Raw genomic sequence first — 495735 nt, 5'->3', positions numbered from 1 at the left:
GGGGGACTCAGAAGCCCTGGATTTGGCTCTCTGGGGCTTGGGCAGAACCAAGGGCCTCAAGGAGGAGGTATTTTCCAAAGAGAGCCCCCTCGGACGGGTTTGGCCCCGCAGCATGGAGGTCCTCGTGGCTTTGGGGGTCACAAACAGCCCTTCTCACCCCAACAGCAGGGACCCCCCTTTAGCTCACAGCACATGCAGTTTGGTATGCAGGTACGCCAGAGAGTAAGTCAGTTTACCAGAAATCTGCATGGCCTTAATGGCATGTTGAATACTGCATGTTAATTTAAAGCATGGCATGAAAAATGTAGTATAGGAAAAAATAAAATTATTTTGCATTTATTTTGTATTTTCCACAATCCTGGAATTCAGTAATAAAAGGTTTGGGGATGGACACATTTTATAAATGTTTTTAAAAGTAGTCATATGCTCATTAGGGCTGCACTTATTTGTACATTTGTCTGTAAAGCAGTAATATTAAAAAATATTATTATGATTTAAAATAACTTGTCTATTTAAAAAGAATTTCAAGACAATTTATTGTCAAGTGTGTGTGTGTGTGTGTGTGTGTAAACCGTAATACTTTTTTCAGGATTCTTTTATGAATGTAAAGATTTAAAGAAAGGTATTTTGTTAAACTGGTAAAATAAAATGTATAATGTTACAAAAGATTTGTCGCCTTTGAAAAATGTTGTCTTTGCTGAATAAAAGTATTAAAGGGATCGTATATCATCATATAATGCTTTTATTTTAAGATCATTATTTTTTGTATTTGGTGTAACAGAATATGCTGACATGCTTTAATCCTCAAAAAACACATTATTTTTCAAATACTGTACATTATTGTAGGTCCTCTATGCCCCGCCTCTTTCAAACAAATCATTTTCTACAAAGTCCCTCCTTCAGACAAGGAAAATCTGCTCTGATTGGCCAAATGACCCAGTGCATTGTGATTGGCTGAACACTGCAAACACTCGTCAGAAATGTGACGCCCCTTTCCATAATCACAAGCTTCATCTTTCAAAATAAATGTAAAGACAGTTAATAATGTCCTTAGTTTTACCATAAAAAGGGAACAGAGTGGTGTGACAGAAACAATGATGAAGTAGCTGATTCAGAAGCGGCAGATTATTGTAGCAAAGTCAGAATTACCACCTCTCCTAGGTTCACGAAACAGTCGTCCATAAAATGTGGTGTTATTCTGTTGTGAGTAATCTTAAAGATTCCTAAATCTACTTTCAGAAGACCAAATAAAGTGCTTTTGTTTTCGCCTAGATACACGCAGCATCTCTCTGAGATGACTGCTTCAACACTAACTGCGGTTACTGAAACCATGTCTTCTTTCTTTACGAAATTATGCAAATATTTCCACAGTGAAGTGGACATGTGGGGCGTGTTTGAACGAGATGTTTTAGGAAGTGTGGCAGAGGCTTAACTTTGATACAGAATATCTCTCTGGATTTGAGACTTTAGTCTTGGCAACTTTACAGATCTTCTTTATGCACCAAGAGCTTGTAACACTCAAAGATAAAGGAAAACTTGAAATTGCATCATATGACCCTTTTAATTTCTTTTAAAAAAATAAATAAATAAAAATCATACTGACCACAAACTCTGTGAACAGTCCTGTATATGGCAAAGAGCCATACCTAAGGTGTTTTAGCTTGGTTGGACAGCTGTTTTTGTAAGACGTAGGTGTAGTGGTCTCCTGTGCAAGGAGAAGCTGCAGTCTTCATTTGAAGCAGCAGATAAGACTGCCCTCTTGTGTTAGCACAGTTTGTCAGTTCATGGTTATTTGAGATTACTGGGTTAGTTGTTAAAGATCAGGTCTAGCTTTCTTTAATGAAAATATTTATTCTTAATCGTCATGAAACAAATTGGTGTTATTTTCCTTGGCTTGAGATTATAAATGATTTTAGTTGTACACTCTGATAATAGTGAAAAATGATCTGTCTGTAAGACTACTGAAATATATACAGCGCTGACTTCAAAGGTACCCACATTCTCAATCATGACTGGCCTACATTTCAGTATACATGTCCTAAAGCTTGATCTAATTCATTCGTATGATCAAGGCTACATCTTTGCTCTGTATTATTTTCTGTATATTTGATTTTAGGTTTTTTCTTTGTGTTTTGTGGTATTCAGGGTTTATTGCAGCTGCCCCTGCACCATGATCTGCCACTATCACATCAATCCTTGCACCAGCAACACAGACAGGACTTGCCCCTCCAGGGTCCACCTCACACCCAGCCTCCACCCCAACACCAACACCACCCAAGGGACCAACATCCCATGGTGCACCTCTCTCAGCCCCACTTTCCCCGGATGATTCAAAGGGACCAAAGACAGATGCAGTCCCAAACACAGGGCAACCAGCAACGAAACAACCATGCCAGACCTAAAATGGTTAGCCTTTCAAATGTGTATTTGTTGCAGTAAGCAAGATGTCAAGAGAAATATTTAATATAAATAAACATTAGTTAATTAATAGTCGGTAGAGCATTGTGCTATCAAGAGCAAGGTTGGGGGTTCGATTCCCTGGGAACACATGATGGGTAAAAATTGATAGCCTGAATGCACTGTAAGTCGCTTTGGATAAAAGCGTCTGCTAAATGCATAAATTTTAAATTTTTAAATTTTAAATTTAGATTTTAAATTTAATTCATGTCTGTCAGCTCAAAATCTTTTTGAGCAAAAGTGTTGTCAGTTGATCCGATTTTCAGTCTTTGCTGTACTTTTATGAATTGTCAACCCATATATATGACCACCACCTCCTCTTCTTCAGATGCCTCGTCCTCCACTGCAGCAGTTTCCTACTCAACGCAACAGCAATCTCCGTGAGCTGCCCATCGCCACAAGCAACAATAATCGCCCGCCAGTGCCTGGTGGGCAAGCAAAGTCTGTTAGCAGGGCAGCACAGAATGTTAGGCAAGGGCAGGCTGTGCCTGAGATGAAGAAAGAGTGTCCAGCTGCACAGTCAAGCACCACTTCAGAGGTAATACTGCGTAGCATGAATGATCATGTGGGAGGGGTTAACATTCAGCATGTTTTCCACCCATAGACCTTTGCATTAGCCACTATTTAAAATGCTACATTTGTTCTGTTTGAACTGCCTTATTCCACTGCAATACACTCATTGATTAGTTTACATGTAGCATAGTCATATTGTTGTTTTGGCTGATTGGCTCACCTTTTTACTATTTTTGTGCTGATACTTTCTGTAAAAGCTTAGTCTTTTTTAAGAAAATAGATTATAAAGATAATTTTTCATTTCTGACCTGAGTTTGGGCATGAAAATAACCACATAAGTTGTCATGACATTTTTTAAATGCTTACCTTAAATTTTAGTCAATTAAAAGCAATAATTTGTCTTTTCAGTCACTTTAGTCTGACTGAAATCATACCAATTAATTTTTTTTTTTTTTAATACCAGAACTTTTTTTTTTTGTCTGAAATCACACCAGTTCAGACAAATAAATACAGATACAGTATTTTCCGCACTATAAGGCGCACTTAAAAGCCTTTAATTTTCACAAAAAACGACAGTGCGCCTTATAATCCGGAGCGCCTTATATATGGATCAAGGCGCTCTGTCAAAATGTTGACATTCCCTTTAGCACAGCTCCATCTAGTGGATGCATAACACAAACCCAGTCAAACGTTTGACTGCACTATCTTCTATTCTATGCGCTTTATCATCCGGTGCGCCCTATATATGAAAACAGTTCTAGTATAGGCCATTCATTGAAGGTGCGCCTTATAATCCGGTGTGCTTTATAGTGCGGAAAATACGGTAATCCAAATGTAGCTTGACATTCTAGCATGTATACATTTTAATTGGACTACAGTTGAACTGTTGTGTGTTTGTGTGTATGCGCACACCAAAGGAAGTGATGTGCAGACTGTATTTAATCCTTCAGATTTGTTGTGTATAAATGGGCATAGAGATGAACACTCAAGCTTGATTATACTAAAACTAAACTAACTTAAACATACAGTACTTTATTTTTACACCTTTTTTTCATCCAGCCAAAAAATTAAAGCTGACGACTATTTTTATTTATTTTTTATCCTAAATTTTTATCCATCATTGTTTAAGGACCCAGATGAAGATGAGGAGACACGTCAGTACCGACTGAAGATCGAGGAACAGAAGCGTCTGCGAGAAGAGATCCTCAAGCGTAAAGAGCAGCGCAGACAGATGCAGGCTGGGATACGCAAAAAAGAGCTGATGGAACGGATAAGTAGCCAGAACCCAAACCAGACTCCACAAACTCAGAACCCCACACCGTTCCCTGCAGCCCAGACCCCACAGCCGGTCCCTTCACTGATCTCTAACGGCACCCCCCAGAACCCTTCGTCAGGTCTTAGTTCCCCTTGTCCAAATGTGAAGGCCCGACTGCAGAACACTAATCCTCAGGCACAGACTTCAGGCTGGTCTGGGCCGCAGAAGCAACAGAACGCTGCTCCTGAAGCCAGCACGCAGGGCCAATGGCAACCGCCGCAGAAGAGGACCATGACCCCTCAAAACATTCAAAGACCAGGTGCTGCTCAGACCAGCCCATCAGAAGGGCCAGTGGGTCAGCCTCAACCTGGAGGAAAGAGAACAGTGATGCAAAGAACAAACAACATAGAACCACCACAGGTCCCACAGAAAGTGCGACTAGTTAAACTTCAGGGAGAGGTGAGTGAATTTGTTACCGGTTTAAACTCTAGATGTGATCTTTAAAGTTCACATGCCACTTTTTTTTCAGATTCTTTCTCTTTTTGTCTTTGTCCTTTTGGAGTTTTAGTTTTTTTTTTTTCTTCCAAAGTAGTTGTCACCAGAGCTCTTTATAGAATAAAATCAAAGACCTCTGAACTCGACAAGCAGGATTTCCAATTACTCTAAAAGTCAAGGTGTCTACTTTATTTGACCACTTAAGATTTTTAAATCATAATGCTTTTTTCTCTTTTTGAGAGAATCAATACAGAACGTGGTCCCTGTGCTGTGATTCGTGACACCACACTTAATTAACAGAACTCTTTTACCTTTTAAGCCAATAAATGGCACTGTTCTGGGCATCATTACAGCAAGTTGCTTGGCATTTGCACCTTTACTTTGAGTGACAACAACAGATCCAGAAATTGTAAATGTTTGTGTCTTCTTTAAGTCAAGGTGCTATTTTCACATGACAATTTGAGGGCTCCAGCAGTCATTTAGCATTAAGACTAGAGTTTGAAGTGGTCATTTACAAATCTGGCAGGACATTTTCAGAGTCTCAATCAAGAAAAGAAGGACCCAAAGATGATTTATGGGCTCTAAGATAATATTTGCTGCACTGAATAAGGAGAAAACATTCTTTTCCAGTCTCCTTCCTGAAACGAAGCTAAATATTTCCTTTGAGTGCAGAATCTCTGTGGATAAAGATAACTGTGTGTCAACATAGTTAATAGAAAGCTACATGCAGCTATCTGAAGTGCTGTGGATCTGACTGACAAAGAGGAAGAATGGGGAGGGGTGTCAGACCGAGAGAATCTGATCCTCTAGGTGCTTCTCTTCTCCTGCTGTCAACCTCAGCCGCCTGACAATGTTATCTCTCTCTCTCTTGTTCTCCCTTCTAACTTGTGTTCGCTCAGTGTTACTCTCTTCATCTATCTCGTCTGGTCTCTCGCTTTATTCATCCATCAGCTCATCATTGATGTGTGTTAGAATAGTTGTCAGTCTGGGGACACCTGCAATTAATCTTCCTCGTCTGTGTTGATATCGGTGTAATAATACCTGCGAGAGTCTGGGAGAAAGGGAGATGGCGGTTTAGGCGGATTTGTGTTTTTCCCCAGCTTAGCCATACAGATAAGAGCAAATTAAATTTTCATCAGTAAGAATAGAAAGCCTGTGCCGTACAAAAGCAGCTTGGAGGATGGAGGTGACGGGGTGAGTGGGGGAGGGGGAGGTGCTTGTCAAATGTCGTCACCCCGCCCTTTGTATTGCAGCGGTGCATCTGATGTAATCAGAAGGTGTGGATTTTGTATCGAGTAAGATTAATCCATTACCTCTCTCACATGGAGATGCAATTGAGATAATGCACATGGTTTTGAAAGACAGATGGGAAGAAAAGGATGAGTGTAGCAGGTTTGGCAATTATGTCTTTGTTGTAGACTGAAGGAATGTGTTTATAGGGAGCATACAGTATTTAATGCTTTACCAGCCTGAATATTAGTGTTGCTGTCAGATAAGGAATATATATATATATGATGAATATATGCAAATGTTTGTTTCTGTTTGTAGTGGACAATATTACATTTGTTCCGTGAGTTGGCATTCAATTTTCAATTTTGAGATTCAGATATTCTTCTTTTCTTTTTTTTTTTTTACAATTGGCATCGGCGCGTAACGTTTATCATTCGCGCTTAAATATGAATCGCCCATGAGTGAACGTCATTAACGACATGATTCAGTTCATCTGGAAGAGAAGACAAAAATGCTGAAGACCGATCGTTATGTGCATCTCGTCAGTAAAGCCGGTTCTCTAATCAGTGGTAAATTCCCTCAGGTGAGTGATTTCACATAGAGCAGCTGTTACTACACAGAGCCATTGTTAACTGAGAAGCTGCGCAAATCCACGTTCATTTTTCAGAGTTTATTTGCGCATCTTCTCAGAGGACAAGATGAAGGCAGTGTGCCAAATATGCGATTCGATACTGGCCTACCACAACAGCACATACAAGTTCTGTAAGTAGTACACCTATAGTATAATGTTAGTGTAAAAAAACTAAAACAAGCTGCTTTTATCTGTCATGTTAAAGGGATACTCCACCCCAAAATGAAATTTTTGTCATTACTCATTTACCCCCCATGTTGTTCTAAACCCGTAAAAGCTTAGTTCATCTTCGGAACACAATTTAAGATGTTTTGGATGAAAACCGGGAGGCTTGTGACTGTCCCATTGACTGCCAAGTAAATTACACTGTCAAGGTCCAGGAAAGTATGAAAAACTACATCAGAATAGTTCATTTGCCATCAGTGGTTCAACCGTAATGTTATGAAGTGAAGATAATACTTTTTGTACGTGAATAAAACAAAAATAACAACTTTATTCAACAACTCCTTTGTCAACAGTCTTCTCTGTGTCTCTCCACATCACTCAAACTGCCTATGCTCTTCTGTCTGTCAGCCGCACCACAAGGATGTGCTGTTTCTATGTGCATTAGGCCTTTCAAAATGGCTGAAAACTAAATTCAAATTTTTAACTTGTATATTATCAAAATTAGAATTATATTCGAATTTAAAATGCATAATTTCAGTTAGGGTGAAGAGAAGCTTTTGTCTTCTCCCCTTATGCCACAAGAGGGTGCATCGAGAAAAATATTACTAATGCATGTTTAATAAAAGCATTAGAATACATGACTGTTAAGTGAATAATATTTAAAACATGTTTATAAACCAGTTAAGTTGCTTAAACAACTATAAATAAAACCGTGTCATGTATGCATGCATAGTTTAAAACAAAGCGCAGAAAGCCAATCACACAGAGTACATTTTACATTTAAAAACATGAGAGGCAGTGGGATGGGGAAAAACCCACCATAAAGTATCAAGATGTTTTTAAAAAGTTGAACTTACATTAATTTTACATGGCTTTCTAAACATGGGGCGCTCTTGTGCAAGACACGAGTCCAACGGTGTCCCTCTAGAAAATGAGAAATATGCGTAATGTGTGAACGGCTTGGTTTCAGTTGTGACGTAAACAACGTCTTGTCCACATTGTTGTTCTCTTTTTCCATAATATTTTGAAAGAACATTGCAGCAGCGCTGCATCTAATGGCTTCAACTAGATAGGCTAGCCAGAAAATTATATAATGCACTGAAACTTACATTGTCATTGCATCTCGTGCGCCACTGATAAAAGCCAAAATATACTTGGGCCGACTGCATCCACACACCATCCGCATTTTGTCATTTTCGTCATCAAGAGGGCTCGCGGATAGCTTTGCACCTCTCCCACGTGCAGGCAATTTTTGAGACCACGCGGACGGTGCCCGTACAACAGCGCGCGGACGAGGAGAATGAGACAGAAGTGCGTTTCGAGCTCGTCAGTCTTTTGAAAGCTGTGCGGACGCAAGACGGAACGGAGCACGGAATGTGAAGTATACCCGGGTCTGGCCTTAAAGCAGCCTCCTTAACGCAAACCTGAAATTCGAATGCAACGTTTTTGCATTCGAATGTGTTTTTTTTTATTTCAAATTCAACGAATATTCAAAATTCAAAAAAAATTTGGACGGCTCTAACGTGCATTTATGCTTTGATTTGAAAGAAAACAGCACATCCTTGTTTTGTTTTTTTTTTTTGTTTTTTACAATGTAGTTGAATAATACAAAAAATAACAAAGAAGAATCCACCCACCCCTCAAATTTGGAGGAAAAGCCAGAGGCAGTTTATCTTAAACAGGTCCACTTCCATGCCATCTGTGTTTAGAGATGCACTCATCACTGTTGTGAAAGATGTTTCACGTCACACAATTCAACACGTTTGTCTCTAATTGTGTCTCTGTTTGCTTATTCATTTAAGCTGTGCTAGTTTAAACTGATCACAGTATGTTTGGTGAGCTGTAAGTCTGCCATTGTATTAATAACTTTTGATATAAGCAGTTTTGCATTTGAATATTTGTGATCCAATCAGACGTCATGGTGGACTGTAATGTTTGTTGTTTTTATGTGCCGCTGGAGATTTTCTTTGTGTGGGTTGTAAGATGTGTCTGCTCTGTATTCAGCAGGCAGATGCTGGTCCCATCACTGGTCCCCCACAGCAGCAGCAGCAACAACCAATCGGTCGGCCTGCCCCCCAACAGAGACTTGGTCCCATCAGGAAAGTTTCCATGGCAACTGGTGGTATACAAAATCAACAACAGGCTGGTCGTGGCACAGCAAACCAAACGAACCGGGTATGACATTGAATCTGGATTACTCTCATAAGCCTTTAATTGGACAGGTGCACAATGCCATTTTGCACAGCTGACACTTAGCCCTGATACTAATGATGATTTCAAGTCATGTCGAAAGGAATGTATTTACGACTTTCTTTAAGCCATGGCTTTGGGAACGTGTGAATTAAAGCATTACGGTGGAAGCAAATTGCTGTTAGTCATAAATTGTAACTGTAAAATGTTTTATGCATTTTGTGTACTGTGGAGGAAAATTATGAAACTTGCCAGAAAGCAATGCATTTAACTTGTTTACGAGGAATCAGATCAAATTCACCCCAAGAATGATAAAATACACCGCCGCTGAAATGTTTGGCGTCCGTAAGTTTTTTTTTTGGACATTCTTTATTTAGCAAGGATGCATTAAATTGATCTTATGTGACATTTATAATGTTACAAAAGATTTCTACTTCCAATAAGTGCTGTTCCTTTGAACTTTCTATTCATCAAAGAATCCTGAAGCAGCACAATTGTTTTCAACATTTAATAATAAGAAGAAATGTTTCTTGAGCATCAAATCAACATATTAGTATGATTTCTGACAGATCTTGTACAGTGCTTCCCACAGGTTTGAAATATACTGGAAAATCCTCCTATTACGCACTAAATGTGACAAAATAACAAATGTGTGATTTTATTTTTATTTATTGAAATTCATTTTAAGATTGTAGGCTACTCTTACATCAAATTACATTACATATTACGTATTGCATTACATATTATGCACTGCAATAGGCAACATAGACATATAATGTCTCTCTCAGTCAATAGGACACAGATTTAACTGATACTATCTATATCTATATCTAAAATCTATATATTGAATAATGTCAAATAATCTTTTGACGTTTCTTCCTGTGGGGAAGCATCCCAGCCAGAAACTACAACAGGTTACCTATGAATGAAATGGAAATTAAATTAAATACAATTTATTGTGTAACCAAAATACCAATAATTCCCAGAAAATAAAAGAATGTAATGTGTAACTTTTAATTATAAACAACCTTAAATACAGCGTGACTTTTATTTTGAAATATCTATTGTATTGCAGGGTTGATCCTTCAGATAAGAGATAAATTATACATTCTTACAAGGTTTAAAACATATTATATTAAGATCATAAAGTAGACATTGTCACGCTTCATCAACTTAAATTCATAAGCAATCGCAAGGTATAAATGTGCTCTATTCATTGATTGAGAATCATTTTGAAGCGGTGCGCAACAGCACCCGCTGTTATTTATTTATTTTTTTAATGACATCATAGCCTTTTGAAATGTAATAATCAATAGGCTGTATGGCAATTTGTTATTCCATCCTCAAAATATAAGATGCCTTAAAATGATCATTAAGATGTTTGTTTTACCATTTCATGTATTGAAGATGTTTTTATTACATTCAATTTTTATTCTCACAAATAAAATGCTCCTAAATACATTTTACAGTTTGCACACATCTATGTTTAGTTACAAATGCGACTGAAGCGCCTGCACTGTCGAGCCCAGTCTTTGTCTGCGATATATCCACCGTGTCACTGCGGCGCACAAGGGTATGTCAGCAGGAGTAAACCGTTCTCATACACTTCCCATCTAGAAGATTCACCGATTCGCACCAGTGCATCGACCTCAAAGTTAACGAAGAGAAGCATAGATTTAAAAGGTGTGAATCGTTTACAAGTTGGCATTTGCATGATTTCTAACATATTTGCATCGGTAAAAAACTATTTGTTTATACAAAAATTACTAGTGGATGCACTATACTTTTATTATTTAGAAAGTGACCAATAATCTGTGACCAATACCACTGCTGCTGCGTGAATCTGTCGAATCACAACACTACAGAGACCCGAGGCCTGTTTCATAAAAGACGCTAAGAAAAGCGGTAGGGGTGACACGGTTCAACTTTTTCTTCGTTTTGGTACAGTTCGGTATTTGCAATGTTTATGGAAAAACTATACTTTCTAATAAAAAAAAGAAGATTCTATCTAACTACAAGCAACAGCACAAATAAATACAATAGAGTAAAGAAACAAAAAACAAACAATGATTCTCAGTTTTTTTTTTTTTTTTTTTTTTGGTAGGTCTAGCATAGGTTTTTAGGTACAGAAATTGAATAAAGTAATCAAATGTAAAACAGCATTGCATATTGGACTGTATAAATTAGAGATTATTCTTTATTAAAGTTACAAAAGTTTTTTAATCAAGAGCAGTGATTAAATCTTTGTTGTTCCTGTTCGATTAATATAAAGACTGTCACTTTAAGAGAATGCACTGATACAGTAGGCCTACGTTCAGCCGGCTAGGTCTGCTGTTGGATACTTACCAAAACAGGCATTTTGACAACTTTTGTCTGAATTTGTCCATTTAAACACAATACTTAGAGAGAGCTTAATATTTGTGGGCGTTCTGAGGCACGGGTTTGCGCACTTCGGATGAACGCACACACAATTCTTCTCACTGCGCGTGCGCGCTCTTAAATGTTTAAACTGGCAAAGCTTAAATGGGTTTAGTTTAAACACATATTAACGTGTATTGTTCAGATGTCATCTGTGAGCGTGCGCTATCAGCACCCGGATGATGACGGAATAATTGACTGCTAATATTCCAGAATACGGGATTCGCGTTGAACAAAAGTGAATGATTTGTCCAGAGTTGTTTTTTTTTTTTTTTCTCATCGCTGTTGATGTATTGTCTGGGAAGCCAGAATGCGCATCCATCAACAGAAACACATATTAGCTGAACCCTGTTTGTTTTAGGCCTACATGTTATTTATAGCAAACCATATTTCAGGTGCTTTGTCAGATTTAAGTTGAACCGTGGTCCCAGTGCGTGCGGAACTGAGTGTGGAGAACCGAACGGTTCGGTTTTTTTCAGCGAACCATGCCACCCCTAAAAAGCATGGATTAAAGTCCGAAACCTTACTTGAAATAACCCAGGGATCTCCAACCCTGCTCCTGGAGAGCTACCGTCCTGCAGACTTCAGTTCCAACACACCTGTCTGTATCAAGTCAAGTAGCCCTGAACACCTTGATTCAGGTGTGTTTGATTAGGGTTGGAGCTGAAATCTGTAGGATGGTAGCTCTCCAGGAGCAGGGTTGAAGACCACTGAAATAACTTGTTTACGAGGGGCGCTCTTGTGCGAGACACGCAATCAGGCAATGCTTGATCAAATAAATGTAATTGGTGAGCATAAGTCATTCAAAAAAATAAAATAAAATAAAAACAACCCCAAATGTTTGAATGGTTGTGTACATAACACATTTTACATTTTGCTGTTCATTGTTGTATTAGTTCTCAAAAGTGTCATATCTTTGTCAGGAAGTGGAAAAGAGAGAGAAGGTTGAACTTACCCATGAAACTGCTCATTTCTGACCTAAATCACTTGAATTCCCTTATCGGTTGTATTTATTTTATTCTTTTTTTGTTGTTGTTGAGTGGAGCTGTTGCTGTTCCTCCTGGCCTCGTGTAGTGTTCTCCAGAATATACAATTCACATCTGCACTCTCTATTAGACGTACCATTTCCTCTTTTTCCCTGTCATAAAGAGCTGCTCTCTCTCTCTCTCTCACGCTTCAGCTCTAGTAAAGACGGCAGATTTGGTTTCCTGCTGTGGCTCAGCTGTGTCACTGCTTCTCCCAGGGGACTGCTAGCTGTTTTGGAGGAGAGCAGGAGCAGTAATGATATGGAACAGACTGCCAGGTGTGATGATATTGACGGGCTGAAGCAGGAGAGATGAAGATCCCTTGGCCTTTTCAGCACGCTGCTGTCTCTGTACAGTAGTCCATTCTCAAGGGATAAATACAGTGCTAACATGTGTCAGTCAGTCACAGCAGAGTGCCTTCCCACACATCCCCGCGCACGGTCTCGGTCGTACTGCCTTGCTGCATCTGCCTGAGCTCTCATGTTGAGTCGGATATTCTAAACACTGACTGCTGTTTACCGAGATAACTGTGGTCTTGTAAATCACTGACATTGTACCCAGTGTCTCGCTTGAAGCAAGAGTGAATTGTATACTCAGTATGTGGTGAGGAAGCATCTAGCTCATAGCATTGGGAAGCCATAAGGGATTTTTCAGCGTGGCTGCTGCACTTAGTTGTGTCCAGAGCTTTTGATGCTTCTCTTGTATGTAAATAGATGCATTGTACTGGGATATTTTATTATTGTTCCAAATGTAAATGCAAGTTAAGCATTTTTATACATTTTAAATATACATTCAGCAACACAATACATACATGAAAATATTTACATTTAATATATATATATATATATATATATATATATATATATATATTACAAAAAAAAAAAATATATATATTTTTTTAAATAAATGGATGCATCCTTTCTGAATAAAGATATTAAAGCAATTGAAAGTGACCATGAAGTAGAAAGTGAAGACTTTTATAATGTTAGAGAAGATCTCCATTTCAAATAAATGCTGTTATTTTGAACTCTTCATCAAAGTATCTACAAAAAAAAAAATCACAATTCCACTAAAATTAAAATAGCATAACTGTATATATGATTGTTAATGTATATATTTTTTCATTTCTAAAATATTTAATGTTTATAAGACTATACTTTGCAGGGGCTGATGACAAATTTGACATCTTTCTCTCTTTTGACCAATGTAATCAATATTTTTCTTTTTTCTTTTTTTTTTGTGGATTGTCTATATAATTATTATTTACATTATTTTTGATCAAATAAGTGCCGTCTTGGTGAGCATAAAATACTTTGTCTTATAAAATGAAAGCATTATGTGTCTTTGGTTTGTGCCCAGCACAGAGCTTTGCTCTCGAGGCCCAAGAGCTCAGCTTCAGTCTCAACAGACCAGATCATTGTCATCCCCAGGTTTTGTCACATGGCCTCTAGCAGACTCCGGGCGTGACTTAATGATGACCTTTTCCAGAGCTCTCTTCCCTCTAGCCGCTTCACAGGCTTTATCAGAAAAGTGCTGAAGAGATTGGTGGAATGTCTCCTATTTCAGACAAAAAGCACTTCATCTTCATGTTGAAAATACACTTTTTAACTATATGATCTAATATTCTCTAGCTTGGATTATTTAATAACTGGTAATTAAATCACGGCTACAGGAAATTTGTTAATATGGTTTACCTTGATTTGTTCATATGGTTAAACCATAGAAGTCTTAACAATGCATCTGATAATAGAAACATTAAATGAGTTTAAATTATAATGTTTTTAAGAGCAGTAACTAAATTGTGATATTTCCTGTGAACCACTGTATAAAAATGTGAGTTAAATAAGATCCTTAGTTCCAGAGTCATATTATTATTATTATTATTTTATATATATATATATATATATATATATATATATATATATATATATATATATATATATATATATATATATATATATATATATATATATATAATAGCGTGTAGAGTGTACTGTTAATTGTTCTTTCCATCATTTTTTAATATTCCCCTCCCTGATGTGCACAGGTGGTGGTTCGGGGTCGAGCCCGTGGCCGTGGCCGGGGTGGGGGGCGTGTGATGCAGCAGAACCCAAGAGCTCAGGACTGTCAGCGAAGCACTGTCTGCATCGAAGGGTTCTCTACCACCACAACCAACAAACAGATCATGAACCTTCTCAACTCCATTGGCCCTCTTGAGGTAAGGCTTCCTTACCTTTTTTCCACTACTCAATTCACATTTCTGGCTTTTATTTTTTATTAGGGATCAAGCATCAAAGGGGGTGTATGTGTGAATTACAAGTATAACTTACTATGTATACATCATATATATATATATATATATATATGTGTGTGTTTATTTACAGTAAAGCCTACATTAAGGGTCAACTTAAAGCTGTTAAGCCATTTTAAAAACCATAATATCATTAAACAAAAAAGTCAAACTATTCACTTAAACCGTTTAATGCATAGGTAGTTCCAGTCAGTTTGATCACTGTTGAAATGAATGTACTACCTTCATTGTAGCACAATCCCAAACACACCATACTCACAGAGAAACATTCTGGAGCACAGACACTTGTCAACGCTGCCCTGCATCTTCTATTACTAAAATAGATTAATAACATTAATAACATAGCATTTCAGTAATTCATGTCGCTGGTTTTGAAGTTATTAAACCTATGCAGCTTGATTATTAGTAGAGAGATGCTGCACAGGTAATTCAAATGAACAGTCTTCAGAATTCTAGATACGACAACCTATAAAATATATAGAATGGAAATGATCTCTTGTCAGAATCTGCACTGCGGTCATCAATGACAGCATTACCTTGTCCATAAAGACAGATGACCATTGTGTAGGTGGTGAAAATACACATGTTGTGCAATAAAATCATTCAATGATCTTTTAGCTGTAAATTATCCCTCACGTAAACGCCATTAAAAAATCAGACGGAGTTTGCAAAATACTTTACATGGGAGAAGAATTGTTTCCTGAGAAGACTATGACCCCAAGATAAAAACTGTTTTTTGGGTAAAGTGCTCTTCTTAAAATATTCCAATAGCGCCATCTAGCTGTGCATTCTGGGTTGTGCTCCTGTATGGTCTTGGCCATCTCTTACTGAAACATGAGGATGAGCATTTAGATTTAAAAAAAACTTTCGGCTCCTAGATAATCTGCTGATTCTTTGATAGATGTTTACAATGTTGCCAGAGCAGCGGAAGGCCATTGCCAAGTTTGTGAACCCACAGCATGCAGTGAGTTTTCAGCACAGCTTTCACAGGTAAGCTTTTGAATTCCTCTTAAACAGGATTATGCTGTTTGTTTCTGCTTAATGCATGCATGCACAAAATGTAGTTGACCTTTTATGGATAATTAGATTATTATTATTTTTTAAGAATGAGGCCTATTCATACCGAGGCCAAATTTTCATGGTAAATATATGCTGCAAATTAGACTTTGAATCGAAACCTATTTCAACTTAATAGCTCCAAAAAAAAAAAAATTAAGTTTTGTAGTACAGTGATCAAATATCAAATCTATGAAGTCTCCTCATATATGGGTTTATTAAGGTGTTGGTGTTAATGGCTGAAGCAGATCAGAGTTATGCGAAATAGTTTGTGCAGCCAAAGGGGCAAATGAAATGTGCCGAAATGCAGCATCAGCAAGTGTTACTTGTCAAAACAAAGAACAAGAGCTCACCTGTGACTCTACTGATCGTCATTTTTTGATGGAGATGCCTCAGATTAGCTTGCTTTAAGTGCGAGTGTCTCATTTCCATCACATGTTCCCTTGATTACATAGGCACATGATAGATTTGTCTCACATCGATGTTTCCGTTATTGATGACTGAGGAACAAGTCAGTTCAACAGAGAAGACGAAGAGAAGTGAACAAGAAGAGAACGTCTATTTCTGAAAGACAGACGCACAATCGGGAGGCTGAAGCTGTGGGATCTGTGTGGAGAGGAATCACAAATATGCTGGAAATGGCACAGCACTGAACTCATGTCGTGACTGACTTTGTTTCTGTACTTTCATTTATATATGGAGTAATCCCTAATGGTCCAAGCCAGCAGGTGAAAAGAGAGACAGAGATATGAAAACCAAGACATTTTTATGCCAGTTGATAACAGTTGCTCCCATCCTCAAGCTCTCAACATAATTAGAACAAATATTTTGAATGGCCGGTTTTAGTCAAATAGGAATCATTTAAAAATATATTTTGTATGTATATATTTATATTTTTGTGTAATTTCCACAGTCGTTGACGGGTGGTTTGGCCTGATTGAACAGTAATGTGTATGCTGCAGTTGTTCATGTGACCTGTAGAGGGCAGCAGATGTCTTCTGTATAGAGCTCTGTCTCTTGTGGAATATCAGAGAATAAAGCACTGCTTGCTAGAAATGTTGAAGTGCTGGTATAGAAACTCAGGGGCATGTTTGGGTTGAGCTTTTTTTATTTTTTTTTTTTTATTTTGGAAGTCACTGTGATATAGCAGGTGTCTTTTTTTGTGCAGTTTTCTATGACTCTTCATGATCTCAAGTTTCTTCATCGTCCCTTTCACCATTGTAATTGTATTGCAGTTGAGGTTTGTTCTGCGGAGCTGGAGTGGTGGTTCGTGACGTGTGTCTTTGTGACCTAAAGACAGCTGAAAAACGATTTGACAATAAATGGCTTTTCTACTTTGATTTTAAGTCTTGGTGCTGGAATTGAGTATTTAGATTATTTTAATTGTTGTTAGAAATAGCTTCTCAGCTAGTATTAAAGGCAATCAGAAAGTCTCCCCCTTCAGTAATGCTACTTTTTAATGCGTTTCGTTTTCTTTCCTCAGAGTTCAGCAAGTATGGTGCGTGGAAGAGGATTGCTGAATCTTGGATTTTATTGCTGAAGCTCTGTTTGCTTGTCTAGAGCACTAGATGCGTTTATGAATTGTGAAGAGGTCACAGCTGTCCTGTTTACAACAACAGCTTGGTCATATGTTTGTGAAGAAAGACATATTTTGGACTATTAGTAATTATATTCTTATAGCTTTGGCTCCGTTAATTGTTTTGAAGCTGGTCAGATGGGAATGCAGATCAGGATTGGTCAAAATCAGCTGTCAAGTGGCCTATATTTTCCCATTTACTTTATAAGTTGTTACCCAAGCTTTAGATTTTTGGATTTTTATTTTTTTTTAAATCCCATACATTTTCATTCTCCAGTCAATATATTACACTATAATATAATTAAAAATGATTGCATGGCTTCAATCATGAGTATTTCACTCCTCAAACTGTTGTTACATCAGCATTATTATTTATACTAATAATAATAATAGTCCGTCAGTACTGTGCAAGCATAGTGCTTGGTTATGTCTAATTGTACAGCTTAATATAAACTGTCACTTCATGGCCCCAGAAATGATCTTAGATCTAGTGCATTACAGTTTTCATATTTGTGACTAATGTTAATCCAACTAATTTACATTATAGGCACAAACAAAGTGTTGTTGTAGCATTTAAAATATCTCTGTTCTAGATAATATAACAAAATCTAATCAACAATTATGTCTGTGGATATTAGCACATCCAGGGCTGCAGTTTCAAAGGATTTGGGAGCAACTGTTATCCGTGGTCACTTTCTTGTATATAATGAACAAAAAAAAAAAAAAAAAAGTGTATGAAGCTGTCAAGTTTGTTGTTTTCTCATCTTGAAATCTTTCCGTGTTTGAAAATACCGAACTAGTACGTGACTGGTGAATTTCTTTTCTCAGTTTGTTTATATATATATATATATATATATATATATATACATATAAAAAATATTCCTTGGTCATTTTACAACCGTTTTGTTATTGGAGAACTTATTATTTGAGGATATTTTAAAGATGAAAAATAAAAGATGGTCACATATATACCATGTAACTGCGGGTATGTGAAGCCAGCCGTCTTGATCACTATTAACTGTTGTCTTGTTGTTTTGTGTTTGAAGATTCCCTCTTGCATGTCTTTTATTATTCTGAACACAACATACTCGTTTCTCGATTTCCTCCAAGCTCCTGAATGTTTCTCTGTTGCCAACCATAGAATTAAGGTGCAACAATTTCTCTCAAATCAGTTGAACTGAAACTTCAGAGGTTTTTTGTGTGTTATGATTTGAATGCTCACTGATTACGTCTGTCAAGTTCACTTGTAAAGCTGCTGCCCTTCAGCACCTCGTGGTTTAAGATGCACTTGTATTTTCCTGCTTTACCGTCATCTTTTATAATATAGTAGTTGGGAATGGTTTATCACATTGCCTTATTTGTCTGTTTGTGTTAATTTACACTATGAGCTTCTAGGAATCACAGAAATACATATAATGGGTAAGATTATGAATAATGTCATAAAATACATATGAATGCACTTTAAACTATAAGCTTTTTTTATTTTGTTTCGTTAACTTTGTTTTTTACACATTCTGTTTAAAATTGGTATAGGACACCGGGTTTTTTTTTTAAAGTTGCAGATGCACACTTTTATTTGTTTATTGATTTGAATGTATTTCTGTAAATAGTTAATCCTATGGATTTAAAAGGTTTCATCTAGTCTGAGAGACTTTTAAAAACAATATTTCCAAGTAAACATCTTTTAAGACTATATTTATAAACGGTCTTATAAGAGAGAAACACAGATTCATATTGAATCTTTTAGTAACTTCACTGTAAGTGTAGAATAACTTTGGGGAAACTGTTTATTTCTGAGCTGTAATCACACGTGATAGGTTTTCAGAGATTGAATAATTGGTCTCTTTTTGGGCAGATGTTTTTGACGTGCTGTGAGGTATTATGTTCTAGAATCAAGAGTAGGTTAAAGGTTTTCTTTTTGTTGGATCTTGTTTTGTTTCTTTATTTCTGTCAATTGCAAGTGGCTGGTACACTCAAAATTAGTTATTAGATTACCTTTATTTCTTATGATAGTGGTCCAGAGGAGTCCAGAGATGTGGCAAATCTTGACACTTGTAAATTCTGATGCTTGTTCTGTGTAATCATTGTGTCTCTCTTTACTCTCCATTTTAAGCATCATACATAATACACTGCTCTCTGTTGGCAGCAGTATGATTATTTGTATCTTGTAATTAAACATTTTTTTCTTTTTTTCCAGGACAGAGCTTCCAGGAGCACAGAAAGGAGGGTTTTTCATAAATTAAATAATCTGTACCCTTTTTCATTCTAAGATAGCACTGGTTTTCAAAAGAACTATTTAGAAATGTACAGAAGCTCTAGAAACTTTAGTGTGTGTGTGTGTGTGTGTGTTTTAGTAGCAGATTTCTTGAGGTAATATTGACAGTTTTCTACAGTAGTGTTGGAGTCATTCTGTGGCATGATTGAGAGCTTGTGATCATAGCGTATGTAGATTAAAACAACTGTAACCTGATGAGATTGTGTTTTGAGAATAGTCATACATATTCACACTAGCAAACAACAATTGCTGGTATCATTAATAACTAGGACAGGATGGTGCCATAAAATATATGACATGTATTAAAAATATACTAAAGAATGTCAAATTGATTTTGAATTTAGTCTTGCTCAGCGCTCTGTTGTTCATTTGAACTCGGCTAGACCATCAGGTTTATGGTTTCTAAGCAAACCTTAGCTGCTTAGTTTTTGTGCCTTTTTTGTTATTTGTGCCCGGTGTATCCATTCCTAAAATAATTCCAGTGACACTCCATGAATGGGCCAGTGCTTTTGAAAACCACTGCATATTCAAATCAGAAGACAACTGAAATCTGAAACTGATGTGAAAAACCCTCCTTTTGGTTTCAGTTCTAAATTCTGTTGTGTCTGTCTACAGTAGAGCTGCCTCCAGATGATGCTAACCTGTCTTCGTTTTTCAACAGGTGCTCTTCAGTTTAAGTGGTGCCAGAGACCTCTTCTCTCGGGTTTTTCTCTCACTCTGTCTTTTCTTTGGATTTATTTTAATTCTCTCTCTCTCTCTCTCTCTCTCTGTCTCTGTCTCTCTCTCTCTCTCTCTATCTCTCTCTCTCTCTCTATGTCTCTCTCTGTCTCTATGTCTCTCTCTGTCTCTATGTCTCTCTCTCTCTCTCTCTCTGTCTCTCTCTCTCTCTCTCTCTCTCTCTCTCTCTGTCTCTGTCTCTCTCTCTCTCTCTCTCTATCTCTCTCTCTCTCTCTATGTCTCTCTCTGTCTCTCTCTCTCTCTCTCTCTCTCTCTCTCTCTCTCTCTCTCTCTCTGTCTCTGTCTCTGTCTCTCTATGTCTCTCTCTCTCTCTCTCTCTCTCTCTCTCTGTCTCTGTCTCTGTCTCTGTCTCTCTCTGTCTCTGTCTCTGTCTCTCTCTGTCTCTGTCTCTCTCTCTCTGTCTCTCTCTCTGTCTCTCTCTCTCTCTCTCTCTCTCTGCTCTTTAAGGCTGGATGGGAAAGCGGTTGTTGATCTCAGTGTGGTGTTTGTGTGAACATAATCCTTCTGTATTAAAGCAGGGGGACCTTGCTTCTGGATTTCCTTTCTGTATTAGCCCACGTCCGTGAAGTTTTGCGTCTCTGGGACCACACCCTTCTGAGTTCCAAAGTTCAAAAACTTGCACAAAGCCCAAGAATGATCTGTACACTCTTACCAGCTTATACACTCACGTTGTGTTGTTGGACGAAAAGAAAACATTACTTGGAAATCATTATTGTATGGGGGGGGGGGTGATTTATGCTGTTTTGATCACCGTTTTGTTGTCCCTCATTCTTGTATTAATTAAACTGTTTTGAAGTGTCTGAAATGTGTACACCAGACTGTCCTACTTGTTGAATTAGGAAGAATTTAAATGGTGTTTGTTTAGTAACCTTTCATGGAGCTTGTCAAATGAAAACCGATAATATGCCTTGACTGTACTTGTTATGAATAATAACCTTAAATAAATCCTTTTCCTGGATTTTATCTTCTGTGTTGCCTGTCTTGTTGTTTACTGATAAATGAATGACTTTTGACACTCACCTTGCATCTGCTTTCTGAGAGACTGATGTTTATCAGTTGTAAGTTGCTTTCTGTTTGAGTTGGCAAAAATATCTCCACATCTTACAGCTTTTTAAGAAAGGAATCGGTACCACTTTACAATAACTTCTCATTTGTTAACATTAGTTGTTAACGTGGTTATAGCACGGGCTAGCAATGAGCAATGTATTTTTACAGCATTTGGCAACCTTTGTTAATATTACTTAAAATTTTCATGTTAGATAACAGGGCATTGAATAATGTTATCAGATACAGCTTTTGATATTAAAGGTGCTCTAAGCGATGCCGGGAGTCGTGACTTCTTGTTGACGTTCAAATTGTTGTCAAACAAAACGGAGGCTAGCTAAACCCTCCCTCCTCCTCATCCGTGCACTAACCCCCCAAATCTTTCTTCTCGGCTATTGGCTGGAACAGTTTTTTATGTTTTGTGGTGCGGGTGAGCCCAGTTTGTTCTTCTTGTTGTTTGTGGAGCCTGTGGTGTCTAGAGAGACCCCGTTTTTTTTACAGTGTGTTCAGGGGACAAGCAGCTAGCGGATAGTGAGGAGATGTTTGCTGGATGTGGCAAAAAATGTTTTGGCCTAAAAAATGTGTGACATCACTTAGAGCACCTTTAATGTTTTAATAAATTGTGAGATTAACATTAAGATAAATAAATGCACTAGAATGGTTTATGGTTGACACGCAGTAAATACTAAAGAATGAAACCTTATTGTAAAGTGTTAGTAATCAATCATTATGCCCCAAATAAGCCCTGTGGTCCACACCAAACAAGCTGTAGTCTGTCCTGCAGCCTGAGTGTTGTCATTTTAAGTGCAAAACTCGTGGAAATTTTAGTTTTGGAAAAGTGATTGTCACTTGGGTAAATATTTATGCAATGGAGATGAATGATTGGAATTTAACGATAGGCAGGCTTTAGTTCGTTCGTACTTCACAAAAGTTGCCAGTCCATATTTGTTTGCAAATGCCAGCAAGCGTTTGTTGAAACAGTTGCTCTCTCTGCAGACACCGCAGAAGGCCCCTCTGAAGGATTAGTTGGTTTTATTTACCTACTCCGAGGAATGCTTTCGCCCGGTCACTTTTGTGTCTGTGTAAATGCTCAAGGTCAAGCTGAGAGTGAGCCTCCCCAACAGCTCTAAAAAGCAGCAAAACCTGCAGCACAATGAAGTCTTCTCAAGAAATGGTAGTGGAATTTCTAATCGTGTTGCAACAGAGTTCAAAAGCTCACTCACTAGTTAACACCCTTCAAAGTGTCCGTGCACACACATGCACACATTCATCATAAAAGACAAAAAGTGGATATGGTTGTATATGTGGTTAGTGAAGACACTGACCTAGCCCATATTTATATTTATTGATCCTTCATGCTGATGACTTTGAGGTTGCTGTCTGAATTTACACCGAACAGTCACAGGCTTTAGTATTGTTCTCAATAGCCATTTTATCCACTGAGCTCACATTGACTGTTCCTCTCATTGATAACATTGTTTGTAAGAGAGTACACATGAATGATATCACGGTCTGGGAGGTGCTTGTGGACGTTTTACACATTTTTTAATTGGTAAAGTTGACATTTGGCCATTCAGCTTTACAAAACAGCACTGTTTCACTCTGCCAGGGATGCATGTGACCAGCTTCTGTCAAAGGTGAATGCTATAGTTGCTTATTCATTTCAGACACAGAAGGGAATGTCTACTGTCTGGACTTGTGAATGGGTTTGGGGCTTAGTTTTAGATGGCTGCATAAGGTCCAGCTGTCTTTCGCTTGCTTGCATGTAGAAGCCACATGATACATCTCAGATTTACCAAAGGAAACGGAGATCCTAAGATCTGGGGTATTTTAACCGCAAGTTATGAAAGCGCCGCTGCACTGTTTTGTGCAATGGTGTACCCACATAGCAAACGGACTTGGCCCACATGTGGCCTCAAGGTGGCGCTGCTGGCCTCCTGTCGGCAATGTCATGTACCCTTTCAGCCAGAGCTGGGCCATGTGTGGCAATGACGGCACGGCGGGGATCTGCCAAACAACATGAGGGCCGATTGTTGATGGGAGGAGTGTGGCCCAGATCAGTCCAGTGATATGTGGCCCAAATCAGACTAAGATCTGGCAGCATATTATGTGATCCATGATAAACAAGATAATTACAATATTGCATGATAATGGTTAAATGATCACATACATTTTAATGAAGTGTAGTATTGTTAAAATGTAGTCTTTGAAATTGCAAGTCAAAACAGAATGAAACATTATCATTTAAAAATTAAGCAAATCAGTCAAGTGCATTAAACTGCACTTAATTATAATTTTTATTACATTTTATATTAGTATTCTTGGTACAAATAATCTTAGAATCCTTACATGAAAAGAAAGAGAGAGTATATAACCGTTATCATTAGACGGGAAGTGGAGCGCTTCTTCACTTCCTGCACCACCTGTTTCACTTCTGCCATTAACTATAAAATCCCAATTACACGAAGACTGGAAAAGTGTGCTGATGGGTTTAGTCGCACAAATGGGGTGGTGGGAACTTCCTTCAGTGTCATCCATGTGAATTTTGTCAAAAATGTGTAGCCTATTTGATTGCGTCACATCTTTGACGTGATTCTCGTCTTGGTGGTGAGCAACTTCAGCACCAATAAACCTCTGCATCAACCGTGTAATAAGCAGAACCGTTTACGTTTGGAAATGTGTTGGTGCGTTTAAAGCACGCAAATCTGTCCTTTTAATCTGGGTGAGAGAATTTGAGATGCTATTTGCAAAGAACTATCCCTCTTCATATTTAGCATGGGAACACAACTTTTCGTAAGCATACAAAATCTAGATCAAAGACTTTTTCGCGTCTTAACGACAGCCGTTGTCAACAGTACGATTTAACTTCATTTCGCATTTCCACACGTTTGTTTGAATGGACGTCTTGTTTCTCCCACCCGAGTTTTATGCAAGCTGAATAGCCCGATTTACGTGGGTTGGAAATGGAAACATATTATGCACCTCTGATCAACAAGATCAGAAAGCCTACCGCTTTTTATTGTAACAATAAAACACAAAACCGTATTTAATTCTATGCATTTCCTAGGCTTTATGAACATTACTGGCCCGGTTCATTTATTAATAGCAGCCCCTGATAGCCGAGTATTTCAACAACAGCAATAACAATGAAATATTTATGAGTGTTAATATCTATAATAATGATATTAAAATTGATTATGGAAATGGTGAAGATGTTAATGTCTGCGTTATCAAATGATATTCAAAAAATAAAAAACATACCAACGAGCAGTTTGAATATTTTCTTTATCTCATTCATTTATAATAAACATATAAATAATAAATTCTATACATTTCCTGACACCTTGCCTTGATGAAAGGTAGGTTAACTGGTATGGCCACTCAATCATATGCTATCCAAACTATGCATCAGCTGCATTTTATTTACACAAAACTATTTAACTATTACAAAATATGAAAAGAAAAATACATTTTAGTCAAAGTACAGTAGTTACTTATTAATTTGTTCAACGAAACCCTTTGTTCTTTACTGGGGGGCTATTATCGTTACTGAATTTTCAGAATGTGCATTTCGTATTTTCTTAAAGAAACACAAGAAACAATGAAAGCAGAGAACAGTGAACAAAGGACGTATATGTCTGTCCCACTCTGACAAGCAAAGCAATGACAAAATAATAGAGAAATCAAAAAGAGAAAACAGCACAACACTGCAAAGACTCTGCACCTATTTAAATTAAAATATATTCTCGTATCTTACACTCTTTAAAATAACGAAAAGTGATTAGGTAACGATCGGTCAAAATCCTAATGTACAATTCTGTGTATAAAAATATAATTTCTGGAGCCCCACGGTGTTTGCTTTCCCCTAAAATATAACAGTCATTTGCACATATGCACAGAATGTTACAACCTGTCATGAAAGTTTTCTTACTTTTTTTTCTTCATTTGTATTTTTTTTCCTGTTTACATGAGATCTACAAAAATAGATTTTGCACCGCTGGATGAGCTCACACTGTATTCGGATCCGTCTGTGTGCCTCCAGCCTGAGTTCACGCGAGAATAAATTATGCAAAAAAAACTTTTAAGGCTCCATTTATTCTTTGAAACTGACATCTTTTTAAAGTCATTGTAATAAATATCCCAGCTCCGCTCGTGGCCTTTGTGTCTCTCTCTCTCACACACACACTCGCTCTCTCTCTTTCTCTCTTGCTTGTACTAATATTGTCTTATATCCTACATTAGTGTGATTTCTCTTGCTTTATTTCCATAGGAGGGTTTTCAGCTTGAGTTTACTGACATCCCCAAAGGATGAAGCATGCGGCTGTCCAAAAGCCACGTCCCCATGTGATACAGGAGCTTGGAGTACCAGTGGACTCCTTCCTGTTGTAAAGTCGCATTGGACTGACTGATGAAGTTTTGGGGGAATAGGACCGATGACGCGTCATAATAGAGCCTGACTGGCCCGAAGGCCAAATGCGCGAGACTGTGGTCCTCTATTACGGCGTAACAGGACGCCAGTATTCTGTCGACCACAATGGTTCCATGAGCAGTCACTGGTGCGAACGAGCCCTGGTGCTCCTCGGTGTATATCCGCTCCACGATGACAGATTGAAGCTGACCGCTATCATCAACAACCATCACCTTTTGTCCGGCTCTGACACTGCTGGCAAACGCGGCGGTCATGGAGTGCAGAACATCCGTGGAGTTGTCGAGGACAAAAAGGAGGTGAGCAGCGGTGAGGGTGATCTTTTCAACGGGTTCTTTCGTTTCTATCACGTAAAACAGGCGTCGCGTCGCGGAGTCTCGGTCTGTGAACATGATGAAGTCGCTGTACACGAGCTTCCCATCGCCGTCCGCCGCCAGCACCTTGTCACCTGGCTTCAGGTCCTTCACGGCCTTCTGTCCTCCGTCTCTGAGCGAGACCAGAGCCGAGCCTGGGAAACAGCCTCCAGATTTCGCCGCAACCGAATTTTCTGTCGAGATAAATAGCAACGAGTGAATCATTTTGTCCGGCATACCAAGTTACATCAAATATATCTAAATATTACGCTAATTTATCACATTTTAAATTGTAACTGATGAGGTCATGGAGCACAAAAAGCTCGAAAAACATGCACGTAAGTTAAATCAACCCCAAAGTCGGCTCACACACACAAAAAAGCCCGAAGAAACAAAAAAAAAACGTGGCTACGGTAATTATTAGTCTGTAAATCGAAAGCTTTCCCCCCAAAAATAATGTCTTTGTGTGAGATGAAGGAGGAAAGAGTCTGGACTGCTCTTATTAAAGACCAATAAAGCCCGCACATTGTCATTCTAATGCAGCTTGTGTATAGAGCACTCTTGGAAAAGGACACTTCTGCCTTTCCTTGCGCCTCTTTCATATTTGCTCAGGTGCAGAAACTTCTATGTGACAATTCACATTTATAGAATGAGAAAACCCCAAGCAGGCTCGAACAGTATTTACTCAGCCCAGACACTTTTCCAAGCCTCTAATAGTGTAGATTTGAATGTAAATTAGAAATGCTAGCGGTAGTCAATCAATGCCCTCTTCTTCTTTCCTTTCATTTTTTTTTGCTCAAGCTTAATTACAATAATTCGGGTCTTGTGGGATCTCTTCACATTCCGATCTCTCGGGTCGGTAAACAGAGCTATAGAATGGACTTTTCGTCTAATCCTCTCATAAGATTCTAGGGCATGAAATAAGATGGTGACAACTGAGAAACAGATTTGGGCGAGCCGAGCGAGTTCGACCCAGCTCTGTTCAAAGCCCGTCATGTATTTGTAAATGTGTTAAGAATTCAAATGATACGATTTGGTGAAAGCTTTATGACGGTTCACCAATATGTTCCAGCTAAATTACCTTCAATCAATGGTAAACTAAAAAAAATCCTGACAAGAATTTCATCGTATTTGCGCAAGTGATGCATTCGTCATTTTCATCGAAGCCTATTTTTACAAGCGCGCGTGTAAAAACATCCTCAATTTGTTTTTATATATCTCTAGTAAAATGTGTGTACAGTGTGTGTTCTAGTGAATGAGCTTGTGATGACTCGATAAGCGCTGCCTTCAAAGAGACTTAGACTGGCTGGCAAGACTTTCTGTGTTTGTCTTAAGGTGTTAAGGTTTAATAGAGTAATAGCCTTAAAACAATTGGAAGGCTTGGCCATTATTCATAAAATCGCCTTTGCCAGATGTTATTTTTATGATTACACTAAGAATTTAGTACACTTCCAGCAAAAGACTAAGAACTTTTTTTTTATACAATATCTGTATTTAAAAGCAGTTTATAATTTTAACCCTGCTTGCATGAAATCGAATGTGAAGCATTGTGCCCATCACTTGTTTATTTTGCCGTTCCAATCAAGCTGCCATGGTCTTACCTGCTTTGACAGAGCAATGGATGTGGGCTTTGGACTCGTAATAGACCCAGTCAAATCCAGCTTCCACAGCCAACCGAGAGAGTGTCCCATACTTGCTCTTGTCTCGATCAGAGGTGGTGATATCAACAGCTCTTCCCTCATAGTGGAGTGATTCTTCAAAATGGTGACCGTCCTCATCCCAACCCTCTGTCACACGGAGCTTAACCCCTGGCCACTGGTTCATTACAGAGATGGCCAGTGAATTCAGCTTGTCTTTGCATCTCTAATAGAATTGAGAGAGAACAGGAAGAAATGTAACTAACTGTTTTTTAATACTTACATTCATTGATCCAAACTGCCATAAGCATGTTAAAAAAATAAAATGACTGCCTAAATAATGCTCCGAATCTCCAAAAATAATAGTATAGCTTTAGACAAAAAAGCTGTTTACATCCCCTAGAATAAACCAACAGGACTAATTTGTTTAAAGACATAAATTGGAAAAAGTAGTATCTTTTTGAGCAATCTTCTTGAGGATCAGAACTCTGAAGATATCTTTTACTGACCATAATTCTGTAATACCCCAATAGATGCGTCCAAACAAATAAATCGGCTGACAAATAAGCGTATGAGAAACCTGTATTTACACTGGAAATAATTCAGCCTCTCATGCAAGGATATTCTGCCCAAAGAACCCAAAGAATGAAAAATTGATTGCATTTGCTCCACTGATCTAAGACATATAGATCCAACCAGAGAAAGGTGTGACTGCATCAAGGCTTCTTCTCTTTCAAAGGCCAAAATACATACAATGGTAACTTGAAATTAGAAGGCAAAATAATAATAATAATAATATATAAAAAACACTAAAAAGGGATGTTTCAGTTAGTGATTTGTAGTGTTTTTGTATTAACTTTAAGGTTTAGAACAGTGGCTCTCTCTTAAGGTGCAGGTATCTATGGACTGTTAGGCCATGTTTGGGTGGTGCACCCATTAACCTTTCCTGGGACCCTGTGTTGAGATGCTTGGCCTTCTCCAGGACAACTCTTCCCAACACTTAACCAATATGTCAAATAAAACACCACAAAAGACTCTTTCACTGCATCCAACCGGAGAAGCAACAACTCATCATTCTTGCAGCACAGGTTTGCTCAAGGGACGTGATGTGATTGCTTAACTGACGGTCTTTCAGAGGTTACATAAAATCTATTTAAAATATGCTTGCAAATTGTGACACTAAGCCAAAATCATTCCTTCAATAATTCACACATGCCTCTTAGCTTTGACTAGCTCGCTCTCTCCCTCTTTCTACAACCCCCTATTGTTCTATACATTTCTATACCAGACTACTATTGCCTCACTTTCGACTGAAGTGCTTGATCCTCTCATTTTCATGTCTGCAGTAAAGCCAACATGCAGCTTATTACACTAGATTATATTCCATTCCACATTTAAAAATAGTCAATTATAAAATATTAAATGTTTCAATTAACTCCATTATGTCTCTAGTGTTTAATACACAAACTGTATGTATACCATGTATAATATCTGTGGATCTGTCAAACCACCAAAATCTTACTGCACTTCACAGATGCGTCCTCTTATATGTGGCTACATGAAATATTTTCATACTGACTGAGATACTGATACATCTGTGGAATATCTGTGGCCTGAATCAAGAATGACAGAATAGTTATTTACCCTAATAGAAATAAAATAGATTTTCTAAAATAGTGGTTCTAGAAATTTGCTGCCTATTAATCTCAGTGGCACTTGACTGAGAGAGAAAAATATAAACAAGGCACAGGAAGACACAACCTAGCACATTCTGAGCAAAACTGCTGGGGATCCAAGAGCCGTGAAGCCTAAACTCTTTATTAATTCATTGGGTCGTGTGCCACGAATCAAGCCAAATTCTGTTCAGCCACCATGAAGCGCAGCGGGAACCCCTGTGCGCCGCTTTGTGCTCCACACGAGGTTTGTTCAACAAGCCGCCTAGTCACAGTCAGCTACTAATCTCCTCCCAAAATCAACTGTTTTAGAGCAAACACTTATCAGCTACCTGTCAGAGCAAACAGCCTCCTGGATTCTCTCGCAGTTGCGCTTAATTTCGCGAGCTAGCCCAACTCATTACACACCGTGCAATGCAACCAACAAACCATCTCTTACACTCGGGTGCGCTTCTCCAAAACATTTGTTAACAGGACACCTTGTTAACTAACTTTGAAAGACTGAGACGTTCATTTGAAGTTAGAATATTGCAAGGGTAACCTTCCAATTTTAACGGCAGCGTGTGTGCCCGCGGGTCATCGCACACTTGTAATCACATTCACCTTAAGTAGAGTTTGATTTACATCTGAGAAAACCACACCAGACAGGGGTTTCATCTTTTTTAGGGACCAGAAAAGGGGAAACTTTATAATGCACCTGCGCGGTACTTTGAAATTCGCAATGCTTCAGCAAATCTCGTCCATGCAATAACCTAGTCATGACTTAGACTTTGAGCCGAACAGCTATTCAACAAAGACACGTCCAAAATAGCTCCTAATAAAAATGTTATAGCCTACTCCGGGTAATCACTTTGTAAATTACACGGAAGCAATCCTGAATATGCTTGGTATAGCAAATACATTTTCGATGCATTTACTAAGCAGCAATGTTATTGTTCCTCTGCATTGGCAAAAGGTCAGAAGTTCAAATGATCTCTGCTAATGCGACGAGAGTGGAAAGCCATGTTGGGGACAGACAGCCTATTCCCAAAGCTGTCTGACTTTTTCCAGAGGTCTAGCTTTGCTTCTAAAAAAAAGAAAGAAAAGAAAAATAGAAAAAAGGGGGAAAAGATAAAAAGTTGAGTCGTGTGACACGACATAAAAGTTAAATAGCTAGCTACAACAAATTTATATAATTTTTGAGCAATTCACAATTCTACCATTCACCATTAAAATAAATAAATGTAATTCTAACGAATCCAATAATGTTCTTTCGAGCAGAGAAAACTGTTTTCCGCATCTAAGTCATTATTAACATAGCTATTTACCCATTTACCAAAATAATAGCGCATACTTCAATTAAAATAATGTTGCACTATTCAACTCCTGGAGTGTACCACATAAAACTTATTTCAGACTGTGTGTCGCTTGCTGTTGCTTAGCCTATATATCGGTCAGTTGTAGGCTACAACAAATATAGATTATACAGCATCGCATTTGGTGCTAACTGCCAGCAGATGAACAAACTCCTGAATAGTATCGAAAAAGAGGGCTGAAGACACACAGGGCATTGTATCTGATTGTGCCACTAAGTGGTACCGTCCTGGCCCACTAATAAACACAGACAAATCGAAGAGCATCCTTCGAGAAATGTCAATATTTTCATGCCCAGATAAGCAGCGTCTGAGAGCGGGCGGACTGCGGTCCGACTCAGCGATCTCATGAACATGTAGGCTATGCTTAATTCGGTCCATATTTGGCTCCCATAAGACTAAAATATTCTGACCATGACTGTCCCGTCGGATCAGGTGCCGTACCTATCTAGCAGAATATCCACGTTTTACAAAACAGATAAAGCGCGTCCGATGTATCTCATCGCGGGCAAAAGTGTGTACCTACATAGAAACAGAGAAGCGCATAAATATTTCACGCAACCTTCCACAATGAGGGTGAGCAAGGAGGCAACCAGCCGGTCTGGGCTCTCTTGATGGCATTTCTCTCGCACAGCTTCATTAGAGCGAGCCATGCCGTCAGACTAATTCACAATCCCTCTGACTGCAGGCACCGGTGAGATTTCTGAAGGGAAAGGAATTACCTGTGTCATGAGTCTGTCCGCGCCCGTGTTCTCCTCATCCTTAAAGATAATGTCGGGATTGTAATTTGGAGTAAGTTCTTTAAATCTCTCCGAATTGCGCGTGATCTTGCCCTCGTATCTGCCGCTGGCCCCTAAGGTCTTCTCCGCGACATTGGGTATAAACTGCTTGTAGGCGAGAGGTGTCAGCTTCTTGGGATGTCTTCTCCTGCCGTAGCCTCTGCCAGGACCACAGGCCAGTCCGGACACCACCAAGGACAGACTGAGAAGAGACCCCAGCAGCACTCTCGTCTTAAGCCGCATTTTGCCGCGCGGTGAATCTCGCTGCGGTGTTCTCGAGCGCCCTGCGCGGTCTGTCTAGCAGGATTTCTCGTTGTCGCTGCGCGGATCTCCGGCGATGTCCTTGCCGTCTCCTCAGTTCACGCGTGTCGCTCGTCGCCGAGTCCTACCGTGACAGGTGCGGAAATGTGCGTCTGATAACGCATCGGAGGTTTGCGGTGTGGATATGAAAGGTAAGACTGAGCTCGAAATCTCAACATTAGTTGAAGACACAGCCACTTATGCGAGAAGCCTCTATACTCCTATGTATTATAGCTGCGATCTGAGGTAGGGAGGGACCTGATTGGCTCGACGGGACGAACCCTTCTGATGTTATCCCACTAAACAGACGCGCAAAAACCTTTCAGAAAGGTGGGCTTCAGGGGAGGGACGCGGTGCGATGTGAACGCATCAGTTTTGCCCGCTGCTGTCTGTGAGGCTGAACCACATGTGTGCTCAGTTTGTTACTGGGATGCAAATACCCCATCCGCATATGTGACCTGCTAATAAACCGTTTTTGTTTAAATTAGTTTGTCTGTATGTTCTTATGCTCCTGCTTAAGGCTGAATAAATCACGCGACTTTCAAAGTTTCATTTATCACAGTCAGTGCAGACTATTGTGCACATCAATCCAGATGAACCAGAAACAAACCGATTACAAATACAGTCCAAAACATGGCAAAAATACAGACATACATTTTAATGTAATATAAACTTTTTCGTTTTCTTTTAATCTCTTGAATCACATTCTTATTAATCAGGTTAATCACTTATTGTGCCATCAGCCTCTCTACCTGAAAAAAAGCTGAACGTTACAAAAGCCAGATTGGCTAGTTTGTATTTTAATAAATGGAAAAAGTGTCAGATCTTGCAAAATATTCATTATATCCATACACAGTCAGCTACATCAGCATCATTCTGCAAAGGGTTTAAAGTGAAAGGTTCAATTTCTGAACAATTTACAGAATTTTATTTTCTTTGAAATATTGTCCACATGTCTATTTCCAAACTGAAAAGCCAGGAATGTTTTGATCCATTTAGAATAAAATGAAATATTCCTCCATCTCTATCAGCTGCAATTTCACTGGGATAGAGATTGAGAGAGTTGGAGACTGAGATTAATTTGGATCTTCTACCCAACACAGCTTATTTGAGATATTGGAAAGGGCTCTTCCTGTGCACACAAATGCTAAGCTGTCTGTTTGGGAGAAAGATCAACCTGCAAAAACCCTGTCACCCCTTAAAGTCCACTTCAGTGACAGATTAAGCCATGGTAACCACTGTGTTCCCTGGCCTATAGCAGCGGGTAAGGTATGTGTTTCATTGTCTTATTATCTCTCGTTTTCACACTTCTGCTCTATGAAAGATGGTGGCTGCTTGCCTTTAGAAATGCACTGAGATACAGGTGATTTGTTGTTCAATTGGGTTGGAGTGTGCCTTTTTTGACTGCAGAAAATTTAAAAATACCATTAAATAATGCTGATATGTCAGGAGTAAAGCAGGAAGTTTAACAAGCATCACAAAGGTAAAGTGTGTCTGTTTTCTCTCTCCCAAAAACAAATATTTTTGTAATATATATATATATATATATATATAGATTTACCTTAAAAGGGAATCGGTTCTTGGTAAATTAATACATTTACACATCGTATTAATCATCAGGGTAAAGGCAAATTGAACCTTCTCTCAGAACGTACAGAGCAAATTAATCTCTTCTAAAACAACTTCATAAGCTCCAAATATGTCACTGAAAGAGAGGCAGCTCTTAGGAAAACTTTGATGAACTGTTTTGATCCACTTCAAATGTTGACTACTGTAAAAGAAGTGAACTGTGCAGACAGGTTTTCTACTCTATATGCTGCCACACTGATGAACACCACATGAACTGTAACTTAACTGATATTACGTGGTTTTGGAATTTGGCAATAATCTGTATGAGTGCAAAGGTACTTCTGCAACAGACATTTTATCTTCTGTGTATTAGAAAATCAGTGGTAATGACTTCAAGAAAACAGTGGAGACACAGACAGCCGCATGTTGTAGTGGAGCATGATTTTCTTGCTCCTCTTCAATCACATCTCTGCAATGGCATTCATCAGCAATTAAGAGATCACTGATATGTTTTCCTTTCCTGTATTGTTTATTCAAACATAATGATTACATAAACATCATATTTCAGGTCATTCAGGTATGTAACTGTGCATGTAGCATGAATAAGCCCTACAAAAAAACAAACACAATGTTGTATAATTCTGGGACTCATACAAGATCATGTGCCGCTCCAACTGACTTATCCTTTGAGAATGACCCTAAGCAGTCAGTGTACAGCAAAACGGTCTTAAGGTCAAGCATTCTGTGGAGGAACACTTAGCCTCGATTTCGTTGTTGTGGACTGCAGGGAGTGGAACGTGAGGAATTTCACAATCGTGTACCTGAGGTTCCAGCTCAGCTCAGTCTTGGAGTGTGGAAAGAGTTTTTTTATTTGCCTCGCTCAGCCGCTCCCTCTACTTAAACACAGATTCAGTCCTCTCAAGGCCAAGGCAAGACAGCCAAGCCCCAGGTCAACCCAACACAGCGGGAGAGAGAGGAGAGTCTTAGAGATGCGCAAATACGTGCTGTTTTCAATTCGAACAGAGATTTAGGTGGCAAAGGGGGCTGGTGAACATTAAGAGTAATTCATAAACCCTAGAATGCTGAAAAAATGCACGTTATCAATAGCGTTTTCATATTGACTTAACACATTCCACTCAGTGCCATAAAAATGCCATTGTGGAGGCTGAGAAAACTGATTTAGTTGTCATCAGCCAATATATAATACTAATACTATAATGACTGGTAGCATGGTTCCATATTTATTTGTAATATTTAACACTCTAAAACCCCCTGGAAAAGAGATAAAGACAGCAGAAATGTAAAATGGTAATGGACAGCAGAAAAAATTATTGCAGTTAAATGAGAAAGTTGAGGAAACAAATAAGTGAGCACATGAGAGTAAACCATCTGCTGTAGAATGCTTTGTTCAATTGCCATTTGACCTGAGGACACAGATAGTATCTATTTAATGAACTTGGGGTGCTTGTGGCCTGTGCCATATTACCTGGAGCAACAGTAATTTCTCTGGATATATAGTCAACGTTTAACACGGCTGACCACAGTAACCACTAGAAAAAAGTGTAAGCGTCGTACAAGTCCCCTGGGCATCATTAGAAGTGCTGTCTTTCTACCGAAGCGTTTAGAGACATTCCACGAGAACAGTGAACAGTGATTTCAAAACATTCCCGCACTCAGTAGTCTGCTGGACAGGTTCTAGGATGTTGCTCACGGAACAACATCACAGCCAATACTTTTCATATTGATTGTAAAATTAATTTTTAACTACATGTGTCTGCACGCTTCAGCTTCTGAGGTGATAGATAAGGATAAGTGGTGTAACGTCATCAGAGAACAGGAGTGGAGCAAAATGATCCCAAAGACTACTGCTGCTGAAGAGAGAGAGAGAGCGAGAGGGAGAGAGAGAGAGGGAGCGAGAGAGAGGGAGAGAGAGAGAGAGAGAGAGAGACAGAGAGAGAAAGAGAATGCAGCAGTTCCTCAGCAGACTTGGATAATGACCTCATTCCGGTCGCAAGAGTTTTGCGATCGAGGGCAGCATGATTGTAAAGGAAAGAAGCAAAACCTGCAATGAAGAGGAGAGGAAAAGGTGTGAAAATAAACCAAAGGCTTTGAGGTGAGAGTTATATGTAAAGACCAAATGATGCTGTGATTGACTCAAGACCCACCTCTTCGAGAGTCATCTAGAGATCTGACCCAGATGGTTTGTCTCTAGCACTAAATCAGCATTACAGTTGATCAGAGGATTAGCAATATATTGAAATCCTTGTAGAAGTGGCATTTTCTAGTGCGCTTTCTTGAGCACCTGTTGTGGTTATTGTCATTGATGAGCTGGTTCTCTGAAACACTTGATTCTGTTGTTAATTTGTTTATTATTATTATTATTTTGTATAATAACCACTAAACTGTATAATTGACTTTTGCCCCAAGCAACCAGTGTGCTACAGAACTGTGCTAGTTTCATGTTTTTATTTAGTTAGTTAGCATTTTGTACCTTCAAATCTTCAAATCACAGCCCTGATCACCCTGTTTGGGGTTTTATTTTGTGATAAAGATGGGTTGACTGTACATTATCCCTTACTTATATGCTATGTAGAAATTTTGAAAAGAAAAAAGCAAGCCCTAAATCCTAAAAACAGCCTAAAACAAATGGTAGAGAAAGTCCAGAGCTGCATCTGTGGGCTTATTTAACATCCTCACCTTGTTTTACAGGCTCTAAAGCTCTGATTACTTGTGGTAGCTTCAAAAGCAAAATCAGCTTTCTAAATCTATTTACGGATCTTAATAAACTCCAGACAAACTTGCTTCAAGAGATGTTTACGGTTCAGACATGTTTCTGTGGGCTTTATATTAGGTATTTGAAACTGGCAGTTTTATTAATCAGTTAAACATTACTGTTCGAGATTAGCATGTCAGCTTTCTCGAGTTAAAAGTCTGTTTAAATAATAGTTTCCTGTAGATGAGTATCATATTAGAAGCATCTGAAAGGTGTGGTTCAGATCTGTGGAATCTGTCCAGAACTCGCAGAGGGGGATTACTGTATAGACAGATAGATAAACCTGCACCAGCCTTTCCAGGTGTGTCCTTTGGCTAGAACAAAAACAAAATCCACTTTAGACTTCAATTCTGTTGTTAACCAACAGCAATATAGAATTCAGCGCTTGTTAATTAAACCATCTAATGCTCAGTCTCTGTGGCTCTTTTCATATCCACCTCTGTTTAGTATAAAGCAGGAGCTCAGAAGACAGACGCATGACACATGCTTGCAAAGCTTGCAGCAGGTTGAGACGTGGTACAACTTTAAAAGATTCCTTTTCTCTCTCTCTCTCTATTTTCTATTTAATTGATTTGGTCGTTCCCTCATATAGACCTTTTAGAAACTACAGCCTTAGAAGATGAAGTTTACAGATGAAGTTCACCCACATCATCGAAACAGTTTTAAGTTTTAGACATTACTCCATTAAACTCTGACACACATTTGGAGAGTTTTGAGGATTTAACTTCATGCAAATGAAGACACCTGTCTGTACTGAAATATTCTTGTCTTGGCTTTAACCCTATCTTGTGTTCGCTGATTTCACACCCAAATCAATCTCAGCTGTAATCATAGGATTATGTTAGCACAAACCTAATACAAACAAGCTGAAACCATAACATGTAACCATCAACCAACTGTTTTTGTTGTTTCAGCCAAGAAGCATTTTCTGTAAAATGTGATTACTTACCCACATTTTAGAGAAGACAATAAAAATGACTACTGTGCGTACTTTATACAGCTTGTAAGAACAAGCACTAAGTTCATGGAAGTGTTTGTAGACTTTTCTCAGTGATGCAACTTCAGGAAATACATCAAGTATTGAAAATTTGAAGCAGCTAAATCACAAGGATGCTTCCAGTGTTCAGTCACACTTCCACTGAATGACGTCCTAATGCGTAACAATATGGCTCATGTCGGCAGGTGGTTCGATCGGTATGTCTGCACAGGTGGGAAGCACCTCAACCTTTATCTTTATGACTGTAACTGTCTGACTGGAAGGAGGGGCGATTTAAAGCACTCCTCTGAGCTGTAAAAGTGAAGTAGAGCATCACAAAGACAAAGATCACAAAGAAGACAGACAGGTGTGCGTGTATATGAAAGGCAGAGGTGCAGGAAAGGTGTAGAACATACATATGTAATATATAATATAACTTTGTTGACTTGACTGCACAGACATTATTGGAGGAGAACTGAACTGAGCTGGATGATGACGTCAATGAATTGACTAACTGATAAACTCATTGTTTTCTATTGTGCTCTTGCATTATTTTCCATTTAACACTGTGGAGTTGCTTTGACACAATCTGTATTGTATAAAGCACTATATAAATAAAGGTGACTTGACATGTACACATATGATGCTCTAATTTCAAACACATCACATTACATGTTTATAATTAATCACATTAAATTAATTATTTGTTTTTTTGGTGCTCACTAAGGTTTTCCAACTTGATCACCATGAAGTCAAGCTCAGCCACGTGAGACCTGCCACATCCGCGTCCCGCGTCGCTCCAGCATAAATGACAGTAGGGTGCACAAAACCTCACCAGCTTGCCACATTAGAACTGAAGACCCGGCGCAGACTAACACTCTCCACTCACAAATGTGTTGAATTTGTCTCTACTCCAGTGCTGTTGAAATATATATGTCTATAGTGGAGAGTTTCTCTGCATTTGTATTTCACGCTGCCTTCAGCATTTGTAATTACAATAAACAAGAATATGACACTCTCTGATGAGTCAAAACAGTTCTTCTCACTGTATTGTAATTTTTATTGTTTTGTTCCACATGCAGAAGGCAGGCTGAAGTGGCGGACACTGTCTCTACACCCTCATAGATCAAAGAATGAAATAAGTGTAAGGCATTAAACATCTGTGGTTCAATCTTTCACATCAATGGTCTACTGTTTGTAAGAATGGAGAAAAATCTCAAATGATCTGGAATATAATATAGTTAGCAAGCAAATTACATGTATTTTTAATTAATTTGTTGTTTATTTTAGGATCCATTTGCAATTGTAACAACAAGACTTTATGAAGACGTACTATTAAGCTAAATCCTCACATTACCACAAAGTTACATCATTACATTTCATCTGATACAGTGTCGTCATACACATTACAAGCCATATTTTACTTGAAAGTACTATAATATCTCAGTAAAGCTGTGATCATTTCCTTGGGTTTGAACATTGATGTATATCAAACATGCATCTTCCAAAGTTTACACAATAGACCTCAATAGTAAATATTTGTAAGCCATGTTGCTTTGGATTTTACTGCCTTTCTAAGAAAATCTGGATTTTTATAGTCCTATTAAAGCTCAATTTAAAGCTTTCAATTTCTTATTGGATGCTTCAAAATATACCTTTGTCAGATTCATTATATGAATATAAAATATATATATATATATTTACATGTAAGTGTATATATATATATATATGTATGTATATATATGCTGTCAATTTATCGCATCCAAAATAAGTTTTTTTTTTACATAATATATATGTGTATACTGTGTTTATTATACGTACATGTAAATACAAACACATGCATGTGTATATATTTCAGAAAAATACATTGTTTATATATTAAATATATTTATTTATTTACAATATTAATTATATGGATATAAATATATATGTAAATATTTTCAAAATATAAACTCTATGTGTCTTTATTTATATATACATAATAAATATACACAGAGCACATATATTATGCACACAAAAACTTTTATTTTGGTTGCGATTAATGTACTGCAAAACTGTTTTATGTTTTAAACTCTAAGTACAATGTAGATTATAAAGCATATATTTAAAAAACAAACAATACAATTCATTTTTTATTTATTTTACTAGCAATAGCAAACCTTGTGTGTTGTTAAAGTAACATAAAATGACAATTTGCTGAAAGAGACATCCCTGGAAAAATGTGGTTTTAGGAAATTAAACGTGAGAAAAAAAAACAAGTGAAGAACAATAAGATTAAGTCTATTTTTTATGGTCTTTTTTCGTTGGATTATCTCAGGACATCCCTGTGCTTTCCAGCCTGTGGAGCAATTCAAGCCCAATAATCCTACACTGCTTCCATCCAGCACTTCTGATGCTTCCATGCATGCTTTCTTCTGTCATACCAGGAACTTCTAGTAATAATTCCATCAGTCGATCTGCTTCTAGAGGGTCATTCCCATCTTTTGGTGTCAGCCTGAAATAACGTGTGCTGTGATGCAGGACAGGACACTGACAAGCAGCATCAGACAGACAACCCAATTAGAATCAAGCGTTTCCTGTCTCTAGGCAACCCTGGCACTGAGCATGACCCGAACCGTCCAATTACAATTCATCTCCCTGTCCCACTGACACTTTGATGTTCAAGAAATATATAATGACTTCCTCCGAAACACATTTACCTCAAAAAAGCCTCCACATCTCAACAGCATTACTTAGCATGTTTTGAAAGGAAATAACCATCACGAGTAACACTGCTTGGATTATGATGAATAGAAAGTTCCTAACCAGCTTTCTGATCCCAAAACTATTTTAAGAGTCTTATTAAGAAACAAAATCCTTCCCAAGCAATAGGCAATGATATTTGGTGCTAAATCTTGGCATTCAATCCATTCAGGGGAATTAAGCTAAATGTTTTATGTCATATCACATCACATCACACATCTATATCTATATCTATATCTATATCTATATCTATATCTATAAGCTTCAATTGCTTTAAATCTTGAGTCCTCAATATGAAGACATAGTAAAAGACTTCACATGAGAGCCTGATGTATCTGATGAATGAAGGCAGCGGTGGGGGTGGGGCGAGGATTTGGATGAGGAGATGACTGAGCAGTTTAAAGTCTTCTTAACCAAAACCGTAAATGAGTCTGACCTTGTATGAATTGGCTCTGAGCCCCATGCTCTGTGCGACAGATTGAGAGGTGAGGGGACCAATACAATGTGAGCTCTAACATTCTTTTCTTTGTGTTCAAACTACTACAAATAGCCAATAGGGGGCGATATAGAGGTGTTCCCCAACTGTAGATAGAGACTCTGCCTGTACTGTTGTTGACACCACATTAACATCAGCAGTGATGAGAGGGAAAAGGGACTGCTAAAACAGATACAGATGCTGGATTTTAAAACAAGAAGAACAGAAAAACTTCTGAACAGAAGGTAGACCCCCAAATTGTATTACATAACAAAACTCTGTATAAAGGTACAACAAACATAAAGGAACACCCTCAGCTTATATTAACTTCAGGTAAGAGTGACAGATGGATTGTCACTTCACTTAGACAGATAGAAGATTTAAGTTCAAGGAACATTAGTATGATCAAATACATAGAAAACACACACACAAACTCCAAATAATTCTAATAATAAATCTATTTAAAACACATAAATGTTTATTTATTAATTTTTAAAGTAAAGGCTGGTTGAATAAATAATTGCAATGGGTATTTCACACAATAAAATCATTCAAAAACTGGACAACTTTCTTTCTTCCATAAAACACAAAAGATGGCATTTTGAAAAATAAATTCAGTGTTTGACTAAATATTAGAAGTCAGTGGTGTCCAGTGTTGTTCTGGTCAAACACATTCTTCAAAATATCTTCTTTTGTTTTCCACAGAAGAAATAAAGTCATACAGGTTTAAAATGACATAAGGGTGAATAAATGATGACAGAATTTTCTTTATTCCTAGAGTAAATGTATGAGATGCAAACCTATCCCTCTACAATTATGACTGCACACAGAACATCCTCACAAAGAGACAATACATCAGTCTGCCCAGTGACTGAAATGAAGAAGAAGCTAGTGGTGCAGACAAGTAGAATTTTTCAGACTTCATTGTTAGTGTGTGCATATGTACGTGAGAGATGGACGTATGTATTTGTGTGACAAAGATAAATGAGGTTTAGAAAGAAATGCAATGGCTCAGCTGCACCCAACCCTCCAACACTGATCACTAGATTGATCTGAGTGGCAAGAACAAATGTACGTCAATCAACAGCTAAAGTTGCCTAATGCAGCAAACAGGAAGACACTTTATTAAACAAACCGAGATTCAGAACCAGTAACGAACCTTTTGAGCTGTTTATTAGTAATGACCACATTATACACACGCAGGCAGCTGTGAGGACATACTACTTCCTGCAGTCGTAGCTCAGCAGGCTATTGTCTAACTACTTCCTCAACAAGCATTCACTCTGACAAGCATAATGCAGCATAGATTGGCAGTTCATATCAATAACTCTTGTTAGGAGCATAATAACACTGATGAGCATAGATTGGTTGGTCTGTTTGGTTCTGATTAAAAGCAGAATCAAGATACCTAGAAATACACACACACACACACACACACACACACACATCGGCTCTGCTGGTGTGAAGCACTCTCCTTAGGATGGTGATAGACCTACTCGCCTTCATGTAGCAAGGACACGTTAGCAAGGGCAGCAGGTAAATAAACCAGCCTGCTCTAAATATAGAGACTACACTCCTGCCCTTCATCCACATGAGAGATAGAAAGAGAAAGTGAGGCGAGAGGATGATAGATTTGAGGAGATGCAGACTCTTTCTTATAGAGAATAAGAAAGACTGAGAAGAAAACAGAAGTCAGGGGACAATGGCAATGACCTCTGGAAGCCGGGAACGTAGCCGGTAGAGAGAAAGTTCCACACATTTAAGGGACAGTTCACCCAAAAATGAAGATTCTTTCATTTATGTTGTTCCACATCTGTATGAACACAAAAGGAGATACTGGAAGCGTTTCAGTTGTTAAAGTCTTTATTATTAAAGTCAGTGAGCTCCAAAACTTTCAAGCTCCAATAAGGACATAAGGGTATTGTGATACAACTGCATCCAGCCTTACAGTATATTGCAAACCACACAATCAGTTTTGTCAGATCAAAACATTGATCAATGCACACATACATATATCCAGAATTAGAGCACAGACATGAAAGGTCAACTAACATCAAACCTCAATGGTTCTCGCACATAACAGAACCAAATCTCATGACGTTTGAGGTTTGCATCGTCTCATTTACTGTCAACTGTGTTTCAATTCGATTTGAGAGTTAATCAATGCTTAAATTTGAATCTGTTTTTCATAAATAGTGATCACTGCAGCCATTTTTTGAACAGCTGAAACATTCTTCAAAATAACTTATTTTATGTTCCTCAGAATAAATGATAAAATCATACATGGATGGAATGATGTGAGGATCATTTGAGAACTATCCCCATAAGTGCATTCTTGCTGAAAATATGACATACACACATAATAGAGTAGGTGAAAGGACATGAAAATGTCTGTGACCCAAGGCTTCCTCTGCACCACACCATCTGTCCCTCTCTTGCTCTGTGTTCATGTGAAATATAAAGTCCTCTGCAAGCCTTAAAAGGATGAGACAGTTATGTCAGCTCAGTATTCAAATTCAAGAAGAATAAAAGACAGAAGGAAAGAGATTCACTTTGTTAGTTGAAACATGTCGTGTCTGTGTTTGTGTGTCTACTGTGCACCAGCTCTCTTCTGGGACAAAATGTTCTGTCAATCTAGCCAGCCAGACTTTCTAATTATAGGCTACAGACATAAGAAGGTGGAAATCTTATTAAAAATAAAGATTAAAATTCCCTCTGCATATTAAAATCTCTGTCTAACATGACCAGCACTTATTTGCAAGCTCACAGAACATTACATTGCAAAGAAGCTCATAACAGCGTTTGTGAATCAGGAAACAAGGGCCACTGTTCACTGTTCAATATAATAACAGTTAATAGTTTTTGCACATGAAAGTTAAGACTCGTATTTAAACTGTCATATCATCCTCATAACACATCACAAAGATGAATCCAAGCGTTTCAACATGCACACAGGATGAGCAGTGAGCGAAAAATCTCTTGGTCTAAAAGAACTAGTTTCTTATGACCATACCAGTTCTGGATAAGGCGAATTCCACATTGTCCGAAAAGCCCATTAGCACCCAGTAAAAAATGTTATCCTGTTTTGGTGACTTTTTCTCTGTCCCTCTCGCTTTCTGTCTGGTTAGGTGTTTTTTGTACCTAAATAAGAGAAGAGCGGTTTGTGTGAGTCTGAGGTGTGTTATGCATGACTGACAGTGTGTTTGAGTCAATGAGAGGGCAGGGGCTCAGAGATGCCGGGGCAGCACAGGGGCAGAGCTAACAGCTCAGAGACAAGACTGACGCAGGTGTTGGCATCCTTAGAAATACCACACTTCATTTTGCATTCCCTGACTCCAACCTGTCTTCTCACACATCACACACTCACTCCAGGGCTGCGGCAGTGGCACGCACACACACACTCTGTCTGAGCCATATAAACTCAATCAGTCTTTCGACACAGTGCTATAGAAATGCTCCTGATAAGTGTAGTTTAAAGCTGAGTTTGCAGTGGAGTCTGTGTGACAGACAACCCTTGAGACAGTTTGCTGCTGGAGCTCAGAGCTTTTTACAATGTCAGCTGGGGTGAAGACATATCCCTCTTCCATGGTTCCTCAGAGAAACAAGAGGGCCAGAGGAGCTGATCTATATGCTGATTTAACAGAAGTCTCTCATGCTCACCAAGACTGTGCTTATTTGATATATTATTACAATTTAAATGAACTTTTTTAAATAAATGTCATTTACGTCCATGATGCAAAGATGCATTCTAATATTTTGATTTAGTGCTCAAGGAACATTTATTATTATTATCAATGTTGATAACAGTTGTATTCTTAAATTTTTTTTTTTTTTTGGGAAAACCATGATACACTTTTTTTCAGAATTCTTTTATGGATAGAAAATGTAAAAGAGCAGCATTTATTTATTTATTCTTTAGTAACATTATAAATGTCTTTACTGTCCCTTTTGATTAATGTACTGTGCCTGGCTAAATAAAAGTATTCATTTAAAGTGACTTTTAAAATTTTATTTCTATTGGTCTGACAAATAAAATAGACAAAATATACATTTAAGCCAATAAATTAATGATTATGGGTACTCACATTACTTCTACAAAGAAACATATTACATATTCATTATCTATCTTTAATATTTATCACATTTGGAATCAATCACTCTTTAGTAATCAGTTAAAGAAATTTTGGTGCAAAGATTTTTATTTTGCTCAATGATAAAAACCATGTTACTGGAAACTCATACCTGCAATTACCTTATACTTCCATAGCTGGTTTCTTTTTGAAAATCGTTTTCCAAATTACGCTTCATCCACACCATCTCTTTTAATAGCAGTTCAGAGTGTGTGAGATCTTTGCTCCTCCTCTGCGCTCTCCTGCTTTATTCTCTATTTGATGTGATTTCAGCAGCCGTCTCTAATACGAAGGTACCTGACAGAATTACAGGACTGTTGCAGAGAGTAGCTAGATTCACTTTCTTGTGGCTCACTAAACACTGTTTGTTGGGCAAATGTGGAGCTGTGAAGTTTAGTGGAGATTATCCAGTCTACAGTTTTGATGCAAGGCTTTGAACACAGGAAACACAAGCTAGCTTGCTCTACAATTAATTGAACTCATTCTGGTGAGAGCAAACAGTTTTATCCAAAGACCAATGTTATAGGTTCTTTCACATATCATGAATATAAATCTTTTTTATTCACTGAAAGCCTAGGAACATAGTACTACATAAATAAATCAATATACATCCAAACATTGACGATTATATACAAACTTGTAAGCCAGTGAGACGTAAATATAGATGATTATGTTTTGATGTTGGTATGCCAATAACTATATCTTTATGAATTTTTTAAATATCCTTTAGATCACACAGCTCATTCAATGTGATTAAATCGGGACAAACAGTCTAGTGATTTAGCCATTGATGTTCATCTATCATATGACATAGTACAATTTTTATGGGCTTCTTAATGTGATGCTAATTTTGTATTACGTTTCCAGTTTGACAGCGAAAGTATCTTAATTATCAGCTGAGCAGAGGGTTAAATAATGAGCGGAGAGGCTGGTGTCTAGTATTGAGGGGACTCCGTTAGTTCTGGGTGACAGACTTGTGAGGAGCAATTACACCCATCCAAGATCCGTCTGACAGTTTTATGCTTTAACATCCATTTTTTTAATATCCTCTATCATTTGCCCAGCTTTAAAAATGACTTGTATAGGAAGAGCGGTTGAAAGAAGAAGAAAAGGCAGCGAGAGAGACAGCGGTTGAGCCATAAATGACGTCAACCTTTGGTCTTTTGGATCCACTCGAGACAAGGGATAATTATTACACATCTGAAAACAAGATTAATTCGAGTCTTTATGTCCACAGAACACTAAATCTTCGGGATGAAGGTGGGCAGAAACGCATAGTCATTGTATCTCACTTTCATACTCATTATGTGATCATGCCAAATGATTATAATAATTCACTCAACAAATTCATTTTGGGAACATGTCCTGCCAGGACTGCACTAACATTGCAGCACTAAAAATCTTGCATGGCAGTATGCTGTTCAGTGCTACATATTTACCTGTTATAAATGCACTTGTAAACCTTTTTGGTTCCTGCATACCCTTGTGCAGACCCTGTCCTACAGACTCTTTCCATTGCTGTCTACACCAATTACATTACAGAAATTGATGAGAGAAAAAAGGGTGGCCAAACTCTTAATTAATTTTGCTGCAAGTGCACTGCTGTCTATTTACCTTGGATCCAGTTTCCCAGCAGTAAAAAAACATGGTGTACTAAATCAAGAAAACATATGCGTTTAGCCTGAATGCAACTTGATGCACACTGACATTTAACATGCTGCTTCTTTGAAAGGTTATCATGTGTGTTTATTTGACAAGTCTTTGGACAGGTTTATCACAGCCACAGGCCTCAGCTCATCTCAGTTTGGAAAGGCCAAAAGAATTTGCATCCTCCAGATATACTCGCCATCTTGGCAGGACATATTCGGAAAATGTGGGGAAACATTAAGATTTTTTTTTTCAGATGATTTACACCTTCCATTCAAAGCTATTGCCTTTATGAGCTTTATCTGAACTCAAATCATTTGGCAATTTATCACATTTGGGATCAGATATAATTGTGTCTGTGATATGAATAATGTTTTAGGTTATGGTCAGAATTATGTCTTCAGTTTCACTCGAGATTTATACATTTATAAATAGTAAAGGCCTCCAGATCATGCAAATGTCATGTCAGGGATTTTGCACTCACTTACACTGTGAATTATTTGTAAAATCAGTACTACAAGCACTATTTCAATTTCTTTTCAAGGATGGGAAATCCCTTTTGACATAACTGTAAGGCAGATTCCCAAATTCAAGTCCCTAGGCATCAACAAGCCCAGGAAGCGCCAGCAGATATAGAAAATGAGTTTTTTTCCCTCAACACAATCATGTTTTTAAAAATCAAAAGTTAGAGAACAATTAGCCAACCAAAAGGCATATAAATGAGGGACCTGTTCGCATCACTCTGACTGAATCATAAACAGATTCAGATCGCTAACCTGAATGACCAATTCATTGAAAGTCAGTTGAATCATTCAGTCAAAAACACTGTTTCATTTAAATGAGACTTATGAATCATTTACTCATCCTATTAGTTTTAAAAAGGTAGATTCTTCAGTAAGGAAACTAGTCTTTATGAATTAAGCATTGAATCAATTACTGATTTGTTCAAAACACTCAATATTCATGATAAAAACAAACAAAAAAACACCACTATTGTGTGTTGCTTGATGTTGCTGTGACTTCGTTTGGAACTCACCTTTCATTTGCAAAGTAAAAAAAGACAAAGCAACTGACTTTTTAATCTCTTAAAACTGTTTTGTATGAGAACAATAACATTCTCATACAGAAAGGTAATGTATGGCATGTATTGCTCTATATGTTATATTGCCATATATGTTACCAATGAGGCCATATAGAATTTTCACATATGTACTTTCTCTGGCTAGATGACTGTGGCAGGGGGGGCGTGGTTTAGCGAAGTCTGCAGCGGGAGAGAGAATCAGGAGACGAGCGGTAAGTGAGTGGTTTGGGCAGAAATTATCATCACCTGTTTCTTGTTCTAGTAATTGGCGTGGAGAGAGTTTCAAATGGCAGGAGAATCGGAAGCAAGCGAGAGAGAGACAGACTGCTGACCCAGGCCGGAAACGAAAACGGAAACCGGAAAGAGTAACCCGGAACTAGCGCTGTCAGAATAAGAGTCACCATGTGGTGGAGTATCCGGTTGTCCCAATTATAATTCAATTCCAGGGACAAAAGCATAGTGTGGAGGTGGCGGTTAGTCCCCACCTCCGGCATCCGATAATCTTGGGAACGAATTGGCCCGCGTTTTCGGTTTTATTGGGGTCGTTATGTGCGGATGCCTCTTGGGGAAATAAGGTGCGGAAGGAGACTGCGCGGGTACAGATGGGGGAAACTGAGCCAGGACCGCTGGGTTCTGCTTCAGGGGAACCGAACGAAATCGGGAGACTGATTCTCTCGGAGCGTGATGACTTTCCTCTGGAGCAGTCTCAGGATGAGACCCTAAAACATGCATTTCAACAGGTCCGCGCCATCGATGGCCAGTCTCTCCAACCTGCCCTCCCGCTCTCCTATCCGTATTTTGCCATTTTAAGAGACCGGTTGTATCGAGTGACCCAAGACGCTCGGACAAAATTGAATACAACCCAATTGTTAATTCCAAAGGGCCGCAGGGAAATGCTTTTCCATGCGGCTCATTCTAATCCTATGGCGGGCCATTTGGGACAGGCAGCAACACTAAATCGCCTCATGGCCCATTTCTTTTGGCCGGGCATTCATGACAACGTGCGCAGGTGGTGCGTGTCTTGTCCGGAATGTCAGTTGGTAAACCCACCGGCCGCCCCAAAAGTGCCTTTGCGCCCTCTTCCCTTAATGCAGGTCCCCTTCGAGACAATTGGTATGGACCTCATCGGGCCATTAGAGCGATCGGCACGAGGACATCGCTTTGCATTAGTCATAGTTGATTATGCAACACGATATCCGGAAGCGGTGGCCCTCCGCAACATTTCCGCTAAAAGTGTTGCGGATGCCCTGTTTCGTCTTATCTCCCGGGTGGGGGTTCCAAAAGAAATCCTCACCAATCAAGGCACGGTGTTTATGTCACGTACGCTACGCGAACTGTACGGATTGTTGGGCATTAAGTCGATTCGAACTAGCATCTATCACCCACAAACCGACGGCCTGGTGGAACAATTTAATCGCACACTTAAATCCATGATCCGTAAGTTCGTTCACGAAGACGCCAAAAATTAGGATAGGTGGCTAGAGCCCTTGTTATTCACTGTGCGAGAGATCCCGCAAGCCTCCACGGGGTTTTCCCCCTTCGAGCTTCTCTATGGACGCCAGCCCCGGGGTGCTCGACGTACTGAGAGAAACTTGGGAGGAGGGACCATCTCAGGGCAAAAACGAAATTCAGCATGTGCTGGACTTGAGAACAAAACTCCACACATTGGGGCGGCTATCAAGAGAGAGTTTGTTACAAGCCTAGGACCGCCAGAGCCAGCTGTATAACAGGGGAACTAGGTTACACAAATTTGCACCGGGAGAGAAAGTACTTGTATTACTCCCAACGCCGAGCTCCAAATTAATGGCTAAGTGGCAGGGACCGTTTGAGGTCGCACGACAGGTCGGAGATCTCGATTATGAGGTAATACGGTCTGATAGGAACGGGTCCCGTCAGATCCACCACCTCAATCTTCTTAAAAAATGGAATGAGGCGGAATCAGTGATGTTGGCAACGGTGATTGGCAGAGAGGATGATCTCGGGCCAGAGGCGAATATCAAACCACCATCCCTCGCCCTGGCTCCAGGGGGAGATCACCTCTCGCCGTCCCAACTCACTGATTTAACGAAATTGCAGGCAGAGTTTGCCGACGTCTTCTCACCCCTACCGGGCCGTACTAACCTGATTCAGCACCATATCAAGACCGAGCCGGGCGTGGTAGTTCGCAGCCGGCCGTATCGTTTACCTGAGCACAAGAAAAAAGTAGTTCAGGCTGAATTAGGCGCTATGCTTGACATGGGGGTAATAGAAGAATCTAATAGTAACTGGGCAAGCCCGATAGTTTTAGTTCCGAAAACGGACGGCTCAGTCCGTTTCTGTGTAGATTACCGCAAGGTGAATGCTGTGTCGAAATTCGACGCGTATCCAATGCTGCGGGTTGACGAGTTGCTTGATCGGCTGGGTGCGGCTCGCTTTTATTCGACACTGGACTTAACAAAGGGCTATTGGCAGATCCCCTTGTCTCCATTGTCCAGAGAAAAGACCGCTTTCACAACGCCGTTCGGATTACACCAATTTGTTACCCTTCCGTTTGGCTTGTTCGGGGCCCCAGCTACCTTTCAGCGCCTCATGGACAGGATTCTGCGGCCCCATGCTGCGTATGCGGCTGCCTACCTAGATGATATCATTATATTTAGTAATGATTGGCAGCGGCATATGCAGCATCTGAGGGCTGTCCTGAGGTCGCTGAGGGGAGCAGGGCTCATGGCCAACCCAAAGAAGTGTGCGATTGGGCGGGTGGAAGTAAGGTATCTGGGCTTCCACTTGGGGCATGGGCAGGTGCGTCCCCAAATTGATAAGACAGCCGCTATTGCGACATGCCCATGTCCCAAGACCAAAAAGGAGGTAAGGCAGTTCTTGGGGCTGGCGGGATATTATAGATGGTTTATTCCTAAGTATTCGGACCTCACCAGCCCTTTGACTGACCTTACTAAAAAGGAGGTGCCAGATATGGTCCAGTGGACGGATGGATGTGGATGGCTCCCGGGCCTGAGTCGGGCGGTGGGGGTATGTGGCAGGGGGGGCGTGGTTTAGCGAAGTCTGCAGCGGGAGAGAGAATCAGGAGACGAGCGGTAAGTGAGTGGTTTGGGCAGAAATTATCATCACCTGTTTCTTGTTCTAGTAATTGGCGTGGAGAGAGTTTAAAACGCCAGGAGAATCGGAAGCAAGCGAGAGAGAGACGGACTGCTGACCCAGGCCGGAAACGAAAACGGAAACCGGAAAGAGTAACCCGAAACTAGCGCTGTCAGAATAAGAGTCACCGTTTGGGTGTTTTTACTTTTGAGTTCTTTTTATTTTATAATAAAACTGTCAGCAGTCCCGCCGACCCCTTTGTCCTCTTCCTTCCAACCAACGAACTTTGCTACAATGACAATATAAGTTTGTAACATTTATATATGCACATACATTTGTTTGTTGCCTTCATGCAAAAATGCTGCCTGCAAAGTCTGCCTGATACGGCAGCGAGGCAGCAAGTCACCTGTCTAAGTTTTCGGATGCAGCCTTGATGTGTTAGAAACAGGAAAATTGGGCAAACGTAATGATTGAAGTTCCCGGTCTGCAGTGGTCATTATCTATCAAAATATGTCCAAGGAAGGAACAGTGGTGAACCAGCGACAGTGTCATGGGGAGCCAAGGCTCATTGATGCACGTGGAGAGAGAAGGCTGGTTCAATCCAATTTGTCAAAGAAAGATTCTGATGGAAAGGTGTCCAAATACACAGTGCATCTCATTTGATTTGATGAATCTCATTTTCTTTTACATCACATGGATGGCTGGGTGTGTGTGCGAGGCTTAACTTGGGAACACATGGCACTAAAATGCACTATGGGAAGAAGGCAAGCCAGCAGAGGCAGTGATTTGGGCATTGTTCTGCTGGGAGACCTTTGGTCCTTTTGTAAGTTGATGTGTATTCGGTCAATATATATACCAATGGACAATCTATGCATTTTGATGGAATGTGTTTAATATTTTAATACTAATTTATTGTTGGTTGGACTGAGATTACTTGATTGTGCACATCTGGGAATAATTGTCTATTTATACCTCTCCTTAGCTTACAAGAAATTATACTTTGACAAAGGCGTTGTGACGAAATGTTGGTAAATAAAGAATCACCTGCAAGTGAGTGTGTGGTCTTATGCTTCTTAATGCAACTTTGATGTCTTCTGACTGGCACCTCGTATGGTGTGCATATGCATGCTCATTTTACTAAGAAACCTTGGGTCCTGCTATCCAACTGGATGTTGCTTTGACATGTACCACCTACCTAAGCATTGTTGCAGACCATGTACACCCTTTGATAGAAACAGTACTTCCTGGTTGCTGTGGCCTCTTTCAGCAGGATAATGCGCCCTGCCACAAAGCAAAAATAGTTTAGGAATGGTTTGAGGAGCACAACAATGACTTTAAGTCTTGTTTTGGCCTCCAAATTCCCCAGATCCCAATCAAATCGAACATCTGTAGGATGTGCTGAACAAACAGGTTCGATCCATGGAAGTCCCCACCTCGCAACTTACAGGACTTAAAAGATCTCTTGCTAACATCTTGGTGCCAGATACCACAGCACACCTTCAGGAGTCCATGCCTTGACCACTCAGGGCTGTTTTGGCAGAAAAAGGGGGACCAACACAATATTAGGAGGGTGGTCATAATGTTATGCCTGATCGGTGTATGTCTTAATATATGAAACTGTTCTAATTTCTAACACGTTTCATTTATCTTTTTACTTCATATGACATTTTATAACAAATACATCACAATATATTACAATAGATTTAATATATGAACATATGGGTTGTTTGCAGCAACTGTAAGCAGTTAATATAACTGATGTGGTGGTGATGGTTCATACTCAAATGGCAAATACAGGGAAACAGAATATGTCCTGTGATTATGATCTTATTGGTGTTGGAGGGCAGAAAGAGGACAGGGATTGGCTCACAAACTTGTCTGGTATGGTATGGGCTGTGATCATGCTATTGATGACAGCACAATGGCTGCCTGTGACCATGAATTAAATAAGATCTGTGATGATATTTGTTCAGTTCTCACATGGACTGCTTTGTGGACAAAAGATAATACTGAGGCAAAGTAATGCGAAAGGAAAAGAAAGAGATCAGAGATAGGCAGAGAAAGAAAGGGAGAAAAAGAAGAACAAGAAGTGGATGACGTAAAGGTACAAGAAGGTGAAGGGAGAAAAGAATGATATGGACAAATCTGTTAGGACTTGTTGGTATTGTGAAGGCCGATCGAATGGTCAGGACTATTGTCTCTGTACTACATGTCCAAGCATAGCATGGCACAGTCACCTGTGTTATTTGGAGTTTGCATGAGCTCTTTGTCAGGGTGCGTAACTCTTTAAAATGGTCTTAGGGGTGAAGCCCTATCTTGAGCAGAGAAGAGCAGAGGCCTGCTTCTATCTCTAAATCTGTGCCTCTCAATCCCAATCACAGGCACATTGTTCTCACCATGTTGTGGAAAAGGCTTTTGAAAGGGCACGGTGATGAATCACCCACGCCAGTCTTTCAGCGAAGGAAACCGAGTGAACAAGTGCACGAGAGAGAAAAAGACGGAGCAAGAGAGAGATAGAGCGATGGGGCCTCACAATGTAAGGGCAGCAAAGAGGAAGGAGAAAAAAACATCAACCGCACAGCATTCAATTCATTTCTGTACCTCTTTCATGTCTGGCTCTTTTCATTGGTGCAACAGTGTTTTAAAGTTATTCACTCCTTTTTTCTCAGGATCAGGTTGAGCAAACAGCAAGAGGCAGAGGCTGAAAGAGGAGGTGCTTTTACCTGAGCGGAGGTGCTGATGGCCATGAGATCCCTGTTATGTTGGAGACACTTAGAAAAACAAACGTTAAAGAATCCCAATTCCTTAACTAATGAGCTAGCATTCTCTGTCAGAGTTTAGCCTGACACAAACATAAAGCACCACATCAGTTTCTCTTTTTATTTAGGGAAAACATGATTTTTGGAGGCCAGTGAGGCATATTTGAGAAAATAGATGTTTAAGTGTATCTTAGATCATGTGATCATCTCAAATCAATTTTATATATATATATATATATATATAATAAAAAATGACAAAAAGCATCCCATCAGTAAAACCACCATCCCCACTTACCATCCCCTTTAGATTAATAATGTGTTTTATGTAAAACTTATCAAAAAGTTTAAATATTAAAATTCTTTACTTATGATCATTCACAAACTATACAAACTATAAAACGACTGGCCAATCAGAATTCGGTACTGTAACAAGCTGCTCACAAGCATAAGCAAGTTTCCATAATTTTTTTGTGCAAAATGGTTCAAGCGCAACTTATGAAGTTCTTTAAAAAGAAGACAACAGAAAAGGTATGATTTTTTCCTTGATCATAATTTAAAGACATTTCCCGACATTGTCATTGCGCTGTATGTTACTGTGACGGATTGAGAGATGATAGTAGAGCTGACATTTTCGAGTCACCGACTTTGCAAAAACCAAACAAAAACACGTCTTAAGAGTCCAAAAGCATTCACTGCGCGATGAAGCCTGTTAGAACGCCCTCATCCCTTATGCGTTGTTGGGGACGTTTTCGTCCACTAGGGGGTAAAGTTGAGTCTTATTTTGGCCACAACTTTCTCTGTGTTTGAGCTAATGGAATGATTTTTGGTGACAAATCTTATTTTGACCCATATTTTGGGAAAATGCTTTGAAATTTTTCAAAAACTCAACGGTACACTGTGGGCAAATTCACTACCCTTTCGGTATGTTCATGGATGAAAACATCCACTAAATTAAAATGCTGTAAAAATTTACAAGATAAATAATTTTTTTTTATTTTTTTGCATAAATCTATTAATCAACCTCAGTCCTGATCAAAACTACCAAATGTTTAAAAAAATTCCAAGATTTTAACTCTTTAATTACCAAGTTTATAAATGATGTCACTGATTTGGGAAAAAAAACCACACAAAAATTACATATTTTCAATATAAAAGTAATTGTGGACTGGATATTTTTTTTTTACCTTTTATCACAGTCTTGGGCATGTCAAAGATTAGTAACAAGATTGGCTTTGATGCACTGTTAGTTTTTGTGCAGCATTAGATTTTAATTTTTTCTCCCTCATTTGTTGTTGGTGGCTGTTTTTGCCCCATTGACTTCCATTATAACGACATTTTTTGATTGCAAAGCCAGGACACCATATAATCATGCATTTTTGATTGTTTGTGGTTTTCCCTTTTGGGAAGAGGTAAAATTTTTTATTTTTACAGTGGATCTCTAGGTGGGACCATTAACCCTTTAGATAGGCCTGTGCAAAAAAAGGCTTAGTTTCTGGCTTGTATATGGAGTTATATGGAGTATAACAGCAAATTATAGTGTTAGTGTGTGTGTGAGATTCTTGATTGTTGGTGGTTTTCCCTGTTGGGAAGAGGTAAAATTTGTTATTTTTTTTACAGTTGATCACTAGGTGGGACCATTAACACTTTAGATAGGCCTGTGCAAAAAAAGGCTTAGTTTCTGGCTTGTATATGGAGTTATATGGAGTATAATAGCAAATTACAGTGTGTGTGTGTGTGTGTGAGAGAGAGAGAGACAAAGAGAGGGTGTGAGAGAGACCTTTGTGCACTTACCTTGATGTATAGTATCTGAAAAAATCCAAATATGCACCTCATGCTCTCAGAACTACATGGAGTAAACAATAATAAAAGAAGTGTGTTTATGCACCTGCTGCCTTTTGATGGTGAAAAGTACAGATGGCCTTTATGTGAAATGCTCGTTTTTTTCTTGATGGTAAAACCAGTTTAAAACCTTAAAATCCTGTAAAAAAAATCTACTTTGCATCAAATTTATGAACATAATGTATTATGAACCAAAATGCAATAGCAATAGCAAGCTGCAGCTCGCTGGAGGGGTCAAGCTGCATAATCATTTCTAAAACTTTGGTACAAGTCAAGCCCTTTCTTGTGTTGCTTGCTGCTCTTCTCACCATTAAATGACCAGCACGATGGCATGCAAGTGTTTAAATCCACGTACTTTGCTTTTGTTTAGTCTATTCGCTTGTTAAGTCTGACGTCACGTAGCAGCGCTTCCGTGTCCAAACGCTCTATCAGTTATCACGAGAAAACAACAAAAGGTGCTAATATAAACTCACAATGTGATAGAATACTAGCGAAAAAGTTATAATATTAACCTTTAACTCCATACCGAAGTCCCAGATAGCCAGACAATGAAAATATAAATATCAAAAAAATATATAAAAATTATTTGTGTTTGGGAAGCTGTGAGCATGGAGACTGTAGTGTATATCGTAAGTTTGAAAGCGTTTAGCTTAAATTATTAATATGAATAAACAGTGCTCATAAACGGCTGCTGAGGTCGTATTCTCAAGTGAAGCGAGTTGAGGCCTGGACCCGGAAACAGTGCTTCTTACGTCATCACTAAACAACCGAATACTTTCACCACCATTAAAAGGCAGCCATATACAAGCCAGAAACTAAGCCGATTTTTGCACAGGCCTATCTAAAGGGTTAATGGTCCCACCTAGTGATCAACTGTAAAAATAAAAAATTTTACCTCTTCCCAAAAGGGAAAACCACAAACAATCAAGAATGTCGTTATAATGGAAGTCAATGGGGCAAAAACAGCCACCAACAACAAATTAGGGAGAAAAAATTTAAATCTAATGCTGCACAAAAACTAAAAATGCATCAAAGCCAATGTTGCTACTAATTTTTGACATGCCCAAGACTCTTATAAAAAGTAAAAAAAAAAAAAAATCCAGCCACAATTACTTTTATATTGAAAATAAACCCCGAAAGGGTAATGAATTTGAACAATCCACAAGGGTTATAATTCAAAGCAAAGGAAAAAATACCCATGTATGAGTTTTTTAAGTTTTTATATTCATTACACAAGCAATGTACTTTTCTGAATATCAGCACGTGTGCAAGCATAAATGTGCTATTAATTAAATCAGATTTTGAATGAATCGAGTGAGCCATTAGTGATTCAACAGTCCATTCAGAAAGAATCACTTGTTTCTTTTCTAACTGAATCAGCCGTTTTGAATGAATCGTTTGTGAAAGTGAAAAATAAAAAAGTGAAAGTCGTGACTTGCCAAGTATGGTGACCCATACTCGGAATTGGTGCTCTGCATTTAACCCATCCAAGTGCACACACACAGCAGTGAACACACACACACACACAGCAGTAAACACACACCCGGAGCAATGGGCAGCTATTTGCTCCAGCGGCCGGGAAGCAATTTGGGGTTCAGTGCCTTGCTCAAGTCAAAATGTTTGATTTGAATGATTCAATAAATAATGTATTAAAACATGGAGTTGTTCCCACCTACTGGCAGGTTTATTGTCATCATTATTTATCCATGAGAGTCCTAAACCAGGCAAGATGCCAGCACTACCAGCACAAAAACACATTTAGCAAAATATTGACCAAAACTCCTCCATTTCAGGCACCCAAAGGAAAAAAAGCTTATAAATAATTGTTCATTTAATAAGGATAATGTTTCATTAAATAAAAACCTTTTTTGAAAAATCTAACCCAAATTTTGTAATCATATGTAAAATTAGCAAAAGGAACACCCCACCCCCCGAAAAGGAAACTGACCATACCATCCCCCCAATTTTTTTTTTACAATTCGACCACTGTGTCTGTGTGTGTGTGTGTGTGTGTGTGTATATAAATATATATAAAATAAACAATTAGAGGGTCTTCCCATTTGTTTTTTTATTTTATATAAATTATTATTATTTTTTTTCAATTCAGTTAATTCAAGATGAAAAATGTAGCACAGATTCCATAAAAATGTTAAGCAAGCATTATGTGACACTAAATAAATTAAAACAGAAAACAGCTTTCACAATATCACTGTGTTTATTGTATTTTTGATCAAATTAAATGCAGCTGGCTGAACATAAGAGATTTTCTTTCCAAACACAAATCGTACCAATCCATCTTTTTGAAAGGTACTGTAACTGATAATAATAATAATAATAATAATAATAACAATATAATAATAAAATCAACATTCTAAAACAAACATAAGATACAATCTCTCATTACTGTATTATGTTGATAAATCTTCCGTCTTTAAATCTTTGAGATAATCATGAATTGAACTGACAGTTGGTCTGGGCTGGACTGCACTGATGTATAGGAAGTAGGGTTAACCATAACTTGCTGCTCAATTATGGAGAAGTACGAATGAGGGAGGAGCCAGGCTCAAAGCACATGCTTCCAGCACACCTCCTCAGACCCCAGACTAAACAACATGTGGTGATAGACAAGTCTTAAAATGTGCTAGGCCTTCCCATTCTCGGCCTGCTGCCCCAAAAATATCCTGCTTATTAGCAGACTAATTTCATTGTACGCTGGACTTTTAAGCACAATATGTTAAAACCATTCGCTACATCTCTACAAAGATAAATTGTCTTTAATAAGACACAGAGTGAAGCATAGTGAACGTCTCCTTGCCAAGTGCTCCAGGTCATACCTTTTTTAACCATCTGAGTAATTATGCACTTTATTCTTGGGCCATAAAACGTAAAACTTTTGCGCAAGGTGAGTTGGGCTGTGTTGATAAATGGGCTTTGGAGTGAACAGAATGCTTAGCTGGGCTAGTTAAAGCATGCACACAGCACATTAACAGGAAATGGGTCCAGGGCCCTGACTGCAACAGCTGTGGCCAAGGGTTCGCCTAGCGCTTTGTGATCAGATACATATACATATTTCATATCTATTCAGGTCTAATCTCCCAACCCTGAGATGGATTCTGTTTGGAAAGCTAGTGCAAACATTGCAAAACAAAAAAGAATGCTGATAATGGTCACGACTTCCGAAACTTTGCGAAACCAATGAGCTTTCTTTTTTTTTTTAATGGCTTGTTTGAATTGACCTGTTAGTTGTTTTTTGTGTGAGAGAGATATTGCACGCATAAAGGCCAACAAGGACGATGACAGCCGTAGGTTAAAAAGTGAGACGCACCCTTGGCTGAGTGGGTTAGAGGGACTGACACCTGGGCAAACACTGCAGAAAGACTCATCTGTCATCAACTCTGAGAGCAAGTTAGAAACTCGGCCGCTTTTGTCAAGCCACAACAAAAGGGAACATATGAATTAACACTTTGCATTCAGCGGTCTCTGAGGTTGAGGTCTTTTAAAGCCAATATTATGGGTCAATACACTTCATATATTGCTTGAGTCTGCATCCTTGTCTTGACTATGTGTTGGACGTCATTTGCCTTTTTGCTGTTGTTGTGCTCTCTGATCTCCTCGCTCCCACACGACTCTTCATTCAACGTTTTCGAGACATACACAGCAATTATCTGCTAGCCTTGATGCCATGCCTTCATTTCAAACCCCAGCCGTTCTGAATCTGAGATTGAGTAAGGAACAGTAGGAGACAACTTAAAAGTCTGAAAACGATGACATGTTTGTATTCTTTGTGCCTAGTCTTTTGTGACGCATACTTGGGGTCTGAGGAATACTCTTGTGTGGCTGAGAATCCTAAGCCATTGAGGCCTAGATTCCACGGTGAGTGTCACAATTACAAAAATCGGAGTATTAGCGACACACTAACACCCTTTAGCCTTATTCAGTCTGAATAATACTTACACTGAGTCCACTGATAAAAGCTTCATTATATGGAGCCTTATTAAATTATATATTCCTCTTAATTGGGATGTTATTCAATTCTAGGGACATCTGCCGAACACGCACAGGGCTACAAAAATGTAAAAAAAAGTACAATAGTAATAATGCATATATCACACAAGCATCTGCAAAAAAATTGCTTTTGTGTCAAGTGTGATCACACCCTTCTTAAATTATCAAAAGAGCTTCTGCATGTGATATGAGCACCAATATGTTAGCTGCTGACTGTGACATTGAGTTGAACATAAATCAGTTAAGCACATCAGAGAATGAGCTTCAGAGACATTTCCATGGCAACACATGCATTGAAATTGCAGAGACTGATTGTTTTCTGTCAAAGAACAGCTACACGGACAGAAAACCTTGAGAGACCACGTAGACTAGCACTGTGTGAAGGCTTTCACTTTTCAGCAGCACAGCACTCGGACTGCTGTGCACGTAGAAAAGAAACTCTAAGCTGTTTAAGTCAGCCAGTAATCCAGCTATTAGTGCAATGTGACATGACCACTGGGGACAATGAGGGCATGCTCATTCATTCATTGTCCCGTCAGCCTGATATCATCTCCGTGTTATCTAAATCTGCTACCAGCAGAGCAGTGGGATTCTTACCGTCGTTATTAATATGTTTGGACTAATCAGTGTCTTTATTACACCCTAAAGCTGCAGTAAAAGGATTTTACTTATTTGTGAAATCCCCACAAATCCTCAGAATGGCTGCCATAGATTTAGGGGTTTCTGTGAATTTTCCTCCAGTCTTAACATCTACAGTCGTGGCCTAAAGTTTTGAGAATTACATAAATATTAGTTTTCAAAAAGTTTGCTGCTAAACTGCTTTTAAATCTTTGTTTCAGTTGTTTCTGGGATGTAATGAAATATAATTACAAGCACTTCATACGTTTCAAAGGCTTTTATCGACAATTACATGACATTTATGCAAAGAGTCAGTATTTGCAGTGTTGGCCCTTCTTTTTCAGGACCTCTGCAATTCGACTGGGCATGCTCTCAATCAACTTCTGGGCCAAATCCTGACTGATAGCAACCCATTCTTTCATAATCACTTCTTGGAGTTTGTCAGAATTAGTGGTTTTTTGTTTGTCCACTCGCCTCTTGAGGATTGACCACAAGTTCTCAATGGGATTAAGATCTGGGGAGTTTCCAGGCCATGGACCGAAAATTTCAACATTCTGGTCCCCAAGCCACTTAGTTATCACTTTTGCCTTATGGCACGGTGCTCCATCGTGCTGGAAAATGCATTGTTCTTCACCAAACTGTTGTTGGATTGTTGGAAGAAGTTGCGGTTGGAGAGTGTTTGTGACGAGTGGAGCGGGGCCGAGGGATGTGGGAACACGAGCAAGGCCGGTGGAGTGATTGGGAAATCAGCGACACCTGCGACCCACCGCCGGTCTCGAGTCCCACAGAGGAGATGGAAGGATATAAAACTGGAGCGACGACAGTGAAGGACGAGAGAGGACCAGGCCTGGGCTTTATTCTATGTTTTGGTTTTATTTTGTGCGCATCAGTCGTCCGTGAGGGGCTGATGCGCTGTTTTGTGTTTATTTTGAATTATTAAAGTTTCATTTTGATTGTCCGCCGGTTCCCGCCTCCTTCTTCCCGAAGATTATGGAGTTTTTATTATTACAGTGGTGCCGAAGCCCGGGAGAAGGAGGAACGCGCTGCTGAAGATCCCTCGTCGCTGTGGTGAATCTGCGGTCCCATCGAGCAGGCGAGGAGTGTGCCCCCATGGACGCTCGAGGCGGTGGGCTGGAGTGAGTTGCTAGGGACGGGCGAGCTCGCTACCGGCCGCCCGCGATGTGGAGGGGCGGCTGCCGTCCGTGAGGGAGCGGAGGAGTCGGCGCTGTTCGCCAGAGAGCCGGAGCCTGCTGCCGTCCGCCTGAACGGGGAGGAGCAGGGAACGGGGGACTCCTGCCGGCTGCCCAAAACCGGAGGAGCCGTCGCCGTCGCCGTCCACCGGGCGGCGGAGGAGTGTCGTGCCGTCCGCCGAGGGCCGTCCAGTGCCACCGCCAGGCACCGCAGAGGAGATCACCCAGTTGGTGGAGGGCCGAGCAGCAGTGCGTCTGGGAACCGGAATTTTTTTTTCCTCTCTCCTCTCTCTCATCTCTGTCGCTCCTCCTTCCACCTCCTTTTCTCTCGCCTCATCTGTCATACGCCCAGGTTCCCGTAGGTCCCCGTGAGCCGTCCCCCCCGGAGGGAGGGAGGGGGGGAGTATAGCGCAGTCTCGAGGGTACCCCCCGGCCTGCGAGGGGCGATGGGGGTATGTGACGAGTGGGGCGGGGCCGAGGGATATGGGAACACGAGCGAGGCCAGTGGAGTGATTGGGAAATCCGCTACACCTGCGACCCACCGCCGGTCTCAAGTACCACAGAGGAGATGGAAGGATATAAAACTGGAGCGACGACAGTGAAGGACGAGAGAGGACCAGGGGGCTGTTCCATAAACCAAGATTAGAGTATAAGCCAGGCTTATTTCGGTTAGTCAGGCTTATTTTTGGTGATTCGGTTTCATAAATCAAACTTACAAAAGTTCAAACTCAGTTACCCCGGCAACTTATGCTGGCAAATTAACCTGGTCCGGGGCAGGCTAACTGTCAGGCTAAGTCTGAGTTCAGGCTTAACGAGCATACCATTTATACTCACCTTCTGGTATTTCGATGTCATTTTATTTTACTTAACCACTATTAATAAATGTTTTTTTTTTAAATAAATAAATAAGCAAATGTACTTTACTAATAAATGTAAGAAATTATAAGGTATAAATACACTAAAAAATGTTCAAAACTTGTGTGTTTAATTGGTGAGTTTGGTTAATGAGTTTGGTAATTAATAAAAAGTATATACAACCCGAATTCCGGAAAAGTTGGGACGTTTTTTAAATTTTAATAAAATGAAAACTAAAGGAATTTCAAATCACATGAGCCAATATTTTATTCACAATAGAACATAGATAACGTAGCAAATGTTTAAACTGAGAAATTTTACACTTTTATCCACTTAATTAGCTCATTTAAAATTTAATGCCTGCTACAGGTCTCAAAAAAGTTGGCACGGGGGCAACAAATGGCTAAAAAAGCAAGCAGTTTTGAAAAGATTCAGCTGGGAGAACATCTAGTGATTAATTAAGTTAATTGATATCAGGTCTGTAACATGATTAGCTATAAAAGCTTTGTCTTAGAGAAGCAGAGTCTCTCAGAAGTAAAGATGGGCAGAGGCTCTCCAATCTGTGAAAGACTGCGTAAAAAAATTGTGGAAAACTTTAAAAACAATGTTCCTCAACGTCAAATTGCAAAGGCTTTGCAAATCTCATCATCTACAGTGCATAACATCATCAAAAGATTCAGAGAAACTGGAGAAATCTCTGTGCGTAAGGGACAAGGCCGGAGACCTTTATTGGATGCCCGTGGTCTTCGGGCTCTCAGACGACACTGCATCACTCATCGGCATGATTGTGTCAATGACATTACTAAATGGGCCCAGGAATACTTTCAGAAACCACTGTCGGTAAACACAATCCGCCGTGCCATCAGCAGATGCCAACTAAAGCTCTATCATGCAAAAAGGAAGCCATATGTGAACATGGTCCAGAAGCGCCGTCGTGTCCTGTGGGCCAAGGCTCATTTAAAATGGACTATTTCAAAGAAGAATAGTGTTTTATGGTCAGACGAGTCCAAATTTGACATTCTTGTTGGAAATCACGGACGCCGTGTCCTCCGGGCTAAAGAGGAGGGAGACCTTCCAGCATGTTATCAGCGTTCAGTTCAAAAGCCAGCATCTCTGATGGTATGGGGGTGCATAAGTGCATACGGTATGGGCAGCTTGCATGTTTTGGAAGGCTCTGTGAATGCTGAAAGGTATATAAAGGTTTTAGAGCAACATATGCTTCCCTCCAAACAACGTCTATTTCAGGCAAGGCCTTGTTTATTTCAGCAGGACAATGCAAAACCACATACTGCAGCTATAACAACAGCATGGCTTCGTCGTAGAAGAGTCCGGGTGCTAACCTGGCCTGCCTGCAGTCCAGATCTTTCACCTATAGAGAACATTTGGCGCATCATTAAACGTAAAATAAGTCAAAGACGACCACGAACTCTTCAGCAGCTGGAAATCTATATAAGGCAAGAATGGGACCAAATTCCAACAGCAAAACTCCAGCAACTCATAGCCTCAATGCCCAGACGTCTTCAAACTGTTTTGAAAAGAAAAGGAGATGCTACACCATGGTAAACATGCCCCGTCCCAACTATTTTGAGACCTGTAGCAGAAATCAAAATTGAAATGAGCTCATTTTGTGCATAAAATTGTAAACTTTCTCAGTTTAAACATTTGCTATGTTATCTATGTTCTATTGTGAATAAAATATTGACTCATGTGATTTGAAAGTCTTTTAGTTTTCATTTTATTAAAATTTAAAAAACGTCCCAACTTTTCCGGAATTCGGGTTGTAAATAGGGAGCTGAAATCGTTTCCAAACTTAACCATGGCGTGTCCTTTCATAGATGCGGTGGTGGATTAGGGAGCTATAGTCTTGCGGAGGGCATTTCAGAGAGAGAACTTTCAGAGACAGGTCAGACCCATTGGCTTTTAATGACAGCTACCTGTATGAGCGATATAGGTTCTCAAGAGATGGGATTGCATATATTTGTAGATTACTAAGCCCATACATTGAAAATAATACACGCCGCAACAGAGCGCTCACAGTCCCACAGACGGTGTGCATTGCACTTCGCTTTTTTGCCAGTGGACCATTTTTGTACACAGTTGGAGATGCAGAGAATATCAGCAAAGCATCAGTTTGCCGCTCTGTACTAACTGTGTACCTTTCTTTAAAAAGACTACTCAATGTGTTCATCACATTCCCTGGCCACGAAGCTATTCGTACCATTAAACATGCCTTTTATGGAATAGCTGGTAAGTTCAAATAACCATAAAACATGGAAATATTTCTTGACTATTGATTTTACATGGGACATATTTAAAACAAACATAATTTTCCTAGGTTTCCCAAATGTTATCGGTGCATTGGACTGCACCCATGTGCGTATTAAGTGTCCGTCTGGTCCACATGAAACGGACTTTGTGAATAGGAAATCAGTACAAAGCATCAATGTACAGGTACGGTCCCACTGAGATGATATTGAAGGCTATGCTCTAGCACTAAAGTGTTCTGTACTAAGCTGGGCACCAGTGTTTAGTTCATTGCAATTAAAATGTAGTGACCTACAGGTTTAATTTATTTTAGATGATTAGTGATGCAGATTGCATAATCACAAATGTAGAGGCCAAATGGCCAGGTTCTGTGCATAACTCCAGAATCTTTAGAGCCTCATCTCTCTACCAGCAACTAGCAGGAGGTATGCTAGTAATCACTTAAATCACAAAAAGTCTTAAAAAAGAAAAAAAAAACTACATATATATATATATATATTCATTCATTCTGTCTATGCAGGGTAATTCTCAGGAGTTTTGCTGGGAGACAAGGGATACCCATGCCTGCCTTACCTCTTGACTCCCTATCAGGAGCCCCAGACAGAGGCACAGCACGGCTACAACATTGCCCATGCACGCACAAGAGGTCGTATAGAGATGGCATTTGGGCTGATAAAGTCAAGGTTTCAGTGTCTGAAGCACCTCAGAGTGACTCCACCTAGGGCATGTGACATTGTAGTTGCTTGTGTAGTGCTCCATAACATTGCTTGTCTGAGGAGAGAGAGGCAACCAAGGATTGTTGAAGAGGAAGACTGGGGCAATTAAGCAGTATTGGAAGAAAACGAAACAGGCAGACTTACGAGACACATATGCAAATAATTATTTTGCTTAATATGGTCTAAACCATGTGTAGCTTTTAAAATTTTCCACTGGCCCCTCAACTTTCTCCTTAGTTGAACAAACACACAGAAGTCAAAGTATTTAATGTGATTTGTCTTTATTCAGAGTGAATCTGCCTGTTAGGGGTGAAAACACAAATAAATTTTTTGGAAAGTGATCAAAAAGGATAACGTTTTTTTTTTCTTTTCTTTTTAAAAAAAATGGTAGTTCTACTTGCATTTTTCTGTAGCTGTTGAATTTCCAGCTCCAACTTTCTCATCTTTAGTTTTTTATACTGGATGTCGATATCAATCGCTTCCATTTGTTTAAGGAGGTAGCGTTTATACACTCCTTTTATGTTTTCTGGGTTCTGTAGCAACATAGATTTAAGTTATTTCATTGAATACTCTTGTCACATTGTTTTCATTTCTTAATACTCACTTTGTCACATGTGGTCCCAGACTGAGAGGGCTCTAGAACAGTGTCAGCATCCTGAAAACACATTATGATCATTTTATCACACAAGTACACTTTTTAATATTCAATACAGTATCACATGGAACCTGTGACTATCTCAGGCCTCCTTGAACATACAGACACAGTCTCCTCATCCTCCTCAACTGATGGGCCTTCTCCCTGTGACCACTGATTTAACTCAGTTAAACTCATTAGCTTACATGACTGATTTAAAAGGTCTCATACTCACAGGCAACATGATGTCTGGTGGATCCATAAAGCATAAAGAATCTTGATAGAAAAATGTTTTTTTTTTTTTTAACAAAATGCACCACTACAGTAGCGCAAGTACCTCTACGTGACATTACTGCTATGGTGTACTTAGGCTTACAATGCCTAAATCAGAGGAAATCAGTTAGTCAGGAAGGAATAATGATAATAAAACACACACACCTTTTATATACACTCACTCCTTATACTACGTGATATCATTTTAGATGATGTCCCCCCCTCTATTCCCTCATGGACGGGCCTCCCTTTATTAATTTCCAAAGCCAGCTCCTCTGCAGGAGTGAAGCTGGCTGGTGGTGGCCCTCCCCCAGTGCCAGCAACCTCAGTCTTCTTTTTGGTCGCTGCAATTAAAAAAAATACATTAAAAAACCTGAATAGTTGTAACTTCAAGCTGGCATTGATTACATATATACATACCATTGGATTTACTTACCATTCTGAACTATATTTTTAAATTTTATTTTCACCTGCTGCCAGGTTCTTTTTCCTTCACTTAAGTTGCTGCTGCGTGAAAGCAATTAACGTTACGGTTATTCACACACAAACTTTGCAATGTATTGTGACACACATTCAATGTTGATAAAGTATTTTAAATAGCTTACACCGCTACTTACACATTGAGACGATCAGCAATTTCCTGCAAACCTTTCTCTCTTGCTTTATTTATTGCCGCTGTATTGCCTTTTTTGGTGATGACATCTTTAAATTCTTCATATGTTTCCAATAGCAAACGCTGTTCCGTTGCCGTGAACATCGCTGCTCTATATTTTCCTTTTGTTGCCATGGTAGCCCACAGTAAATCGATTGACCAATGCTCGACTTTTCAGGACTTTAAAACAATGGAGTGCACGCTCAATTATCTAGACTATTTAAACCTGACTCAAATTAGTAAGATCACATGATCCTCAACTTACTGTTATGGAACCAATTTAAGCGCGGATGTTTAGCTCGGCTCATTCAAGTCAGGTTTTGGACTTTAATCCCCGCTTTTCTAAGCGGCTTTTATGGAACAGCCCCCAGGCCTGGGCTTTATTCTATGTTTTGGTTTTATTTTGTGCGCATCAGTCGTCCGTGAGGGGCTGATGCACAGTTTTGTGTTTATTTTGAATTATTAAAGTTTCATTTTGATTGTCCGCCGGTTCCCGCCTCCTTCTTCCCGAAGATTATGGAGTTTTTATTATTACAGTGTTTTGGTACCATTCTTTATTCATGGCTTTGTTTTTGGGCAGAATTGTGAGTGAGCCCACTCCTTTGGATGAGAAGCAACCCCACACATGAATGGTGTCAGGATGCTTAATGTTGGCATGACACAGGACTGATGGTAGCGCTCACCTTTTCTTCTCCGGACAAGCCTTTTTCCAGATGCCCCAAACAATCGGAAAGGGGCTTCATCGGAGAATATGACTTTGCCCCAGTCCTCAGCAGTCCATTCACTATACTTTCTGCAGATGATCAATCTGTCCCTGATGTTTTTTTTGGAGAGAAGTGGCTTCTTTGCTGCCCTTCTTGACACCAGGCCATCTTCCAAAAGTCTTCGCCTCACTGTGCATGCAGATGCGCTCACACCTGCCTGCTGTCATTCCTGAGCAAGCTCTGCACTAGTGGCACTCCGATCCCGCAGCTGAATCCTCTTTAGGAGACGATCCTGGCGCTTGCTGGACTTTCTTGGACACCCTGAAGCCTTCTTTACAAGAATTGAACCTCTTTCCTTGAAGTTCTTGATGATCCTATAAATTGTTTTAGGTGCAATCTTAGTAGCCACAATATCCTTGCCTGTGAAGCCATTTTTATGCAACACAATGATGGCTGCACGCGTTTCTTTGCAGGTCACCATGGTTAACGATGGAAGAACAATGATTTCAAGCATCACCCTCCTTTTAACATGTCAAGTCTGCCATTCTAACCCAATCAGCCTGACATAATCATCTCCAGTCTTGTGCTCGTCTCATTCTCACTTGAGTTAACAAGACGATTACTGAAATGATCTCAGCAGGTCCTTTAATGACAGCAATGAAATGCAGTAGAAAGGTTTTTTTGGGATTAAGTTAATTTTCATGGCAAAGAAGGACTATGCAATTCATCTGATCACTCTTCATAACATTCTGGAGTATATGCAAATTAATATTATAAAAACTTAAGCAGCAACTTTTCCAATTTCCAATATTTATGTTATTCTCAAAACTTTTGGCCACGACTGTATATTCACCAATTATTTAGTTTCTTGAACCTGAGTCACTAGATAACACCTGTAGAAAGAGGCGAGTGATTGCCGCTTGTTTTTTTTCTTTAACAACAACAGGTTTATAGTTGCAAATACATGTTTATCATCTCACAAATATCGTGCATGATATTTCGGTGAACCATGTAATACTGACTCAAGTGTCTGACACCAACAGGATGTTGCATTTAACAAACCAAATTGTGCTAAAATAGGCATAATAAAACATGACGTGACATGCCAATCACTTAAGTACGTAAACAGTACTAAAAAGTTACTTAATGATGCTGAACTATGTAAACATTTACAGTATATGCTTTGTTAAAATATATTACAAACAGAGTTATCATATGCTGTTTATTCTGTTGTAGCTATTAATAAGAAGAACATCTTTACAATTGAACCGATAACTTTTCATTCAAACTATCCATCTTTCAGAGGCAATTTTGTTAAAGACAACACTGAAATTGTAAAACAGTAATTGAAAGAGAAATATAGAGTATGGCTATATGCTGTGTGAGACTAACTCACTGATATATATAAGCTTTTAAATAAGTAGAAATGCAGAGTAAGGAAATAGTGAATAGCAGCAGCAGGCTAGAGCTTCACACTGAATCAAAACAAAGTGTCCACTTATCGAAAATCTTTATTAAAAAAACAAAACATTAACATATAGGAAAATAATTCGTATACCTTTAAATGACAAAAAAATAAAAAATTATCGGTGCATAAAATGATTTTTCTGTTGAGTCATTTTTGTGCAGCTTTGATATGCAGTACAAGCACAAACAGGAGCAAGCTTTTAAAAAGTTAGCATGAGGATTAACACCCCTCCTATGGTAAATCTCTGTACTGCATGGTGATAAATCACTCCACTTAATTTCATCACATTTTCCATTAATCCACAGCATTTTTGGCAGTCAAAATATTTTGTCTTAATGGTTTCCATACAGATTAAAAGCTTTGCTATTGCACTTGTGAAAGTTTGAAATGTAAGTGATTTAAGGAATTTCAGGAATCATCCGATAATGATGTACATTTTATTCTAAATGTATAATTATTAGTGTTGATCACCATCTACCAGCCTGATTTGTAATGAAATTAATTTCTTCATGTTTCTGAAGTCTGAAATCTGAAATCATTAAAGTTTACGAAATGTGGGTTACAAGCTATTGACCCCAATAGCCAAATTAGCATCAGTTTAACTAAGAGCAGCATAGCTCACCCATTCTAAGCAGAAGTCATGTGATCAGAAATGATGATCATTGTAACTCTGATTGGGTTTGGGATTTCTGTCACAATCCCTGCGTTGTAATGTTCATACTATCTATCCTAAATAGTAAGTGAGATTAAAATAAGTGTCCCAAAGCATAGTATGTTAAAAAGAGTATGCCAGAAGTCCCCAGATGGTCTACTATTTGAGGTCGATTTTACAAGTGTGGATCCATGCACACTCTAATGGCTAATATTACCCACAACCCACTGTGCTTTGACAAACGATTTGGTTTAGAGTTACAAACACGAATAAAAATCATTAAAAAACTACAAACATGGTGGATGTGCACGACCGACGGTTATGTAAACTTTTATAAACATCCGTTTAGTCGTTAACTTTTAAATACATCATTATGCAGAAAATATGAGCAGAGTTCTCCGCATGAAGACTTGCAGCTCGCAGGCCAATGTGTTACTTATTTTCCTTCCAATATGGTAGGAAGTTAAATTTAATGAAATATGGAGGATATGAACTGTGACAAGATAATTGGCAGGCCAATTAGTTTACAGTGACAGGGTGTGACAGAGCGTCCGTTATAGACACAGTTGTATGACGTGATAGCTTGCTGTTCCACTACACACTCAAATGTTTATACTTTTTCTTTTCCAAAAAAAGTACATAATTTAAGGGCATAGTATAAGTAGGCATATTTGTGACACAGCAAATCTCAGAAACCTCCTGCAGGTCCACCCATAAAGGGATAGTTCACACAAAAATGAAAATTACACCATGATTTATTCACCCGCAAGTCATCCTAGGTGTATATGACATTCTTCTTTCAGACAAATAAAACTGTAGTTATATTATATTATAAGGTCCAGGCTAATCCATGCTTTATAATGGGTGTGGATGGTAGCTAAAAATTTTAAGTCCAAAAAATGTCACCCATCTATTATAAAAGAAGTCTATATGGCTCCGGAGAGTTAATAAAGGCCTTCTGAAATCCCCAAACGCGTTTGTGTAAGAAAAACATCCATATTTACAACTTCATAAACTTTAATCTCTATCTTCTGTTAACTGTCGTAGGCGCGTTCATGAGAGAGTGGTGTCCAGCAGATTATTTTAAGGTGTGTAATAAGGTCATTTTCATTTTTGGGAGAACTATCCCTTTAAGCCCTAGGGGAAAACATATCAGTATAACTACATTTCACTTGCCATAGGGGCATGCTGTATTTTTTTTTACTAATTCATGGTTTATCACCAATAACTTCCCAGCAATATTCAAAATCAAAACAGACAAGTTAATGGTAAATACTAGTATTCAGTTTGTGTCTCTGTTTGCTGTAAAAATAATCAAAGACTGGAATCACACATACACCTTTGTGTTACCATAACTATCCCTCTTCTTCTCAACTACAGTGTGAGAATGCATGTGCACTGCAATTTAAAGATGACAGTAGGAATGGGAATCTTTTCTAATGGTTAGATGGGCATAACAGATTGGGAGTACTCCCTTGTCTCCAGCTCAAGAAACCAGTCATAAAAGGATTGGACTCCTCAGACAGCACTGGCAAATAATAATTAACTCCCCTTTGGTCTCACAGACACAAGCAATAATTGACAAGGCAGATCTAAAGACCTCAAAAGACACTTTACCATGTTCTTATGATGGATTAACATCTGAAAAGCACCCCAATAGGACCTTATTGCATATTCTCATCATTTTTTCAGGAGGTGAAGTGGCTGAGTAGACAACAAAAAGGCATTTAGTCCTGCATTGCCATATATCCTATTATAGTAAATCACAGTTAGCAGAATGTCAGAATTTTTCTTACTGGGAAAATTAACTCTGATGAATCTGAAAAACATAATAAAGAGGAAGTGTGTCTGTGTGAGTGTGTGTGTGCGTGCACCAGCATTATATGGTGGAACAAGTCATGATTCTCTTTACAGAAAGATGGGCACAGATGCCCTTGTTACAGGACAGAAGGGTCGGAGACAAGAGATGGCAGGTAATGGTTTTATTTACACAAGCAGATGATGAACAAGATAAATGGCTGAGAGGATACCGGGAAGTGATACTGTCCTTGGAGTTGAGCTGAATGGTGATCCGAAAGGCAATGGTGGAGATGGTGATGAAGACAAGAGAGACACACACACTCACGGTAGAGACAGGAGGGAACTTGGAGACATTGGAGACAGGTAAGTACAAGTACAGGAGTGCACTGTGACTGGGTGGTGTTGGAGCCTGGCGTGTCTGTGACAGTACCCCCCTCCATGGCCCGCTCCAGAGGGCCAAGGACCCCGACGTCGTGGTGGTCTACCTCTTCCTTGAGGGGCAGGACTTTTGGGATGAGTGGCGTGGAAGGTTTCCAGTAGGTTAGGGTCAAGTACGTTGTTGCGTGGGACCCATGAACGCTCCTCAGGGCCATACCCTTCCCAATCCACCAGGTATTCAAGTTGCCCGCCACGACACTGGGAATCCAGGATTTTGCGAACCTCGTAAGCAGCGCCGTCGTCCTGGATGAGTGGAGGGGGGGTCTCGGATGCAGTTATTTCAGGCTTTGTGGGGAGAGGAACCGAAGGATGGTGAGGTTTCAGGAGGGATACGTGGAATGTGGGGTGAATGAGGTACTCAGGTGGGAGTTGAAGTTTATATGTGACGGTGTTGATCTGCTCCGTGATGGTGAATGGGCCAATGAACCTGGGACTCAGTTTACGGCATGGTAGACGCAGGCGAATATCCCTAGTTGACAGCTAGACCTTCTGTTCTGGTTGATAGGTTGGGGCTTCTGAACGGTGGAGGTCTGCTGGGAATAGCGGTGGTTGGTAGCCGAGTACGCACTGGAAAGGTGTGAGTCCGGTGGATGGCTAGCGCAGGGAGTTTTGAGCATACTCGGCCCATCTCAGGTACTGGTTCAAGGAGTCCTGGTGGCCGTGGCAGAAGGTACGGAAGAAGCGACCGATCTCTTGGATCTTCCTCTCCGTCTGCCCGTTAGACTGCGGATGGTACCCCGAAGATAGGCTGACGGCCACACCTAGGAGCGAGAAGAAGGCCTACCAGACCCTTGAGATTAACTGCGGTCCTCTGTCCGACACGATGTCTTCAGGGATGCCAAAGTACCGGAATATGTGGTTGAACATGAGCTCCGCAGTTTCCATGGTGGTAGGTAGCCCCTTTAAAGGAATCAGACGACAGGATTTAGAGAATCTATCAACTACCACAAGAATACAAGTACAACCCTTTGAGGAAGGAAGGTATGTGATGAAATCCACAAAGGTGTGACCATTGATGTATTGTAAGTCTGGAGGGCGACCCGGCGGAGCATTAGTGGGAGTCTCGGAGGAGGGAATGGTTTCTGGGGACCAGGAGATCGGACTGACAATGAGCTTTTCGGGTAGTCTTGCCTCGGGTTCTTCAGGGCTTTCTTCGGGTGCGTAGCAACAGGACAGGGCGTCTGCCTTGACGTTCCTGGGTCCGGGACGATAGGAGATCGTGAAGTTGAAACGGGTAAAGAACAGCGGCCACCGGGCTTGTCGAGGGTTGAGTCTCTTGGCCATCCGAAGATACTCCAAGTTTATATGGTCGGTAAGTAACAGAAATGGATGTCTTGCTCCCTCCAACCAATGCCTCCACTCCTCGAGCGCTAGCTTGATGGCCAAAAGTTTGCGATTGCCGATGTCATAGTTGGCCTCCGACGAGTTGAGCTTGCAGGAGAAGAAGGCACATGGGTGGAGTCTGCTGGGATTCCCCTGCTGCTGGGAGAGTACTGCTCCAACTCCGGTGGTGGATGCATCGACTTCCATGGTGAAGGGCTTGTCGAGGTCAGGATGAACCAGGAGCGGAGCGGTAGTAAAAGCTTCTTTCAAGTTGTTGAAGGCTTCAGTGGCTGCAGGGGTCCAGGACAGAGACTTGAGCTTATTCCGGAGGAGGCTGGTAAGAGGACTGGCAATGGAACTGTAATTTTGGATGAAACGGCGATAGAAATTGGAGAAACCGAGGAAATGTTGGAGTTCTTTAATGGTTGAGGGAGTTGGCCAGTTCCTGATGGCATCCACCTTCCCCTCGTCCATCCAGATGCCCCTGTTGTCGATGATGTATCCAAGGAACTGCACTGAGGGCTGATGGAAGGAGACTTTTTCCGCTTTCAGGTAGAGTTGGTATTCCCTCAGGCGTTTCAGGACGATGTTCGGTCAAGCTCCGGGAGTAGATTAGGATGTCATCGATGTACACCAGGACAAACTTGTGGAGGAACTCCCGGAGCACCTCATGGATGAAATCCTGGAATATGGAGGGGGCATTGACTAGGCCATATGGCATCACCAGATATTCATAGTGCCCTGTAGGTGTGATGAAAGCTGTCTTCCAATCGTCCCCCTCACGTATCCGGATGAGGTTGTACGCGCTGCGAGGGTCCAACTTGGTGAAAACAGTGGCACCACGAAGATGTTCCAACACTGCTGGGACGAGAGGAAGGGGATATCTGAATTTGACGGTGATGTTGGCCGCAAGTCTCCGTCCTTTTTCTCCACGAAGAAGCTGGAAGCAGCAGGGGATGTTGATTGACGGATGTAACCTTGGGCCAGAGCCTCCTCGATATATTCCTCCATGGCCTTCTCCTCCGGGATGGAAAGTGGATAGATCCTTCCTTTTGGGACTGACTCACCCGGAAGCAGATCAATGGCGCAGTCCCATGGCCGGTGTGGAGGCTGCTCATAGGCTCTCTTAGGGCAGAAGACATCGCTAAATGGGGCGTAACATGAGGGAATATCCACTGACCGTTTGTCCATCAGGCTCTCAATGGAAGTGGTGCAGACAGAAAGCTGTTCAGGAGGCGGATAGGATGGAACAGGAAATCCGGATAGGCATTCCAGGAAACAGTTGTTGCCCCACTTCAGGACTTCGCCAGATTTCCAGGAGATGACTGGATTGTGCTGCTCCAACCACGGGCGCCCAAGGATCACGTCAGCAGTGGACTCCTCCAGAACCAGCAGATGAATCTTCTCTTTGTGGAGTATACCGATTTGCAATGTAAGTGGGCTGACCAGACGGCAGACGTGTCTTCTGTTTAGCGGTCGTCCAGTTAGGGAGTGGATTTGATAGGCAGACGGCGTCGCCGTGGTTGTAAGGTTAAGCTGACGGTAGAGGGCGCCGGAGATGAAGTTGCCGGCTGACCCAGAATTGAGGAGTGCATTAACTGGAATGGAAATATCAGAAGCAGTAAGTGTTACAATGGTGGTTAGTGGCTTCATTTGATTTGCGGAAGGGATGATGGCACTCACCATGGGACGAGGAGGACCAATGGGGCATGTGGAGAGAATATGCCCCGGAGATCCACAGTACAAACACAGATTCTGGATCAGCCGCCTCTGCCGTTCAGTCATTGACAGTCCAGCTGTGTCCAATTGCATGGGTTTGGAGGCTGGTCCTGTAGTGCTGACGGATTCTGGTTGGCAGAGGGCGTAGTTGTGTGGAAGCTGGCCCTGGTGCTCTTCGAGACACGACTGCATACGAGTGGCGAAGCGTATGGAGAGTTGGATGAAGCGTTCAAGCCCGATGGTATACTTGTATGCAGCGAGATGCCACTGCACTTGTGGATCCAAACCCTGACGGTAGGTGGTGATGAGGGCTTGTTCGTTCCACCCACTTACGGCAGCGAGAGTCCTGAACTTCAGAGCATAATCATTAACAGACAGCTTGCCTTGTTTTAAATGATATAGTTTCGCACCAATCGACGAATCCCACACGGGTTTTCCAAAGACTTCTCCGAAGTGGTCTACAAAACTGGGGTAAGACTGAATGACATGGTTATTTTGAGTCCACATAGTATCCAGCCATTGAAGAGCTTTACCTTGCAGTTGGGAGATGAGAAACGCCACTTTGGATCTTTCGGTGGGGTATTAGTGCGGCTGCATCTCCAGGACCAGCGAGCATTGGAGAAGGAATCCACTGCATTCCTCTGCCGAGCCAGCTGGTTTGGCCATGGAACTGGCATGTACCGCCGGCGAAGAAGTGGTGAAGTTGTTACCGGAAGTGTACGCTGGTAGTGGAGGTCATGAAGTGGCGGTGAGAGTTCACCGTAAGGTGTCGACGAGGTACTGGAAGGGGTCTTGTTGGCTCATGCTTGTGTAAGACGGTCTTGGTCCGGTCTTCTGTTACAGGACAGAAGGGTCGGAGACAAGAGATGGCAGGTAATGGTTTTATTTACACAAGCAGATGTAAGATGAATGGCTGAGAGGATACCTGGAAGTGATACTGTCCTTGGAGTTGAGCTGAATGGTGATCCGAAAGGTGATGGTGGAGATGGTGATGAAGACAAGGGAGACACACACACTCACGGTAGAGACAGGAGGGAACTTGGAGACGTTGGAGACAGGTAAGTACAATACTAGGAGTCCTTGAAGTCAGCAGGTAGGAGAGTCCTATGTGCAAACGAGACCGGACAGTGGTGAAGCGTGAGTGAGTGCCTTTTGAGTGTTGGCTGATGGGCGTGTAGATGAGCGGCAGGTGTACGTAATCAGGTGAGGGAGTGCGCTGTGACTGGGTGGTGTTGGAGCCTGGCGTGTCTGTGACAGCCCTTGCTCTCCTTACATGGTTTGTACATTTGATCATCTCCTCAGCAGAGATGTGTCACTGCACTGTTCTCAATCTGATCTGACAGAGTGCTGCTGTTTTCAGTGATACAACATCTTAGCAAAGTGCTCCAAAGACGAAGCTATGTTTTATTTATTTTATCTTTATAACCCATAAAAATAGACAGAGATGAAACTTCATCCTATTCAAACATGCTCGCGGTCTGACAGAGCTAAGTTTTCACACATTCACCAAGCTTGGCTAATATTATGGATTTGCATCTGTCATTATTCAACAATATATTCAAATTGTTTTGTAGCCAATTTGTTTCATGAAAATTACATCTAATGATTGATTATTGCCTAACACATAATTAAATGTCTCTTAGAGCACAAATACAGTAATGGTTCTTTACTAATTTAATCTCAGTCCTTTAATCACTGTCTGAGCTGTAAAAATCTCTGATCTGTTCCCAGCATATACTGGATCTTAAAAAGATAAATTTATAATAATAATATATACTTTTATTTTACCTTCTATAGATAAATTAATTATTTTTATCAGGATTTTTTGAATTGCCTCTAAAATACACCAATGCAGGTCAATTCTGTGCATCAGTGGTTCAAAGGACTCTAAGCATTTGATAGACGTTACACAAATGAAGTGAATGCTATCATAAATGTGCACTGATTCTGTATGAGGCTAATCGCCACCTCCTTTCCTACAGAGCAGAAATTTACGCTATACAGCTGCTCTGGGCCACTGACCATTATCAATATTTTATCAGGCCCAAACCCTGACACATAATTTTTTCATGTGACACTTAAGCTGCTGTGGAGATGGAGGTTTCTAGGCATGTCAGAAAAACTGCAATATTTTGTACACCGGGGTAAAAGATTGTTAGGGATACAAAATGTCCTTTTTCTTGTATGTGTGCAAATATATTTTAAATATGACATTCATATTGTAGATATTCAAAACAATGCACGCTACATCACCTACATCTGTGACGATCGCGATCCAGTAAGACACAGGGAGAGAGAGATCCAATAGCAGGTATGTTCTTTATTGGGGTAATCCAAATCGTAGTCGAAACAAGCCAGGTCAAAACAAGAAAACAATCCAACAGAAAACAAACAGGGAAGGAACAGGAAGGGAACAGGAACGGGGACTCGGAATATGAGGAATCGCGGAGGACGAGAAGACAGGATCACGAAAGTAAAGGACTCCACAACAGGAAAGGACTGGTAAATATAGGGAGGCTAATGACAATAAGTGAAGGCACCTGGTGCAATTAGCAGGAGTGCAATTACTGTGATGAAGAGACAAGGCTAGTGGGAATTGTAGTGCCTACAGTGAAGTGCCTAAGGGGAAGTGAGCCCACTAGTGGACACCCAGGGAAACCGAGACTAGACAGCGTGACATTACCCCCTCCTCCACGGAGCAGCTGCCAGATGCTCCACTCGAACCCAGGAAGAGACCAAAGACACAAAGAGACCAGGAGGGAGGTGGAGCGGCGGAGGACCAGGGGGAGGGACGGAGGGCCAGGTAAAATGGGGAAACAGAGACAAGAGGACCAGGTAAAAAGGGGAAACAGAGACAAGAGAACCAGGTAAAATGGGGAAACAGAGACAAGAGAACCAGGTAAAATGGGGAAACAGAGACAAGAGAACCAGGTAAAATGGGGAAACAGAGACAAATACAAGGAGTCCAGGAGGGAGGTGGACCGGTGGAGGATCAGGGGGAGGGACAGAGGGCCAGGTCCATAGGTGGAAAACAGACAGAAGAACAACAACAAAACAACCACAAAACACAAGTCCAGGAAGGACCTAACGTGGAGCCCAACAGGGCGGAGCAGAAGACCACCACATCCGTGTGGTCAAGACAGAAGCCCACCAGGGCGGCGCAGAAGACCACCACACCCGTGTGGTCGAGACAGAAGCCCACCAGGGCGGCGCAGAAGACCACCACATCCGTGTGGTCGAGACAGAAGCCCACCAAGGCGGCGCAGACGACCACCACCTCCGTGTGGTCGAGACAGAAGCCCACCAGGGCGGAGCAGAAGACCACCACATCCGTGTGGTCGAAACAGAAACCCCCCAGGGCGGCGCAGAAGACCCACCACATCCGTGTGGTCGAGACAGAAGCCCACCAGGGCGGAGCAGAAGACCACCACATCCGTGGCAAGTCTAAAACAGAGAAGATGAACAAGTTAAGGGTAGCCTCCGTGGCCATGACAGGATCAGTCGGGCACTCTAGTAGTTCAGTAGAGACATGGAGCGGCTCTGTTAGTTAGACAAAGACGTGGAGAGACTCTGGTAATCCCATGGTGTTTAGACTGGATTCCAGAAGATCAATGCTGACTTGACTCTGCTCATGAAGATCATTGGTGGCCTGACTCTGCTCATTAAGAACATTGGTGACTTGCATTTGTTCATGACGATCATTGGTGACTTGCATTTGTTCATGAAGATCAATGGTGACTTGCCTTTGTTCATGAAGACCATTGGTGACTTGCATTTGTTCTTGAAGATCATTGGTGACTTGCCTTTGTCCATGAATTTCACCGGTGACTTGGCTTTGTCCATGAAAGGGAACCTGACTCGACTCTGGAGGGTCAGCGGGAACCTGACTCGACTCTGGAGGGTCAGCGGGAACCTGACTCGACTCTGGAGGGTCAGCGGGAACCTGACTCGACTCTGGTGGGTCAGCGGGAACCTGACTCGACTCTGGTGGGTCAACGGGAACCTGACTCGACTCTGGAGGGTCAACGAGAACCTGACTCAAATCTGGAAGGTCAACTGAGGCTGTCATTCTGTGCAGAGGCGCTGGACAAGCATTCATCTTCTGCCATGACTCTGGACCGGCGCCATCTTGGGCCGTGGCTCTGGACCGGTGGCCATGTTGGGCATTGGCGCTGGGCTAGCGGCCATCTTGTGCTGTGGCGCTGGGCTGGTGGCCATCCTGGGCAGTGGCGCTGGGCTAGCGTCCATCTTGTGCTGTGGCGCTGGGTTGGCGTCCATCTTGCATCATGGCGCTAGGCTGGTGACCACCTTGTGCTGAGGTGCTGGGCTGGTGGCCATCTTGTGCCATGGTGCTGGATTTGCGGCCATCATGGGCAGTGGCGTTGGACTGACGACCACCTTGTGCTGTGACGCTGGGCTGGCAACCACCTTGTGCTGTGGTGCTGGGCTGGCGTCCATCTTGCCTCGTGGCACTGGGCTGGTGGCCATCTTGTGCAGTGGCGCTGGACTTGCGGCCATCATGGGCAGTGGCGCTGGGCTAGCTGCCATCCTGGGCAGCGGCGCTGGGCCGGCGGCCATTCTGCGCAGCGGCGCTGGGCTGGCGGCCATCTTGTGCAGTGGCGCTGGGCTGGCGGCCATCTTGTGCAGTGGCGCTGGATCGGCAGACGTGCGCTTCCTCTCCCCTCTCCGTCCGCCATGGTGAGACGGCGGCTCCGATCCGTTCCACACGAGCCCAGGGTCGAAGGGGGGCCATGGCGGAGAGCGATGCCGGACCTCCTCTCGACCACTAACTCCTCTGCGACCTCCCCTGGTCCCACGGAAAACAACCAAGCGGGTTCCCTCAAAACCACTCCTATCCCGCTCGGTGGCTGGGGAGGAAACATCAAAGAACATACTGCTGGATCTAAACTGGATGGAGTCCTTCTGTGACGATCGCGATCCAGTAAGACACAGGGAGAGAGAGATCCAATAGCAGGTATGTTCTTTATTGGGGTAATCCAAATTGTAGTCGAAACAAGCCAGGTCAAAACCAGAAAACAATCCAACAGAAAACAAACAGGGAAGGAACAGGAAGGGAACAGGAACGGGAACTCGGAATACGAGGAATCTCGGAGGACGAGAAGACAGGATCACGAAAGGAAAGGACTCCATACAGACAACAGGAAAGGACTGGTAAATATAGGGAGGCTAATGACAATTAAGTGAAGGCACCTGGTGCAATTAGCAGGAGTGCAATTACTGTGATGAAGAGACAAGGCTAGTGGGAATTGTAGTGCCTACGGTGAAGTGCCTAAGGGCAAGTGAGCCCACTAGTGGACACCCAGGGAAACAGAGACTAGACAGCGTGACAACATCAAATGCGTGATTCAAGAACGTAATAGTTCAAGGAGGGAATTACGGCCAAGGCATAGAATAATAAAACATGTCATAACCTAGCGAATTGAGCTTTATTGCTTTATTGCTAAACAATGGTAAAATAAATCCAGCCAGTCTCTGATTGAAAGAGAAGCCAATTCTAAGATATGCAATAAAGATGAAGGTGATGATCATTTATCAGCTTACTTCTTGCTCTTTTACTTCACATCACATTTTCTAATAAACAGAACTCATAACAATTACCATTGGGTAATATGGAGGGCAACATCAAGAAAGAGAGAAAAGAGAGAAGAATGTTCTGTTTGCCCAACAGTGGTATTTGAACGACAAGGATGAGAAAGGATTTGTGGTAAAAAGGAGGTGTGGTGGGGAGGGATAGGTGAAAAAAAAAAAAAGCACAAAAACTTTTCAATAACTGTGCCGAGTGTTGAGGCCTTGAGGTCTGTTGCCCTGGGTGCGTGTGAAATGCTTCCAGTGAACAAAGTAAGCCATGGGCACATCCCAAAGGCCTTTGTGACCAAAGCATGGTGAAGAGGCTCTTCAGAGTGCCAGCAAACACAGTCTACAGCCTCTCACTACAATTCTGCAGATCCTCCCATTGTGTCCCAACACACATTACACACTCAAGAGGGAAAGAGGAGAAACAAGGCAAAATTGATGAAAAGTTTTGAGTGGCGCACACCCACACTCTAAAGCCCAAGAGCTGGCCCAGATGCATACACGCACACATACCTCACTTCCAGCTAATAATTGCTATTGAAACACTTGTTTGCTGTTGTTACCTGCACATCCTGCCACATCAAGAAGGATGGTTTTGCAGTGGTATTACTTCAGCGACCTGGAGGGGGAGGCGTCCTATTCCTTATCGCCATGCATCATGTAAGACAAAAAAAACAAAACAAGTCTATTTCCTCCTGTCTGAAACAGTTAAAAAGAGGTTCAGAATCAGGTTAAGTAATGTGTGTGGGAAATGTCAAAACAGTCAATGCAAGATAAACTGTACAGAGCAAACTAATGCTGGTTAGTAAAATTACAGTTTTCACAGAATAGTCCAGCCATAGAATTGTGCTTATGTGTGTAAACATTCATTACAGCTTAAACAGAACTGCAGTTTTAGAAAAAAGACTAGAAAATATTTGGCTTTTACTCTGAATTCTGATTTCATTTATATATATATATATATATATATATATATATATATATATATATATATATATATATATATATATATATATATATATATATATATATATATATATGTATATATACTGATATCTGTTCTTAAACTATGATATTGTCTTTAATATGCTTCATCATGTGTCAGTGATGCAGACATATGATTTGTCAAGAAATTACTGGCCTTCAACTAAATCTCTTCCATCCACCCTTCACCATTATGACACATATGTTAGTGTTCTCTTGGAAATTCAGGAAAATTCATTGAGATTGAGAAGGGGAAGATCAAGGTGAAAGGAACGTAATGTTTTTTTTACATTACCAGATGTCCTCCTGTAGTTACACTGGGAAAAGCTACGCATTATTTGATGACAGCACAGTTCAACCCTGAAAGAAAAAATTCCATTAAAATTTTAAGCAACAAAACTGTTTTCAACATTGATGATAAGAAATGATTCTTGAGCACCGAATTAGGATATTAGAATGATTTCTGAAGGATCATGTGAGACTGAAGACTGATGGTAAAGCTACAATTTCAATAGCAATTTTTCCAAAGGAATAAATTACATTAAAATATATTAAAATATTAATAAAATTTTAAATGGTAATAATATTTCACAATATCACTGTTAATAAATGCATCCTCTGTGAACATAAAAAAAAATCGTTGTGTACAGTCACCTCTCCAGAAAAGCTTTCCACATCAAATTTTCACTTATTATGACTACGGTGCAACAATATGTATATTAAAAGAATGTCGAAAGAAAAATGGGTCAGCTTCAAAATTTTTCTTGAACAGCTAAAAAGCTAATTTGCTCAGACCTTGGTAGAACTTGGTAGGAAAGCCTATATTTATTTTTGGAATTAATATTTCATGCATTATATAAAATGAAGGAAGGTCAGCAAGCCAGTCAGCAGTTAAGAACTTTAAAAATATGCACTGTGTATGAGCGCAGCAGAGGGAGGCAGACATGTGGCCCTGAGTGCATTTTACTGTATTTCATCAGGAAAAGATATATTCTCTAAAAATAGGAAGGATTGAAAACTGGACGGAGAGGGAGAGTTAAGGGGACTCAAGGTAACACAGGTAAATCAGGCCTGCTGATCTGTGCAGCTTAGATGTGCAAATTTAGAGACAGTCACCATCATGGAACAAGAGATGGAAGATGCTGAGAAACTTGTTCAGATAATGTAAAGATACAACAAATGTGTCACAAAACAGCTTCTCCTTGAGATACTAATACATTTCAATGCCATTTTAGTGGAAAATGTATTAGTATCAAGATAGTGAGATGTGGTGTTACATCTGACTTATGCAAATATAAATATCTTTATATTCTTTACAAAATGTTTAAAGATTTTTATAAAAACCTTTTGGTCAGTTGTTTTGAATCAACAGTTTTGAACAGCAGCCATTATAACAACCACTTTTCTCTACAAAATTTGACTTTTTTTTTTACAACTTTTTTTCATTATAGCAGAAGAATAACTTGAAGGATACATTTGAGATATTACTAAACTTAGGGAGGAAAAATGCTGTGGATCATTCTGACATTACAGATGTTCCAGTTGTGTTGAGTATCTTGACATGATTTCCACACATAGTTCTGTGACCGCATGACATTTTTACTCCGTTATCTGAAGCATGTCTCACTACCTCTCTATGTTGGGTCTTGTCTCTGGTAGGCTGGAGAAGCTTGTAAAAATATTCTCAACCTGCAAAAGAAAAACAACATGGGTTAAGGGGATTGTCCTCAGTAAATGGTGAGGACAAATGATTTTTTTTCTCTCTTGAGTGAAAGACAACTTCATGAAGACATGACAGCTCTATTTGCCATTGGCAAAAATGTCAGTGTAAAGATACAATACAATAATTAAGACACCAGGACGTATTGTCATTTACATTATTACATACATTTTATGTGTGCATATTTGAGAACTTTTTTTAGTCCAATAAACAATATTTTATCTAGTCACTAGTTTCATAAGAAACTGAATAAAACATCACATGAATCATTATTTATTAGCAGGAAAACAAGTAACATGATCCAAAACTTCCAGCAAAATTGTACGACCCTCATGATCACACCTTAATGTTTTTCAGCTTGTGGTGGAAGGGAATTCTTGTCTGGTGATGTTCAACAAAGTCTCTGACAATCTTTGTAGCATTGTGGGTAATGTGAGACAAAAGTTACTCAATGGCATAGTATCACAATACAAGAACTACTCTATGTCAAAATGCAAAGTCATGGGGATTCATGCGTAAACCCATCTTCAGAATATTATGGGAAATCTCCTCCTAATAAGCCTAGAAGATGATAATCTCCCAAATAAAATAGGTGCAATGCTTGTTTATAATACTTAACATGCAGCACCAGACCAGCTGTGTCCTCATACTGAAAGACACACATTGTTCGCCTCCTGTGAACTGACGGAAAAGAACCAGCTTTGAAATGTAATTTATGTATCATCTGTGTCATCCTGATAGTCATATATTCACATAATGGAGCAGCTCTGAAGCAGCTTTATGGACAAACTGTGTTAAACACAGTTTAAACCGCGCATATCATGTGAAGAAATGGTACCAGTGTTTTTTTGAGACTGTTTTTTTTTTTGATTAAGAAGCATTAAGACAGGATGTGGTTGAGTGTTTTATTATTATTATTATTAAAGCTGCATAATTCTAAAAAACAAAACAAAACAAAAAACAATATGGAGCATAGTCACGACATATCATGTGCACCTTCTAGAATGTTATTCTCAAAGGAAAGGAAATATGCTAATCTTGACATTTTGCAACTTGTGACCTAATCAGCGAATTTAAATAAGCATCTGACATTATAGGAATACACAGGATGTCATCCTGAGATAGTTCAGCCCGAAAATAACAATTCTGTCATCATGTTATCTCCTGCAAGATTTCTTTGTCTTCCGTGGAATATAAAAGAAGGTCTTTTAAAAAATGCATCAGTTCCATACACTAAAGGTCCAATGTTTCCTTCAGAATATCTTCTTTTGTGTCCTACTGAAAAAAGTAGTTCGGTCTGTTAGTCTAGAAAGACTAGATGCATTGATCGTGGAATGAGTGTCTGTAAGTCTGAAAATGGCTTTGGATATGAAGCAGCCTCAACAGGTGTTGCAATTCACTTTCAAAAGCTATATGATTATGACTTTTAATTATATGATGCAGCTCTTGTTTAACTTTTCATTCATTTTTCTCCTCTCCTAAATATTAAGAGATTGCCTCTGAAATTAAATGGCCCTCTATGGGTTTTGAAACACTGATACTGCATTTACAGGCAATTGCACCTTCACTTGTAAAAAAAATTACAGACTCCATGACCACATGAAACACAATTTAAAACTGACTTCAAAGGAGCAATGGAACAGCAGCAAAAGCAAGCTCTGACAGTAAAAACAATCATTTAATCACATCATTATAAATATTAAGCAAAATTCAGATTTCTCTCATCATCTTTAAAGTGGCTTTTTATGATGTTTACTCCGTGTAATAAAGGGTTAGGATGACTGAGGTGTCATGTGGGTGGAGCCCTCAGCTTCCCCTCGATTAACATCTAAACATGATGCGTCCGTTTATCTCTAAACTATCTGCAGACACTGATCGCTCACAACGCCTGCAGCTGATTGATCTTACAGGTTCATCTCCAAGCTGTTAATTAAATCTTTAATTTAATTAACTCATCTCTGAGTTTGTGCCAATCACTTTCTATACAGATACCCAGGTGTTCAAAACATATAAGGCTCATCACAATCACAAATGGCATATGTATGGAAATTAATTTCTGTCTAATATGTAACAGAGATTCTGAAAGTGACGGCAGTATAATCTGAGGTCACAATAAAATACAGGTTTACCGGAGAGTCATGAATATGGCTCACAATCTCACATCATCATAGACGGTGTTGTTTAGAAGCACTACATTATATTGCTGCATTATGTCAGATGACAAGTTTTCCGCCATATTTACTTGTTAGTTTAGGTTTGTTCACAAAGAAGAAAACACACAAAAATATGGAAAGGTCTTAGCAATTCAAAACCTGTCAACTGAACATAATTCTGTTCATGTTAATTTGAGGTTCATGTTGTAATGTTCAGACAGTAGAGGCTGCACTTTATCCTCAAACATAACGAGAACTTAAACATATCCGACAAAGCATCCAATACCATCAACTCTGGTATTCATACCTGCGATACGCGTAGAATTACACACACAAAATTTTTAAGTAGAACCATAATGTGCTCTTGGGAAAGGAAAAAAAAAGGGATGAGCTTAATCTATCCTGTGTAAACCAGGGAAATTCCTATTGTTGGCAGACAGGCCTCAGTCCTCAGGCATTTAAAGTGCATGTCTTGGCTGCACATGACTGCCTCAAGAACACAGACAAAATACACAAGTTCAAAAAAGATAAAAAGACCAAAACAATCAGAAGGGTTGAAATGGGAAACCCTAATAGTGACCCTTATGAAACAAAAATATATTGCAGTGTATTGGAAAATATCATGTAATATAAGGCATTAATTCTTATATATGAGATTTAATATTTATTTTTTCCAATATATTGCAATATATTGAAAGCGGCAATCATTTGTATATTTTGTAATATATTATATAATATATGTTTCCTCAATGGTGGATTGTGCATTTATGTCAACAAAGCTTGGTGTACGAACACTGTCATTGCTGGGAGACACTGCTCAGCTAACCTAGAGTTTCTCATGGTTAAATGTAGACCTTTTTATCTGCCATGGGAGTTCACTTCCACCATTATAACCGCAGTCTATATTCCACCGGATGCTAATGCCAAGCTTGCTTTGAATGAACTTCATGCAGCCATTAGTAAACAACAGACTGCTCACCCGGAGGCTGCTTTTATTGTCGCGGGTGATTTTAATCACTGCAAATTAAAAACAGTGCTCCCCAAATTCCATCAGCATGTTTCCTGCCACACCTGAGGAGACAAAACTTTGGATCATGTTTACACAAACATTAATGGAGCTAACATCGCGACCACCCTCCCCCACCTTGGACAGCCTGATCACCTTTCTTTGTTTCTCACCCCTAAGTATTCACCCCTCATCAACCGTGTGAAGCCATCAGTGAGGACCATCAAAGTGTGGTCAACTGGAGCAGACTCTTTACTTCAAGACAGGTTTCAACACACTGACTGGAGTATGTTTGCTTCTCAGGCTGCCTGTGGCTCTCACACGGACATTGATATCTACACCTCCTCTGTACTGGATCACATCAACTCCACCATTGACAGTGTTACAACAGAAAAACAGAAAACAACATACCCTAATCAGAAGCCATGGATGAACAAGGAGGTGCGACTTCTGCTGAAAGCCCGCAACACTGCCTTCAGGTCAGATGACGCTCAGACCTACAGTAAATTCAGGGCTAACCTGAAAAGGGGCATCAAAAAGGCCAAGTACTGCTACAAGCTGAAGGTAGAGGAACACTTTTCCAACTCTGACCCCCGACGCATGTGGCAAGGCATCCAGATCATCAGAGACTACAAGTCAAGCAACTCCACTCCAGCGGTCATGGACGTCTCCTTCCTTAACAAGCTAAATGACTTTTATGCTCGCTTCAACAGCGACAGCAAGGAGACGGCCACCAAAATTACACACTCAGCAGACCACCAACCTCTCAAACTCACCTCCACAGATGTCCACACTACACTGAGCCGGATCAACGCACTCAAGGCTGCTGGCCCTGATGGCATTCCTGGACATGTGCTTAGGGCATGTGCAGAGCAGCTTGCAGGGGTCTTCACAGACATTTTCAACCTGTCCCTCACCCAAGCAAATGTGCCAACATGTTTTAAGTCCACACCCATTGTGCCAGTACCGAAACACTCCTCCCCAATGTGCCTGAATGACTATCGCCCGTAGCACTCACACCCATCATTATGAAGTGCTTCGAACGACTGGTCCTAGCACACCTCAAAGACTGCCTCCCACCCACACTGGACCCACACCAATTTGCCTACCACAGAAATAGGAGCACAGAGGATGCAGTATGCACAGTGCTGCACTCTTCAATCACACACCTGGACCATAACAACACGTATGTTAGGATGTTGTTTGTTGACTTCAGTTCAGCATTTAACACCGTCATTCCCTCCAAGCTGACCACAAAACTTGGAGACCTGGACATTAACACCTCCCTCTGCAACTGGATTATGGACTTTCTGACCAACAGGCCTCAGCATGTTCGGTCAGGCCACACCCACTCCACCACCATCACACTTAACACTGGCGTACCACAGGGCTGTGTGCTGAGCCCATTCCTCTACTCCCTCTACACCCACGACTGCAAGCCTGTGCATGGATCCAACTCCATCATTAAGTTTGCAGACGACACCACGGTGATTGGCCTCATCACAGACAATGATGAGACTGCCTACAGGGAAGAGGTACAGCACCTGGCCACTTGGTGTGCTGACAATAACCTGCTCCTTAACACCAATAAGACTAAGGAGCTCATTGTGGACTTCAGGAAGAAGAGAGGAAGCACGCATGACCCCATCCACATTAACGGGATGGCTGTTGAACGTGTCTCCAGCTTCAAGTTCCTGGGAACCACCATCTCGGAGGAACTGTCCTGGGCCACAAATACCTCCAGCCTGGTCAAGAAGGCTCATCAGCGCCTCTTATTCCTCAGGACACTGAAGAAGAACCAGCTGTCTTCATCCATCCTGGTGAACTTTTACCAGTGTGCGATTGAGAGCATCCTGACCAGTTACATCACAGTCTAGTATGGGAACTGCTCAGTGGCTGACCGCAAAGCACTGCAGAGGGTGGTGAAAACTGCCCAACGCATCACAGGGACACCACTTCCTGCTCTTGAGGACATCCAGAGGAAACATGGTCTACGACGACCTCGCAGCATTCTCAAGGACTCCTCTCACCCTGACCTTGGACTGTTTAACCTCCTGCCCTCCGGGAGACGCTTCAGGAGCCTCCGGACAAGGACCACAAGATTCAGGAACAGCTTTTTCCCTAAAGCTGTCTCTTTGCTGAACTCTGCCCTCTGACACCCCTCAACACCCCCCCACACCACACACAGAGACTCCTCCCCCTCTTCAACACTACATCTGACTGATTTATTTATTTATTTACAACAAGCAAATAACAGTAACTTGTTATACTTGCACAACTGTCTGTTCATCCAGGAACACTGAATAATCCATTTGCACACTGAAATATTTTCTATGCACTTTACTGTCCATTGCAGTAGTGTAAATTGTTCATATGTTCATAGTTCTGCCTATAGTGAACACACACTTTTACATAATCCACCTGTATAGTATGTTCATAGTACACCTATCTGTATATCATGCTAATAATATTTGAAATCTGTAAATTATGTCCATAATACTTATCTGTATAGTTATTGTACATATTATAGACCTTGTATATTCTGTACTTACTGCTTATTGCACTTCGGGTTAGATGCTAACTGCATTTCGTTGCCTTGTACCTTACATGTGCAGTGACAATAAAGTTGAATCTAATCTAATCTAATATATTATTCAATGTATTCAAATATATAATATATTAGAAAATAAAAAGGAAAAATAATATATTACAATATATCACAATATATTTTAAGAAATATATTGGTAAATATATTTTCCTTTCGTAAGGGGAGGCTGAACTAAAGTATATCCTATTGAGAAGAATTTGTTATTTACAAAAAACCAAGAGTTCTTCTGTAACATGTAAAGACATACAGAGAGAGAAAGCGACTTTCACTGCGTAACAGTGTGAGCAAGAGGACTTTAACATCTCAAAGGCTAGCTATGTTGTATGCTACAGACAGACAAGGCAAGTCCAGGCCCATGACTGTAAGCATTTAATAAATCTTCCCCTGAGGAAGGAAAGGCCTCCAGAGATTGATGAACTGCTGACAGTTTTATGGCAAAATTACTATTGTTGCACTGGGGGCACTCATCATTAGTAAAATCAATGATAAGGTATGATATTTTCCTTTCCAACCACACTTTTCTAGCTACCAACAAGCCACCCTCCTCTTTTCCTGCCTTTAATTTGTCACTAGTCATCAGCATCTCTCTGCAAGTTGTGAGGCCTGTCAAAGTGCTGCTGTGAGTTTGTACACCACTTACATTGCTTTGTACACCACATTGCCATTGCTTTGATCTTCTGTGACAAATGCTATGGCAAAACAATTTGGACTAATGTTTCATTATGCAGACTATCTTATGCATGAGGACAGGCAAATTAATTTAAAACGGTCTCTTCAATTTCCGTGCATGCGCTAAGCAGTTAGTCCAGAATTGAATGTGGCCTCCTCCAGTGTCAGCATAGCCTGTGTTTGGCTGATAGTCAAAACAGTTGAATAGGTTAAGACAACAGCTCGTACTTGCATTGACCTGTACAATCTACCTAGTGGGATCACTTCACTTATAACACCAGCACTAGATTCACTGAGCAGATCTATTGGCATTAATATAACCTTCTGCAGGTGTCTGTAAATAGGATTTGAGAATCTACTGCAGGTTGTGCAGGAGAATTATAATATTACTAAGCGGCGTAACTATGAATATGACCAGGGAAACTTTTGAGTCAAGTTTTGTTCAACTGGTCAAGGCTGGAAAAATTATAAAGCTCATTATAAAGCAATAAAATGTAATGAAAATAAACTCTCGTATGAATTAAAATTTTTAGTCTAATTCAAGATTTATTTTCAGTACTTTTTATCTTACCTAACCAGTTTATTCAATCATACACAACATGTTCAACTAAGATAAAATAAAGTTATGCAATATATAATATATCTAAAATAATAACATACAATAATAATATTATTCATACAATATTTTCATGAATAACATATGTAGTATTATCTAATAAATAAAAAACAAAAAACAAAAAAAACATGTGAATTAGCCTCAATTTACAAGAAATGTGAAATATTTCAACATGCCAAACATTGAATGATGCCTAGTTACTTTCCATTATTTCAGTCCAGTCTGCATTTTTTACATGAAAACTTCCCTCTCTCCATAACCACTTGAGAAAACTTTCACAATGGTATATACATTGTAATTGCTACAGTGTTTACTGAGTTTCCCTCCTCCCGGAGTAGGATAAGACACAATAGTTGTGTTGCATTGACAGCTCCTCCGGTTCTCACTGAATAGAGTGAGAGTCCTGTGGACAGCAAGCGGACATAATCTGCACAGAACATGCATCTGCAGAGATGGGCTTAGAGTGGCCACAGATGCTTTAAACTGGAATCCTTTGAAATTACAATGATGTGCTTTATATCCTGAGCAAGAGCACAGTGGAAAAGACTTTGCCGTTTCCCTGATACGCACACTCAAACACACACACACATAATATACTCTATTCTCAGCTGACAACGGTCCGCCCTTAATGGGGATTCTGCTTCTGATGAGAAGCTGGTCAAAGAAAGGTCTAGACCTACCGCTAGAGAGAGACAACTAAAGAGACCGTTCGGGACAGAGGAACACCACAAAGCATCCCTCATTAGCAGTGTCCAAACACTCCAAGACAGAAACAGCTGTCTCTCAGAGAGCAGAGAGAGAGAGGGGTGTCAAGAAAAAGGTCAAACAGACAAAAGTTTAGTGTGCTTCCTTTCACACAAGTATCAGAGCAGTAGTCTTTAATCAAACCGAGGAATGCAACATAACATAATGATGTAAATATTTAAACTACATGATGCATTTAAGCAAAAAGGTATATTCTGAATATAGTCATGGCTAAATGGCAACAAGTGACATTACTTTTAAAAACAGTTAAATTAAAAAAAATGGTATTAATATGCAATATTTTTAATACACAAAATTCATTAAAGCATTATTTCATTTAATATATTCATTTATATCCTTTTGCTACAAAATAATAGAATGTTGCTTTACAACGAAACTGTGGATACTGTGCAGTGAAGTAGTGAACAGGTGTTTTTAAAGAAATAATTTTAGCACACCTGGAAAGCTGTATTGACTAATCTAAAGCCTAAACTGCCTATATACACAATGAGACCCCAAGCATCACATATAAAACTTGTGATTGAAGCATTCATTCAGTTTCAAGTTAAAGGAAAATGGTCTTTCTTTCTTCTCTCAACAAGTTATTAGTCAACTAAAACCATTTCACAGCAAAAGTAAAAGGTTTCCTATGCTCAATTTACAACTAGTGTCCATGAGACCTTTTCACTTTCATATTGAGTGCAAAAGACTTTATAGAACGGTATTGTGCCAAGAGGAGAGACATTTTGCCCTTTCTTGTTGGAGGCTATAGTCTGAGATGAAACACGAAGGCTAGAGGCAGGTCAATTGCAGTGCACAAGCTGATGGACAGAACCAATTTCAGCTTCCAAGACCTCCAGACTGATTATATAGCTGAAGAAGTGGTGTGAGGTTGTCTAGACACGGGCGACCAATGAAATACCAGTGATAGAAAGTCAGCCTATGAAGGAAATTCTATCCAATTATTTCTCAAAGTAGTAAAAAGTCAATGAGAAAAGTTTTCTTCATGCCTCAGGGGTAAGACATTTCTATACCTTCCCAAAATAGCTATTTCACAGTTCATAACTCTGCAGAGTAAATTGGTATTGGATGCTACAAAAACATTTTCTCATTAACACATTAAACTTACACACACACACACACACACACACACACATTTATCTGAGCATAATTAAACACTAATAATCACAGACCCTCAGCTGAAAATATCCAGCCCAATGCTATACTTGAATAAACCACTGTGGTTTACTCCTCTTTATTAGGAGTGATAATGATGACAACAATAGTTATTTATTTTAACAGCTTAAATGACAGCACACAAACACTTAGCTTGAAAAACTACATTGCTAATGTACATATGTTTACTGCAGCCACAGCATTTGTCTGTTGTTTGCCAAAAAAAAGCATTCACCTGCAGGAAAGATGAAGGCTTACTGGCTTGAACTGCTCAATCATCCATGTGCATTTAAAAACTGAAAACATTAAACAAAGCAGTTTAAGCATTTACAGCCAAATAATGTTATTATACAATCAGAACAACTAGGAAAACTAGGAGCAGCTTCACGTTTACTTATCGAATCTCATTTAAACTTGTATAAACTCGCTGCTTATCACAGATTAGTGTGGCAGATGAGAATAGCGTTTGATCTTCGTATACAAGTCATGTAAGTTTACGGAAAGTCCTATTTTGGATTTCTTTGCACATGTAAGACTATCAAAAGAGGACTCTTTACATGACCTCAGCTTGAGGTCGCTCTATGTTTTTCAGCTACAGCAGTTAGTAACTCCATCCTGGGCTATCTTTTTTCCCAGAGAGGTGTGTCTATTTACTAAACGGCCCAAACGCAACCCTTCCCCTTGCTGGGCTGCTACAAAGCTGAAGTGAAATGCTGAAAGATGAAAGCATGACTGAGGCTGTCACTCACCCCATCCAAGCTACAAGCATTGGCGCATTCTCATCGTCTGTCACTCAAACAGGTGTGCAAAAGAGAGACAAAAGGATACAGAGTGAGAAAGGAATAAACAGGTCAGAGAGTAGACAAAGCTGGGCTGGCGTGGGCCTATTTAATGGTTTTGAGTGTGTGTCTATGCGAGATGTACAGAATGGTCTTTGATATGTACCCTCTTACTCAATGTATGTGTCAAGGTGATGAGCAGGAACTTGTTGGGTCCTTGATGGCTTGTTTATTAATCACGAGGCTTGTGGGCTAAGTCTCTCATCACCCTAACAGGTATAATTAAGCATTAAAGGGCACGCAAAGCTTGATGTGTCTGAGTCTAGCTTTTAGGTTTCATCCTTACCTCATCCACTCTTTTTGATGTAAAACGACATGAAAAGAGTTTTGCAATTGAGGACATTTTGCGTGAAAGCGGAGAGATTAACTTTACATTATTCGCTACAAAATTGCTGTGCTGAGTTGTCTTTATAGACATAATATATTGGCAATATGAGGAAAAATCCCTGTTTCCGCCATGTTTTAAATCGAAACGCTCCTTCCAACATCTGCAACAAATGTCTCATTATAATTAAGAGTTTTCATTTGTAAATACGACTCTGCTCTTCATTTATTTGCATAAACTCGTAATTACGATGTTTCCGAACTAGCTTGAGGACTGCGACTCCCGAGCGAATGACTCTTGAGCCGGTTCATTTTACTGAATCAAAAACATACAGCGCAACAAGCGTAGTCCAATTCCCGAAAGTATGATTCAAATGAGTCGGTTGATAGAGAATCAAACACACAGACCGCAGCGCACGCAGCTCACAACTGTGCACGCCAAGTGCACGCTCGCTCACACCGCAGCAGATTGGTTGTCAGTACAGTAGTTGAGGTCTTAATATGGTTAGGGTCACAAACTGTTCAGAATCAGTTACTGAAAACCGCGTTCTCACCGCGAACTTACACCCAACCCGTCCATCAAGACTCTAAATCTCAAAATCGTATTTTAGGCAAACGCCTGCTGTGTGAACTGACCCTAAATGTTGGTGATCATGTCCACAAAGATTTCCACATTCCTGGTAGGCTAAAAGCTGCTGTTGGTTCATTGTATAAATGAATAAAATATGTTACCACATTTTTGTTTGTTAAGCAATGTTGGTTAATAAATTTGATTTAATTCAAAGTTGATTAGTAAAAACTTCCATGGGCCTACTTATCTATTACTGTAACGTTAAGTGTCTTATTTTGGCAATGGAATCGCATTTGTTTGTTTTTTTATCCCCAAAAATGTATTCTTTGAAAGTATTACAAAATCATTAAATAGAATCATAATTATTATTATTTAAAATTATTTTGTTGTGTTTTCAGTGTATGACAGTAATTATCTATATAAATGTCTGCCTGAACTGAGGACAGTTGTAGGCTAATATCAAAGTATATGGTATTGCACAAAATATCATACAAGTGGAAGCATCATTAGGTCTTTCTGTTCATATTTCCAAATTGTGCTGAGTGATTCATTGTAATTCCCCAACAGGAGAAAAAGCTCACAAAGCTGGTTCACCCTACTGAAGGGTTATGTGAACTGGATCTCCTCCTCCACTTCATCCATCCTTTATTGATATACAGAGCTGGATGAGAGATGCAGAGAGTGGAACATCAGAGAAAAATGTAAACACGCCACTCTCGTCTGCCCTTGATCTTCCATTTCCCTTCCCTGACACGTGGATGGGCCCAATGGTTCATCAATGAAACGTGAGACAAAACTGTCAGCCAATCGAAGCTGTCAAGGCCCAAGGCATTTCTCTTCCACCTGCCAATATTGTTCGTAATGCACCTTTTAACATTTGGAGAACAGAAAGGTATGTAAAGGTATACTGTAAGAACAAGACAATGCAGAATAGAGATTACATAAATGGAAAAACATCTTATAAAAAGGCTAACAGGCTTTGGTCATGGTCTCAATAGGCTGTCAAGGTTGTTTTGGTAATATTTACTACTATTGGCCTACATAATGGCTGTTGCTCTAAAACAATAAAACATCTGGAATTATGCCAGTTTTAAGAAAAAGGTGAACAGGTCATTATAGAGTTAATGCCTTAGAGCTCTAGATGCCCAGGTGTGAGGAGAATAACTTGTTAGCTATGAACTGTGATATAAGACATATGGAAATTTTTAACATTTTATTTTTTCTTCCATATTCATGCTCTCGAAGATATACAGCTGAGGGGGTGTAAAGTGATGAGAGACGCACCTGTTTACCTCGGCACGGATGGCAGGGTCAGGCTGGCAGCCAACAGGCTGTCACCTCCTAAGACTATCAACCAGTCATTACAAAAAAATTGGCATTGTAACATGCCACAGACGGAATCTCATTGAGGTTCATAACCCCTTGACCCTTTTTTAACATTTGAGTGTGGCTTGTGAAGTAGGATTTTTCCTAATCAGAGATGCATGCGCCATATAAGACTACAGACAATCTTAGTGCAGTTCACAATACTTTTCCTAAACATACTAATTAATACATAATGTAATGTTGTTGGGATATTTTTAGCTGAAAATGTGATGATTTGTTAGTTTTTCTATTTCCACTGACTTAATCTGTATTGCAGCAGATGGTGATGAGTATGCCAAACAGATTCCAAAATTTGTACTGTTAATATGACATTGTGTTTCGGGCTGACACATTACTTTTATCTCTAGTGTAAATCTAGTGTAAAGATATTCAAGGCATATCATTTTGTTTTCTCAACATTAACGATCTGCAGCAGAGCATATCAAACTTTCATTTTTTTCCCGTCACAGCCTATGTCAAATAGATGCTTCAAATGTTGTGGTATGGATGAAGGATGTTTCAACATCCCATATCGAAATGCTATTATCAAGCGTCGGTCACATGTCACTACATTCATAAGCACAGAATTTCTTTAAAAGACTGACTTCCACTGGACCTATTCAGGAAAATTTTTGAAGCATCCAAAGCCTAGAAAAATCAACATTTAGACAGAACATTCAGAATCTAAATAAACTTTAAAATCGTGTAGTGGAAATATGATATAAAGTACATAACATACCTTGGACAGCATTCTAAGCATATTGACTGAGGGTACAGATAAACAAACATACAGTAGAAGTGTATTTCAGTATGAGAAATAAAAGGCAAAGTGGTTCTATGCACTGAATATTTGGTAGGTTAAAAAATAAGTAAATATGCACTGATAGTTTATCTGTCATCACTGTCTGAAATTACAACACAAGACTAAAGTAGTGCTCTCCTTTGGCACAACCTCAACATGCTTTGAAGTATCAAAGGTGTGCTGAATGACTTGCCTGCTGAACAGTGAAGCAACATGTGTCATTTAGGCTTTTTTCTTTTTCAAGAACTGTGCTTATCTATCCAATCATTTGGATATGGAGTGTGAGAGAACATTAAACAAAACAAACAAATGGAAAGAACTGATTGAAGTCAAACGTCATAGCAACATATGAAACTAGCTGAAATTTTGATGGTCATCATTGAAATAATACTGGCCAGGAGGATTGAGCTTCTTGAGGCACTTATTAATTAGCAATGAACGAATAACAAAACATATATGTGTGTGTGGACTTTAATATAGACTGTGTGTGTGTGTGCGTGTGTGTGTGTGTGTGTGCGTGTGTGTACTTTAATTGTAGACCATGTAGATCAGATTATCAAACCTCAAACTACATTGAACAGAACTTTGCAGAGTTGCTGTCAACACTCAGATTGACTCTATCAGGCAAACTATTTTAATAATAAATAAATCCAAAACAAACTCAAACTCGGGGCACACCGTAGGGAGTTGGAAGGGTGTTGCCTTACGGTAGACGTGGAAAGTCCCCAATTATGTGATAATTCTAGTGAGTGGTTTGGGACATATTTATATTTCTTGCTCAGAGAACTTTTGCATTTACGACATTTCACCACAAACACATTCCATCAACCCAAGGCACCGTCAGCTTCCATCATTCAGTCATTCATTCACTCAATCACTCGAAATAAGCCATGATTAATGTGGGACTTGTAAGGAAGTCTTTGGGCTTTAAACTTCTGCTTTAAATGAGGTGAGTTAATTACCCTCTCAGGTTGTTTGTGTATATGTGAGAGTGGGTTAAACGTTAATGACTACGATAATAAATCCACACTCAGTGAAAACACTAATTTTCTATGCAAATTTCCTCTTTATGCTTTTAACAGTTAGGAGGTTGAAGTAAGCCATCAAACCACCTGAGGCTATCCAGATTACTTTCAGTTCTTTATAAGCTTCTTTTTTCCATTCCATTGTATTCTCAATAGAACATGCCGCACAGGTGAGGAATCACAGAAAACTAACTACAGTATACTATATGGTGGGCATTAGCACAGCTCTTCCCACACATCTACCCACCATGTGCACAAGGCCTCATGCTTTAGGAGCTATAATTTTAATTGTTGGCCCTATGTATGAAATCAGCAGGTGACAGAGAGGAGAATGAGACAAGCTCGTCTCTGGAGGTAAAGGAGACTCTCAGGCACAGCAGGGTCGGCACAGCTCTGTGTGTTAATCTCTCCTGGGCTACAATTTATGGCCATTATTGCAGTCTATTTTCAGCCCCTGTGATGGATTCTGCTCAATTATTGGCCATTATGAGGACGAGATGGCTTTGCAAGTGTGTTGCAGATTGCTGGGCACCACTGCGACATTCAAGAGAAATCCACTTGGCACACAGAGCAAGTCCTTACAGAATATGAGAGTAAGTGCAAAGCATCCAGACTTATTATTATATGGTGTATAAGTGGATGAGGTATGTTGATGGGCAGGAAGTAACGTGACCAAAGAGACAAATAGTAAAAGCATCTCTTGCAATGCTATTGATCCACAAGCCATCACCGAAATTATGTCACAGTAGTTTGTGTGCAACATGAATGCAGGGATGTTCCTCCAGCACAGGCTGGGTCCAGAATTCATCCTCTGCAGTCTGAGCTTGGCCAGGCTAACTGACAATGAAGATTTCCAACAAGCCATACTCAGAGCCAGCCAAGACCTGTAGTACTGTGGTAGGACCCTTCAGACAGGTTAATCAAACCGCCTGATCGATTACTCTCACCCGCCAGGAGATTTATGGGAAATCCTTTGTGAGGTCCAAAAGCATGAGGTAATGTAGCACTTAGCAAATGAAATAAAAAGACGCAAAAGCACACAGTGATTTGCATTTCATTTTTAGTGGATATATTCAAATCATTTCAGTCTCCGTCTTTACAGACAAAGACTGGTTTACATAGTCAGCAATGACAAATAAAACACAATAGCAATAACCTTTTGATTAGCCCCCATCTCGGTTGATGTATGTTGTATTACATAAGAGAGGCATTTCAACTTTTATTAAAAGGAAGCACAGGAAATAATTTGGGAGTGGCTAGGTCATCTCCACCATTTTAATAATTCATATAATCTCCACCACTGAAATTATTAACATATGCTCCTTTATTCAGTACAGGGTAATGTTTTATAACTCTTGCCCTCAACATATGAATACCAACCTCAGCGTAAACTGGAGCTTAATACTAATCATATCTTTATCAGTTGCATTGAAATTTGCACATGAAATTTGTTGTGAAATTTGAAGTTTTCAAAAAGAAGAAATCCTGACACTTCAAACTGTCAGCTAGGGGTCAAGTAAAAAAAAAAAATCTTTTAAAAATTAATAAATTATTCAAGTAAATAATAAATTAATTAAGTCATACAAGTAGGGACTTTGAACAGGCTTTTGTGCTGTGTGTCCATTCTGAATCTGTCGTTCAAAAAGAGCCAATAATGCTTCTAAAGTATACATGATCAACAATCCTTGGGCAGTTTCTTTACAGATGTTTCAAATTATTCAGTAATACATATTCCACTATTCATCTCAAACATTTAAACAAGCTCCCTTTTCCCACTTTCACCTGAAGCATGTTGTTTTTCAGATTATGTTTGCCCCTTCCTTTTGAGCAGAGATTTATCGATGGATTACTCCTCTCTTTTAAGCTGTCTGTGCCTTGCAAAGTTTGCACAGAAGTTCAGCATAGGTTTCCTATTCAACGCACCAACAGACCCCACAGCCCTTGTTTCTTAGGTCATCGACACGTTGCATGGTAAGGTGAGTCCCCTATTTTTTTTAGAACAGGTAAAAAGGTTCACAGAGAAGAAAGTTAAAGAAAAAGCTCTTTAAACTGGTATTTATAGAGATGAAGAAAACAAACAGAGTCCCTGTTGAAAATGAAAGCACGTACTAAGATCCATTTCAATGACAGTTGGAAGAAAGCAGCTTTTATGGAAAGACTTGACTGTACTTCTTTTTGAAAACTGATTATTTACTTAAAAACACAAATGACGGGTCTCAAGTTTTGACGATTGAGGAAGACAGGTTTTGATTGAACACTCAGAGGATAAATTCCTCACAAATAACTTGCTCCACGCCTTTGTCTGTTGCATTTAAGGCCATAGGCTGTGATCTTGCACTAATCTCAAGAATGCATGGGTCTATAGAAAAAAAGCATGATGTTTTCCTCTGTCACACTGAGAAAGAAGTCCAATATTCTTTTTGAAGACACCCACTTTTATTGATGTGATGGTGACCCAGAAACAGGTGCTAAACACAGCCAGTTGTTCCCACCAATTTATTGGACTTGAATGATCAAATGAAGGGCCGTTACATTATGATCACTGATGTGATGTGATGTTGTTTTTTTAACTTTTTTAACATCATAGAAATGACCTCTTTGAGACTCCTGAGCTCATGGTTCAGGTATGAACAAAGAAGCTATGAGGAATTCAGCATTTGATGACAGCTCGATGATGAGATCCTCCAGCTCATTGTAGACAGTACATGCGTTTAAACATTGACCTTATTCATATAAAGTTCATATCCAGGGCTGTAATGGAATTAAAAAGCTACAAAATTAAATATAATAATAATAATAAAACTTTAAATCATATGGAAAAAGAAATCTACAGGGCTTATAAAAGCATGAGTACTTTTTGGAATAATAATAATAATAAAAAACAATAATAAGGACAGAAGACATGTAATACCAGTTCTTCAACACTCTTAAAAATAAAGGTTCTTAATTGGCATCTGTATTTCCATGCACTTTTCCATTCTACAAAATGTTCTTTATAAAGGAAAAGGGTTCTTTAGATTAAAAAAATGTTCTTCACACTAAGAAAAAAATTCTGCATTTCTGCAAAAACCTTCTTTGGAATCTTTATTTTTAAAAGTGAAAAAAAAAATACTTAAATAGCATTCAAGATAAACTATAACTTTTATACATAGGTTGGTATACATCGGCCATGCACATGATTTCCCCCCTCAAACCAGTTAAGTGCACACTTTATCCCACAGCTGATTTCATAGTCACCTCAATCGTGTAGTCACATGTCAAGAAAATTTCAGAGTTAAGAAAAATTATGGATGAATCTGATCATAGAAAAAATCACGTTGCCAAAATAAAATTGAAGGTTTTTCCAGCATGGATAAAATAAGGAGTGTTAATGTTGAAATTACACATATAAAAATATATTATTATTATTACTATTATTATTTTGACAAAATGAAGAGAAAGGGAGGACGGTTGGAGTTTAATGTTCTGTTTTCACCATTTGTTTACCATTTTAGCACTTTGAATGGGTTAAATGCAGAGCATGAATTCTGAGTATGGGTCACCATACTTGGCTGTATGTCACGTCACAGCAGGAAAACTAAATGTGTTCGTGGGAACGTCACACTGCGTCGAATGGCATAGCAACCATGTAAACAAAACTGTTGACTGTTTGCTGCTTTTCCTTTCTTAACTGCATTGTTAAGCTAGTTTGAGAGAATGACTTGTAAGTTTATCAAAATGCGTCGCTGCTTACGTTATGCCTCACAATTTAGTAAGAGAGCGTTCCCTCTAGTCGCTGTGCTCTTGCTAGCTGTTTCGGAAACTGTTCTGATTCCACCACAGTCAGCTGTTGGATGACATGGTAAACTGTTGTTCACATTCGCAAGTTCTCGTAAGCATAGCTACGTAGCCTATATCTTTGCTCGGAAGCTATTTGTAGGCTAATCTCTGTGTTCATATCTCTGTGAGACACAGGTGTAAGATAAATTGACGTTATAAAGTAGACTACATAATAGTTATTTAAAATGCTACAATTGTGACACATTTATGAGACTGGTGACTAAAATTTTTTTTCTGCTTTACGAATTTAGTCCTGCTCATTTAATCCTGTAATCATTATCATTCTAACAATATAATCTACCATTGTTATGGTACTCATAAATCACTGGCATAAGACGCAACGTTCAGTTTAACAACATGCAATCTTCTCATAAAAAAGGAACCTGCTGTAAGACCAGACAGTCTCAAATTCCCAGACTCTCCGTATCAATATGACAGACCTCAGCGCAGCTCTTCAACACACAGTTTTAAGTTTAAAGGTTTGTTTGCACTGGATTAAAATAGTCTCAGAATTTTAGTAATGCTTCATTGCCATTTGTTTATAGTTAAACCAAGAAAAAAGAAAGCCATATACCTCTATAATAAGATTAGCATTGCCATTCATCTCAGTGGCCGATGGTCGACTGTCGCCTGTCGCAGGATCCCACAGAAGTGTGTGAGCTGAAGGAGAATGTCTGTCTTGACTGAGTTCTGACTGAGATATAATAAATATCACTCCATTTCACGCTTTTAATAACTCTTGAAAAATAATCAGTCACTGGTATAAAAAAAAAAGTAAAATAGTGAATTTTTTTGTTATTTGTTCAGTAGATTCCTTGACAACAAAATCTATTTAGTCAGAATACACAATTACGCTGGGATGGCCATCAGTATGAAACATGCTTTTTGCCCTCATACAGTAGTCTGAATTGGTTTACAGTGTATTAACTGAGCTTGACAGCTCCATATTCTGTAAAGCAGAGCGCGGGAGACTGACTCTAGCAGCTGGATCACTACAAGACCATATGACATGAAGCATTCCTGTTCGAAACATTCCAGACACTTCCTGTCCTGCTGCCTGTGGGGCTGCATTATTTTGTTAGTAGGAGGCATAAAAATCACAACACAAGGCAGAGAGGCATATATCCTGAGCAGACACAAGGAGAAGAGGAGAGAGTATGTTGATCGTGGCCCGCCACCTCTGACTCTTGGTGGGCTGCGATCATGGTGCTTCATGCTTAGGTTTTGCTGCAAGCTCACCTTGGCTAATGTTCAGTTGTTGGTGGTGATGCAGCCCAAAAGATGGGTCTGGTGGTAGCTCCCTCAAGAAGACTAACAGCAGAAGAGTGGGCAGAGGTCAAAACCAGGTCCATTCAGGAGGGAGACTCAACCCAGCCCTGTGTGATGTGCAGGGAGGAGTTTCGTCTGCAACCACAGGTAACTTCAGCTTCATTTTTGAGCCAAATGAATTTTGAATGCAAATTAGTTAAAGATTTTTTACATTTGACAGTTAAGTGCAATGAGTATTGTTGGTACAAAATCTACATTGGTCCAAAGTTGTTGCCTTTTGTTGATTTTTGGCGAAATATGCCATTTAGCCTGTGTGATTTATTGTGCAATCCAACCAAAAATTTACAAAGTATTAATTTGTCAGCACAATACAAGCAAAGATTTTTGGTATTTAATGAGATTTTATACATATATATATATATATATATATATATATATATATATATATATATATATAATGGACTACAGAAAACAACCTCTTCACCAAATGTGCTCTCAAAGCAAAGCTAAGATGCAGTTTCTACAAGCTACAGAAAAAATGGATGCAGGATTTATAGCACCAGTATTCTTATTCTTTGGAACTTACTCATTTACTCACCCTCATGTTGTTCCAAACCTGTATGAATATCTTTCATTTGCAGAACACAAAAATATTAAAATAAAATATAAAAATATTTTGAAGAATATTTGAAGAACCACTGGACATCTTTGACTTTCATGTTATGTAAAAAAAAAAACAACTCTGAGACATTTTTCATATTATCTTCTGCGTTCTGTAGAAGAAAGACGGTCATACAGGATTGGAACGACATGAGGATGAGAAAATGATGACAGAATGTTTATTTCTGGGTGAACAATCCCTGTAAGGAAGACAATTATGGTAATGTTCTAAAAAGACTCGAAGGCAACAAAATAGTATATTTCTCTGTTTTATGCAGAAATGTAATGCATTACAAAAGTAAGAAATAAATAAGCAGTCTTGATTGTTCCTGAGAGAAATTAACCTTCAATGTGTCTCCTCACAGTTCAATATTTTGTATCCTGAAACGAATCCTGAAAAAATTAAGATGTATTAAAAGATCAGCTTATAGATCAGCTTATATAAGTTATGAAGTATTGAAGTAAACTAATGTGGTTGTGTGAGGAAAAATATCCATATTTAAAACTTTATAAACCATAATTTCTAGCTTCCACTAGCTGTTGTATGCTCATTCACTAGAGCAGGGATCAGCAACCTTTTCGGCATGACGTACCATTTTTTATTTTTATGGTTAACCACTGTGCCAAGTATGCACAGCCCCCCCCCACCCCGATATAATTCTGTATTTAAACGGTACATACACAATTTTTTATTATACGATAAAAAAAAGTTTTTTTAACGTTTAATCAACGTTAATGCACTGCTTTAATTGATGAACGTGCACACACAGACACACACACACAACACACCACTCGCACACAGAGATCTGAGATCGTGCTGTGCAAAAAGTAGCATTCAGAAGCTCATAAACCTATGAGTGTTGTCACGCTACTTTTATTAATCGATACTGAATCGCTACATTATATTTCTCAACAACAAAGGGGCAAAATCGCTTCATTGTCTGCAGAGAGAGACAATTTACCCCCCCCCCCCCCCACTTTCTTTCTCTCAAAATGGCCATATTTCAGAAAATTTTTCATCACTGGATATAGCTTTAGGTCATTTAACATTTCTATGGTAAAACGTATTATTAAAAGTTGACTAATGTTAATTGATTTGCAGCTTCATCTTACCTCACTCTCTTTAACGTTAAACTGACGCTTCGCGCTCTGCTTCTGTGAACAGTAAACCCCGCCTACTTTGATCTGATTGGCCATCTCAGTGATTTTGACATTGACGAGTGCTGTTAGACCGAGGCTTTGATCTGAAGCACCTAGTATGTGCAGTGTTTGCACATGCATCCATGCAAGTTAATTCTCACACTTTAATAGTATTTGTAGCTCCTAACAGGCTGTGTGACTATGAGAAGTTATTACATCAAACTGTACGTCATTATACAGTTTTCCTTATTGCTTGCGTGCCAGCGATTATCCCTCTGCGTGCCACTGTTGGCACGCGTGCCGTAGGTTGCCAACCCCTGCACTAGAGAGTGGCGTTTCAGTGGATGACGTAGCGTAAATAAACTATCTTGTGAATAAACTCAGTGAACTATCCCTTGAAGTAACTGTTGTATTTGTTAACAAGTTAGCTAGCTGCTTCACCTGCTCCTGTGTTTGTTGAAGTGGTGTGAAAAGTTTGTGCATGAATACAGTCTAATGGAGACTGAATGCATGTAGATTATCAGACATCCTTTGGTGGCGGCTAGAATAAGCTCTAAGGGCAGAAGACAGACAGTATGTATACATGCACTCTCAGTTGCGGTTTCTGGTGTCTTTTTACACATCTTTTTATACATACAGTACAGACCAAAAGTTTAGACACACCTTCTCATTCAAAGAGTTTTCTTTATTTTCATGACTATGAAAATTGTAGATTCACACTGAAGGCATCAAAACTATGAATTAACACATGTGGAATTATATACATAACAAAAAACTGAAAATATGTCATATTGTAGGTTCTTCAAAGTAGCCACCTTTTGCTTTGATTCCTGCTTTGCACACTCTTGGCGTTCTCTTGATGAGCTTCAAGAGGTAGTCACCTGAAATGGTCTTCCAACAGTCTTGAAGGAGTTCCCCGAGAGATGCTTAGCACTTGTTGGCCCTTTTGCCTTCTGTCTGCGGTCCAGCTCACCCCTAAACCATCTCGATTGGGTTCAGGTCCGGTGACTGTGGAGGCCAGGTCATCTGGCGCAGCACCCCATCACTCTCCTTCTTGGTCAAATAGCCCTTGATGCCTTCAGTGTGACTCTACAATTTTCATAGTCATGAAAATAAAGAAAACTCTTTGAATGAGAAGGTGTGTCCAAACTTTTGGTCTGTACTGTAAATACACTGGCCACCTTGATCAATTCATTACCATGCATTATTTAGAGTAATATGCTGGAACTCACACATGCTATTAATATTTCATTTGGCGTACTATGTTTATAGAATCACTAATGAAAATAGTCAAGACAGCATTTTTAATGATCTTCTTTAACCCCTTAACTGTTTACCTTACTATATTACAATCAAATCTAATCTAATCTTGACAAACTATATATCGTTGGAAAGGTCTTCCTCGTTGCCTTTTTCTCTATCACATTTTAGAAATCATCAGAAATTATATATCGACTGAAAACTTAAAATCTCAAAATTCATCCTTTAAAACCCATTTTAAATGCATGTTTTCAGTCATGAATTATAAACATTTAGGTTTGTATCATGCACATTCAAGTCTATCTTCAAAAACGTGAGTGACAGTTAAGGGGTTAATGATGTTTTTGTGATCTTTGGTTAGGTTCTACTCTCCTGTTCTCATGTATTTCACAAAGTAAGTCAATACAGATCCTTCCAACATCTTAAATGGGCATGGAGACTTTGATAACAACTTGTGATGAAAAGAGTTGTGATTTAGTACCTTTGTTCCACTAATTTCAGATGTGTCTGAAGTCTTTTGAGAAGTTCTCAGGCAGGAAGAGCTGCATGATTTGCAGGAAAGAGCAGTATGAGACAATGGTGCTCGTCTCTATATTGGTAAAAGACAAGTGTGCTGTCCGGTAAAGATGTGAAGTTCATGCAGATGGACAATTTATATCCATCTTAATATTTCCACCAATTTGCTTTTTATTATTCAGCAAAATGAAGAGATAGTCTGAGAGAATAAAGCCCCAAGTAAAAAAAATTATAGAAAAAAATAATTGATTTTGTACAAGATTTGTGCATTTAGAAATGAAGGCTTCAACAGTTTATTTATATAAATGTTGTTTTCCACAGCAGCTTTCATGCACCCTTTGACCCTTCAGAGTGCAGGATACTGACAGCAGGTGAAAGTGGTTAGAAGCTGTTGGTCAGGGACCTCACTGACACAGATGTCTGTCCCTGCAGCCCCCTCATTATCCCACACAGAAGTCCCCGTGCATTAGCCCAGGGAAAGCAAAGGTTGCCATCTAGTGAGGCAGCAACTGTCAAGTCTTGGTTACGGTTCTGGAAGTGACAGCAGTATTTCACACTCCAAGCCATATTCTGAAACTGTGTTGAAAAGTAGAGTGTTCTTATTTAAAAGCATACAGAAGTATGCATTGACCCGAGACCACATTGTATATTTTTGAGCATTGCCAAATCTCTATTAATATTTCATCTTTTTTAATTTGTCTGCTACACAGTAAGGTTCATTTGTGATTGCTGATTAACTAGTATCCTAATGCTCTTTTACAAGGCAAGTCAGTTTACAGTGGCAGAAATGGGAATTTATCTACCTTTACATTACATTTATTAATTTACCAAACGCATTATCCAAAGCTCACTTATTATTTTTAAAAGAAAGCTTAAAGTGTATCTTTTTAGTTTAGCTTTTAATTAATAAATTACGATTTTGGAGAATTCTATGTATTATGTTATCTTTTATTGTTACTTGGGTTTCATTTCCATTTTTATGCACTTTATGTGTACTAATTTGATCTTTTTTTTAATCAATAAAAAAAGTGGGGGTTGTCTGATGTTAAATTGATTATGATATTTTTACTTGTTTTCATGTGAAGTATTTGGTGCTTATTTTTTATTGTTGTTAAAGCAACAGTTCTTTCAATGTATACATTAGATCTTTTCCCCTGGGATTTACAATCTTGGTTATGCTAGTGCCATCATATAACTTTGGCATGATATTACATTTAAATTGGCATGTGAATGAGTTCGTAGTGTATTTCTGGTGCATGCATGTGTTTCCCTGGACCTTTGGCACACCATGAAGCAGTTAACCAGCTAAACAATGTGGAACAAAGAGAGAAAGAATGTAGTATGCTTATTGCTTTGCTCTTAGATGATAGGTTTTCAATCAACCAGTCACTCTCTTTTTTTCCCCTCAGGTACCTCAGTAAGTCAACATATTAGAGTTAAATTGGTGACATTAAGATTGATTGTACCTGCCCTCACAGGAGGTGCGTGCGTACCTGTGCATGCTTAATCTTGCATGTCATTTTCTGGGATTGTCCAGAAAGTTTCCTTTATACATCCATTCATATTGCTATTGATCTGGCTGTTAACAGATTTTCATTGTCACTGTAAGACTTAGAATTGATCTATGTTATGACGGAACATCAGTTTGCCTTGTAATGTCTGACCGAAACCCATTTTCATGCCATTTGTTTCATTAATCAGTTTCAGGAGATGAACGACAGCTTGGTGCAGTCATGCAGCGCAGACGTGGATGCATTACTGAACGATATCGATCGCTTTGTGGCCACGAGCCATGACATCCTGTGCCACTTTGACAACAAGTACCTGAGTGTTTCTGAAATGGAGGATAAAGAATGGCTGGAAGCTCAAGAGAAGGTTTGCGATAATGCCGCTGCTCCTTGACCTGCACATGCAGACGGAGACTGAAATACCAGTGTACTTTTATAAAAGAGCAGCTCATCAATGCCTCTAATCCCTCTCTGCAGTCTCTCCTCGGTCCTGCCCTTCGCCAGACGTGCCACCACCTGTCCCACAGCGCTTGAGCCGCACTGGCGGCACAGATGTTCCAATTCAACAGTATCAAACCTTCCAAGAGATGATCGTTTACCTTGCTAATGAATGAGTGGAAATAATCCACCGTGTTTACTAAAAAACACAGGCTGCGTGGATAATGCAGGCCTAGCCTTTCATTACATGCAAGCTGAAGAGAAGATTTGGCATTTGAGTGGGCCTCAGTGTTATTGTGTTGAGGCAACCAATGGCAGTGATCCACTAAATAAGGAAATGCTCATTTTTTATTTTCTGGATGAGAGGTCTGGCAGATAACTTGAGACACTCAAACCTAGAGTTAGCAGAGTTCAAGTCAGAACCAACTCGTTCCCACCCAGACAAACAGAACGAACAATTATGACATGTTCTTGTGCAAAGCGATTGGTCTTTGCTGAATAAAGGTCAGTTAATGATTATGACTGCACACCTACCTTCTGTTAGACTCAACTGAACTACGAGTTGCACACGGCAGTCATAAATCTGCTAATCATTTTCCCAATAATGTAGCAGCAAAACACTCTCGGACAGAATAAAAGCTGTGTGTCTCAATTATTTGAACTGATAATAATTGAGCACCAAATCAGCATATTAGAAAGATTTCTGAAAGATCACGTGACACTGAAAAATATAATAATACAGCCTTATTGTAAAACTTAATTATTCCATCTTTGCACCAATCAGGATACAGTCAGTTTTGTTCCATTTCAATCTAGAACATCAGAATTGATAACAGTGATAGTCAGTTTAATCAAAAGATGCACAACAGCAATTTAGACCTCACTTATCTAAATAGCAAATGATTGCATAGCACTGATTGCTGGTATCAGTGGGCATACTAGTAAGTCAATGTGCATTTTGAATGGTTATAGGCTCTTAAAAGTCAAGAATGTCCCTGACAGCACATTTTATGGGTAGTGCACAGTTAACGTTTGATCCTAATAGGCCATGGGTAAAATTTGCAAATGGATACTGTATGATATATATACTATGTAGCTGACATTTTAGCACCTCACTGAAAGAAGCTGGATGGGGATGGATTGAATTTAAGCATTATCATTGTAATCCTCACTAGCAGGCAGTATTACTGTTTGTCCATACTCATTTACTTGTTTACTACGGCCAATTCCTAGTACTGGAATGACTTCTTTAAATTACACAAATACCTGAAAACCGACATTACTGATGATTGTTTTTCTTGCTTCCACCAGGCTGTCCAGCTGTTCAGGATTTGCCCATTTGCCTGAACCACTTGGGCTCAAACAACAGCTCGTCTAAGGAAGACTAAAAAAAATCCTATTATTGTCCTGTTCCCATCTCTTCCATGAACCCCATCTGGAGGCCTTTGAGCTTTTCTGCCCGGAGGTGAAACCACATGCCCTTTCTGCAAAAAATGCTTGTTTCAAATTAAAGTGTATTTATTAGATAGACTTTATGTTCTATTTATTTCCTTAATGAGACAAATTAAACTTCTCCCACATCACAGTGAAAGGCTTAAGTTGTAATTCTAAATCACCAAAGAGTCCAAAAACAACAACAAAACAAATACTCAAAAGTCACAAACTGTATTGTAAACTGAAGTGGAATACATTTACATTTATTCATTTAGCTGACGCTTTTTATCCAAAGCGACTTACAATTGCTATATATGTCAGAGGTCGCACGCCTCTGGAGCAACTAGGGGTTAAGTGTCTTGCTCAGGGACACACTGGCGGTTCACAGTGGATTCGAACCCGGGTCTCCCACACCACAGGCATGCGTCTTATCCACTGCGCTAACACAACCCCATACAAATACAAAGTAACCTAAAGATTCTGCATCACAAACATATGCAATTTAACTCTACAAATACGAGAATACATTCTGAAAAAACATTCACACAAGTAAAAGAAGCTACAGGCAAAAATGGAAACAGAATTAAGCTTTCCCTCGGAGCTGAAGATGACAATTCAAAGGAGGCTGACAGACTTTTAGCCTATGATGAACAAACAAGCGGTTTGGTGTGTAGACAGGACAGTCAACCGATGAACTGAAATGATCCAGCATCCTTGATGTACTACATTTTTTGTAACATTGTTGTATAGGAGATGTGAGGAGGATTGGAAAGAGAGATGAACAACAATCAGATCGAGCAGATGATAGAATATGGAATGAATAGGCTTCTTTTTTTCTCACAATTAATTCTAGTATATCACTGCAAATGCCTCTATTTTGAGAAACCCAACACAACAACGGACACTCCGGCCCTTCTGCTGCATAAAGTAACAGCAACATATGTCAAAAAACTATTACATTAAAGCCAAAGAGTAGAATTTAGTATTATATAGTTAATAATGACATACAATGTTCTGGCATTACAAAATTTGTGCAGACAAAAGTGACATTAAAGATTAATACACACACACACACACACAAAATAATTACTTCAATGACACAATTATTGACATAACTGACACTCATTCCTTTCTTACAAAATATACTTTGTGCAAATCAACAGGAATAAAAGATATTTTACATGTAACTTTTTTAAATCCATGAAAATAAAAACACCAAACGATCCATCAAACTGAACCACAGAACCCACTGAGGTGTCAAGTTTACAATGACTTTTTCACAGGTTTAGATTCAGTGTCCCTCATGTCAATCCTTGAAACAAAATCCAATCTGAACCCAAACAATAATATTCCATATCAGTGCCCTAACAGGTTTTTTTTTTTTTTGCCTTTGGCCAGTTCGAGTTAAAAGATACACCCTGTTGTTTTGGTATGCCATGTTATTGACAATCACAAGAGGCATTCACAGTGAATTAGTCAATAAAAAGGTCCACATGCTAACAATCTGTCTCTCACTCTTTCACTCATTTGCACAGCTTACACATGCACAACTTGTCTCCTCAATACTAGATAAAAGGAGACAGAAAGCCTGTTTAAGGCATCAGAGGTGATTTTTTTTTGTTTGTTTGTTTGTTTTTTACAATAAACAAATTGTGAGCGACTCATTGTCTGGTCTTTTTGACAAATAGCATAGTATGAACAAGGCTCAAGAGCAGTTTCATATCTACATTCTACAAAAATAAAGAGGAAATATACTGTATATACACATTTAAATACATCATTTACATTATTATGAGATGAACAGTGAAGACTGAACACAGGATGTCTGTTCAGCTGTATATAAAACCTCAGGAATGGCCGAAACCAATTTCTTCATGTTCTTTTAGCCTGTTGGGTTTGTGGTCAGAATGGGAATGTCTGGAAACTATACTGAACATATTGTACATTAACGGTGTAATCAATAACTTCTAAACAATAATAATTAAAAAAAGCTTCTCTGACTATATTTCATAGCTACAAAGAAGACCCTTCAATGAGTCGTGCTGCGCTCTACATGCGTAATGACAACTGACTCCGCTCGGACTTCACATTCATTTCCTCTTTAATAGGTGTGAATCAGACTGATGTGGCTCTGCAGTCCTGTTTTCACAGCCTTTATATACAAGAGTTTAGCCTCTGATCTGTGTAGACCAGTATTTCAGTAGACTGAACAGGCTGAGCTGGCTTAAAATCCAGCATGAGATTGAGTGGAAAAACATACAAAACATCTATGTTCACGGATAATCTGCCATTTGCAAAAAGCAAAAAAGCAGCTGCAGAGGAAGGTGATGCTGAAATAAGGCAAATATATAGAGCCCCACAAGCTCTGCAGCAATAACCAAGTTCGAAGGATGTATGTCATTGGCTGTATGCTCTCAGTTTGCGTAGTACATGTAGCATAGCATCAAATATTGTGGAGGAAGTAGCAGCAGATTTAAATAGAGGAAAAGGAAGTTTATCCCAAGATTGTGCCTCACCTTCTCCCAAATATTTGGTGCATTTTATTATTAAGACAAAAGGGCAGCATTTCCTTGCTGTCATTTAAATTTGATCACCTTCCTTATTCAAGACAACGATACAATCCATTAAATATGTTAAATTATCGAAGTGATATTAGCAAGATTGACTGGCTGGTCGCAACATTCCTTAACGCAACCAATTCAAGTAAACACAATAACATATTAAGCTGGTTGTTGGTAGTGACTCGAACCCAAAATGTCCACCTATGAACCTTGCCTACTGATGGAAACAACAAGAGCAGTTGTAGTGCAGGAAGAAATTTGTCAGGTAGGCTCCTCCACTCCTGATACCATTCCAGTACTACCAAGAATATGCCAAAACTGTGAGGAAGGCACATGTTTGGAGAGATTCCTTGTTAATTCCCATTACCTAACTCTGCCAAATCCAACAAACCTGAACTGTCACAGTAAAGCATGAGGAAATTAAAAATCATAATGCTTCCGCATTTATAATAGATAAACTTATAAATAATAATCGATCTACATCTTAAAGTGAATGTAAACATATGCAATGGCAGAAGAATAACAAGTTTTCAGATTACAAAACTTACTTTACACATCATAATTCAAGCAATAATTTTGACAGCTATGGACCAATGCTGACCAATTGGCCATCACATTTTGCTTGAACTAATTTTGTAAGGTGCCCCGAGAACCAGTTAATTTGGCATTAAAACATCTGTAACTTAACTTGAGTTTAAATGTTCAGTAAGACTCACTGCAATGCTTTTATTCTGCTATTCTTAATCAAATATAGTTTCTTATATTTGTACTCATATCACATGTAATAAAGGTCTCTTGACAATATCTATAAAATGTTTATATGTCAGTTGTGTTTTGTTTTTAGGGGCAATTGTTTTTATGGGCCTCATAACTTAACCAAATGTTATTAAACAATAATTAAGGATAATAATTAGATTCCCTAACTGAGACTAAAGCGTGTTTCATTACACGTCACATTATCAGCTTGGCAAACAGCTTTATATTTCCCTTGATAGAACTAGGGAAAAATAATAGATAATAATAATAATAATCCCTCAATGAAAGGTGCGGTCAGTAGGCCTTTTAGGCGTGCAGGTCAGCAAGAAAATAACATTTTCTCACTAAAGAGAATTGAAATGTAAGCATTAACAAGCTGAACAGCAAACACTGCAAGCCCAAATGAACTCATTGTGAATCTCAGACTGTTTAGAGCCGGAAGCATTCTGCAGGGAGTTTCAGTGGCATACACAACTGTACAGTAAATGAGAGATGGACATAAACTGCATGTCAGGTGACTGATTGCAAACCTTTTTTTTTTTTGGATGCTCTCTGATGTTTTATCACTATACTCTTAAAATGATAAAGCCAACTGAATACACATACATGAGTTTGTGTGAGAATGGCTCGATTTTGTTCTCACAGAGTTTTCTGATGACCGTTGACTGCATGTTTCCCTGACTCTGCATCTGTCGTACTGTTGGACAGATTTAGTTTATCCAGACCTGAAACCAAAGAGATAAGTATTTGAAACATTTGGATGCTTTGACTCTCGTAAACAAATAATATGGCATTTCAAAACTAAAACTACAACCATCTTTAGTATTCACTCTAGTATGGACTGCCCTGAATATACAGACACAAAGACATGAGCATAAAAAGAGATACAGTACAGAACGCAATTGTGGAAAATGTAGACCAGAAAGAAATTTGGAGATTAAACTACAATATAAGAAGTGCTAGCAGAATGGAGTTACCGAGGGCTTTGAGGAGTTCCTCTCGCACAGCAGATGTGAATTTTCGTACCAGACACAATGTGGTTACCACAGCAAATAGAAGATTGTACGAAAGTACGATGTAAAAATTTCCAAGCCAATTAAATCGTCCAAAGTCCCCAAGGAGATCAAACCTTGTGATTCCTGCAGAAAGCAAGACACACTCTGTTTTTCATAGAAGTAATATATAGAAAATACTTTCATGTTCATGTTTCAGATCACACACTCCACAGATTTGAAACATTTGTCTGAAGACAGAAATATTAAATAAATAATCATTTTCCAACACTGACAACAAATTAAGCACTTTTAAATCACAATAAGATCAGAGTTCAACTAGCTTCATATTTCAAAAAGGAACAATCTGCCTCCTTTTCCACCTTTAACTGCATTAAGGTTTCTCCTATTTGGCATGATTATTATTATTTTTGATTTTTCTATTTCTCCTGCTTTTGGGTGCTCCTTTAAATAACATTATAACCAGTGTTTGGAATAACGGCGTTTAAAAGAACGGCGTTAGGTAACGACGTTATTTGTTCAGTAACGGGGTAATCTAACTAATTACTTTTCCCGTCGTTACAACGCCGTTAACGTTACTAAACGTTAAATGCGGTGCGTTACTATGCATTGATTTAATATGCAATCCGAACACACCCCTGGCTCACACAGCGAGTGAGCAGGTGGGTTAATAACGAGATAAGCGATTATGATTGGCTAAGGCAGAGTCATGTGTTTCATGGTAGCCAATCAGAGCCAGTGTTTTTACACACACGCGCCAGCGGCGCCAAACACACACAGTCACACACACGCAACAGCTACACAGAGATTCGCAGCAGCAGCAGAAATGGCGAGTCAGGAGCAATCCGATGAAAAGTTGGCATTTTCAAGGTGGAGATATAAGCACTACTTCAAATTCATTGTAGTCAAAGGCAAGAACGTGCATGTAATGTGTGACACACGAATCTACAAAGCTAGTGGCCAAAAACACTTTTCTTACAAAGACTGCAGGATAAAACTCTTGCTGTCTGTTGACGTGCAATACATCTCGAAAGTTATGTACGAACACCTGTCTGTTCTACTTATTTCAACTGACTTGTGAAAACGGCAAAAAAAAAAAATTATTTGACATATAGCAACTTTTTTTTTTTTTTACAGTAACGCAAATAGTTACTTTCCCTGGTAACGAGTTACTTTTATTATAGAGTAATTCAGTTACTAACTCAGTTACTTTTTGGAACAAGTAGTGAGTAACTATAACTAATTACTTTTTTAAAGTAACGTTCCCAACACTGATTATAACTCACGCTTTTTTCTGGACTTCCTCTAAATAAAACATTGGGTACAACAGGCTGGCTCCTGAAGATAACTTAAAACAACTTCAGTGTCTCCCATTCAAAACCTCAAGCATCATCAAAAAAGGCTTGTTGAAAGTGGTAAAAAAGGGTCAAGTTTTCACCCGTGGGCAAATATATGCATCCTAAGTTTTCAGAGTGACCGGCCAGCTTAAAAAAACTAAACAAAAAAACGTTTGTCTGTTCAACATCCACTATTTAATGCAAATAAATAAATAAATAAACACACTGTTGAATTGCAAACCTAAAACGTGAAATGGAATCATTAGTTAGACCCATTAATTTCTTTTCTCTATTTTTCACCTAAATAAATCCCTTGTAGTTTTATCCACTAGTCCTAAAAGGAGAAAAAACTGCAGTAGGATATATTGCACAAATCAGATTTAATTAAAAGAGTTTTTCTGGACTTCATGACCAATTTCTGTACTCTGTAAAGGGAACTGTAAAAAGATACATTTTAAACAGAGTAGAATTTAAAACAGAATACATCTAGTTATTTGAATATGCACGGGGAAATGTATATGCTATGTCAAAAGGTTTCTCTTGTGCATGCCCGATTTTTCTTTGGTGCAGTCAAATTCCCACCATTGTCTTAAGTAAATGAATTGCATAGAATCTAATAACATCTGACTGTAGTCCTTTAGATAGAAAAAGGTCTATAACCACTAGTGACTGACAGCAATGTTAAATTAAAACAATGGCATAAAACATGTTCAAATCTCGTAATGTGCAAATCCTTTTTGGCTTCATGAAATAAAGATACCCAAGTAACCTACTTCTCAGAATTGAAGTAAAAAAATATCAAGAATTTAATATTGTTAAAAATGAGAGTTTTAGGGTGAGAGTTGTTAACTATCTGTGTAAAAGTCAGTGCTGTCACACAAGCCAGTTTGCCTTTCCCACATTTTCAACAGGCTCCTGCAGTCTGCTTGTGTTTGTGTTCACACACACACACACACACACACACACACACACGTTTGGGGTGTTTGAGTCTATTTGATAGCAAATGTGTTTTAATTTGTTTAATTTAAGACTCTGTATGACCAAAGTTGTTGAAATTCTTTGATCAAATAAAACCTACTTCATGCAACCTCTCTTTTCTTCTGTTCAGTGTAGCACAGCAGAAAAACTGATATTTTTCTGAAGCTCCCAGTGAGTCACTGTACTCACACACACATATACACAAAGCTATTTGAACAGCTGTGTCTGTAGCTTGCCATGTTGTTTATTGCAGCTATTGTGACGGCTGCTCGTCTGTCCTTTTTCTCGATCCGTTCTTGTGCTGGAATGTAACTTCCTTAACAGTAAAATGAGTTTGCCTGTATGTGTATACACAACAGTGGAGCTGGAAAATGTATAAAAATTGTGGTGTACAAACACATACTTAATGCAATGTTTATATTAACCCAAGAAATACACACACACTTATAAAGGATAGTGTACACATGGACCTTACCAAGTGTTCGGGACATGACAGGCAAGGCCGAGCTCAGCACTAGAATGGATACACAGCAACCGATGATCTACAAGAAAGTAAAAAACAACACTAAGAAACATTTCCACCTATCCAAATTAAATATATGATAAAATATTTGCAAAATTATCTTGCAAAAGAATAACAGATTTATAAAAGTAAAATAAAACAATGCATATCCTTGAACTCCTTTATATTAAGTACAAAATGTTGCGATGCCATAATACGTATTTTTTAATTGGGAGGTTAGAACTTCTTTTTTTTTTAAGATGCTTAACAACACATTTAGATATACAAACTTTTTGAAGAATGACAAGAATTCATTTTCTCAAGATTGGGAACAATTTGACTCGCCACCAAAATCAGGAGATTTGGAACAATGGACAATTTGTGAATGTTTTATACTTAAAGTCTTAATTAGTGTGAACAAGCCTTAAAAGTGAAGCAGTGTTGCAGATCCTACCGTTGTCATAGTAGTGTCGTCCTTTCTGGGAGTGAGCTCCTGAAAGATGCGAAGGCTATAGAAGCCAACCACAGATGAGACCAACAGATAACTGTTCAACAGTTAAGACTAACACAATTGTTTCAGTCGAACCATTCACTAACATTTCCCTCTAGAACACACTCGCAGCAATCATAAGCAAACAACTTTGAGTCCCTTCACTAAACACACACAATCTGTGATCAAACACTAGACTGGAGCTCAGGCAGCATTAGAGTATCACACACAGCAAAGGATACAACATCAGAATGATTTCAATAACCGCCTGGGCAACTCCAAATGTGGATAAGGAGGCATTGCCAAGATCTCTCTCCTGCAGAAACAAATGGTGAAAGTTAGTCAATGGTTATTTTCATAAACTGATTTTTCCCCCCTAAGAAAATTTGGTTTCAAAATAAAGGCAAAGGCACCGGTTGAGGTTCTGGACTGTGGCAATACTCTTACATAGAGTAAGTGCATACAGTGGACGTGTTTTAGCGACGTGCCCAATGCAAAGGCTCCAGTTACAACTGAAGCTGTCTAATCTAAATAAGACTTCAGTGTTGACACCTCAGGGCTTCAGGCAGTGAGAGCAGAAAAAGCGGCACAAATATTTGGAGCTGTTCTGAGTGAATGCTATTATGAAGAAATAAAACATATAAAGCTCAGATTAGTGAAGTTTCCCTTCTCACCAATGAGGACAGACAGAGTGAAATTGGCAAAGTAATGAATGGAAGCAGATGAAAGAAATCTTTTTAAATTCACCGCCGCTCACACACGCAAAATATGTGAGCAGGTGTTCAAACAAAAAAGAAAAAGCAAAAAAAAAAGCAATGGTGCTCTTACAGCAAGAGGCTGCTCAGAATCAATAGCTGCCAAAAATTAAGAGAAAAATGTGGAAAAAAATAAATGAAAACAAATATGCTAGCAAACAACGTTTTTCAATCTCAGGCCTTTCATATCTTTTGAAGTCATTGATGTGATCTGAACGTTTGGATTGGAATTTTTTACAATAAAAGCCAACATTTATTTGACAATTTATCAATGTAAAACAACCTTAGTCTGGCCTTGACAAGTAAAAAATATATATATATATACAAAATAAAAATCAATCATCACTCTCATTCTAACGATGTGTAGTTGACAGCAGACCAATTCAAAATCAACAGAGCATATAAAAATATTTATGATGATCTTTTTAACTGGATTAGATCAAATCTGAACCAGATTTTATAATGTCAGTCTTGCTTCTTGTCATTGATGACAGGCCTGAAGAAACCAGAGAAGCTCAACTTAAACACCTGCTCCAAAAATAAGTTAGCTAGAAGCTGACTTTGTAGTGCAGTGGGAAAATCTGGTAATGTGATCAAACATATACGTACAACACACTGATCATATATGTGCAGTTTCACTCCACATCCATCCTTTACTGTCATTTAACTTATCATAAACTGACTGATACTATTGAACTGGACAGGCATCTCAAATCTCCTTTTTTTTTGCTCAGAGCTGTGTCAGGTGTTTGCTGGCGCTGAGTTTAAGGATATCGATGTGTGTACCTTCCTTCAGGTGTGTCCTAACTACACTACATGTTTTGATGTGCCTCAGCTACCTCTGATGAAGGATAATAACAAAAAAAAGGACCAAAAAAACTAATCATGGATTAGACAGGCTTTTTTTCATTCTCTCTCTTTTCTTTTTTTAGAAAGATATTTACTTGTCATCTGTTGACTCTTGTCAAAGGTTCAGAAGTCAAAAAGAGAAACACAATCTCTCTCGCTTTCCCTCTCATCTTGTTTCTCATTCCATCACTCCTTCAGCTCCATATGACACGTGAGATACGGGTTCAGATGAGGAACGGACATTAATGAGGCTGTTTTTAGCATCGACAATAATTCTGAATCTATGGTGAATGACAGCAAGAAGACTTTTATTGCAGTCATTAGCAACATTGCATCAGACAACTTCAGTTTGATCTGCAATCAGTGCCATTGCATTAGATCTCCTTACTTAACAGCCACATTTACGATGCCTTGCCGTATTTGACGGTCTCACAGTTAACCTATTTACCTGAACTCAATCCACCCCACCTCGATACACCCCCCCCCCCCAACACCACATCCCAACCCGACGTAAAAACCATCAAACAGGCGTTCAGACACCCCTGCTGGGTTGTGGTGGTTACATGAGATCTTAAGCATGGCACCAGTCCAGCTCATCAAACGCATAAACCATTAACCAGCCTGTCAAGAGAGCCCTTCGTCTCTGAACAATGTGACAAGTGTAATTTGGGGGATTTTCAGTCATGCGTCATGCCAAGGCAAACATCGGCACTAATAAAATAATTAGAATGGGGACTGGGCACTCTTGTAGAGCAGCTCAACATGTTAAATGTCCTTTGTTTTGGCAAGACAATGAAAAAAACGTATGAAACGGGGACAGCAGGTAGGAGTGGTGAATTAAAGTGAGATAAGACCATCATTGTATGGACGAAAAGAAAGAATGAGAAAAAAAACAATGTTCACATTTAAGAAAACAGGAAATGATGTAACCGTTCCCATGGACCTGTTAAACTATTTACCTGTCTAAGCTCAAATCAGTGGTAAACTGACTTGGATCCATGTTCAACCAGCCGCAGCTTCTAATTTCCTTGTCAAAGAGAAAATTGACATGGTCTTCGCAAAGGTTAATTGATGATTTCATTACAAAGCTTTGACTGAAAGGACCTCGGCCAAGTATTCAAAACACCCAGTTAAGACGAATGAGGGCTGTGTCCAGAGTTCCACACACGTACAGTGCGTGAGTGCCTTTGAATTGACAGCAATTGAAATTAAGCAGAGCGAATGGGAGCACAACTCTGATAAAGAGCATCAAACAGCAGCGACATGATACACATCTCGACCTGCCTTTTCTTCTACAGCACACACCTGAGCATATCTGGAATTCAGTGTGTCCCGACGCAAAGCATGATTTTTGCAAGACTGAAGTGGTAGACAAGTGAAGGACAAGCTGACTATTTGTTTACCTTTTCAAGTTTGTTGACTTGCATTTTTCTTACCGTTGAACCCTTTGGCAAAGCGGTCTCATCAACAAGCAAGTACACAATGTTCAGGGCAACCAGGAGAACAGAAATCGCCTGCAACCAGCACGGATGAAAGCAAACATAAGCATTATAAACAATAGAAAGAAACATCAAACCAACTTATGAAATAAACTGCATCAAGTCACATGCTTTGTGGTTCATTATGATAACCCTGCATACCGTTCCAGCAAGCAGGATCAGCATCACTATGGGGTAAAGGAGGTTCTTTTCCCAGGCTGAGGCCTTCTTTCTCCTTTCTAGGAGAGAGGGTGAAAGAAGCGATTCTAGTACTGACGATACACATGTTTACAGTGAACTAACTTTGAGCAAATGACACCCAATCCCTTTAATTAGTCCATTAACATCTGTGTCTGATTTCACACCAAGAAAAAGAGTAACTAGTAAAATGAAAAATCTGTTTAATACAGGCTGATTTTCAAAAGATTATCTTCTATCTAGCAAAGCTATAAAATAACAACAAACTTTACATTACACAAGTTTCATGAACAAGCAATGAATAAGTTAAAATTTATTATTACATAAAATAAAAATTAGCTTAAAATATTTAAATGTAGTAGTCTATGTATAAATTAACATTTCCCTAAATTAATAAATGCTGTAAAAGTATTGTCCATTGTCAGTTTATGAAGTGCATTAATTAATGTTAACAAATTAAACTTATTGTGAAGTCTCACACATATACATGTGTTTAAAAGTTTAGGGTCAGTAAAATTTGGATAGAAACTGATGCAATGAAGCATTATATTGATCAAAATTGATATGGAAAAAAAGTGAGATTTGTAAAAAAATAAAAAATAAATAAAGCTTCTGTGCAGTTTCCACAAACATATTAAGCAGCACAACTATTATTAACATTGATAATAGTAAGAAATGTTTCTTGAGCAGCAAATATTAGAAGCATATCTCTGATAGATCATGTGACACTGAAGACTGGAGCAATGGTTGCTGAAAATTCAGCTTTGCATCACAGGAAAAAATTGCATTTTAAAATATATGAAAATAGAAAATTATTTCACAACTTTACTGTATTTGTGATGAAATAAATGCAGCCTTGATGAGCAAAAAGGGTTTCTTTCAAAACCATCTACAAAATCCTAAACGTGAACAATAATGTCTAAGTACTAACTGCATCTTTTGTGATAATTTAGTGTTTTCATTTCATTAGCAGTTATTTCTGGGTAAATTTGAGTAAATCCACATCTATGTAAGCATAGTTCTGAGGGTTCAGTATATAGTTCAGGACAGTGACAAATATTGGGGCTTCTCTTACTACACTCATCTCAATCCCAGTGTCTGTCACTTCTGTGCTGCTCTGTCCTCTACCCTCTCCTTCCCAATATCTCTCGCTCTGATTCTGCTCTGGCTCTGAGCTTGGCAGGGTTCCCCACATATGCACCCTGCTGCCTCTAAATTAATGACCGCACTTGGAGAGACAGCCACAATAAAGTTTGCAGCACATGCCAATATCCTAAGTGCCTTTGTGGCCTCCTCTCCTTCCAACTACTTGTCTTTCTGGAATCATTTATAACACCCCAAAACACAGGCTGACGTCGAAAATGATACAGCCATACCCTATTTGGCTTCACTCCAAATGATTGTTCACACTCAAATCTGCACACACTTTGCAACTCAACAATATTATGAGGAGTGGATGCTGCAGCCTATACATATTTGAAACTGACACTTCAGAATCAGAGTTTAAATTAGTTTCATTGAACTTTGTTAAAAACATCTCTTACCGAGTTTGTTCCTCTGATTGCGAATGTTGTCCAGCTCTTTGTAGAGATGGAGCTGAGAGTTTCCATGGAAATAAGAGTTTGTACCTGAGAGACGGACAAAGACAGGAGGAGCTTTAGAGAAAGACAGAGAGAGATACTATCATTCTGTTTACTTTGGATTATTAAGAGCTTCTGTAAAAAGATAAAACCAATAGGAAACATCAGGGATGTGAACATAAATCAGTGGTTTGAACGTTGTTATCTTTACTGTTACTCAAGTACCTACTTAATATAATCATATCGTTTATCAGAAAATCTGTCAAGAAAGAAAATGCATTCATTTACTGAAAGTAAAAATTGTGGAGGTAGCAGTTAAATATCAGAATGCATACGAAGTGAGCTGAATGCCCGCCACAGTTCAGCCATATTGTACATTGGAACATTTCTATTAAACCTTCTATTTTCAAGACTTACTATTTCTAACCATTTTCAACATCTGCAACAATTGAGAAAATCTCACGAGCACCACACATCTGCAATCTCAAATGTGGTTAACAGCGCTGGTAAACAATGCTTTGAAAAATATACTATTGCATTAGTCCTTTAAAATGTTTATTAATTATTAATAATAATTAAAAAAAGATGTAATTAAGGATTAATTACATTAAATCATTAACATGTTTGTTTATTTTGGTATGTTTTGCCTCTAAAGCTTTTTCCTCATTGTCAAAAATACCTCATAATGAACATAATAGGTGGACTGTTATAATGGTCACTTGTCATTTATTTAAGATTATGACTTATAATTGTTCCTCATACTCTGAGAGCAAAAATATTAACAACTGACAGGTGCATGTCTGATATACTGGTACAAGACCTAAAAGCTTATGAAACTTGACAGTATCAGGATGGAGACTCAAGACAGAGATAATAGAGAGGCTTCTGGAGCTATTAGCGAGTAATATTTTAAAAAGCAAAATAATGCTTGTTGCATTTTTGAAATTCAAATGTTATAGTTTAAAAAAAATCATCACTAGTCACTTGAAAAACTAATTTAATTGAAAAGTCTGTGTGCGCGATGTAAATTTTGTCAACAGTGCAGTAGGCATTTAGAGTGTGGATCAGTAAAGTATTCGGCTGTTTGTGTCAGAACTGAAGTATACTTTGAGAACGCATTACCCCCAACACTAGTAGCTGTATACTCGAACTGCAGAGTCTAGGCTAGACGAGTGCATGCTGCAACTGGTTCTGACGGAAGATGGGACTGAGGTTTCTTCTGAACACTGAGTGTGTGTGTGTGTGTGTGTGTCAGGAGGTGAGAGTGAGAGGGCAAAACCAGAGAGGGGTTCTCCAGGAAAACCACAGACTTCTGTCTCATTTAGCTCTTATTTATCAATTTCATTCATTTTTTTTTCTCACTGTTTCAGTGGCTTGTTTGCTCCTCAAAGCAGAGGAAAAGTTTGCACAGCCTCGGGGGACACAGACTGGTAGATCAGCAGCAATTAGTTCAGTGTTACACCAATACTGGCATGCAATAAAAACACAATCTCTCATCTTTTCACTGACGTGAGGCTGAGCAGTCGATCACTTTGATCAAAACGTGATTGCTGTTATGATGAATGTACACGCCCTGTCTGGTAGAGGTTAAGGTTCAAAAAGAAATCTTTTAAAAAAAGAAAAAAAAAGAAAAAAAAAACACAGCAGGTGTGTTCCTGATCGTGTACTTGTCTATACCGGTGATCTTTAGGGAAAATCTGTACCCTCCAACCAAAACTGTGAGCACAATGAGATAGGAAGTGTCACTATTAGCTGATCAGGACTGGATTGTTCTGCCAAGCATAATTCAAGGCTGCTCTGAGGGGCTAACAAGAAGTGAGTTAAAAGTGAGAGAAAGAACAACAGTTAAGACTTCTGAATGGATCTGGATCATTTTGTCAAAAGTGTGATTTCCTGTGATTATTAAGACCAGTGTTTTCACACTTTAAAGTTGGCATGAAATGAAAATTCACCATCTAATTCCTAAATGCATGTTGTACTCATCCATCTATGTTTCATTAAAAAAAGTACCTTTTATAGTGATGTGATAGTGATGTGAGGTGTAGCCAAGTATGGTGACCCATACTCGGAATTTGTGGTCTGCATTTCACCCATCCAAAGTGCACACACTCACAGCAGTGAAAACACAGACCATTTAACAAAACTGTCATATGCTGGACTGAGATCAATTAGTCTGCTTAAACCCTGCCCCTCCACAATCACCTGCAAGCTTGTATTAATGTTTGAACGCAAATTGATCTCATAATTCAATCAACAACCGAGTTTAACCTTTCAGAAGCTTGAAAGATACTGATATTAAAGAAAAAGTATTAATAACTACTAATTAGGTACTGCATTTTATCATGTCTACATATTTGCAAACATAGTTTGTTTTGTTTATACAGTGCATTCATAAAATTATCAATAAATAACTACCCTTATTCCTTTAAAAACCTAATTCTTGATGACAAACATATGACATAATCTGAAGACGTAAGCAATGGTGGGGAGAAACACTAATAAATCAGCATCAGTCAATAATTTGAGAACTGTTGCTGTCCCCATTTCAGGAAGATTAGACAATTATTGCATACAGCCCTTCAATTAAGGTGATAAAGGTGATGCTCTGTAGCAGGGATGCTGGTAGAAGGAGAGGAGATGATGTCATTGTTTTCTAAAGAAACTTCAGCCGGTTCTGCATTACGTCAGTGGTAATTATGCAAAGCAGAGATCCATCCAGTACTGAGGAGAGTTTTTGCAAGGTCACCCTGCCACTGCGCATCTGGGCAACAGAGAAAAGCATAGCAAGAGCCAAGACAGAGGACAAACAAATGCCTGCACCCAGACTGGTATGAAAGCACACACTCAGACAAATGCACCTAAACACACAGTTGCAAGACTCCCTCGCAGTGCATAAAAAAGCGCACATTCACATATCGTCCCCTTGGAATTATTAGGTTCTATCTGACATTTTTGACAAAATTTAGTTATTCCCATATTGTTATTCTTTGACAACTTATTTACATTATGTGATAAAAAAAAATTATGTTGTATACATTATGGGATTTTTATTTAAAAAACAATAAGGTTCTATCTACACAGTCGAATGGAATGCAAAAACTTTGAAGCTCAATATCTCAAAACTACTCTGAATGCAGATAGAACTTTATAATTCCAAGGGGACGATATAGCAAAATACATACAACTACATTTATGCATTCAGATACTTCTTCTTTCAAAAAAGAACAATTCATTTAAACTCTATTAATGGCCTCAACGTCAGGACAGTAAAGCTGACATGAGATGCAGTAGAGATGGAGATCACTGCATCAATGTAATAACTAACACACTTATTAGCCCATATCAAAGGTCTTCAATAGAGCGTGTGCAGGCATGTAGGATCTAAATGAAGTTACATTCAGATGGATAATTGTTATTAGATAGAACACAGATTAGAGAAAAAAGCTTCCTCTTGAACTCTTTTCCCCCCAACTTCACCTCAGGTTTGCATTTATGGGGTGAAGGAAGAAAAGAACGAAAATTCCTTAAATTCCTGATAAGGTAAATTCGTTCTCTACTTAACGCCTGAGCGAGACCTTCCTATAATGCAGAGTTCTTGAGCTTTGCCAAAATCACATTCCACGTCCCTAGTGGCCTTTTGTCACCCCATCATAGTGACTGCCAATGTGCTACACATCAAACGGCAATCATAAAGAAGCGAAAATCGTTAAAACAGATTACAATTATTTTATCAGGTGTTCAAAGCAAATCCGCCTTTGTGGCCAACACTACAGAACTAAACAACCAAATGAGAGGCTATTGAAAATCATCCATGGGATTTGAGCAACTGGGTACTATCAGTTTAGATCTAGCTTACCTCCGTGAATTCAATGGAAAAGCACATGCTCTGTGTGGACTGGCATCTGTACACTCTGTTGTGTGCTTGAGTTGAAGTAAAAGTCTAGTTTGGCTTTAAACATGAACACTTCCTGCATTGTGTGGATGTTTGTGTATGGGAATAAATGTCAGCTAAAAGAAGACGAATGTGTATGAGAATTGAAAACTTTGAAGTATATTTTTAATGACGTTTCACCAGTTACTTATCTGATTTAATCAAAATCCTGTATATGAAACACTGGAGCACATGGGTATGATTTTTCAGGTAAAGGAGGGAGTTAAAGAAAGTGAGAAAAACATGATAAGGTTTGCTAGAGGTTCCAGATGCAAATAATCCGCTGTCATTCAGGTAATACAGAAAATAATACAAACAGGCAATAAACCTTCCATTTGCCCATCATGCAAAAAAACAAAAACACTCACCATTGAGTCTACGCTCCAAGGCCTCTTCCTGCAGCTGTATACAATAAATCTGCTCATCCAGATCCTCTAAAATCTATACAGACAGGGAAAGAGAGGGAGAGGGTGTGAGGGAGAATGATAGGGTGGATCTTTCCCAAATGCATACACACACATAGACTGTGTAATAGTACTTACTGTTGGTTTAACTAGCAACTGTCCCATCACTGTGAACATGCGTGACAGTCCTACTGGAGTACACACTGACGAGATGAGACAAGAAGCTGTTTTAAACACACACATGCTCATTTATGCTTTTCTAAAACAAGAGTATGAGTGCAACCATTGAACTAGTTTAATAATGTATTTAACTTCTGTTATGCAGCAGTGGCTGAAACAAGGAAAAAGGCATTTTGAGGGAAAGCAGGGGTAGGTGATATTATTTGTTTATATTTTTAGCATTTTAATGTGTATGCCACTTTGACACACATCTATTTGATCTGGAAAATATATTTTAAGCCATTTAAATTAGAGGTATCATTTCAACAAAACAGCTACCGCTGCCGATGAGATTCATGAAAGTATTCCCAAGTAAAATGTAGTTATGTTTTCCACAGTGTTTTACACTAAAATATACATACATTTTCAAAAAGGCTGATGCTCAACCAGCTGTAGAGGAGGTTCTACTCAAATCAGCAAATTGTAGTAACACTTGCTCTCCAAATACACACATGAGTTTATTTCTTTGAAAACCGTCCAACTTCAAGGTCTTCATAAGACAGTGCTTAATTTGCTTTACAATTTTCATACTCTTCACTGCACTGGAAGTGACAGTGCCCACTAAGGGCTAAATACAAAAAATAAATTGTGCACTGAGTTCACCGACAGCACGGTTTCATATGAACTTACTAAGCAGCAACAGGCCTCCCATCAGAGAGATACAGGAATAGAGGTATGGCAGATAAAACTCCCATAAATCTAGAACAAGAGAACGTGACAGGCACAGTAAACCACAGATCAATACAAAACTGATTATATCACATGCATGCATCCACAACTGCAGGAGGAGGGTTAAGAGACATACCGTAGAGCGATTCCATGCTGGCGGCATCATTGTCAATGAGAGCAGATGCCACCCATACAATGCCCAGGATGAGGAGACCCAGCAGAAAGAGCATGACAAATGTCTCCAGCACTCGAGACTTTATGCCCTGAAACCAAAAAAAACACCCTCTTTAAAGTTTTCAAGCTGACTATAACCAAGAGTGATTCACAAACACACACACACACACACACACACACACACACACACACACACACACACACACACACACACACACACACACACAGATTAGCAGGTGTAAATGAGGCTCTAATTGGAAATTTAGCTTTGGAAGCCCCAGGACTTTCCTATAACACTGACTCAATGTCAAGCCCCCTTCCCAACACAAAACGCACACACAACAATAGGTCACCAGCTGCACAAAGAAACTAATGACCTTCCTCTCTCTCAGTCACTGACACACACACACACACACACACACACACACACTTATATGAACAGTTATTACCATGTCCGGTCAGAGTTTGCGGCTAAAATGAAAAAGGTGGCTGCTACTGTCTGAGATTAGCTCCAGAGGCTCATCTGGAAACTATTAGGAGTTTTTTTTCTCGGTCAGTAAGTGGCTTATGTGTGGCATTTAAACTCCACTTCTGATTTACTCATTCCCCCCAAACCTACACATTGATGACGGTGGTGACTGCAAGTGTTTGTAAACTGCGATGAGTCTGATCTTTCACTCTTTCAGAAAACACACAAATACACACAGTTCCTGGGGTCAGTAAGGTTTTTTGGGGGAAGAAATTTATACTTTTTTTATTCAGCAATGATGCATTAAATGTATGTATGTATGTAAATGTCTAGCAACATGACTTGTTTTCAACATTAAAATAATTAGAAATGTTTCTTGAACAGCGAATTAAGAGTATTAGAACACTGACACTGAAGACTGGAGTAAAGATGCTGAAAATTCAGATTTGCCATCACAGGAATAAATTAGATTTTAAATTACATTTAAATAATTTTTTTTTTGTACTAATAATTAATATTTCCATGTATTTTTGAGCATATAAAAGCAGTCTTGGTGAACATTAGAGACTTTGTTCAAAAAATCTTTCCTAAACATTTGAATGGTAGCTTACACATCCGTCATTCACAATGACAGTGAATACAAGTGACAAACTGAGATGAAGGCATGTACCACATTTTGCACATCTGACCATTATGATTATTTCCCTTCACCTTAAACCCAACTGTCCGTTCCACACATTTTCAAGTGTCTACATTCACTGATTCATATACACATGTCTGTCTCAATCCTCAAGGCACTTTGTATATGTGCAGAATTTAATAGTCCTTCATGATATTAAGAATCTAGAGCACCTCCAAGTGACTGCCTCATATCAGACTTCCCTCAGTGGACTTTGAACCTTTGATATTGGGACTGTGATTGAGTGTCGTTTAAAGAATCAGCGTTCATAAACAACACTGTTGCAGTCTGCAAAAAAAAGAGCATTTTTCTAAAGTAACTACTACAGACCTCTCAATGTATTTGGAAGCAAGAGTAGAGTTTAAAAGTGAAGTGTTACTATTCCTGTCTTTAAGACAGTGAGAGAGATGTGGCAGAAAAGCCAGTGAAGCCTTGAGCTCTTCTTTTCTTGCCCATCTAAATGTGAGCACTGCTTAATATAGTAACTCTAAAATATTCAGCATCTAGTCCTTTCCTCACACACACACACACACACACACACACACTATCTCTCTCCCTCTCAAATACACACACACTGCAGTATAGTCTAATCAGCTGCTAATCGACAGCTGCTAATATCAGGTTGACTTCCAAGAAATGGATGTATGTGTGAGAGAGAGACAAGGGGTGTGATATAAAAAGATGGAAATGCAAGTGTTTGCATTAATGGATGTTTTGAGGGCTCTCCCTGACCTTACACACCCTCAGTCAGCATCAGGGTCACAAACTGCTCTCTCTCTCTCTCTCAACAGAAATGTTCACAAACATGCAGCGTATTTCCTTTGTCCACTATGGTTTCCCCTAGGCATGGGCCGATTACCGGTTTCAAGGTATACCGCGATTTGAAAATGTCCCGGTTTCAAAACCACTAATATTTTGCATTATACCGTTCCTGCGTTATGCGCTGTTTTCCATGTCTCCTCAAAGACTGAAAGAGTAGGTATCCCTCAGGCTGAGTGCAGTGTAGAGAGTAACACTGACCCCTCCTCCTCCTGCTGGTGTGAGCCAGCGGTCAGTCACATGTGTGTAGGATGGCAGAACTTAAGGCCCGGGCACACTTCACATTCAGCGCCGCGTCCACACATACTCTGTTAACGCCTGTTAACACAGGCCAGAGATGCTGAAGACGGACGCACAGAGAAAAATAGTGTAGCAGGCAGATCACTCACTGTTCATGATGCACAAACTATTGGAAGAAAATCCTCAATGTTGATTTGGGGGTTTATATGAATGTGTTTCTGACAGGAGCTGGCTATCTTCTGAAATGGTTTTTTGTTAAAAACTGTTTATTGAAATTGTATTCTGGGAACAGTAGTATAAAACAAAAAGTGACTGTGCAAATTTAGAACCCGTCCCACCCCCTGGTAGACTTTAAAATAAAGAAGAAAAGAAATAGGAATAAATAAATAAAATAAACAATAATAATAAAAATAAATTAAGTAATATTAATACATAAATAAAAAAATAATTTTTACAAAGATTTTAGAAAAGACTGAAAGCCATAAATGTACAGTTGTTACATTAGACCCATGTATACGAGAAGTTAAGAGTTCCATCAAGATAATGTCCAAAAATACACTGTCTTCTGAAAAGTTTACGTGGTATAATTTCACAAAGCTTGTCAGAACATGCTATTTTTGCTACAAATTGGGATATTATTAAATCAAATTATGTGTATGGCTATTATTATACAACTAAATAATATGAATTATATAACAAATTAAATAGCTGTAATTAGAGATTAAAGATGTCAGTCTATATTTTTTCTTTTCTTTTTAGGAAATAAATCAAAGAAAAACAATAAACTAATTCTACTGTTTCTAATATTCTGTATGTTGCTCAAAACAAAATACAGACGGTTTCATCGGGCGCACGCGCCTGGACCTAAGTTATCTTCCGGTCTGTGTTGTGTATCTCAGTCTGACTGCGGTGCCTTCTACAAACGCAGTTAAAGTCAAGGTGATGAGTAGACTGAAGTTGGGCTCATGTGGTTGTGCTGTGGGATGTGTTTCCCATACATTTATTTATTTTTGGAGACTCGCCACGATTTTAAAACTGATCGATTTTCAAAAAGGCTTCGTTGAATAAACATGAGTAACGTTACGTACTGCACGTTTAATAATAATTCCTTACATTTATATGTTTAAATATCAAAACAAGGCACGGGTGTTTTCATCACTATTTCTGAAGGAAGACTTGCATGTTATATGCCTGATAACGCAGCGTTTGTGAGCGTAGCTCTGCTTTGTTTACAGCTGTTACTGGGGAAACCTCTATTTCTCGTGCTTTATGCATCTCCTGCTTTGAAATAATTAATTTGCATTTTCATTAAGTCCACCTGATTTACGCAGCAAACATATTTTGTTTGTTATCAAAAAAAAAATCTACTCTAGAGGGACTTGGCTGTTGTTATTGATTCTATTGGGAAGTCTACCGGAAGTTAAGTTAGGGCCACAAAAGCGTGCATGCGCAGTAACGTTTGTTTATTCTGTTGCCGTTTAAACCGTCTATATTGTGTCCAGCAGGGATTTTTTTTTTATCATTTTTTATTATTATTATTTTTTTACCCAGTCATTAAAATAACACATTTCAAAGCTGTAACAACAAAACCGTGATACCGTGATATTTTTGCTCAAGGTTATCATACCTTCTAAATCTCATACCGGACCATGCCTAGTTTCCCCTCCACAAACTACTAACTCTCATCAGAAACAGTAGTCATTACCTTCTCTTCTGACACTGCTTTCTGCTACACTGACAGCAGTGTCAGAGACACAAAACAGAGCACAGAACACACAAGGGACATGAATCACTGTGTATCAACACACACACACACACACACACACACACACACCATTGATGTGCCATTCTGACTAGCACGTTAGAAGCCCGTCAAAATGACGAGGAAACAGGATATATGACTTAAGGAAGGCACTTCAGTACTTTTGAAGTTTGTGTGTGTGTTTCATTTTCTTTTTATCCTTCTTCCTACAGTGTCACCATCTTTTTCTTGTTAGCATGAGGTGTCTAACAAATAAGACCTTTGAGAATGGCTTCTGAACTAATCTGGGCTTTGTCAAGAACACAAACAGCAAGATGTCAAAAGCCAAGAAAATGTTTAAAAGAGTGATAAAAATAAGAAATGATTCCGAAATAAACTGAAGCAGCAAACAGGCAATCATTTTTCAGTGTGTTGTTAAAAGTACTAAAACACACCCACTGCGAGTCAAATGAATACATCCCTCTCTTCCCAGATCAGTATGGCACAGTGCTGATGCAAGAAACACCTCAATACATACAAATATTCACACTTTCTAAGGCTTGACTATGGCTGCTATTACTCAATCCAGTGTTTGGCCTTTTCCCATCAAAACAGAGAAACTCATATGTTGTCATAGAAACAGGTATAGAATGGGGCGCAGGCAAAGTAAATACGCAGTGTCACGGCCTCAGCAAGCAGAGCCTGGGAGCCAGAATCACATCTCAAAAATAAATATCAGCCCTATTGTGGACAGACTACAAAGGAAGAGACTGCCAAACACACACACACACACACACACACACACACACACAGAGAGAGAGAAAGATGTGATCATTTTTCCTAATGTTCCTAACGAATCCATTAGGTGATGTCCATTTGCACAGTGATAATAACAACAGATTTTACTAGTGCTAACACAATGTGCATCCTAGAGAATTAGGAGGCCATTAGGACCTCTTCATTCAATTTCTTTTATGTTATACTGAATGGGAAATCGGGTTCTTTCTTACTGAAATCATAATCCTGACACCTGTTGGACAAAATCAGAACCAAAGATCCAGTCTACACATATATCTGTTCATCCAGAGCACAAGCTTTGAGTGTGCATTCAAAGGTTCAGATTGATTAAGATCTTAAATGTTTTTGGAAGAAATAATGAAATAATGAGAAATATTTGTATTTCAAATGAAATTTATTCATATGATGTCCAAGCTATTTTTTTTCCACATGATTACATGATCCTCCAGAAATCATTCTGCGATGCTGATTTGTTATTTGATATGCTTTATTATCAATGTTGAAAACCGTTGAAGCATCCAGTTCAGCAGCTGATGATATTTTCCTTTTTTGAAAAGCATTCATTTCAAACAGAAATCTTTTACAACATTATAAAATGTCTTTACTGACACTTTTAATCAATTTAAGAGAATTTAATTTCATTAGAATGATTTCTGAAGGATCATGTGACATCGAAGACTGAACTAATGATGCTGAAAATCCAGCTTTGCATCACAGAAATGTTACATTTATAATCTATTCAAATATTATATGAAAATAAATTGAATATTATAAAATATATTCAAACAGAAAACAGCTATTTTAAATTGTAGAAATATTTACCAATAATATGTCTGACTATTATTTTTGATCAAATAAATGTAGACTTGGTGAACATTAAAGAGAGAAAGCAATTCTGTCACACACTTTCCTTCCCGACAGATATTTTTGGTTTTGGCTATTACATTTGATGAAGTACTTATACAAACACTGCCCCATAAAATGCACCAGTTACAGCTCTCACAAGCTTTTAACAAACTACCCAGTTTCATTTCCTCCAGTTACTGAATGTAATTTGCCATACATACGTCCCCGTTTAACCATCTAACATGGAGACTGGCACAAGCAGGCCATTTGACTTTATACTTAAAAAGAAAAACATGAAATCTTGTTTTTATGGGCTTCTGCGGTTGACGACTTAACCCTTCCCTGTATCAGCAGGGGGCTTTCATACAAGCGGCAGTTTCTGATCATTTCCTGTCTTTTGCTACACATGCGCACACACATACGCTACACCGGTCATTCTGGGATGTGTAGGCCAACATAAAGCAGTGCTTCCCTCTCTCCTGTGTTTCTGGTTGATCAATGGCTAGAAACAGTCATGGTGCAAACGAGACAAAACGAAGCAGTACGCCTCGCTCCCGTACAAATGAGTGCAGCCCTCATAAACTACAGTAGCAACTAATCTTTATGTACCTTTGCCAGAAGGGATATAAACCAGGAGCGACTTCAAACTGTGATGAGAGTAAGACAGACGGCAATTTGATGCATTCCCTCCCACCCTTTCGTTTTCATCCACACGCTCTATTGTGACAGTGTGTGTTTGCTGGTTTATGGTCTCTTAATGACATAAGGCTGAATGAGCTGTAGAATTAAGACTGCTCTGCTTTTGAACTTTTATCTTTTTAGGGCGGGGGAGTGGCTGAAATCAAAAGGGTCACACATAAAACTGTGTGTGTGTGTTTGGCCAGGCGAGGGTGAGTAAGTGCCCAAACCTAGGTGTGCTGGGAGCACTGGTTTGTACATATGTCTTTAGCATCTTATGTGTCCTTGACCTTCATATAATCACAAAGCCTCAAGCTTGCAGAAAACACACAAACGCACATAAACACATACCTTTTTCGAACCGGCGAAGCCCTCGGACTCCAGAAAGAAGTAAGCAAAAGGCATCAGCACAAAGAGACAGAGATTTGAGAAAAGGGACACCAGGTTCCACAGGCCTGAAGAAAGACAAATCAGTTCATTCAACTCTCATTTCGTTGCAACTTTAAGCTCAGCTATCTAACCTGATCAATTGGATAACAATCCCCTATCCCTTGTTCATTAAACATTTTGTCTAATCGGATTTGATTATTTTTCCTCCAAAACAAGTGAATTAGAGTTCAAGAATCAAACTTCTAGTCTTCAAAACCCCAAATATTTTCATATAAAACAACCTAAAAAACTGGGTCCCACTTTATATTAAGTGGCCTTTACTACGATGTACTTACATTTCAATTAATAATTTGGTAAAATGCACTCATTGTGTATATACAGGTTTTTAAATTGTAGTTATTTTTGAAAAATATCTGCATGTAATTACATCTGTAAATAATTTCTGTAATTACATTAGCCCACCCTTAAACCTACCCATACCACCAAACCTGTCCCTCATCTATAGCAGCAAAATTGTTTTGCAATACAATATGAACACAATGAGTACACTGTACTTATTTTTTGATGTAAGTAAATAGAAACCCGATCTGCACCAAAAACAGACACATGACACCACCTTGTGGACACGACTGAAGCTAAAGAGAAAAATACTTTGAGCTGTACCGAAATTATTATAAATGGTAGGAGTCAGGAGTATGGCCTCAGCCAACTAAATTAAATACGGTTTACATTGTTCAACGCACAAATCATTTAATAAACACTTTCTATGAAACACACAATTTAAACTTTAATTTCGATTAAAAGTATCCAAAGGTAAGGACAAATAACATAATGTGTTTTCAGAAGAACAAAGTAAGCCATTAGCAGAACACAAGCAGTTTTTATTTTTGTCATGCAACTAATGCATGACAGACAGTAGGCTACAACCTACTTGTTATGTTACACATATTATATTAAATTAAAAAGGGTGTGATACTGACCATGAATGAGTGATCCATTGAGCCATTGTATGTAGTAGTTTTCTGGTAGGGAGAGCAGAATCTCATAACTGATTATAGAAAATGGTAAGAGAAGGACAGCTCCTCCAGACACTGCCAGTGTGAATGTACACAGGTACATACTGAGAAAAGGCGGAAACAAAGTAAAAAGTTAGTGAAAAGCATGGTAATAATTCTTCTACATTATTATGAATGATTGGTAATCCGTTTTTTTTTTACATTTAAGGTAAAGATGTAATAATATGGAGTTACATTAAGAAAAAACAAGTGACTACAACTATGTTATAAGAAATTGTTAAACTAAAGATTCTTTGATATTAAGTTGTATATACCTGGATCCTTTAAATGCACTATAAAAAAAACAGTACTTGTTATCATGCCAGATATGGTCAGTATCAAACAACTCACGATATTCTGTTGACAATGGCATCCTCATCTTCCTGATCATCTGTTGGCATAAGAGACATAAACCAGACATAGATTTAAAGTCATTTAGTTTTTGATAGAGATGATGATCTTAGTGCTGCGATGCTCTGACAACCTTTATCAGAGGTGTCAGTCAGCTGGGTTTTTTATCTTAACTGTGAGTTTGCAACACAAACAGCCTCAGCTACAGAGGTCACAGAAGCATGACAGATGTTTTAATAAGTCTAAAGCATGATCTGTCTTCATTTAACTAAAAGCTACTTGAAAACAATACTGGTAAATTATAAATCACAAACGTGTGAATAAACCTTTACAATCAACCGGCCAGATGGAGGCTGTCAAGAGTCAATGCAGGTTAGAGAGAGAGAGGGGGAGAGGAATGACTTAAGAAGTGGCAAAAAAAGAAAGAAAGAAAAAAGAAAGAGATTGATAGAAAGTGCAGAACAGCACTTTAAACTAATTACACAAATGGCATTATTCAGACCCTTGAAAAAGCCTCTAAATGAGGCCTGAGGCCCTAGAGCTTTACAGTCATGCTTCACAATAGCAGCTCAGCTCAGATACAGATACAGGGACAGGAGTCTTAAGAACAACCAAGATTCACCTGCGATCCACAGGGGTTAGCTCACATTACTTATGCTACTTTTAAATGATAGGACATGACCTGATCAGGAACTAAAATCGTCCTCATAACACCATGTGTTATGGAGTTATGATAATGCTCAAAAGATTACTATAAGATCTCATGGAGTTCCAAAACGTGTAAACCCTCTAAAAGTGTGCAAGCAACCAAACAACCTGCCCTTCTGTCATCTAGGAATTTAATCGACACTAAATCTGAGGAGCTCACAGGTATTGTGATGTTATAAATATTACATATTAATATAGATAAATATTAACATACAAATATAATTATAAATAGTACATTTTATAAGCACAACAGCATTTAAATAGTACAACAATTTGATCAGAAACAGAACTGTATATTATTCATGCTTACCGCTTTTTCTCTTGTAGCGTGAGATGATGCAGTACGACACGATGTACAGCACTGCAAACAGGAAGAAGCAGACCTACAAACACACGGAATGAGATGGAGTTTCCAAACACTTCTGTTCTGCAAGCATTTTTTGTTTTGTTTTAAACTTTTCATTCATACCCTTTTTTAACTACAAACCGCATCGTATATCAGCTGAAACTGAGAGTAGTCAAGAAATTTAACTCAAGTAAGATTCTGAGTACTGTGTGTCTAGAAACTCACTGATACCAAACACAAGTCTTACTTGTATCAAAAATATTTATAAGCAGTAATAGTCCAGCTGAATGACAAAGTAAAGTACCTTTGTTTTAATCATCAATAATCTGCTAATCATTCATCTGTAGTGATGTCATATGGTATGAATCAGCAGAGATTGTCCACGAGACCGGAGTGTATTTTAAGAATACAGACTGATGGATGTGTGTACGTAAACATGCCATTCATGCTTGAACTTTTACTTATATTACACCTTGCTTGTATCTTTACAGAACTACAGAGCGCTAACAGATACATTAGATTAAACATTAGATACATGCAACTGTGCTTCACCATCTATCATAGCTCAGGTTGCTTTTGAATAACAAATAACTTCTATTAAAGCATAAATAATATGCTTAACACCCCTTTGCCGAGTGAAACACAGACGTTTTGTGTGCTCCACTAGAAGACAGCACTCAAAATCCACACCTCCAGACAAACCCACAGTATTTCCATTATCCAATCCAAAACCTAATAATACAGGAACATTCAGCCTACCCGCTATTCAATGTACTGCATTCCTATTTGTTATTAATCTTAAAGCTTGTCAATGTTAATCACTACTCAGCAGTCTCACAAGCTAAAGAGCCCAATCTAAAACATGATCAAATTTAGTGATGCCTGCTTGGGAAAGTCCACAAATAAAATAACCCATAACATAATAGCAACAGCAGTAATATCTTACAGTTTTCAGATTTTTACTTAAATCTGGCATAAAGCCACATTTAAAAAAAAAAAACATACTCAATTTTTTTTACAATGAAATGTATCAATAAACATGACATGATTCTTTCAAAATATATAATGTATATATATAATACATAAGTTTTAGCAACAGCTAGAAAATGTCCAGGTATCATTTTCCTCTGTGAAAGCTAAAGTCATAAACACATATGCTGGAATTAAATGACATATGGTCCAAAGCATTACTTAGTTGTTGATAATTTTCAAACCAGTCTAACTGATGCTTGCAAGACTATTACAGCTAACTCTGACAAAGCCTAGATGGCCCCGAGGCATTAGCCATTCTTATACTTCAGTTCTGCATTACCCATTAAGCAGCAACAGAGATCTAACCACAAGACATCACCATGTTGAAAATCCTTGTTTAATGAACACAGGACAGTGACTGACTAAATTAATTTGTTATAAATATAAAATGTAACATACTGAAAATACATAAGCTGTAGACAAAATAGCTTTAGAAAATAAAGATTGTTTGTTGTATTTCAGGCAGTTTAGAAACTGCCTGCCCATTAACATCTCAGCATTACTAAAGAGCCAGAAAAGCTTACATTGTATCCAGCTGATAACAGCTCACTTCTACACACAAAAAGAATTTAGACTCTGAAATAAACTGCACATTTCTACATTCTCTCTAAAGTTAGTGGTAAAATGTCTACTGAAAGGGCAGGATTTATTCTTAAAATGACTGTGGTCTAAAAAAGACAATTAACTTAAAGAGAGTCAAAGCTGCATCAGTGAGACAGTAATTGTATTTTGTTAACACTTTTAACTGCTGCACTAGACTACAGAACCACATGTGGATTAAGAACAACGTTGAACACGAAATCATTCAGTTAAACACTGATATACATTTAGAAGGCAGAGACAGCAGCTGGGATAAACTTAAACAACATTCAATATTTTTTGGCTGTTCTTACAATAAAGGGCTGCAAAATGTGTTCAGTCAGACATGCCAGTTAACAATGACAGATTAATTTGTGATAACAAGAGAACAGGTTTACCTACGCAGGAGTGAGAGACACGTTACATCCTGACACCCGAGATATAAACTGCAAACCTGCAATGCTCATGTTTACACAAACAACTGTAAACAAACAGTATATATATATAACCGTAGTGAATCTAATGCGCCACAATCTAATCAGAAAGGGATTAATTAGCTCAATATTGTAGCTAACGACAAGCTAACAAGCTAGCTAGCTAACTAGCCTAATGTACCTCTCTCATACACACTAATGTTATGAACGGAGAAATCATGATAATTTTCAATTATAGTAAACCCATTCATCTTTTATAGTCTAAGAAATATACGTAAATCAGGCTAGATGCGAGCTGAAACGAGGAGCGCGCAAACACACAGTAATCAGTCTCTCTGTAACGTTACTCACGATGTACTCGCGCACTTGGCTGTGGAAATTCTGCTCTCTAATCGTCACATCGTCTTCTTCCATTCTTCATATTGCAGAAACACATTCATTAGCAACGCATTTTTGTGGCGATTCCATTCACTTGTAAGAGAAAGCGCCTCTGTGAGATAAACAGATCCCCGGTGCAGAGCTCGAGTAACTGACAGCGCTCGCGTCTCAGCGCCAAATAAACAACCAACACACACAGTCAAAACACATTGCGTCATCATTCAGCGACATGCGTCATGATTCAAACTATTTTCAGCATTGTTTTGGACATGTCTGACGTTTCCTGACGTAGCTTAAACGTTAGACTGAGAGTGCATATAACAGCATATTTTGCCAAACATATATGTTTATATATTATATATGTTTATATAATATATATATATATATATATATATATATATATATATATATATATTAAGGCTGAGCGATTAAATATTTTACATCTAATTAATCGCGCATCATATTTGGAGAAGTTACTCCCAAAAGATAAAAGTCATTGATGTGTAAAGCATCAAACAGAGATTACAAAAAGTAGGTTCAGCAAGAAATATTTAGTTTGATCAAATGTATTACATATACTATTTTGGACCATGTGAGTAAATGATAACAGAATTGTCATTTTTGGTTGGGTGAACTATAACTTTAATAATTTATTTTCTTAATTTTATTATTACTACTATGAAAATATAAAATTATTTCTTTAATGAAATTATACTCTAAATAATAAACTAAAACCGCCAGTAGGTGGTGGTAAATGTCTTAATGATTAAGTCATCGAGTCATTTATTGATTCATTTGATTCGTTCAAATTGCTGATTCATTCAGAAGTGAAGTAAACGGTTCTTTGTAAATGGTTCATTGAATCATTAGGCTTGTTTGACTTGAAGTGACTCTTCTGGTTGTGACTCTTCTGGTTGGCAAAACTGAGCAAAACTGAGACAACATTGTGTCTAAAATAACACAATATTAACTGAACTGTTGTATAAGATGAGTATCAGATTTGCAGTCGTGTGATATTGCACTTAGCCTACTTCTCTGGTGATATTTCTTAACTATGTGATGTAAATATGAGACACAATCTCAAAAGCGGGCATTTTGCCCCATACCTTGAATTTTAGGGATGTTCTCTAGGCTCCATCATGCTGTAAATTGTTGCCCTGCCTCATATTAGTCATCAATCGACTGTATGAAAGGGCAGATAATCCACATAGATCTGGGGCGGGAAAAGTGCGTTAAATGCGTAAATAATTACATTTTTCTTCATAATTAATTAATCAAATTAAAGCGTTAAATTACCAGCCCTAATATATATATATATATATATATATATATATATATATATATATATATATATATATATATATATACATACATACATACATATTGTTTGGTCAAGCAAACTTACACAATGAACATATTAGCACTAATTAAGACTATATAGTACTAGTACTACTTCCACTACCAATAAATCCATCCATAAATTTTCATATATTTTATAATAATTGTTATTATTATTATTATTATTATAAATATGTATTTACACTATTGTTTGCTAAGCATCAGAGAGTATATCAGGCTATGTGCAGATGTTTCAGGATTAAGCTACTTCTCCAAGTAGTTTAAAATGTACACATTACACATACACACTTAATATAAACTTAACAAATTGCAACAAATACGCTCCGACTCAGAAGATGGCGATAAAGCCACACCGTTTTGTTTTCTCTACTGTCATGACGTCTAACGAAGAAACAACATCAATGGCGGCCTCCAGCTTCTGCATGTGTTGTCTTTTCTGGTAACTCTTTCATGCGATATTCAGACTGTAAACACGCAACCATTTATAATAAATACATATTATATGCACAGCCAGATATATTTCATATAGAAATGAAGGCAAAGGCGCAGCGCAAGGGCAAAAGGAAAGCTGGAAAGCAAACAAACAAGGATAAACTTCAGAAATTCAGGGATTCAGTTACTGACTTTGTGAAGAGCAAAGGCGGCTTCGGTGAAAATGAAAGCGACAAACGAGGAATATTCGTAAAGAGGAAAAGTAGAAAAGAGCTACGCAAAGAGAAACGTAAGTCAAAGAAAGCCAAAAAGAAAATTCACCGCACGGGTCAGTCACTGCAGAACCCCAGCGAGGATCCTGCTCCAAATACTCCTGCTGAGAAGGAGGAGAAGACACAGAAACCAGCCCTGAAGACGACTGGAGGTCTTAAAAACAACGCTCAGAGACAACAGGAGACTAATACAGACAATGTTAATAATATTAAAGATGGGGAAGAAGAGACAACAAAGAAGAAAGTCCACTTCTCTGAAGATCTGCCTAAACAGAGAAAGAAGTCTAGTCTGAACCAGAGCAGAAAGAGGGCTCTATTAGAGGCGAACATCGAAGAGGACAAAGAAATAAAGAGACTAGAGAAACGCCTTGGGCTGAATAAAAGAAAGAATAAAAAGAGTATACCTCAGTCATTCACCGACGATGGACTCGATTACATTTTAGGGATTCTGGAGCCTGGAGCATCTGCAACGGGCCTGTATGAGAGTGATGAAGAGATGGACATTGACAAAGCAAAGGATAACTTTGATGAGTTGGATGAGGATAGCGATGGGAAAGTGACAGAGGATGAGAACAAGGATGACAATGAGGATGAAGATGACACTGATGAAGAGGCAGGAGATGGAGAGGATGACACACAGATGGAAGAAGAGGAGGAGGAGGAGGATGTAGAAGATGACGCCCAGACAGAAGATGAGGTGGAAGGAGACGAAGATACAGATGCGTCAGAGGAAACTCATGATGAGGAGGAGAAAGACTCTCAACAAAAAACACCTGAAAGCCCGAAGCCCGTATGTCATTCTAAATCTAGATAATATTTATTATTATTTAGGTCTAAATCTCCCTCGCCCTAATGCTTAATTCAAGTCTCGTTTATTTCTACAGTACAGTTTGTTTCAAAACAGTAGAAAGCTGGAAATTGTGTTAACGTTGCAAATAGAATGTGTAACTAAATGTGTAAACATTTCAACAGAAGACAATAATGTCATTATTCGGCTCAATATCCATGTTAGTGTTACTATAAAGCAGCTCTGCGTTAGACAATAGTGTTATATTCATTGTCATGTAGTCAGTATTGGTAAATACTCAGTAATTTTTTTATTTATTTTTTACTTTCCACATTGCATGCTCATCAGAAGCATGTTTTGAAGCTAATATTTGTGGTTTCTTCTTTTTATAGAATCCTGCCACAGCAGGCAAGTATGTTCCACCCCACTTACGAGAAGCCATGGACAGCAAACGCAAAGCAGAGCTGGAGAAACTGAAGCGCACTGTGAAAGGTCTGATAAACAGGTAAGGTGCACCGGAAGGTATACACTACGTAAATGCACAGTTGGAAGAAGCTTTCTTTTTAAAGATCAGTTTGATAACCCTGTCTTGTGTTTGGCAGGTTGAGTCAGCCCAACATGGCATCCATTAGCAGTCAGTTAGAAGAGCTGTACATGAGCTCCAGCAGGAAGGACATGAACGATACACTCACTGACATTTTGCTGGCTGCCTGCGTCACACCTGCCATCATGCCTGAAAGGTGACCCTTTCAATAATGACTTCATTCCCAGCCTTTGATAACCACTTTACTATTTCATTTGATTATGTTTACATGAGAAAGCCTGGCTCGCTTAAATTAAATATTTTATTTATATTGAATATAATATTTATATGACTTTAAAACAACACGCTAATAAATCGTTGTAAATAATTTTAATTATCACTGACTGACTCCCTTTTGCAGGCTTCTTATGGAGCACATCCTTCTTGTCAGTGTCCTTCACCATAGTGTTGGCCTGGAGGTATCTATTTTACTTCACCTTACACTTGTCCACAATCACTCACTGTGGTATAATGTTATGTGGTCTATGTCATAGTGTGTAGATTTGTACAACGCTGGCTAATTTCTTCCTTTCTCACTTGTTTTCCCTGAGGTTGGAGCTCATTTTCTGGAGACTGTGGTCCGTCAGTTTGATAAAACCTACAGTCAGCTTGATGCTACAGACAAAGAATGTGACAACTTGGTTTCCATAATTGCCCACCTCTACAACTTCCACGTGGTCCATGCTCTCCTGTTGTTTGACATTCTGAAGAAGCTGGTGACACGTTTCAGCGCAAAGGATGTAGAACTGGTTCTGCTGGTACTGAAGAACGTCGGATTTGCTCTGAGAAAGGAGGACCCTCTAGCTCTCAAGGAGCTGATCTCTGAGGCTCAGCGGAAAGCCAATGCTGAAGGAGAGCGTTTTCAAGACCAAACAAGGGTGAGATACCTGTCTTCTAGTGCTTAGGAGTTATCATATTATATTTGCTTTTAATCATTTACTAGACTCAGTAATCCAAAGTGAATTACAAATAAAGGAAAGCTGAGGTGAATCACAGATGAGGTCTTATGCTGCAGTTGGTTTCAAGTGAAAACATTTGTTGTATTGGCCTGCTTGTCAGATTCGGTTTATGTTGGAGACTATGCTGGCACTGAAGAACAATGACATGAGGAAGATTCCAGGTTATGACCCTGAACCTGCGGAGAAGTTAAGGAAACTGCAGAGGACTTTGGTGAGAATACGACTGATGTTAATTTGCATTACTTATGTAATTTACACTGTTACCTTTATAAGGTGGACTTGCAATGCAAAAATGCTTAGAGCGGGTAACTAGTTTATATCCACCTGTATTATCAACCATCAGTTCGATCAAGCCTTAAAGGCAGGATAGGTAATACATGTATAAACAACTTTCTTCCAAATTTGTTTAAACTTTCTATATATATATCAATGCATAATTAAAATGTAAGTACTCTGATAAAAAGAGTATAAAAATCGAGTGACTCTAGACCGTTTAATATCTTAAACTCAAGCTCAATCCGCTTAAACTCATTATTTCCATTTTGGGACGAAACATAGGATTGGCTTAGGCGACTGTCACTCTCTCGCAACCATGGCAACCACCCTTTTGCCACACATGACCTGCCCACTTGCGCGCGCATGTTTGATTTGAGGAATTCAACAGGCACGGATCCTAGGAATACCAAAACAATGGCAGAGAAACAGCAAGCAAAATTCACAGTACCAGCCTATGCAGTTAGTGAAGGCAAACCAGGCAAAAAAAAGGAAGACAGTAACAGTACAAGAAAAGGCAATGAACAAAAAGTCTTTGGATGAACAAAGAAATAAAACGCGAGTTTATATCGGCGTGGCTTTTCAGCGATGGCGAGAACTGAGGGAACTCAAGGGGCTGAAAAGTGACTCCTTGATGGCTTTATTTCTGCTGGACAGGTAAATCTTTCTTTTTGTATTTTGATCATACATATTTTTTTGTTTATTTTTTTCATGAAGCATGTGTCATTAGCACACGTAGCTGCGTAATATAGCTAACATAACATTACTTAGCGAGCCGTAGTAGAGACGATAAATAATCTATAGGAGCCCAGAAGGGAGGGGGTGGAGTGAATGGAAATAATGAGGTGTCTTTAAAACAGTCGTGAGAGGTCTACAGACACTCGATTTTTATACTTTCTTTTTCAGAGTACTTACATTTTAATTATGTATTTATATATAAATAAAGTTTAAACAAATTTGGAAAAAAAGTTTTTTATACATGTTTTTACCTATCCTGCCTTTAATTGTAAAATATAAATGTTGTATTTTTGGTGCTAAATGTACTTCTCGCTGTGTCCACCAGGTGTCAGACTAACTTGACAGTTCGGTGTGTTCACATTGATCTGACTTTTGTACAGTAATTTTACAGAAATCGTGGAATGTGTTTGTAGTCCGTTACCTTGTTTCTTATGTACCAAACTATTTGTACTATTTTTCAGCTAATAATATTTTCTCAAACTCAATCATGTTTTAGCTAAGGACGTAGTACTATAACTGCTGCAATGTCATTTACTAATGACAGTGTCAATGCATTGGGTGAAAAAAATCATGTGCTGCACTCTTTGCTGATTTATCGAAAGCATTTGATTCTGTGAATCATGATCTTTTATTGCATAGGCTTAAATGTGTAGGTTTTAGTAATATAGTGTTGAAGTGGTTCTCTTATTATTTGACTGGAAGGACTCCATGTGTGTACATAGATAATAACACTTCTGCTCCCCTAATAGTGAAGACAGGTGTTCCTCAAGGATCAATTTTGGGGCCAATTTTATTTTCTATTTATATATATGAACTTGGTAAAGGAGTAGAGCCAGCAAATGTACACTTTTATGCAGATGATACCATTATCTACACTGTGGCTCCATCTTTAAAAGTGGCAATGGATTCTTTACAGAATGATTTTAATTATTTTCAGACTTCGCTTGATAACTTAAAATTATTGCTGAATGCTAAAAACCTAAATACAGGATTTTTATATGGTCTAGAGCAGTGGTTCTCAACCACATTCCTAGAGGACCCACATCACTACACGTTTTGCATGTATCCTTAATCAAACACCCCTGACTCAGGTCACCTGCTTATTAGTAGAGACTCACAGACTTGAAATGAGTGTGTCAGACAAAGGAGACATGTAAAATGTGCAGTGTTGGTCCCCCAGGAATGTAGTTGAGAAACACTGGTCCAGAGTATCATTTAAGGATTTTTATTACAACTCTAAATGGTGCACAGCTTGTACCAAAGGGTTGTATCTTATAGATATCTTGGTATCTGGCTCCATAATAAGCTGACATATAGCTCTAATATTGATAGCCTTTTAATGAAATTGAGACCAATGTTAGGTTTTTATTTTCATTTAACAAAAAGTTTTCCTTTGTTGCTTAAACGTTTAGTAGAAAGTAGTTTTTTATCAGTATTGGACTATGGTGATATAATTTATATACATGCACCTTTGAATGTTTGGAGCATGCTGCTTTACGATTTGTTTCTGGTACAAGTGTCCGTACACATCACTGTAATTTATATGAAATGACAAAATAGACTTCACTGTGCTCAAGGAGGAAATACCATATGTTAATTTTTATTTTAAAATCTTTGGTGGGTAGACTACCACAGTATATATTTAGCTTGTTGACATTCTGTACAAATATTTATAATACTAGATAAACGGATACATTTTTACTAAGTATGCTCTGTATGTATGGTGCAAGCTTCAAGGTACTCTTTATATTGAATTTATACCATCTCTCGCTTTGTTTAAAAAAAAATTAAATTATTATTTTTTATAGAACAGTGTACATGTTTTAATAACTGATTAGGCTTTGGTTTTTTAGAGAACTAATGTTTTGTGTTTGTTGATCGCGTGGTGATAATGTATTGCTTTGTAATTTTTGTCCTTGCTGCCTGTCTTGACCAGGACTCCCTGGTAGAAGAAATATTGTATCTCAGTGGGACCTTCCTGGTTAAATAAGTAAATAAATAAAATAAATAAACATAACATTCCTAACAGATTCACAGCAGTGCTGGCGGAAGTGACATGAAGTTGAGAGTCTCACTGGATAATCTTCTGGAAGCTGAGTGTGTTGGCCGTTGGTGGATTGTAGGATCTTCCTGGAGTGGAGCACCAATGATTGATGATCATGGAAACAAGACAACCACCCCATCCACCAAAGGGGAACAAGTACGTGAAAAAAAAAAATATGTCTGTGTGTACATATGTGTGTGTGTTTTTGCTTATTTATACATTTATTCATCTGTAATTTAAATGCTCAGCTGCATAATTATTTTCAACTGTATGAGAGTTAAGGTCTATGCAAAAATTGTCATCTGAAATGTTTTATTTCTCTTTATGAATTTGCAGTACAGTGCAAAGATGTTGGAGCTTGCACGCAAACAAAGAATGAACACTGACATCAGGAGGAACATTTTCTGCGTGCTTATGTCATGTGAAGACTATTTGGATGCCTTCGAGAAACTTTTAAGGTTTGTCAGCATAGTTTCGGTTTCTTATTCTCATTGATTTCAATGACAATGGCCATGTTTCCATTTTTTAGATACTTAGCAATTAACACATTTAATTGCAAATTAGGTTTTGATCACAGTGTCATGTAATCCCAGAATCAATCTAGCACTTATTTACTCACTACTTGTGAGAAGGAATTGTATAAAATGATTAAAAAAGCAACAAGATCTGCCTTATTAGCAGGACACAGTTTCTTTTAGAAACAATAATATTGCTGATCTTCTGAAATGATAACCTTGTGTGATGATGGCAATATTTAGTTAAGGTAATCACACAAAGTTTTCTTTCAGCTTTTTGCTAACAGGCTGATTTCCTCCTGTGTATTTCAAACATGATGTTCTGTGTTCGTAATATGTGTCATAAACCATTATTTACCCAACTCAGTGGATTCATGTCTTTCACAGGTTAGGATTGAAAGACCAGCAAGAGCGGGAAATTGTTCACGTTCTGATGGACTGCTGTCTGCAAGAGAAAATGTTCAATAGATTCTATGCAGTTCTGGCAGAGAAATTTTGCTCGCATGACCGGCGCTTCCAGGTAGAGTGGAAGAGCAGTGATTCCTAGTGTGTGCTTGTGTCACTGCTTTCACTGCATTAGGAACCGCTGTCTTCTTTGTATGTCTAACGTGTTTATACAAAACTGTTGCTCAAGCTAAGAACATTCAGATGTTTTTCAGTATTTTGATTTAATAGTCGTGCAATATGATATAAGATAAGCTGTAAGATTTTTAATATTCAAATCAATGAATACTGATAATAGTCAGTCCGTTTACATCTAGTTCTGCAAGCGTATATTAACTAGTAGCTTGTTAACTAAATGTTTTACAATTAAACATTCATCCGTTTTGTAAAAGTAAACCCTCTCTGCTTTTCTTCTGTGCTTTAGATGACCTTTCAGTTTAGCCTGTGGGACAAGTTCAAAGTCCTGGCAAACCTTTCCAGCAGGTCCTTCAGTAACCTGGTCCACCTGGTCACTCATCTTTTACACAGGAAGTGTCTCTCCATTTCCATTCTTAAGGTAATGTTTGGTGAAGTTCACCCCTCACCAAGAAGCCATTGTAGAATGCATGAGTGGTTTGTATGTAATGTTGTAGTACATATATATGTAATATTCTTCATCCTCTTTATGAATCACTTACAATTGCCTTTGATTGACTAAGAATGGCAGCTTAATTTTCTGCCTGTTTTTCTCTTTTCATAAGGCTATTGAGTTTGGGGAGCTGGATAAACCCAAAGTCAAATTTCTGAAGCAGATTCTCTCAAAACTCCTTAAAGAAACTGAGCCAGAAGATCTTGTGGATATATTTGGCAGGTGCGTATTCTTTGTACTACAAAAATGAATATGAACTATTTATTTTAATATTCATAATGAATTTATTGAAGGCATAAATGTTTATTTTGTAATCATGTGATGCAAAATCACTATTTAGAAATGCGTGTTGTTTCAGAGGCGATGTTCACACTGGCAGTATAAAGTAAATTAAAAAAGAAAGAGAAATGGAGTTAAATATTTAAATATTAAATATTTATTTGTCGGTGTAAGTTTTTAAAAAGACCAGATGTGCGGGACATCCTGAGACCAGATGTGCTGACATCCATCTAAAATTGCTTGTGTGTGGTCTAGTGTGTCAATATCTGCCTGTGTGTCTACCATTGTGTGCCAGGATCTCTGGAATTCCCAAGCTGGGAATGCTTCGGGAAGGCTTGAAGCTTTTCATCAGTCACTTTCTACTCCGGAACATCCAGACACAAGAAACTGAGCAAAACAAGGTACTCCGGGATAGAGCTGAGGTCGCCACTAAAGCCATGGAGGCCCGGGATGCCAAAATTAAGCTATAGAGCTTTTGCACACAGAAATGTGTCCATAATGCGTCAGACTAAAAAAATTAGTATTACTATGGGGGCAATATGCAGACCTTACGACACATGTAGATCAATGACATCTTTCTGCATTTTTGTATTCATTCTGGAATTCTGTAAAAAAAATAAAAGGTAAAATATGTGAAGTGTATAAATACATTTTAGTGTGATTTGAAGAATTACATACTACAAAATCTCAATGGTAATTTTTGTCTGCTCAGTTTTTTATGGTAAGATGTCAACAGATCTTAGATTTGGAGTTTGAATATTTGACATTTTGTACTTTTTATTGACCTACTCATAATCTCATAACACTGTGTTATGCATACATATTTGGTCTTATTGTAATGTTTATTATAATACAGACTCTATTTTCTATAATAGAAAATCACAATGGAATGCTTCATTGTAATTCTTCGTTTATAAAAAAAAATAAAAAATCCAATGTCCCAAGTTGATAAAGAGAATAACATTATTTATTCTTCTGCTGCTCATTAATTTCCAATCCACATATGTTCAGTATCTGTTCTGGAAACAAATTTAGCCTCTGACATTTAGACTTGAATAGCTTACTGCATGTGAAAAAATACTGTATTAACTTAATTCAGAAAAGAGCACAGACATGCATTGCTTTATTCATCATGAAATGTAGGTTCATTGCTGTTGTCTGAAGCATCTGCACATGCAGCAGTACTCCGGACAGCATAACATAGCAGAGGGCTACCGTTACACTTGTTACCGGTGTTCTTTGTTAACTCATTAGCGACATAGGCATTAATGACATCTATCCACAGCATGGAGTGATCAGAGGATGAGCTACCATCATATGGGGTCAGACAGCTTAAACTACACTCTTGCAGCTCTACAACAAAAGATCTAACTGTTTAATTATATTTGATTAATTAAACCTTATCACATCCTGTGGTGTCAGCTCAAACAGGCCATCACATTACAGCCAGTAATAAATACACAACAGTCTGGCTGTTTTTTTTTTTCTCACAGTTCGAAAGCTGGAAAAAGTAGGGTTACCTACAGATGGCCCACTTTCCCACCCTTTGACAAAGACAACATTGTCACTATATGTGAGGAGAAGTGTATAATGGGGGCCCAGCCCACTAAAATACACACAGGTGATTGTAAATAGTGTGTGCTATTGTCTGTCTGTGTGAGGCCAGAGGAAGGTTGATACTGACCCTAGTATGAACTAGAAATAGGAAACTAAGTTGCCTTTGAACTGATAAGACCACAGTTAAAATACTGTTTGGGAGGATATTACATGTTTTTGTGCTAAGGACTAAATATGAGAAATGTGAAAGTGTTCATGCTTTTTAAAAAAAAAATCACCATTATTGGCTTGTTCTTTTATGTGCAGAAGGTCATATGAAATGCTTGCACTGGCTCCTACTGACAAATCACATGACACATATTTAGAATACATTTATATCATGTAGTTTATTATGCATTTATTATATGTTTTGTCTCACCATTCCGGTCTCAAGGAAGTGTCCTACTCTGCTCACTTGTGTGTGGATTTCTTTCCCGATGGTTAGAGGGTGGTAGTAGCACTGATAAGGATGGGTTCTTTGTACTTATGCAGCTGGGTAAACGTAAAGGTAGAGTAAATCAGACATTAGTTAAATCAGTAACTAATGTTTCCTAAATTGACTACTACCTGTTCGACGCCAGATTAATAATGTATTTTAATAAATCATTGTTTACTAAAAAAAAGTGGCTTAGTCAATGAAAAACAAAGAACAATTCGGATCACATTCAGTGTCCGAGTAGATAGCTGTCATGGCCCTGGACTGATAGGAGTGGATAGTGATTATATTTAAATGTCCTCTAATTGATTTGAAGAAGCTCCTTGGCAAAGACCAGATGGATCTCTGGGTTTATTACCCAATAAAAGCATGTCGTTATTAATAAAGGAGGAAAGGCACTTATGCGAAATAGACCTCAATTAGATTGCAGAAAAGACCATCAAAATAGTCTTGCTGAGGAGTAATCTAGTATCCTTTTTCTTTATCATTTTCTTTTCATGTCCTTCCTAAGTACAAGTTCTGTGTCTCTAGTTAAGCTAACACTGCAGGCTCGTTTTCATCATTACTCTGTGAACATGACAGAAACAGACCCCTGGCTAGATATAACATGAACTGTCTAAAACAGTGTGAAAAGGTCAATCTAATTTCACTTCACTTAAAGTCTAACATACATATAAAAACACCTCAAATAGCTTCTGTGATGTGCTCTGATGATGGATGGGCTCCGTCTCAAAGGTGCATTATGGGCTGCCCATTGCTGCAGTGATGAGAAATGTTTCTCCATATTCGAGTTTGCTTCCTCGCACATTAGCACGGATATGAGAGCGTTATAAACAGAGATTCCCATGACCCAAGACCGCTTCACATCCAGGGTTTTTCCTTCTCGTTTGTAATGGAATATTCGAGTTCAAAGTTGTTACAAATTGGAAAAGACCCCACTCAAATTAGAAAATAATTAATTTTATTCACAGAGCGCAACTGATAGATCTAAACAATTTACATGCATTTTAAAAGCGATTTCCTTATAAATACATTGTATAAAAATAAACAGATCACATGGTTCTGGTTGATGTTTTTTTCCCATCCCACTTGAGTTCAGAAATTAACTTTCAGTGATTTATTACCGACAGTGATGGGCCTACTCATCTATTTTGCTTGATGCAATTTTACCACATGCTCTGCAACCATAACATCAGGCTTCACCTCACGGAGACGTATACAAACAGCTCATGTGGGCGTCCTTCTCAGCATTTCCACACTGACTGCAAGATGATAACACATGCTAATCACATAGGTAGGCTACTTCTTATGTAAGTGTCTTTTTGGAAACGAAGTCTCATGGTTGTGGACTGATATCACTGGCATTGGTTCGTTCATCATCAGAGGAACAATCAGATGAATTCAGCATGTAATTATCTCCTTCTTCGTCGTCGCTGTCCCTAAAGTCCCGTATTCTGTTAGTTTTCACTGAATCTACCTTCTGGCAGTCCTTCTCCAGTCCGTGCTTTTTGTCCTGGTCTCCTTTACCCTTTTGCTTGTCGGCCTCCTGAGCGGCTTGTTCTTTAGCCTTTTTACTGCGCTTCCATTTCATGCGCCTGTTCTGAAACCAGATTTTCACCTGGAAATATAAACATGACATGTCTCATTCATAAATAATTCAGAGCAATCGAATATAATTTGACTTTATTAATTGTAATATTTAAATGTATTGAATGTTTACTATTAGCCTATTATTTATTAAAATAGGCCTATTAATATTCAACAAATTAATTTAGACATTTTTAAATGGTAAAAAGTCGCTGGTTTACCTGTGTCTCTGTTAGCATTAATGATGTGGCCACTTCGAAGCGTTTTGGTCTCGATAGATATTTGTTCAGCTTAAACTGGTGCTCAAGTTCAAGGAGCTGCTGGCTTGTGAACGCGGTTCTTGGTCTTCTGCACTTCCCGAGTAAGTTTGACTGCGCCTGGCCTGCAGAATTTAAAACAGAGAGGGTATATTGTGTAGGCTACGACACAGCAAAAAATTTAATTGGTGTTTTAGAAAACGCTGAAACAAATTTACAACATTTTTGAAATATAAAACTTAAGATTCCAGTTAGATTCCAAAATAGGCTAGCCTAAATAAAGACCTTTATTAGGCTAAATAAAATATTTGAACTTCTACAAAGATTATTTTATACTCCATTTCCTTAGAAAATTACAAACTTATAAGCAGAAAAAAAAGTTATTTGCTGAAAAAATATGGTAGCCTACTACACAGAAGAGTAAAAACTTATGTTTGAGAGTGTAGATGTAGATGCAAATGTAGATGCTGTTTTTCACATATTTAAATTATTAACAGCCTACAGTCATGTTACAGAATGCATTACAGTTAATACATACGCACATAGATTTTAACACACCGTGTAAATGGCACGGCGAGAAATTATAAAAGCTCTCATTCTTAAAACCCTCAAAAGCAATTCCCAATCACACACAGCATCTGTGTCACAGCATTGTCAGGACATCTGCTAACATTTCCACCCTATCTGATTTGTTTGGGAGAGGATTGAGAAAATCTGCAGACGAGCAGCGGAACAGAGAGACAGTGTCTGCAGTGTACACAGTTGGCAAGCTGTGGGTTTCACACTTGTCCGCCACTTTCCCTCTGTCCATTATCTGTCCATTTTAGCCCCTCTTTGAAAGAGAGATTTCGTTCAGTCTCCGTCAAAGAACAGCTTTACTGACCCTGCACGCGCTTGTTATATCTGGCTGCTGTGATGCGTAGCTCTGAACAAAACTGATTTGATTTTATTATTTTTTTATTATTATTAATAATAAAACAGTAGTAGGGCACGTGTTGAAAATAAACAGTGTTATTCCGCAATCTCAAAATGAATACAGAATAACCAGTAAGCTAATATAAAAACAACAAGTTTATTATATACAGAACAACATAGTCACAAAAATTAGAATAAAATAAATTTGAATTTGACAATTAATAATAATAATAATAATAATGTTATTATTTAGCCACATGCAATTCAGATGTAACTCACCATTAAAATCTGCCATTTTAGGCAGCATCATCCCCGCCGTGGAGACCCTCAGCCAGTGGTCGAGCTGGAAGGAGCTGGCGGTGAGTTTGAGGGGGTCACTGGGGTGGTGATGGTGCGAGCCGTGCGGGTATGAGTAGGACAGAGCCGGGTGCTGACCCAGTGCTGCTGCTGAATAAGTGTACATCGGATGACCGTAGAGAGCCTGAGGGGGGATCCCGGTGCTGCTCTGAGGGTGTAGTCCTAACATGCCTGAATGTAGAGAGTTTAAGAAACCCGGTTTGGGAATCAAGCCGCAAGACGATATCCTGGGGGGCGACGGAGTCTCGGTTCGAAGTGCTTCGGAGTTCGAGTTCAACTCCTGGACACTCTCGGAGGAGGATGAGACTGAAGAGGTGGGCAGGGAGGTGACCAGCGCCAGCGGCGAGGTCTGCACTTTTGGTGGATCGACAGCCAAAAGCGCGTCGATGCGAAAGTTTTTAGATTTCTCCATCTGACCCACCTCACGAACAGATTAACGCGTCGTTCACAACTTCAAAATGCTGTCACGACTGTCACCGTTGCTCTCCTTAAAGTTATGACTTTGGCCAAGGTGTGCAAGCCAGAAGTCCGCTTGTCAACCGCTGCCCGAGAGGGAGTGGATTGGTCATTCACGTCATCCTTGTGGACATCCGATTGGACAGTGATTTCAGTGCTATGAGCCCAGTCCTCCAAAACAATTTTATCGTCCGTGGAAGGTGTTGGAGAAACAGAAACAGAAAAAAAAGTTACAACAGCAAACGCACTTTACTAATAGCCTTAATAAAGTCCAGATTTAAAGATTTTTAATAGATATTCTGCATTAGAATTATAAAGAAAGTGTCCTCACTATTAAAGTGCAATGATTAAAAAGGCGGAAATAGTTTTGGAACAGACTGAAAAATTGCATCGCTTAACAAGAGCATTATTGGACGCAGTGTTTCAGTCTGTTCTATAATAAGACGAGTTATCATCATGATAGCCTACACCATGATATCATTTTTCGAGCGTTTTTGACATGTTGATTCAAAAATAAATAAATAAAAAAATAGGACTGATTGAACGATGATGACTGATTTGTCTAAAACCGGTAAGTGCACTCGAATGTAGCCTACAAAAATTAGCAAAACTACACCCTATATGTTTATACAGTATCTAGGCTATGTAAAGACAATGACTCTTTGTTTGAAAAAGAAAAAGCCAACGCAAAGACTATGGCATTTTTTTATTTGATGATTATATATGAATAATCTAAGTGGCATAAACGCATTTGAAATTAAAAATAGGCCTATACTTTGAATTCTGAACATTTAAGGGGACAAATTCGGAAAGGCTGTTCTCGCTAGGAAGAGCTTAATTGCTCCACCATTTTTAATTGCAGTGAATATTTCTGTACGTCCTATTTTTGTTAAGTGCTTCAGCAAAAATGTAATTAGTAAAACAATGATGAAACTTAAAAAAAAATTAAGGAAAATATTACAAAATTATTAAACAAGTGTTTTGAGCAACAAATAGGCCTACCGTGTCGATGCCATAGCCTATATAATAACCTTTTGTCTAATTGGTTCAATAAAGATCTGAAGAACCTTTCTGTTTGACAAAAAGTTATTTGTGGCGAAAGAAGGTTCTTCAGATTATAAAAAGGTAAGAAAGAGATGGTTCTTTAAAGAACCTTTTAGGCTACTAAATCTTTCTTTGTGGATCTAAAATGGTTCTTCTATGGCCTCACTCTGAAGAACCTTCTGAAGCACCTTTATTTTTAAGAGTTTAGGCTATTTAAATAAATAAATCGTATACATTTCCAATAGCATGTAAAACAAATGTAACAACTTGTCCTCCTTTTTAGCGGGTGAAAATATCCTTATGTAGGCTAGGTTACTCCTGCCTGAATACTTTAGCCTAGGCTACTGTACATTTGTTTAGCTAAGAAATATGACATCGGAATTTTACTCTGGAGGATAAAATTCACAGACTTATTTTAATTTGGGAGGATTCTTTTAAGGCGTTTGAAACGCATAGAAAACTATTGCTAGGTAAAACATTTTTTTTTTTTTTTGCGTCGGTCTTTATCCATCTTTTAGGCGGAAAGAAAAAAAATATTACACGATTAACGATGAAATTAGTCTGTGGGCTTTTATAAGCGTTTGACATGTTTTAGCAACTTTGCGTATGTTAAATTATTTTAACATTAGGGTATAGTAAAAATTATGCAAAATAAAATAATGGGCTATAAATTAAATACTAGGCGTAGGCTATTAGGCTACAAAAACCCAGTGCAACGGGATTATAAAATATCTGTCGCATTTATCAAAACAGCACCATATTTGTGATTATAACAGTCCATTATAACGAACAATGTTCGTCGAACATATGGAGACTATTTATTCGGCGTAATCATGGGCAAAAAAATAAGACATTTGTTAATTTGAGAAAATAATTGTAAAGGAAAAAATAGAGGCTATACCCTATTGACATGTTTTCACGTGTCTTCGGTAAATGTTGGATCTCGCGCTCTTTAAATCGAAATTATTGTTTCTTCAAGCAGCTGGGCACATGGAGGGATGGGGATGTGGAGGACCCGTGTCTACGGGGTCTGGTCCTCTTTTAAATAAGCCTCTTTAAGCTAATGGAGGAAGAGGTCAGGGGGAGAATTATTGACACGTTGTTGCCCTTAACCTGTCTACCAATAAAGCGGATTGGTTTTCCTCAATTCATCAGCTAACCACTCTCCAGAGACTGCTCGCATGCGCTTATTTGCTCTGGGGAAATCAACAAGTCACGGGCCGAAAGAAGAAGAATAACAGGGTGCAATAATGATGCAGTGACCAATTTTGTAATAGAAATCACTAAGCCTCAAGCGTAATTGCTAACAACATAACAATTAGGCTAGCTATCACTGCACTAGGTCTATTGCTGAGTGTGGCCCAGAAAGTATTTGGACGACACTGGCACACGAAAATGTTTTTATGTGATTTACAATTTACAGCGCAACAATAAACGCATAAAGTGTTATGTTTAGATCTTGCTACCTGGAATCCCTCTAGTTTGAAGTCTGCAGCATTCCTCTCAATCCAATTCACTTGTGTCTGTCTTTAAACACATGCATTACGGCCGCTTTGTCCCCTTCCCAGTTTTAATTTCATTAAGGGATCGCATGCATATTTCTATTAAAGCAGCAGTGAAACATGCAGCCATGGACCTGCATCAGATAGATTTATGGCTCTTTTTCATCACATCAGGAGAGAGTAAAATTATTATTGCACCCTGAGATAGAAGGGCCTGGGACTCTCCTCAAAGCTGTTCATTCGCTCAGTAATTACTTTCACAATTAAGTGGAACACATATCATCACAATGACATATTGAAATAGTTTATATATTAATTATCCATGGTAAATGTGTTCATTATGAAAAGCCAATTTAACGGGACCTCCACTGTCTGTTTTATTGCAATAAATATTTTCGATCATAATGGCACAAATGGACAGTGTGTTGAAATGTATATTACACTGCTTTAAAACACATTTGGGAAACATAATATTTTTTATAAATTTAATTTGTGGGGTAGGCTACAATGAATAGTTCCAGCATCAAAAGTCATCAGGAATCCGATTGCAGTGCTTATAGCGCCATAATTTCTTTCCCCCAAGGACTCTGAACATGAACATATTTTCTTTTAAACGTTCTGCATATTTTACCAATTCCTTCTCGGCTATAAGCGCTTTTCATCTGTTTGCTTTGATAAGCCTTATTATCTCTTAAAATGATTCACTTGTCCAAACAAACCAGTGAACTAGCCTGAAAGCAGGTGTCACTTAATCGAGCGCACTGGTAGACTCCACTAATGTGATGAATAACCTACACACATCTCGGCCAGTGGTGTAATTTAAAATATGCTTTAAACGAGATGACCCACAAGTCCCCTCGCTCCGTGACACGAGCCCGTGATTGACGATGTCACCAGATGTCGGGCTAATTTAAATGAATTAATTTCATACCCGTCGCTGTTTATTGAAATGAGTGCCTCATGAGAGAAATGTTAAACGCAGCATATCTTTTCTAACAAATGTATTAATTAAATCAACAACAACCCTTATGATTTTAAGATGAACAAGCAGGTAGCAAGATTTCAAGACTTGCAGCCCAATTTAAACAAGTTGCAATGTAAAACTGTATAAATATGTATTTGCCCCCCTACAACCATTTGAATCTGCACATTTAACATGATTTAAAACAATAATAAAGAAAGCTACAGTGTTGCATTATAATATTCCTAGTTAATGTGAAAACTGTTGCCTATTTCTTATTAATGTTTCTCAAGCTAAGCTTTTACATTTTACTCACTGGCAGATGAATGATCATAGATCAAAATGTAGATTTGTTTTTGTATCTGGAGTCTAATGATTTAAACAATTGTAACCTGACTGCAAATGAAAAGTACATAGCCCAGCACCAATCAGACTCAAATACTGAAGATTTAAAGATTAAGAATATAATTTTTGAATTGGTTTGTGAAATTCAAGTGCACTTTGGAGCAAGATAAAAGCAAGAAGAAGCTAGAATAAATGAGCAAGAAGAAAAAAGTACTCCATGAATGTGATCAGTGTTTGTTACTTAATTATTTATAACCCACATTTGTTTTGAATATTTTAACGCCTGTTCCGGGTTTAAAAGTATAATTTATACATGTAACTTGAATTATGAATTATGTAAGTATACATTTTTTATGTTTGAGACAAACATATGGCTGCATGATTCTGTATTCATCATATAATAAATTGTAAAATACTCAATAATTGTTCCTTAATATGTGTGTGTGTGTGTGTGTGTGTGTGTGTGTGTGTATCTGTGTATCTAGGATGCATGGATTCAAGAAATAGCTTAAATACACTTTTTACTTAAAAATACATGAAGAGATGACTCTTGAACATTTTAGCAATAAACCAGCCACAACAAAGAGTTATTGAGACATATAACTCATGGAGTTAATGTAAATGTGTGACCCTTTTTGACATCTTTAAAAATTAGAGACCTTTTGAGATGAGGAGACCCCCATTTTGTATTCTGAATCATCTCCAGAAGTCTTGCTGTAGTGGCTTGTTATCTTCTTTTCAGGTCTAAAAGGCATGATATCAATCAATAACTCATAAATCCCTCTATAACATATATGAGAAACAGAGTGGATTCTAGTCTTGCTACTGCCGTCCAACAAGAATCAGATGTCAAGCCATGAGTGTGAGACCTATACAGTACTTCAGAAGATGCCTGTGATGCGCTGATGAGTAGGCAGAATTATCTGGAAGTTAGTTGGCTTCAAAGTTAAAGGGATAGGCTAGTTCTACCAAAATTGGAAATTCTGTCATCATTTACTCACCCACATGTTGTTTCAAACTACAAACTTGTATGACTTTCTTTCTTAATTTCTTAATGTTGAAGAATGTTGGTAACCAAATAATTGTGTTTGCTATTGACTTGTAGAGAGAGAGAGAGAGAGAGAGAGAGAAGAAAGAAAGAAAGAAAGAAAGAAAGAAAGAAAGAAAGAAAGAAAGAAAGAAAAAACTCATACAGGTTTGGAACAACCAGCCATCAGTGGCTCTAGGAACAACATGGGGTGAACGATCTCTTTTATGAATCAAACTTTATGTACAGTGACTTGTTTGATTTTTGTTTTGCTATGTGTTTGAGAATTCATGATATTCTAAGAAAATGTACTGTATGTAGTAGAACAGAATAAAAAACGATTTATCCTAAAGGGATTTGTAAAAAATTGTGAAACCGTAATAATTATTTTTATTATTTACTTATTTGACTATAAATACTGAAAAATACACAAACATTTTTTCAGAGCCTTAGATTTTTTTAAAATAAATTATTGTATAAAAATTTTAGTATAAAAATAGCCATAGATTTGTTTTACATTACTTAGAAACAAACCAATAAAGAATTGCATTTTATAATACATTTTTAAAGATGATCTAGAGAATTGTTTATGATTTAGTTACATTCTCGAAGATTATATATAGCCCTTGTACCGCAACTGGTTTCCTTTGGGATTCATCCAGGAAGTGATTGTGACATGTCTCATGTTATTGACCCCGTCTTTAACCAATCGTTTGGAAGAAAATGTTATGTTGTCCAATCAAATTTCACCTTGCTACTGGGTGGGCGGGCTGTTCTCAGTGTTTAGTTACAGCGAGAGCATCGATTTCGGTTTTGTTTTCTCTGATTTCCAGTCGCTGAACGGTATCGTTCGGCTGATCATTCAATAAAACCAGGTAAACAATTCGCATTTCATCTATTAATACGACTCATCAACAGAAAAGCCGCAAAACATCACTGAAATCACTAGATGACTCTAGAAGCGACGGATGACTGAAGTTTGTGTGAAGCTGAACTATCATGCCAGAACAGTGCTGCAATCATGTTTCCAGATTACTGCCTTAAATCTCGCTAAATCTTAACATACTCCAATAACATAAACGTATACGTGCAAATGACTGGGAAATGGTGAATTGTCGAGGCGGAAAACAACTGATCTGCTGCTGAGTCATTAGCTAGCTAGTCAAAGAAGCTTTAGCCAAAAGGCTAACAGACGTTCACTTGATCTGACCGAACAAAACACCTGAACTCTGTCTTCTACAGCGAGAGTGATCCTTTAGACCTAAAACTACTGACAACACGTTCATAAATGATGATGAACTTCTGGTATTGTGATTCTTTGCTGGTTTTGTAGGTTAGCAAGCTAACGTTAATTAGCCTGGTTAGAGACATAACTAACATTAATGTGTTTGGCTCTTATGAAACAGCCTTTTCTACAACATGTCTCGCTCAGATGAGGCTGCATGGCGAGGCATTTTTTTTTGTGCGCACAGATAGTTGTATGAATGTAGGGTATATTTCTTGGCTTTTAATGTATACAAAAAGTTGAAGCAATATTTCAACGGTAATGTTTTGACATTTCTGCTTTCTTTTTTGTGTTGATCACACCTGCTGAAGTGCCAGATTAGTGTCTGCTATAATGAGCGTTTCCATTCAGTCCCGCTGTAAACTTACCTAACTTACCTCTAGAGTTAGCATAGAGTTGTTTTAAATATCTTCCTCATAACAGCTTGCTTTATTCTCAGCAGTATGTTAACATGCACATATTTTCAGCTTCTTGACCAGTGTTTATTATCAGAATCACACTCAAATTATTTGACCTGAGTGTTTTTTGTAATGATTAGTTTATAGGCTTGACACCCGTCTCATGTTTTCTTTGTCTTGTAGGTACAGACAACACTTTGTTGCTCTGCACACCAGGTACTTGCATTGATCGCTGCTCGATGGGAAAAGTGTAACCATGTTCAGTTTCGAGGGAGATTTCAAGAGAACACCCAAGGTGTCTCTTGGGGGTGCTAGCAGAAAAGTAAGTTTTCCATATGATATGATGGCTATATTATCAAATTGTCTGAAATGCTGAGTACTTTGTTCGCACAAATGTCTAGTTCTGTGCATCTCTACATTTGTCTACAACAATTATTACTTGGAAACTGATGATGTGGTATGTTTGTGAATATTTGGTTTAAATGATTTCCATATATGGACTACTGTCTCACATATGTGTTTTGTACAGGAGGAGAAGGCATCACTTCTTCATCGAACACAAGAAGAAAGAAGAAAAAGGGAGGTGAGCATCGGCCTTTGTTTTTTTTAAAGCGCTATGTGTTTTATTGTAAAAATAGGACAGAAATGTTCTAAATAATGTCTGAAACTTTATATTATGAGCTCTTCTCGTATTTATTTGCCTTGTAATGATGAATTGCTTATTGTATTCCTAATTTGTAAGGAGCTTTAGATAAAAGCGTCTGCTAAATAAATAAATGCAAATGTAAAAATGGTTAGTTCTGAAAAAAAAGCATGGTTTGACTTATTAATCGAATGCAATGATATTCACACATTTTCAAGTGTATCTTGAGAGTCCACATACTTTTAGCTGCCAGTGCATAACCTAAGATGTACAGTATTTAGTTATATGTTTGCATTTTATAGTCAGAAATGAGGATGTGAAACTTAAAGTTGTGGACAAATAAGAGATAACGGCCTTGTCCTTCATATATGGTTTTACTCCTCTTTTTCCACAGGACGAGAGGAAAAGACTAAAAAATGCAATCATCATTCAGTCTTACATAAGAGGATACCAAGACAGAAAACAGCAAGTATGTGGAAGCGGTTGAAACTCTACAAGTGTTGAAGGGATTCTTCAAACAGAGAATCTGTCTGTATTCTTGTAGTTGATCGACAGATTGTTAAATGACCAAGTATTCTCTCTTTTTTTTCATATAGTATGCCATTCAGAGGGGCTGCTTTGACCGCTGTGCGTGTCAGTGCCAGTCAGGCTCTGGCCCTCAGCTCACAGACAGTGCCATACTCAGTCAACTTGCTCGCCAGCTTCTCTTTTTTTACAGACTAAGTGAAGACAGACACAGAATGGTGAGGAATGCCTGTCTACATAGATATTATTGCCATATGAGGCTCAGTGAAGATTTGTTCTTTGCCCTTTTAATGTGAAGTTGGACAGATTGATATTGTTATGCTGTCACTGACTTTATGAAGCTTCTGGATGTCATTGTCTTAACTGTGTAGATCTGGATGTGCCAGAGTTTGGTAAAGCATCATGCTCAGTTCGTCAAGCTGCTGACGGGGCCAGAAAGACAGAGCTGCCTGTTTCAGATCAAGAGGATACTGGGGCACTGTTGCAGGTAAAATGAGATGTTCCTCAGATACTGATTTGTGTAGCTGCATACCTAAAATAATAACTCCTTCTGTCACAGTCACATGGAAACCTTTAGATCTTCTTGTTGGTGGCTTGCTAAGCATTTTCTCTATCTGTTTAAGGTTATTGCAAGCATGTGAAGATGCCAGTCTGAATGTGACCGTCCCGATGAGGATGCTGGAGGTGTTTTCATCTGAGAGAACCTACTTGCCCTTTCTAAAGGATGAAAACTATGTCGCGGCACTTATGGAGCAAATATTGCACTATATGGTAGAGAAAGGTAGAGAGTTTTGCCCCATCCTTTATCTTTATCATTTATTAAGACAGTACATGAGTATATTCACTTAGAGAGAGTACACGAGACTCTTTTTTTTTTTTTTTTTTTTTTTTTTTTTTTATTTAGCCAAAGTTTGCATCTGTAACCTATTGTGATGATATATATTTTTTTCTATTTCCTTCTCTCTTTTAGGATACTACAGATCTCTGTATGTGTTAGTGAATCACAAGTTGCCGTCGAGTCTAGAGTACAGTGATGCCCCTTCCATTCCACTGGCACAAACGCTGCTGGAACACACGCTCAAGCCTCTGCACTTTACATACAGCTCCTGCCCCCCAGATGCCAGGTACATATTCACATAGGTGCATACTGGGAAAAAAAAGGCACATTAATACAAATTATTCGTGGCCTTTTATGCTATACACGCTGTGGAGAGCATTCAGTTCAAGCTGTTAGAGGAATGTCTTTCTTTTGGTGTGTGTGATGCAATGGTTCCACCAGTAAAAGGCTGCACACTGACCCCTTACTGCAGACCGTTAGCTTTATCCTTCCAGGAGACCAATGGACAGTAGTTCTCTCACTGCTGTGTTTACAGAGAGTAGTAAAATCCAGACAGACTCATTGACTCAACATGTAATGTTTACACAACATTTACCCTCCATTCTAACACTCTGAGTTACGAACACTGCTGTTTTCTTTTCTTTACTCTCTGATGAACGGCAAAAGTGTGAGGGAAGAAGCTTGTGCATACAGTCTCGTGTTTGTCCTCTCTCCTTCTTTCTCTCACTCTCTCTCTCTCTCTCTCTCTTACACACACATACACAGAGGCATGCACCCAGACAAACCAGCTAGATTTTGTTTGCTATTAAGTTTTGGATTAAATTAACATTTTTCGATTTCTTTTTATATTAATAATGTATACTGCTGTTCAAAAGTTTGGGGTCAGTAAGATTTTTTTTTTTAAAGAAATTAATAGCAAGATCAAGTGACACTGAAGAAACTGAAAATTCAGCTTTGCCATCCCAAAAATGAAACGCATATTTAAAAAATATTAAAATGTAAAGCTCTCTTGTTTTTAAAATTGGAGTAGTATTTACAGTATTTCTGTTTTAACCGTTATTGATCAAATAAATGCAGCCTTGTTGAGCATAAGAGACTGCTTTAAAAAAAAAACATTTAACAATCTTACCTTCCCAAACCTTTGAATGTATTAATTATTTTGTTAATTGATGTGGTTTTATTCTAGTGTGGATCAATCAAATTGTGGCCATCCCACTTCTGTTTTAACTTTTTGTCTGTAAAGCAAAGGCAAAATACATCCATTTGGAACGACTTGATTACTGTGCTGTCACTTTAGAAAAATATGTGTGCTAAATGGGAACTAACAAGGTTCTTCTAGGTCAAAGCTCTCCTGTTGGCAAACAAAGATTGTGAATATTGTTGTCTTGTAGACACACAAATAGCCAAAAGTTTGTGTAAATGTGTGTACATACAGGATATGATATTAGTATTGAATAGGATATATAGTATTTAGAAAAGTAAATTAGCTAATGTCCTTCCTGCAGACTGAAACATACAGTACAATTACAATATATAATAAACAATTCACAGGTTCTCAACTTTTTTCGTCTTCTTTCCTTTACAGGCAGTTTGTTTTTTCAGCCTTCACTGAGGAGTTCATTTCAGCACCTTTCACTGAACAAATCTATCATTTCTTCGTGCCAGCTTTGTCAGACCCAAAACTAGCTTTCCCATTTCAGAACTTCCTTTGGTCACTTCAGGCCACCATAGCCTCCTCTGTCCGGGCCCGGGCTCAGGCTCCATGGCTCTTTTACTTTGTGCTAACAGTTGGAGAATCAGAACTGGGTAAGCATTGTGCTTAATTGCACTTTACAGTGTCATTCATTTACTGTGTGTTTCTGAGGTGACCGATCAGAGAATACAATTATTTTGTCCATTTCATGTGTTATAGGTTCACTCTCCGAAGGAGGGTTGCTGTTGTACCTGAATGCGCTCCAGACTCTGTTGCCATTGTTACCAGTGACGGAGTGCAACAGTACAGCTGACATCAACAGTGATTCAGAAGAGGAAGAAGAAATGACCGTACAGCGTCCTGCTGCACAGGTACACACAGATTCTCTCTTATCCACAGTACCACAGTATATCATTTTGATCTAAAAAAGATGAATATAATTTTGTCTTTTTTTTAAAGGATGGCAGTTGGATATCTGTGCATTATATAACAGCGGAATGTATACAGAAGATGGACACCAAGCAGCAGACTAATGCTCTGCTAACATTAGTTTGGAGAGACACAGCAAGTGAAGACATCTTCACCATGATGGCCTCCATCTGTCACACACTGATGGTGCAACATCGTATGATGGTGCCCAGAGTCAGGTTAGTCATATACGCAAACAACCCATCAAAAAAATGAATCCCCTATCATTTTTTGCAACATTAAGGATAGCAAACACAACCAGATTCACAGCACAGTGCATACTTGTACTTACTTTAAGATAAGTTTGGCTTGCTGCACCACTCTAACTGATAAAAAGAGATCCATTCAAGAAAGAGCTGCAATCAAATGAGAATTGGATGCACTTTTATATGTGTATAAAAAAGACTTCCAAACATCAAACTGTTGAACTTTTTCTATCTTTGCTTCTTTTTTTCCACTTTTTTTTAATAAGATAAAGCAGAAACGTTGCTAATGAAGCAGTCAGGTGTTAAAGTCTCATCTTTCTGTGTTTTATTTATAAATTTTTTTTTATTACCAGGGCAGTTTTAGTTGCTGTCTCTCATCAATTAGTGCAGTGGTTCTCAATTCCAGTCCTTGCGCCCCACTGCTCTGCACATATTGTATGTCTCTCTTTGTTAACACACCTGATTGAGATAATCATTAGAAGTGAGCTCTGTGCATGAACTAGAGGTCTTCACGGGTCCACTTGGATCCGAAAACCCGAGGTCCGACCCGAGACCCGAGCGGGTTCGGGTCCAAAACTCCAACGAGTACCTCGGACACGGGTCGGATTCGGTATTAGTGGTCTCGGGTAATTTAAAATAAATATGCCTTTTCCAAATGGACCCGAGAAGACCCGAATTCTTTTAAACTATGTTGGGCATTTAACAAAATTGCATTATTTAAAACAACTATGACACCGTTCTCTCATTTTTTCTAAGTGTGAGAGCAAATCAGCGCTTCTACGTGCAACGGGCTATAAGCACGGTTGCCTCGCAACGCATTTATTTACTCAGTTCCACATTAACCAACCCCCCTCCCTTTGCCAAGAACTAGTGCGCCATCATGTGGATGGATGTTTGACTAAATGCAAGTACCGGTATTTGAATTGTCGTTAAGCCAGGCCTGTCAATCAATTTGAAAAATACGCGACACTGTCAGAAAAGCATGGAGGCGATAACAGACATTGCGAAAAAGGTGAGGGAAAACGAATATGTAGAACAGAAACATCCAGGGTCGTCATCGGTGTGGGCAACTTTTGTGATCATTGTTGATAAGGAAGGAAAAAAGACTGGTGCAGTTAAATGCGTTGACTGCAATACAATATTAAGATTTGATTCAGCTAAAACTGGAACATCCCATTTGCTGAAGCACCAGAGAACATGTCGGCACAAAAAAACGATGCAAAGCTCCATGCATTCGTTTGTGAGGAAGAGCAGTGGGGTACCTGCCCAGTATAAAAAGACAATACTTGAAAACTGCATTCGAGTCTGTGCCAAAGATCTCAGACCATACCGAATGTTTGAAACAAGCTCATTTTGTCAGTTAGCACAGAGCTTGATCGAGATTGGAGCTACGCACGGCCACTGTGATGTCAAAGATATTCTTCCCTCGGGAGTCACTGTTTCTCGTGCCACTTTGGAGAGGTGTCTTGCCTTGAAACAAGAGCTTTTACCTAAAGTCAAGCAGGCAATTGCTAAGGCATTTGCTTGTGGAGCATCCACTGACATGTGGACCGATGATTTTCGAAAGGTGAGTTACACATGCATCACTCTCCACTTCATAGATGAAGACTGGATGTTTCAGAGCCGGGTAATATGCACCAGTGCTTTCCCATTTGACTCAAAAACGGCCGCAAACATAAAAACGGAACTGCTGAAACAGTTGCATGATTTCGGACTATCAAAAGCTGAAATAGACAAACTTGTGTTTGTTAGCGATCAAGGCGCTAATATAAAGGCTGCTCTCAGCAGCTGGAAACACAGAAGCTGTAATGCGCACGTTCTCAACACTGTGCTGAAACACACTTTCAAGAAGGGAATTGATGAGGAGGAGGAAGATTCGTTACAGCCCGTGAGAGAATGTATTAATCAGTGTAAGTCACTGACGACATATTTTAAGCATTCTGGTTTGCAGCTCCACCTGACACGCACCCTCAAACAGGAATGTGAGACTCGCTGGAACACTAAGCTCGCAATGGTTGAATCAGTACTCGGTTCTTTCGATGATGTGCAAAGACTTCTTATGACAAGAGGGGAAATACACAAAATGAGTCACATCTCAAAAGATGTTCTCCAAATGCTAGTTAAATTTTTGACCCCATTCAAAATGGCAAGCGATGAACTGAGCGCGTCGAACTATCCTACAATCCATCTGCTGGCTTTATGGAAATCTACACTACTTGAGCACTGTGTGGTTACATCGACCGACCCTAAAGCACTGGAGATTCTGAAGCGCAGAGCCAAAGACCTTCTGAGTGAACGAATAGTGCTCGACCAACAAGCAAAGCTTGCAGTGCTTTTGTGGCCTAAGTTTAAGCAGCTACGCATGTTCACAAACGAGGAGAGAGACGAAATATACCAAAGTGCCCGGAGCGAGTTGGACAGCGTTCCCAGCCCAACAGACACGGACCCTCCAGTTCCAAATATTACCATCGCAGCCACAGAATGTACTGCAGTTGCTGGTCCATCTGCGAAGTTCAGCCAGTGGGAGGATGTGGATGACCGAGACATGGCAGTGGATGAGTTGAATGCCTACTTGAATAAAAAAATGGTCATGCACGATAGTGACAGAGACATTTTAGGTGTATGGAAAAACACAGAACACCTCTTCCCAAAGATGGCAACTCTTGCACGGAAGATTCTGTGCGTTCCAGCATCCAGCGTTAGTTGTGAGTGTGCTTTCAGTGTGTCTGGGCGCGCTCTGGAGAACCGACGTACCTCTCTTGGTACAGCAAGTGTCAATGCTTTGCTCTTCCTGAACAGCAACGACAAGTAGGCTGAGATGAGAACTATACACTGTAAAATTTAACTGACTTTATTTCGAAATGTAGGATAAACCAGCATGTTAAATAGGGTTATCTCTGTTCTGTGGTAATCTGCCTGTAAATCGAGGCAATATTATTTTTGATGCTTTGGTTTTAAAAGTTCTAAAAGTTTTAGACAGAACAGTTAGCCTAATAGTTAGGCTTCCGATTGTTATTTTAAAATGTTCTGGCCAACTTATTACTCTGCGATGAAATGTGTATAGTGCCATCATATGATGTTTAAAAAAAATTCATAAAAAAATTGGAAGATGCGTATCTGTTTTGCATGCATGGTTTTGCATTATATTAAATTTATTTGCATTATATGATCACAAAGATTTTGTGTTGCCAGAAATTTGGCTTCATAATATTTTATCATCAAATGTTTAAAGTTATTTATTGATTTATTAAAGTAAATTACCCCTGTTCATTCTAAGAGGAAATAATAAACTAATAATTGATGTATGTCTGCATTTTCACTTTCTGTGACCTCTAATGAATAATTAGCGATCCGCAGCAAATGATAATAATAATAATAATAATAATAATTATATATATATATATATATATATATATATATCGCTTTGTTTTTACAATCGTATATATATATATATATATATATATAAATAGCATAAATAGCATAAATAGCATGTCTGCTTATCAATCTGTCACCCCTGAACATAATGCAATAAAGTGTCTCCTCCAATTGAATTGCTCCAATTTACCATAACATTTTATTTTTATTTTTTTTGACAGTAAGTTTTTTTTTTTTTTTTTGACATTAGCCCATCATGTAGCTATATCAGAGCACTCATGTCTGTAATGGAGAACGGTCACATAACATTGTTTTTCCTCATAAATGCAAACACGACAAATAAAAGACAAAATACTTTTTTTAAAAAGACAAACCATCAATTTTTGGAAAAAATGTATGGATTTAGGCTATAGCGTTTTTGGGGGGAAATGGATGGATTTATAGAGTTTTGGAAAAAAAAATTGATGGATTTATAGCGTTTTGAAAAGAAAAAAAATACTTTGAATTTATCATCAACAATATTGTTGTTTGATTTAATAATCATTGTTCAACATGTTCAGACTGAGCCAAAAAAAAAAAAAAAAAACATTTTAGCAGGATATATTGAATATTCACAAAAGGTGTGGGTATAGGCTAGGTAAAAAATGTAGCCTAATTTTCCTGAAAACTATTGAAATGGATTAATCGCGTTTTGGAAAAGAGCTCCTCATTTTACTTCTTATGTAGGCCTAAATCCAGGCAATAGTTGATAATTTTTTTTTATTAAAATTAATATACAATTAATACAAAACAAAATTCGCTAAATTTGACCTGCTATGGCGGTTCTAATGCCCTGTTTTTAATCTGGTTTTATCTAAACAACTTTTTAACAGCGGGATTGTAGGCTAAATAACACAATTTTAGTCAAAATCAATGACTGGGAGACTTTGTATATTTTATTGAAAATCTGTTATTCTGTAATCTGAAAAGTTATATTTGAGAAACAGCCATCGGTAAATTTTATCCTGTGGTGGTTCTAATGTTAATCATCGTATGGTCCGGTAAATAACATTATGCCAACTTTTAAAGGACGTAATGGGTTACATGTGTGATTGACATTTCAGCACTTCAGCGCGTAGGCTACTCCTACTGCCGCGTCTATGTTAAGTGCATTTTTGAGAAACGCATGGTTGCAGGCTGTGCACATGTAAATGCCGTTTACGTTCGGGTCCAGTCGGGTTCTAAAGGAAATGCCGTCAGGTCGGGTCGGACTCGGGTCTAATTTTATCGGGTCTGTCTCGGGTCGGGTTTTTCTTTAAAAATAAATAATGTATGCATGTCGGGTTCGGGTAAGTAGTGATTCGGGTCGATTCGGGTCGGGTACAGTTTTTAGGACCCGAGAAGACCTCTAGCATGAACTGTGTTCCGATTGACATGTTCCCTACACAGTGTTCATTGCTCCCTAGTCCCTGAGCAGGGGAAATCTGTTGAAGTTTACTTCACTTCGAAGCATTCATTCACGGATTTGCATTGCGCAACGTCCGTTTTCACACACGGACAAATGTGACATCATAAACCTCTGTAAATCAATACAATTTAAAATTCACATCTCGCACACTTCAATGCACTTTGAATGGAACATATACGTTCGCTTCGAACTGGAATCATGGCGGAATATCCTGTGATGTCCACTTCGCAGGGCACTTACGTTCAAATAGAACAAACGTCTGAAGCGATAAGAAAAACGTACAAAATGTGCAGAGCAGTGTGGCGCGAGGACTGGAATTGAGAACCGCTGAATTAGTGTAATGAGCTCTTCTCTCTCTCTCTTCCTTTGCTTAATCTACTTCTGGTTCTGCAATCCTAACAAAATGAGAACTGGATTTCAGCTGATAGAATGGAATAAGGAGGACAGTCATTCCTGCATATCCTTTCTTCATCCTGTTTTTTCCTCCATTTTTTTTATTTGGTGGTATTTTTATATTTTATAGCCCGTCCAGAAGAAAAGGCTTTTAACATAAATACTGCCTTCACTACTTTGTCATTATCGGATATCTGTACAAAATAATTAGCTGGCCTAGGAAGATTAATTCCTGCAGGAGTAGATGGGATAGTTTTACAAGAGGTATAACAGCTGGCCCTGATTTACAACCTTTAAAGAAGTGCCCAGTGAGCGCGCAAACTTGGTTGCCTTTTAAACATGATCATATTTTGAAGTGAAGAGTATGGCTGTATTTCACGCTGAACAAGGTCATTATATTATCAAAACTGTGTTAGTGTAAATAGCGCACTTGGTTCTTGTCCATGGAAAGGTCTCATTAATGTTAAGCCTGCTGTATTTGTTTTGGCTATTTAAAGACACTATAAAGATGCAAAGAACCTTAAGAAGTTAAAAGAAAGAAAAAACATTGTCGCAGTTATTCATGTTAATAAAAGATAGAGTTATTAGAGCAGTGAAACTTTGAGAGTGTTTGTGTGAGGTCCAGTAAAGTCATTTGATTTGATTATATTTCAGTCAAACACATGCTCTCTAAAGCTTAGAAAGTGCTAAACTCAGTTTTATTTGAATTGTACCTACCGAAGTTTCAATTAGCATCTAGCTAGCATGCAATTAGGTGCTGAGATGCAATTAGCTTTACTGTATTTAGTCCTTGATTTAATTTCAACAATTTTTAATGTATGCATTTCTTGTTACTGTATTATATTGAGGAAATTAAGGCTTGAACAAACTACATATTTCAGTGTTTCATCTATTTTCAGTTAGACGTCTGCAATTGTTCTGTTATTTTATTGTTTTATTTATTGTCTGACATATAGCATATTGGGGGGAAAGGTCTATAAAATTGTAAACAGAAGTGCTTTGTGTGTGTGTGTGTGAGGTGGATGTACATATTCTTACCTTAACCACAGTTTTAATCTCATTTTCTTCATTAATTACTTCCAACTATGCTTTATTTATTCTTTCGCCCCTTGACACAAAATAATCATGCACCCTGGTTTGACAGCTGTTAGGTTTAATGATCAGGGTGACCTAAGCACAGTATCTAATTTGTGATAGCAACACTGCTACTACGGTTAGGCAATTGTGGCTGTGCTACATTGTCTCTCTGACTGTCGTTAACTTAAATGGAGCCCCCACAGGAACCACTGGTCTGTTTACGATCCTGAAGCAGATCGCTAGTTTACTAATGGAAGGTGCCTCACCTAAATAAAGCTTAATGGCTCATTTAATCTTTCCTGTGGCCACATACAAAGACTAGAAATTCCAGCTCACTGGGTTGTTTATATGTTTTTCTACTTTATGAGTCCTGCTGGAAATTTGGGAAGTTTAGGTTTTATGGGCAGGAGATGTGGTTATTTGCACATTTAGTGACGAGCATAGTTCCTGTAGCACTTTGGTTAATAATGTTCAGTAAGGGTATTGTGTGTTTATTAGTCTACATTGTTTGGTGGTATCCACTGTTTGACTTCAATATCTTTACTTCTCTTTTTTTGTGTGTGTGTTTTTCAGGCTTTTGTACAGTTTAGCCTTCAATGCTCGCTTTCTTAGACACCTTTGGCACTTAATCACATCTATGAAGACTAAAATGATCACAGGGTAAGTTTTCTACAGTTATTTTCTAATGTGTGCATCTTGAGTATCATATTGACGATTCCATTTTTCTGGTCCTCTCTCTCTTTTGTGTAGCTCTATGGTTCCCTTGTTGCAGGTGATGTCTCGAGGTTCTCCAATGTCTCCGGAGGACTCCAACAGGATCATTCCTCTCTTCTATCTCTTCAGCTCACTCTTCAGTCATTCACTCATCTCTGTGCACGACAGCGAGTTCTTTGGCTCAGCAGATGGTATTAACATGTATTCTGCAAACAAAGTGCCAATTACTGTCTCAGAATCTTTTTATTGCAGTCTTGTTAATTCTACAGCTCTCCTGAAATTTTAGTCATTGCTTGGGCAGGTCAGAGCCAGTCGTCAATGATGCCCTTCTCTCTGGCGGAGTTGGTGACATTGTCTTGCTGTTTGCGGGATGCGTGTCTGGGAATCATTAAGCTGGCCTATCCTGAGACCAAGACGGAGCACAAAGAGGAGTATGTAGCAGCATTTCGCAGTATCGGAGTGAAAACTAACAGCCAGGTACAGCAGCGCATTCAAGCTCAGCAGAAACGATGGGTCCAGCTCTTTAAGGTGATTCACTCTATATCTACATCTCACACTCTTATTTCCTCACTGATATTAAGGCAGAATTCACTTTCGTAATGTGTTGTAGCTGAAAAAGATTAAACGTTACCAGTATTGAGAAGATTCTCACTAGTATCAATTCCAGATTTGTTAGCGCTGATAATATCTTCAGTAGATGGTGGGCGTTACTTTTAACCAGTCATTGTATTACCAGTGCTAACGATATCTTTGATGACCTAATTAAATGAGCTGACAATTAATGAGGTGAATAGTCTCGGCATCTGTTTTGGGGCCATCAGTGCTGATCAGCCAGGCAGGAAGAGCACTCACTCAGGAAATTAATAGGTTGTTTGCCAAGACTAAGTGAGCTGAACAACAGCATTAGGATTTTAGTCAGCTGTCTTCACTCCCAGTCTTCCTCCATCATCCTCTTCCTCGTCTTCTTTCTTATTATTTATGGGTGTGCGATGACCAGATCTCTTGCTTGCTGTTGACAGCCCATTGACCCACTTTTGTCCTTTCATTTCACTAAGAATCATTTCACTAGATTTGGAGAGCTTTTCAACATTGACAGTTAAAAATTAAATGTCATAATTTATAAATTTGTATCTCAGTGATTGACGCATTATACAATTAACGTTAAGCAATTTATATAATTATACAATACATATCAGTACACATGTTTCTCCACAAGTACTTTTAAAAAATCCCCAACTTTCCCTTTAATGAAAGACCGCATTAAAAGTTTCTTTAACGGGTTTGACGCTTTTCTTCAAACTGTGATCAGTGCACTCAAAGCTGCTCACACAGCTGTCAGTGTAGACTACCAAATACCTTTAAAACCAATAGTTTTGTCCACTATTGATTAAATCATTGTATTCAGTGATACACAATGTATATCATTGTGTGCAATGTACACACACAAGTATACAGACTACACAATACATTTTCAAACTTAGTATTTTGGTTCATGTGGTTGATAATTGTTTAGATCATTGATCTAAGTTTGGAGAAATGTGTTTAATGAACAGAAAAAAAATTAATATATAAAAAAATGATAGCTGAAGCAGCACATCTGGCTTGTTTAGAGTGTTTGTTTTGGAACCTGACACATTTTCTCCCTTAGTTCAGTTCGTTTGGGTCATATATGAACACAGCATTCACACTCTGATTTCAGCCAAAATAATCGGTCTGACATAGAAAACAAACTCTTGGATCAATTATTGCATTAATTATTGTGTTTGGAAACACAAGTGAATTACAAGAATGCTTTTCCAATGAAGCCTTGATTCTCCCTCTAATAAATTATATGTGACTTCTGTACATTTGTCTGTGTGTGTGTGTGTATGTGTAGCAACAGCTGGTCTGTGGAGCTAACTTGTGCCAGTCCATCTTGATGTCTGACCACTATGAGTGGAATCCCAGAACATATACATTTGCACTCTGACCAATGAGAAGGCAGTTTTACTCGCATGCAACTAGCATAAACACATTTGTAGCTCTTGAAATTTTGCCTTGGTTAAAGTAAACCAACCCAAGGAAATGCAACATTGTAACAATATCAATATATTTTGGGATACCGCAAACAATGTAAATGACTGAAAACACCTTTACTAAGGACAGTGACCAGTAGCATTTCAGTGGTGTTACTGCTCTTAATTAGTGAGTTTTTACTATTCCTTCTGAGTTGAACGCTTCAAGTGACCGCTCATTGTTTGGGTTCCTCTAGTTGAATCAGTATGGCATACAAAAGGCTCTGAAAGATTTCTACTAAAGATGGTGGAAAACGCCTCCTGTCAGCTAAAAGGACCCATTAAAGAAGTACAAGCAGGAGAAACGCATTTCCCAAATTGAATGTGCAATTTACAGTCCGCTCTTATGCTGTTGACCCCTCGAACACTAATGTTTGCCTCTAGCCGTGGGCCGTCCCTCCGGATGTTTTATCACTCCTATTGTCGAGCTATCTATTTAATTGAAAGAAGTTAATTGAATGAAAATGATCAACTAAGCTTGTATTAATATTGCTAATGCAACTTTCTTCTTGGCTGTGTTTGGAGAGGGATGTCACTGCAGGAGTTTTGGAGAGACCCATTAAGGCCTGCACTTAACCCAATGGGCTAATTAACCAAAGCTTATTCATTCCACTTAGACAGGAAGAGCCTTCGGACCCCCTGCCCCATAAACCCTCTAGCAACAGAGTTTTGCACTTGCTGTTATTACAGACTCTCTGGTGTTAGCATGTCTTGGTCAGAGACTGATAGGCGTTCTCTAGAAATGGCCAGCCAGACGTTTCTTAGACACTGTAATCTAACAATGGAGAATGGGGAAGAATGTAATGGAGACGAAAAAAGCTTTTGCATGAGTATTAAACAGAAGTGTAGATAAATGAATTTGGATGAAGTCGATTGACTTTACGGGTGAATAACGCAGTGTTTAAAGATAATGAAGACATAGAAAAGACATTGGGTGAATTGTAGCATTTAATTATTTTTGGTACAAGTGAGTATCTGTATATTTGTGTCAGCAATTCACAAACTGATGAACAATGAAAGCTTATCTGTCTGCTCCTTCACCATTATATAAGTTATGGGATTAGAAATGGGATTACATTGGGCAAATAGTTTTATCTGCTTGCAGAACTGTTAATGACTTAATCATAATGTTTTTTGGAAGCTTAGTATTTTAAATTGCTTTGAAGATTGAAATCATTTTGTATGTGTGAAGGAATATTGTACTGAACATTATTATGACATTTTTTTTATATACATTTGTATTTTTAAAGGTGATTACCAACCTTGTGAAGATGCTGAAAGCCCGAGATATTCGAAGAGCCTTCTGTCCATCAGGTCACTGGCTGTCTCATGAGGTCAACATCAGAGCAGATAAGGTCAAATTAATTTGTCTAATCATGTGATTACAAACTACTAAACAGAAATACTAGTTTTGCTGATCAATCAAAGAATCAAGTGACAGCAATATTTTTGATTGATAAACCATAAAGATCCAATGAAAACTAGACACTTTTGCTGCATAATGTTAAGCATTTGCATTTAAAAGAATGAATTGACAAAAATGTTAATTGTTGATGATTATTACGATCATCACAATTTACAGTGAATGATGTTTATACCATTGTTTGAAGCAACTGCATGCCATGTTTTTATATGAAAATAAACCAAACAAACCTTTTATTGCTTTTCTATAGTATTAAGACTCAAATGTCAACTATACATTGGATTGGTTCCTTCTTTAAATAATACTAATAATAAAAAAATGCATGGTGTTATATAAATTAAAACAATGAAGAAGAAAAACACAAGCACTCAGAATAACAGAAGTGGACTTTGAATAATGAATTGCCGCTTTGAATGATTACGTAATTGTGGCATTCATAATAGTAATCATGATTAGAAATTTGATTATGCAGTCCTAGAATAAATACATTTTATCATGATCATATAATGATTCAATAGTTGTTTTTCATATATGTATGTGTGGAATCACTTAAAGCTTGTAGTGATCTAACGTGCTTTATATATTGATATTTGTGTGTAGGTGACTCAGCTCTATGTGCCCTCTGCAAGACATGTGTGGAGAACCAGGAGAATGGGACGCATCGGACCGCTTCAGTCCAATTTAGATGGTAAGACTTATCCATGGAGAACAACAACAACTGATGTGTTGTGGAACGCGCACACACACACATAAAGTAATAATAATACACACACACACATGAAGTTATAATAACAGCCAGTGAAGCTATTTCATTTCAAAACAGGTAATAGTACTCAAGAGTGTTAATGCAAACTAGTACCAGTGTTTCTGGTCTTTTCCATGGCTCCCTGGAGCATATGTGCTTAAAAATTCAATTAGCCTAAGGCTGGACACATCTGGCTCCCTGTTTGTCCGGACCTTTTTAATTTTCCTAAATGGGCTTGCGAGGTAGTGACGAATGGCTCCTGTATTGACCATGCCGCACCATATTTCTCCACCAAGATGGCCCCTTGATGGCTGGTTTGTGGAAAGAGAGAGAGAGGACTGACTAATTGAGTAGAACCATTCCTCCATGAATGCAGCGTATTAGATGAATGACACTTCTCATCTGCTGCTATGAAAGTTTTTTTTTCCTGTGGTCAAAACGTTTGTAGGACGGAGTTTTAATACAAAACAAACGTCCCTGTAATGGTGGGAGAGGACAGGTGGATGGGCAAATCGCTGCTGAGTTAATTAAAAGTGTGTGGCAGGAAAGACAGGGTGGGGATTGAGTGATCTTTAATGGGATGCTCTGTAAATACTGCACCCAGCAAGGCTGCTAGTAGACCTCACTCAGGGTTGTGCAAGTGCAAATGAAGTAGGTCCAACAGGCATCTAGTTTCTTTTGTTTAAAAAGACCCACTGATTTGATAAAAAATACTGAAAATAATTCTAATACTGTGAAATATCATTACTATTTAGAAGAATTTTTGATTTCTGATTTCTGTTTGAATGGATTCAAATGTAATTTATTGCTGTGATGCAAAGCCGAATGTTTAGCAGTCATTACTCCGGTTCCTTTTTTAGAGAAAACCAGGATCTAATTTTTAGTATTCTTTGTTGACTTTTGTCACTTTTAATCCATTGTTTATGAATAAAAGTATTATTATTTGCTTATTGAGTGAATTGCTACAGTGTTTTGTCTTTTGTTGTCCATGTATATTAAAGAGCAGAAGTATAAATTATTGGATGGATTTCTAAAGGTGAAACAACACAGTATTGGGTGTTTTCATTATATTTGTACACATTGTTTATTTTTGCCATTTTCATTAAATGCATATGTGTAGGGAGAGTGCAAGAAGTGACAATGATATCTTAAACAAGATTGGCAAATAGTGCAAGCTGGATTTGATCTTATATCACCAGCATTGAAGAGCCACAGCCATAATTTGAACATATTAGTAGATTTTTGTTTGAAGATATTTGGCTTTAGAGAGAGTTTTTTTTTTTGTAATGAGATATTTGTTAAAGAGGACTTAAAGAATACAGGTTTACAGAAATGTTTATTTTCCCTCCCAGTTGGACTGGAGCCTCCACCATTGTCAGTATCAGAGGAGAGACATTTGGCAATCCTCACCGAACTTCCGTTTGTTGTACCTTTTGAGGAGAGAGTGAAGGTAAGACAGCCATCACTGGTATGCTGTGGAGTATGTTTTGTGCACAACACGGGGTCAAAAATTCAGTGATCTGTGAATTAAAAAAAAGAAGGCTGAACGTTGTAACTTATGTGATGAGATTGTGTATTATGCTTTCGATATGAAACACAAGGAAAAATCCAAATGAAAACATGCTCCGATTCTGTGGTGTTAAATTATGTTAATTAACTAAACTTTGTTCATTTTGTCTTTTAGATCTTCCAGAAGTTGATCTATGCTGATAAGCGTGAAGTGCAAGGAGAGGGCCCTTTTTTGGATGGCGTAAATATCACCATTCGAAGGAACTACATCTATGAAGACGCTTTCGACAAATTATCCCTCGAAAATGGTAAACGAGGCAAACCTACCCCTTCAAACATGTTGAAAACTCCCCTAATAAAAAGCATTTAGCGCAATGAATGTAGGGAAAAAGGCACTAACCTTGCTTAAGAATTAGATACGATCATTAATAGCAGCTGTCAACAAAAGCGGTTTAGATGATTTAGGGCAAGGCGTCTTGAGTGTAAGAACTCGCCTCTTGAGTCTCTTAGAAAGTCTCTTCAGTTGTGATTTTACAGATGACATGAAAAAAAAGATTGCGTTATGACATAGTTTAATTAAAAATGATGTGGTCAAAACAGTTCACCTATTCATTTATTTGGATTAACGTGCATATTGCCTAATTTATATATCATTGTGGGTTTAAGTGACATGTAAATAGTTTAATTGAAAATATGATTGTCTAATTTTACCACATCAATTCATTAATATGTTTTTCTCATGATATTATTCCCTGTATTGTAGTCTACCCCACAAAGACGTAATGAATTTTACTGATTTTGAAGAGGGGTTGTGTGGAACATGCTAAATACATTTGTTTATCTCCATTTCAGAGCCTGATCTTAAGAAGAGGATCAGGGTTCATTTGCTCAATGCACATGGGCTAGATGAAGCTGGCATTGACGGAGGAGGAATATTCAGAGAGTTCTTGAATGAGCTGTTGAAGTCGGGCTTTAATCCTAACCAAGGCTTCTTCAAGACAACTAATGAAGGTCTTCTCTATCCGAGTCCCACTGCGGAGATGCTTATGGGAGAATCCTTCACCTGGCATTACTACTTCCTTGGCAGGATACTGGGAAAAGTAAGACGAGGTTCACATCATCTATTGCACAACACTGTAACATTTTGATCTCTTCTGTGGCACAGAGAGGACAAAGCATTACAGAATCGCTTTAATCTAACCTGCTAGACCTGTTCACCATTTGTTTAAATTGTTTTACCGTAAATTAATTATTTGATAACTCTTGCAGCGGCTTGTCTTTGGATTTTTTCTTAGTTATTTCATTTGTCTTTCACTTTCATACACCCTCAAACACAAAAAAGGTGATTTAGATCAATGCTGAAGGTCAGAGTTCAGGTTCAGTCAGTGGTTTCAGGCTGAGTAGCTTAGTTACCATTATAAATCCTATCCATTTGATTTACGAGGCCTCTGCAGTTTAAAATCAAGTTTATTTGTGCTCTTTTGCTCCATATAAATTTTCCTTTATCTAGGTTTATTTTTTTTAAGATCATTTTGAAAATGACATGTAAGAAACCTCCATCAAAACATAAGAAATGTTTGGCTGCATGTAAATTTAGCTTGTTTAGCAACTTTAATTTAGCTTCAAAAATTACAATTCACGGTTTCCAAGCATTTCCAGAATCTGTACACATAGTACCAGTATGTAGTTAATTAAAAGGGTTGATAAGTGGAAAATGTTTTACCATAAGCCCTTTTTGATAACTTTTCTAATTATCCTAATTTTGCCCTGTGTTTTCCTTTAATGTCTACACCTTGAGCCACAATTTATTGTCGCTATTGTTTTGGCCATCTCTTTCTTGTGTCCGCTAGCTGGTATTTATTAGCTGCTAATGTTTTTAAAGTTTCATTAATGCGTATGCCCAGGATTGTTTATCACGAAGCACATTGACTGGGGGAAGGGTAGATGAATTACCTCATGCCAAGAAGCCAGCTGCTCAATTAGGCTACTCCATTAGTCCATGATTCCCCATCTCTGTTTGTGTAGCCGTCGCATTTGGCCATGGACGTTAAATCAGCTAGCACCATAAATAACAGGCTCCGTGCCACTGGTAATAGAGTTTTGATCTGTTTTACAGTCACGGGCATCAACACCACTTGTGAAGAGGCAATTCTGGCCACTTATTAGAGAGCTATAATGAACACGCACGCATACACACACCTTGTGCGATGGAAGGGACATAACCGAGCTCCTGCTCTGAGGAATGGCTGCCCCCGCCCTCCTACTTTCCTGATCCTATTCCATTCAATTGCCCCCTCTCCTTAGTAATGGGCAAAGCAATTAAGGTGACGAGATTAATTTGAATTTGACTTTCAATTAACCCTCCTTCTCTCTCCATAAATATGTGAAGGAGTGGCAGACTGAGGGGATATTGATATTTGTTTAGTGCTCTTATAAAGACGACCTGTATAGATTACAATTGCGTCACTGTTGCAGTTTGGCTGGGCCCACCAAAGACACACACACAGAAAAAACTGTTGATCATTTCTGTGATGTAGTGACCCTTTTTTATTTATTTTTCACATTTTTTCACAGATTTGTCACAGAGGTAATGTTATATTGCTGGCTAAATATTTCTGACAAAAGAAAATCTTTTTTTTGTTGTGTAGTCATTGAAGAAAATTTGATACAGTTTGGATTTGCAAAATCTGCACATCTGCTCATTTTAATATAGTTATGGCATCATTTCAAATGCAGATGTTGTGTGAACCTGATAATCAGTGCTTTACACAAAATTGTTAAAAATGTAAAATTTTTGGCTTACTGTTTATATATTTAATATACGGTCTACAATGTTTACCAGGTTTACATTTCACTGCAAGTTGTATTCTGTATATGACTGTATACAGTATGTGACAGATGAATCTTGAATCTGAACATGCAAAACTGCTGTTGCATATTAGAATGTAGACAGCATGGGCTGCATGTATATGATCATTTATATGAGTGCATTTATAGATCATGATGTTGAAGAAAACTGAGTTTTCACAATATTGAAAGTGGATATTTAGAAAAGAAAGACTTTTTATGCTGCAGTCATTCAACTGAAACTTTGTAGCCACTTGTTTAGAATGACCTCCTGTTGAAATATTTTCACACAAATACTTCTACAGTCTATTCATGCCCTCAAACACACACACACACACACACACACACACACACACACACACACACACACACACACACACACACACACACACACACACACACACACACCCCAGGTGTTCTGCACAACAAGCAGTGCTTAAATGTCCCTCTCCAAAGGGCAACAGGAGAAGGTCAGAACTCCTGATTGATGGCAAGTGTGTTAAATTTTTTTATTGATTCTTAATGCTGTAAATTTACAAATTTATTTGGCAGAAACAGAAGGCAGTTGCTAAGTTGTTGGCATTTACTCTCCTGATGGTGCCACAATTTGCATTAATTGCATTGCCACTGCACTCACTTATATTAAAAGGCCCAGCCATTCATTAATCCTTTTTATCCCAAGTCATTTTGGCACAATTTCTGGCAATAAACACCCATAAATAACTTGAAGGTTTGAAAAATAGTCTGCTTCGTGCCTCCATATCCTTATTGCGGCTTCTTCCCGGGAGCGACGTTATTGATAGGTTTCAGGGGGGCGCAGCACATATGTTCCCACAACAGGGCTTGTGGGAAGAATGTTGCTAAGTGGATTATTTTGCATAAAAAATGTCCCACGTTTGAAGTCCCGCAATTAACCTGTGTTTAGAAAATGCTCTGATTTACAGCCTCTGTGTGTGTGTGTTTTAGATGCATGCATTATGGAGATTTTGGAAATTTATAATCCATGTAGCTTATGTGGTCGAGGGATTTTAGTGCAATCATTTATTCAAGGCCTGTATATTTTAATGCCCTCAGTTATGGTCTTTTTAGAACTGTTGCAGTACTTTAGCTTTTATGACTCCCCCATCCTTAATGGAAGAACAGGTTAAGGATACAGTTGATGTTTTAAAAGTTTGAGCTTCTTCAGTTTAAAGTGTCAGTATTTGGGACAGATTAGCCAGTAGGATGAAGATATTGCCCTCCTGGACATCGTCTTTAGTTAAATATCTCTCTCTTTCTTCTGTCCGCCAGGCGCTGTATGAAAACATGCTAGTGGAACTGCCATTTGCAAGTTTCTTCCTGTCCAAGCTGTTGGGCACCAGTGCAGAGGTGGACATCCACCATCTGGCCTCTCTAGACCCAGAGATGTACCGAAACCTGCTCTTCCTCAAGAGCTATGAAGGCGATGTGGAAGACCTTGGACTTAACTTCACTGTGGTCAACAATGATCTCGGGGAGGCTCAGGTGAACAACATGTCTTCCCCCCCCCACTTTTAATGCTCTTTTGATTGTCTTTTGTGTCTCCTGTCTCCCTCTCTTGCATTGTTAATGATTGATCTAACTGTTGTTAGTCTTGGCTGATAGAGATAAAGCACGTCTCTGTCTAGATCTCTCTGAAAGAACTTCTCTGTTGACCAGAAACATACCAGCTGGGTAGCATAGTATTAGAGCTAATCATTCAGCATGATATCTAGCATTGCCACTCCTTACCAGCGATTTTTAATTGCTTCCATTGTCCTCATTTGTAAGTCGCTTAGGATAAAAGTGTCTGCTAAAGGACTAAATATAATGTAATGTAAAAAAAAAGGTGAAATTTTGTGTGCTCTCCACATTTGCTTCAAGTTCATTTTTTCACTTTAGCATTTAGAAAATGTTGATTGTTAAAATTATTATTAAATAACAATTTATGTAGACAATGTATACATTTTATAAAATAAAAAACTAAAAAACTAAGGATTAAAAAATACAATAAAAACTATGCCACAATAGGTAACAGGTTGGTAGGTTTTGTTATTGATAAACTTATATTTCCCATTCCTTTTTTTAATTTTTTATAATAACTGGGGTAACCTAGTAAAAGTAAACATTCAGTTCATTCTCTTTCCCCTTCATTAGCGAGGTAAAGGGTGTCCATGTGCACTCGTGTTCCTCAATTGCCATCAGCACTTTCCTCTGCAGCTGTACAGATCCACTTTCAACAAGGAATTAAATCATCACTGAGCCCAGGGTGATGGCGCCTGTCACACTTCCATCGATTTGTCTTTTTCCAGGTGGTCGAGCTCAAACCAGGTGGAAAGGACATCCCGGTAACCACAGCCAACAGTATAGCATACATCCATTTAGTGGCCGATTACCGTCTGAACAAACAGATCCGAGCACACTGCCTGGCCTTTCGACAGGGCCTGGCCAACGTGGTCAACCTGGAGTGGCTGCGCATGTTTGATCAGCAGGAAATTCAGGTAGCAGCTGACACACATACTTAGATTTACACTGAAAAAGTGAGAAAAGGCACATCTGTCTACATACGAACCAATCAATCAAATGAAATGTATCAGAAAAGATTAGTAATAATGAGATCAACAGATATGATCACAGCCTGTCTTTTCTTTACTCCCTACTTTAAACACTCCTATTTGTGGTCATTTATTAAACGTAAACAACTGAAGTCCATTTATTTTTTCAGGTACTGATTTCTGGTGCACTCGTGCCCATCTGTCTGGAAGACCTAAAGAAATTTACTAACTACTCAGGTACTACAAGAACACCCATAACACTTTTTATGAGTCATTTCATCTTAGATTTTGAGCTTGATTTAAGGTCAGGTTGCTATTTTTTATATTCTGTATTTATTAGTAATGGAGAGCAAAAACACGCATAAAATAGGTCGAACAGGAATTTACAGTGTGTAGTTGTTAGTTTCCAAACATGTTTGATATTTTGTACCAGTTTTAGAACACATTGTTTTCTTTTCACACGCACCTCCTAGCAATGAGCTGTATGTTTCTGCATGAGTTTGTTGTGTTGAGAATGACTTAAATGGTTAGTTCACCCAAAAGTGAAAATTTGATGTTTATCTGCTTACCCCCAGGGCATCCAAAATGTAGGTGAAATTTTTATTTTTGGGTGAACTATCCCTTTAACAGTCTGGTACTGTGTGATCCTCAGATGTTTACTGTATGATGCAATGCCTAGTTTTTTTTTACTAAAACTATTTTCAAAGGCAGCAAGTTTATGATGCCTGGTTATTTTGAAAGTTGTCTAGTGTATTCCAGCCTTATGTGTGAACTCGAATGACTCAACTTCTCCTCTGCTTGGACAGGATATAGTGTAAAAAAATTAATTTTGTTCCATTTTTTTGAACTAAAGCACATAATAATGATAATTCAGACGGGTTAGTCTTTAGAATTTCATTTTATGCATTATATTCTTAACTTTACTGTTTTTCTTAACTGTTGCTGCATTATTCAGGAGGTTATACAGCAAATCATCCAGTGATCAACCTATTCTGGGATGTGGTGGAGAGCTTCAGCGATGAGGAAAAACGCAAGCTGCTAAAGTTTGTTACGAGCTGCTCACGGCCTCCGCTCTTAGGCTTCAAGGTCAGTGAGATTGACCAACACCCCCTGAAAATATGATTTGAATAAACTTTTGACATGTGAAAGACATCTGAGGTTCTGATCTGTTGTGTCTGAACTCTTTAAATATGAGTTAATAATTCTTCTGGGATTGTATGGTGCCTTAGATGGGTTCACAGGAAAAGTGAAATATACAGACATGACCCAACTTAGCTGCATCGATATGACTAGCATCTGTTATCACATATGGAGTTCAGATGAAGTTCACGCCAGCTCACACCTGCTGATGATTTAAAAATTGTATTCAATGAACTTATCAGTATCCCCACCGCAAAGAATTCTACTCCCTTCCTTAACAGAGAAATAATGAAGTGAACAGATTGTTTTGTCGTAGTATATCGTCATTAATTTACACAAGGGTGTATGAACAAACAGGATCATTGTAACAAATCATTTTCACATTATAACAGTTATCAGGATAGGCCTTATCTTGACCTCTGTTTGTGCTAGAGAGGTTGTGACCCTTAGGATTGTTATTTGAGGCTTTGCCAAGTGCCACTGCATGTGTCAAATCCATCTGACTGATAAAACTTAGAAATGCCCTGTTGAACTGGCTGTTTAAATGGCTTTGACTTAAAGGTGCCATAGAATGGCATTGGTACAGTATTTTAAATTGTTCTCTGAAGTTCCCAGAGTGTGTATGCAAAATACCCCACAATTAATTTTTTATAGCTTCTTGAAATTGCCACTTTTAGTGTATGATCAAAAACGCTCTTTTTATGTGTGTGTCCCCTTTTACATGAAAATGAGCCGGTGCACCGGCCTCCCTTCCAGTGTTGCCAAGTCCGTGGTTTCCCGTGGAATTGGGCTACTTCAACACTGTTGTTGCTGGTTGCTTTTCAAGTCCTCGGAAGGGTTTTGTTGCAAAAACCTGGCAACCCTGCTCTCTTCTCTGAAGAATGCGGAGCTTCAAGGGCTCGTGCTCGCGGGCAGATAGGTGTTGTGACCATGTTTACTGACCTCACACATTGCTTCCAAACGCAATTGTAACTACCACATTCCTATTCACGATCATTCTGGTAGCAAGTGAAGGAAGCATTAGTGAAAACAGGCAGAGACAATACGCATGAAGCATTGGTATCGATCCCTCTTTCAGAAGCAATCTTTGGACAACTCCAGTGCTGAACTGACCCTCGTTTGTGAGGCAGTCGAGTCCGGTGTAAAATGTTAGCACAAAGTATAGGACTTTTCCAGGTTTTTTTTCCAGGATATTTCCTTTGTGTCCTCAGCGGTCTACGGAGACTCCTATGTTCATTGGCGCTTTGGCGCTGGCACGTACCTCCAGCAGCTACAGCAAGAGAACAGTAATGATGGACCGCAGCTTCTCACTCAGGGCTGTGTATATGCTAATAGGACAGAGAGCTTCACAAATGAGTCTGGAACTGCTTGTGTGGAGAGACCCATTATAGGCTGATTGTTTTTACACACTGTGGCCACACAACTGTGTTCAAACACCTTATAAAAGTGATTTTTGCCTTCTATGGCACTTTTATTGACCATACTGACTGGATCTAGCGTGTAATCACAGGCCAAAAACATGGGTATGAGAGAATTCTGCCGACTTCATCTTATTCTTATCCTGCCGACTTATTTAACAGGATTAGTATTGTCTCATTCTCTAGGAATGTAATCTTAAGTCTTTTTCTTGTATGTCACAGTGTGAAGTCTGTCCGTTGTGCTTATTACGCTCTGCAAAATCTGGAGAACAGAAACATCATTAAATGTGTTTTTATGCCTTACTTGGACTAACCAAGGACAGTAATTGTCATTTCATTGACTTTATTACATATTTTAATAGCTGTCATCAGTTTAAAGCGGATTACTTTGAATTTGGGAGGGGGGGTAATCATGGCTTTTGAGCAATTTCACAGATATGTGTTACTGCCAAAATTAAAGTGGGGCTGTTTAATGAATTTGACTTTGGTGCAGACGCTCTGAGGAACGGGTGGAGAGGAGGAGCAAGAGGAAAAATACGAAGAGAGACAGATCAAGGGGAGATGGCCTCCCACCTCGTCTGCCTCTTTAGCCAGCTCAGCCTTAATTAGGTGCCGTTAAACACCCCAGAATTCATTAGGGGAGAAATAGCCCTGTCACAGAGAGCTATTTATAAAAGATGATGGATACGCTTCTTTCAAGACGATGGCTCCCATCGTGACACTTCCTCAATAAGCAACGATACTTTAATACCTTAATTGTTAGAAAAATTGGTCCGTTAAAGCAGGTTTAATCAGGTTCATTTTAGGGTTGAGCCTTACAGCCACGTGGATCATTTTTTCATAAGGCCTATCTAGTTGTTCTTCCAGTAACCTTTCTCAGATCAGAAAAGTTGTAAGCTTAGATTTTGCATCAGATATCAGGCTGTTGTTATTTATTTATTTTTTTCATTTAAACATATTAATTACTAAACAACCAGTAAGTATGTACACTGTCTACACCGGAAACAAGCGGCTTGACATGATCAAAGAGAACTTGTTGTAATCAGTGGTCCACTGATGCCCCGTTTTGTTTCTGACATTCTCCACTTGCTTGCACTACACTGACAGTAGAACTGGATTTGGAACTTTCACTTTCAGTTTGAAGCTGTACTGTGTGGCTCATCTGTGGTCGTGAGCAGTGTAGACACAATAGCCCCTTTCACACATAGTCTTTACTGGTAAATTACCGGAAAATTCCCATTAAGAGATCATGTGTGAACAGGAGCTTTTCAAAAATACCCGTAAATTTGTTTTGCCAATTTACCGGTATGGAAAGTTGTAACATTTCCAGTAAATTAACAGTAATGTTCTCTATGTGAACACAAAACGTGAATACTGGTATGAGCATGAACAAGTTCAGAATGCGCTGTTTGTGCAGCCTTCGAAAACAGTCTAATAATGCTTTTCATGGATTCTCGTCCATGGAATGTGCCACTTCCAATATTTTGCTGGTTAGTCATTAATGAAATTAAAAATAACTTGCAGTTTCAGTGAGTCAGATGTTGATTCAGTATCCGCCCTGAGTGATTCAATTAGTTCTTTCTGTGAAAGATGGGTCCGAATGATTTAACCCAATAACGTCAAGTGTTTTTGACCAATTCATTAAAAGAACTAACTGATTAAGAAAAAAGTGACTTGTGAATTAGACAAGACTGGTCACTCTGTATTTATTGTTTTGCTTGCTGCCCACAAAACTCAACTCAGTAGAAAGGCATGTTTTATGCCTTTATTTTGCACAATTTGTTTTTGATTATTTTTTTATCTTAACATTTCACTTCACATTCAGCACTTAAAATAAGATATAGTTTGTCACTGGAAAGTCACTGGTTTCAACCACCCCTTATTTCTACCATGTACGTATATTATCAAATGTGTTTGTAGAATATTGTTCATAAATGTTTATGAGACACCCTGCTTTCTCATTCCCTGTAGGAGCTGTACCCAGCCTTTTGCATCCATAATGGAGGCACTGACCTGGAGCGTCTCCCTACTGCTAGCACTTGCATGAACCTTCTCAAGCTGCCAGAGTTCTGTGACCCTCAGCTAATGCGAAACAAGTTACTCTATGCTATTGAATCCTCTGCTGGCTTTGAGCTCAGCTGAGGAATACTTCATCTCCTTGATGGCCTTGAAACCCAGACAAGAATATTCGTCTTTTGTCGTGGTGACCAGATAGAAAATGATCAGAATGGACAGACAATGCGTCTGCTGTGGATCTACAGTGATTTACAGAAGGTGTTGGGGCATAAAAAAAACAGAGAAACAGATCCGTTTGAAGCTGTGGCAAGAACTAATATATGCTCCGTTTTATTTTTACTTCAAAGAGCGTAAACTTGTACACAATGCATTTATAATTTGAAAGCAACTTCCCAGAATGCGTCCATTGAGCAAAAGCACTAACATTAAACAGGAAGATCTAAATGTTGGAGATACCGAAAGAATAAAATGGCAACGCAAAATTTACTTGTAGATTTTCCTTGGTTTTGCATTGCTTACATCAAGAGTGGATGTTTTAAGACCATGTCATTTTACGGTTTCAACTGCTCTTTGTCACCATAGTGCAGCACAACTTGAGCGTCTACCAATAAAATGCATGCATTAGCCTCGCTAACTCAAGAACAAGCTAAACAAGCTTCTCCAATGTAACCGCATGCCTGAAACTTCTTCAGTACAGTATACTAAAGAGTTGCCTTGGTTTTAGGTCACACCGCTTCAGCTATACAAACGTGCACACCTTGATACGGGGCTTGCTAACGGTAAAGCATTTGTTGAAAGCTCTGAGCTATAAATTTTTCAGGCTAAAAATTATTTTATGGCTAATGTGCCACCAACAAAAGAGTTTAATAGATTAGAGTCATGGCAGGATGTGTGAGGTTAACGGGTGGTAGAACAGTAGCACAGATAATGGTGTGTAGTCATCTTGTTTTAATCATGTAGTAATGATGACTTATTACTTATTATTACACATTTACCTATAGAACGAAGTTACAGTACACTTGAAAAAAAAAAAAAAAGATTAATTTTGAAAATACAATAGTGACCAGCTGCAACTGTCCTGTTTATGAGATTTCAGGCCTCAAAGTTTATGTGTCCACCGTTTTACATATTTTTATATATATATGTATGTATGTATGTATTCCACACATTGGGCCTTGCCATTACAGCGATGTATAATTATGCTAGAATTTTAATTTTGTGCAATAAAATAAAAATGGACTCTGATGACTTTTAGGTTGTTTTTAGATCAGTAGTCCAAGGGGAGAATTTTAAGTGAAACAGAATTAATCAATGAAGGAAGAGTGTGACTTCAAAGCCAAGGCCTGTGTACTGGACACTACTACAACATCTGCTGTTGCTCCGAACAATTCAGTAAACTAAAGAGGAGTGAAGTATGTCAGCATCCTCTTTTTTTTTTTTTTTTTTTGGCTGCGATTTATCTAGGTTCAGCATGGCTGTAAGGTTGGTTGGCAGAGAGCTGATGAAGATGGATATGTGAATATGTATATGTCTACATATTTTAATGTTCACACAGCATTTGTATAAGATTTTTAATTTGTCTCTTCACCTTATGTAATAACCAGTCTCCCAACATCTGTTCAGTGAGGAATGTGACATCATGCAGGTGTTGAATATCTGATTGTTTACAAACACTGATGTGTAGAGTTTGTCTTGATGTTGGTGATGAGAAAGGACAAGCAAAGTTTGTGGAAAGATGTACATTTACCGACTTTAAGTGCAGGTGTTCAGTCAAAGTATCAGAGTGTATGGCAATGATTAAAACATGTTTTGAGTTTTTATTTGCACTGCAGATATCAGCATCTTTTGTTGAAATGGAATATTTAAGAAAAACTGGGGGATGAGATTTTCATTTGAAGTTTTATGGCCTTTGACATATAATTAAAGAAACATCCAGTGATGGAACAAGAAAGAAGGATAATCGGGACCACAAATGCATTATCGGTACAACATAAATTAAGGGTGTATGTTTGACATAAATCTAATGGGGTCCTGCTATGAGAGCAAGAGATGGCCGGAGAGCAGGGGGAACTTTTTATTCCACCTTGGATCATCTCCATATATCCTCCCAGCCTCAGTCTCACCCTCCTCCTCTAAACTCCTCCCTCTCTGACCACATCTCCAGCGTTTTAACAGCAATCTCAGATGGGGGTAATTGGGTCTTAAAAAAACAACTTGTCCTATAGCTATGAAGGATTGGTCTTAATTATGGGAAGATTTATTTGGGCATATTACCTCATAATGGATTATAGCTCAAACTTAATGCCTCTGGCCATCAATCACATCCACGTGCAAAAATATACCAAAGGTATTTTATATAGCTTTTAGAAATGTTATTATTGCACTTAGGGTCAAGTCATTTCACACCAGAATGTGAAAGCTTAAAGATTTCATTTCAGAGAATTCATTAGGAACAATTAATGGGTTTTATAAAACCCTTCACGTTTAACAGAGTCTGATTGCTTCTTATAAAGGGAGGGACTTATTTTTATCTTTTTTTTTAATGTAGATTATTGAATTGTGTTAAATTGTTTTGTGAAACATGAATTAAATATATAATTTAAACATACAATTGGTCTTTGTCAATGTAGAAACCCCCATTTCAGTAGCATTTACATAAACTTTACCGTTTTATTCCTATCCATATCCGGAAGGTTTTTACAGATGCATTTGCTCATCAATAAAGATACATTTTATTCATAAAAATGTTGAAAATATGCTTATTTTGTTCTGGAGGTGACTGTATTTTCTGATTTATGGAGTGATAAGATGGATATCTTAAATCCCCTCTGTAAGAACCTTTGACTCTAATTTACAAAGTCTACAAAATGAACAAGAATTATGAACCAAGCTTTGTTCTGTGGAAATGTATTCAAATTTGTTTGTCTATTTAGATTTTGTGCAATTTGCATGTTCAAACATTTCAGAAAAGTTGTAATACAAAAATGTTTGCAATTCTGCACATAAGATTTGCCACAAATCATCTATTTATAGGCCTAACATATAACCTGGATTGATTATATATTAAATATTAACTTTTTAGTTTTACAGTTTGTTCAAAAAGATGACTGCAAGATGATTACTGTTAACATGATTTCTAATGTATCATAAACATGTACAGTAACTGCCGCATATAAAGATGAACAGAGAAATTCGTTTACTACATCATTAGAAAGGTGTGCAAGGGTGCCTCCCTGTGGAGTTTTTTTGACACAACTATAAAGAAATGATTTTATAAAAGTTTTGATATGCAGCATTTATAAACCAAGACCTCTGTTATTACAAGATAAGAGTCTAATTGAATCATTGATATTGGAAGAAGGCACATATTGGTATTATCTCGCTGGTTAATAGAGCATAGCCTGTTTAAATGGACACTGAATGCATGATCAAGAAAGAAAGAAATTTCACCCTCTGCTGGCCTACACGTTTTACATCACACTGTCACTATGAATGCTTTATTCCCTCCTGCAGAGATTCCTATGGAGCCTGGAAATTTTGTAATTTTCTAATTTGATATCCTTATACCATTTTTACTCTTTGTACTGTATGTTAAGCCCCTGTTCAAATATGAAATGTTATTCGATTTAAAGGGGCTTCCACAACTATTGCCTAATAAAATAAATTAACATAATAAAGCATTTCAAATAATAAGAATAAAAATAGTTATCTACTTATTTTAAGCCATTTAATTAGTATAATGCTCAGGGAAACGGAACGTAACCAATAGGATTCTGCTGCACTTTCACACACTAACATTCTTTTATAGAATGCAGCCTTACAAGATGTTCTTCCAACACATTCTTCTTACTATTTACTTCTTTTGACATCTTAATGCTGTCTTAGCCAGTTCTAACATGAACTCCTGGGGAGCGGACGAGAGCAATTTGTCATCTCATATGTGTTTCCTGCGAAAATGTGCGAAAAAAAAACAACAACAAAAAATATATTTCTAAAAAAACTACAACTTTGGGACAATTTAAAGAATGATGTATTAAAATGTGTTTTGCTAAAGAGATTCTGGCCATTGTTATCTGAGTTGAAAACCCAAAAAGCCCATCCATGTTGGTTTCCACATGAGCCACTGTCTTATGAATAATCATCCTTATCTTATCTTCAACCTCCAGTCCAGAATCCTACCTTCACGGGCAGCAGCAGGGGACAAGGCAACATCTGAATTCAATGCATGCGTCATGTCCTGTCTACTAAGATACAATCATTTGGACGAATACTGAAGGACATGTAAACATATCCGCCTCTGCCTAGAATATTCCATAATTCTGGGTAAAATAAAAATCGTGTTTGAAGGAGTGGTTAAATACACATGGCAGTCGCTAATTAATTTTCGCATATGGATTTGTTCTAGAACCTAGCTCATTAAACATGGAGTTATGGTGACTGTCTTGGCATTGAGCGATCTGGTTTCACACACACACACACACACACACACACACACACACACACACCCAGTGAGAGCAGCCAGTCACAGGTCACACCTCTCCCGACACACCCTTTGCTTCACTTGTAAAGGTGAAGCTGCATATATGGAAATCTGTTTTATTTTAAAATGTTCCCAGCGTTACTTGTCGTAATTGCATTTTTTACTAGTTAGAATTAAATTACAGAGCTCGAGCATCGCTGGGAATATTTTAAGATAAAATGGCTTGCCATAGCTGCACTTTCACTTTTCACTTCACATGACACTTACTTGATTATATGTAGATAGATATTAGTTTTACAATAAATAAATAAAAGTAGTCTTTTGACAATACCCCCCATATCACAAAATCATTAGTTGACACATCGCACAATCTCCCTCAGCTGTTCGAGAAACAGGAAGTGACGAAACTGCTCTTAGAAGAGGTCGGCAGATTGTTGGAGAACATTACATCTCAATATCGGGGATAAAGAGTCACACTGCTCATCCTTGTCCTTCACACAGGAAACTTATTCTGATCACAAACGAAGAGAAGAACAAACCAAATAATTCCTTTAGGGGTAGTGTTACAAAAAAAGGAATCGACCTCATCATCACTGGGACACACAGTGGAGGTCCGAATAAAGCAGCGGGATAAGGACACCTGAACGTTATCCGTTACATAAGGTTGGTGAGTTTAAATATGATGAGATATGATGTTTTTTCGGTTTGCTTTGATAAGGAGTTAACGTTGCAGTCTGTTTCACAATCTAGTGAGCTGCCTAACCAGACAACATCCTTGGCGCGTTTCGCCCGTTAAATTCAATGACAGAGAAAATAGGATGGAAAGATGATCAGTGTTACATGTAAATGTCAGACAGTGTCTTTTATTTATGTGTAAACTGGCATAAGCAGGTGATACGATTCGAACCTGGCAAACTGTGGCTCGATTTTCTAGAACTTTTCGCTTCTGGTCACACCTGTAATCTTATTGCATTGAAATATCACATGAACCTGAGACATGATGGACATTTTTTTTTAATTTCCTTTAATTAGTGCTGATGCTGTTTATAGAAATTGTGGACGGAATTAAAGAGATCACATTGCTCTTCAATCGCTCTTCAGTCTGTAGAACAACATAAGGACAAGGAAAAGTGAGTTGAAGACTGTTCACGCACTGCACTGTTTGGCAGAAAGTACCTGAAATCATCTCGGTTTACACTTTTAGTAGGAAGTACTAAAAGTCTGACGTCTTTGAGGTTTTTGTCTGCAATTTCAAACTAACACATTTTCATATTTAGGCATGCTTAATAAGGACTCCTAAAAAGTTTTACATTTGGAGTCTAGTCCATTAAGGACTATAGTTTAATGATTTTTAATATTATTATGTGTATTACGTCATTTTTAGTTGGAGAAAAGCTGTTCAAATTTGTTAACCTTCCTCAGGGGTAAAATGGTTAACTGGGGTAGCTTAAGACAGTTCGACAGTGCTAGTATATAATGGTGTGACCAAGTGAACCAGCAAAATGTCTCTTTAGTTCTCAGTGCTGTCAATGTTTCTCTGAGAGATCAATGCTTTCAAAGATGCCCAGTGTAGGTTTTGCCTTTGTGATGGTACCAGTGTACATTTCACTCTCTTTACGGCTATATCACTATCCACCTTGATTTCAACATAAGAAGAGGCAGAGTTTATTTGAAACTTTTTATGGCTTCCATCCAGTCAACAACAACGTGTTATTTTAGCTGTAAAAAATAATTAACTGTTGCTTGATGTGGCTGACAGACAATATGTATTATTTTTATCATATTACAATACATGTACAATAATTGCTTCGTACTTAAAAACAGATTTTAATGGCCTAATGTCAAATCAAATCTAAATGACCAGATTTTACAGGAAGTATACTCATGTCTTTTTGTGTTACAGTCTCTCTTTTGGACAAAGTTATCCTTGTAAATAGTCTTTGGTTGCCAGGCATCTACTATAAGGAAGTGTGTCTTTTTTTTCTAGAAATTACCACAACATGTCACTGTACTTGTTCAAAGAAAGAGAAACAATTTTCTTAAGTTTCCTTGTAACATTAGTCAGAAACTTGAATCATTTGGCCATAAACCTGAAGCAAACACATAAGCCGTGCATTAAGCTGTCCTCTGGTTCAGTCTGTCACACCTTTGCCGAATAATGATTCCCATTGTCCTATACAGCAGTACATCAACTGGTCACATTGACAAACACATGCTCACTCAAATAATCTCTCTTTCTAAATTCTCATAGAAGGAAAAATAATAGAAAGCAAATGGGCACACTGACAGATTGTATTAATTCAACACCCGGCCAACAAACCCAGCTATTTAATCTGCTGATCTGATCTTGCCTTCAAGCATCCCCGTAAACACACATACATCCCCATCGTATCATACTGGCTTATTTTTAGGACTGTTCCTGTTGTGTACCTCTTTGCCTTTCACGTGTAGATGTCTAATTTAGCCTTTCAAACCACTGAACCAGTTTCCACCAACAAAAACTGGCTGAGCTGTGGTCAGCTCTGGCGCAAGTTATTGCAGTCAAGTGATCTGCTTTGAGCTGAGCTGACAGCCTCCTCTTAGTGCCACTATGAGAAGCCAGAAAAACAAAGCTCAAGAGAATTCAGCAGCCATTTCACATGCTCACACATTTGTGAGCTTGCCCTGACTGCTGTTTCATGACGAGTAGCTAAGGAATGTTCAACAGAGACTTGGAAGAAGATAGGACAGAGGAAAGATGATTTATGAAGAGAGGACTGTTGCTTAAAAGTGTGTTTTCATGAAGAGGCCGTCTCAAAAATGTGATTTAGATTGAATGGAGCTGTGAGTCAGGAATGTTGGCTGTGGGGTAGAAGGTGTGGTTTAAAAAAAAAACTCACTGAATGATCCAGTTAAAGAGAACAGGTGAAGTAGAGGGGGGTGTATTGAGTATTAAGATTATGTCCAAGCCCAAAGAAAATTGGCGTCTGCAGAAGCTGGAACATCAATCCTTGACAAAATTCTACATATATAGTGTCCTTTTGTTCTGTTTACTTAGTGTGTGTGTGATATATATTATTTATTTGTTTGATTGTGCTCTCAGTTACCAATAGTGTTCTCCTCTTAACACAAGTTTACAAATTTAATTCCATTGTTCAGGCTCTATACTAAAATCAACACGCGAATTGTAAAGAATGAAATTACAATCCTTTTTTTTTTTCGCAGTAACAGATTTTAAACTTAAATTGTTTTAATGGTTAATGTTCAATGCTTGTTTATTTCTTTTTTTGTCTCGCCATTTGTTACAGTAGGTGTTTTTTACATACTAAACATTGCCAAACATTGTTGTAAAATTTGAGTATACTTGGGTCCTGCAGATATGATAATCTTTCTGTGCTTAATCTCCATGTGTTAAATATTAGCAATATAGTTAATTTTTTTAGTGCTAGATGAGCCTTGATAACTATTGTTGATCTCTTTTAGGAGTGCCAATAAACAATGGACTTAATCTTTTGAACAAATATGAGATTTTATCTTATATTCAGTTAAATGAAAATAAATGCAATCAGAGCACTGAATGACTGGGTTATTTTTTTTATTGTGCATATCAATTAAAATTAAGTTGTATTTTAAGGCTGGAATACATTAGCTTACACAACATTTGCCCCATAGGCATGGGCCAATTACCGGTTTCAAGGTATATCCCGTGATTTGAAAATGTCACTAAAATTACCTGTTGCTATTCCTGTAGTATGCTGTTTTTCCTGTCTCTTCAAAGACTGAAAGTGTACAACCCCTGTATATCCTGCTGGTGTGAGCAGTCAGTCAGCTGTGTGTAGGATGCTGAAGGAGGTGAACCCCTGGAACAACCGGCAGTTTTTTTCATCAGCCGATCTCTGTTTTGGACTTGCTCAAACTGACTTGCAATTATTTTCCAAAATGACAAGTCTGTAAATGGCTGTTCTTCAGAAATGAATGAATGAATGGATGAATGAATTATGCATTTATATAGCGCTTTATTGTGTATTGTTGTACACCCAAAGCGCTTTACAATCATGTGTGTGTGTGTGTGTGGGGGGGGGGGGGGGGGGGTCTCTCCTCAACCCCCACCAGTGTGCAGCATCCACCTGGCACTGTACAACAGCCACCATACAACAGCGCCAGTGTACACCAGCTACAGGTGGAGAGGAGAGAGAGTCATGCAGCCAATCAAGTGGTTGGGGATTATTAGGAGGCCATGATTGACAAGGGCCCGGGGGGGCAATTTGGCCAGGACACCGGGGTTACACCCCTACTCTTTAAGAGAAGTGCCATGAGGTTTTTAATGACCACAGAGGGTCAGGACCTCGGTTTAATGTCTCACCTGAAAGACAGTGGGTTTTTTTGACCGTATAGTGTCCCCATCACTATACTGGGGTGTTAGGACCCACACAGACCACAGGGTGAGCACCCCCTGCTGGCCTCACTTACACCTCCTCCAACAGCAACCTAGTTTTCCCAGGAGGACTCCCATCCAGTCACTGCTTCAGTGGGACACCAGTCTTGGGCTACAGGGTGATACGTGGCTAGAAAAGTTTAGGTGGTATTTTCTTTTCATCTTGTCCGTATATAATGAATATTAAAGCAGTGTTTATTAGAACGGAGCTGCTTTGTTTGCAGCAGTAAAAAGGCAATGCTGAATCGCTGCTGTTTCATTGCACCATCGATGGTGTTCTGAAATGATTTTTTTTTTTTAATCAAATGTAAATTCCTTTCCCAGTCACATGTTCTTGGTTGAATAAACATTAACATTAACAATGTAAAAATTCTGTTTATTAAAGCCAAATATGAATCTCATCAAGTTAGTGTTTTTAAGTATTTTACATTTATTCCAAAATAATAACTCAAGGCAGTAAGCTAACAATTTAAACTAATATATGTATATATATATATATATATATATATACAGTACAGACCAAAAGTTTGGAAACATTACTATTTTTAATGTTTTTGAAAGAAGTTTCTTCTGCTCATCAAGCCTGCATTTATTTGATCAAAAATACAGAAAAAAAATGTAATATTGTGATTAAGGCTGGGACAACGCGTCGAGGTCATCGATGACGTCGACGCAAAAAATACGTCGACGCAAAATATGCGCATCGATTCGTCGACCTGTTTTTATTTCTCTAAAAAACGTTTGCAAAACGTTTACCTTATGTGCGCTGAATATACGCGATGGCCGGATCAACATTCTGTCCAACGTTATATAACCAATCCAGGGGTTTTTCTGCATTGATCTTTTTTTTTGGCGGCTGTTAAAGCCTTATTTGACGGTGAGTGACAGTGACAGGGCGCGTACAAGAGAGAGCCCCGGCTGCGCTCACTCACAGTCTTCAAACAACACGAGCGCTTCTTGCTCTCTCCCTCCCTTGTGCATATTAACCAAAATCATTAGACACGATAGAAAAAGGGCGGAACGCCAAAGTTTCACGTGGAGCATTCAGAGATTTTTTTTCTCCATGACAGGCTGCTGGCTCCCACTGTTAATTTTTTTTTTTTTTTTTTTTTTTTTTTTGTAAAAGCACTCTCTGTATTAGCTTAAAGCACTCACGTTTACATTTACATACTGTATTCTTTCAATTGCTCTAAACAAGTATTTTGGGTGACCTTTTTTATTGAATACTAGACATCAAGTTGTTGTTATTTTCATCTGAAAGAACTTATTTTTTCAGTAAGCTAGGCCCTATGTGTTCAGTAAGCTTGTTTCAGTAAGCTATGTGTTTTCAAGGCTTCAAGGTTTTATTGAATGCTATCTCTATACAAGTGCAAAGTAATGCATTCTTAGTCAGTCTTTTATTTTGTAATTTTAAGAGCAATAAACATATATTGCAATGTTAAGGAATTTGTTTTTTTCATTCAGATATGTAAATCAACATGTATAAATTGTTAGTAGTCAATTAATGGGGAGATAATCGAAATCAAATCGGTCTGAAAAATTAATCGTTAGATTAATCGATGCATCGAAAAAATAATCACTAGATTAATCGTTTAAAAAGTAGTTTATCCCAGCCCTAATTGTGATATATTATTACAATTTAAAATAATTGTTTTTAAATTTATTATACTTTAAATTATCATTTATTTCTGTGATGCAAAGCTGAATTTTTAGGATCATTATCACATGATCCTTTAGAAATCATTCTAATATGATGATTCATTATCAAAGTTGGAAACCGTTCTGCTGCTTAATATTTTTTCAGAACATGTGATACTTTTTTAGGATACTTTGATGAATAAAAAGAAAAAAAAAAAGAAAAAAAAGCTGTTTTTAAAATATAAATATTTTGTAATAATATACACTACTGGTCCGTAATTTGGGGTCTGTAATTATTTTTCTTTTTTTTTTTTTTAAATAAAATCAACACTTTTTCAGCAAGGATGTGTTAAATTGATAAAAAGTGATAGTAAAGAAAATATATTATTAGAATATATATTATTAGAATTATTATTATTTTTTAAAAATAAATGCAGTTCTTTTTGACCTTTTATTCATCAAATATATTAGACAGCAGAACTGTTTCCAACGCCCATAATAAATCAGAATATTAGAATGATTTCTAAATGATCATGTGACAGACTGGATGTTACATGTGACACTGAAGGCTGGAGTAATGATGCTGAAAATTCAGCTTTGCATCACAGGAATAAATTATTTTTTTTAAGTATATTCAAATAGAAAACTATTATTTTAAGTTGTAATAATATTTCACAATATTACAGTTTTTTTTCTGTATTTTTGATCAAATAAATGCAGGCTTGATGAGCAGAAGAAACTTTTCAAAAACATTAAAAATAGTAATGTTTCCAAACTTTTGGTCTGTACTGCATATATATATATGTATGTATATGTGTGTGTATATATGTATATTCAGTAGTTCTTTATAACAGTTAACTTTCAACTATTTTTTTAAATTCTTCTGTTCATCAGTCATCAAAGCTCAATAAATACTGGTCACAGACACCGAGATTTAGGGTGCTTTCACACTTGTAAATTGATTGCTTTGTTCCGAAATCTATTTGCTTTGCTCTCGTTATATTAATTTATAATTTTGAGCAGGAGTCCAGTATTCGTTGGGAAAACATTGTTAAAAACATTATTACTATATGAAGATGTAATGATGATGTACTACGAAGATCAATAAGACGGCATTATAAAATGAAAAGGCACGCTTTGATTTTGAATGGTGAAGATGTGTCAGGTGTGAAAGTACCCTAATGCTACTTAAAATTTTACCAAGCTGATTACTCACTACACTTCAGCAGATCATGTTTTCAGGCCACTTCAAGTCTTATTTTGACATAACAAAGTGGTTATATCGAAGAATTTGAGTTTGTTACTTACTTTTTTTAAATGAGTCTTCCCATTAATTACATTACATTGTCAGTTCACATTGATTCACAAACGCATAACGTACACGAACACAAGAGGCATGATTTATCGCATGAGCCAATCACAGCCAAACATAACCAGTCATATCCAATCATATTGCGATGTAGGCATTGCTTCCTCTCACGTGATTTTCCCCTATTCATCTCAATTATCCCCCACCAAACTCACTGCACACTTTAGGGGGTCTGTTAAAACTCAATGGGCTCAGGGGAGGCGAGAGAGTCGCGGACTCCTGCTGTTACTTTACCTGCTGGTATAGCAGTTGCACAAGGTTTCTTTAGGAATACAAGTAATGTATATACTTTTTGATGTTAGATTTTGTAATATTTGCGTTGTTTTATCTTTTTTTCCTCATCTAATATTTTGAGTAGAGGCTGCCTTCCTTGTCTAATTGGAGGAAACGACCCTGATACTTATACAAATATATATATATATATATATATATATATATATATATATATATATATATATATTGGATTTTACCGATAGCAAGGTTGGACCACACTGGCCGATACTTTTTAATTAACTGATAGTTTTTAAAATGGATACTGACAAAAAACTAAATGGATACTGAAAAAACAAAAAAACCCAAAAAAAAAAACCATAGTAGTAGTAATGGTAATGGTAAATGTTGAAATTACCACACTCTAATAGGGCCCTATGAAATCTGTTAAATTCTTTCCTAAATTCCATTTTTTAAATTTCTAAATTCTGTTATTTACATTTTCTGGATTCAGTTTTTTACATTTTAATTTTACTCCACTCCTTTTTAATAGTTAAATTAAAGTTCATTAATCATAAAGTAAGTCTAATTAAATAAAATCATGAAACATATACATTTTCAAATCAATTTAATAAAAGTTTAACAAAAATTACATGATTAGGGCCCTATGAAATGTTTTATTTTTTCTCACCATTATTTTATTTTGTTACCAAATTCTGTTTTAGCATGTCTAATTATTTGAATGCATAAAACAACTTATTTATTTTTTCCTAAAGAAGCTTAATTTTTTCCCCCTCAAAAATTCTGTGTATTTAAATTTTTATTTCAACTCAAGGCATGAACTGTGAACTGTTGAACTATTGGGTGAACTAAATGTATTTATTTTAACAATGCAATAAGTTTTATATTATAGCTCTGTTAATGAAACCTACAGACTTTATTAAAGCCACAAAAAGACAAACAATTCGATGGAAATGCTCAATATACAATTGATTATGTACATTAACAATGATTCAGGTTGAAAATAAAATGTAATTTAATGGAAAACTATGTGAATGGCGCTCTGATGCGCAGCAGGATTTTCTGTCTGAAGTGTCTCGCTCTGTTCAGCGCAGCGTCACGTGACAAAACGCGGAAAACTATCGGCATGGATTTTTGCCGATAACCGATTGTTCCAGCAATCAACTATCGGTGCCGATTAATCGGTAAAACCGATAAATCATCGACCTCTAATATATATATAATCAAAACACATACTCTCGCAAGAGTACTGTAATTAAAAGATAAACTAAAATTTAAATAACTAATTACAGATTTAGGTTAAATTACCATGCCAGTCTTTTTTCTTTTAAGGGCAGCAGTAGCTCAAGCAGCAAATCAATCATCCTTAACAAAAGCTGTGGGACAACCCACAATTCAGCAAACATCTGAGAAACAAATCATAGAAAAACATTTATTCAACTTTGCTGCACTTTTTTTTTTTTTTTTTTACACAGACATTTAAAAATAACACATTTTAAAGCTGTAACTACAATACAGTGATGGTGTGAAACTGTGATTTTTGCTTAAGGTTATCATACCATAAAAATCTTATATTGGCCCATGTCTATTTTGAACTCTCATTCTGATGGTACCCATTCACTGCTCCATTGGTGAGCAAGTGATGTAATGCTAAATTTCCCCAAATCTGTAATACACAAACTCATCTACATCTTGGACAGCATGAGAGTAAATATGTTTACAGGAAAAAAAAGTTTTGGGGGTGGTGAACTATTGAACTATTGGGTGAACTAAATGTATTTATTTTAACAAAGCAGAGGAAAGCCAGTGCTGTGCCATGATCACCTCTGGTCCTGTCCTGAAGGACACTGTAGATATAAATAACACCAGTGAGATCCAGCTGGAAAGCTACTGCAATTGGACATTTGGTCCCTGATTGTTTGGAAGCAGTTGACATTTTGTTCTTCATGATAAGATGTTTTTCGAGTTGACCGGTTTGAATTATGGCTTGTAGGTGTAATAAATGGGTTATTTATTATAACCCATTTATTACACCTAAAAGCCATAATGTGATAATGCAGTAAATGTGAGAACATCTGTAAACTGCTTTGGTAATATTTTATTTATTTAGTGTTTTTGTCATGTTTGTATTTTATTGAGCTTGAGCCAGAAAAGGCTGGAATTTGTCGATAAGAAGATATACAGTATACAGTACAATAAAGTATAGGAACCTGAAAATTTGGATAAATACAATCATGAATCTGATAGACGCTTTTATGGATGAAATATAAATTAGAACCATGTTTTCACATGACTAGTCAGAGTTTCTAAAATGTCCGTCACAGTAGCCACCCACCCACTAACCAAAACACACCCTCTGTTTGTTGTCCCCTCTTTTCTATCTTCAACAAGATTTCTCGCTCTCTTTTTCTTTCCAGGGCCACTGCTCAAAATTTATCATCATCCAGAGGAGTGGAAACCCAAAACTTGAGCCATGGGGGATTATTACGAGATCCTGGGTGTGACGAAAAATACATCCCAAGATGATATAAAGAAAGCGTAAGTACTCCGTGTCATGGGCATCTATTTTTACACACCGAACACAGTAGAGCAGTAATGATAACAGTGACTGTGCAGCACAGGGGTTAGTTGATACTGTGCTTTTGAGAACTCTGCTCTTTGCTGCTTGTCTCTAATATCTGTTTGTCTCAATTCCTCGCTTCTGATGTTCTCTATAAAAAAAAAACAAAAAAAAAAAACCTTCAGCTCTCTATATTAATAACAAGGATTAAAGGGAATACAGTGTGTGGATAGATGGGGAGCAGACAGCTTTTAGTGATGCTTAGACACATTGTACCTCATGCCTTGTCAATGCCTTATTCATCTAGCTCCCTGGAAAGGGTGTTCTGTCCTTTGTTTGTCAGGTAAGCAAATGCCAATTGAATGCTGATTCTGTAGGTCACTGAATTTGCTGATGGTTAAGGGGTGGATTTCTAAAGCACAGAGCTATGGAGGGCAAACACTATTAAAAGATGTGCAAAGGACAAATCTGTTAGTGTATGGACTATGGAGTGTCTGGTTTAGACCATTGACCCTGCTGTATTCTGCTGGCTGGGTGTGTATCGCTGACTCGGGCCTAGTGTGTGAGATGCTGACCTGTTGTCACACCTACTGAAGTTGTATTGTGCAGCATGACCTGTATTGAAAGTAGTTGTTAAGAAGTGCTTGACTTTGTAATGCAGTGATGTGTAAGCATCATAAATAAGGACCCTGGAGTACTTTACAATGAACGTATTGATTTACATACGTCTTAAAGCAGTTATGTTTAACCCATAACACAATCTATTTAAATCTATTCTATATGTATGTAAAGCTGTTGTTTTCTACATTAAATAACACTCTGAGAATTACAGAGTGCCAAATTCCTTCAGATCTCAAACCTGTTCTAAACTTGTATATATAACACAACTTGCAAATGGAATGGGACAACTGTGTTAAGATGTTAAATGAAGTCAATCCAGTCCTGAATGAAACGTTTTAGCAAATTTTCTTATTGACTGTAGACATGACCAGACTGTTTACTAGGGCTGCGTAGTGACACAAATTTCATTATTCAATTCGATGTCGATTAACAAGCTTGATTCAATCAAATTCTAAATCAATATAGATTATTTTGTATATATATCAGGTACAGTGCATGGCACATTTTCTCAAGGAAAAAAAAATCTCTATAAAATCTACATGAGAGTCGGTTGGTATTACATTACTATAATACTGAAGATTAAAATGAACTGATTTGTATACAAACGCTTATTACACTTATTAAAAGTTTTTATAGTAATAACAATTATAATACTAACTTTGCATTTACAAAGTTATATTTCTAATCCAATTAGTTTTTTGAAATATAAACATTTTATATTACATTAAAACTTAATGGATTTATTTAACATAAATTAAATATTGAATAACAGTAAAAATTATAATCAATATGTTATATGGTGCATATATTTAGTGAAGTGCTCCTCTAGAGTTTATGGTCACCGAAGATATTTTTTCTGCAATTAAAGCGGAGGAGATGATCCGTTCAGGCACTTCTTGAACTGAGGCGCTGTAGCGATCAGTCACCACATTAAACAGCACCAAAACTGCATTTACTGTTTGAATATTGTAATAAAATGGAGAGAAATTTGTTACTTTTGATATGAAATAAAGTCTAAGCACAATGCTTATTGCGATTTTATATGTCTGCACATTTATGGTCAAAGCATATACCTTGGGTCTTGTGACTGGTCACCATTTCATAAAAGAAATGAATTCTCATCCCAAAAATAATTAATGGTTTTAATATTTAACTCCATTACATACATTACATCTATCTACATGCAGATTTTAGTTGGCAGTGTATCTTAAACTGGATTTTATTTAAGGAACCTCTTTTGCATTGTCCTTTCACCCTTAAGTTATCTTGTTTTAATAAGGGTGTGTGTGTGTGTTTTACAGGTACAGAAAAAAAGCACTAAAGTGGCATCCAGATAAAAACCCAAACAACAAAGAACAAGCTGAAAAAATGTTCAAAGAGATCTCGGAGGCATATGAAGTCCTGTCAGACGGTATTGCTATTTACATTTTTATTTTTTATTTTTTTATATGATTCCATCTCTTTTTGGAAAATGTACATTTTAAATTACTACTCTAAATTGTTACATTAAAGACTTGTTATGGAATGAATGTCCCATAGGATATTCACTTCATGCTGGTAGAAACAGCATAAAGCATAAAGAACTGTACCCAGAATGAGCTGGGATTAGTCTAATAAGACTCAACAGTTTGACTCATGTGAATGTTTTAAACATGTCGAGGCATGGCGCCTGTCCTCAGAATATGAAGACATTTGGCGCAAATATTAGTCACACTGTGGATTAAATCTTTACAAGCCAAAATATCTGTTAAAAAATGGCCAGTTACATTCGTCCCTGCTTGAGTGGTTTTAGTAGTAATGATCAACTTAACACATGTTCTAAACTATAGTTTTGGCACAGAACAGCCCCCTTTAATGGCTCAGATGTTGTCCTCTCAGTATGTTAATATTTTTTGTTTTTGTTTGTTTGTTAAAAGCTACAAATATTAGGTGAATGTGTGGTGGGAGGAGTGTGTAATTAATAGAAAACATTAATCAGTGTCTGATTTGAGTGAAACTAAAAGCAGCATTCTTTCGTACAGAAAACAAACGGAGACAGTATGATAAATATGGTAAAGAAGGCCTATCTTGTAGAGGTAAGTAAAGTTATTCCTGATTTATGTCATATTTTGACACGTTTACCTGTTTTTGAAAATGTGGTTTTCCTCTAATTATTACTTGTTGGAAAAGGAGGCCATTATGATGAGGATCTCATGGGAGGATTCACATTCCGAAATCCAGAAGACGTCTTCAGGGAATTCTTTGGAGGCCGAGATCCATTCGCAGATTTCTTTGGTAGGTGCATGTGTAATTTATTTTGATTACACAACAAAAATTACACATGGAATAGTAAAAGAGGACGTATAGAATTTTTAATAGCAAAACCACGTTTAACCCGCATCGTTTCAGAATAAAGTGGTTCTTGTCAGTGAAAACAGCAGTATGTAAAATTAGAACAAAATTCCCAAAGAAAGGAAATGAAGGTCATTTAATCTCTCACAGTGTCTCTGACATGGTTTGAGTTATAATTAGGTAATTAGGTTTTGCATGAAATTATTGGGTTCATTTGATGATTAGCTTTCTGTTAATCTACCATAACTATATTATTCACTAAAAATACTCTCTATAAATGTGCTCTTAACTTGAGTGTATATTATGGGAACATTTTTCTCACATTACTGAAAGCACTGTTTTATCTTTTATATGTCTGTATACATAAATACAATAATTTCACATCTGAGGCTGAGGCCCATTTTGGGGGAATGGGGGAAGCTCTGGAGTTTCTGTTTCAGAACAGGTGTTATCTCATACCCAAAAAAGTGGGGTAAGTCAAGCCTGTTTCTGAAAGAGAGGTATACCATGGTAACTTACTCTGTGAACTTCACCTGTTCAGGAGCAGGTTTTCTTCAGTAATCCCAGAGTTTCTTTCAGTCTCCTCCCCCTTTTTAAAGCTGAAGCATTGTTAGAATATCTCATACAGTCATTCATTGCACACATTTTACAAATAATAATTATTATTATTTTTCTAAGAATATGTAAGATGATACAGAACTCCTTAACCGGTAACTGAAAATACACAAGAATGAGGTAAAATCGTGTAGTTCTACATGAAGTCTACAGAATCAAACCCTGGCTTTTACTGAACATCACTGAGCTTCCTCCTGGAGCTCCCTCAGCCACTGGCCTTCCAGTGTTCATGCTCAGGCCATCTCCTCTGCATCTCTCAGAGGTGGTGGTGTAGAGCTTCTACTTTTATGAGCCTTTGCCTTCTTTTTGTTGGCAGAGTAGATATCAAGTGGTAATTTCAGTACCATAATTAGATGAGAAATCATCTAATTGTGTGAAAACAGCATTAGATATATGTGGAAAAAGCTGCTGCACATTGAAATAGACACTGAAGGATATTTTGTTATTTAAAGTAAAATTTCAAATGAACATAAGGGTCAGTAACTTGCCCTTCTGCCAGTTTTGACCTCTGTTATAAAAGTGATTAAAAATTAAACGTGCGATTTGATTTGAGCAGCAATTTTTATCCCATGCCAACTCTCTCTCCTTGACCAAAGCAGATGTATTTTTTTTATATATGCTCCTAGTCTCTGTATGCTTGCAGTATCATTTTCACTGGGGAAAAGTATGCAGATCTCTCTTTTTTGGGTGATGTTGTAGATTCAAAATATTGATTTAGCTGATGATCCCTTTGAAGATTTCTTTGGTGGTGGGCACCATTGCTTATGGCTTTTTATAGTCATGGTGCATGTGCATAACTCAGAGTTGGATGAACAAACTAAGATCAGCTGTTCTTAAACCGAAAACTCAGAGTTTCTCATCTCATGGTAAATCAGAGTTCACATTTTACTTTTTTTTTTTTAAATGTGAAGATTTAAAAAAATAAAATAATTTCCACATATAAAATAACAAAAGGTTTATAATGACTCAGAGTAAACAATTGAATTTCTGTTTTTGGGTTCTTAAAAGCATGAAAGCTGATTGAGGAGTTTATTAACTGTTAAAAATAGTGTTGTTGAAATGATCGTAGATAAGACGTATTAGTCATCTGTTAAACGCTGTGTTTCCCCATGCCTACTGACTCTAACTGCTGGGAGCAAATGGCTGAACGGCATGCGTGTAAAACATAGAGGCACTCTAAATATGGCGAGAGCGCTCAGACCAGCAAGGGGGACGAGAAGAGACTGTGCATCATCCACTAGGAATGTTCTCAGAAATAGCTTCCGAATAAAAGAGCAGCAAGAGAAAGGGAATGGCTAATAGCTCTAGGCCGCTATGAGAGAGAAAATGAGTGTATGTGTTCAACAGGTAGGTTTGTGTGCAAATATATGTTTATCTGTGAGAAATATGTCAACGTACTGAAATTTTCTAATTGGAATGTTTCAGGAGGTCCATCCTTGATGATAGAAGATCATTGGTGTTTATTTGTGTTTATGTAGCCATGACAAGGTTGGGGGTGGGTTAGAATAACTGAGTGTGTGTGTGCGCGCATTTGAAGATATCAGTCGTTGTTCTGCTTGCCAAATCAAATTACTTGTAGGAGATGGGAAAAGTTCATATGAAGGTGCCTGAAAATGGAGAAGCATTGATCTAGACATGTTTCAGCAGGCATAACGCTACATTGCAACACTGCTCCCAGAATTATGAGGATGAATAAAAATAGATCTTTACAGCCCCCATAAGCCTAGTATTTCCATGAACAGAGAAGAAAAAAATAAAATATGTAAACGTAATAAAAGCGCGAAAACGAATACTTGTGGGTTTGATCTCAGCATGAAGGGACCAGTGAGACATGAGCAGAGCACGTAGATCCAGGGAGATTCTCCCCCTTGTAACACCTGTATTGTAAGTCACTTCAGATAGAAGCATTTACTCCAAGACTTAATAATTGTTTGACAGCCACTGTATATTCACAACTTTCTTTAGACAAATTAATAAATTATGTCACAATGCATCATACATTTATCAGCTCTCAGGTGTGTTTCAGCTTCGTTGTAATAAATGGTATAGTAATTAATTACCTTTATTTAAAGGGGCATTGGCAATCTGGTTTTTCAGGAGATGATAATCTAGCTCTCTTGAAACAATGTTTCCTTACTCTGAGTGGCAGACGGCCAGAGTTGGTCAATAGATGGTATTTGGTGTCTAAAACAAGCAGATAGATCAAACTGGTGACCTTTTTTTTTTTTTATAGGCAAGCCAGTGGTTTTCAACCTTTTTGACTCAAAAAGCCCCTTATTGTCCAACACAACATTCACAAGGCCTCCCATATTAGCTAAGATGTTTTCTATGGTATTTCTGCTGTAAATATGACAATGCTGAGAGTTGTTTGGATATTAAATAACTGAATAATGATTCTTTTAGTGATCCAAGCAGTTTCATGATTTTATGTGTTTTTCAGTAAAAAAAAAGTAAGTAGTCACTGAAGAGAGAGGGGAGTTTTAGCAGTGGATGTGGTCTGTTTGAGTTCATGTATGTGTGGAGCTGAAAACTGAATCCTGATGGTTTTAGTCTGTGAAGAATGAGGCAAAATGGAAAGGGAGCGTAGGATTTGCCTAAAAATAACCGGTTAGTGGCACAGTACACAGGTAGCAGGATGTAGGTTAAATATTATAAAGAAATGTTTTTACCAAAATGTTGTCTGTAATACGATTGCATGTGTAAATTAAGTCAAGCTGGTTGCTTGATTTGTGAATGATTGTGGTGGTGAGCTGTGTTTGTCAGTCAATGTGAGGAATTTATTTTCGTTACTTTTTTCCCCTGTTTTTAATGGTCGATTTCAGAAAAGTATTTTTCCCCTCACTGTCTCCATCTTTAGATGCTGTAAATGGTTTCTCTAGTTCTGTAATACAATATTGTGCAGTTGGTAAATGGTTCAGTAGTAGATAAATTGTGCTTGTGGAACCACTTTATTCTAACATATTTTACACGTACAGCTATAATATTGTTTTATTTCTTTTGATTTAGCTGATGACCCCTTTGAAGATTTCTTTGGTGGTGGGCAGCGTCATAGGGGTGTGAGCAGGAGCAGAACGACAGGTTCATTCTTTCCTGGATTTTCTCCATTTGGTTCCCCCTTTTCTGGGTTTGACACAGGTATGTTAATATGTGTGTAGCCCCTGAAAATGACAAAAGGTCCTTCTGGGTATGACTGGTATACTGTGTATTTGAACATCGTCATCATTTCTGTAGGTTTCACCTCATTTGGCCCAATGGGTGGGGGTGGCTTCACCTCCTTTTCCTCCTCCTCAGTTGGTGGTGGTGGTGGTGGTGGAGGAATGGGTAACTTCCGATCTGTCTCTACATCCACCAAATTCATCAATGGAAAGAGGATCACCACCAAACGGTACCAAAGAACACATATATGCAGATTGCTCATAATCTGATGCTTTTTGACGAAGACTTTACTACAATGGTGATAATTGTACAGTTAATGTCACCTCAATCTACAGCTAACTTTTGTGTCATTACAGCATTGTAGAGAATGGTCAAGAGAGAGTAGAGGTAGAGGAGGACGGTCAGCTCAAATCTCTCACAGTCAATGGTAAGGAGCAGCTTCTCCGACTGGACAACAAGTGATCTCTGAACACTGCAGAAGAACATTCGAAACATTTAAACCCAAACATTCCTAACCAACCCTCCTAACCTGGCTGATGGCAACCAAAACACCTGCTCTCCACTAGTCAGTAACCCAGGAGGTCATGTGTGAAGCTTTTAAGTGGTGCTCTTGCCCTCTGTGCAGTGAATCGCAGATTTAAATGGTGAACTGTCATTCCAATATAAGCGTTTTTCCATTATATATATATATATATATAATTTTTTTTTTTTTTTGGTGGGGGGACAGGGGGCATTTATTCCTCCCAAAAACTGTAAACCTCAGTTTAACCAAGCACAATTAATTATTTTCTGTCAGCTGATGGCTATTCTTTTCATTGCCTAATTGAAACTGGAGCTTAACAGGTTGTATCTGCACTCTGCTGTAGAGCCATTTAACTGTTTAAATGCTAAAGTCTTAACCTCTCCACTTTGAAATATTTAATATGATCTAACCAGTGTTAGTAGCCACCATTTGTTTATAATATTAAGTTGATGAATAAATAGTTTGTCATTATCGCTTCACACCTAACTGCTGTATAACCTGAGACCTTTCCATTATTAAGAATAAATATTGTATGACTTTATATGCTGGACATTTTACTCTTTGTAAGACAAAAAGCTAATATGGACAAGTTTCAGGTTTAATAAATCTCACTTTCACCTGTTTGGAATGTTGCACTCACATTTTCTTTGCGTTGGTCTTTAGAAAACAATCTTAACTCCAATTTGTGTGTAGGTTTGTCTATTTGCTTGGCTGATGTATGTCTCATCCCAGCGCTTACACAAATTAAAATTAGTAAAACATTGCATTTCAATCTGCCTTTACATCACCTTATTGTTTCCACTAGCCTCTAAAATATCCACAAATGCATGTGCACATACTTCAGTGGCTTTGTTTGGTTTGTTTTGCATTGCTGATTTCAGGGCACAAAGACAAGATTTAACCTTTGATTTAACTGCAAGTTTATATAAAGAGCACTTGCTCCTGCAGTTTTGGACAGCCATGATGTGATAAGATCAAAACCTCAGCAGATGTTCATTCATTTAGACCTTGTGCTTTTCATATTGATGTGCATAGCTTCAATAATCTTCAAGATTGTAAACACAGTAGCTAGCATTAACCCATAATGAATTGATTTTTGATATCTGTCACACAGTGCCACTTGAAAGTTTGTGAACCCCTTGCAGAATCTGTTTAAAGGTAATTTTAACAAAATAAGAGATCATACAAGATTCTGCAAAAGGGTTCACAAACTTTCAAGTGGCACTGTATATATATATATTATTATGATTAGTGATTAGTGATTATGATATATATTATTATTATTATTTTTTTTTTTTTCTTAAGGTAAGTCAAAGGTGTTTGAACATGAGCAGATATTAATTTCTACAAAACCTGCATCAAAATACAAAGGAAAGGTTTTATGTGAGCCAAAACTTTTGGACGGTAGCCTATTTTTGCTTACTGTCCTCATTTTTTTCAGAGGGCATTTTACGACAGGAAGTAGATTAATATTATGACTGAAGACGTCATAAGCTAAAAGCTGTTCGGAGTTGTTCTGTTAGGTCTATTTGTTGTCCACTGGCGCCTCCTGTAGTCTAAATGTTGCGCAAACACCCTTTTCCATTTCCAGTTGGTCTTGCCTTGTCCTTTACCTTTAGTAATAGCTAAATAGACTCGACATTTGATAATGATGAATGTCCTTAGAAGGGCTGTTAACTTTGTTTCTGGAACGGTGTAATACCCACCGCGTATTGTCCACTGAAACGCAAAGGTAGTGTCTAATGACATTACAGCGCTAGAGGACGCCATTTCTTCAGTGATATCAAAACGTTTTTGGTCCGTAATATGTCGGTTTACAACAGGTTTAGAAAGATAAATGTAACAACTTTTTTTTTTTTTTAACACAAATGAGTTTGTTTAGAACATGATAAAATAACTATTATAAAATTAATGGTTCCTGTCCTCAATGCTGCAAGTCAAGCATAACGCTCTCTAGTTGTGAACGTTTACAATAGGCTATTTTGTACAGTATTGTTTAAATACATCACAGAAAGTTTGTGACATCAAAAGGAATATGTACATTTTTAAATGATAATTTTTCAAAGCCAGCCCTGTAAGTAAACAAACCAAGACTGTTGCTGATAAATGAAAGAAGACAATATAGACTATGGACAGACAAGTCTATGTAGACAAAAATAGATATTCATTTTTGCCCCCTTGTCTCTTTCTTTGATGAATGATCCAAATTTGATCAAAATGATCCACAACTGTGATGAAACCTGAAGCTGAAAACATCCTAATCCTGATGAAGAGTGTTTCCCTCATGTTTTACTGCTGTCCTCCCAAGGCTTATGAAAGATGGTAAAGATAGGAGTGACGGAAGAGGAAAACATGAGGTCAGCTCTGGGTTTGTGTTAGCTCCTGCTCCGATGGTATCTTACTGTCAGTGGGAAGTGTTTGCTGTTGTCTTTAGTCTCATTTAAAGATGGGGATGCTCACTTTCCTGGCTGTGTGAATGATTCTAGGTAAGATAGAATAGATGGAAGAGATCCAGTCTAATTTCTCAGTGATGGCCATCCATTTTGTTGTTGTTGTTTGTTTTTCATGTCACTTAAATACACACATGAAATCTGGATGTAGCATTTTTTTTTCAGCCACTGAAAACGTTGTATTTTAAGAACAATCTAAGCTCTATTCACAGTCAGCCATTATTAATTCTGTAAGCATCAGTGTCAGCAGGATACCAAGATAAAGTAGTAGTATTCAGCTGGTCATGTGACTTCAACATGGCAGTCCCCATGTAAAATAGAACAGCTTTAAAATAAGTGGGCTTTTATCCTTGTGTGTATACATAAACCTTTTAAAGCTATAGTTGGTATATTCTATCAAAATAAGCATACTCGTTATATTTATATATTCTATTCTCTATGTATAAAATACTTCTTATTTCTAAATGTATAAAACCTTTTTTAATGAGGAAAAATACTGAGTGCACCTTTAAGAAAACCAACAGAGAATTATGGTCATCATAACAAACCTCAAACAGAGTTTATGCCATTTGCAGCTCGAACAAAGCACGTTCTTTGAAACATAATTCTAGTTGAACTGTAATTTTAGTTGCTGTGGTAGGATACCAACTATAATAATATAAATAAATTACCCAACCCAATACTGTGCTATGTTTTCTACAACTATATGGTATATTATTCTACAATACACTGCAGTTATATCTGGTAAAAACTACAGTTATAACAAGTAAAAACTACAGTATACTACAGTATTTATTAGTACTACAGTATGCTGTAGCATTCATTAAAAGTGTTGTAAATACTATAATATATACAGTATAATACACTTTACTATAGTATGATTAAAAAAAACTACAGTATTTGCTATGAATTACTAAAGTTATATTACCAAAATATTTATTCCGCCACTGAAAGTAATTATATGATAATGTATTAGAACTTTCCATAACCACCATATAATAGTGTAGTCTAATAGCCTAGGCTACTGACCTCAAAGCAAGGACACTTTCCAAAAAAAAAAAAAAAAACACCTTGAATCCCCCTCCTTGAATACACCAGGCTTGAGAAAGCCTATCTGTTTCATTTCTTTATTTCCCCTCCATATTTAAAAAGCATGATATGATCTGTCCCGCTACCTTTCATGGACAGATAAATGCTGCTTGTTATTCAAAGCTTGACGAGGATGAGAAACCTTAAAGCCAAGGGTTTTGCTCCGCTGAGAGCTAGTTAGGGACACTTATTTTCCACGTATAGTCCCTCACTGGGGTTTAGGCACAGCGTCATGATTTGCTTGAATACATTTCGGAAAAGCGTCTGAATGTGTGTGTTTGCATGGAAGTGCGCCTTCCGTAATAAACTGCAAATTTACGGGGTCGCCAAGGCTACCTCGTAGTAATCACAAGTCCAGTCATACGTGCAGGCTGCTTTGACCAGGCTCGTTAGGCTTTGTGTCGACGATTGGGCCTCTTCTATCCTTTTCACAGTTTCTGTCATCTTTATCACTTCCTTCATCTTTCATTTTATGTGTCATTCTCTTTTGCTTTCTCCTCCTCTACTGATCCTTTATCTGTTTCTTTCTTTTCTATGCCAGGGATGGAAAAAGCTCAGGTTAGAGGTACATGAGCAAATTTCTATTGGTTTTGATTAGTTGGCTATACTAGAAAGTCTAGGAGGTTCTTTGCTCACATACTTGTTGGACGTTCCTGTCATATTTAGGAATATGTCACATTTCTGACAATAAGAAACTAGCCATCTTGCCTATGATGTAAGATATGTTATTCAACACATGAACTTTTCTCTGTGTAGCCTAAAACATTGTATTACAGACATTTATAGATACACATAATTGTAGGCTGTATGACTGAACCTGAAACTAACAAGGCTAACTATATTTAGAATAATTCATGTTTAGTAACCAACTTACTGAAACTGTCTTCTTTTCTACCACATTAAATGGTAATCGTACAAAATGATCAAAATCATCTCAGTTGTTTCCAGTCATAATCACTCTATATGTTGTGTATTATGCTAAATAAAAACAGTATAGTTAACATAAAAAATAAATTGTTCTGAGTAGGTTATCATTTAAAGCAATTAACTTGTTGATGTTAAAAGCTTTTAGAGAACCCATAGTACAAACCGTGACATTTCCCAGTCTCACCTTAGGCAGCTGCTGTTGTGGTTTAGGTCACGGTGATTCTTTTCTTCAAGCTCAAAGAAAAGGGTCTGCCAGACAACAAGAGAAGTGGTAAAGGCTTGTGGCTTGTCTTCTAAATGTATTCTATTTTTCATCTTTTCTTTGGGGGTTGTTGGTGGAGGAGGGTGTTGCAGCAGACTCGGGCCTTTTCCGGGATGAAAAAAGGTCCGGTAATTTGAGAAGCAACATCTGTCCCTTTTCTTCTCCTCTCTCCCCTTTAATTACACAACACAATAGCCACGAGATGTGCCCATAATCTGCAAGCATAATCAGCCTCTCTATTCTCTCTTTCGAGCCCATATTACGTACACTAATTCAATATAAATGTAAATTAACACGCAAAAAGAATAAAGAAATCTCAATCTATTTACATGACTAATCATAATAAACGCGTTCCACATGAAATTTTAATGAATGCATCACGATTATGGGCAAAAGGGGGTGTTGGGTGTCAGGCAAGAAGCGCTTTAGTAGCTGTTCAAACTTTTATTTTCTTTTACAGTTTTCTCATAGACATTTGTGTGTTTGTGGGGTGATGCACAATTGTCTGTAAATGGCAGGTTAAGTGTGTTATAAATAAATGTTTAAAACTGTGTTGTTAGTATCATTGGGGACATCATTTACAATAGTGCATATAGATTTTAATTTTTTATAAAGCACAACTAAACACAACTACCGTTGACCAATGTGCTGTACAAAATAAGTAACCATTAACAATTAAAAAAAAGACAATGTCACAAATAAAACTTCAAAACACAAGACAAGGCAAAGCAGATGCAATCATGAATAATAACCCAAATCAAATAAAAAAGATTTTAACCTAGATTTAAATTGAAAGACTTAAAAACCAATTAGAGCACTTTAAAATGAATCCTGTAGTGCACAGGTAACCAATGTAACGACTGAAGGACAGGGGAAATATGTTCACGCTTTCGAGCTACAGTTAGCCGCATTTTAAAGGTGGTTTGAGGAAGATTGACTGATCGCCAAATAACGAAAGTTACAATAATCATGCCTAGTGGTGATAAAAGCATGGATTATTCTTTCAAAATTATTAAAAATAGAAAGGACTTCATTTTTAACTTGGTTGACTTGTCTATCAACCTTTAAGGCACTGTACAACACCACACCCAGATTTTTCACGTATGGCTTTGCATAAGGTGCCAGAACACGAAGATGTAGATTTTTGTATGCTGTGTGTATCAGAAGGGGTAAACAACACAATCTCTGTTCTACTCTCATTTTAGGGACATCCATGCTTTAACATCCAATTGGCAGCTGGCCAATGGGTCTAATCCATTCTTATGTTTCAAATGAAGATATATGTGTGTCATCTGTATACAATGATAACTTGTATAAGTTATAGATCCGAGGGGAAGCATATACAAGGAAAATAACATGGAAGCTAGAATAGAGCCTTGAGGGACCCCACAGGTCAAAATTATATAAGAAGAGTGAAATTTGCCACTATTAACTACCAGGAAAAACTTCTAACTCGAGGCATATGTTAATCAAATTTAAAAGTGTCTGATTACATAGAACACTTGTTTAAATAACTGCGAGGGAATAATATCTAAGGGTGAACCAGTTAGTTTGAGAAAGTGAAAGTGAAGTGAGATTCAGCCAAGTATGGTGACCCATACTCAGAATTTGTGCTCTGCATTTAACCCATCCGAAGTGCACACACACAGAGCAGTGAACACACACACACTGTGAGCACACACCCAGAGCAGTGGGCAGCCATTTATGCTGCGGCACCCGGGGAGCAGTTGGCAGTTTGATGCCTTGCTCAAGGGCACCTAAGTCGTGGTATTGAAGGTGGAGAGAGAACTGTACATGCACTCCCCCCACCCACAATTCCTGCCGGCCCGGGACTCGAACTCACAACCTTTCGATTGGGAGTCCGACTCTTTAACCATTAGGCCACGGCTTCCCAATCGTGAGTTTGAGTTGGGTTGTTTAACAATGTCATTTATTAAAAGAAAGTTAAATAAACCTAACTTACTAAAGGCACCTGTATATTTTAAATGGCCTGCAGGATCACCAGAAACCAATTTGTTGGTACTGTACATTATGTCTGATCTCAGATCTTATTAATAAAAAACTGGCAGAACCACTCACACGTAGCTACTGACTTTGTAGGATACACACATACAGCATTGATGTTATTAAAAAGGGTTCTAGGATCATTATTATTTTGGTCTATGAGTCGTAAAATAGTCTGATTTGGCCACTGTCATCGCCTTCTGATACTTAATAAGAGAATCCTTTAACATTTCATAAGAAATCTGTAGTTTGTCCTTTTTCCATTTCCTCTCGGCCCTTCTAAAAGCCTGTTTCAATGTCCAAGTGGTATTATTCTACTATGGCTCAGGAGTTAACTTGTGATGTTTAGTCTTCATTGGCCACACAATCCAAAATTGTAGTGCCAAAAGAGTTAAACCTATAAAGCAGTTAATTAGGACTGAACTCAGATGACGCGAGAGCAGTAGAATGGGAAAACTCCTCAAACAGTGAAGAAAAAGAAGCAGAGGTAGCTGCAGTTATCCTCCGCGTCAGGTGAGTCAATACATGAGGTTTTGCAGCATTCAATGACAATAGCGTGTTGAATATGATAGAAGAATTGTGATCAGAAAAGCTGTGGTTGCATATCTCAATATCACCCACAGAGAATCCATGAGACATTATTAGATCAAGAATGTGCCCATGTATATGAATAGTTCCTTTAACAAGCTGCACTAAATCAAAGGCTTCTACTCGCCTGATAAAGACTTTTGCAAGTGAGTTTTGGGGGCAGCATATGTGAAGTTAAAATCCCGAATAATTAATAACTACCAAAATTGGGGATGATTTCCCTCAAGAAATCTGAGAATCAGTGTGGCTTTGGAGGCCTGCACCACAGCAACAACTAATGGAGTGTCCGAGTACAACACAAGCAACTGCAAATCAAAACTTTTATATGTAGTTCTTTGTATAGTCCGACACTGAAAACATTATTTAAAAAGTCTGTTGAATATAACCCAAAATAACTGAGAGGTCACGATGGTAGCTTTACCTATTTTGATTCTTAGTACTGAATTAAAATGTCATCTTGCTAAATAACATATTCATTAAGTTGAAACAAAAAGCAGATAAAATATTGTAGGAACTTAATTCCTGGTTGAACTGATATCTGAGCTGCAACAAAAGTATTTAAGGTTCAAAAAAAGATCATAGTTTGAATGTAAACAGTAAATAGAAAGTAAATCTGATATATACATATAGTCAGCTGCAAATATGTCTTGATCCCCAAAAAATTCTTACAAAACGTTTCTCAGTGGTTTACAGTAGTATCAAATGTACTTAAAAACATACCAAAAGTTTACCAAAGTTTGACTCCAAGAAAGGCCCTGTTTTTTCCTTAAAATGACCATTACTCCTTTGTATTCCTCCTAGACCAGAAATATTGGTGCCTGATACATGTTTTTGCCATGTAATATTCTAATTAGCATATTTGCATGATACAGTAGATAAGTGATTACAAGTCCAATTATATATTAAAGCAATTGGTTACAAGCATATTTATGGGGAAAATATGTACAATTTCCCTTAAGTACAGGTACATGTAAAAAAATAAAAAAGAATATAATGGAAAAGTTCTTTATTTTTTTGTAATTTAATAAAAAAAAAAAACCTTTTTATATTCTACATTCATTGCACATGCACAAACTGAAAAATGTAAAGAGTTTTTTGTTTGAGTTCTGATGGTTACGACTTACAGCTTCAGTATCTCAAAAAATTTGAATATTTCCTCAAAGATCAATCAAAAAAAGATTTACAAAACAGAAATGTTCAAGATCTCCAAAGTAGATTTAATTATGCACTCAATACTTGGTTGGGGCTCCTTTTGCAATTACTGTCTGTGGCACTGCAGGTTGCTTTGATAGTGGCCTTCAGCTCCTCTGTATTGTTTGCCAGATGTTACTTATCTTCCTCTTCACAATAACCCATAGATCAGGGATAGTCAACTTCGGTCCTGGAGGGCCACTATCCTGCAGAGTTTAGCTTCAGCCCTCATAAAAACTCACCTGCCTGTTTCTATCTAGTAATCCCGAAAACACTGATTGCCTTGGTCAGGTGTGTTCAATTAGGGTTGGAGCTAAACTCTGCAGGACAGTGGCCCTCCAGGACCGAAGTTGCCTATCCCTGCCATAGATTCTCTGTGAGGTTCAGGTCTGGTGAGTTGGCTGGCCAATCAAGCACAATAATATCATGGTCAGCAAATCACTTGGAAGTGGTTTTGGCACTGTAGGTAGGTTGTGAGGGTTTTGCACTTTGTTTTATGTTTTGTTTCTTGTGTCTAGTGTCAGCACATGGCTTTGTTAATTGTTTTCTCGGCCATGTGCTCCTTTAGCCCCTCCTCCTTGTTTCCTTTTTACCACACCCCCTTGTTAGCCTGGTTAGTCTTATTGTGCTCACCTGTCCCTCATGTATTTTCCTCCTTATTTATAGTGCCCTTTACTCTTTTTTGTTTGCTGGTCTGTAGTCATTCTCACCCTCTCTGTCTCTGTATGTGGCTGAATATGTGTCCGTGTCTCCTTGTCTGGTTGGTCTTGTGCCCTTGTCTAGTCCTTGTAGTTCTATGTTTTTGTCTTTCTCCTTGTTTTAGTCATTTGTTTGTTCTTGCTTTTGGCTTTTATTTGTAATATTTATTTGGTTTTTCTAGTCTTGATTCTTGGTTTTGTTGGATTATTTTCTAAATTGGTTAAACTGGTAATTTCTTATCCTGTTACTTAACCTTTTATTAGTTCATTGGCTTATATCTTTCCTTGTCTTGAATTTAATTTGTGTTTTTGTGGAGCTTTGTCCTGTCTAGTCTTGTGTTCGAGTTTCTGACCTGTCCCCGTGTGTCCTGCCCCAGTTCTACCTACCTGGCACTTGGTATGTTTCAGAGTCCATGGTCAACAAGTGTCTGAGCTTTGCTCTATGGTGCCTTTTGTGGTCTTCTCCATCAGCCTGGTTCTGCTGTCCCCTCTGTTGCCAAGTATTCTGCCAGTTGTTTCCTGAAGCTTTCCCAGTGGCCTCCCCTAGCTGTTCCTGTTTACTGTTTTCCTGTTGTGCTATCTATTGTTCACTTCACTACCCTCTAGTATCAGTCTGTTTTGTCAATAAAACCTTAGTACCTCACACTGAAATTGGGTCATCCCTCCTAGATCCCTGACATAGGTGCTAAATGCCTGCTGCAAAATTAAATCAGCATCTCCATTAAGCTTATCAGCAGATGGAAGCATAAAGTGCTACAAAATCTCCTGGTAGATGGCTGCATTGACTTTGGACTTGATTAAACATAATGAACCACACCAGTAGACGTCACGGCACTCAAATCATCACTGACTTCAGAAACTTCACACTGGACTTTGGATTCTGTGCCTCTCCAGTCTTCCTCCAGACCTTTAATTCCAAATGAAATGCAAAATTTACTTTCATCTGAAAAGAGGACTGTGAACCACTGAGCAACAGTCCAGTTCTTTTTCTCCTTGTTTTTTTTTTTGGTTCAGGAGTGGCTTGGTTTTAGGAATGTGACAGCTGTAGCCCTTTTCTTGAAGATGTCTGAGCGTGATGACTCTTGATGCGCTGACTCCGGCTTCAGTCCTATCCTTGTGAAGCTCTCCCAAGTTCTTGAATCTGCTTTTCCTGACAATCTTCCCAAGGCTGATGTCATCCCTGTTGCTTGTGCACCTTTTCCTACCACACATTTTCCTTCCAGTCAACTTTCTATAAATATATTTTGATACAGCACTCTGTGAACAGCCAGCCCTTTCAGCAATGACCTTCTGTGGCTGACCCTCCTTGTGGAGGGTGTTGATGATTGTCTTCTGGACAACAGTCAAGTCAGTAGTCTTTCCAATAATTGTGGTTGCATGTTCTGAACTAGCCCAGGAGGTACCCAGTATTTATACTCATAATTAATAAAACTAATCAAGCTCAAAATGGAATATTCAAATTTTTTGAGATACTGAATTTATTTTCCTAAGCTGTAAGTCGTAACAAACAGAATTAAAACTCTTGAAATATTTCTGTTTGTGTGCAATGAATCTAGAATATACAAAAGTTTACTTTTTTAATTAAATTACAAAAAATAAAGAACTTTTCTTTTTTTTTAAGTAGTCAAGGATGAATTTTGTTTGAGCAAAATGGTATACACTGTGCTGCCAAAAACATTACAATGAGTCAAGCAATATCAAATGTCAGTATTCTCTTCTACCATCTTCTGAATTGCTGAAAATTGTGAATTTAGTTTTGTTGGGTTTAGTATAATGCCACCTTTATACTCTAAAACATCTATAGAGGATGCCTTACATATGTACTAGCTTATTAAAATTGAAATGAGTGACATTTTAGAGGTTTCACACACAGGCCTCTGTTCAGGCTAATACAGGGTTGTTTATGATCAAAGTTATGATCAAAGTTATACAACTCCAATTTAAGTTACTTTTGGGTGCAATAACTTTTACATCGAATGCCGCCCTCTGCCGCCATTGGCTAAGGTATCCCTCTTGAATCACCCCTGCACCTCCACACACCGCTAAATATGATTTTCCCCCCGGTGCCTTCCCAACACCATTGTGCTAGACTTCTGTCAATCTGACAATGCCTAATGCCATTGGACCAGAGCATTCTCAATCACTGCCTGATTCGCTGCCCATTGTTGCCTGTAAATTTGATAATGCTCAACAGCACTGGATCAGAGTGCTATCATTGCTTTGGCAGTGTAAAGCCTTTTACCATGCCAAAAAACCTACTGGAATCTGAATCTGCCAATCTTTGACATCAATGTGGAGTTTTTCAAATGACTCGACCACAGACCAGATCTCTGTTAATATGGTACGTAAATACTCAGTAATATATTTTGGAGTTCAAGTTATTATATGTAGCTAGTATGAGTAACAAAATGCGTTCCCTGTGTCCAGGTTTGACCGTAGTAATAATGCAAAAACTGACACTTCAAATCAACCTTCTAATGTCAACTTTTACTAAAAATGTTCTTTAATAGACTAAATATTGTATATACCCCAAAAAACATAATCTAATACAAGTAATTAACTTTGAAAATGTTCCCAGCAACTATGAAATACACAGCCTTCTTTATATATTTAATTGTAGGGCTGTACAGCCGTGTAGTGGTTACACCATGGTGCATAATTTAGGGTAAATATCTAGCAAACATTTGGTACTGAAAACTCCCCTTAAAATAAAAAATGTTAGAGACAAAAATATGATTGAACTAATATATATATATATATATATATATATATATATATATATATATATATATATATACACACACACACACACACACACACACACACACACACACACACACACACACACGCCCACATCCATCCATAGTCAAAAGTTCCTCTTCTGGTAGAATAAAAGTGAACAAACTGAACAGGAGGACTTTGAACAGAAATGGAAAACTACTCGCCCCAAATATATTGTAATATCAAAATGTATTATTTCAGGGTAAATCCAATAAGAAACAAACTCAATACTGTATTATACCAAACAACCAGAAACAACTTTTGACTGAACAATTTGGGGAATTAAAGGGTAAGTTCACCAAAAAAGGAAAATTAGCATGTGCTTTACTCATCCTAGAGTCATCCAAGATAGGTGTATATATCTTACTTCTTTCAGACAAATCCAGTCGGAGTTATATTAAAAATTGTCCTGGCTATTCCAAGCTCTATCATTGCAGTCATTGGGTGTTACAGTTGAACAGTCCACAAGTCGTCAAATAAAGTGCACACATTCATAATAAAACTTGCCGCACTTGGCTCCAGGAGGTGAATAAAGGCCTTCTGTAGTGAATCCGTGTGTTAGAAAAATATCCAAATTTCAAACATAAACACTTTTCTATCACTTCCTTTATCTGTCATATGCGGAAGCAGTTCCAGCGGATGTCGTAGTACTTCGGTGTTGCGTGATTAGTGATGAATGCGGAGAAAGAACAAAACAAAACGACAGTCATGAATTAGAATACAAACTGAGAATTTGCTAAGAAAAATGTTGGAGGATTTCGATATAGACCAAGAGGAGACAGGTTTTCCTTCAGTAAAGTAAGGAAACTTCTTGCTTCCTTTGCTCCTATAAATAAACTCAGAGGTGGTGCTGTTTATTATGTTTGAAATATGGATATTTTTCTTACAAAAACAGATGCATTCACTACAGTATGTCTTTATTCACCACCCTGGGACGTTTATTATGAATGTGCGCACTTTATTTGACGACTTGTGGGCTGTTGCAACACCTGCAACACCTGCTGACTGCAATGATAGATTTTGGAATAGCCCGAACAATTTTTTATATAAATCCGACTGGATTCGTCTGAAAGAAGAAAGTCATATACACATAGAAAGACTCAAGTGTGAGTAAAACGCAAGCTAATTTTAATTTTTGGGTAAACTAACCCTTTGTAGCATTACAGCATTGTAGTGGCAAGGCGATTTTTTTGTTTAAATCTAATAACTTTTGATTAGAAGCAGAGGCTATTCAAGCAGAATACATACATGCAATCAACTCAGTTTCATCCTGAATGGAGGTAGTATAGCATAAAATAAGCTTTCATGAGGAAGGAATTTAGAAAGTAATGTTAAAGCACTATAATATAGATTATACTGATTGTGTCTTTCTAAAACAAGCAATATTCCTTATGTGTATGCTTTTGGGACATTTCAGGAATTCAATAACAACCAACCTGATCATGTTTGTTGATCATTTATGGTTCTAGGTGAGCACTGATAGATATTTCACATGAATGAAACATTAAACCCAGTTTATTATAAACTGCTAATGTTCCATAGCATATCGTTCCACAATACGTTGCAGTGATTAAATTAACATAATTCATGAAGGTTGACAAAATGATTGATTGTGCATTGAATATTATCATCACAGATTATTAAAATGGAGTAGACTTTGCAGTTTTGTGTCTTGTTGTGTGTGTGTCAGTACACTGATGTCATATTTTTCTCAAAAGCAATGCAGAAAAATATGAGAAAGAATTTGTGCCCTGAAGCAAAGGGGATGATGTTAGATTTTAAATAATTAAATAAATAATTGCCCAAAGATCATGGCAGTGCTTACATAAACAATGTCGATACCAGGAAACACAATATCAAGCTTCCTTCTGTTTGGGTTTGTTTGTACTATTTATTGTGTAACTCTTTATTGGGTTTTTCGGTTTTGTGTTTAAATAATAATAAAGTGTACAGGAGGTTTCTGTTGTTGTTGATAATTTGTTTTTAAAAAATTGCATATTAAATAGCAAATAAAACGAGGAACACACTCCTCTCCCATGGCTCTCGGCCCCGCCCCACTCCTCACATTCTCATACTCCAAAAATGAAAAATACTCACCAGTATTCTAAAGATGAATAGGTAAAAATAAATAAATACTCTAAAGACTGGATTATATTAGAGTGTGCATTCGAAGTTAAATTATAATAACATTTCATAGAATTCATCTGATCTGTGTCTGGTCTTGCTCACAGGTATTTCTGATGACAATGCATTGGAGGAAAGCCACAGACAGAATGCCCTCACTGGCACTGGCCCAAACAACCGTTACCTCCGAGATGTGACCCAGAACCCTTCAGAGAAGAAGAAGGAGGAGGAGGAGGAGGAGGATAGAGGCCTGCAGAATCTGGGACTTGCCAGAGGTTTGTGTTCCAGCAGGATGCTGTGCCTGTAGGATAAAGGCCAGGATCAGAGGAGCAGAGCTGTTTCATGCAGAGATTGTCAAAAAGATTGTCTGTTTTGTATTTTTCCAGGTTGCATGAGTGAGTCAGGTATTAAAAGGTATGATTTGTCAGCGTGGTGGAGAGGGCATCAACTTGATCATGAAATTTATTTCAGCAGGCAACTTTTATAGCTAATACAATGTGCTTTTAACTGCTTCAAGCACTCCAGTATCTGGAAATACCAAATTTCCAAATGGGCTCCAACAAAAACATTCCAGTGGAGTTAATGATTTAAAGTGATTGAATTCTTCTCTTTTGTGAGCCACAGTTAATGTCTATAACAATTAGAAGGATGTTTTCAAATATGAGTCAAGTTGGAAAGTCAAAGCTCATCAGATTTTCTTGTAGTAACTCATTTACATTTTTTTTGTAGGGATTTTTGACACCAGGAGAAAGAAACTATTGATGAAGGATTCAGACAGCAAAAAGAAGCGGATGCCAAGAATGGCTCCTCGCATTGGGGTGTGGTTTTAACAATTTTTACAATATATGAACATATATTTGTGTTGTCTTTACTATTAATTTTCTAAAAAAAAGGGAATATATATATAAAGACAAATGACTATTAAATACTGTCAAACATGCTCAAATTATTGTTTTTATTTGCATACATAGAAAGTTTATTTCTCAGTGTTCTGTTTTGACATGTTGCATTCATCTAGAGTTGTTAAGTCAGTAAGACCAACTAAAGAGTTGCAGTCACATCAGCTCATTGTAACTATTTTCTCCATTCTATTTTTTTTTCTTGGATGAAGAAATTTAACCAACCATATGATTTAATCACATGGCGATACATCACCATGCATGTAATGCAAATTATCTTTCATTATCCTGATTAAATATATAAAAAAGCAACCACTCACTGTTTTATTCATGGTTTTTAAGCATATTGTAGGACATTCCCCTACATTAATGAAAACAGGCAATCTGAGAGAGAACCTAAACACTTCACTCATAGCATAATTAAACCCAACTGAAATACATTTATTCATGTTTTATAGCCCTAATATACCTGTTCATTATTCTTTAAAATGATGTTCAGGTTACTCGCATGTCTGTTTTCAGCACTTTGATATATTTTTGATGAAGAAAATAATTCATAAAAGTGGGGCACTTTAAAGTTTGTGTTTGCCATAGATTTGGCGCTTTATACATTTTGTTTTAGAAGATGGAGCACAAACTCAGGAATGATATATTATGTAAAATGCTTGAAAGCATAAATGTGGACGTGACAAATAAGAGATAGATTGATGAGGGAATATAGAACAGGTCGGACTGCTGCACTGAGATAGGAAAGAGAGAAGGACAAGGGAGAAAAAGATTTTTGAATTATTCATTCACCAATGTGAGAGAACATGTTTCACCAGCCTGCCTTTTGATCCAGTCTTAAGCACTGTATCAATATTTCAGAGAAAACTCCAGATGTGCTATGTCCTTTCAGAACTTGGAGCATGGCTTTAATTTTACCCCGACTACTGCATATATGTGTTTTGTTTTGTTTTTTCAATATGAAACCCTTAAGAAGGGAATAAAAATGAAGCCCTACAAAGACACATTTTTAGTAATAGACATGAAAAAGTTTCTACTCTGATGTGTTATAGTCAATTTTTTCTGATGCTTTATGCATTATTTGATGATGAAGATTTTAGCTGTTAAATGGTAGTGGTGTGAACTGAGGCAGTTTTAATAGAGAACTTTTCAAAGGCATGAATATGTCATGCTCTACAGCAATAACTAATAAATTGTGTTTTGGGGGGAAAACACTCAACACAAAACATTTTAACCAGAAAATGGCTTGTTGTTTACTTACAGCTGTGAGGTTTTTCTTTGTAATATTGACAAAAAAAAACAACTTATTTCTGAAACATGTATGTCTAGTTATTTCTTCCTTTTTTAAGCGTACACCAAATAAAGCCTGAAAGTCGCATGTTCTTATATGTTCTGTTAATGTAACATCAATAATTTGTAAAACACACACACACACACACACACACACACACACACACACACACACACACACACACACACACACACACACACACACACACACACACACACAAACACACACACACACACACACACACACACACACACACACACACTCTGTTGGATAGCACAGCTGCAGTCATATCGGTGGCTCACCTTCTCTCCATTGCTTTAAATTTGTAATCTGTCTTAACTCAGATTAATATAGATCTTTAGGGTTAGGAACGCTTCAGAATCAGGTGGTTCTTGTTGACTGAGAAAAGAAAAATTCACCAAAATGAAATGCAGTTTATAAATGTGGCATGTATGGATCTTTGCAGTGTTGTCATATTTTACAGTAATACTCCAAATTCTTTCTATATTGATGCATAGACTTGGTTCAGTTATTATTAGCATGATCTCTGATTTTTAATTTCTAAGATTTGTCCAACACAAAGTGGCAAATTAAATTCCTGCCTCAGAGGTGAAACTATAACATAGCAAAGAGTTTATCCTAAGAGCTCAGAAACACTTATACTGTAGCTACAACTGACCTTCTTAATAGTTTCATACTGCTTTCACATAATCACAGCATATCTGTAGTTGTGTTTGAGAGGTCTGTGAAGAAACACTAGGTGGAGATGTTTGTCAGTACAGCAAAGAAGAAAACACTAAAGTGGTGTTATCTTTTAAAATGACCTGTAATCCTGTATTTATTTCACCTAAAATATTATCCAGACTATCTATATAAATGTTTTAAACAAAGAGTTGCCAAGCTTACATTCAAAGTTTGTCTTGACAAACTTGTTTTTCTAGTTAAAATGTATTTGAATCAATAAATTTTAAATTCAAATTGCTACTTTGCATCCTGCTTGTTTCCTTAATTCAAATCCAAATCAGAATCGGCAACTGGAACTGTAAACTTGTTCACTTAGCATCATTTTGCTCATATTTATTAAAGTGTTACTTGTATTCGGTGCTCAGTATTTTACAACAATTGGTGAAACAGCACTGACAGGATTCATTTATCTGTTAATGGTTAGGGTTATAGGGCTAGGGTTAATGATTTACCTCATTTTTCATGTAGTGTTTATTTTGTGAATTCATGATCACTGACAACACTTAATATGAGACACTCCTTTGGTTTCCTGAGATCTCTCCAATAATTGTTTCATGTTTCATAGCTAAACAGCTGAACAGCTTCTGTGAGGAAGAATATTTTCTTATTAAACACTGCCTCATATGACTTACTGCTTTATCTTGACTCTCTTGAATGCATGATTCTGGTTGGTCAGTTGCAGCAATTAAGACCACAGTACGGCAGATAATTAAAATGTGAATAAGTTTTCACAAATGTTTTCTGTACACTATAGACAAATATTCTGCTCCACTTAAAGCATACCAACAGGCATTTGGCACAATCTGAAAAGTGATTTAGAATTATTTCCTGTTTTATGCTGGGTGATGACTAAGACTGTCTTGGTCAGCGAACAGCAATCACTAATGTAGGCTTACAGTGTTAAAAAAACATTGTCTTTGTGAGATGGAGAATGAAGGAAAGACAGATCTGATCTGAGTCTGCCCCCTCACCACCCACACATCGACCCATCTCAGGTAAACAATGCTCTAACACACAGCTCCCCTGTGAGATCTTTCCCTCTTACTCTGCTTTCTCTCCATCTCCTCCTGTCCTCCTGAGCATTTTCTCTTTTTTCCCCTTACATCTCTTTACTCACCAACTTTCCGCTGTCTCTGCCTGAGGACAATATGGTTCTACATTAGCCCCAATTGGTTTCAGTCAGCATCAGAGATCTCTTTAGCATAGACTTCACATGATGATTTCCATGTGTAACTGATTTATTACCTTCTCTATCTTCTCTATCTCACACTGTAACAGTTCAGGTCTACAGTGTAACCTTGTACATGCCACAAATATACATTCTTATCGATTTACTGGATGCACACATTTTTCTTTTACCTAAAACTAAAGGGATAGTTCAGCCAAAAATTCTAATTCTATCATTATTTACTCACCCTCAAGTTGTTCCAAACCTGTATGAGATTTTTTTCTTTTTCTGTTGAACATGAAAGAAGATATTTTGAAGAATGTTGGTAACCAAAAAGTTGCTGGTAGCGACTGACAAATAATTTTTTCCATACTATGGCAGTCAATGGCTGTGTTCAACAGAAGAAAGAAACTCTTGAACATCTTGAGGGGGAACAATGTCAGAATTTTTATTTTTGGGTGAACTATCAATCCAACTAGATCAACGAGACTTAGGTCTCTGCAGAGCAAAAGTGGGCATTTATGACCTTGTGGGCATTTTCAAACTGCTGAGTGTTTCTAAATCATGCAATCAAAATGATCCCCCTTACCCAAACCCTCCACTGAACCTACCATCACTATGGCGCAGTGTTGGGAAGGTTACTTTGGAAATGTAATAGGTTACAGATTACAAGTTACCTTGTTTAAAATGTAATAGTAGTGTAACTTTTTCAATTACTTTATTAAAGTAATGTAACTAATTACTTTTGAGTACTTTTTGATTACTTTTATAAATTTGTGAAAATTAAAGAATAATAAATAAAAGCATATACATCAACTTAAATACAGTTATCTAATAAGCATGTGACATATTCTGTGTAATAAACCCCTGAAATATTGGTGTTCTTTTTTAAACTGCTGTCTCTTTGTATATGATGATAGTTTTCTCAAAATAAGTAAACTGCACATGAAGTGACACAGAGCAATTTTAGGAATTATGAGGAATATTGAGGCGGCAGAGGTTGAAAACACTGCGAGCTTCAGTAGGCCTATGTGTAGTAAATGAAACCATGTCTTTGCCATTAATTTACAGGAGGGGCGGACTGGGAAAAAAATTCAGACTGGAAAATTCAAACTCATACAAACCAGTTCATGGACAAAACTATTTTTTGTATGGACCTGACATAAAAAAAGGTTTAAATCTTTAATTTGGGGACATGCAAAATAATTAAAAGTTCTCTCCTGAACTGCACCTTCACTTCCATTTTTCTCTTCAGTCTCTTTATTTTGCCCTGTTATCCATCTCTCTTATGACTTTAATACTCAAGATTGAACAAAACTATACTTTACAAACAATACTCTACAATACTACAATATCTTTATAGAAAAATCCTAATACTGTAAACGATTCATGTGTTTCCCTTACAAAAGTTAAACATGCTTTTATTAGCCTATATAAAAGTAAAATAACCTTTTTTTTTTGCAAATGGATTTGTATTTATTTTTAAATAAATACATTTGTAAAATAATTTTACATTTTTGGTTACCACAGTTAAACAATATTAACCATTTTCTCTGGATTTATAGTTAAATATTAAAATGTTAATTTTCGTAAGGGTTGTGTTGTTGTCTGTCGTAGCTCCCCCTAAACCTATTAAAAAAAAATCCGATTTTTTTTTCAGCTAAATTACTACTGTAACATTACAACACATAATAATGATATCCTTTATATAGTATTTTGCGTGATGACTGATGAGCAACGTGCTGCTGCTTGATTAAAAAAACAAAGACAAAAAAGCATCTTTACCGAGCGCCAACCTCCCGCTCTCTCTCGTGAGGCCAATAAGGAAGTGACTAAAACTGCAATTCATCGACTGGCCGCTTGAGGCTGGCTGCAAAAGGGAGTCAGTCCCATAGACTCCCCATGTTAAAATGCCCAACTTTACAGCAGGAAAAAACATGTTTACAGCCTGGTTCAAAAAATGATTTTGGTCATTTTGCCCTTCATGACAACTGTGAGGGGGGTGAATTTTTTTTATAACTCATCCGTTTAAATTATATTAAAACTTAAAGTTCTGCATAATTAAGGGCGTGGCTACTTGAGTGACAGGGAGATTGCCGCTGCTGACCAAGCGGCAACATTCTGATCTAAAAAATGAAGCCTACCCGGAAGTGCGAAAAACTGCAATACATTGAAAATCCGCCAGGGGAAGGTCCCAAAAGGGAGCAAATGTCCATAGCCCCCATGTTAAAATGTCAGTTTTCACAGCATAAATTCACGTGTTTACAAGTTGGTCCCATGGACTTTTATTGTATTTTTCGATAGCTTCCGAGTGCCTGACAACTGTGAGGGGGGTGATTTTTTTCTAACTCGTTAGTTTAGATCGTATTTAAATATAAAATATATGACAATAAGGGTGTGGTTAACTTTGAGTGACAGCTTGATTGACAGCTGACAAGGCAGCGCCACGGAGAATGACAACAAGAAGCGCCATTTTTTAACACAGTTGACATATAATACTACTGTTTCTGTATCATGAAATGCAGTTTTAAGAGGTTTTCAGGCGAGAATGTAGTTGTTTAAAGCTCAAATCTGTGGTTTATTTAAAGATTTATGAAAATTTTATCCAGTTGATCCAGCGATGACCGGGCGCTTGGCGTTCATGTACCCCACCTGAAGCAGTCTTTCCTCGGCTAGACCTTCTAAAGTTTGCCGCCAATGCCGCGGAATCTGGCGTCTCTGTAGTGGTTAAACATGAGATATAATTCATCTTGTGTATATCTAATGGGCGATTTTTGGTCTCGTAAATCTATAATTTTTCCCCTGGGCAATCGTTTTGGCTGAGGGGAAGCTTCATAACTTTATAAGCTATTTAACTTTACCGATGTATGGTTAGACTAGATCGCTGACTTTGTATGTTTAACTGAATTGTTTGCTTTATTTGTATAGCTTCTTATACCTTTTACTTATACTTTTATAATGGCTAATATTGATAAAACTGAAATTTAACAAAAAGAGACTGGGTTGAGTTTTGTCATTTTACATTTTAATACAACGAAGATGATCTGTAATGTTGTTTACTGCAACATCTGTTGTTTAGTACAAATGCACATTTTGCCTGGACCATAAAATGTTTAATATTTTTATATTATATTTAAAATGAAAAGAGGCAGGTTTGTGTTTTATATTTAGTTTTTTCATAAATAGGCAAACGTTATGTGTAGTTGAATATAATCAATATGCGTTGCCTGAACCACATTTGTGTGGCTATAATGTTTAAGATTTCTTTTAATGAAAACGAAAATAGTTACTATGGTGTTTTATAACATATTTCATTGCCTAAAATATACACAGAGATAACCGAATTTGCAAAGCGAGCTAAGTGAAGCGCGCTGCGTCAGAAGGTGGGCAGGGTTAGGATTTCCCAAGATTTTCCAAGATGGCGCAGCCCATACCCCCCATAAACGGCTTCAAACCCGTTCTTCAACAAGTCTATGGTTGACGTCACAGACGCTTTGTCCATATTTTTTACAGTCTATGCTGCTGACATTGCCGTCGCGCTAGGTGGGCGTGGCTACAGCAACTAGCTCCCGCCTTTTTGCCCATTTTTGATTGTCCGGGAGAGTCGCGCGGTGACGCGCTACCAAGATGGCAACGGCCCGCTCTACACACTTTAGGCTTCAAAAACTCTCTTCAGTAGTCTACGTGTAACGTCACGGACACTATGTCCATATTTTTATACAGTCTATGATCTTTACAGATGAAACTGACCTGAAACCCTGAACAGTAGTTCTGCTTCTCTGCTCCAGCTGTGCGCTTCCACAGACCACTCTATTCTCTCTCTCTCTCGCATTGATTACTCTGAGTCTGATCCAAACTGTTTGGCGGAGGCGCGGAGAGCGCGCGAGTCATGACTAACACTTCATGACTTATTAGAGATTTAATTATCAAATGGCGGATTCACAAATGATCGCTTTAGTACATTCGGCAGGCAATTATACAATAATAATATTAAAAAGCGGGCCAAATCATCTTCCAGGCCACAGGGAATTTTCCCGGTTCTCCCGGTGTCCAGTCCGCGCCTGATTTCCAACACACAGAATGTGCAAGTCATATATTGCATTTATGGGGCTTAATATTCACAGACACTAGTCGATGTCATGTTTTGATTCAAGTGTACTGACCTACTTTTGATTTAGTCATCCAAAATGTGGCATATTCCGTCCGCGTTAGGCATTCCGTTTTTATGACTGGATTCTACGAACCAGACTGTTTCCGCATCCCGAAAATGATTAGGGCGGTATGTCTCAGAATAGTCAGTGCAATTTGGGAAAGAAATCAGTTAAATCTGTATGTGGATCTGTGTAAATATTCAAATGTAATCCCCTTTGTAATCGTTAAAAATTTCATAAGTAACTGTAATTTAATTACTCATTTTTTCTTAGTAACTGTAACTAATTACAGTTACAATAATTTTGTAATTAAATTACGTAACGCCGTTACATGTAACTAGTTACTCCCCAACACTGCTATGGCGCCAGCCAATAAGGTATCATGGTCTAAAAACACCCTGATCTGGTAACTCCCACTACTTTCCTGCAGAGACCTATACTTGCAATCAACAAACAGAGGGCGGGCTGAGAGCCATGATGTAGACGCTAAGCGGCGAATTTAAGATCGTAGTTTAGGTTAGGGAAATCGAAAACGACAGCGGACATGGAGACACGGGATGTTTGTTTTACATTTTGAATGGAGGTGATGTTGTGGCCTTACTGGCGACAGGTTTTGGGAAAAGTTTAATTTATCAACCGTTACCGATCATCAGCGAGAAACTGGGGAGGCCAAAGTCTGGCAGGGCGATAATTGTGATTGTGTCTGCCTTGGTTGCTCTCATGGAGGATCAGGTTAAGGAGGCAGCGAAACTTGCTCGATGTTTTTTTTTCTCGCTGCATACCTGTGTTTACAGTGGAAGTTTGAAGCGGCTGAGCCGGCACAAGACACTAGTCATAACCAAACGTTATGTGATTGACTTACGGGTAACCAATGATTTTAAACTTCAGACAAGCGCCCCCCCCCCCCCCCCCCACGAGAAAGAAAATGTCTTCGGTTACTCACGTAACCTTAGATCCCTGAGAGCAGTGAATGAGATATTACGTATGGGGAAATCCATTTTCTCTAAATTATGAAGTCTGATTGAATAACTCTTTTGCCTGCAAATAGCCAATGGCGTCCCTGCCTTCACCTGATTGGCTGACAGCCCTCGATATAGGTGATAGCGGACGCCAAAAAAACTCAGAATCTTTGACTGAAAGAGACCTGGTCAAAACCATGGCTAGGGCACGTGCCAGGTGGGGCGTGCCCAAAGCCTAGTCCAATGACTGCTCAAACTCCCTCCTCCTGCACTGATAGCACGTGTGATGCGAATGAGGAAATGTCCAAGTTATATAATCTCACAAACGTGTTGCGAGACGACCGGCCTGCTGCGAAACAAATGTCCTGAATAGACATGCCTTTCGCCCAAGCCCATGACGATGCCAAACTCCTTGTGGAGTGGGCGTGCACCCCCATCGGGCAAGCAGTTCCCCGGGAAGTATAAGCCAGTCGCACAGCCTCCACTATCCAGTGTGTCAGCCTCTGCTTCGACAGCACGCTGCCCTTCTTGGCACCCACGTAGCACACAAAAAGCTGCTCTGAAGTTCGAAACTGGCTAGTTCTGATCACATAAGCATGCAAGGCACGCACAGGGCACCCGGAGAAAGCTAGTTATCAGGGGGTGCTTCCCCACTGAATGGCCATCTAACAAGTCACGAAAAATGGAGATAGCGGCCACGTAGACTTTTACTGTATATGGAGAACTGCTAGCATCCAGACGTTCCTGTAGGAAGGTCAGAATAATGGAGATATTGCAACTCCTGGGGTCCTCCTTTTTGTCAACACACCAGTTAGCAAATACTTTCCACTTCAGAGTGTATAAGTGCCTCGTCGAAGGGGCTCTAGCCTCTGCTATTGTCTGCAGCACTCGCTGAGACACTCCACGCTGATCTGCTACACATGCAGGTCCCAAAGCTCTGGGTTGGGGTGCCATATGGTGCTCCTCACCTGGGATAAGAGGTCCCTTCTCGGCGGGATCCGCCACGGGGGAAGCTGCGACATGTTCACCAGTTCCGGGAACCACGGCTGGTTGGGCCATTTGGGCGCTACCAGGATCAACGCACATCTCTCCTCCCTGATCTTTTGCAGCACCAGCGGCATTAACTTGACCGGGGGAAAACCATACTTCCGTCCCTTTGGCCAGCGTTCGGTCGGCGTTCTCCTGTGACACAAAGAGGTAGATCTCCGCTTTGCCAAACAGATTCCAGATCATTTATTATCGTTTGCGGATGGAGCCTCCATTCTCTGTGTACAATGCCGTCCCTGGACAGCATGTCCGCGCCGCAATCAAACTGCCCGGTACGTGCACTGCTCGAATCGAGAGAAGTACCCTGACCGTCCATAACAGCAGCTGTCTCGCTAATCCCTGCAGGATTAGAACGTGCGTTTCGCGAGCACCTTGTTCAGTAATCTCAGGTCTGTTTTGATACCTCTGTCATAATTACACCGCCGAAGCAGGCTGTTCTGCGAGCAAACCGGAGTGTATAGCCGCGGTTTATCTTGTTGATCACCCAATAAGATGCTGCCAAGAGCGTCGACCACACGCTCAGATGGCTCGGTACAGAGGGCATTAACACATGCTGCGGCGGGGGCTGCGCACCAGCCACTAGGGAAGCATTGACCGCAACATGAATGGCTGGTGACTCGTCTGCGGCTTTTTGCACGTGAACATACATAGTCACCTTCTTGGGTTTCCCCGAGCTTCTGCTTTGTGAAGCATCTCTCGGGGGAGAGGCTTTGCTTATGTAATAGTAGAGGGAGGAATAAAGTTCTTTTGCTGAGGCATGTAATGCATGTTTATTGAAACAGAACACTGCGGTTTCATCGTCACTACATTTACATTGTCGACAAACTCTGGGTGGGAACATGCCCTCTTCGCCGCGGGTCTGACGAACACGTCCCACGCTCTCTTCCCCCTGGCACAAGCATCAGGAAAGCTGCTCCTTTTGCCTGCCGGGCAAGCGTTTCGGCAGTAGATGAGGCATCATCTTAGACTGCTTGACGGTTTCGGCGTATTTCTCCGACAGAGACTGCCCTGCAATGCCGAAAAAGACCCGTGGGGTTCAACGGCGCATCCAGGAACTGCCTCTTTTCGGCATCGCACATGCCGGACAGCGTCAGCCACAGATGGCGATGCAGGACCACAAGGCTGCTCATATTGCTGCCGATACCCTGTGCGACTTTCTTCAACACCGCGATAGTGAGATCCACCGCTGTGCGCAGATTCCTGAACGACTCTGGATCCGGGCTTCCCTCGTCCAGGGACCCCAAGAGTCGAGTTTGGAAGACCTCCAGAATTGCCATCATGTGGAGAGCAGATGCTGCATTTCCATATATATATATATATAATTATTGTAAAATTAACTGTTCAGTAAGTTATATTAAAACAATATTTTAGTAATGAGTTCCAGAAGCTTTAAATACCTTTAGCATAAAGGTGGTCTTTGTGATTTCAGCTTTGTCCTCTTTTGTCACACTTCCTCAAGACTGTATAGTGGCCACTGAGAGTAAATGCAGATGTGATCTTGCATTGAATCAATTTTCTGCCGTGTATGTACAGAACACAGAGTCCCTCATGATGACTGTTGAATGACATGGTAATAATGGCAATGTTTTGACTTTTCACAGCCTCCATAAACTACAAACAAGTAGTTTACAGAGTGGCGTTACTGCACAAACAACTAACTGTTCAGTTCAGTTTAGTTCTTTATGTACATAATGCATGTTTTATTTAAATTGTGTTGTCACTACCTGATTTTTTGGAGTAAACTAAGTTGTAGAATGTGGTATACTCCAGGATTTTACTGTCTGTGTACAGAACTTGATATGATTATTTTGTGTCTCAATGAAAAGTATATAACATACTTTGGTTAAAATTTCTCAATCCTTTTTACCCCGTCAAAATCAGCTCTGTTTGCAGAACGCAGTTCTAGTCTGTGTTGCTTTAAATGCTAATGAGCTCTGCTGACCCCACCCCCTCTTCTGTGGGGTGATGAGCAGACTGTAAATTTCAGCCGTGAATCTGGTTAACTAGCACATATTAGGAAAGGCGATTTGCAAAGATTCATAAAAAACCCTTATCCTCACTTCTTCTGTAGATGAAGCTGGATCATGAGTGATTCAAGCGAACACAGGCAGATCGGGGATCTGTGCATTCCTTTCAAAAATGAAAGTAACGTTAATCCTCTGCGTCTTCAGCGGCTCAAATGTTGGGAGTAAATAACAACTGCTATACTAGCTCACTCAGGGTGGGTCAAAGGTAAGACCCTAGTGTAAATCAACTATCGTTGGAGGGGCCTGTGCAGAACTAGTCATTCTGACAAGAATCTCAGAACAGCCTGATTTGATTACCCTTACAAAAAATGTGCCATTAGTATACTTCTTTTAAACTAAAAAAAATAGGAGGGTATGCTTTTAGTTTACTTTTTATGTACGTCTCAGAAATGGGCTTTATTTACTCCTCAGAAATATACTTAAAACGACATTTAAGTATACTTGACTTATACTTACAAAAAGTCTAAATATATTTGAGCTATACTCCTAGAATCTGTGTTTTCATTGCTATATGGTAGAGGGCGCTAGTACACATCTTCTGTACCGAATTTCCAAAAAAACATAAGTGAAGAAGAAAAAAGAAACAACGGATACTAACACATGCAATCTAACACGATCATTTGACATGAAACAGCATCAAAACTGTAATGTTATGGAATAAAATGTTGACCAATGAAGAGTTAATAATTACAGTCAAGATTTGGGGTGTTTATCAACTCCATCTACGTTTTGATTATCATTCTGATTCCAATTCAAAGTCTTTTTTCAGCTTTTTGTTTAAAATGTTATTTATTTATTTTTCATGAAACTTACCCACATTAAAGTGTTTAAAAAAAAGAATGCATGAAGCTAGAATAAAATGTTTTTGTTTACAAGCAGATACTGTGTTCTTTCTTTGATGTTTTGTATGTTCAGATATTCAAGTAACAAAATATATACAAATTAAAACCTAAATGGGGACATAGTAGTATACTTAAAATATGATGTAAAGTTCACTTAAAGAAAACTTATGAGTCTGAGACTATACTTTCAAGTGTACAAAGTATTTAATTAGTAAACTATCAGTATACCTATAAGTTCACTTTTAGTATAATTGCAGTACAAACTACAAACATAGAGGTAAACTAGTTGTGTACTCAAAGTTTGCTACTGTTATACTTAAAGGATACTTAAAAGTATACTTTTATGTACCAGAAAGTGGGCCAATTTAGTCCCAAGAAGTATTGAAACAGTACACTTACAAGTATACCACTACAACACTGATATTTGTATACTTGCTACATAAAGTATACTTAAAAATATACTTGAACTTTACTTGAGTATACTTAATAAAATGAACTTGAAGTAAAATACTTTTTGGTAAGGGTAGGGAAATAGGGATAAAAAAAAAAACACTGTGTGGATTTTTATCATTATAGGGTGGATGTGTACATACACTTCCAACACACATTTATGTTCAAACAACAACAAAAGTGAATTTTGCGTCCGATGACCCCTTAATGAAGAGTGACAACTATATTGATCTGTCTACTTGGCCTATATAGGTACTTCCTGCAGAGCAGCTGAGCTATAGCTAGGGAATAACCAACTTGGTTGTAATGTAACATTTCCAGTCCACTGGACATGTAGGGGTGAGTAAATCTGAAAAAAAAAACAGCAACAAAATAATGATTATAATATACCGGAACTGAACTGAAATTAAACTGAATATTTAATTTGTCTTCTGTGATGCGTGAATGACAACCACCTTTCCATAAATATGCATCACATTGTAATTCTTTCGGACCTTCTAAGATCTTCACGTCTAATTCACACACTGCAACATGCTGGTACACTATTTATTAGTGATTTTATGTTTTTGAAGCTTGTTGGAATTCACTGCCCCAGTGGCATTCTATTTCTGATTTCAACAGCTTCCCCATACAGTGGGAGTCATAAACCTACACCTGCCATAAGCTTTATTAAAGAACATAAGAACTCAAACTGTTCTTACCCAGCTGAAAGTGCCAAATCTTCGAAGTGTGTCCAGACCATGAATACCTTTGTGGTCACCTTTGGATCCTTTGCCTTTGATGAACTCATTCTAATGGCATCATCAAAATGCATTAATTTACGGTGCGATTTCTGCATTGCTTCTCTGTTTGTTTTAATGGTTTTAAGCATCTCACGGACAACATATTAACAGTAAATGTTTTATTCATTATCACAAATGTTTTAGATCATTGTGGTTTTTTTAGCTAGTTTAATTTAATTTAATATATAACCAGCTATCCAATGTACATTATACTACCTCTGATAGTACAACTTGCCAGGATTAATTTGTTTAACTTGATGTGTATAAATGCTAACATTTTATTTTCCTATAGATAAACTCTGGGATAATTTTGCAGCTTACAAAGAGAACATGACCAATTGAAGTTTATGTGGTAGGTAATCTTCAAAATCTCTTTTAAGGCAGAGAGGTTGCCAAAAACACCATGGATCAAATTTTACTAAAGTTACACTGCTGTTTAGATGTGTGGTTGCCCCTGAAAAATATGACTTGAACTGAACAAGATACTCCATTTATGTCCTGGCTGATGGAGCTGTGTACACTGCAACATCTGTGCACTTCACTTTACCACCTGCAGACAGAGAGGTGTGACTGGGATAAATGTAATAAATATTTTTTATTATTTTCATTTAGCATTATTTTTCCCGTTGTCTCACTGACAGACCTGCAACCATTTTTGAGTCTTCAGAACTCTTCACATTAAGTTGACAAATGCATTGCTTTAATATTCCATCACTGGAGAGGATAATTGTTGATGTGCATTGCTCTGGTCTCTTAGTCATATGGCTCACAGAATATGTTAACAGGTCAAGTGGCCTGGAAAAAATAAAAATGATCAGAATTCATTATCATGTACTGGTGTTGAGTGTTCTTGGAAGAGCTTAAATAGGTCTGTTATAAGATAAGATAATACATTTTTCTTTTTGAAAATGATTTTTATTTAAGTTGTTTTTATTTTAATAATTCCACAGCCTAAGAACAATACTGTAAACTTCATAAAACATCACAACCTCAATCTGAGTGGAATAATTCAGTCTCACTGCATGGTTACTGTTGCTACAGTATATTGTGACATGTTTTCAGGTTTAAAAATTGTTCAACTGTAATTGCCTTTCGGATACCTTTATTTCATTATGAAACATTCAATTTCAGTAAATGTATTCAGATTACATTGCCAATATGCAGCTTTTAAGAATTTAGTTAAAGTTTCCAAAAATAAAATAATGAAGATTAATTTGTTCTTTAGATAAAATGTTCAGTAAGGTCAGATGTCAGTTGGGCCAAGATGACCCGGGAGCTCCTTGCACCAGATAGGGGGTCATTTTGACCCAATGATGGGACAAGATGGTCCCTTTACATAATTTTCATTTTTGTGCCATTACAACAAAATTGTCAATTGTTTCCATTTGATGGCCATATTAGTGTGTTGGGTGATGCATTACTATCCTCTACATGCTACATTTTTCTTAATGGAGGCATCTTACACCATATACAGAAATTACATCTCACGTAGACACCCATTTATACAAAACGTAAAGCAGTAAATACAAATCCTTTTATTGAATGCAAATGTTGCAATTTTAATACAAAAACAAATGTGTTGTGTCTTTTTAACTCTAACCCACGGTGAATGAACTGTAATTGTCATATGCGTTTTATACTCACTTAAAGGGTTAGTTCACCCAAATAGCAAAATTATGTCATTAATAACTCACCCTCATGTTGTATCAAACCCGTAAGACCTCAGTTTATCTTTGGTACACAGTTTAAGATATTTTAGATTTAGTCCGAGAGCTCTCAGTCCCTCCATTGAAACTGTGTGTATGGTATACTGTCCATGTCCAGAAAGGTAAGAAAAACATCATCAAAGTAGTCCATGTGACATCAGAGGGTCAGTTAGAATTCAGACAATGCTGAATAAAGTCGTAGTTGTTGCTATTTTTGACCAAAATGTATTTTCGATGCTTCAGAAAATTCTAACTGACCCTCTGATGTCACATGGACTACTTTGATGATGTTTTTATTACCTTTCTGGACATGGACAGTAGACCGTACACACAGCTTCAATGGAGGGACTGAGAGCTCTCGGACTAAATCTAAAATATCTTAAACTGTGTTCCAAAGATAAACTGAGGTCTTACTGGTTTGGAACGACATGAAGGTGAGTTATTAATGACATACTTTTGCTATTTGGGTGAACTAACCCTTTAAGATGGCCAAATACCTTTTTAAATTCACTTTGCAGGGCACTATTGGACGACTGGAGCAAACCGTGCCTGTGCTTCCCAGTTGTCTAGTAAAACACTATTCTCCCTGTCCCTCCTTTCCACTCTCACCCTATTGGTTAAATTTGATGAGACTTGAAAGTTCCCTATAGGCTGAAAGCCTAGTGGAGAGTTGTTGCTGTTGCTATGTTCCTGTTACTAGGATGGGCTGTCTTGCCTGAAGTGGGGTGGGACACACAATGAATTATGGATGAATTTTTTTTTTCTGTGCAGAGTAGACAGAGGACTCATCTGTGATGCAGATGAGAGGGAAGTATGTGAGAGCGGAGCGGGGTGGGGGGGTTGGGTTAAAGAGGGGGGTGTCTGAAACCCTAGGGCAGGCGTTTTGGCAGAGTCCTGGTTGCTGTGGTAACCAGCTGCAGGAAAATGATGTTGATTCTCATGCAAAGGTTCAGGGTTCACTATCTGTTATTTGTTCAGCAGGAGCACCAAGGAGTTGACATCTTGATCTTTCCTGACCTCCACTAACCTAAGAGATTAGCCACTGATGAGTGACAAGACACTGAGAGAGGAAGAGAGAGTGCCATAGTGGGAAGAGGGGAAAGGGAACGTCAGACAGGAGAGATCTAAAGGAAAGTTAGAGAGTAATAGGGATGAAATGAGATGAAAAGAAAAAACAAACATCTGTGGTATGAGGGGAGAGAAGGATGTGGATCTAACAGCAAATGTGAAATGGGATGACCCTTATTGGACCACTTTGGCTGCAATGAAAAAAAGGTTGCATTTAGCCAAACACTAGAAGATAACGAAATGTCTATCCACATAGAGTTTGAGTAACCCTTTCGATTTTATATTACTTTGTCAGAATGCAGACTCAGTTGTTGCAGCTTATTGTTTTGCATGGCACATTTAGTTTTTCAGGCTTTTATTCACCCTTTTCTTGCTGTGAATCACAGTCTCATTAAAATGCATAATCAGGTCTCTACCTCAGCCTAAACGTGCGGGTTGTCTTTACAATGGCTGCGAGCATTTTTAATAACACGTTATTGAATTTTCTCACATTGAACATAGGGAGGGATTTCGCAGTGACAAGTGCATGCTATTTCATCCTTTATATTAGAATAAACAACAACAACAACATGCAGATGCCTGATACAAAGGTTTTTTTTTTTTTACTAGTGCAGCTGTTCCCCTATAAACCATTTAAACCTTTCATATGGAATCGGGCCGACTAACCTCCTGTGCTGAGAAGGTATAAAAGCCATAATTACCATAAACAGATGAAGGACAACATGGGGCCTGCTGTTTCAATGTCACAAACACAGAAACATATGCACATACACCTACACGGTGACAGCACATGGTCTCACAAATAAAAAAAAAGTTCACTTGCATTGTAGTGGGGAGAATAAGTCAGTGGCGTATTGTTGAACCTAGTAATTACCTAGAATTCAGAATGGTGACACGTGCTACATGACCATAATTTGCCTAAATTGGAAATCATTAGACTTTGGTTATTCTGCATAATTAGGATTTTCAAGTAAGACTGTGTTTTGTGTTCTTTAGGCTTTTATATGTATCACTGCTTGTTTTGAGTTTCTGTGTCACAGATCTTAACATTTACGATCCTTCATTAAGTTTCAGAATTGTAAATAACCTCTTAAGCCTCCCGTATCATCATTGACCTCTGACTTCCAACTGCAGAATACATATCATTTAGGTGTCTAAATACGTCTGTGACACTAATATACCATGACATTCTTGTTAGCTCCGCTCTTTATCATTGATAATTATGCGAGCACGGGGCGACGCCTCCTCGACTCCGAGAAGGAAAGGGAGGGAAAAGCCAATCTCAGTATGCAGATGATTAAAGTCCCTGCGGAGAGGCTGGCCGATTAGATGTGTGTTGATAAACTCACTTACTCTGAGTGACAGTTTGCAATATTGGGGTCGCGGAGTTGACCTCCGTCATCGACACTGATGAAAACGAGGAAAAAAAGAGGAGACAAAATGCCAGAAGTGTCCCCTGATGCATGATGGGACAGGGATGAAAGCTTGTGAAATGTCAGTCTGTTTTTTTCTCCTCATTCATGTTGTCAGCCCCTCCTTGTGCTTCCTCTATGGTTAATAACCATGCGAGAGCACGAAGTGTAATGAGAGGAGATTCTTATTCAGATCAGGAGATTTCCCTTATCTAACACTCACTTCCTCAACATGTGGAAGTCACCTTGGGTGTTAAATCATCCGGTTTGGCCAAATTTATGCTGTATACATGTGCATGAAATCATGTTATATCGAATTAAATATTATATTGGTACACTGTTCAAAAGTTTGGCATCGGTAATTTTTTTTTTTTAATATTAAAAGTTTCTTCTGTTCATCACAGCTACATTTATTGTTCAGAAGGCTGCATTTGTTTGATCATTATTATAATTTAAAATAACAATCTTTTTAAAAATATTTCAGAATTTCTGAAAAATACTGAATTCAGTGTCACATGATCCTTCAGAAATCATTGTAATATACTGATTTGGTGCTCAAGAAGCTTTTCTTTTGATTATCAGTATTATGTTGTTTAGTATTTGTGTGGAAACCATGGTACATTTATTTTTTCTTATATTGTTTAATGACTAAAAAGTTTGCAAGAACAGCAGTTATTTGAAACAGAAATATTTGGTAAAATTATAAATGTCTTTACTGTCACTTTTGATCAATTTAGTGCATCCTTGCTGAATAAAAATATTCATTTCTTTAAAAGAAGAAACAACTTAGTCAAAACTACTCAAAATATTTTAATTTGGATGTAAATATATATATATATATATATATATATATATATATATATATATATGTGTGTGTGTATTTGTTTATATATAGATTGTGCTACGTTTGTTATTATTATTTTTTATTAATTCTAAAATCAACCTATTTACTCTGTAATACAATGTCTGTAAAAGAGCCTGGTTATAAGTTGATGAAAGATGCTCTATAAACAGTTCCATCCATATACCAGCATATCAAGGCAATGGAGAGAATGGGAATGCTTGTGTATGTATGTGTGTAAACTCCTATTCATGTTTTCTCTGTTCATTGGGTCTATTGCATTGGAGGACATGGTGAGAGTCCCTGCCTTGTAGCACCATGTTTAAAAAGCTTGTTTGTGTTTTATTGGAGATCAAAGCAAGCGGGGGTCTTGGCCAGACATGAGACGCTACTGCTGCAATCTGCTCCCCTCTCATTATAGCCCTGAACATTCAGATGGGAGAAAACAAGCCTGGCTTCAGTCAGCCGTCTCAAGGAGACTTGGATCACTTCCCACATGGCTCTACTGGAAGTCACCCAAGCCAAACAGCATCAGGGTTCACCACCGTTTTTAGGGGTAAAACGGGCTACCTGTGCAGACACCTATTGATCAAACAGGTACATTTAAAAGGAGCCCTTTTTTTTAAATGCTGCTGGTAAACCAAGAAGTGCTTAGATTATTTCTGATTTAAAACCAATGGACTTTTGCACTATGCCTAAAGATATGTTTATTGGAAGTATGTATACTAGTCTGCAAAAAGGAAATTCACACAGCCTAGCATTTCAGACAGACCCAACTGGATCGGATTATATTTTAAAGCTATAGGAGGACATACTAGCTGTTATGTCATTACATATATGTTAGTAGGAGGTTGTTTAAATAGTAAAATCAAATGCAATTATCCACTGCTCAGAATAAATACAAACTGCTTTTAAACATGAGATTCTCTTTGTCATCTTTTTTTGGATTGACTCATTTCTTATAGGAGGGCAACGGGTGCAAAGACATGATTATGAGCTGGATTGGAACTGAGCTTGAAGTGCTATTGAAGGGAATCTCCTATTGAAAAGGGCCCTCTTAAAGAGCTGGGATACTGGACCAAGTGATTGTCAGAGGGGACTTGGGCATAATATGGAAAAATAATTGGGTTTCTAAGTGAGCTTCACTACAGGGCTCTGATTGAGTCATACTCTTGAGGACTTCTAATCATAACTTTTAGTCCATTCACAGTGAAAAATTCGGAGCTGGGAATACTCGTTTTCTTCATATCAGTAAGTACTATCAGAATATTGTGGGAAACCATACACATGAGATTGGGTGTCGATGCTCATAATATCTGTAACACCAGTGAACTCAAATAATGTGGGAAGTCATGGCCTAATGGTTAGAGAGTCGGACTCCCAATCGAAAGGTTGTGAGTTCGAGTCCCGGGCCGGCAGGAATTGTGGGTGGGGGGAGTGCATGTACAGTTCTCTCTCCACCTTCAATACCACGACTTAGGTGCCCTTGAGCAAGGCATCGAACCCCCAACTGCTCCCCGGGCGCCGCAGCATAAATGGCTGCCCACTGCTCCGGGTGTGTGCTCACAGTGTGTGTGTGTGTGTGTGTTCACTGCTCTGTGTGTGTGCATTTCGGATGGGTTAAATGCAGAGCACAAATTCTGAGTATGGGTCACCATACTTGGCTGAATGTCACTTCACTTTCACTTAATAATAATAGCAACAACAAATATACAAAACAACAAGGAACAGAATGAGTATGCTGATGGAACATCCACAAAGAAACAACCCCAGACAATAAACACAGGAAACACAAGGGCTTAAATACACAAGTGTAAACAAGACTAACTAGACACAGCTGGGAACAATCAGACTAAGGACAACCATAGATATGTATAAGTAGATTCCACATTTGACCGCTCCAGGCACGTTGATGCATCTGTCATATTGAAACGGTCATGAAGTCATCACTCATTAAATATCAGTGAGTTTCAAGATGCCTCAACAATGTGCATCATCCACTGAACTACCGGAATGTTAATTCCTGAAAAAATTGGATAAACTTTCATACGAAAGAATGCAGTGGCGTACACAGTTGGGGTTGGGAGGGGGGTTACTCGAGCCTTGGCCCCTTTAAAGTGCCCTTTTGGTGTGATCTAGGTGTCCTTTCTGTGTGATCCAGGACCGCGATTTGTACCGAGGGGCTGTGGGCATTCTGTGTAGCTTCATGTCTTTCTGTATATTCTCACCAGTTTAATTTTTATCCTTTAATGCAGTGGCAGGTAGAAGTAAATCTCTTATGTAGTACAGAAGCACAGGAGGTCATTTGTGACCATTAACAATAAAATGCTCATGTACTGATTTAACTGGTGTTAAACCAATTAGAACAATGTTTTAATCACTCTGCTTTTAATATATCCCATTAAACGGCATTTCAGATGGTACTTGTTCGATTCAGTGATCATTCGCAATCTTTCCGTTTGAATCTATAGTTTTCATTTTATCATATGTGAGTTATGTAATTCTAAGAATACCAAGCTTTGAAATCTTTACTTGTTTTTTTTTTTTTTTTTTTTTTTTTTACATTTTTTATGCTTGTGACATCTTTAACATGACTTACAAACTAAGCTTTGTTGACTTTTGGAGGTTTTTGGGTCAGGTGAGGTCTGACAAATTCAAGAAAAACATGCAAATAGGCCATTATTTGCAGTTCTGGTGTGTCAGTGAATGTAATAAACATTGAATAATTTAGAACTAATAATACTAACACTAATACCTCCTCTTTGACACAGACATTGTGGTGGTAAAAATGAGATATCTTCATATAGGAGAGAAAAGAAAATAGATAATGACATTTTGATTCAAGCAACTTGGGACAGACGAGAATAATCACAATGCAAATTATCAAAGACAATCTAAATGGATGAATTTTAAAAAGAATGATAGTTAAACTTAAGTTAATTAAAAAATCAGTTTGAGTTAAACTAGCTGTCGCCAAATGCAATAATTAATCGTGTTAGCAGTGCTGAACGATACCAGGAAATATGAATTCCCTGAACAGGAGACGACAGCATATCACAATCCAGCATAATACTCTAGTTGCTGCAGGAAGCAATTACCATCTATAATTTTTTTCTAATAAACCTGTATCCCTCTGATGACGACCTATTAAACATGCACAATTATGGTTACCATATACTTATTCATAAGATGATTAGCATGCCCTCCTTACATTCAGATTGGCTGCATACTGATAAGACGCAGGTTAAGCAACAGATACATATGCAAATGGCATGCAAATCATCATACAAAAATAGAAGGAAGGCACATGGATGTCATAAGTGCTGTCAATAATAACACTGCAGACAGGAAATTAAGAAGTGTGAATATTTATGTATGTGCCCAAGTGAAAAGTTTCCAAACTATTTTTTTTAACAATAATAAATTTTTATTATTTGTATATTAGTCTATATAAGTAATTCAAAGATGAGCAAAACTGAAAACTGACCTTTTTTCTATTCTTGTTCAACTCACCAGAACAGATTTTAGATAACTGAGCAACAAGTCATGTGAGGATAACTGTTGGTACTATCTTTCTCATTCAGTCTTTCTTCCTCCATTATACACAAAATGCAATTATCACTCAAGTTTCAGCATTTTGAAATTTATTATGTTACTTTTAAATCGCACACACAAAAATATGTACAATTACATTTTACCAGAGCATTTTTTATCACATTGTTCATTCTGTATGTATAATCAGTTCATCTATATGTAATACAACCAGTTTATTAGTTGATCTAGAAACAATTTATCAAAACAATGAACGTTGATGCCAAGGAGGTCATAACTGCAGAACTCTTATATACTGTATTATTCTCAATGTCGCATTAGTCTTGTTCATCCATAACTAAAGTGTAGCCACATGAACTCACTGTATAAGAACATAACTGCAGTGAACTAATGCAGTGTAATACAATACCGCTAAGATCACATCTGCTTCACACAAACACATATTGTTCAGATATTTCATATTCACGACTAGTGGGTATGTAAACACCAATCTGAGCAGCAAAGACAATCTATGATTGCATGCCTAGTTGGCTAGTTGAATATTGTTCTAAACATTTATTTCAATGCTTTAGATTTTACACACTTAGTACAGGAAAATGTTTTATGCAATACAATGCGTCTGAATTTGGATAGAGCTTAAAATGGTGTCAATGTTCATAACTATCCAGGTTACACAAAAAAGAATATAGGTTGGAAGTGTTTGTGAAAGTGTCCTTCATTGAGGCAGAGCTTTGAGGATGGCGTTCACCTCCTCTGCTACAGCAGTCAATGCAAACTCAAACTGGTCCTGAAGACAGAAGGAGAAAGTGGAAGAAACTCAGCCAAGCACTTAAAAAAACACCAACATTTTACACTTAGCACAAACACATGCCAGTGATATAGCTTGTGGAATAAAGGAAAAATGGACCTAAAAAATCATAAAAAGCAGTCAGAAGAACTGGAGAAGCTGGAAAGTACATACAAAATGTGTGTGTACTCCTTTTGTAGATGTGTGTATTTAAAGCTGCAGAGAATGTGCTCTGTTCAAACTATGACTCAAAATCTCTCTTCCCTGAGGGGCACCCCGTGAAGATCGATTATTGACTGAAGAGCGACCCTCAAACTAACGTTTGAAACCAATGCTTCCCACTGCAGGCCATGGAATAAACCAAGCTAAAGTGGGCGTTGAGTCAGATGCAAAGCTTCACAAAACAAGAAACGGATAAAAATCCCTCTTGAATTAACTTAACATGAACTCTGCTGTATTTTAAACCGACATAAATTAGTCTTTCAAATAATGTAGTATTATGTATAGATGTATAGTAATATATGTACAATAGCAAGTGAAGGTAAAGGTTTGTGATGTCAGTACAAAAACTAAACAGCTTGAATAAATATACTTTGTAGTGGTAATAGCTGATGCTGGAGGCATGGACCACCTAATGCATGCAAATGATCATAAATGCATGAGAAGGATTTGATTGTTTTTACAATTATCATTCACTGTCATATGCAAGGCGATTTGATGGTGTCACATTAATGCCTCAATGTTCTCCAGACATGATGAAGTATTGCTATGGATAATTTTCTGATCAGTCAAGCTGTTTATGAGCTTCTCTTCCAAGGTAAACAAAAGCCGGAGAGCTCAAGGAGCTGCTAATGTGCAAAACATTCCTATTCTGGGCCAGGAACGGAGAGGGTACAATGGATTTTAGGAGGAAGACCAATTTCACACATGAGCACCTGCTCTGAGAGTGTTCTAAACATGCAGGGCATCCTTTGACATCCTTTGAACATATGTTGCTTTTTGGAGCCACACAGAGCTGAAATATTGACTGAGCAGGCCAGAACAGTAAAATCACAAATACTGTATTGTACAGTCTAGAAATGGGCAGAACTAACAAACAACAGAACTTGAGAGCAACATGTTTGGTTATGGTCAATACTTAAATATATATATATATATATATATTTATATTTTTTTTTTCTTCCTAATGAAAAGTTTCATGGTTAATTTAAAAGTGATTAATAATGTAACGGCAAGTCCCAAGATGTACGAGGATTTTTCATTCATTTAAATGACATGATTATAATAATATTAGTAATACTAGTAATATTTTGCTCATAAATAAGTGGAAACAAAACAGAAAGATCCAAACATCCTTACTGGTGAGTCAGGCATTACATCACAGCGTTAGAACCCTACAGTCACAGACTAGCTACAATGTGACTAGGAACTGATAAAGAAGATGAGGAATTGCTCAGGAAATAACAGCACTTTTATTTTTTATTTTTATGTCTTTTACATTCTGACAGTTGTTAACTTGCAGTTACTTTAGAAACCATTACATTTACTTTTGGCTGTGGAAACAACTCTGGCTTTCATTCAAATATTAGGAATTTGTTGCCCACCAAAAAATTAATAGCTGATTATTCTGAAAAGTAGGTTGATTGCTCCAACAAAATGTATTCACTAACCTTAATATATGAAAAATGAATAAAAATAACCTAACAGAGAGGAAGCGTATATTCTGCTGATATGTATTACTTATATAATACCTCTTATATATTCACTATTTTCAGTATTCTCTGAATAGATGGGCATCTTTTCAACATAATCCATGGAGGCTTAATATCTCAGTTTACAGGGGCTAAACAGGTAGTCAGGTCTTTATCTTTTATAAACAGCAGCTAGTGTAATTCAGAGGGGCTCTGAGGAGGGGACTGTCATTTGCTCATCTTGTTATCCCCAAACAGTAAAATGCTAAATATATGTTTCTTTAGCATAGGTTATAAAAAACCCCTTCTGGTTGATGTTCAAAACATTGTTGCTTGCGGCATCAACAGGACGTATTTGTCATGGAAGAAGTGATCAATTATAAGTTAATTTTCTGAGCTGGCTTTTGCTGCTTTATTGACTATGTGGTTTTAGATTTAAATCGATGTTAATTGTAGCAGTGTGGTTAGGGTCGTATTGTACAGGACGTCTCAGGACGATGTGTGCAGGTGTAATTGCACGTATACTCCGTTGCTTAAAGGGCAGCTGACTGAACCTTTCCTACTGATGATGAACTTATCCCTGTATTAAGTTGAATAATAATATTGGCATTAATATTGAATTGTTAAAATGCTAAAGATGCACCAAATACAAAAAAATTTAGAAAATTGCAAAGCAATAACAGCCGTGCTACAGAAAAAAGCCTACATTTAGATTTTAAGATTAGATTTAGTTTTCACACAAAACAAATCTTTACTTTCTAAATTTAAAACAATTATTTTTTAAAGATTTTTATTTTCATCTTTAACAGAGACCCTAGATACCTGCCCATCATGTCGGACTTCCACACTGTTCTTTAAGCAGAGTTTTACATGGTGTCTTACCTTGGTCTGTACCATGCCTGATCTCTGGTCCCTCAGGTGCTCCAGGGTAGCAGCAATATCAATCTCCTTAGCACCTGCAACAGAGCCACATAACATGAGTTCAAAGTACTCCATAATCATAGATCATCTTGCACTCTCTCCAGTACCTGCTTTTTCTGTGGAATTACATTCCCTTTACAATGTTGGACAAAGCTTATAGACTGTAACGGAGTTATCTGGGACTGTATTTCACTGGTTTAGGATAGTTGCATTCGCACTGGTGCGTCGGTCAGGACACAGGAGGCAGGAATTAGAATTAACCGTCCCTAATAAAGGTTCAGCAAATGATCAGCACAATGGGCAACACAGCCAGACCACAGGGCATTTCTTGGCATTATCTTCAGTGATATGTGAGGTAACTGTAGGCATATGTTTGTGTGTGGTCTGAAACAATGAATAATAAACAACAATTAGAAGCATCAACTTCAACATAATAACTGCTATTTTGAGTCCTCTTAGGGGACACTATGGGGAACACCTCGTCGTGACCCGTGTCTGAAGCATACTTTGAAAAACGCCAAGTTGTTGGCCGGCGACAGCCTCTGATGTCACTATCGGCACGACTATAAATACGCGCCCATAGGACCTGTCACTTATCTTCTTCGTCTTCATTGACTGTTTTGTTTGAAGTGTGCATCTGAGAAACGACCAAAATGGTAAGAGCAATCTATCATTGTTATCATGGCATCCACTAGCAAGACGTTTGAACAGTGTGTGCATCCATGTCAGCGTTATTTGACACCTGATGACACACACAGTCTTTGCGTCTCTTGTTTGGGCGAAGAGCACGCGCGCGATGTCCTTGAGGGGGCAATCTGCATGCACTGCGAGCGTTTTTCTGTGAAAAAGCTCCGCTCTCGTTTGTCTCTATTTTCGAGGAAAGAGGGACAGTCATCTGGTCCCCGTGGCTCAGGTCCCACCGTTGCCGAGGCACGGAGGAGAATGAGTTCGTGGGGATCACAGGTGGATCTCGCTGAGGAGTGTAGAGAGGGATTTTTCCTTTCACACTCTCCTGCGGCAAACGAGAGTGAACTTCAGGAGGAAGATGCGTTGTCATTAACCCTTTCTGATACTGAAGTTAGTGCTCTGCTGGGTTCTACCCATAAAGAGCAGGAGATGTCTGAGAGTGGCGAAGAAGCTGAGGCTGAGCCTTCTCAATCCTCCTGCCCTGCGTATGGGGAGCTGTTAGAGGTTATGGATAAAGCCACGGCAAAATTAGACTTGCCATGGAAGCGTGCCAGAAAGGTAACGTCGCGAGGTCGCCTCGATGAGCGTTATTTGTCTGCCCATAGCCCTCCAGCCCAGGTGAGCCTTCCATTCTTGCCTGACTTACATGCGGAAGTCGAAAAGGAATGGAAGAGACCGTTTTCCTCTCGCATCCATCGGTTTCAGCATATGAGTTATGCTAATATCGAGGGCATGCACGTAAATGGCTATGAGAGGATGCCCCCTGTAGAAGAGACGCTGGCTAGCTATCTCTCTGTGGAGGAAACATCCTCTCTTAAATCTCCCTCTTTGCCATCTAAGCCCCTCCAGGATACATCCCGCTTAAATGGTAAATCATATGCAGCAGCTGGTCAGGCTGTGGCTTTGTTGCATACAATGGCAGTGCTTCAGGCTTACCAGGCTGACCTGCTGAAGGACCTGGATACAGGCGAGGGCCTTTCAGCTGACCAGGTAGCCGAGCTGCGCCGCACCACAGACCTCTCTCTCCAGGCTACCAAGCAGGCCGCCTCCGCCATGGGTAGGTTTATGGCGGCCATGGTGGTAATGGAGAGACATCTGTAGGTGAACTTGGCAGACATCGGGAGGGAAGAAAGGGGGTTTCTTCTCGATGCTCCGGTCTCGCCCTCCGAACAACAAAGGGGTCCTGGCCCATCTCGATCTGAGGATCGAAGACGGGCGCAGAAGGCTAGTGTCGCGGCTCGCGCTCCTCCCCCACCTAAGGGCAGGGGCAAGAGGAATCGCGGGTCACTAAGAGGTAAGCAGGGTCTGAGGGATGTGATTCAGAGGAGGCCGCATCCTCGTCCGGATCGGAGCGATACCTAGGAGTTACTCACTTCCTATGGATGTTTTTAACTTCTGTTTTTATTCTCCCCTGCCTAATTCCCCCTGTAGCCACCAGCTCTCCACCTGATCGAGGTTAGGTGGAAAGTTTCTCACATAACAGTCTCCTATCCTGGACCTATGATGTTTCTGGTTGGTCCTATATTCGTAGTAACCACCTTATTGACGGTCCGGACCAAAAGGGGGTGCCCCGTAAGCGGGACTCCAGTACAGGAGGGTGGGTGAGTATGTAACCCTTTCTTTATCTGCTTATGGGTGTTATGTTGCTGGTGGTTATATGTCTACTGAGGGGTCTCCTGGCCGCTTAGTGACGTCCAATGGGAAGGTGGAGGGGGTAGTTACGGAAGTTTTCTGTATGAATTGCCTCAGGTGATGCTCCCCTCGCTTGAGGTTTGGAAAATTGGAGCTGGCCTCTCCCGTGCGATCCAGCGCCTCTGCGATGCTTAGGAATCTTTCAGTACAGACGCTAAACCTGTGTACTTTCTCAAAACCACATGGTGGTCAGTGTGCACGTGAACACTTTGCGCACTCTCTGAAATCCACGTAAGTGGTAAGTGTGCACGCAAGACTCTGCGCACTTTCTGAAATCCACGTAATTGGTAAGTGTGCACGCAAGATTCTGTGCACTTTCTGAAATCCTTTACGGTAGGGGTACGCGCTCCGCTTTGTTCCCTTTCTTAAGATGATTAGCCCTGGGCTCCTTGGGCTTCATTCAACCAGTGTGTATTTGTTATACACCTCAAGCATCGCTTCCCTCAACATGAGGGGCTGTTTGGCCCATGCACTGTGTTTACCAGGTAGTAGGCCTCACTAGGCCTCCCTGAAGTTGAGCTCCCACATACTGTGGTGGTCAGGTAGTAGGCCTCACCTGGCCTCCCTGGAGTTGAGTTCCAAATTACTTTCAGTTTCCACTTAAGGTGGTTATCTGGTAACAGGTAGTAGGCCTCTCTAGGCCTCTCTGTAGGTGAACTCCCACATATTGTGGTTATCAGGTAGTAGGCTTCACCAGGCCTCTCTGAAGGTGAGCTCCCACATACTGTGGTTTTCAGGTAGTAGGCCTCACCAGGTCTCCCTGAGAGTAGTTTCACAGTGGTGCTGGGTTTTGTAAGCTAGTGGCGCTTACTTTCAATTTAGCAGTCCTTATCAGGCAGCTACCGAAGGTGAGCCTGCGCCCTGGCTCGGCTCAATTCTCGTGGTAATTTAGCAGCGCTCCCCTTTTAGCATACTACTCTGAACTCGGAGTCCTCCTCTCATAGGAGACTGAATTTTCATTTTTTTCAACAGAGCGCTCCAGTACTACATACTGTTTTTTGAGACGGACTGTGAGAGCAGACATCCTGCTGAGGCAGGGGCTGAGGCTCGGGGAATGGCGCCTTCGCACCAAGGTGATGAAGTAGAGTTGGAGAGGTTGGCCAGACTTGGGTGGATCGGTTTTTGCGGCTCGAGAGAGCATCACACTATCCCCTCTGATCGCACTCCCCTCAGCATGGCGGCGTGGGTATACTGTTCCCCATAGTGTCCCCTAAGAGGACACAGTTCAAAGTTCCCTTGACAGGGAACGTCTCAGGTTAAGAATGTAACCATGGTTCCGTGAGAGGGAACGAGACACTGTGTCCTCTAGCTCCCTGCCATGCTTCAGGACGCAAGCTTCACGAAGAAGATAAGTGACGGGTCCTACGGGCGCGTATTTATAGTCGCGCCGGTAGTGACGTCAGAGGCTGTCGCTGGCGAACACGTTGGCGTTTTTCAAAGTATGCTTCAGACACGGGTCACGACGAGGTGTTCCCCATAGTGTCCCCTAAGAGGACGCAGTGTCTCGTTCCCTCTCAGGGAACCATGGTTACATTCGTAACCTGAGAAGTTATCTGCTGTGTCATCTTAAAATCAATTAACTAGAATTTATAATCCAGAATAACTATAGAACGGAAATATATAACATTAAATCTACATCTATACACAATTGAAATATCAATCAGTTATGCAATTGTTGAACCCTGAATCCAAGTATAGTAAATAAGAAGAATAAAGAATGGGTTTGGCAAGACATTGGTTTTAGCGTCGTCACTTATGTTCCCAAATGGACTCGCAATAACTTATTAATTATGCATCATACGACGCACTCAGTAAAGGACAATCATAAATGAACTTACATGTTGTCATTAACGCACAACTTAGACACAGGTCATCGTCAACCAGGCAATTAAATTCAGTCTGCATTCTAGAGAACCCTATGGGTATCTTGTGCAATAGGCTCAACCGGAACTGAAAGTAACTGATGTATGCGGTAACCTGTGATCTGATTGGTGATTCCTTCTTAACATAGACTGTGTCTCTACTTTGTTTTTTAGCTAGCTTTGTTTTAGTAAATAACTTGATGGCTAATGCTAGAAGAAATACAAAATAAATTCAATAATACCTTGTGATAAAAATCTCATCTATAAGAAAACAGTAATTGTACATGCCTAAAAAAGCACAGAAAAAGTGAGGTGCTTGAATTTTTTTCTACCCAATCTGACTCTTGAAATTAATTTTCTTGGTGTAGCAACCTAGTCAGATCGATTCAGTTATATTACATAATATTTTTGAATAAAGCCATTCATTTACATTTTGCAGGTCACCTCTTTTTACAGTCTTTTACAGTATACTTCTGCAGATTTAGCCAAGACCTGCAGATAATTTTAATTCTAACATTAATAATCAGCTAAAATAAGAGATTCTGAGACATTGGTTAATACCAGTAGAGCTTGTAAACACTGCACACAGTTTAAATCTGCACTCATGTAGAGCTGTTGTTTTTGTCAATACAAATTTACATCTGCACCACTGACTGAACCAAAACTGTAAAGTGAATATGATATTTTTCACATGGCAGTAAGAGTGAAAAGGCTGATTAGGAGAAATCTCCCTTTTACCTTTAGCATGAATGACTTTTTCTACAGGTCCATTGTTATTTCTTCACACAAATGAGTGGAGAGCAGTAGAGGTTTAACAAGGCCTTATTTCTCATTCATTTACTCTTCAAAAAGAAAAGAAAGTCTACCCCTTCCTTCTGCACAGATTGATAGAGAGAGAGAGAGAGAGAGAGAGAGAGAGAGAGAGAGAGAGAGAGAGAGAGAGAGAGAGATTGAGGGTGAAGGAAATAAAAAAATGGGAATCCTTATAGATGCTTTCTGAAAGGGAGCGAGTGCAGCTGGGGCTCCAGCCTCAAAAGTGCTCCAACACTTTCATGTCTTAAGAAGTGCTAGATTCCGAAGTTTAAGGGGAAAGACAGAGAGCAAGCAAAGGAGGGGGCATCTAACAAGAAAAGGCTTTGGAATATAAACGGCATTCTTCGCTAATTTACAATTCATTCCTAGATGAAGAAAATCGAAAGAAAAATACGACGGGGTGTTTGAGATAAAAGGGAGCAAGAAAGAAGGAGAGAAAGAGGAGGAAGACATGATGAACAGGAGAGAGAAAAAGGGAATGGAAGAGGGTGAGTTCTGTTGTCTAGGACTTTCTGGGCCTTTGATCACACAAGTAAGCACTGAAAAGTGGGCAACCTGGGAGCCCCTCCTCCTTCCTAGAGGGCAGACAAAAGGGAGATGGAGGGGGCCACTGAGGCTCTGGGCCCCTGACAGCATGGGAAAGAGGCACAAATGCAAAGCCACTCTCCCTTGCATCTGGCCTTTGATTCCTCATTATGGAAAACGCTACGGACCATGGTCGGGTCAGAAGTAGGGATGGACTGGTGACTATAATAGAAAAGGATGGGGAGAGGCAAATGCATGGGTGACCTCACCAGATGGGGTCAGGAAGAATGGTGCCAGTGCTGGAGAAATGATTGGACAGGTTATGAAGGCACCTTCTGTCTCCGTGGCTGGACTCACATGACTAGTTAAACTCTATGCAGAACTGAACATTTAATATTTGCATGTGAAAAAGTCAAACTGAAACCCTCGCAGTTGCTTACAGATGCCACAAAAATCACATGCATGCTTTCTCTATCCTTCACGTTTTCATGCACTTTTATTCAAATTAGCATTTTGAGAACCTTGGCCATTCATTAAAGACCTCAATTATCCCCTAATGCATGACGAGACCTTCCTTGTTATTGTCGCCGAGATTTTGCCAAGTTAGACATGTTCCTGGATCAATATCTTTTGTTGATCCTGGATCAACATTCCAGTCCAAAAATATAGAATAAACCCAATCCCTACCCCTAAATCTAACCCTAACCATAATTTATTCCTAAAATCAGAGAGAAATGATACGTGAATAACAAGGGTGTAGAAGCATCTAACCCCGATTGTAAGCCTCTTGAAAACTTATCCCTCGATTCTGATTAGTTGACTGGAATGTTGTTCCAGGATCAACAAGGATGTTGATCCAGGGACATGTTGTACTTGGTGAAATCACGTTTACCCTGTGTTATGACAGCACCTCCTCATCTGTGCCATGTGCTCCTACCTTTGGCCATTTTATTTAGAACCATGTCAATCAGGATGTAAGTTCCACTCCTTCCAGCACCATCGCTGCAAATGAAGACAGAAACTCGTTATAACTTCTGAGAAAAGACCAGACCTGTCTGAATAAACTTTCAAGTGTGTCTGCTGAAACAAAAACAAAGCATTCATTTCTCTGTTGTGTTTCAACTGCATTGTTTACTGTTGCATCATCCTTCAGCATTCACAATAATTCTGTCAAAGACATCTGCTGACTTGTTTTCATGTTCTTTACAGAACTAAACTGTATTTGCAAAAAAACGAAATAGCACAACACAGCTCTTTTAAGAGCAAAAAACAAAGTGTCTGAACACAGTGGGAATTTGAAGTGACTTGCAAAAGCATTTTAAACTTGTTTTACCTTCTACGCAATCTACTAAATTGCCAGAACCAGATAAACTCAAGGCGCAATTGGATGGTAAACTGCATTCTGATTTGAAATCAAGGTTACTTTTCAAGACATGCAGCTGAATATTATGAGTGTATTACTGGATGAATATGTTTGTATGCCACTTTCTTTCTTTTTTTTTGCTCAGGTTTAAGCAAACACACACACACACACACACACAAAACACATTCAAGTGTGGGGTTTGGGAAATGAGAACTATTTAGGGAAACTCTTCCCTCTCCCCTGATATCATTCTGAATTATTTAAATATGCATGGCAGCTGTGACGCCTGTCTTCATTAACCCCTGCTGTTAAAGATCATTTGGCCAGTATTTTAGTATACACAGACTCTCACATTCCTCAGATTCACACTGAGCGTAAAGGCCATCCATTTTTACCATCATCCATGTAGATATTTACCGAATACTTAATTCACTAGTTCACGCTTACATATAATTAGCTGAGGTATGGTATGCGTATTTGGCGTGCTGTCCGGGGAAGGGCTCCGAGCTCGGGAATGGCCCGAACCTAGAGTACCCCCCCTTCCCCGTCTATTTATAAAGTGAACTCAAAGTGAGGAGATGGGGTGGAGGAGGGATGCTGATAAACCGTCAATGGATAGAGGGAAGTCAGCGATATTTATACTTTGGGATTGATTACTTGATTATGGTCCACCTGTGTTGATAAGGCTAAGTATCTGACGCGCTCCTCCCGAATCTTATTAATAAAATTTAATTTCACTAGTTCACGCTTACATATAATTAGCTGAGGTATGGTATGCGTATTTGGCGTGCTGTCCGGGGAAGGGCTCCGAGCTCGGGAATGGCCCGAACCTAGAGTACCCCCCAAAAAAGCAAATGTACAAGAGGACAGCCGCCAGTTTAAAGAATGTCCCCCCCAAAAAGCATAGAGTACTGGCGGGGGCTGATTTGGTTTCCTGAGAAGTCGTCTCGTTGGCGGGCTGGAAGGGCCTACGTACTCCAGAGGGAGCAACCTGGGCATTGGGAGAGTAGGCCCTACCGGCTGCAGCTAGTGAACTACGTAGTTGTTGGCGCCCGGTCGGTAGGGCTCTAACCGATGCTCAACTGGAGCTTGTGGCGTTGGAACGGTGAGCCCTACCAGCCGATGAGGAGGAGCAGCGTGGTTGTGGTGCCCGACCGGGAGGACCCGAGTTGCCTCGACCGGAATAGGTCACGGTGTCGGCGTACGGGCCCTACTGGCTGATAGCCCCTGCTATTCAGTGGGCGAAGGGCCTAAAGCTGACCGAGAGGGCCCATGAAGCCTCCGATAGGAGATTGAGACTCAGAATGATGGACGTCTGGGTCCTCTTGGTTTGGCAGATAAAAAGCTTTGGGCTGGCCGACAAGGAGGACTCTGGCGACATCCGAAGGGAGATCCCGACTCACGGCATCGGATGGATGAGATTCACTTGTGGCCGGCAAGCATAGGCCCGTCTGGGAGATCTCTCGCCAGACGTCTGAAGGGAGCACACGCATCAGACGGGTAAGCCTCGCCGGACGGGGAGAGTGGAAAGGAAAACCCGACTGGGAGGACTCTCGCGGCATCCGATGGGGCATTAAACTCAGAACATCGAACGGGTAAGCCTCGCCAGGTGGGGTTAAAAGATGTGAGGGTAGCTGAGAGTTGTTGGGGTTTTTTTTTTTTTTTTTTTGCAGGATTTGGCGAGAGGACGAGACTCGTAGCGCCGGACGGTTAAGCCTCGCCTATCGTCAAATGGAAAGGGAAGTTGCGTGGCCGAGAGACTGTTACCGACGCCCGAAGGGAGCACACGCATCGAACGGGTAAGCCTCGCCGACCGTAGAATGGAAACGTAAAGCAAGTCTGTCCAGGAGGCTCTCGCCGGCGTCCGAAGGGAGCACGCGCATCGAACGGGTAAGCCTCGCTGACCATAGAAAAGGAAAAGGTAAGGTTGTCTAACCGGGAGGCTCTCGCCGGCGTCCGAAGGGAGCACACGCATCGAACGGGTAAGCCTCTCCGGATGTGTGACAGAAAAGGTAACGATAGGTGGCCAGGAGGCTCTTGCCAGCATCCAACGGGGACTTCCTGTTCCCCAAAAACAACTGGGTGAGCCTCGCAGGCCGTAGGATGGAAAAGGTAAGTTTGTGTGGTCGTTAGGCTGTCGTCTGCGTCTTATGGGAGTTTGCTACTCACGGCAAGAGACGGGTAAGCCTTGACGACCATAGGAAGGAGGGAGGGTTTATTTGTGTGTTTGGTACCTGCGGCATCGAACGGCTTGCTTGTAGGTTTTGTAACCTAAACCACGTGGAATGGTCGTGGTTGGCTGGCCAGGAGGCTCTCGCCAGCGTCCGATGGGAGCACTCTCATCGAACGGGTGAGCCTCGCTGGCCAAGGATGGAAAGGTTGTCCAGCCGGGAGGCTCTTACCTTCGGCCGACAGGAGCTTAGCTCCCGGAATCGAACGGTTAAGCCTCGCTGGCCAAAGGACGGAAAAGGTAAGGTTGTCTAGCCGGGAAGCTCTCACCTACGTCCAATGGGAGCCTTGACTCCATGCATTGGATGGGTAAACCTCTCCGTACGTAAGACAGAATGGCAAAAGGGTAGCCGGGGGCTTTCACCTACGTCCGATGGGAGTGTGAGCTCCTGGCAACGAACGGGTAAGCCTTGCTGGCCGCAGAATGGAAAAGGTGAGGTTGTCTGGCCGGTGAGGCTTTCGTCGGCATCCGATGGGAGCTCGAGCTCCTGGCATCGAAAAGAGAAGCCTTGCCGGCCATAGGATAGAAAAAGGTAAGGTTATCTGGCCGGGAGGCTATGGCCGGCATCCGGTGTTAATCTGGCTTTTTAATCGGGTAAGCTTCGCTGGTGGTCGGATGGAAAGTCCAAGATTGCTTAAGCGGGAAAGCATCTGACAGGAGTTTAATACTCACGGGCCTGGTTTCACAAATGGGGTTATGCTTAAGCCAGGACTAGGCCTTAGTTAAATTAAGATATTTAAGCAACTTTTACAAAAATGACTTAGAGAAAAATTTTACAGGTGTGCATCTTGGCACAGAACAATGACACTGACATATTTTAAGATGTGTCAGAGCAAGATATTTTCAGTTGAGACAGCTCAAACATGTATTTTAGTCTGGGACTAGCTTAAGCCTTGTCTGTGAAACCATGGGACGATGTCATACGAGTAAGCTTTGCTGATAGTTGAACGGAGAAGGCAAAGGTTGGCTCAACCGGGAGCACTCTTGCAGCTCCTGACAGGGAGTTTGATACTAAGGAGGATTTGGTTGTCTACGAGGGTAGACGCTGTGAGGCTTACTTGAATAATTGTTTAGCAAATCCAATAAGCTGCTTCCGATAATGAGTCCGAAAAATCTTGGTGCAGTCATTGTATTCGAAATTAAGCGTGCAAAAATAAATTGGATTTCCTGTGCCAGTGTACCCCAAATAGGTGCCATGTATCGGCGATGTGGTCATTGTTGAATTGTCATTGTCAGCACATGAGATCGATGGTACGTATCGATGATGTAATCGTGCATGGGTGGAGTAAGAGAAAGATTCTTTATACTTGTCTGAGCTTACTATTTGCCATTTTAACCATGCAGGTGCACTAAGCCTATGGAATCACCAATAATCGAAAAAATATATATTTTTTGGACGTACTGATAAACTGGCATTAAATATAAAATACTATATTTAAAACTGCTAGTTCATCTAGTCGGCACTACTGTCATCTCGCTTGTCCTGTTTTTTTTTTTTTGCTATAGTAGATTCCATTTAAAGTCCAACGATTTAACCCTAATATGGACGTAAACAAGTGCCTTAAATATAAGGTATTCAAAAACCGGTAAGTTCATATATTTGGAGTGAGTTCGGTTGAAATGATGGTCATGTGCGCTCCGGACCGCATGCCTCATGATGGGACCGACGCGCCGCCCCTGAGACCAGAATGAGATGCATTCTAATGTAACTGTGGCATTAAATTCCGTTAGTGAGAGCTCCTTTAAAATATGGCAGGTATCGGATTTACCTGTTAAAGTACGATGGAATACCTTATATCTGCAAACGATGCATGTCTATTTTGGGATGGAGACTTCTTTGCCACCTGCAGGCTCACGTCATCCTTTGAGAGCACGGGCGAGCGTGAAGTGCAGTGCTGAGATGGGATAACAGAGCGGTTTGATAGCTGAATTATGGTAGGCCGCCTAATTATTATAATAAAAAACGTTGATTGGAGAATGGGCCTAATATAGTCTTGGCTATTGTCGATACATGATGCTGTCACCGCAACCTAGGATGCATGGCATACCTGTAAGCGGAAATGTTTTTTTTTTTTTTTCTCGTGTGAACAGACGCTGCTGTGGCAGTGGGGAGATACGGGAAAGGCTCCTGCAGGAGCAGACACTGCTGCGGCAGTTAGGAGGAATAGGAAAGGCTCCTGCGGGAGCAGACACTGCTGCGGCAGTGGGGAGATACAGGAAAGGCTCCTGCGGGAGCAGACACTGCTGCGGCAGTGAGGAGGTACAGGAAAGGCTCCTGCGGGAGCAGACACTACTGCGGCAGTGGGGAGGTATAGGAAAGGCTCCTGCGGGAGCAGACACTGCTGCGGCAGTGAGGAGGTATAGGAAAGGCTCCTGCGGGAGCAGACACTGCTGCGGCAGTGGGGAGATATGGGAAAGGCTTCTGCGGGAGCAGACACTGCTGCGGCAGTGATGAGGTATAGGAAAGGCTCCTGCGGGAGCAGACACTGCTGCAGCAGGGAGGAGGTACGTGCAAGGCTACTTGCTTCGGCTGCTGTAGATGTTGGCTGTGGGAAGAGTAAAAAAGGGTTAGTAACATTTGATGGGGCAAGCTAAAAATGAATGGGTAGCCTACTGTGTCACCAGCTCAGCAATTGGTTGCCTGATTTGACAATTCCTCAAGCCTTGTCCACGTTATTAGGTTCCTGTTGGAAAAGCATCTTTCCTCTCGTTTGGCCTCTGGGCTCTTTAGACTGTCTCCCGAGTGGATACGTTTGGAACGCTGTTTTCACGTTGTAGTATGGACTGTGGAAACAGAGGCTTTTGGAAACGATGAAGCATGTTTAGTCTTGTAAGACGTTGTACCGAAAGACATGATTACAGCAGTAACGTTAGCCCCTTACCAGTCACCCCCCATTTTTGGCATTGAGACAGAAATTACATACCCAAAATAAAGATGTTTCTGCTCATGATTCTTTCTGACTAGATCCATGATCAACATTTGTCCACGAGCTAACACTTTTGACGTTTACCGTTCAGGAATAGGAATCGTTTTCCTGGCATAATTACTGAATAACTGTCACTGAAATGATGTTTTATCGAAATATTGGTCAATTGGCTTTCAATTGATGCAGGGTTTATCCAGATCAAGTAAGAGAGTGATGTTTAACGTGCTGTGCAAATGAACGATCATAAACTGGGGCGGTTGGCGATGCTTGCAAGCAAATGGGTTAATGGCAGTTATGTGCTACTCGCTTCCAAGTGGTTTCTAAAGATGTTTACTTGCCAGTTTTTTCGTATTACGGTCCTTAAAGTCCCCATGAAACGGAAGTTGCAAACGACTTTTCTCCAGTGTTGTGACGTATTTCCGAGAGAAACAGAATAATAAATGAGGAAAGTAGTGGGTGTGGCTTATTTTCCAACTAGCACCTGATTGGATCTAGATAAGTAGGTGTTTAATTAAAAAAATGGAGGCAGATCTAAATGCAAGTTTACAATCGGTTGTTGAGGATTACTCGCCACCTCAATCACCGCAATTTAGTTTTCAGCGGGAAAAGGAGGAAGATGAGAACAGGAACACACGGAGGATCATTTACAAAAATGCACCTCCTTGCCATCTCTCCTTTCACGCGCTGTCAATGCTCGCCACACACAGGCAGCCTGTCTACTGTCAGTGTCAGTTTGAGGGGCGTGGTTACGGATTAAGCAGACACCAAATTCCTCAAGCCTACGTCATCGGTGAAGGTCCTCCAATGCAGAGGGGAGGGGCATTAAAGATTATGAAGGCAAACCTTTTTTTTTTTTTTTTTTGTTGAGTGAATTGGCTCGCATGGATGAATTGTTCAGCACAAAACGATCAATTTAGGCAAACAAAGTAAATATAGTCAATTTTGATTTCATGTGGACTTTAAAAGGCGGCAGTTATTTTACTCACACTTGCTATCCTGCATTGAAACACTATGGCGGATGCGTTTTAGATGAATTTTGGCTGGTCACACCGGTGAATGGTGAAATAGGTCCCTAAATTATTTGGTCCTACCAGAAAACTTGCATAGAAATTAAAATTTAAAATTAAATTAAGCATTTAGCAGAGACTCTTTTATCCAGAGACTTACGAGCCTTTTTTTTTTTTTTTCTTCTTCTTCCTTCATGGAACTTAAGTCTGTATCATTTCCGTGAGGTTTAAACGTGCGCGGTAAGAGCTCGGTCTCGGGCGGCACGATCGTTGTGTCGAGCAAGGCGAGCTCGGAGCTTGCACGGTCTATTGGGCACGACGTGTGGCTTGGCGATGAGAGCAGCTGTCACGATGACGCTTAATGCTGCTCAACGGCCGTGTTTGGCTGGGTAGAAATGATCTCGGGTCCGGCAAAAGCAGCAGGTCTTATAAATCTCCTGTGTAGCTCTCTTCGTTGGTACGAGAATTGGGTCTGTGGTAAGGTGACAGACGAAGCGAACCAGCATGCTGATAAACCGTCAATGGATAGAGGGAAGTCAGCGATATTTATACTATGGGATTGATTACTTGATTATGGTCCACCTGTGTTGATTAGGCTAAGTATCTGACGCGCTCCTCCCAAATCTTATTAATAAAATTTCATTTTATATTACCAGTGGATTTTGTCTACCAGAACCTGAGAGATATTTAAGACCACTGATAATTTAGACCACTGAACTGAATACTGATTTCACTTTTACATATACACTCATCAGCCACTTTATTAAGTACACCGGTTCAATTGCTTGGCAACACAAATTTCTAATCAGCCAATCACATGGCAGAAACGTAATGCATTTAGGCATCTAGATGTGGTGAAGACGACTTGCTGAAGTTCAAACCGTGCATCAGAATGGGAAAGAAAGTGGATTTAAGTGACTTTGAATGTGGAATGGTTATTGGTGCTAGATGGGCTGGTCTGAGTATTTCAAAAACTTTCACACATAACCATCTCTAGGGTTTACAGAGAATGGTCCAAAAAGAGAAAATATCCAGTGAACAGCAGTTATGTGGAAGAAAATGCCTTGTTGATGTCAAAGGGTCAGAGGAGAATGGGCAGACTGATTAGAGATGGTAGAAAGGCAACAGTAACTCAAAGAATCAATTGTTACAACCAAGGTATGCAGAATAACATCTCTGAACACAACACGTCAAACCCTGAAGCAAATTCCAAAAGATTGGAAAAACATTGCCTGGTCTGATGAGTCTCGATTTCTGCTGCGACATTCAGATGGTTGGATCAGAATTGGGCATAAGCATGGATCCATTCTGCCTTGTCTCAACAGTTCAGGCTGGTGGTGGTGGTGTAATGGTGTGGGGGATATTTTCTTGGCACACTTTGGGCCCCTTAGTACCAATTGAGCATCGTTTACATGCCACGGCCTACCTGAGTATTGTTGCTGACCACGTCCATCCCTTTATGACTACAGTGTTCCCTTCTTCTGATGGCTACTTCCAGAAGGATAATGCACCATGTCACAAAGTTCAAATCATTACAATTAGTTAACTTTACTCAAATGGCCTCAACAGTCACCAGATCTCAATCCAGTAGAGCAGCTTTGAAATGTGGTGGAACGGGAGATTCGCATCATGGATGTGCAAGCGACAAATCTGCAGCAACTGCAAGATGCTATCATGTCAATATGGACCAAAATCTTTGAGGAATGTTTCCAACACCTTCCAAATTGGCCAGTAAGTATATATATACACATCTACACACACACACACACATTAGTATTGGTATTAGTATTAGTATAGTGCCATAGTATTTTAGACTGATGCAACTAGCTTATAAATGCATTTATTTATATTATTGTTGTACTTGCCTGCAATGAACAATTATTGGACAAGATCTGCCCCGGTAGCACTTGTTAACCTTTCTGTAATGACAGAAAAAAAAGAGGTCATTAATATTGGAAGTGCAAATAAGTAGATCACGGACATATTTAATTGCCATTTTAGAAACTCTTATAAATATGGGCACATATAAGCATATGACATTGCTTAAACGGATAGTTCACCCAAAAATTTAAATGTTATGTTTATCTGCTTACCCCCATGGAATCCTAGATATAGGTGACTTTGTTTCTTCACTAGAACACAAACCAAGATTTTTAACTTAAACCGTTTTAGTCTGTCAGTCTTATAATGTGAGTGGATGGGAATTACGGGTAAAACACAATAAAATAGGGATGCACGATAAATATCGCCTGATATTTAATGTGCATCTTGTCAGTTATGCCAGTTCTGTAATCAGTGGTAAATCATGTACATGATTTCACGTGGAGCAGCCTTTACTACACAGAGCCTATGTTCACTGGCAAGGTGCGCAAAACATGCACAGAATATGATCGTGGTGAGGCGCAGCTTGTCAGTGAACAATGGCTATTTGTAGTGAATGCTGCTCTGCGTGAAATCACACACGTGTAGAGATTTACCACTGATTACAGAACCGGCTTTACTGACAAGATGCGCATTAAATATTGGACGATATTTATTGTGCATCCCTACCATAAAAAAAACTAAATAAAAAAAAAACCCTGCAGCTCGTGATGATACACTGATGTGTAAACACAAAATGATCATACTGTGCAAGAAATTGAACAGTATTTATATAGTGTTTTACCTCTGATTCACGTAATGTCCAAACTGTTTAACTTTCCTGAGCGAGTCCTCCTGAGCGCGTTCTCAAGCAGGCGGCAGGCGCATGAGGAGGCTTCTTCTTCTTCTTGCTTTAGGGTGGATCGCAGACTTATAAGTACATTACTGCCACCTATCTCTCAAGTGTACCACTATCTCCATTTGAGAGATAGGTGGTGGTAATGCACTTACAAGTCTGCGATCCGCTGTATAGCAAGAAGAGGAAGAAGCAGCCTCATGCGCCTGCTTGAGAATGTGCACAGTACATTTAAGACAGTTCAGACATTGAGGTTTAACAGAGGTAAAAAACTATATAAATTCTGTTCAGGTTCTTGCACAGACCGATTGATTTGTGTCTTTACGCATCAATGTATCGTCACGAACCGCAGGGTTTAATTTTTTTATTTTTTTTGTATGTTTAAGCCGAGATTCTCATACACTTACATTATAAGACTGACAGACTGCAACGGTTTGAACTAAAAATTGGTTTGTGTTCTACTGAAGAAACAAAGTCACCTACATCTTGGATGCCCTGGGGGTAAGCAGATAAACATCAAATTTTCATTTTTGGGTGAACTATCACACTATTTGCTTGAAATAAATAAATAAATAAATAAATGAATAAATATCAAACACGCTACTGTCAAACCAGTGGACTTTCTAACATGTGTCTATCAAAATCATAATAAACCAATAGGTTAATGTCAAACAATTAAAACAAATGGAGAGGTTGTTAAATCCTCCACATTGTGCCAAAAGTCATTAAGTAAATGATATGATGTTAGGCGTCATGATCCAAAACACATTAACCTTGCACAGTTATAATGCCTTCAAAACCATAAGTATTAAACACATAGGTGCTGTTGCCATGGAAACGTACAGTGTTGACTCATATTGTTTCACTTACACCCCCCCCCCCCCCCCCCAAAAAAAAAAGAACCCTGCTTTGTGCATATATCAAGGGTAATTTCTCAAGAGATACCAAAATAAGTTTTTAAGATCAGATCTAAAAACTCATGGGATGACTTTCAATTCTAAATCCCAAAGCATGCATTTACATAATGTTATTTAAAGACAGCAGGGTACAATATTAACACTCGTCAAGAACCAAATACAACAAATTGGCTTTTGGTGAGTTTATTAAACAGAATGTATTAACTTTAACATTATAAGGAACTACAACAGGTTACATGCTTGAAGTATATGAATGGTTATATTAGCCACATATAAATAATATGATATAAGTGAAATGCTCAGTTAAAATCAAAGAAATAAAAACTTATAAATACATTTTACTAACATATCATCTACAGATTTTTAATTCTGTGGAAAAATTACCATGAGAAAGATTTCTAAATTTGATTTTTATTTTAGCAACACAAATGTGAAACATTCCTAGTTTGTAATATTCATTTTAAAAAGCATGAGGGAAATAAATGGTTTTAATTAAAAAAATTACATTTGGACCTTGAAATAAACATAAAATAAAATCTGGTGTTTCCTCCACAAAAAATGTGTAATTAAAGTGCTTTAAATATTTTCTTCTTTGCAACTATCTGTTTTCTTTGAGATAGGACAGATCTGAAAGAGTTCATTGGGCATTAGGGCACCATGTGTGTTTTTGGCTAAACAGAGGGGCAGAGAAAAAGGGTGGGTGAGTGCAAGAAACAGGGACATTTGGTGAGTCTGAGATACAGGTGGGGAGGCAAGGAAAAATCAAGGACCTGGAAGAGGAGATACAGTTTCCAATGATCACTTTTGTGACTATGCAACTGGGCTCATATAACTAGCTGCAACATCACAAAAATGACACTGGCAACCGCTAATTAGCTGGCCAACAAAAAAAGGCGAGTGAGCAGCATGTGACAGATTCTGTGTGAGTCATGGAAGTGTATGAGACAAGACTCTGTCACAGGCCTTTAGGAAGATATTCAGAATGGCAACAGAAACCAGAGCAAGTCAAAGAGAAGCAACAGGGTTAAAACCATCTCACCAAAGCCTCAATGCCCAAGGTGTCATTGAAACTTTGAGAGATACTTTTTTTCTACAGTGAAAAGAATATTCAGAACACTCTGGGTCTCAGAATGGGAGTGATAAGTCAGAATAAAGGATGATATGTAAATCATCAGTGAGACAGCTGATAGCGGATCAGACCCAACCTATTCATTTATCAGGGCACAAGATCCAACATCAGCATACCAGATCTAAATGCTTTGTGCATAATCCAATAGTCTTCCCATGATTGCAACACGAGAATCAGCACTCCAAATCTAATGCAAGCTTTAATCTCATATGACAGGTAACATAATTAACTACATAAACAAAAAATAAGACATTTGCTCAAAGCATAGACTGCGTATAGTAGCTATAAGGAGAACCATCTGAAATCTAAAGCATACTGCTCCCCTGTATCTGTAAAATGGTTACAGAAATGATGGATACACCATAATTCATGAATGTAAGCAAATCAGAGCGAGCTGCACAAGCTCTGAGTCAACAAGAGGAAATTCTCCAAAAGATTACATATAAAACTCCAAAAGTACAAAGCATACAGTCTGAAATGCAACATGCCAACATAATTTCCCTGCAATCTGTGGTGAAGTAGTGGGATTAATAAACTAAATGTAACAGCACAGCAGAACACATGCTAAAATTTGTTAACTCTGCTTGAGCATTAACTACAAAACTGGAAGACAAAAATGGATCATCCTATTGCAGCTATATATCCACCTGTGCCAGGGTTGTTACATTTCTTTAAGGTTTTAACCCAGAGTCCTATTGCATTTCTTTAGAACACTCACAGCGGGTGAAAAATGAGGTAAGCATATACTGCTGTTCGGGAAAATGCACAGATATTTTGAGGGGCAGGGGCTCAAGTGGAAAAAAGGGCAATTATCATATTTTTTTTCCCCTAAACAAAACGTTAATTATACTAACACAACTCTGACTTACCAATTTATTTTAAGTCTGTCACACTCATAATATTGTTATAATTACACTCACTGTACCACACACACACACACACACACACACACACACACACACACACACACACACACACACACACACACACACACACACAAACTGATGGTGACAAGAACTTTGTTTCACATTTGAGGGAGGGCTGTAAGATCTATCAGCATACAAAAAAAATCTTGATGTAAATCATTAACTAATAACTGGGGAAGTTCTGTGGTGATATGCTTTAGTTATTTTAATTATCCTATTCATCTGCCATGCCTAGTGTCAAATATTGGTTTGCATATCAAGACGGTGATTCTGATGACGTTATTCATTTTACTGTATTCAGCTGTTGTTTCTCCATTAAGTTAGCCTGTATGCCCATGATATATTGCCTTAGCTAAACTTGAGCTAACTTATTACATGGTAGCTCATGAGTCAGGGATGATAGTAAGACAAATAAGCATATTTGTCTTTTGAATAATTAGCTGTAAATTGGAGGCACAGGTAGCTTATTCTTTTGTTCATCACCACTCTCCTCCGCAACAAGACAAACACAACTGGAAAGGGAGGGAGGGCTTCACTTCTGCGGCTCTCTCTGTGTCTTTGATGTGGTACACTGCTGTGCTGCGCGCCTGTGCAGATTTCCTGACCCAACCTGATATTTCTATTTTATTTTATTTTTTTGATGGGGAAAGCTGTGCGCAAACAGATACACACACAGACACACATAATACATATATTCATTTATAAAAATACAAAAAATCCCAGATAAAAGGGAACTTATCTTATAGAAGAAAAAGGGCAGGTGCTCAAGCCCTCTTTTATGTCTATGTGTACACATGCCTGTTGCTGTTGGCATTCCTTTAACTACTGTTTTACTGCTGAACATTTCACATTTAATTGGAGTGTTTAATTTAATAGAGATTATTGCGGGATTGCCATGTGTTTGCTACTATGCACAAATTTAAGGATCTGGAATACAAAAAAGTAATTAACTAAAGGGCAAGATTTTATTTCTTCAAAAACATACTCTCGGTTCTTTCTAAAGCTACAGGCTGAAGGTAAATGAACAAAAACTTGGTAAAAAATAAGTACACTGGCCCAAACCTTGATTAAGATGAAAATTGCTTAGGTAAGCATTCATACAGCAGCTGGACACATACCTGCGGAAGTCCAGCAAGGTTCTAGCTGACTCTGGAACATTCTGGTCCATCCAGGACAAGAAGTGGAACTGAGTGACTGTGCGGGTCTCATTAGTCTGGATGTTCTTCAAGTAGAAACTGCGCACCAGGAAATCATCACACCAGATATGCTCAGAGACCAGATTTACCTTCAAGAACATAAGAAGAGTATGATTTTACACAATCACTGGAACGTCCTGTAATATAATATGTAAGCTGTCAAGGTTAAAAATGTAAGATTTTGGGAAATGTTTCATCAAATGATTTGACATGTAGAATTCAAACACAGACAAAGCTTGTAGGAAAGACTGTTATTTTGGCATAACTAATAGGGTGGTCATGGAACCTTTTCACATTTCCAGTATTCTCAGAAGTAGAAAAGTAGTTGGCAAAGTTGGTAAACTTCTACAATGGAAAATGGAAATGACAACAAATGTATTTTGAGTTCCCATTTTCTCTAATAGCAAAAGGAAAAATCAACAATAGCATTTCTAAGATTTTCAGAGAGCGAGATTACATTTGCTAAATTTACAGTTAATAACTGGAAATACGTCATCACAGTCTGTGAAAAGGGTCCATTGTCTTTATATTAAGTTAAGGTATAGAAATAATAAAAAATAATAAAAACATCATTCAAATATATAAAACCACAGTGTCCACAGGAGCTTTACCTCATATATGTGGTAGAGGTCTGAGCCTTCATCAGGCCAATACTGATGACACTGTTTGATCCCGTTTTCAGCAAGAGGTGTCAGCATGACAATAACCACACAGCCACTCTCCCAAACCATCTACACAGCAGAGCAGAAAATGCTAAATCAATGTTTCAATGTAGATGGGGAGGACAGCTAAAAAGAAATTCTCAAGACAAAAAAATTCCCTCTTTTATTGAATGACTGGATTCAGAGAGTTTTTCAGTGGAGCTCACTTTAAAGATAATTGGTCTTAATAACTCAACCCCACTCGTCACTAATAGAGGTTTAGTTTAGTCTTCCAGCCCACCTCTCTCGATCTCCCCTTCTCCTTGTATACGGAACCTCCTCAGCCTTGCTCCATTTCCCCTAATCACACTTTTACTGTGTCCTTCAGTCACAGAAAGGCCCACTGCGGCCATTATGAAAATGAAGGGAAAACACTGACTTTTATGGTAGCAATAAAATACAATGATCCTGCTCATAAAATAATCAAACTCATGTGCCATATGTCCCCACAGAGTCATTAACAGAGAAATGTAGACACATCACACCATGGTAAAAGTGGTTCAAAAAGTAATATAAAGTTATCATGAATATGTTTTAATTTTTAATCTCACAAAACACTGCAGATAAATTTACTGATAAATAAAAGGTCTTAAATTCATGATTGTATAATGAGAGAATTGTGGCAATACAAAGTAGCTTTCATAGAATGTAGTAATAGGAATAAAGACAGAAATGTGTTTAGATGCTTATCACTGTATATATTATTAGTCAAATGATGTTATTCAGTATTATTATTAAAAAAAAATATTTTCTTGTTTAGTTTAACATTTTCTGAAAACCAGGTGATCAAATATTGTTGAGTTTGAGATTTGCAGTGTAATATGGGGAAAAGGTCAAACAAAACCAACAAACATGTTTCTGAAACCTCTGCAGAGAACAGGATTGAGTGCTCTGTGCATGGTCAGAATTCTCAATATAAATCGCACAAAGCAACAATTGAATATTCTGTGAATAAATCTTGAAAGATGTAGTTGAAAGTTCCTTCCCCATCTGAGGAAAACTTTTCATAATATTATGCAAAGATAAAAAAGGATCTTTTTTGAAATGAGGACAAATCTTCAATTCTGACATTCGTTGTAACGTGGACCTAAAGAGAATCATCACTTATCTTTAGGAGTTCAGTGGAAATAAATGTTTCCAGAAAAAGTACATCTAAAAAGACCTAAAACACCAATATGTCACATTCAGTTTTGTTAAACTACATTTTCATAATTACCTCTTTAATTATTAGTTTCTGTTTGGATGTAAACCAGCTAATTTTTTATTAATGTAACTTTGAACATCATGAATGCTTACCACTAATTAACACAATTTTTCTTTTTCTTTTTTTTTTGTGAATGACAAATTAGAGAAAGTCTAACATCCTCAAGCCATGCCTAGTAAGGAAAAGGTTTGCACGTAATATATAAGTACATATGCATGTACACATGCCCTATATAAAGGAGAAAACTTAAGACTCTGCAAACTCTTAAAAGCTTGGCTCTGCTTGGTATGAATCATCTTTTCATTAATGAGAAGAAACAGAGACAATGACATCACTACGCTAATTGACAGGGATTAATGTACTCAGTTTAATTTAAATGGAGTTTTTAATGGCCTTTTTTGAATTCGGAACTGGTCTGACTGTCTATAATTCATCTGCAAGGAATTAAATCAATTTAGATAATTAATTTTCTGCCACAAATTGACAAAATGACAAATTCAAACAACCAATAACATCAATTAGTGTACACCCACATCTGTTTGTGAACACAGCTTTGTGATTATAGAGGGTCAAATGACAGCAACACATTACCACAGTCAATTAATAAAAATGTAGATTATGGTTTGTCTTTAACACTTTATCTAACCTGCAAAAAAAAAAAAAAAAAAAAAAAAAAAACAAGCACCAAAGCACACACATGAAACAAAGAAAAAACAAATTCAGTGTTGCTGCTATCTGCTGGTTGGAAATTATTAATTGAGATAAAAACATCCTACACATGCGAGCAAAAAGCATTTAGGTGTTTCTTAAAATCAACTGAGCAATTAACACTGATTCTAATATGCAAACAAATAAATAAAAGCACTAAAATCTATTTGTTATAATCTATTAAAACTATTATACTGAGAAACTTTCTCATTCAAAGCAGAAAAGGCTCAGATCCTCACTTGTATTTTCAGCCCTGACACTGCAGTGAGGAATCCCAAACCTTATGGGACCTTTGGCTCTCCTAATTAAGGTATTATGGTGATGTTCATAAAGCAGCTTTCTTAAAGCAGATGGAAAGTGTCCTTTTCGCCCTTAACATAACCAAAAAAAGGCCCAGCTTTGCCTTATTTTAGAGTTCATATGGTGCACAGATGCTTTCACATTATATTTCAAGTTCTCAATTTGCTTTTACAGACAGATATTGAAACCAATATGAATGCAAAAGCGATTCTTGCTAATGGGTGTGCAGGGGTCTAAAATGGTAAAAAAGGAACTATTAATTCTGAATAGTGGTTTTGAATCATGAATCATGAACCTAACATTTTCATTCTTGCACTTGTGTTTTATCCATATGTATCAGACGTGGACAACACTGAGTATCGTACCTGCCAGAAGTCTGCCACTGTGGAGGGAAGAGGACCTTGAGCGCTGATATAGGCTGGGTTTCGGGGGTCATGGTCCATCTTAAAATTGAAAAGACGGAGGAAATATTTCATAAACATGCATGAAAAGAACATTTTCAATTAATACTGAAAACGAAACACTTAGCACTCTGTTGATATTATATATCTACTCTACAGAAGTACAAAAACGATATAGCTGCATGTTGGAAAGGACGCAAGTTTCTATGGTGCTCTCCTCTGACATGAAGCCTCTATGTAATCTGCACGGTTTCATTTATCTTATTTATTTGCTTTCTGAGCATTTCATCGGTCCCCTCCGATCTTTGGGGAAGGGATAAACAAACTTGCTGCCAAGAGAAACAGAATGTCCACGATTTCTGTTTGGACTTAAAAAGCTTGAGAGAAAAAAAGTAAAAAGCAAATCAAATAAAGAGAAGGCACAGAGGTCTGTCACTAATGAGAGAAGAGTTGTCTCTCTCACGACCACCTCCCCTCTTCTGTCTGTCTCATTTTTATCTGCTCCACATCCACTCTCTCCTCCATTTCTATATCTTTCTATCATCTCCAGTCACCCCTTCTTCCTCTCTCTCCCCTGTCTGTCCTCTCCGAGCATGTGCATTCTTTAATACATCTGATTAAAGCCGGCTCTGGGAGTAAAGCAAGGCATCTCTCTAATCAAACGCATTTATTGATGAGAAGCTCAGTGGCTGGAGGAGGGTGTCTGCGTGTAATTGTGTGTCTGTCTGAGTGAAAGCTGTCCTGATGGAAAAGAGCTAATGATGAAAAAAAAAAAAAAAACCTTGATATGGATATGGACTATGACATTCATAATGCACTAGCCACAATTAAATAATGACAGGCAAGAGCTTCACCAACACTTCAGCTAATCAGCAGCAAAACCATAACAAGCAAAAGTAGATTTTAAACCGCAGCAAAGGGACAATCCACCTCTTTGCAAACTACGTCAGGGTTTCTCAACCTTCTTTCCATCAGTAAGACTCAAGTATCTCTTCACTGACACAAACCAGAATGTGTTCACTGTTAAAAGTGGTATCTTTAATTGTTAACGTAAGGAGCTGTTTCTACATTATCTAACCCTTAAATGTATAGTATAACCTGTGTATTTACATTGATACATTTTTGACTTGTATAAAGCCAACTAATTTAGATTTTACCAAATTAAGAACATTAGATTTAACATTTTGTTCTGTTCATACTAATATTATATATTACCTTAATATTATTTTTAAAATAATATCATACTGAATTTAATTTAGCATTATTACAAATTTAATTCAACATTATAACATCAACGTTAAAAAGGTTTTGATGTATACTGTCAGTGCTTCATGTTTACTTTTGTTTCTTATTATTTCTATCTGTTTATCTTTATATATTTTATGCATAGTCTTTGGAGCAAATCACATTTACATTTCAATGCAGGTTGTATTCTGTATATAATTGTGTATGTGCCAAATAAAAATCTAATCTTGAATCTACAGTGGATGGAAAACAAGCCCAGGAAATCACACATATATTCACGGGTACACGTAAATTCAATTGGCAATTACTGATTTATGCAGTAAAGGTGAATGGTCAGAATGGGGCATGCTATTGATTAATTATTATTTTTTAATCTTTGTCTACATGCTTTGATGACCAAAATTCTGAATTGAACTCTTATAATGTGTGTCTGATGTATTGGTTCTGAACATTCTGTCCATTAAAGAACATCAACACATCATTCTTCAGGTCTAAAAGAAAGGCAGAAGCAAAAAAATAAAAATAAAAATAATAATAATAATAATTCGCTGATTACAAAATCCTGTCCGCACTCATAATAGAGGAACCATATTACGGTCTGGATGCATTACCAGAGAATATCATCTTGACCTGAAATGAAATGACTCCTTACAAAAAGAAGTGAAGGCTATCATCAGATTGGAATGTGCTCATTTTGAGCTGTAACAAAAGCGTGTTTGTCTGAAAGGGTAAGGTATGCAGTCCTGTTAGGGTGTCAGATGTGTATGTGTTTGTGTATGTCCTTGAATCTTCAAGCTAAGGTCATTTAAAAAGTATAGCCCTCCTGATAAATGTAGACATTTTTCACATCCAAAAAGTTCTGTTTTTATGAATATTTCACCACATCGATTAAATGCTACAGCTGTCTTTGTGAGTGCGTTTCGGAGTACATGTGACTTATAAGCACAAAAGGCGATCACAAAGCCTTTCTAAACTTTTGCTAAAGTAATTGCATGGTTCAGTACTTCTGCACTAATTTCTCTATAGCTTCACAAAAAGATCAAACACCACTGAATGATAGAGACAGATTCATACCCCATGGTTACAGTGAATGACACGCACACCCATTAGCATGGCAGAAAATGGATATAATTGCTTTGCTCAACCTTAATTGTTGGCAAGAGCAATTTAAGGGTAGAACAATTATATATACACAAACTCGCTAATGCTTGCAGTCTATATAAAGTTTTTTGACTACCCACTCTCTATAAAGGGTGTTATTATAGTCGATTTGTCATTTCACGCTCAGAGAGATTATCACACACTTAAAGTCTAATTACATTAAGACATCAGAGACTTTTTAGCAGTTTATCAGTAAATTTAGCATCCTCTTATGCTCGGTAAGGGGGAAAAAAATCAAAGAAAGAAGAAGATTAGGGCAAAGTATTTTTTGTTTACAGGATACATTACCTCAATATGTGAATTATTATTTATAGTGAAATAAAATTAATAGGAGTCAAGATTGATGGAACAAAGCAAAGAATGCAATAGTGTTCACTTGGTTTAATTTACTCAATATTACTGAAAGGATTGAAGCGTTTCTAAATATCATCCAAAAAGCTTTATCTGCACCACTTATACCTTTTTTGTGTTTGTATGACTGAAAGATAGAGAAACAGAGATCCAGAGCATAAATCCAGATCCAGAGCATAACCCCAAACAGTCACCAAATCCGAAAGATAGGGTGTTAGTGTGAGGAGGTTGTGAAAAATATCCTAAATGATTTACTTTGAGGCCTTTTTCTTTCTTGCAGCTAATGAGAAAGAAGCCACAAACATTGACAGACATAATTATCACAGTTTTTGAAACACACATTGCCAAATCCCTGCTGTGCTTTAATTACTGCGCCTCCATGCATTTGTCTCCGCACCAGCGGATCAGTGCACCCAACCCGACTTCAGCACGAACCCTTGGGGAGGGAGGGCTGACTTGTGCCTTTTGTTTCATCTTTTGACGAGTTGGAGTCCACAAATAACAGCGTGTAAAAATGACTCAGTTTGACTTTCTCAGTGTGATACTGCTGCACAGGTATTATACTAATTAACATTATGTGTATGTACTGATAAAGGGGCCTAAACAAAAATGATTGTGTCTGTGATGGAGATGAAATCACAGTGTTTGGTTTTAAAGCATTCAAATGCTGTGCTCTGTCTCTTATGTTATGCACACAAAAAGCTTACATTGATAGAAAAGCCTTCCTTCTGGCTAATAATTTTTGCCGTGCTTATTTTTGTTCTAGAAATGAATGATTGACTATTTTAACCTAGTTTCAGTTTTTTTTCTTTGTGTTTTTTCAGTCTCTCATTGTCTGTGCTTCTACATATACATAAAAGAGCATATTTAACAGAATGAGAAAGGTCACGGTTGATCCACAGAGTAAAGAAGGGAAGGAGAAAGGGGGAACATGTCTCAGAGCAAATAAATACATTATAACAGCAAGCCTCCAGTTTCAAAGGAGAGGTTAAAATAGACCTGGCATGGTCTAAACAATTGGCACAGACAGACATAAACACCCAAAAAGAGGAAGAGTTTCAGTCACGTGAACAACCTGTAAGAGGTGTTTTCACTCCCATTAATGGACATGATGCGTAAATATGTAAATAACAAGTGTGTCTACTTACAATGGGACTGGCGTTGATATAATCAGATCTGGATTGGTTATTCTCTGGCTTCAGGATGACCCTGGAGTGATCATCTACAGTATTCAGAGACAGACAGAGACAGATGATGACTTAACTACTAGAGCATCAACAATTCAATAACACACTTCTCTTAAACATGTGATCACTCCTTTAGTAGAGAAGGATACAAAGTTCTGATTAGTGTATGATTAGAAGAGGCCCCTGACTTTTTAATTAATCAAAACAGAACACATTAGCCTGAGACAGGCTGTGATGCCGTCCTACGGCATAGAAACAAATATGAATTCACTCGAGGCAGTTACGATTTGTGAAGCACTCACACACAAGGACGCCGTGTGGGCGGTTGCGCTGGACATTCTGTTCCTCCTGACCCACCGCACACGCTGCTGGCTCAGCCTGGTAACTACAGAGAGCCTCCCACTCCTTATCCAAACGATCTTTATTTTGCAGGTGATCCTCCATATACGTCTACACATGGGAGAAAGACACAGAGACAATGTTGCTTGAAAGGTCCTAATGATGTTATAGCGAATCAAATACTTCCTGTAACATGCATAACTCAATAAAAAAACAAGCATTTCCAGCCCAGACAACATATAAAACAATGATGCAAATATACAGCAGAGGATTTTAGTTCAATGCAGGGTTACATTTGTTGTTTATACAATGTAAACAAGAGCATTAACCATTTTTCTTGTGCTTATGCATTTCATGTGCTGTTTGCCTTCCCGTGTAAACGTTTTTGAATTAAGTCTCCGTCCCTCCCCTTAATCCGGTGAGTAAAAATGCTACGGAGCAAGTTTCCATTTGTATGCTATAATCCAGCTTTACCTCTAAGGCCAACCTATCGCTTTCTGTGCTTTCTTTCTACACAACAATACAATCACTCACCTATCCATCTTCAGACAGACAAGAGCTCAAACCCGTTCAGCACGGGAATCGTAGACAGTAATCCTAAACATGCACCACAAAGGAGGAAAGAGGGAGAGAGAGAGGGGTAGAGAAAGGGGGGTTGCAGGGAGGGGGCATGTCCTGACAATCACACATGCAATTAAGACTCCTGAAAGGCCTGGGCACGCCAGTGCCTCTTCAGCCTGCTTCAATCACTCCTTTTCACTGCTTGCACAAATGCTGATAAGACTGTCTACGCTTAAGCCGCCTTCCCAAGAAGCCCAAATTGAATTCAACTGAGACAAAGGGGAGTGGATGGAGAGACAGAGACAGAGAGAGAAAGAGAGAGAGAGACAGACAGACAGACAGAGAGCTCAGAGGACTGTGTTGCTGGCCAGAGTATAAGAGCATAAGTGTTGTTTGGCGGTTAGTGTCTTGTTTTGTGGCTGCTTATTTCTGGCCTCCCATTGTTAACCCACAAGAAGGGGTTTACCTTGTACATGTGGGCATGTGAATGTTTGTTTTATAAGTTTATTGTGTGAAAACCAATTACAAACTCATAACCTAATGTCAAGAATCCTCTTGGTCCGTACACAGACAGCGATCTGTAATCTCAGAGGGCTTTAACTCACAATGTTCCTGCATGCCAAAAGTGCCCCTTTAAAACATTTTAAATATATAACTTGTAGTACATCAATGTCTTCACACCAACATCACTGCTATATTTTTTCCTATTTGACTAGCACTTTGCACTCCTCTGAACAGTGGGCATGTGTATGTGAGACCTTGTTTTAATAGATGATGAACCGTGTGACGGTTGCTTAAAAGTTGCTTAATTAAAGACATTATGGTTCATATGGAATTCATGATTCGGTGAAGGAGAAAAGACTTTGATTAAATGCCACTGTAATAAGATTAACTTAAATAGGAGAAAAACGGGGCCAATGACCAAGAAAATCTAGGTGTCAGAAGATTTTCATTTTAGTTTAAAGACACAAATACCATTGCTATCATTTTAGAGCACAGCTATTACTCAAAGTAAGTTGGTAAGATTTTTTTTTATATATAATTAACTGTTTTTTATTCAAACATATTTAAAAATATAATTTATTCTGGTGAAGCTGAATTTTAAGCAACCATTATTCCAGCCATCAGTGTCACATGATCCTTCATAAATCCCTTTTATATGCTGATATGGTGCTCTAGTAGCATTTTTTTATTATCGATGTTAAAAACAGTTGTGCTGCTTAATCTTTTTGAGGAAACCAGGATATAATTCTTTGATGAATAGAAAGGTCACACTTCTTATTTGAAACATATTTGTAACATTATAACATTTTTATTTTTACTTTTGATCAATTTAATGTATCCTTGTTGAATGAAAGTATTACACTGACTTTACTGTAAATACATGAATAATAATGCACAAGAATAATTAAAAATCTCCTGCACAACAATCAAACTAAGTCATGATCTTTACTGATCTCTATTCTAACTTAACTTAATAACAACCAAAGCACTTTTCCACGAAACCACTGGCCTTTTACCAGCAAAAACTGTGACAGGTAGTTGCACTTAAAATGTTCTCATCCTTCAAGTTACATATGATCACAAGATAAATAAATTACCCAGCAATCAGTTTACTTCTCCAGTTCTGTGCCATTAGTGCCATGAGTGGACAAACAGCCAGTGTAAGTGGCCACATATGGCTGTTATGAGGACAATTTGCTCTTCTTAAACATACATCTGACTTCTGGGCAGAAGTTTTTATTATTTTCTCTTTTAGTTTTTCTTGTTTTTATGTTACAGATGGTTGATGGAGCATCTGCCTATGTGTGTGTGTTTCTGAGACCATATGTAACAGTAACTCTCTCTATTTGCCTTCTCTAATACCTCCTCTATTAAGAAGATGATGCATGATTTAATCAGAGACAGAGGGATTTGGCAACTAGCCAACCATTTAATCACTGAGGTACTTCTCCCTGACAGACAGCAGACCCTTTTCTCTCCATTCACACTGATAATAAATAAATAAATAAAAATCACCCCACCTCTTCTTTAAGCAATGTCAAATAATCTCTAAATACTACAGGGTATTCAAATGCACACACACATTTAATACTGAACATATTAAGGTCTTGTTGCTCTACTAAAAAAATAAATAATCTTTCACCATGTCCATGCTGCACGTGGAATAATAAACACAGAGTGCAATGGAGCAACAGCAGTGAACTGTGGCGCTGTCCAAGGTTCTGAATTAGTTCTTCATGATCCCGCAGTAGCTATATATAATAAAAAGGTCAGATATCTAGGCTAAATCTCACAGTAACCTCTGATAGTACATTGCACTAGCTGGTATTGCAGTCATTGCTTAGAGATGTGATTTTGAAGTTTTCTGTAGCACATTGACCAATTTGGATTATTTTCATGGCCGATGTTGAGAGCAGTGTGGCAGATATAAAGCCAATATAGAATATCACACAATTTATTTTTAAGATTTAAAACATGCTGCAATTAAATTAATATTTATTTCACATGATATTTACAAAATTAAGAAAACATTGTTAAAATTAACATGGATTTTTTTTAAATTATTTGATTAAAAACTTATTTGAAATGTTTAAACTGATTTAAACTTTAGACAACAACTTCTTGATTTTGAAATCCTATTATAGTATTTTTACAAATAAAGAAATATTTAAATATCAAATACAATTACAATAGTGTTTGCTTTTCTTTAATAATAGTCCCTTTTCATATATAATTTCCTATTTTGTTTAACATTACTGTCTAATAATTTATTAAATTGGACAGTTAAATATACTGTATACAGCAAATTAATGAAAACAAAGAATGGGGGTTTCTGTGCATCTAAATAAGAGTCTGGGAGCTGTCAAAATAAAAGACACACTGCAGATCAGCCAATGGTGATAAATATCAAATATCAACAACTAAATTGAAAATCTAACAGAGTCTATAATCTAACACAGTCTATAAGAGTTACCTGCCTAGTGTTTTATTATCCTTGCTGTGTGTGTGTGTGTCAAGACAAGACACTTAAAAACATGTGAAGAATCGATTAAATCATTACCACAGCACTTTGCAAACTTCTGAATGCTTGAACAATGGCTTTGTAATTGTGTATGCTTTAGCACAAGCATCTCAGCCTAACAACGCACATGGTTTTATTAGCTGCTGCAAAAACCTTAAACAATCTAAATAAGGGACATCCATTACAGCAAAACACAATACGCTAAATGAATCAACTCAGTGGCTGTCTTTTGCTGCGCTGCTGGTTGTATGATAGATTCCCTGCTCGGTAATGATCACAATGCTACCAGGCACCTATCAGTCTTTCCTGTCAAAGCTGTGCTAAGATTAATAAAACAAAAGTCGGGGCGAAATTAAAACAATCCATTGTGTCAGAAAAGCCAGTGTCCATGGAGCCCTGCAGTCTCTTTCAGAGCAAAAACAAACCCAAAATCTGAAATAAGTGAATGATGTGAGATATAGGTGAAGGAAAAACAAAAGAAGAGAGTGTATTTATCTTCATCTTGATTATGACTGCAACGACACAGGCTGTGTATGGAGAGTGTGAGTAATTTAAGGCACTGAGTTCACGTAAGCATACAGTATATTAAATTGATTACCAGTATCATGTGTCCAGTGGAGATGTCCATGTTGGTTTGGGTAGGCTCCTCACTCCAGGAGGATGTGCTGCTGCGGGTGGAGGGACTCTGCATCGGCCCATCACTAAACTGTGAGGACACGCTGTTAATGCGCGACGTGTGTGATGGGTGAAACACCTCTGATCGGTCTCCACGCTCTGATGTCTGCACAGCCATGCGCTGACGACAGAGATCCTATCGAGAAAGTGGACGAACATTATTCCTATCTGTGAAGACATTATCTGGGGCAAACTAAAACTGTTCTAAAGACTAAAATGATCAATCACATAAAATACAACATCAAAGCACTGGAAATTATGCTTAGAATATTATAAAAGGTATTTATATAAGAAAATCACACACAAATACAAACTGATTCCGTATCAGAATTCTGGATCAAATCAATTCTATTTAATTTTTTTCCACTTTGCATTTCATGATAAAGCCCACAACACATTACGTCACTGTCTGCGCTACAAGATGAAATCTACCATCTGCATAAACTCACAACCCACCAGTGGAGCAAATAATTGCTTTATGCTACCAGTCATATTTAAACACAAGGCTCATAGATAAGGGTCACATATTTAATAACTCATAAGCATGCATATTTGCTTACAATATGACAGTTAATGACTAAATTCTTCATAAAATGCCACCAAGAACATTTCTTATTAGCAATTAATTCACAAAACCAATGAAACTGACTAGAAAATACAGCTAACGCTCTCTCTTTCAGAACAAAGCTACTGCATTTATTAACCAGCAACAAATTGTATTTACTGCTACTGTATACTCACAAGTCTTTCCTTTAGCCTTAATGACTACATTTCTGTCACATCACTCAGGAATTATAATTCCAAGCTTTTAACTACCATTTTTCACTTCATCCGAATGACATAAAGCAGCAGACTGAAAGAAGAAAGGTAAAAACAAACAGCCCTTTGCTGTTTGCTGGTGATTTTTTAAATCACCTTCCCAAGGATCAGTCACTCTATGAGGATATCAGATGTATGCTTCAATGTACAAGCTGGATTCTCTCACAGATGTATCATTAGATCCCTGCTAACCTGGCACTCAACACATAATTGCTGTGGGCAATTATTTATGGAAGAGCACACAGAAAATGTCTGCACTAGAGATCGCTGAAAAAGGAGAGCTAAGATAATGTCTGTTATAAATTTGGCTGCAGGACGCTATTGTTTTTTGCCAGTCAGAAGACGATGGGATGCTCTCTGCCTGTCAGTCATTTTGACCGTTTGATTCGGTGAGCTCAGATTTGATGTTTGGGGGAGGGATCTTGAAAAAGAAGGAGGGAGATCTAAGCCATTGGTGGAAGATAGTAAAATAGCTAACATCGCTTACAGCACTGTTAACAAAACAATTCTGACTACATGCACTCTATAATGTTTAAAACAATTTACAAGAACTTCCATTCTGAAAAGCTTCAAGCAACTATGCTCTTTTTTAAGCAAATAGTATCTAGTTTTTTTTTTTGTATAACACAACAGCATTTTGTAACATTTTAAAGCCATTTTAAAAACTTTACTTTTATTGAGTTAAAAGCCTTCTGCGCATTGTACCCAGTTGTGATTACTCCTCTTTTTCCTTTGGTGAAACCAAAAAGAGAGAGAGAGAGAGAGAGAGAGAGAGAGAGAGAGAGAGAGAGAGAGAGCAGAGTGAGGCTGACAGGGTCAGTGAGGGTCAGTGAGGAAGTGTGGGGGTTGGAGGTGGAAGTTTAGTTTGTCTCACTAATGGAGCTCCCCAGTGAGAGAAACCAGTAGGGAAGATTGTGGGGGCTAAACAGAGGCCAAGGAGCTCTAAACCCAGTCACAGACTAGATCTGAGCTGATGTCCATCATGAGTCATTCTGACTTAAAATAAGTAAAACTGCTACTAAAACAGTGGACACTTCCTAATAAAATCATGTTCATGTCAGCCAGCACAAATTAACACATATATTTGCTTTTCTTATAATCAGTAAACCAATAAGTATCAAACTCATTTAGAATTTGAATTTAATCATTTACCAACCATTTTAATCTAAAGTAATTTCCAAAACTGATCAGAAAAAAGATTTGAAGACAGTGAGTCAAATGCTCATTGAGGACGTGCTTTGCTTTTGCTTGAAGGTAGCTAGAGACTTGTCTGTTCAGGAAAAGTTGGGAAGATCATTCCCCTATCAAGGAGTAGTGAAAGCTGTTTATATAAATAAACTAAAAGTAAATGAATGAATGCATGTTCTTGAGCACATTTAACATTAACATATTTATGCATTCGGTAAATGCTTTTATCTAAAATGAATTTCAGTGCATTCAAGGTGTACATAATCATGCATGTTTTCATTAGTGTTGATGTTGCTAGCGCCATGCTGTAGTCTACCAGCCTGCACCTAGTCTCAAAAATCAACCACAAAAATTATCTGATCCTTTAATATTTCATTATTTTCAAAAGTATTACTTTTACAGCATGTTTTTACTTTAAGTAATGCATGTAACTATAACCTTCTTTTTAATTTCAAACGTCTTATCAAAATAGTTTATAAAGAATGTATGGTTACACAAATGGAACTTAATGAAAAATTCCTGGTGGATACTGGATTTTATAAGCATGGCTAGAATGTGACCGATATAAACAGGATCATGGATTGTATTTAAAAAACATCAACAGAATTGAAAAACTACTATTGGTCTCATAACTGATCTTTTCAGATTTTGTAATTAAATTGCAGGCAAGATACAAAATAATGACTTTTAAATAGCATCAAATATGAACTGTTTAAGCATGTTCCACCTTTGACTAAATACAAACAAAACTTTAATTAATAAAAATAACAAAATAAGTCAGAGGAGTACAAAACAATACCAAAAAGTATATTTGCTATACTTTATTACAACAGGACAAAATCTTAGATTAAGAAATGTATCAAATAATGCGGTATTAGCAGGAAGAACAAACAAGTGTGAAAGTGTGTGAGTGTGTTTGATGAAGGAATAAAAATAAAAGTCTAATAATGTGAGAGGGTGTGTGTGTGAACAAGAGAGAGAGAGAAGGTGGGTGGCGATGGTGACGATGGTGTGTGTTGTGATCTGCTACAGAATCATTGCGGCAGAACTGATTCTAATTGCATGATTCACTGTAAGAGTCCCTGTGCACAAGGCTGCATTCATTTCAGCTGCAGCAGTTGGGAAATCTCTTACAACTACACAGTAAGAGCCCTGTATACGCCTTTAATCTTATTCGGTTAAAAAAAGAAAAAACCTAAGCAACCTGGCAGATCTAAAGGGCTGAAAGCACTCACAATAAACCACGATACGACAACATTAGACACAAATTAAAATCAATACAAGGTAATTGAAACCTGAAATGAAAACATTACAAAGGTGTCGAGATATAACGTGTGACAACACCGTAATAATACTGAGAAACGATGATTATTTTGCCACACTGATAGGGATGACGTTTATGAAAGGGACTTCTCGACAAAGTGTGAGAGGTTTATTAAATATTGAAGGTGGGGGAGGAAGCCAAGCGCTTGCACCCTGCGATCCCGTCTCATTGAGTACAGCTGAGCCCAACACAAAATCAATAAACCTTCACCGCAAGCCCTCCCTCCAGGAGCCGTGAAAGAAAGGTCAGACAACAAACTCATTTCCCTGCTAAAAAGGGATCTGCCTCAATTAGGATTCATATTAAATACTGCAGTCGTGCAAGGACATCTGCGTCTGCTCCAATGGGTAATAGTTAAGGAAAGAAGCTCTTAATTAATTTAATTGCCTTTTTGTTAATAAGATACAATCATTTTGAAACCATTATACACCTGGTGATGATCGCAAATATGGGTAGTGTTACTCAGAAAAGGTTTGCTGAATCGAAGGTTAAAATAACCTTGGTTAAGGACAACTTGTCCAGGATATCTTAAAATCAGAAATGATTACTGTATTCATATTAATCTGAACAGAAAAAAAACTGAAAAACTGAAAAAAAACAAAAACAGAATTGGCTGAAATAATCTGCCTGCACCTACCTGATAGGCTGTCGTGGCATCGTGGCCTGTGTAGCTTCCCAAACCAGTGAGCTTTTCCTTCATCTTATGGTGGGAGCGATAGCAGTACAGGGCCCCTGACATCCCCAGCACCATGACAATAAAAACCATGGAAACCACCACCAGAATCAAAAAGTTGCCTGGCTCCACTTGACTCTGTTTGACCACGGGGATGTGATTGAGTTTGCCCCTCTGAAAATAGAGCGGAGAAGAGAGAGAAACTCTGTTTAACACTGTGAACTGAAAACAAGATAATACAGACACACATTATATATAAAGTATACCAAATCATTAAGAAGAACAACTGTTTTCAACACTGATAATAATAAGAAATAGTTCTAGAGCAGAAAATCAGCACAGAATGATTTCTGAAGGATCATATGACACTGAAGACTTCAGTAATGACTGCTGAAAATTCAGCTCTGCATCACAGGAATATGTTACATTTAAAATAAATTGAAACATAAAACCATTAATTGTAAAAAAAAATAAAAAATCATGTTTCAAAATGTAAGATACATTTAAGACAAATATAGAGGATGTATTTTAAATATATATATATATATATATATCACTCAGCTGATCATAGTATAATGTCCAACTGGTGTTTTCATATAATTCATTTAAATTAGGTGCCAAGAAGCTTATATACTGCTTATAATTATTACACACTGACGTAGATACACCTCAAGCCGACACTTGGGAAGCGAAGGCCTGCTCCATTGTTGTCTTGGCAGGTTGTAGCATACCACCACAGAGCAATTAGGGTCGGTCCTCACTGTACCAGCTTGTTGCTAATTAGCCTCCAAGTCTTGGGTTTGGTCGGGATGGGGGAATTGGCTCAGACCTCCAAGTTAATAAAATGGGAGAGGGTCTAAGCCGAGGGGGAGTACCAAAAAGGTCCGAGCCCCACTAACGTTCCACTGTAGAGGGGGTTGTCAGGCTTGTTAGCCCCTCGGGGGGAGGGCTGACAGACGGGGCTAAGCTGCTGGGGGATTGGTGGCGTATTGTTTCCAAATGCCTTTTGAGGCTGAATAGACTGAGGCCTTCAGAATGGGGTTCAGAATTTTTTTAATCTGCCTCTATTCGCATTCAGTGCTATCATACCAACTGACTGATCACAGAACTAAAAGGCATGCGAGCAAATGAGATGCCATGCTACGACTGATTTTTCTGATCGTTATTTTAGAAACGATTACTATTTTCTGTTTCCTGGATACTCATAATCTACTTCACATTCTTTATTGAAGTATTATTTTTCCAAAACATAACATTTAGGACTGCTACACATTGTATAACAGAATGCAAATTTGAGAAGCACAAAATATTCAAATCGAGCTTTAATTACATATGCCACTCCATTTACCCTGAAATCCCCCATGCACTGGCTACACGTTACTGAAAATATTAGCACCTAAATGTGAGGTTTAGTAGTTTCTAAGGATTAGTTTTTATTTTTTTTGTGATTGTGAGCTTTTGTTGGTGCAGAAATGATTTGCTTTCCACCCCTCAAATGTTGCATGGAGAGTTTGTAGAGAGGAGGGTGCCTTCAGCTGGATCAGAATCTCCTCTCTCTCCTCTCTCCATCCCTCTATAGGCTTAGTGCTCTCAATCGAATTACATGAAAAGATCTCTAACATGAAAAGCTGGCTCTGAAAAGAAAATTGTGCTTTGCTAAATAATGTCCACAATTAATTATAACTAAATAGAATACATGCATTAGTGAGAGAAGATATAAAAGAAAAATGAAAAATGTTGTCTTGATATAGTCTATTCCCAAGTTAAATGCAGATTACAGTGTATATGAAATTAATGATGACTAAGAAAATGAATCCTACAGCATATTTGCATATACTGTACATACAAAAATGGTTCTAAAGGATTTACACATATTCTTTTGTTGCATGTACAATTGATATATGTAATTATAAGCAAAAAAAATAAAAAATAAAAATAAAAATAATAATAAATAATTAAAATATGGGGGAAAACTCAATGTCGCTGAGAAATTATTAGAAAAAAAATAAGAGAAAGAAATAACCAGTCAATGCAATGCCTTCTCCTACTATAAGAGGACAGCAAAAATGTAGAAATACAATGCAGACTCTACATGGTATGTTTTAATGTGGGATTACCTATACCTTTACTTTCAAAAAACAAAAATAAATCTTTATTGAAGAAAACAAATCTGATAATTATTTCAAATGAAATAATGTGTCAAATCCTCTCACTTTCTGCAACACATTTAGTCTTATAGCAAAGAACCCACAAAGACACAGTTACATTAAAGGCAGAGAAGAAAATTTCACTACAAAATAGTGAAAAAAGGTAAAAAGGGAGGGACAGACTTGCTTTATGCTTTTATGGTTTTGTTCTTCTGTAGGGAATACAATTGGACTTGCAAATTTCTGATTTACTAAGTATACTAAAGAAAAAAAAAATACAGACAAGTCATGTAAAGTAGAAATACAAAACATTTTGTGCAAATAAATCTATAAAGTATCTAGAATTCCACAAAAATTTGTTTCAGTGAAGAAATGTTTTCTTTATTCAAATATACAATAAAAAGTCAAAATAAAACAAATGCATTTACTTTTTTTATTTTTTAAATCTAAATAAGAATGTATAAATACATTTTATTTTAATCTAAATACAAATAAGAATTTTTTTAAACGAATAATATGAAAAACATAAAAACACACAAAAAATTAAAAGCAAGACATAGCAAACAAGAAGAGGAAAATATGTTACTGGGTGAATGTGTTCCTGGATTAATGTGTGTGTTTGCAGGGTCATCTGATAGTTTATCCTCACTTTTCAGCTAATGAATCTCTCGACTGAAAATTTACCAAAAATCCTGATAAATCTACATTTTTAAATGATTAAATATTATTGAATAACAACATTTGTAAAATGGTGATTCAGTGTCCATATAAAATAATACTTCAATCCAGGACTAATGTCCAAGCCAAGGTAAAACATAAACTTAACCCCTAACAAAAAGATCAATGTACGGCCAGACAAATATTACTGATAGCAATTAACTTTAAGCAATCTGTATGTATAGACTTTTGATTTTTATAAAGGTTTTTTTATCCTCTATTTTTCCCCTTTAAAAAGGATAGAAGAAAATCAAACATTTTGAAAAAAAAAAAAAAGAGAGATAAAAAAGGGAGATGGATTTGGGATGCTCCGGCTGATTTAAATCATTGAGGGAAGGGCTGGGTGGAGGAGAGACTATGATGGGTGAAAGGTTGAGACAAGGGCCGCCCTTATATCCTTTTTCTCTATTACACACAATAATCACTCTACTTTAAAACCATCCACTCCCCTCTCAGCTCTATAGCCTAGATCTTAAAAATATGAGGAAAATAAATAAATAAATAAACTGAACTAAAAACCTATATAAAAAAAACATCATGCACACAATATTGAACAAATGAAAATCAGTCTTACAATCTTTCTAATTTGCACTCCTAGTTCTTATATTTTTGCACACAAAACTACACTAAATTTGTATTAAGTGAGAAAAATATTCTTGTTTTACTATATAGAGAAAGATAACCCCATTAATGTAGGGATCCTATTGGATAAATTCAAAGTTACATTGTACATCAGGGAATACATGCAAATCTATTATGACTTTAATTATATCTTATATTTCACTAACTATTTCACTCAAGTTAACATTTTTTAAATGTAAATAACAGATTAGACATACCCAATGTGTAAAAATTATTTACAAGTCAAATATTACACCTGAATATATGGAATAAGCATAGAATGAATCTCTGATAATTGCAGTTTGTTAATTCCTTGAAGTTTATACAATATTATGGCCCACGGGACTCATTCTATTCTTTAGCCCATATGGAAAATCTCTTTAAAATGTAATTTTTTTTAGAGATAAAGAAACTATAAATTACCACCAAATAGTGCACGGAGTTTTTATTTATTTATTATTATTTATTTCTCCACCATCAACCTACCTATTCATCTTTCTCATATTATTATTTCTTTTGCACTCCAACTCATTTGCAAATCGCAAAGACCCACGCAGACTGAACACCGCTTTCAGTGCGATCGATTTCCATCAAACGAACAGCTAAACAACGATTCCCCCCTCTATAAAGAAACAGAATGATGTTTCTGTTTGTACTCTACCATTTGTTCAGCTCTTACTACCACTCTATATTGACTCACGACCAATATCAATTACACAACGATCTGCAAACCATCTTAGACATTAAATCGCACACACTACGCACGAGCTTCTCTCAGCAGAAGCGCTTTAAATGAAAAAGCACGATGAAATGTGTCATGCTGGAGCACCGCCATATAAGTCTTGCAGGACAATGTCACTCTCATTATCAGTCCAGATGCATCCGAATGCGCAATAAGTTTTAGGTGACGCTTAATGGCGCTTTCAGAGCCTCGTAACATTTATTTACCCACCACTATACATGCGCATCAACAGACATGTGCAAGTGCAAAAGATAGCTACCTAGTTCCATAATCGGACAGCGCGCGAGGGATGCTTTTCAAGATCCTATTCCGCAGATGTCCGACTGGAGACTGCAGCCTCCTTTCGCAATCCCGCTAGCTAAGTAAAAGTTCTAAACCTTCCCGTTTGCGTCCACCTCAACAAAAGAGCGTCGCCGTTTGAATATTTTTTTTTCAAACGGAGGGAAGAAAAAAAAAGAGTTTGAAAGAAAAAGACTGAGGCAGAGCGGGAGAAAAAAAGGCGAGCTAAATCATCCGCCACATTTCCCAAAGACTTATAAGAAGCTGCAGAGGGTTGTCTGGTCCTTTGAATGATCATTTGCGACTGAAAAGCCAGGGATTTTTTTTCTTTCTCTCGGAGCCCCTCCTTATATTCAGCGAGACTCGAGTCGCTGTCTGTAGCACATGTCACATCCACTGGTTGCTATAGCGATGCCTCCACATGTTGTCCAGAGCGCACGGGGCGCTAGTCAGCGCGCGCGGGGTAGAGTGCCAGCTTGAATGGACGGAGAGCTTGTCACTCATTTGTTCAACTATTCGGGATTTCTGTGCCTGCTGAATCGCTGGATTTTCCCCAAATTTTCTCCCATATTGCAATCAGAACTAACTAATGTTGCAACGCCTACTGCCAACTACAGTCTGTACGAGCCAGACAGAGAAGGACGCTTCACTCTCCACTGCCTAGAACGACCCGACGTTTTACGACTGACTTCAAAGAATATAAATCAATTACCATTTAATCATCGTCTAGCATTTTACCTTATTTCTCTATTTTATTTAACATGGCTAGTATTATACATAGGCCTACTTAGATCCACTAAATATGTAGCATTTACAAATGTATTATAATGTGTTTATTGCCAGAGGAGGAGTTTGTTTTCTCTCAACCCCCCCCCCCCCCTAAATATCTAATAGAGATTTGTTTTCTTTACTTAGTCGGATTTGGTTTGCTCAGGGGGTATAATAATAACAAAAATAAAATAAATAATACAATAAAATAATAATAAATAATGCATGATTTTATGATAGACAAAATAGACTGTAAAAGTGTTTCTACCTAATCTTGCCTTTAAAATGAGTTTTATCGGTGTAACCTAATATATAAGGGTTGATTCAGCAGTGTTAAATAATATATATATATGTATTTGAATAAAATCACTGAATTTAGATGTTACCACACATTTTAAGGACACCATTTTTCATTGTAGGCCAAGGAAACACTTTAGAGTCAACGGGATGAAGCCCATGCAGTGAAGCAGTGACTAAATCAGCAAAAAAATAAAACTTATTTTATTACAGTTTTGAGGGACTATTGTAAGGTTTGAGGAGGGCAACAGCTGCAGTGAGCAGAGAGGGATTACTAAATCTAACATGGAGAATAGAGAGAGGGAAAAGAGGGGAGGGGGAGGCTTGTTTGAGTGTTTGTGTGTGTGCAAGAGAAAGAGAAAGCAATGCAAGCACTCAGAGAGGGAGAGTGTGTAAGAGCGATACAACATGTGCCTGTGAGGTAAGTGGCTGTGTGTGTGTGTGTGTGTGTGTGTGTGTGTGTCTTTGGGTTGGAGGTTCTGGGGGTGGGGTCCCGTCAAATGCAGATGACGAGTCTGAGAAGGGGTCTTCAATTTATCTTTGGTTTCAGCTGCACTCCTCCCTCCGTTGAACCCTGCTTACCCCTCTTTGTCCCACAGCTTGACAGCTGTAGTTGGCAGAAATCAGAGAGGAACAAATAAAGTGGTTCACCCGTTCCAGAATCTCGAGAACAGATAAACACACATCAGACATATTTCCACCTTTAAGCTCACCTTGCTTTATTTTCCTTTCTTGCTGCATGAATCTGGGCATGCTGTAGTGAATGACTTGTATAAAATATGATCTTTCACATGGACAAACTGTGCAGAAGCCCAAAACCACAGGATGCTCAGATAACCACACTGAGCACATACAGTATTCCATAATTTTATTTTTCTCTTTCCATTTTATGACCATACGCCTGTTTTGTCTATATGTTTGTGTGATAAATTCCTGCAAGAATGGTACATCTGTGTCCTAATATGCATAAAATCATTATTTCACAGCTTCAAGCAATGGTGCATCAACCATTTGTTCAATATTCTAGAGAATAAAATCTGGATGACTAAAAACCTCACTGCCATTTCTCAAATCACACATATATACATACAACCTTTTAAGGAATGATATGTGAAATTACAGACATTTAATTTCCAAAAATGCAACATCATATTTCAACAAGGACTTTAACACTAACTTGTAACTAAACCTAGAGCTGCAGTGCCACTCAGCATTTTATAGAGACATCACTGCATGTCTTCAGGCTGTAAAGAGTCCTGTGGTGACTGACAAACAATAGTACCATCACTTGATGTACTCTTTTAACTGTACTGATCTACTGTATCTAAATCACAGACTGCAGAAGGAGGAATTGATGTTAAACAAGCATCTGCATGGAGGGTGAAGTCAGGCTGCCTCCAACCATACCCACAGCACCATCTGTCAGTGTCTCCCCTCAGGTATAACCCCCAGTCTCGAATGAAGATGCTTGAACAGTGTATAGTGAGTGTAGGCTTCACATAGAAGACTGCTTATTTTAATCGGTTGTAGCAAATTGTCTGATGCTAAAAGGTGTCATAATTGTAGATTGCGCTACAAAAATTCCTGATTTTTGATATTCTGTTGATTTTTGTTCTGTTCTGCTCATCTCCATGCTTCTCTCCTTGTACTTTTTCTTTGTTTAATGCATCTAAAAATCAAACCCATTAACTTGTCTAACCAGTCTAATACTACACACAAAAAAAACGTTACAGAACTATTTATTTCCCAACAGGGTAATTGATTTTTGATGTTGCTTGAAAGGATGTTAAAACTTAATTTAGTTTTAGGTGTAAAAACTGAAAGTACATTGTACACTCCTGATATCTATCCTTACTAAGGTTTGTGCAATTTATTCATTAACAAAAGTAAGACAAAGAGCAACATGCTGTTGTTTAATGGAGCTGGCTATTCCAAGAAGGTCCCACGAGGAGTCATAATTTGTACAATACGGTTTTTGATATTATACGGTTTTGCCATTCTGTATTAAGTTGCCATGAAAGACTGTTGACTGTGATGGTATAAAGGTGCGGTCACATTAGCAACATTTTGTGGAACAGCAAATGTGCACTTTAGGCTGTTTTTCATGACTTGGCACAAAGCGGTAACATTTGTTAAACAGATCTTTTAACAGTGTTACCAGGCAATACTATGTAATCAGACTTTTAAGGATTGTCAATTGATTAATCACCAAAATCATTTGTCCAAATATAACAGAAAGATGCATGTGTAAAACATCACCAATATTTGTTTAATGTTCTACTCTCCATATTCTTAATTTCAACCACGAAAATTCACCCGAACAGCAGTAAATGTCAGTGCACCTTGAGAAGGAAAAGTAGCCTAATCAAATAATTATTTTCTTCATGGATGAAAGAGATTTGGCGGAGGGGAGAAGATGGGAAAAAAAACAACCGTTTCTAATCCACGCTGAACACCGCTGCACTAATTGGTGAGCGCTAACATTTGGCTTTCTTTGTCTCATACATATATAAGGCTTAAAGGACTAATTTAGGGAGAGATATGTGTCGTCCATGTCGCTGCAGTCTCTGCTGTAGATTAGCTTGTTAAAATAAGCTCCCTCATTGTCTGAATCTAGGCTAGAGAAAGACCCATGCCAGGCGGTTCAAAGCTATGAACAAGCTAGCGATCAAGGTAAATGCTACGCTTGTCATCTTGTGTATATGTACTCAGCATGATCAAAACCCAACAACACACAACACACACAGCTGACTTAGCTACTAAATAACATTGAAAAGCAAACCAATAAAGAAAATCAAACCACGAGGCCACGCAGTTACTAAGAATAAAACTCCATGGAATATGTAGAATGTCAATGGAATATCAGCACTGTTTGTGCTTTTTAACACCAAATACATAGTTGAATACAAGTCGAAACATTCGGACACATGATTTCAGGAAGACACAAATAACAATCCCTTAAAAAAGACCGACGTGGTATCAACTGGCTCCACTGTGAAAACATCTATTCACCAAATTTTCCTACTTTGTGCCGCATCATAAAAAACTCTCTAAGCTGCACAATTACTGTTCCACACTGCTACTGATCTGGTGAAAAACGCTGACTCACGGCTCAGTCAACCTTACTCAAAGCTGCTGGGGCCAGGGCCAACAATTAAAACATTCCCTTAATGCCCATATCAATACTTCTGATAGGCTCCCTTTAAAGTTTAAGAGTAATGGATTTCATTAGAAACATTGTACTCTCAGGGCCTTAAGCCATAGTTATTATGTTGAACTCTATTAGAAGTTCTTGCTTTTTAAAGGACATGCTTGGAAGCCACTTTGAAATGAGATATGATGAAATTTATTGATGAAAGTGCGGCACATTATGGCATTTAGGACTTTTCAAACCTCAGATGGAAGGCTATGATGAATCTGCTCAAATGTACAAAATGTAATCAATTTTGTGTTATTTGTTATTGCTTCTTCTATATGCCTTACTTTTCAGTTGTGCCTTAATCACACGGATACTATAACTAATGTGTTAGTGAGGTTAAAAGGTTTAAATTATTCATTATAGATAAAAAAAAACACATTTATAATCTGTCCTCTAAGAAGAATCTTACAGACTATGTATTTGGAGCACCCTTCATTTGGATATACCTTCAGTTTAAAACACCCCAGCACAGAGTACAAGTTGCCACACTCTCTGATTTGTGCCCTACTTTTAACTGCATTTAAACCACAATATGTTATTGATAAACACCAGGTTAAAGAGAAAGCCCTGTTTTAAAAACCTTTAAAAACAGCATCAGAGATGCCTTTTGCTGAAGGTGTCTTACCTCCACTAAGAGTCAGATGCAGTAATTATAGACTGCTGCTCCACCACTGCCTCTCAAACCTCTAAAGACCAGTGACCTAAGTACTGTGATCTACCTGCTGAAGAATGTGGAGACTTTTCACAGAACTTATTTCTTACTGCCATTATGTTGCCACAGAAGTAATGTCTTTACTTTAGGGGTCAAGTCCTGCAGTTATGTTAAAAGCAGTCGTTGAAAGTCTAAAAGTGTAAAAAGAAAGATTACTGTGATGTCATTGCTTATACTGTAAGTCAAGAGAGGTGAGTGGTAAGTGGCTATGACCTTTACTTCATCTATGCCCACAAGGAAATTATAGAATGAAAAAACAACAACAACAACAACAAAACAACTTTTTTGCCTTGAAGAACTAGCTTACACAGGTATAGTCCTGACTCATTTTACATCTGTATAAACCTAGAAAATATTATTTGCACATAGGGACAGCAGATGAAAATTAGCAGTTAGCTAAATCTGGCACATTTACATCAGTGTGATGCTTGATAAATATGTTTTGTCCTTGACAAATAAATAAATAACATGAAATAAGAATTAAAATAAATGAGACACTGGAGTTTTAGTCATATTTGCAAAATTGCAACATGGCCAAAGGTATGTATAAAGTACACCTTGTAAATAACAGGTTTGTCTATTCCAGGAATTCCACTGAAAACAAATCTTAATGCACATATAGTGTTGTGAAATTTCTTTGCCCCCATCTCGATTTCCAATGTTTTTGTGTATATCTCTTTCCTTTTTTTCTTTTTTTTTCAGAAATTAAAACAAAATCTAACATAAAGTAAACACAAAATGCAGTATTAAGTGCTAATATTTACGGAAGCACCAAAGTTAAAGCGTTAGTTCACCAAAAAATGTAAATTATGTCATTAATAACTCACCCTCATGTCATTCCAAACCAGTAAGACCTCCATTTATCTTCGGAACACAGTTTAAGATATTTTAGATTTAGTCCGAGAGCTCTCAGTCCCTCCATTGAAACTGTGTGTACGGTATACTGTCCATGTCCAGAAATGTTAGAAAAACGTCATCAAAGTAGTCCATGTGACATCAGAGGGTCAGTTTTTGTAATTTTTTGAAGCATCGAAAATACATTTTGGTCTAAAAATTTTAGAAAATTATACAAATATCGAAATAAATTTCGATGCTTCAAAAAATTCTAACTGACCCTCTGATTTTCTTATCTTTCTGGACATGAACAGTATACCGTTCACACAGCTTCAATGGAGGGACTGAGAGCTCTCTGACTAAATCTAAAATATCTTAAACTGTGTTCCAAAGATAAACGGAGGTCTTACGGGTTTGGAACAACATGAGGGTAAGTTATTAATGACATAATTTTGCTATTTGGGTGAACTATCCCTTTAACATCACATGAGACTGTTGTAATCAACAGATATCATGCATGTAATTTGGAAAAAGAAGGAAGTGCTTTTGTACAAATACAAACACGTACAATAGTACTAATACAATTGTACCATTATTATTATTATCTTTTTTATTATTATTGCGACAGTCCATACCCCTACACAGGTTTTGCACAATATTATGTGTGAATGCCTCTTTAATGTGGCAGTGTTTAAAGTTCAGCATCATACTTAAAACACCTGACAGATGCAATTTTTTCTTGCTTTCTGATAATGCTTGTAAAACTCCTTAACAGTAGCTTTACTGCGATACACTTTCTTTAGCCTAAAACTGCATTTCAAGCACAGATAGCTTTGTCAGACGATAGCTTGAAGCTATTTAATATGAATATGCGTCAAATATGCACCCCCTGCAGTCAATGTATACAGAATATTGAATTCATGAAAAATTATTTTATGTATGACAATTTCTGGCCATCCTATCTGTTATAATGTCTGTCCATCCACACATTTACACATGTTTTAAAAGTGCCAATTCCTAATACAAAATTCTGAATGATACAGATATTACTGAAGCATGTTTTACAAGAAAATACTATTTCAGTTTTTCTAGTAAAAAAAATTAGGTAATTTTTTTTACTTTTCATTTCTTTGTAATTAATTGTGGAATTTATTTGTGTAAAATTTATTAATAAAAATAATTATATTTCTGAGTGAAAATTGATTCTACATCAATTATTATTATTATTATTTTTTTCTCAGAACACAGTGATGGTTAATGGTAATTTATTCGTTTTTTTTGTCAAAAGCCTTTGCTTGTTTTGTCTCAAAATTTTAAACAAGTTTCTTAAAAAAAACGTCTCCATGTGCAGCTAAATAAGCTTTACAATTCATAATATGTCTAATAAAATATCAGATACCAGATACCACACACACACACACACACACACACACACACACACACACACACACACACACACTGTAGGGTAAGTTACTCAAAAAAGTTATAGATAACAAATGATTTATTACTACTTGAAAATTGTAATTTGATTACATTACTGATTACTGCATGTAAAAAGTAATCAGATTACTAATTACTTTCAAATTACTTTGAAAACATACCAAACCTACAAAAAACCGTTCAAAGTGAAAGTTGTAGATCTTTCATTAATTTAATATTGACTGAAAAATATTACCTAGGTATAAAAACAGCAACTTGACTTTTAATCCATTTCTAAAACTTAACATTCTTAATATAAACCACATGCACTGAGTGTGAACACATTACAGATAATAAGCTCAAACGGGAAAGAGTGTACATTGTGTTGGTTTTATATAGATTACTTACTAATGGTAGAATATTTTTTTATTATTTTTGCTGTTATCAGGAAAAAATGCAAGTGATCGCGTCAGTGCCTCTGTTGACCCCATGCAAAACATGATTTTATATGGTATATAATTATTTTTTCTTAACATTAGTAACGTAACGTAATTATATTGCCTTTAATAACTGTAATCAAAATGCACAAATTTAAAATACAATGCATTACATTACTGTGTTTCCAGAAAAAGAAATTAGATTACAGTAACTTGTTATACCCAACCCTGGTCTTTGAGTTCAGCTCATGAAAAATGGGGGCAAAACCAAAAGTGTTGCGTTATAATTTTAATAATATATATATTGTCACTGGGTGAAGAATCACACGACAGCGAGGAGTACAAAGTAAGGCCCCGGAGAGTGGATTTATTAGGGTGAGAGAGTTTTTAGTGGTTGGAAGTTGGAAGTGCTGGTGCGCTGGTCGTGGTGGTGTCCCAGGTGCGGCGTGTCCATGCGTGGGGGGTGCTGATCGGTCACGAGCTTTCTGCAAGGGAACACGGAGAACAGCGTTAGCATCCAGTCTTCTGGAGTGATCACTCCCTTGTGTATCAGGGCGGCGGCTTATGTAGGTTATGCTTATGCTTGATTGTCGGCAGCCGTGACCGATCGGCCGGTGATGAGGTTTCCAGGTGCTCCTCGTGCATTTCCAGGGCGACGCTGATGAGGCATCGGGACACGCATCACACTCAAATCTGAGCAAATCCTGGAGAGACGGTCGGCATTGGCGTTGGCTGTCCCGGCTCGGTGTTGTACGCTGAAGTGGAAGTCCTGGAGCGACAGGAACCACCGTGTTACCCGGGCATTGGTGTCTTTCGCCCAGGCCATCCGCTGCAAAGGGGCATGGTCAGTAATTAAGGTAAACTTCCTTCCCAATAGATAATACCTCAGCTCCAGGACTGCCCACTTGACGGCCAACGCCTCCTTCTCTACGGTGGCATAGCGCTGTTCCGTGGGGGTCAGCTTCCGGCTGATGTAGATTACGGGATGTTCCTGGCTGTCCTGTACCTGGGAGAGGACGGCTCCCAATCCTGTGTCTGAGGCATCCGTTTGCAACATAAAGGGGCAGTTAAAGTCCGGGGCCCGCAGGACTGGCTCCGACGTGAGGGCTGCCTTGACTCGACGGAACGCTTCCTCTTCTGCAGGGGCCCAGGACGGCTTCTCCGGCTGCCCCTTTCTGGTCAAGTCTGTGAGGGGGGCTGCTAAGGAGGAGAAGTTATTTATGAAGCAACGGTAATACCCTGCCAACCCCAGGAAAGCCCGTACCTGTGTCTTGGAGCTGGGACGTGGCGTGGAGAGGATAGCTGTTACCTTCATCTGCTGGGGTTTAATCAGGCCACGGCCCACCTGGAACCCCAGATACTTGGCCTCGGTACGGGCGAGGTGGCACTTCCGGGGGTTGGCCGTAGGTCCAGCCCTCCGCAGTTCTCCTAGCACCCTCCGGAGCCGTTCTAGGTGGTCCTCCCACTGCTCCAAGTGGACGACGGCATCGTCCAAGTAGGCGGCCGCCTAGGCTTGATGGGGCTGCAGGAGGATGTCCATCATACACTGGAAGGTTGCTGGCGCCCCATGCAGGCCGAACGGGAGGGTCCGGTATTGCCAGTGGCCACTTGGGGTGGAGAAGGCGGTCTTGGGCTTTGCCTCCTCTGTGAGTCCGACTTGCCAGTACCCCTTTGTCAGGTCGAGGGTGGAGATATACCGGGCCCTCCCGAGTCGGTCGAGGAGTTCGTCCACTCTGGGCATTGGATAGCTGTCGAATCTCGTTTAGGCGGCGGTAGTCATTACAGAACTGGAGGGTGCCATCGGGCTTCGGGACCATGACGATGGGGCTGGACCAGGGGCTCCAGGATGGTTCGATCACCCCTATCCTCAGCATCTCCTTAACTTCCTCCTCGATGGCGTGTCGCCGAGCCTCCGGGACACGATAGGGCCGCTGCCTCACGATGAGTCCTGGTGGTATCCGGATGTCGTGCTGTACCACGTTGGTCCACCCAGGGAGGGGGGAGAACACATCGGGGAACTGACCGACCAGGTGCTGCAGCTCCGTCTTCTGGGCAGCTGACAGTTGGGGCTCCATGTCCACAACCACGGGAGAGGAGGTGGTAAGGGCGGAGAGCTGGGTCCGGGTTCCAATCCACTTTTTTAACAGGTAGGGCAGCATCTGGTCCCAATCGCGTCTATCTTTAGCGGCCACACGTCTCAGCATTTGTTTAAGGGTCTGATTAAACTGTTCGAATAAGCCGTCCGTCTGAGGGTGGTAGAACGTGGTCCGGAGCTGCTTTACCTTGAGGAGCCGACAGAGGTCCGCCATCAGCCGGGACATGAAGGGAGTCCCCTGGTCGGTCAGAATCTCAGCGGGGATGCCGACTCGGCTACAGAGGAGGAACAGCTCCTGGGCAATGGCCTTGGCGGTGGCCTTCCGTAGGGGCATAGCCTCCAGGTACCGGGTGGCGTAGTCGACAATCACCAGGATGTGCTCATGCCCCCGGGCGGACTTCGGCAGCGGCCAAGGGGAGGGGTCCATTGCGACGTTCGCTGGCAGATCGGGCACGCCTGGCAGAACCTCTTCACCTCGGCGTCCAGGCCAGGCCAGTGGAAGCAATCCCAGATCCATTGGACGGTATTCTGGACCCCGAGGTGGCCGGCCATGGGATGTGAGTGGGCCAGCTCCATCACCGTCTTCGTCCGAGGCACTACCAGCAAGGTTTTTTCCTCCCCCCTTCGCGGTGCGACACAATAGAGCAGGCCTTTCCTGACGATGAAGTGTGGGACCGGGTGGGGCCCTGGCTGGACCTCCTTCCCCTCGATGACCCGGTCCTGGGCCCAACAGTGCTTCAACCGGTCGTCCTCGTGTTGGGCCTTGCTGAAGTCGCCCTCTCTGGACACCTGCTGGAAGACATCAAGATATAGGTTAGGGACACTTGGGGACTCACCCTCTCTTGCGCTGTCAGATGCCAGCAGCACGGGGCGACGTCGGTCCCCCTTCTTCCGGAGGGGTCTTCGGCGGCTCCCACAGGGGCTGGCAGGCTGGGTGGCGGCGAGGAGGAGGCGGTCAAATCCGGGCTAGTCCCTCCCCAAGAGCATCGGCACCGGGAGGTCCTTGAAGATCCCCACCTCAAGCGGCCAAGATCCTGGGGCGGCCGAAATGGTGACGCGCCGTGCCGCCACCTCTTGGGTGTCCCCTTGGACACACGTGATGGCTAGGCAGGCTTTAGACTCCGGGCGGGGGGGTAAGACAGTGGGGTGGACGAGGCTGACCGCGCTCCCGGAGTCTAGGACAGCTTCCAACGGGTGGCCGTTTACTTTCACCTTGGCTCGTGGGGCCCCCCCGGGTGGGGCGTGGTGGACGATGCAGCCTGCCAGCCACGTCCGAATGGAAGGGCGGGGTGGTTCGGTGGGCATGGGCTCGTCCTGGGGGGTGGGAGCTGCCGGCCTGCTCATTGGACGCGAGGTGCCCTCCGGTGTGCGTCGCTCCTGGACCACCCTCCGGGGAAATGGCGGTGCTCGCTCCCCAGCCTCCCGTCATTGGGCCGCATCTGCCAGTTCGACGGCTTCCACCAGCTCACCGAGGGTAGTGGGATTCCGCATTCCTGCCGCTTGACGATGGGGCCAGGCTAGTGCGCGCAAGAACCGGTCAATGACCACACGCTCCGCCACCTGGCTAGCGGTGGGATCCCCGGCCAGCAGCCAGTGTCGCGCGAGCCAGGAGAGTTCTGTCGCTTGGGCCCGGGCTGGGGACTGTGCGCTGTATTCCCAGTCAAAGAACAGTTGTGCCACTGCGATGGGTGACAATCCTACCCGAGCCAGGATTTCCCGCTTCAGTTCCTCGTAGCTCTCACTGGCCTCGTGTGGGAGGGAGAAGTAGGCCCGCTGTGCTTCGCCGGTCAGGAGGGGTGCGAGCAGACGTGCCCAGGCCGGGCGTTCCCAACGCTCTCAGATGGTGACGTTCTCAAACATCTGCAGGAACATCTCTACATCATCATGGGCGGTCATTTTGGTAATCAGCTACGCGGCCTGGACACGTGGATCAGGCGGCGGAGCGTGTCGGCCTGCCTGGAGGGCGGCAAGCTCGCGTTCCGTCTCCCCTTGACGGCTGGTGAGGTGTTCAGCAATTTGTTGCTGGTGGATGCTGATCTCGGTGAGGTGTTTGAGTAGCTCTTCCATGACGAGGGGAGGAGTGTCCGCCTGCACTGGGAAAGGGAGAGAAGAAACAGCGGTGAGGGAACAAATTTTTTATTTTTATTTTTTTTAAGTGAGGGCGGCTGTCGGTGACTCTTCAAGCTTCTGCCCGCATTCTCCACCAGTGTCACGGGGTGAAGAATCACACGACAGCGAGGAGTACAAAGTAAGGCCCCGGAGGGTGGATTTATTAGGGTAAGAGAGTTTTTAGTGGTCGGAAGTGGGAAGTGGTCATGGTGGTGTCCCAGGTGTGGCGTGTCCGTGCGTGGGGGGTGCCAATCGGTCACGAGCTTTCTGCAAGGGAACACGGAGAACAGCGTTAGCATCCAGTCTTCTGGAGTGATCACTCACTTGTGTATCAGTGGCGGAGGCTTATGTAGCCGCCGCTTGATTGTCGGCAGCCGTGACCGATCGGCTGGTGATGAGGTTTCCAGGTGCTCCTGCGTTTCCAGGGCGACGCTGATGAGGCATCGGGACACACGTCACAATATATATATATATACACAGTTTATATTTTATTTTATTTTATTTGAACTACATATAATTTGAAATAATATAGCTTATTCAGGACAGTAATAAATAAAGAACATGCAATTATTATGATCCCTTTGAACAAATTCCTCATTTATAATGTGTATAATTTGCAAACTGTGATATTTACAATAGGTCATATTTAATTATTAAATGTGCTATTGCTGAACCATACATTCAGAAAATGTCATTTGACAAAACATGTTTTTAAAAAGCTGGTGCTGTATACTGTACATTCAGAGTTCTGTGTACATTTTCAGACACTCTATGTACATGGAGAGTTTAGACACTGGTTTAGACAAATAATCCTGCCACAGCCTCCATTAAAACCTCAATTCCATTTCTAAAGACAACATACACTCACTATACACATTTAGATTTGACAGATACCTGCCACAAAAACAATACAGCAAAGGAGAGATACAGAAACAACAATAACAACAATGACTGCTGATGTCACACTGCTGACACATGCTCTGAATTCTCCCAAGATGTTTACTTCATTTGTACATTTCATTTGTCTCCCCTTCCCACCACTTCGCTCAACCACAGACTCACAAACCACACATCACTGACTGCAAGAGAGGTCAGTCATTCAGGAAAAAGGGACCAAGTGCCATTACACAGAAGACAGACAAAAAAAGAGGAGAAATATTACAACATAATGGTCACATAAAATCTCATTAGCATTTTCATTACTACAGCGCAACCAGTGGGAGAAAACGTTTCCCTGGCGGTCTAGTCATTGTCATGACAACATGACTGAAACACAGCTTGATGACTATATCCTCTACATGTGATGCCTGTCTATCAATCATGCAACTGAATTTCTTGGGAAGTGGGGCTGTAAGTTGGTCAAATACATGGCCTTCTCTGTCTATTTTTCCTTTTCCCCTTGTGTCTAAAGAGTAAGAGATAGTCAAGAGCCTGGAACAGAGCCAGGCCAGTTTGATCCATCGCCTCACAATTACTCCTGACAGGCCAACGCTGAGACCTGACTCCGTGCCAATCACTCTGATTTCAACGCTTAATTACTGCTAATCTAAAAAAGTGTCACTACTGCTAATTATGCTATGGAGCCCGGGCTTCTCCCTCAGTTCATTCCAGAGGACTTTGACCAGAGCTAATGGTGTCTTAAGTTTACATGAGAGCTATTCACCATTTGCCTCGAGGTAAAAGACCAAACACAACTCAAGCTCTGGTGAATGTGTTGGCTTGAATTGCTATGAGGAACAGTCTGGCTATATTTTTCCTCTGCTTAGTTCTACCACCAGGCACAAAATGAGAGCAGTCAGATAGTCAGCAGGTGTTGGTTATGGTGATTTAAAGCACATTAACCATAGCTAAACTGTACTACAACTAAATTCTAGTCAGTTTCACAGGACATCAAATAAAATATATGTATATAAGAGCATGTACTGAGCAGAGACCACAGACAATCAAGGACATATTTGATTAGCGTACATTATTTCTTCATTTATTTTAATTATCAGCTCATGTTGAGGCGGCTTAAAAGCCATGATTATTTTGCAGTGATAAACTGATGAGTTGGGATAATAACTTCAATAGACCTTCTTTGAGTGTAAACTAAATGAGCCAACACACATTGGCATGCAAATATTGCATCCAGCTGCCGCTGATCATGGTGTGAGTATAATAAGGCAGCAGGTGCAATACATACCAGGTTTGTGATGAGAAGCTGAGCTGGGGACCCGGCTGCTCAGCAGTGGTACAAGGATCTCAGGATCTGAAGGTGATTGAGGATCTCAACAGGGTCTACAGTACGGACACTCTGGAGCAGTTTTAGCAAGCCGACACTAACTGGGGTCTCTCGGTGCCACTACCCGTTTGAGGTGAGAACACAGGAGGATACTTGCTCCACGAGAAGCTTATAGAATCTAGCAAACGTTTTGGGGGTCGCCCAGCCCGCAGCTCTACAAATATCTGTCAGTGAGGTTCCACGAGCCAGTGCCCAGGAGGATGAAACACTTCTAGTTGAGTGAGCTCACAATTTGAATGGGCAGGGCACACCCTGTGCCTGAAAAGCCAGGGTGATGGCATCCACAATTCAGTGGGCCATCCTCTGCTTAGAGATGGCACTCCCCCCTTCTGCTGGCTTCCATAACAGACAAAGAGCTGGTGAAGCTTGGTGTCTGGTCTACATAGCATCATAATGCTCGGATGGGACAGAGCAAAGAGGTGGCGGGCAAGTTGCAATGGGAGTGCAGATCACTTTGTCGGTTGATGTACGCAACGATCGCTGTGTTGTCCATTCAGACCAGCACTTGCTTGCCTCGTAAGCACCCTTTGAGATGGTTCAAGGCAAGGCGCACTGCAAACAACTCTAGGCAATTGATGTGCCCTTGCAGCTGCGGGCCTGTCCAAACCCCTGAGACTGCATGCCCATTGTATGTGCCCCCCCCCAGTTGGTGGTGGAGGCATCCGTGTAAACCACAGCATGCCTGGAGATCTGTTCTAGGGGCACCCCTGCCCGGAGGAATGCAAGAAGGGTGAAGGTTTGGTGACAGGTCGGTGTTACTTGAACCCGGGGAGTGCTGTGCTTTCACGCCCACCTTGAAAATTGGTCAGTAAGCCAGTGCTAGAGTGGTCTCATAAGTAACAGGCTGAACGGTGTAAGTGCCGCTGAGGCCACCATATGCCACACTCTATACCAAAAAAAAAAATCCTCTGCAATGGGGAGAATTAGCTCTTTTCCCAGTTGACCCGAATGCCCAACAGGCTGAGGTGCCAGAGCACTGGATCCCTGTGCTCACACAACTGATTCCGAGACTGTGCTAGTATAAGCCAATCGTCTAGATAGTTGAGGATGCGAACACCTTGCTCTCCGAGGGGAACAAGAGCCGCCTCCCAACTTTCTTGAAGACACGGAGAGACAGGGACCGCCTGAAGGGCAGGAAATTGCACTGATATGCCCTTCCTTCGAATGTAAACCGCAGATATGGTCTGCGGCGTGGAAGGATTGACACATGAAAGTATGCGTCCTTCAGGTCGATCGCTGCAAATCAATCTCAGGGATAGACGGACGCACCCGAGAATGCGTTCCTGCATCAACATCTTGAACGGTAGCCGATGAAGGGCCCGGTTCAAAACTCGCAGATCCTAGATTGGATGTAACCCACTGCTTTTCTTGGGTATAATGACGTAAGGGCTGTAAAACCCCCACCTCATATCGGCTGGAGGGACTGGCTCTATGGCATCCTTCGCCAGTAGGACTGTGATCTCTGCCCGCAGAATAGGTGCATTGGCCGCTTTCACTGTAGTGAAGCAGATACCGCCAAGGCTGATGGTCCGCAGAAGCCACTGAGATGGGCTGGGTAGCACTGACCAGGTGCACAGAAACTGTACAATGGGGACCAGCGGAACCACAGCCATACCCGCATAGTGGGGCAGCATGGTGAAACACAGGGACCCAACTCGGACAGCTTGTGAGCGGGCCAGAGAGGGATGTGGGGTGCATGACTCATCCGTGAACGCCACCTCAGCATGTTTGCAAAAAGCTGGTAGGCATTGCACCTGCTGCCTTATTAAACTGATGCAATAATTGCATGCCAATGTGCATTGGCTCATTTAGTTTACACTCGATGTAGATTGGTCTATCAAATCGATTATCCCAATTAATCGGTCAAGAATGACTAACTGAAAGAGAACTGTACGTTTCAGAACTCAAAACTTTCTCTTTAGTCAAAACACCTTATATTGAAGCCAACCTGTCAAAATGACAGCTTGTGGAATGTGACGCTCTATGACGCAATAGAGTGGCTAAACTCCACCTCTGCAGAAGAAGATCAACTTCTATATCACTGCCTGTTTAGCCCCACCCACTGATTTGCACGTGTAGTACAGTAGATGAATAACAAGAGAGGCAAATGCAGGTCTACACAGAAATCAAATGATAAAGATTCTCTAAAGACAACAAGATGCTGTGCAGTGCCAAGCTGTGGAAAAACACAGTCTTCGCATTGCTTTCCTTCTGATCCCAACATTAGGAAAATGTGGATGAACTTTATTTTTAATGAACATCAAGACTGGGACAATAAGAACTTGATCCTTTGTTCATTCAATTAAATTAAATTCAGTTCAATTCAACTAAATTCTATTAAATTCAAGTTTATTTGTATAGCGGTTTTTACTATACAAATCATTGCTAAGCAACTTTACAGAAAATTAAGTTTCTACAATATTTAGTAGTAGACTGTCACTTCATGTTGCCATGGATTCATTTACAAACAAGGCACCAGTGGCGTAGCGTCTGGCCATGCGTAATTTTTTTCTTGCATATGGGCCCGGGACTGACTTGCTATGCCACTGCAAGGCACAATTAGATGTAGGATATTCAGAAAGACTGAAATCCACTTCAGCTGTTATTTTGATTTTTTGAGAATTAGGCATATGCAATATTGGACCCACCGGTGGGTCCCCAGAGTTGATGTGGTTAAAGGATGATTCTGTGCTGACAATATTGGATTTGATAGTAATGTTGCACCACACAAGTGTGAGTACCTATTTTTATTATGTGGTCATTAATGTTTTGTCTGTCATTACAGATCATTTGATATGTAGTAAGTATTTATGTGTTTTTAACCAAAATCACAGCAACGTCCATCTATGAAAGATATGGGCTGACAAACATATACAACTGTTAGCCAAACAAAGCCTATGCCAAACACTATGCCACACCTATTCAAACAGAACGTTCTGATGAGAGGGGGTCAAAACAGGAAAGAAAATAACCTATTACAGCTAAAATATTATGATGCATTTTAAGTAAAACAAATCATAAGTGGAAAAATCATTAAAAAAAACATCATAAGTAGACTTCAGAGTACATTACAAAATAATAAAAAAGGCAGTTCATGACTCCTTTAATAAAAGTTAAGACAAAGACAGACTTTGGTTAAGATGACAATTTCCATATTTCATATGACAAAAATAAATGTGATATTGGCATATACTATACTTTAACAAAAAACATAGGAGACTTCTTTCAAAGCCATAAAAAAGTACCAATCCCTATACTTTTGAACAGTAGTGTACCTACAGCTCTAGTGGTATTAATGAGCACATTCACATGGAATTTAAACTTGCATAACTCAAAAAAAAAAAATTTATCCACATATTTCCTTAGAATTTGAATGCCATCATTCACAAAGTTATACACATTCTCTCTTTACTTTTGTGTTTGTTCATTTAATTATTAATTTATGTTGGATGGCTAATTTGCTAATGTATTCAGGAACTAATAAGTACTCTTAACACATTTACCCATGTATAAATATCCAATTCATAGAATTTCAAATATTTTACAAACAAAAAAATGTATTTTATAGACAGACACTTTTTGGGATTACTGGCCAGTTTAAACAAATTCATTGTTTGTTTTTACTTTCCTTTAATTTAAGTAAAACCATGCACTGAAATGCTCAATCCTTAAACCATCTAATGTATAGCGCTAGCAACAGTAATTAAATAGATTTTAATGTAGTGTAGCACTAATATGTTGATCTTACAGTTTTTCTCAATTGCTTTGGCACATTTTTCGAAACAGTCTTAACATTCTCTAAACTGTGAGTGCAAATGTCACAACTGTTTGCAGGAACTTCAAAACTTTATAGCATGTCTGCAAAATGTAGTTACTCACCCAAAACATTTAATTCATGCTTCAAAACCTAGTTATTGTGTCAATAATTTGGCCAAGGCCACCAAAATCTAAAGTATTTTTGTCATTGTGTGACCCACACGGGTCAAAATGTTTAGTTGTTTTTTCACCACAACAGTCAACCATGAAAATTAAGGGTTTAAACAAAAATCTCATATTTGTTGAGAAAAGTCAATAGTATGTAGGAAAAAAAAAGTCTATGAACATTTGTATTTTTACAGTGTTTATTTTTGTACTTCATGTGTATATACACAATACAAGTGTATTTACTGTACATGTAAAGTAACTGACAAGAGTAACAAGATTTCACTTTACATTTCATATTTGTGTATTACCACAAATACACAAACAACAAATAACATTCATGGGAAAAAAACAAACAAACAAATTATTCTTGGTGGACATCTTGTCGCTCACGTTGGTAAGGCCAAAGATTTTCATCAACATCACATCTGATGTTTTCCATTGCCACACACCGAGGAAAAAATCTCCTTGAATGCCGCACCCATCCCCTGCAATGGTCAGCTGTGATGTCCTCACATGCAGCATTCATGGCATCCAACAAAGACATCTGATTTTGTGGTCTATGATCATACACTTTCCACCTCCATGCTGAAAAAAACTCTTCTATTGGATTTATGGTGGAAGGAATTCCACTGTTATCCTTTCATGTGCAGCAAACCAGTCCCTAACACTGTTGGTTCGGTGGAAGCTGACATTATCCCAGACAACAACATAATTAGGCAAATGTGGTCAAACTAAACCTCTTTCTTGTTCTGGAATCAGGTCTCTGTAAAGTGCATTTAGGAAGGCCAGGAGAAGTTGGTTATTATAGGGCCCAATGTGTGGAATATGTGTGCTCACACCATTCTCTGAAATGGCAGCACACATTGTAATATTGGCCCCACGTTGGCCTGGTGTGTCAATTGTGGCTCGGTGTCCAATGAGATTGCGACCACGTCTCCGGCCTTTGGACAGATTAAACCCAGCCTCATCCACAAAAACAAGAATGTGGGTTGTTTCATGTATTTCTAACTCCATGATTCTCTATGAAGAAACACAGAAAAAAAATGTAACAGTAAATGTATTTTCTTATGGGTTTCTGAAACTTACAGTAAAGTAATACAGGCATCTTAGAAAAACAGGAAAACTCACAGTGCACACCAATGGTTTACCTGGAAATACTGGTACCGCAACGCCTTGACTCTTTCACTGTTCCTCTCAAATGGCACCTTATAGAGCTGTTTCATAGTCATCTGATGTCTTTTTAAAACTCTGTCTATGGTGGAAATGCTGACAGAATTTATATTTGCAAAGTCATTATTGTCATTTATGATTGCACTTTGGATCTCTCTTAGCCTGATGGAATTGTTGGCTATGACCATGTTGCAAATTTCTTGTTCTTGCAGTTGGTTAAATACTGCTGCTCTGCCACCAGCGCGAGGTTTTGATTTATGACATGATCCACAAGTGTGGCTCTGATTTCATCAGAGACTCTGAATCTTCTATTTCCACCTCTTCCTCGATTATTTCTTCCTCTACCACCACCACGTATTCTTACACGCCTTCCAATTGCTCTTCCACGAGCATGTTGCTGCAGTTCAGGGTTGTGAACGTCCTCCATTCTCAAAAACTTCTACAGCAGTGATTGTACTGTGGGCAATCTACATATATATATACATAATATATAATTTGCAATTATATTGCGAATGCAATTAGAGGTTATGTGCCAATTTAGCAGACATTACAAATAATGTCAATGTCAGATATATTTTAGAATATACATTCATGTATACTAATTATGATAATTGAATAGATCGTTTTGAATGTGATGGCTTACACAATAAAAAATGTCTGAGAAGTTCTGAAGTGTTTGACAGTGTAAGTGAGAATCGAGTCATCAGTTTTGATCAACAAGCCATATGCAATTATTTGTTGTCCAAACTGCAGACAGTTGTATGTACTCTTTGCACACATGTGCCAAAGCATTTGCAATTTGCTAAAATCAATAAGAAATTCCAATCTGATGTGAAAAAGAAGCGAATTGTTCAGAGATCTGAACTTAATGTTTTGGGAAATAAAAAAATCATTTGAGAACTGAGCCAAAGCAATTGAGAAAAACTGTAATCACATCTTTAAAGTTTCAATTAATAATTTACTCAAATGTGTGTTGCATAACCCAAATCAATGCACCAGCTTTTTTCTATAGCATGGACAGCAATCTGTGAAAATCACCAACTGCTACACATTTGCAACACTATGATATAGCTACACAGTTTGAGCTGAAGTTGGTGCATTGTTTATGTATTTGGTATTACAGAGTGTCTCTAAAAGAGTTCTGCTGTTAGATTTACAAAATGACACCTGCCGTGAGAAACAGCAGTCGACCATTCACTGGGTTTCAGACCTGCTCTGCCTCTGACCCCACCAGTGCTATACCATGTGACATATCCCACAAAATGGCACTGAGAGGGAGACCCTGCCAGGCTGACATTTAAACCCCAGCGTTGTACCCAGCTGTGACCCGGCACCACCCTCCCTCAGTGCCTGAGGGTGCTAGCTCTGTCTGTTTCTTTCTTTCGCTCTCTTTTCTACATACACACAAATGAGACGACATGCTGGAAGAAAAGCTAGACCAGACTAACATGTGGCAATAGTGCATCATTCACATAACAGCTGACTGTTATAAACTGATCATTTCACTGTTTTGGATGGAACTGGTTTATGAGACAAAATAATTCACAGACTTTTAACCAGTGTTGACACTAAAGGCCCATTCACACCAAGAATGATAACTATAAAGATAATGATATTAGCGTCCACACCATAGACTGTATAAAAACATTGACGTAGTGTCTGTGACGTCAACCATTGGTTTCCGAAGTGCATTTTTGAATCCAAAAGTGGGCAGAGGTGGTCGTCACCATCTTGGTAGCGCGTCACCGAGCGTCACTCTCAGATAATGAAAATGGGCAAAAAGGTGGGAGCTGGTTGCAAACCACACCCACCTAGCTCAACGGCCTTTATTGTTATAGCTGTGGTGTGGACTCTGCTATTCTTTAATACTGAGAATGATTTTTAGAACTATATCTTTATTGTTATCTTTATAGTTATCATCCTTTTTGTTGTGAACAGCCCTTAATAACTTTACATAACTAGCTAAAAGAAATTCCAGTAGCATGACACATACCAAGACATTTGCATTTCTGATATGTAGTGATGGATTCTAGTGAGTCGATTTATTCTAAATGGTCCTCCCATGAAACATTTAGATTTGGATGATTAATGTAAATGACAGACTCCCAAAACCATTCACTGAGGCCCTGTTTACACTAGTGTGTTTTTGTCTAAAATGAAAATGATCCTCATCTACACTTGCGTTTTCACTGCGTTTCAGAAAGGTTCTCAATCCACACTATACAGCTGCAAACACATCACATGACCATTCATGCAGGTACAACAATGAGCATGATGGTATTATTTACACGGTCGTCAAGGATACCCAGAGCGAATGTTGGCAGCCACGCCATCATTTTGAAAAGTCTCTGTGTTGGTCCGTTTACACTAAGATGCAACCCCAAAATCCTTGGACTATATTTCTAACAAGTTATGAAAGGTGTTAAATGGTTTTCATGTATTTAATATGGCTTTACCTGGTTTTTAGTTTACACTTTTAAACCTAATTGAGATTTTTAATTAAACTATAAATTACATTACTATTCAAAAGACTGGAGTCAGTAAGATTTGTTTTTTGTAAGAAATTATTACTTTATTTATAATAGACCAACCCCAACATTTTGAATTGTAGTGTAAATCATAAAGTTATGTTTTTCTATTTATAAAAAAACATATGACCACTTATGTTACCTAAATGTACTTATACTTTATGATTTTATTTTGAAGTGTAACAAACTACTACAAATTATGTTTGTAGCTTGATGAGACATAGCTTCAAAGTAGCCAATACTACCCAATGTTGGTTTTAAATAAGCCAAGGTAAGGAAAATGTTTCATGAAAAAATTGCATTATTCTGTTGGATACATGAGGTTACAATCAATTGAGAGACAATAACATAAGGTAATGGTATTTGGGTTTCAAGAAATAAATGATGTCTAATTTGAAGCATTTGTTGTCAGACAAGCTCTAGTGGCATAACAGCAGCAGCATTTACATTACTTTTAATGTAACTTTAAAATAACACAAAATAAAAGCTGCAAATGTAATAAAAACGTAAAATCTCTCAGATTATGTAAAAAGACTTGAGAGTGGAAGGTCAAAATAGCTGGTATGAATCCCATCAGCTTAAGGACGACCTAGCCATTAGCTTTTAAAATGGAGAACGAAAGGAAGGTGAAATGAGAGCTAGATTCAGGTGCCCACATGTACACTATTCCCTTTCAAGACTCATAAATGAAAAAAAAAAAACTCTCACACTGCTTTGGAGAGCTGCTTCAGGGGTTGATTGGTGGGGGGGGGGGGGGGATGCCTGCACAGACTGCCATCAAATGCTCTTTCCCTGACCAAAAGGTCAGACCATGGTAAAAGGTTGCAAGAGTTGCGAGTCCGCCTCTCTTTCCTTCCTTTCATCCATCCTCTGGAGCCCTTGCTCCCATGAAAGAGAAGGAAAGAGAATGAGGGAGAGGAGAGAGAAAGCCACTCTGTAGCGGCTGCTCCAATATGACATTTCACACAGGGATCCACCACAGCAACCGCTGACATTTAAGTTACTTTTCAAGCAGGCAGACTGGGCTCCTAACAGCATGGCTGTTGTTAGTCGCGGTTGATGTGCCCACTGAAATTTCTACCACATTCAGCACAGATCTCAGCACATTAGGTTGACTCGAAAAATGCAACATAAACAAAGTTAAAACATTGAAGCTCAGACACATGCACACACACACTTCATTTGACAGGTTCACACAGCATGAACATTACACACCACATTAGCACTCCAGCACCTCGTTAACACACAGTGTTTTTGCACAGGAAGTTAGGATGCCCTCCATCTGTTGCAAGTGTAGGTGTTTATGTCAGTTAGTGTGGCAAATAATAGCAAGGCTGAGCATTGAAGAATCAAGCAACAGGATCTTTGACCTCTTATTTACAACACTGATGAAAGATAAAACATGGCTATAGAAAATCTTTTTGCTATGTTTTTTTGGTTTGATACAACTATAACCTACCTTTATTAAAATCTGGAAAGGTAAGACAGCAGTTGATCAATGTAGTTTTGAAATAATAAAAAAGACCTTGAGTTTATTTCAATTAAGAAAAAAATCTGAGGTGCTGTTGGATGAAAATTATCATAAAGGGTTCAGTATACCACAGCCACTTTATATTTAAATGCTTAAAACATACACAACAGGATGTGCACATGTAAAAAAGCATATGCACTAAAAAGAGAGGACTTTCATCTCCAGAACATTGAAAGATGCTGGGGAAAAAAATAAAAGAGATGGAAATAGAGGAAACAGGGGTTAAGCTTTGAAGATGTGTGCCGCAATCATGGTATTTCAGGATAAATTTATTATCTGTGATTTCATTTCATTTGTGTTACTCCCTCTTTCCTCTGCATTAGGAGAACAACATCATTTGCTTTGATGTCTGGGGCAGAAATATCATGGCTCTGCAGTGAAGATGTAAAGAATCTCTGGACTGGCACAAAAATCTAAATTATGTCCAGACTGGCTCAAAGTGGACAGAACAACATGTTAAAGTTTGAAACAAAGTTCTTATGGTAAAACGTCATGAATTATGATCTATCTGTTCTATTTGTTTGCTCCAAACAACTACAACAACAATAAAAAAATTAAAAATAAAATGATAACCAGACATCCTCATGTCATTCTAAACAAGTATGATTTTCTTCCACAAATAATTTTTGTCTACATAATAAAACTCAACACAACATTGGACCTTGCTAACTTTCACTATACATTATACAATGTAAGAAATGCACAAATTCCATTAACTGATTTACTTTACATAAACATGTCTACTATTTATAAAAATTACAACGTCATGTCAGATTTTCATCAAAACATTTAGCTTTTAATAAATCACAGACTTAAGCATAATGCCATGTGGGCCTGTTAGGAAATGGTTTAAATTTTTCAATTTGTATAGTGTATTTTTCAAAACATATTGTTCCTAAGCAGCTTTAGTGCAAGGAAAAACTATTGAAGAAGATGAGGAATCGGACTAACCGCCTCCTCAAGCTGGCACATTTTTAAATAAGTTGTGAACCATTAAATGTACAATAAATATTGTGTAAATAACAAGTTTCACAATTATGTTTTGTCATAAAATTTTCAACTGAGCAAGGCATCCATCATAAATTCACATGCAAGACCGGAAATAATTAGGTAAATATTGATACTTTTTTTTCTCTTGTACAATGGAAGCTCACACAGGCCTATTGTGCAGCTGCTTTTGACCTTCTATTCCTGAATCAATAATAATCTGATCATTCACCTGATTAGATTGAGGTGCTTTCATCTGTGCAGTTGTGATCTCCCTCACGTAAAGTGTACACAGCAAACTGATCTAACCACCAATGAAGCCCCATATTATAAAGCGGTATCGGGTGCACAAAAGCTGAAAGCCACCATTAGGGGCTAATGGTGTGCCACCGCTCAGTGGACATGAAGGCCATATTTGTTGGCCTTCAATAAAACAAATATTTGTGTTGCCATGGTGATCTCAGGATCTGTCTTTTCCTTTATATGTGGCTGATTAACACCTTCAAGGTCATTTCTAATCAGGCAAAGAAATTTATCAAATATTCCTTTGATACAAATGTATGTACATTTCAGCACATTCCACAGATTGAGCTCAGTCTTGCAAACACCTTTTATGTAAACACAATTGTGAATATCACATTCTGAGCAATAAATATTTAAAAACAGTGTATATATATATATATATATATATATATATATATATATATATATATATATACAGTGTTGGGGAGTAACTAGTTACATGTAACGGCGTTACGTAATTTAATTACAAAATAAATGTAACAGTAATCAGTTACAGTTACTAAGAAAAAATGAGTAATTAAATTACAGTTACTTATGAAAATTGTAGCGATTACAAAGAGGATTACATTTGAATATTTACACACATCCACATACAGCTTATTTCTTTCCCAAATTGCACTAAAACATATGGCCCATAATCTCCGAGACGCGGAAAACACATATTCGTAGAATCCAGTCATAAAAATGGAATTCAGCCTATAACGCGGACGCAATATGCCACATTTTGGACGAATAAATCAAAAGTAGGTCAGTACACTTGAATCAAAACCCGACATGGACTGATGTCTGTGAATATTAAGCCGCAAAAAGAATGAATATGAATACTGCACGTTCTGCGTGTCTGTGGAAACCAGGCGCTGACTGGACATCGGGAGAACCGGGACTATTCCCGGTGGCCTGGCAGACGATTTGGCCTTCTACTTTAATATTGTTATTGTATAATTGCAGGCCGAATATACTAAAGCGATTATTTCCGAATCCGCCATTCGATAATTAAATCTCTAATAAATCATGAATCGGTTAGTCGTGACTGACAATGGTTGGGCTCGCGCGCTCTCCGCGCCTCCGCCGAACGGTTTGGATCAGACTCTGAGTAATCAATGCGAGAGATAGAGACCGGAGTGAACTGTGTAAGCGCACAGCTGGAGCAGAGAAGCGACTCTTCTGTTCAGGGTTTCAGGTGCAGGTCAGTTTCATCTGTAAAGATGCTAATGTAGTTTTGTCTATTGTAATGTTACAGTAGTAAGTTAGCAGACAAATCATCATATTTGATCATAGGTTTAGGGGGAGCTAGTGCATACAAAAACACAACCCTTAGGAAAATTAATGTAGCCTATGGTATGGCACTAACCGTGGTTTAACTATGGAATTTGTAGTAAAAATAAATACAAGTGGTAATTCATTTGCCAAAAAACTAGATTGCACTTACAAAACATGGTAAAAGTCAAATAAAAATCTTCAGCATTAAAGTCATGAGAGAGATGGATGGATAATGGAAGTGAAGGTGCTGTTCAGGAGAGAACTCTTAATTACGTTGCAAGTCCCCCAACCTAAGGATTCACATTTTTTCATGTCAGGTCCAAAAAAAAAATGGGGTTGTCCATGTTTCAGAATGGGTTGTGGGTGTATGAGTGTGAGATTTCCCAGCCTATTTTTTTCCCAGTCCGCCCCTCATGGAAATCACTTCATGAGCAGGGCCGGCCCGCGGCATAGGCGGTATAGGCAAATGCTAAGGGCGCCACTCATCCATAGGGGCGCCAGAATGAGTGAACGAGTGAATTTCTTTCTTTCTTTTTTTTTTTTTTTTACATATTTTTTTATAATAGGCTACTATTTAAAAACAATTAATTCGAAATACTACCAAATAAAGCAATAAAAGAAAAAAAATTGTCCGGCTCTTCAATCTTCCCCCGCCCATCGAGTGCTTGAAGTGTATGGGGTTAGAATTGTTGCTTTATTCCAAATAAATAGATTATGATCCACAAATAAATGTAACGAGATTCACAAAAATATATCAAATTCACAAATGAATATAAAGAGTTTCACAAAAAAATTTAAAACTCACAAATAAATAAAATGAGATTTGCAAATAAAAAAAAATATATTTACAAATGTGTTTAATGTCACAAACACAACTCTACCTGGTATTTATTTGTGAACCGCTGTCTGTGCATTTGTAAATCACTGCACGCATTTGTGGATCGGTTCCTGTGCATTTGTGGATTTGAAACACTTCTAGCGTCGACGTGCAGATAAATCCACAAATAAGTGGACTCCACCCACCGTTTACTCAAGCCAATCAAATAACGGCCACATTGAGCTGACCAATCGTAGCACGTTATCGCTTCAACCAATCACGTTTTGGCTTACAGCCAGGGGAACTGCGGGAATAGACACCGAACTTGAGACCAACAACAGACAGTCAGGGCATTTCTCAATACCAAGTTCGCAGAGTCTGGACTTCCGTCCTTCCGAGTTTGGACATGCCAAGTTGGACTCAGAAGAACGAACTCTCGAGGACGGGAGGACGCGAGTCCAGTCATTCTACAAATGGAACGGCAGCGTACTTGATAGCTTCACTCAGCATGCATGTTTTACTTGAATTAACTTCTTTTTTATTTTCAATATATTAAATATATTAGTATTAAAAAACTAATATTTACCTACTCTGATTATTTTCACTTTATATTTATAATGAAATTGAATATAATATTAAACGACTGTCTCTTTTTTATTTTAAAAACTATTAAACATTAATATGTGGTTCAGGTAACATTAATACTGTGATTATATTTACGTCGTTCAAAATAAATAAAATATGTGGAAACAACTGCCTCTTTTCATTAAGAACAATCTAGCAATAAACCCACTCAGCTACAATTTAAATAATACGGTTGAAAAGTGTAAATCAATTGTAAATAAGTGTAAATCAAAATGGAACAGCTTAGGATTGCCATTGCAATTGCTATTTATCAAGATGCTGAAGAGGAGGCTGCCGAACGGAAGAGACAAATCCTTCAAAGAAAAGCCAGGATGCAACGGAGGATGGCGAAGAGACGTGCCATATTAGCATGTCTCTCTAGCATTGTACGTTTTTCTAATTATTCTTTCTTCATAAACTGCCCATATACTTATGTGGACTTAGTTAGGTATATCCAAATGAAAAGTCATAATAAAAATGTATTATAATGTATCATATAGGCACCCTATCAACAGACTACAAAGTACTATCTCACAAAAAGTTATGTAAACTATTGCAGGGATGTAATGAGACAACATTAGATTTTTCAGTATACCAAATAAACTGACAAGTACAATAGGTTTGACAGTTGATAACATTTAAATTAACTAGCTTACACTTCACACACCTTTTATTTGTCTTTGTGGTGCTCAAATAAGTTTATAGTTTATCATCTTTATATAGCTAGGTGCACATCATATTACTGCATTAACACAAACAGGACAATTTAATATCTATAATAATCATATAGGCTACAACTTTTAGACTCTGGGATGAATGTTGTGCTAGAGCTTATCAATAAATGAATGAAACCGAAATAGAGTATAAAGAAATACTTCACGAAAAGAGCAAATGTTAGAGGGAGATTTAATTATGGCAGATTTTAGTAAATTTTAGACAAAATCCTTAAAACAACTGAGTATATAGCTTATATTAAATCCAAAAATATAATAAATACAATGCAACGACAGTACATATAGTAACAACTTTTTAAAAGCAATACATATAACAAATACATAATACAACAAAAGTAAAAACATTCTTAATATATTATCTATATATTTTAACAGGAACAAAGTCCCACTCGCAGGTATTCACAGATCAATGACCAGGTACCAATCCTGGTCAAGTTTTTTTCTGGAGAGGATTTAAAGCCAGCTTTCAGGCTCTCCAGGAACAGCATCAACATGCTGGTACAGATGCTGCCCCGTCAAAAAGCCCATGGATGGAGCCGTGAAATTGAAGTACTTGTTACGGTTTATTGGCTTGCCTGTTGAGCATCCTACAGGGTCACATCAGATGACTTCAGCATGCCACTTTCAACAGTTTGTAGGACTGTTCACAATGTTGTGGAGGAGATGATGACCATCCTCCACAAAATTATTCATTTTCCAAAAGCAGAGGAAATGGATGAGGTGGGGGGCCTTGCTGGCCATGAGGCATTCCGCTGTGCTGCTGGTGCCACATCAGGATTGTTCCTCCTGCAATGCCACAAAAAAGATGCTACATAAATAGAAAGATCTTCCCTTCCATCATTCTACAGGGCACCTGTGATGCTAAAGGCATATTTATAGATGTGTATATTGGCAATCCAGGCTCTGTACAGGATGCCCTTGTGCTGCGCAGATCACCAATGTACCAGCAGGCTTTGTATTCACCAGCTGGATACTATCTTTTGGGAGATGGGGGATACCCTTGCTTGCAGCATCCTATTGCAATCATGACCCCATACCGCCAGCCTGTCGCAAGTAAGAACACTTTTTTTATGTCAGACAGACAGACACACACGATACACCAAATTTTTACTGTTATGAATTTGCAATACACTACACATTTTCTACACGATTTTTGATTAACAGGCCAAGTTGAAGCCCGATACAACAGGCATTATGCACAAGCACGGAACATCATCGAGCGCACTTTTGGGATGTTAAAAACTCACTGGCGTGCAATTTTCTTGCGGGCCCTAGAGATCAGGCCACTGTTCGCCCCAAAGGTGATTGGTGCCTGTTGTATCCTCCACAACATCTGTGTGATGGGAGGTGATCTCTTGGAGGAGGAGGAGGAAAGCCAAGGACAAGAAGACAGCGAGGATGGTGAGAATGCAGCAGTGGGTGAGAGGGACCTATCAGGGAACCATCTCAGAGGACGTCTGGCTGCTCAGCTTTCTTCTCCCGTGGAACTGCCTGGGTGTCTAACTGAACAGTACTACATCTAGACAGTAAACCTTTCCAGATGTTGTCATGTTCATTAAAAGAGCAACATAAACAGTTGAAATAGCTATGACATTAATTAGAAAGATAGGTATGAATAAATGTGCAAGTAGATGGGTATAGATACATTTATACGTTTTCTTAATGTTGGTATGTTCTTCTTGAGATTTAACTGCATGATTGTAAATAATTGTATACCACTATAGACATTGGATATTACATTATTTTATATTATTTGTGTTTTTGTTGTAAATATAAAGAATACACTGTTGCTATAACAATGATTTGCCAGGGTTGAAATTGAAACATTCATTATTTTTTTTTATTCAAATAATCTATATAAAATCATTTATCATTAAATACAACATTAATTTAGAATTTATTAAGTTTTTCAAAAAGAGACATATGTCTCTGCTCTGGCTGTTGCTGCCCTCTCTCTCTCCTCTTCTCTCGCCAATGCTTCTCTCTCCCTCTCCTTTTCCCTCTCTGCCTGTTCTTTTAGAAACTAAAGAAGAGCCTGGCTGTCCCGTCGCCTCTTTCTTGACTGCTGGCTACTCCTGGCTTCCACAGAAGGGGCTGAACCTGGTGTGCTGACTGAGCCACCTGTAGTGGCAGTGGGTTTGATGCAACAACTACGGGCATAGTAACTGAGTGCTGCCCCTGGAGTGCAGCATCCATTGCAGTGTACCACTGCCAGGTGGCAGCAGTCACACTACCGGCCTCTACCCCTTTTCCTGTGGGTGGGTCCCTAAGCTCCTGAAATAAAGCAAAATGCTGTCATGTTCTCACCTCACGTTGTTCCACACTTTTAGACATTTTTTATTTTTGCTCTACACAGAGGAAGATATTCTTAAGAATTTTTGTAACCTGTAAATTACACATGTCAGTGGTGCCCCAGAACTCTTAGGTTACAAATATTCTTCCTTTGTGTAAAGCAAAAAAAAAAAAAAAGAATAAATAAATAGTGTATACAGGTGTGAAACAACTTAAAATTGTAGGTGAATGGCAGAATGTTCATTTTGGGGTGAACTATTCTTTTTACAGTCTCAGAGTAAACAATGTAAACGGAGTAAACTACATTTTACAAAATAAAATGTAAGGGCCAATGCATCTATGTTAGGTTTCAAATATGACCGGAAAGTCTTTACACACATCTTGGTAAGCCTCTTTCAGTAACAGAAAGTAGAGAAACAGGCAGATTACGTTGTATTTATCTTTTAGGTTATTCAATTTTTTCTTTGCCTGTTTGGCAGTTATGGCCAAATCAGAAGTGGAACAAAATGCCTATAGGCAAAACAAAACCATAAAGATTTACATGATTCCACTTCAATAACGTATTAATTTTTATGGATGAAGACTGTCCAAATCTAGCTCCAAACCTTCAGACATGCAGGGAATTATACAAGCACTCAAAATGAATACTCACTCCCATCAACTTTTGGAGGAATTGCGCCTCCCGGTGAAAAGCCTTTCGTTGGCCGCCCGCCACTCTATCAAGGCCCGAGTTTCCTCAGCAGTCCCTTGATAAAAAATAATGCTTAATTTAAGTTGATGAAAAATAATACAATTATAAAAGAATTTGTAAAAAAAATTTAAATAAAGACAAGCAAACTATTTGGTTAAAATGACAAGAGCACTCTAAAATAAGGTTTGCATTTGATATAAGTATCGTTAGGCAAACGTTAGTTAGGAAACTTTTCCCTCAGGCAAAACAATTGCCCATTAGATATACCCAAAGCAAAATATATCAAATGTTTATCCACTACAGAATCAACACAGGCAGCCCCATATTTTACAAAATGTTACAGGGCCTAGCTACTTTTTAGGAGGACTTGCCGAGGGTTAGGCTACTTTTCAACTCGTAACGAAATAGTCTGAGCAAATTTTCAAAATTCGACGGTAGCTTTGAAGTTTAAACACCATTCTGGCATCAAAACTCTTAGAACTACGTTACATTTTGTGATAAAACAACAATAGTATTTCGAAATGTATAACTTACAGTTGTGAGTTTTCTCCTCCGCCATTGATGCTAACCTGGTTCGAGCTGAATTCTGGGTTATGGCCCGTATCAAGTCCGCACAAGTCACCTCTCCATGCATCCTCGGTAAAAGGAGCGGAGCAAGAACACATCCGGGGATTTGAACTGGACTTGGCTAGATGTGAACTTTGAAAAGGGAAACAGTACTTGGACAGCGACTGATGACATTTCACAAGTCCACAAGTAACGTTACAGACAAGTACGCACAACATGGCCGATCAGGCAAGACGCCCCCCCCCCCCCCCCTGGATTTAAGCCAAAACGTGATTGGTTGAAGCGATAACGTGCTACGATTGGTCAGCTCAATGTGGCCGTTATTTGATTGGCTTGAGTAAACGGTGGGTGGAGTCCACTTATTTGTGGATTTATCTGCACGTCGACGCTAGAAGTGTTTCAAATCCACAAATGCACAGGAACCGATCCACAAATGCGTGCAGTGATTTACAAATGCACAGACAGCGGTTCACAAATAAATACCAGGTAGAGTTGTGTTTGTGACATTAAACACATTTGTAAATATATATATTTTTATTTGCAAATCTGATTTTATTTATTTGTGAGTTTTATATTTTTTTGTGAAACTCTTTACATTTATTTGTGAATTTGATATATTTTTGTGAATCTTGTTACATTTATTTGTGGATCATAATCTATTTATTTGGAATAAAGCAACAATTCTAACCCCATAGAAGTGCGTCAGAAACAGAGCGCGCGCACGATCAGTTGTTGGTAATTTGTTGTGTAGCGTGCCCGACGCCGCATCCAATGTAGACAGCACTGCTTTTGTTAACACACAGCTCGTAGAAACGGGCCTGGCAGCTCGCGCCAGTTCTAGACACGGTGAAAGTTTCCTGATTGTGACGGAAGGCAGAATTTACGACACATTATAAATGAGCATAGTCTGCGATAGATACAGTGCCAAAAAGAAGAGAAGAGGATACAGACGTAAATAGATGTAGTGAATGAACAATTTATTGCATAGGAGTAAGATACTATAATTTTATGGCAGTTATTTTTACCTTAAACTTAATGTTAGCAGTTGTTCTGAGTCCCCAGACTGTGATTTTGTACAATCATGTCAGTTTTAAGACGCATTTTTTATTATCACTTTTTTATTAATGTTTTACTCTACAGTTGTGCAGTTTTGGGGGGATACAGTACAGGCCAAAAGTTTGGAAACATTACTATTTTTAATGTTTTTGAAAGAAGTTTCTTCTGCTCATCAAGCCTGCATTTATTTGATCAAAAATACAGAAAAAAATGTAATATTGTGATATATTATTACAATTTAAAATAATTTGTTTTCAATTTATTATACTTTAAATTATCATTTATTCCTGTGATGCAAAGCTGAATTTTCAGCATCATTACTCCATTCTTCAGTGTCACATGTGACATCCGGTCTATCACATGATCCTTTAGAAATCATTCTAATATGATGATTTATTATGAGTGTTGGAAACAGTTCTGCTGTAATGTGTGTGTGTGTGTGTGTGTGTGTGTATATATATATATATATATATATATATATATATATATGCTAAATCATGAACACAATGACAGGGTGAAATGGGCTGTGATGCATGGGGCGCCAGGTAAAATCTTGCCTAGGGCAGCAAATTGGTCAGGGCCGGCCCTGCTCATGAGCATTTTTTACTTATTTTGAGAAACTATCATCATATCATATACAAAGAGACAGCAGTGTTTCAAAAAGACACCAATGTTTCAGGAGTTTAGTACACAAAATAGGACACATGCTTATTAGATAACCTTATTTGAGTTGATGTATATGCTTTTATTTTTTTATTAACTATTTTTCCCCAAACCATTGTTAGATGCAGTTAGATGCCTGTAGTTATGCAAAGATTTGGTTTCAAAAACAGTATCTATAAACTATTTCTTTTGATTTTAAATCTGCTTTGAAATTCAGATCAATCTCTAAGTAAAGTCTGATTGTATGGTGGATGTGTTCAAATGTGATCATCTTAATTTAAGTGATGAAGGATGGTAAAAGTCCGACAGTATTGAGCACTACTTTAAGGTTAAACCTGCATGGTGTAAAATGGTTGAAGATGATTAACAGTTGCAAATTAACAATTAACTTGTAATCTATAACCTATTACATTTCCAAAGTAACCTTCCCAACACTGTATATATATATATATATATATATATATATATATATATATATATATATATATATATATATATATATATATATATATATATATATATATATATATATATATATATATATAAACCATTGTCTTATAATTTAATGTAAGATCATCACCACACTCAACTGCTTGAATAAAATAAAGCATCAAATGAGTGAGCATAACTGAAAAGACAAACCAAGGGTGAATGCCTTTGTCTGACTTGGTATTCCTTTTTCTTAGTATTCCTAAGCCTCCTGACAGTCTAATATCTGACAAACGTGTGACTCTAAGATGCCTCTTAATGAGCCATGAGTGCGAATGGGGATTTTCATGGCAACCCCATTTACATATCACAAAAGAAACACCAATATGTTCCCCCAAAGACTTCTCAAGTGCTGCGATAAAACATCAGCTTACACACCAACTGTAGAGCTGTTATATTAACTGCTGTCTAGAAGTGCTAGACGTGTGAGGCATATCAGGTTTCAATGCAATGCCTTAATTACAGTATTAGAAAGAGCCCTGATATTGTTCAAGACAAGAATGGACAGCATTAAAACATCCTGAACAACACTAAGCCGAATTATAGCATAAAGTTGTATTTGGTTGAATTTTTGTAGCTCACAATAGTTCACAAGTCATTAATTGCCACTGAGCTTTTTCAGTGGAACTGAGATGTGGGTGCATATTGCATTTGCGCATATGACAGCATGTCACATATTTAACATGAAGTGTAACACTAGCAGGGCAAGGCAGGCAAAAATCTGAAAGGAAGGTCTGGTGAAGAGGCCTGAATCTGTGAACTTACTGGAGAAAGCTCTTCCTGTTTCTTCACCTGCAAGATGTGATTTGACAGCAAATCCCTTCCTTGGCATGTCACAGTATTATATGCTAATGTTTTTTCCCAATGCATCAAATACTCTCTTGTTGGGTTGGGGGAGGGAGAGAAGGGATGCTAAAGAGAAAGTCAGTGCAGGGATGGTGAAAGACTCTGGGCAGGCTCTCTGAGGTTTTGCTCGCATACATATAAAAATACACACCAACACTCTCTCTTTTTGATGTTTCAATGAAATGCGTACCCTAAAAACTCCTTTAATATATGTTTGCCTATATGTCGTCTTTTTATGAATTTACATATTTAAATATTATTTTTCATGTTTCAGTTCATTTAGCATTCTGTCTTCAATCTTTTATTTATTTATTTATTTATTTATTGTTTGCGGTTGTATTTATGATTACCTGCCAAGCTCCCATTCTACAATGATAATTTGCATTTAAATGGCCTACCTGGTTAAATTAAGGGTAAATAACTGAAAGTAAAGAAGCAGACAATGTTTACAAGCCTTACACTAAGACTATTCTATGCAAACAGGCATGTAGACATGCTTAATTTTCTCCATAAAAATGTATACACAAAGACACACGCACACACGCACACGCGCACACACACGCACGCACGCACGCACGCACGCACACACACACACACACACACACACACACACACACACACACACACACACAAACACAGATAAATCTGCAGTTGAGATTCCTGCCTGTCATAGATGATTTTCTGCTCCTTCCTGCATTATCTGTTGAAGTGGTGCTTGGAGAATTGCCATGCACCCATGCTCCATGCATAAACAACCTGATATAATTCCTGCCCCAATTTATTCACAAACTGTCAGATGTACCATTTGACAGGATCTGCCTCCTGCTAATAAAGTAGCCAACAGCAGTGGCTCATACATTCACATCCTTCCCTTCCCTACCTGCTCCTGTGCCAGATACAATCATAGCCCATCCCTCCTAGAAAAGCTTCTAAACTTTTCTTCCAGCACTTCACTGATCATTACATGGACACCATTCTCAAACACATCTCTTGTCCTCTAAAATACTTCACTTGACCTTCCCCAATCATCCAGTGTCTTGACAAGTGCATCCAATGCCCCATCAAAGTAGCCTACAGAATCTCCAAATCTAAAAAAAAAGTCTGAGATATCTGATAGCAAAAATTACAGGCCATTATTTTTTCTTTTCTTTTTGTGTCCTCTCACCCCAAACAGCCTGCTTTATATTTTTATAATTATCTATATTGTTCTGTTCTTCTTTGTATTTGGAACTTAAATCTTTCCCATCCCATACATTGCTAGGAAAACGTAAACAGCTGTTGTTTTAAAATCCCCCACCACACTACCAAAAATGCTAACACTTCATAACAAGGTTAAATTCATTAACATTGGTTAATACCTTTGCATTAAGTATTAAACCCTAACAATGGATATTTCGTTCACAACATTTATTAATCTACTTGTAGGTTCATTTTAATAAAAAAATACCATCATCTTTCATTGTTAACTGATGTTCATTCCTATGTTTATTTAATTATTTATAGTTGATGTATTGCTTAAATATATATAAAAATAATAATATATGCATAGTGATCAATATATGCTATAAAGATTTTGTTCATTATTAATTTAAGTTAGCTTTTTCATAATTTAATGTTAACAAATTGAACCTTGATTTCCCGCAAAAATATTATCTTGAGGCTTTTGGGCAGACAAAAACACATGGCTGGTTTTGGGTGATGATGGACGTTTTCCTTCTATCACCTCTCTACACCTGGATGTCTCCCACACTTCCCACCAACAGCTGGCAAAGACTGTGAGTGAACGATAGGCCTGTGCAGCTGACAGAGAGTGTTGGGGATTTAGTCGCTATGGAAACACCTATCATAGCTGACGTGGGGTGGCAGAGTCACTGTCGCTATGACGACTGGGCCAGCTGACATACAGGTGGTCAGGGGGTGGGTGACATCACCAGGTGTTGTGTGCCCCCCACGACCTCTGGCTGTGATAGAAGGAGGAAAAAAGGTCATGCTTATCCTTTTGCCTTTTATGAGCTATATACTGTATATCTCCTTCACATTCTCACTCTCATATCCCGTCGTCTTGCTCTGCCTATTTCTCATTCCCTTTTATTTTTATCCTTTGTGCATAACCCTGTGTTTCTTCCTCCCTTAAACACCCATCCCCCCCCCCCCCTCTCTCTCTCTCTCTCCTTTTTTTGTCTTTTAATCAGAGAAGGAGTTATAAAGAGGTTCATCTTTTAACAGGGAGAAAGATATGATATACTGGCCAGCAAATTAGTTCATTAAAACATTAATCAACACATGTATCAACTATCAACTGAAAAAAGAATTCTTCCCCTTCCCTGCTTCCATCACACACATTTTTTTGTCTCCCTTTCCCTCATCTCTACCAGATTTCACACATATTCAGTATATATATTAATATGAAAAAAATTACTGCCATCCTTTGTATTGCTTTTGTGCACATAAAAAAAAAAATACACCTAGGTACAAATATCAAAACAACAGAGCTCTACATGCAGGAGCTCTATATGACATTCAGACATCACATCAAATAATCATGTCTTCATTTTAAATGTTGCATGTGCCCACATGGAGGTGTGACCTGTGGAATGCCTATCGATCCTCCCTCCTTATCTCTGTGACATTTCCTTACCTCATTCTACATCTTCCACTGTCATATCAGATCTAGCTAAGCACTTCTGCCATTACTTTAGCAGAGGGAAACAGAGAGAGATTTCAGTCATGCGTGAGGTGAGAGGAATACTATGACTTGGTTGGTCCCCATGGAAAGGCGTTTTTATTTTTATTTCTTTTCTTTTCTTTCTTTTTCTAGATCAGTCATGCCCCTTTAAGATCTGCTTATGATCCTTTTCCTCTGTCCTACAAGTATACCCATCTTTTTCTCCTTATGTCTTTCATAACCTTAGTCAGTTCACCTTCTGTCACACACTTCTGCTAGGTGAAACACACACAGTCATACGCACAGCTCTGCATAGCTTTTTATTTTATTCAGCTCTATCTGAGCACATTCAAACAGCTGAGATCATTTCTCTTTCCCTTGCAGCTGAGAGTCCTGTACCCCCGCCGACCCCTGCAGAGCAGTCGTGATTAAGGCTAATTACCAACAAAACGGGCCAAGATGACAAACTTGAGACAGCAGCCCTGTACTCATACAGCATGGTGAAAATGACTATCAGAGGTGTTTGAGCAGAGAGAATGAGAAAGAGAGGACCAAAAAAAAATTAGAGCGCTGTAATAAGAGCTCTGGGTTAAAAAAAAAAAGAAAAGAAAGGAAAAAAACCTTGCTGTTAAAATCTGATTTTAAAAAGGGTCAGTATGAATGTTAAAAATGACCAGCAGCACAATCTCATTGTTAATTACTCTTCATTTTTTATAAACAACATAATAAGTTGTCAGTCTGTGCTGCAAAATGTATGCACTCATGAACAGTTTGCAAACATAGTTCTCAAGTATGCTCACACCAGTAAAGAATAAAAGCTGTTTCATGACCCTGTCAAATTCAAATAATAATGTGTTTTTACTACCAACCCAGCAGTTACAGTGGATGAAAAGAAGATGAACAGTGGATGAGACTGAAGAAGCGTAGCTTGTTTTGTGATGTATTCGTCTCTTTGCTTGTTTGTGGCACACATACTGAGGTCTTATGGTCACATTCTCTATTGGAAAGCTTATTTGGACCAGGTTCATAAAGGCTGCCGGCACATCAATACCCTACTTGATTACATTCTCACCTCCGCTGAGAGGCCTCGATTAATATTTATTGATATGGATGCACACGCACCCGCTCCTTTCATCACATCCATCCACTGCCCCCCAAAACCTTCTTCACTTAATTTATTTATGAATATTAAAGGATGCATTATGTCAGCTCACAGACTGACAGCACTTGAGCTAATCCTGTTATTGTTTTAGCGAGATGGCTGCATCTCTTGCTAATGTGTCAAAAAACATGCATCCCTTTATTTATTTATTTATTTTCCTCTTTCTATTGTTGTGTTTGTCTTATGTTGGCATGGAGACAACCGTAAGTGGATCGGAAAACAATTTGTGGAGGTGGGAGGATGGGTTATCAAAGTGCTGCGTTCAATAGGAATATGCTTGACGTTAATTCTTGGCAAACAATCAATGCCTGGATTTTCATGTAATGGAAGCGTCAGGGCAAACAGCAGAGGGAAGGAAACTTGAAAATGAAAAACATCTATCTCAGTGATTGTCCAAAGTCACACACACACACACACACAAAAAAGAAAATGTTCACATTTGACAACACATGCAAATCATCAAAAATATTCCAACATTTTTTAAAAACGCATTCCAAGAAAATATTTTTAAACTGCTTCCTGCAAATCACTTACTGTCATGTGCTGTGGATGATTAAAACACAACATTTTATACGTATATACTGTGGATGAATGCACCTTGTTTTCACTGCAGTCCAAGGCTACCGGTGTCAGCTGCTTCCATTTATTTTATTTGTACAAAAACGACGATGGTGACTTGATGGTGAAAACTGTTTTTGTTATAATATTATTTTCATTTATTATTGTAATCATAAACACACTGGTTTGTAGTGAAAATAGGCTTGATGTTTACTGCACTTTATTGTTCTTCTTGTTATTTATATAGCTTGTTTCCTAATCTAGATTTCTAAACCTGACAATGAATACGTCTGAGTTTGTGACAAATTGCTTATGTTCCTCTATTTTAAGTTCCTTTGCAGCTAATGAGTATGAAGTCTCACATATTTACAGGAAATGATTGACCAAGTATGGAGCCCATATTCAGAAATTTTGATCTTCATGACTGCCCCATGAAGTGGATTCTAAATAATTCCATGTCTCTTGTACTTCTCTGACAAATAGGTCTATACAGAACATTGTTTCAATTTTATGAAAATAAACAAAACAATCCCATATTCTCGATCATTTACAAACATATTGTATGAATTCTCTATTGCATTCTCTGAGAAATCACTGTGAGAGTGACACATTATTCCTACATCATACATCATAAATACATTAAACCAGGAGTCTGTTTAAATGGTCAATCATATTCACCAGAAAGATCATGGTGGTTGACAATTTTACCAAGTGTTGAATGAAAAGACTATGACATTTTGTTAGCTAGACCAGTCCTATCCATAGTGTTGATCTTTTTTTTGCAACACTATTTTTTTCACATCAAGTAAAATGTGTATTCATTTTATACCACAAAAAAAGTTCCATCATTGATATTAGCTTAATAAATATTCATTTACTAAATTCATCATGAAATCATCATCAAAAAAGTAGTTTTCATAACACCTCCCTTTCTGACAGTGTTCTAACAGGCGATTTTTTGCATCAATGCAGTTGTTAAGCAGTGCTCAATGGGTCGCTAAAGATCTACCAACAAAACAACACAGACTTAAGGGCAGGTGGGTGTGAGATCAAATGTCCCAGGATAAGAACAGACTCATTCGCTCAGTGCTCCTTTAATTCTGAGAACAATGGAAGGATATCCTCTCTGATTATTATCCCAAAAACCATCTTTAATCTAAGATAATCTACCCATGTTGTATACCTGTGCAGTATAGTTAGTTTTAAATGGTTTTATGTTTCATGCAGAACAGCACTTTTAGTGCTAGTTTCTAGTGAAACTGCCAAATGTCTATGTGTTAGGCAATAGTCTCAAACATCTCTTTCCATGTATTTGATTGAGATAACTAATAACCATCTGTCCCTCCATCCTCTCTCTCTCTCTCTCTCTGTTGTGTGGCCGTTTTGATTGACAGAGTATATTTGGCATGTTGCCTCTGCAGCAGAGAGCGAATTGAATCAGTGACATAAAGAGCCGCTTAGCTCTATTTAATGGCAATCACAGACATGCAGTACACACACACACATACACGCTTATGCACACACACACACACACACACACACACACACAGATAGAGAGAGAGAGAGAGAGAGAGAGAGAGAGAGAGAGAGAGAGAGAGGGATATGTATATAAATATATAGCACATAATCACAGAAAGAGGTTTAATGATGTATCCTCATTCCTTCGGGTGTAAGATGTGTTGGGTAACCAAACAGTTGTTGGTCTCCACTGACTTCCGTAGTATGGAAAAAAGATACTACTAAAAAGGTACTTCTTTTGTGTTTTAGAAGAAAGAAATTCACACAGCACCTTGAGGTTGAGTAAATGACAGAATTTTCATTTTTGGGGGAACTATCCATTTAATGCTGGTGGTGCTGTTGCTAATCCATGACATTTCATTCTAAATTTCGATATATACACCATCTATAAAAGAATGCTAAGTGAAGGGACAGATTCTGTGAGTAAAACACTTTCAATAAGGGGTTGCACTCTGGGAAAGGAGGATGTCATCATTGGTGAGGGAGGAAGAGGGGAGAGAAAGAAGACTCCTTTCCTCTGACTTACATCACTCAGTCCAGCTTCAAGTATCTGCAGACCACTCTCCTTCTCCAGCTGTCCTTTCTGCTCAACTGTCAAAGAGAAAAAGGGGACTGAGTGAGAGCACATCAGAGGGTATATAGCATGTCATCAGTGCTGAGATGGAGGTGTGTGTGACAGGTGTGCTTGACCTCATCTGACTGAGTTTTGGGGAGTCTGTTGTTTAAAAATTACTTTCTATATTAGAAAACACTGAAATACTAAAATAGATATGAAATGACAAATATCTGCAAGCAACAATCAAGAGAGTCTGAGGAAAATGATAAGAGGGTGTGTAACATGCTCTTCAGGATTATTAGCACTTAAAAAGGATTTTAGTATGTTTACAGACTTTAGTATATTGCTCCAGGGAGACTGGCATCTTCAAAAATACACCAAGCTTGCGAGTAAAAACATTTATCCTACTGTGTGAATCTGAGGGCAGTGGTTAAAAAAAGAGAACTTTGTGGTTGCAATAACTGAATTTACATAGACCGTTGTGGTTGTTCTCAGCTGATGGATCAGAATTCCCAACCTTTTTTCAGTATGTGACTATTTTTAAAGCTTTGAGAGCTTTTGTATTTTATAAAAGGTCCAAAAATATGACACCCTGTGTGTGGGCTCTGTATTTTTATTTGCAGGTAACAATTTGTCTTTGACTTTGATCTGTTCTTTGGTAACTTCTGAGAACACTAAAATCAGTGGTTCCTTTCAATAATGTTGTTACATGTTTAATTCTTAAACACAAAGGTTCAAGCACAAACACAAATGTCAAGTACTGCATCTGCAGGCAAGACAGAAACAGTAAAGAATCATGATGTGTTACATATCAGCCATTTGGCCTGAAGTAAGGTTAGTTTGCTTACAGCCCTAGCAAAGCAATTCAAAGTGTTACTTAACTATTTAACATATTACAATTGACAACTGTTCATCCACAACAGTTTACCCTCTCTAATCAAAACAAACCCACAAAAAATCAGCTTGAAGGTCAGCAATGATTAGATTTAACACAACACTCTTTGATGTCATGAAGCTATTTTCATTTAGTGGCACCAAAATCAGTAACTTTAATGCTGAAATTCTATATTTTTAAATTAATACTCTGAAACACTGCCAAGTTAATAACTGAGGAAAATACTAATGAGGAAATTCTAATATTATCCTCTTTTCCGGTGCTCTGTCTTTTTGTCAAAAAACAAAACACACTGCACTTTCAGCAACAAATAGGGCATCAGATATGTTCAGTACACGAGGTGGGCATAATCTCAGTCATTTACTGATCTAAATGTGCGAACAATTAACTGCCATGTTCTATAAGCCATGAAGGAACATAGCACAACACAAATGAGAGAATGTGTACATTCTAATACTGAATGTGGATTGAAGCATATTTTACGATGATAGAATCAAACAAAATGCATTAGCTAAAAAAAAAAAAAGAAGCTAAGCATATAAGATGAAACACTTTCTCCTACTTTGATTCTCAGGCAAGTTGCTCTTTTCAAGCACAGCTTTGATAGTGCATTTAGGGAGAGAGAGGGTGAATTAAAAGGCTTTTTACAGATTACACAGAAGGGAAAATAATTATACAGGGTGGAATTATAATTGACTTTGTTTACTTTGCCGTAGCAGGAACAACAGAGTGAGGGAGCGGGGTTAAGAGGCAGTACTGAGATAGTGGAGAGAGAGAAAGCTATATAAGAAAAACAGACCGTCAAACACGCAGGAAGATAAAGCAAGAAAAGTGTGAAAATAAAATGGCAATGCAAGGAAGCCAAGGCGAAGAACCTGGACAGAAAAGAGAAAGGGGAAACAGAAACATTCTGAAGAAATACTGAACAGAATGAGTTGAGCAAAAAGAAAAAAGAGAGAGAAAGTCTTCTTTAAGTGCCCCCAGATGACGTCTATGCTAATGACACCAGCTAAGTTGGTCTCCGGAGCTGGTCTTGTCTGCTGGAGATTCTTTAATTAGGATTTTAATCTATCCAATCCCATTCCTCCCGCCGTACACTCTTAATGCTACATTCCATTTGACTAAGCACGATGCCTCAGAACAATCAACAAACGACCCATCTCTCCTTACATCACCGTCTGTCTTTCACTCATGAAAGATCTCCTTCTCCCTCTCTCCCGCCTGAGACAACATTAAAGCCCGGTCTCTATAAACAGGTGTATGTGTGTGTGTGATGGAACAAGAATGAGGGAGTGTGTGAACTAAAGTGCCTTTCAGCTACTGTGGTTGAGAGAAAATGAAAGACACTTTTTTTAGTGTCTGGGTCTCAAATACAGCTGAGCTATTCTGCACCAAAACATCACTTCTTGAGACAGAGATCATCCAAGCCCGCTATATTACTGCCACATATACACAATGTTTTGTTGTACAGGCACGGAAATAGAGGCAGCAAATATTCTCTCCTCTATTAAAACAACAATAACAATAATAACTTCACCCCTAAACTGAGTATTAAAAAATGTCCAAACAAGAGTCATGTGATGCAAAAAAAAAAACAACTCCAGAAAATTAAACCATAAAACAGGAACTGGTCACATGGAGAAGACCCATGCAGACCCTATTGACTGTGTCAAGGTCAAAGTCTCACAATATCACATAACCCTTTAAAAAATTTTTTAAATCAAAATGAATTAAATCATGGTTAAAAAAAAAAAAGTATCTTAAAAATCTTTTAATTTCACTATTTGACATCTTTAAAGTATATTTTTGTTGTTGTTTTTAAATTAACATGAAAAAAAAACATGAATATAAAGAGTATATTTCTAAGCACGTGTTTTAAGCATTTTAAGATTTTTTTTAAGGAGATTTAAAAATAATAATAATAATCGTTTTCTTTATCATGGCCAATCTTATGTCACTGACCAATTTTTGTTAATGAAGTACCTAGGTAATAATAAATCATTTAAAGTAATCTAACTAAATCATACATATTTCAGTTTCACACCTAAGAATTTAGACTATATTCACATATGGAATACAAGTAGAAAAATACTGTGCCACTATCCATGATTTGTTAATATGTTTTTCTCCAGAGTACCGAAGAAATGCTAAATAAGAGCAAATGCAACCATGTTAACAAACATGCCTTCTCACATCACATTCACACGAGTGACTAAATCTCACTCTCACCTGCGCTGAGCTTTGACCCACTCTTGCAAATGAAGCTGCACCCAGGTTAACCTTCTGTCACAGCCAATCCCCAGAACCCCTCAGAGTCTCCATTTATTAGAGCTTAGAGACTGTGGAGGCCTCCTCCATCCACTTTGCACTCAGGCCTGTCTGCAGCCACTTTAAATGTAAATGAAAGGCTGGGGACAGAGTCAGGAAGCCTGAGCATTTCTCAGGGGAAAGGGACTGCATGAGGGTAAGATGCCCTGCTTTTGAAAAAAAAAAAAAAGAAAGAAATTGCCTCATGAAGGTTTGTGTTTTGTTGCATTTAGGACTGTATGCTGGATTTGGATGAGGTTCAAATGTAATGAAAGTTAAACAGAGAAAAGATCTGTCCACAGATGATTAAAGAAAATAGCAGCCAAACAATCATGGTGGTCTTGAAAAGCTTCCATGAAGAGCAAATAATGAGGTCTTTTAAAAAATGAAACATATTTTCATCAGATTTCATGACATTTGTCATATTGACAAATATATATATAGTGATTAACATTAGCCCATTTCAGTGCAATTGTGAATTACAATCTGTTTCACACACACACACACACACACACACACACACACACACACACACACACACACACACACACACACACACACACACACACACACACACACACACACACAAACACATTCTGGAAGCTTCATATTTCTGCTTTTGTAAAAAAAAATTCTTAACATTCCAAATTATTCAAGACAGCCCATGAAAACATGTGTCAGGCTTAATCTTCAAGTTGTTTTTCAACTGGCTTTAATTGGCTATTGTATCAGTCACTACGCTTTTATTCCAGATATGCATTTCTTAATGTACCAGCTGTTCCAACACCTCAGTTATACTAATAGATCACGTTTTTGAAAGTCTTCTCAAAGGCATAACTAGCCAATTTAAATGCATTTAAATTTAATCTGAAATGTTTAGATTGAAAAAAAAAGAAACTTGTCAAACACAAAAATAGCCCTAATCTATGATGAAAGGTTTAGCTTCCTCAACCTCTCTGGCATATTAAGCCAAGACCAGTGTGAACTTTTACATCTCTACAGATTTAAACAGTTAAACTGAAACAGGTCTATCAGTGGTACCATTTGCATGATGGTATGTAGGTTCCAAAACTTGGCTGTAAATGCAAACAACAATTTATATCCAAAGATTCATTGGACAGGGAACAAGGACAACCTGTTAGACTGGCTCTGAATCAAGTTTGATTTGCCTGTAGGCTTTGAACCAGGGGATTTTATTTAAATCACACTACTCATCAGAAACAAGTGCTACTTCTCTCTCTACACTTGTCCTTCAAAAGTCAAGATGTCTGAAGGACTTTGGAATTTGTAGTCCACTTTAAACAGAAAGTTGAGAATGACAGTAAAATGTAAATAAGTCAACAGATCCATTTGACCTGATAAAGACTGGGCTTTGAATATATTTACAGTGCTTGTCTGATTAATCAACTTTGATCACTTTTGGTTTCATACTAAGTTCTAGTATGAAAGAATTTATAGTTGCGTATGTTATATATACTGATGGCAATGGCATATTCAAAAAGCACTTTACTATAATGTCATAATTTTATGCAATGTTACGTGGCCTTGAGGTTTCCCCTGGGATTGTCTGATGCTGTGTTTTTCCCCTGCCATTTCACCGTCTATAATTGTGTGCAGGTGTCCCTGATTGTGTGCTGATGAAGCGGATTGGACCTGCTATTAAAAGACGCCCATTACATCAGGACAACAGCTCATTCCCTCTTGGACCTTGGCGTGTGACATTGCTGTTTCGTTTGGCATAGATGTTTACCGTCTAAATACGGGGCAACTACTTACACAGCTTTGCTTTTGTTTTTGCACTTTAGCGCAGGATATAACAGTGCAGCAGGAAGCTTGCGGAAGACTCACGTATATTTTCTTTTTCTTCGAGGAGGTAGGGTAGTTTTGTATATATTTATAAGAGAAGGTAATTTGACAGGGCTATATTTTTTTGGGTTTTGTCAGCACTGACTTAAGTCAATCGTTGTATAAACCTGTTGTTCGAATCAGAAAATAAATCGTACTCGGTTACTAAACGTAACCTCGGTTCTCTCTAGAAGAGCGAACGAGTACTGTGTCTTAGCTAAGACGCTACGGGAAAAGTCTCTTTTCACGAAATACTGAAGCAAAAAATTATCCTTAATTTTGTATTTTTGTAAAGTGCATTTGCAGCAGTACACAGCCATAGGCGAGACGGCTCGTTCGCTCATTGGCTTGTTCTGCGGCAACTGCACAGCCTATCGAGCGCAGGCTGATGCAACATAAGACCAATAAGGGCGCTTCGCGCCCTTCTTGCCACTTCCCGCCGAAACGGGTGTGGCCCAACCTATAAAAGGAGCTCGAAAAGGCTGACTCAGCTGATTTATTTCATCGCCGAAGCGAACCAGAGTGAATCGTACGCACGGCAGGGAACGCAGTACTCGTTCGCTCTTCTAGAGTACTCGTTCTCTTACGAGAGCTCTCTCGTACTGCGTCTTAGCTAAGACGCTACGGGAACCCAGAGTGTGCTCTGACACCCAACGGGCACTGAAGGCCCCTGGAAGCGTAAGCTAACGCTATGGCATCAACTATCCATCTGGATAGAGTCTGTCTCGAAACAGCCATTCCCTTGGAACGTCCACCGAACGAGACAAACAGCTGCTCCGTCTGCCGAAAGGCAGCAGAGCGAGACACATAAGCTCTTAAAACCCTGACAGGGCAAAGAAGACTCAAGTCTCCATCCTCCCCTGACACCGGCAGGGCAGACAGGGCAATAACCTGAGCCCGAAACGGTGTGTTGAGGGATTTCGGCACATAACCGTGCCTAGGTTTGAGTATGACCCTTGAGTCATTGGGCCCAAACTCCAAGCACGACTGGCTCACCGAGAGCGCGTGCAAATCACCCACACGCTTCACCGAAGCGAGAGCCAACAAGAATACAGTCTTGAACGACAGATGCTGAAGGCTAACCGATTGGATAGGCTCAAAAGGGGGACCCTTCAAGGCCTCCAAAACCGCCGCGAGGTCCCACATAGGGACTGACGGAGGTTTGGGAGGATTCAGCCTCCTAGCTCTTCTGAGGAACCGGATGACTAAATCGTTCCTTCCTATTGACTGAGCGGACGCCGTTTCAGAAAACGCCGTGATGGCCGCCACATAAACTTTGAGCGTGGATGGGGCTCTGCCCTTATCCAACAGCTCCTGTAGGAAGGAGAGGACCTCCGTCACTTCACAACTAGGGGGTGAATAACCTCGAGCTGTGCACCAGCTGGAGAACACCGACCACTTCGAGGCATACAGACGTCGTGTCGACGGAGCTCTAGCCTGAGTGATGGTATTTAGCACTCCCACTGCTAGGACAGGAGGAGATCGCCCTGGAAAATCTGTAGCGTAGCCATGGTGTGTAGAGCAGACGCAGCCTGCCCAGCAGCAGAGAATATCCGTGCGAGCAGCGATGACGTCATGCGGCAGGCTTTGGATGGCAACGCCGCCTTAGTCCGCTGTCCAGCAGAGGGCGGGCAAAGGTGCACTGCTATAGCCTGTTCCACCGGCAGAAGTGACAGGTAGCCTCTGTTCTTAGCACCGTCCAGTGTGGAGAATGCTGGCGAAACAGATGAGCGGATTCTCGCCGAGAATGGAGCGTCCTAAGCTTTCGCCACTTCTTCGTGAAGCTCAGGAAGAAAAGGGGCGTGCTTTGAGCTTGAGGAAGAGCGCTCATCCGGAAGATAGCTACCATCCAGCCGGGAACGTGAAGGGGGCGCTGGTGCAGACCACTCGAGGCCAAGGCTCGCCACGGCCAGCGAGAGTACACGCATCAGCTCGGTACGGTAATCCCCACTTCACAGGTGCGAAATCTTGGTGTCATTTTTGATTCACAATTATCATTTGAAGCACACATAAAACACATCTCTAAAACTGCATTTTTCCACCTGAGAAACATAGCTCGACTTAGACCTTTTCTCTCTTTTGCAGACACAGAAAGGCTTATACATGCCTTCATAACAACTAGGTTAGATTATTGTAATGCCTTGTTCTCTGGCCTTCCAGCTAAATCGTTGAGCAAGCTTCAGTATATACAAAATTCTGCCGCTCGTGTGCTCACTTGTACATCTCCTCGTGAACACATTACACCGGTTCTTTCACAATTACACTGGCTTCCCGTAAATGCGAGAATTGATTTTAAAATTCTTACTTTAACATACAAGGCACTTCATGGGACTGCACCTGAGTATCTTTGTGAACTCATCAGCCCTTATATTCCATCACGCTCTCTTCGCTCTACTAACTCTCTTTCACTTAACCAGCCATCATGCAAGCTAAAGACCATGGGGGAAAGAGCCTTTTCATATAAAGCCCCTAAGCTATGGAATGTACTTCCTCTGCACGTCAGAAATGCACCAACGTTGGATGATTTTAAAAAGTTGATTAAGTCACATTTATTCAAGACTGTCTTTCTATAATGAATTGTTGTATTGCTTTTGGTGTTTTGTTTTACTTTATTTATTACTTTATTACTGTAGCGCTTTGGGTCTAAGAAAAGCGCATTACAAATAAAATGTATTATTATTATTATTATTGTGATGAGTTATTGCGTGTTGCAGGACATTATAAAGTGGAGGTGCGCGGTGGTTTACGTAAAGGCGACCTTCAAACGCAATTAATTGAGGTTTTGCATAGCCGCGGATTGTTTGGTGAGGTTGATAAAGTCATACCTGAACCTCCGACCACTCCCACAAGAAGTTCACTTGAGTGGAAACGTTTAGCACTAAGAGAGAAGGAACTGGAGTGGGAGCAAGTTAAATTAAAAGACCAGAGGGAATATGAGCTCAAACTAAAACAACTGGAGCTTGAGCAGACCATCCGTTTAAAAGAATTAGACATACAGGCTAGGGAAGGCGGGGTCCTAGTTCGGCCTGAATTTGATGTGGCTCGTAATATTAGAGTGCTGCCCCCATTTAATGAGAAGGAGGTAGACAAATTTTTTGCTCATTTTGAACGGGTAGCCTCGACTTTGGAGTGGCCTACTAAAGTTTGGCCAATGGTTTTACAGTGTGTATTTACGGGAAAGTCGCAGGAGGCGTATTCCTTGTTACCGCTCGAAGATGCTTCTGATTATGAGAAGGTTAAACAAGCAGTGTTGCGGGTGTATTCGCTTGTCCCAGAGGCTTACTGGCAAAAATTTCGCACCTTTCAAAAAACTGAAACTCTTACTTATGTTGAGTCTGTGAGAGAAAAGGAGCTTCTTTTTGACCGCTGGCTTACATCACAAAATATCGCCACCTTCGAGACTTTACGTAACCTCGTGATGTTAGAGGATTTCACTAATTGTCTTCCACAGGCTATCGCCACTCATATGCGTCCGACACAGCCCATTCTCCGCTACCAAGCTTCGATAAACGTGCATCATCATATAGATCCAGTCCTCTGACTTGTGTCTATTGCAAGAAACGGGGACATGTATTGGCTGACTGTTATAAGTTAAAGCGAAGAAATCAAACTTCTCCCGCTCGTACTATAAAGCCTGAGTCTGCCCTGTGCGTCGCCGATTTCCCCAAAGATATTAATAAGTCTAAATTGGTTGGGGACCAAGTAAATAGTAGCCCGTCGTTTGCGCCGTTTATTACTGATGGCACTGTCGCGTTACCTGGAGAGCCCAACGAGCGGGTGCATATTAAAATATTACGCGACACTGGTGCTTCTCAAAGTTTTCTGTTGGAAGAGATTTTGCCTTTCAGCGACGATTCCTATACAGGAGACAGTGTTCTCGTTAGAGGATTCAAAATGGGGTTTGTAAATGTAACTTTACACAATGTGTCCCTTTCATCCAGTTTAGTTACTGGTAATGTAATCGTAGGCGTTCGCCCCTCTCTTCCAGTTGAAGGGGTCTCGATGTTGCTTGGAAATGACCTGGGTGGTGGAAATGTTTTCCCATGCCCGGTGGTGTCCCCTGTGTCTTCAGGTGTTGATTGTTTATCCACAGAGTATCCTGAAGTTTTTCCATCTAGTATAGTTACTCGTGCGATGGCACAGCATGCAAAATTAGACGATGGAAAAGAGAACGTTGTCAACCTTGGTGACACTTTTTTATTGCCCATCCTTCGCCACCCAGCCATATAAAGCTGCCTTGCATTTCTCCCTTAGCCGTAAGTAAATCAGCTCTGAGTCGCAAGCAACTTATCCAGGAGCAAAAGAATGATCCTTCCCTTACGTCATTGTTCTCGGAGGCTATGTCCGAAAAGGATATTCAATTTACTCCAAAGGGTTATTTTTTGCAGGATGGTGTTTTAATGCGCAAGTGGCGACCTTTAACAGCTCCAGCGAAAGATGTTTGGCACGTTGTCAATCAAATTGTCGTCCCAGCGGCTTATAGGGAAGAGGTTTTGGCTTTAGCACATCATCATCATTTCGCGGGGCATTTGGGGGTCAAAAAAACCGCGGACCGGGGGATGCGGCATTTTTATTGGCCGGGAGTAAAGCGGGACATCGCTAGATACTGTAAAACGTGCCATCTGTGCCAAGTCATGGGGGAAACCCAATCAAATTATCCCGCCGGCTCCCTTACAGACAATCCCAGTCTCTTCAGAACCTTTTGAAAGGGTAATACTGGACTGCGTGGGCCCTTTACCTCGCACGAAGTCCGGGAACCAGTATCTGCTCACCATAATGTGTAGCTTAACGCGCTTTCCCGAGGCTGTTCCGTTGCGAAAAATAACAGCTCCTGTTATCATAAAGGCCCTGCTAAATTTCTTTTCCACGTTCGGCCTCCCAAAAGTAGTTCAGACTGATCAAGGCACAAATTTTCTATCTAAGGTGTTTAGGCAGGTCATGCAACAGCTCTCAATCATGCATGTCACTTCGAGTTGTTATCATCCTCAGTCCCAAGGGGCGCTTGAAAGGTTTCACCAAACCCTCAAAACCATGTTGAAAACTTACTGTCTTGAGTTCGAGTGTGACTGGGATGAGGGGGTTCCGCTGGCTCTCTTTGCTATACGTGAGGTGGTCCAGGAGAGCTTAGGTTTTAGCCTGGCGGAGCTTGTTTTCGGTCACACTGTACGTGGTCCTTTGAAGGTGTTAAAGGAGGCCTGGTTGACCGAAGCTACGAATTACCACGACCTAGCTGATTATGTGTCCAAAATTCGTTTTAGGCTTCAACGAGCTTGCCAACTAGCTAAGGAGAATCTTGGGATGTCTCAGAGGAGAATGAAAAAAGGTACGACCGAAAAGCTGTCTCTCGTCTGTTCAGCCCAGGTGATCAGGTGATGGTTTTATTGCCCGTGGTGGGTTCCGCTTTACAAGCACGCTATGCCGGTCCATATTGTGTGGAACGTACAGTAGGCGATTTAAACTACGTAATTGCTACCCCTGATCGCAGGAAATATCCAGGCTGTGTCATGTTAACATGTTAAAACCCTACCGCATACGACAGCCACAACCGCATTCTACTCCTAATACGGCCTCCGACGCTGCTCAAGGCGGCAAAATAAAACTGGCGCTGTCCATTCAGCCTAGTGCTAGAGTTGCCACTCATCCTCAAACCCCAGTCTCCGTTGTTCCTGATTTACCTTCGGATGTTCCTGGCCCCTCTATGGAGGTGATTGAAGGGAGACTTAAAAATTCAGTGATTCTTAAAGATTTGCCTTTGTTTCTATCTCACCTTTCTGAATCTGCAAGTGCCGAGCTGGTTGCGCTAATTAAATCACATGAAAGCTTGCTTACTGACGTTCCCCACGGCACAACTGCCATTGTACACGATATCGAAGTTGACTGTTCTAAGCCAATTAAACAACACCCATATAGGGCCAATCCACTGAAACGTCAGGTTCTTCAGCAAGAGGTCAAATTTATGCTGGAGAATAATATTGCTGAACCCAGTTCCAGTCCATGGAGTTCCCCGTGCCTATTGTTCCCTAAGTCAGACGGTACGTCCAGGTTTTGTACTGACTTCAGGCGAGTTAACGCAGTAACTAAGCCTGATAGTTTTCCCTTACCACGCATGGATGATTGTGTTGACCGCCTTGGTCTCGCCAATCATGTTAGTAAGCTAGACCTGTTGAAAGGTTATTGGCAAGTTCCTTTAACGGAGCGGGCTAAAGAGATCTCTGCCTTCGTTACGCCAGACCACTTCTTACAATATGCACGTATGCCCTTCGGCCTTCGTAACTCTGCCGCCACGTTCCAGCGATTAGTGAACAATGTTCTTGATGGACTTTCCAATTGCGAGCCCTATTTACATGACTTAATTGTGTATAGCGCCACCTGGCGGGAACACTTAGAACATTTGTCTGATGTTTTTGACTGCTTGGCAAGTGCTAACTTAACGGTCAATCTGGCGGAGTGCGTGTTTGGCCAGGCCTCGGTTGTTTACCTTGGAAAAGTAGTTGGACGTGGGCAGGTTCGCCCTGTCCTCTCAAAGGTCGAGGCAATTTTGAATTTTCCATCCCCAGCCTCCCGAAGGGATTTGCATCGTTTTTTAGGTATGGTTGGCTACTATAGGTCCTTTTGCAAAAAATTTTCGACAGTAGCTGCCCCGCTTACTGATCAGCAGAGCACAAAGCGAAACTTCACGTGGACTGATACCTGCCAGGCTGCGTTCGACTCTGTCAAGGCACTGCTAACTACTGCGCCAGTGTTGCTCGCTCCAAATTTCAGCCTGCCTTTCTCTGTCACCGTGGATGCAAGTGATCTAGGTGCTGGGGCGGTTTTGTCTCAGCAGGGTAGTGATGGTTTGGACCATCTGGTGGCTTTCTTTTCGCGCAAGTTCAATCATTACCAACGCGCTTACTCCATCGAAAAAGAAGCGCTTGCACTGGTGCTGGCGCTACAACACTTTGAAGTATATGTGGGGGGTGCAGCTACTGTAACAGTATTTACTGATCACAACCCGTTAACATTTTTGAATAGAATGTGCAATAACAACCAACGTTTAATGCGTTGGAGCCTTGTTCTTCAAGGCTACAACATCAACATTAAACATATTCGGGGACGAGAAAATGTGGTTGCCGATGCTTTATCCCGAGGTTAATGTCACTGAATTGTGAAATAAAGTGTCGGGTGTTTCTGTTAGTATTTGTCTATTGACCTGTAGGATTACTTGCTGTCTCCGCCATTCAGGATAACTACATTTAGTTGCACATTTAGTTCAAATTCTGTACCTCTTAAGTGGAATAATGTAACATCCTTTGTCATTGCCCGCCACTTTATTTCTTAAGGATGGGGGTGTTACGTGGCCTTGAGGTTTCCCCTGGGATTGTCTGATGCTGTGTTTTTCCCCTGCCATTTCACCGTCTATAATTGTGTGCAGGTGTCCCTGATTGTGTGCTGATGAAGCGGATTGGACCTGCTATTAAAAGACGCCCATTACATCAGGACAACAGCTCATTCCCTCTTGGACCTTGGCGCGTGACATTGCTGTTTCGTTTGGCATAGATGTTTACCGTCTAAATACGGGGCAACTACTTACACAGCTTTGCTTTTGTTTTTGCACTTTAGCGGAGGATATAACAGTGCAGCAGGAAGCTTGCGGAAGACTCACATATATTTTCTTTTTCTTCGAGGAGGTAGGGTAGTTTTGTATATAATTATAAGAGAAGATAATTTGACAGGGCTATATTTTTTTTGGTTTTGTCAGCACTGACTGAAGTCAATCGTTGTATAAGCCTGTTGTTCGACTCAGAAAATAAATCTGTTTACATTTTTTTTTTACTCTGACTCCTGGGCTTTCTTATGTTGCGTACCCATCTTTATATTTAGTTAATGGGTTCATAACAGCAATCATATTTTTTAAAGAATACATTTTGCAACATTAATTTTATTTATCATCAGCCTATACTGAGGCCTGTGTACATCTATTTCATTTTACATAGGAGAGAAATAGTGATTGAGACATTTTGTATGAAATGAGGACCATCCCATCATGTCTTCCCCCGATCTGTTAGCAAAAATATGATGCCGTTTGAGGATGAAAGAAAAAGCATTTTCTATAAAGTGCTCATGGATCTTTTAATATCACATCTTCATCTCATCACCCACGTTCCTCTTCTCACCTATTCACCCAATCAATCCATCCCTCTCCATTGCTGCCAATGAAAATGGCTGCAAGCAAAGAGATGATGACAAGTGCTCGCCTGATGTGGCTATATCCGTTATCGAGCAATCACTCCAGAATTAGAGCAGACATCATGACAGATGCCAAACCCTACACATACGAAGCCTGTCTATACATATCTATCACAGAGAATGAGAGAAGAACAAAAAGATAGATACAGAAAGAGAGATGGGATATATGAGGGATGCTTGTTTTTCAGGAAGATGGGCAGAAAATATTTAGCAAATGTCATTCAATCAGCAGACAGAATTTCATCAGCTAGGAGTTAATAAGCAAAAAATGCAGATGCTAAAAGTGAACAGCACAGGATGGAGTAGACCACAATACTTGCAAAAAATTCAAGAAATCTCATTAAACAGATTGTGTGAATTAAAATTATGCAACAAGCCACGAGAGGATATGTGTTACAGTGATTTATCACTTTTGTTCTTTTATTCATGGTAAAATTACATGGTCTTCAGCGCTTAACAGCAAAATTTAGCCTGATCTCACTATTCATAGGTGGAAATGCACAAAAACAAACAATGTCACAATATTGACAACATATAAAATCTTACAGCATGCACATAAATATATGTGCATTTTATAATTTTATAAATATATTCACATACTGTAGCTACATTTGACTATTTTCTATTAATCCTTTGCCAGAAATGATCTGGGGTGAGTTTCCCGTACAACGACGTAACTCGCTGATTAACCACCATAGTACGATGCATTGTTGTTGAAACAAACTAGCTAGCTACGACTGTTTCCCGAACACGGTCACATCTCCGTCGTTTTAACCACATTAGTTCAACAACATAGGGCCATTGTTAATGACGTCACAAACAGGGTGAAGAAATAACTTAAATAAGCTTTATGGTTTCTGAAAAAGACAGAAACTTGCAACATTTATCACAGATGTGTGATTTTTTGTCTTGTACAGTTGCTCCAAACATAATGTATTCATCCAAGCAGTATTTAGACATTAAGAATATCTATTTCATAAACAGAAGAAAAACCACCGACATTGCAGACAGATGTTCAGGAGTTGAATCCCCACCCTCTAAGTCCAAATAGGTGTGTTTACAGGCAAATCGTCTTAATTCAACCCTTTTATTCAACATGAAATGATGCTCTTGCTTCATTTTTATCATGGTCACAGGGCTTTTTTTTTTGTCTCAGGGGGAAAAACAAACACAAATTCAAGCCGCCCCCCCCCCACCCATTTTGAAAAGCGAGCAACCATCTCTCTTCCTGCAGTAAGGTGTCTCGCCCTTGTATATTTCGGTGGTGATATGACATTGTGCTGGTCTGCCTTTGATAAGACTATGAGATGGAATCAAAGCAAGAAACCTTCTGCTCTGTGTCCACCAATGAATATTAGAGAGAAAATGAGATGTGATAGTGGAAGTACGCAAAAGAGTGAAAGCTTGAAAGAGAAAAAGATAGGGGGAGAAACAGAAAGAAAGAGAAATAAAGAAAGGTGCTGAATAAAGATCGGAGGGCAGAAAGAGGGACAAAGAAACATAGATGAAAGGGGAGAGAGACAATAAGATGAAGCAACTGTGACAGGTGAGAGGTGCAGCAACAAAGAGCTGGTGTTTGAGCAAGCAGCTGATCAGTTAGCAACAAGCCACACAGACGGTCTTACAGTACATCTCACTGCCACGTCTCAGCCTGCAGATCTGTGCCATTTGGTCTGGATAAAACATTGAAGTACAGCCTCACCCAGAGAAATGTCAGAAAAAGAAGAGTCAGTAGTTTAATATATGGTTAATGCAGCAGTGATCTGACCATATGCATTCAGAGCTAGATGCAAGTAAGTGATTCGATATGTAATGGCTGGAACTAACTCTTCAATAGTGTTTAGCTCTAAAGGCAAAACCCAGGAAACAGTGAGCAGATCCAGATTAGAATTTGGCAACAGGCAAAGTAAGCAAACTGCCTGGTGCAAACCAGTCAACTAAATACACAAACACTAAAGAAACTGAAGAATATTTAAACTAAATGCTGAGCAGTGACAATGGTTATATAAAATGTGTCCATTCACTTTTTGATTACTTATTTTCCTCTGAAATTGTTTGTAAGTGTTCGCACCCATGTTTACAGCTTTTTATTTAAAAAACTGAATCATACTGGAGTTAGGGTAAGACAGGGTAGATGCTCCCCGAGGAACCTTAAATTTTTTTCTTGAACATAAACAGCACAAACCTCATCTAAACACATGTAATGGCACTCTTCTTAATTTAGCCATTTTATTTGAACATCAAAATCTGTAGACTTAATCAGTCAAAACACTACTGAGTTTATATGATTAAATTGTGTCTCTAAAAATTCTGTGATATAACATTATTTTAAATAAAGATTTTTGTGAAAAATCAATGTTTTTATTATTGTCAAAAATATATATAGACTTTATTGTGAAGTGAAAAGCTAAAATCTAAAAATCTAAGCGCTCCAAAGTTTGGTTACATTTGCTATCAGATGCCAAAAAAGCTAACTATAATATCTGTGATAGGTAAACAGATCCGGCGCTCACTCTGTGGAGGCGTCGATGAGCTCGCCAGTTGCACAAGCATCAGTTGCACAAGCACCGTTACACAAGCATATTATGCCTGATATTATAATGAGCAGCATTAATGAGGAGTGGAGCTAGCGCAGTTGGCTCTCGGGGCCTGATTGTGCTTTTCTCACACCAATGTGTCATTTTTCTACACCAGACCGTGCTTACTCGTCTGGTTATTGACAACATTTAATTCTGAGGAATAAAATTAAATATTTATCTGACTATGAGAGTTAGATGTACAGGGGCTCTTGGGATGTAATTTCTCGAGTGAGAACACGTGTTTACCTCTCTTCCTCTTGAGGAGGTTGAGGCAGTCAGGGGCTGATGGGCGGAGCAGTCCCAAACCTACCGTGTTCCAGCCCCTCATGCCGGGGGTGTCACTTCTTGTACTCTGCAGATGCTAGAGTCAGAGTGGTGCTCCCAGGCCGAAGGCTTCTAGTGGAAAGCGGTTCTGTGGACCATCATTTTCACTGAATAGCCTTCGTCATAACGTCCTGACGCATAAGGCCTAGGACTTTTTGAGGGCCAGCTCCCTCTGGGGAAGAGTGGTGTACACCAAATTACACAGTGCCCATCTCTCCTCAGTGCCCTCAGGAGATCGATCTGCCAACACTGCCGGTGTTCCAGGGTGCAGAGGTCTCCGGCGAGCAATTCTTTCAGTTACCGCCCGGAAACATAGCGGTGCTAAGAGGCTTGCTACCTCTACGGAGCAACTAGTTCGGTCATACCCTGCTGGTCCGCCGCTTCAGGGCACCGAGCTAGTGGCTCTAGATGCACCAGAGGCCAGTCTTGCAAGACTGGGCCCCTTAGGAAGTTGCTTAGGAAGTGCTTCATGGAGTCCTGCCCCGAGCAGGCTCTGGTCTAGTCTTCCTAGCAGACCACGTGGGTCTGAGGACCGTCGTTTTAGGAGACTTCAGCTATGACAGTCCTGATGCTGTGGCTCAGGACCTCAGAGGGCAGGCCCCTTTGGGGAAGAGCGGTATACACCGCATTACATGGTGCCCGTCTCTCCTCAGTGCCCTCAGGAGATCGATCTGTCAACCCTGCCGGTGTTCCAGGGCGCAACGGTCTCCGGTGAGTGTTTCTCTCAGTTACCGCCCGGGAAACATAGCGGTGCTAAGAGACTCGCAACCTCCAGTGAGGTTTCCAGAGCAGCTAGTTTGGCCATCTCCTGCCTTTGCGCTGCTTCAGGGCACCGAGCTAACTGCTCTGATGACAGCAGAGATCAGTCTCGAGAGGCTGATTCCCTTAGTAGACTGTTTGGCAGCGTGAAAACTACTAAAACACCAAACGTGTCTCAGTGGGTCCTGCACACTGTAGTGAGAGTCCACAGAATCCAGTTCTGTTCTCCTCCACCTCAATTCAACGGGGACCTTCCCACCCTGGTAGACCCCGAGCAGGCTCTGAAAATGGAACAGAAGTAGACACTCTCTGAGAATGGAGGCCGGTTGCAGAGTCCGGGTCCTACAGTCGGTACTTCACTGCTCGGAGGAAGAGGTGTTGCGTCCTATTTTAGATCTGCATTTTTTGAACCACTAAGTCAGGGGACTGAAGTTCATCACGCTTGCACAGACCAAGTCCGAGGACTGTTGTGTCACGATCTATCATAAGATGCAATTATCTCCATTCTTCCTCATCGGAAGTTCCTGAGGTTTGCTTTTGGAGGCAAAAGCCTACCAAACCCCATCGACGATTGGTTAATATTAGCTCGATCAGAACGGATGCCGGTTCGGCATCGAGGTGTCGTTCTCGCTCACTTGAAAGAGCTGGGGTTAAGACTTAGAAAAGAAAAGTGTGCTTTCTCCAGTACAGAGAACCACTTATCTTGGCATGGTGTGGGATTCGACCATGATGCAGGCACGTATGTCATCTGCTCGGATCGAGTTGATCCTTACTGCAGTCGCAAGAGTGAGAGAAGGCCGGTCACTCACTGTCAAACAGTCTCGGAGATTGCTGGGTCTGATGGCAGCTGCGTCCAATGTGAATACCATTGGCCAGTTGTACATGAGACCCCTACAGTGGTGGCTCAAGACCCAGGGGTTCTCCCCAAGGGGAAACCCGCTTCGCATGCTAAAGGTCACGGGGTGGCGCCTACGTGCCTTGGACATGTGGAGAAAGCTTTGGTTCTTGTCTCAGGGCCCAGTGCTGGGAGCTCCTTGTCGCCGTGTAACACTAGTGACGGACGCCTCCCTCACTGACTGGGGTGCGTTCATGAGTGGCCACCCTGCCCGCGGTCTGTGGAGTGGCCGCCATCTGATATGGCATATCAACTGCCTGAAGATGCTGGCTGTGCTTCAAGCACTACATTACTTTCTCCCAGACCTAAGAGGTCACCATGTGTTGGTGCGCACCGACAACACAGCACTGGTCTCTTACATCAACCACCAAAGAGCTCTGCACTCAAGCCGTTTATACAAACTAGCGTGCCAGATCCATGTGTGGTCCCAGGGCGAACTCCTCACGCTGAGAGAAGTCCACATTCCTGGGCATTATTATGGGAGCAGACATCCTGTAGAGGCAGGGGCCAAGGCCCGTGGAATGGTGGCTTCACACCAAGGTGATGAAGCAGAGTTTGAGAGTTGGCCAGGATCGGGTGGATCTGTTTTGCGACTTGAGAGACATTGCACTGTCCCCTCTGGTTCTCTCTTACTTATCCAGCTCCACTGGGGCTGGACGTCATGGTACAGATGGGGCCCAGGCTTCGTCTCTACATTTTTCCCCCAATTGCTTTGCTACCAGGAGTTCTTTTCACTTCTTGGTGCGGAGACTGCCAGCTCTACCTAGTTAACTGCCCAGTTGGTACAGTTCTGGAGTTCCTCCAGGCCCTTCTCTCCACAGGGTTGACCCACTCCTTCCTGAAGGTCTACGTGGCGGCCATGGCGGCCTACCGCGCCCCTCTCGGTGGTCAGTCAGTGGGCAGACACCCTCTGGTTACATGTTTCCTCCATGGTGTGCTGAGGTCGAGGCCTCTGGCCAAAAGAAGCTTATGCTAAGCGGTGATCAGGATGCTATCCTAAGCCTCGAGTCCTCTGATCTTCCCTCTCTTGGGGGTCAAGACTCACTCTTTCTGAAGTCATTGGACGGGTTGTCCCCGATTTCTCTCAGGCTTCTGTCTCATTTTCTTGCTTTAGCTGTGCTCTTCGACACTAGGCAGAGATTTTAAATTCTGGCAGCGTGGGCATTCTCGTTCCCCAAAGCGTTCTCCGATGCAGCTCGAGTTCCTGAAGAGGAACGTCTAAGGTTACATAAGTAACCATGGTTCCTTGAGGGAACAAGACGCTGCATCGCAGTGCCACACTGGAACTGAAACTGAAACTCCCTACAGATGAAGGCACTGTAACAGGGGAGTCTTGGTATAGCCTGTACCATTTGGTCTGCCACAATTTCAAGAACCATATTCTGTTTAACTGAATCTGAATGATTCTCTGCTACCTGTTCCAGCCTTGATCCTCTCTCTCCTGGGTGTCACTTTAGAGAGCATAGCGTGGCTACCAGCAGTGGCCTCTTACCTGAAAACATGCCCCTCCTGTCCTTTCTCTGGTGCAGCATGAGACAAGACAAACTACTTGACATATATGAATGGCAAGTACTGCCAGTCGGAACCATGTGCAGTCTGCGCTGTACAACCACTGCCCTTCAAAGACACATCTTGTCGCACAGCACACTGGATGAGGATGTGAGACATTCAACGGAGAGATGCTTCTACGTAGATAACTGTCTACAGAACATACCAACTTCTCAAGAGACACAGCATTTACTGGACAAACTTTGTAAGCTGCTAGCATCTGGAGGGTTCGACATCTATCAATGGGCGAGCAATGTACAAGAGGTCATCAGTTACTTGCCAGCAGATCTTCTAAGTTAGATATGTGGCTTTCACATGATAAAGTAGATCCACATGAATCCCCACTGGGACTGAGCTGGCACTGTGATATAAACAACCTAGGATTCAAGCACAGACCAGTTAATTACAGTGCTCTGACAATGCAGAACATATATCATGTGACCCCCTTGGTGTCATTCTTCCCTTTACCACTTGCACAAGTGATTGTTTAGCAACTCTGATTGAAGAACAGAAATGTGGATGACCCACAACTTCCTGGGCCACTTCAAAAGGGCATGGAAGGTGTGGATAGCTGAACTTCAGTATTTAACCTAGTACTCCCAAGATGATAAACCCCATCCAGCATGGACCACCCAGAGGTCACTAGTGAGATCCACATCTTCACTGATGCTGCAGAGAAAGCATTTGGGGCAGTAGCTTACCTTTCAGTCCGAAGATCATAGTGGGAGAGTACACCTTTCCATACTCCTGGCCCAATCCCGTGTTACCCCACATAAGCAGTGCTCAATACCTAGACTTTAGTTGTGTGCCGCTCTTATAGGAGCACAGTTGGCCAATCTTGTAGGAAATGAACCTACCTTGAAGGTCCAGAAGATCACTTTCTGGACACATTCAACAACTATCTTCCACTGGTGACATTCAGAATCCTGCCACTTCAAGGTATTTGAGGGTGGTAGGGTAGCGGAGATTTAAGAATTAACAGACCTTAAGGAATGGCACTGTATTGACTCTGCCAGGAACCCTGGGGATGCTCTTACTCGTGGCAAGAGTTTGAAGGACCTTACTAAATGGAATCAGTGGACCCAGGAACCAGAATTCCTTCTCCAACCTTAGAGTAACTGGCCATCACCCCCAGCCATGCCCTGCCTAAAGTCAGATAATACTGAAGAGTTTAAATTAGGTATTAACCATTTTGAGTCGATTAACACGTATAAGCGTTATGAGGCATTTTCTCCTGATAACCCCGAAAAGAACTTAAATTACACTTTCAGTTTTGATCGTACAGATGTAACACTAATGAGCTGATGGTATTTCAGCCATCTGTTCCGTATTAATGAATCCTGACTCTCTAACACATTCTGCATTCAAAGACCAGAACGTGAGTAAACAAGGACCTTCGTTTTACAACATCTTCCAACATAATTCACCATTTGGGGCGCCGCGATGTCGGCAACATCCTGGCATGGGTGACAGTTATTACACCTATTGAGACTGTCCAGAGATACCCGCGCGAGCTTCAAAGAAGAAACAAAACACCCACATTCCTAAACACACACGCAAACCTATCTTTACGCTCTTTATGTAAGTCCTTAATAATATGTATTGTGAATAGGTTTGTGTGTTGCTTAAAGTGGTTAATCCTGTTATGCGAGGATTATAAATTGCTGACTTGTAAATGGGAAATGTTTTTGGAATGAATGTTCTCACAAAGAGTCATGATTCTGTAAACCTACCCCACTGACCAGGACGTAAAACTTTATGACCTAACTGACAGAACAGCAAAGCCCAGTAACTGGTACCTTTTCTCAATGTATTCTAAACTGGTACCTTTTCTCAATGTATTCTAAATGTATTTAGTATTGCTTTTTGGTGCATTAGATGTTTTCCCCATATAAATTGGAGTATCTGCAGTTTTATCATGTGTTAATCAAACTTTAAATGTGTGTAATTCTGCATATGAATGTAACGTCGTGTTTCTATCAGTTATATATGTTATTTTTCATATCTGTTTAATCGTCATGCTTTGACGGACTCACTTATATAAAGGAAATTAATGAAAAATGTATTAATCTGGAATTACGAACTTGCTAGAATATCACTGCTGAAATCTGATAAGCCATAACTTATTAGAGTGGGTGGTTCCCCAGAGACAAAGGAACGCAGCAGCCCCGGAAGACATGAAAGAACACGCCTAGCTACAAAGGACCACGCTCACACGCACGCTGGTCTGGCGAGTCACAAAGTGACCACATGCAAGTATCATTCTCTATGGAGACCACGCCCCCGCGCTGAACACGGTTTTGAGATTATAATGTTTCACTGAAGCGCGCGGCTTGAATACACCCATACAACAGAAACAAAGCAACGAGACAGTTCAAGTTTTCTTATTTTACTGTTTGCTTCGCGATGAGAGGAATAAGACATAATTCACCCCAAAAAGATATGATGTGGATTACCTCAGGATTTGAGATTTGGATATCCTCAGAAAAAAGAATGAAGCACTTTATTCATCAGAGATCATAAACATGAGTAAGTCTCTTTTTATGTATTTATATACTTGTACTAGTTTTCACATAATGTGTATATATTTTACGAGTTAGACTTTTTCCAAACTATAATTCCTGACTAAATGTATAATCAAGTAAAACATTATGAAGTTTCAATAACAATATACACTACTATACCATTCAAAAGCTTAATCTAAATAATATAAATGTAACAAATAAATATAACAAACAATGCTGTTCTTTCAATTGTAAGATTAATAAGGGAATTAAGATCAATATAACTCAAAGGGGATTTAATTACAGTGAATAAGAACCGAATTAGTATGCAAATTATTCAGAATTAATTCTAAACACTTTATCAACTATTCGTCCACCGATAAATTGAGATTAGGGTATTTTATCAATTCTGGAAAAAATATTATCCCGTGGCCTATGGTAATAATATCATAAAATTATGATAACTGAATATGAGCAAGGTAACAGAATCTACAGTTTAAGGCAGTAACTTGTAAGCACACAGCACAAGACACTGGTATGTAAAATCAACCAAGGCTTTATTGAATTACTCTAATACACACAAAATAAACTAACGAAAACACACAAACATTCATTCAAACAGTGACAGAGAAAAGCGATGTTATTAACGGAGGGTGAATGGAGTCCCAAGTGTCTAGCGTTAGACACTATTTCTTGACCGCAACCTGAGAGAATCAATCTACTAGCACTTTAATCTTAGTTCGTTTTCTTAATAAGATTTGCACAAGTTCAGCAAGAATTAGGATATATTGTGTACTTGCGTTTGGATGCTCTTTGTGGGCGCGTGTGTTCCCTTCTGTAACGAAGTTGCTGGAGAGGGAATCTCTGGCGCTGATTGGCTGGCAGTCGGTCAATGACGCGTTCTGAGGCACAGCACTCGATGGTGAGTGGTTGGTTGGCTTTGCCGGGTGGTGCTTCGTTCGCGAGACTTCCTGGATTGCGGGTTGCTATGCAACGGAGTTTCCACCAGTCTGGAGCGACTCTGAAAGGGTTTTCTTTGATGAAGTTCAATGAAGGATCTTACGGAAGAGTTGATGAGTTTTGAGTGAGCTCTTGGTGGTTTGAAGAGTACACGCTGGACGATGGAAAGGTCAGCACAAAACATAAGCAAGAGCAAAGTCACTGCAAAAAGCAAGGCAAAAAGCAAACATAGCTGCTTGTCATTGGGTTATAAGCATTTCCATCTGACTCTACCTTCTTAGTGCGACAGCCAATCAGATATTGTCTTGGGCGGGACCTACGCCCCGTTCTCCGGTTCTTGCATGTAATTAGCAAAATGTCCACGTGATCGCGTGTGTCCAAACTCCTGAGAGTTTAGTTTTAATAAGCAAACTTAATAGTTTAAATATGGTGCATCCTACACACATCTAATTTATATCAAAATTCTAAAATAATTTACCCATCAAGTAGGTACCAAAATACATATACTTCCCATAGTTGAGGTGGAAGTAAGGATTTAGCCGTGATAAGTGTTTAACACACAAAATTAACTTGAGTAATATAAAGCATGCATAATACAGAGAATACACATGTATGAGGCAACTTCTGGTGATTAGTTTCTATAATTGAGGTAGAATACCCTACGAATAGGATGTACTGAAAGTTAAACACACAGAAAAATTCCACAGGTTATAGAAAACATACATGATACTTAAGATATATGTGAGGTAAATACTGGTAATCAATTCAGCTTATTGGAAACAATTTTGAGACCGTTGTTTGTATTAAACCACAAGTGGGTTAATTTCAGTCTATTGGTTTTGGAGACAAAGTCTCTGGAATTTACAGCTGCAGAAAGGTATGAGATTAGACAGGCACAAAAAGGGAAGGGGGGGTGACATCTCCTTTAGCCATCTTCCACTTTTAGCGGAATTGCCTGTTTTAACACTTAGTAATTAGTAATTAACTGTTAAGAGGAAATAAAGTAAAAATGGGTACATTGTTATTGTACACATTTAAACTTTAAAGGTATAGTTTACCCAAAAATGAAAATTCTGTCATCATTTACTCTCCCTCAAGTTGTTCCAAACCTGTATGATGTACTTTCTTATTTTAAAGAAAGTTGGTAATTAAACCGTTGCTGGTCCCCATTGACTTCCATAGTTTTTTTTTTCCTAATATGGAAGTCAATGGGGTCCATCAGTCGTTTGGTTACCGACTTTCTTCAAAATATCCCACCCATTGGTATCACTATGGTATTTGGTACGGGGGCCCACCAAGATGGTTTGTACCCAGGGTCCAAAATTTGGTGCTACGCCCCTGAATACAGTTACCCGTTACAACTTTCACTCATACTCCAAAACAATATACCAAAATACAGCAAATAAAAACAAAAAACATTTTTAGTAAGCTATTAAAGATTTAAGAGATTCAGTTGAACATAAACTGATCATTAAATAACATAATTTACTAAGACTTTATTCAGAAAACTAAACTGGATAACTGCACTCAGTACTGGTGACAGGTTAGCATGTTGTTAGCTCTAATTTCAAACATAATTGTGTTTATTTTGTATTTATTAAACTATCAACACTAATATTATTTAGATTATAATGGCTTCAAATTATAGATGTAAAATCAAGGCTTTGTGTCTAGATGCGCAAGAATTTGAAAAATCTGGTATAGAACACCACAGTTCAAGAAAAGAAAGAAAGAAAGAAAAAAAGAAAAGACTCAGTGAAACATTAGGCTGTTTACAGCTGAATCAGTGCAGAATGGGTGTTTTACATTGGAACTGTCGACTCTTATTTCCAGTGTACACTAATGGTTGTCAGGATCTGTTTATTAACAACCAAATGACCATGCTGAAAATCTTTGAAATCTATTTCATGCATCGTCCAACCGGATTATTTATTAGCTTTTCCACTTTCTTATTATCAGTCTTGATCAATGCCTGATTGGTCTAACAGGGAGGTGAGGTAAGGATGCATTACCTGATTGGCCTAAAAATTGCCTAGCAACCTCTAAAATAGAACAAAATTTTTCTTACTCACTCTTAATGACTCTAGAGCCGATGGCTGTATTCAGATCCTTGGATTTGTGTGTTCATTTCCATGTGATATTGTCTCAGATAAAGGTTGTTGCTAGATATGGAGCATTTCACACATCTCTAGTTGTTACCAACTAAATTCAGAAGTCTATCATGCAAATACACACAAATACGACCATGCACCCACCCACCAGCAGACTAATACACACAATGATCCCACTTCACATCAGACTTTTTATGTTCAAACTCTGGATGACATTTAAATAGAGAAACTATAAAAACACAGATAAGACTGACACATTGGAAAGAGCCTGAACATTTTTGCCCTCTCTCTCTCTGTTATGTGCACACACACACACACACACACACACACACACACACACACACACACACATTGATTAATAGGTTGTGACTTTTGTAATACTGTGTATATAGGCATGTCAAATGAGAGGAGATGGTGATGTTAATCTTTCACACTGATTTAAGCAGCTGGCACCCGAGAGAGTTTTTTTTCTCCCTTCTTTTTTTTCAGAATGAATGAAATACTACTCTAGATTCAAACAACTTAAAATTGTGCTTTCCATTTATAGTTTATTACCAACAGCATTTATTTTGGCACTGAGGTATTGTGAATACCACTGAGGTATTCATTGGACTTCTAAAAGCAGCCAAACAAATTTATGAAACACAAAATCTTCTTTTTCATACAATGATTTCTCTAAATTTAGCATAACTTCACAGTTAATAAACAATAATTTTGAGTTTTGAAAAATAATTTAAAACGAGCAGTAAAACCTGTATAATTTGCATAATATTCTAATCCACTAGACCCTTTTAGTCACCCTGCAGTGCTAATGCTACAATTACCAATCTGTAGATGATTAGAAACATTTAATAATTTATCTGTATACCTTGTACACAATAGGGACCAAAACTCTTGAAATGGGGGAGTTTGGCTTTTTGGTATGTGGGTGCTAAATGCAACCTCCAGAAATTAGAAAATGTGGCTAAATTGTTTTAGGCATATTTATTGATTCAGTTAAAGCTGTTTTCCAAAACGATTTTACTTATATGCCAGAGCCTTATCTGTATCGGACCTACAGTGCCCATTGAAGTTCCACTGAAAACAATAGAACATTTTATGATTATGAAAAAGTTACTTCATAATGTAGCCCTGTACAAAATTTCTATAAGTTACAGAGTATAAAAGATCATTAACAGTGTAACACACACACACACACAAAAAGAAAAGTTCATAAATAGAGTTCATGTTACTTAAAATTGGTTAAAAGGTGTGCTGGTTAAAAGTATAAATATTATATGTAGAGTTTAATAAATAAGACTATTTAAAGTTAAAGTTAAATTCATATAAAAGTCTTTAAGTTTCATCTGAGAGAAAAGTAGAGAAAAAGAAGCTGTGTTTATCTGTGTAACCTAACCTGTTACCTGTCACATGTCAATCATTTAATTCCTGTTATGCTTTTGGTTGTGTTAGTACTTGAGCCAATCAGAGTAACATCACTGTGTAAGGGGTGGGACTAGTGGGACAGGTTTGTGTGGGAGTAGTGAGCACGCATGAGGAAAGAGGACAGACGCTATGATGAGAGCGCTAATGAAGGAGGCATCGTGGTGTGGGAAGCATTAATGTTTTGTTATGAAGGTCGACTACTCGTGGTCCTGACAAAAAAAAACTTTGGTGTGACCTGCAAGAGATAATATGCAAGAGGAGACGGACGTTGGTGAGAGAGAGAAAGAGACAGAGACGGGTTTCCAACCGAAGGCCCTGCTGTTTCTGCCCTGCTGTTATGTGTGCCCTGCCGGGACCTTCTGTGCTGTGCTTCTTCCTTTGCCATTACCTTTGCCATTATAATCGCCATTACCATTGCCTTTGCTGTACTGACTTAACCTGGATTCGTGAGTACTAACATTCACATGCACGTGCTTTTTGGTTCATGCTCAGTTCTGAGTGAAGCGGCCATTCCAGTTTTTAGGCCCCACCACACACAAAGTGTCGTCGAACAGGCCTGCAACGGGTTTGGACATTTTTCAGAGGGAATAAATAATTGTTTAATTTCAATATAACCACAGAAAGGTTTTCCTTTTGGGAAAGTGAAGTTTTTCTTTTTAAGTTTTCTTCCATCTCTTTTCATGCCTATGTGATTTGTTTTATTTTATTCTAAGATACATTTATCTTTTATTTCATGTTGTAAATAAATACTTGTGAATATTTTTGCAACCAAAATACAGTTGTGGTGGTCTTTATAAGAATAGCCAAGAGTATTACAAATATACATTTATTAAGTAACATACAAAACAAGTTGTATTTCCCTACAACGAGCCCAGGCCCAGTCTCATTGTATTAACCACTCCAGCTTTATTTTCTAACTACATGGGACCTGGGTTACATAAAATGGAGGCACCGCTGGGATTATTTAACATAAACGGGAATTTATAAACATAGAGTACAAGCCACTAGACCCCACAACTTTAGAGCAGTAGTATAGAGCATTTCTATAAAAATATAGTGCTAACTGTAACTAAAAGCAATTTAAGTGAAGTACAGCATGGCAAGTAGTTCATCACAACGTGAGCTAATTAACTGGTGCAAAGGAGAATCATAAGATTTAAAGCATGCCCTTCTTTTACACGGAGCATTGGGAAAGGTTAGAGTTAGAGGCAAAATGTTTCACCCTCAAAAACAATTCAGTAATGGTGCTATGTGAGTGTCGTGAAGAGATTGACCCCTCTAAAATCCCACCTGAGATAATGCCTATAAGTGAAGGAAGTGGTTGGGAAACTGTCTATTACACATAGCCTCAGCTTGATAACTTTGAAGAGAAGCTACTTACCTTTTTGCAGAGCGAAGGGAGAACCTTAGATGACATACAAGGTCTATGTTCCCCCACCAAAGAGGGTAACAGCAACCCTGAAGACATCATCCGTGCGGTCGGTGATGTTATGAGCAGAACAAACCAACAAAATGACAGTCACCCATACAGACGTCTGCGGACATTCTCAGGGGTCAGTCCCACCCCAACTGGAGAAGAGACCTTAGATAACTGGCTGGAACAAGCAACATTCTAAGTAGAGGAAGGTAAGTGCTCCGACAAAGAAAAACGGCGTCGGATACTGGACAGTCTCAAAGGGCCCGCCTTTGAAATCATTCAAGCTGTGCGCCTGACTCAACCTGATGCTAGCCCACCTGAGTACATAAAGGCTATAGAGAGCATTTTTGGTACAGTAGAGTCCCCAGAAGAACTATACTTGCCAATAGCGCTCGTTTAGAGCAGCTTCTTAGAGGGTCTACCTCTGAACTCATGTTGCTTCAGTTGAAAATTAGGGAGCGGAGTAGTAATCCCCTACATTCTTAAACCTGTTAAGAGAAGTGATGGAAGAGGAGGTTCGCCAGTCAGCCAGACAAAGCCATTTGTCACACATGCGTCCTCAGCGTGTACGCACTGTCCAAGCTGAAAAGGAGAAAGAACCTGAATCAGTCTCTAGCAGTGAACTGCAAGCTCAGATTCGAGAATTGAGAGCGCAGCTAGAGCAGAGAAGCAACCTACAACCTCAGCCAATCTCTGATGAATCCTTTACAGGTCTGAAAGAGAAACAAAAACAGAAAAATGAGTCACAGAGTGAATTGCAATCGCTAAGGAAACAAGTGAAAGCCCTAGAAAATAAAATGAGTGTAATGGCAGTGAAATACACATCAGACCCCCCACGAGAACACACATCCCAGCCTCACCGATATAAAGCAGCTCCAGTTCACAAGCCCGCTCATTCCAAAGTTTTTCCTCCCCGACAAGACAAGGATGAGTTTTTCTGTTATCGGTGTGGGGAAAATGGCCACATAGCCACCAGATGTACTGCCCCTGAGAATCTCCAGAAAGTTATTAGAAAGCTTATACGCTTGGTGCGAGTTTCCCCTTTACCAAACAAAGAGAACCCAAATCCTGCAGCTGAAGAGCAGCATGTAGCTAGAACCAATAAGGTTTAAGTCCCAGAACCTAACACTGACTTACCTGAAGGTCTCGTAGGTCTATCATTTATTCACACCATCAAAGTTAATGATGTGGTCTGCAATGATCTCATCGACAGTGGGTCTAACGTGACTATTATTTTTGAAAGCTGGTATAACAAACACTTACCTGATGTCCCGATAAAACCCCTCTCTGGTCTTGGACTCTGGGGCCTTTCAGACACTGAGTTTCCTTACAAAGGATATGTTGTGATTGAGATGGAGTTCACTGAAGAGATCACTGGTGTATCGGGACGAGTAGAAGTGCTTGCTTTAATCTGCCCTGAGCCGAGAAACCAGCAACAAACCCCTATATTGGTTGGCACCAATACATCTCCTTTTGGGGGAAAAGTCGTGGCCTAATGGTTAGAGAGTCAGACTCCCAATCGAAAGGTTGTGAGTTCGAGTCCCGGGCCGGCAGGAATTGTGGGTGGGGGGAGTGCATGTACAGTTCTCTCTCCACCTTCAATACCACGACTTAGGTGCCCTTGAGCAAGGCACCGAACCCCCAACTGCTCCCCGGGCGCCGCAGCATAAATGGCTGCCCACTGCTCCGGGTGTGTGCTCACGGTGTGTGTGTGTGTTCACTGCTCTGTGTGTGTGCATTTCGGATGGGTTAAATGCAGAGCACAAATTCTGAGTATGGGTCACCATACTTGGCTGAATGTCACTTCACTTTTTTTTTCACTTTTATCTCTGTTTCGCTGCTTATGGGAGCTGGTGAAGACAAAAGGTGACGAGAACATTGTGCACTAAATGATGATTCAGTCTGTTTACACCCCTGTCAAAGCACAAGAGCAGTTTGCAAAAGATGAAGTATTGCGACAGATAAAGTTGAAAGGACCCGGTTTACTCTCCATTGCTCCATTGCTCCATTGCACCCACTGAACAGTTGCTCCCCGCCGGTCTGCTGGAACAGCCTGGTGTGCTCTCAGACGCCAACATAGACAATAACAGTTTCACTTTCCTCATTCAGAATGAGTCCAAAAGGACAACTTCCATCCCAGTTGGGACCATCGTCGCTGAGATGTATGCTGTGGACACAGTTACCCCAGTTCGGCTTTCCAACCTCCCAGCTGAAACCCTAGAACCAAGTCTTTTCAATTTCGGGGACTCTCCCATTCCCAGAAAGTCGTTTTCAGCAGAAGTTGGCTGAGAGGCGGAAAGTTTCCCCACTGCATGAGTGGGATGTTGGTCGAGCAAAGGGTGTTGAACACCATATACGCCTGCATGACCCCAGACCCTTCAGGGAGAGGTCAAGGAGACTAGCCCCTGCAGACATAGATGACGTGCGGCGACACATACAACAACTACTGGCCACTGGCATTATCACTGAGTCCCGTAGCCCGTACACCTCACCAATCGTTGTAGTCCGCAAAAATAATGGGAAGATAAGAATCTGTATTGATTACAGAACACTGAACAACCGCACCACACCAGACCAGTACACAATGCCACGCATTGACGACGCCTTGGATTCTCTATCAGGCAGCCAATGGTTTTCAGTTCTGGATTTGCGCAGTGGTTACTACCAGATAGAGATGGCTCCGGAGGACAAAGAGAAGACAGCGTTCATTTGCCCTCTCGGTTTCTATCAATTTGAGCGCATGCCACAAGGAATCACAGGAGCGCCAGCAACATTTCAACGCTTAATGGAAAAGGCTGTAGGCGATATGCATCTTCTGGAAGCTCTCGTGTACTTGGATGATATCATCATTTTCGGCAAGACACTTGAGGAGCACGAGCAACGTCTTCTCAAAGTGTTGGACAGACTAGAGGAGGTTTCTGCTAACAGAATAAGTACAGATCCAGACAAAGTGGAGTTAGTAAAGCATTGGAAAGAGCCCACTCACCTGAAACCGCTGAAGTCCTTCCTCGGATTTTGCAGTTATTATCGGAGGTTCATTGCAAACTACTCCGTAGTTCATTGCAAACTACTCGGCCATTGTCCGTCCCCTCTCTGAGCTCACCAAGGGTTACGCCCCCACTTGGCAAGACCCCAAGACTAAAAAAAGTGTTGACCCAAGCAAAGTCTATTTCAAGCCATCAGAGCCGTTCGGAGAACGGTGGACTAAAACCTGCCAGGACGCTTTCGACCGTATTCGTGACTGTTTGATCAATGCCCCAGTGCTAGCTTTCGCTGACCCCACAAAACCATACATCTTACATGTGGACACCAGTATGAATGGTTTAGGTGCTCTCCTGAACCAGGAATATCCTGAGGGCCTCAGGCCAGTAGCTTTTGCCAGTCATAAGCTTAAAGACTCAGAACACAACTATCCAGTCCATCAATTGGAATTTCTGGCATTAAAATGGGCTGTCGTGGACAAGTTTCACGATAACTTTTATGCAGCAAAGTTTATAGTAAGAACTGACAATAACCCATTAACATATGTATTGACCTCCGCCAAACTCAGTGCAGTCGGACATCGTTGACTCGCCGCCCTCGCCACCTACGATTTCACCATCCAGTATCGACCTGGGAGACACAGTATTGATGCTGACTTGTTGTCCAGACAGTACTCTTCAGAGGAGACAAAAGAGTGGACTAGTGTCCCACCTGCTGGCATCAAAGCCCTCTGCAAAAGAGCCTGTATCAGGGAAGAGGCTGATGTGCCAGACACATTAGTTGATTAGTTGGAAGCTCCTGCCACCGCAGTACCTGAAGCTTATGTGTTTCCAGTGAACCTTAGCATGAATACACTTGACCAATTGAGCTCAAAAGACATTCAAGCATCACAAGATATGGACCCAACAATTGGACCATTAAAGAAAACTCTGGAGAAGAATGAAGGCCTGACACGCTCAGAGAATGACTCACCTGAAACTGTGCTGCTCCTTCGTGAAAGCCGCAAGTTGGAGTTAAGAGATGGATTACTCTACAGAGTAAAAGAAAAGATATGCGGAAAACAGATCAAACAACTTGTCTTGCCCATAAGATACCGCCCAATGGTGTTAAGGTCTCTACATGATGAGTGTGGACACTTGGGAGTCGAACGCACCACCGAACTGATCAAGGACAGATTTTATTGGCCGCAAATGACAGCTGAGGTCGAGCAGTACATTCGAACCTGTGGTAGATGTATCTCCAGAAAGACAATCCCTCAGCATGCCTCGCCCTTAAACCAAATAACAAGTAATGGCCCCTTGGATTTAGTTTGTATTGATTTTTTGCAAATAGAGCGTGACTCTAAAGGTGTTGCTAATGTGTTGGTAGTGACAGACCATTATACACGTTACGCACAAGCATTTGCTACAAAAGATCAAAAGTCTATCACAGTTGCAAGAGTATTGTGGGACAAGTATTTTGTGCACTATGGCCTACCTGCAAGGATACACTCGGATCAGGGCCGAGATTTTGAAAGTCGCCTGATAAAAGAACTCTTGTCCATGCTTGGGGTTCGGAAGTAAAGAACATGCTCAACCAGAAAAATTCAATCAAACACTTTTAGCCATGCTTGGTACCCTGGATGCCGTACAGAAACAACATTGGAGTCAACATATCACCTACCTGATACATGCATACAATTGCACAAAAAATGATTCCACGGGATACTCCCCTTATCATCTCATGTTCCGAAGGGAAGCAAGGTTACCCATTGACATCTGTTTTGGAATCTCACCAAATGGTGAAAGTGAAACCTCCTACCAACAGTACGTTGCCAGGATGAGGAAAGAGTTGCAAAAAGCTTATCAGTTGGCATCTGACGCTGCTACAAAGAATCACCTGAAAAATAAAGCCCAATATGACCAACGTGTGAGAGACCTACCTTTGGAGAAAGGAGACAGAATTCTCATACAGAATGTGGGTCTAAAAGGCAAACATAAACTCCAAGATCGATGGAAATCAATACCATATGTTGTTGTGGAGAAGTTGCCTAACCTGCCTGTTTATAAGGTCAAACCAGAGCATGGTTCAGGTATGCTGAAAACTCTCCATCGAGATCATCTGTTGCCCATCGGTTACATGGTCAGGATGTTTAACCCATCAGATGACGCAAGCTCTGTTCGGAGACCTGTAACAAGAACTCAACGTACTCAGAAACGTCAACCAACCCAGTCTGAAGAAAGTGACACAGAGTCATCAGGTTCAGAGTTTGAAACTGTCCACAAACCTCCAGATTTTGATATGGATGAGGTACGGAGATGGATAAACATAAATCACTCTGTGGAGAATGATAAGAGTGAAAACTCTGAGGAGGATGGAAAAGCTGAGGAGGAAAGCTGTGAAGTTACAGAAACTCAACAACTTACAGAAACAGAGAATGAGGAACCCCTTGAAGGTGCTGCACCTCCTCTGTCACACTCCGATATCCAAGAGACAAATACTGAATCTGTGGAAGAAGATTCTCAATATTCAGAAGAGGGAGCAAGCTCACCTCCCTTACAAAGAAACAGACATAATATAGCTGCTGAAAGTGCAAAAAGTGAAAGGTCTTCTACAGTCTGGACATGCCTGAGAAAACCAAAGCCACCTATGAGATTTACTTAAGAGAAATCTGGTCATCCATCTCTTGAACCAGTTACCATCATGCACCATGGCATGGCCATCCAACTCAAGATGAACCCTCCAGACCAAGACAACAAAAACCAAGGAAAAAGTCCAAAACATCCCAAAGGTAAATGGAGGAGGATAAAAGGAATCACCCTTTCAAGTTGAAGAGGGACAAAAGGTGTGATGAGGACATCTACACATTCAGAAGAGGGAGGGTGTAGCCCTGTACAAAATTCCTATAAGTTACAGAGTATAAAAGATCATTAACAGTGTAACACACACACACACACACACAAAGAAAAGTTCATAAATAGAGTTCATGTTACTTAAAATTGGCTAAAAGGTGTGCTGGTTAAAAGTATAAATATAATATGTAGAGTTTAATAAATAAGACTATTTACAGTTAAAGTTAAATTCATATAAAAGTATTTAAGTTTCATCTGAGAGAAAAGTAGAGAAAAAGAAGCTGTGTTTATCTGTGTAACCTAACCTGTTACCTGTCACATGTCAATCATTTAATTCCTGTTATGCTTTTGGTTGTGTTAGTACTTGAGCCAATCAGAGTAACATCACTGTGTAAGGGGTGGGACTAGTGGGACAGGTTTGTGTGAGGAGTAGTGAGCACGCATGAGGAAAGAGGACAGACGCTATGATGAGAGCGCTAATGAAGGAGGCATCGTGGTGTGGGAAGCATTAATGTTTTGTTATGAAGGTCGACTACTCGTGGTCCTGCCAAAAAAAAACTTTGGTGTGACCTGCAAGATATAATATGCAAGAGGAGACGGACGTTGGTGAGAGAGAGAAAGAGAGAGAGACGGGTTTCCAAATGAAGGCCCTGCTGTTTCTGCCCTGCTGTTCTGTGTGCCCTGCCGGGACCTTCTGTGCTGTGCTTCTTCCTTTGCCATTACCTTTGCCATTATCATCGCCATTACCATTGCCTTTGCTGTACTGACTTAACCTGGATTTGTGAGTACTAACATTCACATGCACATGCTTTTTTGTTTATGCTCCGTTCTGAGTGAAGCGGCCATTCTAGTTTTTAGGCCCCACCACACACAAAGTGTCGTCGAACAGGCCTGCAACGGGTTTGGGCATTTTTCAGAGGGAATAAATAATTGTTTAATTTCAATATAACCACAGAAAGGTTTTCCTTTTGGGGAAGTGAAGTTTTTCTTTTTAAGTTTTTCTTCCATCTCTTTTCATGCCTATGTGATTTGTTTTATTTTATTCTAAGATACATTTATCTTTTATTTCATGTTGTAAATAAATACTTGTGAATGTTTTTGCAACCAAAATACAGTTGTGGTGGTCTTTATAAGAATAGCCAAGAGTATTACAAATATACATTTATTAAGTAACATACAAAACAAGTTGTATTTCCCTACAACGAGCCCAGGCCCAGTCTCATTGTATTAACCACTCCAGCTTTATTTTCTAACTACATGGGACCTGGGTTACAATAATAATAAGAGATTATACATTATTTATTTTAATGATTCAAGATCCAAAGTTTTTTAAATTGTGGTGTTCATGTGTAACATTAAAGTAAATACTAAATACAAAGACAAAAACCAAATACTAAGACATTCTCAAATTCACTATAATAATACCATATTGAACCGAATATAAGACAACCCTGATTATAAGACGACCTCTCTTTTTCCAAATCTCATTTTTTTTTCTCTCTTTGAAAGTATGGTAAATTCTGGTAAAATGTACCAACAATAATAATTTAACAAATACACAAAAAAATACACTTTTTGATATACCATAAAAATAACAGGTAGCCCATTTGAATTATATAACATTTAGTCCATCCATCTCATAGTAGCCTATCAAAATTTTTTTAACCGTAGATGTGAAATCTTATTGTAGTCTTCAAATCTCGGTACTGTCTTATGTTTTAAAATCACTTACAGAGAAAGTTTGGTCCCATCGGTCTAATGACAGTCACGAATCATGCCGCTGTAAGCATTCTCTTTTTTTTTTGTTTTCACTCATAATCTCCACAACACACATTACATTACTTATTTTATGGCACACTAGTTTTATGCTTTTTTGGCACCACCTATTGCCGTGGGTATATTATTGACAAGTCTAGACCCTGAATATAAGATGACTCTATTCCTCTTCAGGAACTCGAGCTGCGTTGAACGCTATGGGGAACGCCTTCTGCGTGACCACACTCTTTATCACATGTGTAATCAGCCCAATAGAAAGGCAAGACGTCATAGGTGGGTGACATAATTGACCAGGAAGCTTAAAAGCACATGCGGCAGTGCCGGCGTTAGCTTTCTGACATTTCAGCAAGCGCTCTGTGTGTTGTCAATCCCAATCTGTTTAATTTACCGTTGTTTGACCATCCAACCCTAATAAGCTCCACAATGTCTAAAGCACTCAGAAAATCAAAACCTAAAGAGGAGAGCAAGACCTTATCGGTGGACCTTATCGGACATGAAAGAGAAAGGTCTTCCTCTTCGATGCCCTGCTTGCGCCTTCTGGCCTGTTCAGTGACGCTGTCAGTACAGAGAGGCTCAATAACAGAGCGTTGCCACCCTGGGTCGGGGACTTCCCAGCCTAAGCTGAGGAGCCACTTTTTAGATTGTGTGTTCCTCCCTGCCCAGGCTACATCATGGTTGGGGATGCACACAGTCACAGGCTTGTTAAGGAGTGAAGCACGCAGAGTCAGCATTGCGAGCATCTTCCACTGCGACTGCTTCATTCCCGGAAGGCTCTCTTTGAGGAGGGAGCCTTCACCAGCATTCCTCACATTGATGGTCCACTTCTGCCAAGGCAGAGTGGCAGCTTCATTCGTGGTGTTCACCGTTAGATCTTCTGGAGGGAATGGAGATGGGCACCTCCCTTTCTCCTTCCTCTCCCAGCAGATCTGCCCAATCTCTGGGTTCGGAAGCCCGTACTACTTCCTCCCGGGGTGAAGGCTCGACATTTCGCCTGTCTTCCTCTGAGGAGGTTGAAATGGAGAGCCAGTACGAGGAGCTGTTGGAGGTGTTGTCCCGTGAGGTTGCCCAGTTAAATATCGATTGGCCTGCCGAGAATCAAGCCGAGCCGCAGCGAAGTAAGCTGGATGAACGATTCCTGCGGTCGAGGGCACCACCTTCATGCCGGAGCTTAAGCATTTCTCAGCTCGCCTCTTCATTCCTGCTTCTGATTATTATGGAAATGTGGCAGGGTTGAGTGAGCGCAGTTACAGTGATGTAAGGGAAACAGGTCAATTTAGCTCAAAGGGAATCATTTAAGATTTTAAAGGGAATTTGAACAGAATCACTGTTTCACGGCTGATCACTGAGATGCCCTATGATTCACTGAATGAGCCGTTTAACATCAAATCTGCGCTGGATATTAATATCAAACGTATAGTGAAAACACTATCAATTAGCACAGTAACAAGATCGGCAGTTTAAGACATTAACTTGTAAGCACAAAACACAAGATACTTCTCTTTTCAATATGAATAAGGCTTTATTAGATCAATCTAAGACATATAAATTAATCTAACACATAAACGCACGCACTCACACATTCACACAAGTTGCAGGAAGATCGAAAGTTAGGGAAAGATGAGTTTAAGAGAATGGAAATGTGGAATCCCAAGTTTACAGCAATACGTTAAATTGCATAGACATGAACAGCCATCAATCACTTAATTAACCCTCGCATTGAGTTCCTCAATGAGGTTAAAATTATATTAGATACACCAGTAAAGGTCACAGTCTGGAGGTAAAGTTACTTGCGTCTCCTGTGAAAAGGGAGTCCCCTTTGTTGTCGTTGAAAGGGGTATCCCGATGTCGCTGATTGGCTGGAAGTTCAGTAGTCGTTGAAGTGACGTCTTGGGAAGCCTGTGGTTGGGCGTTGGCTGAAGATGCAGAGTTGTGTGGCTGTTGAAGTTGAACTTGACATTACAAAAATTAACTCAGAACACGAAACTCTCAAACGGAAAAGAAAAGAAGTAAAGTTTGATGAGACTAGGTGGTGTTTCTTCTCATCGGGGCTAAGTAGCAGCAGGCGTGCAGGCCGAAGCACTCTGGAACCGCGCTCAAAGAACAGTGATGACAAACAGCATGGCTAAAAGCTAAAGCTAAGAATCAAAGCTAAAAGCTGGCATGACTGATAGCAAAAGCATAGCTAAAGACTAAGAGCAGACATGACTAATAGCAGAAGCATAGCTAGAGACTAAAAGCACGCATGACTAGTAGCAGAAGCAAAGCTAACAACTAAAAGCAAGATTTTATGGTGTCCTAAGTATTTAAACTGCATTTCAATTACGAACAACAAATTTGACAATCTCTTCTGCGAATTAAAATTGTCAATAATTGTTCTAGTGGTGTTAATGTTGAAAGCTGTTCTGTGAAAGCGTTGGTTGGTTGGTTATCTTGCTTGGGACTTGTGGCACAGAATGTTTTATGACTTCCTGTTGCCTTATTGAGGAATTTGGCTCATGTTTCAGCCACAGCCCTGATCGACTCTTTAATTTGTCTGGTTTAAGTCATTTCTGCTACAGTGAAATGCCCTGGGTTGAACAGATACTAGCCAGCTATCTGTTCCCAGGCACAGCATCATCCCTGAAGGCTCCAGCACTGCCCTCCAGCACTCCTCCAAGGAGTGTACTTCAGGCTAGGAGGTCCTCGGCCAAAAAATACCCTATTGAGGAAGGAGAGGAGAGGGAATCCGGGTTTTACAGCCGGTATTTCTTAGATCCAAAGAAGGATGGGGGGGGGGGGGGGGGGGTTGCGTACGATCATAGATCTGTGTCAGCTGAACCGCTCAGTCATGCGACTGAAGTTCAAGATGCTCACCATCAAGCATGTTGTATCTCAAATCAGGTCCGAGGACTGGTTTGTCATGATAGATCTCAAAGATGCATACTTCCAGGCCCCTACAGTGGTGGCTCAAGACCAAGGGATTTTCCCCGAGGGGGAATCCACTTCGAACTATCAAGGTCATGCGGCGATGCAATGATTTGTTCGCGAACCGGACATCACTACACTGCAGTGTTTTGAATGCGCTCACAACAGACACGGATTTAGAAAGAAATTTAGAAGACGGATTATTTTTGGACCAAAATGTATTTTCGATGCTTCAAAAAATTCTAACTGACCCTCTGATGTCACATGGACTACTTTGATGATGTTTTTATTACCTTTCTGGACATGGACAGTATACCGTGCACACAGTTTCAATGGAGGGACTGAGAGCTCTCGGACTAAATCTAAAATATCTTAAACTGTGTCCCGAAGATGAACAGAGGTCTTACGGGCTTGCCTTTCCATTGGGCTGATTACACATGTGATTCAGAGCGTGGTCAAGCAGAGGGCGTTCCCCATAGCATTCGATGCAGCGTCTCGTTCACTCGAGGAGCCATAGATGTAACCTGAGACATTTTTTCAGATGTAGTTCCAAGAAAAAAAACATCATCTAATATTCGGGTCAATACACAATTTAAAGCAAGTAATTAATATTATCTCCAATTTTTGTAACAACCGCACTGCATGCAAGCAAATTTACATTACCAAAAATAATGTTTTGTAAATAATATCAATTGTGGAATTAAATCAAAATCAGCTCTTTTGTGAAAAAACACCACTTTCATCAGTGTAAATATCACTGAGAAACAAAACAGATCTGGCAAGCTGGCAACCAGTTGCAGGTTTTTTTGGGGGCCTTTTTTTTTCTCCAGGAGCCCTGAGACACAGAGGGAGGATCTCCATTTTGGCTAAAACTAAAGCAGTAGGAGGTATAGGGTGTGAATATCCTTTCACATGCTCAGGTCCTGAGCTCTGTCTGCACAGATAAGCTGCTTTACTGGTACTGAATCACAGCAACAAACAGTGTCGGAAACTTTTGTATTTAATAAATATTAATGCTGCAAACATGGTTTTTAAATAAATAATTCATTTGATTTAAGTGATGCCAGCTGGGAATAGATGGGGCAATGTAATGACACAGCTATCTACTGAGTAGTCTTGACCACTGCCTCTTTAAGGTTAATTCACCCAAAAATTCAATTATGTCATTATTTATTCATCCTCAAGTAGTTACAAGCCTGTTTGACTTTAAGAAGATATTTTACAAAGAAAGTTTATTTTTTCTTAATTTACTGAAAGTCAAAGGGGTTGAGCAATGAGGGTGAATAAATGATGACAAAATGTAGATTTTGAGTGAACTTCCCCTTAAACTAGTGAAAACTAATGTAAGTCATCATAGTTTGCCTGCTGTCTACAAACATAAAATTGTGCATCCACATGTGCCAGAGGGTTCATGATAATAAACATTATTTTACGTAATGGAAAAATATATCTATAAAACAGACAAACATTTACAACACAAACTGCCAACACAGACTACCCGCCATAGGCATCAGTAACTTGGTGCCAACTCATCATGCTACCAAAAGCTTCATAACCTTCCCCTGCAACTGGTTCATTCTCACATTGCTTCAAATACATGGTCCATGGCCCTCTGACCAAAGAGAGAGAACGAGAGAAAAAATTGGTGAGGCAAACAAACTACATGGCAAGGTCACCTCATTAGAACCCATTTGTTCCAGCTGTCATTAAAAATCACACACAGCGTCACTCAGAACAGCAATGAGAGAGGGGAGGGGAGGGGGGGGGGGTGTAGTTGAAAATGACACCTATCAGATATACTATATAACACCCCCCTCCCACACACACATCCATGCACACACACACATATATACCACAAAATGCATTAATCACTGTACCCCTTCATGACCTTGCGGCTCACAAACACGTCCCACCTCAACCTCCATAACACCTCCCACCTCCCGCCATTTTGGCCTTCTCTCATGTCTCCTCTCAGCTGCTACTCCTTAATAATGAGAAACTGTAATATTGGGAGAAGAAATTTTAATAATGTAATCATATATGGCACAGTGATAAGTCTAGCTGGAGGGAGAGAGGGAGGGACGGCTTTGGAGAACTCTGCCTGGTTAGTCATTAGTTGGACTGAAGTTTGAAAATGGCTGCCCCAGAGCTTAATTTCCCCTTTTGTTTCTCAGGAGAGATAAAAGCTTAGTGGCAACCCACAGCATTGCAGAGCAAATGCGATAGTTTTATTAATAAAGAAAGTCCTGGTTAAAACAAAGAACTTCTAACTCTGAGTTCTCCCTGCTTTTTAATATGGCGAGAAAGTTAAGGAAGACAATTGAGTTTGAAAACCACGGCTGTGCTTGGGAAGTACTGTTAAAATAGCACTGGCTCTACTACCCCAAAACTAAATTTTATAAGCACTGACATAACTAAAAAAGGATCCAACAAATGTGACTATCTATGAAAGAAAAATGCTGTGTTTTAATATATAGGGGTCATGAATTGAGAAATCTAAATTCGCTTGATCTTTTGACATATGAGGTCATTGTACTGCCTGTAAAAACGTCCTGTAAGTTTCAGAACTCAAAACTTAGTCTAAACGATTCACACATGTAGTAGATGAATAACAAAGGAAGCAAACATGGGTCTACACAGAAACCAAATGATAAAGATGCTCCCGATACAACAAGACCAGGGGCGTAGCGTCTGGGTATGCAGAGTATGCAGGTGCATACGGTCCAGGGCAGACTGGGGTGCCCACCAAGCCAAGGAGGAACTTTTAATTGAAACAAGGGAACGAATACAGAGCCCTGCATGGGCCTGACCCTTGTCCGACAGCTTAGCAGAATTCTCTGCCCGAGTCCCGAGCCAGTGTCTTTTTCATTCTCTCTCTCTTTCCCATCACACAGTTTTAAAACAGTTTAGTTTAGGTTTTTAATGGCAAAGTGGTTATATTTTGTTTCGTCTCTGTAAGTTAATTTAGAAACATCTTTGGAACATTTTATGTTTAAGTTTCAGATAGTTTTTTGTTTTTATACCAAGCGGCCAGTGCCAGACAGTGAGTTGAGCATATATTTGATAGTATAGCCTTCTCAAATAAACAAAATTTGAACTTCATGCATTTCACAATATAAAGTTAAAAAAAATTAATAAATGTGTGATAAATATCCAATTGTTTGTGTAAAGGGTGGAAGCTGAAGCACTATTTGAAGGACATGGAGGCACCAGTGCGATCACTTGCATTTTTTTTAATAAGAATGTAAAATTAAAATATGGCATAATTTTTCCACATAAAGGTGAGAGTATACATAATTCGAAACTGCAAATAGTTTTCTTTGTGTGCTATCACAATTCCAACAAAACGCTGCAGACTGCAGTCTTGAGCAGGAAGGCTTCACAAAAACTGAACCGAAACTCCGAAAAAAATGAATAAAAAAAGTCTGTGTCATCCAACCTATCATTCTTAAAACTAAACACAGCAACAAATTATATGCTTATATGACAAAACATGTTTTTAAACTCTACTTGATCAATTTCATGAGACATTCGCTTGTATTAAATTATTCAGATGTTTATTTTGTGATGCAAAAATTAAAGAGGAAAATATCATTGATTCACATGCCGCTTGTGAATATAGTTATCGCAATACAAATAAAAGAGAGTAAAACACATTGTTTGTATTTTATCAGCAAGAACAAACTGATATGTCATTTAGAACAAAATAAGGCCAAAACAAAATTAGTTTTGAGTTTGTTTCAGCAGTTCGAAACAGCTGACCAAAGCAAAATAAATGTTACACCATAATTTTGCTGCTTCTTTCAATAAGCAGATTTAAAAGGTATATAATAAATGAAATGCCAAAAGAACATACAAATTATAAACCTTTGTTTTTATCAAATCATGACACCACATAAAATATAAAAAGGTTTAATAATTGATCCAGTTTAATAATATAAATGAACACTGATAAAGTAAAATACTGTAATAAACAGTTTTCAGACTACAAGACATTCACACTTCCCATAAAGGACTGATTATGAAATGGTTCTTTTGTACTGCAAACTGTACTTTTGTTTAAAATATTCTGACTATTGGTGCCCGTCTCACACCTAGATTGCCCACACTTCATCATTTCATTGTTGAAATAGAAATAGTTCAGAAATAGTATACTGTTGTTTAGCTTTTTCGAACTTCTCTTTGCCCCCAAATGAAGAACAAAAACAAACTTCATTTGAAGTTTACCAGGGCCTTTACTGTTTTTATTATGTGGTAACGATTGCTTTGTCTGTTACAAAAGATCGTTAGGTATTTGGTGAGTATTTATGTGTTTTTAACCTAAATCACAGCAGTGTCCATCTATGAAAGATGTAGCTGTCAAATTTATACAACTGTTAGCTAATCATAGTGGTGGGCCATGAGTCTACAATCTGCCAAAGATTGAAAAAAAGTAATTCATGACCCCTTCAATTATTAATTAGTAATTAATACAAACCCAATTCCAAAAAATCAGAAGTCAAGCTGGGCAGAGAATCACCAACTACCCCAATGCTGCGGTGAAAAAATAGTGGAGCAATATCAGAAAGGAGTTTCTCAGAGAAAAACTGCAAAGAGTTTGAAGTTATCATCATCTAATATCATCCAATGATTCAGAGAATCTGGAACAATCTCTGTGCGTAAGGGTCAAGGCTGGAAAAACATCCTGGATGCCCGTGATCTTCGGGCCCTTAGACGGCACTGCATCACATACTGGAATGCTAGTGTAATGGAAATCACAACATGGGCTCAGGAATACTTCCAGAAAACACTGTCGATGAACACAATCCACCGTCCCATTCGCCATTGCCGACTAAAATTCTATAGGTCAAAAAAGAAGCCATATCTAAACATGTTTCAGAAGCGCAGGCGTTCTCTCTGGGCCAAGGCTCATTTAAAATAGAGTGTGGCAAAGTGGAAAACTGGTCAGAAGAATCAAAATTTGAAGGTCCTTTTGGAAAACTGGGACGCCATGTCATCTGGGCTAAAGAGGACAAGGAAAACCCAAGTTGTTATCAGAGCTCAGTTCAGAAGCCTGCATCTCTGATGGTATGGGGTTGCATCAGTGCATGTGGCATCGGCAGCTTACACATCTGGAAAGGCACTATCCATGCTAAAAGGTATATCCAAGTTCTAGAACAACATACACTCCCTTCCAGACGTCGTCTCTTTTAGGCAAGACCTTGCATTTTCCAACATGACAATGCCAGACCATATACTGCATCAATTACAACATCATGGCTGCATAGAAGAAGGATCCGGGTACTGAAATGGCCAGCCTGCAGTCCAGATCTTTCACCAATAGAAAACATTTGGCACATCATAAAGAGGAAGATGGCACAAAGAAGACCTAAGACAGTTGAGCAACTAGAAGCCTGTATAAGACAAAAATGGGACAACATTCCTATTCCTAAACTTGGGCAACTTGTTTCCTCAGTCCCCAGACATTTGCAGACTGTTATATAAAGAAGAGGGGATGCCACACAGTGGTAAACATGGCCTTGTCCCAACTTTTTTGAGATGTGTTGATGCCATGAAATTTAAATTCAACTTATTTTCCCCTTAAAATGATACATTTTCTCAGTTTAAACATTTGATATGTCATCTATGTTGTATTCTGAATAAAATATTGAAATTTTGAACTTCCACATTATTGTACTTTCTGTTTTTATTCATATTTTGTACAGTGTCCCAACTTTTTTGGAATGGGGTTTGTACAATTTTATTTTAAAAAAAAAATGCAGCTAATGGTGCCTATATAGACTTCTTTCAAAAACATAAAAAATCTTACCACTCATTTCAGACTTTTCCTCCATCAATCAAAATCTCAATACATCCACACTTCCTCATCCTTGTAAGCACTGCATAGCACATGGAACTAAGGTCAAATACCAATCTTTTCATCACAAGTTTCAAACTCTCCTCTGTCTACCATTATTCAAAAAAAGTAGTCTCCCAAAACATACACAATTGGTTCAACAACTAATCGGGCTACAGAAACAAACCAATTGCAATTTTGTTTCGTTACTTCTCATGGCACAGAAATGAGTACATTTTTAGATACAACAACTAAACAATTCAGGTTCAAAACTTATATTTTCAATGTCTGATGAGGAGAGGATGATTCACATCATCAAAATGCAAAGACTGGGGTTAAAAAGCCCTTTTATAGAGGTTGTGGGTGGCTGAGAGTTTATGATTCAGGATTTACAATAAGCATATGCACTTAAAGCTTAACTACAAGTATAACTACATGCTTAAAAGAGATGTAAAAGACAGTGAGGATTGATGCTTTTAAGGGCATGATAAATGTCAGTCTCAGGAATATTCAAAACACTAAAGCATATTATGTATTCCACGATAAATATTTCTGTTAAGCGACTGAAGAGAAGGGCTTGATCACTGCTAATCAGTTTGAACATGCTTCATTGACAAAGTGGAGATCTTCTGCTGTGTTTTGTCAAATGTGTTTTTTTTTGTACAGTCATTGGCAGATATACTTCTTGAATTTTGCTAGTCTTTTAAAACTTACTCTATGCAGCTTTTAATGTTTGGCTGGGCAGCAGAAAATATTTTCTTTCTAACTCAGTATTTCAGCTTTTTTTCCAGTACAAATATATAAATATCCTTAAATCAAGAAACATTTACTTGAGATGCAAAATTAAATCAAGTCTCTTTGTTTTTGATAAGAGTATCAAAATTAACTGTGTTTAAGCTTAAAACAAGAAATATATCTGCCAATGGGTTTACAAAAAGAAATATGTTTTCAATTTGAATGAACCTTTACATTTAAACTCACTTAATTTGATAAATCTTTCAGAAAATAAGATAAAATATTCATGTAAATTTATCTTGATTTAAGGCTGTTTAAATATTATTAGTGGGGAAAAAAGGCAGAAATACATAAAGAGGAAATCACTTTTTGTAGTGTTTATCTGTTGATATACATATTCATATTCATTTACATATTTTTAGTCAATAATGAAATAGTAGTCTTGGTTAGATCATGGCTAGATGATTCTTCATAAATCACAATAGTGCAAATTAACCTTATGATATAACAATCTAGATTAAAATCTAGATTAAATCAGATTTTTTTAAAAAGCTCTTAACCTTAACTTGGAAAGGGTCTAAATAAACCAAGGTTTATTTCAATTAGTTACCATGACTACCTATTAGGAATTAAAGCCTGGGGAAAATGACTTTTATGTCACAAAAACTGGCAAGTTCAAACACAATGAACTTTGTTTATGTCTTTAAAGAACTTTACTAGTACATTAATGTTAATAAAACTTATTATAACTTACTAAAATTAAGAAATAACTAAATAAATACCACTTAATGATGATTATTTTCTACTGCTAATAACAATAAAGCTTTTTTTCAGTGCATGGTGGTGACACTGGCAAGTGTATCATGGTATGTGTAATGACTGTGGCTAGAGTTCTCTCTGGCTGAGGGCTGCCAGGGTTGGCAGTGCGGAACTGCCAACAACAGGACCTGCAATACTGCCAGAGAGAGACCACATGGAGCAAATCCAGGAGCTTACACAGTCTGGCAAAGTCAAAATACACCCAGGCAAATACAAACACAATGGGAAACAAAGGTAAACACACAAAAACACATTACAGTTCACGTCTGCAGTAAGAATAAACTAACAGATGATCCTGAAAACGAATAATGTCCGAGCAAATCATGACTTTTCACTTTACACCTACCTCTGACTAGGCGTAAGATTTAGTCTCAGATGTAGCACTACGGAGAGATGGTGCAACGGGTATAAATTCTACACACGACTTAAAGTGCATTTTAAGTCCAGCCTAGTCTTACGACCGGGTGTACGTCCAGCTGGTGCAACCGACCCCTGAGCAGCAACTCTGCAATACTATATAACACTAATTACATACTCTCAGGTAAGCTGACATTTATCAGTATAGAATGAATTCAATATATACTAAGCTTTGCATCCAGGAAACACATTTACACTTGAAAGAAATGGTGTATGTAGTATGAGAAAATATGCAAGATTTGCATTATGCAAGGATGATATTTACGATGCTTTTTTGACAGGGGAGGACACAGAACATCAGAGGAGGTCTCACCACTGTGAGTTCTGCGAGCCATCCATGGACAGAAAGAGATGGACAGAGCAAGAGATGGAGACCAAAAATAGAGACAGCCCAGAGAAACAAGGGACATTGAGATGCATGCATGAAGAGAAAGACAAGGGTTTGTATGCGTATGTATAAACAGGTTTTGTAAGCATAAGCAATAGTTAAAGAGAACTGGAATAAGTGGAAAACATTTAAAGTGGTCAAATCCATTGAGCAAGGGAAAGACTCATTTCTGAATATGAGATATCATATGTAAGTACCTGAGTGTGTGTATGTGCTGAAAGTGGGTGTGTGTGTGTGTGAGAGAAATCGGTGTGGAAAAGGTAATTCTTCGGCTGTTTACACCTCCAGGTGATAATGTGACACCTCCTCGGCCAAAGCGATGGATGGAAAGAGAGTCAGAGAGAAAGAGAGAGGGGGATGTGTCCCCAGTGTGTTGACAGGAAAAGAGAGGTGTTGTATGAAGTACAGAAATATCCAGAGGGCTATTCTCTCCACAGTACCCTTCAGGCAGGTAATTAGTGTGGCACTGGTGTAAGGCCATGAATACAAATGCCACCATCACAGTGTTGTGACAGAATTTATACCTTTTCATTAACTGTTGTCTGACTATATAGCAAATAGCGATTTGCCTTTAAACAGGCCGGACAATTGACGTTAATCTGTTTTTGAGATTTTATGCACACACTTCCAGGAGAGTTTAAGTGTATCTTCCAGAGTAACTATAAACACGACTGTGATCTTTAGAAAAACTCTTAATACTCAAGACCGCAATGCATGTGTGCCATTTGGAATGGAGCCAGCAAAATTGTCTGAGGCCTTTTATTGAAGGATTTTTTTAAGAATTGAAAAAAAAAAGAACTTGCAGCAACTTTTTTTTATTTCAACTTGTATATTATTTGATACTGACACAGAACAAGTGTCGGTGAAAGCCAACTGAGTTTTTGCCTCACGTTGTGTGTGTCTGTGCTAAAAAGTTGTGCTTAAACTACAGCCAATGGCCAACTAAACATACATTTTTTGATTGCAGATTTGTCAACAGGTGGCAGTAGTCTATGTACATCATTCAAAGGGAAACCAACACTAGGGTATACAAATCATAAAGCAACTCTTGCATTCCATTTTGAATATGAATCATGTTGATCAGTGGATTTGACTTTTCATTTCAGACAACAATGTTATTATGAAAATATTTGCAAGTTGGCTGCTCAGGTAAGATGACATAAAATTTAAACAGCCTTCTGTGTGACTTCATCCTCTTCTCATTTTCATCACTTTCTTTGCTTTTTCTTCTCATAAACTGATTTGATAAACTGAACAGCCAATCAGAGTGATCTAGGGTGACCATATGTGCCGTTCATATGGGACACGTCCCAGCCAGGATTTTAATAATGCCTAAAATATCCAGGTTTTGGCTATTTGCACTGTGCAGGTTGATCATTGTGTAACATTTATGAGAGGTATAAAGAGCAGAGCAGAGCAGACGGCTCCTTATGCTTTCGAATCACTTTCACATGTTTGTTCGTTTGTTTGACTTGAATCATTGTGGCGCACTTTGTTTTTTTTTTTATTTGTGCGCAGCGACGCTTCAAGTCAATTGAACGAACAAACACGTGCGCATATTTGCATCACTTTGATCGTTCCCTCTAGATCTCACCTTCTCACATGCAGCCCCACGATTGGTCGATTATGTACAATACCTGCATGTTATTGGTCAAACCGCTGGATGTTTTAGACAATATTAAAATCCTGGACGGGATGTGTCCTAATCCTAATACCAGAGCACGAGGCCGGACTTACAGAGCTTGTTAGTAGACACATAACCACCAGCAATTTAATACACATAAGTATATACAGAAAGGGTTACATACTCACCCACCCTTCTGCACTGGAGCCCTGCTCAAGGGGCACCTCCTTTTAATCCGGACCATCAGTAAGGTGGTCACTAAGAACATAGAACCAGCCAAAAACATCATAGGTCCAGCATAGGAGACTGTTATGTGAGAAATTTCCCAACTAACCTTGATCAGGTGGAGAGCTGGTGGTTACAGGGGAATTAGGCAGGGGATGATAAAAGCAGAAGTTAAAAACACCCAAAGGGAATGAGTAGCTACCTAGGTATCACTCCGATTCGGACGAGAACGCTGCCTTGTCTGAATCACATCCCTCAGGTCCTGCTTATCTCCTCGTGACCCACGATTCCTCTTACCCCTGCCCGTAGGTGGGGGAGGAGTGCGAGCCGCGACACTAGCCTTCTGTGCCCGTCTTTGATCCTCACTTGGACCTTCGTGGAATGAAGGATTTAAAGGCAGCTGAGCGCACCCTTGCATCCCTGAACTTCGGGTACCCCGGGTACCGAAAAGTTCGGAAGGCAAGACCGGAGCATCGAGAAGAAAGCCCCTTTCTTTCCTCCCGATGTCTGCCAGGTTCACCCACAGATGTCTCTCCGTTACCACAATGGCCGCCATAGACCTACCCATGGCGGAGGCGGCCTGCTTGGTAGCACGGAGAGAGAGGTCTGTGGTACGGCGCAGCTCAGCTACCTGGTCAGCTGAAAGGCCCTCGCCTTTATCCAGGTCAATCAGCAGATCAGCCTGATAAGCCTGAAAAGCACTGCCATCGTGTGCAACAAAGCCACAGCCTGACCAACTGCTGCGTATGCTCTGCCATTTAAGCGGGATGTATCCTGGAGGGGCTTAGATGGCAAAGAGGGAGATTTAAGAGAGGATGTTTCCCCCACAGAGAGATAGCTAGCCAGCGTCTCTTCTACAGGGGGCATTCTGTCATAGCCGTTTTCGTGCATCGCCTCGATGTTGGCATAACTTGTATGCTAAAACTGATGGATGTGAGAAGAAAACGGCCTCATCCATTCTTTTTCGACTTCTGCATGTAAATCAGGCAAGAATTGAAGGCTCACCTGGGCTGGAGGGCTATGATCAGAAAAATAACGCTCGTAGAGGCGACCTTACGGGGTCACTTTGCTGGCACGCTTCCATGGCAAATCCAACTTTGCCGTGGCGCGATCCATAACCTCTAACAGCTCCACATACGCAGGGCAGGAGGATTGAGAAGGCTCAGCCTTAGCTTCTTCGCCACCCTCAGACATCTCCTGCTCTTCCTGGGCAGAACCCAGCAGAGCACTGACTTCAGTATCAGAAAGGGTTAATGACAACACATCTTCCTCCTGAAGTTCACTCTCGTCTGCCACCGAAGAGCACGAAAGGGAAAGTCCCTCTCTAATCTCCTCAGCGAGATCCACCTGCAATCCCCACGAGCTCACTCTCCTCTGTGTCTCAGCAGCGGCGGGTCCTGAACCGCGGGAAGCAGATGACTGCCCCTCTTTCCTCGAAAAGAGACACTTTTTCATAGAAAAATGCTCACAGTGCATGCAGATCAAGGACATCGTACATGCGCTCTTCATCCCAACAAGAGACACAAAGACTGTGTGTGTCATCAGGTGTCAAATAACGCTGACATGGATGTACACACTGTCTAAACGCCTTGCTAGTGGATGCCATGATAAACAGAAAAAGATCGCTCTTACCGTGGTTATTTTCTCAGATGCACGCTTCAAACAAAACAGTCAATGAAGACGAAGAAGAGGATGATGTATTCTCCTGGCACTGATTTATAGTCGCGTGACGTCAGAGGCTGTCGCCAGCCAACAAGTTGGTGTTTTTTCAATGTATGCTTCAGACACGTTTACGACGAGGTGTTGTATCCCCCCCCCCCCCCCCCCCAGAGGACTCAGTTTGAAGGGAACCCATATTTTTTTTAAGGAGAAGAGGGACAAAGTGGGAATTAATTTTCCCAGTAATCAACATTATGCTACAAATAGTATCAACTGAACTTATCTTGTACTAAACCTCGCATATTCCTCAGCATGCATCTTCGAGAGTAAATACAAACAATTTTGTGATCATTAGAAAAAGCTCATTTGAAAATTTGAGGGGATATTTGTGCCTCTTTTCACAAAATGGAGGTGACAGATGTGGCACCACATGACACATCTCACTCAGTGCAGGTTTATAATGATATATTCTGGATGCATTCCCCATGGCCAAGAGCCCCCACGCAAACTTTGAAGAGTGGTGAATTTATAAATTCTGCTTTCCTCGGCCTACGCTACTCAATCAGAAGCGGATATTGGAGTTAAATTGAAACAGTCTGTCCTTATGGAGCTAAGGCTCAGATATGGCAGACTTATAACCATGAGAGCGACTGGATGGGGAAGCAGGGGGTGACTTACTTTGGAAGCACAGTGGTACCCTGGTGTATGCTGGGTAGTGACCCATGGCAGTGGGTAGATAGAGAGGCCAGCCAAGAGGAGTGATATTCCTCTTAGGAGTGATATATAATTCATTCCAGGCTTTATCTTCTTTTCTTACTTTTCTTTCTGTGTCTATTTCTTCTTCTTCCTCTCTCAGTTTTTTCTTTCATTGAAGGGTGCACACCAAGGTACTTTCAATTTTAGTGAGGGATTAGGGGTTTGCATTTTGGATGCATCCCAATATAAACTTTGATCTCCATCAGGATATAAACGATAGCTGACGCTGAATGTGAGGTGCAGGGTTAAAGAAGAACCACTATATTACCCAATGCTTTTAAATCAAGCTACCCTGTTACCTTAAAGGCAGAGACTGGGATGTTGTTGCTGAGGATGAGGGAAAGTGCTATCTGTGAAATAACTGCCTTCACTTAAGTGGCCTATGAGTGAGATATAAAGGGGGTTTTTTCTCTTTGGATATCATGCAAATATTTCTGCATTGACCTTCTAAAAGGAAAGGGTGAAGATAAGCATAAGAAGATGAGAGTAGGGCTGTGCAAAAAATTGAATGCGATTTTCATGCACATCTCATCAGTAAAGACGCTCCTGTGATTAGAAGTATATCTCAAGCACGTGCGTTCAGATCAGGGTTGCCAGGTTTTCACAACAAATCCTTCCCAGTTGCTTCTCAAAACTAGTCCAAAATTAGCCCAATCGCGTTTCCAGGAGGTTCCCCGATAAAAATTTCTTCCCGGGGTTAAAATATAATTTTTTTGGAAGGGTTGCCTTGGTAAAATTCGCATTTTAGGGGCTAAATATCACGTTATTGGTAGTGGGGTTGCTTCAAGCCGCGGACATGAAAAACGATCGCAGACTTGGCAACACTGGTACAGGTGGAGCGGCAGTTACTACACAGAGCCATAGTCTACCGACAACTAACACAAAATCGTTTTCAAAATCGACAAAGAATCCCCTGCGATTTTAACATCGATTTTGTGTAGATTGTCAGTGAATTACAGCTCGGTGTAGTAAACGCCAACCAGTGTTGCCAAGGCTGAGGTTGTTTTTCATGTCCGCAGGTCGAAGCGACCCCAATACAAACGTAATATTTAGCCCCTAAAATGCAAATTTTTACCAAGGCAACCCTGCTAAAAAACATATATTTTAACCCCGGGAAGCAATTTTTATCGGGGAACCACCTCGAAGCGCGATTGGGCTAGTTTTGGACTAGTTTTGAGAAGCAACTGGGCAGGATTTGTTGTAAAAACCTGGCAACCCTGATCCGAACGCACTTGCTGGAGATATACTTCTAATTACAGGAGCGTCTTTACTGGTGAGATGTGCATGAAAATCGCATTCGATTTTTTGCACAGCCCTAGATGAGAGGCTTCAATAAACAAGACAGAGCCACAGTCCACCACTACACCTCCATGACTGGAACAAAACAGCTACATCAGTCAGTCATAGAGCAAATATGAGTTTAAACACAAGGGATGAGCATCATTTGGTTGAACACGCAGCCTCAGAGCAATTCATTACAGGTCAAAGTTTTTAAAGCTTGTTCAATGAAATATCAAAGCCTTCATATCAAAACTTAACTGACTAAATGTTTACAAGTTGTAGTTGTATTTTAGACAATTTTAGGTCCCACTTTATATTAAAAATTGGTCATATGATGCAATTTAAATTTTTCCTTTCTTTTTTTTTTGGCCTTCAAATTTTTTGTGTGTGCTTTTTTTGGCCTTCCAAAAGAGGACACGACTAGAAATCATGTTTATATCACATTTATAATGGGTTTTATGTTTATGTCTCGTCGCTCCAGCCAGATAGGGCATGTACAATATGTAATTTCCATCACACGCTTGAGGTATTCGGCCAATCACAATGCACTGGATAGCTGGCCAATCAGAGCACACCTCGCTTTTCAGACCTATGAGCCTTGTAAAAATCAACGCGTTTCAGAAGGCAGGGCATAGGGGAGAAACAGTAATGTACAGTATGTGGAAAATAATGTTTTTTTTTTTACCTTAAACCGCATAAACACATTTCGTTGGACCGAATACACCAAATTATGTTCTTTTTAGCAGCATCATATGACCCCTTTAAGTGGCCTTAAATACTATTTACCTACATTTACCTACAAGTACAGTGTACTTATTTTGTTCATATTGTATTGCAAAACACTTTTGATACTATTGAGATGGGAACCAGGTAAGGTTAGGGACAGGTTTGGTGGTATGGGTAGGTTTAAGGGTGGGTTAAGGAGTAAGGGATGGGTCAACAGTGTAATTATAAATGTAGTTACAGAAATTAATTGCAGATGTAATTACATGCAGGTATTTTTAAATGATAAGTACAATGTAAACACATGTATGTACACAATAAATGCATTGTACCAAATGATTAATTTAAATTAATTTTAAAGTAAGTAGCTAGGAGCAGATACACTGACCACAGTTCAAACTCTGAAATGGAGAAAGCAATCATATTTTTGGTTAGAAAATGCACCAGCCTTATAGAGCTCTCATCCTTTCTGTTTTAAAAACATCCAGGCCACAGAACTAAAAAGGAAGTCAAACTTTCAGATGCAATGCCACTAACCACGAGACAATAGCTCAGTTAGCCTGATGGTTAGGTTTGCAGACTAAAAAGGTATAGTAGGAAATGGAGGATTAAAAAGCAGAAAGAAGACGCAATGACAGCTGATTTAATGAAAACCAAAGGATAAACTGAGAATCTGATCAAATAGCTTTTCACAGCTACACAATGGATGTGATATCTGTATGAAAACAGACATTGTTATTGAAATGAAGGCATTTTTCTCAGTCGAAAATCATTTCAGTTGTCATTCTGTCAAGCGCATTGAAAATTAAACTAGCAAATATTCCTTCACAGTTTGTGTTTTTTTGTTTTGTTTTGTTTTTGTCTCTGTGGTAGCAGATATGGTCATAAGCTAACTTGTTTCTAATGAAAATACTAGGAGGGGGGGGGGGGGGGTCAAACAAAGAGACATATTCATGATTTTCTCCTTTAGTGCAGCTGCATAATGAAATAAGCAGAGACTGGTTGAAGCCGTGTGCAAATCCAACTCCCAACAAGTCCTTTAGAAGAGGAAATATATTAATTATACTCAAAGCAGAACTACAAAAGCAAAATGGGGGCTCTGAACACAGAGGGCCCTAAATGTCACCCGCTTGCTTTGAAGTGAAGGGTGCCTGTCTTTGTTATTCCACCCTCTCTCACAATCTGTGTGTGTGTGTTCATAAACACAAGTGAGGGAGACGGAACGCTACTGCTTTCAAGAGGGCATCTTGGACACACACTTTTCCATTAAACAGAAATAAAACATATGCACACACACACACACACACCTGCACACACCCACACACACACACACCCACCCACACACAAACACACACACACACACACACACACACACACACACACACACACACACACACACACACACACACACACACACACACACTCTTGTATAGACAGGAGGACCATAAATACAGTGCAATATTATTTATGCATACCTCTCGTGTAAAGCATATTTAGCACAGAAAAACAAATGCCTACCTAAATCTATAAATTATGTATGAAAACATTTAAAAGAATATACTTGAAATTATACAGTTGTATATGGCACATCATTGGAATAATGTTTTTTGCAAAATAAATAATTTTAATTAGACTGTTTTCGAATTTTAAAATCCTCAGCAAACTGATCTTAACACATACAAAAAATTATAATTATGCAAACAAGTCATACAAATGTTGAGCAATTAAAACCTTGATCTTTCCCAAGTGCCTAATAATATCGAGCATGACAATGCAGCGTTAAATCAGAGTGATAAAGTCAAATCAGCAAAGCCAAAACACCCTGAAATCACAGAAACCTTGAAGCAGCAGAGCCTGTGACTTCCTGAGTTCGTCCAGAGGAAGAGCCAAATAAGGCTCCATGCAATTACAATCAGCATTCACCTTGAAGTAGACCAATCAATTCTCTCCGATACTTCCTTTATCAAGAGCTAGCTATCTGAGGGCATCCAGGAGATGCAAAGTAGGGGAGAAAGAATAACACAAGAAAGGCCAGTTATAGACCTCTTGAAAGGTGGAGGAGAGGAAGAATACTGTAGAATACTGTAGTCTTGTTTGTGTATAGAGCTGCAGAGTGAGGAAGACTAGAACATGCTGCCAGCATGTAGAAGACCCCCTGTGGCTGTAATCGATCAGATCGCCCTCCTCCTGAGAGATTACCTGAAAGAAACCACCTGAATATGTTTTTTTAGAGTGAAGAGTGGAATCAAGTCTTTGAAATTGGCAAAGCTTTTCAGGCAAAAAACTTTCAGGAAATGATATAGTGTTGGGCAGCAGCTAACCCTTTATTTAAAGATGTAGCTAAATGTTACATACACTTACTACTAGAGTTGGGTACCGAACTCTGTACTATTAAGAGTATCAAACAAATTGAATTGGTAATACAGAGTACCGATTCACGTTAATCGATGCTACAGAGAAAAAAAGAGAGACCCTATGACATGATGTCAGCCCTGCAACTCATTCAAACAACACACAGGGTGAGCCAAAATGTTCTGAAGTGTAGTTACATTTTTAGGGCCATATGGTTTCTGCGAAAACGCAGATGGGATCGCGAAGTCCAATCATAAAAAAATAATTTACTCTATAGTGCAGAATGCCATTGAATTCATACATTTTGCAAAAATAAATCAAAAGTAGGTCTGCTACTTAATTCGAATTGCAATATGAACTAGTGTCTGTGAATATTAAAATGTTACTGAATGAGCATGCATGACGCTCGCAGTGATTTTTGCCTCTGCGTCTCACTACATGAAGGCATGAACACAAATGTAATTTCCAGAGCTGCTGTGAAAGTCACGAATTTTACCAATTCCGGCACCAAAATTCAGATACCGGTACTGTACCAGTTAAAATGTAAACAATATCAAACCCTACTTACTACAGTAATGACAATAAATTATTCATAATCACAAGCAACTAACCCCCCAAACAAAACCCAATCTTAACTTTCAGACTATAGTAAGTACATGTAGTTCATTCATATGAGAATAGTGTCGCCTTAAAACAAAGTGTAACCATAATTTTTGGCAAAGATTTGGGAATTACTTCAATTATATCTAAAGCTGGGCTCACTACAGGTGTTTTAAGCTGATTTATCCTGATTTTTCCTTTCTGAGAATCAGAGAAAAAAATCTTGATGAGGACCTCAATCTGTTTCGATGTTCGGCACAGATTATGTGGTAATGTGAAGCATTTACAGGTCGAATCATTCACCTCCCGATCTGCTCCCACACAGAATGGGGCCTTCCTGATCATATCAAACATGTCTGATATTTAGGATTTAAAATCAGAGTGATGACAGCTATGATTACATCATTACTTTCACAATAGCCAATGCGTGACTGCAAAACAAGCTGCTGTACAGGCCCCTTGGATAGTGGAGATGCTTGTAGAAGTTTTGTAATAACACGATTGTCTGTATGTGTCGAAAATATACCACAACCGTAAGGACAAAATGAAGCGCTGGGGTGAAATCGAATCAGTTTTGAAAAATCGAGTGAGTGTAGAAAGCTGCCAGCACGCTAGCTAACGTATGCAAACAGTTGTTGAAACATCAATGACGATCTGCTGCGTGAGATCAAATGAGACGTTCACACTTGAGAAAATCTTGTTGTGTGTGATGTGCCTCAAATTTCAAATCTTGTAGTGTGTGCCTGTTTAAGATTTGACAGAAGGAAATCTGCAAAGATTCTCCTTATAGATGTGTTACAAGCACATTTCATAATTGGTTAGGATTTTAAAACTCCTGTAGTCTGAGCCTGGCTTAAGTATACTAAACTACAACTGAAGGATCTCAAGTGTAAAAATCTTTAATACTCTAACAACCTTTGCAATACCATTTTGCATAAGTGGTAATACAGAAACACAAAGAATATATAAAAAAGAAAAAATAAGCACTCTAGAAAAGGGACAAAGAAGTATGACTCAAACACAAGTTTTGATATGAAACAAAGAGATCTGTTTGTCTACAGCAGGGGTTGATAACTTTTCTGTGTGCCATTTTTATTTATTTGATTCACTCACACTGTGGTGTCTGTGGTGCTGGATGATGGACTTAGTTTCCCACCATAGCATGAATGAATCATTTTTCATATGTCATGTGGTGATAATTCACCGTGAAACTCTCCCCTGAATGAAGTGAGTTTCACCATCATTACATTTTGTGCATGGAATTTTTAAAAATGTAATATGTTTAATATGTTTATCCACTGTGGGATAATACAGAAGGATTACTGCACAGGGTTTGTTTGTCATGCAAATGCAGAGGGAATTAAATATTTATAAAATAAACAAAATAATTAAATAAATACACAATGTAATCAATCTTCTTCATTCTTATTGTTTGTGTGGTGGCACGAGTAGCACCGATTGCAGACCCTGATTTATAAAAACAGATTATGAATATCAAGGTGACAAGGACCTGTTCAATGTGACTGAATTTTTGAGTGACTGAATTACTAATGACAGATATCTCCCTAATGGTGGGATCCTTAATTCAATGTTTTTTAATTAATTAATTATTATTATTTTTTAAATAAACGGCTTATCCTACTCCTGGTGGGAATAAAACGTCATCCTACCTAGAAAATAAAATACAGTACATCAAATAAACATACTGTATCTACTCATTCTCTGTTGATCAGTGTGTAGTCTCTCTCTCTCTCTCTCTCTCTCTCTTTGACAGTCTGTCTCATTTGTCACTTTCCTTAATCTCTCACATTTGCCAAAATGTTCGTGTTCATCAAGCCCAGATCACTTGATATTATTCATGCTTGTTTTTCACAAATACCTCACTATGGGAATTAGCAGACAAAAACAGTGCCCACATTCTCCTAATCCCCATCTACGGGCAGAGCCTCCACCAATACACTAGAGCTCAGGCCAGCTGTCGAACTGGCTGCTACTGTTTTGAAGTTCCTCTCCACAAATTTGTGTTGACACAGCAAGCGCTTACCGCTTTGCCACCTCGTCTGGACTGCAACGGTTTGAGAGATATCAATGAGCTTGAGTTAAACACACGATCCAAGAAGGTGGAACATTTTGAATCAGCTGTGTAGGACTGCTATACTGTATACAGTATGTCTGAGATTCCTATTTCCTATTCACACAAATTTTTGGTTATGCTTCTACACCAGGGCTAGGCAACTTCGGTCCTGGAGGGCCACTGTCCTACAGAGTTTAGCTCCAACCCTAATTAAACACACCTTAACAAGTGTTTTTGGGATTACTAGATAGATACAGGCAGGTGAGTTTTTATGAGGGCTGAAGCTAAACTCTGCAGGATAGTGGCCCTCCAGGACCGGAGTTGCCTATCCCTGTTCTACACAGTCTCCCATATTATTAGTGCTAACGCTATTTTGTATTAGAAGACTATCCTGAAGTACCTGATACCTGGGGCCTGTTCTTCGTACGTTGCTAACTCAGTTAGCTGGATTTGAATGTTGACGATTTGGCGTGATCTTGGATCGTTTGGTTCTTCGAAGCTCATCCCGGAGATGCTGTCATAGCAACAGGTCCGTAAGCTTAAACCTGCTCGGGAGCAGGTTTATTTCATGTAAACAGGATTAGATCGCTTCTTTTCAACCAGAACTGATACTTAAAATATGTCTGCTACCACCGCTACTTTATTACAAGAGTATCGTACTGATCCAGGGACAATAATTTAAAATAATAATCATTTAAAAAATTATTAAAAAATAATATAAAAATGCTGTGTAGTCCATAACAGCCTACTATAGACACAGCCAGTTTTACTCGCTGAAATATTTATTTGTCATAAAAGTATTACTTCATAATTGTATTAGAGTCTTACACACATGCTATACAGATAATAGAGTCGTGCATTATTTTGAGTGATGACTGCTATTATAAGAGTGGCTTGATGGAGCGCAGGAGATGCAGATAACATGATATTGACCCTTAAGAAATTTTCATTAATGCTGTCACGTAACAAATATGTCCAAATATAAAATGAAATGAATAGATAATTTCTACACTGAAATAAAAATGTAAAGACTGCACAACTATTATAAATTGCGCATCTAAATAATTGGGAATCATGAAAAAAATTCTAAAAAAAATAAAAACATGTATCTATTATCTGTTTAATGTATCTATTATAACATTTATGTCGTTTTGTTTGCTTGGCTGTTTCCTTATAAAAGTCCAGAAATTTGTCAAGTTTCTCGTCAGGTGTCGTTTTAAATTATATGACGTCATTACATTGCCGTCTTGCCACCAGCCAATCGCTGCACTGCTGATCATGGTTTCGAGTATCGATACATATCCCCTTTTAAGCCAACACATGAACGCGCAATTATCTCAGATAACTCAATCCAGCGATACTAATCATACACAACAGGTGTGTTTGAAGAACCCAATTACCCGGATCATGATTAGCACAATGATATCATCTTGGATGTGTCATTTGATCTCGGATGTAATAAGTGACGTACGAAGAACGGGGCCCTGGTGTTTTTGTTGTGTTAACTATTGAATACATTAAATAAATAACACTGTACCTTATTTAAAATAACTGTTTTGTTCAGAATGCGGTTAAGAACTGCACTTTCAGACTTGGTGTAAACAGACTTTCGATCAATGATTTATTCTGCATTTGGTGTGAAAAGGCCATGACAAAGAATAGATCACAGAGCTGATCAAATCTTTCTCTCCTTCAATTCACTTCTCAGTTTCAAAGCCGGATATAGCTCCATGCACAAAAAACCCAAGCCCTAATCGAGATGCCATACAGTATGCCCAGAGTACAGCACGTCCTGACATTGCTGTAATCATGGCACAAATTTCACACTCATTCAAACTCAAGCTTTTTTTTTACTGTGAGAAAAGCCTAGACACATATCCAAGCACACAGAGGACAGCATGGTACCTAATCAAAGGCTTGCATAATGTCTGAAAACCACCGCGAGGGTGATTATATGATAGCACAGAGCTATAGTCCAGAAAGGGAGAACTCAGCCAGAGACAGGTTCAAATTAACCAGCTGGAGATGATAAGACCATCTCCAAAACTGTAAGACCATCCGGTTGGAAATGAATGATAAACTGGCTCATGTTTTCATCTGTAATCATAGGTTAACAAACCTGATGGAAGGGTTTTCTTTTATATTTCATGTTATTGTAATCTCAATCTAATACTCAAGTACTGACACTGATTATTTGTAAAATATAATGCTATAATGCAGTTCAGCTGATCCCAAACCATGTTTACATTACAGTCCAAAAGTTTGTGGTCAATAATAATAATAAGAAAAATACTTTAATACTTTTATTCAATTCATTAAATTGAACAAAAGTGATAGCGAATAGTTTTAAATTGTAACAAAAGATTTCTAAGTCAAAGAAATGTTCTTTGGAACTTTGTATTCAAAGAATCCTGAAAAAAAAGTATGTATCCTGGTTTACACAAAAATGTTAAAGGGGACATAACACAGTTTCAGCCAATCTAATGTTAATCTTGAGTACCTATAGAGTATTGCATCTTTCATATTTCTGAAGAGTCTTTAGTTTTATCAGATTTATAAAAGATAGATAAAGCATTATGCTCCTCTCCGAAAACCGTTGGGCTTCTGGAGGCGTGCCATGGGCGGAGCTAAAGAGCCACGAGCATGCACAGCTTCTGCGTAGCGATACTCTGCAAACTGTGACATCAACATAATTATAACGGGACTAAAAACTTTACTGAATCAAATTTATTTAATTTGTTTATAAACCCGAAAATGCCGGGAACAAACAAACGCGCTTGCACAATTCCATTGCTGCCCTGGAAAAACAAACTGCATCCGTTGTTTTATAAACGCTGGGTTCTTTGGGAAGCTGAACAAGGTTACCTTTCCCTCACATCCAAAAACACACTTCTTTGGTGACATTATTGTTTGTGAAGTCTAAAACTACAACAACAAAAAACCTTGCTACTTGTACTGCGTTAAGCTAACTGAGACTTGTTATAGCACTTGTATATCATTGCTCTCTTGTTGATTTTGTTTGCATTTGTAAGTTGCTTTGGATAAAAGCATCTGCTAAATGACTAAATGTAAATGTAAAAACATAATAACAAATGCAGCTGTCCTGTGCAGCGCTGCCAACAACTTCTGTGACCAAATGAAGCAAGTTGATGGGCTGTTCTGGCTCTCGCTCTGTTTGCTGTGTGCACGCGCTATTCCTGGAGAAGTGCCCATACAAGGAATTTCACCTTTCATGACGTTATAAAGGTCGATACTAAAGAAAAACTTTCCAAAACTTGTATTTGGCACAGAAGTACTCTGTCATACATTTAACTATATAAAAAAAACTTTGGCTATGTTTAGCATAAGAATTCAACTCTTTAACAGTGTAAATAAGTCAGAATGCATGAAATAGCATTGGACCTATCATTTAAGCAGCACAACCATTTTCAACACTGATAATAGAAATGTTAGAAAATGTTTCTTAAGGATCAAATCAACATTTAAAAATATATTTTGAAGGACCATGACACTGAAGGCTGGAGTAATGACTGCTGAAAATTCAGCATAGCCATCACAGGAATAAATTACATGTTATAATATATTAAAACAGAAAACAGCTGTTTTAAATATTTAATATTTAACATCTGGAATAATGTTTCACAATATTATAATTTTAATTTATTTTTGAATAAATAATTGCAGCCTTGGTGAGCATAAGAGACTTCTTATGTGAAGTCTTAAGGTGACATTTTTGATCACAGAACTAAGTGAGCTCAACCAAGGAGGGCAGTCAAGGATGAGAAAGAGAAAGGAGTGGGAGGCGAATGAGGGGAACAGAGACGCATGGAGTGTGAGAAAGCAGGGGAGGAGGGAATTAGAGAAAGGAAAGATGAGAGGGAGGGAAAATTAAGAAGGGCAGGAATTAACTCAACTCACAGAGGTGGCAGTGGGCTAAAAAGAGGGTGTCATTACACATCAGAGGTTTTGTCTGAAGACAAATGTGTAATGTGCTTTCAAATAAAAAAGCTACAAAAATATGAACATAAGCTAGTCAACACCAAACAACACTTGTGATCCAGTTCCTACTTAATGAGAACGTGAAGTGACATTAAATGATCACATCTCACCAAGTGTACACACTCCCTGACGGTCAGTGTACTGATGACAAATTCGATGTTCATTTATTAAAAGTCATTACTTGTGCATGATCATCTATTATGGTGACTTATATTAGTTAGCATGTCTTGTTGATTTTTAAACACCAGACATGTGAGATTTATTAATACTTAAAGGTTTATACACTTCCAGAATAAAAACATCCAAATAATTTACTCACACCCATGCAGGGCCGTAGCTGGGGTCAGCAGGGACCCGGTGAAGGTTGTACCAGTGGGCCCTGTTTGAAATTGTTTCATTTGTATGTTTGTTTATTTTTATTTATTTGTGCTATTTACACAATGTTTAAGTTTTTTTTCAAGTTTGTAGGTGTCAAGGTACAGAAACCGAATAATTAAATGTAAAATAGCACTGGATAGTCTTCAATGTAAAAATGAAATATACAATCAAACCTACATTTATTCAGGCACCTTCAACATTTCTCACATTATTACAGTTTATTTGCTATCGCTTGTAAAATGGTTATACAATATGACAAGAACTTAGAGTTAAACTGTGTCAGAACAAATTTGTCTTGATAATTTCATAACTTTGATAGAAATGTATGTAATGGATTGTAATGTATGTAATGTAATGGAAACTACAGACAACTGTTATTATGACAATATTTACACAACTATCAATACTTTGTTGACTAATAATCAAGCAATGCTTCATTTTGTTCAGACTGTGGTGGGAAAAGGTTGCATATTTATATATATATATATATATATATATATAGAGAGAGAGAGAGAGAGAGAGAGAGAGATTTCACTAGTAGTTCACTTTATGAAGATTCTTTGGGTATAATATGTCACAGTTCGCTTAATTTTGCTATACTCACTTGCATAAATGTATTGTAGTGTCCTGTATACTACTAGTAATATATATAAAAAAATTTATCTGGTGTCTGAATAATTTTTTGGTTTGACTGTTAAAACTACAAAGTAATTCAGTAAAGAGCAGTGAGTGATTTTATGAAATTGGGCTCTTTCACATCTTTTTGTTTGTTCAAACTGCGATTTGTATTTGTTCGTTCAGGTGCATGAGGGACTTCGAGGAGAACTTCGCAGTAGAGAGCTCGGTTCAGTGTCGCTGTCCCTGATACCCGGCTCTCGATCTCTCTCGTGCGCACCGAACACAGCGCGCGAGTCACCAGCTACTCTGTTCAGCTTTTCCGCGTCTTGTGTTTGGATGCTTTAATGTTTAAATCGACAAGCGGTAAGGCTTAAAAACACGTGAAAAAGACAAGCTTTCGTGACGATGTGCAGAAGTGGCCCCGGCCCGTCAACTGTCCGAAGCATCTTTTTAGGCTGGCCTCAGCCAGGCGGTTGAGATCGTTGGGGGCCCCCCTCAGCCGTGGGCCCCTATAATCGTCACCACCTTTCACCCCACTAGTGACGGCCCTGCACCCATGTCATCCAAGATGTTCATGTCTTTCGGTCTTCAGTCGCAAAGAAATTAAGGTTTGAGGAAAACATTCCAGTTTTTTTTTCTTTTCTTTATTTTCATATAATTGTCACAGGGCACACAGACCAGAGAGAGAAGGATAACTTTCCAAACAAGCTTTATTTAAACAACAGCAAAATTAAGACGTGATCAGATGATCACTGTAGATGGATCAGGAGGAAGATCAGACAGGTGAGGAGCCACACAAACACACACGTTTACAGGACTTGATGAAGAGTTAAACACTTTCCTTTCCTTTCTTGTAGGAAGAGCACACGACACAGAGCTGAGGACTGGGGATAAGGAACTGGACACTAGAGATCAGAGAGAGAAGACTTGGGGGTGCAAACAAAAAACTGCTATGTAGACTTCCGTTGAGTAACAATCCAAGGCGAATATCCGTAAGGTCTTAGATGAGATTAGACCAACTGTGTGTGTATGTGTGTGGGGGTGAGTCCTTTTAACCAGTGCAGGTGGAATCAGAGACAGCTGGTGATTGTGATTTGTTGATTTGTGACAATGAGCAGGTGAGAAGCAGGAGGGATAATGGGAAATTAAGTTCAGACTAGTTGACAATAATGGACTTCAATGGTGATCAACGAGTCCAAAAGTCCAAACTGCAGTTTTAATGCAGATTCAAAGGGCTCTAAACAATCCCAGCTGAGCAATAGGGGTCTTATCTAGCCAAATGATCAGTAATTTTCTAAAAAAAAAGAAATTAATTAAATACTTTTTCACCAAAAATGGTTGTCTTGCACTAGCTCGACTTCACACTTTACATAGTCACATTGGAAAGGTCACATGTGACGTAGGCTGAAGTACCGACCCATTGTTTACAAAGCAAACATGCAAAGAAAGTCAAATGCCCTTTACAAAAAAAGTAAAACAATGATGTTGGATGTTTTTGAATTTAGAGGAGAAAATGAGAGAGTTTTTCACCCTACCCTATATATTATTATTATTATTATTATTATTATTATTATTATAAATTATTTTTAAGATCCAGTATATGTTGGGGACAGATCAAAAAATTTTTACAGCTCAGACAGTGATTAAAGCACTGAGATTAAACTAGTAAAGAACCATTACTGTATTTGTACTTCAGGTTTTCTTGGATTAAAAATAGACTAAAATGTTGAGACTTTTTAGTCAACTAAAACTTGACTAAAACTAAATAGGATAAGTTTGAATAAATATGTTAAAACTAATAAGGACATTTTAACACGGGACTAACACTAACACTAAAATTGAAAATAGCTAACAATATTCACAGTATAAGCATGGCCAGTTAGCATGACCCAGCTAAATGCTGCTATGAGATAACATAACACCGCTTTCTCCACTGATGTCTACTCACTCAATCATTTTTTTAAGCAACACATAAATAACAAATATTTTATTATATAATAGCAGATATTTGCTCATTTTAGAGTGTTCTAAACGATATAAGATGCTTGAATATGCTACAAATGCAACATGTTTCCACTTCTGCTGCACCCCACACCGCTGTGCAAACCATGAACTCTTAATATCAAATGATCTGTATTAAGTGATCTGTGACACTGACAATTAAATAAATAGCTAGGTCAATTGAAATCCTTAAGGAAATGCTATTGGTTTGTAAAATGCCGATGAGATTGTGATGTGATGTGAATTATTGTACACTTGTGGTGGAAATTCATACAGCCCTCATAAAACGCTCAAAGGAACAGTGAGAAGATAGTTCAACACACACACACACGCACACACAATAATCTCACTGCACACACACATTCACATATTCAAATATATTTCACATCCAATTGGTGGCAAAGAGTGAGTCAGGTATATGTAAGCCATTACTTAACTGGAGAGGCCAGGGTAATTATGGCTGGCATTTTGACAAGTGTTTGGTGGAGTGAAGGTCAACTGTGTCTGCGTGGGAGATCTATGCTAATCTGCCCAGCTGGAGCGCAGACGAGCAGCCCCTGCACCGCACCACTGCAATTACAGAGAGAGAAAGAGAGATAGATAGTGCAAGAGAGAAAGGGATGAGTGGGTGAGGAAGTAAACATGGCAGAGATGTCAGATATGTGGACGGATGTGAAGAAATGTCAGCAAAAATAAAGACAACATGAGACTGAGGGAGTACAAATCAGATGAAGTAACCAGACTATGAAACAAATGCAGACTCGGTTTAACTTCCTCAAAGAGAACCGTGGGGAAAGGGAGAGGAAGATAAAGAGAGGAATAAATGAGGCTGTCGCAAACTGTCACTCTGTCTGACCTATGTTAAAGTGAGAGCACAGTCATTATTGTTCTAGAAGGTCATGACCTATGACATGGTAGCAATTCAGGGTACGATTCCTCTTACTCTGTCTAACCTTTAGTATATTTTTCCTTTTGGCACACTTGTCACATTTTCTATGATTTCTCTTTTTATCTGTTTACCTGAAATGCTATCCCTGTCTATTACTACATTTCTGCTGTGGTAGCAGGTGTAGATGGCCTTGACAATGGCTCTGATTGTTTTCCTGGTGGGACATGACCAGCAGGGATCCTTGTTACATCTGCCCTAACCTGTCCAGATTCTGACCTATCCAGGGTTCTCACGGCCTGGGAGCAACACAGGGGTCAACCCCTTAGAGACCCCCAAGATCTCCCCCACAGATATGAAAGGCCAGACAAAGAGTGTTAATCTATCCACATACTAGATTGACACACCCTCATACCCTCTCTTTCTCAAACACCAACAAAAAGGGGAAAAAATTATAAAGAATATGTCAAACTGAGATTCAAATCTCAGTTTGACAGTTTAACAGCTGAGATCAAGCCTCTGTTACTAATTTGATAGCATCACTTTAGAACTAGTACTGAATGAATGTTTAGTTGCTTCATTAAAACCTTATTGTATCACTGTATTTAAAGCTCACTGTATTATGTGGAGTAGCGTATTATGAGAGAGAGAGAGAGAGATGGACTGAGCGAGTGTGATTACCTGCATCTGATACAGAATTCATTCTTCAGCTCAATCTCAAGTTCACAATAAAACATTAGTTTGAATTTCCGCTGAGCAAAGCGATATCTTTGTTGTAGTGTCCTTTCATCTGTTAAGGGAGATTTCCAATGACAGCGCTGCTCACTGTATTTGTTGGCTGCGTATTACAAAATGTTATTAAAAATAAAAAATACAAAAAGAATTCAGTCTCTTCCAATATAAAAGTCTTTACTGTTGACTCCCTCAGCTATCTAATGGTGGAACAATGTAACTAATATCACCATCACGAACACACACACACACACCGTTTCCCAATAACAAATACTATTATTAATTACTACTATTATTTATATAAAGTGTGTTATAATAATAACTTGAATAATAATGTTTAATAAACAACTACAACAGCCATCGTACAAGTTTCTCAGCCAAAACAGTTTGCACTGGAACAAATAATATATTAATGAGACCAAAGACTGTTTGTTAGATTTACGCAAAACAAATTATATTTCATGTTTAATCACTATATAGACATCAAAGCCAGTGGCAAATTCCAGAAGATATGGCTGAGATAAGGCTGCTCTCGGTGGGTTAATCAGCGATGTTGACCGCTGATGTCCTGGAGCTCACATTTTTGAAAATATCAAAGCTAATTTTTAAATAGATGTTAATGTACTTGTATTGTAATCTACCTGTGCAAATGGCAATGAATTTCTAATTAAATCATTATTAACAAAAGCCCGAGTTAAAAACTCTTGCCTTAAAAAACTCATTAAAAAACACATTCTGTGACCCAAAAATGTCACAGAAAAAACCCTCCACCTGTTCCTCATCCGGTCTCATTATCTTGGCTACTTCTACCCTTTTTTTTCCTGTCTCGTTGTCAGATTGTTTGATGTCACCAATGAGTATCGACCATTGTCGTCTTCGCGTTAGTCTTGTCCTATCCTGTCGAGTCGGGGTTTTGTTATTAGTTCACTACCACTGCTGGAATTACTCTGTGCTCGTCATTTGCACCCACAGAACCTTACCTGCTGAGAGCTGCTTCGGCTTCCCCGCTCTGTGAGCACCGACCGTCTGCTCCTTCGTGAGTGTCAAGTACCTCCGCCTCGCCAGTCCGCTGGCCACCCCTGCCACAGAGGTCTTCTCAGTTCGTTTATGCTACCCAGTCTACGGGTTATCTTCAGTTTGTCTATTTCTCCCTTGCTTTTGTTTGGAATACCTGTGGCCAGACTTTGTTTCATTAAAGAACAGTTATCATTGCACTCACATTTGAGTCCTCTCTCTCTCCAATATCATCACAGAACAATCTGACCAGAATATGGACTCAGCGAGTGGCAGCCCGTTCCAGACTGCCGTCGAACACCAGGGTGTCCTTCTAGGGAAGCATGAGGAGGACATCTCCGCTGCCCGACATGCCATCGAGACACTGGCCACCCAAATGTCCGAGCTTTCCTGCCAGGTTCACAGTTTGCGCCTCCAGCCTTCCACCTCTCATGGTCTTCCCATTCCGACGGAGCCACGGATCAATAATCCTCCGGTCTTTTCTGGTGTGCCAACACAATGTCGCTCTTTCCTTACCCAGTGTGAGGTGGTGTTCTCGCTACAGCCCGTGACGTATGCTAAGGAGAGAGCCAAGATTGCCTACGTTCTCTCTCTCCTCAATGGTCGGGCTCGCGAATGGGGAATGGCTAACTGGGAGACTGAGACGGAGTGCATCTTCAGTTTTGCGCTCTTCAAGGAGGAGATGATTCGGGTATTCGACCGCTCCACCTACGGTGAGGAGGCTTCCCGACAGCTTTCCACACTTTGGCAGGGGAGGCGTTCCGTGCCTGATTTTTCATTGAGTTCCGGACCCTTGCCACCACCTGTGGATGGAACCAACCCGCGTTGGTCGCTCGTTTTTTGGAGGGGCTTTCTCCTGAGGTTCGGGACGAGGTCCTCGTCCGCGAGATCCCCACCCGGCTCGACGATCTCATCGACCTGGCCATTCGGGTGGAGAGGCGTTTTGACCAATGGTGCCGAGCTCACCGCCTGGAGGACATGCTCTTCTCTCCGCTCCTTGTCAGCTCCGCCCATTCGGAGCCCGAACCCATGCAGCTGGGAGGTCTTTGGATCTCACCTAAGGAGCATGAGAGGAGGATTTCGAATCCCCTCTGCATGTACTGTGCCAGCGCTACTCATTTTGTGTCTTCATGTCCGGTAAAAGCCAGCACTCGTCAGTAGGAGGAGGGTTACTGGTGAGCGCCATCACTAAGGCCATCCCTTCTAGTTCCTGTACGACTCTTCCAGCGCATCTCCAGTGGGCTGGGTCGTCAGCTTTCTGTGCTACCTTGATCGACTCTGGGGCCGAGGGGAACTTTGTGGATGACAAGTGGGCGCTCCAACAAGGTATTCCTCTCACACATCTAAGAGACTCCACCCCTCTATTTGCCCTTGATGGCAGTTCCCTACCTAGGGTACAGAAAGAGACTATTCCATTGACTCTTACCATTTCTGGTAACCACAAAGAAACAATCTCTTTTTACTCCTTTTACTCCGGTAAAAATCTCTTTTTTTATTTTTCAGTCTCCTTTTACTCCCGTAGTGCTGGGCCATCCTTGGCTAGAACTCCATAATCCTCACATTGACTGGGCTAAGGGATCTATTTTGTCTTGGAAATTGTCATGTCATGTTGAGTGTTTAGTCTCTGCTGTTCCCCCTCTGTCTTCTGTTTCTGTTTTTCAGGAGGAGGCAGGAGATCTGACGGGAGTACCGGAGGAGTATTACGATTTGCGATGGGTTTTCAGTCGTTCCCGAGCTAGGTCTCTTCCGCCCCACCGCCCGGGTACCATGCCTCCACGGGGTAGTCTCTACTCCCTTTCGGCTCCAGAACGGGAGGCATTAGAGAATTATTTATCCGAATCTCTCAGAGCCAGCACCATCGTTCCGTCCTTGTCTCCCGCCGGCGCTGGTTTTTTTTTTTGTCAAAAAGAAAGACGGCTCTTTGCATCCCTGCATAGATTATCGGGGGGCTGAATGACATCACCGTTAAGACTCATTACCCCTTGCCTCTGATGTCCTGAGATAAGGGTCTTTACCAAACTCGACCTTCGCAACGCTTATCATCTCGTGCGCATTCGGGAGGGGGACGAGTGGAAGACCGCCTTTAACACATCCCTCGGACACTTCGAGTATAGGGTTCTTCCCTTCGGATTGGTTAACGCCCCCCGCTGTCTTTCAGGCACTAATCAATGACGTCCTTCGAGATATGCTCAATTTATTCGTTTTTGTCTATCTCTATGATATTTTTATTTTTTTGCCTTCTCTCCAGATTCATGTACAGCACGTTCGCCGCGTCCTCCTACGTTTACGTTAACGTTTCTTGGCTCCTTTTATCTCGGCAGAGGGGATAAGTATGGACCCTGCTAAGGTCCAGGCCGTGGTCGACTGGTCTGTCCCTGACTCTCGCGTTTCGCTACAGCGCTTTCTCGGGTTTGCTAATTTCTATCGTCGCTTTATATGCAATTTCAGCCAGGCGGCCGCACCGCTTACCGCTCTAACCTCCGTTAAGTCCAGTTTCAGATGGTCCGGGTCTACGCAGGTGGCTTTTGACCGTCTGAAGACTCTTTTTACTTCCGCGCCTATCCTCCTCACTCCTGATAGCCCGAGACAGTTTATCGACTGAGAGGTTGACGCCTCCGAGGTAGGGGTGGGAGCCGTTCTTTCCCAGCGTTCAGCATCTGATGGCAAGATACACCCTTGCGCATACTTTTCCCACCGTCTCTCCCCCGCAGAACGTAATTATGATGTCGGTAATCGCGAACTTCTCGCCATCTGCCTGGCATTGGGTGAGTGGCGACAGTGGTTAGAGGGTTCTACTGTATTGTTTGGAAAGACCATCGCAATTTAGAATATATCCATTCCGCCAAAAGATTGAACTCGCGTCAGGCTCGTTGGGCTCTTTTTTTTACGCATTTCGATTTTGTCATCTCATACCACCCGGGCTCTAAGAACGGTAAGCCGGACGCATTTTCCCGTCTTTTCGATTCCTCAACCGCTTTCACACCCCGGGAGGAGATGGGTACTATGGTTTGGGGAATCGAGAGAGAGGTTAGACGCGCCCTCTCTCGCGTCACCACTCCCTGTCACTGCCCTAGGGGCAGCCTCTTTGTCCCGGTACCCACACACTTAGCTGTGCTTCAGTGGGCTTATTCCTCTAAATTAGCTGCTCATCCTGGTATCCGGGGTACTATCGCATTTATTCGTCAGCGTTTCTGGTGGCCGACCTTAGACCGTGATGCGCGTCATTTTATCACCACCTGTTCTATCTGTGCCCAGACCAAGGCGGACAATTCCCCACCTGCTGGTCTCCTGCGGACGCTACCTGTTCCCTCTCGCCTGTGGTCACAAATAGCCCTCGATTTTATGACCGGTCTTCTGCCCTCGGCCGGTAATACGGTCATCCTGACCGTGGTCGACCGCTTTTCTAAATTGGCTCACTTCATTCCCCTCGCCAAGCTCCCCTCTGCCAAGGAAACTGTCCAGATTATGGTTGATAATGTGTTCAAGTTTCATGGGTTGCCCACCGACGTTGTGTCCGATAGGGGTCCGCAATTCGCCTCGCAGTTTTGGAGAGAATTCTGCAGCCTCATTGGTGCCACGGCTAGCCTTTCCTCGGGTTTTCACTCCCAGACCAACGGTCAGGCCGAACGAGCCAATCAGATTGTCGCCCGCATTCTCCGCAGTCTAGCCTTTCCCTATGTCCTGGGCCGAACAGCTTCCCTTGGCCGAGTATGCTCATAACTCTCTCCCATCCTCCGCCTCAGGTCTTTCACCCTTTCAGTGTTGCCTCGGTTATCAACCTCCTTTATTCTCATCTCAGGAGACCAATTCTAACTGCCCGTCCGTTCTAGCATTTATCAGTCATTGCAAGCGAACCTGGAGGAGGGTTAGATCTGCCCTATGTCGTTTGTGAAGACGCTTGTGTCTCGCTGCCAATAGATCGCGTATCAAGAGCCCTCGCTATGTTTCTGGTCAGAGAGTATTCTCCACTTTCAATTTACCTCTCCAATTTTTATTGGCTTTATCGGACCATTCGGCATTGTCAAGATCATTAATCCTGTCACCGTCAAACTTCGTTTGCCACCTAATCTTCGTCGTGTTCACCCTGTCTTTCACGTTTCTTGCATTAAGCCGGTCACCCGCTCCCCCCCCCCCCCTCCCGCGTCTTTCTCCGCCGTTCGTATTGAGGGCTCCCAGTGTGCACGCACGCACACACACACACACACACACTTCCCCCACAAACATTTCACTTTAAAGAGGCTGAAGCACAATGCATTGTTTTATCAAAAAAGTATTTTCCTATTTCACAGGAAAATCAACACTGTCACATGTTCCCTTTCAGCATATGAATTTAGATGAGACCATTTTCTCTTGTGATTGATATGCAGCATTATGAGTTTAATATCGCCTGATCAGCGCATCATAAAAAATGCACCAGTGTACAACAGACTTTAATGAAATCTCACCCAAAAGACAAATGATGATGCAGAATGCTCCTTCTTGAAAATGTAACTTGCAGTTCTCTTGAGAGCATTTTTCAGATTGTCTTAAATGAACAGAATATATTTGTGTGTGTATATATGATGCTTGTGAATATGCAAAGTTGCAGTCATCTTGTTGGGACATCTGTGGCTGAATGCAAATAAGTAATTATTATTATTATTTTTTTTTAAAGATGCCATTCATTTAAAATACTAAATCAAATATTCTATGCATTTTGACAGTTTAGTTATTGTTATTATTTAATTAATAATCAAAGACAAATCGAATAACCAGTCAAAGAAACACATATGAAGTATTCTATGAAATTATATGCATCACTTTTCTATGTTTTTAATTAGAAAGAATTTCATAAAAGCAATATACTATTAATCCGGATAAAATATTCCATAAAAAAAAATACATATATAATTATAATTAATTGAATTCTTAAATAATAATCTTCATGAATTGTAATTATTAAGCTCAATAATAAAAACACTAGCAACCTTCTTTCCTATATCTCAGGAGGGCATCTTCTTTAAGTAAGGAAAAAATATTACTCAAACTAAATTTAAATAATATATCATATGCAACGAAATAAATTCACAGATCACTACATTGTCACGGCGCGGTAGGACGCACAGAGGAAGAAACAGGGTCTGGGTCCAAATGCAGGGGAAATTATCACTTTTAATAAAAGAGAACAAAAAGGCCAATGCGGCAAAAACAAAAACAGAAACTAATCACAGGGAACAAACCGGAATAACACAAGCACTAGAGACACGGTTCACAATTAACATTACAATATAATACAGCCAGACAGAGTGGTGTGTGAGACAAGAATATAAAGTCCATGACAATGAGCAACAGCTGTGTGTGTGATTGAGAGACAGGTGTGCAGAGTAAAGGTAAATGAGTCTGGGAGCAAGGGAGAAACACAGGTGTAGCAACTAAAACAAACACAACACTCACAGAAGACAGTGACAGAAAGACAGAAGACTGTGACATACACAAAACATAAGGTAATTTAACCTCTGTCCACCTGTAATAAATCATATAAATGTTGATGTTTAGATGAGATTTAATGACATGCTCAAGAGGAAAGGTCGGGGGGCTTTAACACTACATAGTAAAGAGGACAGAGCAAACGCACACACAAACACACACGACAAAGTATAAAGACAAAATAAGCCACATAAATTAACTTGGGGACTGCAAAAGGTGAGGAGAAGCAGAAGTGGGAGACAAGCAGAAATGAAATGTGACAGACAGATAGGATGAAAAAAGCATGTTAGAAAGAAGAAAGAAAAGAGAGAGCGACTGAGAGATGAAGAGAAAGATGACACATTGTAAGATTACACTGTGCAGTTTATGGTGCCATTTCATCAACACTATGGATGAATCAATGGCCCGATAAATGATTGTGAAGGACACACAACACATACACACAGACAAAGCAGGGGGTTCATCTTTTGTTTTGAGACCAAGCAGGGATTACCATATCCAGTCTTTTCTCCAAAGCTTTCTTTCCAGATGAATAGGGTACAACACAAATTCCTCAATCCTAATGAATGTACCCCAGACCCCCCATAAAGACCTTCATTTAGTTTCTGTGTTGCTAGCAGCTTGAATGACTTGAGCACAGCTTTGCATCAGAATACCAAATCCCTGCCCATATATACATAGACCCTACATGATACAAGTCGACCCATCTATACTGCTGCTCCTCCACTGGAAATAGCTTGGCAGGAAGTGATGATCTTTTCATCAAGAAAATTAATGGTTGCATGGTTGTGAAGCCATGGTTACACTGCTCTGACATACAGTACACTTCAAAACGACTTTTGAAAGAGTGCATTGCATCAAAGTAATAAGAGGATATTAATAATTGATACTCCATATCTATATTCATGAAATATATTCTACATTGTTTAGTATACAATGTATCAGTATGCATATGATCCTGTGCGCATAAACTGTATATAAATGTATGTTATCCAGCAAGATTTCTTTCTGACTAAATGTTAAGTATCGCTTAATGCAGCAATAAAGGCATTCACATTTGCAATATTTTTTTATTTGGATAAGGAATTTTGAGGATGGCCAACCTTTAGGATAAATGACTGACTGACTTATATGTCTTTGCTATGGCATAGACATAAATGAATCATTTGCAACTAAACTTATAAATTATTTACTTGTTATGTGCATTCTGATATATTAATAATGTATGAACAAATGCCTGATGATTAAATAACAATTAACTTAAACTCCTCTGCTGTGGTATTTCAGTTGTTTATTTTTTCTTCTTCTTACATTATTACATTTATAAAGAAACACTTTATTGACCCCCAATGGGAAATACAGGAATTAAATGTAATTTGACACATTTATATGACATACATCAACAACACAGACAAAACACATGGGAGCTACTGTCATAGACTGATGCTTGTGGCAGAACCATAGAATACTAGATAAGACACCCATGAAACCCTTCTTTATCTTGTGTGTCTGGTGGGTTATATGTGCAAAGGAAGTATCCTGCCTAATATGCTAATCTAATGTTCTCTAATATGGCTAGGTCAACAGTACATGTGGTTTTAGTGGAGCTACAAAACAGCTCCTTACATGCACAAAAGCATGTTACAACCTAAACATAATCCTCAACACTCTTCCATATTTCCACTGAACAAAAATACTTTGAAGTTGCTTAAATACCTCAGGGGTGTATGTGATGTCAAAGGCACAAAAACTGGAATAAATGATTAGGTGCGATCAGCGGTGTGTATACAGCAGTAATAAAGTGTGAGGAGAGATTCTCTCTGTTTAAATAAAGTAATAAATTGGTATTCAGGCGCCAGGGTTTTCATAATTTATCTGCCGTGTGAGAGCGGCTGATCATGTTGACTTAACATTTTGTCTGACATTTGGGTCTGACGAGCCTGATGAGCTCAGCCATTAACTCTCTCAACATGCTACAAGAGACTCTCAAAGGGAGGAGAGACTGGAGATGTACACACTCATGTAGACACACGTACACAAATAAAAGTCGAAATACACACTACAGCAATTGGACGAAATTGGGGCGCATTTCCATAGATGGCAAGGCTTTAATGCACAAGCTTTAACATGCACAAACACGTTTGCTCACACAATGTTAAGCAGAACTGGATCAAGAAGGACGACATGTCCAAAGACTTTAACATCACGCCACAAATACACTCATGCATTATTCGTAGAACTGAAATAAGTGCATTTACTACCGAGGTCAAAACACTGACAATTAAATAAAAAAAAATAAAAAATGTCAATAAATTAACTTCATGTGCTGGCTGCATGTCATTATTTCTATGAGCGATAGTGAATTTTTTAGCACGAGATATAAACAAAAATAAATAAACAAAAAGTTCATAATGACTAAGTCAAACTGTGGCAGCATTTCAGCACATACTCATTAAAACAATTTTTTTTTCCAAAGTCTCCTCTGAAATCTTTCCCTTGTGGATCTCATCTTATCTGTCAAGAATTACAGATAGGCATGGGACAAATTCACATGAATATGTTTTCCCTAGAAGTAATTATGATGGATCAAAGAAATACAGACCTTATAATGTCAGATTCCTTTTTTCCCCTTTCATTCTCTGCCCTTTCTTTTGTGCATTAAAGATCAAGTATGAAATCCTGAGTGTTAAATTTTAAAACAGTGACTGAAAAGGGGAAGCAGGACTACAGTCTATTCTGTTCCAGTTTATGAATTAAATGTGATCAGTCCCTGACTGCAATGTTGAATTTTCAAACAATACTGCAAAAGACTTTTAAAATTCCAAATGTAGCAAAGTCATAATCAACTGGCATGGTCAGTACCATGCTTTATTGGCCTGTGTTGTGCTATTCCAATTTAATGTAAATGTTAGGTAGCAATCAGGATGCACAACTGCAATTCAAATTCAGTTAATTTAAATTAAAACTGAATAAAATGAAAATAAATTCCTACAGAATAACTAATAAATGTACATTTTAACATAGCATAGATGTTACAATAAAAACTTACCATACTGGTTTGAAAAATCCTTATCTTGAAGTTTAAAGTCAAAGTACAAAGGCTTTATAGGCCTAACAAACAGTCAGACAAACAGATTACTATGTCAGTCACAGACATTTGTATTTAATTAACATAAACTAATGTTCAAAAGCCTTTTACCATTTACCTTTTTTTTTTTTTTAAAGATGTCCCTTATGTTCAACAAGGTTGCATGTATTATACAGAAAAAATACAGTAAAATAGTATGAATGTTTAAATTTTTCAAATATTTATTTTTATTTATTTATTTATTTAGTTTGACAGGGACTTTGTACATTAATAAAAACATTCCTGTAAATGTACCAGAATTAGCCAAGGGCTATTTTTCATCCGTAGTCCCTGGACAAGATGTTACAAGTCAACCTAAACAAAATATGATTAAGAATACATAATAGAAATTTTAATAATTACACAATACAATAAAAAAATCTATTTAAACAATTTAAGATCAATTAAAAACAATGCAACAAAATACAAACAATAAGAGGATGTAATAATATTTTAAGCAATATTATATCTAATACGCAGATATAAGATTCTAGTGATGACAGATCTGAGTACTGATTAACCAATTCTTCAATTGAGCCCTAAATAAAGCATAAGTGTCTAGATCTCTTATAGTTGTTGGAATAGTGTTCCATTCTTTTGCAGCTTTAACAGAAAAAGCAGATTGACTAAATTTACTTCGTCTAAGTGGTATGATACAGTCTTGTCTTAATGCACCTCTTGTAGAGCGATAATCAGTTGTTCTAATACGAACTAGCTGACCAAGAGGGGGAGAAGATAAACCATAAATAATTTTATACATCAAGCATACATTTGCATACTTAATCGTGTTTTCCCAACTCAATAAATTATATTTTTCCAGTATTGGACAATGATGAGAATATACCGATTTCTTATCAAGGACCTTGAGTGTACGTTTGTATAAGGACTCCAATGGTTTTAAAGTCACTGAACTCGCCTGAGACCAAGTGGTTAAACAGAAAGTCATGTGAGAGAGAACCATAGAGTACATAAACATCTTAGCTGCTTCTAATGACATGTTATCTCTAGTAATCTTAAAATTATAGAGATTAAACTTAACCTGCTTGCAAACCTTTTTTACGTGAGCTTTAAATGTAAGTTTAGAATCAATCAGTATTCCCAGATATTTATATTGTGGCACTACCTGCAGCCTCACCCCTGACACATAAACATCCGGCTCTTTAATAATACTGTTAGACTTAGAGAAAAACATACACACTGTTTTGGACACATTTAGTTGCAAGCAATTCTCTTTTAGCCATGGCGACACATTAACCATAGAATTCGTAAGTTCATTTGCAACTTGTGTCAGACTATTACCATGTATATAAATCACTGTATCGTCTGCATACATTTGTATATTAGTGCCAGGACATGAAAGATGAAAATCATTTATATACATAGCAAAAAGCATTGGACCCAAGACAGATCCTTGCGGAACACCAGTTGATATACCTAAATCATTAGATAGGTGATTGTGTAGTCTAACACATTGAGATCTATCTGATAGATATGACTCTATCCAATTAAGTGTATGTGATGAGAAATTAAAACAAGCTAACTTAGACATAAGGATTCTATGATTAACGGTGTCAAAGGCTTTCTTTAAATCAAGGAACACTGCTCCAACTACACCACCTTTGTCTAATAGAGTTTTAATATTTTCTATAAAAAAACAATTTGCGGTTTCCGTGGAATATTTTGCTCTAAAACCGAACTGCATTGGATGCATTGAAAATGAACTACTACTCAAATAACTGCTAATCTGTTCTGCAACTAGTTTCTCCATAATTTTAGAAACGGTGGGTAATATACTAATTGGCCTATAATTATCAATAGAAAGGGGGTCTCCACTTTTGAATATTGGAACAACAATTGCTGACTTCCAAACACTTGGGAATTTTCCCTGTGAAATTGAAAGATTAATAACTTTATTGATAGGTTTAATTAGAGCCCAACTAGATTCTTTGAGCATAATAGCATCCATACCATATTTATCTTTTGCTCTAGATGACTTAAGAGATCTAATTGTTCTCATAACATCAGAGTCACTAACAGACCTTATTGTAAAAACAGGCTCCACTGTTGTAACTGGACAGACATTAGTATACGCAGGCGGAAAACAACGAGTAATAGTTTCCACGGAATCAACAAAATGATAATTAAAAATCTCTACCATTTCAGCTGTATTATTTACTAATTTTCCTTGTACTTTAAGTTCTAAAATTTTCTTATCTTTATTTTGTTGGCCTGTTATTTTTTTTAACTGATTCCAAATAATTCTAGGATTGCCTCTTGCTTTTTCTATCATAGTGAGAAAGAAATCGGCTTTAGCTTTTTTAAATTTCTTTACCACAGAGTTCCTCAACATAGTAAATCGATATCTATCACTACTCAATTTAGTTTTAAGTGAGGTTTTCAAAGCATGATCCCTGTCTTTCATCACATTCAGAATATCTACATTTATCCACGGGACCATATTCTTTTTCTTTCTATGATTAAATTTACAGGTATAATCAGTAATAATATTTCCTAATCTTTTTGTAAAAATCTCACTATCTTCCTCACAATCAATACCCAATAATAGATTACCCCATTCTATCTGCTGAATAGCACCTTTAAAATTTTATATAATTATATAATTTATTGCTTTGAAGTCATTACCTTCAGTGTCACATGATCATTCATAAATCATTCTTAAGTGCTGATTTGCTGCTCAAGAAAACTTTTCTTATTATTATCAATGTCGAAAACAGTATAATATTTTTTGTGGAAACAGATATATTTTTACTCAATAAAAGTATTCATTTAACCAAATCAAAACTGATTTTAGAAAATATATATATATATACTTACTGGCCCCAAATATTTGAACAGTAGTGCATGTTATTCTTTAAATATTTTTTTTTATTTTTTTTAACTATGGAGTAAATTTACCAGAGTTTACCAAAACAATTATATACCATGAACCAAAGATGTATGACTGCTCTAACAACCAACCAGAAAAGTTTTATAAAAAATATCAATAGTATGCAGAGCCCATTCTAAAAAGAAAATACTGGTGCAAAACAGAAGGCAAAGGAAACAGCTACTGAAACTAAAACATAAGTACAGTTTGGTTTGCTTTCTTGCTTTTCCATGTGTGTTATTAAACCTGGAAAATAACTAATGCTGCAATCAAGTCATGGCTCTATGAGAGGATTCTTCCCCGATGTGTCAGGAGATGATCAGAATAGTAACTAGAATGCAGTGCACGTGTGTTTGTGTGTGTATGTGTGCACGTGTGTGTGTGTGTGTGTACCTGCCACTCTGGCTAGCTGGGCCGTGCTGATGTTTCGAGCATTGGGGCGCACTCGAAAGGTAACTGCTGGACCCAGAACCCTGAGAGACACAGAGAAGAAAAAGACGAAGGAAGAAAAAGGTGAGGAAGAGACACCGAGAATGAGACAATAAGGATAAAACAAGAAGAGGAAAGAAAGATTAAAACAACGCCAGTATGCAGTGAGTTTGGTGAGCGAAACTGTTGCAGCTGTGAGTCATGAATATACTCTTTTATCATTTAAAAAATACATTATTGCAGATGCAGTCAACTGCAGTACCGCAATACCACAGCAGATCACTAGAGATTTAGTTTTGGTTAATTTTCTTATGACAGGTCTGTGCCATTAGCTTTCTTCTCTGCTTTTGACATAAATTGACAAGTTATTCTTATTAATTTATATAATTATTAAATAATTACAATTCAGTATCAGTTCCTGACTCTGAGGCATTCAGATGCATTTATCTGGAATGCAGCTCTGAAGCTACTCCCACTGTGGACCAGTGTGAAATGAGGGTCACAAATAGAGAGAAAAATGGGATAGAAAAAGAGAAGAGGGGAAAAAATTAAAAGAGATAGAGAGAGTGAGGTGGAAGACTGGAGGAATGAATCTGTCACCAGAACAAAATCCCATTCACACGTCAGCAGGGGGCAAGAGCAAGTCAAAGGTAAGCTCGCATCCTCAGAATTAACACACACAGACTCCCAGATTTCCATCTGCTGGAAAATAATAGAGCTTCTAGACTCTCATGTCTCATTTATGAGTAAGTCATAGCTCAACGTTAACTCGTTTTCAAGTTTTAAAAATAATATCCAGAGCAGGATAAACCATTATCTACTAAAACAGTAATCTATAAGATGTATTGTTTTGAAAAATAATTGCTAAGAATTTTAGGTCTATTATGTAATGTACAGTTCTGTTGTATTTCAATGTATTTTTATTTATAATAAACATTATATAATTTATAGTTTGGTCTGTATAATGTGATGATTATTATTATTATTATTATTATTATTTTGCTACCAATACCCTCATACATGCTGCTTTTTAACAATTACAAAAACATAATTCCCCTAAAAATTCACACATGACTACACTTATATTTACTTTCCCTAAACCAACTTCCACCCATCTTTTGCTTTCCTCTCTATACCCGAGCACACACCTCTCTCTGTTTGGCTTCTGGACATTTCTGGAAGAAAACAGTGGCTGTTAAAGTTAAATAAACACAATGGTCCAGACTCCCGTTTATACCATCATCAGTGCTGATAAGTTTTCAGGAAAATGCCACCAACATCCTGTACATAGAGGGAGGACAGACATAACGCAACGACACCGCTTCTGTTCAGCTCCTTTTGCACCATGGGGAAGAGTGTGGGATGGAGATGACAGTTAGACTGCGTGTGTATGTGTGGGTTGTAAAAAAATATATATACAAAAATGAGTGCAAGGGGTAGAATTAGTGTAAATGAATGTGTTAATGTCTCAATGTGTATAAGAGAACAAGCCTGTCTGATTGCAAATACACAACTCTGTGTGTGTGTGTGTGTGTGTGTTTCTGTGCCCCCTACTGTCTGCACACAGTACAAACCTTACGTCATGTCTGGAGTTCAGAGAGGTGCTACTCTAACTCTTTATGTAACCGCAACACAGTGCAAAGTCCAAATATGGCAACACCACATTTGAGCGTACAAATGTTTGCACAAGGGTGTGCTGAATTTTTGTGATCTTTGACTGCTTATATGATCATATGAGCAGAAGCTTTCTTTTGCATTGTGTAGTCTGCTTGTATACTTTTCTAGCCATCTTATCTTTATATCCGTCAAAAAAATGCAGACATTATGACATAATGTTTTATATATACGTGTGTTTAAGTGTGCATCATCTAGTACACCTTTCCATTATATCTCAGAAAAGATGAAACGCATTAGATGACAAAAGATACATTAGCAGGTAACACAGCTCACCTTGAACAGCTCTCAACTACAGTACACACATATATTATACTTTCTTTTCAGTGAGGCCTGTAAAGCATGTTTTTAGCAATATCTTATATTTATTCTCACACTACCAATACAGAGGAAATAATATTAAATATTAAATAATACTGTGAAATATTACTACTATTTAAAATAACTGCTTTCTATCTCAATAATTATACAACATAATTTATTCCAGTGATAACAAAGCTGAATTTTCAGCAGCCATCACGCCATTCTTTAGTGTCACGTGATCCTTCAGAAATCATTCTACTATGGTGTTCTAGAAACCTTTCTTAGAAATAGTTTTTCTGCTTATTTTAGGATTCCTTGATGAATCAGAAGTCCAAAATAACTTGAAATGATAAAATAAATAAAATGCTTGTGTGTGTGTGTGTGTGTGTATGTGTGTGTGTGTGTGTGTTTAGCAAACCCATTTTGAAAGAAAAAAAAACATCCTCATTTATAAAACCAATATAGAAAAAAAGTAAATTGTGTGTGTGTGTGTGTGTGTGTGTGTGTGTTTTCAGATAGGGTGAGAATGTGTATTTGTAAATTAAATAATAGAAGTTAAGTAAAGCTGTGTGGACGAGAGAGAGCGTGCAAAAAATTTGTAATTGTATTAATATTTGTATTTTCTTTAACCCTTGTATATAAAGCTTCATTTATTAAATGTGAGTGAAATGTAACCACAGCAAGTTTCTCAGTGAAATACAAGAGTGCCCTGAAAGCATTTGTTGCATTCCAAACAATTAAGCAGAAAGCTGCCTTTAATCTGTGCACTTGTAGAACATTGGTTATCATCAGAAAATGTGCTGTAATTGAACTTGAGTTTACTACTGCAGGCAGGTCAGAGTAATACACACCTACACACACTGAGATGCATTCTTTCTCTCTCTGAACCATTTATATAAAGCTTAAACTTACATACACAGAATTCAGAACACACTCATAATCACTGCGCTGTCACTTGAAAATAAGTACTTAGCCCAAACTATACTGCAAAATGAAAAACAAAACAAAACCACAGGTTGAGTGTTCCATTAGTGCCATTAGTGTCGACCAGCATGAGACTGTCTTCAACAAGTATGTATGTGTGTGTGTGTGTGTGTGTGTGTATGCACTTACGAGAGCTGTAGAAAATCTGTTACGTGAAGGCTGACTCTCTCAGCTAACAGCTCCATGATGCTCAGCCCCTGGTCAGTGGACAGCGAACTAGGTATTGGCAAAAATCAGAAGAGAAATAAACAAAGAACAATTAGCTAGATCTGTACATTTTTACAAGAAAATATGGTGCTACAAAGCTACGGTGTTGTGGGTGGTTGCCAGGGTGTTGCTATGGGTTTACAAAATGTTTTATGTAGTTTTATAGTGTAGTCATGCAGTAGCTAAACTCTCAGGGAAAAAAAAATTAACAAAATCTGTCACTGGGGTAATAACCTTTCAGAAGGTTTATTTGAATTTGTATTTGAACATTTGTATCTAAAGTGTACAGTTTAGTACATAAATGGTACGTTTCAGTACTCTTTCAAATCCCCATGAAAGCTTCTGTACCTTTTTTTTCTGACAGTGTAGGTGGTTGATTATAGGCAATAATTTAAAAACAAATCATAAATCTCTGATATGGCTCATCTCTCCATCACTTAAGTCTATAAAATGTTTTTTTTTCTACCCGTTGTATTGTCTATCAGGCAAAAACCTAAAATCGAATTATTTAAAAGAGTAGATACTGTAGTGCATTTCTCCTGCTCGATATAAGGTATGAATTATGTCTGTAGCTTAGTTACACATCATCATTTTAATATTTAGGGCTACAACAAAGGTTCTCAACCTTGAGACTGCAGAAATTAACACAATTGTTCTAGGATGAACATGATCGAATCTGCTAAATATAACAATTGATATTTTAAATATGCCTTTCAACATCAGCACTTAACATATAATTGTTAAAAAATGAGGTTTGTCAACAATATGAAAACATTTAAAATGTAACTATGCAGATGGGTGCTGCTAGATGAATGTCATAACAGAAACAGTATTGAACACAGCTCACAGGAGGTATACAGAGAGCAGAGAGTGCATAAAAACACATAGGGAATAGGACACAGGTGGCTTGTGTGCTTGTGTAAATAACCTGAATTTTCAGCAATGAGGCAAACAATAAGGTGTAAATGGAATCACTGTGAAGTGCGATGTCTTTATGATATGGCCACACCAGCCCAAGTTGAAACACACACATTCACTCACATATCAGAGCACGTGCAAACACACAAAGCAACTTGCACACAAGCCTGAAGAATGATATGCATCCAAATGGAAGCATATTCACAAACATGAGAAAGCAAGTGAGAATTAGAAGATGCTAGAGTGCAATTGTTTTCCTGATGCTTTTTCACACCTACCACTGCCTTCCAATACACACTTACACACTTTCCTTAAACACATCTCCTTTTTGAGAATATGTGTGTGTGTTTTCAGGTACTCCAAGTTAAATGGGACTGCAGTAAGTGAGCCTCTGTGAGATGAATCAAGTTATTGAAGATGCAGTGGCTGTGGATGCCATTATCTTTCGCTTTGAGAAATGTACACAACACACACAATCATCTACACACTAACACTAATACACACAGGATGACTGAGGGAAACCAAATATATGGAATGCAGTAACATAAACTGAGCATGGACACTGAATGACAAAAGAAAATATGACTGAGGCAGATAAAAACTAAATTATACATAAAAATCATAGTAACCATGTAAACCACAGATGACTCCTTTTTACCATTGTTAGATAAATGCATCTACAATTTATATAAAACATACACTGATCCTGTGATTAAAATGGTGCATCATATGTAAGAAATTATAATACTTTTATTGAGCAAAGCTGCATTAAATTTATTAAAAGTGACAAAGACATTTATGATCTTACAAAATATTTATATTTCAAATTAAATCTTTTATACTGTACATTCAGCAATGAATCTTGAAAATAGTGTATCACAGTTTCCACAAAATTAAGCTCAAACTGGTTTTCAACAGTGATAAGAAATGTTTCTTAAGTGCAAAATCAGCAAATTAGAATGATTTCTAAAGGATCATGTGACACTGAAGACTGCAGTAATGACTGCTGAATATTCAGCTTTACCATCACAGGAATAAATTGCATTTCAAAATATGATCAAATTAAAAACAGTTATTTTAACAGTTATATAATAATATATTACCAAATATTACTTTTTTACTATAATTTTTAATCAAATAAATGTAGCCTTGGTGAGCATAAGAGACTTCTTTCAAAAGCATACTATAGATCCATGTGCCCTTCATGAGTGCAAACATCTTGTTCCTCATCATGACAGTCTATGTAAGTGTTTCTATGCAATATATACTTACTCTTCAGTAATAATGTAGCCAAAGTCTCCATCATGTGGACTTAAATACGCTGCAACATTCACTTCCACTTTTGCACCCTTCTTTTCCACCTCCTCTTTCTCCATGGAATTGTTTTGTGGCTCATTTCCTGGTTGAACCTCTGGTTTCGCTTCCGGAGACCCATGCATCCACTGTTCTACCTCAGCGTCCACCAGTGGCTCTGTCTCCAAAGTGTCCGGTTCCAATTTCTTCCTCACCAGGTCCAGATCTGTTTGTGTTGTCCGGCTCTGGACATTCTCCAAACTAGCCCTCATTGGGCTTCTGACATTTGGCTGGTCAACGTACCCCAGAAAAGGCTCTTCTGCTTGGGAAGGATGCACAGATCCAGGGCCAGCGTTACGATCCAGGAACTCCAGCAGCTGGCTGATAAAACCTTTGTCCTGGAAATAGAAAATTAACCTGGGAATTCTATTGACTTTATCACAAAGATATATCACGAGTCACATGGCCCTGTGTATTTCCATATATTACCTCATCATCAGATTTAAGGGCAGTGTCTTCTGCTTCTGTAAACAGAATTTAATTTATGGTAAAGATTGTAGTTCTTGATTGATCACAAATTATTCTACTTAAGGCCTGTAACTGGGATTTTAAAGCATGTGTAACCAGGAACTAATCAAATCTTTATCTTTGTTAAGGGGTTACTACCTTCATGTGTGATGTCATCTGCTTTCTCCATCTGATGTAACCCTTGACTGGGCTCTCTCTTTGCCTCCACTTCATCCTGTGTGGCTTCTCTACCTTTGACCCCTTCCACTCCATCCACCACCTGCAGGGCCTGGGTGATGACCTTGGAGAGCTTGTCCAGGTCCTTTGGTGTCAAAGTATCCACACTGACGCTCTGACGTCCGAGTTGGTTAACCACTCCATCAATGAACTTCTCTGAGAGAAAACAGGAAAGAATAGAAGGATAGAATCTGGTAAAGTATTTTGCAAGTCTACAAGAACCACCCTGCTCAAATTTGTATGACCCCCTGTTTGATTAAAAAAGTATAAGCTCATAATATATATATATATATATATATATATATATATATATATATATATATATATATATATATATATATATATATATATATATATATATATATATGTATATAACTCATCATGGAACTGTCAGTGTTTGTGTGCAGTCCAATAAATGGGATAATTGCTCAGCACATTATGCTTAATTCATCTGACATAGGTATTTGGAGCCAGCCTGTGTTTCTCATCTCTACCCTTAGTCTCTTTCTTAATAAAGGTATTTTTTGTGTGTTTTTTGGGGGGTACAAATGATCATAATGATATTAATGTTTCCTCATTCACTTTAGACTGATCCTGAACATGGATAATTATAATGCAAATACTACAATGCATTAAATGAGTTTGACTAAACATAATATGAGAATTTAATTCTTTATTTGTTTTTCCTGGCATCTTTTTTTAATGCATATAAAAATATTTATGTAAATATACAACATACACCTCTGGAAAAAAAATTCCACTCGAAAAGATCACTCCAATCTTTTCTTAAATCAGCATCTCTAAATGTATGGCAACCATTCCATTCCAGTGTCTGCTGAATTCCAACACAGGCATACTGTACCTCATTCTGCTTAATGAAGTACCGATTAGGTGATCACCTCAACCAAATCTTATTTAATGATGAAAAATATAAAAAGCACTGTTGTGGTCATGAATATCCTCTTTTAATGGGACCAGCTGGATCGCAAAAACAGTGTTAGTAGTAACTCACTAGTTACTGAAATCAAATAATAATGATTGACCATGCCAAAAGAGTTGAAAAGAAAAAAAAATGTTGAGGAAAAGAAGGGTTCAATTCTGGCTTTACTGGCAGAGGGATACAGTGAGCGTCAGTTTGCTTCCATCCTTAAAATTTAAAAGACAGCAATTCTTAAGAACAAGGTCAAGCTGCAGACATTGGGGACAACAAAGCTACAGACTAGCAGAGATGAAACCACTCTCCACTGACCGGGATGACCGCCAACTTATTTGAATGTCACTTAACAACCGTAGGATAGCATTAAGTGACATACAAAAAGAATGGCAAATCACAGGTGGGGTGGAGTGCATGGCAAGGACAGTTTGAAACAGGCTCCTAGAAGCAAGGCTGAAGTTGTCAAAGCTAGAAGAAAGCTCTTCATCAATGAGAAGCAAAGAAGTGCCAGGGTGAGCCAGACCAATTGGACATTCTCTGATGAGTCTAATTTTCAGTTTTGCCCAACATCTGTTCATCTAATGGTTGTACAGAGATTTGGAGAGGCCTACAAGCCACAGTGTCTCACACCCACTGTGAAATTTGGTGAAGGATCGGTGATCTGGGGGTGCTTCAGCAAGGCTAGAATCTGGCACATTTATGAAGGTCGCATGAATCAAGCCACATACAAAGTCGCTTTATCCAAAGCAACTTACAGTGCATTCAGGCTATATGACCTTTTGTGCTGCTAACACAATCCTCTAACACTGAGCCCAGGAACAATGACATGACTTCCATTGAAAACATCTGGAATGTGATCAAGAGAAAGATGGATGGTCACAAGCCATCAAACAAAGCCAAGCTGCTTGAAGTTCTGCATGAGTGGCATAAAGTCACCCAACAGCAATGTGAAAGACTGGTGGAAAGCATGCCAAGATACATGAAGGCTGTGATCGAAAATCAGAGTATTCCACCAAATACTGAACTCTTCCTAAGTTAAAACATTAATACTGTGTTGTTTAAAAATGAATATTCACTTGTTTTCTTTCATTACTTGAGGTCTGAAAACATTATTTATTTTCATTATTGAGGACTGAAAAAGCCTAATTTTTGTTATTTTGACCAGTTGTTTTTTTCTGCAAATAAATGCTCTAAATTATGTTCATTTGGAATTTGGGAGAAATGTTGTCAGTAGTTTATGGAATAAAACAGTCAATGGTCATTTTACTCAAATATATACAGTACCTGCAAATAGTAAAACCAGTGAAACTGATAATTTGGCAGAGGTCTCTTATTTTTTTTTCCAGAGCTGTGTATATATATATATATATATATATATATATATATATATATATATATATATATATATATATATATATATATACAGTGTGTGTGTGTCAAGTCAAGTCACTTTTATTTATATAGCGCTTTAAACAAAATACATTGAGTCAAAGCAACTAACATTCGTTAGGAAAACAGTGTGTCAATAATGCAAAATGATAGTTAAAGGCAGTTCATCATTGAATTCAGTGATGTCATCTCTGTTCAGTTAAATAGTGTCTGTGCATTTATTTGCAATCAAGTCAATGATATCGCTGTAGATGAAGTGACCCCAACTAAGCAAGCCAGAGGCGACAGCGGCAAGGAGCCGAAACTCCAAGGAGTGTGAGTGTGTGTGTGTGTGTGTGTGTGTGTGTAAATGAATTCTTAGCAATGCATATTACAAATCCAAAATTAAGTTTTGATATTTTTTTTATGGAAAAATGTACAAAATATCTTCACAGAACACGATCTTTACTTAATATCCTAATGATTTTTGGCATAAAAGAAAAAAGGATAATTTTGACCCATACAATGTTTATATATAGAAATATATATAGTAGAAGGATTAGCTCACCATCTACTGAACTGAGGGCCTCCTTGTAAGCAGGGTTGCTTGTTGAAGATTTGAAAAACAATTTTTCGATTTGGGGCTTTGGAGGTTGCTTGGAAGCTCCTGGCAGTTTTTCTATTTTGGTATCAGAAGTGTGCTGGAGGCTGAAGTAATGCACCTTTCCCTGTGTTTGACCTTTACCAGGATCTTGTGCTCTCATGGGCCCAGCTTGATATTGCTGAAGCTCAGCAAGAGGGACACCAGTACGATCCTGCTCAAAACCAGTGAAGTATGATCGACCTGGGGGAGGCTGTTCCATAATGGCCGGGAGATCAGGTTGGCCTTGTAGGAAGAAGATGTGGGGCAAGGGAGTCTTCTCTTTGAGCTGAATTACACCTTTATGATTACGGGGCCCATCTCCCTTGTACTATGGTTGAAGAATAAATATGTAAACAAATCAATAAATAAACAAGGAATTTGGCATGCAAAACAGAAACATTCCTCTTACCAAACCTATAATATACATATAGTTAATGTTCCCTCACATTTCAGCCACCTGAACTTTGACCTTTGATGTAAATAAATGATGCACATTTTAGGTTACCTGTTTTTTTTTTTTTTTTTTACTGTGCTGTATAAAAAAAAAAAAAGTTACACAGAACATTTCAATTCTTTATAATAATATAATATAATATAATATAATATAATATAATATAATATAATATAATATAATATAATATAATATAATATAATATAATATAATATAATATAATATAATATAATATAATAAAAAAAAAAAAAAACATGAACATGTAAATTCAATTACAGTTATCTAAAACATACCCATGTAGTAGAATTTGCACACTACTACACCTGTGTGTAACTGTAAATGTCTCAGAGTTTTGTTAATGTTCTGTACTCATCATCCCCTATTTCCACCATTTAATCAAGCCACTCTTCTTTCAAATATGATGGCGTTTTATTTCACGTTCCGTTTGCATTAGCTCTCGTCTTGAGCTATTTCGTCCACGACCATTCAGTCCCCATCAGGGACTGATTTTGCGCACATCATTCTCTTTAAGCCATGTATCCTATTTTAATGCACATTTTGATGGAATTATGACTAACTGACTAATCAGTGGACCGATCCATTCCACAGCATCTGAAATGTTATGGTCATTCTGACATCACTGAACAAAGTCTGTCGTCAAAGTATTTCTGTATAATTGCCTCCCAGAAATGTCTTAAATGACCAGTTATTATATTCTCCTACTTTTCTTAGTGATTTATAGTGTCAGTTTATCAAGAAGTGACAATTTTGTTCTCTTTGACTCATTGGATGGAAATGATACATATGGTACCAATTCGATAAAATTGTAGTTAACTTCAAGAACAGTTGTTTGGTGATGGTTTTTGGGTACCAAGCAGGTTGAGTCTTTTTACATAGTAGCTATGTGCTTATCTGACAGTTGTCTAATGAAGTGCTGAGCAAGTAGCAATACATGTCGATTTTTGCAAAACGTAACTTTCCACAGCATGTACAGTGCACTGGTTAGAAGTGCATTAAAATAATGCATTTAGTAACTACTATATTTCATACACATCCAAAATGTATCCATGTATATGTGGTAGTTCTGCCCAGTTGTTTACAGCCTCAAGCTGAAGATTTACGGACACTTTTAAAGACAACTGTCATATAGCAACTATGCATCAAAATACTTCAAGTAGTATGTGAGCAAACAGAACTATTTATATAAATAGTTGGAGATTCACCTTCCAAAGCACTTGCTGCCCTTGAGGACTCTGTTTGAAGGTGGCAACATCAGAAGGCAGGAAACCTTGAAGGTACCTCTCCAGTGTCCTGCTCACCTCTTCTTTCAGCTTCCTGTGCCCATTGGGAATACTTATAATACAATTCCATGTTTAAAAACAGATAAACCGATTTTAGAAGATAAAAAGTGTCTAGAACACAAACATGTCTTTATCAGATTATTACTTTACTAAATGGTTCAATTTGTCAACATTAGATTCATTCACTATTGATGAAAAATACTTTTATGGTATATAAATATAGTATATTTATAAATTATAAATTATTTGAAGACACCAGGTGCATAAACTAATGTTAACAAATGAACTTGTTGTCTTATCAACTGCTGTTACATAAAAAGACTAAACTTGAATTAATAAAACATTGCAACAACAACAACTACTATAACAAAAGTTTTCATAAACTCATTATTGTCATGGATGCTAAACGCAACAGAGGATTTAGGAGCTCACCTGGAATTGCCATTGAAACGAGAAAAGGTGTTTGTAAATCCTTCAAGAGGAACCTTGGGTAGTTGTGAGAGCTCTTTGAAGATTACCTCCTGAGTTGTGTCATCCTGCCAAGTATATCCTATAATAAAATGAACATAGAGGACCATAAAGTGGCATATACATAAACTAACCGGATTATATTCAAAGAAACCCCGCTTACACCTTGAATTGCTGACATTTCAAAATGCATTACAAAGACCAGACAAGAGAAACTATTTTAAGTCACTATCACGGATAAAGCACACTGCTGCACTTTGCCCACAAGCATTTAAATATCTTGCGGCTGATATTATATATGATATATTACTGTATATATTTATATGACCTTATACAAAGTATTCATGTTAATTAGTCCATATGTCTTCTTGCAGACTTAAGACTTGCGCAGTAATCAGAAGAATTGGTTTAAGTACCTCACGTATACAATCATTCATTCACCTGAATTTACCATTTAAAAAATTGCCACGCTCTAAAGAATGTAAAAAAATAACAAATCTCAGGTTGGAATCCATAACAACACTGTCTAAATTCCAGGGAGGAAATACATAAATAGAAAAACACCAAAATGACGCATTAAATCCTATCTTGTGCATTCTGAAAACGTGTTCATCCAGCTTTCATGCAAATGTCACCGAATCAGACATAGTTGAGATTGTTCACCACACTAAGGGACACAGGTATGCGGTGATTGAATGGATGAATGGGAGGAGTGTCATTAACAAGCCACAGATGCAGAAGAACGAATAAAGATCTGAAGAGCATCTCCTTAAACCCCTATAGATGTGACCTCATTAGCCTTCCACCAGCCTCCGACACTCAGTCCGCTAATCTGTTTTCTTGGAAACATGATGGGTGGGGTTGAGAAAAGGGGCAAACAATGTAAATCTCTTATTTACATATATCGCTAAAAAAGGCAGAGATATAGTGGGCTTATAGTGGGGCCTTGGCTCAGCTAAATATCATCATCACCATGTATTCTTCTATCCATCACCGAATAAAATCTTGGATGAAGGAGAGAAAATGTCACATTACAGATGCTGTGCCTTTTTGAGGGATCCGAGGATGCGTGTTATTAATGTAACACAAAATATATAAAAACAATTTTTAAAGTTAGATATTTTTTCAATTAAATGATCAACAAAGTGTTTGCTAATGAAGGTTTTTCATTCAATGAGATAAAAATGAATATCATGACAAGTTGATTTTAATAAACAGCTGACAAAAATATGACAAGAGGTTCAGTGCCAGTCAGAATGTGCAAGTCACATTATGAATACACTTAATCCATAACACACTCAATAACTAAAGCATAAAGAGACTACTTATTAAATACTGTATTATTAACATTTAACATGTTTGAATATTTGATTTAATTTTGCACAATTTCATCAACTAAAATTGATGTCCGCTAAAATTAGACGCCATTTAAAAACGGACTAAAATGAATGAACATGACATTCTGACTAAACTTAATGGATATATTCAGCAAAAAACAAAACCGACTAAAGAAAAAAACTGCATAAAAATTCAGTGAACAATGTCAGAGAAATAGCAAGCATGAGGATAGCTGAGCATTTGTGTTACATGAAAGTGACATGACATGTGGCCAAGTATGGTGACCCATATTCAGAATTAATGTTCTGCATTTATCCCATCCAAAGTGCACACACACAGAGCAGTGAACACACACACCGTGGACACACACCCAGAGCAGTGGGCAGCCTTTTTTTGCTGCGGCACCCAGGAGCAGTTGCTCAAAGGCTCCTCAGTTGTGGTATTGAAGGTGGGAGAGAGCGCTGTACATTTACTCCCCGACCCACAATCCCTGCCAGTACAAGACTCGAACCCACAACCTTTGGGTTATGAGTCTGACTCTCTCTCCGTTAGGCCATTATGCCACAACTTCCTATGTTACCATCAGCATTTACCCTCCAAGGAAACACACATATTACAATGGTGTTACTGTCCTGTCACCCAGAGTGCTACACCCTTTTGTCTCAGCAAAGGTCCACCTCATTAGGTCTTAGATGGAGCCTGAAATAATGTGCTATTACTAATTAGCAGACTGGTCATTGATGTCGCTGCTATTGTGTAGGGGTGACGATGGTGGGGGTTTCTTCCAGACATCTATTGCTTTCTTTTTTCTTAGAATGCCATGATCTTCAAATATTCAAATCCCTTTTCAGCAGCAGACATGCCTTACATTCTTTGTTGTGACTGGCTCTTGGTTGTGTGGGTCAATATGCAAATTGGAGCACAAGTTAATGTAGAACCATCTTCCAATTAGTGAAGCTGACAAACATTGATTTTAATTCTGTTCATCACGAATTGCCTAATTTATTGTGATAGTACAATAGCATAAATTAGGCAACTGGGGCAGGTGCGCTTTTCCTGGATTATATGGGATTTCCATGGTATCTTCATGCACTAATTATTTCAACTCAGGTGGCACATACCACAAATACGATACACCCTGATATCCCATGATTTTAATATATGCACAAATATATATATATTGTTGTTGTAAGCCCAAGTCGATTCTCTAACCTAGAATTTATTTGCCAAAGTAACTCATTTTAAATGCATTAAATGGTGGTACTGACAATCTATTTGATTGAAATTCATTTAATTGTAGCAAAAATGTTATTTTTTAAATAACTAATTTTAATTAACAAAAACATTTTTACACACAACCCTGTTACTACATGATTTTGCTCCCTTTCTAAAAAAAGAAAAAGAAAAAGAAAGTAACCTTCCATAAAAGCCTTTAAAAATTGCAGAATGGTAATTAATTTAGAGATATTTGCAGTGTTTGCCAAATTTGAATATCTGGTTTCTGTTAAGCCCTGAATTTTTAGTAGGCTACCTTCTTATATCGACAATCAAGGATCTGAGATTTAATATTCCCTATATAATTATTAGGCATGCACGGGAATGTTCGGCAACCGAATAAGCAAGGGGCCTAATAAATTGTACCAAACAATGACATGACGCGATCAAAGAGCCACCAGCGAAGAGTGAGAGATGAGCACTCTTTATAATGCAACAAACACATCAGCAGCATGGAAGCGTTTACAACTTTCCGAGAAAGATGCAAAAATCATTACAAGCACTTCGATGAGAAGAGGAAGATTGTTGCTGGTTTCTGTATGATGACTGAAATCGCGAAATGGTATAATACTAAACAATTAGTAAATAAACTGCAGAACAGTATGTTTTCTAATACACGCACTAATTATGTATTCTGACAGCGCTGCACAAACTCATGGCGGATCTGCTTGTCAACCAGGGTTCGTAGTTCAAAAGTGTGAGGGAAATCTGCACTGAAACACACTTCCTCGTCTTTTGCTCAGTCACATTTTTATGATTTTTTACAAGACATGATACAATGCTATACGTATGATGTATTCGTAATGAGACTCATTTATAAATCTGCTGTTGTCTACAAAAAAAAGGACTGAGGTCTTCCTGCGAATTTCAGCCAAAATAAAAGTTGAGAAAAAGCAAGAACTCCATCAACATTCATAAATGTTAGTATTGTAATTTTACTGCTATTTAAAATAAAAAACAATAATAGTGATAATAATTACAACAGCTCTGTTAATACATTTATTGTAACATTCACACATAGTGGGATCTGTAATATTTTCTAATGTTTTAAAAGAAGTCTCTTCTGCTCAGCTAGGCTGCTTTTATTTGTACAGGAAAAAGTACATGCCTGATTCAAGAAGGGGGTCTGATGGGCAAAAATTATTATTTTACTATCTTATTAATTTAAGTTAAATAGTTCTTTGTTGGTATAATGTCTGCTAGAATGTTAAAACATGTTCAGTGCTAAATATTTTTAAATTGTTGTTTTGTAATAGATTTTTTATTTGAAAAGCAAGACAAAACAGTAATTAATTTGTGAAAAAAAAAGGCAAAATACATTAAAAAAAAAATTGTGTTCGTTATTCGGCCTTGAGCCCAGTGTTTCATTTTGTTCAGTTTCTGCTTTGGCCAAGAATTTACATTTCGGTTCTTCCTAAATAATTTTGATAAAAGTTCATAATTTTTTTGCCTCCTTTGCCAATCTACTACAAAAGCCATCTTCATTGGCCAGAAAATAACAAAAACAGAAAACTCTGCGGCAATGTGTAGACAAGCATCTGTTTAGAAATTTCTCGAGAAGAGAGCTTCTGGACAGATTAATACTTGGTGACTGTCTTGAGTGAACCCCATGCAAAATGATGTGAACTCTGCAGAGCAACAGATGCAGAAAGATAATTTGATTTTCTTAAGCCCTCTATGGAAAAGAGAAGCATGAGAGCTCTGTAAAAACTGTTAATATTTACTGTACTGAAAATCACTTTTGAAGAATAAAAAAAATAAACACATAAAAATCCCCAAAACTAAATTCAAGTAATTGTAAATCAACAAATTAATACAGATAGTTTTGTTAATACAAATGTTTTGCAAATATGTACAGGCAATTAAAAAAAACATATACAAGATATGCAACATATACAATATACAAGGACACATATGCTTCTGCTGCATTAAATTACTGATTGCACTAATTACAGTACCAACAATTTGTTATTTGGAATAACAATATGATGGCCCCTGTTTGCAATGCTGGTTTTACCAGCCCTTCTGACAGTTAACTTTGAGTGTGCCAGGGAGAAATATAAGCAAATTGTAGGACTCATTATTTAGCATGTTGGAGGGCTTACACACAGGCTAACAGGTACCAATCAAATGTGTTTTTCACAGCCTGCTCTGTCAAATTGTGCTTCTCTCAAACTATCAAACAAACAACACATATAAATACATTTGTAGCATACCCAAGATTGCTTGGCAGAGCATAACATTTTCCCAGCATACATTGTGGCTGCAGAAATCTAATTTGTTGCCTTACTATTGCTGTTGAATTGTACTGTTTTGTTATGCATTTGTGTTCTCCTGTTTATTTGTGTTTTCATGTTATTTGTTATGCCACTTGCAAGTTTAATAACAATGTTTTCGTCCTACGTGCTAGTTAGCATAGTTGTGCAAAATGTGCCAGTTTATTATTCATAATGTCATGTCTTCCACTTTCAGTTCAAGCTGTAAAGTTAAAGTTTGTGTGTGAATTAAATACTGAGCTCCATATACAGTAACTGTATTTGTTATGGACCTACAGTTCAGCACAGCATCTAACAAGCTGAAAACATGACCATCTAATAGTTACTATGGTGGAACGGTATCACATTACTGTGGAAAGAAATTTCAAGTCTGTTGTAAAGCAAATGAGGAGCTGTTCGAACATCTCACTTGCACACAAACAACCACACAGGTGTCATGGATGGCTTTAGCAGAGGCTAAGAGGTATACGTCAAAAATGTAGTGCGCTACTGCAGCCAGTGTCCCCTGCTCTCTTTTTTATCTGCCTTTCTCACTCTTGTTCCCCTTTGTCTCACCTCTCGTGGGCCATGAGAGATAGAAGCTCTAATGCACATGTCAAGGTGAATCAGTTTGCTTCGCTGAACTTCTATCTGAACATGGAGTTTCTACTTGGATGACAGTAAGGTTAAAGGTCACAAGTACGCCTGGAGGGCCATGTTACACATCTATACACGTCTCACAGCACCAGTGTCTCTTCATACACCTTGTGTTGTTTTACCTGAACCCCCTGCCAGAACCTACATTACTCAGAAATCAGGTCCACTATATACTTCTAATGAACAAATCTGTATATTTGCAACTATTCTGGAAAATAAAGAGTCACTGATTGTTGAAAGTACTGGATGTATTGTCACATAAAACTGTATGAGGAAAAAAAAATCTTTTGAGATGGAGTATCTGTAATTAAGAATATGTACTATATTATTTAGTGTTGAACAGAATACAAGGACCTTGAGACACGTTTTTCAAACTATTGAATTGGCACTGAATCTTAAAAATGTAATGCCCGTGGTGTAAGATGTGTGACTAACACTAAATAGCCAAAGATGTCTGTCTTCATATTTACAATTTAAAAAAATAGTGTAGAAGGAACACAACACATCCTTTGTTAAAAAATAATAGCCTGAAGTCTACCTCAGACAGACTGCAAAATGGATTGTTATGGACTGTTAAAGACCAGTAATATGGCTAAAAACAAGCAATTTATTGACTTCATAAGCATAATTTTGGTCTTCCTTAATAATATGACTTTACATTAGGGCTGTCGATTTAACACGTTAATCTAATTAATTAATTATGGAAAAAAATAATATAATAAAAAAAATTTTGCAATCAGCGCACCAACCCCTTCCCGGCCCACATACTTCAATTTTGATTTCTAAAGCAGCATCAATGTACTGCGAGCACAATTTGGAATGCAAACAGAGCTGTCGACTCTCTATACTGTAGCTCTCGTGGTACTTTGATGTCAAACACCGAACCGTGTGCATAAAGCCGATTCAAGATGAACACACCACAGTTGTTGAATATGATGCAGAGCAAAATCTCACTGGTCTAAAGTCATTCTATAGTCTATAGAATGCAGTTCCATACCCCTAAAATTCAAGAGATTGGGGCGAAAATGCCCCTATATGAGATTTTGTCTCATATTTATATCATATGATATAGTTAAGCAATATCACACAAGCAACAAGTGCAATATCACAATATCACAGAGTTTTCTTTATTTTCATGACTATGAAAATTGTAGAGTCACACTGAAGGCATCAAGGGCTATTTGACCAAGAAGGAGAGAGATGGGGTGCTGCGCCAGATGACCTGGCCTCCACAGTCACCGGACCTGAACCCAATCGAGATGGTTTAGGGGTGAGCTGGACCGCAGACAGAAGACAAAAGGGCCAACAAGTGCTAAGCATCTCTCGGGGAACTCCTTCAAGACTGTTGGAAGACCATTTCAGGTGACTACCTCTTGAAGCTCATCAAGAGAACGCCAAGAGTGTGCAAAGCAGCAATCAAAGCAAAAGGTGGCTACTTTGAAGAACCTAGAATATGACATATTTTCATTTTTTTGTAATGTCTATAATTCAATATGTAATTACACATGTGTTAATTCATAGTTTTGATGCCTTCAGTGTGAATCTACAATTTTCATAGTCATGAAAATAAAGAAAACTCTTTGAATGAGAAGGTGTGTCCAAACTTTTGGTCTGTACTGTATATATATATATTAGTGGTGGGCATAGATACATTTTTTTCATCTAGATTAATCTCACTGTGATCTTGAAATGAATCTAGATTAATCTAGATTAAAATGGCTCATTCGAATTCTGCCGAAGGCATTCAGAATATGTGTGTTACCCAAATAAAATTGACAAACAGTAAGTCTTTGAGAAGGGGTTTATCAAGCTAGGTGGTGCATTAGAAAAGGGCTCATCTCCTGTTTCCAAAATGCATCACAAAGTGCTTGAAAAAGCTGTAAACTAATTCCACATTGCACAAGGTGCAAACAACCTTACGCCTGTTTCACACATACTCCGGTCTGCAGTGCGTATGCGTTGCATATTTTTTTACGCACCCATGTTAACGGTTTCCAGTTGCGTTCCAGGAGTGTTGCGTCTGCAGCAGTACAGCGATTGTTTACGTACCGAGTAGCGGACTGCAAACGCGTCCTGTGTGAAAGCACATCAAGCCCATGCTGCACCACATACATAACGCACACGGACTGCATACGCACTGCAGTTTTTTTGAGCATAATTTCCAGGTTGATATTTTGACATATTTTGGATGTATTTGTCGGCACAAGAGCAAAAATAAGCAAATTCGATGTTCAAGTGTTTTGAGACGCCTTTCTCTGCGTGAGCCCTGAACACCAGAACACCGCGAGTACTGAATTGGGCTCTTTCACATCTTTTTGTTTGTTCAAACTGCGATTTGTATTTGTTCAGGTGCATGAGGGACTTCGAGGAGAACTTCGCAGAAGAGAGCTCGGTTCAGTGTCGCTGTCCGTGATACGCGGCTCTCTCTCTCGTGAAAAAGATAATTCATTAATAGCTTTCTACTCCAGGAGACATATGTTACTTCCCATTAAAGACACACTGACCATGGTTGAAGATCAAAGGAATGGCACGATGTATTAAGAGCAGGCTGTTTAAATCCAGGAGCTGGGAAATCTAAAGAACATCTAAAGACAATGGCATGAAATATGGGGTAGCTCACAGCAGGGAGGGCTATCAGTTGTCGTGATGGACCCCTATGACAAAGAGAGAACATTCTTGCCGTCCGGTCAATGGCGTCGATTTAATGACATTGTGCAGTGTGTGGTGCCGGCTTCACAAATTGTGTGATTTAAACGCGTGATTAAGAGAATTGTGAGTCGATGGCATTGATGTTCTCTACATCTATCTTCCTATCTCCCATTCTCCTGTGAGGAGGTATGTGGAAGGATGTTGGTCTGCTAAAGAGTTCTGTAAGGCTTACAAAAAGTGCAATGTGATGGTTGCAAGGCAGATGTGATGAAATCTCGAACACACACACACACAAAAAAACAAACAAAAAAAAACCTAGGCGTGTAAAGAAATGTTGCACAGACACACAAATACAGGGCAATTGGACTAAAAAAACAAGATAAGATAACATTTAAATGGTTCACACATTTGTCATCTGTCTGGGAACATCTAGGGAACATTAAGGGAACATCTAAAGACGCCTGAGATTTCCCTTGCAAAAGTGCTCTGAAATTAAAATAAAAACACTGCAACACAGCATGTCAATCAAAAGCTGAGGTTTCAGACACCATCTGCATCCAAAAAGAAAAAAATTGATAGAGAGAGGAAGCTGAACACAGCCTCTCATCTTCCTGATCGCTCTCTCTTTATTTAGCATGGATAATTGGAGTAAGTCGGCCATCTCTCTTGCTCTCTAATACTCATTACCATGTTGGTAATTTACCCAAAGATGGTTGTGTGCCTTCCACGCTTTTCAACTCTCATTTATGACTGTTTGAAAAGATCAAGCTGGGAGCAAGCCTCTGCAGCCTATTATAGGCTCAGATCCTTCACCCGAGATAGACAGATGGAGCATGCTGCCCCCAAATGGCTATGCTGGAAACTGACAACAATAAGTCCTGTGTTCTGATTGGTGTCAGAAAAAACTGCTTTGAATATGCACTGCAGTAAAAAAAAAAAAAAAAAAAAAGAAAAAAAAAAAAAACACAAACATGAGCAGTTGTATTTTTTTTTACATCCCAGTAAATAACATCATGACAAAGAGAGGTTAAATATGACCCCTAAAACTGTCTTATAACAGCTATTGTTGTGAAGGAAGGTCTGAAAGGGATAGTTCACCAAAAAATTTAAATTCTGTTATTTATCGACCCTCGTGTTGTTAAAAACATGTTCGGCTTACTCTCTTCTGAGGTATATAAAAGAAGATATTAGGAGAAATGTTTTTTGTTCATACAATAAATTTAAGTGGGGTCAAATGTAGTTTTGGACCTAAATGTTCTTCAAAATATCTACTTTTGTGTTCTGCAGAAGAAAGTGAGTCAAAAGGGTTCGTAAAACATGAGGATGAGTAATCAATGACAGAATCAGCCATCCCTTTTATACTTCCCTCCATAACCATAGCTGTAATAATAGAGTTCTAGGGGTCTTATTTCACCTCCCTTTGTCAATGTCATTTGACAATTTTTATTTTTTTATTTTATTTAGGGGTGACCTATCCCTTCAGTTCTATTAAAACAGATAGTTTTCCTATAAATGTTTTGGAAATTGCATTATTACAGCTAAATGAATGTGACTCATCATAAAACCAATGTTTGTACCATCTGAATTGAATCTACATGTTCTGATTTCATAATACAGATGACTGACTGAAAAATGCTGTTATAGGGTTAGTAGTATAGTTTGCATATTGCATGTATAGTTTGAAAAAGCTTAGATGAAATAGCTTGTAATCATTTAAACAGTGTGAACACACACACGAACATACACACCTACATGCCTTGTATCAAAATCACTTCTGTGTTAATTATTAGCTTTTCATATAAACTGGCTTTAAGTTTTTGATGAAAATGCATTCTAGCAAAACTGCAGCACATTGAACAGACGTCTTACACAGACAGTGCCAGGAGTTTGTTGTACAAGTGCAAGTATCTCAAGTCAGACCTACAGATCGGGCATGTTCAAACAATATGTTCAGCTTGAACACATTAAGACTCACATCTCTGTACAAGTTTTTCTCTATCAGTGATAGAACATTCAGTCCAGCAATGCTAACACGGTGTATCATTGAGAACCTTTCTGTCATGAAAGCCCTTAGATGTCCAATTCCAAGCCCCTGAGTAGTGGATGAGTGCTCAGTCTCATACTTTCATCCTACTCTCTTTCATCTGTCCATGTGACAGACAGCATCATGCCACGAAAGATGAGCGCACGTTTGGATGTGTGTCAGCTTTGACTTGAGATGACGAGCTCTGGAACTGATTGTGACACGGTTCTGCCAAAGATGAAACTTACTAGCTAAGTAAATTGACAATTGACATTAAGACAGCTAATAGACAGACATACGTTTTCATATACTTCACAGCTTTGCTACGTATGTTGGTAAAATGGCAAAAGAGTTACAGTAACACTGACAGGTAAATAAGTGGCAGTAAATAAGCAGGTGAAGTGAGATGACAAGTCAACAAGCTAATGTCAGATCTAAAAAAAAGAAAAAAGGTAACAGACTGAGAGCTAAAGCATCTGACAGCTGATAAGAGCTGAATGATTAACAGCCAGGGAAGTTGGTAAACAAAGAGATGTGTAATTAGAAAAACAGACAATGGACTTGTGAACACATAAACAATAATTTCCACAGTGAAACATATCTTATACTGTGGGAAAAAGAAAACAATTTAAAGTGATACGTGAACATGATAAACAAGCACACAAAGAGATGTGATACCTCTGTGGGCCAGCTTCTGCAGAACGCTCCTCAAACGCTGCACCATTGCTGGAGACACCTCAGAAGTGTAGGGAACTGAACCTGGATAACTCTGACATTGACCAAAAATCCCATCTGCAAAATAAACATACAGTCAACTTTTACAAACGCATACTGTATGATCAATATAAAAAATAAATAAATTATGTAAATATATAAAAAAATATGTTTTTTTTTTTCTTCTTCATAGCAAGAACAAAGTGCATAACAAAAATCATACAATTAACAAAAATATATACAAGACATTAGCAATCATACAAGACAAACAAGCCAATGATTCTGTCAGGATCACAATATATGATTTAATGAAGCAAATAATATTTGATATTATGTAAACAGCTTCTTGATCTTTAAATTATCAAGAAACTTTAAAAACATTTTTTATTTTTTTCAATGCAGTGTTGTTCCTCTAGATCAAGATAGCGATCATTATAACAGAAAGACTGACCACCCATGTTTGTGTCCACTGGCCATCAATTTATTTTGTGAAGCTTAAGTTTCTGCTTGGGGTCATAATAGCCACAGGGGTTTAGGGTATTTTCTTTCTTTCTTTTTGACATTTTTTAAGATAAGCAGACAAGCCATCGGGAAATGCACATATATAGAGACACATGCACATTATCTGGCCCCTTGATTATCTCCCCATCATCAGCGACCCAGTGCCACGCAGTAGTCCGTTGCTAGGCAACCCAAACCATGGCTCAGATTGGCTTCATAATTCAATGGCTATCTGGGCGAACAGGGAGGATGCAGGGTATAGCAGCGGTCCTCACGACGAATACTAATGACCACCAGTGTTTCCTTCACCTTGTAAGAGCAGTTTTCATCTGTGCTGCTCATCTGCACCACGACGTGATGGGATCTGTCAGACTAATGTTGTACGATAAGGCATAAACGGTCAATATAGTTAGCCTCATTGTTTCATCGTAAATAATTCTGTCATTGTAAGTTCCAAACTGTCTCACGGTAACACTTTAGAATAGGTAACACTTGTTAACTATTAACTATTATTATTATTATTAACTATCAACTAATTTGCTGCTTATTAATAGTTAGTAAGGTAGTTGTTAGGTTTAGGTATTGGGTGAGATTAGGGATGTAGAATAAGGTCAAGTAGAATAAGGCATTCATATATTGTTAATTAGCACTAATACATGGCTAATATTCTAGTAATATGCATGCTTATAAGCAACTAATAGGTTTGAACACATTAGGGAAGAGAATAAAAGCAATAAAAAAAGAATTCAGTGCAATGGGAGGAAGCAATTATGAGAATACACATTTAATATGAGACAACAAAAGCTTTAATAGCATCTTCAGAGTACACAGACTAAACATTCTACTCTACCTCCTTTTGACTTGAAAGCTGCCATGTCCAAACTTTTCACATGCGCACCAGACACATGACATAACCACCAGCGAACAGACCCTTTTCACTGCCTCCGTGTTGGTTTCCATAGCAACCTCCCTCACTGTCGACTGCCTTTTTTCCAGTCGTCTACGGGAATAATCACACTCTAATTACAGTCATTGCGCTCAAATATAGACTCGGCTGCGCTTTCCTCTATCCCACGATTGCTCCAGCTCTTCACTGTACAACCATAAAACAGAGCCTCGGGGAAATAGAGTGAATGGTAATATAAAATCTATCAGGCAGGCTGAATTATCAAACATGATACATTTGCTTCCCACTTGGTGGTAAATGATATGCCTCTAGAACTCTGCACTCTGTCACTCATTTGCAAAATGCTCTTTATACTGACTACGATAAGCTTAATAACAGCTCTGAGAGCTCTGGTAGGTCCGACGTCAAGAAAATCCTGGACTGCTCTACGTTCAGTATTATGGCCATTATGTCTTCTGATAGATCAGAGATGAAGTGCAAATGGAGAATATAGACTGACATTTCACAACATTTGCCCTGTTTAGAGAAGGTCTGGATCTCTCAAACTGCCTCTGACACAGAGAAACGTTCTCAGCTTACAAAAGGTTTCAAGCATGTTAAATTCTAACATTACACATATGCAATTCAATTATATTTGAAGAAAAAAAAAAACAGTTTAGTATGTTACTGAAAATGACAATAAATATTTCAACTGATTATTTGAAATTATCTAAAAACTTAAACTTCTAACAGTAGTCAGTCACATTGAAAGAACTATGCCATAATCAAACAAACATTAAATTAAAATACTAAAATAAATACTTCACAATTATTGGTCAACACTCTGTTACTGTTATTGTACAGTACTGATCTAATATTATGTGAAAAAACGTTAATGTGTTGTAATTCTTGTGATCTACCACAGGGAGGAGACTTAACAAGCAAAATGGGCAACTGATACACTCAGGAGTCCCAGAACAGTCCTCCTATTGGCAAATGACTGTTAAATATATCCACGGTCAATAGTAGGAGTAGATACTGCCAAAATCTGTTATTAAGGATGATTGCTCAAATTTTGAACGTTTGAGCTGTTTTATTGTTTCATGTGTAAATATAGATCCACTGAAGACTGCATCATTCAAAATCGATTATTTTAATTACAATCTAAGCATTGTTCAGTAAAACACAATTCTTACTAAGACAAGAAGCCAGTAGACATTTATAACTGTAGGCTTTCTAACTGATGGATCTCAAATCAATACACAGCCAAATAAAACACTATTTTAAGCAAAAGACACTACTGAGAGCCAGAGGCAGACTTAGGCAAAGGTAAGCGACCGCGTTGGGCCCCCAAAAGTGAAGGGCCCCATAAATTGCTTTGTTAATTTGCAGGATGCGCATTCAGTGCAGACGAACAAGTGGTGGCTGTGGTGTTCATTACCACAACAACCATCTGTACGTCCATGTTGAACGTGCTTCTTAGCAAAAGTAGGGTCGCTATGATTTCCGCAATGTAGAAAATGTGAACGCGTGTTTTGTTTGCTAGTTTGCTATTGAAGCATGCTCAAATATTTAAATGGAAATCAGAATTTGGGCCTAAGAATGTCATTTTTGTTAAATTTTAATAGGCCTAAACTGCTGTTAAATTAAACAAGTTTCATGATTTTAATTAATTAAACATGTTTTAGATAAAATTTTATATAATCACCCAGAAAAAATTAAAATAATACTCAAATTTCATAGGGCCCTACAAATATCATGCATCTGAAGCTATAATTTAATACTAAGCAATAGTGCATATTATATGGGGCCAATTAAATTTTTATTAAATGACGTTCGTTTGTTTTTGTGAAGGACTCACTTCCCACACAGGCACACTTGTTTGTGATGTTTGGTTGAAATAATCCTTGTTAAAGCGTGTTAAATGTATAATTTCCTTCAGTTTAATTTAAATTTGTAATTTAAATAAATAAAAAATAAATGTATATTTTAAGGTATATTTGTTACAGATCACTCGGGATGTGAGGAGTAACAGACAGAAGGGTTTATTAATAGACACAAGCAGAGGAGCAGGTAGAGTTGGGTAGAGTGGATCCGTGACAGCTGGGTGAAGACGTCAGAGGAGAGAGGTGAACCACACACACGCACACTGGGGATCTTGATCTTCGGAGAATTGCTGGAGAGAGGTAAGTAGAGGAAGAGTTAGTCCTTTGAGTTAGCATACAGGTAAGACCTTGTCGCGAATGAGACCAGACTCTGATTGAGTGCGTGTGTGTGGTATTTATGGTGCCGAGGTGATAAGGTAATGATGATGGTCAGGTGGATGTGCTCAGTACTCAGGTGAGGGTGTGCGTTGTGAATGTGTGGAGGTGGAACCTGGCATGTTTGTAACAGTACCCCCCTCCACAATGCCCACTCCTGAGGGCCGAAGACCCCAACGACGTGGTGGACGTCCTCTTCCCCTGGGAGCTGGTCGGTCAGGATGATTGGAGTGGAAGGTGTCGAGTAAGTTAGGATCCAGGATATCGTTGCGTGGGACCCAGGAACGTTCCTCTGGACCGTATCCTTCCCAGTCCACTAGATATTCCAGTTGTCCACCATGCCGCCGGGAGTCCAGGATGTCACTAACTTCATAGGCCACGCCATCGTCTAGGAGGAGTGGAGGCGGGGGCTTCGGTTTCGCCAGGTTCTGTGGAGGGAGAGACAGAAGGTACGGAGTAAGTGTCCAATCTCCTGGACTTTCCTCTCCGTCTGCCCGTTCGACTGGGAATGGTATCCGGAGGACAGGCTGATGGCCACACCTAGGAGTGAGTGGAAAGCCTTCCATACCCGGGAGATGACCTGGGGACCTCGGTCCGAGACGATATCCTCTGGGATGGCGAAGTACCTGAAGACATGGTTAAATAAATCTAAGAAAATCTATCCACTATGACAAGAATGCAGGTAGAAGGAGGAAGATCGGTGATGAAATCCACCCCTAGGTGTGACCACGGGCGATTGGGAACGGGCAGAGGATGGAGCTTGCCTGATGGAAGATGGCGAGGGCTCTTGGATATGGCGCAGCTTGTGCATCCGTTCATGTACCTCCTGACATCCGAGGCCATGTTGGGCCACTAGAAGCATTCCTTAAGCAACGAGAGGGTTTTATTGACCCCCAGGTGACCATTGCCAAGAGATGTGTGAGCGAAGTGAATGAGTGGAGCGCGCCGTGTCTTGGGAATATATTGATTTCCCGGTGGGCAACCCGGCGGGGTGTTCGTAGTAGGATCGGTAGGAGGAAGGGTCTCAGTGGACCAGGTAATAGGAGAGACGATGACCTTTTCTGGAAGAATGGTTTCTGGTTCTCCGAGATTCTCTTCGGGGGCGTGACACTGGGACAGGGTGTAAGCCTTTACGTTTTTCACCCCTGGGCGATATGAGATGGTAAAGTGGAAGCGGGTGAAAAATAACGCCCAGCGGGCTTGTCTTGGATTTAATCTTTTGGCCACTCGAAGATACTCCAGGTTTTTATGATCTGTGAGGACTAGAAAGGGGTGTTTGGCTCCCTCCAACCAATTCCTCCATTCTTCTAGAGTCGGTCGGGGTCGGGATGAACCAGGAGTGGGGCGGTCGTAAAGGCCTCTTTGAGGGTGTGGAAGGCCTCTGTGGCGGCAGGAGTCCAGGAGAGAGATTTGGGTTTGTTACGGAGGAGACTGGTGAGAGGGCTGGTGATGGTACTGAAGTTTTGGATAAACCGTCTATAGAAGTTGGCAAAGCCAAGGAACCGTTGTAACTCTTTGATGGTGGTAGGAGTGGGCCAATCTCTGACGGCATTTACCTTCCCCTCGTCCATCCGGATGCCACTGCTGCTGATGTTGTATCCAAGGAAAGGCTGATGGAAAGAGCACTTTTCGGCCTTGAGATAGAGTTGAAAGGCCCTCAGGCGTTGCAGGACCTCCGCAACGTGCCGTTGATGTTCTGCCTGGCTCCGGGAGTATATGAGGATATCATCTATGTAGACGAGGACGAACTTGTGGATGAACTCCCGGAGCACCTCGTGGATGAAGTCCTGAAAGACGGAGGGGGCGTTAACAAGCCCATACGGCATCACGCAGTATTCATAGTGGCCAGTAGGGGTTATGAATTCCACTCGTCCCCCTCTCATATCCGGATGAGGTTATAGGCGCTGCGGAGGTCCAACTTGGTGAAAACAGTGGCGCCACGGAGATGTTCCAAGGCAGCTGGGACGAGGGGAAGTGGGTACCTAATCTTGACAGTGATATTGTTGAGAGCCCGATAATCAATGCATGGTCTTAAACCTCCGTCCTTTTTCTCCACAAAGAAGAAACTCGAAGCAGCAGGGGAGGTAGATGGACGAATATAACCCTGGGCCAGCGCCTCCTTGATGTATTCCTCCATGGCCTTCTCCTCCAGATTGGATAGGGGGTATATCCTTCCTTTATGCACTGGTTCACCCGGCATCAGATCGATGGCACAGTCCCACGGCCAGTGTGGAGGCAGCTTGGAAGCCCGTTTGGGGCAGAAGACGTCACTGAAGGGGGCGTAGCAGGTAGGGATGGCGATGGATTGGTTTTCCACTGGGCTCTCTATTGAAGTAGAACAAACTGGAAGAGGTTCAGGGGAAGGTGTGGTCGGAATTGGACAACCTGAGATGCAGCTCTTTCACCCCACTTCAGGACTTCGCACATCTTCCAGTAGATTACGGGATTGTGCTGCTCCAACCACAGGCGCCCTAGAATTACGTCAGCGGAGGATTCCTCCAGAACCAGCAGATGGATTTCTTCATGATGGCGTAGTCTGGTTTGGAGGGAAATGGGACCCACACTATGATGCACGCATCTTCTGCTTAACGGTTTGCCGGTGATAGTGTGGACTTGGTAGGCTGACGGCATTGCCGTGGTAGCGAGCTTGAGCTGACGGCAGAGGGCGCCGGAGATGAAGTTGCCGGCTGACCCAGAATCGAGGAGGGCGGAAACTGGAATAGATATGTCAGCGGCAGTAAGTGTCACAACAGTGGTGAGTGGTTTCATATGGTATCTTGAAGGGAGAATGGCACTCACCATTGGACGAGGAGGACGGACGGGGCATACAGCGATGGCATGCCCCGGGGCTGCACAGTAGAGGCACAGATTCTGGGCCAGCCGTCTTTGTCTTTCAGCCATAGAGAGACGATATGAGTCCACTAACATGGGTTCGCTGGCTGGTTCTGGGGAGCTGACAGCCTCTGGCCGGCAGAGTGGCGTAGAGGAATACGCCTGGCCCTGGTGCTCTTCTAAGCATGACTGCATACGGGTGGTGAAGCGGATGGACAGCTGGATGAATCGTTCAAGCCCGATGGTGTCCTCGTATGCAGCGAGATGCAACCGCACTCGAGGTTCCAATCCCTGACGGTAGGTAGTCAGTAAAGCCTGTTCGTTCCATCCACTGGAGGCCGCTAGAGTCCTAAACTGAAGGGCATATTCATTGACTTATATAGAAACATATAATATATTGACTTATATTATACAGCTTCTCACCAATGGAAGAGTCCCAAGCTGGTCTGCCAAAAACTTCTCGGAAATGGTCGATGAAGACTGGATAACTGGGTTATTTTGAGTCCATATTTAATCTGCCCACAGTAGTGCTTTACCTTGCAGTTGAGAAATTACAAAGGCTACCTTGGATCTCTCGGTGGGGTACAAGTGCGGTTGCATCTCCAGGACCAGCGAGCATTGTAGGAGAAAAACGCTGCACTCCTCCGCCGAACCAGAGTAGGGCGCCGGCCAGGCCATGGGACTGGCGTGAACGGAATGTGAGGAAGTGCTGGCATCGTTGACGGAAGTGCTCGCTGGTGTTGGGGATGCAGGTGTAGCCGTGAGTGTTTCTTCGGAGTGCATCGACCAGATCTTGAAAGGGGTCCGTGAGGCTCATGCTTGTGCCTAGCGGTGTTGGTCCGGTCTTCTGTTACAGATCACTCGGGAGGCTGAGGAGTAACAGAAAGAAGGGTTTATTAATAGACACAAGCAGAGGAGCAGGTAGTGTCGGGTAGAGTGATGAATGGATCCGTGAGAACTGGGTGAAGACGTCAGAGGAGGGAGGTTAACCACACACACGCACACTGGGGATCTTGATCTTCGGAGAATCGCTGGAGAGAGGTAAGTAGAGGAAGAGTTAGTCCTTTGAGTTAGCATACAGGTAGGACCTTGTCGCGAACGAGACCGGACGCTGATTGTGTGCGTGTGTGTGGTATTTATGGTGCCGAGGTGATAAGGCAATGATGAGGGTCAGGTGGATGTGCTCAGTATTAAGGTGAGGGCGTGCGTTGTGAATGAGTGGAGGTGGAACCTGGCGTGTTTGTAACAATAGTATTAGACAGCCTTACCTTGTGTAGACAATTGCATATTGAAAATGACCCCAAAGCACCACCTAGTGTCTAGCCGACTCTAATACTATTATAACCTGTTTAAATGTGAACAAGGGATTTACAACATTAAAGAAATCCTTTATTTATAACTTGTACATGAAAAATCGAAAAGATTGGACACATCTATGGGACACAGTCATGCAGCAGTGAGCATCACAACAGAGAAAGGAACCTCAAGTTTGTAAATGTGTGAAATCGTATAGGGCCCCATTCCTGTATTTTGCCTGTGGCCCCCAAATCACTTTATCAGCCCCTGCTGAGAGCATTAGGAGTGTAATAAGAAAGCAGACCACATTTCAATTAATTTGCTGAAACTACTGAACTAAGACAAACATTAGGTTAAAAAAAGAAAATGCACAGTAACTAAAAAAATGTGACACTTCTGCACATTTAAGTAAATCTACTCTGACAAAGTCAGAAGGGAGAAAAATGAGACATTAAACTTGTGTCTCATATCTCTTTTTGAGGAACTGGCATTACAAGCAAATTGTGGATGCCAGACTTGCTAAGTGGTTTTCTTTTCTCATCTCTTGTGTTTCCCCACGAGTTAACAGATTACGAGACACTTCTAGGAAGAGACAGGACAATATTATAGCACAGTTGAGGTCACTGGAACTGCTTTACTCAGAAATCTTTAATGGAGTAAACTATAAAACAATTGAAATGTCTCCTCTCCTCCTCTCAAGTTATGATTCCTAACCCATCACATTAAAAACCACATTTAACCGAGCTGCTGTCAGAGATGGCGAGGATCTTAAAAGAATTGTTCTAATATAGCCAAAGATTCACAAATAACAATAACTCAAGATTTCTTTCAATAAGAGAGCAGGTCGTGAGGATGCAAACAGAGCTCTTGGGAATGAGGCAGTGAGGCACGTCTCACATTGACAATACGAGGCAATTATGTTAATCAATGAAACAAGTGAAACACGATGTTGCAACCAAATCGATAGTAATTCTGATTTTCGCAGTTTTTCCTAAAAAAAAAATATTCCCTGTCTGCTGGTCAATCGAGACCTTGGTATATAAGTCATGAGATGGGCAGATAATGACAGAACAGGAGGCTGTGGTTATATGTGAGACAACAGCTAGAATGAAAACAGAGAGCTTCAAATTTATTCAGATACCCAGTCAGCTATACAAAGATGTTAAAACCATTAATGTAATGGGTCTCAGACAGACCCCACGGATGGCCGCAGAAAATCGATTTCACCATGCAGAGTGGACCGCAGAGTGATACTAATGAAGATAAAGAACAGCCAGTGCCACAGAAGAGGAGTCCATTTTTGCAGCATTAAGAACCACAAATTCAGTAGATTATCTGGATATACTGAGGCCTTTGTTAATTGAGACAATTAGTTCATTTGCAGTTCTCATTGAAAGTTAAGCCCATACAGCAGTGTAATGGTTACTTAGACATTACGTACCAATGAAATATTATTATGGTCAACTGATATAGATTTATATGTATTTTAGATAATATTTAGTAAATTAGAAATAAATCATTTGAAAATTAATCGACACTCTCAAAAATAAAGGTTATTTATTGGTATCTATAGTTCTATGAAGAACATTTAGCATTCATGGAACCTTTCCGATGCACAAAAGGTTCTTTATAGTGGGAAAAGGTTCTGCAGATGATTCAAATGTTCTTCTCACATTAAGAAAAATTGTTTCTTTTTAGAATTGTTCACTGAAAAGCTATTTGAAGAACCAAAAATGGTTCTTCTATGGCAATGCTGTGAAAACCCATTTTGGAACCTTTCATTTTAAGAGTGAAAATCTAAAAATTTACAAATAATAAATGGGTAAATTAAATATTAAACTTCAGATAGCAACTTCTTGGTTCTTTAATTCTATTCCAATATTTCTTTTTTTGAATGACTGAAAATAAAGTAAATAGATCCAACAGCGTACTCAGTAAAATGGTAAGTTTCTGCCCACTGGGAATCATATTTTCTCTAATAAAGATCAGGTTATGATAATTTTACATGAGTACACAGTGGATATGACATAGCAGCAAACTGGAGCATAGTTCGAAATCAAAGATTTAAAGTTTGTTGCATGTGCATGTTAAGTGACAGCAGAAATTCTCCTGTCTGCATATACAGTACTGTACCAGGGGCGTAGATTACGCAGGGGATGCGGGGGACGCGTTCCCCCACACTTTTATCATCAGGGAAATTTTAGATGGCTACTTTGAAAAACCTACTGTATATATTTATACAGTACAGACCAAAAGTTTGGAAACATTACTATTTTTAATGTTTTTGAAAGAAGTTTCTTCTGCTCATCAAGCCTGCATTTGTTTGATCAAAAATACAGAAAAAAAATATTTTTCTGATGCAAAGCTGAATTTTTAGGATAATTATCACATGATCCTTTAGAAATCATTCTAATATGATGATTCATTATCAAAGTTGGAAACAGTTCTGCTGCTTAAAATTTTTTTAGAACATGTGATACTTTTTTAGGATACTTAAAAAAAAAAGGAAAAAAAAGAAGAAGCTATGTTTTTAAAATATAAATATTTTGAAATAACAATATACACTACTGGTCAGTAATTTGGGGTCAGTAATTTTTTTTCTTTCTTTTAAAAAAAAAAATCAATACTTTTATTCAGCAAGGATGTGTTAAATTGCTAAAAAGTGATAGTAAAGAAAATATATTATTAGAATATATATTAGAATTTTTTTTTTTTTTTGAATAAATGCAGTTCTTTTTAACCTTTTATTCATCAAATATTTTAGACAGCAGAACTGTTTCCAACACTCATAATAAATCAGAATATTAGAATGATTTCTAAATGATCATGTGACAGACTGGATGTTACACGTGACACTGAAGGCTGGAGTAATGATGCTGAAAATTCAGCTTTGCATCACAGGAATAAATTATTTTTAGTATATTCAAATAGAAAACTATTATTTTAAGTTGTAATAATATTTCACAATATCACTGTTTTTTCTGTATTTTTGATCAAATAAATGCAGGCTTGATGAGCAGAAGAAACTTCTTTCAAAAACATTAAAAATAGTAATGTTTCCAAACTTTTGGTCTGTACTGTATATATATATATATATATATATATATATATATATATATATATATATATATATATATATATACACACACACACACACACACACAGAGAGAGAGAGACGGAGAGAGAGAGAGAGAGAGAGAGAGAGAGAGAGATGTTTTTCTAGTCTGCAAAAGGCAGAGGAAAAATATTAGAAAAGGTTCAATTGTCTAAGCAGATAATGACTTGCATTCTGATATTGAATATACGGAGTGTCCTCTGTATGCTACTCTAATAGATGTTTTATATCTATTTATTTTTTTTAATGATCAGTCGTCTCTGGGAAGTGGTCTTACTGGTCGATGGACTAATTGGCAGCTTTCCCATGAGTTTGTACATTTTCTAAAAATCCGAGGCAACCACAGTCGAGCCATTCACTTACCCTTAAAGTGTATAAGTATATAAGTAAATAATGACCTCCATGAATGTCCCTTGATTTTTCCCATTAGTTTTAGAATATTCCTGCATTATTCCTTTGAAGAATTTCACTTGTCAACTTCTTCCTTTGAGAAAAGCTTTTTCATAACAGAGCAAGCCATATTGCATATTTTCAGCACATACTGTGTAGCATGTCCTCAAACACATAGGTGGACATGCTAATTATGTTGTACCACACTGTACTGTATATATTAACATCTTAATACGATTCCCCTTGATACTAAAATGTTTTCAAATAGCCTACTTTACTTTATGGATGATCTCAGTAATTATCATTCAGAGTAAAAGACAGATCACAGAGGATCAATAGCTGGCAGCTCAACAAGAATAAATAAATCAAAACTGAAATGTTCTTAAAAGAATGCATTTAGGCTCATTTTTGGCCTCTTTCAGCATTATTGGTGATCTGAACTGACACGCCATAAATAACCGTTGTCATAAAATAGAAATATGACTAAATCTATTAATAATGAATGCCATTAGTGTTATCGTCAACATCTGGCAAAATACATGCATTTTTAATACATTATAATACTTAAAAATATGAAACAAAAAATGCAATCATAAATGGAGTGCCACACAACTCACATACAGTAACATTCGCATCAATGACTGATGAGAAAAGAGTGATTTGCAGGCAAATGTATATTCATGAATTTAAAATATGTTGCTCATGATGGTTAACCTGTACCTCCTGACAGACTACTAACAGTTGCTGGCTCATACATTTGAACATATTCTTTTTTTGTGCACAAACCCTCTTTTCTAAAAAGAAGCACTAACTGCCCTGACAGCAACACAGTTTTACCTGAATTAAACTGTTAGTGAATTAATGCTTTTGGGTACTCTCCTTGATAATCACATATTTATCCAGTTCTCCTTTTTAAAAGCACATCCTCAGAGTAACTTGGAAACTCCTATCAACATACCCACAGTAGTCAACACTGGTGTAATCTTCTATCTCAGATTTAATTCAAGCATACAGTAGAAGAATACAATGTGACAATAAAATACACCCACTCACACTGCCTGGTCCTCCTAAACACTTCCTAGTCTCACAGAGCCAGACTTTTGACTACCGGTGTAAAGTCTGGTCCACTTCACAGCTAAGTCTAGCCAAGAACCACCCACTAAAGATGAGAACAATCCATCTGACTGTTATAACAGCCAAATAATCAGAGCTGGTTTCCTTTTCACAAGACATTTAGGGGAAGGCGAATCTAAAACTGATTAAAATCACAATAATAGACTGGCAAGCATAAGTGGTTGATGATGGTGCAATAGTCTCTGCGAATGTCTGTACAAACACTGGCAAAGAAATGAGCAGAAAAAAGTGCAAAAGCACTGATTACTCAGAGAACAAAGGCTAACACAGTTGGAAATAGATTATTTGCTAACAAATACCCACTAGATAAAACGTCTGCAACTCCAAAGTGATTTCCCTTTAATAATGAAACCTGAGACATTTCTGACCCTCCATTCACCCAAAACTTGGACACGTCAAAGGTTCATAAAGAGAACATAGAAGCTATCCATATGAATCAAGTTGTTTAATCAAAGTCTTCTGAAGAGACATAATCACGTTATATTATAAACAGATTCAATATGTTTATATATACATGTGTGTGTGTGTGTGTGTGTGTGTGTGTGTGTGTGTGTGTGTGTGTGTGTGTGTGTGTGTGTGTGTGTGAGATCATGGACCATTTTTCAAAACTGAGAGTTATATGTCATCTGCAAGCTGATTTAATAAGATTTCCATTAATGTATGGATTATTAGGATTGGACAATATTTGGTCGAGATACAACTATTTGAAAATCTGGAATCTGAGGGTGCAAAAAAAAAATCTAAATACTGAGAAAATCACCTTTGAGGTTGTCCAATTGAATTCTTTACAATGCATATTAGTAATCAAAAATTAAGTTGTTATATATTTACGGTAGGAGATTTACAAAATATCTCAATAGAACATGATATTTACTTAATATCCTAATGATTTTTGGCATAATAGAAAAATTTATAATTTTTGACCCATACAATGTTTTTTTGCCTATTGCTACAAATATACCCCAGCAACTAAAGACTGGTTTTGTGGTCCAGGGTCACATATAACAGATCATTGCATATACATTATACAGAGCACATTAAATATGGTAAATTGACCTTTAAATATGGTAAACTCATCCTTTACTGCTTTCAACAACATGAGGATGACAATTTTAATTTCTGGGTGAACTAACCATTTAAAGGGTTAGTTCGCCCAATTTGCAAAATTATGTCATTAATAACTCACCCTCATGTTGTTCCCAGTGGCGGTCTTAACATAGAGGCATAGGTAGGCGGCTGCTTGGGGCCCCCTACCAGCGGTCGTAGAAGGGGGGCCCCCAACAAACCTCAAAAAAAAAAAAAAAAGAAAAGGCCCCTTATCATCATGAATGCTTCAAAAGCAAGGTACACTTTATTAATATTCTTAAGAAATACGTTGAAACGTTGAAGTAGTGGTTAAAATGTCCAGTTCATGGTTATCTGTCCCTACACATACACCCCCTGTTTTCACAATGAAATGGACTAGTCCATAACGCTGCGCGGCGCGAAAGATAAACACACAGTCAGTGACAGGAGGACTGAGAAATACACAGAGACGACGCAAGGCAAATCAAAACGGGAAAATGAAAAGAAGTTACGAAAGCGGGTCAATTAAAAGAAAAAAGCGAAAAGACGCCAATAAATATTTGGCAACGCTGCCAAAGTTGACACACTTTTTTACGGCTGCTAATACAGACTGGAACAACAACATCCAAAGCGCTAACATTACAGCAGCAGCAGCAGCAGCTAACGTTAGCTGTGAAGTGGCGCTAGGTGAGGAGGAGGATAACGCTGACCAAGACAATGAGGACATCACGTTGTTGCTGCCCGCCGTCACCGACAGAGTTATCGAGGTTGACACAGATGAGGTGGAAGAGTTGTCCAGTGATGGCCATTTTGACACCGATGACGGGGATTTGGTGAGTCAACCGCCTAGCCTAGTTCTACTGTTAGTGTAAAAACGGTGAAATTTACGGTAAAAAAAAAAAAAAACGGCAGATGTGGCTGATGTATTTTACCATGAAAAAAAAATGGTGGCAACCTTTTATGTTTTACGGGACTTAAATTTACTGGCAAAAAAACAACAACAACAACACAATTTAAAATAACCCTGTGAAATTTACCTTTTTTTTTTAAACTAAGTTAATTGTAGTAGACTTATGATTCTACAGCATGTGATCCATCCGTGTTGTGATAATCTGAAGAATCTGTAAAAAAAATTTGCACAATAAAGGTTTGAACTACTGTATTTTTCAGACATACACAGACATCAAGATTCAGCATATGAATCTCAACAACGGGGATATAAGTGCAGTGCATGATGGGAGCCATCAATCAAAACTCAATCAATATCTCCCAACATGCATTGCAGCATGAATAAATTATGCTGAATTGCCTTAGTATTTTCTTTTATTATTATTATCTGCTTTTATTTTTGCTGTTGTTTTTGTTGCAACTTTTTAGTAACTTGTTTTGTGATGTTCAGAGTTTTATCTGATTATTTTGTTGATTGTCACCGTTGTTGAGATTCATACGCCGATTCTTGATGTCTGTGTTGATCTAGGCTAACTCATATAACGTTAGAAGTTTTAATCCTTTTTTGTACATCGTGTGTTTTTAAAGTTCTTCAGATTACCTGTTTGTCACTGCTAGCTTGCATGCGGTAGGGTCACAGAGCTATAATACTCAAAAACATGAAATATTAATTAGTATTAAACATTCCCCATACAATGAAAGATAAGACTCTTTATGAGCTCAGTGAATCAGGCCACTACATGACGATTATGCCATCATCAATAAATAGCCACAATGTTTTTTTACGGTAAAATTTAGTTCAATGCCATTTCAGTCTTTTTTTTTTTTTCGCTCTTTTTTAAAAATCGGATGGGGGGGCCCCATACATACCTTCGCCTTGGGCCCCCAATTTGCTAAATCCGCCACTGGTTGTTCCAAACCCGTGAGACCTCCGTTTATTTTTGGAACACAGTTTAAGATATTTTAAAATGACACAAATGACTTAAGCTGTTAACTTTTTTTAATGTGGCTGACACTTCCTCTGAGTTCAAACAAACCAATATCCTGGAGTAATTAATTTACTCAAACAGACTGACTGAACTGCTGTGAAGAGAGAACTGAAGATGAACCATGAGCCGAGCCAGATAATGATTCGTTCATGAATCAAGAACCGGTTCTGTCAGACGTGTCCGATTCGAGAACCGAGGAGCTGATGATACTGCACATGTGTGATTCAGCGTGAAGCAGACCGACACACAGAGCGTCTGAACCAAACTGATTCTTTTGGTGATTGATTCTGAACTGATTCTGTGCTAATGTTATGAGCGCGGGTAAACCGAAGGCTTGCAATCATCACCAATGACGCCATTACGTCGAGCGCAAAAGAACCGGTGAACCGTTTTCTTCAATCAGTTTATTGAATTGAACTGTCACAAAGAACTACTGGTGATCCGAAAACCGATACAACCGGTTCTTGACTCGTGAACGAGTCATTATCTGGCTCGGCTCAGTGTTCAACGCTCTCTTCACAGCAGTTCAGTCAGTGTACTGTTTGAGTAAATGAATTACTCCAGGATATTGGTTTGTTTGAACTCAGAGGAAGTGTCAGCCACATTAAAAAAATTAACAGCTTAAGTCATTTGTGGATTAGGCCATCCTTAAAAATATTCTTGTTTGCCGTAACCCGACCGACCCTGTCAATTTAGCACCGACTCAATTTTTTATTTTTTTTTGCTTTTAGTCCGACCGACTTGCCGATTGTCAATTTGCGTTAAGACCGACCAATTATTTTTTTTACTCTTCAAACAACTAATACAAACGCAATAAAATACTATTAATTATATTTAAGTAAGTATTGTAAATATATAAATTGCCTTGGCCTACATACAAATGAAGGCTATCTTCTTTAATTAAAAAAAAAACCCTTGACGTCATCTGTGTTTACACGGATGTCACACTGTGGCCTGTGCGTTCGCTTCGTCTCATTCTCTCACTCACTGTCAGAGTCAACGGTTCGCGCTTGGTAATGATGGCTGCGGCTGCAGTAAACTAAATGTTCGCGGTCACTGTTCAAAGTCATATGGGTTCGGGCACCATAATACATCTAAAAAAATTCATTAAAACAGCTCGACACCGCTTTAACTTTTACTTCTGCACAATGTTTCTCTTTTTACAACAGAAATGTGAATTCAGCCGGTATTCAGTCTCATACAGTTTCGGGGTTGTATTCAAATTTTAAATGCATAATTTCAGTTAGGGTGAAGAAAAGCTTTTTGCTTCTCTTCTGAGGCTCAAGATAGCGCATCGAGCAAAATATTACTGCATGTTTATTCAAAGCATTAGAATACATGACTGTGAAAAAAACATAATATTTAAAATAATATTTATGAACCAATTATTATTAATTAAGTTGCTTAAAGAACTATAAACAAAACAGCATCATGTATGCATGCATTGTTAAATAAATAAAAAGGGCGGAAAACCAGTCACACAGGATACATTTTTTGATTTAAAAACATGAGATGCACGAAATATCCGTTCTGTGTGAACGGCTTGGTTTCAGTTTTGATGTAAACAAGATCTTCTCCACATTGATTTTTTTTTTTTTTTAAGTGGCTTCATAGGCTAACATAACCTTATAATGCAATGACACATATATTGTCATCACATCTCGTGCACGTACACGAGGTGAAAGATGAGAAAGCAGATACTGCGTGTCGAGCTCGTCCGCCTTTGAAAGTTGTGTAGACACAGCTGTGCGTGCGGCGAGATGGAATGGAACACGTACCGGGGCTCATAAGGCAGCTTCCTTAATGCACACCTAAAATTCATATGCGCATTCGAATGTGGATTTTTATTTTAAATTCGATGAATATTGAAAAAATATTTTTTTTGATAGCCTAAGAAAATCGCCTATGCGATTTTTTTGTTGTTGTTGTTGAAATTTAATCGTAAACACAGCAATGTTGAAGCCTGCAGTAAATGTTTTGCATTATGGCAGTCCACTCTGCTTTTGTTTTTCGAAAATGTTGCACTCCTGTTTGTCATTTTGCACGTAACTTCACGAAATAAATCATCAGAAATATTGGTATTTACCAATATATTGAATCTTTACATTCCTCCTGCCTGTTGTCCGTGGATTTACCTTTATTTGGTGTTATTTGCCGTTTAAAACTTTAGACATGCAAAATCGATTTTACAATCAATTCAATGAACACTCGTCACTCAAATCAAACAGGTTTTTTTTCACAAAAGTGACAACCCAAGAAAGCAAAGTAAACGTTCTCTCATTTGTAGGTTGCATTGATACGTAGCGGTGGATGCAAGTAAAACAGTAGGCTACCTCATTTTTTTCTCACCTGAAATTCATGCAATAAACATGTTTTTGACAAAGATTTAAATTTGTTTGTGCTCTATATAGCCTGTATCAAAATGAGGTTTGCAATGATGCGCCCGAAGGCACGGGTTGAAGACCCAGTCAGTGACGTCACGATTTGTTTAAATTTGTTTAAATTCATACCGACGTCATCACCATCACAAAAATGTACTTTTTTTTTTACATTGAAACTTGAAAAAAAAACAGGGTTCCCACTCTTTTTCAGAGATCTATTTCCAGGACTTTTCCAGGACATTTAAAATTTCATGATGATGGTAATAAAATATAAGGATCACATATTCACAGCCTAAAGTAATATATTCCTCTCTCCTCTCTTAAAAAAAGCATACAATTTATGGCTATAACCCAACTATAAAATCAGAAATGCACCAAATACACACACAAACGTCTGGTTCACTATCCTGCTAGAGAATCTCCTTAGACATAATGGTTTTTATACTGTACAAACTGTATATTCTATCCCGCTACACTATCACAGAAAACTTTTGACATTTTTACATTTTCAAAAAAACATTTAGTATGTTTATTGATCCATTTCCCCCATGGGGACTGCTGTCTGGTCCCCACAATGTAGATGATCTCAGGTTATACTATCCTTGTGGGGACCACACACACACACACACACACACACACACACACACACACACACACACACACACACACAGAGCTTCTGAAGGTAAACTCTACACTTTATTTTAATGAACACATTATAACGACTGCATTATAAGCTTCCCCTTCCCTCTTCCCCCAACTGCAGTCTCCAAAAAAAATAATTTGCAAAAAGAATCTGTCCCAAACAGACTAAACAACAAATAAATGTCTGTCCAAAATATTTACTGCATTAAGCTCCACAGTAACCTGGTGAATTTTCTTTACTGTTTGCGTTGGCTCAAACTCTCTTGCAACTTTTCCAAGCTTTGTTTTAGAGCTGTTAACTCCTCACTTTTGTCTGCGACACTTTTTCGATAGGCATTTGATTTTGTCAGTAATGTGAAGTCATGCTTTCTCTCTGCCCTGACGGCCATTTCATCTGCCTCTTTCTGCATGGTTTCAATGCTTGGTTTCGAAACTTGTCCAGCCTGGAAGTGTAAGCAAAATTTTGGAATTCTGCTTTATGGTGTGTGTAGACGTGTATTAAAAACATTTTGTACTGTGCAAGAACCTCATCACACTGAGGTGCAGTGTACCAACCAGCATTGAGCAAAACATGTAAGAGTTTTTGAAACATTTCTCTTGAATTATCTCTGCTTGCAACCATGATCACAGGGTCAAGGGGGCTCAAGTGCCACACAGCTGGGTACATTAGGAGACTTCTCTCCATTATTTTCTTGCAAGTCATTGAAAGGAAGGAGACACATTCTTTTTTGAACAGCTAAATTTTTACAGGATGTTCCTTGTGTTAATGTTCCTTATTTAATTAAAAAAACACTAGTAATAATCTAGTGTTTTAATAAAATATCAACGAACAGTATATCACAATAGTATAAATAACGCAACATATTTAATGTTTTAAAATAAATACAATTTATAATAGAAAGAGGAAAGGTAAGATGCTTTAAAAATTAAACTATTACCACCAGCAGATGGCAGAAAATAACAGTCTTAATGAGTCATCATTGGAGTGACTCTATCAAAGGATTCATTCAAAACGCTTATTTAGGAATGAAGAAAAGACGGTCTTCATGAATGGGTCATTAATCGTTTCTCAAATTCATTCAAAAACGAAGATATGAATCAAAAACGCAGATTCAGTCGGCAAAAAAACGTCACAGTACTGTTTGTTGCTAAGAGAAACGTCTGTTTGGAACTACTAGGTTGGTGAAACAGAGCAAACAGACAATAGTACAATAGCAAACGTGCCTTTATATATACGTTTATATAAGTACTATTATATACTACCAGCCTCCGCCTCATGTTCACAAGTCTATGCTGCACTATGAACATGCAATTATCGCTGTGCATCGCGTCAGCATTTCATTTTCACTTCCTATATCGTTCATAAAACAGGTTTGGGAAGTTTGGGTCTGATTTGTCATGGGATGCAAGACGTTCCAACGATTCTAAATAAAATAGACTTAACAAATCGATAACCTTTTCTCAGGCAAATGCCGTCACTCATGCTGTAATTCGCCGTGCAGACCCCTTGCACATGCGTATTAAAATAATTACTTTACAATAATATTAAAATGTAATTAAATATTACCTGCATACCAGTGAACATTTGCTGCAACACTTAATTTCTAGCACCTGAAAACCGCCAACACGAGTCAGCGTCATACGTTACAGGGAGCTTAAACAGCGTGAGCTCACGTGTCAAAACTCAGCATCCCTGAACAGAGCGCTTTCTGTTACGTTAATTGTTTCAACCAGTTGTCGGCCAATTCTTTAATGATCAAGAAAATTAAAAAAAAAAAAAAAATTTCCAGGACAACAAGATTTTTTCCAGGACAATCTATGTTTTCTGTCATTTTCCATGTGTTTTCCAGGACTGGAAAATTGATATTCCAGGATTTCCAGGTTTTCCAGGACGCGTGGGAACCCTGACAAAAATATAGACCGACCTACCGACCCTTTTTTTTTTTAAATTACTGTTACTGCAAACCAAAATATTTTTAAGGATGGCCTTAATGCTTATTGGAGACGCGAAACGTTTAAAACGATTCAGTTCGATTTGGTGAACTGGTTCAAAAAGATCCGGTTACGTCGAATGATTCATTCGCGAACCGGATATGACAAACTGCTTTGTTTTGAACTCTCTCTTACAACAGACACAGAAGACAATGCTGAATAAAGTCATAGTTTTTGCTATTTTTGGGCCAAAATGTTTTTTCGATGCTTCAAAATATTCTAACTGACCCTCTGATGTCACATGGACTACTTTGATGATGTTTTTCTTACCTTTCTGGACATGGACAGTATACCATACACACAGTTTCAATGGAGGGACTGAGAGCTCTCGGACTAAATCTTAAATATCTTAAAATGTGTTCCAAAAATAAACGGAGGTCTTACGGGTTTGGAACAACATGAGGGTGAGTTATTAATGACATAATTTTGCAAATTGGGTGAACTAACCCTTTAAGGGCCCACTGACAAACTATAGGGAGGAAAAAAGCACTGAATCAGTCCACATTTCAACACTCTGACTGTTTAACGTCTTGTCTAGATTATTAATTAAATTCCCAGACTGTTTCACCTCATTCTGAATGATAACTGGTCTTAACAGTCCTCTAGAGCTTCTGTTTTTTTCCACCAACTCATGTCTTTCTGGGTTTTTTTTCTTCTTCTTCTTCTTCTTCTTCTTTCTATTCAGCTGCAGGCTGTTCTCACTCATGCCAAAATACTGGGTCCACCACTAGCTTCCTGTCTCCTGAATGCTCTGCATTGTCAATGGAGAAGCCTGTGAATGTCTGCAGGTGCATGAGCAGGTGTTGTACTGGTACATCTATTGTGTAGAAATTTAACAGGAACTGAGACAGGACAATTCTCTGCAGTGACACAACATTACCTGACAGTAAACTGGGTGATACCCACACTAATCCAGCCTCACAGGGTGCTGAAGAGGTAGTGGAGGGACCGATGGGGTCTCAAATGAAGGTGAAAAGGTTTTTTGCTAACACAAAAAAAGGGTTGAAAATGCAACTCGTTACCCTGTCCATAATCTCTCACATTATCAGATTATGGGCCTGTTTGTAGCCACTGGCCTTCATTCTGCTCCAGGTGATCTGAGGTGAGCCAGCATCATGATCAAGCACATTCAATCTAAAGATTTATTTTCTGTCTCTGTTAAAAAGAGTGGATAAGCAGCCCATCCATCAAAAATAAATCTTGTCACTCCAAATCATTCTCAAGAAAACAGATTATTCAATAACATGAAGCATAGGATGGAGACAGAAACTCAGGGTAGATAAAAGTCCCCTGACAGTCCTTGGGATATTTCCTTCATAAGTCCTAAGGTTTGACAGCACTCCCAAAGTACTTGGGTTTCCACTCTTCACTGCATTTGTTTAATTGAAGTGAATGGTTTGAAATGGTGCTTATCTTGTTTGAGCTTTAAATGTATTCCACATCAAGAGAAAATCATTATACACATGGTTCCAAACACAGCTTTGAAGAAATGAAAGAAATGCTTTACATTTACCTTTTGTTTAAAAAAGCCACTAAGTTTACAGGTATCATTAACTATTTTGGTCAATGTACTCTGCTGTTACATATAATATGTCATACTAGTAGTCAAAAAAAAAATGTTCATGTTTCGATACTGAAATATTTGTTTCAATACACATTTTCCATATTATGGATACACGGATACCAGCTGCACTTTCTCACTCTCTTCTCTCTGACAACAGAGATTGAGTTAATAAGACAATACTTTGATCATGGTACTGTTCAAATATTATTATTGCAACAACTATAGTGTACATCAAAGCATCAAATTTAGAGCTTTTAGCATCTGCAATTGCGGATAACAATTACAACACCTGAAATAAACAAATAAATACTATAAGAACATAATAAAGAGCTACCATAAAGAAGTTGGGACAGTATATAAAAAAAAGTTGATTACAAATTAAAGCTTCTTGTTTAGGTGTAAAGGCATTTATGTTGACAATAAACCAGTTACTTGATCAGAGTATAACCAGAGACAACTAAAGAACAATTTAAATGCTGACAGAAACCTTGATTGTTTCTTTTCACCTACAGCCTGAACTTGACTTGACAGGCCATTTTACTAGACAAATCCCCATTCAATTCCTTGCTTCCTTTCTTAAAGTGCACACAGTCATTGCTTTGCATTCTGAGAAATGTTAGATGGTAGTCCCACAAAAGTCAGCTGTCCATCAATGATCATTCTGCAGTTACTGCCTGACCTCATTACATCATCAGGACAATCCAGCCACCTCAACACTACAATACCATAACCACTCCTCATAAGAAGTTTTTCTTGCTTTCCAAAGATACATTCACATTACACCAGCACAGGTAAGGCTGGAAACTTACTGGTTGCTTTACACAATATTTTTAAAACATAATTTCAAAATAAATTAATGATTAAACTGCCCCCCCTCCCAAAAAACATACTATAAATAAATAAACTTTTAAGTTAACCTGACATTTAATTTCTCACTAAAATTAAAAGTTCAACATACAGTTCACAAATCTTTTAGTTCCAACGCCAAACTAGCCTACATTTTTGCAGCAGTTATATGTTGTGCATACTCATAAAAACATGTCCCCAGAAAATAAATCCAAACACAAGATCATTTATAGCCATAAAAAGTAAGACAGATGCACTCTGTAAAGCTCTCTGTGGGTAGTAGAGTGCCAGCTTGGAAGAGTCTTTATCTCTGAGTTTTCTGCAGTTTTAATGAGAAGCATTTATTTTAAATGGTGATAGCGCAAAATGTATAATCTTTTAACGACTCACCATTGATGCAGATTTCATACGACTCGCATACCTCATCTTCAAACAGACAACCTGTGGGGGAAATATAAAATAAAAATCAACACTGGAATGGAAAGCCACTAAAATATGGGTGAGGGAATTCATTAAAGCGGTTTGTACAGCTCATCAAGTTTCTTCTGATCAATATCTGTAATTCAACTTGAGGAAGCAGAAAATTAGCCATGTAAGACAGACTTCTAATTAGTGGGATTTCTAATTTGAGTAGTAAACAGGATTTGAAATATACTTATTTATAATAAATACTCTTTGGTTCGACACTGGATGGCTATCACTTTTATAGCATTCAACAGCTATAGCGAGTGTGATATTGTTTTTCCAATATACAGCAATTCAGTAAACAAGTTAGTATTGAGAAACTTACATTTTAGGATCAATATCACAAGTAGCCTATATTTTGCTTTGCCTTCTGTGCCTCAAGGTAACAAACAGTCAGTGAATCGGTAGGCCTATTGCTGAACGAATCCTTTGAGTAAATGACTCAGTGGCTCACTCGTTTTATTCCTAAATGATTCACTGTCAGTAAATGATTAAATTAGAGAATAAATCATTGAGTGAAGAAATCATTGACTCAGTTGACAGTTACTTGTCGCCACCTACTGTCGTAATGATGTATAGTGCAGAAAAATCCCACCACCTAAATCCCAGTGTAGATTTAAAATTCCCTTTTCTGTTGAACTGTACATCAACACTATTGCTGTTGAATTTGATCATTCAAATTATCACTCCTATCTGCATAATAATGACATGTCATTTATTTTCATATTCAGATAAAAAATTATAAAGATCAGTAGGCAAAGGTGAGGAACAGGAAGGCACAGAGTATTAGAGCAAAACGTACTCGGTTACTAAACGTAACCTCGGTTCTCTCTAGAAGAGCGAACGAGTACTGCGTCTTAGCTAAGACGCTACGGGAAAAGTCTCTTTTCACGAAATACTGAAGCAAAAAATTATCCTTAATTTTGTATTTTTGCAAAGCGCATTTGCAGCAGTACACAGCCATAGGCGAGACGGCTCGTTCGCTCATTGGCTTGTTCTGCGGCAACTGCACAGCCTATCGAGCGCAGGCTGATGCAACATCAGACCAATAAGGGCGCTTCGCACCCTTCTTGCCACTTCCCGACGAAACGGGTGTGGCCCAACCTATAAAAGGAGCTCGAAAAGGCTGACTCACCTGATTTATTTAATCGCCGAAGCGAACCAGAGTGAATCCTACGCACGGCAGAGAACGCAGTACTCGTTCGCTCTTCTAGAGAGAACCGAGGTTACGTTTAGTAACCGAGTACGTTCTCTTACGAGAGCTCTCTCGTACTGCGTCTTGGCTAAGAAGCTACAGGAACCCAATGTAAAACGCCGTGCGGGCAGGGATCACACATTGAAGCAATGCCCAGGATTTACAGTGCACAGTCACCTGAGGGACTCACAGAGAGTCCAGGACAGAAAGGGGGAAAGCCCTCCGTCCCATATCTAGCAGCATCCGTAGATGCGGCAATATGACATCACACAGCCGAGGCAAGGCCTGACCAATGTGGCAATGCGGGTCTTACGCAATACTGCCCATATAACAGTCGGCAGCGCATAGCGCTCGTGAACTCAGAATTCCCCTCAGGGCCCTAATTCGACTATACCAACAGCAGCCTTGCTTGCAAGGCGGGAACCTCCAGGTTATAGAACCTGATAAATGTAGACGGCGAGGCCCAACCTGCCGCCATACATATATCCTGCAAGGAGATCCCAGTAGACCACGCCCACGACGAGGCGACGCCTCTTGTGGAGTGTGCTCTGACGCCCAACGGGCACTGAAGGCCCCTGGAAGCGTAAGCTAACGCTATGGCGTTAACAGCCATTCCCTTGGAACGTCCACCGAACGAGACAAACAGCTGCTCCGTCTGCCGAAAGGCAGCAGAGCGAGACACATAAGCTCTTAAAACCCTGACAGGGCAAAGAAGACTCGAGTCTCTATCCTCTCCTGACACCGGCAGGGCAGACAGGGCAATAACCTGAGCCCGAAACGGCGTGTTGAGGGATTTCGGCACATAACCGTGCCTAGGTTTGAGTATGACCCTTGAGTCATTAGGCCCAAACTCCAAGCACGACTGGCTCACCGAGAGTGTGTGCAAATCACCCACATGCTTCACCGAAGCGAGAGCCAACAAGAATACTGTTTTGAACGACAGATGCTGAAGGCTAACCGATTGGATAGGCTCAAAAGGGGGACTCTTCATGGCCTCCAAAACCGCCGCGAGGTCCCACATAGGGACTGACGGAGGTCTGGGAGGATTCAGCCTCCTAGCTCCTCTGAGGAACCGGATGACCAAATCATTCCTTCCTATTGACTGACCGAGCGCTGTTTGGAACACGACTTCAGAACTATACCCAGAAACAGAATCGTCTGACTGGGGTTCAGCGAACTCTTCGCCCAATTGACACTGAGACCGAGCTTCTCGAGGTGATCGAGTAAAACGGCCCTGTGGTCCACGAGCTCCGCTCGTGATTGGGCCAGAACCAGCCAGTCGTCCAAATAATTCAGCACTCGCATGCCTCTGAGTCTGAGAGGAGCGAGCGCTGCATCCATGCACCTCGTAAACGTACGAGGAGCCACGGACAAGCCGAACGGCAGGACTGTAAACTGGTATGCCTGGCCCTCGAAGGCGAATCTCAAATATCGCCTGTGGTTTGACGCTATCTGTATTTGAAAATACGCGTCCTTCAGATCTATTGACATGAACCAGTCCCCTCTGCGAATCTGCGCGAGGAGCTTCCTGGTCATAAGCATTTTGAAAATGCGTTTCATCAATGCCTTGTTTAGCTGTCTTAGATCCAGTATGGGCCTGAGACCCCGTCTCTCTTGGGCACCAGAAAGTATCTGCTGTACAGCCCCCCCTCGCTTTGAGCTTGAGACACAGGCTCTACAGCCCCTTTGCTCAGCAGTTTTGATATTTCGGCCCGAAGTATGTGTGCTACTTCTGTTTTGACCGTAGTTTCGACGTGCGCTGAAAAGCGCGGAGGGCGTCGAAAAAACTGTAGCGAGTAGCCTCTCTTTATAATGCCTAGCACCCAATCCGAAACCCCTGGAAGCGCTGACCATGCATCTGCATGAATGGCTAAGGGCTGGATGCGAAGCGCGCTCTGTTGACTGGGCAACGGCGGCGCTCGGGTGTGCTGCGCATTTGAGGCGGGGAGGGCGCTGATCACAGCGGGCAGATCGCTCCTCCTCGACCCCGTCCCGGCGCTTAACCGACTGTGGGAAGGCTGAGCAGGTCCCATGGGACTTGACATGTCTGCGAGTAACTGTGGGCTGCATGTGTGCACATTTACCACTTTCAACTCGCTGTCTGCCTGTGCAGAGCATACGTGCACGGGTCCCGTTTTTACAGAAGCCACGCGCCGTATGTGACATAGTGTATGTGGGCACTGGGAAGTGGGCATGTTTACTATGCGGCGCGCTCGACCGATCTGTGTCGATCTTATGTGCGCGAGCCCTGTGTGCAGGGCTGTGCTTACATGTGGAGATGGGCACTGAGGAGACGGGCATCGTCACTGCATTTATAGCACCATCGGCCGCGGCCAGACGAGCGTGCACGGGTTTCGTTTTTACAGAAACCACATGACGCGTGTGACATAGTAATTGTGGGCACTGAGGGGTGGGCACGCTTACTATGCAGTGTGCGCGATCGACTTGAGTCGCATTTATGGGCGCAGGCCCTGTGTGCAGGGCTGTGCTTACATGTGGAGATGGGCACTGAGGAGTGGGCATCGTCACTACATTTATAGCACCATCGGCCGTTGCCGGAACACCAGAAAAAACACTCTTTTCGTGAAACATCTGGGTAGCCGTGATAACGGCTTTTGTGTGCAGGCAAGCGGGCACTCGTGCAGGCTTGCACATTGCAGAAGACACTGAGGCAGTCACAACTCTTGGAACTGCAACAGCGGCGCGCTTGGGTGAGAGCTCGGCCACAGCGGATAAATGACAAAAGAGGTAGAGAGGTGTGATGCTGCAGCATGTGATCTACTGAATTCATGTGATTCGCAGCCTTTCATGGTTCAGTGTGATTCCACTGACCTAGACACTTATCACTGAGCGCCATCTTCCTCTGAATCATTTCTGGAGTACATAGGAATACATAGGAAGAGACAGGTCTCCCTGCTGACCACGGATATGGTCAATACATAAAGACAAAATTACATGACAAAAGTTCATGTAATTAGGTGGACATCAGCTCTAGAGAGATGAGGAAGGATAAGATGCAAACACACAGACTGCTGAGGCTGAACCGACCAGAACACAAACTGTGACACAAAACAGTTTGCTGTCTCCATGGAGACAGGACTGAATGGGAGCTCTTAGGTGACAAGAGGAAAGATTACAGAGCTTTGTACACGTGCCAACATGTGTGTGTGTGTGTGTGTGTGTGTGTGTGTGTGTGTGTGTGTGTGTGTGTGTGTGTGTGCATGGCCAAGGGACTCTTTAGAAGCATAAGGGAAAGACAAATGTCCCCGAAAGGAAGAGACATAGAGCAAGAATCAGAGCTTGCATTTTGCCTTTCCCTTTTCATTACCACATACATTTATAATATCGTTCACAGTAGAAAAATGTTTCATTTTTCTCTCATTTCTCAAGCCTCTGAAATCACTTTATAACTCACACATTTGCTTTATTATCTGTCTTTCTCTGTCCCTGTCTGTATGCCCTCACAACTGTCAATCCATAAAGGAGCCAAAAGGAATCAACAATCTAGAGGAAAATAAAATCTGCAAAACACCTGATATCTACTCAGAAAAATCTTGCTAAAAGATATGCCATGAAGTGGAGTGCTGATACTGGCATGCTGAATCAGAAAGCTGGCTGTAATAAATGGCCTGTCAATGGTGAAGATTCTGTCTCTGTTAAACATGAAGACAGTCCCACACTAAACTCTGCTCTACACACTGTTTAAAGCTCTGTAATTACTCCTGGGCACTCAAGTCTTATCAAACCACTCAGCCTCTTTTATTAGAACTTGTCAGAATTCTCATCAGCATTACACATTAATTACCTCCGCTCCTCACGCCGACGTCTGTCTGGATAAACGTGTTCTGCCTGCTACTAGCTCCTAAATCAGATCGACAAACCCATTTGTTATCTCCAAAGAGTGTCTGCACACCCTGGCTGGCTCCTGAGGTTGATTAAAAGGAAACGTAATTAAAGAGTAATATCTTAAGTCTATTTTTTCACTGTACGGGAGACAAGAAGATTCCATGGCACATGCAGCTCACTACAGAGGAACACTTCAGCGATAGATTACCAACACTCTTGTTTTGAGATTGTTAGTCATTGTCGGCGACAATATTGTATAATGAGATGACAGTATGTAAGGGATAATTGTTTTGTGGACATTATTAGAATATTAACTCCGACATGAAGATTACGTTATTATAATTAAAGCTTCTGCTAAGGAAAAAAAATGTCCAGAACATTACAAATCAATTGGCGTAGCACAATATTTATAAGGTGATTAACAAACTTTTATTTGAAGCAAAAAAGTTTATAAAAACTTATGGAACAGCTTTAATAAGGGAAAGAGCTATAATCCCATGAAGCATAACAAAATAAAAATGATGGATAAATATAAAACTATTGAATAAAAGATGTTGATTAAAGGTTTTTTTTTTCTTTGCAGAATCATGTTTAATGTGATTTTTACCAAAATGCACTCTGTTAAATAGCTATTTTAAGAATAATTCAAAACCCATACTCAGTTACTTTATATGCCATCGAGCATAGTGCACAGTCCTTAAACGATAACAAGTTATCATTAAAAAGTAGACTTACAACAGCGTGATTTCAGACATAACTGTTGCATTCGATTTACAGCATTCATAAAACACATTTCAATGGAGATGCCAGTTGAGTATAGTGTTACACAGAAAGAAAAAAAAATTAAACAAACATTTAATTCTTTCGTTTTCTTAGCAAGCAACAATCTAGTACAAATGACATTTTGTGCTCATGTCTGATGAAAATGTTCTTCTTCTTCCGAGCCACAGGTGCTGAGCACATCTGACTCTTCACCCCTCCCACAGCAAGACGCTTTGACTGAAGCCTACAGGCTGACATCTTTATGAAGAATCAATTTTAACCCTCCCACCACTCACACAGTGCCTTATTTGCCCAGAGGTTCAGTCTGTGAGGATGAACAACATCAGCAGTGCGTGTGAAGCCCCATTCCATGGTGATTAAAGCAAACCTGCAGAACTCCATACTGAGCGATTATGGCACGAATTAAGAGTTTTATTCAGCTGGGGAGATATATAAACACTTAAATTCCTGCCTTTTGTGGATATCCAATTCCTTTTATGCTAAATAGCAGTTTATATGTATGAACCTGGTGCTAAAAATGCTAGCACTCCACACTAATTTTACCGTCTTACCTACATGTGATGTGAAAATGGATTTTGGTAAGGTTAAAAATAACCAGTGGCAGGTGACCTGGATTCTGAATTTTTTTTTTGTATTCACTTTGATCCATGGAGAGTAGGGGACTCTATTCACTTATGTGACTTGTTTATTCATTTTTGGCCTGCCATTATTTTAGACAATTTTAATAAAGATGTAAATCGAACTAACTGGTTCTACATATAATTACACAGTTTGTTATTCCCAGGATATCTGTGGCACTATAGGTGTATTTATGACATTTAATAACCAATAGCCTTAATTAGCTTAATTAGCTATATTGTAAATGTAGAACATTGTGTAGGCTGCTATATTTATGAAGCGTTATGAACATATGTACCTGTTGTAAATAAAATAAAAATGATTGTATTACTCACTTTATGAAATATCAACAAATGTGACCCTGGACCACAAAACCAGTCTTAAATGTCAATTTAAAAAAAATCAAATCAAATCAAAATACTGAGGAAAATCGCCTTTGAAATTGTACAAATGAATTCTTAGCAATGCATATTACTAATCATAAATTAAGTTTTTATATATTTATGGTAGGTAATTTACAAAGAGGCAAACAAAGAGAAGATAGGAAAAGCAAGAGGAATTTGCAGAAGAGAGAGAGCGAAGGCGGAAATGAGAGTGGAATGGAAAAGAAGCAGTGTTGTTTTCAGCTGCATACTCTGCACACAGACAAGGTCATGACCCGAGAGTAAATTAATAGCACATCTTCAAAGGAAGAGTCTCATTAAAAATGTTACTGCTCACATATACTTCTTCTCATAATCTTCTCATACCCCCATACATTTTGTTCAGTCTGGCCCTCTCTCTCTCAGTGTAAAGAGAGGACAGAATCTAATAAATTTTATTAAAACTACACTGTAAAAAAATAATATATATATTTAATATATATTTATCATTTAAATCTACATTTTAAACCGTATTACATGAACGGATATAATGTTAATATACCAACCTATTGAAGTACTAATATCTGTTTTGTACCACTGTAATACACTGACAACCACCAAAAACAGGTGGTGAACATCACATGATGACTCAAAGTTCATCACAAGCAGCTTTTCCACAAACTGAGGATGTAAATGCTGATATATAAGGTGCACAATGTCATTCACACAAATACTAAAAACCATAATTGTAAAACACGTTATTAAACAATAATGTTTATAATGCAATAAACATTAATTTAACAACATTCAATGTAAGATTAAAAAAAAAATTACACAACTGATAAGAAAAAAACTAAGAAGAAACAGTTATTTCAAAATGTAAAGTGTCATGCAGGGTATTCTGGGAATGCCAGTTCAAGTTTTTCACTGTAAATAATACAATGAATTGTTGACAATTAAATGTAATTGTAATTACCTTAAATTTAACGTTAGATCTGTAACAATTGTTTGCCTTATATAGTATCTCATTGTTAACCAGTTTTCACTGTAGCATTTGTACAGTGTTTTACTGCTAAAGTCATAATAATTTTTTTTTTTTTTTTACAGTGTATGGTTTACCCACTGAAACTGCTGTTATCAACATCAGAAGGAAAATTTAACTTTTCCAACAATCTTGACTTGAAAGAATAAAAGGTGATAGTGGACAATAATCAAGTACTCAACATCATTGGGGGTTTCTCAGAAACCTGAAGGTGCCACAAATATCCTACTTCATATCCTATAGATGAATATTATGCTTCAATGCCTTTATGGTTTATTATGGGTTACTGAAGGAACGGTGACAGGAGTTCTTGCAGAGACTTATGCATTCCATTTTCTTCCTCAGAGAACAGCAAAGTTTTGTTTCTTGTTTTGTTTTTTAAAATGGCCACAGCACATGTAAGGTGTGCAAGCAGTGTGTGGGAGAAAGTATTACCACCCTGAACCAGGATCCATCACTGATGACAGCTGCAGCAGAATATTAAAAACGCAAACACTAGCTGTGACAAATTATAACACACACTACCAGAATGAAAAATCCTGAGTGACAATTCTTATACATATTTGCAAATCTTGCATATTTATTTGTCACAAAGCAATCAGAAAATAACAGAGCTCTCAGACAGCAGTATTACTTACAGTAAGAACGAATTATACAAAACTGCAAAGAACAATAGTCCTAATAAATCAGTATTTCTACTTTTCGATACTGAAGTACACACAAAAGCAAACAGTTTTGAACTTTTGTACTTACTTAGAAACTTGAAATAGTTGTTTTTAAATCTTTAGAGATACCCTGTTTATCTTTAAATAAAGGTACAGTATCTTTAAATAGTACATTATTTATGCATTTCTTCCCACACCAGTCAAAACAAGGTTCTTTAAATATTCGCTTAGCTTTTTTTATAGCCATGGATTTCTCAAGAAGTCGTATAAACACATTTTGTCACCTTGGAATTATAAGATTATATTTGACATTTTTTTCAACATTTATAAATGTTGGTTGAACCACATGTCAGGAAAGGAAAGACCCTGTCAGGTGGGTCCAGCTGAAAGCAATTACACACTAGGGAGCTCCAGGAATCAACCTATCAGTATGAATTAAAGATGTGAGAGACTTGGTGGGACTATGGGACTATGGAAGTCAGGAATAGACAGTGTGACCTTTTCCTCTGTCCTGCTGAATGATTTAGACATATACACATGAGAGAGAGAGGAAAGAAAATGAAGGATAGAAGACAACAGAGAACATAATTATTTTGGAGTAAAGAGAGCTATTTCTTTTAAGGGAACTAAAGGCTTGTGGACACACGCACCTACATGACATCACATGCTCAGACATTAGTGTTGATGATTAAGGACACGTGAGACCACTCGCTCTGCCCGAATATCAACTGTCAGAAAGAGGTGAGAGAGTATCAGAACTGCTTTGTTGTGATTGTTGTGTGTGTAAGTGAGAGAAGTAGGAAAGAATTGAATCAATTACAATATCTTGCCAGTTATTCTATTTGAAGGAATATGCCGGGGTCAACAAAAGGTAAGCTCAGTCGATTGTTTTGTATCGGTAATCAAAATTAAGAGGTTGGAGCTTACAGCTACTGCATTGCTTGCTGTAGTATGTAGGTCAATGGGGAATACAAGATCTGTTAAGAAAGGATTGTGAAAAACACGTCCACATCTAGGTTATTAGGGAAATAATTCGAGAATTTACATAATGCTTACTCAGATTGTTGCACATCGTTTTGTTAAAGCAAGCGTGATGGAAGTCAAGATGCTGTATAACATCATTTTATGGTCATTTTGAACAGCAATTTATGAAGTTAATACTGAAATTGGTTTAATGTGAATGCAGGCCAATGTGTTAAATGACATTCAGTTTACATCAAATAAATGTCATGGTTTAGATGTCAAACTGATATCATTTGGATATCACATTGACATCAATGATTTATGTGATTGTTTAATGTCAATTTGATGTCTTGAATGTTATTATATAATTATTATATAATATATATTTATTTTTCCTGAAAGACGTTTAATCAGCTGAACAAACAGTACACTGTTAAAAATAAAGGTGCTTCACAAAGCCATAGCAGAACCTTTTTGTCTAAATAGTTCCCTAAAGAACCTTTAACATCTTAAGAAACTTTCTGTTTTACAACAGGTTCTTTGTGTTGAAAGAAGGTTGGTTCTTTAAAGAACCTTTGACTGAATGGTTCTTTGTGGAACCAAAAATGGTTCTTGTATTGCATGGCTCTGAAGAACCGTTGGAAGTACCCTTATTTTTAAGAGTGCATGCTGTTAAACAGCAATACAATCCAATGAACACACTGTTCTTCTATCTCTCACAGAACTGTTTTCTTTCCTGTCAAAAATGTAATATCACCCAGCCATGACTAAGGTCTGTAGTCGACCAATATTGTTTTTTTTTCAGTGGCCTGTCCTTAAAGTTAAAGGGGCCTGGTTTGCAGAAAGCACATACAGTACATAACAGTGGGTGGGAGGTGAGGTGAAGCCATCACATGATGAATGAGATTTGAGTAATTTGGCAATATCTAAAAAACCCCTGATTATTTATACAATCAGTAAAATGGATAATTATACCACAGTTGATATATCAGAGAAGAACAGTAGACACACACACACACACACACACACACATACTACTTAGTGTGTTATAATTGCAGTCTGTGTTACCTGTGTGTGCCAGAATGCCAAACACTGTGGGGGGCTAAAAGGATAACAGATAACAGCTTGTGTCTGGACAAATAAGCAGAAAGAAGGACTTTCTCTCCATCTCACACTCGAACAAAGACAGATGACAAGACCACACGCAGATACCGAAGCTCATCTAGCAAAAACAGGACAGGGATGACAGACACATTCAGCTCAGGCAATGCTTCAGAAACATTCAGATTTCACACTGAGACGATTAGCAGTGACACTCAGAGCTTTCATTGAGAAACAGCCAACAAAAATAGACATACCTAATGGGATTGTTCATTTACTTGCACTCATGCTGTTTCCAAATTGTATTACTTTCTTTTTTCTTTGGAACACTATTTTTTAACTGGTTTTGTCCCCATAATGAAATTCAGTGGGGTTCAGAATGACACTGAACCTCTCTGGCTTTCATTGTGTGAAAAAAAAAAGAAAATTTTTAAAACAAACATCTTTTGCATTCCACACAAGAAAGTCATACAGGTTTGGAAGGACATGAAGGTGAGTAGATGATGACAGAACTTTCAATTGTATTATGTGAATTATCCCTTTAAGTGGTTTATGGGTGGTTAAAAATGAAATCAAAAATAACATTTATATGACTGACTTTTAAATTAAAGTGATCCAGCAAGCATCAACTGTAAGGTTTGTGGAAAAGCAGTAATACGTATTGGCAAATTTAGCAAATTTACACCTCCTTTGTCTATTTAGTCAATAGTTTGTTTTGTAATAATTTGATTCTAAATATTATGAGAAGCATACAGTTAACTGAAAAATGAGCAGAGCACCATGCTGATTAAGCTTGTTACTCATGCAGGATGAATGTTGAAAATGATCTTTAGGCTATCATTTACCATATATTATTTATTGTTATGTCATCTCAAACAGATATTTGATTGGTGTTGCTTATTGGCTAATCTCGACTAATTTTCTTTACAAGAAGATCTGCACAGTACAACTTTATGAGTTACATTAAAGTGTTTACTTTTTTTTAGTAATTTTGTTATGTGCTTTCATCATTTTTATTCCTTTTTTTAATATTCTTTTTTAGGTTTATGTTTTAAGTTTTTTAAGGTTTTAAGTTTTCCTTTTTTTATTATTATTATATTTAATTTTAATGCTTGTGGTTTTAGATAGTTTTTATAAGGCATTATGCATGCATTACGATTATATGAATATCCTTCAAATTCATTAAACATATACAGACTTCATGGGGTTACCAGACATGTTAATGCAGAACCCAAAAATAAAATCAGAATCAGAATCAGAATCAGAATGAGCTTTATTGCCAGGTATGTTCACACATACGAGGAATTTGTTTTCGTGACAGAGCTCCGCAGTGCAACATAACAGCGACAGAACAAAAAACACAATAAGGTATAAAAAATACAAAAAAATACAAATAGGTGGGTAAGGATTGACAATATACAAATTGACAATGTATGGCAGGTATATTAAAAAGAGCATTTATGTATGTACATGTATATTATGTGGAAAAATTGTAACTGTACGCTAAGTATGTGTGTTTGGATAAATAAGTGTATGTCTATATAAATATAAATATAAGTAGTATAGTGTGTTCCATGTATGTACATGTATATTATGTGCAAAAGATTTACGTGTACACTAAGTATGTGTGTTGGATAAAAAGTGTAGTGTATATAAATATAAATAGTGTAGTGTGTCTTCAAAGTGAGTAATTTATGGGCTAAATTTCATTTTTGGTTGAACTAACCCTTTAATTGCTCTATTCATCAAGGCTTCACAGAACTTGCTCATCCCAGCCTTTGCAAACCTGATATCCCAGCCACAGAGTGTGACAGCCACAATCACATGATGCATTGTTCTCCAACCACAGCTTGCTTAACAACAATACACTGACCAAACCCAGACGAGTGTTTGCAAATCATTTAGTAACACATTGTGCATTAAAAAAAAAGAAAACGTCAGAATCACATACCGCGACTTGGCTTTTAGCTTGCAAACAATGAATTCAACTCTCAGGGTAGTGAATGTAATATAAATCATCCCTAACAGAATATTTAAAATGCTCTCAAATAACTAATACACATCCACATGATAAAGTAAGTCAGTCTAAAACAAGACTGCAGGCGAGAGGGATAGACTGGGAATGTGATCTTAACATGACGCAAGCCAGATTCAAACATGTATTACCGTGAGCACATGGACTGCCCACTATGCCATGGCTCTGATCTATAACAAAAATTTGATGCACATGGCATGTGTTGGAACTGTCATACAAACCAGCCCAAGTCTTTGAAGCCTCCAATCTTTAATAAAGTTTGCAGTCATCCGTCTCTTCAATGATCAAAGCTCCCTCACTATCTATGTGTGAATGCACCGGTTCATGAAACAAGTAAAGCTGTATCTGTTTACAGCTCGAGCCAAGTCCTTCCCAGCCGAGGCTGGCTCTCACTCTTGGCCTGTGCCTTTGAAAGATGAAGCCTGCCAAGATGCTTTAACGAACCGTAACGCGATTATGTAATCCACTGTCAGTGAGGAGCACTAGAACGATCTCCCATTTGTCTGGCGACCCTATGCACTCTGCATGCTCAAGGAAACAAGACTCCGAGGTAACTGTCCTAAAGCATAGAGATTAACCATTTTTCCTATTCAAGACCAGTCCATGTTACTGGAACAGCAGATTTTGATTGTCCTGGAACAACAATCCTATTAGAGTTTCAGCATCATTAACAACTACTAAAATACAGCATCAGAAATGTGAAAAATCTGTACTTTCAGCTCATCACTGGGACAGTAACCTAAAAAATACATATGTACCCGTAATAGGTGCACACTGGTAGTTTGGAATAGTATTATGTGCCCTTAAAGTAGTACCATGAACCCAAATAATGTACAAAGTTACCCCTATAAGGCTACTTCCCAAATATCAAGCTGCTGGGCTTTTTTCTTCAGTGCAATAAGCAAATGATAAGTTGATAGTGTACAAGCCCTTTACGTCCCTGAAATCTGATTTGTGGATGGGGAAATTGCTCCAGAAGCAGCAAGGATGCTGATTCAGGTATATGTGACCCATAATTAAATCACTAATGGGCTGTAAACTCTTAACTTAATGGTGAAGTATTTTATGTGACCGTGCTGTTAACCAACCAGTTGGATACATTTATGAGTCATGTATAATAATGAAAAAAAAAACCGCTGTTGTGATTAACCTCATTAATTACACTCAATGAAAACACGCATAGGCGTACACAAACACAAGTTAGCTTATTTCTATAGGGAATGGCGACAAACATCACACTTATAGGGGCGTCATGTTGAACTAACTTACCGAATTTCCTGTCCGCGAAAGCAACGGCGAGAGCGTGGACATACAGCAAAGCGAGGAACAGCGCGCGCACAGAAGCCATCCTGCCCATCGAGCCCAAACAGCTCCCGTTAATTCGGCATAGCGCCTCTCACGTTTCAGGGGTGATGTGATTAGAGCGGAAGTAGGTCAGAGGCGAATGAGATGGAGGATAGTGAGATGAGTGATGCTCTGCTACCCCGGGTCCTGTACTCAACTCAAGAGGCGCGAGGCGCGTTCAGCACCACGGTCAGGGCCCCGCCTCAGCTACTGACGTCACTAGCTACATGCGCTTTCTCTCGAGGTGTGTTTTTTTAAGACATCTGCAGTCAGTTGTATTTAGTTTGAAGCGATAGACCGCACTTCTCTTATCAGACAGAAGCGGTTGAGAGAGGGTTATCTCTGTTGCTCTTGAGAGCAGTTATTTTGCTCAAAGATTGTGCCCCCTAACGAAACAATGGTGTGATGTACTTGACAATCAACGCACTACGATTATAAATCACATGCCACATGTGTGGGGAATAAATTAGTCAAAGGTGTCAAACAATCTCCATTCATTCCCTCGAAAGAAGAGAACATTAATATTACATAACGGAGTGATTGCGAAAACTAAATGGCTATGGGTACAATTCACTTTTTTTTTTTACTTGAATAATTAAAAGATGGGACAGAGTTTTAAATGGGCATTATTTGGAATGTATTACTAGGGTTGTGTGAAGAAAAGCACACATCAAAAAGGAAAAAAAGGGCAAAGAGAAAAGGTCACAATCCATCCAAATATTTAGTTAAGTTCAATCATAGGCTCAGGTTTGAGCAACAGTTCCTTAAAATCAATTTTAATCTCATGTGTTTTTTTTTATATTTCACACCATAATTATAGACTGTGACACTGTAAAGATCTCAGATTAGAAAAAAAATAAATAAATCACATATACATATCTCAGAGTTTATACACTTCTATGGTTTATTAAGGAAAACTAGAAGTACAACACCTCAGACCAGTATTCGGAAAGGATCTGAGGATAAAGCAGATAAGGTAAATAGGAGGGACATGTTTCATCAATAAAGGATATAGGAATAAAGGAATAAAGGATTTTGTGGGAATATGCATAAACTCTAAATTATTAGCTTGCCAGTTAAACTGTTTGGTTGTTGGCATGGATTTAGAATGTCATTCAGCATCCTGACAGTGGATTCATAGATGGTCCTAAGATTGAGAGAGAGAGAGCAAAACAACATTAACAGTTGTACAGCTATCATTGTATATAGAACTCCAACAGCTTTCACAATATGTCATCTAAATCTTCTACCTCTGTATATTGTCAGAGTGTTCTGCAATGATGTTGTAATGGCTCTGTATCTGTCTGCGTACAGAAAAAGCAAATTCCTTCAACTCTACAATAAATGCATCGGCTGTGAGGAGCAGAAAAGTAAAAAGTCATTTACTCATAGGAATTTATCTTTGTCTAATTTTTCACTGTATATCACTATTTCTTCTCTAAGTCCAACACCACTGGACTAGTTATATGCTTTAGGCTGTGTAAAATTAATTTGGGATGCAAATCTTTGAGAATGTGTTTAGAATATTTTTATAAAGTTCTCACATTTTTACTATCAAGCATTCAGATGTTGGAACAAAGTAAAGGCCTGTTCACACCAAGGATGACAACTATGAAGTTTTAAGAATTGTTAAAATTCTGTGAGAATAGGGAAGGCCACACCACAACTATAATGTTAACAACACAGAGGAACAAATCATTGGAATCACTTTCAGATCTATTTTATTTTCCATTTCATGAATGATAATCAGAATTCTTTAAAGAGCTTAAGCATTTAAAGTGGAGGATGACATATCCGTTGGTGCAGATGCTTAGTTTTAGTCATCTTTACAGTTATCTTTCTTGGTGTGAATGGGCCTTAATAGTAGCAAAAAAATCTAGCATCCCATTGTTTGATGATGGTCAGAATTTGTGTAACTGCAGCCCATTGTGTGATACTATCGATGCCCTCTGACTCAATGGAGGAGCTTATTTCAGACATAAAAAACTTAGAAGATACCAGAAAATGAATCAGAAGTGTTCAATAGTATAAAAAAAGGCTTTTAGTTCTAGCTGTTGTTGAAAGTTTCCTTGGTAACAGCAGGTGATCTGAGCGTCACTTTGAGTATGGTGTTCGAGAGAGGTGAAAGGTCATTAACTGCTCTAGAGTCAACACCTCTTCCACATGAAAGATCTGCATGAAGAAATATCAGATTGTTGCTTTCGACATTTATTATTTCAAGCTTCAGTGTCTCAAATTGTTTCTTTTGAACATTAACTTATTTTTATACATGGTTTTAGATAACTTTCCCACACTGCTTATGGTTTCCTTTTGTCTCAAGAACAAAATATATTCTTATTTATATCACTCATTCAAAAAAGACATCTGAGTAAAAAGAAATGCTTTGAGCTCAACAAAGGTTTCAAATAAACAGACAAATAAGCAATGCCACACAAACATCACACAACATAAAAAACTGAAGAAATTAACGGATTTACCTTCTGCAAAGTGCGGCTGATATCAATAATAACTGCTGCACAGAGTGATGAGAAGACTCCTGTGATGAACTCTGACCTCTCAGTTGTAAACTTAGTCTCCAAAATGTCATACAGAGCTTCTTCAGAAGAGCAACACAGCTAAAGATACATAAAGAAAGGCTTTTTTTTAAAGAAAGAGTAAGAAAGAAATGTTGCCAGGTACAAATTTCAGTCAAATGTTTACAATACTAACTTTAGTTTAAATATGTACATGTGCACACAGGTTTGTTAAACACAATCAGAAACATCTGGAAATGCAATGGAAGAGTATTTAAGGAAGGCCCTAATGTCTCTTTTTAAAGGCCTCACCTCCTGACCCTCTTCCTTGTCTTTACGTAGTCTATGCGCTATGATTTCCACAACTTTCTGGAAGATGTTGGTCAAAATGCGGATAGTGAGGGATGGTTGATCTTCCTGTGTCTAAGCCTCATGGGAAAGGCAGCCCTGTGCCACCTCAGTAAGCAGAGCGAGCACATGAGGGATGCACATGTATGCTTTTTCTAAATGAACCCAAATACACACACAACTGTATTAAAAGCACTACTCTATACAGTGCTGAGACCAGAAGACTAATTCGCCTAGGGGTCCCTTGAGATTTTCCTATGGGTTAAAATAATTGGGTTTTTCAATTTAGGAATAAAACAAAGTCTGTGGTAAATTTAAATTTACAATATTGGACGTTTTGCTGTACAGTACAATGTAAATTACACATAGCCATACTAAAAGTGCAAATTTTAAAGCAGTTACGTTAATTTTAGTGCTGGACAACAATTATGTTATTTTCAAAACGTGATTAATCGCACATTTTTTTTCTGCAATGAATCGCGATTAATCGCTGTAATGCAGTACAAACTTCATAATCACGGGAAGAAGGAGGCGGGAACCGGCGGACATTCAAAATGAACTTTAATACTAAAATAAACACAAAACAGCGAGACAGCCCCTCGCGGACGACTGTCGCGCACAAATAAAAACCAAACACAAAATAAAGCCCAGGCCTGGTCCTCTCTCGTCCTTCACTGCCGTCACTCCTCTTTTGTATCCTTCCAATCTCCTCCGTGGGACTCAAACCGGTAATTGTCGCAGGTGTCGCTGATTTCCAAATCACTCCACCGGCCTCGCTCTGTTCCCACGGCTCTCGGCCCCGCCCCACTTGTCACAATCGCATTGTTATGCACAAATAATTGTTGGCATTAATTAATTCATTCGTTAATGCGATAAAGAATTAACTTGCCCAGCCCTTGTTAATAAAAAATAAAAAACATTTTTTAAATAATATTTATAATGGGTAACTAACTACACAAGAACATCTAGGTTTAAGTGTGTGCAGTTCAATTAATTTTTACCACAGACCTTGTTTTACACAAGAATTGAAAAACCCATGAAAAAAATCTCAAGCAAACCCATGGCGAGTCCTCTGGGTTTTGGCATCACAGCTGCAGCACTCTATTGTAAACCTTTGTGGGAGGGTGGTCAAACATCGTATCTTGACTAAACACAACTCATACAATCACTGGGCCCTTGATCAGCATAAATACTTAATCCTCACGTGTCTGCAGTACAGAGGCTACATGCTGCAGTAAATGGTCTCTGAAATCACTGTCTCCTACAGAAACCCACAGCACATTCTTGCACACTGTTAAACAAATCTGACAATGATACAGAAAGGTAAAATAAATTATAAACATGCAACACAAAATCATCACAAAACTCATTGCGAAACTGGATTCGTTTTAGGATTAGGCCTCATGTATTGTCTATCATTTTCAACAAGAAAAACACTTTTTAAAATATAAATGTTATATATAAAGCCTTAAAATGTTTTGCATGTACACTAAAAATTTTTTGGTAAAATTGTTGGCTGAATTTATTTGATCAAAAATACAAGAAAGGTAATATTGTGAAATATTATGACAATTTAAATTGACAAATTGCCAGAAGAAAAAAGAAGAGCAGGCCAGAAAAGGTGGGTCTCTTTTCTCTTCCCAGAACACTGAATGCTCAGGGATTTGAGGAACTCCCACTGCTCTGGGTACTATATGATTAGAAAGAGGTGCTGATTTATGAGTTTTATTTGTTCAATCTGAAAGTGACCTTACAGACTATTCAGGCCACTACTGCTTGAACTGCAGTTAATAAAATCCAAGTCATGTCCAATGAAAACCATTTGCACAGTTCAGTATAGGACAGATGGAAGATGTCAATACTGTATAATAGGCATGAGATTTTGAGACCTACTTTAACTGCTGCAATGAATCTTTAACTCAGTGCTTGAGAATGTACAGGTATTAACAAACAACTTATTTTCTTTAAAACTCTCTTCACATCTTAACATCGTTTGAGTGAGTGTGTTCAATGAATGTTGGCTTTGTTTGGAGTGTGAAGGACTCAAAGAGTGAATGCAGTGGAGTTACTGCAGTACACTCACTTTGTGTTGAAGATGGATTCTGAGCTGGCCATGTAGGATAAAAGCTCTCAGCACTGTCTCAGTGAATTTCACTCTGACCTCTGCTCTGCTCAGGAAGGAAAACAGCGACTGCACACATAAACAAAAGAAAAATGACAACCTGCTGCTGTCTGTCATTAATGTTTATTCATACATTGAAGACTAACCAGTGTTATTTCAATGTTAAACAGATCATTCATTTTCTGTGGTATTGCTGTACCTTAATATTACTGTTATACCTACCTGAAAAACTTAAAGTACAGTTCATTTTAGCTTGTCAGTATTGTGTTATTCTTTAGTATTACTCAATACAAGTGTGTTATTCTATGTTATTTACTTAATATGGTATTATCTTACTTATAATATTATGCATAACTATGACAGAAAGCAATATACTGATCAATATGCTGAGTTATTCCCAAATACTGGATGTCATGAATAGGGTCAGATGTATAAAGGCCCTCCCATAGGGCAGTACTAGTAATGTTGAACAGGATTGGACACATAAAAGACCTCCCACTGGGAGGTCCTGGTAATATTCCACTAAGTTGTATCTGTGACCTAAACTGACCTCTGAAATGCACCTGTGAACTAAAATAACCTTGTGAACTTTGGGTGATTTACAAATGCTGACATCAATAGTAAACAGACGTGGGGGGATGTCTCACGTGACCATAGCCAACCAATAGGGAGAGATTGTTTAATTGTTGACTTGGCCGTATTCCACCATTAAGAGAAATATAGTGATAAGGGATGGCAAACTTGGCAGGCAATGCCAATTAAAAACCGGAACTACCAAATAAGGTATAGAGATAAGGGTATAAAAGGAGTGCATGGACAGACAGAAGATTCAGATGCGGTGCACGGCATCTCGGCTTTGTTGCTTTGAGTAATAAAGTCTATATTCTGACACCTGACACCTATATTATTAATTTGACTGAAGAAATTCATCATCTGCCTTAAGACACGACATCAGCACTATATCCTCCAACATCTGTACAAACCAGGGACTTATGCAAGGATCTTGTTTGTGGACTTCAGCGCCGCTTTCAATGCCATCATCCCGGACACCCTTCAGAACAAACTCACACAGCTCTCTGTGCCCACCTCCATCTGTCAGTGGATCACCAGCTTTCTGACAGACAGGCAGCAGCTGGTGAGGCTGGGAAAACTCACATCCAACACCTGCACCATCAGCACCGGAGCTCCCCAGGGCTGTTTTCTCTCACCACTGATCTTCTTCCTCTACACAAATGACTGTGTAACAATATAGAAACTTCATAATACCGGGAAGAAGGAGGTGGGAACCAGCAGACATTCAAAATGAAAGCTTTAATAACAAAATAAACAGAAAACAGCGCGACAGCCCCTTGCAGACGAGACTGTCACGCACAAACAAAACTAAAACAAAATAAAACCCAGGCCTGGTCCTCTCTTGTCCTTCACTGTCATTGCTCCTCTTTTGTATCCTTCCAATCTCCTCCGTGGGACTTGAGACTGGTGAGTGGAGCAGATGTCGCTCATTTTCCAAACACTCCACCAGCCTCGCTCCATTCCCACGGCTCTCGACATGGCACCACTCGTCACAGACTGCAACTCTAAAGACCCTTCTGTCAAACTCCTGAAGTTTGCAGACGACACCACAGTTATCGGCCACATCCAGGACAGAGACGAGTCTGCTTACAGATGAGAGGTTAAGCGGCTGGCTGTCTGGTGCAGTCACAACAACCTGGAGCTGAACACGCTCAAAACTGTGGAGATGATTGTGGACTTCAGGAGAAACCCTCCTGCTCTCCCCCCACTCATTATCATGAACAGCAATGTGGCTGCAGTGGAGTCATCCAGGTTCCTGGGCACCACCATCTCTCAAGACCTGAAGTGTGTGGAATTACAAATGTATAAAATGTTAAATCTAGGTTTCAATGTATTAGTATATAAACTAAAAAGTTATGTACATTGTGTTTTAACATTTTGAGGTTAAGATGATGACATTCTGAGATGATCAAGTCAAGCAGCCCAGGTTTCTGAGACATTAACCTTTTGTCTTCATGCACTTCCTGACTATAGGGCAGGGTCCCAAGATAAAGGCACAGCTGTGTCTTTTGTTTCTATGGTAATGTTAAGGTAAGGGTGAGACTGTCAGGCTGATTGGATTAGCATCTATGCATTTGGTGCCAGTGTCTGATTCCTGTACTGCATTTGCATTTTATTGGGTTGATTGTCTCCACCTCAACTGTATCTAAGTACCTCCAAAGTAACACTGCTTTGGTTAGACTTGGATGATTGCAGCGATGCACAGCGAGTCCTCAAAAAAGACTAACTTCAGTATGAAAGATATCCCATGTCTCCTGGTCTTCGCTTCTGAGTTTCCAACAAGTGGGACATTCACATTGACTCCACTGTGAAAAAGGTCCAGCAGTGGATGTACTTCCTTCATCAACTGAAAAAGTTCAACTTGCCACATGCACAGATGACACAGTTTTACTCGGCTATTATTGAGTCAGTTCTTTGCTCTTCTATAAATGTGGGTTTGGGTCAGCCAGCAAATCAGACTTAAAGGGTTAGTTCACCGAAAAATGAAAATTATGTAATTAATAACTCACCCTCATGTCGTTCCAAACCCGTAAGACCTCCGTTCATCTTCGAGACACAGTTTAAGATATTTTAGATTTAGTCAGAGAGCTCTCAGTCCCTCCATTGAAGCTGTGTGTACGGTATACTGTCCATGTCCAGAAAGGTAAGAAAAACATCATCAAAGTAGTCCACGTGACATCAGAGGGTCAGTTAGAATTTTTTGAAGCATTGAAAATACATTTTGGTCCAAAAATAGCAAAAACTACTACTTTATTCAGCATTGTCTTCTCTTCCGTGTCTGTTGTGAGAGAGAGTTCAAAACAAAGCAGTTTGTGATATCTGGTTCGCGAACGAATTATTCGATGTAACCAGATCTTTTTGAACCAGTTCACCAAATCAAACTGAATTGTTTAAAATGGTTCGAGTCTCCAATATGCATTAATCCACAAATTACTCAAGCTGTTAACTTTTTTAATGTGGCTGTCACTCCCTCTGAGTTAAAACAAACCAATATCCCGGAGTAAATCATTTACTCAAACAGTACACTGACTAAACTGCTGTGAAGAAAGAACTGAAGATGAACACGAGCCGAGCCAGATAACGAACGAACGATTGACTCGAACAGTATGCAGAAAATTAAGTCAGTATATCATCATAAACAGGCATTTTTGGCTTAAGTAAACATAAACAGATGAGAAAGAAAACCCATGTACAGTGTTCACTGATCTTGACTGAATATATTTAATAACTTTAATGAATCTATATTTTATTTGTTAAAAGAAAACGTACTCGGTTACTAAACGTAACCTCGGTTCTCTCTAGAAGAGCGAACGAGTACTGCGTCTTAGCTAAGACGCTACGGGAAAAGTCTCTTTTCACGAAATACTGAAGCAAAAAATTATCCTTAATTTTGTATTTTTGTAAAGCGCATTTGCAGCAGTACACAGCCATAGGCGAGACGGCTTGTTCGCTCATTGGCTTGTTCTGCGGCAACTGCACAGCCTATCGAGTGCAGGCTGATGCAACATCAGACCAATAAGGGCGCTTCGCGCCCTTCTTGCCACTTCCCGCCGAAACGGGTGTGGCCCAACCTATAAAAGGAGCTCGAAAAGGCTGACTCACCTGATTTATTTCATCGCCGAAGCGAACCAGAGTGAATCGTACGCACGGCAGAGAACGCAGTACTCGTTCGCTCTTCTAGAGAGAACCGAGGTTACGTTTAGTAACCGAGTACGTTTTCTTACGAGAGCTCTCTCATACTGCGTCTTAGCTAAGACGCTACGGGAACCCAATGTAAAACGCCGTGCGCGTAGGGATCACACACCAATAAACCTGAAGCAACGTCCAGGATTTACAGTGCACAGTCACCTGAGGGACTCACAGAGAGTCCAGGACAGAAAAGGGAAAAAGCCTTCCGTCCTATATCTAGCAGCATCCGTAGATGCCGCAATATGACATCACACAGCCGAGACAAGGCCTGACCAATGTGGCAATGCGGGTCTTACGCAATACTGCCCATATAACAGTCGGCAGCGCATAGCGCTCGTGAACTCAGAATTCCCCTCAGGGCCCTGATTCGACTATACCGACCACAGCCTTGCTTGCAAGGGGGGGACCTCCAGGTTATAGAACCTGATAAATGTAGACGGCGAGGCCCAACCTGCCGCCATACATATATCCTGCAAGGAGATCCCAGTAGACCACGCCCACGATGAGGCGACGCCTCTTGTGGAGTGTGCTCTGACGCCCAACGGGCACTGAAGGCCCCTGGAAGCGTAAGCTAACGCTATGGCGTCAACTATCCATCTGGATAGAGTCTGTCTCGAAACAGCCATTCCCTTGGAACGTCCACCGAACGAGACAAACAGCTGCTCCGTCTGCCGAAAGGCAGCAGAGCGAGACACATAAGCTCTTAAAACCCTGACAGGGCAAAGAAGACTCGAGTCTCCATCCTCCCCTGACACCAGCATGGCAGACAGGGCAATAACCTGAGCCCGAAACGGTGTGTTGAGGGATTTCGGCACATAACCGTGCCTAGGTTTGAGTAAGACCCTTGAGTCATTAGGCCCAAACTCCAAGCACGACTGGCTCACCGAGAGCGCGTGCAAATCACCCACACGCTTCACTGAAGCGAGAGCCAACAAGAATACTGTCTTGAACGACAGATGCTGAAGGCTAACCGATTGGATAGGCTCAAAAGGGGGACCCTTCAAGGCCTCCAAAACCGCCGCGAGGTCCCACATAGGGACTGACGGAGGTCAGGGAGGATTCAGCCTCCTAGCTCCTCTGAGGAACCGGATGACTAAATCGTTCCTTCCTATTGACTGACCGGACGCCGTTTCAGAAAACGCCGCGATGGTCGCCACATAAACTTTGAGCGTGGAAGGGGCTCTGCCCTTATCCAACAGCTCCTGTAGGAAGGAGAGAACCTCCGTCACCTCACAACTAAGGGGTGAATAACCTCGAGCTGTTCACCAGCTGGAGAACACCGACCACTTCGAGGCATACAGACGTCGTGTCGACGGAGCTCTAGCCTGAGTGCCCACACATGGAGGGACCACAACTCCGGTTGAGGGTGCCAAATCGAGCCCCTGGCCTGCGAGAGGAGGTCCCTCCTCAACGGTACCGGCCACGGGGCGACATCTGCTAACTGCATCAAATCTGGGAACCATGGTTGGTTCTTCCAAAGAGGTGCTACAAGCAGTATTGAACATCTCGTTTCTCTCACCTGTTTTATCACCTGCGGAAGGAGGGTTTTCGTGGGACGCGAAGAGGTCCACCTCCCCCATGCCAAATCTCTCCCACAACAGCCGGACTGTTTGCGGGTGTAGAGACCATTCGCCCGTAGGAACATTGCCTCTGGACAGCCTGTCTGGACCCAGATTCTGCAGCCCAGGCACATGCACTTCTCTCAGCGAGTGCACGTTGTGCTGAGCCCAAACCAGGAGGCGTTCCGTCAGCCTGCACAGGTTTCGGGACCCGAGACCGCCCTGGTGATTTATGTAGGACACCATGGACATGTTGTCCGAACGGACTACGACGTGGTGATCCTTGATATGGGGACAAAAGCGCGTCAGCGCGTTCTCCACTGCCAGCATTTCCAGGCAGTTGATATGATGGAGCTTTTCCCGTTCTGACCATAGGCCAAAGGACAGTCTGCCTTCGAGCAGCGCTCCCCATCCCGAATTTTCACACTCGGGGAAGCCCTCAGGCTTACACCTGATCGGTACCAGCCGTTCGCTGTCCAAGGTGCTAGAGCCGCAACACAGCTCTGATCGACCTTGAAATGCAGCCGGCCAGACGCCCACGCTCTGCGCGGCACCCGAGCCTTCAGCCAGAGCTGCAGGGGGCGCATGCGGAGCAGGCCCAGCCGCAGAACCGGAGATGCTGAGGCCATGAGACCTAGAATCTTTTGACAGTGTTTGAGCGACACGGTTGCGCCGCAGCGGAAAGAACTCGCTGCGTGCTGAATGCCCATCACGCGCTGTGGTGACAGCCGCGCCGTCATGGAACAAGAGTTCAGAACTATACCCAGAAACAGGATCGTCTGACTGGGGTTCAGCGAACTCTTCGCCCAATTGGCACTGAGGCTGGGCTTCTCGAGGTGATCGAGTAAAACGGCCCTGTGGTCCACGAGCTCCGCTCGTGATCGGGCCAGAACCAGCCAGTCGTCCAAATAATTTAGCACTCGTATGCCTCTGAGTCTGAGAGGAGCGAGCGCTGCATCCATGCACCTCGTAAACGTACGAGGAGCTACGGACAAGCCGAATGGCAGGACTGTAAACTGGTATGCCTGGCCCTCGAAGGCGAATCTCAAATATCGCCTGTGGTTTGACGCTATCTGTATTTGAAAATACGCGTCCTTCAGATCTATTGACATGAACCAGTCCCCTCTGCGAATCTGCGCGAGGAGCTTCCTGGTCGTGAGCATTTTGAAACTGCGTTTCATCAATGCCTTGTTCAGCTGCCTTAGATCCAGTATGGGCCTGAGACCCCCGTCTCTTTTGGGCACCAGAAAGTATCTGCTGTACAGCCCCCCCTCGCTTTGAGCTTGAGACACAGGCTCTACAGCCCCTTTGCTCAACAGTTTTGATATTTCGGCCCGAAGTATGTGTGCTACTTCTGTTTTGACCGTAGTTTCGACGCGCGCTGAAAAGCGCGGTGGGCGTCGACAAAACTGTAGCGAGTAGCCTCTCTTTATAATGCCTAGCACCCAATCCGAAACCCCTGGAAGCGCTGACCATGCATCTGCATGAATGGCTAAGGGCTGGATGCGAAGCGCGCTCTGTTGACTGGGCAACGGCGGCGCTCGAGTGTGCTGCGCATCTGAGACGGGGAGCGCGCTGATCACAGTGGGCAGATCGCTCTTCCTCGACCCCGTCCCGGCGCTTAACCGACTGGGGGGAGGCTGAGCGGGTCCCGTGGGACTCGATATATCTGCGAGTAACCGTGGGCTGCATGTGTGCACATTTACCACTTTCAACTCGCTGTCTGCCTGTGCAGAATGTACGTGCACGGGCCTCATTTTTACAGAAGCCCCGCGCCGTATGTGACATAGTGTATGTGGGCACTGGGAAGTGGGCACGTTTACTATGCGGCGCGCTCGACCGATCTGTGTCGATCTTATGTGCGCTAGCCTTGTGTGCAGGGCTGTGCTTACATGTGGAGATGGGCACTGAGTAGTGGGCATCGTCACTGCATTTATAGCACCATCGGCTGTGGCCGGACGAGCGTGCACGGGTTTCGTTTTTACAGAAACCACATGACACGTGTGACATAGTAATTGTGGGCACTGAGGGGTGGGCACGCTTACTATGCAGTGTGCGCGACCGACTTGAGTCGACATTATGGGCGCAGGCCCTGTGTGCAGTGCTGTGCTTACATGTGGAGATGGGCACTGAGGAGTGGGCATCGTCACAACATTTATAGCACCATCGGCCGTGGCCGGAACACCAGAAAAAACACTCTTTTTGTGAAACATCTGGGTATCCGTGATAACGGCTTTTGTGTGCAGGCAAGCGGGCACTCGTGCAGGCTTGCGCATTGCAGAGGACACTGAGGCAGTCACAATTCTTGGAACTGCAACAGCGGCGCGCTTGGGTGAGAGCTCGGCCGCAGCGGAACTCGAACACCGGCGCTTTCCCAGCAGTGCTAGGATGCTTTCGGGGCTTCTGGCTTCACCGCAATCCTCTGCCGCGGCTCCCGCGGCGCCGGCTTGAAGAGCGAGAACGGGGTCCCGAGCTGCGTTGCTGACGCTGTCGCGATGACGCAGCAGGAGGCGGTGGGCATGACTGAGAGCTCTGTGGGTCCGGTCTAGAGCGGCTAGCTGCAGAACTGGAGCGCTTCGGCAAGAAGTGCTTGAACGCCTGCGAAGCTTTCTGGTCCTCGGCGAATCTCTCCACAAACTCGTTGACGGAAGATCCGAAGAGGCCGGCAGGAGTTAGCGGCGCGTTGAGGAACGCAGCGCGCTCAGACTCCTTGATGTCAGAAAGCGTCAGCCACAAATGCCTCTCAGCCACCGTAGCGGAAGCCATAACTCGTCCCATGGTCTGTGCAGCGGACTTAGTAGCGCGGAGGGAGAGATCTGAAGCACTCCTCAGATCCGCGAGACAGATCGCTTTAGGTCCCATCTCATCCAGCTTGCGGAGAAGATCGCCCTGGAAAATCTGTAGCGTAGCCATGGTGTGTAGCGCAGACGCAGCCTGCCTAGCAGCAGAGAATATCCGTGCGAGCAGCGATGACGTCATTCGGCAGGCTTTGGATGGCAACGCCGCCTTAGTCCGCCGTCCAGCAGAGGGCGGGCAAAGGTGTGCTGCTATAGCCTGTTCCACCGGCGGAAGTGACAGGTAGCCTCTGTTCTTAGCACCGTCCAGTGCGGAGAATGCTGGCGAAACAGATGAGCGGATTCTCGCCGAGAATGGAGCGTCCCAAGCTTTCGCCACTTCTTCGTGAAGCTCAGGAAGAAAAGGGGCGTGCTTTGAGCTTGAGGAAGAGCGCTCATCTGGAAGATAGCTACCATCCAGCCGGGAACGTGAAGGGGGCGCTGGTGCAGACCACTCGAGGCCGAGGCTCGCCGCGGCCAGCTAGAGTACATGCATCAGCTCCTTATCGATCCCCCCGTCTGCTGGGCCTCTGAGCAGTGGGCGCGAGATCCACGGAGCTCGCCCAACCCTCACTGCCCGAAGCAAGCAGAGAGCACGTGTCTTCTTCCTCCGACGCGGGCCTGAGATCCACTTCCTCAGATGACGCGTCGGCAAGCAGCGGACGCTGAGCATCGGGAAGTGATGCAGGGGAGGCCGGCGAAGCGGAGGGAACCGGCGAGCTTGGCCGAGCTGGAGGTGGTTCTGGTAGGCGCTGCGAGCGGCGCTTCTTACGGCGCTGCGGCGCAGCGGATGATGCAGGCTTCGAGAAGGATGCCAGGCGAGTCCTCAGAGTCACCATAGGCATTAACTCGCAATGAGGGCATCCGCCGTCAGCGAGCGCGAGCGCTGCATGGTCCTCACCCAGACAGGAGACAAAGGAGACGCAGATGACGTGACGATCTCCTTCACTGAGGGGGGCTCTGCACGAGCCGCACGAGGGCATCTTTAAAAAGACGCAGCTCTTTTGTGAATGCTATTTTATTACTGACTGTTTACGTTTCTTTAACACTTTAATATTTTACATTTATATTAATCTAGTTGTTTTTACTGTGGTATTTTTTTAAGTGTTCTGTACGCTGCTGATTTTTGCTCATGTTATTCAGCTGCAACAGAATGCTTTGTAAAAAGACAGAATAAATTTAACAACTAATTTTTTTTTTATATATTGGATTCTAAGAATCAGAATTGATATGCAGAATCACAATCGGAATCGATAAAATTCAAAAATTACACAACCCAAATCAACAACATTACAACTGTAAAACGCAAATACACTGATTGACGAAACATTTAGTTTAGATGATTATATTTAAAAAATATGCCTAAAAATACCCTATCTCCCCCCTCAAATAATAATTATAGTCACCTAAAGGGGGAATTCTCCCCAATTTTTCAAAATGAAATTCAGGCCCTGATAAAAGCAGAAAATTTTAACGTAATATCTGAAGACCTAAATACAACTTCCCTTGAACAAAACAATTATATAATCTCATCAAAGCCTTTGACTAATAAGACTAATAAGGCCAGAAACATTATGTCAATTTAGCTAAACAGCCTTGTCCAGCAGTATCTTCAAAGAAAGACATGTGAAAACCTGCAATTACCATATTGATTATAATGACAGTAATATCACAAAAAGAGTAAATGTTCACCAATTTTTTGTAATAGCCATCATCAAACCTCTTTACTTTCCATTTGTTGAGGGCTCTATGGTGCAGTCTGATCTGATCCAGCGGCAGTATGAACAGACAGTCTCGTGTTTTAGGGTGCAGGAGCAGATAATCCAGATAGTCTAGGTCCAGATCTGGTTTTGACTCTTCCAGCCCATCAAAATGCACTTTGCCAGTTGTATCTTCATCACCTTGCTGTGTGATGTGATTGAGTGTGAGTGATCATTGAGAATATGAAAATACCATAAAAACCTAATGACCCCCAACATGGACACTTTATTTACCGCTCTCACAGGTACAGCCTCCACAAGCCAGTCCTCTATCAGCTCCACAATATGGCTGATCTGCCCCCAGCTACAGAGACACTCCACCGACTGACTGTATGATGTCACAGCGGTGCCCGCTTTCAAACTCCTCAAGTGAGACATAACTTTATTCCTGCAGAGAGGAAAACACAGTTATGTAATATACACAGACTGCCCTACAGATCACTCTAAAGCCTTGAAAACACACTCAATCCCACCAGCATTAAAGGATGCCTATTAGATCAAATGGGAATCAGAATTGGCATTTCACTTTTGAGCCAACCTGCTGTTCTGGGGAGATGGCTGAGACACCACGCGGATTGTGCTAACAATCAGCAGGAAATACAATTTTGAAATGCTCTTTTCTTCATTGAACTGTCCTTTACAGGAAAAGCTCCACGAAAAATTACAATTCAGATTAATCTTATGTCAAGTTTTTTTTTTTTTTTTAGCTGCACTATTGATTTAAACGGGGCATTTAACAATACCAGCTGCACTGAGGGGCATTTGAGGATGAGAGTCCTGCTAACATCAGAGCTGGAACAGCAGAGACAGGAAGTAGAGAGGCTAGAAGAATGAGAGGGGCTTTACACCCTTCCTCCTGTGCACACATATACACAAACTGCATCATGTTAGAACCATATTGCACCAGCTTTAAAGATGTGATTACAGTGTCCAGTTTTGCTCTTTGAATTGTCCTTTGGTTCCCTGTGTGATTGTGCCTCTTACATGAAAGATTTTAAGATACCGGGGCAGAACAGATGAGAACTTTGACGTGGTTTAAACGAAGGCCTCTTGGTTAGTCTTGAGACATTTCTGAACCCTCTTCCATAGAATGACGAGGATCTCCAGCAGGCTGGCGATGGAGCCAGTGTCCTGCGCTGAGAGAACATCCTCCAACATCTAGTGCCATTGACAAACATAAACAATATTATTACTTATAGCTGTTTGAAGTTCCCCATCGTAGCTCGGCAGTTTGTAGGACATTGTGGAAGACATTTAAGAGATTCTGTTTTTAAAGAAAATATGACTACGTACACAAACCATTTGAAAGTTTGGTATTTTTTAAAAGGAAGTCATTTAGGGCATACTTGTAATAAAATAAATCTAAAATACTCATACTTGTGATTCTGAATAAATAAAGCAGTATTGATGTTATAAAATCAAAAACATGACACCTGTAATTTAAATAAATCATTTAATTCATACAGACTTAATTAATATGTAATATATTTAGTTTCTAATGGATTATAAAAACTTAAATACAAGAAGCTCTAAAATATTTTTTTTCAGTTCTTCTTTAGACCATTAATGTTAAGTGAAAGTGAAAAAAAAGTGAAGTGAAGTGACATTCAGCCAAGTATGGTGACCCATACTCAGAATTTGTGCTCTGCATTTAACCCATCCGAAGTGCACACACACACAGAGCAGTGAACACACACACTGTGAGCACACACCCGGAGCAGTGGGCAGCCATTTATGCTGCGGCGCCCGGGGAGCAGTTGGGGGTTCGGTGCCTTGCTCAAGGGCACCTAAGTCGTGGTATTGAAGGTGGAGAGAGAACTTGACATGCACTCCCCCCACCCACAATTCCTGCCGGCCCGGGACTCGAACTCACAACCTTTCGATTGGGAGTCTGACTCTCTAACCATTAGGCCACGACTTCCAAATCCACAAATAAAAAAGGTTCCCTTTCAGTCGGTCACTCTCAACGCCACGTCGGTGACCGACACAAAATGGGATATCGCTTCGATAGAGCAATCTACTTCGAGTGTAAACTAAACGAGCCAATGCACATTGGCATGCAATTATTGCATCCAGCTGCTGCTGATCACAGCGTGAGTTTAAGAAGGCAGCAGGTGCAATGCATACCAGCTCAAAGGTCTCTTACGAGGCAAGCATATGCTTGTCTGAGCGGACAACACATCGACTGTTGCGTACATCAACCAACAAGGTGGTCTTTGTTCCCATCGCATGTTACAACGACTCCATCCCCTGACGATCCAGCTGATTTGGAGATAGTTCAGAGCCACTCAGGTAGACCTGTTTGCTTCTCCAGAGACCTCTCACTGACAGTTGTTTTACTCCCTGACCGAGGGAACTCTCAGCATGGATGCACTGGCACACAGCTGCCCGCGGGGCCTACGCAAGTATGCGTTTCCCCCAGTGAGCCTTTTCGCACAGACACTGTGCAAAGTCTGGGTGGACAAGGAGCAAGTCTTGCTAGTGGCGCTGTATTGGCCCACTCTGACCTGGTTCTCCGAGCTAGTTCTCCTCGCGACAGCCCCTCCTTGGCCGATTCCTCTGAGGAAGGATCTACTGACTCAGAGACGGGGCACCATTTGGCACCCACATACAGACCTTTGTAAACTCCATGTCTGGTCCCTGGACGGGATGCGGAGGTTCTAGGTGACCTACCCCAAGAGGTAGTGAACACCATTACTTCGGTAAGAGCACCGTCTACGAGACACGCTTACACCTTGAAGTGGAAACTGTTCACCGAGTGGTGTTCTTCTCTCCAAGAAGATGCCCGATTGCGGTCATGCTTTCCTTTCTGCAGCAAGGGCTGGAGTGAAGGCTGTCTACCTCCACCCTCAAAGTCCAGGTTGGTGCTATTGCTGTGTACCATGACCCCATGAATGGGAAGTCTTTGGGTAAGCATGACCTCATTGTAAGGTTCCTTAGAGGGGCCAGGAGGTTAAATCCTTCCTGGCCCCCCTCTATACCCTCTTGGGACCTGACTCTAGTGCTTAAATTGCTACAGCAGGGCCCATTTGAGCATTTTGAGACCTAAGCAGTACTCGTATGTGTATAGTCCACGGTATAGCCTTAGAGCCTGTGTTTCCCCGGCAGACTTCTGCCTTTCCAAGAGAGTTTTAATCACCTCAAATTTCTCCATATACACCTAAACAGATGCTATATGTGTATTTGCTCCCGAGACCTCCTTCGGGAAGGATGGGGCTTCCGCAGCGTCCCTGTTCCAAGCGGAACGGGTACGTTTTCCCAGTGTTATCCAATCTCACCCAGTGAGGTAGTGCTTTGACAATGTTGAGTGGAACTACTTGTTCTGAGCCCCGGCCTACACCTAATAGGGGCGCAGGTGGCTTGCACAGGGCACTGGAAGGGGAAGCACCCATGGCACTTTGATAAGGATCCCATTTTGCGTTGCTCACCGACATGGCGTAGAGAGTGACCGACTGAAAGGCAACGTCCCGGTTACGTATGGTAACCCTCGTTCCCTGAAGGAGGGAATGGAGATGCCACGTCCCGTCGCCATGGTTGCTGTACCGCCACTGAGCTGCCGGGTCTCCGAGACGTTCAACTGCATCTGCCTGAGAAAAAACAACAACAACAACAGACTGATTTTATTAAAGTTATTTTCAAGGCTTTCAATGTAGTCTCACACACCTTTAGTCTCAAAAAACCTTTAATAGTATTTATTAGTTCTAACAAATAATTTCCTCACAGGAGAGACTTGGTGTTGTTTCAAAACAAATAGGAAAAATATATATACTGTATATAGTTTTACCAGCATGCTTATCTCTACATGGCTTCTGCTAATATAGGTTAGATTGCTTTAGATACCTTTTTTTAAATATGAAAAATTTCTCAGCAGTGCCACAAATTGATCACCTCCATGCCATGCCAATTGGTGGGTTTTTGCTAAATGTGAGCCAAAATCATCACAATTAAAAGAACCTAATACTTAAACTACTTCAGTCTGTGTGCACTGAATGTATTTAATACACACATTTCACAATTTGAGTTGAATTACTGAAATAAATTAACATTTCCATGACATTCTAATTTATTGAGATGCACCTGCATATATTGAGTGTAGCTGGTATTTGGTTTTTATATTATTGCAAGTGGTCTGACTCCCCTTCGTATTGTCTCTTAACATAAACAAAGTTACAAAGCAAAGCATTATAAAACAAGAGGTCAGGAGTGTTTGAATTACTTTGGGAAAAACTGCAGCTGATTCTTAATAGTTTCGTGCTGCCAGCACATCAGTGAGCAGCAGACAGCACACCCCGATGCTTTTCTCATCATAGCTGGGGATTTCAACCATGCTGACCTAAAGAGTTTGTTTCCAAAAATACACCAACACATTAACTTTCCATCACGAGGTAATAACATTTTGGACTTTGTTTAAACCACACAGAGAGGAGCTTACAAAGCCCTCCCCCTCCCCCACATCGGAGCCTCAGACCACATCACTTTTATGCTAATGCCTGCATACAGAACGCTCATTAAAGTCGCCAAACCAGTTTACAAACAGATTAAAGTGTGGCCAGAAGGATCATCAGAGGTTCTTCAAGACTGCTTCAACACAACTGACTGGGACATGTTTAAACAGGCTGCCACATGCAATAACACCACTGACCTCCAGGAGTACTCAGACACTGTCACTGCCTACATCAACAAGTGTATTGATGATGTAACGGTCACAAAAACCATCACTGTTCGGGCCAACCAGAAGCCATGGATGACAGGGGAGGTCTACAGACTCCTGAAGACACGGAACGCTGCCTTCAGAGCTGGAGATGAGGTGGGCCTGAGAACAGCTAGGGCCAACCTGTCCCGTGACATCAGAGAGGCTAAGAGACAGCACTCTAGGAGGATAGCTCATCAATTCAGCGACAGCAGAGACACTAGGAACCTGTGGCAGGGGATACAGACCATTACAGAATACAAGCCCCCACCACGGACCTGTGACAACAACATCTCTCTGCTGAATGAGCTGATAACCTTCTTCTCTCACTTTGAGCAACAAAACAGCACCACTGCACAGAAGACTCCACCTCCCCCCGGCAACCAGGTGATGACACTGACCTCACAGCGTGAGGAGATCCTTCAGCAGGATCAATGCACGCGAAGCTCCGGGTCCTGACAACATCCCTGGGCGTGTACTGAAAGACTGTGCAGCAGAACTCACTGATGTCTTCACAGACATTTTCAACATCTCACTGAGTCAGGCTGTTGTTCCCACATGTTTCAACTACCACCATCATTCCAGTTCCGAAGAAGCCATCTCCATCCTGCTTCAATGACTACCGTCCTGTTGCACTTACCCCCATCCTCATGAAGTGCTTTGAACGGCTAGTCATGCACCACATCAAGTCTGCCCTCCCCCACTCCCTGGACCCCTTCCAGTTTGCATATCGGTCCAATCGGTCGACTGATGATGCCATCGCCACTACCCTCCACTCAGCACTCACACATCTGGACAAAAAGGACTCATATGTCAGAATGCTGTTCATAGAATTCAGTTCAGCATTCAACACAGTCATCCCTCAACAGCTCATTTACAAACTGATTCAGCTGGGGCTCAACACTTCGCTGTGCAACTGGCTGTTGGACTTTCTGACTAGAAGACCTCAGGCAGTACAGGTCGGCAGCAACACATCCAGCACCATCACACTGAACACTGGGGCCCCCCAAGGATGTGTGCTGAGTCCCCTCCTCTCCACTCTGCTGACCCATGACTGCACACCATCCCACAACTCCAACCTCTTTATTAAGTTTGCAGATGACACGACTGTGGTGGGTCTCATTAGCAACAAAGATGAGAGAAACTACAGGAGTGAGGTGAGCCGCCTGGCCAAGTGTTGCAGTGACAACAATCTCTCTCTGAACGTGGAGAAGACAAAGGAGATTGTTGTAGACTTTAGGAGAGCACACACTCAGCACGTTCCTCTGACCATCAACGGTGTGACTGTGGAGAGAGTGAGCAGCACCAAGTTCCTGGGTGTGCACATCACAGAGGACCTCTCCTGGACTGAAAACACCGCAGCACTGGCCAAGAAATCACAACAGCGTCTCTACTTCCTCCTCAAACTGAGGAGAGCCAGAGCCCCACCCCCCATCATGTACACCTTCTACAGAGCCACCATCGAGAGCATCCTGACAAGCTGCATCACTGTGTGGTATGGCGCCTGCAACGCGTCCTGCCGAAAGACTCTGCAACGCATAGAGAGAGCAGCTGAGAAGATCATTGGTGTCTCTCTCCCCTCCCTCCAGGATATTTATGGAACACGTCTCACCCGCAAAGCCCTCTGCATCACAGGTGATCCCACTCACCCATCACACAGCTTCTTCAGCCTGCTACCATCAGGGAGGAGACTGCGGAGTCTCCAGGCCAGGACCAGCAGACTGAAGGACAGCTTCATCCACCAGGCTGTCAGGAAGCTGAACTCACTCCCGAACCTGCCCCCCCTCCCCTCTTCTGCCCCAGGCACCACTGAACTATGACCCCCCACACACACACACACTAATTATATGATGGCATGCACTAGTCACTTTGTGCAGCATTGGTCTGCTCACCACCTCATTCAGCATGGAACTGACGTCATTCCACTACCTCATCAGTCAGTTAAATAAAATAACTGCTCTTGAGCCCTTTGTCACTTGTCACTTTAATCAGACTTAATAAGATATTTTTAATAAGGGATTTTTTTTGCACTAAAAATCTTTTATCTGCACTGTTGTTCACTTCATTGATTTGCACTATATCTGTCATTTGCCTTGCACTGCTTTATTTAACTTTATTTTTAATTTTATTATATGCCTTTTTTTACATTCCCTTACTGTATAGTTGTATCTACATTTTATATTTGATCTAGATTTTTTTAGGCTTTAATGTTATCTGTATGCACCGGGGTCTGAGAGTAACGCAATTTCGATTCTCTGTATGTATGTACTGTACATGAGGAAATTCACAATAAAGCATACTTGAACTTGAACTTGAATCATCTGAATGAAGTTGTCGTTCCACGCAAGGAAGGTAAGGAACTGTTTCCCCTGAAAAATAAGCAATAAACAAAATTATATAAAAATGATCTACAGTGGAAAATAATGTCTCAGGTGTATGAGCCCACAAACACATATACACAAACCTCTTCTTGTTTAATATGAAAGACCTTGAAGAAACACTGGAGGAGAGGATCAATGACCTGCTGCCCTCTCTCAGGTGCAAAGTCTACACCAAGAAGCACCTTTCGTAGAGTACATAGCCTTCCGAGCTCACTGACCTAGGAATATACCCAGAAAGCATGAACACTTTTCAACCACAATATAGAATATCAAATGATCTGCTTGTTTATTATATATAATGGATATAAAGTTGTTCTAGTACCAGTTCCTCAAGGGTAACAGTGTTCTCCAAACATTCAAGGAAAAGCAGTCCATCCAAACTCCTCCTTCCCTTCTAGATCCCGTCTCCATCAGCATTCAAACAGCCAATAAATAACCTGCTAGGAGTGTGTGTGACAGTGACAAAGCACTCTCTATACCTGGAGTAAAAGACAACAATGGAGGAAATATATACACTCCAACCCTATTAAAGAAAAAAATAAATAATTATGAACCTTTTTTAAGTGTCCAGTGGTGATGTAAAAATGATTATTACTGTATTCATCAAGGATGCATTATATTGATGAATGTGACAGTGAAAACATTAATGTTACAAATACTTCTATTTCAAATAAATCCTGTTATTTGGCTTTCTATTCATCAAAGAAGTTTCACATTTCCACAAAACTACTTCTCTTTTTCTTCTGCTTATCACGGGGACAGCAGTCTAAGCAGAGATGCCCAGACTTCCCTCTCCCTAGACACTTCCTCCAGCTCTTCCGGGGGGATACAGAGGCATTCCCAGGCCAACCGAGAGACATACTGTAGTCCCTCCAGTGTGTCCTTGGTCTTCCCTGGAGCCTCCTCCTGGTGGGACTCGTCAGAACACCTCCCCAGGAAGGCGTGCAGGAGGAATCCAGAACAGATGCCCGAGACACCTCAGCTGGCTCCTCTCAATGTGGCTCCTCTTATCTTCAGGAGGAACCGTAAGGGGCTGGTGCATTGTGGATCGGGCAGCGGTCGAAGCAGGGGCCTGAAGACCTGATCTGTGGACACTGGCCTTAGGGATGTGGAATGTCACAAAAATACTAAGCAGCATTTTAAGCATGGTTTCAACATGGATAATAATAATTATAAACGTTTCTTGAGCAGCAAATCAGCACATTAGAATGATTTCTGAAAGATCACGTGACACTGAAGACTGGAGCAATGGCTGCTGAAAAATCTGTTTTGCCAGCACAGGAATAAAAGCACAATAAAATATATGAAAACAAAACAGTTCATTTAAATTGTAATATTATTTCACATTACTGCATTTTTTTTCAAGAGTTAAATTGCAAGTACTTCCTGTTTAGCATTGGGCACATTCGAGAAGATAAGTGTAAGTGTCATTTTCCTGCAAAATGTCTACAGAGACTGTAGAGACAATTGTATCACCCTCTATTACTGCCATTGTCTGTATCTGAAAGGAAACCAGAAAAAACTACCCAACATTTTGACCCGTTATCAAAAAGATCTTGGTTTTTCTGTCTCTTTCGAAACATTAGCAGTCTTACCTGTTCCTCGGAAATCTCTACTGCCATGTCACCCGCGTCCTCCTCGGCTCCAGTGATCCAGTGCTCTGGAGGGTAAACAGAGAGGCTGTGCTGCAGCAACTTCAGCTGTCTCTCCCACAGCTCCTGCCTCTGACTCCTCTGCAGCTCCAGCAAAACCTCAGCCAGGTCAAACAGATCCGCTCCACCCTTCTGTAACAAACAGCATTGAACAGTGTGATCATCTGAATAATATTGACTGGTGTATATCCTTGATTTTTAACTACCAGTAGTTCTGAAGACTGACTTGCATAGACTTTGCTTTCTTTACTCTGAATGCAAACTTGTTATATCCTGGGGAAAAAAACAGCATCATATAGTCAAAATATAAGGTCTTGCTTGTCTATTGTTCTCTATGGTTGTTCGAACAGATAAAACATTGTATCCATGTATGCATACATTAAGTACATTACATTAATAACTTCTGAATAAGCACACTTTAGCAAACATTTAAAAAGATAACTTATTATGGAAATAATATACTTAAAAAGAATATACTTAATCCCAAACTCAGTGTTATGTTTTTGGACACACAACTGCATGTTTTATTTATGGTAAGTTAAATTGTAATGTAATTTCTAATGAAACTTTAAGTCATGTTGTTATTTAGCACATTTTAAAAATATGTATATATATATATATATATATATATATATATATATATATATATATATATATATATATATATATAAAATAACTTAATATGAAAGTACTGTTTGTTTTTGTTGTGTGTTAAATGTTCGATTCTACACGTGCACATTCAATTCTGACGGAGATCGTGGTAAACATGACTCCTGGACGTGGACGTGCTCATGATGGACAAGACTCCAGAAACTGCTTTCGTTTCGACATTTCACTTAGAGTCAGAAAATACAGACAGACAGAACACAATTACAGCGCACCTCGGCAAGTAACTTGACGTTACCACTGATATTTGATTTGTATTATTGTCCGTGCACAGAATGTTTCGACACGGAAGGATTTTGTTTTACATATGCAGAACAAAGCATTATTTTCTGAACTCTATCAGCACATAATATATAAATATTTTCCGTCCAAGCAAACCTGTTCAAGAGGGTCTGCAGCCAGACCCTTCTCAACCTGTTAGGTTGTTTACATGTAACGCAGGAAGAACAGCGCCTGCCGTTCTTAATGTGACAGCGCCACCTGCTGTAGGCGAGATGAACGGCGCTGGAGTTTGAATGCAACATATTTTATCGTTGTAGAACGTTATTTACATAACGCTTCAAAGTAGACTTGTTCATTTACTACTCTAAGATATACAACTAACAGCTAATGTCCAGCAGATGGAGCCAAAAGCACTTTGTATTTTAAGTCATTTCCAATACTGTTAAACAACGAGAGGCACAGAAATGAAGAATTATCAGAGATACTACAGATGATACATTATATTGTAATTACATACTTTTATGTTATAGAAAAATATTAATAAAAAAATAAAACTTGATCTGTTTTCCCTCTTTTTAGAATGCCAAGCAAAGGAAACTTTAGATTTTTGTTATTAGAAAATAACAGTATCATGTATCATCAGTATCATGCTCTATAATTGAGTATTGCTGGACCTAATAAAGGCCTAAATATTGAACATTATATTTTATTAGGTTGCTTTAACACATTCCACAAAACATGTGAAACAAAGATAAAAAAAGATAAAAATGCATTCAGGCTCTTTGCAAGTTTTTCAATTGCTAACATCCCTTTGTCCAATCTGTAGCCTAGTCACATTTCCAAAATCCTATGCACAGTTAGTATAATATCGGTCTCTGTAGGCTATATAATTAACATATATATATATATATATATATATATATATATATATATATATACACACACACACATATATACATATATATATATAGGCCTATATACAGTATATATCCCACATAATAGATGGCAGTTGTATTACGTATTTTTGTTATCTTGCATTAATGTCTCGTTGCAAATAAAGCATTTGCTACATTAATTCTGACTCTGTTGTCTTATTTTTCCTTCATAAACTGTACATTCTGTAAACCTACCTGAGATGGGTCATTTTCTTTTTTGTACTGAATTTCTGCAGCAAAGAAACAAAACGCATGCATTTACTAAAAACAACAAAACTAAAATGTAGAGAGGTTTCAAAAGAATCTGCAGTGCAAAACACAATCTATGATCAATACAATGTACAATCTATTGTATAAGGGCAGGGCTGAGGCATATAAAATAATAACGTTTCTGTAATTCCATCTGATGTTAGTGTTTTATGACATTGTGCCATGATGGACTAAATGTTCCTGTTGGAAGAGAACATGTGTTAGTGATTTGGAATAATTATTTGATTTTGAGACATGCTTGCAGTGTTTTGGTAGTCATGGTGTATTGTGTTAATGTATTATTGCATGTTAAAAATTAGTGTTGGAGTTTTGTTTACAATGTGTGATTTTGAGTATGAAATTAACCGTTTTGACAGTTGTGTGTTGGTGGGTTAAGAGTTTAGGAAAGTTGTTAAAAGTATTGCTAAATTGTCACCGCAATCCTAAAAAACAGTAATTCTGAAAGGGGTTCAAGTTTCAAGTTCAGTGTGATTCAAGTTGAATTTCATATTTTAATTATATCATTCATAGAGAAGAATAAGGCTGGGAATCATATCAACAGCCATTTCACAGTCTTTAAAACAATGCATAAGCAAAACACTTTGTAACAAAGCTATTATCCTCTTATCATTATCATCAAAAATGTCACATAACTAAATACACATTTTGCTTTTTCTCTTAAAACTGTTGCAGACAAAATGGGTATCAAACATTTCTGTACAATCTTTTCATTTTGTGTTCTGCAACAGTAAAATACTTCTAAAATAAATTACCAGTGAATCATCTATGAAGATCTGCACATACAGTAACAGTAAATAGCTGTATGAGATAGAATAAGCATAAAATCTAAGAAAAAATAAATGTTCATATATACATACAAAGGTTTACGTGTGGCCTTTGGC

At 39.1% G+C, this 495735-nt stretch overlaps 8 protein-coding genes, 1 long non-coding RNA gene and 3 pseudogenes across 14 annotated transcripts in view; 7 read left to right on the top strand and 5 right to left on the bottom strand.

Annotated features, from left to right (window-relative positions):
* Nucleotides 1-18178, top strand: part of LOC132107337 (RNA-binding protein 33-like) — a 42589-nt gene extending 24411 nt beyond the window's left edge. The window contains exons 12-19 of the mRNA XM_059513572.1: nt 1-222; nt 2146-2406; nt 2786-2995; nt 4100-4684; nt 8751-8921; nt 14427-14597; nt 15592-15680; nt 16202-18178. The exon at nt 1-222 is cut by the window's left edge and continues 110 nt beyond it. Coding sequence (XP_059369555.1) covers nt 1-222; nt 2146-2406; nt 2786-2995; nt 4100-4684; nt 8751-8921; nt 14427-14597; nt 15592-15680; nt 16202-16250 — 1758 coding nt within the window. The 3' untranslated portion in view covers nt 16251-18178. The remainder of the gene's footprint in view (nt 223-2145; nt 2407-2785; nt 2996-4099; nt 4685-8750; nt 8922-14426; nt 14598-15591; nt 15681-16201) is intronic.
* A 6409-nt stretch (nt 18179-24587) lies between these two features.
* Nucleotides 24588-32257, bottom strand: LOC132107331 (sonic hedgehog protein-like). Its single transcript, XM_059513568.1, has 3 exons — nt 31543-32257; nt 27760-28021; nt 24588-26352 (listed from the first exon to the last, which is right to left on the bottom strand). Exons 1-3 carry the CDS (start codon nt 31840-31842, stop codon nt 25658-25660), a joined length of 1257 nt encoding a protein of 418 aa, XP_059369551.1. The 5' UTR covers nt 31843-32257; the 3' UTR covers nt 24588-25657.
* Nucleotides 32258-63446: 31189 nt separating this feature from the next.
* LOC132098801 (putative nuclease HARBI1) lies at nt 63447-64720 on the top strand (annotated as a pseudogene).
* A 36429-nt stretch (nt 64721-101149) lies between these two features.
* LOC132098797 (RING finger protein 32-like) lies at nt 101150-108099 on the top strand (annotated as a pseudogene).
* A 1375-nt stretch (nt 108100-109474) lies between these two features.
* LOC132107306 (limb region 1 protein homolog) lies at nt 109475-138151 on the bottom strand. Of its 4 annotated transcripts, none has more exons than XM_059513545.1 (17): nt 137926-138151; nt 135494-135566; nt 134476-134515; nt 134050-134189; nt 133031-133134; nt 126372-126498; nt 126197-126265; nt 125486-125550; nt 125306-125384; nt 120977-121060; nt 119397-119473; nt 119160-119270; nt 116395-116468; nt 116117-116207; nt 115636-115702; nt 112810-112971; nt 109475-112557 (listed from the first exon to the last, which is right to left on the bottom strand). In XM_059513545.1, the coding sequence occupies exons 1-17, from the start codon at nt 137986-137988 to the stop codon at nt 112472-112474; spliced, it is 1512 nt and encodes a 503-aa protein (XP_059369528.1). In that variant the 5' UTR covers nt 137989-138151; the 3' UTR covers nt 109475-112471. The 4 variants fall into 4 exon arrangements, with proteins under 4 accessions (XP_059369528.1, XP_059369539.1, XP_059369533.1 ...); XM_059513556.1 differs by having other exon boundaries at nt 119193-119270; XM_059513550.1 differs by having other exon boundaries at nt 125312-125384.
* A 1536-nt stretch (nt 138152-139687) lies between these two features.
* On the top strand, nt 139688-148088 carry LOC132107296 (nucleolar MIF4G domain-containing protein 1-like). The gene is made up of 12 exons (XM_059513536.1): nt 139688-140805; nt 141195-141307; nt 141405-141542; nt 141747-141804; nt 141937-142263; nt 142445-142555; nt 145385-145555; nt 145736-145857; nt 146302-146434; nt 146783-146914; nt 147099-147208; nt 147561-148088. The coding sequence occupies exons 1-12, from the start codon at nt 139762-139764 to the stop codon at nt 147733-147735; spliced, it is 2634 nt and encodes an 877-aa protein (XP_059369519.1). The 5' UTR covers nt 139688-139761; the 3' UTR covers nt 147736-148088.
* Nucleotides 148089-150296: 2208 nt separating this feature from the next.
* On the bottom strand, nt 150297-152933 carry LOC132097588 (motor neuron and pancreas homeobox protein 1-like). Its single transcript, XM_059503406.1, has 3 exons — nt 152336-152933; nt 151106-151266; nt 150297-150915 (listed from the first exon to the last, which is right to left on the bottom strand). Exons 1-3 carry the CDS (start codon nt 152823-152825, stop codon nt 150634-150636), a joined length of 933 nt encoding a protein of 310 aa, XP_059359389.1. The 5' UTR covers nt 152826-152933; the 3' UTR covers nt 150297-150633.
* A 5566-nt stretch (nt 152934-158499) lies between these two features.
* On the top strand, nt 158500-187000 carry LOC132107280 (ubiquitin-protein ligase E3C-like). Of its 2 annotated transcripts, none has more exons than XM_059513525.1 (24): nt 158500-158623; nt 159615-159753; nt 159961-160014; nt 160469-160543; nt 160671-160817; nt 160971-161086; nt 161223-161380; nt 161570-161723; nt 163023-163243; nt 163350-163501; nt 163590-163777; nt 170670-170756; nt 170847-171001; nt 171112-171338; nt 174115-174219; nt 174888-174975; nt 176385-176482; nt 176717-176849; nt 177394-177641; nt 180679-180891; nt 181698-181886; nt 182111-182177; nt 182896-183026; nt 186470-187000. In XM_059513525.1, exons 2-24 carry the CDS (start codon nt 159688-159690, stop codon nt 186638-186640), a joined length of 3243 nt encoding a protein of 1080 aa, XP_059369508.1. In that variant the 5' UTR covers nt 158500-158623; nt 159615-159687; the 3' UTR covers nt 186641-187000. The 2 variants fall into 2 exon arrangements, with proteins under 2 accessions (XP_059369508.1, XP_059369500.1); XM_059513517.1 differs by lacking the exon at nt 158500-158623 and adding an exon at nt 158755-159053.
* Nucleotides 187001-187659: 659 nt separating this feature from the next.
* Nucleotides 187660-188340, top strand: LOC132097582 (uncharacterized). Its single transcript, XR_009422753.1, has 2 exons — nt 187660-187921; nt 187979-188340. It is a non-coding gene; the product is annotated as an uncharacterized LOC132097582 (long non-coding RNA).
* Nucleotides 188341-191393: 3053 nt separating this feature from the next.
* On the top strand, nt 191394-224433 carry LOC132107262 (dnaJ homolog subfamily B member 6-like). 2 transcript variants are annotated; one of them, XM_059513499.1, is made up of 10 exons: nt 191394-191657; nt 201064-201184; nt 203129-203238; nt 203849-203902; nt 203997-204101; nt 207780-207908; nt 208005-208158; nt 208286-208356; nt 222674-222841; nt 223296-224433. In XM_059513499.1, the coding sequence occupies exons 2-10, from the start codon at nt 201120-201122 to the stop codon at nt 223394-223396; spliced, it is 957 nt and encodes a 318-aa protein (XP_059369482.1). In that variant the 5' UTR covers nt 191394-191657; nt 201064-201119; the 3' UTR covers nt 223397-224433. The 2 variants fall into 2 exon arrangements, with proteins under 2 accessions (XP_059369482.1, XP_059369489.1); XM_059513506.1 differs by lacking the exons at nt 222674-222841; nt 223296-224433 and having other exon boundaries at nt 191400-191657; nt 208286-209074.
* Nucleotides 224434-245588: 21155 nt separating this feature from the next.
* On the bottom strand, nt 245589-469327 carry LOC132107251 (receptor-type tyrosine-protein phosphatase N2-like). The gene is made up of 23 exons (XM_059513490.1): nt 469066-469327; nt 455112-455162; nt 431844-431957; nt 420933-421050; nt 420423-420534; nt 418674-419076; nt 415726-415959; nt 415549-415583; nt 415039-415457; nt 412771-412857; nt 409645-409724; nt 330334-330398; nt 284727-284936; nt 280682-280894; nt 276461-276608; nt 276120-276193; nt 272179-272256; nt 269512-269631; nt 268823-268989; nt 263882-263935; nt 255427-255491; nt 248872-248945; nt 245589-246298 (listed from the first exon to the last, which is right to left on the bottom strand). Exons 1-23 carry the CDS (start codon nt 469151-469153, stop codon nt 246227-246229), a joined length of 3081 nt encoding a protein of 1026 aa, XP_059369473.1. The 5' UTR covers nt 469154-469327; the 3' UTR covers nt 245589-246226.
* A 746-nt stretch (nt 469328-470073) lies between these two features.
* Nucleotides 470074-493592, bottom strand: LOC132098790 (condensin-2 complex subunit G2-like; annotated as a pseudogene).
* Nucleotides 493593-495735: the final 2143 nt, after the last annotated feature.

Source organism: Carassius carassius, chromosome 2, assembly GCF_963082965.1.
Source record: "Carassius carassius chromosome 2, fCarCar2.1, whole genome shotgun sequence".
NCBI classification, from domain to species: domain Eukaryota; kingdom Metazoa; phylum Chordata; class Actinopteri; order Cypriniformes; family Cyprinidae; genus Carassius; species Carassius carassius.
This window is presented reverse-complemented; position numbering and strand designations above follow the sequence as displayed.

Bases quoted from the DNA above. Each gene is read 5' to 3' on its own strand.
- LOC132107331 (XM_059513568.1), bottom strand. From the start codon at position 31,842: ATGCGGCTTAAGACGAGAGTGCTGCTGGGGTCTCTTCTCAGTCTGTCC. The intron at 28,022-31,542 runs GTAATTCCTTTC...CAATTCTATTAG, and splicing joins CGGACAGACTCATGACACAG to AGATGCAAAGACAAGCTGAA. The intron at 26,353-27,759 runs GTAAGACCATGG...TTATCTCGACAG, and splicing joins CCATTGCTCTGTCAAAGCAG to AAAATTCGGTTGCGGCGAAA.
- LOC132107306 (XM_059513545.1), bottom strand. From the start codon at position 137,988: ATGGAAGAAGACGATGTGACGATTAGAGAGCAGAATTTCCACAGCCAA. The intron at 125,385-125,485 runs GTAAGTACTATT...CTGTCTGTATAG, and splicing joins AGTTGCTAGTTAAACCAACA to ATTTTAGAGGATCTGGATGA. The intron at 116,208-116,394 runs GTATCCTTTGCT...ACTGTTGAACAG, and splicing joins ATTGAAATCATTCTGATGTT to TTATCTGTTGGTCTCATCTG.
- LOC132107296 (XM_059513536.1), top strand. From the start codon at position 139,762: ATGCGATATTCAGACTGTAAACACGCAACCATTTATAATAAATACATA. The intron at 140,806-141,194 runs GTATGTCATTCT...TTCTTTTTATAG, and splicing joins CACCTGAAAGCCCGAAGCCC to AATCCTGCCACAGCAGGCAA. The intron at 141,805-141,936 runs GTATCTATTTTA...GTTTTCCCTGAG, and splicing joins ACCATAGTGTTGGCCTGGAG to GTTGGAGCTCATTTTCTGGA.
- LOC132097588 (XM_059503406.1), bottom strand. From the start codon at position 152,825: ATGGAGAAATCTAAAAACTTTCGCATCGACGCGCTTTTGGCTGTCGAT. The intron at 151,267-152,335 runs GTGAGTTACATC...TAAATTCTGCAG, and splicing joins TAAAATGGCAGATTTTAATG to GCCAGGCGCAGTCAAACTTA. The intron at 150,916-151,105 runs GTAAACCAGCGA...TTATATTTCCAG, and splicing joins TAATGCTAACAGAGACACAG to GTGAAAATCTGGTTTCAGAA.
- LOC132107280 (XM_059513525.1), top strand. From the start codon at position 159,688: ATGTTCAGTTTCGAGGGAGATTTCAAGAGAACACCCAAGGTGTCTCTT. The intron at 160,015-160,468 runs GTGAGCATCGGC...CTTTTTCCACAG, and splicing joins AAGAAAGAAGAAAAAGGGAG to GACGAGAGGAAAAGACTAAA. The intron at 181,887-182,110 runs GTAGCAGCTGAC...TTATTTTTTCAG, and splicing joins TTGATCAGCAGGAAATTCAG to GTACTGATTTCTGGTGCACT.
- LOC132107262 (XM_059513499.1), top strand. From the start codon at position 201,120: ATGGGGGATTATTACGAGATCCTGGGTGTGACGAAAAATACATCCCAA. The intron at 203,903-203,996 runs GTAAGTAAAGTT...TTGTTGGAAAAG, and splicing joins AGAAGGCCTATCTTGTAGAG to GAGGCCATTATGATGAGGAT. The intron at 208,357-222,673 runs GTAAGGAGCAGC...TCTTGCTCACAG, and splicing joins CAAATCTCTCACAGTCAATG to GTATTTCTGATGACAATGCA.
- LOC132107251 (XM_059513490.1), bottom strand. From the start codon at position 469,153: ATGGGCAGGATGGCTTCTGTGCGCGCGCTGTTCCTCGCTTTGCTGTAT. The intron at 431,958-455,111 runs GTGAGTCGTTAA...TTTATTTTGCAG, and splicing joins GTATGAAATCTGCATCAATG to ATGGGATTTTTGGTCAATGT. The intron at 280,895-284,726 runs GTAGGTGCAGGC...CTTTCTCGATAG, and splicing joins ATGCCACGACAGCCTATCAG to GATCTCTGTCGTCAGCGCAT.